General features: G+C 41.6%; 2 protein-coding genes across 9 annotated transcripts; both read right to left on the bottom strand.

Annotated features, from left to right (window-relative positions):
• Window positions 1-21,228: 21,228 nt before the first annotated feature.
• On the bottom strand, window positions 21,229-332,955 carry ARHGEF3 (Rho guanine nucleotide exchange factor 3). 7 transcript variants are annotated; one of them, XM_084634596.1, is made up of 13 exons: window positions 332,605-332,955; window positions 314,646-314,741; window positions 253,777-253,843; window positions 193,196-193,258; window positions 74,007-74,114; window positions 60,378-60,548; window positions 51,621-51,683; window positions 51,186-51,282; window positions 51,015-51,091; window positions 45,874-46,131; window positions 40,889-41,059; window positions 24,793-24,979; window positions 21,229-23,659 (listed from the first exon to the last, which is right to left on the bottom strand). In XM_084634596.1, the coding sequence occupies exons 1-13, from the start codon at window positions 332,637-332,639 to the stop codon at window positions 23,313-23,315; spliced, it is 1,740 nt and encodes a 579-aa protein (XP_084490722.1). In that variant the 5' UTR covers window positions 332,640-332,955; the 3' UTR covers window positions 21,229-23,312. The 7 variants fall into 7 exon arrangements, with proteins under 7 accessions (XP_084490722.1, XP_084490723.1, XP_084490724.1 ...); XM_084634597.1 differs by having other exon boundaries at window positions 332,612-332,955; XM_084634598.1 differs by lacking the exon at window positions 332,605-332,955 and adding an exon at window positions 328,525-328,544.
• A 13,477-nt stretch (window positions 332,956-346,432) lies between these two features.
• IL17RD (interleukin 17 receptor D) lies at window positions 346,433-436,280 on the bottom strand. Of its 2 annotated transcripts, none has more exons than XM_084632862.1 (13): window positions 436,133-436,280; window positions 379,689-379,746; window positions 373,669-373,794; window positions 370,560-370,678; window positions 369,943-370,063; window positions 368,180-368,224; window positions 367,929-368,080; window positions 366,056-366,121; window positions 364,000-364,054; window positions 362,872-362,982; window positions 361,225-361,409; window positions 350,450-351,386; window positions 346,433-346,790 (listed from the first exon to the last, which is right to left on the bottom strand). In XM_084632862.1, the coding sequence occupies exons 1-13, from the start codon at window positions 436,262-436,264 to the stop codon at window positions 346,675-346,677; spliced, it is 2,223 nt and encodes a 740-aa protein (XP_084488988.1). In that variant the 5' UTR covers window positions 436,265-436,280; the 3' UTR covers window positions 346,433-346,674. The 2 variants fall into 2 exon arrangements, with proteins under 2 accessions (XP_084488988.1, XP_084488989.1); XM_084632863.1 differs by having other exon boundaries at window positions 361,225-361,388.
• Window positions 436,281-450,475: the final 14,195 nt, after the last annotated feature.

Below are 450,475 nucleotides of genomic sequence, written 5' to 3'. Positions count from 1 at the left end.
TGTGACACTGTCCAGAGCTACTCAGGTTTCAGAGTAGCAGCCGTATTAGTCTGTATCCGCAAAAAGAAAAGGGGTACCTGTGACACCTTAGAGACTAACAAATTTATTTGAGCATAAGCTTTCGTGAGCTACAGCTCACTTCATCAGATGCATGCAGTGGAAAATACAGTGGGGAGATTTTATATACACAGAGATCATGAAACAGTGGGTGTTACCATACACTCTGTAACAAGAATGATCAGGTAAGGTGAGCTATTACCAGCGGGGGGGGGGAGGGAGAGGGGGAACCTTTTGTAGTGGTAATCAAGGTGGGCCATTTCCAGCAGTTGACAAGAACGTGTGAGGAACGGTGGGGGGCAGGGGAATAAACACAGGGAAATAGTTTTACTTTGTGTAATGAGACATCCACTCCCAGTCTTTAGTCAAGCCTAAGTTAATTGTATTCAGTTTTCAAATTAATTCCAATTCAGCAGTCTCTCGTTGGAGTCTGTTTTTGAAGTTTTTTTGTTGAAGAATTGCCACGTTTAGGTCTGTAATCGAGTGACCAAAGAGATTGAAGTGATCTCCGACTGATTTTTGAATGTTATAATTCTTGACATCTGATTTGTGTCCATTTATTCTTTTATGTAGAGACTGTCCAGTTTGGCCAGTGTACATGGCAGAGAGGCATTGCTGGCACATGATGGCATATATCACATTGGTAGATGTGCAGGTGAACGAGCCTCTGATAGTGTGGCTGATGTGATTAGGCCCTATGATGGTGTCCCCTGAATAGATATGTGGACACAGTTGGCAATGGGCTTTGTTGCAAGGATAGGTTCCTGGGTTAGTGTTTTTGTTGTGTGGTGTGTGGTTGCTGGTGAGTATTTGCTTCAGGTTGGGGGACTGTCTGTAAGCAAGGACTGGCCAGTCTCCCAAGATCTGTGGGTCATCCTTCAGGATAGGTTGTAGATCCTTGATGATGCGTTGGAGAGGTTTTAGTTGGGGGCTGAAGATGATGGCGAGTGGCGTTCTGTTATTTTCTTTGTTGGGCCTGTCCTGTAGTAGGTAACTTCTGGGTACTCTTCTGGCTCTGTCAATCTGTTTCTTCACTTCAGCAGGTGGGTATTTTAGTTGTAAGAACCCACCTGCGAAATGTTCACTGCAGAGTTAGGTTGTGATTGACATCCAGGTCTGAGCATACGTGGGTTACCCTAGCCGAGGTGTGAGAAATTACTTGAATAGCCCTACCCAAGTTACGGTGTCCTCACTGGAGCTGTAATCACCCATGTATGTTGGTAGGACTTCTGGGGACATATCCCATGATTCTTTTGTGTTGCAATATTTGAGCCACTCTGACTCTTTCCCACTCAATTGTGGGAAAACGTGTCTGTCCTTCTGGGAACCCACTGGTAATTGTGGAAAGACATTGGAGGACTATGAGTCTGAATCCTCACTGCAAAATGGGTGGATTACTAGCCCAAGTCAAAGCGGAACTAGGCTCTAACCCAGTCATGCCAGTTAGCCCACATTGAAAGCCCCCCTTATGTCAGGTGAGAAGATTTTGTGTTTGGATAGAAGTGGGGTATGGAGCAACACCGGAATAAGAGTCTGGGCTAACTCTCCAGTGAAGACATAAACCCAGATGCAGTGTTTACCTGCTGGGGAAATGTAACTGTCACTTCCATTATCGTATAGTTTTTTTTTCTTCCAAGCAGACGATGAGTCTACAACTACATTTCATTATATCTTCCCCTTCAGAGCATTTGGGTTGTTTTTAAAGAGTACTCTGATTCCACTCCTGTCACTGACTCCTGTAACTGTACATTTAAAACAAAACAAAAAAAAAAGTACTTTGGACCCAGGGGAAATTTTTCCTTCATATATTTCCTATCTTCAGTTAATTTCTTCTGGTGTAGAGGAGGGAAGGTGAAACAGGTGGGAGTTCTTTTTTTTGCATTGCGGACAGCTATTTTCAGAAATGTTGATACTGCATATTGTTTTTATTTTCAGAATGTTGACACTGGAGAAGTGTCCCCTTAGTGGAGTCAAATGTTTCTCTGTTGCAAAAAGGCCATCACTGATAGACTATGGTTCAAATACTCTGGTGACATAACTTCATTGATGTCAGTGGAATTATTCCAGCAGAGAATGTGGCCCATGACAATAGATGCAGGAGTTGCTAAGTCATTTTAATCTATTTAAGACGGGGGGTATGCCTCAGCTTGCTCCTGGCTTATCCAAAAGTTCCCACACACAAATGTTAATGTTTGAAGGGGGGTGAAGGCCTCATGCAAGATCCTGAAATCTCCAGGGTAGATTACTTGACCCTTATAGATACAGCTGCATCCATCAATAATATCTTGGACTATATGATAAAATACATATTGGTTACATCCTAATTTCCTCTCCCTGAATCCTTTGGTATGCAACTAGGTCTTTCACTCTACTGTCTGGGTTGATGGTGAAGGATATTATAGCCAGATCTGGTATAAAAAGGTGCACAGTAGCATGTGCCTAATATGACTAAAAATATAGATGGTAGATCAAAAGGTTTATTTTTCTTTCACTTCAGAAATTATTGCACACACACAGTTGTCATCCCTTTAAGAAGAAAACATTGAATACATTGGGTGTAAGTATTCCTTGGCAACAAGAATAGCTATTTTGATGGATTTTTTAAAACATTTGTTTATTTTTTATGAGAAGATGGAGGCAACAAAGACAACACTACCACTGTTAATTGCCTGCTCATGTTCTTCTAATCTTCAACTTCACTGGCATCTGTATAAGCCACCCAAAGGGAAAGAATACACTTAAAAAGCTGGGCTCCATCAGGAATGATAGATTCAGGTGTTCTCAGAACTAGCAACAGACTGTTAGGCTTCATATTTGGAGATATGAATATTTTAAGCCCTGTAACTCAAAATTCTTACATATTTTTTAAAACTGTGCATTACATCAGAGGTTCTCAACCTGTGCTCTGCGGACCTCTGGAGGTTCACAGACTATGTCTGAGGCGTCCACAAAAGGTTGTCATTACCATAGAACCATGGTTTTCAACCTGTGATCCAGACACTGGGGATCTGCAAACTGTCTTAAGATTTTCAAAGGGGTCCTCACCTCCATTAGAAAAATTTTAGGGGTCTGCAAATGAAAAATGGTTGAGAATCATTGGACTACAGGACTCATCTACCAGTACTTCATTCTTAGGACCTGCAGATGGAAGAAAATTTAAAAACTTCCTATTCCCAATAGCCAGTAATCTTCTCAGCCACATGACTGCTCTAACATTATTCAGCATTACAAAATAAGATTGGAGAACTCTTCAAAATTGTGTTTGTGTGAAGTGCTCTTGAATTTAGAAACATCAAGGAGATCTGTTTCTGGAAGTCCACTCTGTTCAGTCAGAGACTGTTGAAACTGATAGATCATAAAAGCAGAGTCTCATACATTTTCATGGAGAATGCATATATTTAAATGAAAAAAAAAAACCAATTTGGAGGTCAGTAGTGTGGCAACAGTCTCATACTTTGCTGAAATTTCCACTCTTCTTCCTTTACAACTACTGTAGCAGACAGGAAATTAAATGACCCAAAACAAAGAAACAAAGAGTTTCCTTAATGTTGAAAGCCTCAGTATCAATAAAAAGGAAATTAAGATGAGACTAATTAATGTACCATGTGCCTTGAAATTCCCATGCATAGATGTTTAACCACCTTAAGTCTTTCTTTTGAAATTATGCATTGAAGTCAATATGGGCAATTTAAGCTGCAACATTGAATTCTTGCTTTTGTGGATGTAATTGAGGCCATGGTTTCTCCACATTGGTGTAAAAAATGTGTCCTGTTTTTGCTGTTGTAGCATAGGTTCTTCTTCAAGTGCTATCCCTGTGGGTACTCCACTTCAGGTGTCTGTGTATCCTGGTACTGCTGACTGGATATTTTTGGTAGCAGTGCCTGGTCGGGAAGCACATGCGCAGTAGCTGTCTCGTGGTGCCGTTGATGATTGAACTAGCACCTGCGCATCCTGACCCCCTTAGTTCTTTCTCAACCATCCTCAGCTGCAGGTGGCACTCCAATGGCAGTATGACTTTTAATACAGAGTACTGCCATTCAGACTGTCGACAGCTCCACGAGTCTTTACCAAAACCCTTGTGGTGATAGATGCTCATCTGTGCAGACAGGGAATATTGATATTCCCATACTTAGACAATTGCCTACTAAAAGGCCATACCAGGACAGAAACATGACACATCACTCGACAAACCATCTCTGTTTCACTCCTTAGGGCTACAAATCAACTAAAAGAAATCTACCCTAACTCCAGTACAACTGGACTTCATAGGAGCACAGCTGGACTCTGTAAAGGCCAAAGCTTTGCTACCGATGCCCCCATTCACAGCAGTGACCTCCCTCATCTTGGTGATCGCAGCCCATGGGTGTCTGCATGAACCTGCCAACAACTCCTGGGACACAGTGTGGCCACCACTTTTGTTGTAAAACATGCCAGACGACACTTGCGCTGCTTTCAAGGATGGCTGAACTCAGTGTATATTCCACAAAAGCACAGCCTACACAAAAGACTCATGCTGACCTCAGAGGTCCTACATTCACTACGATGGTGGACAAACCCAACAAACGTGTGCTCAGGCATCCCACTTCAACAAGATCCGCCATCCATACAAATCACAACAAATGCCTCACTTATCAGATGGGGAGTTCACCGAAACCAACATGCAATCTAAGGCAAGTGGTCCCCCATGGAAACACACTTACACATAAACCTGCTCGAATTACACGTGGTCCGCAATGTGTGCTTACATTTCCTCCCTATTATACGAGGTAAAACAATAAGGATCCTGACACAACAACATCATATGTACTATATAAACTGTCAGGATGGGGCACATTCCCACTTCTTATGCATGGAGGCCCTAAAACTATGGAACTGGTGTATAAAACACAACATCTCTGTTACAGCAGCATACCTCCCAGGCCGAGTGAACATGATGGCAGACACTTTAAGCAAACAGTTTTCCCAGGAGTATGAATGGGAACTGAACAATGAAATAACACAACATGTATTTCACATGTGGGGATCACCACACACAGATCAGTTCGTGACATCGGTAAACAAGAAATGTACAAAGTTTTGCTCATGAGCAGGACTCAGAACACAATCCATGGGAGACGCTTTTCTCATCAAATGGAAGGCTCCTCTCCTATGCGCATTCCCACCGATACCTCTGATTTCTAGAGCGATACACAAAATACAAACCGACAAAGCCAAAATAATACTCGTAGTACCGACATGACCCAAACAGACTTGGTTCCCTTACCTGACATGCATGGCAATCTGCACGCCGTTCACTCTCCCTCTGCTATGGAATCTTCTCTCTCAGGACAATAGTCAAATCCTCCACCCGGATGTGGAGAGACTTCATCTGAAGGCACGGCTCTACCCGGACGAACTAGCCTGCTCAGAACAGGTAAAACAAGTGTTAATAAACAGTAGGAAGCACAACACACATACTACCCGTCTCCAAAAATGGAAGAGATTCTTCCTGTGGTGCCAAAACAAGAAAATATCTGCAGGCCGGGCACCACTTCCACTAATCATGGATTATTTATTATCCCTAAAGAACTCAGGACTCGCTATGAGTTTGCTTAGAGTTCACCTTGTGGCCATAATGTCCTTCCATCAACAGGTAGACGGGAGGTCGGTATTTGTCCACTTGATTACCAAGTGATGTTGGACCATATTAAAGAAGTTCTGTATTAAAATCACAAATGAGTTTGATTCCCCACAGTTTAAATTCCAGGGTATTACTAATTAAGAGGTCTCTTAGTTTTTGGTACTGTTTCTCTCCCTGTCTGTGTGAAACTTGCAAGCTGCTAATTGTGTTAGTACATTCTAAGACAGAGTCTGTTCTCAAAGCAATTCTTTGTAACAACAACTACTCAGAGAGAGACTCAAAGCAATACTCTGTAACAACAGAAACAGCACCCAGAGACTCCCCGCCCTTTTGTTGTATTCATCTTGCTTTGTTAACAATTGTGATTAAAATAGAGATAGAGGATGTATGTGGATGGATGCTTGGTGTGGATAATAACTGAATGATCAGGGAGGTGCCAGCCTAAGAATCCAGTGTCCATCAGCTGAAAAAGGTGTCAAGTGGAAAAAACCAGAGGACCCCCGGAAGGCAGATTGGAATCCACCCAACAGCCTCAAGGATAGGAGAACCAAAGAACAAGATAACATCTGGCAGCACAGAGCCATCAGGAATGTGCCATAGACATCTGAGAACCTATGCCTGCATGGGAATTAAATCTGTTCCTTAAAAGTCCCTTTTGAACCCTTAGCCACATGCTCATTACTTCACTTATCTATGAAAGTGGCATTCCTGGTCTCCATTATATTGGCGCGAAGAGTCAGTGAGATGGGGCTCTCATGGCTCACCCACCATGCACAATATTCTTTGACACTTAGAACACATCCTAAGTTTATGCCCAAAATATCATCTTCATTCCACCTCAACCAACCAATTCACTTACCTACATCCACTACCCATCCTTCTCCCCTCTACTTTGGAGTTTGCAATAAAGACACTATGGTAGAGAAGGAACTGAGGGGGTCGGGACTCACAGATGCCACTTGAATCGCCAATGGCACCGCAAGATGGATACTACGCACACGTGTCCTGACCAGCCACTGAAAATCTCTGATTAGCAGCACCGGGACGCACCGACACCTGAAGTGGAGCACCCACAGGGACACATCTCGAAGAACCTCAGTTACTGCACAAGGTGAGTAACCTTCTCATGGTAGTATGGAAAAGGTTGAGAACTGCAGAGTTTAGATGAGATTTTCAAAAGTGCTCAGTAGTGGCCTAAATCCATAGTCATTTTAGTATGTGATCATATAAAGACAGTAGCAGAATACATATAAACAAGGGGGACACTTGCGAACTTATTGAGTGCTTAACTTTTCAACCTTTGCATTCTTATAACATTTTTGTCTGTGTATATTAATACACAAAGATGATAAACACACTTTTCATTTCTGTGTTTTTGTGTGAAATATGTTAGTCACTTAACAGTAAATATCTTCCACTCACAGGCACGCTCTTAACTACATCACAGCCTTTAATTTTGCCTCCCCCAACATTCCCTTCTTCATATGCCCTTTCACCGTACTACGCTCTCTCCCCCACAGTAACAGTTATGGATATGTAATGTAGTTGAGAAGGGGGTGATGTAGTAAAGGGAATAATAGAAGACTAGTTCTCCTAGAAGAGCAAAGTAAAATATGGTAGTTGTAGAAAAGATAAGTGTCTGTGGGGGGAGAAATATACAGTATGTACTGTTAAGTGATTTTAATTTTTCAGTTTTCTGCTTTCATATTAGGTATGTTGTATGTAGCAGCCTTAACTGTTTCACAATCATTTTTTGTATTATGTTGCTAGTTATCTTTTAATGTTTAGGCAAGCAAGAGGGGAAGGACAGGACAGCTATGTGGGGGTAGAAGTGAAGCTGCTGATAGATTTTATCCATCAATAGCCACACATAAAACCTTCTCCACTGTAAGAAATTTTGACAGAAGTGTAGCTTCTGACAAAGATTTTATGTGCTTACATACACAACTTATCTGTCAGCAATTGCTGGTGCATAAATTTTCAGTTATGACAAGTAAAAATTAATGTAAACCTACATTTAAAAAAAAATCAAAATATTTGCTGCACTATATCTATTCAACATCCTCCCTTTCATCGGTTTTTTTTATTATTTTTTAAATTTTTTTTGCATAAGCAATGTGTTTAACGGTATCAGTGAACAAAGGAAAATTGGGCTGCCATGGTCAAACCTCAGCCAAAGCCCAGTTTAAAACACTTCCTATTAAAATATTTTTAAACTTATATAGAAAATTCAAAAGACAGAAACTATTGCTGAAAAATTTCACACCAAAAGGCCTCCTACTTTTAATGAAAAACATGAATTTGTCACATTTTAGAAGGCAATCTTAATTATGGAACTACAACCAGCACCTCCACAAAAATATATGAATATAAATCTTTTTAGTAAAGGTTTTATATAAAAGCAGCACATATTTTATGAAATACCTGTGCCAAGAAGAAAAAATACACATTTCTATTTTTTTATTGTTGCAAAACGACTTTTTTGTGGAACTCTACACATAGTCTCGGTAACAGCTCTGCAGCTGTTATGAATCACTTTTTACCAATTGAGAATCTGCCCCACACACCATACAAAATGGACTGCCATATGGCAGAGATTTCAAAGACTTTCCAGACTAAATGTAGTGATTATGGATACCATATTTTCACTATATTCTAATCATTCTCTTTATATGGACCAATTCTGCAAATATAAATAAAATAAAATAAGCTTGGCAAGTAACACACAAACCTCAGCATGAAAAGATAGAGTGAGGAAACGAGTAACTACAGCCCTCCTTCTGCCACTATCTAAAGTGTACTTTCTATCACCTGCCTCTTGAACAGGGAATACTAAACATTATTACTGGCATACTCAGTAAATCTAGAAATATACACAATACTATAAATGTGTATCACAGCAAAGCCCAAACAAAAAAACTTGCAGAGATTATTTCAGGCTACCACACATTTAAAAAAAAGATATTCTCACTACTACTCTTTGATCAGAATTATTTTGTATATAAACTAGCAAAAAACAACCTGCCAGATTTTGCATTTGTGAGAACTGCACAACAAAATACTAAGGGATTGTCTACACTACCATAGAATCATAGAATATCCGGGTTGGAAGGGACCCCAGAAGGTCATCTAGTCCAACCCCCTGCTCGAAGCAGGACCAATTCCCAGTTAAATCATCCCAGCCAGGGCTTTGTCAAGCCTGACCACTTAAGTCGAAGTTACATCGACTTAAAGGTGTGTCTACACTGTGCTATGTCGGCAGGAGATGCTCTCCCGCTGACATAGCTTCCACTTCTCATTGAAGTGGAGTAATTATGCCAATGGGAGAGTGCTCTCCCATTGGCATAGCGCATGTTCACCAGACATGCTACGGTGGTGCAGCTGCACCAATGTAGCGCGTTAGTGTAGACTAGCCCTAAGTAGTGTTGAGAAAAAGGATACAACAGATCTATATAAAAAAGAACAAGGAGTACTTGTGGCACTTTAGAGACTAACAAATTTATTTGGGCGTAAGCTTTTGTGGGCTAAAATCCACTTAATCAGATGCATGGAGTGAAAAATACACTAGGAAGATATAGATAGATATACACACACACACATACACACACACATATACAGAGAACATGAAAAGATGGGGGTTGCCATACCAACTCTAACGAGACCAATGAAGGTGGGCTATTATCAGCAGGAGAAAAAAAACTTTTGTAGTGATAATCAGGATGGCCCATTTCAAACAGTTGACAAGAAGGTGTGAGTAACAGTAGGGGGGAAAATTAGCATGGGGAAATAGTTTTTAGTTTGTGTAATGACCCATCCACTTCCAGTCTTTATTCAAGCCTAATTTGATGGTGTCCAGTTTGCAAATTAATTCCAGTTCTGCAGTTTCTCGTTGGAGTCTGTTTTTGAAGTTTTTTTGTTGAAGAATTTCCACTTTTTGGTCTATCATTGAGTGTCCAGGGAGTTTGAAGTGTTCTCTGACTAGGTTTTGAATGTTATAATTCTTGACATCTGATTTGTGTCCATTTATCCTTTTGCGTGGAGACTGTCTGGTTTGGCCAATGTACATGGCAGAGGGGCATTGCTGGCACATGATAGCATATATCACATTGGTAGATGTGCACACGAACGAGCCCCTGATGGTGTGGCTGATATGATTAGATCCTATGATGGTGTCCCTTGAATAGATATGTGGACAGAGTTGGCGTTGTGTTCTGCACAGCTGAGGTTATGGGGCAAGTGATGCTGCTTTTCCACAATTTCAGCACGTGCACATCAGCGAAAGCACTCTATGTAGAAGTCCAGTCTGTTATTTCGACCTTCAGGAGGAGTCCACGCAAAATGCTTCTTTTTGTAGTGTTGGTAGGAAGGTTTCTGTGGGTTAATATGCTGTTCAGAGGTGTGTTGGAAATATTCCTTGAGTCGGAGACGTCTAAAAGTAGGATTCTAGGTCAGCACAGAACTGTATCATATTTGTGGGGGTGGAGGGGCAGAAGGAGAGGCCCCGAGGTGGGCAGAAGAATCTGTCCTGGTTAAGAGCATAGCTGGAGAGATTAACAATATTGTTGGGTGGGTTAAGGGAACCACAACACACCTGTGAACATGTGCACGGGCTGAAATTGTGGAAGAGCACTTGGCCCATAACCTCAGCTGTGCAGAACACAATGCTATCCACAGCCTCAGGAACAACTCTGACATCATAGTCAAAAAGGCTGACAAAGGAGTTGCTGTCGTCACCATGAATAGGTCAGAAGATGAACAAGAGGCTGCTCGGCAGCTCTCTTACACCACATTCTACAGGCCATTACCCTCTGATCCCACTGAGGGTTACCAGAAGAAACTACACCATCTGCTCAAGAAACTCCCTGGCAAAGCACAGGAACAAATCTGCACAGACACACGCCTAGAACCCCAACCAGGGGTATTCTATCTGCTACCCAAGATCCATAAACCTGGAAATCCTGGATGCCCCATCATTTCAGGCATTGACATCCTGACAACAGGATTGTCTGGCTATGTAGACTCCCTCATCAGGCCCTACGCTACCAGCACTCCCAGCTATCTTCGAGACACCACTGACTTCCTGAGGAAACTACAATCCATTGGTGATCTTCCAGAAAACACCATCCTAGGTGCTATGGATGTAGATGCCCTCTACATCAACATTCCACACACAGATGGACTACAAGCCGTCAGGAACAGTATCCCCGATAATGTCATGGCAAACCTGGTAGCTAAACTTTGTGACTTTGTTCTCACCCACAACTATTTCACATTTGGGGACAATGTATGCCTTCAAGTCAGCAGCACTGCTATGGGTACCCTCATGGCCCCACAGTATGCCAACATTTTTATGGCTGACTTAGAACAGCGCTTCCTCAGCTTTCGTCCCCTAACACCCCTTCTCTACTTGCGCTTGATGACATCTTCATCATCTGGACCATGGAAAAGAAGCCCTTGAGGAATTCCACCATGATTTCAACAATTTCCATCCCACCATCAACTTCAACCTGGACCAGTCCACACAAAAGATTCACTTCCTGGACACTACAGTGCTAATAAGCGATGGTCACATACACACCACCCTATACCCGAAACCTACTGACCGCTATACTTACCTACATGCCTCCAGCTTTCATCCAGACGACATCACACGATCCATTGTCTACAGCCAAGCTCTAAGATACAACCACATTTGTTCCAATCCCTCAGACAGAGATAAACACCTACAGGATCTCCATCAAGCGTTCTTAAAACTACAATACCCACCTGCTGAAGTGAAGAAACAGATTGACAGAGCCAGAAGAGTACCCAGAAATCACCGACTACAGGACAGGCCCAACAAAGACAGTAACAGAACACTACTAGCAGTCACCTTGAGCCCCCAACTAAAACCTCTCCAGCACATCATCAAGGATCTACACCGTATCCTGAAGGATGATCCCTCACTCTCACACACCTTGGGAGACAGGCCAGTCAACACGGTTTCTGAAAAGGGAGATCATGTCTTACTAATATATTAGAGTTCTTTGAGGGGATCAACAAACATGTGGACGGGGGGATCCAGTGGACATAGTGTACTTAGATTTCCAGAAAGCCTTTGACAAGGTCTGTCAAGGTTCCTCCCCCACTCTAAACTCTAGGGTACAGATGTGGGGACCTGCATGAAAACCTCCTAAGCTTACTTTTACCAGCTTAGGTTAAAACTTCCCCAAGGTACAAATTAATTTTATCCTTTGTCCTTGGAATATCCACTGCCACCACCAAACTCTAACTGGGTTTACTGGGAAATGTAGTTTGGACACGTCTTACCCCCCAAAATCCTCTCAACCCTTGCACCCCACTTCCTGGGAAAGGTTTGGTAAAAATCCTCACCAATTTGCATAGGTGACCACAGACCCAAACCCTTGGATCTGAGAACAATGAAAAAACATTCAGTTTTCTTACAAGAAGACTTTTAATAGAAATAGAAGTAGATAGAAGTAAAGGAATCACCCCTGTAAAATCAGAATGCTAGATACCTTTCAGGGTAATTAGATTCAAAACATAGAGAATCCCTCTAGGCAAAACCTTAAGTTACAAAAAAGACACACAGACAGAAATAGTCATTCTATTCAGCACAATTCTTTTCTCAGCCATTTAAAGAAATCATAATCTAACACATACCTAGCTAGATTACTTACTAAAGTTTTAAGACTCCATTCCTGGTCTATCCCCAGCAAAAAAGCAGCATATAGACAGACACAGACCCTTTGTTTCTCTCCCTCCTCCCAGCTTTTGAAAGTATCTTGTCTCCTCTTTGGTCATTTTGGTCAGGTGCCAGCGAGGTTACCTTTAGCTTCTTAACCCTTTACAGGTGAGAGGATTTTTCCTCTGGCCAGGAGGGATTTTAAAGGGGTTTACCCTTCCCTTTATATTTATGACAAGGTCCCTCACCAAAGGCTCTTACGCAAATTAAGTTGTCATGGGATAAGAGAGAAGATCCTTTCATGGATTGAGAACTGGTTAAAAGACAGGGAACAAAGGGTAGGAATAAATGGTAAATTTTCAGAATGGAGAGTGGTAACTAGTGGTGTTCCCCAAGGGTCAGTCCTAGGACCAATCCTATTCAACTTATTCATAAATGGATCTGGAGAAAGGGGTAAACAGTGCGGGGGCAAACTGCTCAAGCTAGTCAAGACCAAAGCAGACTGCGAAGAACTTCAAAAAGATCTCACAAAACTAAGTGATTGGGCAACAAAATGGCAAATGAAATTTAATGTGGATAAATGTAAAGTAACGCACGTTGGGAAAAAATAACCCCAACTACACGTACAATATGATGGGAGCTAATTTAGCTACAACTAATCAGGAGAAAGATCTTGGAGTCATCGTGGATAGTTCTCTGAAGATGTCCACGCAGTGTGCAGCGGCAGTCAAAAAAGCAAACGGGATGTTAGGAATCATTAAAAAAGGGATAGAGAATAAGACGGAGAATATCTTATTGCCCTTATATAAATCCATGGCACGCCCACATCTTGAATACTGCACACACATGTGGTCCCCTCATCTCAAAAAAAATATACTGGCATTAGAAAAGGTTCAGAAAAGGGCAACTAAAATTATTAGGGGTTTGGAATGGGTCCCATATGAGGAGAGATTAAAGAGACTCTGACTTTTCAGCTTGGAAAAGAGCAGACTAAGGGGGGATATGATAGAGGTATATAAAATCATGAGTGGTGTGGAGAAAGTGATTAAGGAAAAGTTTATTTACTTGTTCCCATAATATAAGAACTAGGGGCCACCAAATGAAATTGATGGGTAGCAGGTTTAAAACAAATAAAAGGAAGTTCTTCACTCAGTGCACAGTCAACCTGTGGAACTCCTTGCCTGAGGAGGTTGTGAAGGCTAGGACTATAACAGGGTTTAAAAGAGAACTGGATAAATTCATGGAGGTTAAGTCCATTAATGGCTATTAGCCAGGATGGGCAAGGAATGGTGTCTGTAGCCTCTGTTTGTCAGAGAGTGGAGATGGATGGCCGGAGAGAGATCACTTGATCATTACCTGTTACGTTCACTGCCTCTGGGGCACCTGGCATTGGCCACTGCCGGTAGAAAGGATACTGGGCTAGATGGACCTTTGATCTGACCCAGTATGGCCGTTCTTATTGTCTTCGCTTACAGATAGCCCCCCAACCTTAAGGAAATACTCACCAGCAACCACAAACCACACAACAAAAACACTAACCCAGGAACCTATCCTTGCAACAAACCCTGTTGCCAACTCTGTCCACATATATATTCAAGGGACACCATCATAGGACCAAATCACATCAGCCACACCATCAGAGGCTCGTTCACCTGCACATCTATTAATGTGATGTATGCCATCATGTGCCAGCAATGCCCCTCTGCCATGTACATTGGCCAAACCAGACAGTCTCTATGCAAAAGAATAAATGGACACAAATCAGACGTCAAGAATTATAACATTCAAAAACCAGTCAGAGAACACTTCAAACTCCCTGGACACTCAATGACAGACCTAAAAGTGGCAATTCTTCAACAAAAAAACTTCAAAAACAGACTCCAACGAACTGCAGAACTGGAAACTGCAGAACAGGAATTAATTTGCAAACTGGACACCATCAAACTAGGCTTGAATAAAGACTAGAAGTGGATGGGTTATTACACAAACTAAAAACTATTTCCCCATGCTAATTATCCCCCCTACTGTTACTCACACCTTCTTGTCAACTGTTTGAAATGGACCGTCCTGATTATCACTACACAATTTTTTTTTCCTCCTGCTGATAATAGCCCACCTTCATTGATTGTCTTGTTAGAGTTGGTATGGCAGCCTCCATTTTTTCATGTTCTCTGTATGTGTGTGTGTGTATATATATATATATATATACACATCTTTCTACTGTATTTTTCACTCCATGCATCTGATTAAGTGGGTTTTTGCCCACGAAAGTTTACACCCAAATACATTTGTTAGTCTCTAAGGTGCCACAAGTACTCCTCGTTCTTTTTGCTGATACAGACTAACACGGCTACCACTCTGAGATCTAAATCAGTTTTCCAGTATGAATTCTACATCCTGAGGCTGCTTGACAAGACAATAAAACTTTATTCCATTGAAAAATTGCTCTCACAAGAGAAGAGCAGTTTAACACTAACTTAACTAAAAACAACTGAAAACACAGTATACAAGTTCAGGTCAGAGTAATAACACCAATATATGGCAAACAGATCACACTCAAGTGAAAAACTACAAAAGACTCCATACCAAACGAACAAAGGTGAACCAAAAAAGCAAATAGTGTTACAGACATAGAGAGAGAGAGTCCTTTGACATATAAAAGCTGTTATAAAACAAGTTTCCAAATGAATTTTTTTTGGTCTGAATTTTCTAGGCATATTGAGTCCTTATTCCATAAATTGCTTCGGTATTTTCCAATGAAAGCAGCTACAAAAATGGAAAGTGTTATTTACTGAGTAAGTATAGATATATTATGACAATTTAAATGCAATATCTAAAAATAATTGATTCTTCACCACAATGAATTCTTGGTGGTGCACAGTAGAGATACAGCAGTGATTTCTTATCAGAAAACAGTAAAAGATTCAGTGTTGTAATTTATGTAATTCTATAAAGGAATTAAGTAATTGTAAAACTAACTAACTTCTCTCTTATCTAGTACTTACAATGATCAAACTTTTTAAAATTTCCTTTTATCAAAACTTTCTGAGTTATAAGCAACTTTATAGCAGTGGTACATTTCAGAAAAGTATAATATCATTTACTGTAATACACAGATTGACAGAACAAAAGGAACAGTAGGCAAAAATACCACTTAATACAGAGACATCTATTCATACCACCAGTCAACAAAAGAATACTATTATCTAAACAAGCTAAAGTCTATATGAGCCATTCAAGAATTATTGTTGATGTTACTGATGCTGAGGACATGAGTCTTATGAACTTCTGTACCTTTACCAATGTTACACAGACTCTCCTTTCCATTTTACCTTCTAAAGTGACTATTTAATCTTTCTTTTTAAATAAAATTTAAAACCCTTCCTTTCACTTAAAAAACAAACCAACCACCACCACAAAAAAACCACATATGCACAACCTAGCAGTTTTCCCTAATAGATTTGTAGTATCAAAAGCTAAAACTTGAAATTGCTTCTATTGAAATATTTTGTGCTTGTTTTCTTAAAAACTGTGTATAAAATGTTTTAAATAATCAAACCAGCTCTAAAAGAAATGTCCAGCAGATGGCAGAAACATACTGTACAAGAATTTAAAATATATTCATTTGTAAAATACTTTACTCTGATTATGCATTAAACAGACTGCTCTAGATTTATTACAAATTAGAATAACAATAATCTTCTATTTAGATAGCACTGTTCATCTTTGAGGATCCCAAAGTGCTTTACAAACCACATACAGACAAAATTACATCTTATGCTGAAAGGAGCTGTACTTTGTGATCAAATGTAGTGACTGCTTTAGGATTGGAAGTAGGACTGATAAGTGATTAAAAAAATCATTGTGATTAATCACATGATTAAAAATATTATTTGTGATTATTGGCGCTATTAATAATAGAATACCATTTATTTAAATATTTTAGATGTTTACTACATTTTCAAATACAACACAGAATAAAGTGTATGGTGCTCACTTTTTTATTACAAATATTGGCACTGTAAAAAAAAACAAAATAAATAGTATTTTTCAATTCACCTAATACAAATACTGTAGTGCATTCTCTTTATCGTGGCAGTTGAATTTACAAATGTAGAATTATGTACAAAAAAAAACTGCATTCAAAAATAAAACGAGGTAAAACTTTAAGGCCTACAAGTCCTATCTTGTTCAGCCAATTGTTCAAATGAAAATTTTTTTACACATTTGCAGGAGATAATGCTACCAGCTGCTTGTTTACCTGAAAGTGACAACTGGCATTTGCATGGCATTGGAGCCAACGTCGCAAGATATTTACATGCCAGATGCGCTAAAGATTCTTATGTCCCTTCATGCTTCAACCACCATTCCAGAGGACATGCATCCATGCTGATGATGGATTCTGCTCAATAACAATCCAAAGCAGTGCGGTCTGACGCCTGTTCATTTTCATTATCTGAGTCAGATGCCACCAGCAGAAGTTTGATTTTTCTTTTATGGTGGTTCGGTTTCTGTAGTTTCTGTATCAGAGTGTTGCTCTTTTAAGACTTCTGAAAGCATGCTACACACCTTGTCCATCTCAGATTTTGGAAGGCATTCAGAATCTTAAACCTTGGGTCGAGTGCTGTAACTATCTTTAGAAATCTGATATTGGAACCTTTGTGTTTTGTCAAATCTGCAGTGAAAGTGTTCTTAAATCAAACAACATATGCTGGGTCATCATCCAAGACTACTGTAACACAATATTTATGGCAGAATGCAGGTAAAACCATGGAGCAGGACACATACAATTCTCCTCCAAGGAGTTCAGTCACAAATTTAATTAGCACATTTTTTTAAACATACATGGAAGCATGTCCTCTGGAATGGTGGTCGAAGCATGAAGAGGCATGTGAATATGTAGCATATCTGGCACGTAAATACCTTGCAACGCTGGCTACAAAAGTGCTATGCAAACACCTGTTCTCACTTTCAGGTGATGTAAATAAGAAGTGAGTAGAAAGTTGGCAGCCCTACCATGCAAATGCCTGTTCTCACTTTCAGATGACATTGTAAATAAGAAGTGGCCAGCATTTTCTCCTGTAAATATAAACAAACTTGTTTGTCTTAGCAATTGGCTGACCAAGGAGTAGGACTGAGCGGACTTGTAGGCTCTAAAGTTTTACATTGTTTTGTTATGGAGTGCAGTTATGCAACAAATATTTACATTTGTAAGTTGCATTTTCATGATAGAGATTGCATTACAGTACTTGTATGAGGTGAATTGAAAAATATTTCTTTTGTCATTTTTACAGTGCAAATATTTGTAATTAAAAGTAATATAAAGTGAGCACTGCACACTTTGTAATCTGCGTTGTAATTGAAATCAATATATTTGAAAATGTAGAAAAACATGCAAAATATTTAATACATTTCTGTTGGTATTCTATTGTTTAACAATGTGATTAACACTGCAATTAATAGAGATTAATTTTTTTTAGTTAATCATGCGAGTTAACTGCAATTAATCCACAGCCCTAATTGGAAGCGAAGAATAGTTTATTTGATTGAAAATGCTGAGTAAATATAGATAAGCGTAAAACACTTAACCAAGTTAAAATTTTGACTAAGGTGTTGTGGTTAACCTTTTTAGATGTAAGAGCTTTACAAAAATCTCATTGTCATTTACTTGATTTCTCCATGCTGATATTCCTCATTCAATATGGAACACATTGACAAATGTGGATCCCATTAGTGTATTTCTTCGATTAAAAAGTGTGTGTTATATTTATTTTAATAAAGGCTGTGATCCTTCCAGCCCTCCTGGACTCTAAGCAGTCCCTTTGTTCTCCCTTTGTTAGTAAGGATTACTGCACACCATCCCAAGATGGTAGCATAAAAAAAACACCTCTCCATTGTCCCCTTAGTAGCAGAAGTTGCTGCACTCCACAGGGTAGCAGTATAGGGGGAGTCCATGTTTGCCGTGTGCTGTGCTTCCGAGTACTAGGAATCCTAAATAACCAAGCTGTGAGTAGTTAATCCACCTCCCCAGAAGCAATCTAGGTTGAAGGAAAAATTCTTCTGCTAACCTATCACTGTCCAGCATGGGGGCTAGGTTGACATACCTATGTCTCTCAGATGTGTGGATTTTTCACACCGCTGAGTGAAGTAGATATGCCAATATGTTTTCAGTGTAGACCAGCCCTGTCGCTTAGCTTGATCTCCCCCCCCCCCCCCCGGAGAAGGAGATAAGTGTGGCACAGGTGTTTCCCCTTAAAGCAGGCACACTCAAACTGGGGGTTAGGACCACTCAGGGGATCATGAGGTTATTACATGAGGGGTGACGAGCTGTCAGCCTCCACCCCAAACCCTGCTTTGCCTCCAGCATTTATAATGGTGTTAAATATATTTAAAAGTATTTTTCATTTATAACGGGGGTCGCACTCAGAGGCTTGGTATTTGAAAGGGGTCACCAGTACAAAGGTCTGAGAACCACAGCCTTAAAGAGCCAGCTAACCATGTGTCATCTTGGCTAATTAAAACTAACTTATCAGCACGGTCCTGTGTCATAGTCTTCTCTTAAAACTGTACTGAAGGTCTTGTATTACTCATTGCTTTCCTGGCAAGTTGTTGCTCCCACTCTTTTCTGATAAAATAAACTCTTAAGTAGAGAACTCTACACTTCCTGGGACTTCTCTACACATCAGAGTTGTGCCACTTTACAGCTTTAACTATGTTAGTATAGCTATAGTTCCCCTTGTGCAGGCACCGTTATTTTGGTATAAAAGATGTTTTATACCACTATGGCAACATCCTCACTAATGCGTTGTACCAATATAAGTATCTCAGTTTTAAAAAAAAACAAAAAAACATAGCCCTACCCAAATAGTTATACTAGTAAACAAAAAAATCTCTGTAGAACAGCCCTAGATTGCCTTATCAGTTAGGCTACCTTGCACATTTTTATTTGCATTGCAGAAATGGCTGATGGCCCCAATCAGAATCAGGGGACCCAATTATACTAGGGGCTGCAAAATTATGAAGGAAGGGGCACATCTCTGTCTTTACATGCTTACAATCCAAATAAGTAAAACACAGGGTGGGGAACAGTAATACATAAAAGCAAACCTTGACTGATGTATTTGTCTCCATATTATTTTAAATCAATATGGTCTAGTACAGCGGTTCTCAACCTGTGGTCCACTGACTGTGTGTAAGGGGTTTGCAAAAGACAGACGGAAAACTGAACGAACAGAATTCAACTATATATACACAGACAATATTTTTCCAAAGGGGTCCGCACCTCCATTCGAAATTTCCCAACGGCTCTGTAAAGGAAAAAGGGTTGAGAACCACTGGTCTAGTAAATTTAGCACATAGCCTGGAATTCTTGAGTTTAATCCAGACTCTAATCATTTCTCATTTTGTAGATTTGGACAAGTCAAACTTCTCTGGGTCTCACTTTCCCTATAAAATTGGGGATAAGATTTACTTACCGGATACTGGCGTTATTCAAGGTAAATTCATGTTTGTGACGAGTTTTGAAAACAATGAGCACTATGGCCAGATTCAACAAAGGACTGAAGCATGAGCTCAACTTAAGCTTTCATCCAGTTATTCCAGAATCTCTCTACCTTTATAACTATTATAGCATGTGTATTCTCCTCCCCCAAGGGGGGGATCCAGATTAAACTTCTAGCTTTTATCCACCTTCTTTTGTGGTTAGAAGTGGTGGTGACAATGTTTGGGAGTCTTGAATTCCTATTACAGTAGAACCTCAGTTACAAACTGACCAGTCAACCACACACCTCATTTGGAACCGGAAGTACATAATCAGGCAATAGCAGAGCCTAGACACACACACCCCCACCCAAAAAAAAGGGGGGGGGAGAATATACAGTACTGTACTGTGTTAAATATACACTACTAAAGGGAAAGTTTTAAAAAAAAATTGACAAGGTAAGGAAACCTTTTATGCTCTTTTCACTTAAATTAAGATGGTTAAAAGCAGCATTTTTCTTCTGTATAGTGAAGTTTCAAAGCTGTATACTATGAAGTCAACGTTCAGTTATAACCTTTTGAAAGTACCACAACATTTTGTTCAGAGCTACGAACATTTCAGCATTTCAAACAGCCTCCATCCCAAGGTGTTCATAACTCTCAGGTTCTTCTGAACTTGAAGTGGGACAGTATATACCTATCTCAGCTATTGTTTCAGGCTGCATGCAGATTCAGGCAGAGAACTATATACTCTTCATGTTTGAAAGGTTGCCCTCAGAACAGTTCCATGGCCATAGTGAACAGTGCCTTGCTGTACTATACACAGTTTTCTAAATGATGCAACATGCCCTGATCTACATAAAGCTTTTCCATGTTTTGAAGAAGAGTATATAGGCATCCTCAGTTATGGCTGTAGTTTGTTAGAATATGGTTTGGATGGCCAAAGCATAGAGTTGACTCTGAAATCAGATGCACTAGTGTGTACTCTAGTGGAGCTCTATGCCACTGCATGGATTTATGCGAGTGCAGGCAATGGCAAGATTGTGGCCCATATTACTTTATACAAAGTTGTTGTATGATGGGTCTCTACAGGAATTGAAACTCTGTCTTTTGTTTTTAAACTCCTAAAAATTTTTCCTCACTCACATTGAATGTCCAACCTGTATAAATTGTGCTGGTCAAAAAAAAAGAAAAAAAATTGTGAAAGTTTTTCCATCAAAATTATGAAATTAGAAAAATTTTATCCAGGCCTGGTCTATGACCCACTTCAGCCAGAACCAAAATATAAACATTGCTTACGTATATTAAATACTGTTGAAAGCCCTATGTAGATTCAGCCATAGTGGGCTTCTTGGATAATAAGCAATCAAAACAATTAAAAACCAAAACAGTTTAATGTAATTTATTTGAAATGCTTCCATAAAAGTTTAAGGCCATTATACACAAATATTTCATCAACACATACATTCTCTCCTCTTTTCCATCAATGCTTTTTGCTAAGTTTGGCCAACAGTTGTCATAACAAAAGTTCATAACCTAATATATTTTCTTTTTTTTTCCCCCATCAATAACATGTTCCTTTGTCTTATTCTTCAAGGGCATGCTCAAACATTCTACTCTAAAAATGAAGCAGTTTAAATAAATTACAAGCCTGCAATAGAAAAAAAATTCACAATGTTTTAAAAACTATAAATACAGAAATAAGGTCTACAGGGTAAAACTGACAACAGTATTTTTTTTAAAAAAGTAATATACCTTGTTTTTATATTGATTATCTTGCCACACTGATTCCTTTAATGCACTTCATGACATATGTACAAGGTAAGTGACATTTTATTTCCTGCTTTCTTTCTGTAAACTTGTAAACACACATGAAACAAATATTTTTGGCAATAATTTAGCAATTTTACTACTTGTGCTGGTGTGTGTCTAATTTGCAAAGGTCATCCTGAATTTTTACAATATCAAGGATCATGTCAGTTAGTAAGGACACAAATTTTGCAGCTTACTTTACCTTTCAGTAGATTTCTGCATTGAGAAATAAAAGATGAACCAAGAATTCCTAAAATAGTCAGGCTGGTGCAGTGTTTTTGACTGCATTTTAAATTGGCTGATGTGCCTCTCATCATAATGAGTCAGGCCAATAATTGACTTACTTAAATCAGCCACCAGAAAACACAGCAGTGATTCCAATTACAGCATGAGGTTTAGATGCAGCAAAATTTAAAAAAACCTAACTTGACAAAAATATAAAGGGTGTGATATTTCCTAAAGGAAAATAAATTCCCTTTTTTATTTAAACTTTCTCTGTCCCCTAAGGGGTGTTTGTACAGCACCATAGATACAAGATTGTGTCTCAGTCTTAAAAAACAACTACATGTAATTGTAAACAGTCATTTACACAAGATCTTGGGATGTTTTAACTTTAGTTTAGTGGTAACGGTTAGTCACATCAGTGAGTGCAAAATGCTGGAGGGCCTATTCAATGATCTAATGCTTTTTTAGATTCTTCCTGTCTTAATCAGGATAATACAGAGTTATACATGGCACTGTAAGCAAACTACCAACTTTTTATTTACAAATACCCAACATTCCCAGCACTTAATCTGAAGATTCAGTATTAGCAGTAGACTTCTCTTTCAATTGATTTTAGTATTATGCGCTCCAATAAGTAAACCACGAACACTACACTGACTCTAATTGACCAGATTACTATGTTGGTTTGCGGGATTTTCATACAGTGCTTCATACTTTCTAAAATTAATCCCTAAGAGTCACTGTTGACATGGCCTACTCTTTACATTTCCTGTTGATTTACCACCACAGTAGCTAACTTACCTTATTCCAAGATGTTATTTTTGTAGACATTTGCCTTTCTGAAAATTTTGAATGCCATTCCTAATTAAATGCAGACTTCAATACCCCTTTAAAGAGCCACTACAAAGTTTGTCTTTAGGTGCCACGTTAGAGGTCAAACACTGTAAAAACCATGGAGAGACTCTTACGTAATATACATATAAACAGTAGTTTAGACAGAGGAGACGTGCTGGGGAGGTCCACAGGGTCCAGTGCCCCCCCCCAGATTTCTGCCAGGGTTTATATGCCCTGTCCTGAACCCTGCTGAATACCACCAGAACCTTTAAATTGTGCCTCCCTACTAACAACAGTTACGCATCATCTCTGAGTTTAGAGATTCTTTCTATCAGCAGGACAATGAATATAACTGGTCAAGTACCACTTTCATCCACCCAGATGTTTATGGAAATATCACAGGATAGGAGTTGTAACAGATTCCAGCTTACATAGATTGGCAGTTACAGTACTACACTCAAAAGGTACAAATACAAGAAAGATTGTGTTGACATTGTCACAAAAAAGTGTTAAAAGTGCTTTTCCAAACTGCTCCATTTATGGAATGCAAATACTGTACAGGTAAGACACAGGTTTACTTGCATGAACTGTAATTTTCTGTCAAATGTTGGTTTCTATCTGTTTGTCATTCTCACAAGAGTTTGTCTGTTCCATGCATTCAAAATCAATGTTGACTTCACTAGTGTCCATACTACAGTCTGACTCATTGTCTGATTGGTCCATTTGCTCAAGCCTGCTTTCTCCCTGTGGTACCCTACTCCGATTTGGGGATATTAGGAAATGTCCTTCTGAATCCAGTGTTCCAGCCTCTATGTCACACACAACTGTTTCTTTGGCCTGTCGGATACAGTTAAGCCACTGTTGTTTGTTGAAGGAGTCATTGGCTTGCAGCGAGTGGGACTGGCTTTGCGATCCACTTTTGAAGCTGATTCTAAAGAAGTTTTTAACTGAAAAACAAAATATGTCCGTTGATTGCTTTGGGTGTCTGCATTTTTAATGAGAGTACATTAAAATACTAAAACACTCTACCGCGTTCTTAGGTTTACTGGGTTGCTTCCCCAGGGCTAAGTTAGAAACCCATAGAATAAATAGGAGCCGAGGGAAAACCAAGGAACTTGTCGCTCCTACCTCTGTAGGGTAGTGGGGCATCCCCAGATACTACTGGAGTTGCTAAAAGTTAATTGCTTGCTAGGTTAATTAGTTTAGAATTCAGCCAGTATATTGATGCTATACATGCATAAAACCAACCCCAAATGCCTAAACTGGCTGACTTCTATGCCAGTTTACCGTTTCAAGCTTGGAACCTTAAGCAGCTCAATAGAGTTGGTGCTACCCACAGAACCCTGTGGAGCCTCTCTGGCTATAACGGCCCTGCAGAGTTGAGAAATTTCACTTTTGCTCCCTATGGAATAGCCAGGACTACTTGTTCCTGTGGCAGCTTGGGCCCCCTCTTACCTGTAATCCACAACATAAATCAGTCACAAAAAACTTTCAACATTATTTCTCAGAAAAGGTTAAAAGATGGTTTGTAATGGAAAACTTGTTAATTCGTAGGCATTGAGTCTACAAACACTTAACATGCTTAACTTTAAGAATATGAGTAGTCCAGTTGACTTTAAAAGGATGACTCAGATGCTTAACATTAAGCGCATGCATAAGTATTTGCATGATCACAGCCTTAACTGTGGAGTAGCAGCCAATGCCTCCATAACAAGATGAAGAATCACAATAGATAAATCTTGTCATAAGGTTTCTAAATAAGTTAGAAAATTTCAAAATATACTCTAGGGAAGACTGTTTATAATTTCTTGTTGTGCTGCTACATTCTACTCCCTTTTCCACTTCCCAGTGCAGTAAAGGGGTGTTTCTGTGTGTTTTGGGTGGGGAGGGGGAGAGAATCACATTATTGATATGATGGATTTTTAAAATAGACATTTAGAGTCTTGCATAATAACATTTTGAAAAAAAGGTCAAATTTTTGACCTAAGATGTTATTTTAAATTAAGGGAGGAGATTTCAAAGTTACATCTATTTCCTATGAACTAATGATAAAGTATTCAAATCAAAAGTGTATTCATACTTCTCTCATTGTTGCTAAATGCACCACGTATGGATCCACCTAGTCGCACCTCTCCATCCTGCAAATCTTCCAGAACAAGATCCTTTACTGGGATGGGCTGCCGGTATAGTTGGTAGCAGAGTTGTTCATTATGGGTGATAGCTCGGGTAATCACCAGCACTTCTTGGAACAAGAAGACATGCAGTTTCTGTTAAAAAGCATAAAAGGAAAATAAATTCATTTTTCTTTTTAAAAAGTCACTGAACAAAGTTTATTTCAACTGTAATATACTCCAACAGTATATATTAGCTTTTAGTTCCCCTTGCTTAGACATAAATAAGCGTAAATTTGTTCACCACAGCCATCACTGGGCCTCTCTTCCCTCCCTCCCATAATAATACTGTAGGTGGCCTAATATAGTATAAATATTCATACCCACTTGTAACTTATGTAAACTAAGGAGAAAACAAAAAATGCTTTTCTGTCCCCATATCCAATGTGTTTAAGCAGTGATCCGAGAACATCTTGCACAACGTGGTCCTTATTCATAACAGAAATGAAATGTTATGTTTGAGGTTCCATAACTTTCTCAGTTGCAGAAATGAGTTCGCATGAATCTGTCTACCCACACATGGAAATCACATCTCCCAGCTGCTGTGTAGAAGTACCATCAGTGTTTCTCTGAGATACTGTGGCCAGGTCTACATTACAAAGTTAGGTTGACGTATGCCACATTAGGTCAAGTTAATAATGTACGTGTCCATACTACCGAGTCCCTTCCACCGACCTAAAGGGCTTTTAAAGTTTACTTCTGTACTCCCCCTCTGCGAGAGGCGTACTGCTTCAACAGACATCCATGCATGAATATGGGGATAGTGTAGAGACTGCACTGTGTAATTTGAATTAATTGACCTCCAGGAGGTGTCCCACAGTGCTCCACTGTGACCGCTTTGGAGAGCGCTTTCAACTCCACTGCACTTCAGCCAGGTACATAGGGCACAGCCCCCCGTTAAAGCCCTGGGAACTTTTGAATTCTCATTTCCTCGTTTGATCAGCATGGAGAGCTCATCAACACAGCTGACCACGGATGCTCAAGGCTGTAAACGTGCTCCAGTATGGAGCACGCAGGAGGTAGTGGATCTTATTGCTGTGTGGGGAGAAGAATCTGTGCACGCAGAGCTCCAAATCAGCAGAAGAAACCAGGGCTTTGGAGCGGAGCCCGGAGCTGGAGTGTGGAGCTGCAGGTTTTTGCCTGGAGCCGGAGCGGAGCCGGAGCACAGAAAATCTTGACTGCTCCATTGCTCCGGTTTTTTCTTCATTTTCTATTCAAAATGAATGATATTTAGCAAGAAAGTCCTAAAGGTGCCAAAAAGTTTCAGATTGTAGAGCAACTGATATTAACATCTACTTTACGTAATATGTCAGTTATTCTCACTTCAGCCGAAATCAAGATTTAATGTACAGATACAAAATTAAAGTTTTTTGGAGATATGTTTTATTAAAGAATCAGATAATTATCAGACATCCGGCTACACTGCAGACTGCTCCCACCCTTGTGGCCAGGTTAGGCGAGTACGTACTCGCGTAGATTAGTTAGATAGATTAGTAAGTGTTGATACTTCTTTTGTAAGGGTTGATCAACGAGAAGCGCTGAGTGCTGCGATTACGGAAAAGTGTGACGCAAGTTGCAACATTTAAGATATCACGAACAGGTATACTGCAAAAGAATAATGTTTTTGTTTATTGATATATTAAGATATCGCTAGAGATATTAACCACTTAAGTTCATTTCTCAAACGGGCTCCCATTACTGGTACATTTGTTCATTTGTACATGGTCCCATATCACTCTGATGGACTTATTTTATATGTCATATGTTCAATGGTCTTTTGGTAGTGTTTGTAATTTTAAATTTACTGAAAAAGTCACGTGCAGCAGGCATATAAATATACAGTAAACATTTTTGCATAAATTAGGAGTGATTTTTGTGATATATCCAGAGTGATTGGAAAACGTTCAACACAACTTTGGGGATGAATCCTAAGGTTATTTTAAGAAAAAAAGTTTCTGTGAACACGTGTCCTAAGGGACCTACAGTCCCTTCAAGGAGGTGATGAAAAGTTAACTTCTGATTAATATCTCAAAAACACTTTAATATAAACTAATGAAATTATGTCTGTCTTAGCGTTAGTATGTGCTACCATATTACCTTATCCAAAATTATCTAAACCGTAGGCATCCCGAACTGGTGCTTGGTCATTTTTATTTCATAATTCAAGAAAGGCTTGTCATCGACTGCCCCAGATACGAGTGGTAATATGTTCCATAATAAGTTAATTTTTGGTGATTATGTTTCAAATTTATGGTTCCAAAGTTGAAAAATAAGTAAGTAAAATTGGATCATTCTAAGCAGATTAAAATTTTTAAACAGTTTTCTTGGAAATGGTTAATTATACAAAATAAATTAAGAGTACCATTTTAATGCATGTTTTAGCATTAAATCATATTCCAGGGTCGTATCTGTTAAATAGTCAATGATTTAAAAAATATTAAATAAAATTGGCCTAGCCCCCCCAGTTCACGACACCTGTAGTTTAAATAATTTTATTTGAATGATGCTGTATGACAGAATGTTGGAAATCAACTTTAATGGGAAAGCGGATTCAAATTGCAAGCACAGTCCTTTTGGAAAAGAGAGCAAATTTTCAGAAATATGTTTTTCCTTCATCAGGCTGGAAACATTATACAAGATAGAACCTGTTTATTTGCTCTATTTGTATAATCTATTCAGACTGATGAAGCAAAAACGTATTTCCGAATATTTGCTCTCTTTACTAAAAGGACTGTGCTTGCAATTTGAATCCGCTTTCCTGTTAAAGTTTATTTTGAACCTTGTAACGTGTAGTCTTGTTACGTCCCAACAGTTAATGTTGTAGAACAGTGATAGCACGTACTAACGCTACGGCGCATACCAAATTTCATTGATATATCTATATTAAAGCATTTTTGATATATTAAAAACTTGGAAAATATTTCAAATATTTTTACTGCAAAATTCCATAAAAACTAAACTTGCAATTTATAAATAAAAATGTATATTATGTATATTAAAATACTTCATTAAAACTGCAAGAAACATGTTAAAATATTAAAAATATATTTTAATAATAATTTTGTATAAAAAGAAAATGCGATCATTTTTGTCCAGAAAATCCAAAATAAATTCGGAATACCTTAAGTGGTTAAGATATCACAAGCAGGTACATTATAAAAAAAAATACAATGCTTTTGTTCATTGCTTTTCGAAGATCATAACAAGAAACATTGGGATGCGGTAGCAGCACAAGAAGATTTGGCCATGGCTTCAACAAAAAATTAAAAAATCAAATCTGCCCCCCATGACTGATAGCCGATTTACGGAAAAGGATCTCAATGACATCTTTACTTTTGAATTTGAAAAGCCAAAATTTGGGCTTTTGGGAAAAGCAAAGACGAAATCGGCAACGTGCAAGGTGGAAAAGGAAGTGAATGGCGAGCTCAAACCATGTAGCTTCAAGACAAGTGAAGCAAATGGTGTGAAAAGTTTCAACCTTTGGCAGCACGTAAAATGTAGCCATCCTGAAAACTATGCAGCTCTGGTTACAAAAAAAGACCAGGAAGATGAGGCAAAACAAAGCTGATGCGGCTAAATGACATTCATCTGGCTCTTTGAAAACTCCTGGAGAAGAGATTTTTTGCAGAGCTTCATTTGAAAAGAAACCCAAAATTGAGCAAACAAAACTTGACTCATATTTGAAGTCCTCAAAGGTTACAGTCACCATGGATGCCAATACTTTCTGTGAAGGGCTGATGGAAATGGTTTGCTTGAGTTCAACACCTCTCACTACCTTCAGGCTAAAGAACAAAGGATTCTAAAAAATTGCAGGTGAAATGGGTCGGCAGCTTGGCGTTTTGATGGGGCACGATGCGGTTCATCATTTAGTTGTCAGCACAACTGAGTCTGGTCGCGAAGAGCTCAAGAAAGCTTTGGAGCAAAAATTGTTTCCACAGGTTGCTGCATCCATTTTCAGGTAGCACAAAATTTCCCTGCAATCAATGCTCAGTACTATGAAGAAGGAAAAGATAAAGCTGTGGTAAAAACCTTGGACATAAATTGACACTGATAGTGCACCACAATTCTTTGTATGTGAAAGATCAAGTAAAAGCTATTTTAGGAAAAATTTGGGATCAGTGAAATGCAAGTGTTGAGCATCTGCGTTGACAATGCTGCAAACATGACGTGTGCTGTCAAAAATTTCAGCAAGGACAATGAAACCATTTCTACCTCTGAGAACAGGGATGTGGACAGAACAAACTATTTTGCCTGATGAAAGAACTAAAGGAATGGATGAAATTGAACTCAACATGGATGCTACTGCACAATGGGTTAATGACCCCCTAGCCTCATATTTCCAACATGGCTTCATGAGGATGACTCAAAAGTCCAGCTGATGAGGTGTGGTATTCACACTCTTCAGTTAGCAATCTGGGATGGACTGAACAAAGAACATGCAAAGAAATTTCTTGCAAAAATTCAACAAGTCGTTGTCAAACTACGAACCCCAAGTATTCAAAGTGTTCTGCTTGATCGACATGGGGTAACTCAATCATTGGATACTGTGACTTGCTGGGGTTCAACATTTGCGATGATTGGCTTCTCCTTTTTCAATCTTACTGTGAACAAGCGGCTGCTGCTGGAACAAGAGAACTCAAGTTAACAAAAGCTGAATGGGACTAAATGAAGAACCTGCGATACCTCTTGGCAAAGCCAAACCTAACAACTGTGAATCTTCAAGCTGTCGATGTAATCCTGGGAGTTTTAATGAAGGAATGGCGAAAACTGTCAAAATTCTTGCAAGAAAATGGTGGACAAATTGCAGAAAGAATTCTATCCTCCATGCACAAACGCGAAGAGAAGCTTTTTGACAATATTATTTTCCTTGCTGGAGTTTATGTTGACCCACGGTATCGGATTCTTCTTACCTCAAGGGATATACCAAAGGCAAAGGAAGGGCTCCTTGATATTGCTCGACGACTCGAAAAACAAAATCTATTGCTACATTTGAACTCAACAAAAGAGGTTGAAGAAAATGAAACAACAAAAGGAGTCATCAACAATCGAATTTGCGGTTTTGGAAAGTTCACATCCTTCAGAAATAGCAGGCTGTTCTCAAACTTCCATCTCCACTCTGAACTTGTTCGAGCGTCCACCCCTGAGATGCCTTCAGCCATCACAGGGAAATGGAGATAATTCAAGCACCAATTCTTCTGAAGATGCCTTCGAAAAGGAATTGGATAAACAAGAAAGACGCCGGCGAGTTTCTGCAATTCATAATTGTAATGAAGCATTATTCAAGATAAATTTTTGGGAAGATTGTGAGGCGATGGAGTCTATTGGTAGGCTAAAAGTTAAGTCTGTATGCACTTTTTTATTTAGTTAAAAGTTAATTTGAGACGGAGCATGCAGCGGAGCTGGAGCAGTCACTATTGGTGCTGGAGCGGAGCAATTCAAAATTTGATTGCTCCAAATCCCTGGAAGATATGCTAACTTCTATACCAAAATTGCACAGGTTATGGGGGGTGGGGTGGGGTGGGGGGAGTGCTACATCAGGGACACACAGCACTTCTGCATGAAAATAAAGGATCTTTCGCAAGTGTACCAGAAGACAAGGGAGAACAGTCGCTCTGGTTCTGAGACACAGACATGCCACTTCTATGAGGAGCTGCATGCAATTCTAGGCGGTGACCCCACCACTACCCCAAAATGCTCCATGGCAACCTCAGGTAACAATGAGGGAGACATGGTTGACCAAGAAGAGGAGGAGGAAAATGCAAGGCAGGCAAGCAGGGGGATCCATTCTCCCCAATAGCCAAGAACTTTTTTTTTTTTTTAAAACTCTGGAGCCCATCACCTCACAGGACCAATTGTCAGCAGAGCGTGATGCCGAGGAAGGCACCTCTGGTGAGTACACATTTTCAATCAAACTGTAGGGGTTACATGCTATTATTTTTAATATTGAATCTGAATAAAAAAAATTGGGATACTGGTTATCAGCGGCCACTCCAGCTACACAGAGGGTACTCTCAGAAACAGACTGTTTATGTGCTTGGGATGGCCCAGGAATCCTCCAAGGAAATCTCTAGGAAGCTTTCATGGAAGTACTCTGCAATTCTTTGCAGAAGGTTTCTAGGAAGGGTTGCCTTATTTCGTCCACCACTGTAGACACTTTCCCATGCCACTCCAGTATTAAAGTTTCAGGCATCAATGTGGCGCACAGCATTGCAACAAAAGGACCAAGTCTGTAGCCAGACGCTTGCAGCATCTGCTCTTTCTGCCTCTGTTACCCTCAGGGGAGTGATATCACATATGGTCACCTAGGGGAAACAGGGGAAGTTTTAAATGCTAGCCCTTAAACCGCAAGCAATTCGATAAGTAATCCACCCCGGTTTGGTAAATTCTGGGTCTCGCAACCATGCTTTCCAGAGCGTGCCCTGATTGTGATTGGAAGGGATCACCCCATATTGCAGCCAGCATTTAAGTTGGTGGCAGGGGGGGAGGAGAGAGGCAACACTTCCTGGTAGTCTCCCTTCCACCCAGAGGTGAAAGTAAGCCGGTACGGTGTACTGGCAAGAGCCAGTGTGCTGTACTAGGGTGGATCGGCTTCCCCAGGCGCAATTTAAAGGGCCTGTGGCTCCCAGCAGCGGCTGGAGCCTCCGGCCCTTTAAATTGCTGCCAGAGCCCTGCTGCCGGAGCCCTGGGGTAGCAGCAGCAGGGTTGGGGCGGTGATTTAAAGGGCCCAGGGCAGTAGCAGCAGCCGCCAAGCCCTGGGCCCTTTAAGTTGTCCCCGGAGCCTCACCACCGCTTCTCCAGGGCTCCGGGGACAATTTAAAGGGCCCAGGGTGGTAGTGGCGGCTAGAGCCCTGGGGAAGTGGCAGCAGGGCTCCGGGGACAATTTAAAGGGCCCAGGGCTCCGGCCGCCGCAACCACCCAAGGCCCTTTAAAACCCTGCCAGAGGCCCCGGCTGCTGCTGTTACCCTGGGGAGAGGGAAGGAGGCACTTGCTGGTACAGAGTGGGCCGGGGCTGGCTCTGACCTCCCCCAGCCCCGCCCCTTCTGCCTGAGGCCCCGCCCCTTCTGGGGGCCAGAGCTGGCCCCAGCCCAGCCCTGTACCGGTAAGTCCCAAGACTTACTTTCACTCCTGCTTCCACCCCAACCCAGTGCCACTTTTGTAACAATCAAACTATTTGCGGTGCTTTACGCTGGTGCCTGTCCTCAAGCACCATCCAGGTTGCTATGGGTTGGAACCACTGATACAAAAGAATGTATGAAAAGCTGCAGCACAAGATGTATTGCCCATGCCTTGTGGCCTGCCTTACCATGGCTGTAGCAGCAAACTGATTCTTGCAGTAGCCAGTGGTTCTGCTTACATTGTGGATTGCATGGAAGTGCATTGAGGGGTGTTTCTTTTATAAAAAGATTTAATCTTGCACCAGAAACAATTATGCACTGTCAATGCTACCCTTGTGGTTTGTATTCTTTGCACCTGAAACCTTGTCCACAGGTGCATCCTCCATATAGGGACAAAGACTTTCCCAGATTAGACGGCAGAAAAAGAAGACTTGGGAGGACATGCTCAAGAGTTAATACATGCCTCAGAGAGTGACAAGATGGAGCTCAGCGCATGGACGATTGTACTGTCGGAGAGCCTGCACAATAACTGTGAGGACATGACAGCATGCAGGGAGCACAAGCATGACACGCAGGACAAGATAGTGCAGATTTTGAGGGAGCAAATGGACATGTTAAGGCGTTTGAGGTTCAAGAAAGGCAACTGGATGCTAGAGTCCCGCTGCAGCCTACGCTGAACCTGCTGCTATCATCGCCAAGTTCCACATCCTTCTCTCCCAGACGTTCTAGGATTGGGGGGGGTGGGTATCCCTTGCACTCAGCTCCAGACAAGGGCACGAGGACCAGAAGGCACCCATTTCCATACCTTTGATTGTTACTGCAGTGCAATTGTAAGCAAGCTGTCCTTGTTGTCCCTCCTCTCCCCCATGTTATCAGCCCCTTACCCTGAGGTTCTTACTTTTCTTTACTGTCTCGCAGTGTTTATGAGCATAATAAAAATTAATGGATTGAGGAGAAAAGACTATTCATTCAGCACACTGTGGTTAGTGGGGCTGTAGTTTACAGGGGAGTATAACTTTATTTGCATAAATTGGGTTAATGGAAAGGAAACACCTTGATTTTCACAGTGCTCCAGAGGAGGATTATTTTTATTTGTAAATTGGAAGCTTTGTTTATCCTATTTTTGTTAATCATTTTATAGAGGAAAAAATGTTTCGTTTAAGTCCAAGTGTATCAACTACTCCTTAATGTACCTTTTTTTTTTGAAAATTGTAAGCTTAACTCATGAAAGTTAAAAGATACTGCGAAGTACTAGAGATTGTGCATACTATGAATTCCAGCCAAACTTCTGCTTAGAATACTCAGTCTGTACCAGGCATGAGTAATTAAACAAACTTTTATAAAAATCACAGAGTTTGGGCAATTTAGAAATAGACACAAACAATGTATCTTACTAGTTAAAGCTGTTAAAATTGGGGTTGAAATATTACTGCTGCTTACTCCAAATTCCCGAGAAAAGCTTGCATTTGGAATCAACTTATTAGGGCTGTCAAGCAATTAAAAAAAAAAGTGAATGGCGATTAATTGCGCTGTTAAGCAATAACAGAATACCATTTATTTAAATATTTTTGGATGTTTTCTACATTTTGAAATATATTGATTTAAATTACAACACAGAATATGAAGTGTACAGTGCTCACTGATTTTTTTATTAGATATCTGCACTGTAAAAAACAAAAGAAATAGCATTTTCAATTCACCTAATACAAGTACTGTAGTGCAATCTCTTTATCACAAATGTTGAACTTACAAATGTAGAATTATGTACAAAAAAGCCTGCATTCAAAAATAAATCAATGTAAAACTTTAAAGCCTACAATCCACTCAGTCCTACTTCAGCCAATCGCTCAGACAAACAAGTTTGGTTACTTTTGCAGGAGACAATGCTGCCCACTTCTTGTGTACAATGTCACCAGAAAGTGAGAACAGGCGTTCGCATGGCACTGTTGTAGCTGGCGTTGCAAGATATTTATGTGCCAGGTGCGCTGAAGATTCATATGTCCTTCCATGCCTCAACCACCATTCCAGAGAACATGTGTCCATGCTGATGACAGGTTCTGCTCGATAACAATCCAAAGGAGAGCAGACTGATATACGTTCATTTTCGTCATCTGAGTCAGATGCCACCAGCAGAAGGTTGATTTCCTTTTTGGTGGTTCAGGTTCTGTAGTTTCCGCATCTTTTAAGAGTTCTGAAAGCATGCTCCACACCTCGTCCTCCACTTATGGGCTGGTATAAGGGGTGCCATTGGCCACGCACCCTCTCAGTTCCTTCTTGCAGGTTAATTCCAATAGAAGAGTAGGAGGATGGGTCCTGTGGAATGGACATGAGCAACATCTCAAAAAACGACTTATGAAAGGTTAGTAACCATTTTTGAGTACTTGCTCATGTCCATTCCATGTTATGTATCTCACAAGCAGTATCCCATGAGGTGGTCTTAGAGTTCATGGATATGTTGACTGTAACATTGCTTTTCTAAAACAGGTCATCTCAGGCCTATTGGATGATGGCGTAATGTCAGTGCATACCTTCGTATCCCAAACAGGTTGTGACTCTGCAGATGTCCTGGATTGACACCTGCATGAGAAATACTGCTGACGAAGCCTGGGCTCTTGTGGAGTGAGCAGTTGAGATGGCTAGAGGCAGGACATTCACTTGCTCATTGCAAGCTCAAATACAGGCAGTTACCCAGGCTGAGATCATCTGGGCTGACACAGGAAACACTCATTCTTTTTGCTATTGCTACGAAGAGTTGCATGGGCTTGCAGAAGGGTTTAGTCCCCTCAATATAGAAAGGGAGGGTACACCTAACTTCTGAGGAACAGCAGCTTCACTCCTTAGAGTTCTTGTGAGGATTTGGGAAGACAACTGGTAGGAAAATGGCTTCGTTGTTATGGAAATGTGACACCACCTTTGGTGGGAAGGCTGGATGGTGGCATGTATGGATCTTGTCCTTAAAGACCACCATGTAAGGTGGTTCTTCATTTCAGAGACCCTTCTGGCCAAGGTGATTGGCACCAGGAAGTCAACCTTCCAAGAGAGAAGTAGCAGGAGAACATGATGCTAATGGTTTGAAGGGGACTCAAGAATAGGGTGACCAGATGTCCTGATTTTATAGGGACAGTCCTGATTTTGGGGTCTCTTTCTTTCTCTTATTACCCCCCACTCCCTGTCCCGATTTTTTACATTTGCTGTCTGGTCATCCTATCCATGACTCTTGGCCAAACCAAGTTTAAGTCCCAAGGGGTGGGGTTGGCTTGTGGACTTGCGGACAGAGCCCCACCAGCCCCTTGAGAAAGTGTACTGTCATCTTGTGGAGAACACTGACCTGTCCTTCACTGGAAGGTGGAAGGCTGAGATGGCTGCTAAGAACACTTTAATAGAGGAGAGGGCCACGCCTTGCTGCTTTAAGTGGAGCAAATAGTGCAAGATAGACTAAAAGGGAAGATAGAGATGGAGAGAGAGCATGTTCAGAAGCCTTACAAGAGAAACTCTTCCACTTGGCTATGTAGATAGTTCTTTCTACTGCCTAGCAAGATTTGCTGAACCTGTTCCTAGCAAGCTTGTTCAGGTTCAGCCATGCAGGGAGGTGGGGTTTGGGTGAAACAGCTGGCCGTGGTCTTATGAAATCAGGCCCTGACAGAGTGGGAGTGAGAATGCGGTTGTCAGAGAGAGCCAGGAGCATGCCGAACTAATGTTGGTGTGGCTATCCCGTGGCTATCAGAATAGTTCTCGCCTTGTCCCATTTGATTTTTAGGAGGACCTTGTGAACCACGGGCATTGGGGGAAAAGCACAAAGTAGGAGATGCGTCCATGGGAGCAGGAAAGCATCAGAGATGGAGCCTGGGCTGTGTCCATGCAGTAAACAAAACTGATAGCATTTCCTTTGTGCCTGGTAGCCAACAGGTCCAACTGGGGAGGCCCCCACCTTTGAAAGATGAATCTGGTGACCTTTGGGTGAAGGGACCACTTGTGGTGAGAGGAAAAAAAATCTGGTGAGATGATCTGCCAGTACATTCCAGGCTCCTGAGAGATGCAACACCTCAAGATGAATGGGGTGCTTTGCGCAGAAGTCCCACAGACAGGTGGCCTCCTGCCACAAGGCTGAAGATCAAACCCCTCCCTGCTTGTTAATGTAAAACATGACCACAGAATTGTCTGTCAGGACCTGTACCACCTCACCTGAGATTTGGGGAAGGAACACTTGGCATGCTAAGCATACTGCCCTGAGCTCCCTGACGTTTATGGAGGCCATGGAAACCATGCAGAACCTCAGCGTCCTGAGATAGCTGTTGAGACAAGACAGGTCCAAGATGGTTTGGAGGCCCCCTTTCGGATTAGGAAATACTATGAGTAAAACCCCTTCCCTCTCAAGTCTTGAGGAACCTCTTCCACAGTCCCCATACTTAGGAGGGATTGCACCTCCTGGACGAGGAGTTGTTCATGAGAAGGCTCCCTGAAGAGAGATGGGAATGCAGGAGGAAGGGGTGGATAAAAACTGAAGGATATATCCAACTGTCAATATATTCAGGGCCCAATGGTCTGATGTTATGTATGACCATGCTGGGCTGAAGAGCAACAGAGGTTCCAAAAATAAAAGGGGTGGTGGATCTGAAATGGTGACTGGTACAATGCCCTCAGGCGCACCTTCAAAAGGCCTGCTTGGGCCCTCCGGAGTATCTTTGAGACCTCAGCTGGGAAGCTGAAGTGGTCGGGAGTGGTTGGCGCCATTTTATAACCTCTCCCTTTTCTTTTGTCGTGTTCCTGTCTTGGAGGCACCAAGAACCAAGCAGGTGCTGGGGCCAGAAGTGCTTCCTAGATGCTGATGGAGCATAGAGACCTAAAGATCTTAGGGAGGCCTTTGAGTCCTTCAGGCCATGAAGTTTCATGTCCATCTGCTCTGAGAACAGAGAAGAGCCTTCGAAGGGAGGGTCTTGGATAGACTGTTGGACCTTGTGAGGAAGGCCGGATGACTGGAGCCAAGAACACCACCTCATGGCGACAGCAGAGGCCATTGTCCTGGCTGCTGAGTTGGCAGTGTCCAGAGCCACCTGGAGAGAGGTCCTGGCCACATTCTTACCCTCCTCCAAGACGGCAGCATACTCCTGCCTTGAATCTTGGGGGCAGGGAGTCTTTAAATTTAGTCAAGGAGTCCCACCAATGAAAGTCTTATCTGCCCAGCAGAGTTTGCTGGTTGGAGATACGTACTTGAAGGCTACCCATCAAATAACCCTTTCTTCTGCAATGGTCTAGTCTCTTGGCATATTTTTACTTAGGGGTAGCACTTGACAGGTCCTCCCTGTCCCTTTTGTTTGCTGCAGACACCACCAGTGACCCCCGGGGGAAGGGGTGTGCGCACACGAGTACAGGTGTTCGAACCCACTTGCTGGAACATAATTCTCAGCCCTCTGAGGTGGGGGACAGAGAAGTAGTAGTTTGCCACAGGGCCTTGAGAGGTCCGATGACCACCTCATTCATGGGCTAAGTCACCTTTGAGGGAGCTGCTGCAGCCACGATATCAATAAGGCTGTGTGATGTCTCTTTGAGCTCCTCAATTTCCAAACCCAGGTACACAGCGACCGGCTTCAGAAGGTCCTGATGGGCCCTGCAGTCATCCTGTGGAAACAGGGTACAGGGTCCTGCAACAGCCTCATCTGGGGAGGAGGAGGCGGAGCGCCTTCCTCTGCCTCAGCTACATCTGCTGGAACCATCTCCTCGACATTGGTACCAGAGCCAGGTCCAGTGTTGAGTGGGAAGGAGTGGTAGCCTGTCTCTCAGAAACCACTGAGTAGGAGTGACAGGAGGGAGAACCCAGTACCTGGGGAAACCTCCAGGGGTTCCAATAACCATGGAAATCATGGCAGAGCAGTACCTGCGTCTGTCTCCATATGTGAAAGAAGCGTTCCAGCAACTGTCACAGGTGGTAAGAAGGAACTGAGAGGATGCATGGCCAGCGGCACCCCTTATGCCAGCGCATAAGCGTGCAGCTCCAGAGGGTGCTAGAGCTGGCCCAGCTGATACCATTGCTGGAAATTTTTTCCTCAATGGAGAGCACAAACACCTAACATAGAATGGACATAAGTAAGCACTCGAAGAAGAACTGTGTGTTTGGTTAAACAGTTAGCACTAGTTAAACCCATTTTTAGGCTCAAACAAATTAACCTCTACACCCTACTGGAACGTGCCAGAGCAAGGTATTCATGCCTCCTGGCTTTCTGTGTGAGTTCTACCAAGGATGAGTAGCTTTACAATCTAGGAATGATACCACTAGAGTTGAACTGGTTGAGGCTTCTAATCAATCTCTTGTCCCATCTGACCCTACCCCAAGGTCCAGCTCACCCCATCCATTCTGTGGGCTGTACTGAATGGCTATAAGCCTCCAGCAAAGGGCCTCCTGACTGGGTGTTGGGGAGCTTGCATCAGGGAGCCTCATTCTGAAGCAGACTTTCCACTGTCAAGATTAAGCTCTCTGGGGCAGGGACTGGCTTTGTTGTTTGTCTGTAGTGTCTAGCACAACAGGGTTCCGATCCCTTATTGACATTAATTGGTGCGACCATAAGAAAACTACCACCATGGGGGGGCTTATAGCAGGTATTCTTTTGGCTTCCTGGGGAACGAATAAGGCCCCATAGATACACATAGTGGGACATGTTCATTAGTGACGAATGGTAATGAAAATTACATGTTAGGTGTTAACCAGTCAAAAGAATATACATAAGCAGTAAAGTAATGCAGCTTGTACTAATGTGGCATTCTGTGACATATAAGAACAGAAGAGAGGTAAGATAAAACTGGTCCCTTCTGCTTCTTCTTAACACCCTTTTATTAATTGCTGTTCCTGCCACACACGCAGTCTGCCTCTTCAGTATGTCAGTTAAGCTTACATAATGATACCCACTAAATTTCAACAGTTCTAATAAATGACTGGCGATATATTGACTTGAACAACATTAATTTTGGGCATTTTTGAACGACCAGCCAAGGACTTGCATATGAAGACTTAATTTGAAGATGTAAATACATGAGGGTGAATTATGCCCCCCCAAGAGAGGAATCTAGTACATAATTATACTAATTCCCGCCCCCCTATTAAAACCTACATATTTTAGACTACCAGTCAAATGCACGCACATAAAGACATATTAATCTAAATTTGAGGCAGAATTCACCCCCCCCATATCAATTTAGACATATTTATAGGTGCAATATACTCCAGGAGAGGCACATACACAGTATAAATTTTCCCTGTGCATGCATCTGGCAGTAATCTAACGTGTATGTTGTAATAGTTAATATTTATCAAGTCAGTATATTTTCAGTTGCACATGTTTATTAGATTTACACGTTTCTTTCTATGACAATCAATGTAGAAAGGCTTCTGCATAGACCCAAACTAAACCATGTTACTTGTGACAGATTAAAGTGACCATGTCTCTAACTGGTTATAAAGTCATGGTGAAAAACTGTAGTTTAGATAGAGCCTCAGAGCTAATGCTTCCTCTGTTACATGTTAATTTACTACTGTGGGTTGCATTTCAGAAATACACATCTAGTATTCAGTCAAGAAGAGCTAAATTTAAGCAGTTTATAATGCAATTCATGGACATTAATTCATGTTTAACATGCTAAATTCATAATTTGTATATTATCATTAAAGACTAAAGCTATTTGCAAGCTGATTAAAAATACCATACTAATACTTGAAATGTAATTAAAATTAGTTGGGTCCTATTTTGGCATTTCAAGGATACAAGCAAAAAGTTGCACAAAACTTCACCAATCTTTCTTCCTAGTTCAAGAGACTTAAGCAAATTTGGTTTAAATATTTGGCTACAAGTAGAGTCCTACAAATCTGCAGATATCCATGGACCATTTTTGCAGCTTGCAGCTCAGATTTGGATACAAAATTAGTATCCACACAGAGCTGTGCAGCACACACTCACCCAAATGGACTGGCTGTCACCCAGACCTCAAGCTCCAGCTTGGCTCTCTGAATCATGCAGCAATGGGCTGCAATATGTGGCATTACCCCGCTGGGCATTTTGGGAGTTGTAATCTCCAGATTGCTTAGATGGAGAAGGTAAACTATAACTTACAAAAAAGAACGTGACCATGTGCTCCTGCGTAGTGAGCTAAGTGCTGCGTGCACTAGAACTGCCGCGTAGGGATGTCTGAGCCCCTGACTGGGAAGGCAGTGCTGCACGTGAGGGCCCAGGATTGTAGCCTCCCTGCCTGGAGCGGAGAAGGGGGTACGGCATAGCCCTGAATCACTGGTGCACAGTGACCTGTGGAGGTGTTAATAGAGCCCTACAAATCCACGGATATCCACATCCGTGGACAATTTTTGCAGATCAGACTATCCATGCAGCACTCTGGTAAGTACTGCATATCTTTTCTACAGGAAGTATAAAAAGGTATCTGCAATTTCCCCTTTCTTTTAAAGAAAAGCAGTTATCCCCAGCCAATCAAGTGGCAGTTCTCCCACAGCCTTCCTAGTGCAAAACACAAATGGTCCACATGAGCTGGGACCACCATTTCATATTTCCACGTCTAGGGCTTGATCCTTCTCCCATTAACTTTAGTGACAGTGGGATCAAATCTAATCTCTCTTACAAATAGATGTAACTGTAGCAGTCCAGAAGATGAGTGAGCTATTTTCTAGGGATTTAAATACAGTGTGACACTGAGGAATTCACCCGTGTTCCTAAAGGCCACCATGAAGGGATATAATCTCACAGAATAGGATCCTGCATAACACAATGGTCCAACCACCTTCCTCTCTCTCAAAATTGAACCAATGCTATATCCTCTCTACCCCAACTTGTAACACCATAGCACTGAAGACACCTTATCTAAAAGTATATAGTGATAAAAAAAATTTACTCCTTACCGCTCCCCTGTTGTTCTTTAGTTCACCGTGACAACACACAACACGTGCGTTATCGATCAGTGCGTCCTTTTGGCCTTCTTCAAGATAAATGAGCCTCTCTTTGTAATACTGGCACTCAGATTCACCTGTCTTTATGTTGATTTCTGCAACTATACCCTGAATTATATTTATCTATGGAAAAAGAACAAAGAGGAATGAAAATACCTGAACTTCCATCAGATGGGCCTTTCACACTCATTCTTAATTGTAAGAAGATAAGAGGAAGAGAGTCACTTTACTTCACAAAGCATTTCATATTTCTTAGTCAGTCTTATAGTGATCTTGTTTGAAAGGTTTCATTTGTAAGGTATGAATGAGAGCGCCAGAATGGAGCAGACAACAGTGTGTTTGTTTCTAACACTTTGCTTCTTTGAAATCTGAAGCTTGCTTCTCGATATCAGCCCTAAATGTTTAGAATGAAGGTAAACAGATTTAACTGTGAAAGCAAATGCATTTTTTATTCAACTACAATTTCTTTATTACAGTAGAACCTCAGAGTTACGAATGCCTTGGAAATAGAAGTTGTTCTTACTGGAAACGTTCGTAACTCTGAACGAAACATTTTGGTTGTTCTTTCAAAAGTTTACAACTGAACATTGACTTAATACAGCTTTGAAACTTACTATGCAGAAGAAAATGCTGCTTTTCACCATGTTAATTTGAATGAAGCAAGCACAGAAACAGTTTCCTTACTTTGTCAAAAAGAAATTTAAACTTTCCTTTTATTTTTTAGAAGTTTACGTTTAACATAGTACTGTATTTGCTTTTTTGGTCTCTGCTGCTGCCTGACTGCATACTTCGGATTCCAAATGAGGTGTATGGTTGACCAGTTAGTTCGTAACTCTGAGGTTCTACCGTGAATGTACGCATGCACACACACACTATGTACATGCCTGCTTGTACCAAATAAACAGCCTATATGTATATTTAAATAATATAAAAATCACATTCATAATCTTCTATTTTGTACTAAACAATGTACAGCAGAAGAAATTAAGGCCTTAATCCTGCAAGACTTTATGCATAACTTTACTCACGTGAGTATTTGTATTGGCTTAAATGAGACTATTTACAAAAATAACGTTATACTTGAGCATTTATGTTTGGAGGATCAGGATTATGAGTAATTTTTCTGTTAGTTTTTATTATACTGCCCACAAAGTATTTATTATTCTCATATTACAAATGGAGAACTGAGTACAGAAAGGCTGTGTTTTGCCCAAGGTCACATAAGAGATTAGCAGTTAGGAATAAATTCATTTCTCCTCACTTAGCATCATTTCTAGGTGCTAAGAGCAGGTGACTAAGTACTGTGGTACTATCAGTAAAATATTAGACAGGCTTTTCTCACTAAATTTGTGCCAGTTATAAAAATTACATTTGTTAAGGGAATAAAGGCAAATTAATTGTATTTTATTGTTCTGATACTTGCATGTTCTATCAGTTAAAAGTCTAATTTCAATTATTGTGTCTACACTTGTGGGAGTTGAAAAGTACTGGGTAGACAAAGATCCCAAGGAAGCCATAAACAACTAATCAAATTTGTGTTGAAACTCAAAACAACCTACAGCAATATCATGTCAGGCAGTTTCAGATACATTATCCTCTAGAACTTTTGAGGACAGCAGCCATCAGTACCCTTATACAACTTGACCTCTGTGAAACACAAAGGCTAGTAAAGTTAATATGCAAGGTCAGTAACTACAATATCAAATGAAATATGAGAAAGGTGCTGGGTAGGCTCTCTGGACTTTAGTGGATTTGACTTTTCCTATGCTAAAGAAACTGCTTCGTCATCTCCAAAAGAAATCCTGTCTGCTGAAATCTAACCTTTGAACTTCATGTTAGATAAGAGATTTTACAGGGAGCTTAGGTTTTTGTTACTGCCTCATAACTGCTACCTCATAATCACTATACTTCTGTACAGCAAAAGAACCTTCTACAAATTTTGTTACAATCCTAATTTCAAGTACATTAAGATAAGGGCTCACACAGCCCATAATTTTCTCTCTCCATAATTGCCATCGGTTGTCACAACAATGCAGTACAACACTCATTTACTAGTGTGTTGTTTGCATTGGGTGAGGAGGGGTTGCGTGTGTTAAAGTACATTATGCCACCTTCATAAAATTTGAGATTATTGTCTTCAGAAATGACAAAAGTAGTATCTTCCACAACATCATGGTAAATCTCCCTACAAATACCATTTTGCATGTATGGATTTATTAGGTCTTTGGCTTGCAGTCTGGTTCTGTCCTTTTCCCAACTAACAGCTTCAAGATGCTTCTGTTTTATAAGGTAATAACCATGTCCTCCCTGGCTAAATAAACTCTGTGGTCAAAGCTGAGGAGTTCATTAACACAGGATATGATTATTATCTAGATAAAAGAATACGTTTATATTTAAATGTGTTCCCTCTCACTTTTTCCTGTGTTCTGCATTCTCCAGGGATTAGCTATTGTCTTGAGAACTCCTCAGCCATACGCGCAAAACAAAACACGTTTATTTGGCTACCTAAATTTCTGATGCAGTCCTCACCCAGTCACCCACCTCATCCAAAATCTTTTCAATTTCTCTCTTCACTGCTTGAAGGTTAGATCTTTCTCCACTACCCCACTAAGAGCAATCCCTTTTAAAATTTAATTGTATTCACTATCTGGTGTTATATGTGATGACAGCGTGGGAAGGGGATTAGAAGTCCAGGTGGCCATGATTCTTTTAGGTAGAAATTAGCTAATAATGAAGAAAATTTTGAGGAAATATTCACTCAAATTAGAAAATAAATTTTTAGACTGTATTCGCAAACATTCAAGCACAAGTATCACTAGCCTGACTACTTGCAAAAACCAAATTTTAAACTCAAATACTTGAATGTCAAAACAAAAATTTCAGTTTACTAAAAATTCACACTATTAGTGAATTTCATTCAACCAGAGACAAATTACATCAACACAATGCAAATATAGAAGTGTAACTATTCACAACATGCGGAGAAAGTGTTCCATGAGGTAATGCACTAATAAATTTGAGGCACCTTAGAGACCAACAAATTTATTAGAGCGTAAGCTTTCATGGCCTACAGCCCACTTTGAGTATTTAGCAAGCAGCTTGTAAACAGTTCTTAAATAGAAGATACACTATTCAGTAAGTAAATTTGTTACTAATTGATTCATCCTGCTTGAGTTATGGGCATGCAAAGAGGGAGAGCTAACAGCTGTAGCCAACTGGAATTTTACCACTCATTCTAGGGTCACTGGTAAATAATTGTACAATTATGTAAATCCCTTTGAACTGATTGGCTGAAAGCGATATGCAGCCATTCAGAATCTGTAGAATGTGCATAATGTATGGTTCTTTTTGAAGATTCTTTCCCAAATTAATTCTATCAATTCCAATAGAAATATACCAGGGATTAACTGGCAGAGCATATTTCCAGATGGGAGCACAAATTTATTTTATAAACCTAACAATTTTAGGAGATAACATTTAGTAATTATTTGTCCTGAATTTAACTTGGCAACTGTATAGTTTGTGACATACATCATTTCAAAGATAAACACTACTCTGATTAAACAGATTACTGCAAAACTATATGAAATTACTGTAATACCAAGAAAAATTATCCTGATTATATACTGTTAAAACTGCTACCAAATATATCATTCCTGGAAAGGAAGCATTTTGACATGAGAAGGTATTTTATCAGACATTGGCTAGAGACCAAACAAAAACTTGAAATAAAGAATCAGAACTGTTTTATTAAGGTTTCTAATAGTTTTTGATTTAAAGAGAAATTTATAGGGAAAAAAAGCACACACTGTAAAGCATGTAGATTAAAACTTAAATCTGCATGTAAACTCCACATATCGAGGCTCTAAATTTTGCATCATAGCTGATCAGTTTTATATTAAGGAGTAGAGCTGGGCAAGGCATTTGGGTAACGAGTAGCATAGTGATAGCAGATGCATATTCTGTAGTGTCTTATGAAATATTACATTGTCAAAAAAAATAGCCCCTGAATTTTTCAGCAAGTAACTTAAAATCTACAAGCTCTACTTACAACTAAGGCTAATAATGAATTCTGATAAGGATAGAACTTTTAATTAAATGTAGTTCCATTTAATTTGTAATAATTATGCCTGGGATGTTTTAAAAAAAAACTGCAAAGGATGTAAAATGGTTTATTTCAAACAAATTTGTTGCAGAATACATCTTACTAGCTATGTTGTGACATTCATGCCATACTCCCAAAGAAAGGGCAAAGGGGAGAGAAGTCTGTCAACATGTCAGTCAGGCCCTTTCCTTTAAAAGGATATGCTTTGAATTCACCTCACTTCATCTGTTTTTATTTCATACCACATACACTGATCAGAATAAAACATGGAATAGAGGCCAGCTCAAACCATATCTTTTTCAATACAATTTCTGTGGGTGAAATTCACCTGGGTATGGAGACTGTTCAGGTAATCAATCTGGCTGAACAGGAGTGCTTCTACAACCCCCTAAAAGCTGGGAATGAGGAGGCAGTTAAGAGGGAGTCTCCACATTGGGCCTCCGTAAACCTGCATGGAAGGCCACATTAAGAAAAGATGATCAAGAGATGTCCAGAGAATGGGCTGCATGTCAGCATTTAGAGCTTGATCCAAAGTCCACTGAAGTTACTGGGAGTCTTTCCATTGATTTCAATGTCCTCTGGATTAGGCCGTTACATTGATGCAGTGGCTCCAAACACCCCAGTACAACTGATATGGAGAAGCTGAAGCTGCTATTCCAGGGAGAAAATGATCTACCCTTTCTGGATGTCACTTTAACAGCCATGTGGCCTAATTACATTTTCAGAAAAATCTACATATTTAGACACTCCATTCATTAGTTTAGAATTAGTTTTATGGAACACCCTTCAGAGCTGAGGCTAAACGCTATAAAATTTGTTACAAAAAACTTACTGCTTCTTCAAGGTGCTGTTGATCTGGATGATCATTTGGAGTATGCCTTAAAATTTCTCTGAGCAGCAGTGGGTATTTCACTAGGCGACTTCTTGGGATGTCAAGGAAATTCCAGAGGTCCAGTTTGCGACTGAAAGGAGACTCTAAGCAGCGCTGTAGGAAGTCTTGCACCCTGTGATCCTGTTTCTTGTGGTCCAATAAGGCTTTGGCTGCTACTTGATTACTGCAGTAGCTATCATATGAGTTGAGGCAAGGCAACTGAGGAAAGAGAAAAATGTATTTTGAAACTATAAGCTGTAAAACTGAAAGCAGAAGGGCTGTGTGCTATACAAAAAATCACTCTCTGCTTCAGGTATTTTAAAGTTGATTTAGAGGTCTCTCTCCTTGGTGTTGAACCATAGCTCATTAGTAAAAATGGGAGTTAGATAATGTTTACAAGGTATATCTTCCCCAATTACTAAATTTCCCCTGCAGCAAGATAAATCATTCTACAATTATTCCTGTAAATCATTAGATAAGACAGAAATTAAAGTACCTGGAGTTTGGATTTGGCCATGATACTGTGCTAACTCCTAATTTGCAAATTCTTTTGTACATAGTCCTCACCATTGTTCCTTCATCACCCCTTAAGCATTAATTCAGCAGGTTCCTGTTGGGGAGTCTCCCCAATGAAAAGGGCTCCTGGAGTAGCAGCAGGTGGGAAGAGGCTCTGTGGAGACACTACTAGTCAGCCAGAGAGAACCAGGAGATAGTGAGGAGGCTCAATGCTTTTGCATGGAAGACCTAGCCTCTGGGCTTTTCAGTCCTGTGCGTTCCCTCTCAGTCATCCCAAGTAGTCCTTTCGATCTGGACTTTACTTTCTGAAACATTTCCCACACCACCTGGACTTCTGTTGGAGGTTTCCCAAGCAAAATACTGACCAGACTTCATCATGAAGAAAAAGATCACTGCCAAATGTGACCGGTTGTGAAGATTTGAACAAAAATAAATGGTGGTAGTGCTTGGTAAATTTTTGTAGCTTTTCTATAGGAAGCAAGGAATTGGCACATTGGATCAGACCTGTGGTCCATTTAAGTCTCTGACAACGGCCACCACAGACGCTTCAGAAGAAGATACAAGATACCCCACAGAAGGTAGGTGTGGTAGAATCTACTCACCATGAAAGTCTCATCCGACTCTCTATTAGAGATTGGAATAAAGGATTAGATTTTCTATCACTTTAAAAAAAAATTTAGAACTAACTATATTAAATGTTGATATTGTTACCTATATAAATGCCCAATTCTGCTTTAAATGTTGCTCAGTTCTTGGTTCAGTGGCATCCTGTGGCAATAAATTTCAGTCTGATTAGGAGTTGTGAGAAATTTTTTTTTTTATTTTTTATCAGTTTTGAATTTGCTGGTTTTCAATTTAATTAAATGTCCTCTTGTTCTTTTGTTAGGAGACCGGAACAATTGAATCTCCCAATCTACTTCCTTTATATCATCTATTATTATGTGTTATTGTTTCCCCCCCATTAGTCTCTAGTCTATCGTTACTCTTTTTAAACTCTACAAGAGAGGTTTTCCATATTCCTAATAATTCTCATTGCCTTCCTCTATATCTCCTCTAATTCTGCAATAACCTTTTTGAAATGGTGTGACCAATACTGCACGTTATTCAAGGTGGTGAATCATTGCATTTATATCTAAATTATATTTTCCATATTATTCTACATGCTCTTCCTTATGTATCCTAACATTTTGTTCACTTTTTGACCACGGTTGCACACTGAAAAGAGATGTTTAATTGAGCTGTCCACAACAATGCCCAGGTCCTTGTCCTGAGTTGATACTGTTGAATTTAGAAACATGTGAAGTATAGGAGTAGTTCATTTTTTCCCTCCAATGTGCATTGCTTTGCATTTATCAACACTGAAATTTCATCTACCATTGGGCTGTGCGTTCACCTGGTTTGGTTAGTGCCCTCTGAATTTCCACACAGTCTTTTGTGGACTTGACTAACCTAAATGTGTAACATCTGCAGCTTTTGGCACCTGACTGCGCAATCCCTTTTCCGGATCATTAGTATATCAAGCAATGCTAGTTCTAATATAGAACCATGAAGCACACCACTGTTAAACTTTTGCTATATGAAAAGTGACTCTTAATTCCTACTCTTTCTTTTCTAAGAAAGTTTTTGATCTATGATAGTACTTACTCTCTCCCCATGATAGTTTTTTTGATAATCTCTTGTGAGGGACCTTGTTAAAGGTTTGTGGAAATTCTAACTAAATTATGCCAACTAGTTCTCCTTTATCCACCACTTTGAAACATTCAAAGAATTGTAATAGATTAGTGAGGCATGATTTTCCTTTGGAGAAACCATGCTCCCTATCATATCAGAATTTTCCAAGTATTTTCATTTTCTTTTGTTTTTTAATTTAATTATATTTTTGACCAATTTACCAAGTATATATGTGAAATTTACTGTTTGTAATTCCCTGGATCACCCCCTAGAACCACTTTCAAATACAAGAAGATCTCCTGCTCTCAAATACTCCGGTATAGTAGCTGTTATGTTTTGTTTTTTAATTAGAAAAAGGCAGATTTGTTGTTAGCTGCTCAGTGACTTCACTCTTAAGCTCCATCAAAACTCTTGGCTGTATAACATTTGGGCCTGGTAACTCACTGCTTTTTAAATTTATCATTTTGTCCCAGCACCTCCTCTTCTGAGGCTTATTGTTCAGAACTGAATGCATCTTGGACCCCGCTTAATCTCTAAGTGCAACCCCTCGGGGTGAGAAGCCCAAGGCTGGGGTGGAATCCTTCCATTCTCCTACTCTTCAGACTGGATTCCTGGGGTGCAACACCACATTTGTCAACCATGATTACTCAACAGGCCTGATTTGATTTGGCTGCCAAATTTGTGCAAACCTTAATGCTAGATGTATTTAAAAAACAAAATGGATTGTGTGTGTTAGATGTGAAGATGTATACTATATGGAGTATTATTAGTTTGTTCTTGACACACGGTAAAATTTGTATAGCATGATTTTGGCTCTTAAGTCACTTAGGTGCTTAGGAAAATTTTACCCACAATTTTAAGATAAACAGTCAAGGTACCCAAGCTAAAGAAATCAAGATGATCAAAAGACGGCAGGGACTTTTACAGACTATTTTTGAATTACTGTACATCACCTATCGATTATGAAGCTTCAAAAGATTTAGTACTCTGGTTTGCATAAGTGTCCAACAGTCTCAAATGCTTACCACAAGCTTTTCCAAACCTCTTTGGCCTAAACAAAATCTTGTTGAGAACAAAAGCTATTTTATGATTTTGGTACTTGTTGGTTCCAGCTGTATAAAATACAATCTCAGTCATATAAAGTGTTTTCAGGTGGGTAGGGAGGGAAGCACCTGAAACCTTTGACTAATCAAGGATTTGATAACCAGGGCAACTAGTTCAGCTTTGAAGTCTGCACCAAGGAAAGCACAAAAGACCTTCGGAGTCTGCTAAGCTGGATCCCCCAGTTACAGAGAGCTGAGAGGCTCAATAAGGTACCACAGGGTTAGGGCGCTTAGGCGTGGATCCACAGAGGAACAACGCTGCAAGCCACAAAGCCTGAGTTAGGCACCCAGGCTTCCTATAACATGAACGGGGAGAAACAGGTACCCTAACCACCAAACTATGGGATATTCACGTGTGGGGCACCCTCATTTGTCATATTGAAGCTATTTCACAGTATATAAAGAGAGAGTCATTGGAGCAGGGGGACTGGATCCTGAGTCTCCCACAACCCAGGTGGTTGCCCTAACTACTGGATTAGAGTCTCTCTCTCTGACCCAGTGACTAAGTATTTATAAAGAGTGGAACAGCTTCAAGGAGGAGAGACTGAGGGAGCCCCACATCAGAATATTCCATAGCTCAGTGGTTAGAGCACACCATTGGGGATCTCCTACCTCTCATTCATAGTCTCTTCCTCTCCTGCCCCCGCCCCTCCAGGCGGGGGGGGGAAGAGAATTGAACCTGGGTCTTCAACAATCCAGGTGAATACATGGGCAGCACCTCCTCCCTGCCTTTTGACTGGGATACAATCTAGTTGGCAGCCTCTGAGTACGTGCCAGATTAGGGAAAGATAGGAAAAAGAGCACCTGTTTGTTTATCACATTGGGGATTAGATGGGAGATAGGCATCCCGACACCTAAAAGGCATCAGCAGCAAGTGCATCCCCAGAGGCAAGAATTTAGGTGTCTAGAGAACTTTTACCCTGAAAAAGTAAGTTAGTTTAGAAACTAAACTAACTTACTGAGTTAGTTTAGAAAATGATCGAGGTAGCATCCCAGCGGGGATTTTGTGGATCACAGTCAGCCTAAAACTGGGACTTAGGTGCCTAAGTACCTTTGTGAATCTGGGCCTTTGGCACTTTAGTGGTAACTCAGCTAAAGAGCTTTATTTTTATACATGAATATACATAAAATCTTCTAAATTCAAATTACCTCTAACCATATTTGGAGAAGCTGAAGTTTAAATACAAAACAAACAAAATTTCATAATTATTTTACTCCAAGAAAACTAGGGTACATTTTTGTCACTCACCAACAGTTATTAACTAGTTTCATTACACACACGCACACATTTCTGACTCTTAATAGCCCAGTGTTTTGAAAAGGGCTGCCAAATATCTTCCACTGGCTATTGCCTTGAAAACTGCAAAACCTATTTTCTGCTGATTATAAAATCACTTTCTTTATACTATAAAATAAACTGTCCATCTAAACCCTTACAAAAGAAAGGTTCTGTATCTTTCCATATAAACATGGGGTCATGTCAGATCCTCAGGTGGCATAAATCAGTGTAGCTCTACTCTGGAACATGATTTTTACTTAAAGTGCTTTTAACACTGCTTATCACTAAAACAACTAGGGCTTTGAAATACATCCTTTTCTAAATTTGAAATGACAAGTCAGATAATTTAGGGGAAATGTTCCTAATTTGATTGTATTGCCATTCTTATTAGCCAACTGTCTCTTTAAAACTTAAGACTTGAAATATACTTTTGAAGAGATACTCAATATAAAAGATAAATGGTCTGATAAAAGATACAAACCAATGAAACAGTTACAAATTAACTTCAAAATTGATTAGAAAATCAGCTTTACCCAGGCCACAAGGATATGACCAACATGCTCAGTAGATCCATCAGGTTTCCTGACCTCCTGAAGCCGCCTAAGGAGATCTGATCAAAATAAAATAAAATAAAAATTCACTTGCTGAACATGCCAAGTATAAATGAGCATAGAATCATCATAATTCATTGAACGAAATTATACCTTCATGTAGCGGGATTAGAGAGTCCAGTGTTCCAAAAATTTGGTTTAATTCTTGCTCTGTCATTATGGAGAGTTTAAGCATAGGGTCATGATAAGCCTGCAAAAACAAGCAAACTTTAGCATATATTTGATATCTAAAAAATTAGAGATAGCTCTTAAATCCTCCCATAACTCTAAAGTGGCTGATAGTATTTTATTCAAATTTTCACAAGCACACTTTGTGTTAGATACCAATTAGAAAAAACACACTCAAAAATTTGAATGTTTCAGAATGTTAAGAGTGTAAAAACAGGGATTGTACTAGTTGTTTTTCAACCTTAACTAGATGGCAGTTGCTACTATTGAATCTACTATTAAAAAAGTGGGGGGGGGGGTTTGCAGGGGGGGTTAAAGGCAAAAAACAACAATTTTTGTATCATTTATTTATATAAATACCTTTTTTGCTAACTTTAAGTCTTCTATCAAGTCTTCTTCTCCCTGGGAAAGTTCAAAGATAGCCTGTAAAAAAGGACATAATAAATTTCTTATTTAAATTGTACTCAACTTTAAAAGTTGCTGTTATATTCTGAACAGCTGTATTAGTGCAGAGATACATTTTCTTCCTAAATCTAGTTGAAGAAATAAATCTGTAAAAATCAACCATTTGCTAAGCATTACTTTTAAAGACAAGTTCTTGCAAGACTTCTCATGAAACATTTCTTGTCTGAAAAAGTTACACAAGTACAGTTTTTGGTTTGACATGTTTCCAATCCAGGAGGCCATCTTATTTGTTATGATATTTGATGTAACTAAACTATATCAACTATTGTTGGTAAAATAATTGCTGATTATACAGCTAATTAGGAGACAGTTTTGTGTTTGGGTTTTTTACAAAGCATAGTTGGCAAAAGGTTTCAGACTGTCTAATGGAACAAATGTTGGGGTCCCTTTAAATGTATAGGTGGTATTAAAAAGTACTTTTAATTTGGCACAGTATTTTTTCCTTGAAGGAAACATAACTCTGTGGGACTTTCTTCTCATACTAGCCACTTCTTATTAAGTGAGTTTTGCATTTTATTATTAGAAATAAATAGCAATTTAATGTTATGCACACTTCCAGTGCAGTATCTTACCAATGACAGTATCCAATTAACTTAAATTATATGATCCAATTCTAACCAAGCATAGTAAAAATTAAGTTATATGATTCAGGTATTCTGGGGATAGAGCATTAGTGCAAAAATATTAATGTAAACAATTCTGTTCACTAAACAAGTTTGTCAACTATTAACACACAAAAATCAGGATTTAAAAAATCTTTTAGAAGTTTTGTATTTTATAGACCATGATGGCAGATCCTTTGCAGATAGAAATGGTCACAGCTCAACAATTTTAACCATTTGATGATCTTCCCCAAGTTGGTTAACTGGCATTTGTCTCAGAAGGATCACTGCAACCATGAAGCTGCAGCAGCTTCTGCAGAGCAGCTCCATTTCTTGCTTGAAAGAAAGCATTCCTTCCCTATACAAATGTACTTTCTTCCATTTCTGGTTGGGCCAGGGGACTGTCCCCCTTCCTGGTAAAAAAAATAACCTAATTTATGTTACTTACACCTTTGTAACCTTCCAGGTGCACCATAGCAATACGGTATTCCTAGGCATAAAGCTTTCAGTACTTAGGAAACTCCAACTGGTACATAATGCTGCGGCATGTTTCCTCAGCAGCAATGACTACCACAACACATCAAACCTGTCCTCTGCTCTCAATGCTTGCGTCTCACAGAATACTAGATGAAGTTCAAGTTTAACGGCCTGGGCCCAGGAAATGTAAAAGAGAAAGTTAAGTTGTAGGACGAAGACTGTGGTGAAAACTTTGCTCCTCTGGCACAAGAGAACTTTTTACAATAAAACGGCAAAGCTCATCTGTGTAGGAGACAAAGCTTTTTCAGGCACCAGCCCAAAACTGTGGGATGAACTCCCACAGAAACTAATGACCATCATCATAAACCACACCATCTTCTGCTTGAAGTGCAAGGTACATTTCTTTGACCTTTCCTAACGAATACAGAGCAACGTGTTATTTAAAAAAATCCAAAACAAAATACTTCACTGCATGTACTTTTCCCTCCAGAGAGAGGGTGAGAAAACAAAGTCATGACAAATGTTAGTCACATTGCTTAATACGCTACTGCAAGGAACTCAGATACCATGATGATGAGTACAATGTAAGAACCTTTATAGAACAGAACAGAACACCCCTTTGAAATTCCCCACATAGTTATTTGGGCTGAGAGCAGGATTGAGACAGAATGTTTATCCTATGCAAACAAGTTCATTACTCTATTTTTCAACTTGTCCTTCAAAGTTCTCAATTTTTAAAAGGTATTTCCTATGAATTCTTGCACTTTGTTAAAACCTGCAAGAGAGACTGTCTGAGGTTACTGTTTGTTTTATGACTCAAGTGTTCTGGGAAAGTTTATATTATAAACTTGAATGTTACAGCTGAAAGTGTTTGTAGAATTGAAAAATCCTTGATAGCTACATTTGCTGGAGTTTAGGGGCAATTGGCCTAACACAAATGATAATATATATACACACCTTGGAAATGGAGCGCTAGAGTTATTTCTAGGTAAAGTGATCTGTAATCAGAGTTTAAATTTGGTTTTAAAACATTTTCCTTTTTCCACCTTTCATTTGAATACCTCACATGGACTAAATATTTCCTTCAATAGAAAGCTAATTAACTTAGAAATACAGCAGTCATGCTAAATTAGAGCCTGCTTCTGCTACCCTTGAGTCAATACGAATTTAGCCATTGACTTCAATAGGAGTTACTCAGAATGCATCTTGCACAGCAAAACATAACATGTCCTGCAAGTTCTTAGCATGTGTAGGGAACAACCTTCTGATTCAGAAAGTGGAGGAAACAACTAGGTGATCATCCATTTTGGATCTGGTTTTGACAAAAAGGGATACATTAGTTGCAAACATGAAGGTGGTTGGGAACTTGGGAGAAAGTGATCATGATCTGATAAAATTCAAGATCCTAAAGAAAGGAGGATATGAGAACAGCAACACAAGGACACTGGACTTGAAAAAGGTAGATTTAAACCACCTGAGAGCAAGAGTAGGCAAGGTCCCATGGAGAGACTAATTAAAAAGAAAAAGGTGTCAAAGGGGGGTGGCAGTTCCTAAAAGATGTAATACTAGAGCAGGGGTGGGCAAACTTTTTGGCCCGAGGGCCACATCGGGGTGTGAAACTGTATGGAGGGCCGGATAGGGAAGGCTGTACCTCCCCAAACAGCCTAGCTCCCACCCCCATCCGCCCCGCCTGCCCCCCTCAGAACCTCCGACCCATCCACCACCACCCCCCTTGTCCCCTGACCGTCCTGTCCCGGGACCCCCGCCCCTAACAGCTCTCTGAGACCCCATCCCCTATCTAACCCTTCCCGTTCCCCATCCCCTGGCCCGCCCCAGAACCTCCGCCCTATCCAACTGCCCCCTGTCCCCTGACTGCCCCTTATCCAACCCCAGCCCCCTTACCATGCTGCTCAGAGCAGCATGTCTGGGAGCTGCGCCGCCTGGCCAGAGCTACACACACTGCTGCTCTGCAGGAGCACGCAGCCCCATTCCCAAGAGCGCTGCCTGCGCAGCAGCGTGGCAGGAGGAACAGGAGGGGAGAGGCCGAGGGCTAGCCACCCCAGCCAGGAGCTCAGGGGCTGGGCAGGACAGGCCCATGGGCCACACAGTTTGCCCACCTCTGTACTAGAGGCTCAACTTAAAGCTATTCTAATGGAGACTAATGTGGCTGCACAAGGAGCTTTTTAGCACTTTAAAAACCAAAAGGGATATACAGGAAATGGACGGAGGGGCATCGCCAAGGCAGTATATATGGGAATAGCTCAAGAGTGTCGGGACAAAATCAGGAAAGCCAAAGCAAGGAACAAGTTACAACTGGCAACAAACGGACATCAAGAAGGGGGGGGGGGGTTCTACAAATATGTCCCATAAAAAAAAAACCACACTGAACACCAGGGATGGTGTGGGTCCACTGCTCAATGAAGGTGGTTAGTTGGTGATGGACGATGAGAAGACAGATCTGTTCAATGCCTACTTTGCTTCAGTCTTCACACAAAAAACATGTGACCAGACCACTAGCAAAGTTATCATAGACAATAAAAGGGAAGGGTTGCAGATCAGGAAAGGTAAAGAATGTTAGACATGTTTCTAACTAATCTGAAGAAATTCAAGTCAGCGGGCCCTGATGCTATTCACCCCAGGGTGCTGAAGGAATTAGCAGAAATTTCAGAATCATTGGGAATAGTATGTGCAAGCTCCTGGATGACAGGAGAAGTCCTAATATAGTGCCCATCTTTAAAGGGGGGTGGGGAGGAGGAGCTAGGGAACTATAGACCAGTCCCCCTGACCTCAATAGCTGGGAAGCTATTAGAGCAATGAACAAAACATTCAATTTACAAATACCTTGAGGATGAATGGGTGAGCAACCAGCATGGATTTACTAAAAACAAATCATTCCCAACTTGACTTCCTTCTTTGACAAGGTAACAGGTTTGGTGCACAGGAGGAATGCAGTGGACACAATATTCCTGGACTTAAAAAGGGTTTTGACACAGTCCCACATGACAGTCTCATAAATAAGCTGGAGAAATGTGGGCTCGGTAGAACTACCATTAAGTGGATACATAATTGGTTAAGCAACTGCAAAGAAAGAGTAACTATTAATAGAATGATGTCAGATTGACAGGAGTTCCACAGGGATCTGTTTTGGGCCCAGTGTTATTTAACATCTTTATTAATGATCTGGATATAGAAAGAGAGCATACCAATCAAATCTGCAGATGAAACAGAGTTGGGAGTGGGTGGGCAGTTGCAAACACTTCGGAGGATAAAGCAAAAATTCAAAGGGATCTTGATAAATTGGAAAACTAGGCTATAGACAATAAAATGAAATTTAACAAAGAAATGTAAGGTGCTACACTTAGGGAAGAAAAACCAAATGCACAAATACAGAATGGAGAATAACTGGCTTGGCAGCAGCACTGTTTAGAAGGATCTGGGAGTTGTGGCGGATCACCACCTCAACACGAGTCAACAATGTGACGCTGCCACAAAAAAAGCAAATGCAATTTTGGTTTGCATTAACAGAGGCATAGCATGCAAGTCACAGGAGGTGACAGTACTGCTCTACTTGGCACTGGTTAGGCCTCAGCTGCAGTATGGTGTCCAATTTTGAACACCATTATATAGAAAGGTGAGAGAAACTGGAAAGGATCCAGAAGCAAGTGACAAAGATAACCAAAGGCTGAATGCAAATGAGCAAAGGCTGAAGGAACTGGGTATATTTAGTTTGGAAAAGAGGAGATTGGGTGGGGGGGCATGACGGAGGTATTCAAATACTTGAAAAGCTGCCATAACAATGATAGAGAAAAATTGTTCTCTCTTGCCACAGAGGGCAGGACAAAAGGCAATGGGTTGAAACTACAGCATAGCAGATTTAGATTAAATCTCAGGCAAAACTTCCTAACTGTAAGAGTAGTAGGACAATGGAACAAACTGCCTAGGGAAATCACGGAAGCTCCTTCACTGGAGGTTTTAAAAAAGCAGTTGGATAGCCGTCTGTCTTTGATGGTTTAGACACACAAGTCCTGCATCGTGGCAGCAGGAGAGAATAGATGAGCCTTATGGTCCCTTCTAACCCCTATGATTCTATGAATTCTGGAGGTTCCAGAGTTTGAAAATCATGTTTGCATTGAACCACAATGGGAAAATCAGTACTGTAAAGTTTATGTAAGTGGCATTCCCTTCACTTCTTCATGGCCTCTTCAGACAGTGCCTCATTTGTAAATATTTGCAGAGGGCACCTAGTAGAATCCTATTATTAGGACCTCCCCACCTGCAAGAAGTTTATATTCTCCTAAACCTCTGATGCTCTGGTTTAACCAATCTGACACATGACAATTACCTTCCTGACCCTGAGAGGAGAGCAGAAATGTACACCTACACTGTTGACTAGAGAGGCCAACTTTCATTTCTGGGAAGGGTGCCATAAGAGCACAGCCAGCATAGGCTGTGTAGAGTGACATCCTTGAATCAGCATTTTCCCTGAGTGTCCTGGCAACATTTCCCTCTCCAGACTGCCATGCCCACTTTGGGGTTGTTCCTCTCTGGCTGCAGGCCATTAGTGGAGGCTGTGGGTGCATGACACAAAAGAGTCTCTTCTACATCACCAGAAGACTTTCTACAATTGAGGGCTCTGTGCCAAGGTCTGCACCCAGCAGAGACCAATGTAGATCCTCGGTCAATTGAGTAACATTTTAAGTATCAGGGGGGTAGCTGTGTTAGTCTGTATCCACAAAAACAACAAGGAGTCTGGTGGCACCTTAAAGACTAACAGGTTTATAAGAGCATAAGCTTTTGTGATTAAAAACCTCACTTCTTCAGATGCACAGAATGAAAGTTACAGATGCAGACATAAATATACTGACATGTGAGGTAACTCCCTTCTCTTCATAAGTGGAGAACCAGTGTTGACAGGGCCAATTCGTTCAGGGTGGATGTAGTCCACTCCCAACAACAGATGAGGAGGTGTCAATTCCAGAAGAAGCAAAGCTGCTTCTGTACTGAGCCAGCCACTCCCAGTCCCTATTCAAGCCCAAATTAATGATGTTAAATTTGAAAATGAATTTTAGTTCTGCTGTTTCTCTTTGAAGTCTTTATGCATCCAATGAAGTGAGCTGTAGCTCATGAAAGCTCATGCTCAAATAAATTGGTTAGTCTCTAAGGTGCCACAAGTACTCCTTTTCTTTTTGCGAATACAGACTAACATGGCTGCTACTCTGAAATCTTTGAAGTCTGTTTCTGAAGTTTTTTTGTTCAAGTATAGCTACTTTCGAATCGGTTATAGAATGTCCAGGAAAACTGAAGTCTTCTCCAACTGGCTTTTGTATGTTACCATTCCTGATGTCCAATTTGCGTCCATTTATTCTTTTACGTAGGGACTGTCCGGTTTGGCCAATGTACATGGCAGAGGGGCACTGCTGGCACATGAGGGCATATATAACGTTAGTAGATGTGCAGCTGAATGAGCCTCTGATGGTGTGGCTGATGTGGTTGGGTCCTCTGATGGTGTTGCTAGAGTAGATATAGGGACAGAGTAGGCAACGAGGTTTGCTACACGGATTGGTTTCTGGGTTAGTGTTTCTGTGGTGTGGTGTGTAGTTGCTGGTGAGTATTTGCTTCGGGTTGGGGGGCTGTCTGTAAGTGAGGACTGGCCTGCCTCCCAAGGTCTGTGAGAGCGAGGGATCGTTTTCCAGGATAGGTTGTAGATAGTTGATAATGTGCTGGAGAGGTTTTAGCTGGGGGCTGTCCGTGATGGCCAGTGGTGTTCTGTTATTTTCTTTGTGGGGCCTGTCCTTTAGTAGGTGATTTCTGGGTACCCGTCTCACTCTTTCCATCTGTTTCCTCACCTCTCCAGGTGGGTATTGTAGTTCCAAGAATGCTTGATAAAGATCTGGTAGGTGTTTGTCTGAGGGATTGGAGCAAATTTGGTTTGTATCTTAGGGCTTGGCTGTGGACAATGGATTGTGTGATATATCCTGGATGGAAGCTGGAGGCATGTAGGTAAGTATAGCGGTCAGTAGGTTTCCGGAAAAGGGTGGTGTTTATGTGACCATCACTTATTTGCACTGTAGTGTCCAGGAAGTGGATATCTTGGGTAGACTGGTACAGGCTGAGGTTGATGGTGGGGTGGAAATTGTTGAAATCCAGGTGGAATTCTTCAAGGGCCTCCTTCCCATGGGTCCATATGATGAAGATGTCATCAATGTAGTGCAAGTAGAGGAGGGGTGCTAGGGGATGAGAGCTGAGAAAGCGTTGCTCTAGGTCCGCCATAAAGATGTTGGCATACTGTGGGGCCATGCGGGTACCCATAACAGTGCCACTGACTTGAAGGTATAAGTTGTCCCCAAATCTGAATTGGTTGTGGGTGAGGACAAAAAGTCAAAAAGCTCAGCCACCAGGTGTGCTGTGGCCTCATTAGGGATACTGTTCTTGACAGCCTGTAGTCCATCCTCATGTGGAATATTGGTATAAAGAGCTTCTACATCCATGGTGGCCAGGAAGGTGTTTTCAGGCGGATCACCAAGGCATTGTAGTTTCCTCAGAAAGTTGGTGGTGTCTCGAAAATAGCTAGGAGTGCTGGTAGCATCGGATTTAATCTGTATATTATTTGTATAGTAAACTCCTACTGAAAGCTCCCTGGTAGATTGTGCTTTCCTGTGTGCACACAGTACCTAGCGTGTACATTATTCTGATTGCATTATTTATCTGTATGGTAGTACAGATAAAACCACCACCACCATCCAAACATGCACACCTACACAAACAATTTTAATTTCAAATATCAATGTTACTATACAGAAATTATTGCAACTTTGTTCTTAAAAAAGAAAAAAAAAAAACCACACACACACACCTAGTACGGTTTCATTATAAAGACCATAGGTAGAATCCTGTTCCATTGAGTTCAATGGAAAAATTCTCCATAGTAGAACCAGGATTTTACCCTGTAATTTCAGTGCTAAACTAATGTTTACTAATTTACCATCATCCTTGAATTCCATGCTTTAGACCAGTGTTTCCCAAATGATGGATCCCAACCCATCAGTGAGTCACAGAAAGGTTCTAGATGGGTTGTCAAATCCAGGGATATATTTTCCTGGCAAAAAACAAACATACAGGGGAGCTCCCCAGAGGGAGGGATGTTGGACAGTGAGGCCACCCCACACTTTAGTGGCGGCTCAGATCCTACTGAGCTGGAGCTGGGGCATTCAGAGCCGCAGTGCTGCACAGTACTCCATCATGATGGAGCGGCAGCCAGACCAAACCTGAATGGCATTGCAACCACATGTGCCAATTCACAACTCCCGAAGTGGGGAGCTGTGTCCAGCCCTGCAGGAGAGGAGCCGCCACTGTAGGCAAGTGTGGACTGGGCTCGTTCTCCAGCCCCCGGGCCTCCCCTACACACCGGGCCAGGATGGGATGAGGGTTGTGATTTTGGAGCAGAGGGTGCATATACGTAATAGAGGGTTGCAAAGAGACAAAATGCAGTTGGTGAATTGCCTTAGTAAGGAGTTTGAGAACCACTGCTTTAGACAAAACTGTCAAACGTTTAGAAGGATAGAAATAATAGTACCTCTTGACGCTTGATTTCTTTGGATGTAAGCATCTGATTGACACAAACATCAAAGGTCTCACTCCACAGCTTGCTGTCCCTCCTTTTTGTGCTAGCAGGGGGTGCATTTCGAGACCACGGTCGTGGGGTAAACAGATCAGGGCGACTGTCACTACGGAAACTGATTGAACGCTAAGAAGAAAAGACAAATGTTAGAGAGATCAGTTGGCTCATGTTTCATTTCAGATTCCCCAAAACAAGAAATACATTTACAAGAAAAAGTTACATATTTTTGCAATCAAATGGTCTATGTAACTATTAATTCCAATTTTTCAAGGATATTGGCACTACAACCTTTTAATTATAGTACTAGGAACATAAGAAATGGCATGTGAAAGCATGTTTCTAGCCTATATATATATATATATATATATATAACCTCATATCTGCTCTCTATCCTCAGCGTGTATAGGACTAATGTGTACATTCTATTCAGAGCATTCATTACACATTGCAGTCAATAAGAACATAAGAACGGCCATACTAGATCAGACCAATTGTCCATCTAGCCCAGTATTCTGTCTTCTGACATTTACCAAAGCCAGATGCTTCGGGAATGGACAGAACAGGCAACCATCATCCCCTGTCACTCACTCCCAATCAGAGGCTAGGGACACCCAGAGCATGGGGTTGCATCCCTGACCATCTTGGTTAATAGCCACTGATGGACCTAAACTCCATGAACCTAATTCTTTTTTAAACCCAGTTATAGTTTTGACATTCATAACATCCCCTGACAATACGTTCCACAGGTTGTGTGAAGAAAACTTCCTTTTGTTTATTTTAAATCTGTCGCTTATTAATTGCGCTGGATGACTGCTAGTTCTTGTGTTATGTGAAAGAATAAACACCACTCCCTATTCACTTTCTCCACACCAGTCACGATTTTATAGACCTCTGTCATATTCCCCTCTTAGTTGTCTGTTTTCCAAGCTGAAAAGTCCGAATCATTTTCTCTCTTCTCTTAGGAAGCTGTTCCATACCCTTAATATTGGGGTTTTTTCCAACCGTCTCCGTACTTTTTTCAATTCTAATACATCTTTTTTGAGATGGGGTGACCAGAACTGCACACAGTATTCAAGGTGTGGCCAATACCATGGATTTATATAGTAGCATTATAATATTTACTGTCTTATTATCTATCCCTTTCCTAATGGTTCCGAACATGGTTAGCTTTTTTGATTGCTGCTGCACATTAAGCAGATGTTTTCAGAGAACTATCCACAATGACTCCAAGACCTCTCTCGAGTTGTAACAGCTAATTTAGATCCTATCATTTTGTATGTAAAGTTGGGATGTTTTCCAATATACGTTACTTTGCATTTATCAACATTAAATTTCATCTGCCATTTTGTTGCCCAGTCACCCTCTTTAGTGAGATCCCCTGTAACTGTTTGCAGTCTTCTTTGGACTTAACTATCTTGAGTAATTTTGTATCATCTCCAGATTTTGCCACCTTTCTCCAGATCATTTCCAGTCAAAATGAACTGCTGCAATAGTGGCATATTGGTACAATATATCAATGTAACTTGTAAGTAAAATAGATCAAGGTCCTAAAGAAATAAAATTATATCTCTATTCAATAAATACCTAAAGAGTTGTAATTGAGCAATATCCATCAGCCCAGATCTGCATACCCATGCAATAATTTTAGATATTGCATCTAATTCCGATTCAGCAGTTGTAGAGCAGGCCTAATGTCTAATATTTTTATAGGTTGAATAATTCGATAACTTCATTTTATGCAAATGACATTTTTTCTAAATGTTGCAGGAGTCTCTGTCTTTCCTCCTCACTTCCATTCCCACAACTAAGATGACAGTATTTTGTTCATTTTTGCGATTAAAGTAGTTAACTGGTATTGAATACAAAAGGGCTAGGTTCAGATTTGATACGTTGGGGTAAAACTGGCAACTAGTGTAACTTGGATACTATCTTATACAAGGTAGTAAAGTACAATATTTGCTAAATAAATTGTTCAGTTATATTTAGTTTATCGTTTTAAAGATTTAGAGAAGAAATCATACTACATATTTTGGAAGAAAAATTCAGGTATTACAATATGAATACATGGTCAGGGTATCAACATGAAGTGGATAAATTAATCTTTCACTGTTTTATATCTTCTTTAAATCCAACCTGTCGTCCTCAGCATGATGAATCTATTGGTTAAAATCCATCCTATTCAACAGCACAAGTTTCCTTCTGCTCAGGGAAGGTGCAGTTCTGAGGTGCAATAATTTAACAGACACTGAGGCAACTAGAGGGAATAAAGCCTGACAAAATGCCACAGTACAACAGACTAACTTTAATTGCCCAGGGAAAGATGTCCTCAAACCTAGCTTATTTGCCTGTTATTTGCCCTGACCTACACAGAACAGACTATGGAGGAGTCTGCACAATGGTTTTCTGCACTATTCTAGGTATGTCCATAAACAGGATTCAATACTTAAAAAAACCACACCCACACAAAATAAACTTTAAATGAATACATTGGTCTGGGAGTTAGAATTTCACAACACTAATAACCACTGTACATTCATCATTGCATAGCAATGAGAGATCCTGGTCACAGGCAGTAAGGAGGTTAAAACATGAAGTAGAGTTATTAATAAGATAATTTAAAACATGCAAGCTGTAAATACGTTAGTTACAAGAGTGTCAAAAAGAAAGTTACTGAAAAATTCATTCAAATTAGGGCTGTCGATTAATCGCAGTAAACTCACATTATTAACTCAAATTAATCACAATTTATCACAGTTTTAATCACACTGTTAAACAATACTAATTGAAATTTATTAAATATTTTGGATGTTCTTCTACATTTTCGTATATATTTTATTCTGTGTTGTAATTGAAAGTGTATATTATCTTTTATTACAAATACTTGCACTGTAAAAATGATAGTGTTTTTCAATTCACCTCATACAAGTAGTGCAATGCAATCTCTTTGTTGTGACAGTGCAACTTACAAATGTAGATTTTTTTTTTGTAACATAGCTGCATTTAAAAACAAAAACGTAAAATTTCAGAGCCCACAAGTCCACTCAGTCCTCCTCTTGTTCAGCCAATCGCGAAGACAAACAAGTTTGTTTACATTTGCAGGAGATAATGCTGCCCTCTTCTTATTTACATCATCACCAGAAAGTGAGAACAGGCATTTGCATGACACTTTTGTAGCCGGCATTGCAAGGTATTTACATGCCAGTTACGCTAAATATTCGTGTGCCCCTTCATGCTTCGGTCACCATTCCAGAGGACATGCTTCCATGCTGATTATGCTTGTTAAAAAAATAAGGTATTAATTAAAATTTGTGACTGAACTCCTTGGAGGAGAATTGCATGTCCCCTGCTCTGTTTTACCCGCATTCTGCCATGTATTTCAAGTTATAGCAGTCTCAGATGATGACCCAGCACATGTTCATTTTAAGAACACTTTCACTACAGATCTGACAAAATGCAAAGACAGCTACAGCACTAAACTCAAGGTTTAAGAATCTGAAGTGCCTTCCAAAATATGAGAGGGATGAGGTGTGGAGCATGCTTTCAGAACTCTTAAAAGAGCAACACTCCAATGCGGAAACTACAGAACCCGAACCACCATAAAAGAAAATCAACCTTCTGCTGGTGGCAACTGACTCAGATAATGAAAATGAACACGTCGGTGAGCACTGCTTTGGATTGTTATCATGCAGAACCCGTCATCAGGATCCATGTCCCCTGGAATGGTGGTTGAAGCATGAAGAGACATATGAATCTTTAGCGCATCTGGCATGTAAATATCTTGCAATGCCAACTACAAAGTGTCATGCAAATGCCTGTTCTCACTTTCTGTTGACACTGTAAACAAGAAGCAGGCAGCATTATCTCCTGCAAATGTAAACAAACTTGTTTGTCTTCGCGATTGGCTGAAGAAGAAGTGGGACTGAGTGGACTTGGAGGATCTGAAATTTTACATTGTTTTGTTTTTGAGTGCAGGCTTTTGTTTTTTTACATAATTCTACATTTGTAAATTCAACTTTCATGATAAAGAGATTGCACTACGGTACTTGTATTAGGTGAATTGAAAATACTATTTATTTTGTTTTTTTACAGTGCAAATACCTTTAATCAAAAATAAAGCACTGTACACTTCGTATTCTGTGTTGTAATTGAAATCAGTATATTTGAAAATGTAAAAGACATCCAAAAATATTTAAATAGTATTCTCTTGTTTAACAGTGCAATTAATCGTGGTTAATTTTTTTAATCATTTGACAGCTTTAATTCAAATGAAATTAATGGTTGTGGCTTCCATTTGATAGAAGTAATACCCCTCCTACCCAAAGGCATTTTCATACACAAAGAAGCCTTTCAGTTGGCACGCACAATGTTTTTTTCAGTTATATCTTTAGAGATAGGAAGCCCCTATGAAGTCACACACAGAAGTGTGTGAAATGGATGTACACCTGAAAAGAAGGAAATGTGTTAATAGTTGGGATGATAGGGGGAGCAATGTAATCATCAACAAAGTTTAGCTTAAGGTTCATATCCTTTAAGTATTTGTGATGGGTCATTCTTTCCAAATCTTTAGCACTGCCTTACTTCTTAGCATTTAAATGTGACATGTTAAACCCAACCTGTGTTAGCCTGTTGTCATATCAAGCAATGTTATCTTTCAAATTTTATATAAATTTACCATATACTATTTTTGGAACAACGAAGTCTAGATGATGTGTGACCACTATCTCCAGATCAGTGGAATAGCTGACCCTAAACCTCATAGCAACCACCGAAGAATCTGCCTGAAGTCACACTTGAAAGTTAAAATGTTCCATTTGCCTGTTTTTTTTTTATTAAACGTTTTGACAAAATGCAAAACAAGTTTCATTTTTTCAACAAGAGTCCAAACTAAAAATTGATATCTTGAGTCCTCAACATTGCTTATTTTCAACAGACCCCTTATTAATATCACTACGACAATGACGATTCTATGGATTTTCTTTTTCATATCCTACCTCTAGAGTGCCTGAAATACTCCAAATTGTTTAAAGACTGTATCTTTTTCTTGTGGTTTTAAGCACTATTTTATATAGCATAATCACCTTTCTTTTGCCTTGAGTAAGAGCAGTTTTAACAGTAAATGTTACTCTTGTTTCTCGGTTGAAGGAAGCACATTCAATGGTTAGCTGAATTTCAATAGCTGAATTTCCCCTCAGCAAGACCTCAGTAAAGTACAAAACAGTCAATGCCTGAATTAGCAGGGGAAGCAAAAAGTGGATGGGAACCTGGGAGGCTGTGACCATGAGATGGTCGAGTTCAGGATCCTGATATCTGATTTGTATGCACAGTAAGATGCACAGGAAGAAAGGAGAGCAGCAGAATATGGATCCTGGACTTCAGAAAAGCAGACTGACTCCCTCAGGGAACTGATGGGCAGGATCCCCTAGGAGAATAACATGAGGAGGAAAGGAGTCCAGGAGAGCTGGCACTATTTTAAAGAATCCTTATTGAGGTTGCAGGAACAAACCATCCCAATGTCCAGAAAGAATAATAAATATGGCAGGTGACCAGCTTGGCTTAACAGTGAAATCCTTGCTGATCTTAAAACACAAAAAAGAAGCTTACAAGAAATGGAAGCTTGGACAAATGACCAGGGAGGAGTATAAAAATATTGCTCAGGCATGCAGGAGTGAAATCAGGAAGGCCAAATCACAATTGGAGTTGCAACTAGCAAGGGATGTTAAAAGTAACAAGAAGGGTTTCTACAGGTATGTTAGCAACAAGAAGGAAGTCAAGGAAAGTGTGGGCCCGTTACTGAATGGGGGAGGCAAACTAGTGATAAAAGATGTGCAAAAAACTAATGTACTCAATGCTTTTTTTGCCTTAGTCTTCAGGAACAAGGTCAGCTCCCAGACTACTGCACTGAGCAGCACAGTATGGGGAGGAGGTGACCGGCCCTCTAGAAAAGTGAAGAAAGAAGTGATTCAGGACTATTTAGAAAAGCTGGACGAGCACAAGTCCATGGTGCCGGGTGCACTGCATCCGAGGGTGCTAAAGGAGTTGGTGGATGAGATTACAGAGCCATTGGCCATTATCTTTGAAAACTCATGGCAATTGGGGGGAGATCCTGGAAGACTAGAAAAAGGCTAATGTAGTGCCTATCTTTAAAAAAGGGAAGGAGGAGGATCCAGGGAACTACAGGCCAGTCAGCCTCACCTCAATCCCTGGAAAAATCATGGAACAGGTCCTCAAGGAATCCATTTTGAAGCACTTGGAGGAGAGGAAAGTGATCAGGAACAGTCAGCATGGATTCACCAAGAGCAAGTCATGCCTGACTAACCTAATTTCCTTCTCTGATGAGTTAACTGGCTCTGTGGATGAGGGGAAAGCAGTGGACGTGTTATTCCTTGACTTTAGCAAAGCTTTTGATATGGTCTCTCACAGTATTCTTGCCAGCAAGTTAAAGTAGCATGGGCTGGATGAGTGCACTATAAGGTGGATAGAAAGTTGGCTCGATTGTCAGGCTCAATGGGTTGTGATCAATGGCTCCATGTCTAGTTGGCAGCCGCTATCAAGCGGAGTGCCCCAAAGGTCGGTCCTGGGGCCGGTTTTGTTCAATATCTTCATTAATGATCTGGAGGATGGTGTGGATTGCACCCTCAGCAAATTTTCAGAGGACACTGAACTGGGAGGAGTGGTAGATATGCTGGAAGGTAGGGATAGGATACAGAGGAACACAGACAAATTAGAGGATTGGGCCAAAAGAAATCTGACTAGGTTCAACAAGTGCAGAGTCCTGCACTTAGGATGGAAGAATCCCATGCACCGCTACAGACTAGGGACCGAATGGCTAGGCAGCAGTTCTGCAGAAAAGGACCTAGGGGTTACAGTGGACAAGAAGGTGGATATGAGTCAACAGTGTGGCCTTGTTGCCAAGAAGGCCAATGGCATTTTGGGATGTATAAGTAGGGGCATAGCGAGCAGATCGAGGGACATGATCATTCTCCTCTGGGTCCAGTTTGGGGCCCCACACTACAAGAAGGATGTGGAAAAATTGGAAAGAGTCCAGCGGAGGGCAACAAAAATAATTAGGGGACTGGAGCACATGACTTATGAGGAGAGGATGAGGGAACTGGGATTATTTAGTCTGCAGAAGAAAAGAATGAGGGGGATTTGATAGCTGCTTTCAACCACCTGAAAGGGGGTTCCAAAGAGGCTGGATCTAGACTGTTCTCAGTGGTAGCAGATGACAGAACAAGGAATAATGGTCTCAAGTTGCGGTGGGGGAGGTTTAGGTTGGATATTAGGAAAAACTATTTCACTAGGAGGGCGGTGAAGCACTGGAATGGGTTACCGAGGGAGGTGGTGGAATCTCCTTCCTTGGAGGTTATTAAGGTCAGGCTTGACAAAGCCCCAGCTGGGATGATTTAGTTGGGAACTGGTCCTGCTTTGAGCAAGGGATTGGACTGGATGACCTCCTGAGGTCCCTTCCAACCCTGATATTCTATGTGTCAATGATTGATAAAGTAACAAGTTGCAGTGGAAGCGAGACAGAGTTAACCTCTGTCCTCAGTGCTAGTTAAAGTTATGTTTGAGTACTATTTGATCTCTTTCCCAGTTTGTAAAGTGAAGGCCAGAGCTGTGAATGGGATTAAAAGAAGGTGAAATAAATAAGTCTCTGTAGTCATTGTAGTTAGTCTAGATTGAAGGGATAAAGATTTGTGTCAAATGGATAAATAGATACCAGTAGATGGATAAATGTATCAGCTCAGTACTGAGTACTCTGCTGGTGTACAAAAATGGTACCTAGTATGGTCAAAATGAAACCAATGCTGTATTTTTATCATCCTCCAGTCTACTCTGCTGTAGGAAGCAGAAACACACAGATATGAGTAGTCAGGAAAAATAATTAAACTAATTACTACATGCTTCCTTTGTGGAAAATGCTGATAAACCATTTGCAAAATAATAATATTGAGAAATAAATAATCAAATCTCTCTATTAAAAATACCAAAAATTTCTGGAGTAGCTAAGAATACATCTAAAAAGAAGCACTATCCTGTCCTCAGACTTAGAGCATGTTCTCCCTGAATATGCATGTGGAAAATCCATTAATATAAATGGAAATTTCACATTTGGAGCTGGGGAAGTCATACCCTATGGATTCTCTCTCCTTTTACATATTTCTTCCTTTCAAAAAGGATTGTATATGAAACTTTTGTTAAACATTTACATAGGAAATTCAACATTTTTCTAAACTTTTATAGCAACAGTTGCAGTGGTCTGTGTTTTCAGAGTTCTTTGTTGGTGGTTGTTTTCATCGCGTTATTAAGGCAAAGAATCCATTGTTAACTTGTACAAAAAAATCCTTCTGGACTGAGGTACACTAGCAATCTAGCTACAATATATGAAGCTACTGCCATGTGGAAAACCTCAACATCTTGAATACACCCTAATGGTGTACTTAAACACTCAGACTAGAAATTAAAAAAAAAAAATACAGTGAAGAGAATATCGCTCTAGAGTGGAGTGGCAGTCACTTCACTTCACATATGGGCAGAGGATTTGGGTGTTGTTTTTAATTGACAACCCTAGAGATTAATAATATCCCATATGGTTGAACAGAACATGAATAGCAATGGCAGTGCAAGTTTCCTGACATCAATTCGCCTATGTGCCTCTAAACAGTTTCCTAAGGGACTGTGAGAAAGTAGTCTTCTTGCTCATTCTGTTGTTGGCCTCACCTGAAACTGCTAATAAAGAGGTTTTTAGGACCAACTGTGAAAGTGATTTTGCATGGATGCCACCTATCACTAGGAAATGGATTTAGTAATCCCAGCTCTTTTTGCAAGAGATATTGCTCAGCCAAATAAGTAATATATATTCCAGATACAATGACCTGAGATGGACTTAGATCTATTGCTGGAGAATAAAAAGCTCCATGCCCCTTTACAGATCCTTCAAACCATGTAGTTCCTTAGGTAAGGTGGTTTGAATAACTGCATCCCTCAATCTTCTTATATTTTAAACTACTGCCGAGTTATTTTTTTAAAACCAATGTAAAATAAAGATTTTTTCCCCCCAGTGGTAAGACCATAACACAAAAACCTGTACAGCTTTGTCAAGATCTGTCGTCAAATACATGCACACAACTCAAACTAAAATCAACTGAAGCTGCATATATATTCATGAAAACAAAATTTATCTTTTGAAGTCTGTATTATATAGCACAAGTCTGTCTCAAATGCAGCCCCCATGGAACTGATCGTATGAGTACTTAAATGAGCACAACAGCTGTTAAAGACTCTGAAAAGGGAAGTGCCAGGCTCAGAAATAAAATCTTGCCAAAACCTAATTCACTTTCCATGCTCTTGATAACTGGAACTAATGTAGCCCTTCTTTCAGAATCAGACCAAATTTTTCTTAGAAGCAGCCTGTGGAAGAGATTTATATGTCCAACAAGGGACTACAGGCATCTCTGCTCTAGTCACACTACAGTACACCTACTGGATCAAACACACTGAGGTGATTTCAAACATCTTGCCTTTCCTCCCATGTCCATAAAGGTTGCTTCTGTATGCAGAGGTATGCACTTTCAACAACATATTTAAGGAATACCAGAGGTACATTGCTAACCAAATGCTCGCATGTCTGCTTCCTACATAAAACTATTGCTGCAGAAAAAAATATTTTTCATGGCTTTTTACTCTATTTAAGTATTTGTCAGAAGAGCCTCCAATGTAGAAATATAATAATTTGGGAAGGAAAAATAAAACTAACTCATAGCTGCAGTAGAGTCATGATTAAGTTACCTTTTTGAAAAGATATTATTTCTTACTAAAACAGAGATTTTATTCATTCTCACTCTTCAGAGAGCTTAACCTTGTTCTATAAAGCTCACTGTAGATTTTAAGTGTACTTTCTCAAACACCTACTATTTTAGTGGGGGGAATAGCATAATCCTGCAAAGTACTGAATGCCCACTATGAGGTGCTCAATTGCCTCAGCTCCTCCTGAAGTCACCGAGATTTAAGGTACTCGGCCTCTTGCATGAGACATACAATATTTTGTAGGATCCAGTCCTATATGAGTCTCCAAGGATCTCATTCTATATTGTGCACATGTAAGTTTGAGAGACCTACAAACAAAGCAGAATATCTTCAGAATAAAATGTAAATTTGAATTGCATTATTTGATTGCAAAAACAAAAGGAGTACTTGTGGCACCTTAGAGACTAACCAATTTATTTGAGCATAAGCTTTCGTGAGCTACAGATCACTTCATTGGATGCATTCAGTGGAAAATACAGTGGGGAGATTTATATACACAGAGAACATAAAACAATGGGTGTTACCATACACATTGTAAGGAGAGTGATCACTTAAGATGAGCTAATACCAGCAGGAGAGCGTGGGGTGGTGGGGGACCTTTTGTAGTGATAATCAAGGTGGGCCATTTCCAGCAGTTGACAAGAACATCTGAGGAACAGTGGGGGGTGGGGGTGAGAAATAAACATGGGGAAATAGTTTTACTTTGTGTAATGACCCATCCACTCCCAGTCTCTATTCAAGCCTAAGTTAATTGTATCCAGTTTGCAAATTAATTCCAATTCAGCAGTCTCTCGTTGGAGTCTGTTTTTGAAGTTTTTTTGTTGAAGAATTGTCACTTTTAGGTCTCTAATCGAGTGACCAGGAATAGGAATAGCGGTCAGTAGGTTTCCTACCTACATGCCTCCAGCTTTCACCCAGATCACACCACACAATCCATTGTCTACAGCCAAGCTCTACGATACAACCGCATTTGCTCCAACCCCTCAGACAGAGACAAACACCTACAAGATCTCTATCAAGCATTTTTACAACTACAATACCCACCTGCGGAAGTGAAGAAACAGACTGACAGAGCCAGAAGAGTACCCAGAAGTCACCTACGACAGGACAGGCCCAACAAAGAAAATAAACAGAACGCCACTAGCCATCACTTTCAGCCCCCAACTAAAACCCCTCCAACGCATCATCAAGGATCTACAACCTATCCTGAAGGACGACCCATCATTCTCACAGATCTTGGGAGACAGGCCAGTCCTTGCATACAGACAGCCCCCCAACCTGAAGCAAATACTCACCAGCAACCACACACTACACAACAGAACCACTAACCCAGGAACCTATCCTTGCAACAAAGCCCGTTGCCAACTGTGTCCACATACCTATTCAGGGGACACCATCATAGGGCCTAATCACATCAGCCACACTATCAGAGGCTCGTTCACCTGCACATCCAACAGTGTGATATATGCCATCATGTGCCAGCAATGCCCCTCTGCCATGTACATTGGTCAAACTGGACAGTCTCTACGTAAAAGAATAAATGGACACAAATTAGACGTCAAGAATTATAACATTCAAAAACCAGTCCGAAAACACTTCAATCTCTCTGGTCAGTCGATTAGAGGCCTAAAAGTGACAATTCTTCAACAAAAGGACTTCAAAAACAGACTCCAACGAGAGACTGCTGAATTGGAATTAATTTGCAAACTGGATACAATTAACTTAGGCTTGAATAGAGACTGGGAGTGGATGGGTCATTACACAAAGTAAAACTATTTCCCCATGTTTATTTCCCCCCCACCCCACTGTTCCTCAGACGTTCTTGTCAACTGCTGGAAATGGCCCACCTTGATTATCACAACAAAAGGTTTCCCCCCACCGCCCCCTGCTCTCCTGCTGGTATTAGCTCATCTTAAGCGATCACTCTCTTTACAGTGTGTATGGTAACACCCATTGTTTCATGTTCTCTGTGTATATAAATCTCCCCACTATATTTTCCACTGAATGAATCCAATGAAGTGAGCTGCAGCTCACGAAAGCTTATGCTCAAATACATTGGTTAGTCTCTAAGGTGCTACAAGAACTCCTTTTCTTTTTGCGAATACAGACTAACACAGCTGCTACTCTGAAACCTGTCATTATTTGATTGCTTTTTAATTATTTAAAATCATAGTCAGCTTTGACATATGCTTTGAATGTTGGCTCAAGGCTCCATTTTCCATCTGATCGCCAGACTTTTTGTCCACTGGAGGTCAAAGTTCACTCTTAATAGTGAGGATTCAGCAGTATTACATGCAGGGGGACTTTAAAAAAAAACAAAACACCCACCCAGTACACACACACACAGCAAATAAATTAATGGAAAATTTATCTTTCATTAAAATTCCAAACTCAAAATTTTCCTACCAACTCTAACAGATATTCCATAGGTTTAGTTGGGGTTTTGTTTGTTTGTTTTTGCATTTAAGCTAAAAATACTAATATTCTATGGCAAAGCTTATCTTTTTTTCCCCAGTCATTTCAATATGATGAAGAGCTACAAGGGTGGAGAGTTGTCTTGAGAGGGAGGGATTTGAGTTTTTTAGTTTCCTGGCTCATCGGTCATGGATTATCTTAAACTGTACTGCTCCACTTTAAAATGCCATTTTAAAAGTATGTCAAAGGTGCCTGAGCATATGGCACCCTTTTAAATATATCCATAAAACTCACACCTTCAAAAGTCAAAAGATATATGTGGACACAAGAACAAATGGATATAAACTGGCCACCAGGAAGTTTAGACTTGAAATTAGACGAAGGTTTCTAACCACCAGAGGAGTGAAGTTTTGGAATAGCCTTCCAAGGGAAGCAGTGGGGGCAAAAGATCTATCTGGCTTTAAGATTAAACTCGATAAGTTTATGGAGGAGATGGTATGATGGAATAACATGGTTTTGGTACTTAAATATTCATGGTAAATAGGCCCAATGGCCTGTGATGGGATATTAGATGGGGTGGGATCTGAGTTACCCAGGAAAGAATTTTCTGTAGTATCTGGCTGGTGAATCTTGCCCATATGCTCAGGGTTTAGCTGATTGCCATATTTGGGGTCGGGAAGGAATTTTCCTCCAGGGCAGATTCGAAGAGGCCCTGGAGGTTTTTCGCCTTCCTCTGTAGCATGGGGCACAGGTCACCTGCTGGAGGATTCTCTGCTCCTTGAAGTCTTTAAACCACGATTTGAAAACTTCAAAAGCTCAGACATAGGTGAGAGGTTTTTCGCAGGAGTGGTGGGTGAAATTCTGTGGCCTGCGTTGTGCAGGAGGTCAGACTAGATGATCATAATGGTCCCTTCTGACCTAAATATCTATGAATCTCTATATTAAACATACCTTCTCAGGCAACTAGGCTATGCACATATTTTTATACTGGTTTCCTTATCTCTGTCATATCAAGAATGGATATATAGTTTCAGTTTGTTTCTTAAAGATTTCACAAGAAACATAAGCATTCTATGACAGAAAGATTATTATGGTGGTGAATGACAGTTGTAACAGCACCAGAGCACTTTCACTTGCCACTTCTGAGGTTAACACTCTCCATTACAGCTTCACCTTTTTATGTTGGGAGAAATAAGTTTTTCATTTTTTCCTTAAAGATATGGGAGATACTCAGATATGCATATATATACAAAATAAATTTTGAAAAGCACAACCCCTAAAAGCATGTGATAGCATACCTGTGCTTCTCTTATTGAAATGCAGATCTGAACATTAAACACAGAAATATATCATCACCTTTACCTGAAGGGTTTGACTGAACCGCTTTAATGGGGTTGCCCGTACAGGAGGAATGAGGCTTGCTAGTGATGTAACTCTAGAAAGAGGCTTGACCCGTTTGTTACTAGGCTCCTGTAGTTTAAAGAGAAAAAAAAAAAAGGGGGGGGGGGGGAGAGAACAAAAGTCATCAGAAAAACATTTATGCTAGTTTTGTTAATTTTCTAATGTGAGCAATAGAGACAAATAATTTTAGTGTATAATGCTGGCAATGACAGATTACCCTTGCTTGGTGCATACAGATCTGTGCAATGGCTGAAATATCACGTAGTAAGCAGAAGTAGTGGCATAAGTGGGAAAGACAAAAAAGGCACAAAAAAAACTCTCTCCATATATAGCATCCTTCTAAAATGGTTTGTTTGCGGGGAGTGTCCCTCAAACTGAAAAGTGCTCCGCAGTAATGCATATTATGATGACCTTGTCATTGAAGGGAACATGTACAAATACAAAAAATTCCAACCCCATTGTTTTTGCTCTGTCATTGTAAGTATGTAGTTCTGCATTTGATTAACATTTTATTCGAAAAAGTACAAATTAAATAAAAAACAGCGTCATGTGTTCATACTTACATGCAAATATACAGAGATGTGTACACACAGTATATATTTAAATGAAATAAAAAACTAAAAAAAATCTACTGTAAAAACGAATACTTTTCTTCACTCACATACTTTTTAACCTCTAGAATGCCTGCTTTTTGTGAAGTATAATATTCCATTTGTTTTGCATACAAAAATGAAAATATAAACAAGTGCAATACAAGGAAAGATTACAAATATGTAAAAACAGAAGTTACCCTTGGCTTGCTAACCTCCATCTGACATTTAATGGATCTTGAACAGCACGTGCAAAAGGCTACTTTTGACAGAGAAAGAGCCAAACCTTCTAAGTGAAGTTAAAAAACCCATCCGACATCATATTTTAAGTACATCCTATAGCAGTTCATCTTTCTTTTTCAGCCATGTTTATAAAGTTTGTGTAGGCATCCTCTACCTCCAGTTTTCTACACAAATCCTTAGGAAAATGTACCATGTCATAGTATTCTTTTGCAGAGAGGTACGAATCTTTTTAGAGATGGGGATTTCCCATCCTTCCTGGTATTTAGAAAAATCCCAGATTTTCATTACTGGTCAGCAATATTCTGTTTCATTAGCACAGCGACCAGGAAGAAAGATGAGAACCAGCAAATAATTTATTTCTCAGCAGGCAGAGCTGTAACTCCACAAACATCTTGTGAAACGCAGGACCAGAACGTTAACCTTCCCCACCCCCCCAAAAATAATCAATTTCCCCACACATAGAATGTGGTGCTACAATCATTTCAGCATTAAAAAAAAAAAAGCCTGCATTCTTATCTTCATCATGAAGGTGCCATTCAGATTCTTTCCTTTCCAGCAACCATTTCTTTGACACAGCTTTTTTGAAGGAGCATTTTTTTTACGTCACTGCAGCACGACTGGCATACTGAATACACTATGGAGTCTTTCAGCTTCGCCTATAATTCTCATCTGACTGGCACCTCCGTCATCAGCCGTTTTGGTTATTTTTTAAATTCATGCCAATCCACTAGCTTCCCATCGTAAAGACTGCTTGTCATTAATCATAATGCACTGCAGTGAGAGGACACTGAAGTCCCAAGGCAAAGCGAGTGCTACTGTATACCTAGCAGCAGAAATTACTTGGGCACGTATCATCTCTAATGCTACTAGAATCTGGCATTTAGAACTATGCAGACTGAGGAATCAGGACAGCTAAAAAGGCAAATATATCTTCCCAGAAAATAGGCAAAGGGGACTCTTGAGAGAGTATTCTCCTCTGCCCTACTGCTGTACCATTTTCCACAAGGTTTGCCATCTTTGCTGCTCTGTATGTAGTCTTTGATCAAACTGGAATTATGTTTCTGATATAATGGCCCAAAGTCAGCTCTGGTGTAAAGAGATGTAATTTGGCCCTACATTATATCACAGTGTAACCTGCTTGAAAGTTAGAAAAATCAAATTCCAATTAAAAATCTGTTAGAACTGTCTATTAATCTTTGTGCATATTATCACACACACACACACTTAGATTTTGAGATTGAAAGTGTAACAAATAATGAATACTAACATTTTAGCAATGATATTGTAACACCCATTGAGAATCCCGAAGGAGGGTAAATTTTGTTACAAAGCAAGTAAATTCATATTTCACTGTGTCTCTTAAGTGTCTTGTTCAGGACTACTGCGAGTGAAACTTGAATTACCCTCCTTGAGCAATGTCTGAGACTAGTTGATAAAGAGGAAAAAAAAAGTCTTGGGTCACAGACTCCCCCCTGGGACTACCACCTGATGTACTGAGACTACCTCTAAGCCTGTTTTCCCTGGCAGCTTGGGATTTCAGTGCCCTGCCTGGTTGTGCCAGACACGCTAGCCTGCTACAAACACAGACCCAGCTCTGAGCCACGTCCCCCAAAAGCTGCAGGCTTAACTGAAAACAGCTTAAGAAGTGCTCCTGTCTTCAACACCCAGATACCCAGTTCCCAATAGGATCCAAACACCAAATAAATCTGTTTTACTCTGTGTAAAGCTTATGCAGGGCAAACTCAAATTGTTCGCCCTCTATAACACAGAGAGAGAGAGATGCACAGCTGTTTCCTCCCCCAGGTATTAATACTTGCTCTGGATTAATTAAGTAACAAGTGATTTTATTAAATATAAAAAGTAGGATTTAAGTGGTTCCAAGTAATGACAGAACAAAGTAAATTACCAAATAAAATAAAACAAAAACACTCAACTCTAAGCCCAATACAGTAGGAAACTAAATGCAGGTAAATCTCACCCTCAGAGATGTCCCAGTAAGCTTATTTGCCAGACTAGACGCTTTCTTAGTCTGGGTCCAGCAACCCCTGTAGTTACTGTCCTTTGTCCCAGTTTCTTTCAGGCATCTCTTTGGGGTGGAGAGACTATCTTCTGAGCCCGATGAAGACAAAATGGAGGGGTTTCCAGGGACTTATATAGTTTTTTCTCTTGTGGGTGGAAACCCCTCTCCAAGATGGAGTTTTGCAGTCACCTGGGCAAGTCACAGGTCCATGCATGACTCAGTTCTTTACAGGCCGATGCCATTGTTTACATGTTAATTTGAACATTCTCAGGAAAGCTCAGATGTGGATTGGCGTCTTCCAAAGTTTATTGTTAGTTAAATACTCCCAATTACTTGAATAACTCCTTCACGCTATGTTGACCAAATCTGCCTTATGTGCTTTCTACAGCAGACACCTTAAATACAAGCATAGAGCCAATGCTCATAATTTCAGATATAAAAATGTTACATGCACACAAATAGGATGAATATATTCAGTAGATCATAACCTTTGCAAAGATATGTTACATGGCATATCTACCATAAAACATATCCCAGTTATGTCATATTTACACTCATAAGCATATTTCTATAAAGCATTATGAGGTGCAACGTCACACCCACTTGGAATTTTTCATATACTCAGTGTTTGTCTGCATCTGCAGTTTATTAATGGCTACAGAAAGCCTGCAGGTGAAGGGCTCAATCCTGTACCTAATTTTCCCAACTGTTTGGGGTTCATAACCTCAAACAGCCATGTAAATTGATGCACAGCAGCAACTAACCCTGGAGATTATCATCCTGTGAGATAGAAGGGAAACCACCATACCTTTTGGAAGACAAGGGAAAAGGAAGAAGAGAAAAGGTGTAAATGAATTCCCTGAAGGCCTGCTCCATCCCTGAACAGCCCTAACCCTATCCGAACACTTCTTTTTGCCACATGGGGTTGCTGGAGTTATTTTACGGTTCCAGCAAGAGGAGAGGGAAGAACTAGAAACAGGTTCCTTAACCCTTTAAAAATAAACCATTTCACTATTCTGCAGGGGATTGTGAGGTTTGCTATGTGGCAATCTTCATTCTTATACCCAAACTGCTCAGGGAGACAAAATATTTTAATTTGTCTCTGTACTGCAGAGCCTACCTACCTGTAGAAGTAGACATTAAGGAGAAGAAATCAACCTAGCTGCCTCCACTAGGGGCTGCTGCAACCACAAGGAGGATAGGATAGGATATGACTACAGCTGCTAACTGTAAAAAAGCCAGAAGTCATTGTCAGAACCTGTAACAGTAGCCACTGGAGTCACAGTAAGATGACTAGGTCACATATATGTGGCGTTGTTCTTTGAGGTCTTATTCTTCCCATCACACTGAGCCATTTTACCTCCTGCACTTAGTTCATTTGTTCTGATAGCAAAGGGAGTTAAACTAAATAGGTTGTATAGATTTTTATCAAAATCTAAATTACTAGAATCCGTAGAACAAATTGAAAGGGCTCATACAATAAAACCAAATTAAAAACACATCTGCAGTGTTTGCAGGACTCACTCCAAGACAGTAATTCAAGATAACATTGCAGTGTCAGACTTTGGAAAATAAATCCAGGGTCTCCATCTCCAAACTGTGTTTAAAGAAGGAAATTGAAGTAGATAATCTTATTGCTTTGAACTTTCTTTAAAACGAGAAAATATGTTTTTTGCATACCAAATGTGACAGTTTGGGACTATGCCTGGATCAAATTGTGAAGGCCATGTTTTGAGAATGCCATTTTGTGACTATAAACTTCATTGTGACTTTCACTTTGCAGAGTAACCTCTATGCTGGTTCAAGACACGCGGATGACTGGGAAAACTGGTCTAATCTAGACATGGTCAGTAAATTCTGGACAGTGTGTGCTCGTGCTTTGGAGTCACATCATGAGATACCACATCATATTGCGAGGGAGAAAGAAGCAAGCTGAAAGAGAGGAGATGAGTACTCTAGAAATATAAAACTATGCTTCTTTACTGTAAGGCCCAAATGGTACTTATGTATCATACCTCATAGATTTGTTTTAATATGACTCACTCCCTCTAAAAATAAACCTTGATTTACTAAAACCCAGGGTAGTTTTAAGACTGCTGTACAGAAAGGGGAAGTACTAGCCATGTACTGCTTTTGGGTGTCCGGGGAATGCACCTATCATGCAGATTCACTCATGTGGAGCCTTGGAGCCCCAGATGGTAGCCATCTACTTATGCAGCCCTTCTCTCAGTTTTCTCCCAAATAGCATTTTAGTCCTTTCTGCTCTTTGTTCCATGCATCATAAGCTGGAAAATGATCATTTTAAAATTATGTGGCATCTTAACAAAAAGATAAGTTATACATCTATTTTTGAAGCTGCATAATCATATTATACACAGGCCCCTGCTTAAAAACCCCAAGCCTGAATATCTAGGACCCTATCCTGTGGTGTGCTGAGCACCCAGTTTGTACTGAAGCAATTAAAGTTGAGGATGCTTGGCACCTTGGAGAATAGCACTCTTACATTCTTGCAATTTACTGAGTACTAAGCTGATGTTATTGTTTGCTCTTCACTCAATAAAATAGCATGCAGTAGTAGGATATGTGGGTAGAAAAGTCTCAGGCAGGGGCCAAGAGCACTTGCTGTCATTCAACTCAACCATAATGCAAACTGATTCTCTTATTAGTTTATTTAAAGAACGGGATTTCCCCAAAGTTCAAAGTGAGAGCCTGCTGGTCAAACCAAGTTAAATCTATTTCATAATACTGGTTAGTTTTCCATACTGTCTCATTAAACCACGCACCCCACAGCCTTCTAATTTCCATACACTGTTCGGTAAAGCACTCTAGTAAAGGTCAGTTTTAAGTTTTCTTAACAGAACCCTGCTCCACCTCCCACATTCACCTTATATTGTCTGCAGAATGGCAGAAGCAATGACCTGGATAACATATGCTAGAAAACTCATATAGTAGACAACCAGCTGCCATACAATAGGGCTCTGTTTGGCTTGGTACCTAATTCTGAAATTTATTTTGATGGGCTCTTTTAGGTAGTGTAATAATTTTTTACCTCCTAACAATTAAAGTCTGAGTGTATATGAGCTGCTCACAAAATTGTTTTTCCACTTGACTCCCTGCACCCCTTATCAGCAACTTCAACAAAGGGACTGTGTGTTACATGACTGGTGTTGAATTTGACAAACAAGCACAAACGATCCTCTGAGGAGTCATTATACCTTTGTCTACACCGGCAACATGCAACACTGTCACCACCACATTGTATAAATTTGTCTCATTAGTTAGCATGTTTTCTTTATAAATTCAAAAAAAGTTTCAATTCAGCCTCCAAAACAATAGTGGTAATTGAAACCTTCTAAAGAGACTCAGCATTTTAAAATATAAACATTATCCCAAAACCTTCATCAGAAGAGGTTGCAAATGAAGCTCTCAATTTAGCAAACAAAATTGATGAAATTGGCATGGATTCATTAACTATGCTTCTAATCCAATACATCATGGGAAAGTGGATTTATTAGTATCGACATGTTAGCGTCCAGAATACTTTTGAATCGGTCAATCTTTGAAATAAAAAGGGTTTCAGAGTAGCAGCCGTGTTAGTCTGTATTCGCAAAAAGAAAAGGAGTACTTGTGGCACCTTAGAGGCTAACCAATTTATTTGAGCATAAACTTTCGTGAGCTACATATCTGATGAAATAAAAAGAAAATTCTATACAAACCCAAATAATTTTTGTTGTGTTTTTCTTCTTGTCACAGGATCAAAAATACTCTAGTTACCTTCCTTTTTATCCTACACCCTTTATCTATGTAAATCTAGTAAAGTAGGTGTTCAAGTATTAACTCCTTGACAGTGGAGCATTCATTACTAGTTAACTGTTTCATTCTGGAAAACAAATTAGCCTCAAAAGAGTTAACCATGTCTCTAAAAGCTGAAACAGTGTAGCGTCTTTGTTTCAAACATAATCCACAAGCGTTGCCAGTAAAATAAAACAGAACCAATCTGTTTCAGACACTATATTTCTGGCAAGGTTTCCATACTCATTTACTTTAAAAGTTATTAGTTTTTAGTCAACATTATAAGAGCGTGTCAACATTTGTCATGGCAGAAAGCCCCAAATTATTTTTATTAGTTGGCTACTGGTTAAATTGGCCCAGGATTAAAAGTTCTAATAAATATTCCCAAATATTGGAGTTCAGTAGAAAACCACATTCAAGTTTTGTTCCACAGGATATTATAAATACTTAACCTTCAGCAAAATTAAACACACACGGTACAATAGGTTCTCTCTCAGTACAGCAAATATTTCACCTAACAGTAAATTAAGTCATGCCTAGGCAGTGTTTATGCTAGTTTAGAAAGAGAGGAATTTAAAAGTAGCTGTTCCTTGTGAAAACAGAATTAACTTTTCAGTCAGTAAGAGCAGATGAGTTAACTCTCTAGGGCCCTATCATCTACAATGCAGTTAAACAGCCCCTTAGCCCAAGCCCCTTAGCTTGAGTTAGCTGACATGGGGCAGCCCTGGGTTTTTAATTGCAATGTAGACATACCCTATGAGATTAGCAGCAGAAACATTGATTGATTGGGTGTTCTAACCCATACAATTCTCAGGGCTGGTCTACACTACAAAGTTAGGTTGACCTAGCTAAGTTGCTCTGGTGAGTGAAAAAATTTACACCCCCGAGAGATATAGTTAAACTGACTTAAGCCCTGGTGTAGGCACCACTAGGTTGACAGAAGAATTCTGCGTCAACATAGGTACCCACTTCTCAGAGAGGCGCATGTACTACAGCAACAGAAGAACCCCTCCCGTCACAAGCATCTACACTATAGCATTTCTAGTGTGGATGTACCCTCAGTAACCAATGGGAATCCTTGGATCAAGCATACAACTCTCAATGGTTGGCTGAGCCTTGAGAACCCACTTTTGGTGTATTTTTATTAGCTGCAGAAGATTTACCTTTGCCTCCCGATAGCTTAGAAATGCTCCAAATTTAAAGCAGTATTCACCCTTGAAGAGCAGCAGGAAGTGGGGAGGGGGAAGGGGATGTACTATAAATGCAGCCTGAGATATTGTTACAGCTATTAGGAACCTACCCTTAATTGCCTACAAAAATCCATCCCAAATTATAGGAAATATATCAACCTGCAAGTACTGCCAGGAAGAGGAAAGGGAGACGAAGAGGAGAGATTGAACTCAAAATGTAATTAATCCATATGATGCACAGACACCGATGCCTTGATTATCAGCTAAACTGCACCCATGGAGCATCTCTGATAGAACTCCGGATCTTTCCTACAAAACCACCAGTTAGCACCACTTGAACCCCCCCCTCCCCAATCTGTGGTAGTAGTAGGTGTGTTATCCTTGTAAGAAGATAGAAACGGCCATACTGGGTCAGACCAATGGGTCATCTAGCTCAGAATCCTGTCACTGACAGTGGCCAGATGCTGCAGAGGGAATCAACACAACAGGACAATTTGGAGTGATCCATCTGCTGTTGTGCAGTCTCAGTTTCTGGCAATTGGAGGTTTAAGGACACATGGAGCATGGGATTGCATTCCTGACCATCTGCACTAATAGCTATTGATGGACCTTTCCTCCATGAATTTATCTAATTCTTTTTTTAACCTAGTTATACTTCTGGCTTTCAGAGCATCCCATGGAAATGAGTTTGACAGGTTGGTTGTGCATTCTGTGAAGAAATATTTCCTTGTTTGCTTTAAACTTGCTACCTATTAGCGCCAGTGTTCATATATAATGAACTAGTAAATTACAATAATCCAGAGTCAATTGTACTTGAGTAATGTGTTATAAAGCAGGGGTTCTCAATGTTTTTCTTTCTGAAGCTCCCTCCGCCCCCATATGTTATTAAAAACTCCACGGCCCCACTGTGCCACAACTACTGTTTTTCTGCATATAAAAATCCAGGGACAGTGTTAGGGAGTAGCAAGCAGGGCAATTGCCTGGTGCCCCACACCACGGGGGTGGCCTGCAAAGCTAAGTTGTTCAGGCTTCGGCTTCAGCCCCAGGTGACCGGGCTTGGGGCTCTGGGTTTCAGCCCTGCATGACGGGGCTTCGGCTTTCTGCCCTGAGCCCCAGTGAGTCTAACACTGGCCTTGCTCAGTGGACCCCCTGAAACCTGCTTGCAGCCCCCCAGGAGGCCCCAGACTCCTTATTCAGAGCTGCTGTTATAAAGGATGGTGTGGGGAGCTACATGGGAAGGTTGGTTGGCCAGGTAAAAAAGAGGAGGTGGAACAGCCTTAGCAGAAGGAAACAAATCAGTGGCAGGGCAGGGGCTGAAACACATCATTCCTCCACCACCAGAGACTAGGCCCCATCCTATAGGAGCTGTTGCCTCATCAGCATCTCGAAAATCATGGATCCGGAATCCTTAAAGGAGGCAGCAGTTATAAAAGATCCTGAATACAAAACCATTAAAGTATTTCAGCAGCACAAGGCTAAGCTGAAACAACTTTCTTTGAGCTGCCTTTCACTTCTGCAATTGAAAGCGTATCTGGCTCTAACATGAGCAGAGACATCAATAGATTCACTTGCAACTAGAAAATGGAGGAGAGTTTGCAGAATAAACAAAACATCAAGGTGAATTAAAATGAGTAACAGAAAATTTTAAACTCACACAAATAACGTAGAGCTGATTGAATTACAAAACTTCCAAATGCAGTTCCTCTAGTGAAGAGCTGCTTGTAAAGGCCACCGGAGAAAGGCCTTTTCCATACTGAAACAAATTAGATGTGAAGCTGGAATGTCAGCTCACAAACATTATAAGATGAGCTACTAAAATAAGAATATAAAAAGCTGTTTGTTTCAAACTGGGAATAGGCAGAATAGATCAGCAATTCTAAGTGTGATGAGAGAAATTAGTTTACAGCAATTGCTGTTCATACTGGGACTACAGTTATCTAAAAATCTATTCAAAATAGGACTGCTGATATTTCACAAGGAAGTATGGAAGAGAAAAATAATACTTTCATCTAGATCATCTTTCCCCTGTGAGCAGATGTCCTAAATTTACCAGAATTGTCCCAGTTTGGTGGGGAATCTCTTGTGTCTCAGGCAGCTGCCCCCAGATTTTATTCCTGTTTTATGAAGGTCAGCCTGCTAGCAATATAGCATCTTCTTCCCATCTCCCCCAGCTCTTCATCTCTGCAGCTCCTCACAAATACTCCTGGCTCCCCTCCCTCTGGCTTTCTACCCACTCACTACCTTAACACTGTGTGTTGACCCAGAGAGGCAGGGGTGCCGGAATAAAGGGAGCCAGGGACCATGGTTGCCAATTTTGCTCGAACAAGTTCCTGGAGGTTTCCTCACATGACATAATCTTTAAATAAAAGATTGAGACTTCTGACCAATCCTGGAGGTTTGGCACTCTTATGCCATAGCCCTCCCACTTTTCTGCAGGGGCCCCGCCCCCCAGCTATGGAGCGCCTAGGTAGGAGAGGCTAGGCAGCTGTGGAGCACCATGCCACAGACCCTCCACCTGCCAGGGTAAGGGAGTTGAAAGCAGTCCTGGGCCCATGCTCCCCTCCCCCAGGGCAGGCGGGTCTGCAGCTCCCCACATGTGGCTCTGGGGATGCAGCCCAACCACGTTAAGAGCCATGTGAGCAGCTGTGGGGACCCAGGGACCCTCCACCTGCCATGGGCGGGGGACCCCGCAGGGCACAGACACAGACAGGGGCTGCTATCGACCCCCCCCCCCCCGGGGGCAGATGGAGGGTCCACAGCCCCCGGCCCACTTCAGCTTCTGGCTTCAGGTAGAAGAGGAAGGGTGGGGAGGCCTGGCCCCCCCCCACTTTTGGGCATGCTCTGCCACCCCTGCCCAGAAGCCTCTGTGCTGGGCCTCACATGTAATGCCCATCAATCTACCACTTTCTCACTGAATCAAGCATGCTCCTGAGCAATGGAGTGTGAGGTGTCCCAAACTGTATTGTAGTACACAATAGCATAGAGGGACAAAAGAAAGCACATCTGGGCCCAGTACCAGGATATCTGGGTCTAAGAATATTGTTACAGGACAGAAAGTATAAGGACTTGCATAGGAAGCTAGAAAACCCTGGAAGAGAAGGAAAGTAATTGGGTGGGGAAAGAATAAGCATCCCTCATGCCAACAGGTCTCTCCAAAAGCTATTTCAGTCCCTTACCGTAGTAATGAGCCTCAGATTGACCCACCCACCACCTCTGAGCCTAAACTCTGCCCATGAATCTCCCTCCCATAAGAAAGTTGTACACTCTCTTTAGAAAGAGATTTTATGAACAGTCCAAATAAACTTCATCTAATTTCAATTAAAACAAACCTTAAATGAGGGGCAGAGCAGTGTCATGGATTAAGTTTGAGGGTTGCAGCCAGGAATTCCTGTGTTCCAGTTCTGGCTTTGCCACTTACTTGCTTTGTGATCTGATACACGTCATTTAACCTTGGTTTCCCCATCAGTAAGATAGGGAAAATAGTACTCCCTTACCTCACAGGAAGTGTTGTGTAGATTAATTTGTATCTGTCCAGTGCCTTGAAGATCAACTGTGCTACATTAAGTACTAAACAAATATCTTGGTTTTGCTTTTGAAAAAATACAACCACAGCTTACTTTTGTTAAAGTTTTGTGAAGCTGTTACAAAAAGCGGTAAAGAAAGCCAATAAAAGATCCTAGAGAAGACAAGAATTGTGTTTGTAACAAGATGAAAGAAAAAAAATCTGCTTACTCCTGAGCTAAACTATTTATATTACAAAAGGCCAAAGGGGCACATTTGTTTTCTAGAATAAAACAGCCTAGTAACTTCACTGAGGCTCTTCTCTACATAGAGTTGTACTCTTACTGCATAATATGGTAAGTAGTTTCGATGGGGCAAATGAAAATGTTTTTATAAAGCCTTCATATAGTCAAAATTTGCTTGTGGCACAGTTTAGAAGCTGGTTGGAAGACTTGCAGTTTAATCCTCATTCTAGGTGAGCACTGCCATGTCCAATGCTGCACATACACTCCATTTTATTTATAAATTAGTCATTTGAAATTTGTGCACATTCACTAGTGCGCTGCCTCTGCTTAAAATAGTCTCATGATTTTCAAAGTGGGCCTGCTATCTCATGCACAAAAGTGATCATTATGGGCCTGATCCAAAGCCCACTGAAGTCAATAGATGTCTTTACACTGAATTCAGCAGGCTCAGGCCCTACACAAGCCCTACACAGCAGCTACACTTAGAGATAGGTGTCTTCCACTGTTAAAAGGTCCAATACAGAAAAAAAAGAGCTGCCAGTCACTATAGGAAATGTTGTCCCTCAGAAATTATAAAAGCATATGCCATGGCATGCATGGGATATACAAGCTACATCAGTATTGATAGGTGATACAGTTACACAGTCAACTGCCTCCAAATGCTAAAGCATCTCTCTCCTCTTGGGTGTCCCAAAAGGGTCAGTTCAGTGACAGACTCAAGGAGGCTAGCCCATGGAGGATTCTAAGTGACCCACATTAAAATACTGCTACCAAATTGAATGCCAGGTCAGAGTGATTTCTCTTTCTCCACTGGACTTAACCCTAACCTCTGCAAACTGCTAGATCTGACAAAGATGTAAGTATTATTACTAATTGTATTATGGTAGTACATGGGGACAACAATCAGGATAGGGGTCCCAGTGTCCTAGGTGCTGTACAAACAAAGTAGGAGGAGAGTCACCTTCCCTGAATGGCACACATTCTGACTCATTGGGCTTGGAAGTTAACACATTTTTTAAATATTTATTTTTGCCTTTGCAATGCAGAAGATGATACCTAAGACTTAAAATACCCCAGTGGGAGAATACCCCCAAAACTTCGTTATAGAGTCTCAGTCCTCACCTTCTTTTAGAGTTCACAGGCTAAACAATGCAATATATGCAGTAAGCATTTAGGAACCAAGTATAAACATTTCTAACAAAGTACACCTAATATGAGTTGGACAGTTGAGCAATGTGGTGCCCTGATTTGTGGCTGAGAAAGCATTTTTATGTAAATGAAACAGCTAATACCAATCTCTTACCCTTCTTCTTTGTGAGCACACGAGCCCCTTGTGTATAGATTTATCACAAAGTAAGGGGGACATTTTTGTGGGAGCCCCTGGTTAAAATATTGGCACCATGAAACTGGTTTGGTCCTTGACCTTTTACCCTTTCTTGTCTGACTCTACTTCTGTCTTGAACCTCAGCCACCCCATTCACTCTGATGTTGCTCAGTCTACTCAAAGGACTTTATCAGGAGTTTGGTCTCCGTAAGCAGTGTAGAATGGTGCTCCTAGCATTTAATTTGCTTTATTTAATACATCAAGTCCTCACTGTATGTAAATGTACAGTCCCAAGCAAGCTGAAGGTTTCTCAATAAACAAACAAAAAGTTATTTTTATGGACAACTGCAGCAGAGAGTGCAGCAGGGCCCCCTTGGCTTCTGCGCCTGCTAGGTTCACAAAGTCACTCTGAGATCCTGAGTTTTGCAACCACTGGTGCACTTTATTCTTCAGCTTGTTCCCACCACTGTTTCACCACGTACAGGTAACCCTTCACCATCTGCAGGCAGGAGGGAGGAGAAAGGAGAGAGCGCTACCTCCCTGCTTCCATTCCCTGCCTTTTTCTCTTCCCTCCTGCTCTCCCTTGGCTTCCTTCCCCTGAGGCTTTTATACAACCCCAGGCTAATTAAGTAGCAGCTATCTCCGCCTCCCCAGTTAGGGCCAGGTTACCTCCAGCCTCCTCTAATTTGTTTCCCTAACGAGGAGCGGATGTGACAGAGGGCTGGATCTACAACCCTTTGCCCAGCTCCCTGTCACAACAAATTTTTAATTTTTACCATTTGTTGAAAGAACAGAAGAGCTGCAAATTAAGCTAGGAATCAATAATGAAAAGGATCCCTATACTTTAAGGATTGTTCTTTAAATTAAATTGCCGAATTTCATGTCTTCAAAAGAAAAGTGGCGGGAAAAAGTTAAAAAACATGTTCAAAAGCACCATTTTGCAGAAAGTCTCTTACATAATTTGAGCACAATTTGTGCAAAAAGCCTGAGGTTTATTTCAATACTTATGGACTTTCTTACCACAACCCCAAGACAAAGGATCTTCCTTTGTTCTCTCTAAAATGCTGTTAGTAATTTCATTCAGGCATATCTCATGTATTTTAACTGTTAAGTCAAGAAAGTTAATGCAACACAAAGGTCAATGGTGCTAAGAAAAAACAACCCCGATTCATTTTGAAGTTAGCATTTCATCACTTTTTACTCTTTTACGATTTACTGGCCAGATCCTAAAACCAGTCAGCCTGTGATAAGGTCCAGAAAATCCACCATGTCCAGGAAGAACTCAAGCAACTCCCGGCAGAGGCAAAGAAGGCTTACAAACAACATGCGGACCGCAAAAGACAGAAGGGGCTGGAATTCAACATAGGCCAGAAGGTTTGGCTGTCAACCAAACATCTCCACACCAGTAGATCATTCCATAAACTAGAGCACCAATATCTCATACAGTTTCAGATTTGTCAGCTAATTAGCACTGTCCCCATTAAACTCTGTTTGCACAGGTCACTCAAAATACACCGCATTTTCCACATCTCCCATCAGAAGCCCTTCATAGAAAACATTTCCAGGCCAAATGCAACCACTCTCTGACACCTGCCAAGGTCCAGGTCCATGAAGACCCCATGATCAAGCAGATAAATTACATTCTTCTTCGAGTGATTGCACATGTGCATGCCACTGTAGGAAGTTTTTTCTCTCAGTGGTACCCATCAGGGCAGCTCAAGTGCCCTCTGGTGTCTCGCACTCATAGCACCGGTATAAAGGGCCCAGATAACCCTGCACCCCCGCAGTTCCTTCTTACCACCCATGACAGTTGCTGGAACGGTTCTCCTTGCTTTGGCAAGTTCTCAGGGATCTTCGCTTTCCTATAATTGTATATAGTTCAGTTAGTTGTAAATAGTCAGTTTAGTGTAGTTTGTGTATCTCCGTTAGTTAGGGGAGTTTTGGCTATTACCCCATGCCGAGGCATGCCTCGGTCACCAGCTTTCAAGCCCTGTACCTCCTGCAACAAGGCTATGCCCCTGAGCAACCTGCACTGTAGCTGCCTGAAGTGCTTGGCAGAGAGGCTCAGGTCGAGGACAGCTGCCAGAGCTGCATGAAAAAGGACCAGGAGGCCAGGCTGAAGTTTTTATTTATTTATAGAGGCAGCACTGAGACCTTCCTCCGAGCCAAGCTGGTCGGACTTGGAAACCAAGAACCTCAGTATCCCGGAGAACAGTCCTGGGAACTGAAAAACCACTTACATGCCCCTGATCTAATAGAGGCTTTCCACAAAAGCAACTCAAAAAAGACTTGCCTGGAAATACCATTGGGTCACCAATGCGGGAAATAGGGGGTGACCGAAGGAGCAGCAGGTCTAAAACCTGGATTTGCAGATTCCCCAGGTACAGACAGCCTCCACCTAGTAGCTCTGGCTGTGGAAATACTCAGCAGGTCATGAGCCTTAGGAGCCCATTCACACACCTGCCACTCATGGAGGGCCTAATTGGCAGGACCTTTACAATTCCTTATTCCTCTGGACATATTACTTAAGCATAGGGAAGATACAGGAAGTTCATCTGGGCAACTAGGGAGAACCCCAGCTAGCTGCTGCTACAGACCCTGCTTCCTCATCCTGCTTCCGATCCCTGGTTCCAGACCTTGGCTTTATCCTCCTGGCACTGACCTGGCCTCGAATCCAATCCCTGACTCTAGCCACTAGGCTAGTCACCCATGACCAGACCATACAGCAATCCACCAAGTTCCCCCACATAATTGGATGGAAGAAGCCCCACAGAGCACATCTGGAACCCCCACACAGGTTCTCCGCATTCCTGCCATTTCCCTCCCAGACCCGCATTCATTTTGTCTGACCTCATATGGAGGGGGAGCACAATCTACCCTCAAAGAAAAAAAGTCACTAGTAATTTCCAAATCACTGGTGTGTAAGTTATGTTCTTTTACCAAGGTTAAACCAAATACATACAGAAATCATATCATGCAGCCAGGCCAATTACATTATTTCTTTCAGATCAGTTCTTCGAATTACTAACCAGATACTGGCACTACATCCCAGCAGCAGGACTGAAGTTCTTCGTGCTCCATGATTCAGCACCAGCCTCTGCTGGGGATGCACGAGAGAACCACCTGCATTCCCTTCCAATTCCATATTTCAGTTATTCAACTTGGTAACACACTGCTATACCAAATTAGGCATGCAGAGGGGACATAATATTGTTTTTGTAGTCTTTACAAAGGGGTGTCCATGAAGACGCTAGGCTAAAAATTGGGGAGGAAATAAAGGTGTACATAAGTATTTTGAAGACAAACTTTTATAGTTGTTGGGACATGCTAGCTGCACTCTCAAAGTCCTCTTGTAGATCTGCTTGCAAAACTCTTGATAAACTGCCGTGTAATCATGTCCTCAAATAACATTGTTCATACTGAACAACCATATTGTTCAGGCACTGCTGTTAATAAAAACTCTTCATCAGCCATCACCTGCCATAGCATTATATTATTCTCTGACAGGCAGATTATGCTTCTTGGGGCAAACTACCCTTGTAAAAAATACAGTAATTGGTGCTGCTGTATCAATGGGCTTGACACTGGGCACACTCAGTTTAACATCTGCCTCTGGGCCCAGTCATTTATAGGCATGATATTGGATTTCCCATCCATGTGAACAACACACAGATTTGTTTATTATTTAAGACCACAGATCCTAAGTAGGTTAATTTCATATTGACAAATAGCCTTGCAGACACTAGCATGGCTGATTTAGTGGTCTTCAACTACATTTAGCTAAAACAGAGTTAGTTCTGACAGACTTTCCTTTTGGCTCTATGCCTCAATTCCTGATAAAGATACACTCAGTTAATGATTTCCATGAAGAGAAAGTGCTGTCTTTGATTCTGAGCAGCCCTTTGAACACAATGCTCACCACATTATTAAGATTTTATGCTATTTGAAAAACCACTGCACCATGTTTATCCTTGTTAGGATCCAAAAGCATTGTTCAGTCTTTTATCTTTTCCAGACCAGATTTTTGTAATGCATTACTTGCCTATTTATCAAGTAGATGGATTAACAAGGTTCAGCTTGTACTGAACTGATTTGCCCATGTACTATACTACGTGGAAAATCATAGAATCATAGAATATCCGGGTTGGAAGGGACCCCAGAAGGTCATCTAGTCCAACTCCCTGCTTGAAGCAGGGCCAATTCCCAGTTAAATCATCCCAGCCAGGGCTTTGTCAAGCCTGACCTTAAAAACCTCTAAGGAAGGAGATTCTACCACCTCCCTAGGTAACGCATTCCAGTGTTTCACCACCCTCTTAGTGAAAAAGTTTTTCCTAATATCCAATCTAAACCTCCCCCACTGCAACTTGAGACCATTACTCCTCGTTCTGTCATCTGCTACCATTGAGAACAGTCTAGAGCCATCCTCTTTGGAACCCCCTTTCAGGTAGTTGAAAGCAGCTATCAAATCCCCCCCCATTCTTCTCTTCTGCAGGCTAAACAATCCCAGCTCCCTCAGCCTCTCCTCATAACTCATGTGTTCCAGTCCCCTAATCATTTTTGTTGCCCTTCGCTGGACTCTCTCCAATTTATCCACATCCTTCTTGAAGTGTGGGGCCCAAAACTGGACACAGTACTCCAGATGAGGCCTCACCAATGTCGAATAGAGGGGGACGATCACGTCCCTCGATCTGCTCGCTATGCCCCTACTTATACATCCCAAAATGCCATTGGCTAGGCAGCAGTTCTGCGGAAAAGGACCTAGGGGTGACTGTGGACGAGAAGCTGGATATGAGTCAGCAGCAGTGTGCCCTTGTTGCCAAGAAGGCCATTCGGTCCCTAGTCTGTAGCTGTGCATTGGGTTTTTCTGTCCTAAGTGCAGGACCCTGCACTTATCCTTATTGAACCTCATCAGATTTCTTTTGGCCCAATCCTCCAATTTGTCTAGGTCCCTCTGTATCCTATCCCTGCCCTCCAGCGTATCTACCACTCCTCCCAGTTTAGTATCATCCGCAAATTTGCTGAGAGTGCAATCCACACCATCCTCCAGATCATTTATGAAGATATTGAACAAAACCGGCCCCAGGACCGACCCTTGGGGCACTCCACTCGATACCAGCTGCCAACTAGACATGGAGCCATTGATCACTACCCGTTGAGCCCGACAATCTAGCCAGCTTTCTACCCACCTTATAGTGCATTCATCCAGCCCATACTTCCTTAACTTGCTGACAAGAATACTGTGGGAGACTGTGTCAAAAGCTTTGCTAAAGTCAAGAAACAATACATCCACTGCTTTCCCTTCATCCACAGAAGCAGTAATCTCATCATAAAAGGCGATTAGATTAGTCAGGCATGACCTTCCCTTGGTGAATCCATGCTGGCTGTTCCTGATCACTTTCCTCTCATGCAAGTGCTTCAGGATTGATTCTTTCAGGACCTGCTCCATGATTTTTCCAGGGACTGAGGTGAGGCTGACTGGCCTGTAGTTCCCAGGATCCTCCTTCTTCCCTTTTTTAAAGATTGGCACTACATTAGCCTTTTTCCAGTCATCCGGGACTTCCCCGGTTCGCCACGAGTTTTCAAAGATAATGGCCAATGGCTCTGCAATCACAGCCGCCAATTCCTTCAGCACTCTCGGATGCAACTCGTCCGGCCCCATGGACTTGTGCACGTCCAGCTTTTCTAAATAGTCCCTAACCACCTCTATCTCCACAGAGGGCTGGCCATCTCTTCCCCACTTTGTGATGCCCAGCGCAGCAGTCTGGGAGCTGACCTTATTAGTGAAAACAGAGGCAAAAAAAGCATTGAGTACATTAGCTTTTTCCACATCCTCTGTCACTAGGTTGCCTCCCTCATTCAGTAAGGGGCCCACACATTCCTTGGCTTTCTTCTTGTTGCCAACATACCTGAAGAAACCCTTCTTGTTACTCTTGACATCTCTGGCTAGCTGCAGCTCCAGGTGCGATTTGGCCCTCCTGATATCATTCCTACATGCTCGAGCAATATTTTTACACTCTTCCCTGGTCATAAGTCCAACCTTCCACTTCTTGTAAGCTTCTTTTTTATGTTTAAGATCCGCTAGGATTTCACCATTAAGCCAAGCTGGTCGCCTGCCATATTTACTATTCTTTCGACTCATCGGGATGGTTTGTCCCTGTAACCTCAACAGGGATTCCTTGAAATACAGCCAGCTCTCCTGGACTCCTTTCCCCTTCAAGTTAGTCCCCCAGGGGATCCTGGCCATCCGTTCCCTGAGGGAGTCGAAGTCTGCTTTCCTGAAGTCCAGGGTCCGTATCCTGCTGCTTACCTTTCTTCCCTGCTTCAGGATCCTGAACTCAACCAACTCATGGTCACTGCCTCCCAGATTCCCATCCACTTTTGCTTCGCCCACTAATTCTACCCAGAATAACAACATATATTCTTGACCCTTCTGCACTATTTATTCATAAAATAAAATGACTTTTAAAGATTCTGTTGTTGAACTACACCACTCTATATGGCCAAGGTCAAGTTCCAGTCACAAAGAGGCAAATGCTGATTGCGTGGTTGATGGAGCATTTTGTCAATTGTCTCCAAATTATGTAACAAGCAACTACAGTATTTTAAATCTGTAGCATATTGCAGTTTCCCTGTTTCTAAATAGGAAAGAAAACCAAAACATTTGTTTTCTGCTGATTTTTCTTAAGAATCCTTACCATTTAAGTCTCTTAATATATTCCGCCAACAATTACAATTCTTAAGTTTTTGGTTGTCACTTAAATCTGAAGTCAACATGGCTTGAAAGAAACGGCAGCAGTAAAATTCGTTTCTGACAAAAAAGCTTTGTCCCAGATCTTATTCTCTCTTCCTCCTTCTCAGAAGGTCAAATATAACTGAATATCTGTCCTATAACTGGAAAATATAAATAGCTTACTGGTATCATTTAGATTTCTTTTAAATTCTGTTTATTATAACCCTGCTTTTGTTTTCAGTATATGAAAACCAAGTTAAGATATGATTTACACAAAGAGACAGTGCCTCTTGAGAAGCACCTTTACCACCTATTGAAATTACCAACACTGTTGTGCCCAAAAACATTGATCTTGCATGATCGCTGATTAGGATTTGAACAGTTTCAGCTGGCAGTCTCTGTGAAATTAACATACAGACAGGCGATACTCTCTTCTCCGTTCTGTGAATAGGATTTACATTCAACAGCATTCATTAATGACATGATATCAAAGAGCAAGCCTTGACAAAGTGGACACCTAATACCATCTCACTCGGAAAGCAGATCGCTTCCAGAGATGGCATGCAGCCACACCGGCATCCCAAAGTGAGACTAGCTGCATGAACATACACATAGAAGCTAAAGCCTATTGTACTATAGACTGGATATAAAAGTGGGAATGAGGTCTTTATCCAGAACAGAGATAGCATTCATATTTGCAAGAAGCAAGCACAACTTTAGAACTTGCATAAGCAGAAAACCAAACTACCAGAAGAGTGGAAGTATTTTCTCTCTGACCAGGATCTGTTTCAGAAAGGTAGAGACTAAGACACTGGACCAATAGGTGTTGGTTTGTTTGTTTTGGTGAGTCCCATAGTAGCATCAAAATCTCAGGAACGGTGATATTAAACGCTGAGCCTACTGTGAGCTCTGAAGCGTATGGTCTCCATGCAGCCCCTTGTCTTACTTGTGGTTAAGATCACCTTCCAGAATAGGAAGCGAAAGAGCAGTGACATCCATACTTTCCAGTTAGAATCTTTCTTAGCTCCAATAATGATCATTCCATTGATGTGTGTACGCTCATATAACATAGTATTACAGCATTATGAAAGTATATTAGAATTAAGTTGTTCTTGGATCCTTAGCCTTTATTCTGTTACCTAGTTTAAAGTTCTTAGTTTTACTCATAGCTGGAAAGGGATTTGAGGTTATGACTGGTTGTTACTTGTTATCCCCCTTCCTTTTCATCTAATTATTCCCCTCATGGTTCCTTCCACATCCATAACCAGGAGAGACTGTTGTGCCCATGGGACCAGGATAGAAGGCACACAAGGGGAAACTACTACTTCCTTGGCATGCTCTCCTCTTTCCCCATGGGACTCCAGCTCCACAGATAGGGTGGGGAAAGGATCCTAGAGATTGCACTCAATTTATTTTCTTGAAGAGCAAGTAGCAAACAGAGAAAAGGAAGAAGAAAGGAAAAGCCAGCTAGGGGGTATAAAAATACTTTAATTTTGTTCATTATTATCTTGCTGGTCTGTGCCAGAGAAAGGGAAGACTCCATAACTTGTGCGGAAGCAGACCAAACACAGAAAGAATGTTGGATAGTAGTTGTGCCAGATCAGACTAATGGTCCATTTACTGCAGTATCATGTCTCTGAGAATAAACAGTACTGATGATTAAGAGAAAGGTGCAGGAAACCCTGCAGTTGGCAGTTATGGTATAACCTGTTCACAGGAAAACGTTTCCTCCTAATTCCTATTAAATAAAGGTTAGTTTATTCCCTGAAAAATGTCAGTTGATATTCCTTCCAAAACTCATTCTCACGCACTTAATCCTTGTTTTGTGATTATAGAGGATCCCATTATCCATATAAATGTAGACTTTTTTTTTAAATCCTGCTAAGCTCTGGGCCTTTGTGATATCTTGTAGCAGTGAGTTCCATAAGCAAATTGTACATTGTGTTGAAAGCCAATAAAAGGAAACACTTTCAACTAGCTGCTTTTCAGTTCCATTGACTGTCCCTTTGTTCTTGTATTATGAGAAAGCGTTGAGATAAGTGCCTGACCTAACTTATCTATGCTACTCATTTTGTATATTTATCATGTCCTCCCATATCCATCTTCTCTTTAAAATTAACAGACCCAATCTTTTCAGTCTTTCTACAAACAGAAGCTCTTCCATTTCTCTAGCTGCTCTTGTTGCCAATCTCTGAATCCAATTTTTCCTGTAGATGAAGTAATGTTCGATTCTAGTCACTCTGTGTGGGGGGTTGCCATTAACATATATATTTTTTTCTATATTATTCTCCATCCTATTCCTTAGTCATACTAACATTTTGTTTGCCTTACAAGAGATTTAACAGCTGTAACAACTCCACTTGATAGAAATTGACAAACTGTCCTCAGAATCCCCAAATTTTTATTTTTCACCTACATCTTCTGTTTGCCACTGACTTGCTGTGTGATAGTGGACAAGTTACTTAACCTAAGAACACAAAAGAAAAACTAAATTTATTCCAGAAAATGCCAATATTAAGCAGCTATTTTCTCTGTATACTGTAACTCCAAGGTAAAAAGCTACGTACCACAAAGAACAAGTTTCACCATCTTAATGATTACTTATGAAAAGAGGAAAGTGCTTACTGTTAGGGTAAAACTACTTTAAACACTTGGGGGGGACGGGATGTCAAATGAGTTTGAGATAGTATCTTTAGAGCAGACAGCATAGAGGGTAAAAGCTATTTTATATGCATCTTTTACACTTCATACAGTAAGTACATTTTTGACTAATTAGAGTGACAGGTAAAATATTACATACAGACTTTAAATATATTCAATGCACTAAAATACATACTTATTTAAACACATACACAAAACTGTAGACATGCACACACAGAGCCATACAGCACTTACTGGTATTTTTTACATGTTCACAAAAAGTGTTAAAAGAATGTTATTCAGATAGGGGGGATAATGTTTACATGGACATGTGAATTCTGACTTTAAGAACACCTGCATCAAAAAACCTATTCTAACTTCACAGATTCTAGTTCAGAAGGCAAAGTTGATGCAAGTGTTGGGTGACAAACAAGCTTCATGTCAGCAACTCACACCAAGCAATAGCTTTTCAAGGCTAAGCATACAGCTAACTGCTTTGCTAATGCAGTAATATAAAATAATGGCAGAAGGCGCCCAATAGCCTTGGTTAGATTCACTGTAAATGCTGTGAGCTTAACCACAGAGTTAGTGAACAAGAGAATTCTGTCCATGTTGAAAAACTTTAAAGGAATGGGCTACATGTCTATTCCTGTAAATGCTTTCCCCAAAATGTGTGTTTTGTTTTTTTACCCACCCTTATGACTGGGGAGGGAAGGGATGGGAGGGAAGAGACAGATTTTCTCAATATTGTATAGCAGGACCAACAAAGGGATGTTCAACAAATGCTGCTTTATTTTTCCCCCCCACAATGCTGCAAGTCTGCTGTAGTCTAAGCAAACAGCATTTTTCAGACTGGCAGTATAAGGAGCATTTTCTTGTTTATATAAATCTAGGACTATTGACCTGATTAAAGCTATTGCATTTCATAATCTTAATTAGTCACATCTATTGAAAGATATATCCCTATGCTCTAGGCTTTTGTTTGAATATACAGCAGTTGAGATTTTACTTTCTTTGAAATTTGATACGTTTGCCTATGGTAATGAATATATACCACCTGTTAAAAAGCAGGTTCCAACTTTTATTTTAAATGAATATTTGACAGTTTTGTTCCTTTATACAAAACTGCACATTCCCACAAAAAAAAACAACCTAAGATAGATTTACTTAGTATTAGTTAGTAAATGGGCTCTGAATTAATGCAAAACATTTTGCAATATGGGTGACTATGGGGATTATGAGATTTCATGGTCCATAAATAATTAAACCAGCACTACGTAAAAAAACAAGCAAGGGTTTCCTGTACTCAGGGTTTCTTGACTTGGTTAATTTGATCACAATAGAAAATATTATTCTATCATGTGTATATTTGCTAAAAGGCCCCTAAATATCACAACTGTAATAAGAAAAGGAGGACTTGTGGCACCTTAGAGACTAACCAATTTATTAGAGCATAAGCTTTCGTGAGCTACAGCTCACTTCCTCAGTTTTTCTCCCCCTTCCTCAAGTTTCCACGATATGCATCTGAGGAAGTGAGCTGTAGCTCACGAAAGCTTATGCTCTAATAAATTGGTTAGTCTCTAAGGTGCCACAAGTCCTCCTTTTCTTTTTGCGAATACAGACTAACACGGCTGCTACTCTGACAACTGTAATAATGTCAAATACTCTCACACATATAAAAGTACACTGACAAGTAAAAGTAAAGTATGTTCTTATTGGCTCTTAAGCTACACAAACTGTTTAAACAAGGTGACATGGCTGGACTTCTTTCAGTTTGGATCAGTTTAACTGACTATTGGAAGCAATCATCTTTGCTAAATTGCGCATGGTTAGTATGAATGCATCAATCTGCCTTCAAATTACTATGGAAACAGACCTAATGAAAATGCATATATTAAGTGATAAGAGTCCCAAAGACAAGTTTTTCTCCCCCTTCCTCAAGTTTCCACGATATGCATCTGAGGAAGGGAGCTGTAGCTCACGAAAGCTTATGCTCTAATAAATTGGTTAGTCTCTAAGGTGCCACAAGTACTCCTTTTCTTTTTGCGAATACAGACTAACACGGCTGTTACTCTGAAACCTTAAAGTCACTGTTCTCTTTGACAAAAAGGCACACAAAGAAGACTAAACATTAATCTAGAGTATAAAATATTGAAATATTAAATGAACACTACCTGTGTTAAATTCAAACCTTTTGCAACACTTTGCAAATAATAAACTATGTAGTCAATTTTTTTTCTTAATCCCACATTTAAAAATATCCCTCATTTTAGAAGCATTCATTTTTCATTGATTAGAGGGTCAGATTAATTAATTTGACACAGTTAATATTAACCCTAGTTAACAGATTAAGTTTTACCATTTACTTATATAGATGCACTTATCCTGATTTCCTCCCCACATCTAATCAGCTACAATTCTAAATTTAGTAAATAAAAATAACTGACATTAGGCATTGGAATATACAAGCCATATATCAGGAAAGGAAATTTCTCAACTGTTAGTTGCAAAGATTAATCTTATTATACAAAAGACTGTTGATAATAAAGAGGGTTTGCCTCACTCCAGACTGCAAATATACGTTCTAGAGAGTAGTGCAGGATGCACAAGACAAATCAAATAAATAGCTATACTTGGCAATTTATATTCAAAGAGTAATCCAGTTTTCCCCAAATATGCAGACTGTTTGGATGATAAAAGCTGCAGAGAAAAAGAGAGAGAACACAGAAAAAGAGAAAACATATCAGCAGACTGCACCTCAGTCTCTTTAGCTGGGCTGGTCACCGTCTGTACTTCCAAGGAGCAATTTGCCCTCTTGACCGCGAAGTAAAAGGGGTAATCCTTGGCCACCATTGTGGCTGCAGGAGCAGCAGTTTCGGATGTCACAGCTGATTCTATCCGAGTGCAAAATTCAAAGAAAGATGAGTCTCCCCTCTACAGCGCCCAGCAGTTTAGTAATTGAAAGACTCTGCACTAGGCTTCTGAAAGCACAGCATAACCTATGCAACTCTTGGTCTCGAATAAGGCAGGAAAAAGACAAGCTCCCAGTGTCAGTTAAGAGTAACGCAACACAGCTCATTACTAAATTAAAACCCGCCCACTGGCCCAGGATGGGGGAGGGGAGTGGGGAGAAATACTCAGCTGAATCAGTGGAAAAGAGCAAATTATTTAAACTCACAGTTAGCTACCAGTGGAAAACACTTAGAGAAAATTATGCTATTTTCAGCAGAACATTACTCCTCTTCTCTCCTACACCTTTACTCACCGCTGGCTATGCGTCATCAACGTTAAATGACACAAACATGAATTTTAACTTGACATTATCCCAGCTTGTTCCTTACAGGATAACTTGCAATTTAATTAGTATCTATTTGTTGGGTCCTCCAGACAGTATAGTATTAACAATCAAATGCACAGATTTATGGCAAGTAACCATAATAATGATTAACAACTTTATTATTGTCCCAAATAAAATCCTAGTTTTATTAATTCCCTATGGATTATGTCAGCTGAATTTATTTTATGTGGTGGGTAAGGGCACTAATTCCAGTCTAGGAGAACGGGTGGGATTAAAAAGTATCATAACATAGCCTCACAGCATGTGATTTTTTTAGTTATTAGTCCACATTGTTGCTTTTTCCTGTTTGGCAGGGAGTAGGTTTGTTTTCTTTCTAATTATGCTCTGCATCAGTTGTTTAGGAGAGAACTCCCTCCCCCCATTGTAGCAGACTGGGGAAGTGGAAAAGTACCTTTGCCTGATTTGTTATACAGTAGGATTCAGTGTATAGGCAGCCAAGCGATTCTGTTTGATCTTTACTACAAAGGTAGTGAAAATTGCCTGAAAAGAGAGAGGAAGTGTCAGTGGCCCTCTTGTTACAAGATGAGTATAGGATCTGTCTGACAAAGGAGACAAGGAAAAAGAACGCTGAGAGTAGGACGTTGTGGGAGGAAGAGAACACTTAAGCGCAGTTTCAGACAAGGAGGAGGAATGCAATAAGGAGATAACTTTATTAGAGAAACTGTGTTTTCAAGGACGGTTACAGGGATACATGCGAATACTGTAATTATTTTCTCCAAAGCTTGATAACAGGTATTTGTGCCTTCAGAATGTAAGCTGTTTGTGGGAATTACTCGTATTTGTTCAGCACATATTACCCACTATAGAGTGCTGTGTACAGCTATGGGGCTTTATCAATAAATAGTAAAAATAATAAGTAATGGAGAGGTTATGATCATAGTGTTAGCCTGAGAAATTTAGCATTGTGCTAAGGGACCATATGCACATCCAGAAGTAGGAATTTGGTAGGGTGACCAGATGTCCCATTTTTATAGGCACAGTCCCGCTTTTTGGGACTTTTTCTTTTATAGCACCTATTAGCCCCCCACCCCCATCCCGTTTTTTCCACAGTTGCTATCTGGTCACCCTAGAATTTGGGGTTGTTAATTACTAGTATTCAACTAGGGCCTATTAGGACTACCAGGATATAGTGAGGGCCATTAGCTCATTTAACAAAGAAGCATCTGTAACATTGGAAGGAAAAGGAAAGAGTGATCAGCATAAGATAAGGTTACACCCTAGTAGTATGCTTAATCTATAATATAAACCAAAAGGCACAGACTACAATGTGTAGATCGTGCAGAAACCTGAGAGCGAGTGTAGTTTATTCAGAAGATTATTGCAGAAGAGAACAGGCAGTTTTTGTCTATAAAATGTCATACACGCAGTTGTTGTATAAATAATAATCTGATATATTATAACCCAAATAATTTATAATTCTAGATTGTAGAAGTTGTAAAGTCCTCAGCTGTACTTTTATATGAAACACTATAAAATATTTTAGTTTATGTAGAGACTCCATATGTTACTTGCTCCCCAAATTACAGGTCATGATTTTTTCCTCTATGATGGTGTTATTTTACTTTTCAATAATTTGCTTTTACTGGGCCGCAGTGACATGTTTGGGTGATATACACCTCTTCTAATACCAGTTGATACAGTGTTAGCACTTTGTTCCTTAGAAAAATCATAACCTCAAAATATGTAGTTTTATGCCAGTCTAGGAAGCAGAAGTCCAGAGAGTATTGCAGCTGTTGTGCTATCTGATATCAGGCCTTAGAGGCCTTGATTTTAAATAATGCCTGTGTGTTTGTTTATAGGCTTGTGTGCTAACAATCAGCTTCACTTAAATCAATAAGACAAAGTGCCTTTCAGGAGTTGCCCTAAAAGACTCCGCATTCTAATCCTATAAAATGTTTCACAACATTAGCAGTGTTTCATATAGGACAACAGTCTACTGGTTCAGGGATTGAAATAATGAACTCTGGTTTACATTTCCAGGAAATATGCTAGTACAAGGATTCTGCTTTTCCTCTACTGATCAGATTAGTGCACTGCAGTTTAAATGGTCTCTCGTGAGAGACAAGAGGAGACCATTTCAGCAGGGATGCAGTACACCTACTGGTACAGGAAAGGGAGACTCCTATCAGTGTTTCAGAGCAGCCTTTTCATGGAAGGCTAGATAATTATTATCTGTCAAAATCCAGAAGAGGATTTTTCAGACCTCTCAGATCTTTGGCTATTCTGGCAGATATAGTAAAGTTTCTATATAAAAACTGAAATCTGGACCTATAGTCTATGAATAGCACAATATTTTATACATTTAATCTACCAAATCAACATCATGATACTACAATTCCAAGCAATTCCCAGTAAGAGAGAAAGAAGATGTACAGCAAAGGCTTGGAAAACTTTGTGGGTATTACTGACCTGGTAGCCAGTGAGACTATTTCAGTTTTCTGTGTTCCTACATACATTTAATTATATAAGCTACTACTAAATGGTCAATCACATTACAAGCCCATTTTATTTTATGGGCTTGTTGCTTCTCTTCCAAAAAGGAGGAGGACACAACAAAGTGTCTGTATGTTCCTCAATCTACTCTTGTTTGATCTAGGAAAGGTATGCATTTTTAATATCTAGCTCACTCACTTGTTGAATCTTTTCAAACCCAAAGAATGTACTTATATTTGTATTTTTAACAGTATGTGCATATTGTTTAGGGGCCATTGGACACATCCACATCAATTAAAACAACGTAAGCTAATAATAATAATAATGGCATTTCCAGTAGCCAGGCAACATTGTAAACACCCTTCAAATCAACTGAAACCTGCCAAAATGTCACTACAATACTGTATCTAATTCCTTTAAACACAAGTCTCCTTGGGCAAGAGCCTGAGTAAACAGAAGAGTATCACATTATCCCCTAAAAGTTAATTAACTTGGGTTCTGGTGAACCAACAAGGGAAACAGGCTTGTAGATCCTCCACTGAGAATGAGGACTGGAGATAGAGCAAACATTTGAATTTAGGGAGTATTATGTAATGCAACTACTGACCTAAAACAATAGGAGGGTACACAGAAAGACAGTGGCAGACCCTTAGATAGCTAGGACCTAGACCACACAAGGTTTTAATCCATTAAATATCAATATCTGAACAGCATTTGGAACCATGCAGAGCACAGATACAATATGCTCAGTAATGCTCATGGAGCTGCAGAGACCCTTACATTGTACACTAACTGAAACTGAAAGGTGGTCAAGAGTAGCAGTTAAAAATGAAATTTGAAGTCCATCTTGTACAGCAGAGCTATTCCTCAGTATCATTTGGACTCCGTTTTCAGAGATCAGCCAAATCACAGTTGACCATATCTATGCAATTCTCAATGGCTTGCACAAATTTCAACAACAAATGTGTAATATAGGGAAAAGCCAGAATCAATTAATGTGTGCTCTAGTCTAAAATGTTCATTTATGAGTCAACAGGTGGCTGACTAAGGTGGTTTTTTTTGTTTTCTTTTTGAGAAATCTTCTATATGAACTATAATATCAGGCAAAATTTCATGAAGCCATGAAGATAAAATAGTCTGCATAAAATATTTAACTTTATTCCTATGTAAAGAGTATATTAAAAAGTGAGAGAGGTTAAATAATTTCCAAGGAGTGTAAAAGCTGATGTGTCTGACATTTACACAGCTACCAAAAAATCACAAAGAACATTGATTTTGACTTTAATTGTGTACTGTACATAGCTCCTCAAAGTGTATAACATACCATCATTGTGATCTAAGAACATTCCTTAGGCCCCTATCCTATAAGGGATCTCTGTGGGTAGCTGCTTACACAGTCAGAAGTTCCATCTGCACAGATTCCTATGGAGGATCAGAACCTTACATTGTGAATCCTTGCAGCAGGAACCAGTCCTATTTAATTCATCTGTAAAGTGCCGAGTGCACCTCTGGTGCCACAGAAATCGTCATCATACCAAACTGCTATTTCTTAACACAGAAACTAGGAGTAGTGCTATGTATCAATCAATACACCTTACTACAGTCACCCTAAAAGATCTGCAAATACCTTACAAACCATTTAATATACAGAACCACTTGAATGAAGTCAAGTCTGAGGTGGGGAGCAGTTTCCCACTAAACCACAGTATATGATGTCAATGGATATTTAACATCTAGGCAAAACAAGCCCTGAGTTTTAAGTCTGTATCTGAAAGATACTGAGATCTGAAACATACTAGAGCAAATGGTTTCAGAAAGATTAGCCATCCCAAAACATATGCTTAGACCCCTAACCCATATGATTTCTAAAAAAATTACATAGATATTGCATGTCACTTTTACATTTTTTAACCAAAAAAAGACAAGGTGATTAGATGGCACACATTAGGTTGGTGCACCTAATCTTACACTTTTGGAGCATGGAATCCCATTTTTTCTAAGCCAAAAGTGAAGTTGAGTTTGGGGGTTTTATGCTACTCCATATTTATTGACCAAACAAAGGTACTAAATTATTTATTAAAACAATAAGTCTCTGCTCAAGAGAAATGTCCCTGCTTCTGTGCTTCAGGAATAAAGTTACTGGACAGAGCTATGTAGGAAAGACTGGTTGTGTTTGGCTCATGCCAGTGACACATGCTTTGGGGTTCAACCTAGACCAGTAAGGCACTGTGTCACTGTCTGTCCTGTAATCCTAGGTGCTTCTGTGTTGTGCTGCTTTGGCTGAGCACTCTGATGCCAGCAGCCTGTTCACACTCTGGATTGCACAAGACAGATTACTCCTTGCAGGGGGACCTTAACAACCTTTCCAGGCTTGAGTTCTCACCAAAAATGTCTCTCTCTGGCATATTCAACCCCTCTGATTGTAGGGCCCACAAAACCTTATCAAGTTAGCTTCTCTTTTAAAGAGACATTACACAGCAGTTTATTAACTTAGCTGGGGTTGATAAACCCTCCATTTCAATTAAACCACTGAGCTGGTTTATGGTAAAAGTAAAACAAGTTTATTAACAAAAGGACATAGGTTTAAGTGATATCATGTAGAAAGAATAAAGGTAGAAATGGCTAAAAACAAAGTAAAACATGCTTCTAAGACTCTTTGTTAAGTCAGATTTTAGTCTTTTGTTCAAAGAAAATTTTCTCACCAAAGTCTCTTCTTCCAGTATGGCTGGCCAGTTGTCAGCCAGGACCCAAAACAGAGCTCAAAGCACCTGGTTAGCTTAGGTGCTCTCTGCCTCTCTTTACAGTCCAGCAAACCTTTGAAACATATTCTTCAAAAGTGTATCCCCAGATAAAGTTTGTTTACTGAGCTGGGTGTAGACACCATGCTGTCTGGTGTAAATGCCAAGATAACTTCTCCCCCACTTGTGATTTTTTACAATACAAATGATTTTAATGTAATCTCTGATATAGATGAATAGCCCACTGTTCTTGGCCACAACTGGCTTAAGATGATGGCTCCTTTCCTTTGCCTGGAAAAACTTGTTTATCAACTTTCTCAGATATGCCTGGTTTAAAACACATTTTAGTCAGATATTTCAAGCACATCTGTATAATTCTTTGTAAGTTAACTGTACATACATGACTCAAGATGATCACTGAGTTATTAGTTTTCCTGTGATATATTGCATGCCACCTTTTGTACAGATATGGCCACATAGTGTGTGAGGTGCACTGAATATGCTAGGTCTGACAACAGTGGCTGACATAGAATAGTGAAACACCCAGTGGGGCTCCATGCCCCACCAGTGCTATCAGTCACTCAATTTCACAAGTATTAAATGAATCCAGAATACTTGCAAAAAGAAAATACTACACATTGTTCTAAACATGTAGTAGTGTAATAGGGTCAGCACCCACCTCTCCCAAGCAACCCCCCCCTTTCCGGTCAGGTATGGGCCTGCTTTTCTTTCAGTTTTTACAACAGGTGGCACCCACCTCTTGTGAGTGCTCCCTGGATGATAGTTCTTTCAGTGAGTCTTCAGCGATTCTGCCCTCCGTCTGAGTCACACTGTCTGTAGATGGAACAAACAAACCCCTTCCAGGGTATACAATTTTTACCTTCCCACCAAGGCTTCCTCCCTGAAGACACTGCCCTCCTGTAACAGTCCAACAGGGGCCCATCATAGTACCCTCAGTTAGCGTGTCCTTTTTGGCATCCCTCCCTGGACTCAGTCTTTAACCAGACTAGCAGGGCCCATCACTGTACCCTGGCCTGATCTGGCTAGGTTCCGGGCTCAGGTCTTGCTTAATCCCCTTAGCTACCCAGGAGCTCCTCCTTAGCTCCCACCCTGGGCTCAGTCTTGCCCATACTGAGCTGCCTGCCATCCTGCTACTCTTCCAGCCAGCCAGCCAGAAGCCCAGGCTTCCCTCTTCCAGCTCCAGGCTACAACTGACTGTACTGTCTCTGCTACTCCTTTTCATGGGGCCCTTCTGGCCACTGATTGGCTACTTCTCCTGCACCCACTCTAGGCTGCCTGGAGGACTTCTACTCTGCTCTTTTCTGGGAAGGGGTGGCCTCCAGCAGGAGGCTTCCAGACCTTCTCCATCCCATCACAAGTAGGAAGAGATGATTTTGTCATCTTGTACTAATAAAAAGCATTTAAAAAGCCAGGATACTGAGCAATGACACAGAGATCTGAAAACTGAACCTAAATACTTAAATCTGGAAAGCACAAAGGGAACGAGAATCTTCAAGCTATACAAACAATTTTTTGTTTTTTGTTTTTGTTATTTTTTAAAGTACAGTCGACAAGGAAAAAAAAAACCAGTGAAAGCTGAATTCAGCCTGAGGAAGAAAACTGGAAAATAGAGTGTTGAAGGTGTCTTTTTTTTTCTTTTTTTTTTTTACCTGATCATTGCCAACACATTCCAGTTGCCTTTAGGCAGAAATGCAGAACGTGTGATTAAACAGAAATATTTTGAAAAGTCTACACCCAGGAGGTGATTTACTGTCTTCCTGACATGCTGGTATTCTGACTGCTTAGCACATTAAAATCCAAAATCTGCTTTGTATAGCTATTTTTGAAAGATTAAATGAATAAAAAGAAATCTGTGTATATTACTGATTCTTAATTCTTCTCTTTATTAGGAATAGTACCCCTCTAAGGACAATAGGAGCTGTGTAAAGGACACTTTATTTCATTTTACAGTAGCAAGACCTAAATCAACAATTCTCTACTTGTTTTTGGTCTGTCTTTTGGCTGTGTTGCATAATAACTAGCCAAGCACTAGTAGCAAAGATTCAGTCTCTCTCTCTCATAATCTTTCTTGGATTGCTGCTGGCAGAACAAAATTAAATGCTAACTTGCCTGGATGAATTTTATTCTCAAGTGATTCAAGTTTGGGTCAGTTTTTCACTTTGATCTGTTTCTTCCTCCTCTGCCCTCTGCCTTATAGAGCAGAATCAATCAAATCTAGACTATAAGCTTCCTGATTAGAGTCTGAGAGAAAATATCTAGTAGGGTGGTGGTGTTTTTTATTTTGTTTTTTCTTTCATGTTCCTAACTTATAGGAGAAAAATAACCAAAACATATATGTTACTGTGAAGGTATTCATACGGTATGAATTCCAAGCGACTAAGCACAAAGCTATTAAAAGGTAGACTATATAGAAACAGTTACAAAGCTGCATTATTGTTTTTAGATAGACACTATTGTTCCAAAAAAATAAAGGGCACACAGAAAAGAAACATGATAACTGTAAATAATAGGGTTGCTTTGTTTATTTTTTAAAAAGACCATGTCGTTATTTGACACACCTTGGTTCTCATCCTGATCTCACTTACACTAGCACATCTCTATTGGCTTCAATGAAGTTATTCCAGATTTACGCTGGCAGCAGAATATAGAACAAAATCTTTCTTTACTATAAAAAGTGGCTCAGAGCAGCAACATCTCCATATAGCTCTGGGTAATGTTCTAGGCTATTGGTATATTATGGTCACTGGAAAAGCTGCTAAGGAATACCAATACTTATGTAAGTTACAATGCACAGAAGTTCTCAGAAGAAGACTGAACAAGTTACAATCCGTGGTAGCAATATAAGGGATGTGTATCACAAAAAGCAGCATAATTTGGTAGGAAATGGGACCCACTTACTTAGTAAACAAATTACTCCTCTGAAAATGTTCATCAGCGTAAGTTACCATTCCAAAATGACTAGTATAAATTAATCAAACTAAAGGTGCATGCACATATCTTCCACCACATATATATAGAAGCATTATCTTTTTACTGCATCAGTTTCCCTCTGCCCATTATAACTCCTCCCTGGAGTAATCTTAAGGTAATTCCACCTTTGGAAAAGGAAAGAAAGTTTCCCTCCAGCAGGTCAGTTTAAACACAACTGTGGCCATTTGAAGCTGCTCAGAGTTTGGATGTAGAAAAAAGTCCTGTCAGTGATGTTAGAAGGTAGAAAGCAGATAGATTACAAGATAAAATTTAGAATTCCAAATATAATCGTTCACATTTTAAACTACTGAGCACTTGATTAAAAGCACTGGTGGCTTAGAAATGGGAATAAAATATGATTAAAGGATAAATAGTTAAAATCAAATTATCATTTAAAAAACAAAACAAAAAGGTGTCAAAACTTCATGGGCTGAGGCTCTTACTAGTTAGGCCCTAATCCTGCAAAGGACAAGCACAGAGCAATGGAACTCTGCATGAGAGTAACTACGTATCTACCTTCGACAGTGTGCAAGATCAGGACCTAAATTTTGATCATTCATTCAGACAATTTTCTAAAGACTGGCTTTGAAATGACTTTCATCTGTATAGCTTATGTAGGGACAGAAGACACTCAAAGAATATTGCTCATTTACCCTCATGGCCATTACTAAAACTGGCTGAAACTGATGGAAATTTCTCTTGAACCAGAAATCCTGAAAAAAATTGTTTTTCAAACACAGACACATGAAGTATGCTCCAGCAACATGCAGCTGTGAAACCAACAAGAATATCTGTTTCAGTCAGCAGCTGCTGGGACTTCCAGGGTTTGCGGCTCCAGGGCAACACTGTTATATGGACTACACCATAGCTTCCAGACTATGGGCTAGCTGGCTCCCTGGACTGCCTGACTCCTGAGTGGGCAACATGACAATAGGCATGTCTAGGGAGCCAGCTGAACTTGGAATCTGGAAACCATGGGGTCCCCACCCTGGGGCAGTCTCCATGGTGGGGCACATGCTCCCATAGCAAGATGAGTGCATCTGTCTACCTGGGTTGAGGAACATACTCCCAAATACAGTGTAGACATACCCCTGTCAGGGCTTCCAGGACTGCTAGGCTCCCAGTTCTGCAGTTGGGAGCTTGAAAGCTCTGAGAGTCTCGTGGGCTTTCAGGGCCCCAGCTCCACTGCAGGGAGTCTGGAAATCCTGGAAACCTGGCATGGTGGGGCTGACCCAGAGACAGAAAACCTGGGCTCCCAAACAGCCCACCAGGCAAGCTGGTCGAGAACCAAGTGGCTTTCCACTGCGTGCGATTCAATGAGAATTCTTCAACCCAGACTCATTTTCATGAGACATTTTGGGTTTAACAAGCCAGCATTTCCTAACACTGGAAAATTTCCAATCAGCTCTAACAATTACTTGGTTTTTGTAGCAAAAGATGCCCTGACCCGAACCCAGGGGTCAAAGTTTAAATAGGAGTCTCCACTGGCTTCCAAGCTCTTCCGTGCTTACTATTCTAAAGTGCTACATTCTTACCTAGAGGTGCATTTCAATTGTGCTGGAATAGGGGGGGCAAATCCTCTATGTACATACTGCTGTGTAAACACATATGCATTTAATAAAGCACTTTGGAATGAAAGATGTTTCTTTTTAATTTGAGTATACTCCGTGGAACAATCCTGCACTGGGAGGGAAAAGGACAAGATGACCTAATGGGTCTTTTCCATCTAACTGCTTTGATTATAGTGAAAAGTCCTGAGAAGTTAAAGGACAGCTGAACCTGACAGCATTTGCAGAGATAACTGTGCATACACACAGGATTTATCCCTGCAAAGATAATAGAAGGCTACTTGTAAAAATGGCCAGATTTCATACATTGAAACTCCTTTCAGGTTTGACCTCCTGCAGCTCAAGACTAATAATGGCCCACTGAGAAAATTACTAAGAGTTTCATGCTTCTCCACCCTTCTCACACACTCAACAATGCAAACTAATTACTAACCATGGTGGTCCCTCACTAGGGAATGTAGAGGGTGTGGTAAGGCAGGATAAAATGGCCCCTTTCACAAGCTACATTTATAATAAAGAAGTTGGCTGGGGTTGACTTAATATACATATTTTGGGAGCGTGTTCATGGGGTAGGGGGACTGGCTTGATTTATTAATTTTAAACTGTGTGTGTCACGTTCTGTTCCAGATCATCACGATGAACACAAATACAACTGCCCTTTGCTTCATTTTTAAATTAAAAGTTTGATTTTATAGAGAGGGAATGAATGGGAACTGCCTGTATGGTATTTAAGAGAGATTAAGTGTTTGTAATTTAGACAGTTATGTTAAATTATAGACTCAGGTATCTAGTCTTTAAGGGAGGAAGCAGAGGAGGAGAAGGCAGAAGCTCCCTGTTGTCTGAGCTGCTACACAGTGTTATTATTTTCTCTGCAGGAAATCCCTGCGTCTCGCCCAGTGGCTCTCAACCTTTCCAAACTACTGTATCCCTTTCAAGATTGATTTATCTTGGGTACCCCCAAGTTTCACCTCAGTTAAAAACTTACAAATCAGATATAAAAATACAAAAGTGTCACAGCACACTATTACTGAAAAATTGCTTACTTTCTCATTTTTACCACATAATTATAAAACAATAAAACATTTGGAATATAAATATTGTACTTACGTTTCAGTGTATAGTATACAGAGCAGTATAAAAAAGTCATCTGTGTGAAATTTTAGTTTGTACTGACTTCGCTAGTGCTTTTTATATAGCTTGCTGTAAAACTAGGAAAATATCTAGATGAGTTTATGTACCCTCTGGAAGACCTCTGGGTAACCCCTGGTTGAGAACCACGTCTCTAGCCCAAGGTGTTTATATTAAGAAACCAGAATAGTGATCCTCAGAGACTTTGCTACTATATGTGAATGTATGGGCTTTGGTGTGTCTGGGCAGGGGGCAAATGAAGAAGGGATTAAAAAAATCAGGAGAAGAAATCTCTATCCATTAGTCCATATTATTTGTTAATGTCTTCCAGAAAGAAAGTTAAATGTAAGAGGGAGCATGATCTAGTGGATAGGACACAGGACTAGGATTCTGAAGTGGGCTCTGTTCTGAGCTCTACTACTGTTCTGTTGTGTAACACTGCCCAAGTCACTTCCTCACTCTGAGCCTCTGTTCCCCATTTCATCTTTTGCCAGTCTTGTCCAGTAGATTGCCTCTTTGGGGCAGGAACTTTTGTTTTCTATGGGCCCGTACAGTGCCTAGCACAATAGGGCCCAAATTTCTGTTGGGGCCTCTAAGTACTGCTTAACATAAATAACAATAGCAATAACAGACGTTTTGTTATGGTAAGGACAGTAGGGACACTGCGCCTGATCTGGCTTCCATTGAAATTAATGGCAGAACTCCTATTCCCTTCACTATTGCAGGGTCACATCCCTAATAAATATTTTATTTGCTTAACTGCACTAATTATAAAGCATGTTATAGCTTTCAGTGTTCAGACATTCAGTTGACTTCTGCTGCTCTACTAATCTTTGCCTCTTAGTGCAATCCTCTCTTAGTCTTGTGAAGTTCTCACGAATTACTGAAGTGCAACCAACCTTTCATAAAGATTTTATTATTTTTACAAACTTTATTTTAGAGTGTGTTATTACCTGGTACTCCAGGCAGCTGGTATACTCAAAATCCAAATAAAATAAAATATTCTAATACTCCTAAAATACAGCATCAGCTTTTTGCTTAGTTTCCAGATCAGAAGTTAAAAAAAGAAAGCCCAACCCATGAATTATTTCATAACAATAGTCCACTATTATTTCTTTTAATAAATACTTTTGTTGCCAAACTGAAATTAGGTATACAAAGAACATCCAAGTTTCCTGAGTTTAACTACTTTGAATACAAGCCCAAATGTTAACTTTATTTTTTTATATTTTCCTGAGCCTGGCCTTTCCTTTGCCAGATTACAGCCAAAGCAGATGCCAGCAGTATTTCCCCACCCTGAGTTAATAACTCAAGTTATTCTGGCCTACTTTGAGCAAGGATTATAAAATGTTCACGTCCCTTTTCAGCGTGGACCATCTTTTTCCTCATATAACTTTTTTATACACACCTAAATGTAGAGGTATGGTGTGTATTTTTTGTTTCTTTACCTTTTTTTATTGGAGAAACTTGTATAAAATAGGAAGACAAGTAACACACTCATAAGGATGAAATATAAAGTAATTCACACCAGTGTATTTTCTCATTAAGGGCTTGATTCAAAAGCCCATTCAAGTCAATGGAAAAACTTCCCATTTACTTTAATGGGCTCAAGGTCACAACCCATACTAAACCGATTCACACTATATATTTCCACTATGAGCAAAAATCTCAAACTACAAATTGGTCCACAACCAGACACAAATGAGGGCAATCTGAGATGTAAGCCTCCAACCATGAGCACTCATGTAACAAAGGCTAAGGCTACACTACAGCTTAAGACAACATAAATTATGTTGCTCTTGGGTGTGAATTAGCCACCCTGAGTGACATAATTTATGCCAATTTAAGCCGCAGTGTGGACAGCGCTATGTCAGTGGGAGAGCGTCTCCTGCCAACATAGCTACTGCCACTCGCACACCAATGCAGCTGTGCCACTGTAAACTCTCTAGTGTAGCCGCTCTAAGCCAACAGGAGAGAACTCTCCCATCGGCTTAATTGCTCCAGCCACCACAAGTTGTGGTAACTATGACATAGCGCTGTCCACACCAGCGCTTAAGTCGGCATAAATTATGTCACTCAGGGGGGTGGCTAATTCACACCCCTGAGCAACATAATTTACATCAACTTAAGCTGTAGTATAGCCATAGCCTAAGTAGTTTTCTTGTAACCAGCAATGCTCCCATAGCTCTGATAATCTGGGACAGGAGATCCCCATGCTTGCTCTTGAACCCAGGTTTCCATGAGGCAATGTAGTGCCTTCCCATTTGAATCGTCATGAAATGAGCATTTGGTATGGACTATTTTGTTTGTGATGGTCAATTAACCCGATTAAAAAAAACTTGACTATCTCCATGAGATCTGAGCTAATAAAAAGCAGATAAAAATCAAGAAGAAAATACCAACCAAGCAATCTCTTATATTTTACTGGAGGTGGAGCTAAAAATAATACTTGTAAATGTGGCATCACATCAAGTAACAGAAGTTTCCTTGCAAAGATCAGATAATGTATCAACAACGACAGAACTATTGTACAGCCAGTTCCCATTGTTTTAGTTTTCTATGATCATAGAAATGAGCTTGATAGTAAAGGTTTTCTGAAAGCTTAACAATAGGACAGAACTACATCTTCTTTTATGTTCAATAATATTTTTCCTTTATCCCTTAACATTCAGCAACAAAACAAACACCACAAATTAAAAATGGGAGATGACAGTGAGACTAACACCACCATCAACTCTCATCTCCTTCTTGGTCTTTCAGCTTCTACCCTGGTATTTTCCCATCACAGCTTGATGGCAATACAATTTATTGGAATAGGCCAATTTATGCTCCTTGACCAAGAATTAGGGGGGTTGGGGAAGTAGGTTCCAGAAATTCTTTATCTTTCAGCACCAATCCTTAGAAGTTATGAGGTTTGCTTCTTTTTGAGGGCAAATTGCATAGAAATTACCCATAGAACAGTAATTTTAATACAAGATTATATAAAAAAGAGAGAAAATTGTATTAAAATAAAATAAATGGTTTGCTTAACATGTAAATTTACGCTTCTCATGAGCTAAACTAGATAAGGCATTCTCAGCTTAGTTACAGTCAAAAAGGGTAAAGTGAATAGCTTGTATCTCCTGAAAGCAATCCCCTATATGGTCCCTGTGATCAGCCTGTCAGCACTACTCTGCTGTCTAGAAAGAGATGAAATGTCTCCTTTCCTCACTTAATATCCTTATAAGCCCTCAGTACTGATCCAGAGGAACTAGCCCCACTTTCCAAACCAGTTCTCTCCAGTTATCTATGCACACAGAAGGGTTTGGTACCCAGTTTCAGATTACACCTTCCAGGAGACGTTCCACTGAACATGATTAGTGGCCATCTTTCAAAGGCTTAACAACCTGCTTCACTTTTCATCTTTCAGACTTCCTTGGCTGATTGTTTCTAGTTGTTATGAGGCCTCTTGCTCAACCCCTTTAAGCAATTATTTCCTTTGCCAAGAAATAAAGATTGTGAGCAGGTCCTCAAACCTTCCATCATAGATAGCTTAGTTTCTTAATAGCATAGATGGCAATTAAGCAAAACTGCCATTAAGGTAAAATTTCAAATAGATTACATAAAACAAAAATCACTCGAAACATTACTTAACCTTAAAACGATAATAATAAGCACATCACCACCACATTAACACACATAAAAATGAGCTGTTCTACATATACTTACAAATTCAGTTATTGAATTCCTGCCACAAAGTTTGACAATAAAGTATGAGTTTAAAACTACTGAATAAGCTAGAAAATATCACTACTTTTGTTTGCCAATCAAGTTCTGGGAAGGGTGGGGGCACATCTTGGCTTCAGGATAAGGAAATTGAGAGGAAATGTGAGGTTTATCACTAGAATAATCTGCCACACACTTCAATCTCCCTTTAAAAGATTATAACAATATATTTTAAATGATCATACGCTAATATTATGCTATTTTTTACAATATTTACAATGATGGTAAATCGTTTGTTTTTGACAAAATGTGCCAACTTTAATATGGTTCTAATTTTCCAGCTACCTCCGTAACTTAGTACACCCAACATTTACAACTGATATTTTAAGTCAAACCTTTTTATTACCAAAATACACTTCATTTATTCTTAGTATTCCACATATGGATTTTTCACCTTGAGATATAATATCAAGACAAGATTCTATAGACAAATATTTTGGCACACAATCTAACTTTGTTATATAGACTTACAATTCAGTGGTTTTTGCTGATGAAAAATAGTAATAAAGCTTGGCACACACAGTTTGTATCTTCAAAGCTCTGTACAAACATAAGCTTATTAATCCTCACAAAACCACTGTAATGCAGGTAAGTAAGTATAATGGATCTTAGTAAATGGCTGCGGGGTAGAGTGAAAGAAATGGAAAAAACTTTAAAATGAACCAAAAGCCATGAATTCTCTTGTTTTCATGATGAGGGTTAAACAGTAGGCATGTCGTAGTAGCAGAATGCCTTGATTTGTGGAAGCAGTTAGAATCACTTTCTCACTTGGTTAAAAAAGTCCTTTTCATTCCAACAATACAGCCATAGAATTCTTGGAAATATGCGATTCTAGTGTTAAGTAAATTCTTATGCCTGAATTTTGCATGTCATAACACATCTTTGGTAACAGATGGCCAGATTAATTTCCATTTTGAAAACAAATATGCTCCAAATATTCCACTATTAAATTATCATATACCTTGCCAGAGCACTACAGAATGGAACAGAGACAATACCATGAATTATCATACCATATTTTTCAGAAATGTCTCTAAAAAAATGTCTGCCTGATGTGTGCTAGTCAGCAAGGCTTTTGAGCACCTTAATGAGGGAAATTATCAAAGGGCTCATAATGCTTCAAAAGAATTATGCAAACTAAAATAAGAGCTGATTAATCAATTGGGCTTAAATGCTAATGACATGGGCAAAAATAATGCAGAGTCATGATGTATCCTTCAGATTTTATGGATTACATAACATGCAAAAAGCTAACGTGCCACTTGAACTACGTTTAAAAGGCATTTCTAACATATAAAAAAATGTGGTTAATTGGCAGGAGTGCAGATAGTTAGCAAGCAAAATCCTTTCAGGGGTGATTTTGATTAGTAAATAATATGTTAAGCTGTCTTGTGAGATTTCCTATACTATCTGGTGTTATTTAACTCAGTCACTGTCCAAATAATTTCTTGAAGTATTTCCATTTCCAGTCCAGGATAAAACTACAATTTAAGCTTAGTCTAAAACGTGGATTTCAGCCACCAGCTCTGCTACACTTTGTATGGCTGCAATGGTGCAAACATCTGTACTGAAATCTTGGCCCCATTGAAGTCAATGCAAATTTTGCCATTAACTTCAGTGAGACCAGGATTATACCTCTAGTAGAGATGAGCTGCACCAGCATTAACTGTGATTTGAACTGTTCCAAAGTACCCCAGTTTCAAGTGGTTGGTACCAGGAAAAATTAAGGACCTAATCAACTCTCTCCCACTGATGTCAATGGAAGCCTTTCCATCATTTCATTCCTATCTGAAACTGCTGCTATAGGATGAAGGAGAAAAGTCCCTATCATACACAGAAGCATGAGGCAGAGAGAGGGAGATAAAAGGAGAAGCAAGAATGAAAATATGTTTCTTCTTTGGCTGCAGGTTACAGTTTCCTGAAAATAATGACATTGCCTTTATTTGTACCTGCAGTGATACTTATTGGGTGGAAGTTTGATGCTACTAAGATGCTCATAATATACTTGTAGCATTCCACATATCATAAGTTGGGGATTGGTCCTGCTTTGAGCAGGGGGTTGGACTAGATGACCTCCTGAGGTCCCTTCCAACCCTGATATTCTATGATTCTATGATAAGGGAAAAGTAAGCAGTGTGCTAAACAAGAAAAGGAAGGAGAAATCACAAGAGAGAGCATGTGCACACAAGCATGCATGGCAATGTGTAAGAATGATCACTAATCTTTAGGTACTGTGACAAGGTTGGGCCAGATGGCTACAGGAGAGTAATTTTTTTTTGAAGCAAAAATATTTTTATTTGCATAACACACTTACAAAGTAAAAACAGCAGCATATGCAATATGTAACACAGCAACCAATCACAATTGTTTTCTCATTAGCTTCAGGGGAGGGAAGTGTTCAAGCTTGCCCGGGCCCAGAGCGGGGGGCTTCCTCGACTCTCGTGGTCTTGCACCCTTCCGAGTTACCTGGTGGCCCAGAGCGAGGGGGCTTCATTGATTCTCGTGGTCTTCCACCCCCTCAAGTTACCTGGCACCACGCCTGAGTGTCACCAACAATTCCCTCTTCTGAAAGCTCCCAACAAGAGGGTCAGGCTGTGGGGTGGACAATCCGGGGGGGGGGTGTCACTTGCACTCATATGTGAAAGGACCCCTCTAGGGTGGTGGTGTCCGCAGCAGCAATGGCTGGGACTGGGGTCCCTTACTCTCTCCCCCAATCAAAGGGTCAGACAAAGGGACCCGGACGGGGACACCGAGCAGAGAACCTCAGACAGCGCCCACTGCTCCTCAAAAGCATCAAGGGAGTCAGTGGACGCCGCCCAGAGGAACTCCGCCTGGATACGTGAACAGACCGAGGATCGGAAAAGAGCCCCACAGTCACAGGAAACTCCATCGGCCAACCTCCTCTCTCTGGTTTTATAGATGGCCGTTTTAGCCAGGGCCAGGAGAAGGTTAACTAGGAGATCCCGCGACTTTGTGAGGCCACAGATGGGGAGTGCATAAATAAAAAGGTGAGGGGAAAAATGCAACCAAAAACGTAATAGAAGATTTGTGAGGAGCTGGAAGAGGGGCTGCAGCCTGGCACACTCCAGATATATGTGCGCCAGGGTTTCCCTCACACCACAAAAGGGACAAGTATCTGGGATGGGGGTGAACCGCGCCAAGTACGTGCCCGTGCTCACAGCTCCGTGAAGGAGCCGCCAACTGATGTCCCCGACGGGCCTCAGAACCAAGGTGAAATATAGGCTGGCCCACCGGAGCTGCTCACCCTCCAAAGGTGGCAGAAGGTCTCGCCACTTTGTGTCGGGGCGGGACACTAGGGTGAGGGCATGAAGGGTGTGGAGCGCAAGCATGTATAGATGTTTCCTTGGTGCGGTTTGGAAGCGTACCGGCTGCAGTTCATGCAGCCGGCTTGCAGTGAAGGGGTGGGGGGGGGCGATTGGATCTGCGGGGCAGGAGTCCAATTAAAAAGTCCGGCGGGCCTGGGGTAGAGGGTGGGTAGGGCGTGCCCTCGAGCAGGACCCGGTCGAGGTAAGCTCGAGCAGCGGGCGGCAAAGTGGCCTTCACCTCCTGAAGTACGCGCCGGGGGGTACGAGGTCTGGAGAGCCCCATGCACCAGGCGAGCGTCAGGGGATCCAGCCAGTCTCCCCGGTCATAGTCCAGGAGATCTTCAACTCTCGTGATTTCTGCCAGGATCAAGCTCTGGCGCACTGAGCGGGACTCCGCCACCTGTACACGGAGCTGGGGGTTGTGTAGCAGGGGCTCCGTGAGGAGATCTGCCCGCTTGGTGGCCACCACGGACCTGGTCGTTAAAAACAGTTTCCAAGTCTGGAGGAGGTCCTGGTAAAAGACCGGCAGCCCAGAGAGGTCTCGCGGAAGACCTCCCGGACGGAGATAAAAGAGCTGCCGGTCATATCGGAGCCCTCGGATAAGGTGCAGGATGGCGTGCGCCAGTATGCTCCACGCCGAACTGCCTGCACTATAGAGGAGCCTCTGTAGGGCCCGGAGGCGGAAGACACGGACCTGAGTGTGTAGAAACTTCAGGCCCCGTCCTCCTTCCTTCAGGGGTAGATGAAGGACCCCTACAGAGGCCCAGTGCGTTCTGACCAAAAGAACCCCAGAATCGATGTCCGGAGATTGGTCAGGAAACCCGGGACCGGGACCAGGGTGTTGAGCCGGTACCAGAGCATGGACAGGACTAGTTGATTAAGCACCAGCGCTCTCCCTCGGAGGGAGAGACATCGGAGTAGTCCCGTCCATTTCCGGAGCCGCTCTATCACCCCGCCCTCTAAATTTTCCCAGTTCTCCGGCGGAGAGGGATGCGTGGCAGAAAGGTTAACGCCGAGGTAGAGCAGTGGACCTGCGCTCCACCGGATGGTCTGAAGCGCGGGTGGGAGGGGGCTCGCCTGCCGCCAGTCTCCTACCGCCAAACCAGAGCTCTTGACCCAGTTGACCCGGGCAGAGGAGGCTGCCGAATAGATGGCCTGGCAAGCCTCCACCCGCGCCAAGTCGCCGGGGTCCTGAATCATGAGGAGCATGTCATCAGAGTACGCCGACAGGATCAGCCGCAGTTCCGGCTCCCACAGCACCAACCCTGTCAACCTCCTGCGGAGGAGACAGAGGAAGGGCTCAATCGCCAGAGTGTACAGCTGGCCCGAGAGGGGGCACCCCTGCTGTACTCCTCGCCCGAAGCTGACTGGTTCGGTCAGGGTCTAGTTGAGCTTAACCAGACACTCTGCGGAAGCATACAGCACCCGGAGAAAACCCACAAACTGGGGTCCGAAGCCAAACACCCGCAGAGTGCTCAGGAGGTACCCGTGGTCCACCCTATCGAATGCCTTCTCCTCATCTAGGGACAGGAGGGCGAACGACAGACTGTCTCTACGCCCGAGTTCCAAAAGGTCCTGAACCAGAAATAGGTTATCAAAGATATTGCGGTCCGGGACGGTGTACGTCTGGTCTGGGTGAATCACGTCCGCCAGCACAGACCCTAGCCGCAGCGAGACTGCTTTTGCTACGATTTTGTAGTCTGTGCTGAGGAGCGAGACGGGACGCCAATTTCGTAAATCGCAGAGGTCCCCCTTCTTCGGCAATAAGGCGAGCACAGCTCGCCTGCACGAGAGAGGGAGGACCCCGCTCTGCAGAGACTCAGACCAGACGGTGACTAGGTCTGGGCCAAGGACATCCCAAAACACGCGGTAGAACTCCACGGTCGGCCCGTCCATACCTGGAGACTTATTAGTGGGCATACGACGGAGGACTTCCAAGAACTTGGCCAGAGTGAGAGGCAACTCTAGCTGGTCTCGGTCACTCGCGCTGACCATAGGGAGCTCCTCCCAAAGCACTCTGCAAGCGCTAGGGTCGGTCGGATCCGGGGAGAAAAGACTTGTGTAGAAGGCTCGGGCCCTCCCGCACATCTCCGCCGGTTCCGTGAGGGGGGTGCCGTCTTCTGCCAGGAGGCAGGTGACATGTTTCTTGGCTCCCCTCATTTTCTCCAGGGCATAGAAAAAGCGGGAGACACGATCCATCTCCCGAAGGAGGCAGATGCGGGATCGAACAAAGGTGCCCCGGGCCTGATGGTCCTCGAGGGCCCGGAGCTCCTCCCGCTTCTCCCAGCACGCTCCGCAGAGGAGTGGGTCTTCGGGGTTGGCGGCCAGACGCCTCTCCAGCTCTAAGACCTCCCATTCCAACTGCTCTATCGCCGCATTTCTCTGTTGGCTGGTGCCCCGAGTGTAGTCGCGGCAGAAAAGCCAGGCACACACCTTCCCCAGGTCCCACCATCGCTGCGCCGAGGGAAAGGCATGCCGCTGCCCTCGCCAGGCCAGCCAGAATTCCCAGAAGGACATCACGAAGCCCTCATCCTCCAACAGACTGTTGTTAAAATGCTAATAGGCTGGCCCCGGCCTCTCCACACAGAGGGAGGCTGTCACGGTGACTAGGTGATGGTCAGAAAATGGGGCTAGCCAAATGCTGGAGGAGTGGGCTCGTGACAGATGGAAGCGTGATAGATAAATGTGGTCCAACCAGGAGTGGCTCGACCGATGGGCTTCCACCTGGACAAAGGTGAATGTGGAAGTGTCATCCGGGTGGTGGTCATGCCAGATGTCCACTAGGGAGTGATGTTCAACTATCTCCCGGAGGGTGTCTGCGGTGGCCGGGCACTGCTCTGTCCCTGAGCGGTCTTGCTCCTCGAGGTTGGTATTAAAATGCCCTCCCAGGACCAGACACTCGTGAGAATCTAAGGTGCCGAGGAAGGCGGACGCCTGCTGATAGAATTGCAGCCACTCCGGGCCCGATGTCGGGGCATAGACGTTAACGAGGTTAACCATAAGCCCCTCTATACGGACCCGGAGTTGCAGCAGGCGACCCTGCATGGCCTTGGCAACCCCTAGCACCTCGGGCCGTAGGTCAGGGGAGAACAGGGTCACCACTCCAGCCTGCCGAATCGCGGAATGGCCAAAGTACACCCTGTCCACCGACTCCAGCCGCCAACTATCTTTGGCGGTTGGATCCATATGGGTCTCCTGCAGGAAAATCACGGAGTACCCTCCCTCCCAAAGGAAGGAGATCACCTGGGACCTGCAGAGAGCCATCCTACAACCCCGGGTGTTCAACGTTGCGATGGTGAGAGGTGTCATGGGGAGGGCCGGGGGGGATCCTCACTGGCAGGGACACTCGCATCCCCCAGCGGGCCACGCGACAGTCCCTGACCCATCCCATAGGTGAGTAATTGGTCACGGAAGACGCGGACCCACCAGTAGCCGTAGCATCCTGCTTCCCCGTCCCTTTACCTTCCCCCATGAGGGCCCTTGTGGCCCGGAGGATTTGAAAAAAATCCCCCCATCGCTGGAGAGCAAGCTGTACCTTGTTGCGGGAGCCACGGAATCAGGGCGAGCAGCTAAGTCCAGAGGCAGATGTTAAACAGCCAGCAATGACGATGGAGGGGGCAGTGATGAGGATAGTAGTGTGGGGGGGGACGACAGAGGGAGCGGGGGGCAGCTCCGTGCCACACCCCGTGTCCCTACAAACACAGTCACGACACAGTCAAGGCCTCCCCCCACATGAGAGCACAGTTCGAAAGTTACTCAGTGTTGGGCCCCCTCCACGGTGATTTGTAGATTCCCCGGGTGGTATTCCTCCGGTAGACAGCTGTTTCCCTTCCTTGTCTGGGCTTTCTTTTTCACAGCTCCAACATTCCAGGGATGCTGGAGCAGGTGATAAGAAATTCTCTCAGCCGGAGACGGGTCCACAAACAAACAGTAAGCGACTGGGTCTGGGGGCTGGGTCCTTCCACTCCCAGCAGCAGCGTCCGAGGGTGGGCGGGTGGGGGCAAGGCTAACAGCCGGCTGGCAGCCGGCCAGCACTCTAGCAACAGCGGAGAAAGAAAAAAAACACCAAAAAGAAAAGAAAGGGGGAGAGCGTCTGGCCCAGTCAGGGGGGAAGCCGAAAGCAGGGGCAAAAAGCAAGAAAAGCCCAGGCCAGAGGGCAACAGTAGGAGAGCAGACTAAGTAGGTCCCTTTTCCCTGGGTAAGGTAACAGGGAAGGTTGTTTTTTTTTGTTTTTTTTTTGAAACAGAAAAGAAGTTTATTTGTAACACATACAAGAATTACCAAAGGAAACAAAACAAACTATGCAACAAAACAACGCAAACAGAAGGTATAACACAGCAGCTTTCAGGAGGGAGAAGTGTTCAGGCTAGCCTGGGCCCAGAGCGGGGGGGCTTCCTCAACACTCGTGGTCTTCCACCCTCCTGAGTTACCTGGTGGCCTAGAGCGGGGGGGCTTCCTCGACACTCGTGGTCTTCCACCCCCTCAAGTTACCTAGTGCCGCGCCCAGTGTCACCGATTATCCCTCTCCTGAGAGTGCCCGGCAAGATGGGCATGGCTGCGGGGTGGGCGGTTTAGGGGTAGGGGGGGTAGACACCCATGTATTATAGGACCCCTCCTAGATAACAGTAATGGTGGTATCCACAGCGGCAACGGCTAGGGCTGGCGTCTCTCGCTTTTCCCCTCAATTAAAGGGTCAGACGGAGGGAACCGGACAGGGTCACCAAGCAGAGAACCCCGGACAGCGCCCACCGCTCCTTGAAGGCGTCAAGGGAGTTGGTGGACGCCGCCCAGAGGAACTCCGCCCGGATACATGAATGTACTGAGGATCGGAAAAAGGCCCTACAATCGCAGGACGCTTCATGGGCCAACCTCCCCTCTCTGGTTTTATAAATGGCTGTTTTAGCCAAGGCTAGGAGGAGGTTAACCAGGAGATCTCGCGATTTTGTGGGGCCACGGATGGGGAGTGTATAGATAAAAAGGTGAGGGGAGAAATGAAGCCAAAAGCACAATAGAATATTTGTGAGGAGCCGGAAAAGGGGCTGCAATATGGCACACTCTAAATATACGTGCGCCAGGGTTTCCCTCACATTACAAAAAGGGCAAGTATCCGGGATGTGGGTAAACCATGTCAGAAACACGCCCGTGCTCACAGCTCCGTGAAGGAGCCGCCAACTGATGTCCCCGATGGGCCTCGGGACCAAGGTGGAATACAGGCTGGCCCATCGAGGTTACTCACCCTCCAAAGGTGGCAGGAGGTCTCGCCACTTTGTATCGGGGCGGGACACCAGGGTGTGGGTGTGAAGCGTGAGTGTGTATAAATATTTCCGTGGTGCAATTTGAAAACTGACTGGCTGCAGTTCATGCAGTCGGCTTGCAGTGAAAGGGTGAGGGGTTTATTGGGATCTACGGGGTAGGGGCCCAATGGAAAGGTCCGGCGGGCCTGGGGTAGAGGATGGGCGGGGTGCGCCCTCGCGCAAGACTCGGTTGACAGAAGCCCGAGCAGCGGGGGTCAAGGCGGCTCTCACCTCCTGAAGTACGCGCCGGGGGGTATGGGGGCTGGAGAGCCCCATGCGCCGAGTGAGCATCAGGGGATCCAGCCAGTCTCTCCGGTCGTAGTCCAGGAGGTCTCCGACTCTCGTGACTTCCGCCAGGACCAACCTCTGGCGCACCGAGCGGGACTCCGCCACCTGCACATGGAGCTGGGGGTTGTGTAGCAGGGGCTCCGTGAGGAGATCTGCTCCCACGGTGGCCGCCACGGACCTGGTCGTTAGAAACAGTTTCCAGGTCCGGAGGAGGTCCTGGTAGAAGACCGGCAGCCCGGAGACGTCTCGCGGAAAACCCCTCGGACAAAGATAAAAGAGCTGCCGGTCGTATCGGAGCCCTTGGAAGCGGCGCAGGAAGGCGTGCGCCAGTATGCTCCACGCCAAACTACTTGCACTATAAAAGAGCCTCTGCAGGGCCTGGAGGCGGAAAACGCGGACCTGAGTGTACAGACACTTCAGGCCCTGCCCTCTCTCCTTCAGGGGTAGATGAAGAACTCCAACAGGGGCCCAGTGCATTCCTGACCAGAAGAACTCTAGAATCAATCTCCGGAGGTGGGTCAGGAAACCCGGGGCCGGGGCCAGGGTGTTGAGCCGGTACCAGAGCGTGGGCAGGACTAGTTGGTTAAGCACCAGTGCTCTCCATCGGAGGGAGAGACATTGGAGTAGCCTCGTCCATTTCCGGATCCGGTCTATCACCCCGCCCTCTAAATTTTGCCAGTTCTCCGGCGGGGAAGGGTGCGTGGCGGAAAGGTAAACACCGAGATAGAGCAGTGAACCTGCAATCCACCGGTTGGTCTGAAGCGCGGGTGGGAGGGAGCTCACCTGCCGCCAGTTCCCCACCGCCAAGCCAGAGCTCTTGACCCAGTTGACTCGGGCGGAGGAGGTTGCCAAATAGATGGCCTGGCATGCCTCCACTCGCGCCAAGACGCCCAGGTCCTGGACCACGAGGAGTATGTCATCGGCGTACGCCGACAGGACCAGCCGCAGCTCTGGCTCCCACAGCACCAACCCTGTCATCCTCCTGCGGAGGAGACAGAGGAAAGGCTCGATCGCCAGAGTGTACAACTGGCCCGAGAGGGGGCACCCCTGCCGCATTCCTCGCCCGAAGCTGACTGGTTCAGTCAGGGTCCAGTTGAGCCTAACTAAACACTCCGCAGAGGCATACAGCACCCGGAGAAAACTCACAAACTGAGGTCCGAATCCAAATGCCTGCAGAGTGCTCAGGAGGTACCCATGGTCTACTCTATCGAACGCCTTCTCCTGATCAAGAGACAGGAGGGCGAACGACAGACCATCTCTCCGCCCGAGTTCCAAAAGGTCTCGGACTAGAAATAGGTTGTCAAAAATGCTGCAACCCAGGACAGTATAGGTCTGGTCTGGGTGGATCACGTCCGCCATGACGGACCCTAGCCGCAGCGAGATTGCTTTCGCTACGATTTTGTAGTCCGTGCTAAGGAGTGAGACGGGATGCCAGTTTCGTAAATCGCGGTGGTCCCCCTTCTTCGGCAGCAAGGCGAGCACTGCTCGCCTGCACGACAGAGGGAGGACCCCGCTCTGCAAGGACTCAGCCCAGACGGTGGCTAGGTCTGGGCCGAGGATATCCCAGAACGCGCGGTAAAACTCCACGGTCAGCCCGTCCATGCCCGGAGATTTATTGGTGGGCATGCGACGGAGGGCATCCGAGAACTCGGCCAGGGTGAGAGACAGCTCTAGTCGGTCTCGGTCGCCCATGCTGACCGTGGGGAGTTCCTCCCAGAGCACCCCGCAAGCGCCAGGATCGGTCGGATCCGGGGAGAAAAGGCTTGTGTAGAAGTCACGGGCCCTCCCACACATCTCCTCCGGATCCGTGAGGGGAGTGCTGTCTTCCACAAGAAGGCAGGTGACGTGTTTCTTGGCCCCCCTCGTTTTCTCCAGGGCATAGAAGAAGCAGGAGCCGCGGTCCATCTCCCGAAGGAGGCGGATATGGGACCGAACGAAGGCACCTCGGGCCCGGTGGTCCTCGAGGGCCCGGAGCTCCTCCCCCTTCTCCCGGCACGCTCTGCAGAGGGACAGGTCCTCGGGGTTGGCGGCCAGGCGCCTCTCCATCTCTAAGACCTCCCGTTCCAACTGCTCTATTGCTGCATTTCGCCGTTGGCTGGTGCCCCGAGTGTAGTCACGGCAGAAGAGCTTGGCACGCACCTTCCCGAGATCCCACCATCGCCGCACCGAGGGAAAGGCATGCCACTGCTCTCGCCAGGCCAGCCAAAACTCCCGGAAGGATGTCACAAAGCTCTCGTCCTCCAACAGGCTGTTGTTAAAGTGCCAATAGGCCGGCCCCGGTCTCTCTGCATGGAGGGAGACCATTACGGTGACTAAATGATGGTCGGAGAATGGGGCCAACTGAATGGCGGAGGAGTGGGCCTGTGAAAGATGGAAACGGGATAAGTAAATACGGTCCAACCAAGAGTGGTGTGACCGATGGGCCTCCACCCGGACAAAAGTGAATTTGGAAGTGTCATCTGGGTGATGGTCACGCCAGACGTCCACTAGGGAGTGATGTTCAACTATCCCTCGGAGAATATTCGCGGCGGCCGGGCTCGGCTCGGCCCCTGAGCGGTCCCGTTCCTCGAGGGTGGTGTTAAAGTCCCCTCCCAGGACCAGGCACTCGTGCGAATCTAGGGTGCCGAGAAAGTCGGACACCTGCTGATAGAATTGTGGCCGCCTTGAGCTAATTTGCGGGGCATAGATGTTAACAAGATTGACCACGAGCCCCTCCATACGGACTCGAAGGTGCAGCAGGTGGCCTGGCACGGCCTCAGTGACCCCCTAGCACCTCGGGCCGTAGGTTGGGGGAGAACAGGGTCGCCACTCCAGCTTGCCAAGTCGTGAAGTGGCTAAAGTATACCCCGTCCCCCCCATACGGACTCCAGCCGCCACCTGTCCTCGGCGGTCGGGTCCGTATGGGTCTCCAGCAGGAAAACTACAGAGTACCCCCCTTCCCGAAGGTAAGAGAGCACCTGGGACCTGCGGAGAGCCATCCTACAGCCCCTGGTATTCAGGGTCGCAATAATAAGAGGCGTCATGTGGAGGGCTGGGGGGGGGTTCTTGTTGGTGGGGGTGTTCGTGGCCCCCGGCGGGTTGCGCAGCAACCCGTGACCCATCCTGTGGATGAGTAGATCGTTTCGGAAGCCGTGGGCCTGCTCGTAGGCCGCAGCACCGCGCTTTCCTTGCCCCCTGCCCTCCTGTATAAGGGCCCTTGTGGCCTGGAGGATTTGGTCAAAGTCCCCCCATAACTGAAAAGCCAGCTGTACCCTATTGCGGGCGCTACGGGTGTGTTCTAGGAACTTCCGTAGTGCATGCCTCAGCTCATGGGGGGCTGGGGTTACGATTTCCGGGGTATTCCCTGGTGGGGCTCTTAATGCAGCCTCGTGGTCTGCTAAGGTGGGTAGACAGGGTGTGGACCACCGACGGGGTGTCTGACAGGATGGGGTTATTAAATCCATTTCATGCCTTGGGGTGGAAGGGGATGGTAGGGAAAAAATTGCAACTCCTAATGGGTCGCGACTAGAAAGTGCAAAGACTGCTCCCTGGGGGGAATCTGCAAAAGGCGGGAAAGAAATAACCCCGGGGCAGCATTAGCATTGCAGGAGGAGGGGAATTGGGCAGGGACAAGAGTGGGGGCGGGGGCAGAGGTAAGGCTCTGGACTTCATGAGGCGAGCAGCTAAAAGAAGGTGCCTCCTGAGCAGAGTTGAGGGTTAAGGGGTAAGGGAGGGGGCTCCCAGTGATGCTAGGCGCTGGCTCCATGGTGGTCTTGGCGGCCATGGCATCAGGTGGTGGACCACCTTCTGCGGTGCGCTCGCCCAGGAAGGCAATTATTGGGAGGGAGCATGGGGAAAGGGGGGCTGGGGTGAGGCTACCCAGATCGAGGCCAGCCGGCAGTGGATCATCTTCTCCCTGGGTGACCGGGGTCAAATCTAGGGCCTCAATCTCCGCATACACGGAGGAGAGGCCAACTCCTGCTACCCCAGGGGCCTCTCCTCTAGGGCCCACCTCAACGGTCGCCTCGGGGTTCGCGGAGGGTTCGGGTGGTATCTAGACAAAAGGAGCTTCCTCAGGGGTCTCGGAGGGGAGGGTCTCTCGTGGAGGGGGGATTCTGCCCTCCAATGCCAGTCTGTCTTCCCCTCCCGACACCAGTGGATGGATCTCACTCATGGCCGTAGCGGAAGGCTCGATATCAGTGCCTCCCTTCCTGGTCTTCCAGGGGGCTTCCACATCAGATGGGTGCAGCGGAACTCGAGCCTTCCGCTTGCCTCGCTTCCCCTGGACTAGGGTCCAGCCCTCCATAGCGTCGTCTGGGGGTTGGTTAGCAGGGGTCGTGTCAGGGGGCGGAGGCGATGGTTCAGGGGTTCGGGGGGGTAACGGGAAGGCAGCATGAGGGGCGGGGGGTTCTCCTTGGGGCGGGCCCTCTCCTATACCCGGTAATATGTCTTTGCCACACCCTCCTCCATAGGCTCTACCAGATTGGTAATAGCAAGGGTGGGACTCCCTTGCTCGCCTGGGCATTGTAGGGAAGGTATTTCTTGGGCCCGGCCGGGAGCAGCGGTGGATCGAGTAGGAGGAGGGTTGGTTTCAGGTGCCAGGCGGCCAGGGGCATCGGCAACGACGGGGCTGATGTCCTGCCGGGTCTCGGGTACCCCTCCCTCCTGGGCCAAAGGGCAGTCTCTGCGGACATGCCCCGCTGAGCGGCAGAGGTAGCACCGGGCCTCTCCAGTGGAGTAAAAGACCCGATAGTGGGCTCCTTGGTAGGAGACTAGGAAGGACCCCTCGAGCGCCTCTCCGTCACGCACCGCCGCTGGCGGTAGAAGCTGCACTTGCCGGCGGAACAAAAGGATGTGACAGAGGGTGGGGTCCTTGCAGCCCAATGGGAGAGGGCTGATGACAGAGACAAATTTCCCCAGGGCGGAGAGAGCGGGTAACAGGGCAGCATTGGGTAAAAAGGGAGGAACGGCAGTGAGGATGAGGTGAACGCCCAGGTCTTCTAGCGGCTCTAGGGGGACAAACCTCCCCCCCACTGCCAGGCCCTTCTCCACTGCCTCCTGGGAGGCAGCCTCTGAAGCTAAGAAAAAAACGACCTTCCTATACATTTTGGAGGCCGCCACAATAGCCGTGGGTCCTACCACCTTCGCCAATGCCTGCACGTATGTCTCCACGTGGGGCGAGGCGGGCACCAGGAGGCAACGGACACCGTGCCTCCTGGTCAAGGTGGGGAAGGGGCCCCGGCCGCTGGTGATGGTAGATGGAGGCAGTGGGTGGGCGAGATGACGAGGCGGCAGGCAGGGGGGAGCCTGCCACCGCCCGGCATACATCCTGGGGGCCGGGGGAGGGACGTTCGCAGAGCTGGTGGAGGGAACAGCGGGGGGAGGGCGCCACGGTCGATGACAAGGCCACAGCAGTGGGGGCAACCCCTGCCATGGAGGGCCTAGTGGTTTTAGCGGGGCCCTTTCCTTTCTTCCTGCCCTGGCCTTTTCGGCCAGCTGGGGGTGGTTCCTAGAATCTGGGGGGGGGGGCGGTGGACGTAGCAGTGGCAGTAATCGCCCCGGTGCCTCCTGCTGCCGGTGCCCCAGCGGGGGCGGTGGCAGGTATTTTGGACAGTGATGGTGGTGGGGAGGGCTCGGGGGTTGGGTAGGGGGAGAGGTGGGGGAGGAACAACTGATATTGGTAAAGGGGCCTCGCCCCTCTCATTCCCAGCTATTGTGAGCAGGGAGAGACAGGGGGACACCGGAACGAGGAGTGGGGAGGGGGAAGCAGATTAACCGCTCCTCCCTGCTGGGCTGCAGGCAGGGGGGAGGGGGTGGTACCAAATGGGTTGGACAGGAAGGGGGAGGAAAAACAGGAATCGGGGTCTGGTGATAGGGGCAAGCTGTGGAATAAACAGTCCAGGTGTGTGTGTGTGGACCCACGCACGTTTGTCCAAAGAGTCTTGTTTGGTCGGCTGTTATGTCCAGTCCGAACGGCAAAGTTCAAAGCAAACAGCTGGATCCGAGGCAGATGGCAGGTTGCCAGCAGGGACAGACGGCAGGGGGGCCGTGACAGTTGTAATAATGTTGGGGGGGGCACCGATGGATCGGGGGCAGCTCCGTGCCACACCCCCTGTGCCGCCACAAACACAATTAAGCCACAGTCAAACTCCCCCCCACGAGAGTATAATTCAAAAAATTACTCAGTCATATGGCCCCCTCCACGATAATTTGTAGCTTCCCTGGGTGATTTCTTCTGTCTGCTATCTTCTTCTTCTCCAGCTGTGTTGGCTGTGTTCCAAGGCTTTCGGGAGGCCGAGAAAAATTGCAGAAAAGCTGACAGCAAAAAGGCTGGGTCTGAGGGCTTCCACTCCCCGCTCCGGATAGCAGGTCGGCAATCTTCCCCCGCTCCTCCGGGGGTTTCAGCTGAGGCAAATAGCTGCGCCCGGGAGCAGGCGTGGCGGGGGGTGCTGGCGGCAAGTTGGCAGCTGACCAGCACTCAACGGCAGCAGAAAACGGCAGAAAGACAAAACGAAACAAAAAAGCGTCTGGCCCGGTCGGGGGGGAGAACTAAGGCAGGCTCAAAAAGTAAGAAAAATCCAGGCCAGGGGGCTTTAGGAAAGAATAGAAAGCAGATAGCTAAGGAGCAAGCGAGGGACATCCCGTTTCCCAACAGGGAAGGCTCCAGAACAATCAGGAACCTTCTGGAGACAATTAAGACAGGCTGATTAGAACACCTGCAGCCAATCAAGAGGCTGCTAGAATCAATTAAGGCAGGCTAATCAGGGCACCTGGGTTTTAAAAAGGAGCTCACTTCAGTTTGTGGTGTGCGTGTGAGGAGCTGGAAGCAAGAGGCACTAGGAGCTCAGAGTGAGAACGTGGACTGTTGGAGGACTGAGGTGTACAAGCATTATCAGACGCCAGGAGGAAGGTCCTATGGTGAGAATAAAGAAGGTGTTGGGAGGAGGCCATGGGGAAGTAACCCAGAGAGTTGTAGCTGTTGCACAGCTGTTCCAGGAGGTACTCTCCACAGCTGTATTCCACAGGGCCCTGGGCTGGAACCTGGAGTAGAGGGTGGGCCCGGGTTCCCCCCAAGTCCTCCCAACTCCCGGTCAGACACAGGAGTCATCAACCTGGACTGTGAATTCAGGAAAAACGGCCAAGCTGAGGGCTGCTGTGAAGCTCCAAGGCAAGAGAATCCACCAATAAGCGCAAGACCCACCAAGGTAGAGCAGGAAGTTTGTCACAGTACTCTTTAGAACCGATTGTCTGACATAAGTCTGAAAACATTTATCTGTGAATTCTGTGAAATCAATTCACAATCTTCATAGCACCTTATATTATAACATGGAGTGAAGCATGCAGTCTAGAATTTCCAAAGGGGCCTAAGGGAGTTAGACACCTCATTGCCACTGAAAGGCAATGAGAATTGGGTATACAATTCCCCTAGACCTCTTTGAAAATCCCAGCTGTAGTGTTCATGGGATAAGAGGTGCATGGCTGAAGGACAGCTTTATAGTGGAGAATGAAATCTACTTAAAGTCTGGAAGAGAAATGCAGGTATCTTGTTACACAGTGCTCACAGAAATCTGGTAACTTTGTTTTAGTACAAATGTGTAAAGACTGGTTGCTTCTGATCAATATTGCTTTCTCTTTAATGAACAAAATCTGGCACTCGGCCACCTCTGTCAGAACTAAAGAAATGTACCCCCCAAAATTCTTTCAAACTTACCCTGCTAAGAACTTGTCTGCTTTGTTAGCTCAGGAATCTACATTTATTTTACTGTGTGTTATGTAACAACAGATGTGTATTAACGTTACATTGCAGGATATATTAACCACATCACAGGCATAAGTCAAACAGCTGAAATAAGAAGGTACAAAGGCCTTTGTGAACATGAGCAATCCCCCTGATCTCTATGAAACTAAATCACCTGTCTGATATTACTAGCACATATGGAAAAGATGATCACTAAGCAACAGATCCACTTACAATCTTATGCCTTCCAGCAGTACAGTGCAGCCATTTCACCCTACTGTATTTAGCATAACCTTTACATTGTTTTCATTGTTGTTCATTTAAACATTTACATTATAAATATGTCTAACTATATATGCTGCCTTGTACACCATTTCCCCAAGATTATTTTCCAAATGAATGTAAATATTTGTATAACTACTTAAATTAAAAGCAAATCCATACTTTTTCTATACAACTTATTTTATGATTTTTTCCCATCTCTCTCAATGACACTGACATCAATCTATCTTCTAACATATTTCAATTAGATATATACTAACTGAGGGCCCATCATAAGATAAAGTGTAATCAATAAATCATGTGTCAGTTTTGGGTATTAATTCTATATTTCAGTGTCCAGACTATTATAAAGTGTGTATGTGGGAGGGGGTTGTTGTTGCACTATTTCCCTTCCATAGTGCCGATTGATCTGAGTTGTTTTTTTCAGTTCATAGGAATTGTGAGTAACGCAGTTTGCGATTAACTGTGAGAGAGGCATATTCCCACCAAAAGGAGAACATCAGAACAGGTAAATCAACAGAACCCATTTCCCCACCCCCTGCAGTTAAATACCGCCTGATGCCACTTTTGACATGTAGAGATCAACATCTTTAAATTAGTGGGTAACATCCAGGTCATTTCAGTAGAAACTGTAAGTTTTTAATGATCCACCCAAAAGACAAGAATTTCATAAAAATTAGCAACATCCAGGAATTTGAAAAGAGGAAGCAAAAATCCTAGCTAATTGTGACAAAAACAGTATTGGATATATTGTGTGATGTTTTAATATTCACCTGCTAAAACCTAAGGCTGAAGTCCAAACTGAAAAATTTCAGTGTGATTTTCTGAGCCTGGCCATGATTTGTATTCATTGCTATAAATACCTCTGCTAGTACATTTTAAATGACCAATATACAAGTTTAGAGGTCAAAAGTCTTTGAAAGTTAAAGGTAACTATAGAAAACTGATTTAGACTTCATACTATTCCATATTTCTTCTAGTCCTCAACGAACAGCATGCATGCCTGGTGGCTAGTACCAGTGGAAATAATTTAACTAACTGATGGGTCTGAAACAAAACAAAAAATCTTACCATTATTTATGGAGTTAATTAGAATATTCAAAATAATAAAGATACTTTCCCATGAAAAAATATATTTATTTTCTTTTTAGTTTTTAAGATTCCTGGTTTGACTTTTGTGAAATATTTATATTTTTCTTAAGATTACATTCTGTGTAGATACACCCATTGTTTCTTATGTCATGCACTCATCTCCTTAAAGGATACAGACTTCTTTGCCTTCCTCACTGGAAGTTTTAATATTGTCTTTCAGGAAGCATACATCTGTTTTTTAAAACGGCTCCTCCCTAAACCTGCTAAAGTTGGCCCCTAAAATATATCAGGCAATAACTGGAAGTGCTGGAGGAGAAAAGGAAAAGAGATCATTTAAGATAGCTTGCTTAATTAAACCGAAAACTGTTACTACTTCCTCTCTATCTAAGTCCTATACATACAGTTAGCTCATTCACACCTGGCAAAAAAGGTGGTTCTGTGTCAATGCAGGAATTGTGTTTGTATTTTAGCTGCCTCCTCTAAGTGGGAATTTGAACATAGTGGCTATAAAATAGATTCAAGAAAATATAAAAATTAGATCACTGTAGCAAAACAAGATGTGACTCCAACAAAGGAGTGATGCCAGTAGTGATGATCCCTCAATCACCTTGGGTTTCTCAATCTCAATGAGCTATCCCCTGAGCAGACAAATGTAATAAAAAATAGGCATCCAGTCTGATTAGGATTTGCTTTTGGGCATTATCAGACATTTTTGGTTTACATTTATTTTCAGTAGTCTGTGAAAAGCCTTGTGATTCATGCATATGTTTCTGACAATCTGAGCTGGAATCACTCAGTAAACAGAATCAACATTTCAACTACTAATTCAGCTGGAATGTCAGGGTCATGAATCCAGTCAAGCCTATGTACTCAGTGACTCATCACAGGAGTCTCATTTCTACTGCTTTTTTCTTGATCAGCTTTTAGTAGTGAGCACCAGTCACATTCTCATAGATGAGATCAGGTACATAACTGTCATATTTTGAAGAATGATAGTTTCCGTCATGCCGGATTTCCACACACCATGCACCATTCCTTAACTCTCTTAACATAGCGAATATTTTGCTGGAAAAGGTTACATCAAGTATCTTTGGAAGAAGAAATGAACGATGGACTAATTAATTTGACTGATAATTCTTTTGTTTGGAATGATACATTAAAACAGAATTCTGGAGAGGAAGTTGTTCGTTCTTAGTGACACACTGTTTTTCTTTTTATTCACAATAGAAAGATATCACCATTTTGAAATCTACAGTGAGGATATTAAATAGTACAACAACTGTTACATTATTGTGTTTTAAATTAAATTTCATCATTCTTGTTGTACATGCTGGAGCAGTGACAAGCTGCAAGCTCAGAGTTCTGCTCATTTTAGTAGAATTTCTTCTGTTGGACAGTTCTTGCATTACTGGTATAGGCTAAAAAGACATCCTGTAATGTCCTATTTCTGGAACATTTCCTTCAATTTTTTTTTAAACAGTCTCAGCTCTCTCAAGACTATTTCTAAAATCCTGGAAACTGTAAACATTTATTTCAAGATTCTCAACGTGACTTACACATCTCTCCTGTTTTAATAGATTTGGTTTTGGGATGGCTTACATCATTTCACTTAAGGCAAGCCTCCCTTTCACCTTCTTCAGGAGAATTAACAATTTTCTTCAAAGCTTTTTACAAATATTTATTCTCAGAACACCCATTTAAGGAGACAAGCAGTATGATCATTTTACAGAAGGGGAAACTGAAAGCAGGTTAAAAGTAACTAGCCCAAAGTTATGGAAGAAACCTATCAGAGCTAGGATTGTAACTCAGGAGTTCTTAGCTCTTAGTCCTATGTTAACCACTAGACAAGCATCTCTCTTCCTGGAGAGCTCAGTGAACCCCACCCCCTCTTTTGAGAAGACCAATACCACGGCTGTTTCAGTCTTCTAATGATTGCAGATAGCGTCCCATGCTCTCCACTGTAAACATAAGTACATATTCCTCCATATCATGGAGCATTGAAGCATGCTCAGAAGACATTATATATATAACAACCCAAACATAACAAACGCCTATGGGCAAGGTAGTCCTTAAATCTTGTGCACTTCCCCCGCCACCAACCAAAGGTGTGCTTCTTTGAACACAATAACATTTGTGAGGACCTCAAGATCCAACATGGTACCAAGACAATTTTCCACAGGCCTCAAAAACCTTGCACTCTGTTACATGTGTGCTCTAAGGAAAACCAGGAAAAATGCTGAGTCATTTCAGGTTTGCTGGAGATTAATTCGTATAAGCAACTTCCAGCATAATGCTGGAATTTCCTATCTAGAGAGTATCACGTAACTCAGAATATTATTGTTCATTTCCATAAGGCTCGAGGAAATTGTATTCTGAAAGCTTCAGGTTACTTAAGACAGTTTTTCTTCCATTTAGACAGGGGAGTGTTTAGGCAGATTGTCTGAGCATTGCAGTACATCAATACAGAAGTTTCTTTTACAAGCTCGATGGTCAAATGACACAGTTTTGGTAACTCGTAACAGCTTATTCTAAGGAAGCCAAAAATATATTTAGCCCTTGTATCCTGTATGAGAGTCAGAAAAAGAAACTGACAAACTTACCACAGCTTACCCAAGTTACTATAGTAAAATAAAGTGAAAGGGTCTTTTCTGCAGTGTAAACTTACATTTTGTCCTTATTTGAGACTGCTTAGGATAAGTAATGAATTCTACACCTGGCATTGTTGTTGTAGCCATGTTGGTCCCCGGATATGAGAGACAAGGTGGGTGAGGTAATATCTTTTATTGGACCAACTTCTGTTGGTGGAAAGTATAAACTTTTGAGATACACAGAGCTCTTCTTCAGGTCTGGGGAAGGAAGCAGAGTGACCTGAAGAAGAGCTCTGTGTAGCTCAAAAGCTTGTACCGTCCACCAACAAAAGTTGGTCCAATAAATGATATTACCTCACCTACCTTGTCTCTTAAAAAAAAAAAAAAAAAAAAAAGTCTCAAATCCTGAAGGTTTAAGACTCTGGTTCAGCAAAGTACATATGCAATTAAGTAACTTTAAAAAATGGGAGTAGTCCTAATGATGTACTTAAATTTATACATGTGCTTAAGTCGCTTGCTAAATTGGGGCCTAACCAACTACATGGATTCGTAACTGTTCCCAAAGATGGGGTACTATTTAGTTATTTTTGAAGAATCCTTGCTCTTAATATGTTTATAGTTATATGTAAGAGAAATGTTATCAGCAAGGTGTACTCTAATATTAGTGAAAAGTATAGTGATTTGGGGCACTGTGGCACAACATAATGATATTTGTCCCAGAAAGCAAGTTTTCATTCAGTGCCACAAACTAAAACAGAAATTCACAAAGAATGGAACTGGAGGCTAATTCTAGAGTGCGTACTGTAGACCCTATGAACCAGAGATAGAGGAATTTGTAAGATTAGGAAGAAATTTGTGAAACCAAGGAACAATTCATGAGATATCGCTGCCTTACACCAACATATGTAACAATCAAATTAGTTCAGTTAGTTTAAACATTATAGCAATGAAGGCCCATACACATGTTATGGGCTTGAGTCTCAGAAAGCTCATCCCTGAGGTTTGTGTATATTTGTGCATATTTGTGCACAGGCATATTCAAGCTTATTTTAGGCAACAAGTAAAATACCCCATTTGTGCACACTCACAGACAGCGTGTCTGTCACGTGACCAACTTAGAAAACAAGTACTGTATCTGAAGTAGCGCATGAAGTTTAAATATGCTTATGGATCTCAGACCTTGACCTTCTGATAAGACCAATCTTTTGTCCTAATATGTCTTGTACCTTGTAATTTTTTCTCTTAAATCCTGATGTATCTGTTTGAACACAACTTGTAAGGCTTTGTGTTTAGAAAAGTATCTTTTTTTTCAGATTATTAAACAGTAAAATATCCATAATCTTCATCGAAAGTCTCACTTAAATCCTTGAATGATTGGTAGCTGTAGAGTGATCCTCTGATTCTAATTTACTGTTGGACCTGCACTGAATGCTCATACATAATGTATCTGTTTTACTTCTTTTTGTCCAAGTTCTTTTTTCTTGATTTAGCTTCCCCGCCCTCTCCCCCAACTGATCTTTGTGTAACCAAGAACTCCCACATTTAACGATTAAGATAACATTTAGCCACTTGGACTGATTAATACCACACACACACAAAGTGCTGAGTCACCTGGAGTGTGACTTGGTAACATTTTCTGCTCTGATTATTTATGTACTTTAGAGTACATACAGTAGATTGTGTGTGCGTGTTAAATACTTGCTTAAATCTACTTCTGCCTGTGCTAACATTTAAAGTTAACTAGACTACAGTGTTTAGTATATCAGCCATATTTTTATATTTATTTATATCTATCTAGACACTTATATGGACCTGATAATTGCATTGTTATTAATTTGTATTACAGCAGTGCCTAGAAGTCACAACCAGTTTAACATACTATTGTGTGAGGCACTGTATAAATGTGCAATGAGAGTCAGCTTCCTGAAGAGCTTACAATCTAAATGACAAGACAGACAAAAGATGGGAAAAAGAAAGCATTATCCTCACTGTGCAGACAAAGAACAGAAACAGAGGTTAAAGTAATTTTCCCAAGATTACACAAGCAGTTTGTGCAAAGCTAGGAATTGAACCCACATCTTCCACATTCCAGACTACTGCCTTATTTACAAGACCACTATTCCACTTCTTTGTAGTTTACGATCAGAATGTCAGTAACTAAAGTGTTCCTACTGATTTAATGGATGGGAAACACAGTTGGATCTGCAAACTGCTGGACCGATTTAGGTCTCGTCAGGAATAGCTCTGTTGGTGAGAGAGACAAGTTTTTGAGCTACACAGAAGTTGGTTCTATAAAAGATATTATCTCCCCCACCTTGTCACTCTTACTACAGACAGAGATTTCCTTAATATACAATCTAAAATAACTCATACGCTACATTAAAAACACGCAAAGGTAAAAATCACCACCCAGTGTTCAATTTTTATGTCGGGGAATTCACAGGTGTAACAGCCGCTCACCAGTAACTAATATATGTTAGAATAATAGATGCAACAATAGAAAATGGAAGAACTCTGCCATGTCAGATCCCCACTGGCCTGGGATGCCACATTGCCCCCACATGCCAGGGGTGGAAAGGGAGGCTGACACAGGAGATACTAGAGCCCCTCTGCCAACTTTCCATCAGCAAAGAGTTCCCCTGCACAGCAGGCTTCTCCACTGGTCTGGCTTTAAGTCCATTTTATGTCATTTATGCAGCACAAAGTGGATTTAGTTGACCAGAGAATCTGGGCTTTTCAGAATATTTTTATTTTTGCATTATAAGCCACAGTCCCGCAGTTTCCACCAAAAATGTTCAAACCAGCTTGAAGTCCTATATAAAAGGAGGCTGGTGCCCTCAACCCTGTGTTAAATAGACAGCAGATCACAATTCAAACAATTTGGCACATTTCTGCACAATTGATATCATTCTGCACAGCTGAGTGTCTATTCATGAGAAGTTCAGAAATGAGCTGGTATAGAGAATGAACTACTCCAGGGGGGTAGTCTTGCCAAGTTAATACAGAGATCATTAAAAAAGCAGGATGAAGACACACACTCTATTGCCGCTACTCTGGACTTGGTCTATTTTTTATTTAAAGGAATTCTTTTGTCACTGCTGTCAATCACCAGACACCACAAATACAAACATTCAGTATGATTTTCAAAAAGTAGTACCCAAATATACTGTTGATGAATGTACACCAGAGGCACAGCACGGACTAGTGCACTGATCACAAGAAATCCTGAGTTCTAAACTTGGTTCTGCCACTGATTTGTCTTGTAGCCTTGGAGTTTTTCCACATCTATAAAATGTGGAAAACTACTCTACATCACAGGGATATTTTGAGGAACTAGTTACTGTTCACACAGCCTTTTGGAGATGCAAAGTGCTATAAATACTAAATATATTATTATTTTGTATATGTTCTCTCATTAGCACTTCACAGAGTAGAAGTCATGTTGTTTCAACTCCATGATGCACAAATTTTGAATAGTTCTTGACAATATTTTCCTCCCAGGAAAAAAAGAAGCCATTTTAATGCATATCAGCTTCTGCTGCTCTAACCCGCAAATGCAAGTTTCATTGGCTTATGCCAACTTTCCTTTCTAATAGTAAATAGACAAAATTTTAGCTGTAAATTCAGAACAAGAAATTGGTTCCTACACCAGTTTTCAAATAACCTGGGTTAAATGATAAGATTCATGTGTCAATCACTAGGGCCAAGGAATGGTTTTCTAGTTAATGGCAAAGTATGTTCCTTGCCTTGTGTGACAGTCCTTTTACAAGAGAAACTCTAATATTGCTATGAGTAAGTGATCTCTTCCACACTCCCATTTCTTACTCTCCAGCCCAATCATAGATCTTAACCAGAAATTATTTGAATGAATTTTAACAAGTGAGAAGGCTTATGTAAAATGGTACGCAAACCCCTATAAAGAGAATGGCATCATTTTGGTGTCTGCATAGTAATAGCAGAAGATGCCACAAACTCTACAACTAGTTATGTTTAGAAATGTTTCTTGGGATGACCTCATTCATCAGATCAAAAGCATTAACTAATCATTACTGAATGTATCATTTCTCTGATTCATGTACTATGGTCATTAAGAGGAAACTGGGGAATGCAAGTTTTATCAGTAAGTCCATCCATTGTGTATTAGAAGCTTGCTGTATGTTTAATGTTGAGTTACTACTTAAGATTACCTCATACATGCCCTCTCCTATTCCTAGAAGTTTCTTTAACTACTAAAAAATTGAATATCGTGAAGAGGAAGTGATTTTTTTAAATAGTACTACAAGTAGTATGTATTATTTAATATGAATAATTCAAACTTTTCACAGACTGGCACATGGGTTCGCGGCACAACTGATGGATGAAAATTTATTAGAGTCCTACCAATTTACTATTTATGCTTTTCTTGCTAACCCAAACACAATAAGAGAAAAGTAGAAAATCACAGGAGGGATTAAAGTCTACCAATGATACCTGACCCTACAATTGAGGAAATTAATTGTGGGACATACAGCTCACCTAATCCTAGTGGATAACTCTTGCTCAGGGGGAAAATATCTTAAAAAAATTTAGACAAAATTACAACATTAAACATACTACATCATACATTACTTATTCAGGATCAGGTTAACTGTCAAAGAACCTGGCTAAAGGTTCTGGCTTGCTGTCTGGGGAGGAGTCCTTCTCCTCTGAGGACACAAAAAAAGATGACCAAATTTCTAAAATATCTGGCCTCTTTTGGGCACTTCTCTTGCATACTTAATGCAAAAGCTTTTCCATTACAAGGACAGTTCATATTGTACTGTCCTCACAATTCTATAGGAGGAATGACATTTTTTTCCCCAATAACATGCAATACAAAGTTACACTGCTTAGCACAAGTGATGTGTGGCAGGGGCATGTGGGGTCATGGACTGAGCATGCTCAGTAACGCTGCTGAAGCCAGCTGCCCTCTCCCCCCCCCCCCCCCCGAAATATCAGCAGGCACAGTTATTTGTTGTTCTGTTAGAAGTATAGATCCTTTACTGGATCAGGAAAATAGATTTCTGACCATGTATTTTATAATCAGCGTAACTTTCTGGGCACATGGGCAAGGATCGCCAGTAACATATCTAATCCCATTTATATCCCAAGAAATTGGTGCCCAAATTCTTATTCCATTTTCCTCTTGATTCAAAATGTATCAGTCACTTCCATGTAATTTAGTTCTTTTAAATGGCTCACCTGGTAGACTTTATATTAACTAGCAGTTGAAGGCTTGCATAATTTGTTGTTTTTTTTATATGCCTGTTTAAAAAAATGCAGATAGAAAATGAATGATGTATTATGCAATTTATGTATACTTGGCATCTGGATAGTGTCACACATGAACAGTTTCTATTCATACCTCAGTATATTCTCTGAACTCACCAGGAGAGAAAAAAGAGGCAAACTGTTAAAACCAACTGCTCTTACTGACACACTTACCTTTCTGCTTTAGCACTTAAACAACCACTACAGCAGAAGGGAGGCATCACCTCTGGCCTAATTGTTTCATGACAGTAAACTATAATAGGAAAAACCAGATCTGCCATAACACAGTAGTCAGGGTATTCGATAATGCCAGAGAAGTCCCATTGATAATCAACAATGTTAAAAAGCTGAGATCATGTTACACAGATCTGTAGAAGTAACAAACAGCTTTTAAAACAAGACTGAAATTTAAACAGAGATAAATCAAACCAAAGACTCCTGAACTTCATGGCTCACCCAGCACTATTTAAGCATGAGAGAGCAACAATTATTAATATATGTTAAATTATTATTATTTACATAAGGGTTTAGGATTCTAACTAAAGCAAAATTGGTGCCGTTGCTGCTGGACCACAAGGGCTCTGTGAACCTCTGGGTCTATGCAGCTGAAGAGGCTCAACGGGAAGCAAGAAGAAAATCTTATGTGGCTGTCCAAGCCTGCTTTCTTTTCCATATAGAATTATATGCCAAAGTTCTGTCTTATGATATGCTTCTGGTCAGTTAAAACCGATCTGAAGTTATTCTTTTCTCTCTCCCTCCCCACTCCTCCATTTTATTTATTGTTTGGTTGGCTTTTGTTTTTAAATAGGCTAAAAATTACATTTTCAAAAGTGACATGGGTATTTAGGAGCCTAAGAATGAATTTTTCAGAGGCACCTAAGTCACTTTCTCAAAAGTGACTGAGGCACTTAATTTCAATGGGAATTAGGCACCTAAATACCTTTGAGGACCTGGGGTTTAGGAGCCTATGACACTTTTGAAAATGTGACTTAGGCACTTTTAAACATTGTACTCTAAAGTTCATTGGAAGTCACCCTTGAAAATTTTATATTAATATATTAAGGTTAAACAATTTGATTTATGTTTACTATTAAAGCAGAGAGAGAAAAGAACTATCTGGAATATTCAGTCCACATTTCAGATTCCACAATGCGTCATTCATAGAACTATTATATAAATAACAAAAAATACAAATCTCCAGTTATTTGTATTCCCACCATTTTAAATTTAAGGGAAAAAGAAATGAGAATCGTGGATTATATCAAAAATCTTAAACCCAAGAATTTTGTCAACTAAATTTTTTCACCAGAACAAATAGCATAATCTTCTAAATCAGATGTTCCACAGTTTTATAGTCTAATTGCAGGATATGTCCTAGTCTTTGCCACTACAAAGAATATTTTATTAGAAAAATTCCTGACTGTTTTTTTCCATTTCTAAATGACAGAAGGATCAGAGGTTTCACTTTGTGATTTACGCTTTGTAATTAGATTCTGAGAATCAGTATATAATGCAACAAAACCTTTATTGCACTATAAATCAAGATGAGAGGTGGGTGGGAGGTAGATGGTTTGATTTAGCTACTAATTTTGACATTTGGCTGTATATCTGTGTGCCTAGATATTAAAATAGGAGGTGCAATAGAACATTAAAAATAAAATTAAACTAGAGATCTTCATAAAAGGGGGTAGGAAGAATGAGTTAGAACGCATGTGAAAGTGGACACATAAGACTCGGTTTTATTTTTAATGTAGAAAGCGTGAATTTCAAGCCCTATGATTATGGTCCAGTTGTTTAATTTTATTTCTAACTTCTGCACAAGTGTTTTTCATAGCACCAAACAGCAACACTTTAAATAAGAGAGCAACAAGTACAGTTTTTATTGCTTATCTTTTGTTAAACAAAAGGGAATTAGGCATTTATGCTATTCAGATTTAGCATATGAAAGAGAGAAAACAGGCTTTTGCATATTAGTCTTACCAGTATTGCTCAGTCTGCTAGAGACGCACATCACTCCCATCTTTAGAAATGATCATTAGAGCAATCATAAGTGACAATTTTCATGAAGGTTTGAAAATATTACTGTTCAGTAACTCATATCTTTAAGCAATATCAATGAATGTATTTAGAGAACTTCTGCAAAAATAAAAATCCTCTTCCTGTTTAACATTTCATTTTCAAATATTCAACAACTGAAGTCAGAATTTGATCCAAATATTGAGGAGCAAGAAAATTTACTGATTGAAATCGGCTTTCATTACTAGAGCAACATTGCAGGATCCTTCTGATCATGTTTTATAACTGTTCAATGGAGAACTTCACTGCATAGACTATACAGTAAACTGTTTTGTAACTTAGTAGTTTACTCAGCACATTTGCAAGTTCATGACTTACTACTGCTCAGTGCAGAGAATTATACCTTACATTTAACCTTACTTATGCCTACATTTGTATTTGATATTCACTGTAAGGACCTGAAAAATGATTACTGCTTAATATGGATGGCAATTCAGCTTAATAGGGAAGCCTTCAAATCACACAAGAGCAAAGAAACAGGACCATTCTGACATTAAAAACATAAGAATGGCCATACTGGGTCAGACCAAAGGTCCATCTAGCCCAGTATCCTGTCGTCCGATAGTGGCCAATGCCAGGTACCCCAGAAGGAATGAACAGAACAGGTAATCACCAAGTGATCCATCCCCTGTTGCCCATTCCCAGCTTCTGGCAAACAGATGTTAGGGACACCATCTCTGCCCATCTTGGCTAATAGCCATTGATGGACACATCCTCCATGAACTTATCTAGTTCTTTTTTGAACCCTGTTATAGTCTTGGCCTTCACATCATCCTCTGGCAAGGAGTTCCACAGGTTGACGGTGCATAGTGTCAAAAAGGCACATTAAAACAGAAGGAACCTGTCTCAAGAATATTAACAAAGTCTCTATTTTCTGTGCTACGTGAGAAAACATATGAACTACTTTACCATAGTCTTATTCTGGTTTTAGTTTGCTTCTTTTACATCAGCAACACATGGTGAACCACCATACCGAATCTTTCAATTGCCACATTGGGCAGGTGAAGCAAGCTCAGTCCCTGTTCCATACTAAATGTAACAATAAATAATACTTTGCATTTTCATAAAACCCTCCATAAGATGATCCCAAAGCTCTTGAACATTAAATGAAGGTATTCTCTCAGTAGTCCTGAGAGAAAATAAGTATTATCCTCATTTTCCAGCTGGGAGAACCAAGGCACAGGAGGGATAACTCATTTGTCCAAGGTCATATAGGAAATCTGTATAGCCAGGAATATAACGGGACTTCATACTGCTAGACTTCAAACTGACCTTCAAGGGTAGTTTTGAGGTTAAGTGCCTCCTCGCTATTCTTTGGGCCTATTCAGCAACTTGATGGTCTCAGCAAACTGCATTGTTAGTATTAAAATAAAGTCTGTGGTTACAATTGTCAATCAATTGATTTAATAGGGAGAAAAGGGAATCCATCTAGGTATCTCTGTTAAGAAGATTCTAGTGTAGTAATGAAAATATTTCAGAACATCACATTACAATGTACTACATGAGCTGTCCAAAATCAAAGCAAATTTAATCCAATATATAGTAAATCACTGTATTATTCTATGTACTCATGATAGAACAAAGTAAAGTACAGTCACACACGGAATTCAGTGAACATCTTTCAGACGCGTAGGCAGGAAATAATGGGACGTGTCAAACAGAAGCCCATCAAGCAGATAAAGGATTACATTTTGCTTTGTCTACCACCACATGTATCAGTACTCACAGAGCCTTGTTTGAATGACTCAGAACTGACTGGTCTGATTTAGATATCAAGCAACTACAGAACTTTTGAAAACAAAGATAACAGGAGGAAATGATTCTGACTACATTGCCTTATTTACAAATATATTCTTTCTTATTTCAGAGTTCCTTTTGCAGTTTACAAGCATCAACATTTACATTCAGTGACAAGCACTCACTGTACTACTAATAATTGTACTTAGGGTTTATATCATACTTTATATTTTCAAAGTACCATACAAACAGCTAGTCACAATATGCAATTTACATTTATAATGGAAAAGGATTAAAATGCAATGTTTATCAATATTTACAAATTTTTTTTTTTTTTTAATTTCTGTGCCAATTTCTTGGGGGTTTGCTGTCATAGATCATCTGCAGTCCTCAACTGGAACCTGTTTGGGGTCCTGTAACAGAGTGGCTTCCCCTCTAATGGCTGGAAGGCCTGGGACTAGCAGGATTACTAAAGAGGCACACCTGGGTTGGATCAGGTAATTCCCTGAAGCTGGCTGCAGTGAAGGGGGAAGCTCAGGAAGCTGTGGAGAGTGAGGTAAGGGGCCTGCAGGGAAGACCATGAGATCAGAGTCATTGACCCAGACAGGGAGGCCTGGAAGCAGCTTTCTAATGTGCTGTGGGGGGTGCTGGGCTCCGGGCTCTGCCCCAGGCCCTGCTCCTACTTCTTCCCCCAAAGCCCCACCCCTACCCTACTGCTTCTCTCCACCCCGTTTCTTTCCTCCCCTGCTCTGCCTCTTCCCGCCTCTGCCCCCGAGCGCCTAGCCCTCATTCCTCCCCCTCCCCCCCCATGCTGCATGATGTGGAACAGCTGATTGAGATGGGTGGGAGGTGCTGGGATGGGGAGGTGCTGATCGGTGGGGCCACTGGCAGGCAGGAGGCATTAGGAAGGAGCGGGAGGAGCTGATCAGGGGGACTGCCAGTGGGTGCTCAGCATCCACTGTTTTTTTTCCTGTGGGTCTCCAGCCCCTGAAGCACCCATGGAGTCAGCGCCTATGCCTGAAAGTGACCCTGATCAGGCAGGCAAAGGACTATAGAGGCCCAAAGCAGGAAGGCCTGCGAGGAGGATGTCAAGGTTCCTCCCCCATTCTGAATTCTAGGGTACAGATGAGGGGACCTGCATGAAAACCTCCTAAGCTTACTTTTACCAGCTTAGGTTAAAACTTCCCCAAGGTACAAATTAATTTTATCCTTTGTCCTTGGAATATCCTCTGCCACCACCAAACTCTAACTGGGTTTACTGGGAAACGTAGTTTGGACACGTCTTTCCCCCCAAAATCCTCTCAACTCTTGCACCCCACTTCCTGGGAAAGGTTTGGTAAAACTCCTCATCAATTTGCATAGGTGACCACAGACCCAAACCCTTGGATCTGAGAACAATGAGAAAGCATTCAGTTTTCTTACAAGAAGACTTTTAATAGAAGTAAAGGAATCACCTCTGTAAAATCAGGATGGTAGATACCTTACAGGGTAATTAGATTCAAAACACAGAGAATCCCTCTAGGCAAAACCTTAAGTTACAAAAAAGACACACAGACAGAAATAGTCATTCTATTCAGCACAGTTCTTTTCTCAGCCATTTAAAGAAATCATAATCTAACACATACCTAGCTAGATTACTTACTAAAAGTTCTAAGACTCCATTCCTGGTCTATCCTCAGCAAAAGCAGCATACCAACAGACACAGACCCTTTGTTTCTCTCCCTCCTCCCAGCTTTTGAAAGTATCTTGTCTCCTCATTGGTCATTTTGGTCAGGTGCCAGTGAGGTTACCTTTAGCTTCTTAACCCTTTACAGGTGAGAGGATTTTTCCTCTGGCCAGGAGGGATTTTAAAGGGGTTTACCCTTCCCTTTATATTTGACAGAGGAAAAGAAACTTTGTGCTGTGTGGACAAATGGAATTTGTTTGGGATACTGAGTTTTATATGAAGTTTATTTTATATTTATAAACCCAGTCTCCAAGTTGAAGTATTTTTACCAAGAAATTAAATGTTTTATTTGAACAGTCCAAGAGGGGAAACTGAGACAGGCTGTCGCATGTAACCAGAGACCTCAATAGGCCATGAAGGTAGTGCACAGTAGGTAGCCCACACCAGTTACAGGACCTTTATAAGCATAATTTAAATAAAACAAATTCAGCAACTGCATCAAAAAGAGATTAAGATTAGAATCTGGTAGATTTTACTACAGAATGCAAAATAATAGTTATGGGAAAACCATGGTGTATTTCTTGTAAAAAAACTGCCAGAGATTGTGGCTTGGGTGATCAGGCCTACTGGCCTATACCAGAGTCTGGAGCTAAGCAGGGGAGCAAGGCTGGAGTGGATTGGAGCTTAGCAAGAACAGGGGTAGAGCAAGGCAGGGAACAAGGCAGGTGCAGGACTGGAACAAAGTTGGAAACAAGGCAGGCACAAGAGTGATTGCAGCTACGGGAGTAAGCATTAAGCAGCCCTACCTGCTGCGGCTGCTAGCCTTAAGAGCATGCCTGCTGGTTCCTTCGAGCTAATCAGGCATGACCGCTAATCAGGCAGCTCTGTTGCCGCTCACCTGTGTTCATGAGTTTGCCTGGAAACTGAGGTTGCTAGTCCCAGGTTCAGCTAAAGGCCTTCATTCCTGATAATCTGTGCTTCATGCACACTACCTCTAAATGTACAATAGACATTGTTATAGAGCTTTAGAGTTGAATTGAACAGTTGAATTAAAACAGTAAGTCATTTATAACTTCCTAAATTCCACTGAACTTGACATTCATGTCTTTGGAGCCTCATTAAATATTGGAAGAAAACGCAAAAAATAGCATAGGCCAAACCCTGTAAAAGGAGGAAATCAGTTGCTTTAACTTCAAGTACTTCAGTGTAATAGGTATGAACTTTTTTCTTAAAACAGCTTTAGTAGTATTAAGAATCTTTTCTGTAGACTTTTGCCCAAAAATAATCCTGCTGCACTCAGATAAAAAGATGGAGCTCAATTAATAATGAACTTTTCTCAGAGCAAAGAGCTGTAAAGATACTGGAAGTCTGGTGGATTTAATCACTGGATTTCAATACATAACAGAAGTTTAATACATAGAATAGACTGGGTCAAATGTTTTCCATAAAAACTGTTTTTCAATGTAAAATCATTTTTTCAACTATTTTTCACAAAATGCATTTGCTTTCTAATTAAAATTTGAAAAGGCTGAAAACCAAAAGCTTTCTGGCTGAAAATGAAATAGTTGCTTTTTTGGTCAGTCAAAACAAACATTTTACCAACAGTTCTACTATACAGTCTCACTTTTCTAAAAACCGTGATTTCTACTGCCTCAATAATAAAACTTCAACCGTTTCAGTGTACGATATGAAATGATTTCTCACTGTGTTGATCACTGATTAATTATATTCAGCACGATTCCTTTCCTGCATTTAGCAACCACACTAAAACAGTTTTATTTTTAGCAGCATCGCTCTAAAGCATTCCTCTATACTCTACTGGCATCCTGGGCAACCTGTAGTGATGATCCTCTCATCTCAGCATTATATATTTACAAGATGAGGTCTTTATGGTTTTGAAAACAGTTTACCACAGTGCAATTTAGCTTCTTATATGTTGTGCAGGATTTTGTAAGATTTCTCAACTTTTAAGAAAAAGCTAATTGCACTGTCCTGTGATATTATGTGTCATATTCAAAAACAAATTTTCTGAATTGCAGAAATTTATCTTCTGTCCTCATTGATTGCCATTGCTTTTTTAACAGCTTCTACCATGTTCTCTACAACTACACACTATCCCTCCAGCCTGAATATAAAGGACAATGGGCCCCTATGCTCCCCAATTGTAGAAATCAAGCTGAAATATGGCAGAGTAGTATGCACAATGGTGAGCTGCAACTACATGACAGAGTACCACCTCCAGGTAGCTACTGGCAGTCCCTCTATGCCAGGGGTGGGCAAACTTTTTGACCTGAGGGCCACATCTGGGTATGGAAGTTGTATGGTGGGCCATGAGTGCTCACCAAATTGGAGATTGGGGTGTGAGAGGGGGTGAGGGCTCCAGCTGGGGGTGCAGGCTCTGGGGTGGGGCCAGAAATGAGGAGTTCAGGGTGCAGGAGGAGGCTCTGGGCTGGAGCAGGAGGTTGGGGTGCAGGCTCTGGATGGGGTTGGGGATGAGAGGTTGGGGATGCAGAAGGGTGCTCCTGGGCTGGGTTTGGAGCATGGGAGGGGGATCAGGGCTGCAGGCTCCAGGTGTCGCTTACCTGAAGCAGCTCCTGGAAACAGCGGCATGTCCCCCTGCCAGCTCCTACGCGGCAGTGCAGCCAGGCAGTGCTGCACACTGCCCCGTCTGCAGACACTGCCCCTGCAGCTCCTATTGGCCACAGTTTGGAGACAGCGCTTGGGGTGAGGCAGCATGCAGAGCCCCCTGGCTGCCCCATGTGAAGGAGGTGGAGGGGGGATATGCTGCTGCTTCCAGGAGCCGTGCGGAGCAGGGCAAGCCTCTGACACCACTCCCCAGCTGGAGCGCCGGAGCAGGGAAAGCCCTCGACCCTGCTCCACAACAGGAGCTCAATGGCCGGATTAAAACATTTGAAGGGCTGGATGCAGCCCCCGGGCTGTAGTTTGGTCACCTCTGCTCTATGCCAACAACATGCTTTTATGGCTAAATATAAATGGGGAGTATGTGCAGATGGAAGGGTGAGTGTCAGTGAGAAACTGCTTAACAGAGATGTTCTCCCATCAAACTGTTGTACATGATGCTGGGAAGCACTACAGAAGTTTGATGCTGCTTTTCAGTCTCTACCACTTCAGAAAGAAAGGTACTATGCCTGGGGAGGCAATGACAGCTTGTCTCGTAAGTGAGTTCTGCGTCCTAAACTGGGGATTGGAAAAGATCACACAGTAAGTCTGTGCCAGAGCTAAGAATTAGCCTCCTGAATATCGATGCCCTGACTCCCAGTCCAGTGCTTAAAATACTGCACCATATGTCCTATCAGTAAGGCACCAGATCCTGCAATGTGCCAAGAAGCTCTCTGAAGAATCAGATACTTAATTATCTTACTTTTCACTGGAGCTGCTACTTCCTCTATCAGAGAATATTTGGTCATTGAATGTACTTTTTTTTACGGTGTGCATGCACGCGCAAATCTACAAGGCATCAAAATTCTGGAAGTAAATAACTTAAAGCTAGGAATATCTGCAAAGAACAACAAGAGGTTCATCAGGTTAAAACTTTCGCACCTATGCACTTTGGGTGAAGTGAAGAGATTTGTTTCCACAATAAAAGGGAGTACAGGGTAAATTCTGCAAAGGCTGGAATGTGTCTGAAATCCATTACCTTTTAGGGATTGACTGAGCCAAAATTCACAATGGCTTCTGACACATGGAGCTCTTAAGGTTTCTTGGGCTATACAGCAATGAAGGCTTCATCTAATTTTGAGGGAGAAATCTCCCTTCTCCTGTAGCCAAAGAATACAAATTAAATCACCCTCTTTCTAATGGTATAGACTCTGACTGCTCATCTTAATTCACTTATCTGGTAGTTGGACTCTTGGGAAACAGTGGAACTTCACTGAGCATATTCAAGGAAGCCCATGATGTTCTAACATGTAGGAAGTGGTGGGGCCAACTTTGCTTTAAGGAATGGAAAAAATAATTAAACATCTATAGCTTGCCCAAACGATGACTAAGGCAGGCATACTAAGCATCTGCAAATAGATGAGGAATGTAAACAGCCCAGAGACAGAAATAAAGATTTAAAGTTTAATTGGACAAATTATTGATAATACACTGTAAGGAACAATGTTGACTTAAGACTTCATAGATCTTTTCTTTTTTTCCTTACAATTCTGTGAATCAGTCTTCTGTATCAAATTCCATGAGAGTTAAATTTGCTCACATCCCTGAAGAGGGCAGAAGCACTGGGAAGTTTTTTCAAACTTCATCACTCAGACTTCTTTTTCTCTTAATAAACTTGAGCTTTTTGACCAAACTCTAATCTGATACAACTATCTAACCTTGTAATCTGACAAGAGATAAACAGAGACAAAGCAGGTGAGATAATCTTTTATTGGACCAACTTCTGTTGGGGAGAGAGACAAGCTTTTGAGATACACAGAGCTCTCCTTCAGGTCTGGGAGAGGTGCTAGGGATATGTCTACATTGCAATTAAAAACCCGTGGCTGGCCATGCCAGCTGACTCGGGCTCACAGGACTCAGGCTTAAGGGGCTGTTTACCTGCGGTGCAGTCAGGCTTGTGCTGGAGCCCGGGCTCTAGGACCTTGCAAGATAGGAGAATCCCAGAGCTGGGCTGCAGCCTGTGCCCAAAAGTCTACATCGCAGTTAAACAGCCCCTTAGCCCAAGCACCACAAGCCGCACTCAGCTGGCATGGACCCCTGCAGGTTTTTAGTTGCAATGTAGACATACACTTAGGGATCATTCAAGGTGAAGTGTCCTGTTAACACTCCGGTAGTCATAGGACAAAAAGGCGGGAGGAGAGGGAGTGGCTACAGATTGTTGTAATAAGTCATAAGTCTTGTGTCTTTATTAAAACCATGATTTTTAGTGTCTAGCAAACTTATCAATTTAAGCTCCCAGGCTCATCTGTAAAAGTGTTGACCCACAGGGGATGTGGTGTTTTTCTCTTATCATTTTCGTGTGTCACTTCATTTGAGAATGTAGCGATTGTCTGGTTTCAGCCACATAGTTGTTGTTGTGGCATTAGTGCACTGGATGAGGTAGACCACATGTTGTGATGGGCATGTGTAGGACCCATGGATCTTAAAGTGTGTTGGGGGGGTGGATCATTGTAACTGGCAAGATATGTCTGCAGGTTTTGCATCTGTTCTGGCAGGATCTGGTGCTGCTTTGAGTTGGCGTGTCTGGTCTGTGGGGAGCTTGCTTCTGACGATGAGCTTGGAGAGGTTGGCGGGTTGTTTCAAAGCCAAAAGAAGGGGTTCAAGATTTTTCAGGATGGATTGTAGTTGCTTGATGATACCCTGTATTAGTTGAAGTGGGGGGTGGTAGGTGACAACTAGGTGTGCAGAGTGTTTAAAAAAAAAAAACTTCACCAATGTAAATTGTAATTGATTCACCTCCACACTTTTGATCTCATGCCAAAATGCTTTAGAATAAAACTGGACAAAACCCATGAGGATTTTATTTATTTATTTTTAAAGAAAAATAAGAATCTAATGACAACCCAGTGCAAACTGCTAAGTAGTTTAGGGTCAAGACTAACCTACTCAAACCATCATAATCTGCTAAATTTGAAACTGAATTCTAAATATGCACTTTTAAAATAAATCTACTACTTTGAATTAACACAACTGAAAACACACACACACAACTGCCAGAGAGGTTGACATCATTGATGCTACTGTTGAATTAACATGTAAGTAAACAAAATGAGACTGGTTCATTGTAGCTCAGTTGGAAGCACGGACAAAAATCACCAATGCTTGTCAACTGAAGCAAGACAAAGAAACTAGGAAGGAAAGAAAACTTTCAGGAATATAAAGATGGTGTTATGAACACTGGAGAAGTAAAAAACAAGTAGCCTGAATTTTATGGTTATAACTGATTCAAAATGTTTATTTTTAACTGTGTAACATTTTTAGTACAAATTTGTTAAACAAAACAAATGACATCAAAAAAGAAATTTCAGTGTGTTAATAAAAGTGGAAGAAAGATGACAGACAAATGTCATCCTTGAATCTGTAGTTGGACATTTTCTTGGTCTTTTGCGGGGTGGAGGGAAGGTGCTGGGTTTTTTGCTACTTTATGATTTTTCTAATTTCTTTTAATTTTGTTTCTTCTTTCCTTCAGGGCTAGGTCTGCCTTCTGACATCACATGAGCTAGGCAATCTGACCATGCACAACAACACTGGACTGATAAATTCCAATAAATAAAAGGGGTAGTCATGTTTTTGCAATTTTGTTACTATGTGAAATGTGATTTTAACATAGGAAGCTTTTTTAAAATATACAGGTAGATTCTTATGTGATAACAGAACTATAACAAAAATAGAAAAAAGTTACAATAAAAAAGCCTAAAATATGAATGAAAGATCAACTATTGAGAAAATATTTGTCAGAGAAGCTAAACAAATGTGTTTGACAAGCAGCTCTTGAGTGAAATTAAACTTCTTATAACAACTAGTATATATATACACCTGAAAAGCCATTGTCAGGAAAGTAGCTGTAGAGTAAAACTGCTACACCCATCCTAACTTAAAGTTCACAAGAGGTAAACCCTTTACAAGTCTTTACAACCCTTTATAGGAGTCGCTGTGAACTGAATGGTGGAAGAGCATCCAGGCACCCATTTAGGTGATGTGGGGCCAATTGTTATATTAACAAAAACCAAACCCATCCCCCAGTCCATACACTCATGATCACTATACACCTTCTGTAGATCAGATTACTCATGCTTTTGTCACAAGTTGTCTGTGCAGCTGGCCAGACGGGGGCTTAATGCCAACAAGGATAAAGATGAAAACCAAGGTACATCTGCTGCATTAGTTATCCCTTTTTTGGGGAATAAGTAAAGGTAAAGAAAGCCAGAATTTGGCTTATGAGCACCCTGGAGTTGCATTTATCGCCTGCTAAAAATTCTAGTACACCAATTAACATACTGAGCAAAATAAGATTTTCCCCCTCATCGATTCTATTGCAGAAGCAAAGAGTGTAAACTTATTAAATCATATAACAGTCCTCACACATTAAGGACCCTAACTCTTAGAAGGAAATCCTGACTCCATTGAAATCAAAGGAATAACTTTCATTCAAACTAGTGAGGCCAGAATTTCACACTAAGGTGTGTGAGGTCTACACTTAAAACACTACACCAGTACAGCAGCGTCACTGTAGCGCTTCAGTGAAGATGCTACTGCACCAACAGGAAAGCTTCTCCTGTCGTTGTAGTTAATCCATCTCCACAAGAAGTGGTAGCTATGTCGATGGGCAAAGCCCTCCCATTGCCATAGTGCTGTCTATACGAGGGGTTAGGTCAGTATAACAGGAATGTGAATTTCATACTTGTGAGTGACATAGTTATACCTATGTAAGTTTACAGCATAGACCCGGTCTTAATCTTTTTTCCAGCTGTGGGGGGTTTTGTACCTCGTCAACCCCTTTGGTTCGGGGAGAGAAAGGGTAACGCAGCCTCTCTGCATTTACATCAGTTCTACTACCCCTCTGGTAGTCAGTATCGTGTGGCCTAATGGCCAGAGTCCCTCTCAATTCTCTTCCCCTAGTGGGATAACACAGCCTAGCAGCCTGAATCCATATACTATGCTTCTACAGCAGTGTGACCCAATGGCCAGAGTCCCTCTAAATTCTCTTCCCCTAGGGGGATAGCGAGGCCTAGTGGCCCAAGTCCATATACTACGCTTCTACAGCAGTGTGGCCCAATGGCCAGAGACCTTCTAAATTCTCTTCCCCTAGTGGGATAGCTTGGCCTAGAGGCCGGAGTCCATATACTATCTCCTTTGGTAAAAGAGAGGGATCGAGTGACTATGTTGTAGCAAAAAGGGGGGCGGTTAGTGACCTCTGGTGGGGGAGCCTGGGCCCACCTGCCTTCACCAGGCTCCAACCCAGCACCCTGTCAGTGGCAGGGGTGGATCCGCCTCTGGGTCAGCAGGGAATCCTACTGAAACACGCTGACCTCGCAGTGGTTGGTCCCTTCCCATCAGTCTTCCAGTCGCCGTAGTCCCTGTGGCATTTGGGTCTCCAGGTTCCTCAGCAGCCAACATTCCCTGGGGTTCCAATAGCTGCGAGTCTCTGGTCCTGGTTTCTGGCTCCTCAGCTCTCCCCGGTAAGGGTTGTAACTGCTCCTGGGCGGGAGCCTCCACTGAGTATCTTTTCTCCTCGGCTGCCAACCCTGACTGAGCAGCTCTGCAGGCTTTTACACCTGACTTCCGGTTGAAGCATGCCCAGCAGAGCCTCAGGGGCATGGCTTTCTCTGCTAAGAGGGAAGGATTAACCCTCTCAGTCCCAGTGTGGGGCCGGTCCGCCCCATCACACCAGCCAAGGAGACTTTTTTTTAAAAAATCATACTTCCAGAATGCTTGAGTAAACACTTAGCTTCAGTCACCTTCAGTGCTTTTCCAAAGTGTTAGTAGAGGAACGAGGACTGCCCTATAGACACTAAACTCTCCTTAAAACACATCCTGAGGCTCCTCACAGAGGTAACATATTCAAGGCTCAAATGCATGCCTTTGCGGGTCACATGATTCAAAATGAGAAAGTATAGATATAGAGGAATGAAACCTTAATCCCTGTTTAAGGAGGATGCATTTGTGAAAGCTTTAATAAAAACATATTCAGAATATTTATATTTCAATAAAGTATTATGATTCTATACAGAAGTGCAAACAACATGATTAACTGAACTGTGTCCCGATGAAGGGAGCTGTAGCTCACGAAAACTTATGCTGAAATAAATTTGTTAGTCTCAGGTGCCACAAGTACTCCTTTTCTTTTTGCGAATACAGACTAACGCAGCTGCTACTCTGAAATTTGGAAAGGCTTGTAAATTGTACTTCTAGATTTAATGTTACAGGTGTTCTTAATCCTAACTCAGGGCATCTACATAGTTCACATCTATATCTACTACAAGAATGAATCCAATTTTATGTTATTTACGATAAAAACTGAACCTTTGTCAATTTCTTCACCAATCATAACAGCTAATCACTGTAGTTTGCCTGGCCATTTAAAGAAAATATGAATAATATGGAAACATCATATATTCAAAACAATGCTTCATTGCTTTACCCAGAAAACCTTGTTCAGGTAAATAAATAAAGTCATCAGACTATCATCTGAATAAGTCTTTGCAGGTTCAGGCCCTTAAGCATATCAAGACCAAACTTGTTTTTATCATGCACAAACAGCGTATTTAGACTTCTTAAAGTATAACAGGATAATTTTGGTCTCAGAAATTCTATTCCCATTGTAATATTATAGTTTTGTTAAGGACTTGACAGAGAGGAAAAAGTCAAATAGCAAATACCCATAAAAATATCTTGCTTTTACTTAGCAACTTTTTAAATAAAGCAGACTAATATAGAAAAATTAATAAAAGGAAATACTATATTGGCATATTTTCTGTCAATTTCTGGATTATATTTTTTTTCCAAAAAAAAAAATTGTAATAAAGGCACAAGGTAAATGATCCTAATGGATTAAATTTTAGCAGTACACTTCACATAGGGCCAGATTTTTAAAAGTATTTAGATGCTTAAAGGTGCAGGTATTGCCTACTGAGGTTTTTAAAAAGCACATAGGTGCCTAACTCCCATTAAGGTGCTTAAGTGCTTTTGAAAATCCTATTAGGCGCCTATCTGGCTCAGAAAAAAAAAATTAGACTGCTGAACTAGTTTCACTTCCAGGAAGACAAGCATTAAAAAGATTGTGGTTCTGTTCCCAACTCCATCCGGGATCCACTAAAGGACTGGGTGTCTTAAGATAAGTGAAGAAAGGAAGTTCCCTTTAGAGCAGGGGTCTCCAAACTTTATGAGACGAGGGCCATATTAGATTTTTGAAGGGGCTTCGCGGGCCGAAGCAACTGTGAAAGAAATTAAATATATGCAAAATCATTAAAAAAAACAAACCTACTCTACTGTGTGAGTGTTGCATTAAATTCTAAATCAGGTATAAAAGTTAATCAATGCAGGTACTGTGAAATCACACAAAATATTTGTCACTACATTAAAAATCATTTCACTTTTTTTTTAAATTTTATTTCTAAAAACCTCACACATTTGTATCATACAAATACACTGGCTCCCAGAGGCACTCACCCCTCTGCACAACTCAGCTGTGCTGCCGCCCTGCATGAGCTGCTGCCGGCGGCCCCTCCCTGTGCCTGCTCCGCATGCCTACTTAGCTGTTCGCTTCTTCCCTGTTGGTGGGAGGGCCGGACAAATGGAAGCCCCGGGCCGGATCCGGCCCGCGGGCTGTAGTTTGGAGCCCCTGCTTTAGAGGAATAAAGCCACAGGTGGAGAGAAATCCGAAGAGTGCTCTTATTTGCTCCTGCAAAGTAAAATTAAAACAACGGTAGCTGAGGGTGATCAGCACCTCAAAAGAGGCAATCAGAACCTTGCAGTGTTGTTCCCACTGTGAATGATGGCTAACAGTATTGTACGTTGTTATAGAATTGTAGCCTTCACTTACTTGATCAAGTGAAAGAACAGGTCTTATTACCAACTAACAATTCATTTAAAAGTTAATGAGACAAGAGAAAGTATAGAGAAAAGTTAATAAGAGCAAAAGATAGTTATTTTAATATGTAATAACTTTGGGCCTGCAAACCCTCATGCATATGAGACGTTTTCATCCCCACTGAATGTAATGGGACTTCCCAAGCCTTTATAGGATCAGGCCAGAATTATTAAACATTCAAATGATTTTATCGGTTGCTCTAATTAATTTACACAAAATGAAAAAGCAAAAGTTCTTGCAGAGACCTAAAAACAAGAGGTTCAACTGCAGGTTTTCTCTCCTGGTTAAAGCAGAACTGAAATGTATTGTTGTCTAATACCTAGAGAGCGCTCAGTCAAATCAAACATTGTTTTTTAAATATACAGACTTGTATGATCTTGTAGTCTCAATTGCACTCTAGGTCCACTGCACCTTAGATTTATGGATAAAGGTGAATAAATTAGCTTGCTATTGAACTCAATTAACACCCTGGACTTGTTGGGGGAGTTCTCAATCAACCTTCAAAGTACCTAGAATTTATATTTTTACACACACACACACACACACACACACACAGAGTTATTCTGCATTTCTGTTAATAAATGCAATAGGTATATTCCTAATATCTTATGCAAAACAGGTCTCCATCACTTGTAAGCAACAATATATTTGAAAAACTGTCTTGGAGCATTTCCAAACACTTGTTTGGGATTTTACGTGCCCACTCGCACCCCCCCACACACACACTGTAGCTAAGGAAATGAGATTCAGTTATATAACCAAATGAGTCAGCAGCTGTAAGTAGATATTTTTTCAGCTGCCAAGATTACACACTACAATAATGAAGGAATGATAGAAGCAATCAGAACATAAATTTTTCTTCTTTTCACAAGATAAAAGCCACTGAAAGCTACCAAATAAATTGGAAAATTGCTGCCAGTGGTAGATAATATTCTGAGCAGCTTTAACTTACAATAGTACAGAATGAGACCCACGGGAAAAAAAATACATTAAAATGCTTATGAAAAATGGAAGGTATACTGTACTTTAGAATTCCCTAGTTTAGTTTTTAAGATATTTTGTACTGACCTTTGAGATTCACAGTTATTATTCATTAATGTCTTGTTATACAATAGCTGGACTAAAAAGACTGTTCCTTAATAGTTTGCCATGTTCATTGCTTCTGAACATTATAATTAACAACAACAGTGCACAGCACTTATATAGAACTTTTCATCCATAGATTTCACTTTAGAAGTGTTTGTCAGCCTTATTATTCCCACTTTACAGATCAGGAAACTGAGGCACAGAGGTTAAGTGGCATGTCCAAGATCACATAGTAAATCTATGGCACACAATGTAATAGAACCCAGGTCTCCTTGCTACATGCCCACTGGATCATGCAACATCACACATTCACATGAAACCTAAAACATCTCTAGTCGACCAGATTAAAGTGATTGTTTCAGTCCCACCCTCTGTTGCAGATAGGTTTATATAGTAATCACTGCCTAATAATGCTAATATTGACATAACATACTGCTAACAGCCCTATTTTTATTTTCCTTTCTATATAGTTCCTCCTATAATAGAATTTACTCAGCACTGATTTCTCTGCTAAGATGCATTGACTGTGAAAAACCCATGAAGATAATGTTCCCTAAAGAAGAACTAGAGAACATCGCAGCCAGACATTTTTCAGTAACACTGACAAGATTCAGGCCAAGAAAGACTGATAAAATATATTGACCTTAAATCTCCCTTTGCCTAGGGCTAATGGTGCTGAGTTATCTCTTGTCTACCACAGCAAAACATCATCAACTTTATGTCACATTTCCTGGAAGATCAAGAATGCAGTTCATTAAAAAGGCCTCATCTGAAGCAGCTTGGGCCATCAAAAGTTTCTGGCCACATATGGATCTTTTGGTTTATACCAGGGGTCGGCAACCTATGGCATGTGTGCCAAAGACAGCACGCGAGCAGACTTTTAATGGCATGCTGCTGCCTGCCAGGTCCCAGCCGCCAGCCCCACTCAGCCCGCTGCCAAACCCTGGCCGGGACCCCAACAGTCAGCAGCGTGCCATTAAAAATCCTGCCCGCCCCAGCCCACTCTTCTCCGCCCCCCGCGGGGGCAGGGTGAAGAAGCTTGGTCCTGCCAGCTGCTGCTGCAGGGCAGGCAAGGTCTCCCCCGCCCCCTCCTCTCCCTCCCTGCCGCCGATCAGCTGATGGCCCTTGCGAGGAGGGGGAGAAATGGAGCTGCAGCGTGTGTGCTGCTCCGGGGAGAAGGTGAAGAAGAGGTGGGGTCAGGGCACTGGGGAAGGGGGGTGGAATCAGGGCATATCCCCTCCAGCCCCCCGCCATGTGCCGCTCTGGGCAGGGAGCTGGGAGCACCCCCATGACCCCAGCCTTCTGCCCTGACCCCTATACCCCCCCACCCCAGCCCCCTGCCCTGACTCCTGCACCCCCCACACATACCAAGCCCCCCCCCACACCCCATGCCCTGACTCCTGCACCCCCCTCACATGCCCCCAGCCCTCTGCCCTGAATTCTGCACCCCCCACACCCTGACTCTTGCAGCCCACACATTCTCACCCCTACCCTGAGCACCAAACGGGAGCTCCTGCACACATACTCCCACATTCCCACCTGCACCCCTTGCACCAAATGGGAGCTGCCAGGTAAGAACTCCATACCCAAACCTCCTGCCCCAACCCTGAGCCCCCTCCCTCATTCTAGCTCTTGGCCAGGCCCTAGCCTACTCCTTCATCCCCAGCCCTGTGCTCAGTGCACTCCCACCCTGGTGCAGAGAGAGAGGAAGAGAATGGGCTAGAACCAGGGAGAAGGTAGGTACCCACTCTATGTGGGCAGGGCTGGGATCCCAGACCAGCAGCTGGCTGAGTGGCAGCAGGCTGAGCTGCTCATCCCGCTGCCGGTCTGGGGTCCCGGCCACTGGCCCCGCTCAGCCTGCTGCCGGTCTTGGGTTCTGCCTGCCAGCCCCTTGCCAACTGGGCTCCCGGCCGCAGGCTCCGCTCAGCCTGCAGCCGGCCTAGGTGAACGGAACCCCAGGCTGGCAGCGGGCTGAGAGGGCTGGCGGTGTAAGATCAGCATTTTAATTCAATTTTAAATGAAGCTTCTTAAACATTTTGAAAACCTTGTTTACTTTACATACAACAATAGTTTAGTTATATAATATTATAGACTTATAGAGAGAGACCTTCTAAAAAATGTTAAAATGTATTACTGGCACGCAAAACCTTAAATTAAAGTGAATAAATGAAGACTTGGCACACCACTTCTGAAAGGTTGCTGACCCCTGGTTTATACAGTACATGAAGAGAGCCTATCCAGGCATCCCTCATCCATAACATGGGATCTCCAGCTCAAGATTCCTCCTTGATCTCATCTTTCACGTGGGGAAAGAGGTGACCTCTCAAACTGGCAGGTCTCAGATCATTTAGAAAAGAAATAACATCTTAATTAAATAAATTGCATCCAGAAACCAAACAGGCAGCTAGCACAGATCAGAGAACACTGATTTCATGTGCTGAAGATGAGAAACTCCACTTAATTCTTGCTGCTTTACTTATTATCTTCAGTTTCCAAATTGATTTAAAAGTACAGCCCAAAGTAGAGCATATTACAGTAATCTAATCTTGAGGTGCCAACAATGGCTAGGATTTTCAAAGGGGCTAAAGGGAGTCAGGCACCTAAATCCCAATGAATTTTAATGGGAGTGGGGGCATTTAACTCCTTGAGGTCCTCTTCAATATCCCAATCAGCATGGACGACAGTAGCAGAGGTCACATCTGAAAGAAATGGTCACAGCCTCCTTCCCAGAGAGATATACAGAAGATTTTTATCCATCTCCATGAGATTTATCTATCAAAGTAACCAGAGCAGTCTCAATGGCATGACCAGGTCTGTACCCACATTCAAAGGGACAAAGAGATCAGAGGCAGCTAGATACTTGGAACTGTCTTGCAAAAACCTTCTCAATAATTTTTGATGTTCTGTTTTGCCTTGGGATTTAGAGACGCAGATTTACAAAGAATAGTTTATACTTCCAAATAATATTAATAAATACATACTTTCTATTTGAGCTGGTTGAAATCTTTCTATTATAGAAAAGTTTAAATAAAATGGTGAAAAAACTAATTTTTTAAAATCAATTAAATTTTGTACAGGATTCTGAACCAAGTTTACTTTGTATGCACACAGCACTTCTCATCTGTATGTCTCTAAGAACTTTATGAAGGAAAATTTTTGTCCATTGTGCTTCATAATTCCTTCAGTGTTGACATAATTTTTTTTTTAGCATTTAATTTTTCAAATCCATAATGACACAGACTTCCTATTTAAACTGGTTATTTTATCATAACTCTAACCAGCTAACTATACACAGGATGAGAGACTGAAAAATCTTCTTAACAAATGTTCTGATACCAAATACTAAATTGTGGCATTACCACTGAGATGAAGGACAACCAGGATGATTAGCAATCTTTTATTTAGTTATAAATAAACTATCACAGAGAACTTCTTAAGATAAAGACATGGTGGTAGAGTGAGACTGATTCAGTCATATAAACTTATTTCCATGTCACACTTGAAATCCTATTTTTGATTTTTCCATAAATGTATCCTCTCATTCACCTTTCTATTAAAACCAGTGGCATAGATTCTGATTTCAACTTAAACACCACAACCATAAATTTAATGAGAGTTACAAACACATCAAGAAGAGATGATAACTTTTGTCTTTCGTTGTGGCTGTTGCCATCCATTTTAAGAAAGATGAGCAAGATATTTTCTTCAGCCCCGTCACTCAATTCTGTTGCTGTCATGTGCTTATTCTATACTTTTTCAACTGTGCAATATTAAGACATAAATATATGAGCTTTAAATTTAAAGCAGAAAGTGCCATATATTTTTATTTGTATGTTCTTTTGAATTAGGCTGTTTGAATTAAGCTCATCTATCTGAAAATCTCTGCTAATTTGCATTTCCTGCAGTTATAGTGGAAAGGGCAGAACTGATAAATTGTCACTACTTGGGCCAGCAAACTATAGTTCTGCTTTCTTAGGTCAGTCAGTGTAAATATTATTGATGCTCTCACATTGCAAAATGTTTGCATGGCTGAGATCCTAAACATGCTTGACATTACTGTTGACAAAGGGTTCACAAGACCAGTGATATAGGAAATTAAATGAACATTGGAACAAAGGTTCAAATGAGTGTTTCAGACATTTTTTATCAGTGCATTCTTTAGGTGGATTGTTACTTTGGCTGTTTGTCACAAACATGTTATTTAAAAAATGATTTTGCTTTCTTGTTTGATTTCCAAATGTATTACAATTTTTTAAAAACCTTTGCTTTTCCCTGTTATATGGTAATCTTATACTGATACTAATATCAGTTACTGTATTGTGTCATTGTACCATAAAGCCATAAAAGACTCCAGAAGTGAAAGAACAGTGATATATCTATGCACCGTATTAGTTAGGTCCCTTCTCTCTGGGCTGAGGTTTAAAAGAGCCTAGATAAAACTGCAGTTATCATTGCAAAAACTCATGGACTTGCAAAACATACATATTCCCATTAATTTACTACAGATATTCAGATAATGGGAGCCTTTCTAATGACTTCAATAGACATTTGATCAAGTCAGACATTTAAAAAATTTCCAGCACTTATTTGGAGGAAGACGACCCATTTCTTGATGCATTGTCTATTTTATCCTCCGATAGAGTTTTGCCATTGACTTCAATGGAGCCAGAATTTCACCCGTAGTCTCTACTTCATTTGAACCGTTATATATTTAAAAATATTGTATTTATCAAGTGATATTCCCTCAAAAAGGACAAAGTATACCTCTTGTCATTTGAGAAATATACATATCTCTTGTACAATCAGTGTATTATATTTATTTTACTCATAAAGACATGTAACAAGCCCCTCAAACTCTCCCTACATTTTATACTTATTGATATTACATGTTGCTCCTAAAATTGCAAAGCACTCAACTTCATTAAACTGGATATGTGTACTAATGCTTTCTATTTTCATTTGCTGTAGTGACCATTTCACTTACCACTGCCTCATGTAGTAAAACATGGTATCTTTTGTTTTTTATTCTGATGGGCAGAAACTATCATATGACCATAATTGTGCAGTAATGTTTTGGGCAGTTGGAATGAAGCAGGCATTAGATTACAGTTCACATTCAGATGTACTCTGCTATTAACAAAAAAGTGGGATCAGTCAGAGGAATGCAGATTATACACTCTGTTTGAGCTTGTCTACACTACCCACCACATCGGCGGGCAGTGATCAATCCAGCAGGGGTCAATTTATTGTGTCTCATATAGATGTGAAAAATCGACCGCTGAGTGCTCTCCCGTCAACTCCATCAGAACGAGGAGTGCAAGCGAAGTTAACGGGAGAGTATCAGCTGTTGACTTACAGGAGTGAAGACACCACGGTAAGTAGATCTAAGTATGTCAACTTTTCAGCTGCGCTATTCACGTAGCTGAAGTTGCGTATCTGAGATTGACCCTGTGCGGTAGTGTAGACCAGCCCTTCGAGATCTTTCTGAAGAGAATTTCTGTCACACAGTCACAAAAATATTAGGATAATATTTAGAATCTGAAGATATTGAATTAAATGTACAGTATCAAACTATGACTGTTTCATATTCTATTTATTACATTCCAAATATAATTTCCACTTCTCATATTGGATTCAAACATGCAGTTTGCTTCACAAATGTAATACAATTCCAATTCTAATATAGGGGAGTCCAGGTTACCCCTTTCAACCCAAGCAGTTAACCAGTATTTGGTGTGGTGTTTCTCTCCCTCATATACAGCTCCATTAAAAAATACCAATCCCCTTGTGTGACACATACCCAGAAAGGGTTAAGCATCCTGCAGGATAAATGATTCAAATTCAACCTTAAAAACATATGGGGAAATAATGCTTGCAGTGGTGGATTTAGAGTTAGTGGGGCCCTGTGTACAGCTTCATTTTTGCCCACCCCACTCGGGACCCAGCCAAGAAAAATAACATTCTCTCTGATCTCTCCCCTGTTTTTCATTCTTTTTTTCTTCATCCTCTTCCTATAAGTAATGGGAAGAAAATGAAAATAAAGTGAGGTACCTTGATTGGGGCAGGGAGTTGGGGTGTATGATAAATGAAGGGAGGGGGGTAGCTCCCTTTTATGGACACCCAGCCAGCCAGTAGCTATAAAATCCCTCTTAGTAGCTGTTCTCTAATTGCTCTACTTGTAAAGGGTTAAGAGTCTCACTGCTATGCATAGGTAAAAGGAGGTGAGTGGGCACCTGGCCAAAAGAGCCAATGGGAAGGCTAGAACTTTTTAAAATTGAAAAAAGACTCCCCTTTTGTCTGTCTGTTGTTGTTCTCCCTGGGAGAGGTGGACAGGGAAGCTGCTATGCTGTAAGAAGCTTGGGCCAGGTATGAAAAAATCATCAGTATTATATCTAGAAACTACTCATTTAAAATCCCAGATACGTAAGTAGATCAGGAAATGTCTAGGAAGACGTGATTAGCTTTATCCCTTTTATTTCATTATGGCTTGTGGATTCCTCTGTGCTCACCCCAGGTGCTTTTGTTTTGCTTGTAACCTTTAAGATGGACCTTAGGAAAGCTATTCTTGGTGCTTAATCCTTGTAGTTGCTCTTTTAAAATCTAGCAGTAACCTGAGTTCCCAGATGTATTTTCTTTCTTTTTGTTATTAATAAAATTTACCTTGTTTAAGAACAGAATTTGATTTTTGTGCCTTAAGAGGTTTGTGCACATGTTGTTTAATTAGCTGGTGGAACAACTGATTTCCCTTCCCCCCCCCCAGCTCTTTTCCAGAGGGGGAGTGAAAGGGCTTGAGGATACCGCACAGGAAAGAATTCCCAAGTGTGCCTTCCTGGGCACTCAAAGGGGTTCTGCACTTTGGTGGTGGCAGCATCTACCAATCCAAGGTCAGAAAAAAGCTGTAACCTTGGGAGTTTAATACAAGCCTGGAGTGGCCAGTATTAATTTTTAGAATCCTTGTAGGCCCTCAGCTTCTGCACTTGAAGTGCCAGAGTGGGGAATTAGCCGTGACAGGGTGTAGGAGGGGATGAGGGGATCAGGCTGTGAGAGGGAGTTTGCATGCTGGGTGTGGGCTCTCGACTAGAGCAGGGCTCTGGGAGGGAGTTTGGGTGCTGGGTGAAGGCTTTGGGCTGGGGCAGGAAGGTTGGGTGCAGCAGGGGTGAGGGGTTGGGCTCTGGGAGGAGGTTTGGGTGCGGGGTGCAGGCTCTGGGCTGGGGTGGGGGGGCACGCTATGCCTGCTTGTTGGGCTGCCAGTGTTTGAATAGCATGTGCACAGCCCAGGCTCCTCAGTTCCTTCTCTACAACAGAGTGTGTTACGAATTCCGAAGTAGAGGGGAGGAGGGCGGGTAGTGGAGCACCCACAGGGACACTCATCTCAAAGGACGTCAGTTACTGCACAGGCTGAGTAACCTCCTCTTCGAGAGAGAGATGTCCCTGTGGGTGCTCCACTTCAGGTGACTGAAAAGCAGTATCCCTTAGGGTGGTTGGGACTTTGGATGAGGCAAGAAGGCTGTTGACAAGGCAGCTCTACCCAATCTGGTGTCAGACGCTGCAGTGTGGATGAGAGCGTGGTGATTGGCGAAGGAAAGGTTCGATGCCCAGGTAGCTGCCTTGTATATGTTGGACACAGGGACATTACGGAGAAAGGCCATGGAGGTGCAGACAGCTCTGGTAGAGTGTGTCCTAATTGATGTAGGAGGGTGTATTTGCCCTGAGTTGGTAACAAAGGCGTAAGCAGTCAGCAATCCATTTGGAAAGTCTCTGTGTAGAGCTAGCATTTCACTGTGAGCGCTGAGTAGTAGAGACAAAAAGTCTGGGGGGTTTTCTAAATGGTTTTGTTCTATCTAGGTAAAAGGATAATGCTCTGCACACATCAAGAGCGTGCATTGTTGTTTCTAAGGCATTAGCGTGAGGTTTCGGATAAGGTAACAGGGGCAGTTCCAGAACAAACAGGAATTTGCTGGAACCAATTAAGGCAGGCAGGCTAATTAGGGCCCCTGGAGCCAATTAAGAAGAAATTGCTAGAATCAATTAGGAGAGGCTGGCTAATCAGGGCACCTGAGTTTAAAAAGGTGCTCACTTCAGTTTGTGGTGTGCATGCTAGGAGCTGAGATTGAGAAGGCGTACTACTGGAGGACTGAGGAATACAAGCATTATCAGACACCAAGAGAAAGGTTCTGTGGTGAGGATAAAGAAGGTGTTGGGAGGAGGCCATGGGGAAGTAGCCCAGGGAGTTGCAGCTGTCGCACAGCTGTTCCAGGAGGCACTCTAGACAACTGCAGTCCACAAGGCCCTGGGATGGAACCCGGAGTCGAGGATGGGCCCGGGTTCCCCCCAAACCTCCCAACTCCTGATCAGACACAGGAGGAGTTGACCTGGACTGTGGGTTCCACCAGAGGGGAAGGTCTCTGGGCTGTTCCCCAACCCACATGGTGGGTCAGCAGAGACTATGAGGATTGTTCACCTTCCTTTTCCCCATGCTGGCCAGTGATGAGGTTATCTGAGTAAAACAGCAGATTTGAGCCATGAAAGTGGCCAAACTGAGGGCTGTCGTGAATTTCTGAGGCGAGCAAATCTGCCAATAAGTGCAGTACCCACCAAGGTAGAGGAGGAACTTTGTCACAATAGATTCATTGAGGTGAAAAGAAAAGTATCTTAGTTAAGAACTTTGGATGCGTGTGGAGTGTGACCTTATTGCGGAAGAATGTGGTATACGGAGGGTCCACCATAAGCGCCCCCATTTCTCCTACTCGTCTGGCAGACATGATTGCTATGAGGAAGGCGGTCTTCATGGATAGGTGGAGAAGAGAGCAGGTAGCCATCGGTTCAAAGGGTTTATCAATTAGGGCTTTGAGGACTAGATGTAAATCCCAAGGTACAGCAGGCAGTTTCATGTCTGGGTATAACGTATGGATACCCTTCAGGAAGCTTTTGGTGATTGGATGGGCAAAGACCGTAATGTTGTTAATCTTATGGTGGAAGGCAGTGATTGCCGTGAGGTGGACCTACATTGATGACATCTTCATCATCTGGACCCAGGGAAAGAAGCCCTTGAGGAATTCCACCATGCTTTCAACAATTTCCATCCCACCATCAACCTCAGCCTGGACCAGTCCACATAAGAGATCCACTTCCTGGACACTACGGTGCTAATAAGCGATAGTCACATAAACACCACTCTATACCAGAAACTACTGAGCGCTATACTTACCTACATGCCTCCAGCTTTCACCCAGATCACACCACACGATCCATTGTCTACAGCCAAGCTCTACGATACAACCGCATTTGCTCCAACCGCTCAGACAGAGACAAACACCTACAAGATCTCTATCAACCGTTCTTACAACTACAATACCCACCTGCTGAAGTGAAGAAACAGATTGACAGACCCAGAAGTTACCTACTACAGGACAGGCCTAACAAAGAAAATAACAGAATGCCACTAGCCATCACCTTCAGCCCCCAACTAAAACCTCTCCAATGCATCATCAAGGATTTACAACCTATCCTGAAGGACGACCCATCACTCTCACAGATCTTGGGAGACAGGCCAGTCCTTGCTTACAGACAGCCCCCCAACCTGAAGCAAATACTCACCAGCAACCACACAACAAAAACACTAACCCAGGAACCTATCCTTGCAACAAAGTCCGTTGCCAACTGTGTCCACATATCTATTCAGGGGACACGATCATAGGGCCTAATCGTATCAGCCACACTATTAGAGGCTCGTTCACCTGTGTATCTACCAGTGTGATATATGCCATCATGTGCCAGCAATGACCCTCTGCCATGTACATTGGCCAAACTGGACAGTCTCTATGTAAAAGAATAAATGGACACAAATCAGACCTCAAGAATTATAACATTCAAAAACCAGTCGGAGAACACTTCAATCTCTTTGGTCATTCGATTACAGACCTAAAAGTGGCAATTCTTCAACAAAAAAACTTCAAAAACAGACTCCAACAAGAGGCTATTGAATTGGAATTAATTTGCAAACTTGATGCAATTAACTTAGGCTTGAATAAAGACTGGGAGTGGATGTGTCATTACACAAAGTAAAACTATTTCCCCTTGTTTATTTTCCCTCCCACTGTTCTTGTAAAGTGCTGGAAATGGCCCACCTTGTTTATCACACAAAAGGTTTACCCCCCCCCCCTTTCACCCGTTCTCCTGCTGATAATAGCTCACCTTTCCTGATCACTCTCATTACAGTCTGTATGGTAACACCCATAGTTTCATGTTCTCTGTGTATATAAAATCTCCCCACTATATTTTCCACTGTATGCATCCGATGAAGTGAGCTGTAGCTCACGAAAGCTTATACTCTAATAAATTTGTTAGTCTCTAAGGTGCCACAAGTACTCCTTTTCTTTTTATGGATACAGACTAACACGGTTGCTACTCTGAAATCTGGGAAGAGTATTGAGAGGAAAACATCTGGTCATTGTATTCCTCTTCCTCGTCCTCTTCCTCCCACACTTCATTGGAGGGGCTTGAAGTGGTAGGGGAGTAGTGAAGGTAGGGTGCTAAAGGTCTCGGTGATAGACTGGTCCCGAGAAGAGGAGACTTACGGGCATGGGACACCCTTAATTCCTCTGACTGTAAAAACTGAGGTGGAGCCGACTGACGAGGAGTTGGTGCCGGTGTAGTTGATGGACGCAGAGTCTGCTGGGACATCGGCTGATGCACCGAAGGGTGTCCCGAGGGAGCAAGCTGGCTCCACGGAGTAGGTGCCCCTGGGATAGGCACTGCAATAGAGGCTGGAGACCTCAGGGGGCTTGGTGCCAAGAGCAGCGTCTACAAAAGCGGTGCCGCAAGATCAAAGGATGGTGCCAAAGCCACTGCTTGTATTGCCGGCACCATAGCAGCTCTTGGCACCATATTGACAGAGGTGGCCGAGGGAGAGCTGAAAGAGGCAGGCAACTGAAAGCCCTGAGCCTTGGCACCGTGGAGGGGCAGCTTACTCACCGTCAGTGCCTGAGGTGCCTGCTGTGTGAAAGGTGCTGAGCCGCAGAGCAGGAGTTACCGGTTTTAACTTCTCTCCCAAGGAATGGCTTCTGATGGGGGAGGAAGCTGGTCATTTTTTTTGGCTTTTGCTTTGCCTCTGGAGGGTGTCACAGAGGTTTGCTGGCCAGGGTCAGACGCAGGTCTAAGAGAGTTTTCCATGAACAGCATTTTAAGCCTGAGCTCCCTGTCCTTGTGGGTTGGTGCTTTCAATTTGGTACTGTGGACGCATTTTTGGGGTACATGAGACTCCCCCAAACAGCGTACGCACTGTGAATGCCCGTCCGAGATGGGGATGGCATCCTTACAGGAAGCGCATCTCTTGAAGCCTGGGGAGCCTTGCATGCCCGTAACCGCGGAGGCTTCTCCCTGCCCCAAGTAAATGTAACAGTTAATGTAACTTATCTAGATAGTAACTCTAATGACTAAAACCTATCTAAGTAAACTGAGAAACAAACTAACTTGCTAATCTCAAAGAGCACTGCTGAACTCCGTCCCTAGCCGGGGACGGTAGGGAAGGAACTGAGGAGCCCGGGCTTTGCACGCGTTATAAGAACGCTGACCGCTCGAGAGGCAGGCACAGCCCGTAGGGGTACTGCTGTAGAAATCTCTAATCAAAGGCACGGGGATGCACCTTGACCTGAAGTGGAGCACCCACAGGGACATCTCTCGAAGAAGAACAGGCAATTGCCTTATGTTAATTCGTGTTCCTAAGTACCAGTAATGGACCTACTTCAAAGTCGCCCTGATTACCTATTGTAAGCCAAGAGACGCCAACCTGTCAAAGAAGGCTTGAAATTGTATAAAAGATCCTTGGGTCCTGATCCTGTCATCTCAGATCTGCTTGAGGTTTCATGCAGGGGAAGCCACAAGGATTGAGATCCCAGTTCTGACTGGATTGCACTGAAATATAAACATTGGACTATAACCTTTAAACTATTTCTGAAAGAACTCTTTGCATCTACAAAGCTCACCATCTCTACTATAAATCTGAACCTCAAAAATTGCACGCCTGTCTGTATGTATATTGGTCTTTTAACCATACTCTCTCTCTGTCTTTTTTTTTTTAAATAAATTTTAGTTTAGTTAATAAGAATTGACTGTAAGCATGTATCTGGGTAAGATCTGGAATATTCATTTACCTGGGAGGTAATGTGTCTGATCCTTTGGGACTGGTAGAACCTTTTCTTTTGTATGATGAAATAAGATTTTCATTAATCCTCATCATATCTGATTTGGGTAACTAGGTAGAGGCCTGAGGCTGGGTTACTTTAAGGGAACTGTGTTTTGGACTTCTGAGTAACCAGTGAGGTATAACAGAAGCTGTTTAGTGCTGGCTTGGTAAATCTAAGTATTGGAATATTCACCAGTTTTGGGGACTATCTGCCCCATTCTTTGCAGTTCACCCTAACTGAGTGACCTCAGCTGGCTCCCCCAGGACCCTGGTCACACCCTGTGTTCATATTCAGATCCCAGGAAAAAACCCTCAGATCGCCTGGCTCAACTCCTACTAGCCTTACACATGGCCTGTACTTTGGGCAGTAGCTCTTATTGTTTCAGCTATCTATTCCATAATGGAGTTTAATTGCTTTTTACATTGACCCTGAATGAAGGGTAGTTGTCTTGCCTACCAACTTCAATGAGGTTTCACCCCAAGTTCTGGCATAACACCACAGATTTTCTCAGTATCATGATATTAAAGTTCTATGGAAACAGAAGTATCAAAAAAGCACACATATTAAAGACATCTTTATGATGAAATTCTGATTTTGGTCAAACCTTTCATCAGCTCCCCTTCTTCTACTGTCACTAGTGCACAGAGATAGCCACAAAAGGCATATGTGAACGTTGGCTGGTTTTAACCAGCAGGCATTAGGCTTGTAACAAAAGTTCTTTGCTACTTCTAAAGTAATGTTTTTCCACTGCATTTGTTAAAACATGACTAAAACAATAGAGTGGCAAAAGAATAGTCGGTGGCTTTACAATGTTTGAGAAGCTCCTTTTGGTTCCTTTCTGGGATTCCAAAAATACATGTTTTTGCTCCTGGGATGTATCATAAATATGCTATTTTCAGTACAGGAACTGCAATACTATGCATATTTCACCAGAGAAACTATTCACATTAAAAAAGTTGTTTTCTCTGAACCAGCAACTATTTTCCACAAAAATGTGTTATTTTATTATCCCCCAGAGAGAGTCCTGTGAATGTCCAATTTGTATGCCAAGAAATGCACACTCACAATAACAAACGCAACTTCAAAGCAGAAGGAAAAGGCATGCACAGTAACTCAAATTTGTTATTTTTGTCCATTCATACAGTTTTATTTTATTTTATTATTGCTTTGATTGCATCTTTACACACACAAACATATTATTCACATTTTGCATACATACTTCTGTGACCATTTCGTATTTTCCTCCTCTGCTACAATAGTTAGACTAACACTGCTTTTTATTCAAGATCATAATAGCAAATGGGCAACATATTGTCTCCTTTGGTTCTTGTCTTCAAATACAGATCCTAGTAATCGCTCCCTGATCTTTCAAATATTTTACAAAATACAAGGAATGAGAGCATGGTAAATCCACTTGTGAGTTGTCATCAATTTATGGAGAAAAAAAACAACCCCGAAACTAAGCTTTTGTTTCTGATGAGGCTGTGCTGTTCACTCTGAATTCTGCAGCATTCCAACTCCTGTAGTCCCAAAGATCATTTGATTTCAAACAATCCAGAATTCATACCATGCAGTACATTTGCAATCTACTGAGAGCAGCCAGCTGGCAGCAAACTAGAGAGCCTAGCAAGTAGCTCAGATTCAGCTGGTCCCTGCACCCTCTTTTAATGGTGGAGCTCACCGGTGGGCAGCAGTTGCTCTACCCAACTGCACACTTAAGCTATAGTTTCTGTCAGAGTGCACCTCAGTTTGCCACTATATGCAGGACTGTTGCCCTTCTTGACTGCCTATATGCCTACCCACAATGCCATGTCTACTTTGAGTTTACAGTAGGTCTCCATTCAGGTAAAGAGCTGTGAAATACACAGTTGTTTCAGCTGCAGATTGATTATTATCACTCCCAATAAAAACAGTTATTCAGGAGCATTTACATAAAGTACAATACTTGTCAGCACCACTTTTCCTACTAGTGCATTGTTATTTACATTAGTACTTTCCTTTTTATATAACATCACTGATCTATTCATGAAAAGTCTGACTATTTAAAAAAAAAACTTCAAACAACAATGTTCATACATAATATCATGCAAAAAAGTGTACTGATTATATATTTATGGATGTAATTCACAAAGTATTGAAGTGAATAGGCTGAAACAACTTCTGTTTCACTGGAAAATTATATTTAATTCATAGACAATTTTTAATTGTACCTACTGCATAGACTCAGTTAGTCAAAAATTTCAGATGTTTAACATCTGTGACATTCTATTCTATAAATGCTGAAGTGATGAAGTGAGCTGTAGCTCACGAAAGCTTATGCCCATATAAATTTGTTAGTTTCTAAGGTGCCACAAGTACTCCTTTTCTTTTTGCGAATACAGACTAACACGGCTGCTACTCTGAAACCTATTCTATAAAGATGTATACAGCAGCTGCAGACAAAGCTTAACTGCTATATATTCATTATGCTTAATCTTGTGCTCTACTATTGTACTGGCTTAACACTAGAACCCTTTTTCATCCTTTTTGTTGTTGTTGTTGTAAATGCTCTGATCATAATTAGGCACAGCATCTGAGACATGTATTACACATAACTGCTTACAGGAATACAATAATGGTTTCAGTCATTATTTTGCTAACATACCACCATCCATTCTGTCTAACCAGCTTACTACTCTATAGAAAGCTTTTTACATATTTTACAGGTTTCATAGTCATCAGAGGGACTTAAGGTAAAAGTAAAAAAAAAAATTAATTGATAATGTTGTGAACGTGCTGATACAAATTAATGTAACACATGCAAATAAAACGCCTAAATTATAAAGATCAGTTACTCCAGCATAATGGCTATTGCATTTATTTTCCGAAACAGTTATTAGTCTGCTGAAGATATAATTACACTGGAGCATAATTCCCTAAATTTTCTTTTTTGCAGAGAAACTCTGTGACCAGAAAGTACTAGGCATGAATGGTCCTGAGTGCTGGAAACCTTCTATGGTAGGATTAAGTATTCATAGTTATGGAATGTCAGATTGTAATAAACAAATTCCCCCAAAGCTGGTATTTCCCCCAACTTCATTCTTCTCTTTAGTCAGAACAGAAGTTTAGACAAGGATTGACAAAGCTACAATAGTACCAGGGGAACAAAAACACCTCCCCTCCCCGCCAAATTACAATAAAAACACTTTAGATGGTAATCATTTCTATTATTTCAAGCATTACAATGCTGCTCAAACATCAGTGTCAAAAAGTGAATCAGTAGTATTATGTTCACCAAAAGATTCCAGGAGTTACCTCAGTTAAGGAGTAAAATGCAACTCTTTATCAATGCATCAAATCAACAATACTATTGAATGCAGCAAGTTCCATTATAGACACATTGTTATTAGCTTCTAAAACTAACAGCCTCAAGTTTCAGAAGTGACTACTGATTCGGGTCCCTTTATTATTATTAATGTAAAAGTATCTGACACAATTTCTTTACCAACAATGTGGAAAAGTTTGGCCTGGTCTCATTGTGAAATATAGAACGTTAAAATCATTCTCATCATTTAGTTGCCACACAGTCAGCAGAACAAACAATATTTTTAAAGGTGATATGAGACTGGTATTCTGTCTGTCAACCAACTCAACCCTTAATATAAACAAACTTTATGAAGCACATTGTAAGTGATCTGCAAAGCCTCTGTAAACTTTTTTTTAAAAAATAGCTTAAAGATCCCAAATCAAACTAAGACCAAAATCAATAATAATGAAAAACCAAATGCTGCCATCTGATACATGCATTCTGCTCTCCTTTGGGCTAAATTTCACATTCTTTATTCAAATTTCCCATTGAAGTCAAAGAACATTTTGACTGAGTAAGGAATGCCTTTATTTGGGTCAGAGACAGATCTCATCTTATAGGAAACTTACCAGAAATGAAGAAATCTGAATACAGTTGATTATTAAGGAAATCACTTTTGTTATCTTTAAAAGCAGAAAAGGCCACTTAAGGATCATAACACTCATGGTGAACTTGCTAAATATACTAAATTGTCAAGATATACTCCCTCTATGTTCGTGTTTAATTTGAATGAGAAAAATAAAAGAGAAAGGACATTTGCCTTCAAGACGGTTTCTTTATTACATGTAGTTTGTGCTGGTATGTTCAGCCTATGCTATGTACATATTTGCTGCTATATTGAATAAAGATAGATAATAAAGGAAATGTTAGTCCTCCATGCTCCAGTAAGATACTATTCAGAAACAGACTGAAACCATGCAAGAGTAAAAAGGGAAGAGACATGGGGACATAGCCAGCATTGTATAAATTCTTTCAATAGAGTGCTCCTGGGTTTTATTTATTTAGGAATAAAGAGAGAATAATGTAACATAGCCCTGAGAGAAATAACACATGCCACTACTCCAAATAATACCAGAGTCAAGCATCTGTCTGTCCTAAAACAATCATATGATGGATTAATAATGGATTAAGGACAGTCACCTTATAATAAAATCTGAATCCAGATGGAGCACTGACCTCCAGTACGATAAGGGAATTATTACGAAGTCATGCATAATTCAAGCATACTGCATATACCCTACTGGCCAAGGCTAACAGTATCTCTAACATTAGCAGGTAACAGAAGTGAATTTAATAGAACAAAAAAGGCAGAAACAATATATATTTTAATTATCTCAACTCTGATAAGCAGAGATAAAAGTAATCCCCTTTAAGCTTTTAAGTCTGGCTTGTCATACCTTAGCAATCAAATACTAACTTTATTATTAGGTTTAATTAGGTCAAATAAATTTTCAATTATATTGACTTAAATATGTAATATGCGTTCTCAATGAGCATTAAAAGCAATCAAAATTAAGGAACTCTGAAGGATTCATGTAAATTACATATGAACCTGGATAACTTTCTGTTCATATTTCATAATGGGACACATTTTATTAACATTCAAATATAGAATAAAACTTCTAAACCGATCCATAGATATGAAGTCTTCTCTAGTTCAGAACCTGCTAAAACACTACTTTCTTTTTAAGGTTATTATCAGCAATGATAACTGTTATATGTTACCCAAAGAACAAACAAGTAACTTCTCTAATGCACAATAACTACTTTTCATAGGGAATTTTACTATGATTTTGACATTATGAAGTACAATAAAATTCATGCTACTAGTATCCATTCACTATAACCATACACAACTTCAAAGACAGCTTTATGGCAATACTCATGATGTATATGAGGGAAAATTTTCAGAAGACTAAATTTTCCATTTAGGCATGAGGATAAGTAGCCAGATTTGCAAAAGAGCTCAGCATATTGGATGCTGACCTATTCCGAAAATCTGCTGCCAAATGTGGGGCTGGTCTGTAACACTCGCTGTGGGGGCCGGTCTGTAACACTCGCTGTGGGGGCCAACCATAGTGCTACAAGCACTTTCCAAAAATATCAGTTTTCCCATTTTACAGAGGACATAAGTGAGGCATAGAGAGGTTACGTGGCTTGCCCGAGGTCACCCAGTAGGCCAGTAACTGACCTAGAAAACAACCCATGTCTCCAGAATCTCATTTCAGTGCTCTATCCATGAGGCCACAGTACTCTGAAGAGAAACATTGCACTGTGAATTTAAGAATGCACAATATTCAGTGTGCACTGTTTTTGATACATAGTCATTGCATCATCCATCACTGTAGTATGGGAGCTTATGAGTGTTAAGGATAGCTAACTAATAAATAGCGTTGCTGATAGATTCCATGCAGGTTTACAGCACAAGTTAGGTCCAACAAGATTCTAATGCTCAAAGGCACCTTAATATAGCAATAGTGGACAGAAATGTGGAAAGGAACAGGACACCAGAAGACTAGTGAGAGACACTTCAGGGCATACTTATAGAATGGAGAGGCATAATAACTGCACAAACAAAAATACAAAAGAGTAAATTTCAAGAGACTTTTAAATTACTGAGGGCTTGTATACACTACTACACAGGGTCGATTTAAGATACACAACTTCAGCTACGTGAATAGCGTAGCTGAAGTCAATGTACTTAGATCTACTTACAGCGGTGTCTTCACTGCGGTAAGTTGACAGCTGATGCTCTCCCGTCGACTCCGCTTGTGCTTCTCTGGTGGAGTACCGGCGTCGATGGGAGAGCGCTCAGCGGTCGATTTATCACGTCTAAACTAGTAAAATCGACCCCCGCTGAATCAATCACTGCCCTCCAATCCAGCAGGTAATGTAGACAAGCCCTCAGAAGCCAAAGATCCTTAAATGTCAGGCACATTGTACCATCTGTCACCAGTAGACGCCCAACTAACATTCACAGTTCCCCCTTTTACAATCATAATTTGGCTCACATTCCCTAGCTTTATCTGTTCCACACTCAGATCATTAGATTACAGTTCCCACCACTGTCCGGCTTAGTACTGTACAGCCAAACTAAAGTGTGCAACACTGTCTGAGATTGTACTCACAAAGACTGTTCTTCCCAGCAAGACTAATGAGAAAGTAGCCCTGCGCCGATGTATGTATGCAACGAAGTTTGAGAAGTCGTTTGCTGATCTTATTTGTGAGTGACAAAGGTGACTGAGTTTAGATGGGTTTCAGAGTAACAGCCGTGTTAGTCTGTCTTTGCAAAAAGAAAAGGAGTACTTGTGGCACCTTAGAGACTAACCAATTTATTTCAGCATGAGCTTTCGTGAGCTACAGCTCACTTCATCGGATGCATACCGTGGAAACTACAGTAGACATTATATACACACAGAGACCATGAAACAATACCCCCTCCCACCCCACTGTCCTGCTGGTAATAGCTTATCTAAAGTGATCATCAAGTTGGGCCATTTCCAGCACAAATCCAGGTTTTCTCACCCTCCGCCCCCCCCCCGCCCACACACAAACTCACTCTCCTGCTGGTAATAGCCCATCCAAAGTGACCACTCTCTTCACAATGTGTATGATAATCAAGGTGGGTCATTTCCAGCACAAATCCAGGTTCTCTCACTCCCTCACCCCCCACCCCAAACCACACACACAAACTCACTTTCCTGCTGGTAATAGCTTATCAAAAGTGACCACTCTCCCTACAATGTGCATGATAATCAAGGTGGGCCATTTCCAGCACAAATCCAGGTTTTCTCACACACACCCCCACCCCCATACACACACAAACTCACTCTCCTGCTGGTAATAGCTTATCTAAAGTGATCATTAAGTTGGGCCATTTCCAGCACAAATCCAGGTTTTCTCACCCTCCCCCCCCCCGCCCCACACACACACACAAACTCACTCTCCTGCTGGTAATAGCCCATCCAAAGTGACCACTCTCTTCACAATGTGTATGATAATCAAGGTGGGCCATTTCCTGCACAAATCCAGGTTCTCTCACCCCCTCACCCCTCTCCAAAAACCACACACACAAACTCAATCTCCTGCTGGTAATAGCTTATCCAAAGTGACCACTCTCCCTACAATGTGCATGATAATCAAGGTGGGCCATTTCCAGCATAGATCCAGGTTTTCTCACCCCCCCCCCACCCCCATACACACACAAACTCACTCTCCTGCTGGTAATAGCTCATCCAGTGACCACTCTCCCTACAATGTGCATGGTAATCAAGGTGGGTCATTTCCAGCACAGATCCAGGCTTTCTCACCCCCCAACCTGCCCCCCGGGAACACACACACACACACAGAAACTCACTCTCCTGCTGGCAATAGCTCATCCAAACTGACCACTCTCCAAGTTTAAATCCAAGTTTAACCAGAACGTCTGGGGGGGGGGGTAGGAAAAAGCAAGGGGAAATAGGCTACCTTGCATAATGACTTAGCCACTCCCAGTCTCTATTTAAGCCTAAATTAATAGTATCCAATTTGCAAATTAATTCCAATTCAGCAGTTTCTCGCTGGAGTCTGGATTTGAAGTTTTTTTGTTGTAAGATAGTGACCTTCATGTCGGTGATTGCGTGACCAGAGAGATTGAAGTGTTCTCTGACTGGTTTATGAATGTTATAATTCTTGACATCTGATTTGTGTCCATTTATTCTTTTACGTAAAGACTGTCCAGTTTGACCAATGTAAATGGCAGAGGGGCATTGCTGGCACATGATGGCATATATCACATTGGTGGATGTGCAGGTGAACGAGCCTCTGATAGTGTGGCTGATGTTATTAGGCCCTGTGATGGTGTCCCCTGAATAGATATGTGGGCACAGTTGGCAACGGGCTTTGTTGCAAGGATAGGTTCCTGGGCTAGTGGTTCTGTTGTGTGGTATGTGGTTGTTGGTGAGTATTTGCTTCAGGTTGCGGGGCTGTCTGTAGGCAAGGACTGGCCTGTCTCCCACCACTTTTGATAAGCTATTACCAGTAGGAGAGTGAGTTTGTGTGTGTGTTTTTTTGGAGGGGGGTGAGGGAGTGAGAGAACCTGGATTTGTGCTGGAAATGACCCACCTTGATTATCATACACATTGTGAAGAGAGTGGTCACTTTGGATGGGCTATTACCAGCAGGAGAGTGAGTTTGCGTGTGGGGGGGCGGAGGGTGAGAAAACCTGGATTTGTGCTGGAAATGGCCCAACTTGATGATCACTTTAGATAAGCTATTACCAGCAGGACAGTGGGGTGGGAGGGGGTATTGTTTCATGGTCTCTGTGTGTATATAATGTCTACTGCAGTTTCCACGGTATGCATCTGATGAAGTGAGCTGTAGCTCACGAAAGCTCATGCTGAAATAAATTGGTTAGTCTCTAAGGTTCCACAAGTACTCCTTTTGAGTTTAGATGGGTAGATTCACACATCTAGCAAAAGAATGGGTTTGGGGGAGGAATATCCAGGATACAGTAGGGGTGGTGGATTGAAAACTGGGGTGAATGACAACAGCAATAGTGGACAGAAATGTGGAAAGAAACAGGACACCAGAGGACTGCTGAGAGACACTATATGCCACAGATAGCATGAAGAGGCATAATAACTGCACAAACAGAAATACAGAATGCAGAGGATTGAGGAGAGGCACCATCTAATGGTCTGAACACAGAATGGAAATAGAGAACTCCTAAATTCTTAACTTAGCTCTACCACTGGCTCATTATATGACCTTGGAAGATTGAGTTAGCTCTCTGCTTCAGTTCCCTCATTCATAAAAAGAATTCTCTCTCTCAGGTTTTTATGAGCCAGTTTATTTAGATAATGTTTATAAAATAGAATATGTAAATCATTATGTAAACCTTATTATTAGACAATCAATTAAATGAGCAGAGCTATGCCTATGTACAGGTATGGTTCACAGGACCCATGCACAAACAAGTTAAGGCCTTCCTGTACAGAGAGATGTGATTTGTTGAGATAGAAGCAGGTTGGATAATTCCCACATTTCTTCATATGCAGATATCTGAGTGTAATAGCCTTATACATGCATGTATCCACTCACAGAATTTTGCTGTTATAGCCTGCTGGCCACATGTATCACAGGTATATCTAATTACATGACATCAGGGGCTGATATTCCCAAAGCTGGCAATAAAATGTGCCATAAGTGCCCGCCTGCATGAGTTACTACTCCAGGTTATCAATCCATGGAGCACTCCTATCCCAATCCACTTCATCAAGCAAGTACAAAAAGTGTTTAAAAAACAACAACAACATGATTTGGCCACAATCCTCCTTGTGACAAATCAGCAGAGTTGCAAGCAATGCTTCCTGTGAGAATGAAAGGAAGCTCTGCCTTCATGACTGATTATTCAGTGGGAGACAGGTGGTCTGGCACTGGTAAGAGGCATTAAAAAATTAAAAACCTATTTTTAAAAAGGGATACTGCTAGTGGACTGATATAGATGTAAGCTGGCAAGAGACCCAGCCATCTGCAGCACAGATTCTGCTATCCACTTTATGGAACAGGAGTGACTCCAGGCTTTTAAGAAGTTTAACACCCCTATTTAGATACTTTTTTTTTTCTGGATAGATTTAGACTTAGGAAATAGCATCATTTACTCTAGTATGGAGACTGAGAGAAAAAACAAGATAACTTCAGTGTAAGGAGTAAAAATGCTTGAAAAATAGAGGTGGATCAGTGAGCACAGCTGAACATAAACCTAGCCAGCCTACCAGTTATTGCAACCTGTAGCTTACGGAGCTTGGGTATAATAACAGCTAAGTGTTCAGCAGGCAGAACCTCATGTAAATTGCTCCATCATTCTGTGCAGCGGGAAGAGTGCTGCACAGGAAAGTTTAATATGTTTAATTATTAAATGCACATCCAGTTAATAAGCAAGATAATGAATCCTATTACAGAATCTGAGATTTACTTTCTGTAGAACTGTAAAAATAATAGAATCTAAACTAATAATAGGCATTACTTGTATTCAGTTTCTATATCCCTAGTCCTGGGGTTTAACTGTTCTATTACCCTGGCAGTGGGTGATCTCACTGAGGACATATCCATCTGTTATATGGCATATCACCACACTGGCATAATATAATATACCCGGCATACAACAGGCAGCTAGTCACTTACTATTTATTTGCTTTGGGCTAGTGCTCAGAGGCTCCAACCTGGATTTGGGCCCCACTGTGGTATGGAAACACAAAAATGGTCATTGCTTTGAAGCGTTTATAATATAAACAAAAATAGAAATAGATTTATTAGAGTAATAGATATCAAGTCAGCCTCTAAAGCAACATATTTGCAGTCAGGTTTTCACTGAAGTTGCAGGGACAGAATTAACAATTGTGTAGAGATCAGTTGTAAAATGTAATCGCAGAACATAAAAAAACTACTATTTCATAACAGCATAAATCCTATTAGGCTATTAGCAATTGAAATTAACTGTTCCCCCATCATAGCTTCTTACCAATGTGTCTTTATCATTAATTTTGGCAACACACTGACCCTTAAGACTAGTAACTAACCAGTACAGAAATTAAATAAATTTGTAGTATGTTGCTACCATAGGTTAGATGTAATTCAGTCGTTGAAAAATGTCAACTGCAAATACAGGTCTTAAATAGTTACAAAATTATATATTTTTAGATTTACAAAACATTATGTCCTTTGCCTACAGTATCAAATATATTTCTACCTAAAAGATATATTTTAGTTTACCAGTTAATATGATTTTTGTACTGGAAAAAAAGTAAAACAAATAGAAAACAAGTAACTATGACTATCAAGGAAGATGTTTTCTATGTTAATTTATTTGAAGTAAAATTGTAATGACGCCAAACTATTGAGGAGGGAGCTGGGATATGGAGTGGGGTAGAAGGAAAATTTAAACTGAACCTCTATTCAAATTATGTTTTTCCTTAGTTTAGAATGCAGGTTTGCCATTAGAAGAATTTTATATATTGCCGTTATAAACCAATATTAGCACAATATATTAGCAAAATAATAAATAACTTATTTATAAAATTTTAAATCACAAAGCAGTAGAAGGAAATGTGCATCTTGTGAGACAATTGCCCAAAATTATTTCCTGTGTCACATTCTACGATAACTCCATAGAATTTGTTCACTTTTTTCCATATTAAATAGTAGTTGCCACCTTGATGTGGTGTCCCACCAGACATTCCTTCATTACACCCTCTGATCCACCCATGAAAGGCACTGGCTGTACCACTACCTAGCACCAAAGGATAATCTGCAGGGACATCATAAATGCTTCTTTGCAGTATCTCGAGAACTTGAGGGCAGCTAATTACTTTCTTACCCAAAGGACCGGAAGTGGCTCCTATTTGACTGGCAGGACAAGTCATCAGAAAGTGCATAGGAATCTTTCCCAATTTGTTGCAAGCATGAAAAGCTGACAATACAGGACCCTGTTCTAGACCCTTATGTGACAACCATAGACCAAACCCTTACCCAAACCTAAAAGTGGGGTTTCAGGCTTGAGATTGCCTATCAGCCCAATTTACCATAGATTACTGCCATGACTGGAACAGCTGGAATCAACCGGACTCATGTTTGATTCTGAAACACAACTCTCAGAGCCAGAACTAAACAAACCTTGAGACAAATTATAACTGATGAAGGCAAGTGGCCAATAGCTGAGTAGATAATTATCCTGGTTTAGTGAAGGACAGTGCAGAGAGAAGAATTTAAAGGGACACTGGACGTTTTTAAATCTTGTTTTAATGTACCATAATGGCATTTAACCACAGCAATGAATTCAGGGTGGTAGAGGAATGGGGTGACAAGCTTAATGCTATGCCAAGTAAAAAGAAAAAAAAAAGTAGATGACTGGAGACCCTGTCCCTTCTCCAAGACAGATTTGGGATCACTGTCCACTATATCCTCGTGGGACAGTCACTAGCTGACATGCAAATGTTCTATGATAGACTCATACTGAGGTGATAACATCTTTGTCACACAGCAGCCCTGCAAGAAAAATTACCTCTAACTGCACTGAATTCTTGCAAAAGTGACACTTCCTCTCTACCTCTGCAAAAGTAGAAATACATTTAGGAATGTAGCCTGCAATTCTCTACAGGATGTCCTTCGGCCATCTGCAGTACAGGTCACAAACCACAAGCAAGTAAACATAAGGAAAAGTCACCCTAGGTTACTCCCCACTGATATCAACCTTGATGATATGTTAGGAGATAGTGTGAATTTACTAATTCCTTAGAAAATGTTTTCTGTCCATGATTTCTGCAAGATATCTTTCCCAGATAGATTGGATAAACAATTTGCAGTATATTATTCATGAACTAAACAATAATTCTGTTGGCTGTATGTAGTGTGCGATTGATCACGAACAGGGTGCCAGGCTCAAGGATTCTGCAAAGGAATGCAGGTATGCTATGCTGAGCTACTTTGATACCAGACTTGAATCCTACAGGTATGTACAATATAATTACTCTAAACCTTAGTAGGTGGATTTAATTAGTTTCAGTTAGAAAAGGAACAGAAAACTAGGGTCTGTGACAGAGAGGTCCTGTATGGAAAACTAGAACAGCCAGTCTTGGAGAGAAAATTCAGGCTGAAGTTTATGTTTTAGGGTTATTTTTTAAGTTAGCAATAAAGCCTAACCGCACAAAACGGGTTTTGTCTCTCTGTGGTATATGTATCCTTTGTTCAGGGGAGAGTGGGAACTTCACCTACTTTAAGTCACCTGGAATTTTACTGCTCCCTGGCTGGATAACAGAAGCTTTTTTTAAATTATTTATTTATTTAAAATATCAGAGAATAAATAGACACCAAATAGCAAGAAACAAAAAAATCTCGTTTGTGCAGCAATATTCTTGTTGATATACAAATGTGGCTACTGATGCAAAGCCACTCACCAAAGCTCAGTGTGAACAAAATGTCTTTGCATGAATGTCTGCAAATAGCAAACAACAAGGGTGTATGAATATTATTGAACTGAACATCGGTTCAGAACTTGAAAAGATTCACAAATACTGATCTGCAGTCTTAGGCCAACCTTGTTACAGAGACTTGTTTTTAAATCCTTTCATAAACATGAAAGCCTATTCCCAATAGGGGAGAGTTTCAGCTGTCTCCAAAAACACACTTTTTTATTTAAAAAGTCAATGACATTAATGGTGGGCTAATTAATGGTGGCTGAGGAATGAGGGTACACAACAGGTTAAAATGGCACTGAAGGAACACACAGATTTTCTCCACAACTGCACACTGAAAAGTTCTGAATAAAATAGTCAATGGTAGCGCCAATCATGAGCCAGCAAACAGGGTCCCAGAATATCTTCTTTATGCATAAAATTCTTGTTTGAGAGCAGCCAACTCCCTCACAACTGCAGAAACGAGGGAGCAATCAATGAGAAATTGGTCAAGAGCGGCTCCAGTGTGAGATAGATGTCACTATGGTGAACCAGCAATGCCACTGACTACCAAGATGAGTTAGCAAAATAGCATATTTTTATACAGTCCTACAACCTATGTGAAAGAAGGCTGATTTGCGGGAAAAAGTACAATGATCTTTTTTCAGTGTATAAACATCTAACAACTCCTGGGGCTTCACTGTTTCCAATCCCTCATTCTCCTTTCCTACCTCCTTTTCCCCAGGCTCTTAACTCCCAACCACTTGAATAACAATTAATAATACTTTGTACTTCTATGGAGTCTTACATGGAGGATCTTAGAGCTCTCTATTCATAATGACTGTTCACACCACTTGTCTGAGATACAGAATTGTCCTCATTTTACAGATGGAGAAAACTGTATCACAAAGAGGTTAAGTGACCTACCCACAGTCATTGGCAGGACTGGGAACAGAAACAAAGAGCATGTCTACACTCGCAGAGTTACAGCACTGGGAGTTACAGTGCTGCTCAGAGAGCGGTAAAGGGAAACTGCTGTTGTGTGTTCACGCAGTCAGTGGCCTGCGCAATAATGTGTTCACACCTGTGGCAGTTGCCATGGTATTCAGAGCATTGCACTCTGGGAGCTAACCCACAAAGCATTTCTTCCTCTTCTGCTGCTAAGAGTTGTGGGAAGATGGAGGAGGGTCGCAGGGCATCCTGGGTCTTGACCAAATGCCCCGTGATGCATTCCTTTGCATCCCAGCAATCCCTGTGCTTCCGTCCACATTTGGTGCCATCTTTCAATGGTTTGTGTACTGCGTGCTGCTAGACCGGTGCCGAGAAGGGGAGGCTCAGGAGCATGGGACACCCTTAATTCCTTTGGCTGTAAAAACTGAGGTGGAGCTGACGGACCAGGAGTCGGTGCTGGTGGAGCTGGCGGAGGCAGAGTCTGCTGGGGAATCTGCTGATGCACCAAAGGGTGTCCCTGGGGTGCAAGCTGGCTCAGCAGAGTAGGTGCCCCTGAGGTAGGCATTGTCAGGGAGGCTGGAGACCCCAGGAGGCTTGGTGCCAAGAGTGTCGACTGCAAAAGTGGCGCCACATGATCAAAGGATGGTGCCACAGCCGCCGCTTGTAATCTCGGCACCACAGGAGCTCTTGGCACCACAGTGATCGAGGTGGCCGAGGGAGAGCTGAAAGAGGTGGGCAACTGAAAGCCCTGAGCCTCAGTAGCATATATGGGGGCAGCTGACTCACGGTCGGTGCCTGAGGTGCCGCACCTTAAGTGAAAGGTACTGAGCCACGGAGCAGCAGTTACTGGAGATATGAGAGCCAGTTTTAACTTCTTCCCCGAGGAACGGCTCCTGAGTGGGGAGGAAGCTGGCTGTTTTTTTGGTTTGGCTTTGCCTCTGAAGGGTGTTACAGAGGTGTGCTGTCCAGGGTCAGACGCAGGTCTGAGAGAGTTTTCCAGAGCAGCATTTTAAGTCTGGGCTCCCTGTCCTTGCGGGTCCGCGCTTTCAGTTTGTCAGAGTGGATGCATTTTTGGGGTACATGAGACTCCCCCAAACAGCATACACACTGTGAATGCCAGTCTGAGATGGGAATGGCCTCATTACAGGAGGCGCATTTCTCGAAGCCTGGAGAACCAGGCATGTCTGTAACCCCAGAGGTGGGTTGGTTTTTTTTGTTTGTTTTTTAAAGAAATAAATGTAACAGTTAACGTATCTTAACTAAATAGTAACTCTAATGACTAAAAACAATCTAACTAAACTGAGAAACCAACTAACTAACTAATCTCAAAGAGCACTGCTGAACTCCGTCTCTAGCCAGGGACAGTAGAGAAGGAACTGAGGAGCCCGGGCTTTGCACGAGCTATTAGAACACTGACCGCTCGAGAGGCAGGCACAGCCCGTAGGGGTTCTGCTGTAGAAATCTCCGATCGAAGGCGCCGGGACACACCTTGACCTGAAGTGGAGCACCCACAGGGACAGCTCTCGAAGAAGAATATTTGTTGCTATGCTCAGGAGTGCAGTGCTTGTAATGATAGGAGGTGATTGTGATTGGTGCAGACGATACAATATGAAGGTTAAACATAATTGTATGCTGCTTTGCAGGGCTCTGTTTGCTTTCAATTAATAGAATAAAGATTACTTTCAAACCAACACAATTCTTCTTTAAAAGAACAACAACCGGAGGAGGGAGTCAAACAAACAAACAAAAAAAAACCATCAGCAGTGATGAGATGGGAGAAGGGAAGGCCCCAGGAGGAGGTGGGGTCCTGGGATGACTGAAGGTTTGTGTATGTCCAGGGATCATATCCCACCTTCTCCTTTGCAGTACAATGCAGCGGGTACTGTACTTCAGCAGGGCCAAACTGCAGAGGGATGGGTGTTGAGTGCAGTGGATGAGAGTCTGCAGTGCTGAACTGTGATGGGGGAGGACTGGAATGCCACAGGTATAGACTGGAACCAGGAGGTTCATAACAATGTGTTGGTGGTGTCTGGGGAGCATGAGAAAGTTTTGTAACAGTGGCTGCAGGGGAGGGCAGGTGCGAAGCTGCTCGGTTTGCAGATCTAGTATCACCTGGAGCGTGTCTGTTTGGCACTCCATAACATTTAAGAGCTATTTCGTGGCTTCATTCTGGCATGCTGCATTCTCCTTTCGGTCCCTCTTCTCACTGTCCCACCACTCCTTCAATTCCTGTTTCTCAGCAGTGGAGTGCATCATAACATCACGCAGAAAGTCCTCCTTAGTTCTTATTGGAAGCTTTCTAATTCTGCACAGCTGTTCAGCTGCCGATAAAAAAAGAGGGAGGTTGGGTTTCCACGGTCATCTCTGTGACGTTTAAACGCAACATTTTACAGAAGCAGTATTGTTTGCAACACAGAGAACACTGATTAAGTGATTTAAAACACAGCCAGTACTCTCACACCTGTCACTAACTGGCTGACCCAAGCAAGCACACATGAGCCACAAGACCCCCCAAATGGCGAGTAGCCACAGGGGTAGGGTAAATCACTCTTCCTGGATCCTGCTGTACACAGGGCACATGGCTCTTTGAGAGAGACAGCACTGTAGGGGTGGCCTGATAATCATTCCTGTCCCCACATTTTCCACAGGATATAATCATTATGGAAGATATCTTGCTGCTGAGGGTGAGCAGGAAATCAAGGGAGGGTCTTCTCCAAGACTGCGGCTTCCGCCCTGGCCCCATGCAGCTCACCTGTGGCAAGAAACAAAGGAGCTCTGCCGAAGAACCTGCAGCAGCGGATTGCCCAGTATCTCCATGAGAGTTTCCTCAAGATCTCTGAGGCAGATTCCCGTGAAGTGAAGGAGTCAATCAACAGCCTGTTCTGATGCTCAGATTAGGCATGTGGTGGGAGACAAGCCTGCTTTCTGTAACCCTCCTGCCTCCAACAACTTGCTTCAGCAATTTCCAAAATCAAATCCACTTACCAGGGGTCTCAACTTCTGATTGCACTTTGCCAAGATACAACTGCTGTTACTGGCTAGCCTCCTCCGGGGTAGAAAAGAGCTCCTGGCTGCATGCCTCTGTGACCTCCAAGTCATGCCTCTGGGTTCCCCTTCCACTCCAAATCCTCATCCAAGATTTCCTCCTCCTGGCTTGGTCCACACTTGACTGGCACGCAAGCCACCGAAGTATCCACAATGGTCTTTGCAGTGGAGGTGGGTTCACCGCCAAATATCATGTCCAGCTCTTTGTAGAACCAGCAGGCGCAGCGTGGGCGCAGCGGTTTGCCTCCCGTGCCTTGTGGTAAGTGTTCTGCAGCTCCTTCACTTTGACCCTGAATTGCAGTGTGTCCCAGTCGTGGTCTCTTTCTGTCACGCATAATGAAATGTATCCATAGGTATCATAATTCCTATGCCTGGAGTGCAGCTGGGACTGGACAGCCTCTTCTCCCCAAATGCTGATTAGGTCCAGCAGCTCAGCATTGCTCCAATAGGGGATCGCCTGGTGCATGGAGCAGGCATGGCTACCTGGAAAGATGTGAGAGCACTGCAAGTATCACCGAGCAAACAGGAAGGGGACTTTCAAAATTCCAAAGGAATTTATGGGGTGGGAATGATGGTTGGTCACCTGAGGGTAGGGCAGCAGAGTTCAAACTGATGACCAGAGAGGCGAGAACAGGCATTGTGGGACTCCTCCCAGAGGCCAATCGCAGCGCTGTAATCGACCCCAGAGTCTACACTGGCACCACAGTGCTGTAGCCCCGGTGCAAAAAGCTCGATGCCTCTCGTTGGGGTGGTTTTTTTAAAGCGCTGCAACTGCGCAGTTTCTGCGAACTAAGTGGCTTGGCAGTGTGTACACCTCGGGATTTACAGCGCAGAAAGCGGCTTTACAGCACAGAAACTTGCCAGTGTAGACAGGGCCTTAATCTATTAACTCCAAGCACTGGGCCACATTCCCATCCTTTGCACATAAGCAAAACAATCCTGTCATTGGGCATTACACCTTCAGACACCTCAGGTGTCGTCTTATTTAACAGTGTTACAACACCTTTTCAGTAACATTTAATTTACAAAGGCCATTCTGGAAACACATACTGTTCACAAAAAGAAGAGAACATTACTTTTGTTCTACATGCAAAGCACCTGTTAGTAGAAGATATTCTGGGAATTATATCAAATACTGTACATTCACATAAATACCGTTTCTTCAATGGTATGCAATGTTGTTAAAGATCTAGTGTAAAACTATTGTCAAGATGAAAATTATGGTAAGTCAAAGTTCCTGAAGCTAGTCAGATAACTGGCAAAAAGAAACATCAACTTTTAGTTCACAGGTAGTATCCAAGGGGGAAAAATGCCCTCTCTTTTCAAAACTTTACCTTGGTACGTACAGCTAAGTGCAAATGGTTCATTCCCCAACTACCGTTAATTAGCCCATCTCTAACACCAGTGCCTTTTGAAATAAAGTGTTAGAATCAGCTAAAATTCTCCCGCACTGGGAAAACTGTTTTGTACTCATAAAAGGATTAAAAAAAGAAGTGTTCACATTTTTCACAGCCACTTATTCAGTGACATTTAGAGAGTCTACAATACTTAATGAGAAAGCAATTTCATTATACTGTTAAGAAAGCTTTAACTCAACGCTAACAAAAATCTTAGAAACTTTCAGAATGTCTCATTTAACCCTTTGAGAAAGCCATTTACAAACCTATGCACTCCTGAAAACTTATCCAACAAGGTATCCCATTAAGGGGTTGAAAAAAGGCATCTCTACAAATAATTTTCAAGTCTACAGATGTGGAAAGCCTGCATCCTGCTGATAAAACTGAAAAGCATTTTCATTTGCCAGTAAGACCAAAAACTGCATGGTTATGTCATGTTCAACACAGCAGGTAACCATCTTTTGTAGTCTGAGAATAAGAAACTGTACTTGACCAGAGTTTATTATGAAATATATGACATGGTAACAAAACTAAGTGAAAATTCCATTGCATTGTAAACATCCAGTGAGGCCTTCAACATAGGAGTATCCTTAAATGACCATTATACACTATAATTATATGCTCCAATCCTATGAGCTGGTGAGCACCATTCTCTGAGTAGGGTAAGATGAAACAGGGGTAGCACTTGTGCAGCTGCAGCCTTAAAGGTGTAAGCCATTTCCTAGTGCCAACAAAGTCCATTGGCTTCAGTTGGAATTAAAGATACTCACAGGAGGCACTTTGCACCTTGCCAGATCAGGCCAATGATTATGAATTATGGAGACAAAAGTTATACGAAAGAGCTAGGGTTGGGGATGCTTTACCGCTTTTTGTATTTGGATGAATTAAATAAATTGTTTAATGCTCATGAACATGAGGAAAAAGAGCAACAGTCAGATGTGGATCAGGCCCTTCAAAGGGATTTTCACATATAATTCTTCAAATCTTCTTCAGTCTTGATCTAAGTGACATCTAGAATACTGGACCAAAAACCAGAGGTGAGTCTAAACAAATCTGAAACAGTCTAGAAGGAATCTACATTGTAACTCAGACTTTCTGTAGGTACCTTCAATGTATATATTACACTAACAGACTCTACAGCAAGAATTCACAATTACTTTTATAGCAAGGACCACAATTTAGCAGAGGTTGTCTCACAGACCAACTACCTAACCATTTACAGTTACATGGACCACCTTCCCTCCAATTCACATTTATATACTGTGCCTGTGGCAATGATAGCAATTGTTTACATGGGAAAGAAATATTAGGAAAATATGTGAAGGTATTTTTGAATAGGATTTGGCAACTAGAAATGAAAAAGAGCCATCTCATCAGCCAGCATTCTGCAAATGACCAGTGATCCATGGACCACAGCTGGATAGCTGCTCCTCTAGTCTCTTTCTAGATTTAAACTCCTTTGGCAAATTCAGAGGTGATGTGTTGTGTACATTAGATCACCGAGCACTAAGGCCTTGCCCAAACACAGAAATTGTACTACTTTAACTACAGTTAAACCTCTCTAGCAAGCACACAGCTATAATGATATAAAAGTGCTTATATATTGGTATAGTTTATTCCCATACTGCAAAGAGAATAAACTAGAGTGTCCTAAGCACTTTTATAGTGGTATAACTACAGCCCCACTGCAAATTGAACAAATTTTTATTTCAGTAGAAGTCACTCTCCACATCTGGAATTCACCATTACAAAATGTGCGTAGACCAGCTCAAGGGCCATTTTACGGTAACCTAAAGTGGTTGAAAACTTGGAATTTCCATTCTGAAATTTCGTTTCATCCTGAATCAGAACAAAAAGTCAAAATTTTGAAATTTCCCACAAAAATGAAACTTCTGAAAAATTTTATTTCAGAAGTATCAAAATGACCTTATCAAAATGCTTTATTTTAACAAGGTCAGAGTGCTTCATTTTGAATATATTATTACTATACCAAAAAAGCACTTCAATAATTTGTCATAGAAAATGTTGATGAAATTGATACATCTATGAAATGAATCAGCATTTTCCAATGGAAACCCGTTGGCTGGAAAATGTGCAACAAACTCTACAGTAATTTAGACACTGTTAGAAATACTTACACCTACACTGTTTATGTCTAAGGGAGTATAAGGAGGAGGGGGGTATTTTAAATTACACTGTCTTACAGAACTTTGGGTGCAAGGTACACTTAAACTCTCTTGTACTCAGACAGCCTTGGAACAAATTGTAGCCACTCTAAGAAAGTCTAAGTTAGGGAAAGGAGTTCTAAGTTATACATCCTTGTTGAATTTGACCCATCGCGTTCTTCTAACAAAATTCTGTAAAAATCCTAAATTACATTAAAAAGGTGATAATTATCAGTATGTTCACTTTTAAACATAATTGTTCTTTCAAACATAAATGACAATTATACCTAACAGTTAGCAAGTCTGAAGATTTTTCTTTTTGAAGATGGTCCTTATGTGTAGATCTAAAATCAGCACCAGATGAAAACCTCTAGGGACAATTTATCCCAAAAGAGCCACACATGCTTATCTTCTAAAGGTGACTTAAGTGAGGTCTATTTATAAGCCAATAACTCCTAAATGTGCTCCTGATCTACTGTGTTTCAGATGCTGGTGCTCTAAAATGGGCATTTTTAGCATAATACTTCATTAATTCAATTTCTACTGTCTGAAAAAGCACTTAACTAAATGTCCATTTCAGTAGTGCAAGTTACTCTTGAGTATAAGTAAAATAACTCATATCCAGTAACTTTCCCTGATGCAAAGCTGACGCAGAGCCATATGGTGACACATGTTTGTATAAATATACCTGCTACTTTACAAGTGTCAGTGAAAAATCTCTGGAAACAAGATCACTTTGACAATTTGGGACAGTATCTAAATGATTTTGGTACCACTGAAGACACCCACAACGCTGACTTGTATAAGATGGCCAAATACTTGTAGACGGTGATATTTATAACCATGTGTGACCAAGACAGTTTCAAGTGTGTTACATCTTTACAATGCCACAGCAGCCCAAGAACTGAATATCTTTCTTAATGGACATCGCTTGAAATACAGATCCCCAACCAGTCTACCTCAGAGTAACCCTAGATGTAATATTTCTCACATATCTTAGCCACCTGAGAAAAACTGTGGCTAAAGTAAAAAGAAAAGGAGTACTTGTGGCACCTTAGAGACTAATAAATTTATTTGCGCATAAGCTTTCATGAGCTACAGCTAACTCGGCTGCTACTCTGAAACCTGTGGCTAAAGTGAGGTCGTGTAATAACCTTCTAAGCAAATTGGCTGGCACATCATGGGGAGAATGAAGCACTCATGAAATTTGATTCATCTGACATAGATTATTTTGGGTGCTGCATTTATATAATGGAATAACTCATTTTAGAATAATAAATTGTATTATTTTCTTGTACCCAGGAGAAATATAAATATGATTCAGATAAATGTATTTTCAGTTAGGCCCATTCTGTGCCTGAAAACAACAGAAAGGCACAATGAAAAAAACCTTCTCGTTAGCTGTAGTTCTGGCTAAAGTGAGAACTACTGAATAAACAGAATTTATATATATCTGGGGTGTGAGTCTATGAGAGTGCCTCTTAGTCAGATACTCATAAGGAACAAAAACACATTTCTGACAGTGAGAAATTTGATAAAAAGTTGTATAGCCCTCACGTGCCACTGAATATTAACAGTAAAGAGGCACCACCAACTTGAAAGCTAATCCATAATTTAGAAAAGTGAATGCAAAGTTGTTTCAGGCACCACACCTGGTCCTGAAAAATCCTGTCATGTTATGTGGTGGTACAATCCAAATTTTCTATTTTTTAAAATTACTTTCTCCTCACCATACAGTGTGAAATATCTGCAGCAAAAGGAGAAACTGACTAAATGAGTACAGGAGAAAACACTGAAAATGATTAAAACACAAAACAAACACACTGAGAAAGGAAAAAATCTCCCGCTAATTCAGTTGCAGAAATATTAAATGTTATTTTCAGAGAGAAGTGTGATTTTTAATCTGACAATGTCTCTTAAAGCGTAAGAATCTCCTCATGTCAGAATTATAACCTTTGCATGAAAAATAATAGGCATTTCAATTTATTGTGTACTTGTCCTCACTAAAATCCTGATCCAACAGCCATTGAAGTCAATGGGAATCTTTCAGCTCCTGAAGCTAAATAGTGTTTTAAAGTAAGCAGACACCGATCAGTGCAGTAAAATCATCATTTATATAAAAATGAAATCAGTGTTACCAAATAAGGCTACTGGATATCTCAAATTTATTTACAGAAACAGTTTTGGGGTTGGGGTTTTTGGGGGTAGCCCTAAGGAGGAGACAGGAAGAACAGAGGAGAATCAGCCAATTAGAAACAGCTTATTTGAACAAAAAAACTGTACACATTTAAAAACTGCATCCTTTATGTAAAAGCTGGCTTCTGGATGTCAGAAATATTCCACAGAACAATCACAATACAGGTCTTCACTAACGATGCACTTAGCTCTCACTATTGCACTAATACCAAGGTTATACACTTTGAAACAACAAAAAGAAAAGGAGTACTTGTGGCACCTTAGAGACTAACCAATTTATCTGAGCATAAGCTTGTATCCACAGTATGCATCCGATGAAGTGAGCTGTACCTCACGAAAGCTCATGCTCAAATAAATTGGTTAGTCTCTAAGGTGCCACAAGTACTCCTTTTCTTTTTGCGAATACAGACTAACACGGCTGTTACTCTGAAACCTTTCTAACAACAGTCTATTCTACTGACATTATTATCCTCCAATTATTACACTATAGGATCAGGACATTTTCAGTCTAGTTGGCAATGATATACGTTAAATTTAAGTAGTATGCAAAACTACAGTTATTTCAGGCCATGAATGAACAGACTGCAGCTGAAATGGCCAATGTGTCTTTGTTTCAGGAAACAACAGGATATCCGCATTTTAGTTCAAGACAAAAAAAAAAAAAAAAAACCCGCTAAAGAAATTACTCACTCTTGCATCAAGGCTGCAGATACTGATTGCATCTTCATCTTGGGTACTCTGTTTCCGTTTCTTCTGTAAAATAAAATGGAAAGAAAAGCTCAGACATTGGTAAAGATTACCAAGTTGCCAGGAAGAAGATCTTGAAACAGATAAGTAAGCATGTAACAGATATCACAAAATAATACTTTAATCATTTGTTCTTTCTTTACGCATATTAATAGTTCAAGAGGATAACAGCTACATGTGACTATTAGTTCTATATTCACTTGTTTGTGCCATTGTTTTCTTATTGGCATATTCTATCTAGCTACTATATATTAGGGTCTGCTTCCTCTTCCTATCCTCCCACCTCCTCATATCACCTCACAGTAATCCAAATTATAAACCCCAGTTTTAGGCATAATTCAGAGGTAGTATAATAATTAGCTGCATGAATCAAACTTGCCATGGCTATTTGTTCATAAAAGGATACGGGATCTTCAACTTCCATGTAGGCACCCACCAGATACCTATTTTAACCTGACAGAGGGGGATGGTAGCTCTGTCAGAGCTGCATACCCTCTCCAGTAGTCATTTTAACACAAAACATCTTAATGAGAAGTTAGTGAGAACTTTTTGACTGAAACGTATTGCTCAGATACTGAGCAGTCATTTAAAGACAGGTGCACTCTACTATTATGTTTAAATTCCTTGTTGTGACTTCAGAAGGGTGATTCAAAGAAGAATTGAACTCCTGACCAAAAGAAGTGCTTCAGCCACCACAACCTAATGGGAATGTTCTGTTCTCTTACTACTATCATGCTTCAGCAAAGTAGAAGCCAAAACCTACCAGCCCAAATCCAACAGTTTCACTTCAAGCATAGTTACTGCTGCCCAGCACCAAATTACTCTGCGCAGAAGCAAATATTCTTGTACTGTATTTGTTTGCCTGACTGGGTCCTTATGTAATTTTCAAATGCCCTGTGCTTATTCCATTTCTGAATGTGATCAGTTTCACAAGGCTGCTATTACTTTCCACTTACAAGTCTTCCCTAATGATGATTGAGATTGTGTTTGAGTTTTCCTTTTATGAGTTGTTAGAACACTATGCACTCCATGAAACACACACAAAAACCCTGCATATTATTATAGTTTAATTAATTATGCCCCAAATACGCTAATAGTTGTACTACTGGTAAAGACAATGGGTAAAATTTTCAAAAATGCCTAAATCATTTTGAAAATGAGTTTAGGCTCCTAAGTCACATGGGCTCTTTACATTATATTGTTATATTGAAAATATTTTACTTCTAACCAAAACCATGAGAGAAACACTTACACATTGTGCATTGCATGCAGTTTGACAAGACAATATGAATGTTTTATATTAAAATTACTTAAAATACAGAAATAAAAGTTTATTGTGTTTGCGTGTGCATGTGTGCATGCACGTGTGCACACACAGTTGACATTACGTCTTTCCAATATATAAATTTCAACAAACAAATGCTATCTCCAAATAGCCAACATGGCAAAGTTTGAAAAACAAGTGAATTTATACCACAAGAATTATATTAAAATATATTTGGCTTTCTGGTAAATAGGTCAGTGATCCCATTCTGTCACGTATTCACTTTTTTTGTTTTGTGACATGACAGATATGCTTCTGAAGTCTTCACACAAGTTCATCACAAGAGAATTCTCTATGCCCAGTGAAAAACAAATAGTATGAAAAAACATTTAACAGAGCTCTGCATTTTCTATTGCACCAAACTGATTTAGGAAACAAGAGAAGTCAGTACATTTGATCCTTATTTATCCAGCTGTGTTGTCTTCCTTGTCAAACAGAGATAAGTGTTTGAGATAACAGAAGATTTATTTCCCAGTCTGTGAATTCTATGTGTGGTAAAGAAGGTAAGCAAAAACATATAGATGACACATTGGGCCCCAGTTTTATGGCAAGGCCCAAGTTTAAGTAAAATTCAAGAATGTTTTACTTCTCACTGAAGTATCTGAATATTACACATCTTTAAAGAAAGCCCCTCAAAGCAGTGACAGTCTATATTCTTATAGGTCTGCACACTCTTACAGCGACATATAGAAATAATTATAATTCACCTGTATGGCTTAATAGTGGTAAAACAATAAGGTAGCCTGACCCTTGTAGTCAATATCGCTAATTCCTACCTTACAGTCAGAGATAAAGCAATGAAAGAACAGCTGCTTTGGAAAAGATACAAGAAGACGCGAGACAAAAAACAAAGCTGAAAAATGCAGTGTAGCTGTAAAAAGAAAAGGAGTACTTATGGCACCTTAGAGACTAACCAATTTATTTGAGCATAAGCTTTCGTGAGCTACAGCTCACTTCATCGGATGCATACTGTGGAAACTGCAGAAGGCATTATATACACAGAGACCATGAAACAATACCTCCTCCCATCCCACTCTCCTGCTGGTAATAGCTTATCTAAAGTGATCACTCTCCTTACAATGTGTATGATAATCAAGTTGGGCCATTTCCAGCACAAATCCAGGTTTTCTCATCCTCTGCCCCCCCCCCCCCCCACACACACACACAAACTCACTCTCCTGCTGGTAATAGCCCATCCAAAGTGACCACTCTCTTTACAATGTGTATGATAATCAAGGTGGGCCATTTCCAGCACAAATCCAGGTTTTCTCACACACACACACCCCCCCCCACACACAAACTCACTTTCCTGCTGGTAATAGCTCATCCAAACTGACCACTCTCCTTACAATGTGTATGATTGTCAAGGTGGGCCATTTCCAGCATAAATTCAAATTTAACCAGAACGTCTGGGGGTGGGGGTAGGAAAAAACAAGGGGAAATAGGCTACCTTGCATAATGACTTAGCCATAGGGCCTAATAACATCAGCCACACTATCAGAGGCTCGTTCACCTGCACATCCACCAATGTGATATATGCCATCATGTGCCAGCAATGCCCCTCTGCCATGTACATTGGTCAAACTGGACATTCTCTATGTAAAAGAATAAATGGACACAAATCAGATGTCAAGAATTATAACATTCATAAACCAGTCGGAGAACACTTCAATCTCTCTGGTCACGCAATTACAGACATGAAGGTCGCTATCTTACAACAAAAAAACTTCAAATCCAGACTCCATCGAGAAACTGCTGAATTGGAATTCATTTGCAAATTGCATACTATTAATTCAGGCGTAAATAGAGACTGGGAGTGGCTAAGTCATTATGCAAGGTAGCCTATTTCCCCTTGTTTTTTCCTACCCCAACCCCCCCGACGTTCTGGTTAAACTTGGATTTATGCTGGAAATGGCCCACCTTGATAATCATACACGTTGTAAGGAAAGTGGTCAGTTTGGATGAGCTATTACCAGCAGGAGAGTGAGTTTGTATGTGTATGGGGGTGGGGGGGTGAGAAAACCTGAATTTGTGCTGGAAATGGCCCACCTTGATTATCATGCACATTGTAGGGAGAGTGGTCTCTTTGGATAAGCTATTATCAGCAGGAGAGTGAGTTTGTGTGTGGGTGGGGGGTTTTTTGGGGGGGGTGTGAGAAAACCTGGATTTCTGCTGGAAATGGCCCACCTTGATTTTCATACACATTGTAAGGGGAGTGGTCACTTTGGACAAGCTATTACCAGCAGGAGAGTGAGTTTGTGTGTGTGGTTTTTGGAGGGGGGGGTGGGGGGTGAGAAAACCTGGATTTGTGCTGGAAATGGCCCTCCTTGATTATCATACACATTGTAAAGAGAGTGGTCACTTTGGATGGGCTATTACCAGCAGGAGAGTGAGTTTGTCTGGGGGTGGGGGGGAGGATGAGAAAACCTGGATTTGTGCTGGAAATGGCCCAACTTGATTATCATACACATTGTAAGGAGAGTGATCACTTTAGATAAGCTATTACCAGCAGGAGAGTGGGATGGGAGGAGGTATTGTTTCATGGTCTCTGTGTATATAATGTCTTCTGCAGTTTCCACAGTATGCATCCGATGAAGTGAGCTGTAGCTCACGAAAGCTTATGCTCAAATAGATTGGTTAGTCTCTAAGGTGCCACAAGTACTCCTTTTCTTTTTGCGAATACAGACTAACACGGCTGTTACTCTGAAACCAGTGTAGCTGTAGCAGTGTCAGTCCCAGGATATTAGAGAGAAAAGGTGTGTGAGGTAATATCTTTTATTGGACCTTCTGTTGGTGAGAGAGACAAGCTTTCAAGCTTACTCTGTGCTCTTCTTCAGGTCCTGGAAAGGTACTCCCAGCATCAATTGCAAAATGCAAGGTGGAATAGATTATTTAGCATAAGTTGTTAGCATATATTGTAACCACTGAAGGTAGAGTGGCCCACTAACACCTCTGCAGGCATAGGACAAAAAGAGGGGGTTAGTGATTTACAGATTGTTGAATTAAACTATCAATCCAATGTTTAACCCCCTCTTTTTGTCCTGTGACTCTACCTTGAATGGTCCCTTACAATAAGTGCTAACTACTTACGCTACACAATCTGTTCCATCTTGCCTTTTACTGTGACACTCAGAGTTCCTTTCCCGGACCTGAAGAAGAGCTCTGTGTGTGCTCAAAAATTGGTCCAATAAAAGATATAACCTCACACACCCTGTTGTTTGTCAAAAGCTGAAGAAGTCAGCCTTGTAGTTACCTCCACATTTTAATAACTGTAGATGACTGTCCGTACTCATAAAACTGAGGAACTGGTGCCAATGACTACACCTGGAAATAGTATGGACAAGTGTTGCATAAATGTATACGTGTTAATATTAAGGCACTTCACTTCTGACATCTCCGCTTTTCCAAACTTTGGGCCTCTTTGTGCAGACTGTAAATCATGCAGAATCATGTCAAACCTGGCACTGTTTTTTGTGACCTGGACAACAGACTCTAGACTGAGCAACTGTTTTTTTATTGTGATCTGTGATTTTAAGTGCATGTAGTATTGCCAGTCCCAAGCATTCGAAAATCATGAGTTGAACCCCATAAAATTATGAGATTGGTTTAAAAATCACAATTTTTAAAAAAAATATATAATAAATGTTGGGTGCTTTGGTTTTCAGCCCCTACTATATACTTGGTGAACATTTTCATGGTTTTCTCCACAACCATGAAACTTTTTTTAATCAAAAATTGATATTGTCACACAATCACCTGACTCACAGAGCTTGGGCTTGCAGAAAAACATCAATTACCACGAGACTCGCAAGAGTTGACAACACTGTTAATGTCTTGTACTTTAAGCTATTCCACCTCACTATCCTAATTTTGATCTTTTCTGAACTTCCCTTTACTAGAGAAAAAGGAGTAACATGACCCCTCATTTAAAATGACTTGATGTCAGTGTACTCTTCCCTACAATTTGGTGGCATCATTAAACTAGGTGCAGAAATAGAGTTTATGCAAACTACCGTCAAACAAAAGGATAGAAAGCAGAAGGAGGGGGCAATGGCATATTTAGAAAGTATATTTTGAAATCTTGGAGGAAAAAAGTTATAGCAGCTTCCAAGTTCAAATAGCAATCCCACAGGAAATCACCCCACGGGTTCTCACACTGTTCTGGTAGAGAGCGTCTCCCTCATGGACTCCTCCCCTCTCATTCATGAGTACATGAACCACCTTCACGATCATTTGCAATCATAATGACATCCCTGTGGCTACTACAGCAATTGCTGACATGAAAAAAGTAATACTTTTAACTTCTTTTAATATGTGCGTTAGCAGCTGAGAGCAAGGATCACCAGCAAGTATTTCAAGGACCACAGTTGATGGTACTCATCCCACAAATGAGCATCAGTGGCCAATACAGTAAGTTTCACTAACTTTGGGAGTATTACAGAGCATGTACTTTCACAAGAAATAACTGTTTTTGAGGAAAAATTACCAACAGTAACAGTAGAAACAACTTGTCTTCTACGCCCTCCTCCCCCACAGTTGTTAAGCACAATGTTCTTCTTTTTCCACCTATTACTAACAGAACCAACATATTTATTATGACCAGTGCATGACTTGTGAGATCCAGTAAGATCATTTGCCAAGGTGGTATTTTCTCTTTGATGAAAGAGAAGAGAGAATACCATAAAAGTCAAATGTTCTTACTGGACGTGATGTTAATATTTAAGCATAGCTGGTGACATGCATAATATATCATTACTAAACCTAAATACATCTATGAATTGCCTAATCATATTAATATGTAATTATGCTATCTCTGAATCTCTTTCAGGGAATTAAAAAAAAGAAAAAGAAAAAGCCCAGAATCTCATCCTCAAAATTATAGCCAAGATTTTTTATAAAAGTGAGAGAAAAAAGTAGAGGACTATTTTAAAACCATAACAGTTGCATTTTAGCATTTTTTAATTTAGAAGCAGAACCAGATTGTGAATTCTCATATGAAGACACAATGGAAATGTTAATTGAAACACATTCTCCCCTTTTACAGTGAACATAATTGAACACCTCTTGCTGTTAAGTTCCAGGGCAAAACATTATCAGCAACAAGTCAAGGACAGAATGGAATGCCAGAGGAACTCTGGTCTAGACAGCCAAACAGCAGATGTGTAAATTGGAGGCAACACTCAGTACATTTTACTTTACAGAATAAACTAATCCACATTATTAATTAGGACAAGCATGATGAATTAATGATGAAAGACACATAATAAAAAGTCAGGGATAGAGCACTACAAAATGTACTTTGTTCACATGGTAATGTTTCATAAGGTACTAATAAATGAACTGTAGAATATTCTGTATACCCCATAAAAACTTGACACATGTAATTGCCCAAATCCTTTCAGTTTACTCCAAAGGGTTTAAGTACTGTTATATTTGGGTGTGCTTTGCCTCTTCAGTCTCTGCTTTGCAAGCAAGAACAATGGAAGTATTCTTCTTTTAGGCCAGGTCTACTTACAAAAGTTATATTGCTTTACTATTCCAGTATAGTTAAAGCAGTACAACCCTCCTAGAATGGACACAATTATACCTGTATGAAGGCACTTATATCAGGAGAGCTTATACCCTGAGGGCATGGAGAATAAACTATGCTGGTATAAGGCATCTTTATACTGGTATAACTGCATCCATAATAGGGGTTGCATCATATACCATCAGTAAGAAAAGCAAAAATAAAAAACCAGAACCCATGGCCGCAACGGACATAATGATGCCAGTACAAAAACTGTGCGTAGACCAGGCCTCAGTCCGAAAACCCTAAAAATCCAAAATATTCCAAAAGAATCAACATTCTAACATAACAAAAAGTTGGCTACTCTATCACGTCAAAGGGAAAGAATGCAGCTGAGGTCTATACACTACCCAGGGAGGCTATGTACTTCTTTTTAAAAGAAGAAATCACAGAAAGATAGGAAATACCTTGTGTGTTTTAAAAGAGCATGTGCTTCAAATTCTAGAAGGAATGAAGCATTATTCCCCTTTTAAAAATAAATATTTAGAATTTTGGTGAATTATTACATATTTATAAATCATATAAGGTTAATCATTCAACTAGGAAACAACAAGTCAACTCTGAAGCTATAATAAATGTTCTCTGCAATTACACAGAAATAAGGCAAAGGATAACATAAACCTAACAACACTAACACTGAAGGATAGTGACAAATGACAGCACATAAAACAAGATGATAGCTCCTTTGCTTAAGAATTCATGAAATGAATCTTACTCATGATTACGTGGCCATGGATTAACAAAGAACGTGACATTTCCAGCCATGGCAGAGTTCTACCTAAAGCTAATTAAGAAAATTAAATAAGAAACACAAGCAAATTAGCTGGTTTCAGAGTAGCAGCCGTGTTAGTCTGTATTCGCAAAAAGAAAAGGAGTACTTGTGGCACCTTAGCGACTAACCAATTTATTTGAGCATGAGCTTTCGTGAGCTACAGCTCACTTCATCCGATGCATTCAGGGGAAAATACAGTGAAATACAGGTTTCCCCCTCTCTCCCCCGCTCTCCTGCTGGTAATAGCTCACCTTTCCTGATCACTCTTGTTACAGTCTGTATGGTAACACCCATAGTTTCATGTTCTCTGTGTCTATAAAATCTCCCCACTATATTTTCCACTGTATGCATCCGATGAAGTGAGCTGTAGCTCATGAAAGCTCATGCTCTAATAAATTGGTTAGTCTCTAAGGTGCCACAAGTCCTCCTTTTCTTTTTACCGATACAGACTAACACGGCTGCTACTCTGAAACCAATGAATCTGAAGACAGGACAAACTGTTGTAGCTGCAGAGTTATCCAACAGCAACTATATATATGGGCTTTTGGCTATTATTTTAGAAAGAGCATGTGTGATTGACCCTTGAATCATCTGCCAAAATGCGTTCCATGTGATTCATTCTCCATTCCACCCTCCTTAGTTCTGCCTAATCCTCATTGGTACAGAAAATTCTTGGTTTTCGTGCCTGCTTCCATTCTCACATACACGGACACTTCTTGAGTCCCTATTCAAAGGTTTAAAGAGTGTTTTTAGTAAAATCCTCTTCAGCCTGAGCTGAACAATTATAAACAGATTACATCGGATGGAAACCAGCAGGTTAAAGTTGTAGCAGACAGTCACGGAGCCTTAAAAATGTGACTGCCCTTCATGGTTTTTATATTCCTAAAAATGATTGTCAAATTTGACAATAATTTTACTAATTATTTTCATTATATGTATGCATTCATTACTATTTTTTTCTGGTGTCAATCATTTTTAATCTGGACAAGGATGTTTATTCTTTGATGTCTTTTTGTTTAAAAGTATAGAGGGAACAAATAACTGATTATCTCCATGCTGGATTTGTATCTATCTTTTTACTTCTCTTTTGGAACATAAAGCACAGTTTATCATTCAAAAATAAAATGTATTTCTTCCAAATACTACTAGGAACCATTTCTGTCCCTCCCCCGTATATTAATGAAGTAACACATTTTCAAACACTGGCCTCCATCTCTTCAGGCACAAAACTCTGTGGGTAAAATTGTCAAAAGCACTTATGTGACTTACAAGACTAAGTATTACCAAAAGTCACCTAAATGCTTTTTGACATTTTATCCTGGGCTTGCAAAAACTGAGGCTCCCCCACCCCAAAAATAACGAGAATGAAAACCTGGCCTTGAAAGCATAAGTAACAGTAAACTCATCAGCAACTGCATGTTTTCTGATTAACACGTTTTTAGAAATACATTCAAAATACTACAAATGAATTAATAGCCCTCGAGTAAAAAATGACTTCATCGACTCTAAAAGTATATTTGTATGATTATGCATTATCTGATTTTCACTGCCATAGAGTATTACAGACACACTGTGCAACCAAATGTCTAATTCCATGAATGTAAAATCCAAATGTTAAATACAGTCAAGCTGTATAATAACAAAATCCTGAGCTTCCTAAGGTAATTTAAGTAGTAAGTAATCAGTGTCCCTACCACACTAAAATATTGATTATGTGCATTGCTTGAATAACAAACACACAAAGAAAAATTCTAGTTGTATCATATCACATTATGTATTAGGTTATCCTCTTATCTTAAATCATGTAGTATTATATAAATCCAAGGTAACATGATATGACAACTAAAGCAAATATGCTGATAAGGGTAGGCTAGCACTAGAATGGAAGGACTGAATTTTTATACCATGTACAGAGAGCATGCCCAGTTCCGATTAATATTACCTAGAATTCAGCATGTTCTGTAACACTGACATATTACAATGAAAATAAAGAACAGGAGTTATAGATTCCTACGGATAGGAAAGGGAGTGTGACAGACAGATCACAAGCCCAGACAACAGAATGTGCTGTATAAACAAGCATGGATCATTCCATCAGCATGCCAAGAAAGGGACACTCATGGGACGCGATTGAAGATTTGAACACAAACATGTCATGGAATGGATAAGTTAAGGTCCTTATGGAAACTCAAGATTGTCTGCATTGCACATGTATAATACTTTTGATTACAAGTTAGGATACTAAATTTTTACCACATATTATCCATATATACACATGTACTCTATATAAGCCATCTGGACAAGTTAATATTACTATAAGGACCTTACATTCTGATATTGTATCAACTTTCTTCTGGATTAAACCCCAAGAAGAAACCCCAATATTATATGGTTCCAGAGAAACAGACTCAGAAATTAACTAATAAAATACATAAAAATTAGTGTTTCCCACTGAGATAAATCAATACTATTTAGGATCCTCTCTCCATATTGAGGAAATATCCAAAATCTGAATACCCCTGAAATCTGCAGTATTTAAAATCTGGATCTGAATTTTCTGACTTGAGCCTATTTCTACTTTAAATTCCGAACAAAAACTAAGAAAGACAATATTATAGTCAATATCCTGTCCTTGTCCAATATGGGGATTTGTTGTTTGAAAAATCTGTCAGATAATGAGAGAGTAATCCCCGTTCATTTTAAATGTCTTTGATTTAGTTGATTAGTGTCATAACTGCAACATTATTTAATCACAGTATTTCCTATTTAATCATAAGTTTTCCAGAACAGCATAATGCATCCGTGGTCAAGTAGCATCTATCTCATTACAAATTTGTTCTTTATTATTTGTAGTCTGATTATTAAATTAAAAACAGGTCTGGAACAGTTTTGATTTATACCCTCACTGAGAAATGGTTTGGGTGTTTTTAAGTCCTTGATGCCTCCTCTTTCATCTGTGCCTCAATTGCAGATATTAGCAATAGGTGTGTGTGTGTCTGCACATGTGAGTGAACATTCACGCCTGTCCCATGATAACTTCTCTGCACACAAAAATGTGTGCACCAGCTACTCATATATACACAGTGTACACATTTCAAGTGTATACCTCTAGACTTAAGGACATTTTCTTCTCTTTGTGCCCAATGGACAGTTAAAATAATAAATTTTTAAACCAAGCCAAAGCACTAGTTCTCAGTTAATACTGTTTCCATGGTAAGTGTCAACCTTTAGCTGTTTTCACTGGACTGTTGGTTAAAAGAATCTGTTTCCCCCCCATACTCTTGCCAACATCAAAAATAGCCAAATGGAAAAATTTCTTTCCACAAAAACAAACAAACAAACAAACAAAACAACAACAGAAATCCCAACAGGTAGATATCTCCCCTACCTTTGGGCAACGACTGTTTTGGAAAGCTATGACTGTGTTTTAGAACACTTGCAGTTAGCAATTTTAAGTATATAGCAGGTGCAACTAAGTGCCCCTCTTTCACACCATGTGGGTCAACATCACTGGCAGGTTAAAAGCTGAATGTTTCCTGGTCTCAATATATCAGGATAGAATTGTTCTTCTCAGTAATTATCTCACAGGAGATGAGAGAGTAAGATATCTAATTATATAAAAATCAATGATTTAATTACAGGAATTAGAGTAATGAGACATTGTTACAGGAAGCATAGATTGGCATCTTCTCTTCATCACCAGGTTTATTTTATCGACACCGGAGATTTATATACTACCACCTGGGAGAGGAAATACAAGATGTATGAAAATAACTAGATAAAAAATATCCCGTGATGGGGAAGGAAGCGGCTGCCAGTAACAAATCTACTTTAGCCACTTTTGTTCCAGAATACAAGAGTGTCTCACACAGAATAGCACCAAAATAACTACGTTTTAGAAAACCAGTCTGCTCCTATTGCTATAGCATGCCCTTCACAGAAATCAGGATTTATCCCTACTAGGTAAAAAAGGGACTGCAACACTTCTCCCCTTCTTTATTTTAAATCACCTGAAAAATTGAAAGTCCCAGAAGACTGCTGCTGGACTGCTTTCCAGCATTGTTATTGGGGAAAAAAGATCTGTGTAAGAAGCTGGGTTTTGCATCATATTCTAAAATGTGATTATATTTTGCCAAACAAAAGTATGTCAAGATGCACTATATTATAGTGGGTTGTGAATATACTGTTCTGTGACTTCTGTTTTCAAAGTAACAGACATCTCAACCATAGTGCACATTACTGTATAGTCAAAGAGTCACGTCTGCAACATGAAGAAACAGAATCACATGAAAACAGTTCAAAATTACTCAGGGAGCTAAAATCAGATTAACCTATAATAATGTTTTTGGAAAGCTCAATAGATGAACAACTGTGAACTCTCAGTTTTAAAGCTCACAACAGAACAATAACACATTGTATAAGCTGCATGTCTTTGATAAGACTAGAATATCTGGAAAGATGTAAAATACTATTAAATTCATTTTTTTGCTCAGCAAAAAATATACATCTATATAAACAGTCAATTGCCCAGCTGATCAGCGACCATATTGTAAGAAATGAAAAATCGAACCTCCCCATTACTTTTATTAAAGTATTTGGAGACATCCCATTTGTTGGGTCTTTTACTGGCTTAAGTTTTAAGTTTAACAGAACATCCAAAGCTTTACATACAAGCTTGAGAAGGAGTAGTCAGTCAGCATCTGATTCAGAAGCCTAACCTGGTAGAAGTAGTAGCCCTGCAACGTACTGTGTACAAGAGTATACATGATATGGTGGTGGAAGTAAACTAGTGCCAAAGGTGAACAGAAACAGAAGGAACAAAGCAGCAAAGGTTGCAGAAAGAAGTAAAAAAGGAACAAAGATTGCTGGATCTCATCAACGTGCCACTCTTAAATGCCCCAGAAAACTTCAGTTTTGACAAACCTTCAGAATGGACAGACTGGAAACAGCATTTTGCAAGATTTCACATTGCAACCAAACTCGACAGGGAAACTAGAGACATACAGATATGCTCTTGAATTTATACTATGGGGAAACATATCTTTTAATTCTTTGACTTTACTGAAGACAGTCATAAGGATGACTATGAAATGGTTCTGAGTATGTTCGATGCATACTTTATATTTCAGTGAAATGTTGTTTATGAAAGAGAAAGTTTTCACCAGAGAAGTTAGGAACCAAGAAAAATGTTGAATCTTTTATAAGATCTCTGCATGCACTGGCTGTAAACTGTGATTTTGGGACTGCAACGCAAAAATATCAGAGACAGGCTAGTCACTGGGTTGGTTAACAGACAAGAATCTTTCACAGCAGCTACAGATGAAGACAGACTTAACCCACGCAGCTATACAGATAGCAAAACAGTCTGGTCTGGTCAAACAGCATAACCAAAGGCAGAAGCAACTTGAAAAACCTGAAAAACAAGAAATTAGCTTAGAAGCTGTAAACAGCATGAGCTAAAAGTCATTATCAGAAAACCCCTGAGGCACTCTCTCAATGAGAGAACTCCCAGACTAAGAGGCACAAATTCCAAACACCAAAACCTTTCAGCCTAACTGTACAAGATGTGGAAAAATTCATAGCCCAAGAAATGATGTATGTCCAGCCAAAGGCACAAGGTGTAATAAATACACAAAATATGGACATTCTGCAGCTGTTTGTCATACCAACACAGTCAGGAGTTGACTCATATTACAGACAATCAAGAGCCATTGTTCTGGGAGCTATCACATGTGATGACACAGAGCCTACCTGGAGAGTGAAACTGAATATTCATGGAAAGACTACTGACTTTAGAATTGACTTAGGAGCAGATATGACTGTCATTGTAGATGTAAAATCACCTTTAACCCCTCAGAGAGCTGAAATCACTTGACACAGCCTTGATTTGACTTGCAGGTATTCTGAACTGCATGGACCAGTTCACCACAGAAACAACTTACAAAAACTATACATTCAGCATGCATATGATCAAAGACCGAAACCTCCTCAGCCTCAGAGTGGCAGCCATGATGGGCCTGGTGAGAAAGTGGAAAACTTGACAGAGGATTTGAGAATATTGGACTTTTGAAAGGTGATCTAGTATAAATAACCTCAAGAGACAATGTTGAACCTTAAAGTGTAGAAATGCCTCTACCAGACAGAGCTTGGGAGAGACAAGCTGCAGACTCATGCAATTTCAGAGGACATAATTACCTGGTCATAGTGGACTATTTTTCCAGGTACACCTCTACCCCGATATAATGCGACCCGATATAACGCAGGTTCGTATACAACGCGGTAAAGCTCTGACACGCTGCTCTGAGCAGCGTGTTAAGGGTGCCAGGCCGTGGCCGAGGGGTTGGATAAGGGGCAGAGGTCTCGGATAAGGGGCAGAGGTCTCGGGGGCAGTCAGGGGCTCCCCCCCCCAGGGTCTGGGAGGCAGGAATGGTGGTGGGGCACTTTTGGGGCTCCGCAGTCCCAGAGTGGCCCGGGGGATTAGCAGGGGGCCGGGAGCAGCCCGCTCCACTTCCCTCGCCCTGGCCCCAGCCGTGTTGCTCAGGGGAGGGGACTTGGGGGAAGGGATCCCCCTCCACTAAACGGCAGAAGAGAAGCAGCCCGGCCCCAGTGTGGCCCGGGGGATTAGCGGGGGGCCGGGAGCAGCCCACTCCACTTCCCTCACCCCAGCCCCAGCCATGTCGCTCAGGGGAGGGGGCTTGGGGAAAGGACGCCCCCCGCACTCACCGGCAGAGGGAAGCGGAGCGCCGCGGCTGGGAGCTGGTGAAGTGGAGCAGGCTGGGACCGGGCTCCTCTGCTTCTGCCACTGCTGGTGAGTGCAGGGAGGTTGGGGAAAGGATATCCCACGTACTCACCTGTGGTGGGAAGTGGAGTGACACGGCCCCAGCCCGGGGGGCGTCCTTTCCCCAACCTCCCCACACTCACCAGTGGCGGGAAGTGGATAGGGTCGGGCTGTGTAGATAGGGGTCGGAGCAGTCAGAGGACAGGGAGCAGGGGGGTTGGGTAGGGATCCTGGGGGTGATTAGGGATGGGACGGGTCTCTGGAGGGACCGTCAGAGAACAAGGAACAGAAGGGGCCAAAGCAAGTTTGATATAACGCAGTCTCACCTATAACGCGGTGAGATTTTTTGTCTCCCGAGGACCGCGTTATATTGGGGTAGAGGTGTATATAGAAATAATATATTTGAAAGACATAACGTGTTGCAGTGTTATCAAAAAACTGGAGTGTTCTTTTGCTCCTTTGGGTATTCCAGAACTAGTGACGGACAATGGACCACAATTTACTGCACCAGAATTTAAGTCATTTTGAACAAAATATGATTTTGATCATATTATTAGCAGCCCACATTACCCACAAGCTGGGGCTGGCTGAGAGAGCAGTTACAAAAGGCAAAAAAGTCCTACAGCAGGAAGATTCATTCCTTGTTCTTTTGAGGTCCCAGAAATTGGGCTCCAGACCAAGACCAAATGCCTACACCCCAATTTTACAGCCTCACTGCTTGATCCAACTGACAAAGGCCAACCATAGGTGTTTAACTGCAGTGTAGGCACGCCCAAAGATTCCAAACTGACCATAGAATCATAGAATATTAGGTTGGAACAGACCTCAGGAGATCATCTAGTCCAATCCCCTGCTCAAAGCAGGACCAACACCAACTAAATCATCCCAGCCAGGGTTTTGTCAAGCCAGGCCATAAAAACCTCTAGGGATGGAGATTCCACCACCTCCCTAGTGCTTCCATTCCAATGCTTCTCCACCCTCCTAGTGAAATAATGTTTCCTAAAATCCAACCTAGACCTCCCCCACTGCAACTTGAGACCATTGCTTCTTGTTCTGTCATCTGCCACCACTGAAAACAGCTGAGCTCCCCTCTTTGGAACCCCCCTTCAGGGATTTGAAGGTTGCTATCAAATCCCCCCTCATTCTTCTCTTCTGCAGCCTAAATAACCCCAGTTCCGTCAGCCTCTCCTCATAAGTCATGTTCCCCAGCTCCCTAATCATTTTCGTTGCCCTCCACTGGACTCTCTCCAATTTGTCCACATCCCTTCTGAAGTTGGGGGGACCAAAACTGGACATAATACTCCAGGTGTGGCCTCACCAGTGCTGAATAGAGGGGAATAATCACTTCCCTCGATCTGCTGACAATGCTCCTATTAATACAGCCCAATATTCCATTGGCCTTCTTGTCAACAAGGGCACACTGCTAACTCATATCCAGCTTCTCGTCCACTGTAATCCCCAGGTCCTTTTCTGAAGAACTGCCGCTTAGCCAGTCGGTCTCCAGCCTGTAGTAGTGCATGGGATTCTTCCCTCCTAAGTGCAGGACTCTGCACTTGTCCTTGTTGAACCTCATCAGATTTCTTTTGGCCCAATTCTCCAATTTGTCTAGGTCACTCTGGACCCTATCCCTACCCTCAAGCGTATCTACCTCTCCCCCTAGCTTAGTATTATCTGCAAACTTGCTGAAGGTGCAATCCATCCCATCATCCAGATCATTAATAAAGATGTTGAACAAAACTGGCCCCAGGACTGACACCTGGGGCACTCCGCTTGATACTGGCTGCCAACTAGACATCGAGCCGTTGATCACTACCCTTTGAGCCTGAAAATCTAGCCAGCTTTCTATCCACCTGTCCAGACTGATCCATAGTGAACTTCAAGACAGCGTAAATTTTGTAAATGGTAGAAGTGTAGAACTTAAAGGGGGAGATGTAATGGAATGCTAAACTGTCTTATACTGTTCAGCCACTAGGTATAGCTGTGCATAACAAACCTTATTTAAGCTAACCTCAGTCATACCTGGAAGAACATTAAAGGATCTTATGGAAGACATTTCTGGTGTATCTCTCTGAGAAAAAAGCTCTTTAGTCAGCCTGACTTTCTAGTAGCAGCCTTGCAACTTACCACCTACAAGGTGTATGTGATAGAGAAAGATATCTAGAACAGAATGGGATGTTTGAAAGAGGCTTCCATTCCCAAGTCTATGAGGTGCATTCTGAATTAAATTCACTTCACCTGCATAAAGTCAGGTGAGGGTGAAACCCTGTGCATCTGTACTCCACGTATAGAGGGTCAAATAGCAGTTGAAGCTCCTCCATGCCAGTTGTGCTGAATCCATCTGTATAAACTTGCATCCATGGCCCACCCCCAGCCCTCCAGTAATATGGATTTCCACACCAAACTGACATAAATTAACATGAAAACTAGTTATTTGCCCTTCTCCTTTACAGGCTGCCAGTAGCTGCTCGACCAGCTGATCACCAGAACAGCCCCTAAGCACCACTAAAGTCATGAGAAAGGCTGACCCTCTGCACCAGAAATTAATTTCACCCTCTAAGGAGTGAGAGGTGGGGTAGAACTGCTGAAACATGTTGCTACAATACTTTGCTTCTGCAGGAGGCAACAGAGCAGAGCAAGAATCCAGTTTTTCATTTGACATTTCAAATAAACGGATATGCTCTTTTCCAGACTTTTCAAAACAGCCTAACACTCCTTCAAAAAAATCCAGTGTGGCCTAAAAATTATTTTGACACATAAAACACTTCATTAGCAAGACACAGGTACATACACACTGGAATATACTAAAGATATAAGCAACAGAACTTGCTCATTCTTAAATGTTTCCCTGAAATGTACATAAAGGTATGTACTTCAAGAAACTATTGAAATGTGTTCAGTACCATTCTGGCTCTAGAGGGATTATAAATACATTAATTTCAGATAGTCATTAGAAGTTTCATGGATGATATAGCTCCAAAATAAAGTAAAATCATCATCAAGTTAGAAACCTGTAAGTTTATATTTTGGGTAGCTTGGTCTCCTCAGTATAACAATGAGCTATAGTGACCCAAACTACCAAGGTGTTTTATACATGTGGTTCTCAATTAACCAAAAAAAAAAATGTTTTGGATCAGATTTAAACTGGGTATAAAATTACCTGACCAAAAGATTAATCTTCTTCTATGATAAGGTTAGCTGAATAATTACTAATTTAACATTTCCTGCCACAGATGGTAGGATATAACATCACAAAGCAGACTTTAGAAATTAACCACAACATGCAGCAGTGGTGTCTTATTACTCAGCTTAATGCCAGCTTGCTTTGTGGTACTAGAACAAGACTAAGGGGTCGTGTAAGAATAGCAGTTTTCCATCTTATCATATTACTTCTGTACTGGTATTCAAGTTTCTACAATGAAATCAAAGTTACAGATGCCAAAAGGAATTTTGTATTAGCTGATACAATATAAAGCTCTTAATAGCAGCTCTTTATTTGTGTGAGGGGCGGAGGGGGATGAACAGACCATGTCACGCTAATCCTATGAGCCTACCTTCCTACAATGGCTAACAAAAAGCCTAATGATTTTCCCTTTGGATGACCACCTCCCTCCATTCCAAGGTTTCTCATTGATAACTGAATAAAATCTAACAAATAGGGTTCTTTTAAAAAGAGAAAAAATAACATGTTCCCCGCTTCAAGTGAATCCAAATACAAGTGAGTCCCAGAACAGACTTCTTTGAAGCCTGCATGGACAGGACCCATCTCTTTATTCCTCCTCTTTTGTATTTTAGCGGTACTTTCATGGTTATACCAGTGAAAGTCCTGAGATTTTGAAGGCAGTCTTGAGGGCACGGGAAACCCCACAGGATCCTGAAGTAGATTTGCTCACAGCACAATGACAGGTTTCAGAGTAACAGCCATGTTAGTCTGTATTCGCAAAAAGAAAAGGAGTACTTGTCTCTAAGGTGCCACAAGTACTCCTTTTCTTTTCACAGCACAATGTCTCTCTGTAGGTTGAATGATGCAAAATACATGCCCACAGGTCCATAATTTTATAGGCTAATACCAGATTCTAATACAGAATGAAGAAGAGCATAAAAACAATTTACCCAATCTTCTAACCTCTAATATATCAGCTGTTTATGTAATATTGGTGCAAATAATTTGCTTAAACTCTAAACAGAGCCAAAAACCTTTATAATTTTGTAATACATTAGCTTCTGTGTATGTTTCTACTGCCCTCTACTGTTTGGAATATGCAAGACCTGATCAAGTCTCTGACACGGCAATTCTGTTCCCTGATGCAGGACCTGAAAATTTAATTTAAGACCTACTCCTATTGATAACTAATGGAGTCTCCCCCTATGGTCCAGCAATAGATGCCAAGTATTTTTAACAGAGATTTGCAAGTTCTATTACTATCCCATATGCATGCAGTTAGCTGACCACCATGGTGTCTGTATATTGGTATGTACATGGCCAAGAACTGTTAGAGGATTCAGCTAAGAGCTACACAAGTTTTTATATCAACTACTAGAAACATACATTTGTCTGTGTTTTGATTTTACCGAAAATCTAATGGATGCTATTACAGGCCCTTATGAAAACGGGATCCAACTCTCTTAGTAATTCTAAGATGGCTACCTAAAATCACAACCCTGCCAGGAAAATGGCAGCAGGAGAGAGCAGAGAGAGCATCCTGTGCCATCCAACTTTGAACGTGAAAAGTGAGATTTATTCTTTTGTCTTTGTAATGTGAGATGGATTTGAGATTTTGCCATCAAAGTAACAAAGTGAACAATGAAAATCTCATTCGCTGTGTGTAACTAACAGGAAATAGGTGTGCATATATGGGATGCTGGAAGGACAAGAAGCAGCAAAGCTTTGTTGGAGGACTGGTATTAATTCCCTTTTTATTTAGCCTTCTTCCGTCCCTTTTTGGGAAGACAAGGGAGAGTACAAATTATTAGAGTCTAACTGAGAGCTAAATACATTTAAATCCATTTTATGGTTTGCTAATAGACTCCTCAAGCCAAATTCAGAGGTAATTGGGGACTCTAGACACTTCTGCAACACAAACACAAACAAATGCTTAAGAGTTAACAACTGAGAATACATACACTCTACTGGTATCTAAGGAATTCTAAATTGGTCTTATACACCAAGGAGAGAGAAAGTGTAAATTAAAGTAGTCCCAAACATACTTAAATTTACATCTTTTGCTACTCTTTTCCCAGATAAGACCTTCTTTTAAAGCACTATGTGGATCAGATCAATTCTTTGGGTGCTGAGCTCCCAAGTAATTCAACCAGTGAATGCGCAAATAGTTGTCCCATAGCCCTGGATTCCACTGTCTCTGGAAATCTAACCTAGAAGAGGTTGCAGATTCTAGTCCTGTCTATTCAGGGAGAAGGAATTTATTATAGAGCCATGCTAGCAGGGCTCCTGGGGAAGCCAGAGGGCCCTGCACCCCAACTCCGCAGGCAGACATGACTCTCAGCCAGCCAGCAAAACAGAAGGTTTATTAGTCAATGGGAATGCAGCGTAGAACAGAGCTTGCTATTACAGACATCAGTTACTTTCAGCCAAGTCCATCTTGGGAACCCTGGGCCACATGCCCTGGATTCCCCCTCTTCCAGTCCCCCCATGCAGACTGCCAGCCTCCAGCCACCCGACCTCCAGACAACCCTCTTGATGCCCCTCCTCCTTCTCTTTGTCTCGCTTCCCTGACCACAGGTATCACCTGGTTGCACTCCCCTCCTAGGTCTCAGGTTACATAGGTGCAAATGGTAGGACAGCCTCACCTGCCCTGAGGGTCTCAGCAAAAATCACACACCCAATTCCCACCACCAAAGCATTGGTGCAGTACACTGGGAAATTAAGGTACACACAGTATTAGTATAGGGCAGTAAGACTCATATGCAGCATAACAAGCTGAATAAAACCCCACTTTGTCACATCCTAGCTCTATCTCAACCAGGAAAAGTATTCAATAGTCTTGACCAGTGCTCTTCCTGTATCTACAAACTATGTCAAGTTATGTTTGTGCCCTTGATGATACCATAATCATCTTTTGCTCTATCTGGGTATCCATGAACTTTACTGACTGCTGTTAACCATTTCTTTGAAGTTCAAGCCTGGTTCATTCAGCTAGGTCACATGGAGCAAGTCACACATGGTATTTCACAGGTGACCCTTATTGGCCAAGCTTATCCCATCTGATTAAGGGGATCAGCTGAAGCCATTTCTACTTGGTTCCTGAGTAAGGGGGACTGCAGTTTAGCTGTACGCTGGAAAAGTGATGAAACAAACAAAAAATCTCTTAACTAATGAGTATGTGAGTGTGAGTGTGTGAAACTATGTCACTAGCTTTCTCCCAGTAAGAGGGATCTGAGTTATTTCATTATATAACAACTTTTACACATGGGGTTTTTTTTGTTTGTTTGTTTGTTTTTTTTACTGATTCAAGAGAACCTTTTCAAGCATTGAGAATCCCCTGCAGGATTCTCATCACTAGAGAGATTGCACATGTTGCTGCACTTGCTCATCATACTAGCAGAATTTATATCAGAATTAAATAATTTCTTTAAAACTAGGCATGTATGTGAGATTCAACCAGACTTATATTTTAGGCAGCTGCAGTCATCCATTATTGGTAGAGCCCTACCAGATTCGTGGTCCATTTTGGTCAATTTCATGGTCATAGGATTTAAAAAATCATAAATTTCATGATTTCAGGTATTTAAATCTGAAATTTCACAGCATTTTAATTGTAGGGGTCCTGACCCAAACAGGAATGGGGGGGGAGGGGGACCAGATTTCATGATGCTCCATGGCCACGAATTTGGTAATGCCCTAATTATTGGTCTAGAATTTTGCTTTGTGTCTGCTATCTTGATATTCTGCATTCAACATGGCTGTGCTGATATATTTAAAACCACAGACAGTTCCTGTAGTTAGTCTTTGATCAAACTACTTCATGTAACTTTTGTCAAAGAGTTATGTGCAAGCTATAACATTGCTACACTGAAGATACTGGTTATAACTTCCAGAAAAACAATTTAGCTTTCTCTGTAGTGACTCACTGCAATGTCTATTCTGAATTACATTTTCTTTTATTTCCCCCCTTGTTACAGCCAAGTTTTTCAAGGTAGGCACACAAAATTGTTCATGTAACTGCAGATACCCAATGCAATGCAAAGACTGAGTAGTTATATGCATAGGGTGACCAGATAGCAACTGTGAAAAAACAGGACAAGGGGTGGGGGGGAGGGGGTAATAGGCACCTATATAAGAAAAAGTCCCAAAAAAACAGGACTGTCCCAATAAAAACGGGACATCTGGTCACCCTATTTATGCATCCACATAGGCATGACAGACAACCACAATCATACAACACTGTATACAGCATTATTAAGTGTTATATTTATTTATTTCCACAGAACTCCTAGCAATTTAATAAAATATGAAGGTTTTTACACCTGCATGTGTATTTTGTTAAATCAGCAACCATGAATGCACATAGGAGACATGATGAATGATTTTACAAGACTCTGGCAATGTGTAATCACGTAAGTGAAAGAACCCCAGCTCTTGTCTCCTACTAATAAATTTAAGGCAGGTCCTGAAAAATAGTATATTCAGTCAAAAAAACCCATATAATACTTCCAAAAGCTCAACTGTGGATTTATTCCTATGAATTAAAGTTTCAGAAAAACATAATAACATTTACTGCTAACAAAACATAGGATCCTAACTGAATAGGCATCACTTCAATATTGTTAATATTTGTATGAGAAGCCCAATCCAAACATTTCATTATCATGTAGTGTAGTTGCTTAATTATTTCTATGTTGGACCTGAAAGAGCCTTCTGAATGATTGTGTAGGGTAACTGACTCATCCTGCTTCATACTATGGACCTGATTCTGCCACCAATATACATGGATTAGTACTGTGGCTACTTCACAGAGTTCAGTGCTTGGCAACACGAGTAAGGTTGGCAGAAACAAGCCCTAAACTTCCACTACCTTCCTTGAATGTGATAGATTTTAGCATTTTTTGTTGCTGTACATTTATAATAAACAAAGAACATGTTCCCATCTAATATAATAGCCACATTGTAAAATACTAGCTGCAGTATTGCAGTTCTGCCAGCACAAATACAGACAGTGAACCCAACAGAAGGTAATTCATGTGTTCTCTATACTGCATATATATGGTAAAACACAGAGGATAAATTAAACCCATGAAGGATACATTGACAAGACCTGACGAATGATAAAGAATACCACATGCTTCAACTTTTATATAAATATTTAATGTGCAAATATCCTACCAGGAATTAAATCAGCTTTAATAAAAGCAAGACGTAAGTAATTTGAAGATAGCCTCATTTAATAAGAAGTTCTCTAGTCGTCCAAATGGAGAGATCATATTAGAGGTTCTGGAATTAGACCAATAAATTAAAGTTCGACTGTGCCCACTTCAGACTTGATCAGGCAACCCTTACTCATAAGTAGCATATAACCAAGTAGTCATATTGAAATCAATGGAAATAGTCACATGGTTAAAAGCTACCTAATGCAAGTAAGTGTAACCACTGCTCAATATGTATTATGTACCTTCCTCTGTGCTCAAATCTGGAAAGTATGAATCAGTAACAACTCTCCGCTTCAGAATCTAACTCTTTACTCACTTCAGTCCCCACTACTTGACAAAATGGTGGTCCTCACATAAGGGTTGCAGAAGCAGGCCCTTCAGTATTTTTTTTTAATCACATCTTCTCTCATTTTACAGCAGAACTACAAAAAATAAATACAATAAAAAAAATCCTCTTTCTATAGGCAGTATTATAGCATGTTACATATTTATGTTTTTAAGTACATCCTTCCTTTACATAAATAAATACACTCGCTAAACAACCCCTGGGTTGCATGTCTATCTGACTTTAAATCCTGCCATGCATTTAAGTAAACAAAAATCTGTGAAATTTTTGTGCACAAAAGACAGACAGACAGAGTAAAGTAGCATAGCCCCCGACATACCTGATGATGCACAAAAAAGCAACACCACACCATGAGGTACTTTGTAATTGTACTGTACTCAGATTTCAAGAGGTTTCTTAATCCTCAGTATAATAGAGTGGTCCCTTTTTCTCTTCTCCACTTTTCTGCAGGAACTCCTCAACATGCAGCCACAATGCATGACAGGAAGCAACAGCAAGCTATATATTAGAAGTCTCAGAAGTTGAGAGATGCACACCAGCCCAACAACCTATATCTTGCTGTTTTTTTGTTGGTTTGGGGTTTTGTTTTTGTTTTTTTTTTTGGTAAGTCATTCATCTTTGAATAATACTTTGCAGTTAATATATGTAAACAGGTAGAGCAGCTATTTAAGAAAAAGTGCTACCAAGTGTGAACGACACTGTTTTGTTGCTATAATCAATGTGATTAAGATAATCACTAGTAAGTTTTACTAGAATGGGCAGGACTGTTGTGGCTCTGAGGTTCCCCAGTTATAGGAAAAAAGGCACAGTACATGTGGGAGAGGGATGATTGTAGACTTTTGACAATGATGTTGTGCTTTTTTTTGTCTTCCAAAATGTCTTGATTAGTGCCAAGTGTACATGCTTCAGTCACGAAAACAAAGCAGACTGTAGCTATTTATTGGGGGGCTTTTAAAATATATATATTTCATTGTAAACCTTGATTAACAAAGGTTTTGAAAGGTCCTCATGAAAGAGGCAGAGTAGTTAACTGGGAACTCCTAAGCCAGCAGAAATTGAGCAATAGCGGGCAAAGATCCTGAGAGTATAGAAGCGCTGATGAAGTGAGGCCTCAAAATAAGATTTTGAAAAAGGCCCAAGTTCTGTAGGAAAGAAACTGTGCAGGAACTTCACATGAGCTTACTTTTAGCCATTCTGAGCTCACTAGTTCTACAGAACTGAAGCTAGAAGCTTCATTCCTGCTGATCTTAGTTGATCCACAGGAATGGAACTTTGGTCAGTTCCTTTGGGAACTATACAGCCTCCACTTGACTGGAGTTTGGAAAATAGTGATTGCGCTGTATTAAGAAAACATTGTGTTATGCTATTGCTGCTTTTAATGTATCAGATAATACACCCAGGCTACCTCAGTGACACAGAATTGCAAACTGAATAGAGTCTTGAAATTTCAGACTTGTGACCCTCATCCTGCAAGATCTCCATGTGCACGTTCACCCCTCCCCCGCATTGAGATCAGTAGAAGCTCTGCTTTTGAAGGACTCATGAGATTAGGTCCCAGTCTAAAGATCAGATCAGCGGACTACCTCCTTGAGAGTTTTTCCATCTGCATGCTAACAAATTTCTTCTCAGGTGGGAAGAAAGATTGTTTAAAAAACAATTCTCATCAATACATCTCCAGGCTATCCCAGCTCATGTACTATTATTTTATAAAATATTCCAGTATTTGCATAAAATTAAATGTATTATCCCTCATTAACATTTAGAACATTGTCTCATTGTCTATCATTTAAAATCACATATTCTTTAAGCATACAACAGATAAATCCCCTGAGGACTTTTTTTGCCAAGTTATCAAAACACAGCACCTAATTTTGCTCAGTATCATTTGTATATGTATTTCTGTGGGTCAAACAACCGATTAAATGCACACATGCAATGGACATCTGCATGTAATTTATGAGAACAAATTTGGATCCACAATCCACTGATCCTGATGTTTTAATGCCTCATCAAAAGGGAGGGAAAAGATCATGTCTTCTGGAAAAACACATTTAATGTGAAATATTTTCTTGCTTTATATTCAAAGGCTAACTCAAAATCAAAAACATGAAGCTATCAGAAGTGAGTCAGTGAACCTGTCTATAGCAGCTGAGGATCTGGATCATTATATTCTTAAGATTTTTATATTCTGATGAATATGACTTATGGAATTTGGAGATGTTCTAAAGCATAGTAATGTTAATATCCCAACTCTACAAATGTCTAAAATAAGGATAACAGTGTGAGAACTTGGTTGTGGCTAAACATAATTAAATTTGCAGGAGTCAGATACATTGAACATGGCTGAGCAAAAGTTAAAAAGTGTTTTTAAAAGGTAGGCTCTTTGAACCATACTGTTTCTACTGATCATTTGATGAACAATAGGAAAATCATTTGACGAACAATATTTTGTTATCTCTGACAAACATCTTCTTTTACAATAAATTACTTTTAACAAGTGATATATTGCTTATTTCCCATGGCCCCCCATCTTCACTCCACTTATTTTAATTTCTTCTTATTTGCTCAGAACATCAAATACAGGCTTGTTTTTCAGAGCTTTATATACTTCTAACAGACAGGAATATCAAAAAGAATTTGAGTTGGGCAGAAAGCTCAGGACTATTAAACTTTATTTCACATTTTAAGAAGACAAAAACTGACACATATGGGTAAGAGTGCCTCAGTTAACTGTAAGACCTTGATCTTTTATCAGCTTAAATGATAGGCTTCTGCTGAATGCAGAGGAAGGAGACAGACTGTGAAACTGCTACATTGATATCAATCAGCAAAGAAGTCATTTGAAAATGAGAATCACCGCTTCATTTTCCTTTTGACGTATAGACGGATACAAAATTGAAAGGTTAAAAAAATGCCATAGGAAGTTTTCTGACATTTAGGCCAAGACTTTCAAAAATGACTTATGATTTTAGTCACTTCAGTTTTGGAGTATCCAATTTGAAACATCTCAAAGGGGCCTTATTTCCAGGGAGTGATGTTCAGTACTTTATGAAAAATCAGGTCCCCTTGAGGTGTCTCAAGTTGGGCATCTAGAAATTGAGACACCCAAAATCACTGATCACTTTTTGTACAGCCTGACCTTAATTTTAAGAAAAATGTTTTTGAACAGACCTATATATATATATGAAGGCTAAAAGTAGGAAAAGCTTTCCACAACATCATCTGCAAAGTGGATTGTAAAGAATAATTATTTACAGAAGCATGAACTATTGTAGCATTTTGCACACTAAAACGCAAGTTACTAACTGCAAAATTTCTCTCCCCCATTACCTTCTAAAAATCTTTTGACACTGTTAACAAGAGTTCCCTCAACAGAAATCTTTAGGAACATGCAAATATTTCAAAATTTTAAGTAAATCCTCCATGTGAACTTCATCTCAGCATTTTTTTATCTTTGGGGTATAGCTTCATACATTATTGAACCAAAAGAAATACCAGTAGATTAAATTGCTTCTAGCACACAAATGAACTCTTGTGCTTGCTACACATCCCCTCAAGAATAATGCCTGATGTGTAGTCTCAGCCAGATCACAGTTACCCTGTTTGTTTCTTGAACCAATGAACTGGTGCGGGAAGAACTCTGTTCTGTGAAGTGAAGTTCTACAGTAGATCAGTGAACTGTAGATTTGCTCCCACTGAATAGTGCTGGCTAAAGATCAAACATCTTAAGGGTCTAGTGTTGCAAAATGAAAGATTATAATAAGAGGTCTAGATGCGTGCACAAATCAGTTTAACGCAGACAAAAGCAACCAAGATAGGCAGACTCCAGAAACAGGACAGAATTGAGACTTTCCTGACTGCAGTCGTATGGCAAAGTAACCTTAAAACACAGTTAAATTTAATGTATTCTCCTTGTTATTTTAAATTCTTATAGTCATTACCAGCTTTTCCTTACAACAGATAGGCTGAAGTAACTAAGTAAAATCAACAGAGAAGCTCATTTTAAAATATTTCTGTGATCCTCAAAAGAACAAACCTTTTAAAATTCTTATGAATTTTATAGGAGTTAAATTGCAAGAAAGCTGAAGTAGGCATGCAGGCAGGGACTATAAAATCATTTCCTGGTAACACTCAGATTTCCTTATACTACTTCCTGGCGACCACAACATGTAAACACTTAACCTTGCGATATCTGTGCTCCTTTATGTACTGATATAATACAAAAAAGATGAATATATGTATATTACAAGGCCAAAGAGTAAATCTGAAATTTTGCTGCATATACAGCCAGCAGAAAATTAAAATGAGAATATGTGAGTTAGACAGTTGAATAACCTAGTTATACTATGGATTCTGGTTTTGTAGTATTATTATTATTGTATTATTATCTGAATTATATGCCAATTCTTAAATATTTCATATGAAGTTCCAATACATGTCTTATGAAATTCAGTGTTACATTTCCAAAAGGTATTGAAAGAGTTATTCTGGATTTTTTTAGCAATATAATTTTTTACATTACATGGAGCAAATCCTGCCTGAAAAACAAACAAACAAAACACATTTATAATTTCCAATGCAGTTCTGTCACAGACTGATAGTATATGTCCCGGTGTTTGTACACTGAAATTTTGTAGGATAAGCTATTGAAGCCAAAAATGCATTTGTAGAATGTAGTTAAATCTCAATTTTTCTTTAAGACACATGATGCATACTGACGTGTACACTGGCAAATTAGCTGCAGCAGCACATAAGTATATGCACATGCATATCAAAAGTTGCGAGGTCCCAATCCATCAGAAAATAGATTCCAAGACATTTGACTCAGCTCAAGGTAAGGGCACAGCAGTGAAAAATACTCCTAAAAAAGAATGCATGACTGTGTAATTGCAAATAAAGCTTTTCACCGCTACCGCCTTTCAAACAGTGAGGTTGTCCTTGGCCCAACCAATCACTGAGCACTGCAGAAGAATAAAAGAAAGGAGGTTTCAGAAAGAAATATTAAACTATTATATCTTCAGTGCAAATGAAAAGTGTTGGATTAACAGTGCTGGATACTGTGAGCTCTTCTACACAGTCTCTCAGCCCGACATGGGCCAATCATCTCTAGGGATGAAAGGGTAGTTCAGCCTCCACAGCCATACAGTCTTCAGCAACTCTGATTGGCAGATTCAATAAAAAGGCCAATGTGTGTCTCTTCCGATGGTGGTTTTTGTTATACAGACATTTGTCCATTGGGAATTGGATTGAAATGACCAAATTGTTTCACATAGGTACTTTTAAAACAGACTGCCTCCATTCATTAGTTTCTGAATCAATACAGGCTGACAACACAGAACAAACTGCTATTTACCTACTCTACAAAAGTCAATATAAGTCATTGCTCTTGCATGTTTTCTGCAGCTAGTCAGCAAATGGCTTGCTATCTGTCAACCTGAGATCTCTGCATGTCATCAACGTCAACGAGCTCCAACAGCATCCACTTGACATTCAAGTTAGTCATTTTCCATGGGGACATCTTCCATATGTATTGCAGCAATGAAGGAAAATATGGCTTGAGTGCCCACATTTATACAAATGTGTACATGTATCAAAGAAGAAGGGAACAAAAGAACAGAATCAAATTTCAAGGGGCTAATACCACAAAAGTTTGAACTCAAGAAATCACAAATAGATAAAATCAAGATACACAAACTTATGAAGATTGCTGTCTCATCACCTGTGGAGCTAGAATTGCTGATTAGTGGAATACAGCACTAGAACATTAGTTTTCTTTTTATAAAACTAGTTAACACCAGCATTCCACAACAAATTCTCAGAAACATACTGCCCAAATAGCAGGCAAAAGTAGTTAATAGACCACTGTCATGTTTAGTTGTGTGTTAGGGCTTGGCTACACTTGCAAGTTAGAGCACATTAAATCAGCCCCAGGTGCCCTACCTCCTGAGGTGTCCACACTGGCAAGGCACTTAGAGCGCCTGAGCTCTGCAGCTGGAGCGCTCCTCGTAATCCACCTCCATGAGAAGCATAAAGCTTGCTGTAACCTGGCTGAAATGCCCGGGTGTCAGTGTGGATGACGTGTTGTATTACTGTGCTGTGATTGGCCTCTGGAAATGTCCCAAAATACCCTGAAGTCAAATGGCCACTCTGGTCATTGTTTTGAACTTGGCTTCAGGCATGCGGATATCCCCTTTCAAAGCTCCGTTTCTGACAACCGGCATGCTTATCTGCTCCGGGACAAAGCAAACCATTACTGTGGAATGCTGCTGAGGCAGGGGTGTGTGTGTGTGTGTGTGTGTGTGTGTGTGTGTGTGAGGGGCGGAGGGGGTCTGCTGCTGTCTGAACTTACAAGACAGCATGCTGACACACTCTCTGCCCCCCAGAACACACTGTCTCTCCCCTCATATACACACAACACACTCCCTGTCACAGTCCACCACCACCCTCATTTGAAAAGCATGCTGCAGCCACTTGCACACTGGGATAGCTACCACAATGCACTGCTCTCTGTGGCCTTGCAAGAGCTGTTAATGTGGCTACGCCACTGCGCTTGCAGCTGACAGTGTAAACACATGGCAGCACTTTCCCTGCCTTGGTCTCTGAAGGCTGCAAGTGTAGCCAAGCCCTTAGAGAGAGACAGTGATCAAAATCCCTCTGAAGTCTTGGATACTAAACTTCTGTGTCTTAGTTTCCTCACTTGTAAAAAGAGGATAATACTTCCACAGACATACAGGTATGGTGTTATTAGTCTGTAAAGAGCTTTGATTGCTTGCTATATCTATATTTTAGGCAGTCTACTGTCAGCTTGTGTACATCTGGTGCTACTCAGACTTTCCCAAACAGCAGAAGAGTGAGAATAAAGACACTCTAGCCCAATGGTTCTCAAAGCCGGTCCGCCGCTTGTTCAGGGAAAGCCCCTGGTGGGCCGGGCCAGTTTGTTTACTTGCCGCGTGCACAGGTTCAGCCAATCGTGGCTCCCACCGGCCACGGTTCACTGTTCCAGGCCAATGGGAGCTGTGAGAAGGGTGGCCAGCACATCCCTCAACCTGCGCCACTTCCCGCAGCCCCCATTGGCCTGGAGCGGCAAACCGCAGCCAGTGGGAGCCACAGTCGGCTGAACCTGTGGATGTGACAGGTAAACAAACTGGCCTGGCCTGCTAGAGGCTTTCCTTGATCAGGAGGCGGACCGGCTTTGAGAACCACTATTCTAGCCTGTTCCACTGGAGCTATTCAGAACCCTGCAGCAAAGTGCAGAAACTGAAAAGAATCATGTCTATTTCAGGTTCAGAGTAGCAGCTGTGTTAGTCTGTATCTGCAAAAAAAAAAACCAAAAAAAAACCCAGAAGTACTTGTGGCACTAACAAATTTATTAGAGTGTAAGCTTTCGTGGGCTACAGCCCACTTCATCGGATGCACTGAATGGAACATATAATAAGAAGATATATGTGTATATATATATACATACAGAGAAGGTGGAATTTGCCATACAAACTGTAAGAGGCTAATTAATTAAGATGAGCTATTATCAGCAGGAGAAAAAAAACTTTTGTAGTGTTAATCAAGATGGCCCATTTAGACAGTTGACAAGAAGGTGTGAGGATACTTAACATGTGGAAACAGATTCAATATGTGTAATAACCCAGCCATTCCCAGTCTCTATTCAAACCCAAGTTAATGGTATCTAGTTTGCATATTAATTCAAGCTCAGCAGTTCCTCATTGGAGTCGTTTTTGAAGCTTTTCTGTTGCAGAATTGCCACCCTTAAGTCTTTTACTGAGTGGCCAGAGAGGTTGGAGTGTTCTCCTACCGGTTTTTGAATGTTATGATTCCTGATGTCAGATTTGTGTCCATTTATTCTTTTGCGTAGAGACTGTCCTGTTTGGCTAATGTACATGGCAGAGGGGCACTGCTGGCACATGATGGCATATATCACACTGGTAGATGTGCAGGTGAACGAGCCCCTGATGGCATGGCTAATGGGATTAGGTCCTATGATGGTGTCACTTGAATAAATATGTGGACAGAGTTGGCATCGGGCTTTGTTGCAAGGATAGCTTCCTGGGTTAGTGTTTTTGTTGTGTGGTGTGTGGTTGCTGGAGAGTATTTGCTTCAGATTGGGGGGCTATCTGTAAGAGAGGACTGGTCTGTCTCCCAAGATCTGTGAGAGTGAGGGATCATTTTTTCAGGATAGTCTAATGATGCACTGGAGAGGTTTTAGAAGGGGGCTGAAGGTGACAGCTAGTGGTGTTCTGTTATTTTCTTTGTTGGATCTGTCCTGTAGTTGATGACTTCTGGCTCTGTCAATCAGTTTTTTCACTTCAGCAGGTGGCTATTATAGTTTTAAGAATGCTTGATAGAGATCTTGTAGGTGTTAGTCTCTGTCTGAGGGGTTGGAGCAAATGCGATTGTATCGTAGAGCTTGGCTGTAGACAATGGATCGTATGGTGTGTCCTGGATGGAAGCTGGAGGCACTTAGGTAAGTATAGCAGTCAGTAGGTTTCCGGTATAGGGTGGTGTTTATGTGACAATCGCTTATTAGCACAGTAGTGTCCAGGAAATGGACCGCTTGTGTGGATTGGTCTAGGCTGCGGTTGATGGTGGGATGGAAATTGTTGAAATCATGGTGGAATTCCTCAAGAGCTTCTTTTCCATGGGTCCAGATGATGAAGATGTCATCAATGTAGCGCAAGTAGAGTAGGGGCATTAGGGAACGAGAGCTAAGGAAGCGCTGTTCTAAGTCAGCCATAAATATGTTGGCATACTGTGGGGCCATGCATGTACCCATAGCAGTGCCGCTGATTTGAAGGTATACATTGTCCCCAAATGTGAAATAGTTATGGGTGAGGACAAGTCACAAAGTTCAGCCACCAGGTTTGCCAAGACATTCTCGGGGATACTGTTCCTGACGGCTTGTAGTCCATCTTTGTGTGGAATGTTGGTGTAGAGGGCTTCTACATCCATAGTGGCCAGGATGGTGTTTTCTGAAAGATCACCGATGGATTATAGTTTCCTCAGGAAATCAGTGGTGTCTCGAAGATAGCTGGGATTGCTGGTAGCGTAGGGCCTGAGGAGAGAGTCCACATAGCCAGACAATCCTGTTGTCAGGGTGCCAACGCCTGAGATGATGGGGCATCCAGGATTTCCAGGTTTATGGAACTTGGGTAGCAAATAGAATACCCCTGGTCGGGGTTCTAGGCATGTGTCTGCACAGATCTCTCCTGTGCTTTTTCAGGGAGTTTCTTGAGCAGATGGTGTTGTTTGTTTTGATCATCCTCAGTGGGATCAGGGGATAATGGCCTGTAGAATGTGGAGTTAGAGAGCTGCCTAGCAGCCTCTTGTTCATATTCAAACTGATTCTTGATGATGACAGCACCTCCTTTGTCAGCCTTTTTGATTATGATGTCAGAGTTGTTCCTGAGGCTGTTGATGGCGTTGTGTTCAGCACGGCTGAGGTTATGGGACAAGTGATGCTGCTTTTCCACAATTTCAGCCAGTGCACATTGACAGAAGCAATCTATGTAGAAGTCCAATCTGTTGTTTCGACCTTCAGGAGGAGTCCATGCAGAATCCTTCTTTTTGTAGTGTTGGTAGGAAGGATTCTGTGGGTTAGTATGTTGTTCAGATATGTGTTGGAAATATTCTTTCAGTCAGAGATGTCGAAAGTAGGATTCTAGGTCACAACAGAACTGTATCATGTTTGTGGGCCTGGAGGGACAAAAGGAGAGGCCCCGAGACAGGACAGACTCTTCTGCCGGGCTAACAGTATAACTGGAAAGATTAACAATATTGTTGGGTGGGTTAAGGGGGTTATGGGGGGTTATTGTTGTGGCTCCTTGTGACATGTAGCAGTTTAGATAGTTTAGTGTCCTTTTCCTTTGTAGAGAAGCAAAGTTGTGTTGTCAATGGCTTGTCTAGTTTTTGTAAAATCTATCCATGAGGAAGTTTGTGTGGAAGGTTGGTTTTTTATGAGAGTATCCAGTTTTGAGAGCTCATTCTTAATCTTTCCCTGTTTGCTGTACAGGATGTTGATCAGGTTTGTTTTGCAGTTTCTCTGAGAGCGTGTGGCGCAATCTCTCAGTGATATGTAGATTGCAATGGATTTTTTACCTTTAGTCCTTTTGGTACGATGTCCATCTGTTTGCATTTGGAAAGGAAGATGATGTCTGACTGTATCCATACGAGTCTATTTCACTTTACTACTACGTAGTAAAAGTAGGGGCATTAGCAGAGACAGGCACTGAAGCTATTAACAAAAGGCTGGAGAACATGAAAAGGCTGTGACTCACAGGATTCTCCTTGCAGCAGCCAGGAAGTTGGGAGATATGGGTAAAGTAATGGAGATCCATATCCCCACTCCCGCAGGACACAAGCCTCTGGGATATGATAGCAGAAAAGAGAGAGTGCTCCTTCTCAGGTGAGTAGAGGCTTCAGATGGAACCACCAAACCAGGTTCAGGAAAAGCACTCTAATAAGAATCCCAGCTTCTTTCCTTTTCCCAGAATCTGGGGGAACTGACCTTGTTTGGGGGGGTGGGGGTAGGGTGGCAATCTATCATTTTTCATATTGTCCACTGGCTAGTAGGAGTCTGACACATTATGTTAACCCTGGATATTCAGTAAAGTCACCTTGAAAGTTTTTGTTCATCATTTCACAAGAAATTGTCATTCAGTTAAATATAAATGAAGTATCTGTCTGTATATGTTATCTTGCTTGCTTTTTTTTTAATTTTGAAGTTATAATTCACTAGAAACAGAGTGCAATATATGAAAGCTAATAAAATAAGCAGGGCAATTCAGTATAAGAGTCAAGCTGCAAAGCAGTTTAAACTTGAAATAACTTGGCTTTCATGTTAACAACAATGGTTTAGCAACTCTCAATAGCCACAAAATAGTACAATGAGGTAATAAAAGCATATCAAAAACAAGGGAAATGTAGGAGGACCATAAGTGATGGCACGTTGATTTCTGTTCTGGTTTTGTTAAGCTTTGTAAGTGGGTGCTTTCGGTAACACTTCTGAAGAGAATACTTACTGGTTTATGGAATGATAAACCTAATTTTTTCAGTATTAAGTGTTCATTTTGTATCAAATTTACTAGGCTTCTAAGTTTACTTTTAAGGCAAATTCAAGATTCATATATTCCAAGATCAGAAGATATTATTGTGATCTTCTAGTCTGACCTCCTGTATAACATAGGCCAAAGAACTTCCCCAAAATAATTCCTAGAGCAGACCTTTTAGAAAAACATCTAATCTTGATTTAAAAATTGTGATGGAGAAACCACCACAACCATTGGTACATTGTTCTCAATGTTAATAATTTAACACCTTATTGCTAGTCTGAATTTGTCAAGCTTTAATTTCCAGTTGTTGGATCATGTTATACTTTTCTCTGATAGACTGAATAGCTCATTATTAAATATTTGCTCCTCATGTACATACTTACAGTCTGTAATTAAGTCACCCTTTAACCTTTTTTAAGATAAATAGACTGAGCTCCTTGAGTCTGTCACTATAAGGCAGGTTTTCTAATCCTTTAATCATTCTTGTGGCTCTTCTCTGAACCCTCTTCCAAATTATCGACATCCTTCTTTAATTGTGGACAGAGTATTCCAGCAGGGGTAGCACTAGTGCCAAATACAGAGGTCAAATAACCTTTGTACTCCTACTCGAGATCTTATGAGGAGTAACATTCCTACCCACCCACCCACAAAATCCAGTACTTAAAAATATTATTTTCCTTGAACTGTTTCCAAAATGAGTTTCCTCCAAAAGCCCAGCTCTCTTGGGAATAAGCTTCTAGCAAACATGGGAGATATCTAAAGTCCACTGACCTTCTCCTCAAAATTTTTTTTTACAATGAATGCAAAAATAGTAAATTTGGAATAATTTCAATTTAAATTCAAAATTATTCTCAGATTTTTGCTGATTTTTTTATTTTAATCAAAAACCATGTCAACAAACCTAAATGCTCTATCCTGACCTTTATGAAGCCTACCTGAGTGATCACCTCTCTTCCTATGCCATACTGCCACAAATGTGGCCAGCAGGTGTTTCCAACCTGGATCCCCCTTATTATAAAATAGGAGGTACAGTGGGTGATGGGTCTGAGACACTGGAATTTGCTTGCCCTGTCCCAGTCCAAAATAGCCTGAATTTGGTGGCCTTCTGAGTACATTGCAAAATATATTTGTTTGATAGGTTTTTGAGATGTCTGAGAGTATGCATCCGGTAATGATGAAGAGTTGGGAAAGTTTTTGTAGGTGTCTGAGTTTCTACTGAAATTATTATTTATTTGTATTATTGTAGTACCTATGACCCCAGTCACAGATCAAGAAATGATTGTGTTAGGCTCTGTGCAAACACAGAACTAAAAGATGGTTGTTAGGATATAGATATTCAGGCCTGTCTGCAAAGGCCTGTACTTTAAGAATTTAGGTGTATTCTTATCACTTGGCTAGTTCTAGAGGTATAAAAGAAAGAATCAAAATCACTGTCTGCTGGTGTAAGGGCCTTCTCTTACCATGACAGTTTGAGGCCCTGTTCTTAGGCTAAGGCCTTTGGCTAAGCAGCAGAGGCAGCCATAAGCTAGGAAGCGAACAGTCACATCCTCACATTCCAAACTAGTCACATTGAAATAAGGTGCTATTGGGCTGTTAGGCACTATCAGGACAGGATTGTATTCCTATCACCTCCAGAGAAAGGGAAGTGCCTAGAAAATGTAAAAGGAAACTTAGTTTGATAGCATCCTGTCTGGCAAGAACTCACTTATCAATAGCTGGGATGTGAAATCCTCACTTCTGTATTGTCTTGTCATTATAGTTCCCACTTTGCTATTGTTTGTCTGTATAATCTCTGTCTGGTTCTGTGATTGTTCCTGTCTGCTGCATAATTAATTTTTCTGGTGTAAACTAATTAAGGTGGTGGGATATAATTGGTTACATAATCATGTTACAATATGTTAGGATTGGTTAGTTAAATTTCAGGAAAATGATTGGTTAAGGTATAGCTAAGCAGAACTCAAGTTTTACTATATAATCTGTAGCCAATGAGGAAGTGAGTGGGTGTGGGTGGGGGAGATGAGAACAGGGAATGGGAGTAAGGAAGTTGGAATCATGTTTTGCTAAGGGCAGGAATGGGAACAGGGACACAGGTGTAAGGCTCTGTGGTGTCAGAGCTGGGAAGGAGGACACTAAGGAAAGAAACTGGAATCATGCTTGCTGGAAGTTCACCCCAATAAACATTGAATTGTTTGCACCTTTGGACTTCAGGTATTGTTGCTCTCTGTTCATGCGAGAAGGACCAGGGAAGTAAGTGGGTGAAGGAATAAGCCCCCTAACAGTGGTCCCCACACCAAACAGCTTGCAAGCTAAGACAAGAGACAACAGATTGATACAGATAAATCAATGGGGGAGTACAAGGAAACAATGAGATAGAATTGGTCAACATGATAGGCAGTGGTCTTGGTACACCAGTGGCCTAATGGTTGTCAAGATTTTTGTAGGCATCACAGCAGAGTATAGTTTTAAAGAGGGATTTGAAGAAGGATATTGAGGTAGATTTGAAAATGTTTATGGAGAGCTCCTTCTAACCATGAAGGGTAACATGAGAGAAAGTGTACTCCTGACGGAATTCTGTGCCACTGCATATGTGCAGGATTTATGTCCTCCACAGATTTCTTTGCTTCCTGCAGAAAAATGACTTTCTGATAGGGAAGTCCTCCCACCGAGCCTCAGCCCCCCTGCACTTAGAACTTCCCTGATGAGCTCCACTCCCGCTGCACCTGGACCTCCCCAATGAGCCATCCACACCTGGATACTCAACCCTCTGAGCCCCCAACTAGCTACACCTTGAGTCCCACTCCACTGAGCACCACTCCCTCAGCATCTGGACCCATACTGAGCCCCCCACACCCAGACGCCCCTGCTGAGCTCTATCCCCCCGATACCCAGACCTCGGGCCCCACTGAGCCCCAACTACCTTCACCTGGAGCCCCCTGCAGAGTCCCATTACTGTTGCACCCAGAGCCCCTGACCCAACAAGCCCCTGTGCATCCAGATCCCCCCATACCCAGATCCCCCACTAAGCCACTCATACCCAGATTGTCCCACACAGAACCCTTTCAACCCACACCTGGATCCCCACCCCCCACTAAGTCCCTCCACACTTGGATCCTGCCTTCCCACACTTGGTGCACCTGGCATGGAGGGGCAGGGCCCTGGAGTGCTTCTGGGACAGGCCCAGTCCTTGTGCTGTGTCAGGGTTGGGTGCAGCTTCACCACTGAGTCCATGTCAAAGGGGGAGCTGCACCGTGATCTCCAACCTCTGTGCAGCCAGTGGCCTGTGCTCCCCAATGCCATGCTGGAGCCTCCACATTTATTTGACAAATGTTAAAGTATTGTGTGCAGAATTTTTAATTTTTGAGCATAGAATGCCCGCAGGAATAAAAGTACAAAGGTTCTGCTGGAATTTTATTATATATTTAATGATGTATTAGGTTCCTACAGCCTTGGATAGTTGTCTATTTTATTATTTGAAATCTGAAGAAATAAAATAAAAATTTTTGCTCAAGGCTTTTATCTAGACCTCACTGAAATGAATGGAAGGCTCTCTCTCTATTCACTTTAATAAGATTTAGTTCAGGGATTTAAAACCTGATCCAAGACAACCACAAAATTAGTAAACTATATTTTTTTTAAAAAATCAAGAAGAAATACAATGTAACTAGAAATGGGCCTGGCCACTTTCAGTTTCCCATAGCTGGAAGAAAGACTGTGAGAGAGACTTGTCAAGAGATGCAACTGACTGTTTATTAAAAGGCTCCCAGCTTGTGTATTTTTATAGACATATTAAAGTTAATGAATAATCTACTTCACAGTTTCTGTTACCCCTACACATAGTGAGTACTACTTTAGGTTCTGTATGTGCAGAGTTTCGTGCAAGATTGGGGCCTAATCTACCCCTATGACAATTAAAATCCATGAGAAAACTGTGGTGCATGAGTAAAATGGCACTAAGAAGTTAAAGACAGGATTATCTCACTCCCCACCCTTAAATAGGATTTGCATAAAGCGGGAGTCCTTTGTTTCCTAGCTGACCCCCCTTCCTTTACAGTGTAAAGTTACAAGAAGTTCGAGGTAATGTTTTAGTATCAGGTGACAAGACCACCTGACTCTGTAGGGCCTTTGTAGCCATTCTTCACAGGCTGACCCACATGTTCACATAAGACTAAGTTTTGTTTTTTTTTTACAGTCCATTGTCCTTGTTGATGGGCCATCCGCCCTGTCTGGCTTTTCCATTGTTGTACCTGAAGTGCTGGCAGTGGGCATCACCCAAAGTAGCATAGTTGAAATAGATACATAGTCAATATTCCTAATTTCAGATACAGAAATGATACATGTATACAAATAGGATAATAACATTCAGTAAATCATAACCTATCCAATGATATCTCATATGAGCCATCTTGCATAAAGTATATCTCAGTTATGCCATATTCATATTATAAGCATATATTCACAAATAATATGGAATGACATCATAATTAGGTTCATACAGTGCCTCACACAACGAGGCAGAAGCCTCTAGATGCTACCACAATACAAATGAATAAATATTATTATTAATAATAAATAATAATAATAATGATTTTGCTCTTATATCTTTTAAGGGGAACAGTTAACTGGATTTAGGCAGGAGCTCACATATTTTCATGCTGTGTGTTCCCTAATCCACAGAAGAATCTTTTCCTCATTGTGCTTTCTTGGGTTGAGAGTGAAGCCTATCTAAAACATGGTATATTCTCATACTGGGATGTCTGAGAATGGGCCCTAATTCAAGGATGTCTTTATGCTTAGGATGAATATGAGGCATGAAACAAAGCACCAGCAAACTCCACAAAACACTTTCAGCCACTGAAATTCTCAGGGAAAGACTACATTTTATCTGCCCTCCCCTGTCAGCTTCACGAGCACCTACTGAGGGTTCCTTTGGACTTTCTTTTCTGTTCTGGTCCTTACAACATTATGCCAAGTATTCTGTCACAGTAAGATCTGTCTTCCTCAAAATGGAACCTGTGGAACTTCCCATTGAGAGGCAGTGGAGATAACACACAGGCATTTGCAACACAGAAACGCTTCTGAAGTTTTCTGCAAATGGTGCACTTGCAGCCTTTTAAAAATGTATTATCTATGCTCAATAAAGTTTTCCCCCAATTCCTTTTGATTAAAAATTCACTGTGTAGTCATAGCCACCAAGTCTGAAACTGGCCTGAGAGAGGAAGAAACAATTGAACTAGAGAATGGAAGAGGCAGCTGGAAAAGGGAAGAGACAAACTTTGGAAGTGCCTAAATTGTGATTGACCAGTGACATCAATAGATTGGGTGGGTCCTATTTATAATGGTTGCACTGGCAACCGAGTCATCAAACTTTTTCAATTATGTGGTAAGAAAGGCAAGATGGGTGTTAATATTGCATCTTTGAACAGGCTCCAGTAACACCAGTGTTCCTCTGACAAATCCCTGACTACCAGTTCTTCTAATACATAATTATCAGTCTAAAAATAGCTTAGTAACAATATGTTATAACCTAAACCATCAGAAAGTTTAAATTTGCAAACCAAGAAGAATCAAGTTCAACTTTTAAATGACCTGTATTTGAGTCATTTCATTAGTTTTAACCATTACAATGCAAGTTCCTGAACAAAGTCACAGGGGTGGTATTAATCGTGACAATTTCTTCCCACACAATGTTCTCAAAGAGTAGCCACCAGAGGGGAAAAAAACCAAACACACACCAAGAAATGGACAGAGTTCAGTTTGAATTAAACTGAAGAGAGGTCGAGGTCATCTGCTATTGAACAAAGAAAATAGCAGTAATAACAGTGGGAGCACTAGGTAACACCCTATCTATAATTAAAGACAGGAAATCTGTTATATAACAGAACATGGCAGTTAAATTGGGAGGGTGTCTAGCTCTATCTGCTGAATCACATGTTGCTTCAAAAGGTTAGTATCCTTTGTATGTGCAAAATAGAGGGGGTGACAGGTTTATAGCACGTACAGAACATTTTTACTATAAATAACAAGCCACACCCAAGACAAAAGTAAACCTAATTACAAAGCATTTTAAAAGCTTTTAAAAAGGTTCATGAGATAGTTACATGCAATGTCTGTGGAAGAGAAAATTGCACACCCAAAATAGATAATGCAACATACCAAGACAACCTTCTTAAAGGGATAGAAGACAATACTTTTTTCTTTATTAACAGAACTAAAAGAAAAACCTTACATAAAGTAACTGAGTATCAATAAACAGGAGGCTCTCGCTCTGTTTTCATATGAAGTTTATATTCATATTTGTATAACAGTAGCTCTATGGACCCCAATTATATCAGGACTCCATTGTGCTAGACACTGTACAAACACATAACAAAAGATAATTCTGGCTCTGAGGTGCTTACAGTCTAAAAGGCCTTTTATACGTATAAAAGAACTCAGATGTAATTAATGAACATCTGTAATTAGATCAACGTGATTTGATGGGGAACAGTCAACATCGTTTTTGTAAAGGGAAATCATGCCTCACCAATCTCCTAGAATTCTTTGACAGGGTCACCAACCATGTGGGCAAGGGTGAGGCAATCGTTATAGTGAACTTAAATTTTCAGAAAGCCTTGGACAAAGTCCCTCACCAAAGGCTCTTAACCAAAGTAAGCTGTCATGGGATAAGAGGGAAGGTCCTCTTATGGATTAGTAATTGGTTAAAAGACAGGAAACAAAGGGTAGAAATAAATGGTCAGTTTTCAAAATGGGGAGAGGTAAACAGTGATGTCCCCCAGGGGTCTTTACTGGGACCAGTCCTATTCATCATATTCATAAATGATCTGAAACAAGGAGTAAACAGTGAGATAGCAAAATTTGCAGATACTACTCAAGATAGTTAAGTCCAAAGCAAATTGTAAAGAGTTACAAAGAGATCTCATAAAACTGGGTGACTGGGCAACAAAATGGCAGATGAAATTCAATGTTGGTAATGCACATTGGAAAACATAATCCCAACTATACATATAAAATGTTGGGGTCTAAATTAGCTGTTACCACTCAAGAAAAAGATGTAGGAGTCATTCTGGATAGTTCTCTAAAAACATCCACTCAGTATGTAGCGGCAGTCAAAAAGCGAACAGAATGTTGGGAATCGTTAAGAAAAGGATAGATAATAGGACAGAAAATATCATGTTGCCTCTATATAAATCCCTGGTACGCTCACAACTTGAACACTGTGTGCAGATGTGGTCGCCTCATCTCAAAAAAGATATACTGGAATTGGAAAAGGTTCAGAAAAGGGCAACAAAAATTATTAGGGCTATGGAATGGCTTCCATATGAGGAGAGATTAATAAGACTGGGACTTTTCAGCTTGGAAAAAAGATGACAAAGGGGGGTTATGATAAAGGTTTATAAAATCATAACTGGTGTTGAGAAAGTAAATAAGGAAGTGTTATTTATTTCTTCTGGTAACACAAGAACTAGGGATCACCCAATGAAATTAACAGGCAGCAGGTCTAAAACAAACAAAAGAAAGTATTTCTTCACACAGCACACAGTCAACCTCTGGAACTCTTTACCAGAGGATGTTATGAAGGCCAAGAATATAATCTGGTTCAAAAAAGAACTGAATAAATTCATGGAGGATAGGCTTATCAATGGCTATTAGGCAGAGATGCAAAACCATGCTCTGAAGTGTCCCTAGCCATGGGCGGCGAGTTATATGGGCCTGTGGTGCCCGTGCTCTAATATTCAGGGCCCAGGGCCCAAGCTCCACCAACGTTTGGGGCCGGGTCTCTCCCCTGGCCCTGCCTGCTGCCCCCTCACGCCTCCCCCAGAGTGTCCCCCGGCCCTGCCTGCTGCCCCTGCATGCCCCCCCACCCCCCGGAGCATCCCTGCCTGTGCCCTAGGCAGCATGCGGCTGCCCTGCTGCTCCACATTGCACTCCCTCGCCAGCTGCTGACTACAACAAAGGGAGCGGCGCAGGCGGTGGCTGCTGAGCCTGCGGAGGGAAGAGGGGATGGGACTTGGACCCATTCTGGGCACCACCAAAAAATTATACAAACCTGATGCCCCTGTCCCTAGCCTCTGTTTGCCAGAAATTGGGAATAGACGATGTGGGGATGAATCGCTTCATGATTATCTGTTCTGTTCATTCCCCCTGAAACACCTGGTATTAGCCTGGTATTGGAAGACGACATACTGGGCTAGATGGACCATTGGTCTGACCCAGTATGGCCGGTTTTATGTTCTTAACCTGGAAACAATACTTTTACTGGGCTATGGAGTAAATTTGTGTGCTTAATTCTTAGATGCATTAAGATGCCGTGAAAAAAACAATCCATAAACAAACATTGCCATGCAGCATTCTCTAAGAATAACAGACACCTCCGCATTGTAGAACTCTTTAGTTATCAGTAACAATTACAATCAATTTTATGTGCCATTTTAGCTATTAGACGCATAATAAACTACTGTAAGACAAAATGTTTAAAGATTATTCTTTATCTCAGTAGACCAAAGTGTTCACAAAGATTTTATGAAAGGAAAAAGGATCTCACTGGCTGATTAATCACAGACTTGAACAGTAAATGTGTTTGCAAACAAACAGTGTTCTGCTCAGACTTAAAACAATGTCCTGGCTGGAAGTAATTATTCATATCATACTTTGTTGGGTACAGTGTGATTATCGTGGTAACTAAAGTGTGTTGAATCAACACATCAGTTTAGAATTATGCATTATTAATTTCAACATTGTCTGTAATTTGTCATGGTGAGCTGCTTTTTTTTCCAGTTCAGTGTATATATTAAAAAGTACAGCTAATCTAATGTGTGTTTTGGAACTGTAGTTGGAACTGACTTTGCTATCCAGTTACGCAAATGCCACACAATGAATTTCTGATAGAATCTCCTCTCCTTTGCCAACATAAACCTTGCTGTTTCAGTAGAAATTAGTGTAGTGAGTAATCAACAATAAGTCTATTAGACTGTTCAACAACAAAAACCAACAACAAATAAAAAATATTAAAACTCCTTCCATAGATTAAGAAGGCAGACATCAATACCAGTACTTCGCTAAATAAAAACTTGTGTCCAGTTTATCTATGTACCGCAATCACAGCTCTAATCACCAGGTCTGTAAACAGTTTGTTGCGCAAGGCAGATTTGTAACCATTGTCTCTATTACAGTTACCTTGTAAACACATGCAGGCAGTGACCCATTTGTTCTACCCAAAGGGAAATTCAGGTTATCAGAAATAAGGAAGAGAACAGGACTACTTCTGGCAGTACTCCTTTTCTTTTTGCGGATACAGACTAACACGGCAGCTACTCCGAAGGAAGAGAACGTTGTTCTCCTTCCCAAACAGCCTAGTGCTCTTTAAAATGTTTCCTCAGTTGCATTTCGCAGTTACGTGATGCACCTAATCAGCACATGTGGGTGGTAGAGAGCAAAAGAGTTTGTTTGGCTTCTTCCATCACGGGAGCAAAGGACCATGTGCATTCTGTCTGCTAGCAAAAATTAAAAACAATCCTCCAGGTCCCACTGAACTGTCTCTTTCAATCATCACTGATGAAGCTTCTCCACACTACATAATACTTTGGGGAAACTCCATCTCCGTGCTGGGCCCTAAGTGCAGAGCATGTCTCCCCAAAAGTGCTTAAATCTCAGTGCAGCAGGTCTTATTTTATGCCTGCATTGTAAAAAAAGTGTGGTCATAACCCGACAAAGAACCAGCAACTCATCTTTTAACTTGAGTTAGCAGCTCAAGTTAAAGCTTATAGGGGAGCTGCTAATTATTAATTATTCCACTATAGTTATGTTGGTCAATTTCCCTGTGTAGACAAATCCTAAAGGATCCCCTGCTAAGGCCCCTAGAAAGACAGTGTAACCCACACACCTCCTGGGTGTGGTGTTCTGTCCCATCTAGTGGCACCGAGACCACTTAGAGAGAGATTAATGAGTCTGCTCTACAGCCTTAAGTAAGGGCTATGTGGCTTTTAGCTCATGTAGTAGAGGTTCATACATTTAGCTCCATAAGAACGGCCATACTGGGTCAGACCAAAGGTCCATCTAGCCCAGTATCCTGTCTTCTGACAGTAGCCAATGCCAGATTCCCCAGAGGGAATGACCAGGTAATCGTCAAGTGATCCATCCCCTGTAACTCATTCCCAGCTTCTGGCAAACAGAAGCTAGGGATACAGTCCCTGCCCATCCTGGCTAATTGTCATTAATGGACCTATCCTCCATGAATTTATCTGGTTCTTTTTTGAACCTTGTTTATAGTCTTGGCCTTCACAACATGCTCTGTCAAAGAGTTCCACAGTGTGACTGTGCGTTGTGTGAAGAAATACTTCCTTTTGTTTGTTTTAAACCTGCTCCCTGTTAATTTCATTGGGTGCCCCCAAGTTCTTGTGCTATGAGGAGGAGTAAATAACACTTCCTTGTTTACTTTCTCCACACCAGTCATGAATTTATAGACCTCTAGCATATCCCCCCTTAATCGTCTTTTTTCCAAGATGAAGAGTCCCAGTCTTATTAATCTCTCCTCATATGGAAGCCGTTCCATACCCCCTAATCATTTTTGTTGCTCTTTTCTAAACCTTTTCCAATTCCAATTCTTTTTTGAGATGGGGCGACCACATCTGCACGTAGTATTCAAGATGCGTGTGTACCAGGGATTTATACAGAGGCAATATGATATTTTCCTATCTTATTACCTATCCCTTTCTTAATGACTTCCAACATTCTGTTCGCTTTTTTGACTGCCACTACACATTGAGTGGATGTTTTCAGAGAACAATCAGAGAAAGATCTTTTTCTTGAGTAGTAACAGCTAATTTAGACCCCATCATTTTATATGTATAGTTAGGATTATGTTTTCCAATGTGCATTACTTTGCATTTATCAACATTGAATTTCATCTGCCATTTTGTTTCCCAGTCACCCAGTTTTATGAGATCCTTTTGTAGCTCTTTGCTGTCTGCCTGGGACTTATCTATCTTGAGTAGTTTTGTATCATCTGCAAATTTTGCCACCTTATTGTTTACCCCTGTCATAAATATAAAGGGAAGGGTAAACACCTGGCCAGAGGAAAAGCCCTTTCACCTGTAAAGGGTTAAGAAGCTAGGATAACCTCGCTGGCACCTGACCACAATGACCAATCATACTTTGAGACAAGATACTTTCAAAGCTGGAGGGGGGGAAAAACAAAGGGTCTGGGTCTGTCTGTGTGATGCTTTTGCCGGGGACAGAACAGGAATGGAGTCTTAGAATTTAGTAAATAATCTAGCCAGATATGCATTAGATTATGATTTCTTTAAATGGCCGAGAAAATAAGCTGTGCTGAATGGAATGGATATTCCTGTTTTTGTGTCTTTTTGTAACTTAAGGTTTTGCCTAGAGGGATTCTCTATGTTTTGAATCTAATTACCCTGTAAGGTATTTACCATCCTGATTTTACAGAGGTGATTCTTTTAACTTTTTCTTTTATTAAAATTCTTCTTATCCAAGGGTTTGGGTCTGTGGTCACCTATGCAAATTGGTGCGGATTTTTATCAAACTTTCCCCAGAAAAAAAGGGGTAAGATTTGGGAGGATTTGGGGGGGAAAGACATTTCCAAACGAACTCTGTCCCAGTAACTGGTGTTCGATGTTTGGTGGTGGCAGCGAAAGTCCAAGGGCAAAGGGTAAAATAGTTTGTACCTTGGGGAAGTTTTAACCTAAGCTGGTAAAAGTAAGTTTAGGAGGTTTTCATGCAGGTCCCCACATCTGTACCCTAGCATTCAGAGTGGGGAAGGAACCTTGACAACTCCTTTTTCCAGATCATTTACGAATATGTTGAATAGGACTGGTCCCAGTACAGACCCCTGGGGACACCACTATTTACCTCTCTCCATTCTGAAAACTGACCATTTATTCCTACCCTTTGTTTCCTATCTTTTAGGCAGTTACCAGTCCATGAGAGGACCTTCCCTCTTATCCCATGACAGCTTACTTTGGTTAAGAGCCTTTGATGAGGGATCTTGTCAAAGGCTTTCTGAAAATCTAAGTATACTATATCCACTGGATATAGCTTCAGAGGTCCCAGGTTCAATCCTGCCCGCTGCCGACCGGGGTCTGTGGGGGCTCGTCCAGGATTTCAACAGGAATTCTCTGAAGCTCGGGGTGTACTTCCTCAGCTAGGGGAAGTATATATTGGAGTACTGGTTGATCACAGGATGACTATGAGCCGCCAATGTGATATGGCCGTGAAAAAAGCTAATGCGGTCTTGGGATGCATCAGGTGAGTATTTCCAGTAGAGATAAGGAGGTGTTAGTACCGTTATACAAGGCACTGGTGAGACCTCATCTGGAATACTGTGTGCAGTTCTGGTCTCCCATGTTTAAGAAGGATGAAATCAAATTTGAACAGGTACAGAAAAGGGCTATTAGGATGATCCGAGGAATGGAAAACCTGCCTTATGAAAGGAGACTCAAGGAACTTGGCTTGTTTAGCTTAACCAAAAGAAGGCTGAGGGGAGATATGATTGCTTTCTATAAATATATCAGAAGGATAAATACCATGGAGGGAGAGGAATTATTTAAGCTCAGTACCAATGTGGACACAAGAACAAATGGATATAAACTGGCCATCAGGAAGTTTAGACTTGAAATTAGACAAAGGTTTCTAACCATTAGAGGAGTGAAGTTCTGGAACAGCCTTCCAAGGCAAGAAGTGGGGGCAAAAGACTTATCTGGCTTGAAGATTAAACTCGATAAGTTTTTGGAGGAGATGGTATGATGGGATAACATGATTTTGGCAATTAATTGATCTTTGACTATTCATGGTAAATAGACCCAATGGCCTGTGATGGAATGGGATCTGAGTTACTACAGGTAATTCTTTCCTGGGTATCTGGCTGGTGAATCTTGCCCACATGCTCAGGGTTCAGCTGATCACCATTTTTGGGGTCGGGAAGGAATTTTCCTCCAGGGCAGATTGGAAGAGCTCCTGGGGGGTTTTCGCCTTCCTCTGCAGCATGGGGCAGGGGTCACTTGCTGGAGGATTCTCTGCACCTTGAAGTCTTTAAACCATGATTTGAGGACTTCAATAGCTCAGACATAGGTGAGAGGTTTATTGCAGAAGGGGGTGGGTGAGATTCTGTGGCCTGTGTTGTGCAGGAGGTCAGACTAGATGATTAGAATGGTCCCTTCTGACCTTAAAGTCTATGCATCTATGTAAACCACACACCTCTTGGGTGTGGTGCTCTATCCCAGTTAGTGGCACCGAGACCACTTATATGGGTATGTCTTCACTACCCGCCGGATCGGCGGGCAGCCATCAATCCCTGAGCGCTCTTCCGTCGACTCCTGTACTCCAGTGCCACGAGAGGCAAAAGTGGAGTTGACGGGGGAGCAGCAGCAGTCGACTCACCGCAGTGGAGACACCACGGTAAGTCGATCGAAGTACATCAACTTCAGTTACATTATTCACGTAGCTGAAGTTGTGTAACTTAGATCAATCCCCCCCCAGTGTAGACCAGTGCTTAGAGAAAGATTAATGAGTCTGCTCTACAGCCTTAACTAAGAGCCATATGGCTTTTGGCTCATGAACTAAGCTCCAGAGGTCCCAGGTTCGATCCCACCCGCTGACGACCAGGATCTGTCGGTGTTGTAACAGCATACTAAAACCATGCACACAAAATACACATAAATAAAAAAGAGAGTCATGGAAAGATTTTTCAAGCATTTTAGTTCATACTGTACTTTATAACAAAAAGTCATGTTGATGTTTGCCATATTCCAATACTCTTCCTTGTAACAGTGGAATAACAGGGCATTGTAGCACTATCAAATTGGAATCACCAGCATATAATTTTACTTCAACTTATCTCAAGTGAGACCAGTCTGACATTACTTGAATTATGCCCATATTAATAGTCTTATTCTTGTTGTTTAGTCAAAGAGATAAAAACCAATAGATAAATGCATTAAGTGCAATCTAGTGTTAAATTGCTATAGGAATCTTGGAGCATAGGAGAGGTAGGTGGCTGCTTTTTGTTGAAAAGTTCTTTTATGTAACTAACCTGCCAGTCAGAGCTAAGAAAAACTTTTCTTTCTTTCTTACTAACTTTTACCCTGCTTAGATTTGTTTCATTATAGGAATAATTGAAGTCAGCCAACTTGCACAAAATACATGTATGCTTTTTGTAAATACCGTCTGAGAATTGTGGAATGTATCCCATTTGGCATGCAAGCTACCTTTCCCCCCACAGACTTGAAATCAGGCTAGCAGAGAAACTGCTTATGTATCAAAAACTGACCTTAGTATGTTTAGCACATTTTTATGTCAGCATCTAATAAATTATACCGGCTTTGCTCACAGGTGGCAGCATCTGCAGCTTGGTTAGCGAAATACTTTTGTAAAACTAAAAAGGAAATGGAACAAAAAGGAGGAAATAAAGAGAAACTGCACTGCAGTAAATTATCTCCAATCTTCAGGCAACTGCACACCAAACACATGCCTCTAAAAATATTTCAAGCAGAAATGTTGGTTTAGATTTCACTATACATTTTTTTATTTAATTTTAGCAGTGAGGTTTTTCAGCTAATTTGGGTGAGTAGGGAAAGGAAGAGAGAAAAACCAACATAATGTAATATTCCAGATGTTTGTTTCAAAAATGCAGAAGATTGTATTCATTTTTTGTTGAACAGAATAGACATACCTATCGCAGTGATAAGCAGGGGTGAAATGATGGTCTTTTCCAATCATTCCCACAAACCCACCATTCCTCACTGACCAGGAAACTTTTTTTTTCCTTGATCTTCTAGTAACTTCTCCATATCAAACCCATTTGTCACAAATCTAGCTGAGTTCCCCATCTTGGACATTCAAATTGCTGTGAGGGATTCAACTGCTGATTCAGTGTGCTTTGAGCCTTCAGAGTCTGAACCAAGTCCAGACACTGCTTTTGGCTTGGGTTCTTTAAGCACACTTCTGAGCTGCAGATCCTCTGTCTAGGACCCCCTGCCAAGAGCTAAGACATCACAGTCCAATTGCCCAACCCGTGGAACTAGAGCTGACCCCTCTACTTCTCTCCCCACTCCCACCATTGTACGTGGTCTGGAAAGTACATGACAAAAACAGCCCATATCAGCAAGGATGAAATCCACTACAGGTATTCAAAAAAATACATCAACTTCAGAACAACAACTTTATACTATCAACCAGAATGGATAAGTTGTTCAGAAAGATTCACCAAATCATCACAATGTCTAAAAAAACCAATACAAATGACTACATTATTCAAATAATCATCCAGAGTCTAGTCTACAGTCTATACTCTCCATTTTAAATCAGTTGTGGACCCCTCTCACAGCTTCCCCCACCACTTCCTCATCCCTTTGGTCTCTGCTGCTTCCCTCTACCCCTATTTTTTCCTCCTCTCCCTCCAGGTCCACACTTCCACTTCCCTCTAATACTTTTTTGACTTTCACCAAAATAAATTGGGTTCAGCCCACTGATGCCTAGAACATTCCCTGAAATTTTTGAACTGATTGGGTGCAGTGTTCTAAAGTTATTGCATTACAGGATAGACAGAAATGCCATCAGGTTCAGTGTATGGCACCAGCTACTCTTAGCCACTTACACACACAGCATCACTAAGTTTAGTAGTGCTATATGACTGTTTTAGTCACGGAACTTCCCATTAAGAAACAAAAATATGAAGATTTGTTGGTCTCTATATACATGGCTCAAATTGATTGCTATCAGCATGTGGGGGGGAAGTTTCCCCTGATAAAATAAATTAATGTAAAGTGAAGAGGAGTTTCCCTTGGTAAATTGTTAACATCCGGGCCCTCCTTATCTCACTTTGAGGTTTGTGTTGGTGTATGCCGATTGATGCTTTAAACAGACCCATTTTTCTCAACACTAGACAGAGACATTTTAAACTATCAAACCGACTGTCAAATGAAGATTGGAAAGTAAGCACAACGTTTTCATTTCATGCCTTTGCCACTTTTGGTTGTCCTCGTGGTTTTGGGGCTGTTGAAATATTCTTGTATGCTATTTCTAGATGACATGCTATATAAGTTTTCAACAAATCATCAGCAGTGAACACATTTCAAGAGCTCCTCAGAGATCTGTTTGTCATGCCCAAGTGTGACAGCACCAAACTCACTGTTCTGTCATCAACATTAATTCAATTCTTTTTATCCCATTAGAATTGTACTCCTGTTTGAAAAGATATCAACATTTCTTTTTATTATTCACCATCTGTACCAAAACCTTAGTGACCTGAAGTCAGCTCACTAAGCTTTTCAGAACATACTTTTTCCATTCATCAAAGCAAAGCTGATGCCAAAGAGTTGCAAATGCTGAATGAAACTTGGCTCTCTTGTCCAGTGCTCACTTGTCTGTGCATTTCAGTGTCCAGACAAGTCAGCTGGACTACTGATGCAGGTTCTTCCTTGACCCTTTAAGGTATTTGGTCCAAACTTTTCCAAGGAATTAATATTTGGTTCTGTAACTGCACTCTTGTACAAGTTTTGTGGGAAATGACCACTACAAAATGCTTGAAGTTTCTTGCTGGCCGTACTAAAACATCCTTGGAATGTCTAAAAACTAGTGGTAGCTTAAATACAAGTGATCATTACTTGATCACATTTGTTATGTGCAGACAGAATAAAGTTCAGTTCAGAAATGTATATACTAGGTTCCTTTAAAGGGTCAATTTCACAAAGCTGACAATTGTGAGTTAAATCAGCAGTGAGGGAAAATTTTAACAGAAAATACGTGAATGCTAATTGGAACTCGTTTAAAAACACTTTAATGGATGCTCAGAAATATCCCCAAAGCCACAATCCCACAAATCAAGAAAGAAGGCCTTCTTGGTTAAAAAACCAACCTGGCCTAGAGGGGCAGTAAAGGTATATTTTTATATATTTTACACAGATACACACAGATATAGATATATAACAAATGGAAGAAATGGGAAGTTGATAGTAATGAATATAAATCAAAAGTTAAGAAGTGTATAAAATTGATAAAGGAAACAAAAGGACACAATAAGAAATTTATGGCCAGCAGAGTTAAGGACAATAAGGCATTTTTTAAAGAATATTAGGGAGAAAAAGAATCCTAACAACAATATTGGTCCATTAGTAGATGGAGGTGGTAGAATCATCAACAAAAATACCTAAAAGACAAGAAGTAGAATCATAGAAATGTAGAGCTTTGAAAAGACCTGAAGAGGATATCAAGTCCAGCCTGCTGCACTGAGGCAGGACCAAATCAACTTAGACCATCCTATCCAATCTGTTCTTAAAAACCTCCAGTGATGCCTATTCCAGAGCTTAACTATCCTTACAGTTAGAAAGTTTTTCCTAATATCCAAGCTAAATCTCCCTTGCTGCAGATTAAGCCTGTTACTTCTTATCCCTCTTTCAGTGAACATGGAGAACAACCAATCACCATTTTCTTTGTAATAGTCCTTAATGTAAATAAAAACTCACCATGTCCCCTCTCAATCCTCTTTTGTCAAGAGTAAACATGCCCAGTTTTTTTTAACCTTTCCTCAAAGGTCAAATTTTCTAAACCTTTTTTTTTTTTTTAATCATTTTTATTGCTCTTCTCTGGACTCTCTCCAATTTGTACTCATCTTTCCTAAAGTGTGGTGCACAGAATTGGACACAGTACTCCAGCTGAGGCCTCAGCAGTGCTGAGGGGAGTGGGACAATTACCTTCCTTGTCTTATATACAACACTCTTGTTAATACATCCCAGAATGTTATTAGCATTTTTTGCAAGTGCATCACATTGTTGACTCATTCAATTTGTGATCCACTATAACCCCCAGATTCTTTCAGAAGTACTAGCACCAAGCTTTTTGTTCCCCATTTTGTAGTTATGTATTTGATTTTTCTTTCCTGTGTAAAATATGTGGCCCTTGTCTTTATTGAATTTCATCTTAATGATTTCAGACCACTTCTCTAATTTGTCAAGGTCATTTTAAATTCTATTTCTGTCCTCCAAACCACTTGCAACTCCTCCCTTCTTGCTATCATCTGCAAATTTTGTAAGCACACTCTCCACTCCATTATCCAAGTCATTAATGAAAATATTGAGTTGTAACAGACCCATGACTGACCACTGCAGGACCCTACTACATACACCCTCCCAATTTGACAATGAACCATTGACAACTACTCCGAGTATGGTCTTTCAACCAGTTGCACACCCACTTACAATAATTTCATCTAAACCACATTTTCCTAGCTTGCTCAAGAGAAGGTTCTGAGGGTATTACTAAAATCAACATACATCACATCTACTGCTTCTGGGACCTCACCCATCCTCCATGAAGTTCTTGAAGATAATTGCTAATGGTTCCAAGATTGCTTCAGCTAGTTCCTTAAATACCCTAAATACCCTGAATTTCATCAGGCCCTGCTGACTTGAGTACATCTAACTTCCATAAATATTCTTTATCCTGTTCTTTCCCTAATTTGGCTTGCATTTTTACCCGTGTTGTTAATATCGTGCCACCCCACCCACCTCGACCCCTCTGTGCTGGACACAGGTGCTGATAGATGCCCCACAGTAGCGTGCTTGCACTTATTCTTCTCTGGGTCAGGCATTTACCCCCTTTTCTCATGTGGGTCTGGAAACTCCTGATACAAAACCCAATTACACGCAGAGAGGTGTTCAAAGCATTTATATAAAACAATATTAGGCAGAAGAATGGGGACAGACCAATGGGCCAAAATGGAGATGGGTGGGGAAGAAATGGTTACTTTGTAACTGTTGTTCTTCAAGATGTGTTGCTCATATCTATTCAAATTAGGCGTGTGCACAGCCGTCAGAAAGTTTCCCCTAGCGGCATCCATCGGGTCAGCTGTGGAGCCCCCTGGAGTGGTGCCTTCATGGCACTCAATATATACCCCAGCCAACCCAGTATCCCCTCAGTTCCTTCTTGCCAGTTACTCCAACAGAGGAGAAGGGGGGCAGGTATGGAACGCATATGAGCAACACATCTCAAAAAACAACAGTTACAAAGGTGAGTAACGTTTTTTCTTCTTAGAGTGCTTGCTCATATCAGTTCCTACTAGGTGACTCCCAAGCCTTATCTAGGCAGAGGGGCTGAAGTGAAGCAATGTTTACTGCAGTACCACTCTATTGAAAGCCGCGTTGTCCCTGATATGCGGGCTTAGTGTGCTCAATGTAGAAGGCAAGGGTCCTGTGGACATCCAGGGAATGCAGCCGCTGCTCCCGGGGTCTGGCATGAGGTTTAGGGTAAAAAACAGGCAGGAAAATATCTTGTCTGGTGTGAAAACCTGACACCACCTTGGGGAGAAAGGCCAGGTGAGGCCTGAGCTGCACCTTATCCTTGTGGAAGACTGTGTAAGGCGGTTCCAAGGTAAGGGCCTTTAGCTCAGAGACATGTCTCGCCAATGTAATGGCGACAAGGAAAGCCATCTTCCAGGAGAGATACAGGAGAAAGCATGTGGCCATCAGTTCGAACAGGGGCCCCTGAGCCTGGAAAGGATGAGGTCCAAGCCCTTGAGAAAGCGAGCAACCATCGGGTTGGTGAAGACAGAGCAGTAAGACATGCCCGGGTGGAAAGCCGAGATAGCAGCAAGGTGAACCTTCATGGAGGACGCCGCCAGGCCTTGCTGCTTCAGGTGTAGAAGGTACTCCAAAATGAGGGGCACCAACACCCAGAGGGGGGATGTGTAGCACTGGTTACACCAACACAAGAACTGTTTCCACTTCGCCAGATACGTGGCTCGAGTGGAGGGCTTCCTGCTGCCCAGCAGTACTTGTTGTATGGGGTCCGAACACAGAAGCTCCGTACGGTTTAGCCACGCAGCATCCATGCTGTGAGGTGGAGAGACCACAGGTCAGGATGACAGAGGCAACCACGGTCCTGGGTGAGCAGGTCGGGAAGAAGAGGCAACGGGACTGGAACGTCCACTGACAGCTCCAGCAGAGTGGTGTACCAATGCTGCCAGGGCCACGCCAGAACTACCAGAATCACCCTCGCCCTGTTTCTGTGGATCTTGAGCAGGAGCTTGTGCACAAGAGGGAACAGAAGGAAGGCGTAAAGCAGGCGACCCAACCAGGGAAGCAGGAACGTGTCTGAGGGAGCCCGGACAGTGACCTTGGAAGGAGCAGAACGCTGGGCACTTCCTGTTGCCGCGGGTGGCAAAAAGGTTGACCTGGGCAAACCCCCACCTTTGGAAGATGGGGTGGACAACATCCAGCCGGCTGGACCCCTCATGAGAGTGGAAGGACCTGCTGAGGTGATCCGCTAGCGTGTTCTGGATCCCAGGAAGGAAGGATGCCACCACGTGAATGGAGAGGGCTATACAGAACTCCCAAAGTTGAATGGCTTCCTGACGGGGGGGGAGGAGTGCACCCCCCTTGCTTGTTGATGTGGAACATGGCCATGGTGTTGTCCGTGAGAACCGCCACACAACGGCCCCGCAGGTGCTCCTGGAAGGCTTGACAAGCAAGCCGCACCACCATCAGCTCCTGGACGTTGATATGGAGGGAGAGCATGGACTGAGACCACAGGCCCTAGGTCCGAAGGTTTCTGAGATGAGTGCCCCACCCCAGGGCTGACGTATCCATGACCAGGGACAAGGAAGGGGACCCCTTCACACACCACCCTGGGATCTAGCCACCAGTGGAGGGAAGCAAGGACCCGCTCTGGAACGGTGACCACCAAGTTCAGTCCGTGGTTATTTCCATGGAAATGTGACAAACGATTCAAAAAAGGGTAGGATCCTGGGGGAAGTCTGGTACGCCGTCCTTGGGTGTCCCTTCAAGAGGCCTGCTTGGAGCCCGATGATGGCTTTTGGGGTGCTGGCCTTGTCCAGACAGGGGGTTGGAGGGCTTCCTCCTGCTATTACATCGCCACCGTCTGTAAAAATCCTGCCTCAGCTGAGGAAGGTAGGAGCGTTGCTGCAACTGCTGAGGTTTGAAGTGCTTCCACTGGTTTGCCGGGGTGTGCATACTGTGGCAAATTGCCGGCACTACTATGATGGGTCTCACGCTTTCTCTTCTTGGCGGGGTTCAGGGCACCGTTTCTTGCCCCTGAACTGGGGTATTAGCTGCCCCACTAGTGTGCTAGAGGAGGGAAGTGGAGAGGGAGGGACCCGGGCCCACCCTCTACTCTGGGTCCCAGCCCAGGGGCCCTAGGGATCGCGGTAAATCACTAGAACTAGCGGTTCCTTCCCTGGGGCTACTTCCCTCTCCTGCCCTTCAGCTTGTGGGGCTTCCTGTCCTCCCTCTGCACAAACCAGGTGTCCCTTTACCTAAGATCTTGGTCTTCTTAGCCCATGGCAGCACTTCTCCAAACTCTTCTCTGCTTCCCTCCAAACTGCTCTCTGCTCCAACACCAATCCACTCTGTTTCAACTCCTCCAAACTGCTCTTTGCTCCAATGCCGATCCACTCTGCTTCAACTCATCCAATCTGCTCTCTGCTCCAATGCCAATCCACTCTGCTTCAACTCGTCCCAACTGCTCTCTGCTCCAATGCCAATCCACTCTGCTTCAACTCGTCCCAACTGCTCTCTGCTCCCACATCAATGCACTCTGCTTCAACTCCTCCTCATGTCTGAAACAGGAAGTTTTTATCATGTGACTGACTTCAGGTGCTCTAATTGGCTTCAGGTGCTTTAATTAATTTATAGCAAACTTTCTTCTCTCTACAGGGAATAAGGCTCCCTTCTAACACTATCCTGCTGCCCTCTGGCCATGCTGTATCACAATAACCAGGGACTTCATGGTCATCCTCGAGTCTTTAAGGCTGTGCAGCCTAAAGTCAGTCTGTTCTGAGAACAGATCACCCCTGTCAAAGGGCTGGTCCTGCAGCATTTGCTGAACCTCTGGGGGCAGGCCAGAGGCATGCCTCATGGCAATCCTGGAAGACAACATGTGTGCAGCCGAGTCTTCAGCATCCAGCGAGGCCTGCAAAGAGGTCCGTGCCACTGTTTTGTCCTCGTCAACCAGGGCCCCAAACTCCTCTCTGGATGCAAGAGGCACAAGCTCCTTGAACTTCAGCATGGAGTTCCAGAAGTTAAAATTGTAATGGCTCAGGTGCACCTGCTGATTGGTGATCCGGAGCTGAAGCCCCCGACATGGAGTAAACTTTGCGGCCAAACAAGTTGAGGTACTTGGCGTCCTTCGACTTGGGCTCAGGGGCCAGCTGACCATGCCGCTCCTTCTCATTCACAGCCGCCACCACGAGCAAGCAGGGCTGCGGGTGAGTGGACCAGTAATCACCCCCCTTCAAGGGGTCAAAATATTTGTACTCCACCCCCTTAGCCGCAGGGGAATGGAGGCTGGGGTCTGCCAGATGGTTTTGGCATTAGTCTGAATGGTCCCGATGAGGGGAAGGGTCACCCTCGACGGGCCTTCCGGGGCCAAAAGTCCACCACCGGATCCTCCGGTTCCACTACCTCCTCTGTCTGCAGGTTCGTATTACATGCAACCCTGCGCAGGCGGTCCTGGTGGGCACAGATGTCAATCGGCGGTGACCCGGAGATCGAGCTGCTGCCACAGCCTTGTCAGGGGAGGAGGCCACAGGGGCAAGAGGGTCATCTTGTCCCCCCTGGGTTGCGGGGGCTCGATGTCCTGCATCACCAACCAAAGGGTCCAGCTTAGGGACTGGGGTCGGAGGGGGTCCCGAAGTGGGAAGAGTGCATACAAGAGCTGGTTGGGGAGTCCAGAGGTACTGGACTTAGCAGATCCCCTCGTAGGGCCAGAGTCAACGGTGCCGGGGTTATGGACTTTGTTCCTGGGCGCTCCCCTCCGGGACGCTCCCCATTGGCTGGCTCCAGGGAAGAGCGTCTCTGTGCAGGAGGCATACCCTTTTCCGGCTTCTGACCAGGAGAGTGGGAGGGGTGCCAAGCTGATGTCATCGGTTGCAGTGCCGGAGAGCAGAAGTGCTGCGGGTCTCGGTCAGAGTCCAACCATGGTGCCACCTCCACAACTGCCACTGGGGCAGTGCGAACTGAAGCGCTCGGTGCCAGGTCCTGGCATGCCGAAGGAGGGTGGGGGCTAAGTGCCACCTCCATAAGGAGCTGCTTCAAGTTAAGGTCCCACTCCTTTTTAGACTGAGGATGAAATCCTTTGCAGATCCTGCACTTTTCGTCTTCATCAGCCTCCCCCAGACACTTCAGGCAAGCGTCATGGAGGTTGCCCGTTGGCATGGGCTTAGAGCAGGACCTGCAGGGCTTGAACCCCGGGGACTTGGGCATGGAGCCCCGAGAAGAAGAATCGGAGTGGAGGGGAAACCCCCCAACCTGACTAGCACTAACTAAAAACCAAAAACAAGAACTACAAACCAAACTAAGAACAACTATCTACAGAGCTAAGGAAATGTGGAGATCATGCGAGCAAGATGCCACAGTTCCAACGACCATCACAGGCAGTAAGAAGGAACTGAGGGGGCGCCGGGTTGGCTGGGGTATATATTGAGCGCCATGAAGGTGCCACTCCAGAGGGCTCCACAGCCAACCCGATGGATGTTGCTAGGGGAAAACTTTCCAACAGCCATGCACCCGGCGCGCACACACCTAATTGGAATCGGTATGAGCAAGCATCCGAAGAAGAATTTAAGGGAATTCAACAACAGTGAAACAGGAGTACATTCAGATGTGCCAAAAACCATCACTCCCCACCCAAGGCCTCTAAACCCACTAGTGCTGCACATAAAGCTGGGATGCTAGCTTCGTGGGTTGCGTTGCTCAGTCGGGGCCTCCAGCCTGTTGGAAATAGGGTTACCATCTTTGAAATGCAAAAAAACCACAGCAACCCCTGCCCCTGCCATCACAAGGCAAGCTGGCTCCAACCCCAAACCCCAGGCAACTCTGCAACTGCCCCCTTCAACAGCCATTAACAGTATCTAGAGAGAGTACACATATAGATAAAATTTATACCATCATTGACCACAAATGGGCATTGGTTTTAAGAGCTTTATCATTTATTACTTGTTAGCCAGTCTCAAATGTAGTTTCATTTAGTCAGTTGTCATTGAATGTGCCGTTTCTGATTCAAGCTTTATTTCGGGGGCGTAGTAGAATCACTTGCACCATTGCCCTGATCTTCCATTATTTAATATGCCTCACACGTCTCCTCACTCTTGCATGACTCATACCCTCTTTCACACACATAGGCATGGTGCACTTGGGTGTTGGTGGGCAGACAGCTGCTGTATTTTCAACAGTTTTGATCTGTTATAGCTTAAACTGCGGAAGTGGGAACACTGCAGCGTCTTTAGCTGGACACAGACACTTTTAATATTAGATATCCCAGTGTATTGTGATAATAATGGAAATCTTTAGACTCATGTAAAAAAAATTATTTTTCTGACAACTGGCAAATCCATTAAAAAAAAACCCAGCGAGACTGGTCAAATACGGGCCAGGTGGTAAGCCTAGGTGGAATGCTGCTCCTTGGTTACCCAGCCTTCACATTCCCCCAGGACACCTGGGAGTTTAAGTCCAAAGTGCTGACAAGTCAAAGTCTGGTAGTGTCTGTCACAACTCCTATTCCCCTGTCTTATGCACACCCACTCCCAAAGCAACACAGTCCTTCTTCCTTCCACACAGCTCCCTCTGCCCCCCCTCCCCTGATGCTACAGCCAAGATGGCACTTGCCCTCAAGCTCCTCCAATCTGCCATGGAATCCTCTGTCATCTTGACCCTTCAAGCTGTTGATCCTCCAGGACTTGGCTGCCCTTAGGTGCCATCTGCTGGCTTATTACAATATTAATTGTGTTGAGTATCTGGCCACCATTAATCTTTTTAGTGAAGACTAAAGGAAAGTAACCTTAAACAACTCAGCCTTATTGATGTCATCACATATTAGCTACCCTTCCCCATTAAATAGAGGGCCTATACTTACCTTCATCTTTCTCTTGCTCCTAGTTTATTTAAAGAACTTCTTATTGCCTTTTATATTCCTTGCTAGGCATAACTCATTTTGTGCCTTAGCCTTTCTGATTTTCCCCCTACATATTTGTGCTATACTTTTGAATTCCTCCTTAGCAAATTGTCCAGGATTCCACTTTTTGTAGGATTCCTTTTTGAATTTCAGGTAATTGAAGAGCTCCTGATGGAGCTATATGGGCCCTTATGAGTCTTTCTATCTTTCCTTCACATCAAGATAGTTGGCAGTTGGGCCTTTAAATTTGTCTCCTTGAGAAATTACCAGCTTTCATTAACTTCTTTATCCCTTACATTTTCTTCCCCTGGGACATTACCTACCATTTCTCTGAGATTGTTGGTCTGCTTTTCTGAAGTCTATTGTTCTTATTCTGCTGCTCTCACTTCCTCCTTTCCTTAGAATCATTAAATCTATCATTTCACAATCATTTCCAGCAAAATTCCTGAGTAGTCAATAAATATTACTGTTTTGTATTTGGGAAAAAGCACATGATGTAGTCATAGAGAATGATGATAATGCAATACTTTCCATTCCAAAAGTATCTTGGGAGGATGTTAAACATTGTCCCAAGATGACTGATCATAGCACCTGGTCTGGGCAGGATCTGCAACATCTGTGACAGCAGATGGCCGACTCTACATCTACTAAGGCTTTCCATGATTCAAGAATTTCATATCAACCAGAATTCGTAAGTTGTTCATAGACAGATTCCCCAAATTGTTACAGTCCCAAATTTAGGAATAAGTTTTATTTTATTTGGTAGAAATAGTTCCACATTTTTAGTTGTGTGGGGAAGTTTTATTTAAGAGTACAACACTCCTCTGCAACATTTGTAACCCCAATATTGCAGCATCCTGTTAATATGTCAGAGCCAAATTATGAAAATACAAAATTGGCTACAAACAAGAGTGAAACTGACTAGTCTATGTACAGTGTCCAAATTTAATATAATGCAAAAGTAAACAGACAGTATAAAGGATGGAAATTGAGAAAGACTTTTACCAAATTATTTTAGTTTTAATTATTTTATATACATATAATTATATAAAGATAAAATACAAACCTTAATCTGCCAGTATCCAATTCCTACTTATAAAACATTTAAGCACATGCACGTCCTTCAGTGCTTTGCTGAATAGGGATAAAATATGTGCTTAAATACTTTGTTGAACTGGGATCTAAATTCATAAAATACTGTATGTAACAAACAGATCTTTCTACCCAACCTTCCATTAAGCTACTATAAATATACACACACACCTGTCCAGGATCATCATCATAACCACAACAAATCTGTATCTTTTTTGACATTTAATCAAATCACTTTAAAGCATTTGTAGGCAAAACAATTAAATAAAATACCCAAACTTACCCCTCTGAAATTCCAGCCTTTCGTGGAAGGAAACAGGGAAAAGTTGTTCTGATGTTGCCGTTTAGGCCTGCAAGATGAGACAAGCATAGCATTTACTGGTTGCATTTTTAGCCTAGGACTCTCCAGATCAATACTGGGCGAGAGAGGGAGTGAGAGGGAAATAGCAACATAAGTGCTAAACAGACACCTTAGATTTCTTACTGTTTTCTTTGAACTGGATATATTCATGACAAATTTATCTTTTCACTTCAGGCATATTTTGGAAAACAACCTGTTTTCATATGGTTTGAAAGCCAAAATAAAGAGGCAGCCTTACAAATCTAATGAGACATGTGGAATTCATTTTCAGCACCTACCACCCATAGCTTCCAGTGACTTCAACACTACTAAAAAATCAGGCCTGTGCCTTCTTCAGACCATGTCTAAAATTATACCAGGAAGAAGATAAAGGCAACTTAACAAAGTTTTGCCATCAATTGACATTCAAATGCATTTTGGATTTGTACCAGGCAACATTTACAGTTTCAGCTTATTCTGAAACTCCTCTCCTACAATATATTACAATTACATATTATGCAGTTCTCTCTGTAAAGTAATCATCACAACCACCACTTTTATACTTATATAGTGTCTTTTATCAGCAAATCTCAAATCATTTTACAAAGTTGGACAAGTATTATCAAGATTTTACCAATGAGGAAACTAAAACAAAGGTTAAGACAGCTGCTGAAGTGTAGCAAATCAACAAATGGCTAGCAAACTGAATCCAGGTGTTACTCACATCATTAAGAATACTGCTTGCTGTCATTTACATTAATAATTTTAAAAGTACACTCCAAGATAGATCCTGCTGTCTGGATCACTCAGTGCATTTTGGCTCTGCCTATAATATAAACAACAGTGACAGGGCACTTGTTTCAAATATTGTTGACTTGTGTAGGGTGGGTATGACCTAATCATGTTGTGATTGACTTTTAACCTGGCTACACGTGATCATCACAGGGCTTCCAACCACATAACAAATGTTAACTACTGTAACTGGGTCAGGGGACCACCAGATTCTAAACATATCTGACAGTTACATTTTTACATTTACAGTTAGGTTTGGGGGAGGCAGATTGATTGTTTTGGGATTATTTTGGAAACCACCACCTTTCAATCATGAAGAACAGATTATTCAAATAAATAATCACTTACCTATAGGAAAGTAAAGAATCTATGAATTATTTATTCTGTTTATTAAAGCTCTCTCCAAACTTAAGGACAGCACACATATTATAAAAAAAAGCACATGAACAAACTCCAGGTATATTAATATCAACAAAAATTCCTCAAATCCAAGCCAAATAAAATTTGCCCCCTAAGAATCAATAACTCCTCCCAATCTACCCAGATATTCTCTCCAGCCCAATTTACTCTTACCTTAATGAATATATCCTGCAGGGAAAGCCTGACAGAATACATTGACATTGCAGTATGCCCTCAAAGTCAAAAAATCCAGATTCTGCTGGACCAAGAGAAAAGGATTTCTCTTTCTAGATGTCTAATTAGCCATCATGGCCTTTTATACAAAGGGGGCAGGGAGGAACAAGCAACAAGAAAACAAAAAAGAACTCAAAATCAGCACAGTAGAAAGCTGCACGTTAAAACTGCCATCCATCCAAGAGAGGAAGGTTGTTCTTGGAGTTAAAGAACTGAACTGAGACTTGAAAGATTTAGGAACAATTCCTGGCTCTGGCACAGAGTTCCTTCATGACCCTGGGTAAGTCAATCTCTCTGTGCATTAAATTCCTCTCTCTCTAAAGTGGGATAATATTCCTTTCTGCAACCTTTTGTCTGTCCTGTCTAGAATGTGAGACAGAAGGTGGGTGAGGCAATATCATCTATTGGATCAACTTCTGTTGGAGAGAGAGAGACAAGCTTTCCAGACACACAGAGCAATTCCTCAGGTCTGGGAAAGATACTCCCAGAATTACGGCAAAATGCAAGGTGATCTGGCAAAACCTGCAGACATTATCTCCATGGCTACAATGATCAATACACCCACCCCCCCAACACACCTTTCAAAATCCATGGGTCCTATAAAAGGCCTATCACAGACGTCATGTACAACACCCAATGCACTAAGTGGCCCAGTAACAACTATTTGGGCATGGGCGGCGGGTGACCCTCCACTTTGGGGAGGCTAGCCCACCAGACCTGCCCCTTCTGCCTGAGGCCCCACTCCCCACATGCCAGAGCCCCGAAACCCCACCCCCACATAACAGGAAGAGCCCTGAAGCACCCCTTCATGACTAGAGGAGCCCCGACTAACCCACCCCAGCTCCCGCAGGCCAGCCCCTTCAGCCCCAGCGCCTAGCCAGGCCACTCCCCCCGCACTGGACTAGGCTGGCCCAAGCACTGGGCCAGGCTGCTTCCCTCCCCCGCCCCTGAGCATCGGGCTGGGCCGAGCCACTCCCGCCCGAGCACAGGGACAAGTGGCTGCCCCCGCCACCCAAACTGGGTACTGAGCCTCTCCCTCCCCTCCCCCCCCTCCAAGCGCAGGGCTGAGCCATCCCCTGCCCGAGTGCTGGGAAGAGCCGGTGCCCGCCACCCTGTCCCCCACTCCGAGCCAGCAGCCCCAGTGCCCAGCTGAGATGCCTCACTCCCCCGCCCACCACTTGCTTGCAGCATCCCTCCTCACTCCACCGCCCCTGAGGAGAAGCGACGCAGCGCAGGGATCAGGGGGACAAAGAGGGGGAGTGTAGGTAGGCAGCAGCAGGCGGTGGGTGGGGAGACCCTGGGGAAGTGGCAGGGCTACCACGGCCCAGGTATCCCTCGGGGCAGCTGCGCCTGCTGCCCATGTATTTGGGTGAAACCAGACAATCACTACACTCTCGAATGAACTCACACAGGAAAATGATAAAAGACAAAAACACCCTATCATCTATGGGTGAATGCTTTTCACAAAGCTATCACTCTATATTTGACCTATGAGTCCTCTTCCTCAAAGACAAGCCTGGGAGCTTAAATTTATTACTCTGCTGGACACTAAAAATCATGGTCTAAACAGACACTCCGGATTTATGGCCTATTACAACATTAACCCCCTCTTTTTGTCCTATGACTGCAGAAGCGTTAAGGGGGCACTCTATCTTGAATGGTCCCTTATAATACGTGTTAACTGCTTATGCTAAACAGTCTGTTCCTCTTTGCCTTTTGCTGTAACCTTGGGAGTACCTTTCCCAGACCTGAAGAAGAGCTCTGTGTAAGCTTGAAAGCTTGTATCTTTCACGAACGCAAGCTGGTCCAATAGAAGGTATTACCTCACGCACTTTATCTCCCCAATATCCTGGGACTGAAAGAGCTACAACACTTCTTACTGTCTAGAATGTGAACTGACTCTTACCATGAGTATTTACGGCATACATGGAACCCTGATCTCAGTAGGGGCTTCTTGTTGCTACCATAATACAAATAATAATGATCATCCCATCTTTTGTTCAGTTCCCTCTTCAAATTTTGACATTTAATTTTGATATTTAATTTCCCAGTTGTGAGCTCTGTCAGCCCAGAGACAGTTCCAGAACTTCAAGTACACAGATAGCGTCAACACAGCTCACAAGGCTACACACAGTGAATTCTAGAATCAAAGACCTGGCTCTGAAAAAGCCCTTTTGCCATATCTTTTCCATAGTGGCCATTAAGGTGAAATTTTCAACTCAAGAGCCTCAGCTGGATTGCGACGGACACATCACATCACACAAGGAGAGAGGCCTGTGATCATCAATAACTACTTTCAAAAGTTAGTTATTTGTCCAGAAAGTGTTTCACACTCTTCTCTAGGATGTGGCATACACAGCTGATCCTACAGCAGGAATTCAGGGTGGGATTTTGAAAACTACCAATGGACTTTCAATGGGACTTGTGCTCCTAAATCACTTAGACACTTCTCAAAATTCCACCCTTACTTCATATTACTACACTTTTCTTCAACATTTTAATGCTACTATCCCATACATTTTCCCTTTTCTCTTGCCTTCCTTATCACAAAGCACAGACTATTAGTTCTATTTTAATTCAGTATGTGGAAAACAAAAGACACTTCATCTTAAGCAAGTATGGCATGATTTATATATTTAAGACAACAATTACAAGGAAAAAGAAAAACTTAACAATAAGAACAAGTCATTTATATCCATCCCTGCAATCATCACTGTAACAAGAGCTTGAAACTCTGCAACGAGTAATATAAATTTGACATGCCTAATCATCTACTAGGGACTCTGAACTGAAGACCATCCATTAGTGCAATTCTGATGACTCAATTTATCACTGTCAAACTGTTATCAGCCTGTAACTTTCAACTAAGTTGAAAGTATCCAACACCATATGGACAACAGCCAGAAAAGTTTTTATAGAACAGACTTCATACTTAATTGGTTTTGCCAATTTTCACCCCTCCCCCATTCTGCACTCTTACTGGCTTACAAATCAGCACATTAGTTTGTTTTGGTTAGAATGAGCAACTCTAATATACATTCATAATGGAATCCCTGTTCCTTTCTTTCTCCACAATCATGCTGTTATCAGAGAGCCCTAATAGAACAGCTCAGTGAAAGAAAACAAGTCTTACCAAAAGGAGCTTTAAATTAACAAAGTAATGAAACATGTCAAGACACGGTTTGTTTTTCTGACACCGAAGTAATTACTAATTTTTTATGGTCTGGTAAACACTGAGGGCGTAACAACATTCCCTACAAACCGTTTTTCTTCCAATTTGTGCTCTTATAAGCAGCAGAAATCAGATGGAGGTAATTACACTGCAAGCCTACAGTTATCAGTTTAAGATTAAGCTTCCTTAACCAACTCCCTCCAGGACTGACCCTTCCACTGTTATAGAACTGACTTTCCCATTTTCCGTTCCATTTATAGTTATAATATCAGATTAATCAGCATTATGTGGCTTATTATTTCAAAAGGCTGACTGTCCTATATATAGAAACCACTTTCAGTGATGCAGAAAGTAGCCAAACTCTACTTATAGTAGAGATAAGACCAAATCAAACCCCGGATCATAACTTTGGGGAGGTAAGAGAGAGAAGAGGTATCAAAATGCAAGATTAAATTTGAGTTTCACAAGTGGGGGGTTTTTTTTCCGTTGTTTTTTTTTATAATGAGCCAAGCTAAACCTGAACTACAAAATGTCTAAAATTTAAAGCTGAAATCGAATTTTTCAGCTTTAACCTATTCCTAAATTATAGTGAAGCAGAATGCATGTCCCAGATTGTTTCAATCCATCTCCAGTCAGAAAATGCAATTCTCAAGAGCAAAGTCCTGTTTGCAGCCTTCAAACTGGGCCTTTAGTGTCTTGGAGTCACTTCAATTCTGCAATTCCTCTATCCATGTCGTAATTTTAGCTGGAGTTTGCCTAAACAAATACTGCAGAGTGCAAGAGAGTTTTAAAATCCATCTAATTAAAGTATAATGATCTGGTCTATATTCCACAGGATAGGTCCATCAACGCCATTCACTCATGAGACCAAAAGGAAGACCTACGTTAAAAGGCACGTACAGTGGAAAATATATGATTTAAAAGGAGATAGAGATTGAATGAAGCTGAAACAGATATTATAGAAAGGGTTTTCCAGGTGGCAAGAACAAGAGAGGGGAAGGTTCTTGCATTATATGTGATGAAACTGACACCCTATGAACATCTGAAATAGATTATGGAATGTGACAAAGGGGAAGGATACTTCAGACAGGAACTCTGCCCCAACGTTTCTTACAACAGAAATTCCCTCCAGGTTATAAAACTTAGAATACAAAGTATTTGCTGGAAATGGAATTTAAAAAAGTACTTTTGGTATTCATTTAAAAAACTGCTTCTAAAGCAAAATATCCTTTAAGTGCAATTTTCTAAACTATACTTTTGTTTTAAATGCTTGTATGACTAACTCAGGAAAGAAAACCTAAGCATAATATATTTAGGAATTACATCCTTGTGTGCATTTGCAATTGTGATTTTGAAATCCATGAAACAATTTTTGTTCTCTTCAGTGCACTCTTTTGCACTCAAAGGATGGACAGTCACATTTTGCTCCAACAACACCTACAAACACAATTTATTTCCAGCAGGGTTTTCACAAGCTTAACAGAGCAGAATATGGCCCATAAAATTTAGGTCTCTGTCCTACAGACCTGAATTCCTTCAACTCCCATAAGAGATAGTGTGAGTTGTGGGTACTCAGCACTTCATAAGAGTCCACTCAGTATAGCAAGATTGGGCTCTAAATTCTTAAAAAGAAACAAAATTATTCATTGAGAGTGAGTGAAGGATTTTTAGCAGCATATGCTGACATACCAAATATGAACATAACATTTTGAGGCTGCAGTGTCAGAAAACATTAAGCAGGAAATTAAATAAGAAAACAGCCTCTAAGAATGTGGATCTATGCAAATGAAAAGCTGAATCCGATAAAGTGAGCTGTAGCTCATGAAAGCTTATGCTCAAATAAATTTGTTAGCCTCTAAGGTGCCACAAGTACGCTTTTTCTTTTTGCGAATACAGACTAAGATGGCTGCTACTCTGGAACCAGATACAGTCAACAGTGAAACAAGTCTTACACATACTGTTGTCCCATGCTTTCTTCACAATATACTTATTTACATCATGAATCAATGCATAGCACTGTAAAATACCCTGACTCCAGATTACCAAAGAAACCACAATATCTTTTTCAATTTTTGCATTTGATTAATTTCTTGTAAAAATAGAGTATTTTCAAAATCTTGTCTTCTAAAGGGAACACTTTTGAAGATCAAAAGGGAGATTTAAGTTTCGATGTAAAAATTGTCAGAGCCCCCTATTGATATAGCATTTCAGTTGTTGAAGAAATATGGGCCTGATTTAAAGTTTTAAGGTATTCTTCTTCTGAAGTTTTAACTACTGCAAATTAGTGTGGTAAATTACAGTTGATACAGAACATGAAAAGCATGTCTGTGATAAATGTATTTAAGCCCCTATCCAAAACTGAAATACAGATTTCACGGCTGCTAGTCAACAGAAGTCAACAAGCCTCACTAGGTATACTGCCATAGAAGTCAAGCTTTGGTCCCAAGTGCTATCCCAGGGTATGTCTACAATACGAAATTAGGTTGAATTTACAGAAGTCGAATTTTTAGAAACTGATTTTATACAGTCGATTGTGTATGTCCACACTTAAAACCATTAAGACCATTAAGTCGGCAGAGTTTGTCCACAGTACCGAGGCTAGTGTCGACTTCCGGAGCGTTGCACTGTGGGTAGCTCTCCCACAGTTTCTGCAGTCTCCGCCGCCCATTGGAATTCTGGGTTGAGATCCCAGTGTCTGATGGGGCAAAAAACATTGTCGCGGGCTGGTTCTGGGTATATTTCATCAGGCCCCCATTCCCTCCCTCCCTCCCTTCATGAAAGCAATGGCAGACAACCATTTTGCGCCTTTTTTAATGGGTTACCCGTGCAAACGCCATATCACGGCAAGCATGGAGCCCGCTCAGCTCACCATCACCGTACATCTCCTGGGTGCTGGCAGACGTGGGACTGCATTGCTACACAGCAGCGTCTCATTGCTTTGTGGCAGCAGACAGTGCAGTAAGACTGGTAGCCATCCTCGTCGTCTCCTGGCAGCTCTGGCTGGCCTTGATCAGGTCAGTCAGGGCACCTGGGCAGACATGGGTGCTCCTGGCAGACCTCGATAAAGCCTGTCAGGGGTGCGTGCACATAAATGGGAGTGACTCCGCTTGCCTGGTGTGCGCTATCATCTTCCTTGTCCCCAAAATGCTACTTTTTTATAGCTGATCATTAGAGACATGGCATTATGCCAGTCAGTCAAGGAAGGAGACTTGCTTTGATAAAATGTAATCAATTAAAAGCAGATCATTGCTTTCAAAGTATTTTTCACTAAGAAAGATAATTGTTGCGTAAAGGAATATTTTTATAGCTCGAACGACTAGAACATACTTCTTCTTTGGAAACAAAGAAAGACTTTGTCTAATTCTAGGAAAGTTACAAGTCTATCAGCACTGAGAACTAAAAAACTAATTTGCCAAGTGACTGTGGCCTTGCCAATAATCTTTAACTCTGGTGTGTGGTAACCACCTGCTAAGAAGGTGAAAGATACCTCCATAATTCAGTGTCTAAACTAGCCAGGTGTTCAGACTTTCCAGAGCAGGGAATTATAGAAACGATGCCAAATTCCATTTAGCTGCTTTGTAGATTATTGTCCAATAATAGGCATGTAGAATCTTACTAAGTGCTTGATGTGTAAGGTGGTGGGCACTTGCCTAACTAAGTACATGAGCAATAAAATCAGGAAAAGAGTATTAAGTGCTAGAGCTGGTTGGAATTTTTCAGCTAATGTTTTTTCACTTGCAAATGTGGATTAATTGAAACCAAGTCTTTCCAGCGAAAAGTTTTTGTTCTGACAATTTTTTCAATTTGAAAAGGTTTGGGGGAAAAAAGTTTCAAATGTATCAACATGCAATTTTTTTGACATTTTCTAAACAAAAATCTCTGCTCTTCTGGTTCAAAATGGCTTTTTGATTCAAAATGTAGCTAATTATAGTAAAAAAAATTAAAATGGTTGAAATTTAAACAAAATGTTTCAACTGACCCTTAATTAATTCCCGCCCCCCAAAATTTCAATGTTTTGACCTGATTCAGGAAAGGAAAAAATTTCAAAATCTTGAAAATTTTCACAGGACAAGAAAACCGTTTTCCACTCAGCTCTGTTAAGGAAAGCAGTGTTTACTATATAAATGAATTCAATCCTCAAAGAATCAATCCTGAAGCACTTACATGAGAGGAAAGTGATCAGGAACAGTCAGCATGGATTCACCAAGGGAAGGTCATGCCTGACAAATCTAATCGCCTTCTATAATGAGATTACTGGTTCTGTGGATGAAGGGAAAGCAGTGGATGTATTGTATCTTGACTTTAGCAAAGCTTTTGACACGGTCTCCCACAGTATTCTTGTCAGCAAGTTAAAGTAGTATGGGCTGGATGAATGCACTATAAGGTGGGTAGAAAGCTGGCTAGATTGTTGGGCTCAACGGGTAGTGATCAATGGCTCCATGTCTAGTTGGCAGCCGGTGTCAAGTGGAGTGCCCCAGGGGTCGGTCCTGGGACCGGTTTTGTTCAATATCTTCATAAATGATCTGGAGGATGGTGTGGATTGCACTCTCAGCAAATCTGCGGATGATACTAAACTGGGAGGAGTGGTAGATATGCTGGAGGGCAGGGATAGGATACAGAGGGACCTAGACAAATTGGAGGATTGGGCTAAAAGAAATCTGATGAGGTTCAATAAGGATAAGTGCAGGGTCCTGCACTTAGGACGGAAGAACCCAATGCACAGCTACAGACTAGGGACCGAATGGCTAGGCAGCAGTTCTGCGGAAAAGGACCTAGGGGTGACAGTGGACGAGAAGCTGGATATGAGTCAGCAGTGTGCCCTTGTTGCCAAGAAGGCCAATGGCATTTTGGGATGCATAAGTAGGGGCATAGTGAGCAGATCGAGGGACGTGATCGTCCCCCTCTATTCGACATTGGTGAGGCCTCATCTGGAGTACTGTGTCCAGTTTTGGGCCCCACACTACAAGAAGGATGTGGATAAATTGGAAAGAGTCCAGCGAAGGGCAACAAAAATGATTAGGGGTCTGGACATGACTTATGAGGAGAGGCTGAGGGAACTGGGATTGTTTAGTCTGCGGAAGAGAAGAATGAGGGGGGATTTGATAGCTGCTTTCAACTACCTGAGAGGTGGTTCCAGAGAGGATGGTTCTAGACTATTCTCAGTGGTGGAAGAGGACAGGACAAGGAGTAATGGTCTCAAGTTGCAGTGGGGGAGGTTTAGGTTGGATATTAGGAAAAACTTTTTCACTAGGAGGGTGGTGAAACACTGGAATGCGTTGCCTAGGGAGGTGGTGGAATCTCCTTCCTTAGAAGTTTTTAAGGTCAGGCTTGACAAAGCCCTGGCTGGGATGATTTAATTGGGGATGGGTCCTGCTTTTGAGCAGGGGGTTGGACTAGATGACCTCCTGAGGTCCCTTCCAACCCTGATATTCTATGATTCTATGATCAGTGTCCAATGATATAACACTTAGATTTACCAGAAGAATTGACTGGCAAATCTTTCATTACACTTGGATCATTGGGCAGTCCGTTTGTTTCAAGAAGTCAAATTAAATGTAAATATTGAGCTGAATTCATTCTTCATTTACGTTGTGCAATATCAGTGAAATTGTACAGGTGTAAGTGAGGACAGACACTAGTCAAAGGGATTTAGAAACCCTGTTTTCCACCACTTTCAATCATGTTGTGGCCTGCCTGTTATCTACATTTGGTCTTGACACACTACATCTTTGAAACAACTTGATGGTATTTTTTTAGTACTGAATTTTTCATGCCCCATTTTTTATAATAATTTAGGATTCTGTCTTGCAGTTCACATGCAGACAAAACTTCCAGTAACTAACAGATCAATCTGTAAAATACATTCAAGTTAAAAAAAAATGTGGTAAACATTGGATTGTTTTCCTCTTTGTCTGTATTATTTTAACTTCCATTCAGAATAAAGTGACTGCATGAACAAAATCCTATCTTAATGTGCAACACGCTGGTTTTAACAACACTTTCAATATATACAGTATTGTTTGATAACAGAACATCTCTGCTTGCGCACATTGTTGACTGATGTCAGCACAGCTCTAGGAATGGTACTGGTTAACTTAAGCTTGCTAAATCTACACAGATTGATGAAAATAGATTTTATGGGCCATTTAAGACTAGACACCAGAATTAACAAATACTGATCCCTGTCATGTGACTTTTGTAACCATAGTCTGTCATGTGACTGGGTCAGGAAATAAAGATCAGCCTCTTAAATACCCTCATTACAGAAGAATAGTGTTATCTATTAAATTATAATTTTTGAAGGATTATTTACTTATTTATACATATATCCTATATAGTTAGCATCTGAATGTTTCTTTCAAAATTATAACATCTTTAACAAAATTTTAGGCCTGAACAGTTTGACAATCTCTCTGAATCCACATAGGCAATAGGAAAGGCTTTCATATGGTAGATATTCTGTAACCAAATATTGCTTTAATAAGAGCATTTAGAACTTTATCAGGAGAATGACCATGTTGCCTAGTAAATAAGTAATTTTTGACTATTTACATCATTATCTCTGAAGGGATATTTTCAATAATTTGATCGAGATGCAGCAAAATGTTTTCAGTAATCTGCCATTGTTCACAGCTGGGCGCCTGTGGGAACATTTCTTGCATCAGTGTTACCATAGCAATTACTATAGAAACCTCTGAATACAGTGGATGATGAAACTATAGCTCCCATGAAAGCTCCATTCAGAATATCAATTCATGATCAGAAAACATTTAGTTACCTAGCCTCCACCATTACCAAGTTGTGTTTTACAATCTCTCCTATATAAATTTTCCAGTTACATTACAGCCTATTATATTTATTACATACTAACATCAACTCTAAAAAGCATGCAAGAATACATTGCTAACAAGAATTTAGTTAAGGCTATACTGTAGTGTATTCACAAAATAATATTGCATTAACACTAGTGATGGCTCTAAAATACACACTTTGGATCAGGGACAAAATATTTTGAGTTTGGAGGTATGATGTTGGATCCTGGCTCTTGAAACAGTCTCAGATCGTTTTAAACTTTTAAAACAAGTTTAATAAACTGCACTGCAAAAGTGGGAAATGCCATACTGGATCAGACCAAGGGATCATCTACAACAGGGGTGGGCAAACTGTGGCCCATGAGCTGTTTTAAGCTGTCCCACAAGTTCCCGCTGGGGAGCAGGGTCTGGGGCTTGCCCCGCTCCAGCGCTCCAGCCAGGGCACTAGGTTGGGAGCCGCGCAGGCCGGGGCGCAGGCCGCACCACACAGCTTGGCCCAGCTCCAACTGCGGTGCTGGGTGGGGGGCCACACCTTGCAGCTCGGCCCCTGCTCCAGCCAGGGTGCAGGGTCAGGGGCCGCACCACATGGCTCCCAGAAACCGCAGCATGGCCCCACTCCAGCTCATATGCGCTCCAATGGGAGCTGCAAGGGCGGTGCCCACGGATGGGGCAGCATGCAGAGACGCCTGGCTGCGCTTCCATGTAGGAGCTGGAGAAGGGACATACCACTGCTTCCGGGAGCCACTTGAGGTAAGCGCCGCTTGGAGCCTGCACCCCTGAGCCTCTCCCCATGCCCCAACCTTGTGCCCCAGCCCTGATCCTCCTCCCACTCTCCAAACCCCTAGATCCCAGCCCGGAGCACTCTCCTGCAGCCCAAACCTCTCATTTCCAGGCCCAGCCAAGAGCCCACCCCCCCAGCCAGAACCTGCACCCCTTCCTGTACCCTTGCCCCAGCCCTGATCGCCCTCCTACACCCAAATTCCTCATCCCCAGCCCCACCCCTGAGCCCACACCCCCAACCAGAGTTCTCGCCCCCTCCCACACCCCAACCCCAATTTTGTAAGCATTCATGGCCCGCCATACCATTTCTATCCCCTGATGTGGCCCTCAAGCCAAAAAGTTTGCCCATCCCTGATCTAAGAGATGAGATACTAGTTTCGTGGGCTGTGACACAGAGTACCTTTCCCAGACCTGAAGAAGAGCTCAGTGTAAGCTTGAAAGCTTGTCTCTCTCTCTCTCACTAACCGAAGTTGGTCCAATAAAAGGTATTACCTCACACACCTTATCTCTCTAATATCCTGGTACTGACATAGCTACAGCTACACTGCATGCAAGTTTTTTTAAAAAAAAGATTTTGAAGGACTTTTGTTTTTAGTTTTATTATATCTGCAAAGTTCTTGGTAGAGGGAGCTGTGCAAGACAGAACACTGAAACTTACTCCTACTGACTTGCACTTAAAAAAAAGAAAAAAGAAAGAGAGAAAGAAAAAGGCCAGAGAAACAGAACATGCAATAGCTCCTAGAACACCAGCCAGCTAAGGAACTCTGGTCATTCATGACTACTGAAACAATAAAAAATACCACAGTTTGTTCCAGTAATGCATATTTGAAAATCTCTGTCGTAAGTATGCCAAATATTCTTACTGGTTTTCAATGTAACAGACATTTTTAAGCTATTTACCACTAATGTGTGATACATGCCCAAACAGTAAGCAATTATAGCACTAGTATTTGATTGTATTCATGTGACAGGAGCCCATGATTTGTAGAAACTTTGTAACTGATTCACTAACATGTGGAAACGATTTGCTTCAGACTACGCCAGTTATTGTTGTTTTCTATTTCTGTAGCAGCATGTGAGCAACTACACAGTGCTTTATTCTGCATTTATCAGGTTTTCATTAATCCCATAATATTTGAAGTCATCCTCCTTCCTCTGGAGTGTTTCCTATGGCCTGCCTTTACATTAGCTGTGTTTTTTAGTATGTCTTCCTGCTTTTTCACACTCCCCATGCTGAAGACTCAGATTCTGGTATCAAAAAGAGGCTTTATTAAAGCTTAGGGTTTGGGAGGAGAAAAGCAGAATGCTAGGATGAAAGCTGTTAGAGTGGAAACTGAATTCAAGAGCCTTTCAAACAAGAGTCAGCTGACAAATTCGCTAATTACAAAAACAAGAGAGCAGTTTCTCTCTGTCTGGATCCAGAAATATCTAGGACCAGAACATGAAAAGACAATACTTGCTTTGGCTGTTAAAGTAGGATTCATAAAGTATCAGAAAATAAAACAAGAGAGATGTGATCTTGGCCAAGGATGATGGAAAATTACAATTTACAGCTATCTCTGTGGTCTTTCATATAATTGATATAGGTACTATCAGCAGCAATCAGAGCAACAGGAACATTAGTGTATGTGTATTTCTTTATATGCTATGGAACAGTATTGGTCTGACTTATCTTGGAAGCACAAATTGTTCTGGGGATTTTTTTATTTTTATTTTATTGTGAATATGTACGTGTAGCCAAATTGCTGGCATTTTTCCATAACTTATCCTGTGTCCTCGGGTTAATAAAAAAAACAGTTGCTTACCTTTTTGTAACTGTTGTTCTTCAAGATGTGTTGCTCATGTCCATTCCATTCTAGGTGTGTGTGCCCACATGCGCGGTTGTCAGAGATTTTTACCTTCGCGGTATCCATAGGGTCGGCAGTGGCACCCCCTTGAGTGCCACGCCCAAGTGTCGGCATATCCGGTGCTGTGGATCCTATGCCCTCTCAGTTCCTTCTTGCCAGCAACTCCGACAGAGGAGCAGGAGGGAAGATAATGGAATGGACATGAGCAACACATCTCGAAGAACAACTGTTATGAAAAGGTAGTTAACTGCATTTTCTTCTTCGAGTGCTTGCTCATGTCAATTCCATTCTAGGTGACTCACAAGCAGCGTCAATGGAGGTGGGCTCGGAGTTCACGGTCTTGCAGCGTGCAGCACTGCTCTACCAAAGCCAGCATCGTCCTGGGCCTGCTGGGTAAGTGCATAAAATGACGTAAACGTGTGGACAGATGACCAGGTAGCAGCTCTGCAGATATCTTGGATTGGCACCTGAGCCAGGAAGGCTGCTGCTGATGCTTGCGCTCTAGCGGAGTGTGCCTTGACTACTGCTGGTGTAGGCACTTTCACCAGCTCAAGGCAGCAGCAGATGCAGGCCATGATCCTGGACAAAATCCTTTGAGCAGACACTGGACGACCTTTCATCCTGTCTGCCACCGCAATGAACAGCTGTGTTGACTTGAGAAAAGGCTTTATCCGGTCAATGTAGAAGGCCAGCATCCTCCTGACATCCACGGCATGCAACCTGTGTTCCTCTTCTGATTTATTAGGCTTCGGGAAGAAGACAGGTAAGTATATGTCCAGGCCGGCATGAAACTGGGAAACTACCTTAGGCAGGAACACCCAGTGTGCCGCAGCTGGACCTTATCCTTGTAGAATACTGTATAGGGAGGCTCTGAAGTAAGCACCCTGACCTCAGACACCCTGTAGGCAGACGTTATGGCAACCAGGAACGAAATGTTCCAGAAGAGAAGCGGAAGAGAGCAGGAAGCCAGAGGTTCAAAGGGAGGCCCCATGAGCCTCAACAGCACGAGATTCAAGTCCCAGGGAGGGACAGGGTCCCAGACGTGAGGGTAGACACGCTCCAGACCTTTCAAAAATCAGGCCATTATGTTGGGGGCGAAGACTGACCTGTCTTCGAATGGAGGGTAGAAAGCCGAAATAGCAGCCAGGTGGACCCTGATCGATGATAGGGACAAGCCCTGGAGCTTGAGATGCAGAAGATAATCCAGGATCACCTGCAGCGAGGCCTTCAAGGCCCGGATATGTCATTCCAAAGCCAAACACATGAACCTTTTCCACTCGTCCAGGCAAGTCGCTCTGTTGGAGGGCTTTCTGCTAGCCAACCAGACATGTTGGACCTGGGCTGAACATTCCCACTCTTCTGCATTCAGCCATGCAGTAGCCATGCTGTCAAGTGCAACGCCACTAGGTTTGGATGCAGAACACTGCCGTAGTTCTGGGACAGCAGGTCCAGCTAGAAAGGTAGCTGCAGCAGGGCGGCTACCCAAAGATCCAGCAGTGTGACGAACCAGTGCTGGCAAAGCCACTCAGGGGTTATTAGGATAACCTTCATCCTGTTCTGTTTGATCTTCATGAGGACTCTGTGGATTAACGGCACTCGCAGGAAGGCGTACATCAGGGCCCCCAACCACAGGAGCAGAAAATCATGTGACAAGGAACCCCTGTCCATCCCCTGGAGTGAACAGAACACGTGACATTTCCTGTTCTGACAGGATGTGAACGAGTCCACCTGGGGAGTCCCCCACTTCCAGAAGATAATACCAACCGCCTCCAGATGGAGCGACCACCCGTACCGAGATGAGAAAGTCCTGCTGAGGCAATCCACCAAGACATTCCTGTTCCAGGCAGGTGCATGGCGACCAGATGAATGGCCTGCCGGACACAAAAAATCCCAAAGGCAGAGAGCTTCTTGACAAAGGGCTGAAGACCTGGCACCACCTTGCCTGTTGATGGAATACACTGCGGCGGTATTGTCCATCAGGACCTGTACCACCTTGCCTTTCAGGAGGGGCAAGAAAGCCTAGCAAGCCAAGCAAACCGCTCTGAACTCCCTGACGTTGATACGGAGGGCCAGATCATCTGGCAAACAGCGGCCCTGGGTGCTGAGCTCGTCCAGGTGGGCTCCCCAGCCCAGGTCTGAAACATCGGAGACCAGGGTCAGCGACAGGGTTGGGGTTACCAAGGGGACACCCTCCAATACTGACCTGGGGTCCAACCACCAAACCAGGGATGACCTGATGTGGTCTGGCATCCTGACTACCCTGTCTAAGTCGTGCCTGTTGGGGATGTAGACTGGTGCCAGCCATGCTTGCAGAGGCCGGAGATGGAGCCGAGCATGGCTGACCATGTACGTACATGTGGCCCAACAGCCACAAGTCGGTGTGAGCCGTGGTGAGTGGGTGGTTCTTTCCATGGGAGATCAGGTCCAACGTGGCCTGAAGACGTGCTTCCAGAAGAAAGGGTCTGGGTCGCATGGAGTCGAGAACCACGCCAATGAACTCCATTTGCTGGACTGGCATGAAGGTGGGGTTTTTTTTCTCACGTTTATTAACAGGCCTAGGTCGCAGCGGGTGGAACACACCAGATCAAGGCTTCTCTGCACTTGCTCCCGAAACCTGCCCTTGATAGAATCATAGAATATCAGGGTTGGAAGGGACCCCAGAAGGTCATCTAGTCCAACCCCCTGCTCAAAGCAGGACCAATTCCCAGTTAAATCATCCCAGCCAGGGCTTTGTCAAGCCTGACCTTAAAAACCTCTAAGGAAGGAGATTCTACCACCTCCCTAGGTAACGCATTCCAGTGTTTCACCACCCTCTTAGTGAAAAAGTTTTTCCTAATATCCAATCTAAACCTCCCCCACTGCAACTTGAGACCATTACTCCTCGTTCTGTCATCTGCTACCATTGAGAACAGTCTAGAGCCATCCTCTTTGGAACCCCCTTTCAGGTAGTTGAAAGCAGCTATCAAATCCCCCCTCATTCTTCTCTTCTGCAGGCTAAACAATCCCAGCTCCCTCAGCCTCTCCTCATAACTCATGTGTTCCAGTCCCCTAATCATTTTTGTTGCCCTTCGCTGGACTCTCTCCAATTTATCCACATCCTTCTTGAAGTGTGGGGCCCAAAACTGGACACAGTACTCCAGATGAGGCCTCACCAATGTCTAATAGAGGGGGACGATCACGTCCCTCGATCTGCTCGCTATGCCCCTACTTATACATCCCAAAATGCCATTGGCCTTCTTGGCAACAAGGGCACACTGCTGACTCATATCCAGCTTCTCGTCCACAGTCACCCCTAGGTCCTTTTCCGCAGAACTGCTGCCTAGCCATTCGGTCCCTAGTCTGTAGCTGTGCATTGGGTTCTTCCGTCCCAAGTGCAGGACCCTGCACTTATCCTTATTGAACCTCATCAGATTTCTTTTGGCCCAATCCTCCAATTTGTCTAGGTCTTTCTGTATCCTATCCCTCCCCTCCAGCGTATCTACCACTCCTCCCAGTTTAGTATCATCCGCAAATTTGCTGAGAGTGCAATCCACACCATCCTCCAGATCATTTATGAAGATATTGAACAAAACTGGCCCCAGGACCGACCCTTGGGGTACTCCACTTGATACCGGCTGCCAACTAGATATGGAGCCATTGATCACTACCCGTTGAGCCCGACAATCTAGCCAGCTTTCTACCCACCTTGTAGTGCATTCATCCAGCCCATACTTCCTTAACTTGCTGACAAGAATACTGTGGGAGACCGTGTCAAAAGCTTTGCTAAAGTCAAGAAACAATACATCCACTGCTTTCCCTTCATCCACAGAACCAGTAATCTCATCATAAAAGGCGATTAGATTAGTCAGGCATGACCTTCCCTTGGTGAATCCATGCTGGCTGTTCCTGATCACTTTCCTCTCATGCAAGTGCTTCAGGATTGATTCTTTGAGGACCTGCTCCATGATTTTTCCTGAAGCATCCCTCAATGTGTCCAATATGGCCAGTGAGGAGACTGATACAGTACTGGAGGCCAGTTGTGCCTACACCGAGTTTCCAAATCCCAGGGTCTGCTCCTGACAGAGGGTCTTCTGTGAGAGCAGGAATGGATTCTGGAGGAGGCCCTGGACTCTCTGATGTAGGAGACCTAGGAACCCACTTCGGACTCTGGCAAGGAGTAAGAGAACAGTCACTGAGATACAGGAAGACCTGGACCCCTCAACATCTCAGGTAAGCAGCCTCTGGTGCCATACATTCTGTGAACGCCTTTGGGGCCGATGAGAGGCCAAAGGGCAGCCCCAGGAATTGAAAATGGCATCTGCCCACTATGAAACGGAGGAAACGTCCGTGACCTTGGAATATGGAAATAAGCAGGCCAAAACAGTGGGGATGAAGACAGTTGAGGAAACAACAAGATGGATCTTGGGAATTGACTGGGGCGTCGCTCTTGAGCTCACCTTCAAAATGAGCGTTTGTGAATGCTTCGCCTGGCCAGGCTGTGCGGGTGAGTGGGAGGAGGAAGGGTGTTCAAGTCTAAAGCTCGTGTCTCTATCCCTTCTCCTTGCAGGCCCTTGATGAGGCTGCCAAGGCCATGACAGCGGGGGCGGCCAGAACTGCTTCCGTGCAGACTGCGGCACTTGCATGCCCAGAGAGCGAATGGTGGCCTGAGTGTCATTTAACCCATGCAGCCTTGCATCAGTCTGCTCCGAAAATAGACCATTCCTACTGAATGGGAGGTCCTGAATAGAGGTCTGCATCTCTTGGGACAGGCTGGTGGTCTGAAGCCAGGAGCTGTGCCTCATGACCACCGCCAACGTGACCACCCTGGCCACGAGTACGCCACATCCCATGCCATCTAAAGAATGCACCTAGCCACCGCGGTGCCCTTCTCCACCAGGGTGCCAAATTCCTGGGACCCTGGAGGTACTCAAACTCACAGGAGGGAGTAGCATAAGTTAAAATTGTACCTGCCCAAAAGGGCCTGATGGTTTGCAACCCAAAATTGCAGGCTGGCTTTGAATAAATTATTCTCCCAAAAAGTCTTTTGGCCTCTTTATTTTTGGGAGTTGAACTAGTGTGCCCCTGCTTGTCCTTTTCGTTGGCCACAGAGACAACCAGCAAGCCTGGAGGTGGGTGGGTATAAAGGTACTCGAACCCTTTGTCTGGGACAAAATATTTCTTTTCGGCCCTTTTGGAGATGGGTGGGATGGACGATGGGGTTTGCCAGAGGGTGTTGGCAATTTGCAGGACCCTGTCATGCATTAATAGTGCAACACGTGCTGGGGGAGAGGCTGAGAGGACACTAAACAAGGTGTCTGCCTGCTCGGCCATCTCCTTCACCTCTAGGCCCAAGTTCTTGGCCCCCATCAAAGCAGGGTCTGGTGTTCCTTAAAATCGTCCAGTAGGCTGGACCTTGAGGGTCCCACGACCACCTCATCCGGGAATGAGGACAATGACTGAACCACAGAGGGAGGTTCCGGGACATCATCCCCCGTGGGGGAGTGGGGTTTTGGGGTGGGCGCTGACTCCTCTACCCAGACCTCTGAGTGGATCTCATGCACTGAGCCCGGTGCCACCAGCTGTTGCTCCAAGGCTGTGGCGCATGAGCGGTGCGAAATGGGCATCACCATGACCGGCACTCCCCATGCACTCCAATAAGGCCACCGTGCTGGCCACTGGCCGTGCTGTCAAGGCAGCGCTGTCAATGTCGACGCAGCCTCGGCGCCCAATTGCGTTGGTGGCATCTAGGCAAGGGGCTGAACTACCCTTCCATACCAGAAGAATCCCCTTCCTGACAGCACGGTGAGGCCGTTGACGCCTGAGTCTGCCTGTTGACTGTCGCTGCTAGAGACCAGTGCCCAGAGTGAGAGGATCGGTGCCGGTATGGAGGAGACTATTGCCAATGCCAGGGGGACCAGAGACGCGACGGGGAGCACTCCCGCAGGCAACTGAGATCTGCGGGGAGAGGATGACTGGCACGGGAGGATGAACAGTGGCAGTAGTACAGATCCCGGCGCCTCCCTCTAGGCAACTTGTGTCGAGACAGCAGGGACCACAATCATGGTGCCGGTGACTGAGGGCAAGCCCCACAGGATCTGGGCTGTGACTCTGGAGATATGTGGCATGGTGGTGGAGAGCACTGTCTTGTCTTGGGGGACTGGCAGAGCTCCACTGCCCCCTGAGGGGTCTTAGTGGCTGGCTTGTCCTCATGGACAGCCTTTGCCGTTTCCTGAGGCACGTGCTGTGTTGGTGGCACAGGCGGAGGCCTCTCCTCTTTTGGTGCCGTCAGGGGGTAGGGTCCCATACCTCTTCCAGAGTTGGTGGTGGACCTTTTAAGGGGCTAAGGGCTCCGACTGGGGAGGCATGGATGCTTCGCTCCAGAGTGGCCAGGAGGCCCAAATTAGGTCCCTGGCCTGATGACCCATGGCCTTTTTCGCCTGATAGCCATGCTTCCATGCTTTCTTTTTGGGCACCAGCAATAAGGAGCAGTGCCAGGTGGAGCCCGGTGCCAGGAATACACTGCGCACTGAGGCCAAGGCACTCGGTGAGTCTTGGCGCGATGGCTCGGAAGCCGGACGAAGGGCAGACTCCATGAGGAGAGCCCCCAAATGCGTATCCCACTCCCATTGAATCCTGGGCTGAAAGTTCTTACAAATACAGCACTTGTCCTTCACGTGTGATTCCCTCAAGCATTTGAGGAAGCTGCTAGGGGGGTTACTTACATGCATAGGCCTGTTACAGTCCGTGCAGGGCGTAAACCGTGGAGACGGGGGCATGCCCTACCTGTGGCAAAGTCCTCACTGGGACTCTAAGGCTGTGTCTACACTACCACTTTCAGCACTAAAACTTTAGTCGTTCAGGGTGCAAAAAACCACCCCCCTGAATGACAAAAGTTTTAGCGCTGAAAAGCGCCAGTATAGACAGCGCTTTATTGTTGGGAGCTGTGCTCCTGGCGATAAAGCTACCACCCCTCATTCAGGGTGGTTATTTTTTTTTTAAATCAACAGGAGAGCTCTCCCCCAGTGATAAAGCGTGAGTGCACTGTCCACATTACAGCGCTGCCATGGCCGCGCTGTAACATGAGCAGCGTAGACATACCCTAACTTCTAACTACACTTAGCACTAACTATTATAACTATTGTATTATAAACAAACTATTTACAAGGCCCTAAGGCTCAGTCAGTAGATATGAAACTTCAAGCCCTAGCTATGCAAGGAAAGGTGCTCCGACTAACCATCACAGGCGGTAAGAAGGATCAGAGGGCACAGAACTGATGGTGCCTGATATACTGACACATAGGTGCGGCACTCCAGGGGGTGTCACTGCCAACACTATGGATAACACTACGGCAAAAATGCACGTGGGCATGCACACACCTGGAATGGAATCAACATGAGCAAGCCCACGAAGAAGAACATATTGTCTTTAACACAGCATCTTTCATCCCAATGGATTCCAAGCGCTTCACAAACAGATACGCAGAGGGATCACTTCATCCCCCACTGCAACACAACAATCTTTGGCGTTGAACGCACCAAGTGTTCAACAGTGTGCCAATATTACAGTGTAGTTTAGTGCAGGACAAATACTTCCTACTCTTCAACTTCCACAGCAGGTAAAGTGGAAAAAACCCTGAAAGGTGGATTATATTGCAGGATGTAAAAACCTACCTTGGTATTTGGTGAACATACTGAGGTTAAATATACCTAAAACAAAAGTCTCTCTGTAAAAGTTAAAATGGGGTTCTCAAAAATCCTCACCACAGTTGGACACATTACTTCCACTGACTTTCATTAGCTATGATACTAATTCACAAGTGCTTTAAATTTCCTTCAACTAGTAGAATGGTTCACAGAAACTGATTATTTTTCTTAACAGCATTTCTCTGCCACTCATCAGCACAGTACCTGAGAACTTTGCTACATTAATGAATTTATGACCACAAACCCTCTGTGTAGATTGGTGTGATGCTCTGTACCCCAAAGCAACACTCTGGAACACCATATTCTCAGGTACAACCATGGAGAAGCCAGACATCATGGATGGCCCATGAAGGGGAATCCACACTACAAAACCCTACCCCAGGAACTGTATACAATGGAAACTTCTCAGAAATAGCATGTAAACAATGGAGACTGCTTGACTCACGGCACAGCAAAGGATCTTTCCAGCAAGCTGAATAAGCTATAAAAGGGGGAGTGACATCATCACTTGGCCTCACTCCCCGCACAACTCAACACCTGGAAGCACATCTGGAGAACAAAGACTGAACTGGGGAGGTGGTCGCAGGCTGACGGGAATTTTCAGCCTGTGTATGGAAGATCTGTGACCTTCTTGTATTGTCTGCCAGGGTGAGACACTGCTTGATTCAAATCCTGTCTAATTTATAGAACTCAGATTGCAATTTTACATTTATTTCTTAGGTGACCAACTTTGAGCTGTACTTTTACTACTTATAATCACTTACTCTATCTTTCTGTAGATAATAAATCTGTTATATATTTTACCTAAAACAGTGTGGTGTTTGAAGTGCGAGGGAAATCTGCTTAGGAACAAGGGCTGGTGCATGTTGTGACAAAGCTCTGTCCTTGCCTCCATGGGTCCCGCATTTGCTGGCGGATTTCGCTAGCCTCAGAGGCTCACTGTGACCCTCCACGTAACCCTTCTTTCTCTAGAGACAAGGGTCACAGTCTACTGAGCCATTTTCATCATGGAGCCCACCCTCTACTCCGGGCTCCAGCCCAGGGACCCTAATAGTATCAGCTATGGTAGCTGACCTTTTAGAAACATGACATGTACAATTCCCTGGGCTACTTCCCCCACAGCAGCCCTCACTTCCTCAAGCTTCACTTCACCCTTACCTCAGGGCCTCCTTCCTTGTGCCTGATATGGTGTGTACTACTCAGCCTCTCCAACAGCGCAACTTCCTCCCACAGCTCCTGACATGTACACCCACCTGACTGACTGGGAGGCTTTTAACCAGCCAGCCCCTGATTGGCTTCAGGTGTCCCAATCAACCTAGCATTCTCCCTGCCTTCTGGAAAGTTCTTATTTGACCCCAGGTGTCTTAATTGACCTGGAGCAACTGCCATTTCACTTATCCTGGTACCAGGGATTTGTTTAGCCTGGAGCTAATATATCTATCTCCCACTATTTTTCTATAGCCATCTGGGCTTGCACCGTCACAATGTCCTCTCCACCTTGTGGCAGGGCATACTGGGTAGTAAATTTACACTGTTCAGCCTTCTGACTGGGGCAAGACAGTACAGCTCTGGGATCCTAGGCTAGGGAGAATTGGCTGGAGCCTCTATTGTTAGTGGCTAGAAGGTAACTCAGCTGGGTGTATCCCTACCTGTGGATGGCTGTGTAATACAGGACCTGGAGAGGATTGCAGCTTCTCACAGCATCACAGTGTGAGAGGGAGCCCAGGTTGGTATGCCAGAGGGCTCAGTGGTATCCCAGTTCCAGGTTGCATCTCGGGGAATCAGTCACAGTTGGTCCAGTAAAAGATGTTACCTCACCCACTTGTCTCTCAAAATTTATGGATTAAATTACCACAGAAGCTGTTTATTGTAAGTATGTTTGACACCATGTACACTATTCTTATTATGCATGATTAGAAAATGGAAAAAAAGCCATAATACAAAATAAAATGTGAGTGGCAGAACACCTTATGCAACAGCTTGACAAAAAGAACTTTCCATGTTACAGCAGACTGGGAATGTATGGCTCACTATATCTGTGAAATTCTAGATATTCAAACTTTCAGATAAATGAAGTAATGTTTCATCATTGGAAACTGGATTCCTACACAAGTTAGTACACGTCTCCCCAGGACAACTCATGCACTCTGATCTATTTTGGCCATTAGGGAGCTGTGATTAAATACGCTATAAGTATCTAGATTGAAATGTGCAATTTTTCTGTATCCTAAATGTGATTTATGTGCTTGACTTCTAAAAATGGTATATTTGACTGACAAAAAGGGATCAGACTAGAGAGCTCAGCTAGAGAGAAGATTTCTCAGCAGATCTGCACCTTCATGTCCATATGACGATTGCTGGGTAGATTTCAGATTTCAGTCACCCTTGCATGGAAGTGAAGTGCAATATGGCACGTTGGTGACACAGGTGCAGGAGGCCATGTGACCCAGAAGTCTAAGGTGTTCTTTTACAGATATCTGTGGGTTTGCATGCAGATGGCTGACGAGTAAGGGTATGATTCTGTCACGGATTTTGTGACTTTCTGGGACCTCCGTGACGTCTTCCGCAGGAGTAGAGCTGAGGCAGTTGTCAGCTCCAGTACCCCTGAAGCAGGAGTCCCTGGTCAGTCCCCAGGGACACAGTGCCTGCCCCCAGGGCCATGGCTGACCATCAGAGCAGCAGCCCCAGGGCTGAAGCAGTGGCCAGGGCTAGGTACGCTCCCCTGGAGCTGAAGCAGTGGCAGTCAGCCCCTGCCACAGGAGCAGCAGTGAGGCGGGTACAGCTGCCAGAGCTCAGCCCCAGCAGTACTCCAACTGTTAGTTTCCCTCTCCCTGACCAGGGTATTTTTAGTAAAAGTCAAGGGCAAGTCGTGGGCTTCTGTGAATTTTTGTTTATTGCCCGAGACCTGCCCCTGACTTTTACCAAAAATACCCATGACAGAATCTTAACCTTAATGATGACGACTACCATGGCCTGTAACTTTTGCTGTGGTAAATAAGCTCTCATTGATGTAAAATCTAACACAGGCCATATACATTCTGTCCTCTGGGTTGGCAACCGTGGGACTTTTCCTTGTTTATCCCGAGTTCCAGTGTTGTTTTTTTAAAAAAAAAGTGTAGTATGAAGTGGATGGAGTCATTCACCTGTTGATGATAGACCTGATCCCTAGTCATAGATGAGCTGCTATGATTATCAAGCACCAATAACTTCCCTTGGTGCAGTTAAAATACTGATGGGCAATCCTCCGTATTGGTAGTGAGATGCTCCCACTCGGAATCTGAGGTATTTCCTGAATGCCAGGTTAATAGATATGTCAAAGTATGTGTCTTGTAGGCCAAGAGCCACAAACTAGTCTTGATGATGCAATGAAGGGATTATGGAGACCTGAATTTTAAACAGCAGATATTTTCACAGAAATGCCTTGTAATTTGAGAGACACATCTGCAGACTTGAAGATAAATAAATCTTTTTGATAAATAAATCCATTTTTTGGAGTCTTTATCCCTTTATGTCATCCTTGTGGTCCCTTGTTGTTTGGACTTTCCATGCAGAGCTGCCACTACTAGTAATCCAGGAACTGGGTGCATACATAAATATTCAAATCTCTTGGAGGGATTCACTAACATCTATCTGCTTTTTTTAGGCATGAGTGCCACATATGCTGGAGTTTCCCCACACATTTTTTGGCACTTCCAGTAGTCCTATGTTAATAGGCATGGCAAGCCTTCCAGGCATGGAGGATAGCATGATGTCCAGTAACATGTGGAATTTTTCTTGTACTACTGCCACCAGAACTTTCAAGGTCTCTTAGCATGCTATGTAAAAGGTCTTGGAGGATTTTAAAATCATCCAGCTGGCAAGAAGTGGAAGGTATGTTTGCCTCGTCAAATAAGAAAGACTATATTGCTGCTGGAATCAGTTGCGCTTCTGTTTCCTGCACATATTCTTCCTCATTGTCCTGTTCTTGTTGGTGCAGGCTATGGTACTGACCCAACTAACTTTCTTGAGTAGGCCTATGATATTTTGTAGGAGAAAGGGAATCTAACCCTGGTGGGACGGACAACAGAAGAAGGCTTCCCAGCTGGTTGCATAATCCAAGAGGCTCAGTAAGGCCCAGACTGCATATGGTAGCAGTAAGTGATTGAGAGCCATGGGAGTGAATACCAAGGTGAATGGTCCCCATGAAATCCCAGGATGTTCCCCATGAAATCTTGGATTCATAGAGCTTGTAAGAGGGAGGTGAATGGGTGGAGGTTGCCTCTGTATTATGCTCAGAAGAGGAGTAAGAAACAAGTACTCTTCCTCTAAAGAAAGTGAGAGGGGGAAGTTTCGCTGTCTGGTGTCCTAGGGTGATCTTGAACCTGAGCAGAAGAGCTCATCAATACTGTAGCAATACTAGCTAGAAGGTGCTCTAACAGCAGACAACAGCAAGGGTGACTGACTGCGCAGTCATCTCAAGATCACTCAATACCAATCCCTGTGTTAAGCAACATCCTTTATGAGGATGCTACAGTCAGTCAGAATGGTTGAGAAGATCACAGCAAACCCGAGCCTACCATTATACACAGACTTCTTCGACCACCCAAAAGTGCACTTGTCATCAAGGCACCCGTTGTGGGCCCACTTGCCCTGCCCACGTTTCACTGCAATGTCGATGTGGCATGAAGAATGGTCTGCAGCTCACATCAGAAACCCGTCTTTTATTACTGACCTGACCACGCACGTACCGGGCTTTGATTTGCCACACTGCTAACGGGCCCTTCTGAACCGATTTCGAACAGGCCAGTGTCAGTGTGCAGCCTGGGGCCAATAAGAATCCCACACTGTATTTTTGGCCAAAGACAGACAATGTCTCACATCCCTGATAACTATGCTCTGACCAGATTTGATGGTAGCCTAAAGGCTCTGAACTTCACTGATGAGCCTGCTGCAAAATGGTTTGCAAGCTCCGCATCCAATAAGATGACTCAATACCAAGAATGTCTTTGGAGCCAGGAGCATCTGCATCATCAGGGTCGGTGCTGGAGTCATTATCACAAGGCTTCTTGGCACCAACTGTGCTGATATTGGTACCAAGAGGTCAGTACTGGGTGAACTGTGGACCACTGTCTCAAGCCATATCATGGTTACTAAATGACGAGACTGTGCTGTGGCATCAGAGAAACGTATCTGGGTCCACAAAATGCCTTTTGACTAAGCAACCTAAAGAGATTTCACAGAGATGGTGACTTAGGCCTGCACTTACTGTGGGAATGACCTCCTTGCCCACTACTGGGTGGAGAAGGTCTTGGCCGTTCTGCTGGATTTGGTTGTTGAAAGATTTGTTCTCATTGAAAGCTCCATGAGAAAAAGGTTGAACTTGAGACAGGCCCCTCTTGCTTTCAGGGTCTTCTTGGAGAAGAAGCAACCGATTGAGCATCTATCAGGGATGTGACCCTCTCTAAGGCAATAAAAAAGCACCTTGTAGGTCCATCACTGAGCAGAATAATCACATCACAGGACAGACAAGTTGTGAATCCGAAGGACTCTGTTTCAGCCATAACAGCTAAATCCCAGCTTGTCTCCATCTCTAACAGAGAAAGTTGTTTGTTTAAATGCAAACAGGTAAATAAGAGAAAGAGCTACATCAACTATACTAACTAAATAATATAGACAAGTCTAAGAAAAATCCCACAGTGCATACAGTAAACAGCCACTTTAGGGATTCTGTCTCACTGTCACTGGCAGTAAGAAGGAACAGAGACGGTTAGGCCCCCTATCTCCTTTATGCTCTCAGATGAGGGATATGAGGGCATGCAGAGTGAGGCAGAGTGCAAGCATGACCCCCAGTGAACACTGCTGGCCAAAAGAATCTGATATAACAAGCACAAGGCACATACACATCAAAAGAGGAATCTATGAAGACATCAATGAAGAAAAAGAAATACTGTTTCAGACCCCACGTGTGAAGCATCCTGGTTCCTGAAACAAACAAACAAACGAACAAAAAACCAACAACTATTGAACAATATGGTAATTGGGCCTCGACACCACCAGGGAAGTTGGCGGCTTTCTTAAACCAAGTGTCCCCAAAAGAGGGGACAACAGATCGACAAACAGAAGAAACTGGACTGGCTAGGAGAATGTGAATTGGTTCTGTTTTTGTAATTTAAAATGAAAGTCTATTCTACTTATCTTGTAGTGAAGCACAGGATTAGAGAAGTCTAAATACTCATGTAGGCAGTTTGTTGTTTTAAAATCCCTTTTTCTTTAATACTCTGTTCAATCTACTAAATAAAAATACTTTGTTTTAAGAAGGCTTTTGGTCAGTACCACTGGTCACAGGTCCTGAAGGGAAGAAACACGGGTGCCTGGATTCCAGTCATCCCTGCAAGATGATATGTGGTTGGTAAACACAGGGTGATACACCTGCAGCCCGGTCTAAGAGAAATGGAATCACAAGATTCCACCTTCAGACAGGTAAGGGCAAGAGGCTGAACACCTGAAGTATGTGTACCTGAAGCATGTGAGACTAGAAGGGAGGCAGAGGTACAGATAGCCCTGTAACTAGGACAGGAGTATTACAATGGTCCTTAATAGCTAGACAAGGTACATAAATATGCTATGATTACTACTTTTAAGGGAGAACAATTTCCTATATCTTTTTAAAGAAAATGAGAGGAAAACCTTTTAAAAACAAGTCTGTTCCTTTTTATTTGTACACATTCTTTAGAAGTTATCTGCACAACTTGGTGTGTTTATTTTTACCATAAGGGAATATTTGTTAGAGAGAAGGCGAGGGAAAGAAAACAATATACTCTCACATTCTTAGTAAATACAGCCCTCTGCTGCCCAAAGTTGTAAAATTCCCAACATTGGTCATGTTCACCTGTCTAGTACTGTTATGTACAATCGTACTTGTTCTGCTAAATTACATTTTAAAATCAGAATTTTAGAGCACGGGATAACAAAAGGACTTAAGTTGCCAGGAAATTGCCAGTAGACCGGGACACTGAAAATGAAAAGAGTCTAGATGGATGGGTATTACGGAGCCCATCCATTGTGGTACTTATGAGAACCTCACCAAAAATCTCTGTGTTTAATAATCTTTTTTTTTTTAAATCAACACTTAGACAAGATGATCATATACATATAAAAAGTCCTCCAAATATAATGCAGTGCAAAACAAAAAGAAAAAAGACATGTTCCATTTGAACTCTTCCTTGAAATGAAACACAGAGATAAGAATCCATTAAGGAGTAATTGTCTTCTCATGTAATTTTGACAGAAACTAACATTGGCTTGTGCCAGCATTTGTGATGGGTTACAGCTTAAAATGTAAGCAAATATAACAAATATCAAGAAGATAAAAATGAATTGGAATAAGATAATATGAAGACAATAAAAAAATTATATTTAATCTGTGGATCCAACACATGGTACCCTTCAGGTATTAAATAAGGTTAACAACTTATTAAATAAGGTTAACAACACAGATTGAAGCTTACATCAGAAAAGACTAGAAAAATGCATCCATTTACCAATTATATCACTGCCAGATTTGATCATATTCTGCAGTTATAATGTTTAAATCTGTTATTCTTTTTTTTATTAATTTCTCTATTTTGGGAACACCACACTGGGATATTTTCAAGTGCCAATCAGTAACGTAAACAAATTTAAATATCTAATTTTATACCAAATTACACAGAATCATTCCTGATGAGCACACCCGGTCTTCAGAGTTTCCTCTGCTACAGTGAATTCTCTTATTGCCTCTTTTTCATTTGTGTTGGAGGCTTCACACATCTTCCCCTTCTATTATGGAAGGCCCCAATCTGAGGTGGCATATGGGAGAGGGAGGAGAGTACCAAAGCTAATCCTATGGGTTGGATAGGAGAAGAAGAGCATCCTCTGCCAGCCTGTGATAAAGGTGCACAGTTTCTAAACTATGGTAAAAGGGTTAGAAGAAACACCATACTGCAGACTGCAGTAATGAGGGTCCCCTTCTTGTCCTCCCGTCTCTCTTCCAGTTTACTATTTGTTACAATCGCTGTTGCATCTTGTCTTAAATTAAATTGTAAGCTGGGATGTGGGGGCCAGGCTAGTGCATCTGCACAGCACCCAGCAGAACCAGGCCCCGCCCTGACTGAAGCCTTTAGCTGCTACTGCAATAAAAATAACACACAGGGGTATAAACGATTTGTCTCTTGTTTAAATACATGTTTCAATTTACAGACAACAAATTCAGACAGATCAGCAAGCAGCTTAAGCATTACAGACATGCAAGAAAGTGTGATTCTTGTCTGGAAGGTGGGATTTGTAGCTTTTTGTACATGCTGCACAAATTGCCCATATTATATGCTATAAAACACCACAAAGAAAATAACCATCATAGAGGGCACTTGTTTATCACCCCCATTTATTACAGTTATAACAAAATTTTTTAAAAATTGGTTCAATCTAGTACTCTGACCTTATGCTTATCCCACTGAATCTGTGTTAGCTGGATGTCTGCCTAACCATATGAAAACGTTATGGTCCTACTGAGACAATCCCAACTTTTTCCATCACATCCAACAAGTTTCCCCTTCACTGACTTATTCCCCACTAAAAATCACACAGAGACAAATTACAATGTGGCATTTTAAATATCCCTTTATTCATCCAACATGTATTTAAAAGCTTATATATCCAAATGTTTCTAATGTGCTGTTCATCCAATAAAAGGCAGAGAATGACATTATAGCAGTGCTAACAAAGGTGTATTGTAATTTAAGACAGAGGCAGCCAGACAAAGAAAAGAGAATTCAAGTTTTCTAATTAAGTGCTAGCAGCATGATTTTCAGAAGTGCTAAAGCACATACAAATCCCATTGAGATATAGATGCTCAGTGTCTTTCAAATAAGGTCCTGGGTATCTAAAGCTGCCACACTGGGGGGAAAATGTGCACCTTATAATTTAATTTCTTGGCCAGAAAGAGTAGTGTAATACTTATTTTATTGATCAGACCCACAGTGATAATCTAATTCAATTTTCTGGAAATAGAGAAAGCTAACTTATTTGTTTTAAATTACAAAAACAAAATAAAAGGAAACTCAACACCGGGAATACTGCCTTGCTGTTTGTGACCAATTAAGCAAAAATGACAAAGATGGCATTTATATATATATATTTTTAAACTTGACTTTTAACAAGTGTGTTTCTCAGGTTTTGTTAATGTACATCTTCCCTCTCTTTTTCTTCAGTTTGGCAGTGACCACAACAAGACCATTTTATAGAAAATCATCAGGAATATTCCCAGATTTTCAGAAACAGACCTTTTAATAAAAGGTGATATACATGTGAGAGATGTAATGAATGGATCTTTATTTCTTGGTCTCAGTTACTCAATACAGGTAAGCATTCTAAAAAATTAATATCCCACTCATATGGCAGGAATCATAATCCATTGATTTACAGATCTCTGTAGTTTTTAATATTCGACCTATTACACTGATATCTAAGTGCAAATCTTGGAGCAAGATTATGCTTCTAGTACTCTTAAATGGAAAATTAATAGAATCTTAAGTGATTGGATCTCTTGATCCAATCCAGGATTAAATCACCCATAAAGGATGGTTACCTTTCGTAACTGTTGTTCTTCGAGATGTGCTGCTCATGTCCATTCTGTTGTAGTTGTGTGTGCTTGCCACATGCACCAGTGCCCAAAGTTTTTCCGTCAGTGGTATCCATAAGGGACTGGCTCTGGTGCCCCTCTGGAGCGGCACATGTATGTGCCGGTATAAGGGGTGCTGTCGGCTCCCCCCTCCCTCAGTTCCTTCTTGCCTGAACTCCGACAGAGTCATGTCATGGAATGGACATGAGGAACCCATCTCGAAGAACAACAGTTATGAAAGGTAACCATCTTTTCTCTTTGAGTGCTTGTTCATGCCCATTCCATTGTAGGTGACTCCCAAGCAATACCATCGGAGGCAGATAGGAGTTCATGGACATGTTGATTGCAACACAGCTCTGCCAAACCCAGCATCATCTCTGGCTTGCTGGGTGATGAAGTAATGCATCGTGAACGTGTGTACTGAAGACCACGTCGCAGCCCTGCAGATGTCCTGGATAGGGATATGTGCAAGGAAGGCAGCCAAAGACGCCTGAGCCCCTAGTCGAATGAGCCTTCACTATTGGTGGGGGCACAGCTCGCGCCAACTGGTAATAAGTACGGATGCAGGTGGTGATCCAATTTGAAATCCTCTGAGAGGACACGGGAAGGCCCCTCATCCTGTCCACTACTGTGATAAAGAGTTGGGGTCGATCTGTGGAAGGGCTTAGTGCGCTCCAGCTAGAAAACCAGGGTGTTCCTGACATTTAGAGTGTGCAGCTGCCTCTCCTCATAGGTCATGAGAGGCTTTGGACAGAACACCAGGAGGAAGATATCCTGGTTGACATGGAAGTGCAACACCACCTTTGTCAGGAAGGCCGGATGGGGCCGCAACTGGACCTTGTCCTTGTAGAATACAGTAACTTCTCACTTAGCATTGTAGTTATGTTCCTGAAAAATGCTACTTTCAGCAAAATGTTGTTAAGCTAATCCAATTTCCCCATAAGAATTAATGTAAATAGGGAGGTTAGGTTTCAGGGAATTTTTTTTTGCCAGACAAAAGATATATAGATACACACACACACACACACACCATATAAGTTTTAAACAAACAATTTAATACTGTACACAGCAATGATGATTGTGAAGTGTGGTTGAGGTGGCGAAGTCAGAGTGTGGGATATTTTCCAGGGAATGCCTTACTGCTGAATGATGAACGAGCACTCGGCTGAGTCCTCAAGGGTTAACATGTTGTTAATGTAGCCTCACACTGTACAAGGCAGCACGAATGGAGGGAGGGGAGACAGCATGGCAGACAGAGAGAGACACACACACACCGTGTGTGTGTGGGTGAGAGAGAGAGATGCGCATTGCCCCTTTAAGTACGCCGACCTCACTCTAAGTACACCTCCTTTTTAAGTAGATCAGTGAGTTCAGACAGCAGCTGCTGCCAGCAAGCTCCCTCCGTTCTGAGCCCTATCTTGTCCCCCCGCCCCCTTCGCTCTATGGAGATGGGGTACAGGAGCGGGTGGAGGGGGACACCCTGACATTAGCCCCACTCTCCCATCCTCTGCAAAGGAAGCAGGAGGCTCCTGGGAGCAGCTCCAAGGCAGAGGGCAGGAGCAGCACACAGCACTGGGGTGAGAGACAGCTGAACTGCCCAGCAATTGATAGCCTGCTGGGCGGCTGCTGCACATGGAACTTAGGGGAGCAGGAAGCTGATAGGGGGGCTGCCAGTCCACACAGGTTCCAAGCCCCCACCAGCTAGCTCCAATGGGCTGCTCTTCCTGCAAGCAGTGGACAAAGCAGGCAGCTGCCAAACGACATTATAAGGGAGCATTGCGCAACTTTAAATGAGCATATTCTCGAATTGATCAGCAACGTAACAATGGAACAACATTAACCAGGATGACTTTAAGTGAGGAGTTCCTGCACCATGTACGGGGGCTCAGAAGTGAGGGCTTTAATCTGAGAGACATGTCTTGCCGAGGTAATAGCTACAAAGAATGCAACCTTCCACGACAAGTGGGAAAGGGAACAAGAAGCCATAGGCTGAAAGGGTGGACCTATGAGTCTGGAGAGGACCAGGTTGAGGTCCCATTGGGGAACCAGTCCCAGACCAGTGGAAAGAGTCTTTCAAGGCCTTCCAGGAACCTGATCGACACCTCATGCGAGAACACCGATCTACCCTGGATGCAAGGATGGAAGGATGATATGGCTGCCAAGTGCACCTTGATTGAAGAGGAGGCAAGACCTTGGTGCTTTAAGTGAAACAGGTAATCCAGGATGGACTGCAGAGATGACTGGGCTGGAGAGATATTCCGCTCCGACGCCCAGAAGAAGAAATGCTTCCACTTTGCCAGGTAAGTTGCTCTTCACCCTTAGATTCAGAGAGATTATGCAAAGTGCAGCACATGGCTATGACCATGGGAATAGTCTCCTCATTAAGGTCTAACTTGCCATAAAGGCAACGCCAGCACACCTTTAATCTGCCAAAGGCACATTCAACTGTCATCTGGCACTTACTCAGCCTGTTGTTGAAATGCTCCTTACTGCTGTCCAGGTGTCCCATGTAAGGTTTCATGAGCCAGGGCTGTAAGGGGTAAGCCAGGTCTCCCAGGATCACTATGGGCATTTCCACATCCCCCACTGTAATCTTGTGGTCTGGAAAGAAAGTCCCCGCTTGCAACTTTCTATTCAGGCCAGCGTTCCTGAAGATGCATGCATCATGCACCTTTCCAGATCACCCTGCGTTGTTGTCTGTGAAACGCCCACGGTGATCAACAAGCACCTGCAACACCATGGAGAAGTACCCCTTCCTATTGATGTACTCCATTGCAAGGTGGTCTGGTGCTAAAATTGGAATGTGTGTGCCATCTATCGCTCCTCCACAGTTAGGGAAATCCATCTCTGCAAAGCCGTCCACTATTTCACGCACATTTCCCAGAGTCACGGTCCTTTGTAGCAGGATGTGATTTATTGCCCTGCACGCTTGCATTAATGCAGCCCCAATGGTCGACTTTCCCACTCCTAATTGATTTGCAACCGACCAGTAGCAGTCTGGAGTTGCCAGCTTCCAGACAGCGATTGCCATATGCTTCTCTACCGAGAGGGTTGCTCTCATTCTGGTGTTCTTGTGCCACAGGTCTGGGGCCAGCTCAGCACACAGTTCCAGGAAGGTGGCTTTATGCATCCAAAAGTTCTTTAGCCACTGCTCTTCATCCCACACCTGCACGACAATGCAATCCCACCATTCAATGCTGGTTTCTCTAGCCCAAAAGCGACAGTCTACCCTACGCAGCTGCTCTGTGAATGCCAAAAGCAATGTAAAGTTGCTGCTATCCATATCATGCAGAATGTCGGGCACCTGCGAGTCTTCCTCTGTCAGTAATTTCACGATTAACTGCACTGCCGTGCGCGATGTCCTCATGATACTTAAAAGTGCAGGATCCATCCCTTCTCACGACAGATGCTGGGGTGCACAGCAAAGAATGGCCATTGAAAAAATGGAGCGAAATGGAGGGCTGGGAAGCCAATGGAGGGCTGGAACACAAAGCAATGCATGTCAGGACATTTAGCACAGTCCCAAGATGTGCCGCAATCTGCTCCGCCTTCCCACAACACCTAGCAACAGAAGGTGTTGCCATGCACTGTGGGATACATACCCACAGTGCATTACTCACACCGTCGATGGTGCCCCCAGTGTGGACGTGATCTGTGGGCTAGTGTGGGCTAATGTGGGCTAGTGTGAACAAGCTTTTCAGATTTTTATTAAGTCGACTTTTGGGTGTCGATATAAGTGTAGTCGACAAAACTTGACGGTGTAGACAAAGCCTTAATCTCTTTGCTCCTTGGCCTCTAGTGGGGCAAGATTTCTAGCCATAGGCAAGGGATCCGCAGTGCTTAGCCTGGGTTAGTCCTAAAGGATATATAAAGTTTAAAAAAGAAATAGAAGCTTAAGAATGGAACTCATCTGTATGTTTATCTGTTTACCTGCTTTAACCTTGAAAATAATTCTCTTATTTCCTTTTTCTTGTTTATAAATCTTTAGACAGTTTATTATAAGATTGACTACAAGTGTTGTGTCTTTTCTGTGAGATCTAAGGTGCAATTGACTGGTCCTTTGGGGCTGATAGTAACCTGAATATTGCTGTGCTCTTTGGTGTCAGGGACCACCTATCACAAAGGTATGCTTACCTGGGTGGCAAGATAGCTCAGAGTACCTAAGTATCCAAAAGGGCTGTTTTGACTCCATGTTAAGGCTGTTACAGTGCTTGAGGAGTTTACACTTGGTAAATGGTTGGTGAAATCTAAGCACATAGTTAACAACCATTTTGGGGTTTGTGCCCTGCTTTTAACAGTCTGCCCTGAGGTTGGTACTGACACTCTTGAGCCACTGCAGGACAGCTTGACAGACCCTTTTTACATTAAAAGCCATGGGAAGGTACTTTTTGCTCGGAAACCTCCCCCTCCATGGAGGTGATGATGGGGCTACCTCATAAGAGGGTGATCACCCTTAATGCTTGAAGGAACTACAAGGAGGTCAGAAACTCTGTGCTCCCACAGTACCTGTTCCCTCTGACTCCCACCCACAGTATGTCCCAGGACCCAAGGAGGTATACATTAGAATGTTAATGCAGCCTGGAACTACAGTCAGTTAATCCCTTCCCAGATAATCAGTATTTAAAATCTGAAACCAAAAAGGCATAACTTCAAAGAGTCGACAATTTCAATTAATCAAATGGATCATGAGGCCACACAAACTACAAATGGAGGCTAATTCTCCCGTTTTGTACAACTCTTACTAGCATTAACTGGGACTTATGCAGATTCAGCAATGTGAAATAAGCTCCTCCTGGTCCAATCCTGCAAATACTTTATCACAGCACAATCACAGTACCCTCTGGCCCCAATCCTACAAGCTTGCACAATTTACTTTATACATGTAAAATGCTGAATTGGGAGAGTTATCTGCACAAGGGCTAGGAAAATCTTCATGTTAAAAAAGGGATTTAAAAAGGGAAAGCATCATGTTAAAAACCTAACTTTCAAAAAGGAAAAATTTCCTCACTTTTAATATAACCATGTTAGTTTACAAATACTAGATTTTTTTTTAAACTCCTTATGTTAGGTGAGCTTGGGCAACAACAACAAAACTCAGACTGATTAGTTTCACTTTTTTTTCTGTTGCAAACACTGTAGAGGAATATTTGTTTTTAAAAAATAATGGCAGTTATTTCTACAGGATTTTGTGTTTTGTAAAAGTCAGATACATTGTACGTAAGTTCAATTTGCAGCCAAAATGTACTTTATAGTGTCTCCCTTTAAATCATGTTTCCAAACCGGAGTATCAAGCCAAAAGAAGCAGAAACACTCATTTTCGATCTCTGGTCGGTCTTTCCCACTCACTCGCATACCATTCCTCCTTTTGTTATGGTTATAAAGTTTTAAATTAGTTTAACATGTACAGTTCTATATGACACATTTCTAATATTAGACATTTTAAAAATCTAGAGCTTTTACTGACTAGATTTATACAGATATTTATTAGTGTTGAACAGAAGTCACACAAAAAAACTGCTGCCAAGAGTAGTAAAAGAACTCTCTGAATTAAACTCATAAGTAACAACCAAGTCCCCATATCGGAACATTTGTGACCCTGGAGCCAAAAATTGCTGCCAGCCTTACCAATAAATCACGTCAGCCCAAATCAGCATTGACTGATACTTGTTGCCATCTGACTGAGACTGCTTATATATTCAGGTTCAGTTTATCCTTATCCTACTTACATGCAGTTGAAAGGTAACCATGTACAGGGAGTTTTTCTTTATCGTGCTCCAACTTCCCTCACCAGAGAGAAATATAAATCAAAACCAGTCATTTCCTCCTTAACTTTCATTTCCATATACTGCATTGTATAACTGTATCCAGAGAGTGTGTGTGTTTTGTTTTCCTTGTAAACACATCCAACAGCTCCTTCTGTGGTCAGGTAAGCAATTGAAACAGATTAACACTGAATCTATGCCTACAAAATGAGTACTTTGCAGTGTAGGAATGCTGGTATAGGATACCAGCAAAGCACTCCTAGTATGCTGTATCACAATTGTACTAGCAAAGCTGTGATTTGTGCTAGTATAATAAAGCCACCCACTGATGAACGAAAAACTCAGCTGGTAAAAGCTCAGAAACAATCCTAGGGAATGAAGGAGAGAAAAGGAGACAGGAAACACATGATTGCAGGAGGACAGAAGCAGGGTAAGGAGACAGGAAACATACGGTTGCTGGAGGACAGAAGCAGGATAAGGAGACAGGAAACTCAAGGTTTCTGCTGATGGGTCACAAAGGGTTTTTTTTAAAAAAAAGTTTTAAAACCCCCAACAGATCAGGTTTCGCTCTCTGTCTCTCTTTCACACACACACACTCTGTCTAAATCAAACTACATCAGTTCCAAGTTAGTTTAGTTGGGAGAAAGAGATTATATTATGCTGCACACCTTTACACTTCAAGTGACTTACAGTTCTTTCCTTCCCTAATACAGCTAGAAAGTTGGACCCTGTCCTTAAGGTGTCAAACTGTGAACGTACACACTGTATAAAACACAGCAGTGGCTGAGTCAACACAACACAGGATTTAAGTATATTTTAAATCTGTAAGATTGGAAAGGCAGAGGGCTCTTTTTTACTTTATTCTTATTAATCCCCTCTCTCATCCCATGTTCTATATGTAACAGGACAAGTGAATTGGCCATTCAGCATTCTTGAGAATGAACTTCCAAAATGAACAACTACAGCAACATCTGAACAGGGCTTATCCAATGTCAAATTTGAGGGCACACAGTAAGCATTTGGCACATGGAACCTCTTTGTATTGACTTTTCAAGGGGGCAGTGCAAGTCTTAGCACTGAATAAGTACTTTTATTAATGGAAAATTACAATAAAAGTAACTTTTATTCAGCTAGGGAGAGGGAATCTCCATCAATTCATACTACAAGTGAACTTTGTGTTTCTCTGAAAGTAAAGCCAAAAGATGGCTAAGCTGATCTTCCTGATGCCGCTTCTGATACCATCTCAAAACTGCATCTATCTCCAAGGGGAAGTCTGAGGCCTTTTAGGCCACAACCTGGGTGGCAGAACTTGCTCTGTTCCCGCTGCAAGAAAACCCTTCTGGATCTATGAAAATAGGAAACACCAGGTTTTCCTGCTAGCTCCTCCAAGGAGATCAGATTGGAGAGGGGGGAAGAATAATGAATAATAAAGAATAACCAGCCCACTATGGTATCCTTCTGAATTCTTTAGGTGGGGATAGGAAGTTGTAGACCACCCCAGCAAAGGACCCCTAAGTTGAGGGGGGAAAGAATAGTGGATTATAAAATTATATGGTTTTGTTACCATACCAGCAAATTTTGCAAGGGTCATTTGAAGTTCATTTGGAGTTTTCAGGAGTGCATGAACTTGCAATAGAGTTCAACATCCAGGTGCAATTTTAGTTCACTGTCACTAAAAGTGGCAGTGGGTTTCACACATCCCTAATTATTAATTACAGAGTTAATACACTGAGAAACTATTTATGATCCGTACTGAATACTCATTTTAAGTTATTTTTCCTTGCCAGGAGGTGGCCTTGTTGTACGGTAAATGCTGAAGGTGAGCAGTTTGTTTTGCTTTTAAGAAAGAAACACCTACAATCCCATGACTGCTGGCTGATGTCAGGTTATATCAAAACTAAAAGCTATATTCACTTATTTGCCTTCTCCAGTCTCATAGTTTACATTAGTTTAATAACTGAGATAGGTGATTTACAATTGTGTTCCCAAAAGGAGCTTTGATGAGAATATTTATGATAGCAGATTACTCTCTGTTTAATTCAAATTTGTCCTTGAAAACAGTCAGTATACTTATTGCTATCAGGAACTTGAGCATAATCCTTGAAACAGAATAAGAGACATTATGCTATTAAATGCATATTGAGCCAAATTAAATAAATGGAATTGCCTTGTGGGATCAGATCAGTGATTCATGTAGTCTACTACCCTGTCTGACAGTGGCCAAAGCCTGGCACTTCAGAAGGATGTGTAAGAAGTCCAAGGCTGAAACAGCTTGCCTATCAGGGATATTTGTTCCCAAACATGCACCCCTGTCAGCACTAGCAGCAGGTTTGGATAATTTTTGGTGGTGCCCAGAATGGCCCAAGTCACGCCTCCCCTCTCTCCGCCACCTGCCTAAGGCTCTGGGAGGGAGTTTGGGTGCTGGGTGCGGGCGTTGGGGTGCAGGAGGGGGTCAGGGTGTAGGCACTTACCTCGGGTGGCACCGGCTCCCGAAACACCCCTCTGGCAGCAGCTCAGCACAAGGGGTGGGGGCAGCGCAGGGAGACCACCCCCACCCCCCACCGCCCCCACACCCATGGGCTGCAGAGATGTGCCGGCTGCTTCCGGGACTGGCGTGGAGCTGGCGGGCAGGAAGTCAGCTTAGTCCCGCTGAGCTGCTGGTGGTGGCGGTGGCAGTCAGGGGCCTCCAGCCCGGGCCCTTTTAAATCACTCAAGGGTGGCAGGCGGGACCAGGAGACACTCCAGGGGAGGCACGCGGGGCTGGAGGAGAGGCCCGGCCCCGAGCATTGGAGGAGCCAGGCTCCTGGGCCCAGAATATTCCTGGAGCCTGGCCACCATGGGCCCATACAACTCACGGGCCCATACAACTCACTGCCCCTGCCTATCAGTTATGTATCTAAAGTGCTTATACAGCACGTTACCATGCTGTGCAAGTACCTCACAAAATTCAGAAGTACACATATTTCTGTCTCTCTTCACTGATGATAGCATAGCCTAGACTGTGCATTTGTTATCATGGAGCAACTAAATCAAAGAAGTGGGTTTTGCATATGACTGTGAAGGCAGAGAGATTTGAGGGCATCCTGAAGCAGGAGTACTGTTAGCTCCCTAGAAGTGTGGGAGGTCCACCAGCACCCAGACATGGCCCTGCCCATCCCCTCCCCTAACATCCCACCCCCGCTTGCTCCTCTTCACCCCCTCCCTCCGTCGCTCACCCTTAACGCAGGTAAAAGGTGATAGGGCTATGGCCCCCTGACCCACCTCCCCCATACATTCTGGTGCCCCTGCCCTGAATTCTTCTTGGAGATGTTTTCTTCAAAGTCATTAATAAAAATGTTAAATAGCACAGGGCCAAGACCCAATCTCTGCAGAACCCCACTAGAAACACATCTATTTGATGATGATTCTCCATTTACAATTACATTTTGAGACCTATCAATTAGCCTGCTTTTAATCTACTTGATGTGTACCATGTTAATTTTATATCTTTCTAGAGGGTTTTTGTTTTTTTAAATCAAAATGTCATGTGTTACTAAGTCAAATGCCTTACAGAAGTCTAAATATATTACATTAATACTTTTACCTTTATCAACCAAACTTGTAATCCCATAAAAAAATCAAGTTAGTTTGACAGGATCGATTTTCCATAACCCCATTCTGATTGGCATTAATTGTTATCCTCCTTTACATTAATTATGAATCAAGTCACATATTAGCTTCTCTATTATACTTCCAGGTATTGATGTCAGACTGCCAGGCCTATAATTACCTGGGTCATTCCATTTACCCTTTAAAAATAATGGCACATTAGCTTTCTTCCAGTTGTCTGGAATGAGCACAGTGTTCCAACACTTATTAAAAAGCAACAGTAATGGTCCAGCAAGCTTCTCCATTAGCTCTTTTAAAACTCTTGGATGCAGGTTACCAAAACCTGCTGATTTTAAAATGTCTGATTTTAGTACCGGCTGTTTAGCATTCTCTTCAGATACTAGTGGAATGGAAAGAGTGTTATAATAGGATAGGACTACATCATCTGTTTGTTCCCCCAAATAGAGAACAGAAATATTTATTGAACACTTTTCTGCATTATTATTGATAATTCTACCATTTCCATCTAGTAATGGACCAACACCATTGTTAGGATTCTTTTTGTCCCTAATATATTTAAAATCCTTCTTATTTTCCTTAACTATGCTGGTCATTGAGTCTCCTGTGTCCTTTTGCTTCCCTTATCAATTTTCTTCAATTCCTAGCTTCTGATTTATATTCATTACGATCCGCTTCCCCTTTCTTTACATTGATAAGTTTCATTGGAACAAAATGGATCTAACTGGCAGAAAGGTTACTGACCCACTAATCTGGATGTTATGATCACACTGGGTGTGGAAGAGATGAGGGGGTCAGACTCTGGGAGGAAGTCTGGGTGCAGGGTGTGAGCTCTGGGATGGGGCAGTGGGTTGGGGTGCAGGAGGGGGTGATGGCCCAGGTTACCTCAGGCAATCCCATGGAAATTTCAGAAGACAGAGGACCAAAACTTTGAATTTTGCCTGCAATTCATGGGAAACCAGTTAACACAGTAGAGGATGGGGAGAACGTGTTCCCTGCAGCCTGTGTTGCTGAGCAGATGGATGTTGGTGTTCTAAATCAAATGGAGCTTTAAAAAGGTGCTGACTTGATTCCTACATACAGAGTATTACAATAAATCAATGATGGAGGCCATACATATATAGATCACAGAAACCAAGTCCAAATCAAAAAGGAAGGGGTAGGTTTTTCCATCCATGGATGAAAGAGGACTTTTCTTTTCCAGCCATGACTGGGTATTCAGAAGCAGAAAGAAGTTCAGGTGAACAATAAGGCTGTGGGGGCAGACTTGGAGGCCGTCTTGTGGGGGCAGATGTCACCAGATGAAGGTGATGTTATGGCAGTGATAAGATCTTCATATGACCAAAAGGAGATCCTCTTTTAGTGCCATTATAGTCATCTCTGCTTCATATCCCTGCCTGAAGTCTGACTGATAAGGGTCCAAGATATTGTTAGAGTCTAGGCTGATCTGGAGGAGACCTTTGGCAACTAGCTTGCTGAGGAATGAGAGGTTCAATACTGGTCTGAAGTTGAAAAGAGAAGTTGTATCAAATAAGAGTTTCTTAACTGTTGGACAGACTACAGCATGTTGATACATTTCCTTCCTTAAATAAGTGAGACAAAGTTCCTCCTCTGCCTTGGAGGGTCCTGAGCTTATTGGCAGATTTGCTCGCCTCAGAGGTTCATGGCAGCCCTCAGTTTGGGCCACTTTCATGGCTCAAAGCTGCTGGTCACTCAGCTAACCTCATCACTGGCCAGCATGGGGAAAAGGAAGAACAACAACCTCCACACTCTCTGCTGATCCACCAAGTGGGTCGGGGAACAGACCAGAGACCTTCCCCTCTGGTGGAACCCACAGTCCAGGTCAACACCTCCTGTGTCTGATCAGGAGTTGGGAGGTTTGGGGGGGAACCCAGGCCCCCCCTTTACTCCAGATTCCAGCCCAGGGCCCTGTGGATTGCAGCTGTCTAGAGTGTCTCCTGTAAGAGTTGCGTGACAGCTACAACTCCCTGAGCTACTTCCTGATGGCCTCCTCGCAACACCTTCTTTATCCTCACCACAGGACCTTCCTCCTGGTGTCTGATATCACTTCTACTCCTCAGTCCTCCAGCAGTACACCTTACAACTATCAGCTCCTAGTGCCTCTTGCTCCCAGCTCCTCACACACATGCCTTACTGACTGAAGTGAGGTCCTTTTTAAACCAGGTGCCCTGATTAGCCTGAATTGATTCTAGCAGCTTCCCAATTAGCTCCAGGTGTCATAATTAGCCTGCCTGCCTTAATTGGTTCTAGCAAGTTCCTGAGTGTTCTGGAATAATCTCTGTTATTTTACCTAGGGAAAAGGGACCTGCTTAATCTGAGACTAACATATCTGCCTTCGACCACTCTCTTGCAGCCATCTGGCCTGACCCTGTCACATAAGATTTTAATTATCTCAGAGGTAGCACCAGACACCCTCAACTCTTTCAGTAGACATGAATGGTGTGGATCAGTCACAGGTGGAGAATCAGCTCACCTGTGTTGCTTCTAGGATTTCCTGTTGTATGAAAATTTTAAAAAACAGATGATACAGAGTTGTCATACCCATACCAGATGTATAGTTCCTGGTGTCTTGGGATTTTTTTAATGGAGAAAGATATGAAAGACAGTAACAAACATATTTCTAAAACTCTCTAAAATGTTTTTCAAATAGTAGTTTTCCTGTAAAATGTGTGCAAGGTACAAAATTATAATGATGTATTATAAAGGTTTTATTGGCCCTTATTTGGGGTGATCTCTGTAACTCACAAGTGCCTATGTCACTAGTGACTAATGCCATCATCTCAAACGGATGCCAATAAAGCCTTTATACCACAATACACAACCAGATTTTCTCTCTGTATTCAAAACACTTCACTATTTAACAATCAGTTATCACAACATTTCTGATTCAGTTTAGCTGGGGCCAGATTTTCACTAACCAATTTTACTTGCTGTTCAGAGCTAAACATTTTTGTACAGAAAATGTAAGTTAAGGAAATCAAGTCAACTTAAAAATCAAGTTACACCAGCCTTTTGACAGCACTTTGCAAACAGTCAGTTTAACTGTTTTGTCTGTATAGCATTCCTATTTCTGCAAGCTTTTCAGAAAGCAACAGGGGAGGGGAAAATTCATTAAGAGATGCTTCTACATGTCACTATGATAAATTGAAGTGCAGTAGAATCAGTGAAGAAGACCTCCCATCAACATAGTGCTGTCTACACCGGGGGGTTAGGTTGTATAACTGCTTTGCTCTGGGGTACAAATTTTTCACACCCCCAAGCAACGTAGTTATAGCAATGTATGTAGATCTGGCCCAAGGCTTTCAGCTCTGAAGTTTCCCATTGTCAGCCAAGATGGCAGCCATCACATACAGTCTTAGGTGACCATTTTCAGAGCAATCCTTACATTTCCATGAAAAATACCTTCTCAAGTTTTCCTCAGTTTGCCAAGTCAGTAAGATGGGAAGAGGAGACATTTTTAATGATCTGTAGTACTTGGATTGTTAAAATCCTTTTTCTGTATCAAAGCAGCAGACCATTGTAACTTTTCAACATTTCTCTTAACACTTCAGACATTGCAATGCATTTGGTCCTCTCTCCCTAATCTTTGTGAGAGCATTCCACTTACTTGGTATGTCAGAGTGATGAAAAACATAATCGCCATGCCTGTGCATTTATAAACAAAATACCACTCAGGGCTGTTTAAAAGTGGTGTCAGTTTTTACCTGCAGAGAGCTTGCCATAATAAACTGAAACCACTGATGAATTTCACAAATATTTGCTTTGTCTCCCTAGGTTACTCATCTGTATAAGAAGAAAACAAAAGCATATAAGTGAGAGAAAGTAGTAGTACATTATACCGTCATAATTAAACTTATAAAAAATGCTACAAGAGATCTAATGCAAATGCATATGAGTCGAAATATAACTAAGGAAACAAATTCTGGTCTCAAGCACAGACTTAGAGAACAGAGTATTGTGCAGCAGTCTAGGGAAAGAAATACCTGTCCCCCAGCCTGGACAGGAATAAAGCACCTGCAAAAACAGGCAGCTAATACGGTCTATGACAGCAACAGAGGCTATAGTTCCCTATGCTGAGTTTGGGGCCCAAGGATCCATGCTGTATATAGACCTACTCATATGACCACTCAGTCATCCCTGCCCATGTTCTCACACACTTTCACCTCTTCCTCAAGCACCCAATCAAAGCACAGGAGGAGGATTGTGGAGTTTCCCAACACAGGCTTTCAGCAGCTTGTCTCCCCTAGCCCCCTTCCAGTGGAAATATTCTGGGTACAGAATTCAGCATTTCTGCTACATTTCAGACCAAGCATGCCGACTGGTGTGGTAACACAGGATTAGGCTCCGTGTGTCAAACAATTTTATTTCTTTCTTTGGGAACCAGTCAGGATTCACATCCACAGTCAGTAAATGCAAGCTGTACAAAGTTTTCTAAAACAGGAGGATGAAACATATGTTTAAACTTATTTGCCTCTGGGAGCTCTTTTCCTGTTACAAAGCCCATTTTGTCCATGTGAGACCCTAAGGTCAGCAGCTGGATTGCCCTCATATTAACCATTTGAGCATAGTCTCCTTTCTTGATGTGTGCTGCAGAAAATGATACATGAGTTATCTGCTCCAGGCTCTGTGTCTGCTCTACTGGATCTTTATCCATTTCCTGATTAGCTTTCTGGATTTTAGTCCCAATACAGCTGTTTGCATTGTAATAACTCTTACAATACAGCTGCTCCTTTTATGGGCACAGAAGTGCATTGAACAAGACATGAACAAGTTAGGTGACAGGGATGTGGGCTTGGGATTTTTTTGTTTTATTTTTAGTGTTCTTTCTAAGTAGGCACATTTCCATCTTGTCTTATTAAAATATTGTCCATTTACTACAGTTATCCTAGCATTTTGTGTGCATTTTCTTTGTCTTCTCCAAACACTTCCCTGCCTTTGCAATGAAACATAGCTGGAAATCAGCTAATTCAAGGACTTTTGTATGAAAAAAAAAAAAGACTCCATATAAATCATCAAGAAGATTGAATCTGCGAATTATGGTTTTATCATCCCTTGTGCAGACATTCTGACTATATATCCTTCAATCACTATGTATCTTTTGTGCATCTGCAGTAAAACTGCACTTAAGTAGTTTTCTTCAAAAAGTGAGCCATACTAACAAAAAGCTGATAAAAGCAAATTATGGAAGAAGTGTCATTAGGCATGTTTATGTTTCACAGTTTTCTAATCATGGAATGCAGTTTTTTCTTCAACAGTTAGTAGCTGGTAAAGGTTGCAACATTAGTACAATGACTTCAGCTCATTTTTAATTAAATGTAACATGTCATGAATCTGTACATCCTCCTCAAATCAAGCTAGAGTTCAGTCAATTTGTCATGGCTCATCCAAAGAGAAATATTCAATGTGGTGTGAAGGAATTTAGCACCACTAGTCGCATCATCATTAAAAGGAAACATGACTAAATCCCAATGCATTGTGCTAAGTATCTACTATGCTGTCTGAGTACCACTTCTTTGCTATGAAGCATATCCTCATCTGCCCTTCAGTTTTTATCTATTATGTACTTTCAACTGTCACTCACAGGTATTTTGAACCCACATATCTTTACACTACTACTTTCATTTTTTAAAAGGTAGAACCACAAAAGTAAAACAGTACATGAAAAACTTCCTTGTGCTTTAACTATTGTCACCACAATATTTATAAATTACTACTTGATTTTTGTTGTGTTTAAGATGTTTCCATATTTTGAAGTTAATATTAAAACAAAAAACACAAACAAAAAGAACCCCCTCTAGGCATTGTTATTAACACCCTCCTAAAGTTACAGCTAATCAATTAACTTAATTCAAGTGGGTGTAAAACACTACCATTCTGTTTTGGTAGTTGGGCTCCAGAGACTGCTTAATGCCAACTGGCAGAGGGCATAAGGGTGTATAGGGATTTACAGGGATCCCGTGTCTGATGTCTACATAATAATGCACCAAAGGATGGCATGTGAGATCTCTACAAACAGGCAGACATACTGGCCATCTTAGTCACTGTGAAATGTATGTACAGGTAATTTCTTAAATATAATATATTTATACTGGAAATTATGTTCTTAAAGACCTTGAAGTTAAAAGCAGGTCACCAGGAGGTGACCAGCCTCAGACAGACTGTGTTCAGGCAGGGGATAGGAGACGCTTATCTCTCTTTGTCTGGTCAGGTGTGTATTATGTATCTCAGAAGATAAGCCCATCTGCAAGCAGAGCCAGATGCTGATTAAAAGACTGCAAGGTCAACAAGAAAAGGAGGCCACATGGAAGATCAATCAGCAGGAAGTGTCCTGTTTATTAATAACAATCAAAGGACTGTTGAGAGATATATATCTGGATTTTAAAGAGACGGAGGGGGATCTTTCCAGTGAGGAGGCAAAAGGACAGTGTGAACAGAAGATCACAGCCAAGCCTGGCTGTCATATGCTGGAAGAATTTTGGGTAAGCTTTTGTTCTATATGACATGACAATACTAGTTATGTAAATTAAGGCTCTAGATAGCATGTTATGATTTTAGTTTCTATGTAACCATTTGTTTCCATTAATTCTACTTGCTTCTTCTCAAATGTCTGTTCTTTCTTAAATAAACTTCTTCTCGCTTTTACTATAAACATATCTAAGTGCTGTGTATTGAGCAGAGTGGTTATCCTAAGGTGTAACTGGTAAGCTGCTCTGTACTATTCCTTTGAAAGTAGCAGAGCTGTGAACTGCGTGAGTGTCCAGTGGAAGAGGGGCTGAGAACTCCAAAGGATAGCTTGGAGTGCTCAGGGGTTGAACCATACCTATCCTTTACCTGTAAATAGAAAGCAAGGCCTCCGGAGGGCTGGAAGGCAGTGCTTGTGTTGCCAGAGGCTGGTGGTAATTGGGAACTGACCCATAGCAGAGACATGACATCTAATTTGTTCTTCTGTAAATGACTACACAAGGAGTAGGACAACACAGCATCGGGCCCATTAAATGTATGAAGTACACTGTAAAAATTATGTATAATCCACATATACTTTGCAGTAAATTAAGTCCCTTTACAACCAGCACTTGCTGTTCTTATGCATCAAGAGCTTCCAGTAGCCCATGATTTTGAGATGGTAGAAAATCATCAAGCATAAACAAGCAATTAATGTCTGGGTGGACATCCAAACAGTTTAATAGTAGGTAGAGAAAAGCTTCTTTAACTTCAACCTATACCTATAGTAACTTTCTAGTAACTAGTTTTTCATTGTTGTTGGAATTGGATTGGATTTTCTACCAGCAATTTTGTGATTGAATTTTATACTCGTGGAAGCAAGGGACTCTGAATTGCTTCTAGCCCGTTACAGGGCAAAATGGTTCTCTTACCCAGGACCATGAGGTATGGGAGTAAGACTCCACATGGAGAAGCAAACAAAGGGGTTTTTTTCCTGCATATTCCTTTCTGACTGAGCATTTTTTGCCTACTTGAAATATGCACCCAAGAGCTCTACCATACATGGATCACATCTGCTGTAGAAGGAAAGTGAACAGGAACAAGTGCTGAATGTTGAGAGGTTGCAATGACAAAGCAAATGTGTTGGGGGAAATTGTAGTCCTTCTGGGGGCAGGAAGAGAATGCAGATGCTGAATAGGGAGATGGGAGATAAGTACCAGCCAATTACAGCTTGGAGAGAGCTGGGGAGCCAGTCAGACCCCACACAGCTGATGGCTGCAGTAAAGGGAGTGGAACTGATAGACATTCTTATTGAAATATTGATGGCCTGCTAGATACTAGAGAACAAGAATGAGGATTAAAGCAAGGTGCTGAGGCTAGAGAATAGCAGGGGAGGTGAGAGTAAGGGAGAGATCAGGAACTGGGAGGCTGTAGGTTTGTCTCAATGCTACTAATCACAATGGCAGGGTGAGGCTTTCCTATTTCAGCAGCTAGTACTCCCATACCATGCATATTATCCAAGCCTTTACATGAAAAGAGAACTTCATTAGTATTCCATAGATAACTTTTTGGACAGGGGTGGGTAGTGGTGGCCCTGCCACTGTTTCCTCCCAGCTACATCCCAAGGTCAGATCCAGGGTCAGCAGTGCGAAGAAGCAGACAGACAGTTACGTGCCTTTACAATAGGAGCAGCATGATGCAACAAGCAAGCTGTGCTCCTCTCCCCTTCACAAGCTCTCTGTTTATCAAAGTGTATGTTGCCCGCAGTATTTAACCCATAGTAAGAACTAGGCTGAAATTATATAAATCCATTGTAAACAGATTTAAGTATATCCACACACAGATTATTTACAAAATAGATTTAGTTAAATCCAACAGAAACTGATGCGAATTGTGTTTAGATCAGCTGGGGTGAAGAAGAGTTCCTATATTTCGTGCTGCTTTTTTTTCATTTGGAAACTGTTTTCTGCAAGATTGGGCTGATTGACAGGGAACTTGAGTTTACTCTGATGTTTGAATCTTCCCAACAGAAGAAAACAGACACTTAATTTTTGTAATCATAACTCCAAATTCTCAGAATGAAGCAAAAGTCACTAAAATTAAGGACCCGCAAATATTTCACAACTGCAGTTTCTTCTTGTGTCTCATATTAAAATTGACGGAAGTGTTGGCATTGATGGCACAGATCTTATTATCTGATGTTAATGGTATAAGGAAGCTCTGAATTTTGAAGACCAAATTATTATATTTATGAAAATCATGAACATATGTTTACTGTATTTAAAATGAGATAAGAGAGCCTCAGTCAGACCTGCCTTTCCCCGTCCAATTCATTGGCTCAACCAAATTCAATCAGAGTCTTGGCATCATTTACTGAAAAAAGCTGTTACATGAACCAGAAAACTTGTTTTTCTTGGAAGAAGTTTCCTCTCAGATTGAGCCAGCAGTCAAAATTATATAACTCAATGTCTCCACCCATTTAAAAAAAAAAAAAAAAAAGAGGAGTTAGCAGATTAACAACATTTTGTATGGTGCTGTATAGAACTAGTATTGAATGCACAATATTTTACAATGACAGATCAAAATGGTTATATCACAGTAAATGGTCCAATAGAAAACACTCCATAAAGTCCTGATCATTCAAATGAATCCCAGTACACTAAGTAAGGAAGTTAACCACCAAATGCAGGTTATGTTGATAGAGTTGATGTTACTTTTCCTTGGGTTATTAATCTTTTCTAAATCTAGGGTATCCCTTTAATATGAAATACATGGACAGAAAAATGAGAAGTAAATAAATGTACTAGCTCTCTTCATAGCTAAACAGTTAATTTATATTTTTAATATATATATAATATATAAAAATAATAAAATAAAAACCTCCAGCAGATAAATGACAGCAAGTTTTCCATCACAGCAAATTTCCTATGCCTATACCTTTGTGTGTCGTTGATTTTCCAGAGGTTTCCTCAATATTGTTACCATCAGTTCAGCTTGACTGGTAGGAGCTCTAGAGAAAGTAGGGCACCAGGTGACCACTTATTTTCTCGGACAACAAAGTGGTTAAACTGTTGGCAACTGCATGGATACCCAGCTATGTTAGAGCTCCCAACATTGCTATCACTGGCAGAGTGGAACTGATATTAGCAGTGGTGGGGAACTGTTAGCAAAATATCTGGTGTAGAAAAGATCATAATGAATCTCTCTGCTGGTGGATTGGAATAAAGTGTTTCCCTTACCCAGCCCCCCCGCTTCAAGTTTTCAATTGGCTAAAAATGGAATCATGTGATCAATTACTACTCTAAATTATTGGATAGAAAAAGACAAGGTTGCACCTTATAAACATGTTACATCCATGAGTAGTATGTATTATAGGTGGTTATAAGTCCGTCAACATAAGGGTGTGTGGGTGTGTGTATATATATTAGTTATAGTTATAAGCAACTACTGATCTGTTGTACTCAAAACAGTCTACAACAATTGATTAAAAAAAAATTTATCAAATCATTTACTAACACTTTATAAACTATAACTAGGGCCCCACCAAATTCATGGTCCATTTTGGTCAATTTCGTGGTCATAGGATTTTAAAAATCATCAATTTTAGGATTCCAGACATTTAAATCTGAAATTTCATGGTATTGTAATCGTAGGGATCCTGATACAAAAAGGAGTTGTATGTGGCAGGGTGCAAGGGTACTGTAAGGGGGGTTACGGTGCTGCTACCCTTACTTCTGCGCTGCTGCTGGCAGTGGTGCTGCCTTCAGAGCTGGGCAGCTGGAGAGCAGCAGCTGCTGGCTGAGAGCCCAGCTCTGAATGCAGAGCTGCCGCCAGGAGCAGCACAGAAGGGTGGCATGGTATGGTATTGACACCCCTTATTTCTGCGCTGCTGCTGACAGAGCCCCACCTTCAGAGCTCAGTGCCCAGCCAACAGCTGCCATTCTCCAGCCACCCAGCTCTGAAGGCAGTGCAGAAGGAAGGATGGCAATACCACAATCCCCCTAAAATAACCTTGCGACCACCCCCTGCAACTCCCTTTTGGGTCAGGACCCCCAATTTGAGAAATGCTGGTCTTCCCCAGGAAATCTGTATAGTAGAGGGTAAAAGCACACAAAAGACCAGATTTCACGATCTGTGACGCATTTTACATGGCCGCGAATTTGGTAGGGCCCCATTTATAAATTTAGTCATAGTGGTTTTTGTTTGTTTGTTTTTGCAGGGGGGAGGTTTGGACAAGTCTGCACTTTACTATGGTACAGATGCAATGTGCATTCACTGAACAAAACAGTCAACGTAACACACAGAAGATCAGCAAAATGATCTGTTACACCACTTGAGAAAACTTCAGAAGAGTATAATGTGATATGGACAGTCCTGACAAGCATTAGCTATATAAAATAATGTTCTTGATATTAAACATATCTACTCAGCCTCTTCTTGGTCACTATATCACATTTCAGTAACTGATCCATCTAGTGATATTTTACTAGTTTTGCTTTCGTTATCTAGGCATTATGTAAAATACATCTTTTTTAGAAAAAAAAAACATTATTTTCTGTAGTGATCCAGACTGAAATCATCAAATTATTCAGCCCTTTGGGGGGGGGAGGCAGAAACAAGGACTGACGCAATACTTAAACCCTTCATGTGTAGCATAAGTATGCCCTAAGTGGCAGATAAGATCTTCCTCAGCTCCTCTGCACTAAGGTGACTTTCACCCTAACCTGCATAATTAACACAGTTACACCATGCGTTTCATATTATACATTCCAAATATCGTTAACATCAGCACTCTGTAACAACTACACATTGCCATGCTGAAAAACAAAATCCTCTATAACCGAGCCAAATTGAGAACTGAAACAGAACAAACACTTTTTTGGAATCAGACTATCTATCTATATAAAAATCTTAAAGCTGTAATGAAACATTATACTGCTAGGACAAAGTAAAATGCAACATCTGACCATATATACTAATCCTCTGTCCCCACCCTGCCAAAAAAACCCTCAAGAGCTAAACAAAAAAAAACCAGCCACACACCCATACCAATTCTTCCCCTTTATCTTTAATCTCATCTCCAAGTTCCAAACAGGTTTCAGATAATAAAATAAAGAATTCAGCCACTCTGTTTTGTTCGTTACATTTAAGACATTGGATGTATCAATGAAGCAGTCAGCTTCTCAAATCAGAAGTGCAAAGTAAGCAGACACATAGCAGGCAAAGGGCAACTTCTAACAGCCGTTTGTTTTCTAAATTAAAAGATCACCAAACATAAAAGTTACAGTATGTAGTTTGAAATACAAGTTAAAAAGACATGGGCCACATCTGAGCTTTTTTCATTACATTAAAGGCCACATTCTCAGCTGGTGTAAACTGTCATAGCTACATTGACTTATCTAATAGATACACTAACTAGAAAAGATAGGACAGGGTACTTAAAGAGAAAAGGATATGACAAGCCTTACAACAAAACGTTCCACTGCCCCAGCAAGAGTTAAGTCACAATGTGTCCTTCACCACTGGAATTGTTCATTCATCCATCCTCCAGTAATAAGCATTTTAGTGCCAATGCAGATCAGTCAAGTTATTCTTGTCCCTAATTAGCACTCCACAAGCTGTAACATTCTTTACTCACAGCAGATTGAGACTTTAAAAGAAGTGAGATTCTAACTTTAAAGATTTAGGACACTTTAGGTTGGTTACTATCCGTGTGCAGTGTTTTCAGAACAGGGGTGTGCAAACTACGGCCTGTTTTAAGCTGGCCTGCGAGCTGCAGGGTCAGTGCCTGCGCATGGGTCAGCATGCAGAGCCGCCTTGCCGCGCCTCCACATAGGAGCCGGAGAAGGGACATGCCACTGCTTCCAGGAGCTGCTTGAAGTAAGTACCGCTTGGAGCCTGAGCCCTTGAGCCTCTCCCCGCACCCCAACCCACTACCCCAGCCCTGATCCCCATCCTGCTCTCCAAACCCCTCAATCTCAGCCTGGAGCACCCTCCTGCACCCCAAACATCTCATCCCCAGCTCCACCCAAGAGCCCGCACCCCCAGCCAGAACCTGCACTCCTGCCCCAGCCCTGATCCCCCTCCTGCCCTCCAAACCCTTCGGTCCCAGCCCAGAGCACCGTCTTACACCCCAAACTTCTCATCCCCAGCCCCACCCCAGAGCCTGCAACTCCAACCACAGCCCTCACCCCTTCCCACACACCAACCGCAATTTTGTGAGCAATCATGGCCTGATATACAATTTCTATTTCCCGATGTGGTCCTCAGGCCAAAAAGTTTGCCCACCCTTGTTCTAGAGTGTATATCTTACCCCCAAATGTCCACTGATGAGTCTGAGTGAGGGCAAAATACACTAGCACCAATAGAAACTGACATTTGAATATAAAGATCTAATACATATCAGCCTGATCCTGTAAAGTGCTGAATAGCTGTCGCTTCCATAGACTTCAGGGGCACCGGCACCTTTCAACATTAGGCCATAATGATGACTACAAGCAATGAACAGGGAAACCTGTTGGGAGAAGATGGGTTCTGCACAGATCTCCATTGATTCAGATAAACATCCGGAATTCTGGATTTTTATCCCATCCTAAATCCTGAGAGGTATTTTTACAACTGTACAAAGGAGATTTCTGTTTGATCTCCTGATATTAAGATTTTTATTTTTAAGATGTCTAAAATTGAAAAATGCACACACAGGACTACAACCCCTGGGAGACTAGTAGCTTGTGATCCCCAGATGATTTGATGAGAAGACTGAGTGGAGGATGGGGAGAACTAAAAATATTAGCAACTACGGCAGAATTGTACCACATACGGCAGAAATCATGGATAAGAATAGACAGGCAATAAACCAGAGGATTTTAAAAGACCAGATATCAGTAAGACAAGACTGACCGGTAACATCCATTAGTTTTCCACACATCCCTGTGGTGAATTACAAATAAATAATAGGTTTCAGAGTAACAGCTATGTTAGTCTGTATTCGCAGAAAGAAAAGGAGTACTTGTGGCACCTTAGAGACTAACCAATTTATTTGAGCATAAGCTTTCGTGAGCTACAGCTCACTTCATCGGATGCATTCAGTGGAAAATACAGTGAGGATGTTTTTATACACACAGACCATGAAAAAATGGGTGTTCATCACGACAAAAGGTTCTCTCTCCCCCAACCCCACTTTCCTGCTGATAATAGCTTATCTAAAGTGATCACTTTCCTTTCAATGTGTATGATAATCAAGGTGGGCCATTTCCAGCACAAATCCAGGGTTTAACAAGAACGTCTGAGGAACGGGGGGGGGGGGGGGGAAGGAATAAACAAGGGGAAATAGGTTACTTTTTATAATGACTCAACCACTCTCAGTCTCTAAGCCTAAGTTAATTGTATCCAATTTGCAAATTAATTCCAATTCAGCAGTCTCTCGTTGGAGTCTGTTTCTGAAGTTTTTCTGTTGTAATGTCACAACTTTCATGTCTGTAATTGCGTGACCAGAGAGATTGAAGTGTTCTCCGACTGGTTTATGAATGTTATAATTCTTGACATCTGATTTGTGTCCATTTATTCTTTTACGTAGAGACTGTCCAGTTTGACCAATGTACATGGCAAAGGTCTGTGTGTATAAAAACATCTTCACTGTATTTTCCACTTTATGCATCTGATGAAGTGAGCTGTAGCTCACGAAAGCTTATGCTCAAATAAACTGGTTAGTCTCTAAGGTGCCACAAGTACTCCTTTTCTTTTTGCGAATACAGACTCACACGGCTGTTATTCTGAAACCTGTCATTATGCAAGGCACTGCATTTTGCCGTATGGAGTGGAAATCTATCAACTGCATGAAAAAACTTGTACAGATACAGACAGACATCATCTTCCTTTCCAAATGCAAACAGATGGACATCGTACCAAAAGGACTGAAGGTAAAAAATCCATTACAATCTACATACCACACAGACTATGCTGACAGCTTGTGCTACACGCTCTCAAAGAAAATACGGAACCACCTGATCAACATCCTCTACAGCAAACAGGAAACAATTAAGAATGAGCTCTGAAAACTGGATACTCTCATAAAAAAAAAATCAACCTTCCACACAAACTTCCTCATGGCTGGACTTTACTAAAATTAGACAAGCCATTTACAACACACACTTTGATTCTCTACAAAAGAAAAAGGACACTAAACTTTCTAAACAACTACATGCCACAGGGGGCCACAGCAATGGTTCCCTCAACCCACTCAGCAATATTGTTAACCTATCCAACTATACTCTTAGCCCAGCAGAAGAAGCGGTCCTATCTCGGGGCTTCTCCTTCTGCCCCTCCACCCCCACGAACATGATACAGTTCTGTGGTGACCTAGAATCCTATTTTCGACATCTCCGACTCAAAGAATATTTCCAACACACCTCTGAACAACATACTAATCCACAGAGATCTCCCTACCAACACTACAAAAAGAAGGATTCTCGGTGGACTCCTCCTGAAGGTCAAGACACCAGACTGGACTTCTACATAGAGTGCTTTCGCCGACGTGCATGGGCTGAAATTGTGGAAAAGCAGCATTACTTGTCCCACAAAACCTCAGCCGTGCAGAACACAATGCCATCCACAGCCTCAGAAACAACTCTGACATCATAATCAAAAAGGTTGACAAAGGAGGTGCTGTTGTCATCATGAATAGGTCGGAATATGAACAAGAGGCTGCTAGGCAGCTCTCCAACACCACTTTCTACAAACCATTACCCTCTGATCCCACTGAGGGTTACCAAAAGAAACTACAGTATTTGCTCAAGAAACTCCCTGAAAAAGCACAAGATCAAATCTGCACAGACACACCCCTGGAACCCCGATCTGGGACATTCTATCTACTACCCAAGATCCATAAACCTGGAAATCCTGGGCGCCCCATCATCTCAGGCATTGGCACCCTGACAGCAGGACTGTCTGGCTATGTAGACACCCTCCTCAGGCCCTATGCTACCAGCACTCCCAGCTACCTTCGAGACACCATTGACTTCCTGAGGAAACTACAATCCATCGGTGATCTTCCTGAAAACACCATCCTGGCCACTATGGATGTAGAAGCCCTCTACACCAACATTCCACAAAAAGATGGACTACAAGCCATCAGGAACAGTAACCCCGATAATGTCACAGCTAACCTGGTGGCTGAACTTTGTGACTTTGTCCTCACCCATAACTATTTCACATTTGGGGACAATGTATACCTTCAAATCAGCGGCACTGCTATGGGTACCTGCATGGCCCCACAGTATACCAACATTTTTACGGCTGACTTAGAACAACGTTTCCTCAGCTCTCGTCCCCTAACGCTCCTACTCTACTTGCACTATATTGATGACATCTTCATCATCTGGACCCATGGAAAAGAAGCCCTTGAGGAATTCCACCATGATTTCAACAATTTCCATCCCACCATCAACCGCAGCCTGGACCAGTCCACACAAGAGATCCACTTCCTGGACACTACAGTGCTAATAAGTGATGGTCACGTCAACACCACCCTATACTGGAAACCTACTGACCGCTATTCCTACCTACATGCCTCCAGCTTTCACCCTGACCACACCACACGATCCATTATCTACAGCCAAGCTCTGCGATACAACCGCATTTGCTCCAACCCCTCAGACAGAGACAAACACCTACAAGATCTCTATCAAGCATTCTTACAACTACAATACCCACCTGCTGAAGTGAAGAAACAGATTGACAGAGCCAGAAAAGTACCCAAAAGTCACCTACTACAGGACAGGCCCAACAAAGAAAATAACAGAACGCCACTAGCCATCACCTTCAGCCCCCAACTAAAACCCCTCCAACGCATCATCAAGGATCTACAACCTATCCTGAAGGATGACCCATCACTCTCACAAATCTTGGGAGATAGGCCAGTCCTTGCCTACAGACATCCCCCCGCAACCTGAAGCAAATACTCACCAGCAACCACATACCACACAACAGAAACACTAACCCAGGAACCTGTCCTTGCAACAAAGCCCGTTGCCAACTGTGCCCACATATCTATTCAGGGGACACCATCACAGGGCCTAATAACATCAGCCACACTATCAGAGGCTCGTTCACCTGCACATCTATCAATGAGATATATGCCATCATGTGCCAGCAATGCCCCTTTGCCATGTACATTGGTCAAACTGGACAGTCTCTACGTAAAAGAATAAATGGACACAAATCAGATGTCAAGAATTATAACATTCATAAACCAGTCGGAGAACACTTCACTCTCTGGTCATGCGATTACAGACATGAAAGTTGCAATATTACAACAGAAAAACTTCAGAAACAGACTCCAACGAGAGACTGCTGAATTGGAATTAATTTGCAAATTGGATACAATTAATTTAGGCTTGAATAGAGACTGAGAGTGGTTGAGTCATTATAAAAAGTAACCTATTTCCCCTTGTTTATTCCTTTCCCCCCTCCCCCCCCCCCGTTCCTCAGACGTTCTTGTTAAACCCTGGATTTGTGCTGGAAATGGCCCACCTTGATTATCATACACATTGAAAGGAGAGTGATCACTTTAGATAAGCTATTACCAGCAGGAGAGTGGGGTTGGGGGAGAGAAAACCTTTTGTAGTGATGAACACCCATTTTTTCATGGTCTGTGTGTATAAAAACATCCTCACTTTTTTTCATGGTCTGTGTGTATAAAAACATCTTCACTGTATTTTCCACTGAATGCATCCGATGAAATGAGCCGTAGCTCACGAAAGCTTATGCTCAAATAAATTGGTTAGTCTCTAAGGTGCCACAAGTACTCCTTTTCTTTTTGCAAATAAATAATAGCAGATAGTTAAGATAGTCATTAACAGTTGATAAGATAGGGTGAGGTAAAGGTGTACAGATTATATGGTTCTGCAAGACTAAGGGAAAAGTAGAGAGCCATAAAAGAGAACACTATTTGTAGTGTTGTTGTAGCCATGTTGGTCCCAGGATATTAGATAGACAAGGTAGGTGAAGTAATATCTGTTATTGGACCAATTTGCACAGGCGCCAACTTTCCAAAGTGCCGGGGGAGAGGGGAGCTCAACACCCGGCTCTGCCCACGCCCCACCCCTTCCCCCAAGGCCCCACCCCAAGCCCTGCCCCTACTCCACCCCTTCCCATCCCTGATCCACGTCTTCCCACCCCCACCCCACCTCTTCCCGCCCAGTTTCACCCACATCCCCGAGCACGCCATGTCCTCGCTCTGCCCCCCCCCCCCAAGCCTCCTGAACACCATGAAACAGCTGATAGAGGGGGGCAGGAGGTATGGACACTGATCTGTGGGGCCCACCAGTGGGAGGCGCTGGGGCGGGGAGCTGATATGGGAGCTGCTGGTGGGTGTTCAACATCCAAGATTTTTTCCCCAGGGTGCTCCAGCCCCGGAACACCCATGGAGTCAGTCCCCATGCCAATTTGTGTTGGTGAAAGAGGTAAGATCAGGACCTGAAGAAGAGCTTGGTGTAGCTCAAAATCTTGTCTCTTTCACCAACGCAAGTTGGTCCAAGAAAAGATATTATCTCACCTATTTCATCTCTCTAATAAAAGAGAAAGGACATATTTAGGATGTACCCAAATATTAGGGGCATGATAAAGCAAAAAAAAAGTGACCAGAAACAATGAGCTATTAACAGCATCATTAAAATGTTTCCCCCCTGTGGGTTAAAAAAAGATGCCACATACACAAAACACAATTTGAAGTCTCATTTATGGTTTTGAGAGTTTTCCTAGAATGAGGACAGGGAAAGGAGGTGAATCTGCCACACCAATCCAGGCTGCCAAATGAATTTTACAGAAAATTCTCACATATTTATTTTATTGAAACAAATATTATTACTCAACACTAACTCCTTAACAAAGGTCCAGTTGGGGATACAATATGGTTTGCTATTATTTTTTGTTTCAATAGTATAATAAGTGAAACCATACTTCTCTACAGGTTTCAGAGTAGCAGCCGTGTTAGGCTGTATTTGCAAAAAGAAAAAGAGTACTTGTGGCACCTTAGAGACTAACCAATTTATTTGAGCGTAAGCTTTCGTGAGCTACAGCTCACTTCATCGGATGCATTCAGTGGAAAATACAGTGGGGAGATTTATATACATAGAGAACATGAAACAATGGGTGTTACCATACACTATGGTAATCTCCCCTACTGTACCATACACTATGTTAACACCCATTGTTTCATGTTCTCTATGTATATAAATCTCCCCACTGTATTTTCCACTGAATGCATCCGATGAAGTGAGCTGTAGCTCACGAAACCTTACGCTCAAATAAATTGGTTAGTCTCGAAGGTGCCACAAGTACTCCCTCTCTTTTTGCATACTTCTCTACATACAAGATAGATGTGAGTTAGCCCTCTTGGCAGGCTGGTTACACGTTCCTGGCATGAGTTTATTCTGTTGTTTTTCTTCATGATGAATGAGCAACATCAGCATATCCAAGCTAAATCAGGAGTGCAACAGTGAGATAAATGTGTGCACATAACAGGGAAGGGAAGGCAACAGAATGACTCCCCCATTATCTTCTGTGGAGCTGGAGTAAACCCTGTATAAACAAGTGGAGAGTTCAGTCTCAATGCTCATTCAGAACTTGGCCCCTCTGGTGTAAATGCCAATAGGTGTGCTGAAAGCAATGTAACGAGCAGTGGTGGTTTTACTGATGAAGCAACCTTGGTCATCATTAAAATTAGTGCTGTTTAAATGATTAATTTGTTTTGGTTCAGTCAACAAACCAAAATAAAATAATGGCAGCTTCACAATGACCCAAAATGAAAAAAAATTGTTTCATTTGTAACAATATGTTTTGTTCATTTCAACCTTGTTTAAACCTTTTTTTTAAAGATTTAAGTAAAATGCAATATAAAAAGGTGTTTCAAATTGAAGTATTGAAACATTTCATTCTGAATAAGTTAAAAAAGAAAACATTTCAATTTTGTTCAGATCTTCCCTTTCCTAACTGAAACAATTCTGCCAATTTGACCCAAATTTCTTACATACTTCTGTTGACCTAAATCAGCCTTGGTTAGCCAGAAAAGTTTTATCCAAAAAATTAATCCAGCTCTAATTAAAATGTAAGCATTTGTAAACAGTTAATTGAGGTTTCCAGTTTTCTCCTACACTTAGAATAGAAGTTTCTTTGGTAAGTTTTGGAAAATGTTGACTTTTTAATGGCTTTTACTGTACCAGCCCACTAGAAACTACAGTGAGACCACAGACTTGTTTAACAGAATATCTGTCACCTGTGAAGTGGCTCAGTTCTCCATTACCACCAATGTGGATGAGATTTAAATTGTATGACAAAGTTGAAAGATTCCATATGTGCCATCTTAGCCCTATTGGAGTCAGAGGCAGTTTGGCCAATGACTTCAGTGGGGCCAGGATTTCACCTCATCTCTTCCATTACCAAACCTGTGAGACACCCAGACCTGCACTATTAAATAAAAATAAATAAAACCCTTCCCCGCTTTTCATGTTTTATTGTTAAGACACTAGAAAGAGAGGGAAACATAAAGGAACTTAATTATTTTTTAAATTACTTCTCTCATTGTTTATTAACCTCTTGAAAGATTAAAATTAAAGATTGTTTACTTACCCAACTTTTTTTTCCTCTATTCCTCCTCGGGCACACTGGTCTATTATTTGAGGGTTGCTCATTATGCGTGCTGGGCTACTGCCATTCATCTTTTTTCTAAAAAAAGAATAAAAATATTGAGTAATTAAAAAAAAATTCAGGTGAACAGATTTATGCATTTGCAAATATATACAAGAGAAACAGAGTAGATCAAAACTTTGGACAAGCATTTTAAGACCAAATTTTGCCTGCCTCACTTCAGTAATCTCCAAGTTAATCAATGGGACTACTTGCATGAATAAATTGAACAGTATTTAGCCATTGTTTTTCAGAGTTGCTAGTTCTGCAGAAGCCAACACTGATTGCCTTTTGTTTACTTCTTTGAATGTGTGCCAGCACAGTTCATGTCAGCAGGACTATGTACAGAGCTATACATAATGTTAGTTATGTTCCCGCAGAGCAGCAGCCGGAGCGAACATATTACTTTAAGATGAGCCTCAGAACATTGGTGGATCGATTTACTTTTCAAATGTTTAAAAATGTAGAGGATCTTCTTCACTAAATTATATCGCTTCTAAGGTCAGATTTCAGCCCCAAATTGATAAAGTGCCACTTTCAGGAATGAGGCCTGAAGTCATTCTATAAAACAGCATAAACATATTCAAGTACTGGCAGTAATAATTTCCATACTGTAACATTTCGGAAAGGCACACATGGCCTAATCTGCTCCAAGTCTGTGCTTTTCACATGCTGTCAAGGTTCCTTTCCCACTCTGAACTCTAGGGTACAGATGTGGGGACCTGCAGGAAAACCTCCTAAGCTTACTTTTACCAGCTTAGGTTAAACCTTCCCCAAGGTACAAACTATTTTACCTTTTGCCCTTTCGCTGCCACCACCAAACGTCTAATCAGGTTTATTATTGGGAAAGAGTCGTTTGGAAACGTCTTTCCCCCAAAAAATCCTCACCAAAACCTTGCACCCCCCTTCCTGGAGAAGGTTTGATAAAAATCCTCACCAATTTGCATAGGTGACCACAGACCCAAACCCTTGGCTCTTAAGAACAATGAAAAAAGCATTCAGTTTCTTAAAAGAAGAATTTTAATAGAAGAAAAAGTAAAAAGAATCACCTCTGTAAAATCAGGATGGTAAATACCTTACAGGGTAATTAGATTCAAAACATAGAGAATCCCTCTAGGCAAAACCTTAAGTTACAAAAAGACACAAAGACAGGAATATCCATTCCATTCAGCACAGTTTATTTTCTCAGCCATTTAAAGAAATCATAATCAAACGCATATCTAGCTAGATTACTTACTAAGTTCTAAGACTCCATTCCTGTTCTGTCCCCGGCAAAAGCATCACAGACAGACCCAGACCCTTTGTCCCCCCCCCGCCCCGCTTTGAAAGTATCTTGTTTCCTCATTGGTCTTTTTGGTCAGGTGCCAGCGAGGTTATCCTAGCTTCTTAACCCTTTACAGGTGAAAGGGCTTTTCCTCTGGCCAGGAGGTATTTTAAAGGGGTTTACCCTTCCCTTTATATTTATGACACATGCTAATTACAAGTATAAACCAAGGCCCCCAAAATTGAGAAAGTTAATTGCATCATGAAATATGATCCACAGTAGTAATGTGAAACTTCTCTGCAAAGGTTGCTTTTGGAGGGTTTTTTGTTTGTTTTTTTAATAGTCAAACAAAATAATACCAGGTATTTTCAGCCATCAGAATCATCCTGTTTGTATTGAGCAAGCTCTGGATTTCATTAGACTCCGCCTACAGATTTATCATAGAATCACAGAATATCAGGGTTGGAAGGGACCTCAAGAGGTCATCTAGTCCAACCCTCTGCTCAAAGCAAGACCAAGCCCCAATTTTTGCCCCAGATCCATAAATGGCCCCCTCAAGGATTGAACTAACAACCCTGGGTTTAGCAGGCCAATGTTCAAACCACTGAGCTATCCCTCCCCCGCAAATATCAGGCTAACAGTATTTACATCAGCAGTACGACAGATCAGTGTCTTCTGCAGACTAATGAATTAAAACAACCAGAATGCAAGCCACCAGAAGCTAGGAAAATTTCTGGTGAACATAATGTTTTTCCTTTCTTCAAATAAAAGGGTCCAGAGATCCATTACAATGGGTACTTCCGCCAGCTTGAAGCGGAACCAGACCTGACACTCACTGGCAGTAGGGAAATGGCCCATCCCCAGCAGTTTCCTCCAGTTTTATCTATCTACACAGCAGCAAGCAGCTCAGCCAAACCTCCCTGCCACAGAGCTTTAATGAGAAAAAATTCAACCTTTATTTCAAATGTCTGACTGGGGCACCGTAGTGTAACTATCTAATTCCCAGCTTTGTCCCAGGGTTGAATTTGCCTTTTGGAGACATTGTCAACTCAGCTCCCTTTCCCCTCCCAAGATGTTTCTGGTATCCATTGCACCTGCAGGCTTCAGGGAGCGAGCAAGGCCAAGAAAGCCAGAACCAAATGGAAAGGTCTGTGTCTCCTGCTTCACCTGCCTGGCACTCTCTTTACTGATGTGTCTTACTGGGGAGCTCTGCTGGCTCTGTAGGCAGAGTGTAGTCCCCCCTGCCACATACATACACACTCAAGCCCAGTCTTGGTGGGGTTGCCTCAAACTCTAGACACACAGACACAGACTCTTCCCCAAGAAGGCAGGAATGGAATAGCTGGCTTCAGGGGTAAGTTGCTCCTACTTCTCCATCTCCATCTGGGGAGGAATGCCAGAAGGGTAGCACACTGGATAGAAAATTGGGCCTTTGTCCCTACAGTTTGCACCAGCAGCCGCACTCCTGACTGTAGAGAAGGAGTGGGCAAACTATGGCCCAGGGGCCAGCCCTCAAGTTCCCACCAGGCAGCGGAGTCTGGGGCTTGCCCTGCTCCAGCCGGGGTGTGCTCCTGGAAGCAGCAGCATGTCCCCACTCTGGCTCCTACACATAGGGGAAGCCAGGGGGCTCCACACGCTGCCCCTGCCCCAAGTGCCACCCCGCAGCTCCCACTGGCCAAGAACCAAAGCCGTAGGAGCTGCAGGGGTGACGCCTGTGGGTGGGGCAGCGCGCAGAGCAGCCTGGTTGCGCCTCCATGTAGGAGCCGGAGAGGGGACATGCCACTGCTTCTGGGAGCTGCTTGAGGTAAGTGCCCCCCAGAGCCTGCACCCCAGACCCAGCCCTGATCCCCCTCCCGCCCTCCAAACCCCTCAGTCCCAGTCTGGAGCACCCTCCTACACCTGCAACCCCTCATCCCCAGCCCCACCCCAGAGCCTGTACCCACAGCTGGAGCCCTCACCCCCCCCCCCACCCCTCAATCCCCTGCCTCTGTCCAGAGCCCCCTCCTGCACCCTGAACTCCTCTTTTCCAGCCCCACCCCAGAGCCTGCACCCCCAGCTGGAGCCCTCACCCCCTTCTACACCCCAACCCCCAATTTTGTGAGCATTCATGGCCTGCTATACAATTTCCATACCCAGTATGGCCCTTGGGCCACAAAGTTTGTCCACCCCTGCTGTAGAGCTTGGCCACCTCCTCACATTCTGCCTCTTCTCTGGATGTGGTTGGAGGGCAATGGACACTGCCAGCACTGGAGAATACAGTAAGGGGCCAACATGTCCAGCTCCCTCATCTTGCTACCTCCTCAGGGGAACCTTACTGACATCCCTGGTTGGGGCCTCCCAGGGAAATGCAGATCCTTCTGGCCCATGTGGTAGAAAGGGGTAGAATCTCTGGGGAGGCCATTTTTGAAACCTCGTTCTGTTACTGAGAGACCCAGAAGGAGCCCTTATTGTGAAGGGAAGACAATAAGACTAGCCTATTTGAAGGTAGAAAGAACAATTATTCTTCGAGATGGGTGTCCCTGTGGGTGCTCCACTTCAGGTGAATGCATGCCCCCATGCCTTCGATCAGAGAGTTTCTGCAGCAGTGCTCGTCTAAGTCATACATGAGCTATCCCCGTCTCTCACCGTTGTCGGTGCCTATCCAGCGCACACATGCCCCGACCCCCCTCAGTTCCTTCTCTACCATAGAGTCTGGAAATTGAACTCTGAAATAGATGTGAGGAGAGAGGGAGTGGAGCACCCACAGGGACACCCATCTCAAAGATCCTCAGTTACTGTACAGGATGAGTAACCTTCTCTTCGTCGAGGAGTGGATGGTCCACTTCAGGATGGTCCACTTCAGGTGACTGTTGAGCAGTGCCCCTCAATGGATGGAAGGGGCTTTGGACCTGTGTATGTAAGTGAAGATGACACTGTAAGGCCAGAGAGACATAGGTATCGAATAGCAAAGATTGTGGCATTGAAGAGTCATGTGGTTTTGGCACCAAAGTGGTCAGTGCCAATGATGCTGCTGCAGGCACAGGTGTCAGTGTTGACCTCAGAGCATTCTGCACTACTGGAAAAGGTGGTGGCACCATAAGCTGTGGGGAATACCTCGGTGCCATGTCCAGTTCCATCAGTGCCATAGCAAAGGAGGAGGGCATTCGTTTGCTTCTCAACTCTGAGTCTGTCCACTTGGGGTCAGTGGTTGTCACGGTACACGCAATACTGGAGGATCCTGGTGCCTTGTATGTACTCAGTTGCGGTCTGGTCATTACTGAGGGTAGGGAATGACCTGAAGACAGCTTCTTTTTTGCTGGGTCTTTCAGTGGAGAAGTTGATGCTCTTTTCCTCAGAGCCTTTTTTGGAGGAATGAGCCTTCTTGTGTGGAGAAGATGACATCTCTGGAGATCTTTGTCTGCTGGCCAGGATTGGATACCAGGCACAGAGACTTCTCCAGAAGAATAAGTTTGAGATGCAAATCTCTGTCCTTTCAGGCTTGAGTCTTTAAGTTACTGCAGTGAGAGCACTTCCGAGGTGTATGTATCTCACCTAAGCAGTGGACACATTGAGAGTGCCCGTCCAGCACCAGGATCGTCCCCTGGCAGGAAAGGCAACACTTGAAGCCTGATGAACCAGGCATACTGTAACTATGGCAGTTCAACTGTATAGTTGAACAGTAACTATTCAGATGGGTAGAAATAGAGTTATAAAAAGAAAAACAAATTTAAACAGAAAATAAACGGGGAAAGAAAGGGTAAATAACCATATCTAATCTATTAAAAAGTATTCTAAGAAACTCTTCTAAGCTCTAAGAATAGTATCTGTTTTCACACTGCTGGGAGCTCTGTCTCAGGCCAAGGACGGTTAAGAAGGAACTGAGAGGAGTCGGGTTGCGAGTGCTAGGTAGGCGCCGACAACAGCATGAGATGGGGATAGTGCATTCACCTGAAGTGGAACTCCTACAGGGACTCTCCTTGAAGAAGAGTTCATGTTTATGCCCAATTCATTGCATAATTATTCAAGATGAGCTCACCTAAATATTGGCTAAAGACATAAATATACAAGTTAATTATTACTTAGAGATAGCTTTGATTTGTACACACCCACCACTTGCCCAAAAAGTTGATATATTTATTCACAAGTTCTCAACTGCTCATTTTACTAGAGCTGAGCAAAATTTGGAATTTCTACCCCATAGGAAATTCCAAATTTTTTCCCCCCAAATTGGAATGAAAAGTTGAAATTTCAAATCTTTCTGCTGAATGGAAATTTAAAAAAAAATTAAATTTTGACATTCCCATAATCAAAATGCATGGGGTTTTTTTGTTGAAATTACCCGAAACTCTTTGTTTTGAGTCATTTCAATATTCAACGGTGTTTTCCCATTATGATGCATTGCCTTATCAGAATTGTAGTTTGGGAGTCTGACACACCCCATTCTCTCCTCACTGGACTACATCTCCCATAATGCTCCCAAAGTCACGTCTCCCATGATGTACCACACAGCTCTGTCAGAGGAAATGTTGTCTCAAGGTAGATATACTCCAGGGAGCCCAGCCCAGAGGAGAGAAGGGCCAGAACTACAGATCCCTTAAGGCAATCTGACACAATAGGAAAATGCAGTTTAATGTTTTGCTAAGCGAATTCTAAATGAAATGTTTCAGAACGGTTAAACCTAAACATTCAGATTTTAGTCAAATCAACACCTCATGAAGTGTTTCTCCTTGAAGTTACTCATTGAGCACAAAACTCTCTTAGAATTGCTTCAGCACATGTGTTTTAGACTGGGACTAAATTCTAACATACAATTATAACCTGTGCTGTTGTTCAGATGCAATGTATATACTGTCAAGAATTACAGTATATGTTTAAGTGACCTATATAGAATTAAAGATAAAACTACTAACGCAAGATTTTGTTCTCAGATAACAAAATATTGTGTTACAAGATTGAAATACAGACATCAACATCAGAAATAATTTTCCAGTGATATCTTAAAAATTAATTCATTCAAGAAGCACTATAAGAATAGTCCAGCAGGAAAAACAGGCTACCCACAAGTATCTCAATATCCATGTCCAACTCTTGTTTGAACTTGAAGTGTAAAGCACTGTGCATGCTTAAGCCTGAAGGGGAAAAAAAAAAAAAAATCTACCAACCCTTTCCTAATAATCTGGAGCTATTTGCCAAAGTCAGTCAATGAATATTAATTTAAAAGACTCAACCCAAGATGTAATCTGTTCCTCACCCTCATTTTGTGCAGTGAACCTTGACTGCTCCCCATAAAGGTACATGTACTGTAATTATATGCTATAGGCCAGTGGTTCTCAAACAATTTTTACTGGTGACCCCTTTCACACAGCAAACCTCTAAGTGTGACACCCCCTCCCTTATATATAAAAGAAGTGTTTTTAATTTATCTACCACCACTATATATGCTGGAGGCAAAGCAGGGTTTGTGGTGGAGGCTAACAGCTCACGACCCCCCATGTAATAACCTTGCGACCCCCTCAGGGGTCCTGACCGCCAGTTTGAGAACCTCTGCTATAGGCTATGCTAGAGATCATGCTCTGATCTGATAGAAGGAAATATTACATGGAGGAAAATAAAACCCCAGAACAAAAGCATAAGTGAACACCTTCAGACACCCAATTTATGGCAGCTATGTTACTGTCACTGTCTTGCACAGATGATAGTCTCAGGAAACATCCATATTAGTGTTGAAGCGACAAGGGAAATTTGGCATTCCCCTTTTCTTCTCCCTGCTTCTTACAACGAGTGTTGTAGTGTATGGTGTAGGAATTCTAGTGGGTGGTGTATAGAAATCTGTGTTAAAAATTGTAGAACTATCACTTTAATTACTCAGGGATATCCTGGACCTGCTTACGGACAAGGGGGTTCTACAGGAAAGTATGCAATCAGAACAGATACAGTCAGTTTGGAGGATACCAGGCCACAAAAAGTCTGCACAGGACACCAATGCAAGACCAATGATAGGGGAGTGATCAGAAGGTCTAAAAATTACATGAGAGTTGCAAACAGGTCATTGTCATCAAGTTAGCCCATGTTTCATTGCCACAGGTTGGCGAAGGCAGAAACGATGATAATCTATCTTCTGCATTCCCAGCATAGATTCCCCTACGTCAAGTCTATCATTTTGGTCTTTAAAAAACCACAGGGAACCAGCATTTGACCCCTAAAGCTCAGATTATCTCTTTTTCCTTCACTCCTTAGTTAGGCAAAACTCCAACAGAATAAAGCCTTCATGAATAGGCCCACAGTGAATTTAGTGTAACACTAAAGACCTCTACTCACAATTAACAACTTAACATTAAATTTACCCAACAGACCCTTGTGCTCCTCCCTCCCCTACTGTCCAGCAAAATGCCTCAGTTTACTGAAAATTATCTTGTGCATTTCTGTCTGACAACGGAACTGTGGAAAAATCTTTGAGGGTTTCATTGTAAACCCCAGTATCAACAGTGTCAGAGGAGTAATGAAAAAATAAAATAAAATAATTTACGTTTGCCACAGTGAAAAATCAGAGAGGATAGGGAGAAGGTTACTAACTGCTGCTCCTTGTTCTCTGAGACAAGAGCCCTTACATCCAGAAAGCCACATCATCAACCCTTTACTAGATGTACAGAATTCTGTACTTTTCATTGAACGCAAATGGTTACAGCTCTGCTGCTTTCTGGAAAGTCTCTCATTTACACACACACACACACACACACACACACACACAAGGCAGAACAGCTTCTAACTAGCACATTGCCTTAAGCAAATAGCATGTTAAAGCATAGATTTTAAGTGTATGTAATTAAATAATGATGCTGCTTCAGCAGCAAGTGCTGCAAACAATCCCCTCTGCAAAAGTTAAATCAACAATTTTCAGATACTATGCAGCGATTGCCAGACATGTTCATACCACTAAGACACTTGGCATAACCTAATACAAAGAAAAAGAGGTCCTTCCAACAACATACTTAAGATAAGTTAGAATCAGAATTGAAAAAAAAACACCCTACATCTGTAGTGGGTAGAAAAATCCCTCAAGTAACAGGCAATGCTCGGAAATTTCACATTGCATAATCACTTCAGTGCAAACCAGTACATTGTGGACCTTTCTTTCTCATGCATTACAATTATTCCAAATAGTTTTTGACCACAGTGCAACAAATACAGAATGCCATTATTTAGCTCCTTGAAGCTGACCTGCAATGGCAGTCATTTTGCTTTTGAAATATGTGCCTAATGCTCCAAAGAACTTGCACAAGGACTTTTTAAAAATACATACCTTAAATGTACTTTATCCTCTCCCGCAGGTCAGACCTCACAAGTCTCACCACACAATTAACTCCTGTTCCATTTAGAGGAACAAATATGTTATATAGATACAAGTGTACATACAAAGGTACACTCAGAAGGCAAGATAATCATAACGTACTGAAAATGTAAACAAGCAGATGGAAGTAGGTGGCTCAGAGGATTATATATGGCATATAGAGCCTTTCACTTCTAGGTTGTCAGCATCACTTCAGATCCATTCCAAGTTGGTGGTAACAATCTGTCAGTCACTATCTGACACCTGTATGTTAAATGAGCTCATGTTCCAATCCACCTCCTAATGAATCAGTGTCCATTTTATAAAAAATACCATGTGCTAGGCTCTATTATTGGCAATTGCATCAGAACAGTCCAGGTTTCAAAAGGGACAGGACCCTAAAATTGTAATGGTGCTATGGGCCACATCAAGGACTATAGAACCCCATCCCACTGCTAATGGTAGTTAGGATGTTTATCACAGTGGTTCTCAATCTTTCCAAACTACTGTACCCCTTTCAGGAGTCTGATTTGTCTTGTGTACCCCAAGTTTCACCTCACTTACAAACTACTTGCTTACAAAATCAGACATAAAAATGCAAAAAAGTGTCACAGCACACTGCTACTGAAAAATTGCTTACTTTCTCATTTTTACCATATAACTATAAAATAGATTAATGGAAATATAAATATTGTACTTACATTTCAGTGTGATAGTTGAGCCTTGTCTGAAGCCAGAGCTCCTGGCAGCGGGGCTGAAGCCTGAGCCCCGCTGCTCGGAACTGAAGCATGTAACTTAGCTTTGTGGGGCCCCCTTGTGGCGTGGGGTCCCAGCCAGTTTCCCTGTTTGCCACCCCAAATGCTGGCCCTGAACTTGCAATCCCCCTAAATCTGTCCCGCAACCCTCCCTGGGGATCACAACCTCCAGGTTGAGAAACTGATCTAAATGAGTTGAGTACCCCCTGGAAGACCTCTGCGTACCCCCAGGGCTCTGTGTACCCCTGGTTGAGAACCACTGAGCAGGTAAGGGGGGAAAAAAATGCCTGGAAACTAGACACCTTTGGTAGACCATGAATGCTACTGTTAGTCTCTGCACAAAGGAACTTAAAGCAGGAGGCAATAGGGAACAATGCAAATTTCTACCATACTGAATCCAGCACCACTAACATGGTATTCTTTAATGCAGCAGAAGAATCACTAGTTTGCAATATAGTTGTGAGTGGGCTTAATCCCTTAGTTCTGAGCACCTACTTTTTTTCCTGCAGTGACCAGAAGCCACAAAAGCATGAAGCCAACCAAATACATTACAAAACATCCTAGAATAAAATTCAAGCAAATTGATGGGTAAAATTGCAGTGCTGATGCCAAAGTTGCACCTGTTCTTAAGACTGGAGTCACCTTTCAGTTACTAAATGCCCTTGAAGGGTCCAATCTCCTACTCACTCATTTCAGTGAAAGCAGAAGTGAGTATGCTCATGCACCCCCACAAAAAATGTAAATGCGTATTCTTTCCAGACTGTTGTATTTCCAAAAAAGGGGTAGCTTTATGAAAATAGGAATTATAGAATGGCTCATACCATTGGTTCATCTAATCTACAATCCTGTCTCCTGGAAGGAGCATTAGTCAGTTTTGCAGTAATTTACATTGGTGAAATAGAGGGTGAAAGGGTATGACATTACTATGTTGAAAAACTACTACTGGCAAAGTACTGGTTTTGTTTGTTGAAAAAACAAAGCAAAGCAAAAAATCTAAGTGATTTCAATTGGGGGGGAAGGGGAGAAGGGCAGTCCTGTCTGTAGAGAAAAGTAGCTTTAGTAGTTTATCCCATAAAAAAATAAACAGACTCAAGTGTTTCAATACTCTGTGTCCTTCTCAGTAATCTCACCCACACACATGCGCGCAGACATGCACACACACAAAATGTTCTTTCGTATCTATGAATATGTGAATAAGAGTTAATACACTCAAGTACAGAACACTTTTGTTGTTATAACTTATGAAGTTTAATAGCAATCAAAGATATTTAATTCCACTGAATTTGTTCCCATTAAGTCTTATCTGTCATTTTGTGGCAAGTGGAATAATTCAACAGGTCTGTTTTTATTTTTTCTAATGCCAGAAGTGAGGCAAAATAAATGGGCCATATAGTACTACTGATATACACTAACACTTGCCCAGTAATTTAAACTGTTGATTCTGTCTCTCCCCACCTCCAAACCACCAAAACTTAAATGGCACAATCTGGCCCTTAGTGCTCATCTGTTTCTGTCTTGATTTTGGCTGAAATCTTAGAAGTTATATGAGTGTAAGAAGCTCTGCTGATTTTGTTCATCTGGTTCAAGTTAATATGCTTGTTGATGATCTCAAGTACCAACAGTTCTACTTTTATATTAAGACACTGCCTTTGTGTCTTCTACGTCGATACTACGCAGCAAAACAGTGCTGAAAGGTTCTTTCCAAAGATTATGAGAAGTATTTCTGTTACCAATTCTAGTGACTCATACAGTTAGTAACATGAGAGAGGAATTTAACTCTATCCTCCTCAAAACACCAAATTTGAAAGTAAAGCATTTGAGGTGTTATTCAAAAATATTGTTCTAAGATGGTAATGGGGACAAATCCTGCAAATTTGCCTTGGAAAGAATACCAGAGTCACTTCTGAGGAGTATATTAAGTAAAAAGGGCTTTTGGTGGTTTCAAGTAATTTTAAAAAAGGAAAAATTATGAAGATGCAAAAAATAAGCATCCTTCTGGAACACTAGAGAAACTTCCAAACAAAGCACAATTATGTTTTGTTCAAGTAAATTAAATGTCTTACTACAGGCAACATTTAAGTAAAACATTTTTAGAGAAGAAGTGAAGGCAGATATACACACAACCACCAGTTTGCCTAATCACAAGATGGCAAGCATCCAAAATACTGCTGCTCCCCATGCTACATGCCCTTCCCTCAAATGCGAAAATGGTTTACATTCAGCAAATACACTGCACAAGAATGAAAATGAAAACTAAGAAAAAATGACAAAATAAACAAACACCTTCATAATGCTGAGTTTCACCTGTCTTTAAAATAAAAATGGAATTTTCTACTTAGCTTTAAATTATGATTCCTCTGGCCTACTTCCTTTAAAAAAAAATCCTTAAAAAAATTAGGGCTATTATCTCAAACTCCCTGTGCTAGAGCAGGGTGTTATAGGGCACATGGTTCAATATGTCTGGCCAAATCCTTTTGCATGTTTAGTTTCCTGATAGGGTGCTAAACAGAATTACCTATGAAGATAAAAGGAAAGTGCATGATCCTAGAATTATCTTCAATCTGTAGCCTTTGAGACTTACTCAGATAGGATAGCTCAGTGGTTTGAGCGTTGGCCTGCTAAACCCTGGGTTGTGAGTTCAGCCCTTGAGGGGACCATTTAGGGATCTGGGCCAAAAATTGGGGATTGGTCCTGCTTTGAGCAGGGGGTTGGACTAGATGACCTTCTGAGGTCCCTTCCAACCATGATATTCTATGATCCCCAATCCTGCAAGTGCTCCACACATGGGAGACTGGGGGCGGGAAGAGAGAGGGAAAGAGAGAGAGAGAGAAAACACCATACCTATGGAGAGCAGCTTCCAGCTGACATGGTAAGGGACTCAGTCAGGAGAACTTGCTCCCTATGGTTATTACATATCTTTGATACAGTAACATAATATTGATTTTGACAACATATGTTGCTTGAAGCAGAACATTTTAAACCTCATGATTATATAAAATACAGTTTATCATTATTTCTGGGGCAAAAATGTATCAAAGGAATGAAACATAATTGCTGAAATATAAGAGACTATATCCAACATGCCTATTCATTAAGGACATATTGCTTTCTTACTTACAATTCCTACAATTTCTCAGGGGAGGAAACACGGAATTAAGTGTGTAAAATAAATGAAGTTGTACCATTTATTTAGCTACCACAGCAAGTTAGAACCCAATTAGGTTCCAAAAGATAACACTGACACTAAAGCGCCATGTGGACCAAAACAAACTACAGTTGCAATTAAGTATCATCAGTTTGTTAGCTACCCGAAGAGATGTTCCACTGTTGCAGAGTGAAATTCCTTCCAATAGAGGCTCTGGCATGACAGAGAGCCACTCAAGTCCAGATTTCTCACCACCCAACTTTTCAGAGTTTGCACAATCTTCAGTGTCATGGAAGTCAACAGAATTTTTAACACACAAAAATTGTTCCATTTTAGCTATAGCAGTATAGTTAAAGCAGTACGAAGTCCAGCATGGGTGCAATTATACCAGTATAATTATTCCCATACTGAAAGAGGAATAAGCTATACCAGAATAACTATTTCAGTTTAAAAAAAATCACTCCCCTATCTGAAATAGTTATAAACAGTACAAAAACTAGGTGTAGCCAAGCCTTAGTTAGGTGATTAGGGAGAAGTAATAAAAACAATTAAAACATGTCCCTTTGTTTAGGCATTAAGGGCCTGACACTCAGATGTCAAGCATCTCAACTCTTACAGCTTGATCCTGAACAGTGTTGAGCACCTGTAACTTGACCGGGACCTAATAAAGGCACCTCTGGAAATTCAAGTACATTGTTTACATTTCCATGGTTTAAAGCGCACCACTTACATGATGCTCCTGTGCACTGCTTTAACTCTACCCCCGGTTAATACACATTTTGTATAGAGATGTTTACTTCATAATAGCGACTTTGGAGCTATGGCTACCTCAATGAATGTATATGAGATATTTGTTAGTCACAGATTATTAGAGCATATTTATAAAGTCCTTTATTTGATGACAAACATAGTACAATGTAAAAAGAAAAGGAGTACTTGTGGCACCTTAGAGACTAACCAATTTATTTTAGCATAAGCTTTCGTGAGCTACAGCTCACTTCATCGGATGCATACTAGTTCCACAGTATGCATCCGATGAAGTGAACTGTAGCTCACAAAAGCTTATGCTCAAATAAATTGGTTAGTTTCTAAGGTGCCACAAGTACTCCTTTTCTTTTTGCGAATACAGACTAACACGGCTGTTACTCTGAAACCTGTCATGGTACAATGTAATAATTCTATATACTATATCAGTTCAAACTTTTAGTCTTGTGCAGTGGTTTAGCTTGCTTGCTACAGCTTTCATGGGAGTCAAGCAATTAAAACTCCAAAACAACATTAAAACTTGAGGAACATGATTCAGAAAGAAAGGGGGGGGGGGGGTGACACCATACAGGTTCACAGGAACTAACCTTCAATCCAAATCCTTGCTATGGATAAAAATAGCTGCAAGGAAGCAATTGTACAGCCTCACTTTCTCCAAGATAGATTCTGGTTAAAATTTAAATAAAGAGACCTACAAAATTAAACACAAAAAGGCTAGTTTAAAATAACATTAAAGGAATTGACTTAAACCCACAAAATTCTTTGAAGTCTCCTATTAAGAGGATCCCTCTGCCAATCACCCTTATGTATTATAAGTGAAAAAATAACAATTCATATGGAATTATTGTTCAGAAGGAATGAGAGATTTAACTGAATTTAAGCTGCTTGCAATATAGCTCAGTGCACACAGACAACTTCAAAAGGATTCTAAGTGTATTTATTATAGTTTTTGTACTAATGGGGGAGAGGTTATCACATGTAGTACTCAAAATAATTACAAGCTTCTTGAACCTAATAGAAACTTTTAGGAACTTAAAATACAGACAGTAAATTTCATATTATTGAATATCAAGCTGGATAAGCTGAAGACTTGGAATAAGCCCCAACAACCAGTTAAAACTTCTCATTCATGTGTAGAGAGTGAGAGAGATCTGATACAAAATAACACTCACACAAATCTCAGACCTTGAAGTACCTGGGCTCAGTGGGGCAAATTAAGAACAGAATGTGGTTCTAACACTGAATTGGGGGTCTTTAAACTCACTAAAGGTCTATCTTAATGTTACATCAGGGATTCATTGCATGAACCATATTTCAGGCAGTGCTGTGTAGTATACTTGGTAAGTCTCCTTAAAAGCAACTAAATTTTATGGAATATCAGTACCACATAGGAAAGAAACAGCTGGTTCACAGCAAATAGGTTAACATCTACATTGTTGATGAAATTGTTTAGGGTGTGTGTATATATATACACATATACACACACCTTATATCTTCCAAAAAAGCATACCTAAAAAGATCAGAATAAATTGACTGTGGTTGCACTAAGCATTGCTTCAAAGATGACATTTATAAAACTATTAGGTTCATAACAGCCTCAGAAAAGTAGATACAAAACATACTTAAAATATCTTGTTTGAAAGATTTGTAGCATATGACTGTTTTACTTTTAGTTGCTCACTAAATATACCAGTGAACAAAAATCAAGATGAGAATCAGAGCTTCAAAGTTTAGGTGCAAACTCTCACATAGTTTAAGTATTCAGGTCCAGCACTTGGGTTTGAACCCATCTTTATGCAAAAACAAACATTGCTAAAAGCTAAATATTCCTATCTGGAAGACAAAAATTAACTTCTAAATCCAAATTTAGGCAAAAAGTTGCTGAGCCTCTGCAGCTTTGTTTCACTTCAACTCATGAATGGCAAAACAAAATACAGGAGAAACTCGGAGTTATGAACACCTCGGGAATGGAGTCTGTAACTCTGAAATGTTCATAACTCTGAACAAAATGTTATGGTTGCTCTTTCAAAAGTTTACAACTACACATTGATTTAATACAGCGTTGAAACTTTATATGCAGAAGAAAAATGCTGCTTCCCCCCCCCCTTTTTTTTTTTTAAGTAGTTTACATATAGTACAGCACTTTTTTTTTTTTTTTGGTCTCTGCTTCTGATTGTGTACTTCTGGTTCTAGATGAGGTGTGTGGTTCACTGGTCAGTTCGTAACTCTGGCGTTTGTACTGTGAGGTTCTACTATAGATCCTAATTATGGTCCATGCATTTTCATAGCTTACCTGCTGAAAAAGCAAGAAACTCCCTACAAAACACCTCACTCCAGATTCTATGCACAAATATTACCAGACCAACTAAGAGCACAACAATGATCCCAGGGAGAAGAACTGCAAAATCAAAAATGGAACTGAGGTTTGAGGAAATCCATGGGGAGTGAGGCCAAAAATACTACAATACATGTGCTACCCTGGCAAGTCACAACCTCTTGTTTTATCACTGATTTTTAAAGCACAACTCCCCTTGGAAATTAATAGGGATTTCTGCTCAAGACCTGAAGTACCAAACTACAGAAAACAATAAAACATTGATAAACATTTATATAGATAGCTAAGCAGTGGTGGCTGTCTTCACCTCAGATTACAAGAAACCTGAAAGTTTTCTATACATTTCCACACACTAAGGTCTTTACTGCAGATTCTACCATGTGTGAAGCAGCTCACTGCTCCATACTTCCCCACTCCCCTGCACGGTATCTAGTTTTGTGATCTCTGCAATGAGTTCGTTATCCATAGCCATTAACAGTTACTACAGTTTCATGCAAGCAGACTCCTAAAAAAGCTGCAGAATTGGGGTCCTCAGTAGCTCAATTCTGTAACAAATGTTTGAAGATCAAAAAATGTTTCTATTCTTTTACTGCAAAAGAGTGCATATGGCCCTATGTACAGATGAGAAAGTATCTACATACAAATATAAAAGCATGCTTATACACATTCACAAAATTTTAGTAGTATGGAGAAAAATAAACATACCACCTCATAAAACCAAATTATTTGGGGTAAAATAGCCCCTCTCACACACACATTAAATTAGATCCATAGCCATTCCCACATCACAAAGGTGACCCTGTTGAAGTGCCACTGGCAGTGAGTAAGAATTTAGCAATATTTCACACTTACAGTGCATAGTGGTTTTCCTCTTCAAAGAACTTCACAAACATTAAAGTTAATTCACACAACTATCTATTACAGGTTAATTAACACTAGCTCTGTTTTGAAGTCTATATATAATCTGCTGCTTTTAATTTCAGAATCCTGTGTAATTACAACAACACCATGTGCTCTTTCATCTCCTTGGTATGTCAATTTTACAAAACTTGAGGCAGCATTGTGTAGTGACTGAGGTACAGGACTGAGAATCAGAAGTTCCCTGGGCTTGATTCTTCTTCCACTTATATCAGCATAAAGCCCCGGTCCTACAGATACTTACACAGAGTGACTTTGAACTCAGTGGGTATGTCTACTCTGCAGCTGGGTGCACAAACTGGCACTGGAAGGGCTCAAACTAGCATGCTGTACCTTGGGAGGCTCAAGCTAATCACCCAAACACAGACCTAGGGAGTTGGGTGGCTAGCCCAATCCTCTGCTAGTGTAGACTTTGCACCCCTGTTACTTTCAGTGCACAAGCACAAGTCTGTCTACGCAGGCAGGGAGGCTGGCTCCCAGCTGCAGTGCAGACATATGCAATGGGACTACTTGAATGAGTAAAATTACTCATGTTGTAGAGAGTGCAATTTTCAAAGCAACCTAAAAGAGTAAGGCACCCTGGGAGTTGGGCACCTAACTCCCTTGAACTCTTTTGAAAATCCCAGGCTGTTTGCAGGACTATGAAATAAGCAGTTAATGGAGTAACACATGTTCCAGAAGAATCAGGCCACACAGTGTAATCCTGGATTTGCCACTGACTCATTCTGTAGCCTTGAGCAAGTCACTTCACCTCTCTGGTTTTTTTAGGTGTAATACAAGGATAAATGAGTTAGTGTTTGTATAATGCTTTGAAAATGTATGGTCCTATCCCTTTCCCGCCTATTATCCTTACTTATCTTTAATAAACTTGACCCTGCAAACCCTGCCTGATGTGTGAATCCTACAAAATCCGTGGCGGTTTTCCTCAAAACCCTCTGCAGCGTGCACACACAGCCGCCAGTGGTTGTACCGCTTTAGGTATAGGGGGGTAGTTAAAGCCGTACAAAGCCCCCTGTCAGTCAGCAGGCTGGGAAAGAGCTGCGGGTGGGTGTGTATGGGGAAACCCAACCTACCCTGGAGCGCAGCCTCGGCTAAGCTGGTGTGAATCCTCCCATTAACCTCTAAATGACTCAACCTTCCCTCCGTGTCATGGGACGGGAGGCGCTGCTGGAGTTCCCTCCAGGGGGCTTTCTCTGAAGCAGATGTGGCCAGTTCACCGCTCGGTATCTGTTGTTGTTCGCGGCTGTTTGGGGACGGCCAGACGAGCCGCTCACAATGGCCCCGGCAGGATCTGTCCCTTTCCGCTTGGCAGGCAGCGGCAACCCCACCCCAGCCCCAAGCAAAGCTCCCCTCCCACCTCAGGTTCCCATGGAAGTGGTCAGAGCTGAGGAGAAACCAGGCGCTGGCACCTTACCTCGTACCTTCCCGCTGCTGCTGGGCTCCCTGCATTGGCGGCTCGGAGCTGCAGCCAGGGCAGCGACTCTGAGGCGGCGGCCCGAACTCCAGCTCGCAGAGCAGCGGTTGCAGCCCCTGGCAGGGGCCGCAGAGCGCTCAGGGATTGAGCGGGGGCCACTTTCCCCGGGCTCCCTCAGCAGGCCGTGGGGAAGGAGGAGGAGGCGACACAACGCAGCGCCCGGCGGTGCTGGGCCCCAGGAACTTCGAGCTGCAGCGAAGCGGCTGTCAGGAGAGGCCGGGCACCCACATTCCCCACACGCCAGGGAAGTCCGAGAACTTCACACGCCAGGCGTTCTCCGGCGCAGTTCTACCCCCAGTTCAAGGCCAGAGTCCCGCCCCTTGGCTCCTGTGTTCAACAACCTCCCACACGCCTGTCTCTCTCTCTCACACACACATTCTCCCTCTCCTCTTTTCTCTTTCATTTGCCCCTGCCCTTCCTATTTAAGAGTCGTCTCTCTCTCTCCCTTCTTCTCCTCACACCCTCCTCATTCTCTGTTTCTCCCTGTCCCCTTTCTTTTTCTTCCTCCTTGTCATTCTCTCTTCCTGTCTGCTCCACACTCTCCCTCCAGAAAGAACAGGAGGACTTGTGGCACCTCAGAGACTAACCAATTTATTTGAGCATGAGCTTTCGTGAGCTGCAGCTCACTGCATCCGATGAAGTGGGCTGTAGCTCAGGAAAGCTCACGCTCAAATAAATTGGTTAGTCTCTAAGGTGCCACAAGTCCTCCTGTTCTTTTCGCGGATATAGACTAACACCGCTGCTACTCTGAAAACTCCCTATAGAGATTCCCTGATTCGTGACGGATGAACCAATGAACCAAACCATCCATCTCCAGATGTCCCCCGCTAAGTCCAGGGAGTTATCTCCGCTAGAGATGTATATGATCCCTTACCGCAGCTCCGCTCCTCTCTCCTCCTCCTCCTCCCAGTTTCCCAAAGTTTGGATCTGAACTTCTATATTTCAGTCATATTCTGTAATGGCCCTGAATTGCTCAACACTTATAAATACACCAGTTGAGTTTGGGAAAGTAGATGAGCAATTAACTTGGCAGTTTAGGGCTCATCTCTAATCACAATCTTTCTATGATACATAGAGTGAGGTTCCTGTTGTTTATACTACAATACATCATGCCTACTTCTTCACCACACCCCATCCCATTTTCCATGTTACAATCTAGCAAACCTTGCATATAAATGTGCATTGATATATTATTCAAAGCAGATAAGAAAAGAGACAAGCAAAATCTACAGAGAAGACAAATTACACAGTGTTGCCAACCACAAGCATCCCAAAATCAAAAGTCAAGCACCCCAAAAAATCATGAATCATTAAAGTGAATGGGACTTGAATAACATGAGCAGGATTTGGCTCTACTTGACAAATGTATCCAGTCTGAAGCAAGGAGTGAAAAAAATTAATTAACAGTTGACACCAAATGTGTCATATTTTGGGGAAAGAAGGAATATCAAATAACAGAAAATATGCTACAGCAGTCCTTCTTCCTCAGGATAAATTGTGGGAAAGTACAGATAAATAAACCAAAATTTAACAAAGATAAGTCAAGTAGATGGGAAGCTCTTGGGGGCAGAGGCTTTTTATTATGCATTTGTACAGTGCCCTGATCTATTATTGAGGTTCCTAAGCACTATTGCAATACAAATAATGACATGAACAAAGAAAATAAAAATCACAAATGCAATTGCAAAATAAGAAGCCAGTGCTGCACAACATTACTGCAGAAAAAGACCTGTGTGGAAGAGCTGATGGAAAAAATGATGATTCCATATGAGGACACGTAAAAAAGCTAATGCAATCTTGCAGTATTAATCTTGGGATATCAAAAGTAAATGTATATCTATGAGAAACAAACATGCCAGAAAATGTCAAAAAGAGTGGTTCACCACAGAGTGTATCCTAGAGACAACATAAATATATAAAAAATATTACACAATAATCAGTTGAGGCCTTTGGTCTATGATGGTTAGATTTTCTACTTTAAACCTAACATTTTGTGATGAGATTTAATTTCTCCGATATTACAAAATGTAATATAGACATGGGTAGCCAGGCCCAATTTTTAAAATATATGTTTTTAACCCCATGATTTATTCTTCAGTTTGGGATCTTAAAAATCAAGTTTGGACCCAGCTTTAAACACGTTGTAGGGAAATTCTACTATAAGGATAAAAATGAAAACAGTCCATTTTAAAGGCAGGTAGTCCTCAAAGTACTCTAAAACATTTTCCTTTTAAACATCAGGGATAATTAAACTGGAAAAATAGCTATCAAGAAGACATATTATTCCTAAAAAAAATAATACTTTTGTAATTTATTTTGCCTTATTACTCATTTATTAAAACTATGGGCTAGATTTGCGGCCCATACAGGCCTACAGTACAGGCCTGCTTGCGTAGTGCCCATCTTTAAAAAAGAGAAGAAGGAGGATCCTGGGAACTACAGGCCAGTCAGCCTCACCTCAGTCCCTGTAAAAATCATGGAGCAGGTCCTCAAGGAATCAATTCTGAAGCACTTGGAGGAGAGGAAAGTGATCAGGAACAGTCAGCATGGATTCACCAAGGGCAAGTCATGCCTGACTAATCTAATTGCCTTCTATGATGAGATAATTGGCTCTGTGGATGAAGGGAAAGCAGTGGACCTGTTGTTCCTTGACTTTAGCAAAGCTTTTGACATGGTCTCCCACAGTATTCTTGCCAGTAAGTTAAAGAAGTATGGGCTGGATGAATGGACTATAAGGTGGATAGAAAGTTGGCTAGATTGTCGGGCTCAACAGGTAGTGATCAATGGCTCCATGTCTAGTTGGCAGCCGGTATCAAGTGGAGTGCCCCAAGGGTTGGTCCTCGGGCCGGTTTTGTTCAATATCTTCATAAATGATCTGGAGGATGGTGTGGGTTGCACCCTCAGCAAGTTTGCAGATGACACTAAACTGGGAGGAGAGGTAGATACGCTGGAGGGTAGGGATAGGATACAGAGGGCCCTAGACAAATTAGAGGATTGGGCCAAAAGAAATCTGATGAGGTTCAACAAGGACAAGTGCAGAGTCCTGCACTTAGTATGGAAGAATCCAATGCACCGCTACAGACTAGGGACCGAATGGCTCGGCAGCAGTTCTGCAGAAAAGGACTTAGGGATTACAGTGGACGAGAAGCTGGATATGAGTCAACAGTGTGCCTTGTAGACAAGAAGGCCAATGGCATTTTGGGATGTATATGTAGGGGCATTGCCAGCAGATCGAGGGACGTGATCTTTCCCCTCTATTCGACATTGGTGAGGCCTCATCTGGAGTACTGTGTCCAGTTTTGGGCCCCACACTACAAGAAGGATGTGGAAAAATTGGTAAGAGTCCAGCGGAGGACAACAAAAATGATTAGGGGACTGGAACACATGAGTTATGAGGAGAGGCTGAGGGAACTGGGATTGTTTAGTCTGCGGAAGGGAAGAATGAGGGGGGATTTGATAGCTGCTTTTAACTACCTGAAAGGGGGTTCCAAAGAGGATTGATCTAGACTGTTCTCAGTGGTAGCTGATGACAGAACAAGGAGTAATGGTCTCAAGTTGCAGTGGGGGAGGTTTAGGTTGGATATTAGGAAAAACTTTTTCACTAGGAGGGTGGTGAACCACTGGAATGCGTTACCTCGGGAGGTGACGGAATCTCCTTCCTTAGATATTTTTAAGGTCAGGCTTGACAAAGCCCTGGCTGGGATGATTTACTTGGGGATTGGTCCTGCTTTGAGCAGGGAGTTGGACTAGATGACCTCCTGAGGTACCTTCCAACCCTGATATTCTATGATTCTATGAACTCAGACCTTGGCGTATTTGCAAATGCTATAGTAAAGAGTAGCCAGCTTCCTCCCAGTTGCTGACTCAGATCACGTTTTTATGGGAACCACCCACAAGATCAGAGCTGATTATTAAAGAACAATGGACTAATTCTTCCCTCCCTTACATGTTTTATCCTGCAGTTAGTGAAGTTACTGCTGATTTGCAAGGATGGAAAAGGAGAATCAGGCTTGCTGGGCTAGATTCATCCCTGCACTAGCACAGGCATGAGCAGTTGAGAGGGAATGTATTCTGGGAATACCGGGAGTTGGTACAACACCATGCACAGGCCAGAGAAGCTCTGTGCGCTGCCCTAACTTGCATCCCTGCTTCAGTGGCTCCTGTTGGATATCAGGAACTCAGAATTACTAGGATACAGTCTGCCCCAAATCCACCCTTGCTCTGTACTTATGTCTCTGCTGCCCTCTTGTGCATGCCAGCCTGTCCTAGAATGCCCCCTCCACTGGAGCGGGTGCTGCAGAGGTCACACAGAGCTTGCCCTGCGCACAGTATACCAGCCTCCTCACTGGTGATTCACTGTGGGAGGAGGGCTTGTGCCCATCCTATGGCCTATGTTTGCCCTGCAAGCTATTATAAAAAGTGTGCCTATGCTTCGAGCTGGAGGTGTGAATTCCAGCTCGAGGAGACACACCTGCGCTAGCTCTTACCAAGCTAGTACGCTAAAAATAGCATAGCCATGATGGTGCAAGCCATGGGAAAGGCTAGCTGCCTTGAGTATGTATCTATGGTCCAGATGGGATTGTACATGGGGTGGCTAGTCCTTCCCCCTGCTCGCACCACCAAGGCTACCCTCTATTCAGAACTAACACAGCTATGTCTCCTCAAGCTGGAATTTTCACCTCCAGCTCAAAGTGTAGAAATACCCAAAGGGGCTACTGAGCACAGATTAATCAGGCCTGATGTCGCTAATCAACAATACTTACTGATGGGTTACCAACAGCTGAGAGAAAAGGAGTACTTGTGGCACCTTAGAGACTAACCAATTTATTAGAGCATAAGCTTTCGTGAGCTACAGCTCACTTCATCGGATGCATATCGTGGAAACTGCAGCAGACTTTATATATGCACAGAGAATATGAACCAATACCTCCTCCCACCCCACTGTCCTGCTGGTAATAGCTTATCTAAAGTGATCATCAGGTGGGCCATTTCCAGCACAAATCCAGGTTTTCTCACCCTCCACCCCCCCACACAAATTCACTCTCCTGCTGGAGTGTCTCGGTTATCAGTAAAGACCCAGACATGGGAGCCAGAAATTCCTGCATTCTGGTCACACTGCTGACACTAACTCCATCTGTGCCCCTAAGCAAGCTCCTTATCTGTGTCTCATTTGTAAAATGGGTATAACAACACTTACAAAATTTATATTCCTGGATGTGCATTTGAGGATCAAGGCCCGAGTCCTGTAAAGTGCTATAAACCTCCAAGGTTTTACAAACATATTGATTAGCACCTTATGCCACTGATGTTAGTAGGACAATTTGAGGAGTAAGGTAATACTCAACACAAGTAAGAGTATCAGAATGTGGCCACTGTAAAGATCTTAGACCATTTTAATGACAAAGTTATATAAATCTTCAATGCTAAGATATTATATTCGTATAGTATACAGTACTCCCACACCATAACAGTGCTACTGTTAAATCAGGCAGTAACCAGTCAGAGCAAAAATATTCTTAGAACTGTGTAGTTCAAATGTTACTGGTGGAGTAAAACCCTCTTTGATGTATAATCTTGCTGGGCACTTTTTTTCTTGAAGCACAGTTTAGTGTGGTATTCATGTTACAATTAATGGAACAAATCTGTTCTCAGCGTGTTTAATTTTCCCTTTTGGTGCACTGGACATCTATTGTTTTGACAGGTTTAATCCTAATGAGCATGGATTACAAAACTCATTCTCTGAAGACTGGAAGAAAGGACTGAATTATATTTTCAGTTAGGGTCTATGGATCTAGGCCAGTGGCTTTCAATCTTTTTTTTATTTGTGGATCCCTAAAAGGGATTTCAAAGGGAGGTTCCAACCCCTTTGTAAATCTCAGACATAGTCTGTGGACCCCCCAGGGTCCACCATTAATTCAGTAATCTGTCTTCAAAGATAAAGTGTAAAATATAGCCAGTAGATTGTAAACAACATGTTAACTAACAATATTATACTGTTCTATTCAGCATCACTCAATAGAAGCAGTGGTACTGGACACTATTATGAAGGGAAGCCCAGTTGTGGTTTATTTCTTTCCTCCTGGCTGATGGGGAACTCACTTGGAGGGTGAGATCAAGCTGAGTCAGAAAGAGAAAAAATATTAACAGCTCTACTGTTCGCAACTGTATTTTAAAATGTGACAAATGTATGTGGGGGAGGGGAAAGTAGGGTGCTGGTTGCTGTATCCACTACTGCATCCAGCTACAGTAGATAGGCACAGCAGCTAGCTATTTCTGCTCAAATGATCAACAATGACATATCTAGCATTGTTGGCATTTAGATCATCCTCATTATGCTTCAGAGTCAACTCCCAGTTGGAAAAGAGGGAGATACTTTACACCTGTGAGAGGTATTGTTACAGGCTATAGGTCTACAAACCCAGGAAGATATCACAGCTGTGATTTCACATTTGAAAGGATCACTTTGCAATCAGAGGTTTACAAGCTTGGTTTTACACAAAGAAATCACACCTGGCCCTACTCCCTGCAAATCCATGTGTGCTGAGGTCAGGATGTTGCACCAGAGCTGAGTTGCACGCCACACAAGATATGCATACTTGCTGCTCAAATCCTGGTCCCCATTGCTGAACATTGGCACATCTCTAATTTTTCTGCCAGGGACTCCTCTGGGCAGGGGCAGGATTTGCCCTTCCATACAGCTTGCATTACTCTAATTTAAGGATCAATATGGCATTAGTCTCCTTATCCCTTTGCATGATCCCATGTGCCATCTCAATCAGGCCTGTTGTCCTCACTAGAAATTTATGTTGTGAGATAACTGGTCAAATGTTTTTGATCTAGTAAAACTCCATCATCCACTTTGTGAGTTATTACAGAAAATGAGAAAAGCTTATGTGAGCAATTTGACTGTGATTTATAACCAAAGGTTTTAAGATCAGAATTGCACAGGCCGTGTACACCAGTTACTAACACTCAGAGTTTTCACCAAGTATCACTGGTGTGTGCTCCCCCGTGGGATAAAAATACCCATTCTACAGATAATTATGCAATAAGTTTCCCTGCCTCATATAGTCATGACATTCTCTTTTCATATAGATCAATTTGCATGCCAAAAGTCACTAAATACTTAGAATTCCAGCTAAAGCAGCAACCCAACAGGAACACATACCATACGCTCACTCCCTCAAATTCAATCTTCCAAGCAAGGCCTTTTGTACTACCCAGCAGCAAGGCCTGAAAAAAGGTAGCTTGGTTTCTGAGGCACACCAGTTCTAAATGCTGCAACAACCTGGAAATCATGAGACAGCCCCCCTCATCCCCTCCAAATGGAGCATTTAAGTTAATAAAATATGAAAATTACCGCTAGTCAGTGCATTATTCCTTCTGCTATTTATTTGTATAATAAACTAAACTTGAATAATTCCCAACTTTTCAGTATTGCAGATTTAGATTTTCATTTTAACAAGTTAAAGATGCTCTGGGAAAGCTGGAGGTTTTGACAGCTGAATAGGGGATAACTGCGGCTTTTGGAACCAGGGAAGTGTGCTTTTTCCTCATCCAGGAAAGAGTGGACATTGACATTGATGAGCAGGCTCATCATCTTTCCCGCCTCTCTGGAGCAGGGCAAGGTGACATGACATTTTTATTTCATAGATAGCTAACAATATAAAATCTCAGTCCATAGCGTAGTTACCCCTACAAAGAAGAGGCATGCTCAATGTAAGTTACGTTTTATCAACTGAGTGCTAATTGAATTTATCCTTTTAAATGCAGAGAGTTCTAATAGACCTAAAACATTTATAATCCTGTCTGTTCAAGTATGGAGAACATGAATAGCTTGTGAAAATGAGGTCTTACTGTAGGTCAAATCAAATAATTTCTGGCAAATTGAAGGAAAATTACCTTTTGACTGACATATGATTTAATCTTCGAAATAATTAATGTCTGATCATTTATATGTTCAGAATACCCAAATTTTATGTAGTGTGTATATTTTATATATGTATATATAACTCATACAAATAATTCTGTGAGGGAATTTCAGTAGCAAGTCACCACATCATTTAAATCAAAGATTAAAAAAAAGAAAGTTAGGCTTCTGGTTTTTGTTTTATTTTAGGGAAAGGAAAACCAAGATACAGTGGAAGAACTCTAACTTGTGCTAGTTCTCATCGCCAGGGAAGTTTTCATTGTCATTTCATTCTTCAAACAAACAAAACCCCAGTTGTTAGGTGGTGTTTTCTCTGGTGGCAACAATATAGTATATTTGAAAACACTGAAAAGTTGCGTGATTGTGACCAGTTGTTCCCGTCTTAAAATTCTTCTAAAATCTCTGCATATTAATGAAGGAATATGGAATATTATAGGATTTCTGCATTGACAACATGTCTTAAAAGACATATAGAGCGTATCAAATGCACATGAAAACTTCACTGAAATCAATTAAGTTGCACCAGTGTACCTGGGGGTGGAATTTGGCTCACTAGTTGGAAATCAGAGGTAAAATCCTAGTCCCACTGAGAAAATTCTCATTGATTTCAAGGGGGGCAGGATTTCACTCTAGATTTCTATGTTAGTTTTAGCTGATGAGTAATTAGGGTTGTAGTTAATTGATTTCATACTAAAATACATTTAAGAATAAATGTTTAAAGAAGACTTGCAAACTCTCTTTAAAAACCCCAGCAACTTCAGTAGCTAGATTCTGAATATACTCAAAAATCCAGGCTAAGTGAAATAGCACATTATTAGTTTACTACATGATTTTTGGTCCCTTGCTATACTTGACCACACTGACCACTGACTTTCCCCACTCCAACTGAAGCCCCAGCATGCACTATTTTATGTCACATTGATCATTAAACCTTGCTGCATGACGGAGCCAGCATACACAGGTAAGGAAATGCCGATGCTTTAAGTACGAAATCATGTTTTTAAAAGAGATCTTCTAGATTTGTAGTTTCAACTGGATACAGGATTCTTCCATTTCATGTTTTAAATGTGTATGTGCTGTTGAACGCTAACCTCGCTTTGTCTTCAGAGGTTGCTCAATACTTCAGTAGAGAGCAGATGACATATAGGGGTGACCTATCTTTGAAAAATTAAACCAGGTAAAGTTCATAGAATGTTTTGCATCCATACACAAATGGTATGGATCTAAAAATGGATTACAAGTGGTCCAATAACCAGTTAGTAAAAGCTACTTTCATCAGGTTTAATAACTATTTAAGGTTTAACCAGTTCTTTATGAACATACTTTATAAACTTGTTTTTTTGCCAATGTCGATGTAGACAAGCTGAAATGGTCCACCTGGTCCTGTCATTACTGTATGACAATGCACTAGAGCAGGCGTTCTCAAACTTTATTGCATCGACAATAAAAATTACTACATGACCCCAGGAGGGGGGACTGAAGCCTGAGCCAGCCCAAGCCCCAGGTGGGGGAGGCCAAAGCCGAAGCCCAAGGGCTTCAGTCCCAGGCAGGGGCCTGTAATCTGAGTCCCAACAACCAGGGTTAATGCCCTCAGGCTTTGTCCCTGGGCGATGGCGCTCAGGCTTCAGCTTTGGTCCCAGACCCTAGCAAATCTAAGCCAGCCCAGGTGACCCCATTAACATTGGGTCGCGACACACGTTGGGGTCCCGACCCACAGTTTGAGAACCGCTGTACTAGAGGCTTTAAAAAATCTCCCAGAATGCACTGTTACGGCAGACATCCCAGGAATTTTGGGATAGATGTTCAGAGACATTACAAATGAAAAGATTTAAGATGGCATTACTGTGAATGCAAAACTTAAACTCATTCAGCCTGGCTAGCATGGACAATTAACTGTTTGTGCTTATATCAGTACAGTTACAAGCAATTCAATTCTCTAATTAAACAAGTAATACTTAACACATCCCTTATATATTCGTACATAATTTTCTAGAATAGACAGGGTCATACTGTGTATTAGTCCATTCCAAAAACCCTGACTTACCTGAGTAGTCTTTATTTACGGGGAATAGTTTGCAGAATACATTAGACAAGCGCTTGGAATCCATTTGGATGAAAAAGAGGCTAAATAAAAATTAGATCATTTTCAATTCTTCTGAATCAAACTCATTCAGACCAAACGATCACACATTTTCTGGATGATATGATTAGACTTCACTTGACATACAGAAAATCATGTACTGTTGTGGGACGCTCTGGTAATGTACAGGGAGAATAATTATTGCACTCAAGGAGTCTTACTTCAAAAATTAACAAAATCCATCTTTCTATACAGAACTTGTAGACAACTATGGTTTTTTTACAGCTGTTTGGTATTAAAAGTCCCTCAGTACATATCAGTTTATCTCCTAAATGTGAGATATGAAGAGGAATAAAAATAATTAGGCAGAAAGCTCAGATTCAGTACTATTAACCTGCTAATAGAAGCATAGCGAACTGGTATGTTTGCTTACACTACATATAGCTAAAAAACAAAAAAAACATGCTAATTATAAAAACATAAAAAGTAACAGGACCATGTCTTATGACTTTTTATTTTCATGTTTAACTTCTAAATTATGGTACCATAAAAAAATTTCTGCAAATATCAGCTGCTGTCTACTGTCAGTTTATATACATGTACAAAATACAAAAACTATATTTATCAATGTAAATGTTGAACATACAGCTACGTCTTGCATCCTTAGCTTTCCACTATTTTTTCATCCTCAGAGAAAACATATCTTATAAACACATCAAAATGATCACATTTCAACACATTTGTAGAGTGTAGTAGTAACAAGAGGGATTATTTCACCATTTACATTCTGGTTAGATTTTACTAACACATGAAAATAGTAGAAAACTAATCTCTAAAATGTATATCAACATATTTGGTTTTTCATTTTTTTTTTTAACAAGAGCTTTTGCTCGTGGCCTCTTAAGGGAAAAAAAACAGAATTCTTGCAAACTCAGTAGTAATTCCCCTCCTCTATCCCCCAAAATATGTATGCAATTTTTCTGAATTTAAAAATCAAAGTGGCTAACTTTGTCAAAAAATCACTATAAAGTAAATTAAACATTATTTCCTTCCATTTTATAATTCCATTTAATTAAAATAAAAATCCAAAGTGGTCTGCTATTTTCTACAGTCTATACACAAAGCCTATAATGACTTCTGTTCTTTTCCCTCACAAAGGCGTTCAAAATTAGGCTTCCATCCACTACCTGGTGGGGAAAAATATATTTGACTAAAATTAATTTGATTGTGGTATCTCCCCAGACTATCTATAACTTCGAGACTCAGTTAAGATTAGCAGGATTGTACAGCAAATTTTTAAGTAAGAAAACACTAATGTTAGTTTGCAACAGATTCATCAATCCATATTTGAAAATGACTGTTTGTTAAGAGTCAAGGGTGAAATCCTGTCCTCGCTGAATTCATGGGGAATTTTGCCATTGATTTCAATGGAGCCAGGAATTCACTCAAATCTTTAGTCCTGCACGAAGTAATAGGCTGTGACCTGTCCAGTCACCTCCCTGTAGAGCTCAGCTTTGCTGCACATAGCAGGTGAAAAACTCCTGCCTAGCATCCAGTCAAACCTCCTGCCTGGTGTCCAGGCATCCAGTCTTCGGTTCTTTCTGCAATGGAACTGCACAAACCCGACTGAGTCAGGGTCCTCCACACCTGCAGGTGGTGGGGCAGGATTTGCTCTTAAATGATGCTATCTAATTTGATCCAAGTACTTTTAAACTTCCAAAGAATGGGGCAACTGTAAGAATTTTGCTTTCAGTACAATCCAAAGCACAGTATATAAGAATCATCTGTAGTTGTTTCCATGCTTTCAGATCATTCGCATACTATTTAGAATTAACTAAGATCCTTGTGACATTTTGAGCTTATGGAATTCACTTTGAGTTTAGCAGAAAAATTACACTGAAAAATAGGTGAGGAGTTTTACATTAGTAGAAGTAAAGCTCCATCATAAATCATAAATACCGGTGTATCTATCTGCCTCATTCTATTGTTTTGTACCACAGTTATGAAGTGTGCTGGATTCTGCTGCCAATGATTACATTTAAATAGGATTCATGTACTCAGATACCTGTTGAGAATTGTATCAAAACCCAGCATTGTTTGTTCATTAAAATAAACAAACACAGAATTGGGAAAGTTCCACTTAGAGAAAGGTTTATGACAAGCTATGGACAGCTATAATTATTATTACACCCTGATTAACACCCAATGCAACCCCAAGTACAATGGGATTGGATAGGGTGCAGTTTAGACCCCAGATTAGTAAATTTAGCACAGGTAGCCAAACAGGACATCCTTTGTTATTATTTACAGTGGCAAGATTTGGGGTATTCAAATTTTATTTTGCTTATGAGAAACTGTTGTCTGGAAGCAGTAGGGGTCTCTCACATGAAGATATAACTAAATCATCATTGCAAGAGAAGGAACTTCATGCTGTTTGTCTTCAGACAAATGTGGCCAGATGCAGTATAGGGTGTCTGTAGTTAGAACTTTGCTTAATATAACATGAGTTTAAAATGAATACTTATCCCTTTCACTAGGTAATTTTCACAACTGGGAACTTCAAAATAACCAACACACATTTGTCTTGTGGCTGCCCAATACAAAGATATCCAGATAGCCAGTCACTCACTACCTACTGTAACTTCCTATGCTCCAAATGGATGTGAAGCTGCACATTTTTATGGGGTAACTTGGAGTTTATATACTTTCTACAACAAGCACAAACTCTATTAGGGCTGTCCTCAGGCCCAATAATGCCCTACACAAAGACAAGATATGGTGACTCTTTCTCCATCACTCTCTGCATCCTTTCTCCCACCAACCCATCCAGGAAGAGGATAGGAGATTTGCTTTCCACTGCATCATTCTACAGAGGTACAGAGGATTTTTTTTTTAATTATGTAAGTGATATGGTTCACAATGGCCTTATTTGTGAGACATTGTAGCCAGCTTGTCAAGAATGGAATTTTTAAAAAATAGAAATAATTACCCTAGCTCTGGATAGGCTAGCAAGAAGCTTCACTTACTGCATCTATTGCAATGTTCATCCTCAAAGGCTGCAGCATTCTAAAACAGAGTATTCCTAACTCAAATTCCTGAGACTGCAACAAGCTCAATGTGGGAAACACGTAGGGAACAGGAATTTTATCTTCCACAAAATCAGACAGAACTAAGACCATTTAAAAGAAACTGAGTCTGAAGAGAGATTTCCACAAAAAACAATAAAACCTTGAAACGGACATCAAGAAATCCAATAAACATGTGTGTCCTATAGCCTTGCACAGTACCATCCTGGAGTTGAAATGACAGAATGGCACATGTTTCCCTTACATGTGTCTCAAAATCTGGATAGAGATGGAGCTGTGGGGGACAGGACACATGCTTTTACCTTCCACTGGAATGCACTGGACTAGATAAACTTTTTGGAGGGACAGGGTTGAAAAAAATGCTTAAATGTTTGCTAAAGGAATATTTGTCTAATATTTGGAGATTTACTAGGTCTGGCCTTTGGCATTTTATGACCATGACTCCTATCACAAAAATCCCACTGATCATCACTAAAATACTCATACTATTAAATATTTCAGCATTTAAAACCAGAATTTCTGCTGCAAAACATGTTGTGCCATTGAGATGGTTAATCATCCAAGCCAAAAGTGACTAGTTATTGTATGGTTCAGTGAAAAATATTTCTAATAAAAACATCAGAAGTGATTTTTGATTGTGATATCTGTAAAGAGTATAATTTCAACATGCAATTTAAGCTGGTAATTTCAAAGTGTATCTTCATCTTTTTCAATGCTACATTTTCAGATCAGAAAAGAGTCTATAAAGAGACCTAAAGGTAAATGTCTACTGGCCACAAATTCCCTTAGGAACAGCAGATCCTTCAAGGAAGCACTTGTTCCTTCAAGAAGTTTTAGCAGTTGGGTGATGTGATGGTTAACACACAAACAGAGCCTATTGATAAAGTGGCGATGCTTAACAATCTTGTAACATATTATAAAGGTGCAATTGCCTGCAGTTCATCGGTATGGATGTGGCAATGAAGTTCTGCTTTACATATTCCAGGGACTAGGCATTTTGTAGGAGTGAGCACAGGGGGTTCTTCTTCGCCTGGGAAAGAAAAAAAAGGGCATGTTATTTTTTGAACGTAATAGTTTTATTTGTACAATGGTATGTTGAAAAGAACACGAGTTGATATCATAATGCCTTATCCTCAGGCCATATCACTATGATCAGAAATAAAGAAATAATGCAAACCTTTCCTCATGGTAGTCTACTCAGAGAAGTTCTCACTGACGAATGGACTAACATTATGTCATGTACAATGAAGGAAGTTAGAGATCTAAGTGAGTTTGAACCTTAGTGCATCAACCCTAATTCAATGGCCTGTCTGAGAGGTTTCTCTTGTGGAACAGTATTCTGTCAGGATGAAAAGTGTTATCAGATCAAACTACTATGAGATGAAAGTGGACACTACTTTAAAGGAGAAAGGAAAGGTCTGTCCTGAAATATGCACAGACATTTGATAACTGCATGACGATTTACCATTAGTCTCGACTTATGTGACTTAAAAAAATTTAAGTATCCAGGACAGAAACCTTTTACAGATTATGTAGTCTCCTTATATGATGATGATAATATTCTTTCCATTCTATTAGTATCTCTGGAGGATGTTAAACAGAAGCTACGAAAGTTAGACAATTTTAAAATCAGCAGGTCCAGATAATTTGCATCTAAGAGTTTTAAAAGAGCTGGAAAAGCAGCTCACTGGATCATTAATGTTGATTTTCAGGAAGTCTTGGAGCACTGGGGAAGTTCTAGAAGACTTGAAGAAAGCTAATGTTGTGCCAATTTTTGAAAAGGGTGAACAGGATAACCTGGGTAGTAACAGGCCTGACATTGATCCTGGACAAGATAATGGAGGGGCTCTTACGGGTCTCGATTAATAAAGGACTAAAAGAGGATAATGTAATTAATGAAAATTAACATGGGCATGTGTTTTGAAAATATGTCCTGTCAAACTAACTTGATATCTTTTTTTTATGACGTTACAAGTTTGATTAATAAAGGTAATAGTGTTGACGTTGGTACCGCACAACATTTTTGATGAAAAAAAACAGAGTGATATAAAATTAACATATTAAATGGATTAAGAACTGGCTAACTAACAGGTCTCAAAATGTGGCTGTTAACAAGGAATCATCAAGCAGGTCTGTTTCCTGTGAATCCTGCAGAGATGAGTTCTTGGCCCTACCCAAGTTAACATTTTTATCAATAACCTGGAAGAAAACATAAAATCGTCACTGATAAAGTTTGCAGATGACACAAAAATTGATGGAGTTGTAAATAATGAAGATGACAGATCACTGATACACGACGATCTGGATCTCTTGGTAAACTGGGCGTAAGCAAACAATATGCATCTTAATACAGCTAAAAGTAAATGTATACATCTAGGAACAAAAAATGTAGGACATGCTTACAAGATGGGGGACTCTATCCTGGGAAGCAATGTCTCTAAAAAATATTTGGGGGTTTTGGCGGATAATCAGCTGAACATGAGCTCCCAATGTGATGCTGTGGCCGAAAGAGCTAATGAGATCCTGGGATGCATTTCAAGTATGAGTAAAGAGGTTATTTTACCTCTGTTATTTATTACTGGTGTGACTGTTGCTGTGTCCTGTTCTGGTGTCCATAATTCAAGAAGAAGGTTGATTAAGTTGGAGAGGGTTCAGAGAACAGCCATGAGAATGATTAAAGGATTAGACAATATGCCTTATAATGAAAGACTTAAGGAGCTCAATCTATTTAGCTTAACAAACACAATGATAAGGGATGACTTGATTACAGTCTATAAATACCTGCAAGGTGAACAAATATTTAATAATGGACTCTTAAATCTAGTGGAGAAAGGTATAACATGATCCAACGGCTGGAACATGAAGCTAGACAAATTCATATACAAAATAATGTGTACTTTTTTAACTGTGAGAGTAAATTAACCATTGGAACAGTTCACCAAGGGTTATAGTGGATTCTCCATCAGTGACAATTTTAAAATCAAGATTGGATCTTCTTCTAAAAGATATGCTCCAGGTATTATTTTGGGGAAATTCTATGGCCTGTGTTACACAGGAGGTCAGGCTAGATGATCGTAATGGTCCCTTCTGGCCTTAGAATCTATGAACCCAGGTGTTTATTGATTCAAAATGTAGAGGTTGTTATGACTGCTCCTAAATCCCATACTCAGTACATGATGCTGACTTATAATGCATATATAAATATCATGGGTATGTGGGACAATTAGGCGAAAGTACAGGTTGCAATGTATTTAGTAGGCACACAATGCTCAATTCTAGATTTCTCTCTCTTCCAACTTACCTGTGGCCTACTGGACATTGTGGCTTAGAAGAGGGGAGGTGGCTGAGACCCTAGCCATACATGACCAATGTGGGTTGGGAGAAGTAATTGAAAAAAGTAGCAAGGGTTATTCGGGGTCATATAATTGGGTGAGTATGCCCATTGTTTGTAATACAGCCTTGGAACCTCTTCCGTAAGGTTCACTGCTATCAGCTCACCCATGTTAAAATACAATTTGCTCAATTGATACTAGAACTTTAAAATGTTAGTTAAAACATATTAGCTATGTGACTTCAGAACCAATTATTGGAGAGATTGCCTCTCTCCTCTTGTAATTCCTGGGCAGCAAAGATGCTTCAGCTGACAGCCCTGTGATTCAAACAGGACGGGGACTGCTGGACCAGCATTTTCCTCGTGGGCCCCTTAACTCTGAAACTGACATCTCAGCTTGCTCTGATAGCCTGAAGTCTAGCAGCATGCAAGGTTTTTCCAGGCCTTTGAGGAAGTGATGGATTAGCAGTGTTGAGGGAGTTAAAGAGAACTACATGTGTGAATTCTGAATGAATGACTGGGTGAGGTGGTGTTCAAGGCTTACTCAATAAAAATGGTAAATCTGTATGTTCCCCACATTTGGCATTTCAGATTTTATATGTTTTCTCCAACAGGCCTGCTACTCAACTCTTCCATATCTACTGTCATCTCCACATCCACCTTGTAGCAAATGGTACTTATGACTAAGAGTCTGAACTTTAATACCCACCAAGGTAAATTCAGTTTCTTAAAAGACAAGACTTAAAAGACTCAGCATACATTGAACAAACAGTGAATCATTCAAGCTTATGACCCTCTAAATAGAATGTTTGCCTGTTCAGTTTGCTTAGGGAAGAGCTGAAAGTCAGTAGATCACACTAATTACAATAAATACAATGCTGAATACTGTTTTTCCCCAGTTCTTAAACCACATTCAATACATCATGGTCAATGAGACAACAGCAGCAGATAGCATTTATGTAGCATATGTTATAAAAAGCCTAATATCTTGTGTGGGTTTGAGCTTTTCGTTAACTGCAGTACAGTAATGACTCTGGATCAGCTCAGGGAAGACACCGTTTTATATTCTATTAGAGCTACATGCAAACTGAAAATTTTTAAGAAGTTTCAATAAGCTTAGAGAATGGTCAAAATTTAAAACTTTGATGAATATTTTTTACCACCAACTAAAAAAATTAAAAAGTTTTCCTTTTTTGACTAGCTCTATATTTTAACTAGCTTTCTCTCCAGCTTCTCATATGGTCCCTTATTCCATGATATCTTATGTACTCAATGTTCAGTTTTATGTTGCTAAAGGTATTACAGCAACATGTGAATATTTTGTATTAATGCAATTTAGAAAAACTACTGTATCTTACCTAAACCTGAAGATGAAGAGACACTCTCTGTAATGGAAGAGGTTTCAGTTTGGTCTGTCAAAAGTCCATCCATTAAAGGTAAAGATAACTCAGATGAAGGAACAGAAGAATCATAGATTCCTGAATCCCGGGGCATATCTGGAAGATTGGCAGCTTTTACAACATGCAACAATGGCTGAAGAACAGAGCTACCAACTTGAATGTCCTGAGTCTCTACATCTTCTCCAAGGTTAAAGTGCTGAATTATACAGTGAGAGTCTGAATTTACAGTAGGAATAATATTTACATCTGTTTTCAGGTAGAAATCCCCATCAGTCACCTGTTTACTCACTAAGTCATTTAAAACCAAGCCTGAGTCAAATTTTTCCATCACAGGTTCTTGGTAATGTAAAGGAGGTTGAGGAAAAGGAATGAGTTGTTTCTCAAACCAGTCAGGCTCCTGATCAATGAACTGGTGCATATTGCAAATGGCAACATAAAGGGACCGGCCAGATTTGCTCCTGAAGTAGTTTCTTTTGCTAATATTTACCGGGTACACCTCTGAATCCTGAAGGCTCAGCTCTCTGGAGTGTAAGTGAGAGTAAAGCTGAGGGAGGTTATCCATGAGCTTGTACTTTGTACTTAGATCCACAATGCCAGGAATGTCACCCTCACAGGAGTAGTCAAAGTAGACCGCAATGAACTTGCAGAGGTCATCTGAATTCTGCTTTGCCTGACGCAGCTTCTCTGCAATGATAGATATGGCAAGCAGAAAGAGTTCTCCTTTCTCGGCATCTCTGGTTGCTCCCTTGTGCTTCCAGTTCTTTTTTTCCACAAAGTATTTCATTCCCTTGGAACATACAATGATGATAAATTGGGACTCGTTGATTTTTTGAATAAGCCACTCTTTCTGCCCTTCTTTACAATATTTTAAATCTTCCCAGATATCCAGTGCAACCTGGAAAAGAAGAGAGCATCTGGGTTAACATACAATGCTGGATTTAGCAACTGAACAAAGGCTAGATGTGTTGTAAATGCTCAATGAACCCACTTGTATTTATTAAGCAGATGTGAATCAAAGATGAGGAAGACTAAGGTTGTCTATGCTGTGAATGGAAACTATTTTCAAACAGAAATAAGTAATACATTTTAAAAGTAGTTAACAAAGGGGTAAACTCTGACTCTTGATCACTTGGGTAAGCACTTACTGACATGAAGAGTCATTCTGAAGTCAATGGAACTACTTGTGTCGTGAAGTGCTCATCAAAGTGAGTAAGGGTTGTACATTTGGCATGGGAACTATAACATTTTCAATGGGTTACAGAAACCTGCAGGCCCTGTGGGCAAGAAGGCTAACTTTCACAACTGTTCTAATGAAAATGTTAGTTATAATGTATTTTTGCTGCCTAACTATTGTTTAAGGAACAATATACCTACATTCCTGTATTACTTGTGTATAGGGCCCTATCAATTTCACGGCCATGAAAAACATGTCACAGACCGTGAAATAAGCCCTTCCCCGTGAAACCCGATCTCCCCTTGTTCCTAGGAATGCTCCAGTAAAGGGTGCTCCTAGCTCCGCTTGGGCTGGGGAGGGACAGCTGCTCTGGGACGGGGGAGGGGAGGAAGAGACCAGACCCACCTCTGGGTTCCTCCCCCTGCTGCAGGACACTCTAGGATTGGGCAGCAGCCCTAGAGGTTCCTGCAGCTGGAGGAGACTTGAGGAGTTGGGTCCAATTGTCCCTGTGCTGCTGGGAGCACCGGAGCAGGGGGCTCCTAGCTGCTAGTCGGGGCATGGCTGCGGCAGAACAGGACTTGCTCTTTCTCTGCAAAGCTGCTCTTGAGTATCAATCCCGGCTGCAGATAGTTCTGCACCCCCTCTGCCCCACTCGCTTCCTGTCCCCCTCCCTTTGTAGCTGCCTGGGGAGGGGACATTGTACAGGGAACTGCCCTCCCTTCCACATGCAATTATTAGCTTATTTCAATAAAAATAAAAAGGCGAAGCGCTTGACAGAATTTTTTGATTGACACTTTACAGCAGCAAATCACACTCAGGGCTCAACTCACTGATTTGGTATATATAGACATTGCGGAGGTTTTGTAGTGTAGCAATCTCAATTGACTGCCCACCAGAAGACATGCGTAATTACTGTAAAATGAGTGTCCAAAATAAATTTTAAAAAATCTCAAAAATGATTACTGCAGCGGATTGTGTTAAAGAATTTGGAAGCCTAATACTACATGCCGATGGTGACAAACTATTTTGTACAAGCTGCAATGGTTCATTGGATCACACACGTCGGGGAACACTTGAATACCACTTAGACTCAAAAATCTATCAAAGCAGAAAGAAGGCTGCAGATAGTGAATTGCTGGTAAACAAAAAGTTAAAAAAACAAAAACCAATTTCTTCTCCTTTTCAGAAGATGACAGCGAGCTCTGAGACCAGTCATTTAGCTAGAATGGAACTTGTGGATGCATTTGTAAGTGCTAATATACCACTGGAAAAACTTGATCACCCAAAACTGCGTGAGTTCATTCAACGGAATGTACAAAATGCCGGTTGCTTACTCAGTACAAATAAGCTACGACAGGCCTACTTTCCAAAGGTTTTTGCTACACATTTTGAGGAGATGAAGTCTCAGATTAACTCATGTGAGTCTTTTGAAATTATTTAGGATGACCCCACAGATGAGCAAGACAACTGTGTTCTGTTTGATTTTATTTCTGACAAGACCGAAGATGTACAGACAGGAAACTAACAACAGTGCTCCTGTTGATGGTGGATGTAACCTTGCTTAATGCAATTCCTGGCTTTGATAAGAACTGTAAACTGGAAATACCTGCTTACAAAAATATTGCAAAAGAAGCGGACCGTAGTTTGCCTGTGCTGCCGTTTTGGAACTCAGTGGAAGGCTGAATTCCCCATTTTGCAAGGCTAGCTCAGCGCTGCCTGACAATTCCAACAAACTCCCTGGATGCAGAGAGAGCAGTTTCTAAACACAGACAAGTGTCTTCAGCACAGAGATAGGAAATGAAGAAAGACACAGTTGCTGGATGGTCCATGCTGACATTCAATTAATGACATTTGAAACCAGAACATTTTTTTCCACTTGTTTTTGTTAACATAAGACTTTTGTTCTCAAGTTTGAGGCTACCAATTGAGATCACTACCCTACAAAACTGTCTCAGATGCCCATATCTACCAATCAGGGAGTTGAGTGTTATTTGCTGCTGTAAAGTGTCAATCAATAAATCCTGTCGAGTTCACCTGATCTTTTTTATTTTATTGAAACAAGCTAATAATTGCATCTTGAAGGGGGGCGCACTCTGTACAGTGACCTCTCCTCCTGTGGCTGCGGAGCGCTGGGGGCAAGAAGTGAGAGAGAGAGAGAGAGAGTGTGTGTGTGTGCGCGCACAGAGCTTTCTGCAGCTGGGAGAAGTACCCAAGAGCAGCCATGCAGAGGAAGAGCAAGCCAGGACTAGCAGCTAGGAGCCCCTGGCTGGGGAGCTCCCAGCAGCAGGGAGGCAATCAGACCGACCTCCACCTCCGGGAACCTCCTGTGGCTGCAGGAAGCTCCGCGGTTGCTGCCTTCAGAATCCAGCTCTGAAGGCAGCACAGAAGTGAGGGTGGCAATCCCATGACCCCCCCTATAACAGGTTTGCGACTCCCCCCACTCCCTTTTTGGGTCATGACTCCCATGATTACATCATCTTGAAATTTCAGATTTAAACACCTGAAAACGTAAAATTTACCAATTTTCAAATCCTATGGCCGTTAAATTGACCATTATGGACCTTGAATTTGGTAGGGCCCTACTTATAAGGCACCAAATCTACAAATAACAGTACAAGGCCAAACTATTATGTGTTTGTTGGGTAGCTGCTTCCAAAGCAGGGGGTAAAAACACTGCAGTGTCGGTGCTTGTGAAGAAGAAACAAACCTGGAAAATTTCGGAAGAGTGGCCCCAAGTGACTGACCATTTATCTACCTGGTTAAAGAGTGAAATGAACCCACTCTGAACACTCCACTTTATGTGCTACATGCAATTCTTAATTATTGTACACTTTTGGGATTAACATGTTGAATCTGCTGTAAATACACATTCTGTTATCTCCTCGTATGATTCTACTATGCTAGCAACAATGTACAAAACAAATTATATATAATATACAAGAAGCTACTGCACAGGATCATGATCCCAAGAATGCATAAGAACTTTGAAGATATGTGGTGGGTCCGGTATCATTTTACAGCTGGGATATATGTTGCCTTGATAAATATGTGTGTGTGTGTTGGGGCGGGGGGAGAGGGAGAGAGAGAGAGAGAGAGAGAGAGAAAGGAGGATGAGGAGAAGAGAGTTGTCAGTGAAAGACCAGGAATTGTGCTTTTACTATTTGTACTTATGAACAAGGCTTTTTAATTTTAGCATAATTAGGTTAGCATTTTAAACAGCAATAAATGCCATTCCCCTTTGCTTTATTAGACAATAATCCAATTCCGTAGGCCAAAGATACAGACACTTTCATTGTCATCTTTTAAACTTTGTTTTTTTATATTAAACACCACTGCTACATAGTCTATCTTTATCTAGGTCTAGTTGTCCTTTATTTACCAAATATTGAATGACCGCAGAGGTGTTATGCAAAAAGCACTTGGCTTTAACTCCATTCCACATAGCTGTGGTGATGCTGTGCTATCATCACAACTGAAAAAAAGGAATTCAGACAAGATAAATATACATCTTATTCTGTTTTAAGTATGAATAAATTATTAACATAAAAATAAAATAACAGAAGCACAAAAATGAAAAAGAGCAATGATTTTAAATAATGTATTCTGCCACTAGGGGACACACTTGCTATATGACCGAATACTAATATTTGAATTCATACATAATACTAGCTAGACTTTGATTGGATTAAAGTTTAACAAAAGAAAACATAAATGTTTTCTATAAACTAATAATTATTTTGCCTTCTTAAAAGTGAACTATTCGTTACATTCTCTCTCAGGTTTAGAAAACAGCCAGAGAATTTGAACCTAATCAGTCAAATTGTCATTTTGATATTTTTCTGATATCATTTTGAATCAAAGACAGACAGTAAAAAATAAATAAATAAATAAAAATAAAAGATACAGGCCTAGGTCATGTTTTTATATGCCATTAAAAATGCAGTTTGATGTTTTCATATAGCATCAAAAGAATGAAAAATTTACTGAATAAGCCATTGAGGATGATAAAGAATTTCAGGGGTTAATCCAAATTAGCAAGGTTTTATTATGTATAATGCGTGTGTTGCACAAATCCTTCTTCTTTCTGATTGATTCAAATGTGCATGCATGGGATCACTGCTTCAATACCAAGGCATAAGAGGTGCCTTAGAAATATTAAACTAGATTAGACAGATTATAGAGCTTCTTTGTGGCTGTAATCTACAGAAGATATAAATTCTGATAGACAAGCATAATGTGTGCATATGCTTCTGGTAACTAATATATAAAGAGCTAAGAATGACTGAATGAGAGCATTAGGACTGACACAAATTATCTACAATATTGTGTCTTATGCATTATTTGGTTTGCTTTTTTTCTCTAAATGGAAAATTTTCACACAGTGTGACAAAGTTCCTCCTCTACCTTGGTGGACTAATATATCTGCCTTCTATTACTCTTCTGTAGCCATCTGGCCCAACCCCGTCACATATCCCCCCTGCCTCTGCTCAACACTACGGGGCTGGGCAACTTGGGACGTCAGGGAGTGTACTCGTGACAAGCCATCTGCATTGCCATGGTGGTTTCCAGCCCAGTGTTCTATGGTGAATTGGAAAGGTTGTAGGGACAGGAACCATCTGGTCAGCCTTGTGTTCTTCTCTTTATTTTGCTGCATCCACTGGAGGGGTGCATGGTCGGTCACAACGGTAAACCATCGTCCCAAAAGGTAATAATGTAGTGTTTCCATGGCCCATTTCACAGTGAGGCACTCTCTTTCAACCACGGCATACTTCTGCTCTCTCGGGAGGAGTTTCCTGCTGAGGTAGAGGATTGGGTGTTCTTCATCTCCAACCATCTGCGATAGGACAGCTCCCAATCCTACTTCAGAGGCATTTGTTTGTAAAATGAATTCTTTGTTGAAGTCTGGGGCTAGAAGCACGGGGTTACTGCAGAGGGCTGTCCGTAGATCCATGAATGCTTTCTCTGCGGCATCTGTCCACTTCACCATGTCTGGACCCCGGGCTTTTATCAGATCTGTCAGGGGATTCGCTCTGGTAGCAAAATGGGGAATAAATCATCAGTAGTACCCCACCGCACCCAGGAATGCCTGGACTTGCTTTTTCCGATTTGGCCAGGGCCAATTTTGGATAGCCTCTAGTTTGTTTAGTTGGGGCTTGACCATGCCCCTTCCTACAATGTAGCCAAGGTATTTAGCCTCGGCTAGCCCTATAGCACACTTGGCTGGGTTGGCTGTGAGGCCAGCCCATCTTAGCATGTCCAGAACCACTTCCACCTTTTCTAAGTGGGTTTCCCAGTCGGGGGTGTGAATAATCACATCATCCAGGTATGCCACTGCATAACTGGTATGGGGCCATAGGAGCTTGTCCATAAGACGCTGGAAGATGGCAGGTGCCCCATGCAGTCCAAAACGAAGAACAGTATATTGAAACACACCTGATAGGGCCTTAAAGTTACCTCTGCCCCAGGGTCTGTGATAATGTGGTGATAGGCTTCGGTGGTCCGACCTGGTTTGATTGAAAACACGTCCTGGTATCAGTTGATCATCTCAGTTACCTCCTTCTTCTGGTTTAGTGTCAGATCAGTGGATATCCTGATCTGCTCCTGCATGTTATTTCCCTGGATCGGGGTCTCTTGGGCCACTACACATGCTTCTCGTTGGTGCCAAGGCTTTAAGAGGTTAATGTGATAAATTTGTTCTTGTTTCCGGCGTCCTGGCTGCCATACCTTGTAGGTTACTTCCCCCACGGGTTCAACCACCTCATAAGGCCCCTGCCATTGGGCCAAAAGCTTGCTTTCTGCTGTGGGTACCAACACCCTTACCCAATCCCCTGGTTGGAACTGTCGGACTTTTGCCTGTTAATTGTAATGGGTTTGCTGGGCCTCCTGCACCTTTTCCAAATGTTCCTGTACAATAGGGGTGACCCGGGCTATCCGTTCTCGCATCTGCAACACATGGTCAATTATATTTCTCCCCTCATTGGGTTCCTCTTCCCAGATTTCTTTTGTGATATCTAGTATGCCACGGGGGTGGCGTCTGTATAATAATTCAAAGGGGAAAAAACCCAGTTGAGGCCTGAGGTACCTCCTGGACTGCAAACATAAGGTAGGGTAGTAGGGTGTCCCAATCCTTCCCGTCCCGACATCATTTTCCTTATCATTGCCTTGAGGGTTCGGTTAAACCTTTCTACCAGCCCATGGGTCTGCGGATGATAGACAGAAGTTCTCAGGATATGTACATGGAGCAGCGTACAGAGGTCCTTCATTAGCTTCGACATAAATGGGGTACCTTGCTCTGTTTATATCTTCTTTGGTAGCCCCACTAGGGCGAAGATCCCCACCAACTCTTTAGCTATCATTTTAGAGGCCGTGTTCCGCAGGGGGACGGCTTCCGGGTAGCGAGTAGCATAATCCAGAATGACAGATATATATTGGTGGCCCCAGGGTGTCTTCTCCAGGGGTCCCACTAGGTCCATGGCTATTCGCTCGAAGGAGACCTCTATGATAGGAAGGGGTACTAAAGGTGCCCTCAAGTGGGGACGGGGAGTGTGCAGCTGACACTCTGGGCAGGACACACAGTACCTCCGCACTTCTTCATGTACTCCGGGCCAGAAGAATCGTCGCAGGACCCGCGCCAGGGTCTTCTCTACCCTCAAATGGCCCCCAAAAAGATGACTATGGGCCAGACTTAATACAGCATTCTGGTGTTTTTGAGGTACTAGGATCTGCCTTACCTTCTGCCCCTTTACTGGTGCAAGCTCGTATAAGAGATTCTTCTTCATTATGAAGTAGGGTCCTGGTCCCTGGGTTTTCCCTTCCACGGGGACCCCATCTATTTCGGTCACCTCTTTCCTAATGTTGTAGTACCTTGGGACTTCAGCCTGGTCCCGTCGAATATTTCCTCTCCTGGGACTAATCTGCCCCAGATCTAGGGGGCCAATCTCTGTTGGCTCTACTGGTTCAGAGGCATTAGGGTGTGGGTCAGACTTGGGTGCTTCTCCCTCCTGGGTGGCCTCCTTTTCAGCTGCTCGGGTCCACCTACCTACGAGAGCAACCCTCTGGCTTTATTCGAGTTCCCAAGGCCTTAGCTGCCCTTCTTTCCCTTTTCGTCTTTTTACCCTGTCTGGGAGTGGAGAACAAATCTGGGGATATTTCAGAGAAGATTGGGGGTTGACAGTCTACTGTGGATGCGTCACTAACTTCAGGGCTTCCCCCTTTCTCTAATTCCCATACCGGGAGTAAGTCTCCAAAGCCTGGGACGTCCCTCCCTATGAGCACCAGGTATGGGAGTTCAGGGATTACACCTGCTGCTACCTCATTAGTGTTCCCCTGAACCTCGATTTTTACTGGAATGGTGGGGTAATAACCAACTGTCCCATGGACGCATGTTATCCCAGTACGCTTAAGCCACAGCAGCTGACTATGCTTCACGAGCTTTCCCGAGACAAGTGTGATAGCACTCCCCGAATCAACCAGTGCTGTGGTCTCTACCCCATTTAGCTTCACTAGTCTGGTGTACATATGTGGGGTTAGTGAGACCCCCACAAGGTGGATTAGGGAGCATGGGTCTGCCCAGTTCCCCAGGTTACACTGCATAGGCTCCTCGGCATTGGGATACTGTCCCCACTCCCCACAGTGGGATGTGTCCCCACTCCCCACAGGCGTAACATCTGTATAGAGCCCTAGGCATTCCCCGGTCTCTTGGTTTGGGCAGTCTAACATCAGGATCCTCTTCCTCCTCAGTGCTCCAACATTTTGTGGCTTCTGGTGGGCCTTCAGCCCCTCTCTTTTTCCACCTGGGCTCTCCTGGTGGCCCAGTCACCCGAGCTTTCGGTCTTGGTGCTGCTAGTTTAACCCGGGGTGCTTCTTCCTTAACTGGTCAGGTCAGCTCCGTCACCGTCCTTTGCCTTTCTACCAGTGCAACAACCTTGTTGTACGTGGAGGGTTCATTCTGGCTTACCCAAGCACGAAGGTCTGGCGGTAGTTCTCTCATGTACCGGTCAATGACCAGAACCTCTAGTATTTCCTCCGGACTCTGGGACTCAGTTTGTAGCCACCTTCATGCGAGATGGATGAGGTCATATAATTGGGACCATGGGGGTTTTGTTTTCCTGGTACTTCCACTCATGATATTGCTGGGCCCTCACTGCAGTCGTTACCCCAGACCTGGCCAGGATCTCTGCTTTCAGCTGGGGGTAGTCTGCCACAGCCTCTTCAGGCAAATCATAGTAGGCCTTCGGGGCCTCCCCACACAGGAATGGCGCGAGGATACCAGACCACTGTTCTTAGGGCCAAGCCTCCCACAGGGCTGTCCTCTCAAAGGCCAGGAGGTATGCCTCTACATCATCCTCCCGCATCATTTTCTGCAGCCAATTGTTGGCCTGCATGATCTGCGTCCCATCATGGCCGCGGTTCAGCTCTGTAAGGGCCTTTACCTGGTTTACCAGTTCCCGCAACATAGCCCAGTCTTGACCAGCCTGGTCCATCAGCAGGTGATTAGTCTCTTGCTGCAGCCGCACAGCCTCCTGTTGGGCGGCTGCCTGGACATGGGTAGCCTCCTGCTGGGCAGCCGTGGCTTATATCAGTGCCCGCACTGCCTCCTCCATTGTGGTGAAAAAAAATAAAATAAAAATAGACCCTCTCCCCTCCCCCCTTTTTCCCCCCAAACACCCTCCTTCTTCCGCCGTGCTGTGTACACCAAATCCCACTCCTGACACCAGTCATGACAAAGTTCCTCCTCTACCTTGGTGGGTCTTGCGCTTATTGGCGGATTTGCTCACCTTGGAGCTTCACGGCAGCCCTCAGTTTGACCGTTTTTCTGAACCCACAGTCCAGGTCGACTCCTCCTGTGTCTGACCAGGAGTTGGGAGGTTTGGGAGGAACCCGGGCCCGCCCTCTACTCCGGGTTCCAGCCCAGGGCCCTGTGGAATGCAGCTGTCTAGAGTGCCTCCTGGAACAGCTGTGTGACAGTGACAACTCCCTGGGCTACTTCCCCATGGCCTCCTCCTCCTTTATTCTCACAATAGTACCTTCCTCCTGGTGTCTGATAATACTTGTACTCCTCAGTCCTCCAACAGTATGCATTCTCACTCTCAGCTTGTAGCGCCTCTTGCTCCCAGCTCCTCACACGCGCACCACAAACTGAAGTGAGGTCCTTTTTAAACCCAGGTGCCCTGATTAGCCTGCCTTGATTGATTCTAGTAGCTTCTTGATTGGCTGCAGGTGTTCTAATCAGCCTGTCTTAATCGTGTCCAGAAGGTTCCTGATTGTTCTGGAACCTTCCCTGTTACCTTACCCAGGGAAAAGGGACCTACTTAACCTGGGGCTAATATATCTGCCTTCTATTACTCTCCTGTAGCCATCTGGCCCAACCCCGTCACAATAGATAAAATTAATGTAGGCAGTTTCCACTAACACTAATGGAAGTTACTCTGTTTACCAAAGAGATTAGAATATCTCTGTCTAAGTGAAATATTTTCAAGGACTAGGCTATCATGTGTTTTGGGGGTAATATTTTGAATAAGGCAATTCCAAACATGAAAAGAAGAAGTGGTGATCTTACCTCACAGCCACAGAAGTCCTGAAGGAAATAAGCGAAACACTGAATGACATTTATGTGTTTCTGGCAATCTTTACTGGAATAGCAGATGAACACTTTTGGTCGGGGACGTAGCCTTTCCACATGGAGTGCTGCAGCATATGTAGAAGATTCCGAGCTCTCCTCATCTAAATGGGAATATATATTTTCTAAATTGGAAGGGGAAAAAAAAGCAAAAATCTTCACCGTATCCAAGATCAAAAATTTTCTTTAAACCTTGACAGACTTATTATTCAAGTATCTAGTAAAAGGCTCTTCATCCCAAGACATTCATCTTTCCCTCCTTTCTTCCTCCTCCATTTTATCAGCCTGTGAGGTGAAAGATGTTACTGATTGGATAGTTACTGCCTGTGCAAAGACCTGTCTAGAAAGATTTGCTTTGTGAATAGAAGAAGTAAGGCAGTTTCACCTCCACTCACCCTATGAAATTACCACAGTACTGTTATAGGCACCTCACCTCTTTGTTCAGAAATCAGAAACCTCAAACATGCTTCCCTGTGAGAGTTTCCTGCTTAGTAATGTAATGGGCTCCTTTTAAAACAGTGATACTTGTAGGGGAAGAGAATGAAACTCCAGGAAGCTGGTACCTTTCAGAAACATGTGCAATATCTCTCTGTGGCATGCCCATATTCTTTAGCGTTCATCTGAGTTTTTGCTGGAGCCATGCTACTATGTCATAAAGGGCCAGAAGGGAAAAGGACTCAGCCCAGATAACTTCTGTCATCTGTAGTATCCCTCATCCCCAAGATCCAGAGAGATATCACAGATCTGAGGCTTAGGGGCTTAAACCCCATCTTCTATATGAGGGAAACCCAATCCCTCCCTGAAACCGTAGTATTGACTAATTCCTGATAAATCAGTGTGGCAGGTATTGTTTGCAAGCTCCACCCTAGATATAAGGGAGGCAAAAGTGAGCAGAGGTTGCTGGAGTCTAAGCTAGGAAGTGTCTGCAGGGAAACCTTATGAATAGTCAAATGTAAGGAGAAGGATTAGCCTGAGATTTAAGGGGTTTTGTTGTTATCTGAATTCTGAATAAAGCCAACCAAGAAGGGGGGAGTAAGTTTGGACTAAATCTAGTGGGTGCAGATTCTGTTCCATGGCAGACTGCGAATTACACCTGCTTACATGCACACTTCAGGGTTTTGCTTTCCTTCCACTATGATTCATCCGTTAAATAATTCTGTATTGAAAGAGGAAATAGTCTAAAATATATCGTCTTCAGGATCTCTTCACTCTCTGCATAGTCTTATCTCCCCTCCACTACTTTCACTAATAAACATTCAAAACAAACAAAAAACAAACGAAATAAGTTTTCTCTTCACACAACCCAACTTGTCCTTCTGCTGGATTTTGCAGTGAAGTCATAGTGCAAGACATATGACACAATATTTTCCTGGGTAACAAATTAATACCAAACACTGGATTTTAAGACTTTGCTTCAAGTTCAAGCAGATGCAGAGGTTTGGAGGTGAGGTCGGGTTAGGGAGAGTGAAAAGGAAAGCTCTTATGATAAAGAAATTTGTGTTTTGAATAAATCTATTTTCCTTTCAGATTTGCTCTGACAAGCAAACTCTCCTTCAAATAAAACGACATGCCAAACAAACACCATACCTTGTTGTTTTTTACGGCACATCACTGTGAAAAGCGTTGCAAATGCTGAGATGACAACTAAGGGAACGGTAATGGCAATGGCCCTTATTGGTCCAGCCCACGGGGAATGTACTTTAAAAAATAAAGCAGAATTAGCACTGTGCAAGTAAGTTATGGTATCATTATCTAATCTTATCTTCATATTTGATACTGACTGCCACTGCAGCACGCTATCATCAAATAATTCTCAAATATACAAAATATAAAGCTATGATCTGAGTGCCTTCCAATAATGCATTAAATAAGGTGACTAACGTCTATTGCATGTGGTTTGTTCTGTCTCATTCTCTCCCCAGGGAAAGAATTGTGTGTGTAGGGCAGTTTTGTTTTGGTTGGGTTCTGTTTATTTTTTAAATGTTCTGCTCTGTTTTTATGTTAGAGAAGGCAGGTTGAAGAAATGTGCCTTGCACTTGGAATGAAGTTGGTGAGGTTTCTGATGGTCCTTGGTGCCTGTGGGAATTTGGCATCAAATTGGTCCCAGAGAAAGCTCTGTCTCCTGCACAGATAAGTCTACCCTAATGGTTGAAAGTTCCATAGTGCTTGAGGAACAAGTTGTCACCCACAGTCTTCATCCCATCATGGGATCTTTGTGATAATTGATTGCAAGGTAACCACTGTAGAACTTTATTTAGTGTGTGATTACATTAGTCCTACAATAGGTTGCTTACATATTTGCATTACATTATTTCCACACTCTGCTTGCAGGCTACTACTTGCATGTGACTAAGATACAGTCTCATCAATTTTTAAACTGATTTTTTACACTAGTGTATATAGCAAAAATTAGTTTCTGGTAAGGATTCCTCGTTCTACAATATTTTGATGTAAAACTACTAACAGCCAAAATCATATTTATACTTAATTTTATCTTGCACAATTTGCTTTTGCAATTCTTTACAAGCACAAAATGGAAGTAAAAATCACAGATGTACAAAAGCAATATTATTTTTTGTCAAAAAGATCACAAGACTGCATTTAAGTGTGTGGTCAAACCCCATTAGTCCTATCATTATTATTCTGGCAAATGATCTTCAACACAAATTATCACTACAAACGAGTACAAGTTGACTTTAAAAAGAAAATTCTTACCTGGTTTTAGTGCATAGTGCATTGTTTTCCTTGTTGTGTTACTGTCATCAACCAGCTTTAAAAAAGAAAATTCTCATTATAAATACTGGAAGAGATACAGAAAAATGCTTTTTGCAATGTGAAAAACACTGCAATTACCCCAAGGACCAGAACTGAGGGAAGCTACCATTACAAATGACCGATGAGAAGTACCTAGAATTAGTGATTTCTAGATAGGATCAGGGATGAGTAGAATACAAATCATATTGCGGTAAAACTGGAATACTATCCTCAAACAAAACCTGCCTATTAAAAAAAGGAAACAACCCAACCCAATTAATGTCCAAGACAAAGGAAAAGGGGGTAAGAGGGAGGGAGGAGGAATGGAAGTGGGATGTAGGGGTAAAAGTCTCATGAATAGGCTCCATATTCTTTGAATCCTCTCTATTAATAAAAAATGGAGATGGTTAAATTTTTTCACAATCAGCAAAAATACACAAAACATCTTCAATGAACATTTTCATGAACATTTTTTGCCTTTTCTTCCCCTACTCAAATAAAAGCACCTAATAGACTTTTACTCAGTGGGTCCAAAATCCTCAACATAATTATTTTATGTTGTTGGATGATCATATTACAGCAGTAACTCAGTTAGCTTTTTGCCATTTGCATCTGAGCAGGAGGTTGCATGCCTTTGTTACCTCAAGATTAGAATATTAAAAGGTGCTCTACAGGGGGCTACCCCTTAAAGCTATTTGAAGACTGAGTTGGTGCAGAATGCAGCAGCTTGCTTACTGAATAGGGGATCTCGCTGGGACCATATTGTACAAGGTATTCCAGAATCTGCATTGGCTGCCTACTGGTCCCCGGGTAGAGTTTAAGATGTTGGTTATGATCTCTAAAGTCCTAAAAGGCCTGGGACCTGCCTGCCTGAGAAACCAGCCACATCAGATCCCCTGACATACTGCCAAGTTGTGGTCAGCAGAGATGCTTGAGCTGGATCCCTCTTGTTATAAAAGACAGGGAGAAACTGGCAGGACAAGGCATTCCCTGTGAGCGGCCCAGGACTCTGCAACCCACTCCCTTCCCTGGTCTAAAGTAGCCAGAATTTAGGGACTTTCCAGGCATGCTGCAAAAGCCATCTGTCTGACAGGATTTGGAGGACTGAGGGTTTGTTAGTGGAATGATGGCATGGTGGGGTAAGAAGGAGTTTTTTTTTAAGCTTCCTGCCTGAGTGACCTGGGCTGGCTGAGTTGCACTATTTTTCCTTGTTTGAACATTTGTTTTTTTAATGCTGCCTGGGTAATTTGTTATGTCAACCCACCTAGAGTTTAGGAGTTTTCTTCACTGTAGAATTTCAGAATTAAGAACACCTTGGTAATGGAGGTTGTTCGGAACTCTGAAATGTTCCTAAGTCCGAACAAAATGTTATGGTTGTTCTTTCAAAAGTTTACAATTGAACATTAACTTAATACAGCTTTGAAATTCTACTATGTAGAAGAAAAATGCTGCGTTCCCTTTTTGTATTTAGTGGTTTACATTTAACACAGTACTGTACTGTATTTGGGGGGTGTTTTTGTGTGTGTGTGGGCGGTGTCCCTGCTGCTGCCTGATAGAGTACTTCTGGTTCCAAATGAGGTGTGTGGTTGACTGGTCAGTTCATAACTCTGAGGTTCTACTGTATTGTTAATATTTAAACCTAAAGAAATAAGCAACATTTACAATATAATTAAGATGGGTCCAAGCTCCAGAATTCTGAATAGGATTTTGGTTTGGTGCACAGCAAGGGATGCAGCAGTGATCAGTGCTCGGGAAAGCAGAGAGATTGCAACTGTGCTTGGCTTCTGCATGAGGGAGGTGCAAGACAGGGAAGCTTTTTGCTCTTTTTCCACTACTGCACAGCCATGCAAGGCCCAAGTATGATCTGACCTAAAAATGTTAATTTGCCCCACTGAATTCAGTGAGGGTGTACAAGGCTGTAAATTACAGCAGAATGTGGCCCACGGTATTTTATTTGCAATTAATTTATTTATCTTACTTCTTTAGCTGCATTAAATTAGCTCTTCTCAAATATTACCTCAATGATGTAATCCCCTGGAGCTATATTCTGAAGAACACAACTTGTGATATCCGTGTTTTGTTCCTGCAAAGAAAAGGAAGGAAACTATTTTACAAGTAGTTCACATGCTTTACAAAGCTAACGGAAAACGCATTTGCAGCTAATGTTATTGATTTGAAAATTCACATTTCCACTATGTACACAGGCACCTTCCATCAAACAAAATCCAATTCAATACTGATAAAGAAATACAAACGTCTCTACTCAAATGTCTCAGGACTGGAATCTCCGGCCACCAAAGGCCTATGAAAGTTTGAGATAACATGTTAAGTTTTACACTATACCCTGAAGCTCCTTAACCTCAGGCGCTTGTGGACTGAACAACCTGCCACGGATCATTTAACTCAACAAAATGAAAGCAACCCAGCAGACTGCAACTGCCTTGATAAATGATCTCTAAATGCTAAAGGTCTGATTCCCTTCTACCCTGCACCTTATGTAGCCATTCACATCAGTGCAATATTTCAGCACATTTTACAACCTCTTTACATTGGTGTAAATAACGAAACAAACAGCAGGGTGACAGTGAATTTGGACCAAAGATTTACACTGTAAACTCTTCTGAGCAAGTACTATACCTTCCTAAATGTCTGCATAGCACCTAGCACATTTTGGACCCTACTATAACAAAAATGGGTAATAAAATGGAAAACTAATTTTAAACATACGGACATGACAGTATCAATAGACAATTAAGCTATACATCCACCCAGTTTAAGGGCTTGTCTACACTATTACTTTTGTCCGCATAACTTATGTTGCTCAGGGGTGTGAGAAAAACACCCCCTGAGCAACATAAGTTACGCTTTCAGAAGTGCCAGCGCAGACAGTTCTATGTCGGCAGTAGAGCTCGTGGAGGTGGTTTTATTACGTTGACGGGAGAGTTCTCTCCTGCTGACATACAGCGGTTACACGAGCAATCTTACAGCAGCGCTGCTACATCGGTACAGCTGTGCTGCTGTAAGCTCCCTAGTGTAGACCAGCCCTAAATAATAGTTACTAGCAGTACCAGTAGGAAAGATGAAACATTACCCAAACGTATGGAGTTGTTGTATTCAGCAAAATAAATCCATATCATTGCCATCAGTCTATGGTACACACTTCCCATAAAGCGTTGGCCTATTATTATTTTATTTTTGGATAACTCTGATTTTAGCACATAGGTTTCTCACCAGAGCTCTAAAGGGCATAGCCCACTGTATTTTTTAATTTTGTTCTCATACATTCCTTCCCCCGAAAGCTTCCATCACAGTCAGACTTATTTTCTAACAATATCAGAAGCTATTTATTAAAGACTGCATTATTTTTGAACATCCAAACTTTTCCCATTTCCGGTGAATTGCTTAGTACAAGACCCCCCTGGGTTTGGATGGGCATTGTATTGGGCCCACAGAGACCACGAGCTATAATTTTCCCACCGACCACTGCCAGCTCATCCCTCTTTTAAACATGAAGGGAAGTTTAACTAAATGCTCAAATAAAGGGCTACCTTGGGGAGTTACTTCAGATGAACAAGATTTAAGGAGTTGAAATTCTGTTCAGAGGGAGCATATGAAAAGAGGAAAATATTAATAATTATAAATAAAAATACAATTAAAAACTATTAATTAGAGTGTGCCCTTTGGGGCAAAGGCAATATCTTGCCGTGTATTTATACGGCACCTCGCACAATGGAGACCCAATCCTGGTTTGGGCCTTTGGTTACTCCCAAAATACAAATAATATAAAAATCCTTTACATTTTTTAAACATGTGAAAAGCTAAGGTCATCTAGAATTTTTAATGGTTACCACAAATCGTTAAAACAACAGTCGCGAAACCCTGTAACGTACTTGTCTGCAGGTCTTTTGTTTAAAGGATCCTTCATCCTTAAGTTTGTAGTGAAGATAGTAATATTTAAAGCCAAAGTTGTGAGGTGCGTGATCAAAACACACTTGCATGTTAAAACCTTGCTGGGTAATATTCAGATTCCTGGGCTTCCAGACTGTCAGAGGAGAGATATTTATGGATTGGAAAATTACTATTTCAAGAACAATGAAATTTTTGTAATATGAATGAATGGAAAATACTATATTTTACTTACAAGGTTTGCAGGCAAGGTTTTCTGGCTGTAGCAACAATTCACATGCTACAAACACACACACACAAAAATATTAATAATAAAAGATTAGGTTCTCCAATGGCTATACTCCAGAAAGAGAAAGAGGGGAGAAAAAGAAGGCAGAAAAATGGGAGCTATTTCATCATTTTTGTTTATCCAGCGCCTCCCCAAACAGTGCAGAATGAACAGATTTTGCCATATTTAGTAAGCTCAGCATACTTGTCATTGCTTAAATCATTCTCCACCTCTACACATAAAAAACAGCCTACTCAGTTTGTTTGAAATAACGTTACTTATTGAAATAAACAATATGTGAGTAAGGGTGAACAGAAGCTAATGTATAAAACACATTTACACGACTATATATAAAATGTTATTTTAGTCAGCGTCACCAGAGTGGACTTGAAATACCCAATCAATTGGGAAAAATTACTTACTCTAAACTCTTTTTAGAGCATTTTAGGGAGAAGAAAATCCTGAAGAGTGGAGGTTCTTAGCAGGGGGGAAAAAAGATTGATTGCCAAGATTTAAAAAAATAGTGTACCTAAAGTTATATAGGCACCTAAGAATAGCTATTCTGGAATAACTACCTATGTGGACATTCTATTCCAGAATAAAAACGACTTGATTCTGGAATAATAAATAATTATAGATTTAGGAATCTATCTTTAGGAATCCATTTTAAAATCTTGAACTTGAGACAATCTTGACCTTGGAAGTTTCTTCACTGCGGGTTTTCAAAAGGAGGCTAGATAGACACCTGTCTTAGATGGTTTAGACACAACAAATCCTCTATCTTGGCAGGGGGTTATACTAGATGACCCTTGTGGTCCCTTCTAACTCTATGATTCTAAGGACTGTGTAAGCTTTCCCATACTGTCCTGCCATTGACACTATTCATTAAGAAGGAAGACGCAGTCTCCATACGAACATAATTGCCAGGCTAGATCAGACCTGAGGCTATCTAATCCAGTATTCTGACTCCAAAAGTGGCCAACACCAAATGGTTCAGGGGAAAATGCAAGAAACCCTACAGTAGGCAGATGTGGGGCAATCTGCTGTCCGTGGTGGCCACCCCTAGGCCTCTGCTACACAGAGGCTATTACTTTTGCCAATTTCTCTGTAGTGGTCAGGGGTACTAGAATAATTTTTATAGTGGGGGTGTTGAGAGCCATTGAACCAAGTTGTAAATCCTGTATATAATGGAAACCACTTCAAGCCAGGAGGTGCTGCAGCATGCCTCGCACCCTTAGTTCCAGCACCTACGGTAGTGGTTTTATAATTTGAAGTTTTGTCCACTACAGACCAATCTGTGGTCTGTAAACTAATTTCATTTAGGACTCTGCCTGGATGTGAACCTCATCCCCAAGATCACAGCAGGTGCTTCCTCTCCTCAGCCACCTATCCCCTTAAATTCTGCCTCTTCTGTTTTCCTGACTGAGGCCAGATTTACAAAAGAAAATTAGGTCAGTATAACTACGTCGCTCAGTAGTGTGAAAAATCCACACCCCTGAGAGATGCAGAAAAACCAACCTAACCTCTGCTGTAGAAAGTACTAGGCCAATGTGAGAATTCTTCTGTCAACCTGGCTACCGCCTCTTGGAGAGGTGGAGAACCTACACTAACGGGAGAAGCATGCGCTGCCACTGCAGCATTTTAAGTGTAGACAAACCCTAAGGAAAGAAAAAAAAAAAAGGGTGGGGGGGGAAGGTAAGGAGGGGGAAGATAATATGTATGATACTTACGTCGAGTTCTGAAGAAAAATGGGTGGTAATTACTTTCATTTTTAATGGAAGGAAAAGGAACAATCTTTACAAAATAATCAGTTTCAAATTTCAGATTCAAAAAAGGCTGAGATTCCATTCCCTAAAAACATAAATATAAATAAAGAGATTTTGATATACTCTTCAGTCATCTGCCATGGCCATTTAGGAGTATATTGTTTTAAAACAAGCCCACAATTCTCCTGGACATGAACAAAAGTTAAGTGCTTTAGGAATCCTATGGCCTCATCCTTCTCTTGCCACCTGTGCACTACCATGCAGGGAGCCCCATAGAGATGGATTCTGCACTGCTAAAGGAGTGCACATCTGCTGCACAGTTCCTCAGAATAACGCCCCCTCATTGCAGTGAAGTTGCTAGTTCCACCAACAAGGGAGCCTCAGTAGATGGGGAGTGAGGGCTAGATTTGCCCCTAAATTAAAAATATCATGAATAAAAATGCTTAATTTTTTTGCAAGCAAATTGCTGGCTAGTAAGCAGTACATTTAAAAGAAAAGTTTAATAAAACATAAATGTCTCTTTCAAGCTCACATGCAAAATCAAACCAATAATGAATTTTTCCCAAAAGCATATCACTTACAGTTCTTTTAAAACCAGAGTTGAGCTGCTTTGGGTCTTTTAAAACCATTTGCTGACACTGTCTTCCCTCTGATTTTAACTCCTCAAGTATTACTCGAAATCCTTTCAGGAATTCAATCCCTGCAGACATTTAATTAAAATCCAGACAAATATTTCAAAAATACATTTCACTGTGTGTGATGCAATTTCGAAGTACTACACTTGTTAAAAAATAATGCCTAACCACCATTGTATCCCACCTGTATCAGATGTTTGTGTACCTGTCAGCTGGGTGTCAATAATAATTCTTCCTTTCTCTCAATATTTTTCTCACTTGTCTATCTAGAATTTAATTTCTTCTGCACTGAGGCTGTCAGTCTATATCTGTACAGTGCTCAGCTCAAATGGGGCCTCACCTCAATTGGTCCTTTGGGTTTTACCATACTACAAATAAATAAAATCATCATCATCATCAGGTTTGGTAATACACTGTATTTGTTCAATTTTCCCATTACAAATAGTAAACAATTTTGTAACATTTTTCACAAAGAATGGAAACACTGCATCCATACTGTGTTCCTGTCATTTATAAGACCACTGGACTACAGTGGCTGGATGCAGTAGTTATGATTTTTTTTTTTAGTTCTAATATTGCAGAACAGCAGAAGAATTAGCGGAAGTAGAATTACTCTTTATTTAGACCAGTGAATAACTATAGTTACGTACAAGTAAGACTGACACTACACCCATTTTGCTCAAGAGACAGTAGACTCTCAGAAAAATGTTGTGATATTGCTTGCTAATGTTCTCACCATGGTATTGCACCAGGACATTACACTGAGTCATGATGACGCAAATGTCACAATGCCAGAGAGTTGTGCTTCGATTATGTTGTGGATCAGATGTCAAAGTTGCCTCCCAGTTCTTCAAGCCCCACTACCATCACCACTGAGCTATGTAATTACAAGTGTTCTACATATGTCAGAATATAATGTTTACCAGAGACACCACTGCAGTCAACATAAGATAAAGATGACATAAACCAAAATGGATTAATGCCACTTAACATTATATGCTTATCTAGATGTGTGTGTTCCCATGAGCCTCTTCTATTTCTCCAGTTTTAAAAAATGTTTTATAATCTTGAAAAGAGAAAGAGCCATGACCTGCCCAATGTGTTCTTAATATTAAGTGGAACAAAAGCACTGTTTGTGCTAACATGCAGACCATGAAAGAGAAAAGTGTCTGGTCTCCCTATCACCTGAGACCCTTCAACTGCAGTTCTGTACTGATACTTTCAAAAGGATTAACCTCTGATCATTACAGGAGAGAATACCAAGTTTTGAATCCCCTGGAGATTTGATTTATCCAATCGGCAGCTGCAGATTACCAAATTCACTAATACTATGCTACTCAAAACATTAGGTATCATTTTCACATTCTCTTAATACCCAATAACAAATTTATTCACTATTTTCTGTTACAAATTTAGCTGTTATCAGATGTGATTATGCACACATTATTTACAAATGGACCAAATGTGACAGAGAAGCTCCAGGTAATTTTTCTTCTCTTTCTAGAACGTTTTCAGGGGACTTAAGCATTATAATCATTCAGTGTGGTACTGGCTCCAGAGGTTCGGGGGTCATGAACAGGGGAAAGGAAGGGCACGAGGTAAAAAGTTTGGGGGACCACTCCTTTACACACAAAACATAGCATTAAAAATCATTCTACACCTTTTAAACAATTACAGTTTAAAAAATATGAAGGTTGTTTATACACAAAGAAAAATTTGAAATTAAGACAGAAAATGGTTTCTTCACTTATTATCCTTCTGCTCTTCCATCAGAGTCTCAACTTTGAATTTCTTTGCATTTATAGTTTATACTGCCTCATATTGTCACTACTAGAAGAAATTTATTTCTCATAATTAAAACATTTAGAGCTGAAGCTGCTTATCTACTTGAGGACTAGACCCTAAATGCAGATTGGAGTAATAACATAAATAAGTATTTATAGATTTTATACAGAAAAAAATGAACTACAGATCCTTTTGCTGTAATTTAGTTCTGTAGTGTAAATAGATATCTGGTATTTTGTTTAGTCCATATATTGAATTGCTGCAGTGCTAATATGAATATATATGGGTTTGTCTACACTTGAAATGCCACAGTGGCACAGCTTCACTCCTGCAGGACTTCAGTGTAGACACCACCTACGGCAATGTGAGGGGTTCTCCCATTACCATAGGTAATCCACCTTCCTGAAAGGTAGTAGCTAGATGGACAGAAAAATTCTTCTGTTGACCTAGCACTGTCTACACTGGTCAGCTTAACTATACCACTCAGAGGTGTGGATTTTTCACACCCACGAGTGACACAGTTAAGCTGACTTGAGTTTCCAGTGTAGACCAGTTCTGTCAAAATGTTAGGACAGTAGTTACTCCACATTTGCAATGCTGCAGTTCAAACATTGATGAAGTGAGCTGTAGCTCACGAAAGCTTATGCTCAAAAAAATTTGTTAGTCTCTAAGGTGCCACTAGTACTCCTTTTCTTATTGATATCTCAGCCACTTAACACTCTTTTCTTTTAAAAGAAATGCACTCCTCATTACGGATAAAGATTTTGCAAACTGAGTACAAAGCATTCAGAACACTTAAACTTAGATTCTTGAACATGTGCAATTTAAAAACAACCAATCTCTTGGAAAGTTGAATATTTGTTTTCCCTTTATGTAAAGCAGTGGTCCCCAAACTTTTACCTTGTGCCCCTCCTTTCCCCTGTTCATGACCCCCGAACTCCTGGAGCCAGGGCTGGGAGAGGGGACTTGTCTTTTCCTCTCATATTAATTAAGGCCTTATCAAAGTAACTTAGTTATACACAGAAGCATACATTTTATTGGAATCTAATAATAAATAATATTAGAATATTTAAAAAAATAAAACTGGAGCCTTTTTGTTTGCTGAATACAGATTCCAATAAAATATATGCTTCTGTGTATAACTAAGTTACTTTGATCAGGCCTTAATTAGCATGAGAGGAAAAGACAAGTTATTTTAAAGTAATATGATCACGGAGAGACTGTTACAAAAGAGATGACGATTTAAACTGTTTTGTTGTCTAATACTTACCAAGTAGATTTGCTGTCCAAAGTATTGTCACTGCAACTTGTTCAGAACATGCATACTGGCTGACTGTTATATTTTGCACATCTCCAATCATGTGTTTTCCCACTGAATTCAAATAAGGAGTGCAATCTAAAAATATCGAGAAACAAATCACTTAAATAAAACATACTATGACAAAGTTCCTCCTCTACATTGGTGGGTCTTGCGCTTATTGGCGGATTTGCTCGCCTTGGAGCTTCACGGCAGCCCTCAGTTTGGCTGTTTTCATGAACCCACAGTCCAGGTCAACTCCTCCTGTGTCTGACCAGCAACTGAGAGGTTTGGGGGGAACCTGGGCCCGCCCTCTACTCCGGGTTCCAGCCCAGGGCCCTGTGGAATGTAGCTGTCTAGAGTGCCTCCTGAAACAGCTGTGCAACAGCTACAACTCCCTGGGCTACTTCCCCATGGCCTCCTCCCAACACCTTCTTTATTCTCACCATAGGACCTTCCTCCTGGTCTCTAATCATGCTTGTACTCCTCAGTCCTCCAACAGTATGCGTTCTCACTCTCAGCTCCTAGCGCCTCTGGCTCCCCGCTCCTCACACGCGCACCACAAACTGAAGTGAGGTCCTTTTTAAACCCAGATGCCCTGATGAACCTGCCTTAATTGATTCTAGCAGCTTCTTGATTGGCTGCAGGTGTTCTAATCAGCCTGTCTGTCTTAATTGTCTCCAGAAGGTTCCTGATTGTTCTGCAACCTTCCCTGTTACCTTACCCAGGGAAAAGGGACCTACTTAACCTGGGGCTAATATATCTGCCTTCTATTACTCTCCTGTAGCCATCTGGCCCAACCCTGTCACAATACAAGTTGTCTTGTGCAGGACCAAATAATTCATAAACTGACACAGGACAAAATCTGGAAAGCCTTGTTTATGCTACTAGTGCCAATAATGCTATTCATGTGAGTAAAGTGATCAAGATTTAGTTTATTCCTAAACATTTTTTGAAAAATAAACAAACTTAAAACTAGGAACTTCAAATACCTCAATTATTGTATTATTATATTTACAGCACATTAAGTCTACAATGGGGCTTTAGTGCCAGGATAACTAAAAACAATGTGGGCACTGTAAAATCCCTGTTTGGGTGAATGTACTCCTAAACCATTCCAGGAGATCAAACTTTAATTTGTTAATTTTCCTAAAGCATTCTGGTTTAATTTTCTTTACTGTTTTTACGTGCAATTATTAATATCAATCCCACTACTTCTCAATTATCCAGCTTTCAGGCCTACAGATGACTTAGTGGGCTTTGCTCCCATCACCTCAGATGAAGAGAGACAGAGACAGAAAACAGCTTAATTTCACAAAATGAGATTCTATAACACTGGTAGTTAACCACAAAATAAATCACACCTGAGTGATTCCTTAACACACCAAATATTTTGTTCATCTGGTAATAATACCACATGTACTACAGGTGAACCGGATGACTCCAGAGGGCAGGACACCTACAATGGAGGCTGCAGTTTCCAAAGGGAAGCAAAATTCTTTACTCTCCAGTACAGCAAAAACAGAAGAAAAGGTTTTTGGTTTTTTAAATCTTTTTCAAATCTTCTTCCTTGTCCCCTCTACATATTCTCCTAAAATATCACAAGCATACAGACTGCGAATCATCGATTCTAGACACCATTAACTACAACTATTTTCACTAGCTGTGAATATGTCCTTGGACCTAGTCCATGTTGTCCAAACAGCTCAGCAAGTTGTACCACAGTAATATCAGTACAATAATCAATTATTCAAAATTTGATTCTAGGTACTCGACTATACTATGCTTGCAAATGAAGTTGACTGATATGATCAAGCCAATGCAGAAAATAAGAATTTAAATCAAATACACTCCCTTGAAAACTACAAATGAAAAATTATTAATCACACAAACTGAATCTCTGAAGTGGGCTTTCTACCATGAATGACAAGGGTGAGCTGTTTGGCTCCTTTAGGTAATTGTTGCATAATTAAGAACAATATATTCTGTACTGTATTAAGTTTTATGAAAATTGAGCAATTAGTCCTCAGTTATTGTAAGTGGAATTTGTTGCTAAAAGTCAACCAAATGACAGCATGACTTTCCTCTTAGGAGAATAGAAATCTCGCTTTCAATGGAAAGTTTGGAGGACAACTTCTTGCAAGTTCTGGATGCAATTAACAGCCTTACCTAAGATTTTGGATCCTAGTTACTAAAATGCTATGCTGAAATAACAATTTGCCAAAATGCAATATAGCACAAAATGTCTTAGGGTTGAATGCGAGTTCCTGATTTAAAATGTTTAAAAAGAACACAGCAGTGAACAATTTGCAGGCTTTACAGGGAGGCATTTTTTCTGTTAAATCCAAGTTAAATACGAAACTGGATAAACATTTATTTTCTCACTTTGAACAAATTATTTAACCCCTACTATGTAGTGTCTTACCTCATGGGCAGGCTATGCAACAAAATAAATGCCTTTTAAATCAGAGCTAGGTAGCCAAATTATTCTCTCTCTTGGCTCTTCTTTATCAGTATATGTTTCTGTATTATGTAAAATCTTAAGCCTTGGTATAGGGGACCTCCTTGCAGTACTGCCAAACTTAAATAACCCCCTTAATCAGGGAGTTTGGAGCAGCATTTTAAATTAACATTTGTCATTGGTTAACCTCAGATCCTGATGCAAGAATTAATGGTAAAAAACATGACAGTTATTAGGGTGTAAACAGGCTGCACTGTGTGAACCTACAAGTGGGTATCACTGCTCTGATTGCTATTTCCTGCTTTTCTTTATTCAGGTAAGAAATTATTACCCTCTTCTAGTGACCATTTATTCCATGTAGGATCTGATAGGCATAAATTATGCTGGCTTTCTTTAAATGCTAATGTGAGGTTAGACATAGAATAGGAATTCACAATAAAGGATTTAGATTTCAGAAATTATCATATAAACAGAAAGAAAAGGAGTACTTGTGGCACCTTAGAGACTAACCAATTTATTTGAGCATGAGCTTTCGTGAGCTACAGCTCACTTCATCAGATGCATGCCGTGGAAACTGCAGCAGACTTTATTTATACACAGAGAATATGAAACAATACCTCCTCCCACCCCACTGTCCTGCTGGTAATAGCTTATTTAAAGTGATCATCAGGTGGGCCATTTCCAGCACAAATCCAGCTTTTCTCACCCTCCACCCCCCCACACAAATTCACTCTCCTGCTGGTGATAGCCCATCCAAAGTGACAACTCTTTACACAATGTGCATGATAATAAAGTTGGGCCATTTCCTGCACAAATCCAGGTTCTCTCACCCCCTCACCCCCCTCCCAAAAACCACACACACAAACTCACTATCCTGCTGGTAATAGCTCATCCAAAGTGACCATTCTCCCTACAATGTGCATAATTAAGGTGGGCCATTTCCAGCACAAATCCAGGTTTTCTCACATCCCCCCCACCCCCATACACACACAAACTCACTCTCCTGCTGGTAATAGCTCATCCAAACTGACCACTCTCCAAGTTTAAATCCAAGTTAAACCAGAACATCTGGGGGGGGGGGGGGCGGGGGGGTAGGAAAAAACAAGAGGAAATAGGCTGCCTTGCATAATGACTTAGCCACTCCCAGTCTCTATTTAAGCCTAAATTAATAGTATCCAATTTGCAAATGAATTCCAATTCAGCAGTTTCTCGCTGGAGTCTGGATTTGAAGTTTTTTTGTTTTAAGATAGCGACCTTCATGTCTGTGATTGCGTGACCAGAGAGATTGAAGTGTTCTCCGACTGATTTATGAATGTTATAATTCTTGACATCTGATTTGTGTCCATTTATTCTTTTACGTAGAGACTGTCCAGTTTGACCAATGTCCAGATTGGACTGCCATGTACATTGGTCAAACTGGACAGATGTTTGGTTTAACTTGGATTTAAACTTGGAGAGTGGTCAGTTTGGATGAGCTATTACCAGCAGGAGAGTGAGTTTGTGTGTGTATGGGGGTGGGGGGGATGTGAGAAAACCTGGATTTGTGCTGGAAATGGCCCACCTTAATTATGCACATTGTAGGGAGAATGGTCACTTTGGATGAGCTATTACCAGCAGGATAGTGAGTTTGTGTGTGTGGTTTTTGGGAGGGGGGTGAGAGAACCTGGATTTGTGCAGGAAATGGCCCAACTTTATTATCATGCACATTGTGTAAAGAGTTGTCACTTTGGATGGGCTATCACCAGCAGGAGAGTGAATTTGTGTGGGGGGGTGGAGGGTGAGAAAAGCTGGATTTGTGCTGGAAATGGCCCACCTGATGATCACTTTAGATAAGCTATTACCAGCAGGACAGTGGGGTGGGAGGAGGTATTGTTTCATATTCTCTGTGTATAAATAAAGTCTGCTGCAGTTTCCACGGCATGCATCTGATGAAGTGAGCTGTAGCTCATGAAAGCTCATGCTCAAATAAATTGGTTAGTCTCTAAGGTGCCACAAGTATTCCTTTTCTTTTTGCGAATACAGACTAACACGGCTGTTACTCTGAAACCTGTCATATAAACAGAGGGCTCATATGAAATTGTGACCAAGGATAAACGAAGATATATCAGAATGAAACAAAACGATTTCCTTCAGTGTTTCCAGTAAGCGTACTAGGTTTTAATACATAAGGACTTGACTCCAACTCCAGCAACCAGTCAGTGATGTAGTTGTAAAGGTGCACACTCCAAATGTAGACAAAGAAAGTTGTTATTTGCACTGATGCTGTTTATTTTAGCTCCACTGCTGCAAAATCGGGGCTTTCCTAGTCTACGCATTAAGTTTACACTGGTGCAGCTATACTGGTGGTGGGCCACTGACTGCCAAAACAGGGTAAAGTCCCAATGCAGATATGGCCCTGGTATACCCAACAGATAGCTGAGTATGTGTTAGCATATCCTGAGCCAAGAGATGCAAATCAGATTATAGTTCATGAGAGAACAAACTAAAACTCAGATATTTAACATTAATCATTGGAATGAAACCTATTTCTAGTATATTCCCTTTACATGAGGACAAATTAAATTTATTTTCTACTTAAAGGAACTCAACTCCGTTTACACACAAAATTTAGATTTCAGAAAAACAAGCTTTTACAAACTTAAAAACAAACACATTTTTTCTCATGAATTTAGAAGCTGGGAATGGGCGACAGAGGATGGATCACTTGATGATTACCTGTTCTGTTCATTCCCCCGGGGCACCTGGCTTTTGCCACTGTCGGGAGACAGGATACTGGGCTAGATGTCCTTTGGTCTGACCCAGTAGGGCCGTTCTTATGTTCTTAAGTCAATGAAACACACAAAGGGTACAAACTATACTAGATTTTTAAACCTTTTCAGTATTAAATAAATCTACATTCTTATTACTAGTATATGTAAGGAAAAACTACTAAAACCATATAAACCTTACAGACAATTTACTTTTAAAATCACCACTAGCTAATTTTAGAGTGTAAATATGTCTTCCTTTTAAAGAGACCAAAGAAAAATTAAGCAATGTAAAACTTGGCATAATGGAATCCTGCTTTACATGGCATAAATTTTGGTAAGCATGGATGAAGTGACTGCCTATTTTTGGCAGCTGCTGCCTCCTGTATGGAAGTTTACTTTTGAATGACAGAGACATTGGATGGGCTCAGAATGGATAACAGACAGTAGAAATGTGTTTTTATTATTAATTATTATAATTTAGTAAAAATATCTCACCAAAAGCATTTTTCAATCATCTTTGTTTACACAAACCTACGGTTCACAAACCTACAAGAATTGTGAGAATTATTTTTTTTAAAAGTCATGTTGCTATAGAAGAGTGAGATTTGGGCTTTTAAAGCATTTTTCAATCATCTTTGTTTACATAAACCTACAGTTCACAAACTCACAAGAATTGTGAGAAAATTTTTTTTAAAAGTCATGTTGCTATAAAAGAGTAAGAGTTGGGCTTTTTGTTTTTGAGAGAACTTGAGATTTTTATCTGTTGTAGGTGATTAACTTACTGTCATATTTAAAGGTGACATTAAGCATTCCACTGTTTTTGCTGATTGGTGGCAGCACCTACAGAGAAACAACAGAAAAATATAGTGAAAAAAAAATGACTGCTTTGAGTTTACACAAACATTTTAATTTTAGGTGTTTCGATTTGGCATCACACACAAAAAGAAAAGCCTCCCATGGAAATCCATGGTGAGTTACATTGTCTTCAACTGTCAGGCAGCCAACGTGAACACAACCAATGCAAGAACAGATTGCAGCATTCCTGAAATTCTATATTCTCTCCTACCAGTAGCTTTCAAATACACAAAGGCATCAAAACACAAAGAAACAAATTTCAGCACCAAGGAAAAAATCTACAGTTTCTAAGGAGGACAACCTGATCAGCATATCTGAATAATAATAATAAAAAAAATTTGTTTTGGAAGGTACTGGTGTCCCCAAATCCATTATTCTGAACTGACTGGATCTGTACAGAAATACTCCATTAGCCAAGGGATTGGAAAATCAAAAAGTGACTCAAACTTATCTTTAGAGAGGAAATAAAGTGTGACTGAAAGCAGCATCTAATAAGGCTCAAAACCACTAAGCTACAAGCTGTCAAACAAATGTACAGGTGCAAGAAAATGCCAGTCTCTTCTGAGGCCGAGCCCAATTCCTCAGACCTAATGACAAGAAAGCCTGAACAACTAAAAAGAAAAAAAAAAGTCATTCCTAAATATAAAGGGAAATACAGAAGAACACCAGGGCAGTTGCACAGAAGAGTGATCATGGCACCTTAGTTATGTTTTCTTAGTGAAAGCAACTTCCAGGACAGAAATCAAAACCAGGAGGAAATGCCAAGAGAATTCATTGTGGAGCTGGAAGAATCCACAAAAGAGAAATTCCCCATTGTGCTAATCAACTGATGGTGAGTAAGTGCACGAAGGACGAGATGGATTCTGTCCATTTGCTTGACCATCAGGCATATATGGCCAAGTTTTCAGCATGTTCGGAATTTGCCTGCAGATAAATCAGACTGCCTTTTTAAAATGTTTAATTCTATTCAGTGCTTATGAAAGGTGCTGAAGTCATACCTAGAGAGATCAAAGCGTAACCAAAGAACAGGTGTAACAGGATACCAAGAGGCCCTGGGAGTAGCTCACTCCCCATGGCCCTAGGGCTGGGAGGAGTTCTGTGCCCCTGACAATTACTGGGGGGGGGGGGGGGGGGCGGTGTGCTCATTTGCCCCTCCTTGTTCACAACCCTGTGTCCACTGAAGGTAGGACAAGGAGCGAGCAGATTAATCTGCAGCAAGGAAGATTTAGGTTAGATATTAGGAAAAAACGTCTAGCTATAAGGATAGTTAAGCACTGGAAAAGGTTACCCAGTGAGGATGTGGAATCTCTGTCATTGGGAGGTTTCTAACAACAGGTTAGATAAACACTTGGGATGGTCTAGGTATACTTGGTCCTGCCTCAGCACAAGGGGATGGACCAGATGACCTCTCAAGGTCTCTTCCAATCCTACATTTCATACTTGTAAGTGCTTTACAAATTTAAGAGTGATTTATTGTTTTCATTATCTGTTTATATTACAGTAACAGCTAGAGACCCCAATCAATATTGAGGGTCCACCAGGCTATGCTCTGTACAAACACATATTAAGAGGCAGTCTTTGCCAAGAAGAGCATACACTCTTATTCGACAAGAAAAACAGCAGAGAAATATCATTTAAATTCTCTGTTCTTTATTGGTTGGTTGGCTAAAATCAACAAACAGTTAGCAAGATTGCCAACTGGAGCAACTCCAGTTGGAACAGGTTTTGTATCCTAAAACTTTTCTACTAGAGGAACAAGTTTTAAATATCCAGTAAAGTACATTAGATACCAATTTTTAAAATGCAAAAATCTACAGTTTCTCATTGTTTCAGAGTGTTATATTTTGACAGAAATCATGTTTACTTTTAAGCTTGAGACACCTATAATTGTTCATTAAAATGTTTTAAGATTTAATAATTGCCTTTAGGCTATGTTACCAGTTAGCCATCTGTATTCCTAACACGGGAACTATTCCTTCAGCAAATTGCTGCTTTAATTATCGAGTTAACAATTGTACAGATTTGCCTTCAAGTTCACTACCTTTTTGCCTAGTATGTTGCACTCTGGCTTTAGATGTGGCAGCTAAAAAGCAGCTTTTACTTTCAAATATTAATGTTTTTCCCACAAGTAGTACAAATGATTGTTACATTTGTCTCTGGATATTTTAGAGTTGTATTACATTTTATGGGATAAATGAGATCTATCTAAATTCAAATATACATTTAAAGTATCCCTAAAAAACAACTGAGTAAAGGATCAAAGTTATGGAGCCTGATCCTATTATTGCTAAAGACAACAAGAGTTTTGCCACTGATTTCCATGTGTTATCATATATGTCACAGTAGGTATTTAATGCAAGATTACAAAATTGAGTTGCAATATAATACATCAACATTGTTACATTATATGATTATCTCTGTGCAGGTGTAAATGACTGCAAAAGGTGTAAAGCAGTGGAGAAGCAGGCTCTATGGTATCTATAGGAAGTCTATATGGACATACACACCTGTGTATACATATGTATTTATAAATTATATCTACAATATATCATATATTCATGATCATACATCTGCAGTAGTATGTTATCAGTGTCTTTAAGCACTTGGCTTGCATACAAAATTAAAGCAGCACTGTCAAACAGCACAAAAATTTGACTTATTTTAATATGGTATAATCTGGTTCAGGGATAGGGAAAGATCTTACAGATTCTCAACAAACATTTAAGAAACTCACCTTTGCATTGCAAAGAAGCTAGTGGAACAAGTTTGGTTTACAGTTATCTAAATAGGTGTGGCCTACACAAAAAAGGTGCAGTTAATTGCCTGACACTTTTCTCAGAGCAGTGCTATTATCATTGATGATACTGTGGAATGAACAAGGAAATAACTAAAATGAATTCAGTACAGTTTATTATTTCGTATTTGCCTTTTTCAAAACTTGCCTGGAGGGTTTTTTCAAAGCTTACAGCTCTAATATTGATCTAATAATTGAGGAAAAATAAATCAATGTATTGTTTTCTATTTTATGGTAAAATTTACCCACTCTCTCCTATGGGGTTACACAACAAATTAACTCAGTCCTGTAACTCAATTATTACGATCAGGTGTCTTGTTTGTTACAAGTGGCTTTAGATTATGTGGGAATTTATTCCTGAAACACCTGTTGCTTTCATTCGTTCTTCCCAGAAATTACCTCATTTTTTGACATTGTAGAAGGATTATCTAGTAACAGTAGATGCACTGCTAACAATGCCTAAAGCAACAGGAGATGGCTAAGATCTGTAAGCATATGTTTGAAATATCTAGACTCCTTGGACACACATCATCAAATCACACCATGCATGATTCTTCATCAGCTGACCAACTCTAACCATGCAATTGGCTGTGTGGCTTGTGGATGAGACCGTTAAAAGTAAAGTCCTATCTTCTCAGGGTCGTATTTAAGACCCTATTGTACATTTGGGGAAAAAAGCAAGGTTTTGCCCCTGCCCTCCGTTTTCGTGGCTAAAATGTCTCTTTTCCATCACTGCTGGGCATTGTGTTGTGAGCCAATTGGTTGCCTCAATCGAACTCTGAGATATAGAACAATTCACTCAAATGTTTTCAACCAGGCAGCATTAATGAACTGCTAAAAAAAAAAATCCATATTTTAGGTTCCTATTTCTCTAGAGTGATCAGTCCCTTACAACCTGTAATTTATAGCTAATAATCTGAGCTAACAGAATTGAGGATATGATACACTATTTAATAGGCTTTTAAAATCCCTATTTGCAATCTTACTAACTCTCACTTATTCATATACTTGGCCTATTGATTTATATTCTCACTTACAGTTGTAATAAAACTCATTAGGCAGGTGGTAAACTGAGAATACATTATGCTCAACATATTAATTTTGCTATTAATGTGGCTTCCCACCTCCTCCTTTTACCTATTTCATCCACATTTTGCATTTGTCATAATCCTCCCTTGTGAACTCTTTGGGTCAAGGTTTGTCTTTATTGTGTTTATATGACCCTTAGTACAATGTAGGGTTGTAAATACCATTTTAAAAGTTAAAAGTTTAAATGATTAAAAATATTTTGTTTAAATGGTTAACTGATTAAAGGGCCAGCCAGCTGTTGCGGCTGTGGCCGATTCCGCCAGCCGTTGCAGCTGTGGCCGGCCACGCACAGGGCCATTGAGGCCAGCCAGCCAGCCCAGGGATTAATGGTTAAAGCGGGTAAACCAATAAAACTAATGCTTACTAGTTAACTGGTTTACATTTTGCATCCCTACTACAAGGAAGCCCTGATCCCTGAATGGTCACTTTGGTTGATGATGATTCAACACTCACCCTTTGTATGCATTCACCTTAACTGCAGCTCCCAAGTTAAATGCAACAGCTCTGCTGTGTTTAACAAGAATGAGCAGCACAAAAAACACATCGTTATCTTGAGGTTATCATCGGAGTCTTATGGAACACTTCAAAATTTACCAGCAACATCAAATGAAATCCAGGAAACAAACCAAAAAAGATGCAGGGAAAAACAAAGCCACAACTGGCACAATTCCAATTCCAATTGACAACTCACAGGAATGAACAGAATATTTCCTCGCTGTGTACCACACAAAGCAACTTTCTTAAATATCTTACCATTTTGAACAAACTAATGGCTCTAAAAATAAATAGTTCTTTAAAATATACATACTAACAGCTCTTATATTCACAACAGCTCTGCAACTCTCACTTAACAGATCAAATTGAACAGATAAGATGTAAAATTCTCCATTTGAAAGAGAAACATCACCTTTCTAGTCAACCTCTAACCTTAAAAAAAAAATCCCCTTGGTTTTCCCAAGCAGACCAGCACCGTCATCCACCAAATGAAGAAAATCATGAAAGAATATACATTAAAGGATCAAAATTTACATTACAGACCTCAATTTCATATACAACCACTGGTATTGCAGGCACATTTTTGTAATGTAAGCAATAAACATTCCAGAGTTAGTGACAGATACTAAAACAAACGGGGGAGAAAACCTCAAAGTTGTGAGAAAAGAAATTTTCATATTCAACAGATGCTACCCCATGGCTCCACACAATACTATATAGGTATGAGAGCTACTTAAAACACTTAAGCTTCAGAAGGTACAACTATGATACAGTTTTTAAAACCAGACAAGCAGGAAATAGTGATTTGATACTTAAAGGAAAACGGCAGTGTAATATAAAAGATACTCTAATCACCACCACCAATAAAGATGAGGCACTGTCAAAAACTGAGATGTCCAAACAAGTTGATAAATTAAAGAGCAATAAGCCTTCAGAACAAGATGACATCTATTCCAAAGTTCTAAAAGAATTTAAGAATGAAGCAACAGAGCTGCTAACAAAACTATCCAATCTCACATTAAAATGACTTCCCATATCAGAGGATTGGAAGGTAGTAAAATTGTAGCTATCTTTGAAAAAAGTATCTGGGTGGTGCTGGGAATTACAGACATCATGCCTTCTTTCAAATACCAGTAAAACTGGCTGAAATAACAGTTACAATTAGAATAATAAAACATTTAGTTGACCATGACGTGGAAAGGACAAACCAGCACAACTTTTCTATTCTCGTATTAATTCTTAATGCGTGTCAACAAAATAGTGACTAAAGGAGAACTTGGTTGTTATGCTCTATATGAACTCTCCAAAAGTCTTTCAAACTTTTTCATAAGAAGCTATTAAGGAAACTAAGTATTCATAGGGTGAGAAGTAAAGTACTGTCAGGGATGAGAAACATGCTAAATCGAAACAGAAAACGAAGAGCAGGAATAAATGGTCAGGTTTCAATATGGCAAAAGATCAATAGAGGGGCAACCCAAGGATATGTACGAAGACTGGTATTGTTAATTCAGTTACAAAGAATCTGGAAAAGGGAGGGTGTGACCCGAGAAGTGGCAACATTTCCAGATGACATAAAATTATGTAGGTTAGTGAAGACTGAGGAACGTCTGAGGGACCTAGAAAAGCTAGGTGAGCCTGCAGCACAAAGTTGACAACTGCAAAGTAAAGCATAATGAAAGGTATGAAGTGAAAAACTCATACACATTGTTGGGTTCTAACTTAACTGTAAGCACTCAGGGAAAAGGCCCATGGACTGCTGTGAACTGCACAGTGGAAACTTCTGCTCACTCAGTGTGCAGCAGCAGTCAAAAAAAGCAAACAATGTGCTGAAAATATAATGCATGTCACTTTTTGCTAAATCTTTGTAAAGAAAGGATGACCAGAACTAAACACATATTACAAATAGATGGCACAACCTCACCTGGTGGTCACCCTTTTTTTTTTTTTTTTTTTAAACAAAGATTTTGCACAAACAGACCATGTCCAGAGATCGGGTACAAAAACATTTAGAGCAACGGAAAGACTTCCATTAAAGTAGAGATTCAACAGATTGAGACCATTTAGATTAGAGAGGAGATATGACAGAGTTATAAAAAGTAATGGATGGTTTAGAGGAGGTAACCCAGATGCTCCTGTTTATTCTTTCTCATAATACAAGAACAAGAGGATATTCAAGGAAACTCAAAGTCAACAAATTTAAACTTAAATAGCATACTTTTTCACACCACATGTACTCAACCTCTGGAACACTCCTACAAAATATCACTAAAAGTTTCAAAAAAGGGATTAGACCACTATGTGGATAACAAGACTAGCCACATTTACATTAGATAGGATATTAACAAAACAGAAAAGCTGTAAGTCCTCATGATGCAGGGCGCAAGACAATCAGTAGCTGGCAGGAAGTAGGAAGAAACTTCCCCCATGGTAGCTAATTGTCTACTAAAGAGTCTTGTCCCTTTTGGTGAAGCATCTGGTACTAGCCAATGTCAGAGACAGGTCGCTGAGCTGATCTGGTCCAGTAATTTCAATGTTCCAGAGCAGTAACTCCAGGGGAAATGAAACCAGGAGTCAGCCCAACATAGATCCACTGCAAAGGACTGACCTGTTCTACATTTTTGCATTTTATTTTTCCAAAGCTGGCGTTAAACTTTTGAATTCCAGGATTACATTACAATTTTATAAATACTTAAAAAAAAAAAGAAACATGTTCCAGCACTCTAATTTGAAAATGCAAAGGTTAAGATCAGCTTTCCTTCCCTCCCTCCCATCCCCACCAACACTTTATTAGAAATGCCCACAAGCCCTCTAAATGTGAACACCTCTTAGGCTCTGTCTACATTAAGGAAATTCTCACTGGTGTAACTACCTCAATGTAAAAAAAAAAAGGAGTACTTGTGGCACCTTAGAGACTAACCAGTTTATTTGAGCATGAGCTTTCGTGAGCTACAATGAAGTGATGCTGTAGCTCACAAAAGCTCATGCTCAAATAAACTGGTTAGTCTCTAAGGTGCCACAAGTACTCCTTTTCTTTTTGCGAATACAGACTAACACGGCTGTTACTCTGATACCTCAATGTAGTTACACAGGTGTGAACTTCTAATGCCGACATGCTGCATCAGCCAAAGTAGGACATATACCGAGACAGTTTACTTCACCATGTTACCACTCTTTCACTGGTGCAGAACTTCAACATTAGGGGATGGCACTAGTGTGATGTTATACCAATGTGAATTTCCTGAATGTAACAGCACCTTACTGTGCTCAGTCCTACAGAAGAGGCAGCTCTAGATAAGTTCATGGAGGATAGGTCCATCAATGGCTATTAGCCAGGATGGGCAAGGATGGTATCCCTAGCCTCTGTTTGTCAGGAGTTGGGAATGGGCGACAGGGGATGGATCACCTGATGATTACCTGTTCTAGTCATTCCCTCTGAAGCACCTGGCATTGGCCACTGTTGGAAGACAGGATACTGGGCTAGATGGACCTTTGGTCTGACCCAGTAGGGCCTTTTTATGTTTTCTTACTGCTTTGATAGAGTCCTCATTTAACAAACATACTTTCTACTAACTACATATGGGGCTGCGTGACTCAGGGGGTTAGTAAAGGCTTAGAGAACTTTTCACTTCTATATATAGATTTCAATTAGCCTAGGATAGCAGTGACCAAAATCTGTTCAGTGGCTGATGTGCAATGTGCTGTTCTCATACACAGGGCCCTACCAAATTCATGGTCCATTTTGGTCAATTTCATGGTCATAGGATTTTAAAAATAATAAATTTAATGATTTCAGCTATTTAAATCTGAAATTTCCCAGTGTTGTGATTGTAGGAGTCCTGACCCAAAAAGCAGTTGTAGGGGTGCCACAAGGTTATTGTAGGGGGGGTTGCAATACTGCTACCCTTACTTCTGTGCTGCTGCCGGCGACGGTACTGCCTGCAGAACTGGGCAGCTGGAGAGCGGCGGCTGCTGGCCAGGAGCCCAGCTCTGAAGGCAGAGCATCCGCCAGCAGCAGCACAGAAATAAGGATGGCATGGTATAGTATTGCCACACTTACTTCTGTGCTGCTGCCTGCAGAGCTGGGACCTCAGTCAGCAGTCGCCACTCTCCAGCCGCCCAGCTCTGAAGGTAGCGTCGTTGCCAGCAGCAGCGCAGAAGTAAGGATGGCATGGTATGGTATTGCCACTCTTACTTCTGCGCTGCTGCTGGCGGGGTGCTGCCTTCAGAGCTGGGCACCCGGCCAACAGCCGCCCCTCTCCAGCCACCCAGTTCTGAAGGCAGTGCAGAAGTAAGGGTAGCAATACCGTAAGTCGCCTAAAATAACCTTGCAACTTCATTTTGGGTCAGAACCCCCAATTTGAGAAACGCTGGTCCCATGAACTCTGTATAGTATAGGTAAAAGCACACCAAAGACCAGATTTCATGGTCTGTGACGCTTTTTTTGTCGCTGTAAATTTGGTAGGGCCCTACTCATACAGTTTTAAGTGAACAGGTATCCACAACACAAAAGATGCCATTGAAACAGACACTAACTGGCATCCTTGTTGAAGATTTCATAGAGGGCAAGAACCAACTAGGGCAGAGACATGAAAATACTATTTTGCTCCCAAAAGATGTCCCTGTAGTTTGGAGTTCAAGCATATTTGCAAGATGCAGAGTTTGATGCCTGTAGCAAATGTGAGTAAGAGGATTTGGGGCTCCAGAGATATCAATTCAATGCCTTTCATAACATTAACTCACTTTTGAATGAGAGCATGCAGTATATACCGTAACCTGTTCCTAGTCAACAATGAGAACTTTGACACTGGTTTCAATGGGAATAACTTCAGGGCTTGTATTGAAATCCCATGGTATCTGTGAGTATTATGTTAATTAACACTGTCTATAAAGCACAAGGACATTTGCAGAAGCACGGGCTTTCATGAAATGTTATCTTTGTTGTCACCTGTGTGCTTAGCCAAGGGGCCTGTTAGGTTAGGCTGAGAGCTTATTAACAAGGCTCTAACCTGCTATCTTTGATCCCTACTCCTTTTAGGATTCCTTGACAAGGAGGCGGGGCTAACTCAGGGGAACAGGGGTTTAAAAAGCCAGCTCCTAAGGAAACAGAGGAGCTAGGGAACAGGAACAGCAAATAGGGGAGTTTTGCAAAGGCCTGTGAGAGGCAGATACACCTACCAAACATAGTGTAAACTCAGACCAGTAACTGCCTCCCTGCCAAAAAAGCCCCAAACAAAACACACACAACCCTGCAAAAGTAAAAATAATCCAGGCAGAAGTCCAGCAGCAGAGTGGGGGGTTATTCAGTTTATTGAACTGAATGCAGCATCTATAATTATTTGCCTCACAGGCAGGTGGCATATGTGTGCATTTGGTGCAAGCAACTCATGGCCCACAGAGACTGGGCTCTTGAGACCAGAGTCACTGAAATGGAGGGGTTAAGGGAGACAAAGAGGTACTTAGAGGAGACTTTCAGGGACTTGGAGTGGTCCCTAGTCTGACAGCCCCTGTGTTATCAAGGAGGATGAAAGTCTCAGGGAAAGAGAACATCAAGCTGGGGTACAGGGAAACAATCCCACAGTTGGGACCTTCCTTTCAGATGATGTCACGGTACCCTCTTGCACTGAGGATACCCCTGTAGGAGAGGAGACCCTAGTTATTAGGAAGAGTAAGGTAATAGTAATGGGAGATTTAATCATTAGAAATATAGATTGAGAACCACATGGCAAATTGCCTGCCATGTGCAAAGGTTGCAGATCTCTCGAGACATCTTGTGATAAATGAAGGTGTGGGGGGTAGCTCCCTTTTATGGATACCCAGCCAGCCAGTTAGCTATAAAGTCCCTCTTGGTGGCTGTTCTCTGCTTGCTTTACCTGTAAAGGGTTAACAAAGTCCCCCAGGTAAAGGAAAAGGAGTGGGCACCTGACCAAAAGAGCCAATGGGAAGGCTAGAACTTATTAAAATCGGGGGAAAAAACTTCCCCTTTGTGTCTGTTGTGTTCCTCAGGAAAGAGGGGAACAGGGAGAGTTATGCTATGAGAGGCTTTAAGCCAGATATGATCATAAATCATCAGCTTATACCTAGAACCCACTTGCCTGGTACTGAAGTTAGGCTTCCTGTCCTGTAATTGCCAGAATTGCCTCTGGAGCCTATTTAAAAAAAAACGGCTTTACATTACCTACCTTCCAATCATCTGGTACAGAGAGGCTGATTTCAGCAATAGGTAACATACCACCGTTAGTATTTCTGCAGTTTCGTATTTGAGTTCCTTGAGAACTTTTAAATGAACACCATCTGGTCCTGTTGATGTGTTACTGTTTAATTTATCAGTGTGTTCCACAACCACCTCTGCTGAAACCTCAGTCTGGGACAGTTCCTCAGATTTGTCACCTATAAAGAATGGCTCAGGTGTGGGAATCTCCCTAATATTCTGTGCAGTGAAGGTTGATCCAAAGAATTCATTTAGCTTATCCACAATGGCCTTGTCTTCCTTGAGATCTTATTTGGAACTTATTTGGAACTCCCAAATGTGTAAGTAGATCAAGAATGTTTAGAAAGAAGCGATTAGGTTTATTTCCTGGCTTGTGAACTCCTCTATACTAACCCCAGATGCTTTTTGTTTTGCTTGTAACCTTAAAGCTGGACCTCAAGAAGGTTATTCTTGATGTTTAAATTTTGTAAGTGAGTTTTTTAAATCTAGCAAAAACCTAAGTTCCAGACGTATTTTCTTTCTTTTTGTTTTTAATTAAATTTACCTTTTTTTAAGAACAGGCTTGGATTTTGGCGTCCTAAGAGGTTTGTGCATATGTTGTTTAATTAGCTGGTGGCAACAGCTGATTTCCTTTGTTTTTCTTTCTCAGCTCTTCCCCGGGGTGTGTGTGAAAGGGCTTGAGGGTACCCCACAGGAAGGAATTCCCAAGTGCATCTTTCTGGTTTCAAAGGGTTTTGGTTTTTTTTGCATAGTATAGAGTGGTAGCAGCATCTACCCATCCAAGGTCAGCGAGAAACTGTAATCTTGGGAGTTTAATACAAGCCTGGAGTGGCCAGTATTAATTTTTAGAATCCTTGCGGGCCCCCACATTCTGCACTCCAAGTGCCAGAGTGGGGAATCAGCCTTGACACATCTAGACAGACTTATGTGTAGTGCTGGGGAGGAGCCAGTGATTGTGGTACACATCGGTACCAGTGACATAGGGAAAGGTAGAAGAGAGATGCCTAGAGGCCAAAGTCAGGCTGCTAGGTAAGAGATTCAAGCCCAGAACCTTCATGGTAGCATTCTCTGAAATGTTTCCAGTTCCACATGCAGGGCCAGTTAGACAGGCAGAACTGCAGGGTCTCAATGTGTGGATGAGACAATGGGGTTGGAAGGAGGGATTCAGGTTTATTAGGAACTGGGGAACCTTTTGGGAAAGTAGGAGCCTACACAGGAATGGGCTCCACCTAAATCAAAACGGAACTAGATTGCTTGCACATAAAATTTTTAAAAAGTCATAAAGGAGTTTTTAAACTAAGGGCTGGGGCGGGAGGAGCACACAGTTCAGACAGAGATATCCCTTGGGGAGGGATTTATAAAAGGAGATAATCTATGTCCTAGTAAAAGAGGAGAGGATAGAAGTTAATAATGTACAGATAGGAACTGAAGAGAAACAGTCAACCGAAAAAGAGTCCCATTCAATTATATCATGTGAAGGCAGACAGCTAAAAAGTGACAAATTTTATAATAGCTGATTTACGAATGCTAAAAGTCTAAATATTAAGATGGGTGAACTTGAGTGCCTGGTATTAAATGAGAATATTGATACAATAGGCATTACAGAAACTTGGTGGAATGATGGTAATCAACTGGGCAAGGAAATACTAACGACAACATAGAGAGGAATGACAGAGTTGGCCATGGTGGGGGAGTTAAATATAGTAAACATCTGAAATGAAACAAGCTGTACAACAGACTCTAGCAAATCCATGCTTGAATAAAAGAGTATAGGAGTAGGAATGTACTACAGACCAAAAGGATTGTGAAATGCTCAGGGAGATTAGAGAGGCTACAAAACCAAAACCAAAAAAAAACCAAAAAAACCCACCAAACCAATAATAATGGGGGATTTCAATTATCCCCATATTGACTGGGAACATGTCACCTCAAGACAGGATGCAGAGATAAAATTTCTAGATACCTTTAATGACTGATTCTTGTGGCAGCTAGTCCTGAAATCCTTGAGGGGAGAGGCAATTCTTTATTTAGTCCCAAGTGTAGCACAGGATCTGGTCCAAGAGGTGAAGCAGGGAGGGATAGCTCAGTGGTTTGAGCATTGGCCTGCTAAACCCAGGGTTGTGAGTTCAATCCTTGAGGGGGCCATTTAGGGATCTGGGGCAAACACTGGGGACTGGTCCTGCTTTGAGCAGGGGGTTGGACTAGATGACCTCCTGAGGTCCCTTCCAACTCTGATATTCTATGTTTCTATGAATATAGCTGAACCTCACCGCAACCATAACATAATTAAATTTAACATCCTTGTAGGGAAGAATATACCAAAGAAACCCACCACAGTAGCATTTAACTACATAAAGAGGAACTACACAAAAATGAGGAAGCTAGTTAAACAGAAATTAAAAGGATTAATCGCAAGGGTAATGCTTGCAGGCTGCATGAAAACTATATAAAAACACCATAATAGAGGCTCAAACTAAATGCATATCCCAAATTAAACAAACAAACAAACCAGAAGTAAAAGGACCAAAAAAATGCCACCATGGCTAAACCACAAAGATGTTTTTAGAGGCAAAAAGGCAGCCTTTAAAAATGGGAAGTAAAATCATACTGAGGAAACTAGAAAGGAGCTTAAACTCTAGCAAGTCAAGCATAAAAATATAATTAGGCAAGCCAAAAAAAGAATTTGAAGAGCAACTAGCAAAAGACACAAAACTCAGAGCAAAACACATTCTTTTTAGTACATCAGAAAGAGGAAGCCTGCCAAACAATCAGTGGTGCACTGGACAATTGAGGTGCTAAAGGAGATCTCAAGGAAGACAAGGCCATTGTGGATAAGCTAAATGAATTCTTTGTATCAACCTTCACTGCACAAAATATTAGGGAGATTCCCCCACCTGAGCCATTCTTTTAGGTGACAAATCTGAGGAACTGTCCCAGACTGAGGTTTCAGCAGAGGTGGTTTTGGAACACACTGATAAATTAAACAGTAACACATCAACAGGACCAGATGGTGTTCATTTGAAAGTTCTCAAGGAACTCAAATACGAAACTGCAGAAATACTAACGGTGGTATGTTACCTATTGCTGAAATCAGCCTCTCTGTACCAGATGATTGGAAGGTAGCTAATGTAAAGCCGTTTTTTTTTAAATAGGCTCCAGAGGCAATTCTAGCAATTACAGGACAGGAAGCCTAACTTCAGTACCAGGCATGTTGGTTGAAACTATAGTAAAGAACAGAATTATCAGACATGTAGATGAACATGGTATGTTGAGGCAGAGTCAACACGGCTTTTGTAAACGGAAATCATGCCTCACCAATCTATAAGAATTCTTTGAAGGTGTCAACAAGCATGATATAGATATCCAGATGATATACTGTATTTGGCCTTTCAGAAAGCCTTTGACAAGGTCTCACACCAAAAGCTCTTAAGCAAACTAAGCAGTCATGGGATAAGAAGGAAGTCCTCTCATTCATCAGGAACTGGTTAAAAGATATGAAACAAAAGGTAAGAATAAATGGTCAGTTTTCATAATGAAAAGAGGTAAATTGTGGGGTCCACCATGGATCTGTACTGGGACCTGTGCTGTTCAACAAATTCATAAATGATCTGGAAAAGATGGTAAACAGTGAAGTGGTAATATTTGCAGATGATACTAAATCATTCATGATAGTTAAATCCAAAGCTAACTGCTTTGTACAAAGTACACTGACAAACAAAGTACAAAGGGATCTCACAAAACGGAGTGACTAAACAAAACGGCAGATGAAATGCAATGTTGATAAGTGTAAAGTAATGCACATTGGAAAAACTAATCCCAACTACATATATACAAATTGATGGGTTCTAAATTAGCTGTCACCACTCAAGAAAGAGATCTTGGGAGTCACTGTGGAAAGTTCTCTGAACACATCTGCTCAGTGTGCAATGGCATTCAAAAGAGCTAACAGACCATTAGGAAAGGGATAGAAAATAAGACAGAACATATCATAAAACCACTGAATAAATCCACTATGCCCACCCCGCGAATACTGTGTGAAGTTCTGGTCACCCCATCTCAAAAAAGATATATTAAAATTGGAAAAGGTATAGAGACGGGCAACAAATATTATTAGGGGTATACAACAGCTTCCATATGAAAAGAGATTTAAAAGACTGTGACTGTTCAATTTAGAAAGGAGATGACTTGTGGGGAGGGTATAACAAAGGTCTATAAAATCATGAACGGTGTGGAGAAAGTGAATAGGGAAGTACTATTTACTTCTTCACATAACTTAAGAACCAGGGGTCATTCAATCAAATTAATGGGCAGCAGATTTTAAAAATATATATATAGAGAGAGAGAGAGAAGTATTTCTTCAAGCAACACACAGTCAACTGGAGTACTCATGGTCACGGATGTTGTGAAGGCCAAAAGTATAACAGAGTTAAAAAAAGAATTGGATAAGTTCGTGGAGGATAGGTCCATCAATAGCTATTAGGCAAAATGGTCAGGGATGAAACCCCATGCTCTGGGTGTCCCTAAATATCTATCTGTCAGAAACTGGGACTGGATGACAGGGGATGGATCACTCGATAATTGCCCTCTTCTGTTCATTCCCCCTGAAGCACCTGACATTGGCCACTGTTGGAAGACAGGCTACCGGGCTAGAGGGACCACTGGTCGACCCAGTATGGACATTCTTATGAACTTACGTACTGCTAGACTGTAAAAGAGAACGGTATTTAACATTTTAAAGGGATTGTTAAAAATGTGTGGAAACAGGCAGCATGTCTCACTAAATCTTAACAGTCAAACTACAGGTACAGGGGAGAAAAACTATGAATGCGTGAAGCTATCTTTTAAAGAGATGTAACTACAGTAGAAGCTCAGAGTTACAAACACCAGAGTTATGAACTGACCAGTCAGCAGCAGAGCCACCCCTGCCAAAAAAAGGCAAATACAGTACAGTACTGTGTTAAATGTAAACTACTAAAAAAAATAAAGGGAAAGTTTAAAAAAAGATTTGACAAGGTAAGAAAACTGTTTCTGCGCTTGTTTATTCAAATTAAGATGGTTAAAAGCAGCATTTTTCTTCTGCATGACAAAGTTTCAAAGTTGTATTCAGTCAATGTAAACTTTTGAAAGAACAACCATAACATTTTGTTCAGATTTATGAACATTTCAGAGGTACAAACAACCTCCATTCCCAAGGTGTTCGTAACTCTGAGCTTCTACTGTGCTACTTAACAGACAGATCAAAAGTAGGCAGATCTTTTTCATGCTGTCAGAAGCACAACTTGTAATCTCACTTCCTTTCCTAGACGGCTTTTTATTTGTTTAGCTTTGATTTAGTTTAGCTATAAACATACCAAGTTTCACAAATAGGAAGAAGGCAAATGATCTTTTCGGTAGTCTTAACTGATACAATTCTCGTATTGTGACTCATTCACTGTACCTCTAATGCAGGGGTGGGCAAACTATGGCCTGCGGGCCACATCCAGCCCATCAGATGTTTTAATCTGGTCCTTGAACTCCTGCTGGGGAGGGAGATCTGGGGCTTTCCCAGCTCCACATGTGCCATGGCCCCGGGTGGCTTCCGGAAGCAGCGGCGTATCCCTCCTCCAGCTCCTATGCATAGGGGCAGCCGGGGGCTCAGCACACTGCCCCCAACCCAAGAGCCACCCTCACAACTCCCATTGGCCGGGAACCATAGCCAATGGGAGCTGCTGGGGCAGTGCCTGCAGACGGGTCAGCACGCAGAGCTGCCTGGCTGCACCTCCATGTAAAAGCCAGAGCGCGGACATGCTGCTGCTTCCAGGAGCTGCTTGAGGTAAGTGCCGCCCGGAGCCTGCACCTCTGACCTCCTCCTCTGCCCCAACCCCCTGCCCCAGCCCTGATCTCCCTCCCGCCCTCCAAACCCCTCGGTCCCAGCCTGGAGCACCTTCCTGCACCCCAAACTCCTCATCCCCAGTCCCACCCCAGAGACCACACCCCCCAGCCGGAAACCCCCTCCCCCCTCATCCCAAACCCCTACCCCAGCCCGGAGTCATCGTCCCCCTTCCCCCGCACTCTGAACTCCTCTTTTCTGGCACCCCCCAGAGCCCATACTCCCAGCCGGAGCCCTCACCCTCTCCCGCACCCCAACCCCTAATTTTATGAGCATTCATGGCCCACCATATAATTTCCATACCCAGATGTAGCCCTCAGGCCAAAAAGTTGCCCCCCCGCCCCCCCGGCTCTAATGCCATATGAAAATCTCAGTTATTATTGTAAAAGACACACAATAACACATTATCTATATATTTACATCATATTCTGACTCTCTGTATAAATATTATAGATATACATGAGAGACAGAGAGAGAAATTTTTTGATGTAAATTCTGCTACCTTTACTCAAAAGAAGTTCACTGACATTATGCATGCACAAAAGGAAATAATATTAAGCCCCTGGTAGTCTAAATTTCCTTTGTATCCTAAAGCTGAAAGTTTTCTGAGAGAGAGAAAGGGAGATCCATCAAGTTCCATAGGCCTGATCCAAAGCCCATTACAATCAACAGGAGTATTCCATTTACTTCAATGGAGGTTGGACTAGAGCCTTTAACTTTTATATTCTAAAATAATATATTTTAGAATATTTTCTAAACATATTAAAATATACATAATGAGCATAAGTTAACATACTGCAGACACTAATTAAAACAATAGCTACTAAAACCAAGTATGATCATGGGCCAAATCCAACCTATCCTATAAATGAACAGTGAGTGGGACTAATAACTGCATGGTTAAGGTAAGCAGAATTTGGCCTCAAGTTTATAGAAGACACTTAAATTGTTAAACAAGAAAAACAGAATTTTTAAAGCCATACATTTTATAAGTTAAAAGGCATAAACTGATCACAGCAAATTTAGGCCCCAGGCCTCCAAACGCTTATACACGTGAATTCAATAAAATGCTTTACCAGGAAACAGTCCCTTTTATTTAAGCCACTAAGCAGTTGTGCTATATAATTAGCTTACAATTAAGAAGACTTGTTTAGAGAATCTTACTTAAAACTATAAATACTAATGTTATGACCTCAGGGTTATATGTTCTTAGTTAATTAACCACTAACATTTGTTGAACTTATGTGAGCTTTTAATTTGTTCTGACCTTTGCTAAAAAGCAAGCCTCCATTCCTTGGAGCTTTTTTCTATAAAATTCCTTTGGTCTAGACATTGCTATGAACAATGATTGAGAAACAACATATAAAAAAAGGTAATGGTCAAAACATCTTTTAAAAAGAAATACAACCTAATAAACTTTAAATGGATTCTAGGATAACCAAAACTGAAATTTTAACAGAGAGAATAACAAATAATTATATACTTGATAAAAGGTAATTTTTTATTCCTAGTGACAACATGGTGCTCATGTTATGTGGTTAGGAAGTGCAGAATTTTGCAGAAAATCTGATAAAGACCATATCAGCAACTTGAAACATGCAGGTCACAGGGCTTCCCTCACAAAGATCCAGTTGTCAGATCTATCCCTCAAATTGTAAAACTTCAAGAGCCACTGAAAAGAATACTCACATATACCTCTTTGTAGAATCTTAAGAAATTCAACAGATTCCAAATCACAGGCTACTAGGATTATGGTTTTGAAACACCTTAAATCAGAATAACTATGGGTCTCAAATCTCAGGGTTCTAAGTGTCTTCTACAGAGTGACCTCAACTCAGCTCCTTGAGTATGCACAACCTCTTGCAGGATGGGGCCCTAGGACATTTCAGTTGATTCAAATGTCCATCTTTCAATATAAAGAACATGGCTTTGGTTGAGAGGGACAGATTATATCATGTAAAACGTGTGTTTCTGTTCAATTACAATATACAATTTGCCCCAACAGCTGTAATTTGTAATCGCTCCCCTTATGAAATTTCAATGGTGAAAACTTATTTACGCAAAACATTCGTGGCAGTCTTCAGCTCCAATCCTGCTCCCAATGAAGTCAATGGGGCTTTTACCAATACCTATGATGGGAGCAGGTCCCAAATGTGTTAATTAGAAAGGAACATAAAAACTATTTATTGTTTGTTGTTGCTATTCTCCACTGTTGTTAGTGCCCTTTTAGAAGCCTGTAAAGAAAAAAGTCCTTTTTCTGATAATTGTGTCCTTTTTCATTCGGCACATGTGGTGTTCTATGTTGTCAGTGGAAGTGAAAGTAACACATCTACTTCTCTTTTATCTGATACTTCCTACCAGCATCAGAAATTACATTAGTGTTGTCAGAACAGTTCTGCAAATCATGGTAATTGACTTATGCTCCCTCTGCTAAGGGGCCCTTCTTCCTGTGTCACCAAGACATTTAACTCCCAGCACCCAATTCTGATCTTGCTCCTACTAGCTGAGCACTGCACAACTTGACTGAGATCATCCAAGTTACCCCTGATTTCTAATTATGTGAGATCAGAGGCAGGCCCCCAATCTTTACAAGTAATGCTACTGCAATATATTGATACTGCAGAACCAATGGCCACTCAGCAGAGAGAGTCCACATTAAAGAACATGCAGCCAAATCCTGTTTGCCTCACTCACTCAAATATAACAGCTATGTTGGCAGCAATTTTGTCAGCTAAATAAAGCTATATTTACTGTGTTTTGAGCCTAGGTTACAGAAATAATACTGAAATGTATGACAATATTCAGGTTTTGTTCAATAAAGGCCAAACAACAGTGTGAATGAGCCCTCTCAGGCAACGACTTCAACATCAATACTAGGGAACCAGAGATCTTTGTTTGCACTAATTACAGATATCTTGTAATGGAGGTAGGAAATCGCTACTCCCCTCCCCCAAGCATTGACTTGTGCACCAGGCCAAAACAATAATCATGATTCATCTTTCACATGTTGTTAATCAATACACATATGTTCCTTATTTCATGCTCCCACAAGGCAAGCTGAAGGGACAATTGTTTCTGAACTCTAACATCAAGATGAATAATCAGTGTTTATCAAACACATTAGTTAGTAAACTAAAGGTTTATATCTCACAGCTGCACTTTTCATTTTTAAACTCTATCACTATGTTCTACTAAGTTGAACTATTTCCTGTTTTTAAAGTTATCACCAATTTCAACAAAAAGGTTAAACACCAAGTATTTTCTACATGCTTCCTTTTGGAGTGCTTCTACCAGAATATATAATTAGCATCTGTACAAGTTATAAAAATTGTGATTTAATGACAGAATTAAACTTAAAAACCTGAATGGTTGATTTTTTTTCTTTTTCTGGTAAGTTTTATATTTTGTTAAACAAATTATTTCAAAAGTTAACTTCATCAAAATTTAGTTTTAGTAACCCGCAACCAGGCTGAGCGGTAGGGAGAGAGGCGGTTGAGGAAAAGGCGGCTAGGATCCAGTCGACTGACTGGGATGTCGCTCTTGGGCACATCCACAAAATGATTGCTTCTGGCCGCTTGAGTATTTAGCAGCCCCAGGCTGGGCTGGCGAGTGGGAGGAAGAAGGGTGATGATGACTAAAACTAGCATCCCTTCTCCTTGTAGGTCCCTGACGAGGCTGCCTAGGTCTTGGCGGCGGCGGTGGCCAGAAGAGCTTTCTGGCTGATTGCAGCGTGTGCATGCCCAATGAGCAAAGGGTAGCTCTAGTGTCCTTCAAACCGTACAGCCTGACGTCCGTTTGATCTGAGAACAGACCAACTCCATCAAACGGGAGGTCCCGGATCTCCTGGGAGAGGCCCGCCATCTGGAGCCAGGAGCTGCATCGCATGACCACTGCCGATGCGACCACCCTTGCCGCCGAGTCCACTGCAGCCAGGAAATATCTGGCTGCTGCAGTACCCTGCTCCACAAGAGTGTCACACTCCTGGGCCAAACCCTGAGGGAGGATCTCCTGGAACTTTTTGAGACCATCCCAGAGAAACTGTACCGGGCCTGATGGTTCGCCACCCGAAATTGCAGGCTGGCAGTTAAGTAATTTTTTCTCCCAAATAAACTGAGTTTCTTAGCCTCTTTGTTTTTGGGAGTTGAGGAGGTGGGGACCTGCTTGTCTTTTTCGTTGGCCGCAGATACAACCAGCAAGCCTGGGGGGCGAGTGGGTATAAAGGTATTCAATACCTTTGGCTGTCACAAAATACTTTTTCTTGGCCTGTTTCGAGGTGGGTGGGATAGAAGAGGGGGTCTGCCACAAGGGAGTAGAGGGACAAGAGAGTAGAGGCCGAGAGGACGTTGAAGAGGGTGTCCTCCTGCTCCGCCATTTCCTGTACCTCGAGTCCTAAGTTCTCGGCCACGTGCCGGAGAAGGGCTTGATGGTCCCTAAAGTCATCTGGTGGGTTATCTCTGGAAGGTCCCATGACCGCCTCATCAGGGGATGATGAGGAAGACTGGACTGCTGGTGGGTGTGCTGGGGTCTCGACCACCATCGGAGAAAGACGCTTTGGGGTGGGCACAGGTTCCTCTGCCCCAACCTCAGAATGGGCTTCCAGTACCAGGTCTGGTGAGGTCGCCGCATGATGCTCTGCATGGCCACTGAGGAGTGCTGTGAAGGAGGCATCGTCACACCGGTATGCCCCACACGTTCCAAAAAGTCCACTGCGCTGGCCGCTGGCCATGTTGCCATTGGTGCTGCTCAGTCACACCGATGAGAACTTGGGGATAGGCAGAACTGGCCCACCGTCCTGGAGGAACCACCCTCCGGCAACGAGAGTGGAGTCATCGATGCCTGCATTTGTTTAATGGTCATGGCTACTGGTGACTGTTGCCCAGGTGTAACTCCACACTACAATTACCGGGCAGAGCGGTACCAGTGCTGGGGAGTCCAGTGCCAGGACGGGGAACATTCCCACTATGCTGGTGATTGGAACCGACAGCTAGAGGAGAGAGTCCGGGACCTCTGAGAGAGTAAGCGGTGCTGCAAATAGTAAGGGAAGTGTCAACCATGTGCCCGAGAATATCAGCAAGGGGATCTGGAAATCCACCTGGGCGACTGACAATGTGATTGGGATCTGCCCCAGGACTCCCGATGCAGTGGAGATGGACATCTTCTGTCCAGCAACTGGCGTTGTTCCCCTGTCCCTTAAGCAGAGATTCTCAAACTGTGGTCCGCGGATAGTTCCCTCTAAGGTGCGTGCCTGGGCAGCCACACATGAGAGAATGAAGGGCCACCCACCTAATTAGTGGAGCCACGCAGGCATGTCTCCACTAATTTGGTGCCTGGACCCTGGAGAAGACGCACATGCAAGGTGAAGTGGTGGCCTTGGGGGAACAGAGGGAGGTAGGTGGGAGGGGGCGGTGCGATGAGAAGAGGGGGAGGAGGGAATCTGGGATGTGCAGGGCTGGAGCGGCCAGAGAAAGAGGCAACTTTCCCCAGCTCCAGGGCTGTGGCTACCGGGGAAAGACAGCCCTCTTTTCCAACCTCAGCTCTGTGGCAGGAGCGAGACCCCCCTCCTTCCCAGCCCCAGTTCGGGGGCCGCCATGGTGGTGGGAGAGAGGGCACATCTATTACATTAGAAAGGTAAGACTACTGATATTAAAATAGGAGTTGTGTGCCTTTATTTGTAGAACAAAAAAATGTTAATTATTATTAAGGGTTTTTTTATATAGTGCTTTTATCCAAAGCGCTTTACAATAGTTAGCTAACAGTAGAAACAACATTTGTAAGGCTCATTAAGTGGTCTGCCAAGGCCCTCAGCAATTTTCAAGTCGTCCATGAAAAAAAAGTTTGAGAACCACTACCTTAAGGGGTCTTAACGGTGGGCTTACCCCCTCAGGGAGCCATAACCAGGTCCTGAAGCATCATCGGAGCAGGTGGAGACCTGTGCTCTCTCTGCGCCGGGGGAGCCTGGGCTGATGAAGGTGCAGGCAGGAGTGTGGGTCCCATACTGCTCCCAAGAGTCAGTGGCAGACCTTTAAGGGGGCTGGGCATTCCAACTGGGGAGGCCCGATCACGTCGCTCCAGAGTAGCCTGGCGGGCAGGCCCGGGCCCCTTGGTAGATGACCCGTGGGCCTTCTTGCTTGGTGCTGGGGAGCGCTTCTTGGCCTTCTTCTTTGGCAATGGCAAACGGTACCGGGAGGAACCAGGTACTGGCAGTGGGCTGTGCACGGAGGCAGAGGCGCTTGGTGCAACCTGTCTGGACAGCTCAGAAGCCAGGAAGAGGGCGGACGCCATCAGGAGAGCCCTGAGGCAGATATCACATTTCTTTTGGGTGAGAGGGAGAAAGTTTTTGCAGATCCGGCACTGCTCCTTAACGTGAGACTTCCCCAAGCACTTACGGTAGGTATAGGCCTGCTGCAGTCAGAGTAGGGCTTAAACCCAGGAGACCGGGGCGTGCCCCACCTGGGGGCAAAGTCCCGGTTGTACCCTAACTACTAACTAACTAACATTTAACAACTACTTAACACTATCAACTGCGAACTATGTACAATGGCCCTCAGGTACGAAGTTCAGAATGGTAGAAACCGCTATCTCTTGCTAAGCAAGAAAGGTGCTCCAACTGACCACTGCGGGCAGTAAGAAGGTACTGAGAGGGCATAGGGCCGGTGGCTCTTGATATACCGCAGCATGAGCATGGCACTCCAGAGGATGCCACAGCCAGCCCTATGAGTACTGCTAAGGCAAAAATCTCCGACGGGCGCGCATGTGGGCGCATGCACACCTAGAATGGAATCGACATGAGCAAGCACTCGAAAAAGAAATGGACATTGGTTGTTTCTCAGAAATGTTCATAACTCTGAACAAAACATTATGGCTGTTCTTTCAAAAGTTTGCAGCTGAACATTGACTGAATACAGCTTTGAAATTTACTATGCAGAAGAAAAATGCTGCTTTTAATCATCTTCATTTAAATGAAAGAAGCACAGAAACAGCTTCCTTACCTTGTTAATTTTTTTTTTTTTTTGTGGTCTCTACCGCTGCCTGTTTGCGTACTTCTGGTTCCAAATGAGGTGTGTGGTTTACTTGTCAGTTCGTAACTCTGGTGTCTGTAACTCTGAGGTTCTAGTGTAGTAGTTAACACAGTTTGGACATTCTGAAAAAATTATTACTATTACTTTTATTGAATATCTACATTGATCCATAAAAGTAAGCCTTGTACTTTATAGAAACAAAACAGAAACCCTGAATTGAAGAACCTGCAAATGAAACAAGACAAACTGAGGAGATGACAGCAACAGAAAGGGAAGGATGAACGTATTGACAAATAAAATGTGAAACAAATATGGAATGGAAAAGTGTACCAGAATTTAAACTATAAAAATAAGATAAAGGGGGAGAAATAGACAGCACTACAGCAGAAATCACTGGAGTATTATTTTTATTTGTATTACAGTAAAACCTAGGGGATCCACTTAAAGATCAGGGTCCCATTGTCCTGGGTTTATAGTAAAAGACAGTCCCTTCCCAAGAACAGTTTACATGCCTAAATGAGGACAAGATGGAAGGAAATGTCAGGATCAAAACAAAATTAACCAAAAGCTTTAAAGACCACACAGAAAGATGCCTGGTGAACTATACTTACTTTAAATACAAGGCAGAATGGCTCAGAAACAAGATCTTCAAAAACTACATCCCATCTGGAATATACCTCTTATAACACAAAAATGCATAAAACAGGGGATTTTCATGTTGTTATGGAAACCTGTTCTGCTAAGGCAGGTTATATCCCTTCACTTACTGCTTTTTTTTAAAAAAAAAAAAGGGTCTGCTTTAAGGTGGATTTTACATATTTATATATTGTGAAAACACATGCTTTCCTGTGGGAGTTTTCCATGAAAATTAATTGGACTCCATGAATAAATTTACCAAGCAACTCCTTATGAAGAAGTGCTTACAAAATTCAGTATTATTACAACCTCAAAAATTCAGTGCCAAATTCAACCTTCTCTTAAACTGGTGAAATTCTACTGAAGTCAGTGTCCTTTTGACCATTTACATCTGGCCTAAATTTGACCCTTATTCTTTTCTGCTAATATTTTCACATCCTTTTCAACAATGCCTCGCATTGTCAAATCTAGCTCTCTGTGTCCTCATTTTCAGGAAGACACAAGCTCCCCAAATCTACCCTAAGAATCCAGCATCCTGGAATCCTCAGCTCCCATAACCTGGGATTTGCAAACATTCTTCTGATCAGGCAGAAGCATAGATATGGCTTTAAAACTAGTGCCTGTAACTTTAAGTTCTCCAACCTACTGCTGCTGGGTCGCTTGTGTGTGTGTGTGAGAGAGAGAGACAGAGAGAAAGATACCTAAGACAAACACTTGTAGGAAACAGGAGTTTAAGACAAGCACTTGCTAGACTTGGATGACGTCTGATGCCTAATCTCAGAGACATACAAATTAAAAGACTTTACCAATAATTACTGGAATCATACCATCTCTGCCAACTTCTCTGATATTACCCCTAATAATCCCTTTGTCTTCTTCTGTCCATGTGGAGGGGTTATCCCTTTTTCTCTCTCACTGCACTCTGCCTATTGGCTCTCCCAAAGTACATCATCTTTAGGATATTTTCCATGTAGTACTATCCTGTTTGGTTCTCTCTGGTTACTATGAAAAACTCAGCATTCAGTGTCAAATATTAACACATTGGTCTTACACAATTGTCCCTTTCAGCTATTGCATTGGATTGTCTGAACATCAATTAGGCTCTTCCTATGGGCTGGAAGAACCTTTGTTCTCATGTTAACAGAGTTAATGTTTTGACTTCCTGATCACAGTACCCCCTTCAGGGAGTAATATGCCTGGTGACCTGGTCTGATCACAATACACTTCCCTTTGTTTCAGGGTCTCAAATATGAACAATTTTAAGTGTTTCTCTCAATATCTTGGTCCTGACCGCACTAGAGCTTTTTCCTTAAGTTACTCTAGGATAAAGCACAAACGTTCATGTGCTGGAACAACATTTGTGGTGTGTCCACATAAACCTTTACAAATACTGGAAATTATTTAACTCAAAGTGAAACACACTAGTGTAGACAAGCCGCAAAAGATGACACAATTGTCCTGAAGCCTCACATTCCATCTAACAATAATCTGGAAAATGCTACTTTATTGAGGATTCTGGTAAATATTCCATCCTCCAAAAACAGTCTTCTGTAAGAACATTTCATATGTATTTCGCTAACCCAAGATTCAGGAGATAATCTCTTATCCAGTGCTCTTTTGCATAAGATTTAAAATTGAGGTACTGGCCATTTGTTATCATTAAAGATCTCACAGCACTTTTCACACGAGTAGGGTGTTATCTTTGATGTTATGGTCGACTTCCCACTTGGGTAATTGCATTCCAGCTGCCTAAATTCTCCTGCCATTTCAACTGGATACGGTATTCTTCAGCTGCTCCTATTATGTAATGCTTTGTTAAACCACTGCTGAGTTTCACCCCAAACATAGCTATATTTTAGTGGAGGATAAAGTAGTCTTGATATAGATAGATATAGATATAAAATTATTTGCCAGTTAAGCTTCTGAGGTATTTTATGATCCTTTGGAATGAAAGATACTATATAAAAATTAGCTACTCACATAAAATTATGCAAAGAATGACCGAAGATAGTCTTTTAGTAGGCCTCACCACTCATTATTTTAATCTCTTTAAAACATACAATATGTACTGGCAGTTTACAGTACATCAGTGAAACAAGTGGAAGGTAAGAAATCATTGCAAACCACAAATAAAGTACTTGCACCATGCATCTTCAGACCACAGTATACCTTTTATGCAGCTGTTTGCAGGATGTGTCCCAACTAGCGTACCTTAAGGAAGAGACGGTTCTTAAAGCCGTAATTTACCAACAATAGGAGAGAGTTTAATCTATAGTTTGCCTTCTACCGTGAAAATCTTAAATCTCTTCAGTCAAGGCCAGGAATTCAATGCAGCCAGGCATGGCAAAAGGAGGGTCCCTGTTCTTATTTCTTTCAATCATTTGCAAGTTCTTTAAAGCCTGACCTGCCCCATTTAATTGTTTCAAGTGTTTTGTGTGGATAATCATAATTATGGCAAAGTGTATTATTTTTAACTGCATTTCACCTAAAAAAAATAGAGCGAACAGTTCAGACTCCCACTAATGTTGCCTAAGTGCTTTAGTCTAAGGATTCTTGGACAGAAACCAAAATCCTGCACTTAAACTATAAACAAATAAAGATAATTCATTCCTAAGATTTCCCAAGATAAAAGTATTTAATGCATCTTGTTTTGACTCTGCTGCACCAATTATACTTCACAAAATGGGCAGCAACCTGTTATTCCAAGGAAGTCAAACAAAATGTAGTACTTATTGTCACTGTAAGATGCTATTCAGGATCTAAATAAATATCAGCATCTCTGCTGACAGTCCATTTAAATATAAATGTAGACAGCCACAGGCATAAGAAACAGGGTCTCCACCCGCCATAGATTTTAGGAGAAATTGGGAACTAGCCAACAGGTGGTTTCAATAGATGCCCTGGAACTGTGGGAGAACTATGCTCATTTTTAAAATCATACAGCTTCAGTCATTCATTTTGCTAATACATCTACCATGTTAAGAAGCAGGATAGCTTCCAGAATACAGAACGTGCAGTAGAAAGAATGCATAGGGGGATCACAACCTTCTAAGGTTATGGGGAACGCATAGACGATCTGGTGATTTTCATGGATCTATGCACACAAATCCATCCTGATAGGTCTCCTAAATTCTAGACACAGCTACATTTCAAATACAGAAACGATGTGGAACCACAGGCCAAACATCTCCATCCGCCACAAATAAAAGTCCCATTGCCTCAGAGAATATTTGGGAAAGGTGTCACAGCGAGCCATGAAGGTCAACATGTTCAGTGGGAGAAGCGCAGAGCATGATTTCCAGAATCAACATCCCTTCACTGAAAATGCCTCCTGTGCACCGAAGAGACAATATATAAACCCTGCCCCTCCAGCCTGAGCCCTCTCTCAAGTCCAATAAGGGGAGGCAGCCAAACTAATTGCTGGTGCCTCCTCATGGCAGGTGTCCAGTGCAGGTACTTGTTCCACAGAGGGTCCTGTTACCTAAAAAAACAGAATTAGAAATGGACTTAAGGGCAAAGTATCTTCTAAGGACACTGGGAAAAGGGGAACTGGGGCTCCAAATGGCTGGTACAGTGAGGAGACAACACCCTTTCCCCAGCTCCTTAACCCTCATAAGAGGAGAGGGCAGTGGAGTCCCAGCACAGGCTGGAACCAGGTGTGGAGAAGTGGGGACCTTTGTAGGTCAACCTTGAACTTCAACTGGAGACCAACTGCAAGGCTGTGCAGACCACAAGAGTACAAGTGTAACAGGCTCCCTACATAAACACTGCTTAATAAGCAAGTAAAACACAGTCTGCACCAGCTGAAATTTCTGAGCCATCTCAAGTTGACAAAGCATGGATAACTATGGAGCACTCCACAGACAAAAGAAATATCTGTCATTTCCTGTCCAGCCACAGCTATCTGGGGTCTCCAGGAGGGCAACTAGGAATTCTCAAAGACTTTAGTGCTGTGGATTGTCTTAATAACTGAAGGACAGAGGCAACGAGTGAAGTGCGCTTTTTTGAGGCAGAGAGTGTTTTAAAGCACTTCCTTCTCACCCCACCCTCCCGGCATAACCTACATCTTGCCCACGTTCAGTCTCAGCCAAGTACCTTCATTCAGGTGCTTATGGCTCCCAGGCACTGGGGCAGCCAGGAGATGGCGCTGCTAGTGTTTGACTTTAACAAAATGAAGAGCTGGCCATAATTTACATATTGCTGCCACTTGAGCCTATGCAGTTGTATTCCAAGGTCCAGTGTGCTTCAACAGCAGCTGTGAGAACTATGAGTTGTGGACTACAACTGCGGCATGTTAGGAGAACTTCCTGGTTCCTGCCAGAAAATATCCTCTACCCCCACGCCCCTGAGCAGGAGTTCTCAGCGTTGACTGAGATGGGAGCAAGTAGCAGGCAAGCAGAGAGGAGGCTGCTGGATTGTAATCCTGTTCTATGTTCTTTACAGAATAAAGCCTTGTTCCTGGTGGTTTGTCTGAGTGGGTCTGGTCTGACGTGAACATACACTGACACAACGCAGAGCACACAAAGGAGCCTCAGGCCCAGTTTCCCAAAGTTGTGTAAAAAGTTGCAAGGCAGGCTTCCCCTATCTTGAATAACCTCAAACTGGGCCAGTGAACCGGGGGGGAGGAGGAGGAGGCACTGTCATACAAACTCCCCTAATAGCTTCATACAGATGTCTTTGTTATTTTCACATAGAACTCTTTAACTCAGTCTTTCAAGTCATCACATTAATATCTAGTCATTTCTAAAAAAATAATTTAAAAAGCAGGAGAAGGTGTAGAATTGGGGAAGTCACTTAATCTCTACATGCCTCAGTTCCCCATGTGTAATATGGGCATAATACTTCTTTTCTCCCACCATTCGTTTTGTCTCTTTAGGGCAAGCATTGTCTATTACTATGTATATATACAGTGCCTAATATAATGGGGTCTCAATCTGGGTTGGGGACTCCAGGTGCTTTATTAATACAATTAATAAATAATCATAATAATAAAGGGCACATCTGAATCTACAGCAAAAGGCACACTTTGAAGATGATTACACAGAGCACATTTTTATTTTTTATAAAGGGAAACTACTACATAATAAGCTGAAAACTCAGCCTCTGGTGGACAATAATGCCATCATCCGATCAGGTCATTAACATTTGTAACCAGAAAGTGGCAGCCACTTACCATTACATTTTATATTTAAGTTTAACTCAACAACCCAAAGGCTTAATATGGATCCCAATAACTAAAAATTTGTGATGTTAATAAAATCAAATCCTTCACTATAAGTGCTATCATTATCCAAATATGAAGACATTTTTTTCAAAAATACATTAAATGTTGAGATTTAATAATAGATTATAACTGAGCATGATCATCATTCTGTTTATACCATTTTGCAAATAAAATTAGTTTTATCATCTTAAAATGCAGAACAGATTGAAATGTTGTAATCTTTGGAATCTGATGTATGTAAGATGAGTACAGGACCCCTATCTATCAAAATAACTGTGCTCCCAGATAAATTCTATGAATGCATGCCTCGCTTCAATAAATTTTACCACGGGGAAAACTCTGCACTATTAACCAGTTACAATATCTAAGTTTGAATCCTCCTGAATTTGTGATTTTAATTAACCAAGCTCAAAAAGGCAAACGGAAAAAAAAACTGAAATAAAAGACCCCAATGAACAGCAATCTGCAAATCTTCTCCATAATTTTTTTTTTAAAAAGAAGACTGTACATTCAACACTACTGATTAAAGGTTGGAAAAATCTTTCATTGTAACATACTTTTCTTATGCTTGCATGGGGAGTTACAGGCATTCTTCCTCATGTTTCAATATGAGAATAACCCATTATGTCCAAATAACCACCTGTGGAGCTCTTAAAAGAAGATCAGAGTCTGATTTTTAAATCATTATGGTTTGGTGGACTGCTTTCTGCATGCTGTAACATGATGTATACATTGTTAATAGCTTGAATCATGGATAACGTGCTGATCAGAGAACATCAAGAGCTTTCATTTTAAAGGAATATTTATTTAAAATGAAATGAAGAGGCAAAAGTCCGCCAGCTCTGAGCATATAAACAGAAGCCAACATGTTCTTTATGAGCATACAGTATAAAAATGTTATACAATCATTCAATAACCAGATGTCAGCCTGTTAAAAGCTGTGTGATTTCTCATTTATTTTATAGGTTTTATTAGAAATTATAATGATGCTTGCATTTTGCTATTACCCTATATATTGTATTGCTCTCTAGTTTATAGTGTGACGAATGCTAGAATACACAAAACATAAACTACCGGTTTTTAAAGCAAAGCTTTCATTACTTGGGGTTTAACTGCTTTTTTAAAAAATGTTCTACCTGAACCATTTCAAACCTGAAATTTACTTTATGAAGTTGGAATTTGACTTGATTGTAACCAGATATGCTGAGAGGAGCTACTACCAAATTCTCCAAACAGAAGTTGTGCAGAGAGCTCCTGACTGGAGTTTATAGTTCTGAGGTGAGTTTATCTTTCAAGCCATAGATTTTGAAAATGGAAGGACAGCTGCTAGCACTGCAGCTGTGAAAAGGTTAGCATTATGCAAAGGCTGGTATGTCAAAAATGTGACATACTCTGTCCAGTTAGAGAGCGAGAGAGAGAGAGAGCGAGCGCCTTGTCTTGCCCAAGCCCTAGCTTGTCTGCTACATTCTTTGGAGGGAAGCTGTTAAGAGCTCTGCTGTTGGAGCATGGCAAAGTGGGATTCTTGTAAATTTCAATATATTCCCCATTCACAGTCATGAAACACACAGGCACAGATGGGAAATGCATTATGCACATACATGAGCTCATGATTGTGCACAAAGCTTTGTTTTGGTATAGTCACAGTCTTTTGGGGGGATGTGGGAGGAGGGTAGATTAGAGATTACATGACTGTACAGACCAGGACAATATGAAATTTTATATGTAATTTTTAAGGTAGACAAGATCTGTAACTTCTCAACTTTGAGGACTGCTTCTTTCAAATTATGTAATTATTTCCAGCATCCAACCCTTTTTACAGGGATTTAAAAACACACAACTGTTCTTCTCCATACAAATGATTTCTGGACTGAAAGTTACTAGACAAGGTAGTACCATTCCACGCACAGAGTCAAAACCTTGATTTTATACATACAGGTCATCGAGCCTGGACACTACTGCAACGCCTTTGGGCTGCTAATCCCAAAACGTATCAGCCATCAAAAATTCAGCCAAACTCAACGGCCTCCAAACTGTTGGAGTACACAAAAGGACCACTCTATAAACACACGAAAAGAGAAGTGCATCAACAACTTCACCGGACACTAGCATCAATCCAAGAAACCTTCCACTGTCAGTTTTGAGGAAGTAAAAGAAGAACTTGTCGAACTATGAAAAAAAAGGAAGGCTGCAGGCCCTGACGGTATTCTGCCAGAATTCCTCCACCATCTCAGCCCCAAAGGACTTCAGTGGCTAGCAACATTGTACTAGGCTACCTTAAGGACAGTATGGACCACTGAAATATGGCGCAATTACCAAAGCCTGGGAACCCACTGATGAAACTGGGAAGCTACTGGCCAATTTCTCTACTGTGGGCAACCTATAAACTTCTTGAATGTATCATCCTCAAAATACCACCCTCAGGCAGGCTTCCGCTCAAAACATAGTTGTTGCAACCAAGTTCTGGCACTCACAACTCACATTGAGGCTGGCTATCAGAAAGAAACCTAAAGATTGGTGCAGTATTTGAAACCTGTCATCCGCGTATGACACTGTAAGGATTAAGGGCCTGATGCTGAAACTTGCAAAAATGTACCTTGCTACCAAACATTTCACCTGCTGTGGACCATGCTGAGTAACAGAAGCCTACAGGTGTACCTGCGTAATACATATCAGCTCACCCCATACCATAAACCATGGGCTACCACAAGACTCTGAACTCACGCCAATGTTTTTTAATATTTACGTAAGTGACATGCCTCCAGCTGAACCATAAAAAATTGGATATACAGATGATCTTGCCATGACAATCCAAGCACCAAACCTCCATGACATTGAGAGAGCATTAACTGACGATCTCCAAACTATGGAATAATACTTCTGGAAATGGAGGCTCACACCAAACCCTGGAAAAACAATAGTAAGTGCATTTCATCTTGATAATAGGAGTGCCAAAAACACACTGACAGTAGCTTCCTGTGGTAAAAATATGCGACATGATTACACCCCAACATACCTTGGAGTGAAACTCAACAACACCCTCACCGTCCATGATCACCTTAAGAAGATAGCTGCAAAGATTAAAACAAGAGCCAACATAATTCAGAAACTAGCAGGTACAACCTGGGGTGCAATGGCATCAGTGTTGCGAACATCTGCAATGGCACTTGTATATTCAGTAGCTAAATACTGTGCACCGGTACGGAGCAGACACAGCTACACGCAACTTGCTGACACCCAGCTGAAGTTGACTCCAACACCATGGCTACTTGTTCTAACATCGCTCCCCTGCCAATATGCCGAACAGCTACTACACTCTGCGAGGCTCAGCAAATCCACGAAAATAGATGTTTTCTTTTCCACCAAGACCTCGACAATGCTCCCCTTCACCCCCACAAGTCTCAAGCCCCACAAGTCTTTCTGGGAATATTCGCTTCACCTCATGCAATCAGACTATGATCAGAAGGAGGCTTGGAAAGCAGATTGGGCTAAACAAAACTTAAAAAATAAGCACCTTGTGCTGGATCCCATGCAGAAGGTTCCTGGGTTTAACCTTCCACGTGCATCTTGGTCAACACTGAACCAAATCCAAACCAACCATGGTAGATGCGGACATCTAATGCACAAATGGAAAATCAAGGACCCCTCGGAGTGCAAGTGTGGCTCCCCACGACAGACCATCAAAGGTATCACCAGCTACCGCCCAATTGATAAATATGAAGGACACATGACTGCAATAAATTCTGCCACTCCTTAGGTTGCCATCTGCCTCAATCAACTTCAGGTGAAATTATAGTTGCTGCTCTACACCAGCAACACAAAAAACGAAGAAGATGACTCACTACAATGGGGGTCTTTTTTGTAGTGTAGATATATCCTTCGTAGCACCAAGAGGCAGAGCTTCCTTTCAAATCCACTACAGTCAGCGAGAACTGCTATATGTGTTGTCACTGAGTACCCCCCGTTCCTGAGTGGCTAAATGTGCTGCCTTCATAGCATTCAGAGTTTAACTGCTCATGTAATGAGAAACTAGACTTGATATCTAGTACACATCTTCTACATGACAATGCAAAGGTGCTGTGGATCAGAAGGAAGGAAGAGTCTGTGACTATAGGTTCAGTATCTTTAGTATTGTGGAAAGATGGATAATATACCAAACAACAGTTCCTCGTACGTCCCCCCTAGAAGGCAGTCAGATATTTTCCTGTTCCCTCATTTTACAAACAACTTAATGGAGACACTGTATAAGATGATTTCAGGCAGCAGCAGGGATAGAACAGTTTCAGCTATACTGCCTTTCAGACTGCCTACGCTAAATGTAAATGCTTTAGTTCCCTTATCTCTGGGCACTATGTTACAGTCTCATCCCACAGCAAGGGATAGAACCCAAGATTCTTAATTCAGGAAATAGTTGCACTTACATAACTCAAGTGGCTGCATGTGACAGAATTTGTTTTTTCCAGATTTTTTTAAAAAAAACATGATTTAACAAATAAAAAAATCCTTTAAAACATATTTTATAGTTAATAAAAACAATCATATATCCATTATGGTGCACTCAGCAACAAAATACAGGTGTTCCACATTTCGGTCATTTTGATTGCTGGTGACAGGTTTGAACTTCAAGAGACACAAGCCCCATTGATGGCCCTCTGGTTGCAGCTGCGGAACTTGCAATTGTCAGGAAGTATAGTACCGGTAGAAGCTATTACAATTCGCCCGGTGACCATGGCCTTCATGTTAGCAGCCAAACAAAATCTGCTGCCAGAATGTAAAAAAAACAACTCAGAGTTTCAGTGGTCTGCAATGCACACTCCAGAGACCCCCAAAAGGACAGCTTGAAGGAAATGGTTCCTCTCAACCAGTGGTCTGCAGCCCTCCCCTTACCAATCTCTTGAAGTACCCAAAGCTATGCCAAGTGATAATAGTAAGAATCTGCAATTGTGATGTCAACCAAAATGTAGCCATCTAGGAACCAAAGAACAATTCACAAGATCAGCTGCTAGTGTTGAATAAGAAACATCCACACTTCACCTCACAGAGGAGCAGGCAAAGAGAATCAATTGTCAAAGCTGAGTGTCTCCCTCAGTTAGATTGAAACAAAACTCCTAAGTCTTTATTTTGAGTCTATCGCCATGTGATCCAAGCACCTATTTAGACGTCCATAGCTGTGTCTGCCTTCAAGACTGTGGCTTTTCTTTATGACTTCAACTGTTATAGTGGGAAGAGGAAAGAAGAACAACGTATTCAGATACTGCTATGTATTCATCTAGCTCAAACAATTGAATTTTTTAAAAAATATTGCTAAATCCTATCAGAGTTTAGAACAATAAAGCAAATAATGTGTGTTTTTTAAATACATCTGTATTGGCAAACTCATAGAATCATAGAAGATTAGGCTTGGAAGAGACCTCAGGAGGTCATCTAGTCCAACCCCCTACTCAAAGCAGGATCAACACCAACTAAATCATCCCAGCCAGAGCTTTGTCAAGCCGGGCCTTAAAAACCTCCAAGAATGGAGATTCCATCACCTCCCTAGGTAACCCATTCCAGTGCTTCATCACCTTCCTAGTGAAACAGTTTCTCCTAATATCCAACCTAGACATCCCAAATGCAACTTGAGACCACTGCTTCTTGTTCTGTCATCTGCCACCACTGAGAACAGCAGAGCTCCATCTTCTCTGGAACCCCCCTTCAGGTGGTTGAAGGCTGCTATCAAATCCCACCTCACTCTTCTCTTCTGCAGACTAAAAAAGCCCAGTATGGTTCCCTCAGCCTCTCCTCATAAATCATGTGCCCCAGCCCCCAATCATTTTCGTTGCCCTCCGCTGGACTGTCTCCAATTTGTCCACATCCTTTCTGTAGTGTGGGGCCCAAGATTAGACACAGTACTCCAGATGTGGCCTCACCAGTGCTGAATACAGGGGAATAGAGGGGAATAATCACTTTTCTCGATCTGCTGGCAATGCTCCTACTAATGCCATTAACCTTCTTGGCAACAAGGGTACATTCTTGACTCATATCCAGCTTTTCGTCCACTGTAATCCCCAGGTCGTTTTCTGCAGAACTGCTGCTTAGCCCGTCTGTCCCCAGCCTGTAGCAGTGCATGAGATTCTTCCGTCCTCAGTGCAGGACTCTGCACTTGTCCTTGTCAAACCTCATCAGATTTCTTTTGGCTCAATCCTCCAATTTGTCTATGTCACTCTGGACCCTATCCTTACTGTCCAACATATCTCCCTCTCCCCCTATCTTAGTGTCATCCGCAAAATTGCTGAGTGTGCAATCCATCCCATCATCCAGATCATTAATGAAGATGCTGAACAAAACTGTCCCCAGGATTGACACCAGGGGCACTCCACTTGATACCGGCTGTCAACTAGACATCGAGCCGTTGATCACTATCCTTTGAGCCAGACGATCTAGCCAGTTTTCTATCCACCTTATAGTCCATTCATCCAATACATATTTTTTTTATTTGCTGGCAAGAATACTGTGGGAGACTGTATCAAAAGCTTTGCTAAAGTCAAGGTATATCACGTCCACCGCTTTCCCCATATCCACAGAGCCAGTTATCTCCTCATAGAAAGCAATCAGGTTGGTCAGGCATGACTTGCCCTTGGTGAATCCATGTTGACTGTTTCTGATCACCTTCCTCTCCTCCAAGTGCTTCAAAATGGATTCCTTGAGGACCTGGTCCACGATTTCTCCACGGACTGAGGTGAGGCTGACTGGTCTGTAGTTCCCCGGATTCTCCTTCTTCCCTTTTTTAAAGATGGGCACCATATTTGCCTTTTTCCAATCGTCCAGTACCTCCCCCAATCACCACGAGTTTTCAAGGATAATGGCCAATGGCTCTGCAGTCACATCAGCCAACTCCCTCAGGAACCTCGGATGCATTAGATCCGGACCCGTGGACTTGTGCATGTCCAGCTTTTCTAAATAGTCCTTAACCTGTTCTGTCACTACTGAGGGCTGCTCACCTCCTCCCCATACCATGCTGTCTAGTGCAGCAGTCTGGGGGCTGACCTTGTCTGTGAAGACCGAGGCAAAAAAAGCATGGAGTACTTCAGCTTTTTCCACATCATCTCTCACTAGGTTGCCTCCCCCATTCAGTAAGGGTCCCACACTTTCCCTGGCCGCCTTCTTGTTGCTAACATACCTGTAGAAACCCTTCTTGTTACCCTTCACATCCCTTGCTAGCTGCAACTCCAATTGTGCTTTGACCTTCCTAATTACTTCCCTGCATGCTTGAGCAATATTTTTATACTCCTCCCTAGTCATCTGTCCAAGTTTCCACTTCTTGTAAGCTTCCTTTTTTGTATTTAAGCCCACTGAAGATTTCTCTGTTAAGCCAAGCTGGTTGCCTGCCATATTTACTATTCTTTCTGGACATCGGGATGGTTTGTTCCTATGCCCTCAGTAAGGCTTCTTTAAAATACAGCCAGCTCTCCTAGACTCCTTTCCCCCTCAGATTAGCCTCCAAAGGGATTCTGCCCATCAGTTCCCTGAGGGAGTCAAAGTCTGTTTTTCTGAAGTCCAGGGTCCATATTCTGCTGCTCTTTCTTCCTTTTGTTGGGATCCTGAACTTGACCATCTCATGGTCACTGCTGCCCAGGTAGCCACACACTTCTACTTCCCCTTTGAATTCTTCCCTGTTTGTGAGCAGCAGGTCAAGAGGAGCAAGGCCCCTAGTTGTTTCCTCCAGCACTTGCACCAGGAAGATGTCCCAAACACTCTCCAAAAACTTCCTGGATTGTTTATGCACGGCTGTACTGCTCTCCCAGCAGATGTCATAAAAACCAGGGCCTGTGATCTGGAAACTGTTGTTAGTTGTCTGAAGAAAGCCTCATTTACCTCATCCTCCTGGTCTGGTGGTCTTGAGCAGATACCCACCATGACATCACCCTTGTTGCTCTCACATCTAAACTTAACCCAAAGACTCTCAACAAGCTTTTCTCCAGTTTCATACTGAAGCTCTCAGCAATCATACTTTTCTCTTACATACAGTGCAACTCCTCCACCTTTTCTCCCTCTCCTGTCCTTCCTGACCAGTTTATACCCATCCATGACACTGCTCCAGTCATGTGAATTACCCCACCAAGTCTCTGTTATTTCAATCATATCATAGTTCCTTGACTGTGCCAGGACTTCCAATTCTTCCTGCTTGTTTCCCAGGCTTCTTGGGTTCATATACAGGCACCTAAGATAACTAGCCAATTGCCTTACTTTCTCAGTATGAATCAGGAGGCCTCCCCTGTTGCACCCTCCTCCTTGTGTTTCTTCCAGTATCCCACTTACCTCTGGGCTTAGGTCACCATCCACCAGTGAACCTAGTTTAAAGCCCTCCTAACTAGATTAGCAAGCCTGCCTGTGAAGATGCTCTTCCCTCTCTTAGTTAGTTGGATCCCATCTCTTCCTAGCAATCCTTCTTCCTAGAACAACATCCCATGGTCAGAGAATCCAAAGCCCTCTCTCCAACGCCACCTGCATAACCATGCATTTACCTCCACAGTTAGATGGCCCCTACCTGGGCCTTTTCCTTCAACACGAAGGATGGACGAGAACATGACTTGCGCTTCAAACTCATTTATCCTTCTTCCCAGAGCCACGTAGTCTGCAGTGACCCACTCAAGGTCATTTTTGGCGGTATCATTGGTGCCCACGTGGAGAAGTAGGAAGGGGTATCAGTCCGAGGACTCCATCAGTCTTGGCAGACACTCTATTACATCCTGAATTCTAGCTCCAGGCAAGCAGCATGCTTCTCGAGTCTCCCGGTCTGGACGGCAGATGGATGACTCTGTCCCCCTTAAGAGGGATCTCCTCCTCTTGGGAATGGTGGTCGTGGAAGCCCCATCCCTAGGACAATGCATCCCATGCCTTCCAGTCAATGGGGTCTCCTTCTGATCCCTTCTCTCTGATGACTCTTCCAAACCATTCTCCGCCATAGTACCTGTGCAGAGAGCCTGACAATAGTTTCTTATCTCTATCTGCGTCGGGGGTACATGGGTTCTCCTCTTTCTTCTTCTGGAGGTCACATGCTGCCAATTTTCTTCCCCGTTCTGCACTGCCCTCTCTGATTCTTCAGCATGTTGTGCCTGCAGTAACAAATGCTGACTTCTACTCCTTTAGAGCTGTTATATGCTATCAATTCCTGTAATTTTTTAACTATTACAAAAGGGTATCTAAATACAAAAATTTATTTTAATGTTTTAAATATTATGTAAACTCTAGTCTGACTGCATTCAGTTTCCACTAATAAAAGTTACACCCTCTGGATACCACACTTTACAATACACCTGAATAAGTGAAACAGTTTAAGAGTTCCATTTTTCCTACAAAATGTAATGTTAAGTACATTTGAAAGCAGGCCAAAGCTAAAGTTACATGTTCTATCCATAAAGTAAGACGCTGGTTACTAATTGTTATTTTCGTACTGTTATATTACCTGACATGAAATGTGATATTTGCAGTCAAATTCACCATCTCACACAGGCCATAACAACTTGCCAGGACCTTATGTTACTATATAGTGTTGCCATTTGCACTGCTACAGTTCAGATCTGGCAGTACTTCCATTGTACGCCCCTTTTGACAAAGACTTGCTCTGACCCAAATCTTGGTACATAAAAGTCTCAGTTGGGGAGTAACTTTTTCTTATATTCCACATTTGGTTAAAACTGGATTGGCCAGTTTAAAAACTGAAGTGGTGCAAAAATAAATAAATAAATAAATAAAATAAAGTTACAAATGAGATTCAGATTTTCTTCATTCTGAATTTAAAACAGCTTTCATATAAATAATCAATTGTTTACCATTAATCTATAATGTGAAATAATCCCATAAAAGAACAACAAGAGTCTGACCAAACATCCCAAATGAGGAACGGATTTCATACTTAGGTCCACTTCCTCATTTCTTGGGCTGACAAGGACTGGGTGTGCTGCAAAGAAAACAGTCGGACTCAGGGTTAGAAGCTGAGCTTTTGTGGGTTCATTTCCTGACTTGGTCATAGAGTCCCTGTGTGACTCTGGGGAAATCACTTCGTCTCTAGAAACCTCAGCTCTCCATATGTAAATTCAGATTAATAATATTTCCTTTCTCCAAACCTTTCTCTGTCAGATCTAATTAGACTGTAAACTCTTCAAAACAGGGACTTATCTTGTGCATGTACAGCTCCTAGCACAATGGGACACAATTTCAGCTAGGGTCTTCAGGTGATACTATAATACAAATAATTTGAAACAAACCTATAGTGCAGTGGTTCCCAAACTTGTTCCACTGCTTGTGCAGGGGAAGCCCCTGGCACACCAGGCCGGTTTGTTTACCTGCCGTTTCCGCAGGTTCAGCCGATCGTGGCAGCCAATATGTCCCTTGGCCCGCACCACTTCCAGCAGCTCCCATTGGCCTGGAGCAGCGAACTGCAGCCACTGGGAGCCGCGATCGGCCGAACCTGTGGATGCGGCAGGTAAACAAACTGGCCTGGCCCGGCAGGGGCTTTCCCTGTACAAGTGGTGGAACAAGTTTGGGAACTACTGCTATAGTGGAATCTGTATACTGTATTATTTCACAGCAATTATTTTTTTCAACGGGGTAAGTTGTTCTTAAACAAAAAAATTTATTTTCCTGTTTAGGAATGTATTCCTTAGAACTACTTTACTAAATTAGGTCTTACCTATCTGTGCATGGTTTTTATTTAGTGCTTATTGCTAAGTGTCCTACACAATCCCTGCATAAGACAGTTCTTAACAATACAAGTAGGATACTTGTCTACTTTTTCAAACACCTATTTTGCTAGTGATAATTGATTTCCCTGTATTCTATATGTCAGTGTGATAAAAGGGCACTAACATGCAGATTTCTTCCAAAGGATAGCAACCCCTTCTAGCTTTTATTTTGTATATTATCAGGAAGCGAGGTCTGAAGTGACAAACATTATCCACATGGACACCATCTGATGGGAGTCCTCTCTTCTATACCCTCTCCCAGCCCCCCCCACCGCTTCCCTCTCCAAATTTTCCTTAAAATAATGGGAAGTAACCTGGTCTGCAATGAAAAGTGGAGAGTTAAACTGTCACCCTTACTTCAAAACACTTCTGTTTTGTTTTATTTTACTTTTCCCAATAAGCTGACAATAAAGTCAGTATGGAATCTGCAAGAAGCTTGTTCTGCATTTTTTTTCTTTGTCTATAAGGATTAAATACAAATTTTATCAGACTAGCAGACACTACATTTTGCAACATACGTATTCACAGGCAACAATGAAAAGATGTTTTAGGACAATTTATTTGTTAACTTTTTAAAGTAAGAGAACAAAGTGTCCTTTCCCCTGGTCACCATCTTTCTCAAAATTTGCATTTCCATTTTACTATTTGCACAGTTTTATGTTTTAAACGATTGAAAACATTTTAAAAACTATTTAATGTGTGAATATGTATAGAAACTCAAATCTGACAGCAAGCAGTTTCCATTAATAAAAGTCACACACTATAGATAGCACACTTCAAAATAAACTGTTTAACTTTTTCAAGTGTAAGAAATGCATTAAGCTAGAAGGACCTAATCACCAGACAGGAGCTTTTTCTTTATTCAGAAAGTAACTGATTACAAATACAAAGGTCTGAAACTTTGAAGTAGCTTGGCCATGGTACACTAACTCATCTTACTGCTGTTCTCTTGGCATATACAGACATTTACCTGGAAACACACAATTACTATTCCTTCTGACAATAAAAATGTTTTAAGTAATCAATGCAGAAATACAGCAAATATCAGACATGTAATCATTTAAATAATACATTTATGTTAAATGCCATAATCAAAAAGAAACTAATATTGTTTGAAAAGACATAATACACATTTAATCAACTAAAAGTGCTTAATTACATTGCTATTCACAGTGACTTTGCTGAAATCAGAAACTTTTGCCCTAGACCATAAGATTGAAGCGATTTGAAATGGAAATATTTCCTGTCCACTCACTGCCAGTTTCTGTTCCCAGAGTGATATAACAGATGACATCGAGTACAATAAATTCTTTTATTAACCATAAATTTGAGACTGCTTTAGGGATTTGAAGTGTTCAGTTTCATTCTGAAAAAATGTAATGTTATCCACAGACCTTCAGTGTGTGTAACAAAAACAGAGGCACAGGTTATGCTACTTTGATCAAGTTCTGAAAAAAAAAAAAAAGTCTTTTGAATTTGACAATATGTGAAAAAGATTTACAAAATTTTTTTTAACATGAGCCCCATATAGTACACTGAGCATTTACTATATGAAAAAATTACTCCAAACAAACAAGACTTTGGATAAAGTTAATGCTGTGCACAGGTTTTCTCCTGCCAGCCATTTCAGTTAAACAACACACACAGGAAGTCAGAATTGCAGCATAAGATTTAAGAGTTTAAACATTCAACTATAAAGATTAGCAAGTTAAATCAAAGCAGTAGTTCTTACAATCTTTACCAGGCTTCCTTTTGTCAGAGCTAACATGAATGTATAAAAACCTAATCCTTGAACACTTAACAGGAAGATAAATATGATATATAAAGCACTTCCAGTCCTTCATCTACTACACAGAAAATTTTCTGTTATTGTACTAACTTGAGAAGTGGGTCCTAACACTGCTGTAAGCTTCCACTTCCATTGTAAATATTAACTCACAACAACAACAAAGCTACTTGGAATAAATATGAAACATAAATATTGAAACAATTATTTTCTCTGTTGTAACCAAAACTCATCAAGCCAAAAGAAAAGTAAACTAACAAATTATCACACTGAATTTGCAATAGTGAAGTTCTGCATGTGAGTGGAACACAATAGCCACTAACCAAAATGTTCATATCAAATATAATACAGCTAACCTGAAAAATAATTATTCATACCTATCAGCATTGTTGGATTATACTGGGTTTTAGCCTCATTTATTTTGTGGCTTCTATTCTTGCCTTTACTGCCAAAAAAGTAATAGAAAGAAAATTCTGTCTTTGCAGCTCATTCTTTAGTGAGCTGAATGTCCCATTTTAAAATCTCTGCATGACATTTCACGGCTAGCGGTCATTACTCGAAAAGAACCCCAAAAATGAATGGAATGATTAGTGAATTACTCTTACAAATGCAACTATATGGAAAAACCTAAGCTATACCGACTTGTATTATCCCTAACTTATGAATAAAAGATAGAGGTTTTGTTTCCATTGCTGTTCTGGAACAGCATAGAATAATAACTTGTCACCTGTTAAGGGTCAAGTTTTGTTGATATTTTGACTTACGTGTGTGTAAGGGGGGAGTGGGGGGGGTGAGAGAGAGAGATTAACATTTAATTCCAGTCAAAAGATAGATAACCCACAAAGTTAATTACAGAATATTAACAACTCAGCCTTTAATCTAGGGATATGATAACTGACATAATTGTAATAACTGAGCTTCAACTATGATGCAACAGCTTTTACAATCCTGATAGTCTTCAACATTTATTTCACTTACTAAACAATTTTATATTATTAAACAAACAAAAAAATCTGACACTAAAAACTAATTCATGACAAAAACATCAAGGATATAAGGGCCAGATTCTCAATTGACATAAATCAATGTAGTTTCATTGATTTTAGTGGAGCTACACTAGTTTACACAGCTGAGGATCTGCCCCCCATGTTGTCTTGAGCTGTTAATACATGTCCTGTGTAATGCCATAGAGAGGCCTCAGAAAAAGATGTGATGCTGTAAACAAAATCAAAGATTTAGCAATTCAAAAGGCCCCTTAAATCCAAGTCAGTAGGGTACCAACATTCCAGCAAATTTGTTATGTGCTGACAGAGGTGTTGTCTTTAGGATGAGATGTGAAACAGAGATCCTTGACCACTTATGGTCATATAAGACCCTATGGTTCTGTTTTGTAATTTTAGTATACTTTTTGAAATTATAGTCTGCCTGTCAAAATTCCCCTTAGAGTTATACTATTCTTCATTTCTTGTCAGAAAACGTACAGCATTACAATGCACTGTTAAATAATTGCTGCGTTCCATCACAGAGATAGTTGCTTTTCAGAGGAGGCTGAAGTGGTTCCTATATATCCTGTCTTCTTCACAAGATTGTAAGTCTTTGTTAATGCTTGTGAAGTGCTCACCATTTTGAAATCCTCAAGCACAATCAAAAAATTAAATATTGTAAATCATTTAGAATGGTGCTGTTTTATAAGTGGTGCATTTCCTAATCTAGTGAGAGATTTTCACAGACACAAATGGAAATTTTCCTCCATCTTTTTTGACCAGATTGTAAAAAAACAGGGGCCTAAAATTACATTCTTTGGGTGGAATTTTCAGAAGAGCTAAGTGACTTATGAGAGCAAGTTCCATTGAAAATTAATGGAAGTTCCTTGCCTAACTTCTTAGGCACTTTGAAAGTCCCATCCTGTACTCCGAAGTTATTTAGGTGCTTTTGAAAATCCCATCCCCAAGTCCTTATTTAGATGGAGGCCTAAATAAGTGGCCTGATTTTCAAAAGCGCTGAGAACCCAGTGCTCCCACTAAAGCCAAGATGAGGGGCTACGTGCTAGGCACTTTTGAAAATCAGGCCTCTTATTTAGGCACCTAAATATGGATGTAGAAGCCAAACTCTTGGCACACAAAGAGAAATTCAATTAAGTAAATGAGTTTTACCACCGACTTCAGGGAGACAGGATTTTGACCCCCTTTTTAAAAATCTTGACCCTTGCTTCTAACTCATGGGCTATGTCTACACTACAGAGCCTATGCTTTGCCTCCTGGCGTAGATGCAACATACACTGACAGAAGGAGAAGCTTTCTCTACTCGTACAGGAACACCACTTCTTCAAACAACATTAGCTCAACAGAAGTTGTCTTCTGTTGGCATAGCTGCATCTACACTTGAGAGTTTTGTGAGCGTAGCTATGTTGCTAGGGGGTATGGTTTTTTCACACCCCTGACCCATATAGTTATGCCAGTATAAATTTTAGGTGCAGACCAGGACACTTATAAGTGATAAGCACAGGCCCTGACTGTTAATTTGAATCACTTTAAAAAACCCAAACGTATTTTCAAAAACAGATAAGATATTGTAAACATGTTACTGTTAAAAACTGTACATATTTCCTATTATATTTTCTGATAGCCATATAAACCATGCACAGAATACCCACTTGTAATTGTAAACGAACAGCCAGCAGTTTCTAGTCCTAATCATTTATAATATTGGCAGTTTGGATCAAAACATTTACAGGACGGGCTTTTCAACTTATCAAACATGGTTAAGTGAAAGGTAACAAAGAACCCGCAGCATGATAGAAAAAAGATAAAATTATTATTATCCAAAATAGCTATTATATTTTAACTACAATAATATATATTAATACATATTATATAGTAATATGTGTGTATAAATTATAAAAAGTGATTTCAAAAACTCAAACTAGTTTATAATCAAGTAGTTGAAAATAGCTATCTATATGGATATAAACCTCGGAAAGCAAAACTTGCATCAATTTCTTTAGGGTCAGGGTTTCACCTAAGATCTTTTTTTAATGTTGGACTCAAAGCCTTTACGAAAAGTAATGGGAATATAACTGAGTTAAGCAAAAGAATATTTGACAAAGAAGAAAATAAAGTTAAGGTATATATTTAAGTGAAAATATTACAAATTTAGGTTTTCAAAGGTGTCCTGGTTAACAGAAAAAAACCAGCATTTCAAAATACAGAGTAAAAGCAATTAGAAAACACAGTTTGAGTGAAATGTATTCTTGCAAGGAATTCTTATGAAGGATCACCTTGAATGCATTTGATGCTGAGGAGACTCCATATCTTTTCTTTACACAAAAGCAGTCATCAGCAGAGCACAACCAGATGTTACGCTTTCTTTTCTTAGTTTCTGTAAACCCCCATGACCTCCTTCAAATTAAAAAAGGGAATAGCATTTTTTTAAAGCCACAGGAGCTATCATTAGTGAAGCATTCTAAGGATTTTCATTAATTCATAGCCAGCCAACCAGGAATTTTCCCACAGCCTTATACAAAAAAAGTCAGGGAAGTCACTGATTGCTTGGTTGGATTTGAATATGGTCAGAAGTAAGAAATATTTAGTTCCTCCCACTGGAGTGGGTGGGGGGGTCAGAAATGAAAATCCAAGTCTGATCACCAAGAATGATCAAAACTGACTAGTTCACATTACCATTTAAAACCTCAGTGAAAGTAAAATACAAAGCATAAACTTTAAATCACTTAGGAAAAATCAAATGAATTAGAAACATTGATACAGACAATTTTTAGCAATTGTTCTTCAAAAATATCATAATAGAGATGTATGTCCAGTAAAGAGTACATTTTTAAAATGCAGTGCCATTCATAAATTAAATGTATTCAAATGACTTCTTCCTAAGGAACTTGGTTTTAGCAAAGTATTTAAAACTATATGCTAGGCTGGATCTTACGAGTTTGATCCTGTCAGGTGCTGACACCCATTGAACTCCATGCGGGTTGAGAGGACTCAGCACCTTGGAAGAGCTGGTGCTGAGTACCCTCAGTCTGGAAGCCATTATAGAATATTCACTACCCAAAATCTTTATTAACACATGGATTAAAGCTGACTAGCTGTGCCAGGTATCCTCCCAGAACATCAAGTGCACCTACTCTTAAATCTCTTGAATCCAGCTGTTACACACAACAGTCCTCCTCACAACCTTAACTCTGCCCCCTGGAACTAATACGATAAACTGGGGATAGTATGTTTTGCCCAGGACTGCCCTATAATCAACGGACATGAGGAGTGTACCATTTTATGTGGTGTGGTGTGACCCACAGAATTGGATTCTCCCATTTAGCTGCATGCCCTCCAACTGTCCCTAACAAAGTGAAGGACAGTTGGAGGGCATGCAGCTAAATGGGAGAATACAATTCTGTGGGTCACACCACACCACATAAAACACCCAGAGCACTGGGTGTAGTTAGAGTAGGAGAGGCTTAGGTAGTCAATTCTGGGATTAATTGCAACAAGCAGCTGCAGCTTACACTGTGATACGAAGAGTGATGCATCTGTACCCAATGGATCTGGGACCCCGGATTTCTGTGCTGAATTATGCGGGTTATGCAAATAGAGGAGCACAATATTCTTATTGAGGGATTTGTAACAGTCTTACTGTAAACATGACAGTGCATTACAGAGCAGAGATGCTGGTGGTGTTGCAAGGGGAATCCTGAGGACAAGAGTCAAGGGGTGGTAACATCTGGTGTGACAGGGTGCTGTTAGCAGTTATAAACTGAGCCTTTGTAAGCCAGCATCCTGGTCACTTAGAACACCCAGAGCACTGTGTGTAGTTAGAGTAGGAGAGGCTTAGGTAGTTTGGGTTTGGAAGAGTAGAAGGGATCATTTGCACCTGTAGGGAGCCTGATGAACTAATGAGGTAATTAGCTTGCCAGCTGGGTAGCTCTGAGAACAAAGCAAGTAGTACAAAAGGCTGAGCCAGAGAGCAGGAAGAGGGTTCCAGATAACTGCTGCTATGTTGTGATATATTGGAGCATAAACCACAATAAAGACACTTTGTACCCTGCTGGACCATGTGTGGTGCTTAATTCACAGGAAGTGTTCACAGAGAGTGTAGCCAGTGTTTCCAGGAGCTGAAGGGGGAGCCTCTTCACAGATGGTTTATGCAGAGTAGGTAAAATAATCAAGTATAGGCCAGGCCTACCCAGCTGGTATTCATGAAGCATGCCCCAAACGCAACTTTTGCCTTACTCAGGACACAGTGTGACAGTTTCTCCTACCATAGGCATGTGCTCCATCCCCACAGTATCCCATATCATATGGAAAAATAGAGTGTTATGATGTCTGTCAGAGCAGGTTGGAGCATCATTCAAAGAGGGCAGAGTTAATGTTATAGAGTGGGGCTGATGTGCACCGTAACTCATCTTTTCCTGGTTTTAGAGATTTAAAGAACAAGTGCAATTGACATTCTGGAAGGGTATGTGGCACTGCCAGTCAACCTTAACCGGTAACAATAAAGTTTTTGGGAAGTGAATGACACTTGTTTTTTCAGTAAGTGGTGGTAATGATGGGGTATGACTAGGGAGTACCTATGCAGGGGCACAAGAAAGTTTTCTGGGAACACATTACTGGCAGGCTGTTGCAATCTCTGGCCTCCTCCTGGACCCTGAATGTCCCCAGTATGAGTGTAGGGGCAATGAGGAGGAAGGTAGGTGATAAACCAATGGGCTGTGAGGAGCACATCTACCAGCTGGAGGCAGCAAAGGGGCATGGAGGGAAGACCCAGATTCCATGCTCCATTCAGGGCAAATGTTGGGGAAGGTGCCCTGCACAATACTCTGAAGTCTATAAGGATCGCTGAGGTTTGAAGTGGCCTGTTCATCTCCATGGGTGATCTCCTCACCACCTCCCCAAATCTACCCCATCCCCTGTTACGAAATATCAGTTTTCAGGACAATCTCACCATGCATGTAGGTTTTAGAGCAATTTTATATTAAAATAATCTCTTTATTGGGGGCTGAATCTGAAGAACTCCTTGAGCAAATGACTTCAAATTTGTATGCAGAAGCATACCCCTGTTTCTGTTGTGGTATGCAATATTCAAAATAATCATACTGTTCACATAGATATTAGTGAAAATTAAAAGAAGCTGATAGGATGGGAGGGGCCTTATATTGAGAATCCCTTGTTCAAATGACCCCAAATTTGCACTGCAAATGCTATCCCAGTCTCTCTTACAGCATACCCATTTTCAAGACAATCACCCTATGTGTGTGTACTTTCGTACTTTGATTATTAAAAAGGCTCCTTATTTGGGGACGGTATCTGAGAAACCCTTGAGCAAATGATCCCAACTTGCACCACTAAATCTACCTCTGGCTCTAACGTGGCACAGCAATATTACAGGGGAGCAGCAGAGCTACCACAGTTAAAACTGCACCAAATTTTCATTTTAACAGAATGAAAAAGGTTCTACATAAATTCTAGCTTTTATGTTGGACTATCATTTAAAATATTTATTGCCATTTGTGGATTGCTTGATCTTTTTATAACCCTTTGTGACGAGGGAATGTCATTTGAGGTTTTTTTTTGGTCTGTTTGTTTAAAAGAACTACAATTTTTCTAAGGAACCTCAACATTCTGAAGGGGAAAATCAAAAGGTCTGAACCTTTGGTTTGTGTCGATGGTTACTGATTTGATTTATAACAATATTCTGACAGTGCATTAGTCAATGTTGACTTCACACGAGTTTTTAGAACAGGGCTCTCAACTATGGATAGTTTCTTGATGCTCAATAATCACTTTGATCATACTGACATTGATGAGAGTCACAGCTACTTCCTTTGCTATACATATCTCACACTCAGACCCACTGTTCAGAAAATGTGTCAGGAGCATGTGGCATGGTTACATTATCCTAATGCTGCTGCTTACTAGAATCTTTAATCTCCCCTCTATTTATTTAATTAATGCTATTTTTCTTGACACTTCCTCTAAAGCAAAATCTGAGAATGCATAATGATTGTAGGCAAAACTTCCAGAAGACCCTGCACAATGCAAATAATGTGCACAAGACAGCCTCAGAAAACTCCCAAGTGTAGGACTTGAACTAATTCACAGTACATGGGTAGTGCTCAGGTTCACGAGCCACAGTATGTCATCTTTTAGCCCCCAATTAATCTGATGTCAGGCTGTCTGCAACCATTCTGGTTTGCAACTAAACTTTGTCCTGATGCACATGGGCAAATTTCTTCCTCTGACATGTCAACTTGGTTCAAGCCATATTGTAGATCCAACTTTTACCTTGAATAATTTTTTTAATCTTGGTTTCTCAGAGTAGGAGTGGGTACCAGACACTAGCTGAGATCAATCCTGAGTGGATGATATCAATTTGGGGAGGATCAGAGCCACAATAGGCAAAATAAAATTACAAGAACTGTAACATTTGGATTCCATTTTGAGGTGGAGAGGAGTGGGCTATATCTTGGAAACCCCTTGCTCAAACCACCATGAATTTTACCCTGGGTCCCAGGAGGCACAGCAATTTTTAAGACAATCCAAATAAGCCTGTGGATTTTAGAGCACTTTTGAAAAATCATCTGTTAAATAGTAAGCCATTATAGTGGTACTATCAACTCCTTCTATCAGAGTGTTTGTCAGACCATTTATTTCTAAGAGTTTTACAAAGCAATACCTACAATTTGAAAACTGGTTATTAGAAACGGTTCCAGTGGAGTTTAAAGATCAGTCAGATTTACTAAAAAACATCTGTAACATGGAAACTTGTTATAGCACAATATGCTAAACAATATGCACTTGACTTCCCTACATTGCTCAATATCTGCTGACCACACTCATTTAAGTTCCTGGCATACGTGCAAGAATTAACTTTCGGAAGTACATTTTGTATGGTTATATACACTTAATACAGATGCCACATTCAATTGCAGAAACAAACAACATTATAGATTATTTTATAATTTGAACTGATAGTACTAGTTTATTTTTAATATTTTTTCTATTTTTATCCATTTAAATGTTCACTTTCCTGGGAAATTATGGGAGGGATCAGACAATAATTATTTAATGACAGCAGACATTGACATTCAGCAAGTTAAAGCTATATAACGGTTAAAACACAAATTGCCAATATAAAATGTGAAAATATTCAAAGTAACTATCCCTAAATCAAATTCTAATAAGTGCTCCAGCAGCATTTTTCTTACTTTGTCTATCTGTAAATTTCAATTATCCATGGATATATTTTTTCACATATTTTTGGGTGTGTATGGTGATAATGACTTTACCCAATTGACTGATAAAAACTAATCCTTCCAAGACTATTTATCTTTAAAAAGAGAGAGAGAGAGAGAGAGAGAGAGACCCCTAGATTACATAGGTCAATATTACACTTTTCACATCACTGTGGAATTCTGGGGTCACTTATTCTACAGACTGATGACAGTTATTGTGAAACCCAGGAAGAGATGGAGTACTTGTGGCACCTTGTACTCCTTTTCTTTTTGCGGATACAGACTAACACGGCTGCTACTCTGAAACCAGGAAGAGATGTTTTCAGAATGCTATTGAATGCACAACATATTGCTAAGGTAACATAAGGCCTAACATGCTGGAAAAGGAAGCATACAGAAGATGTTTTAAATATATGGCTCAGCTAGCAGGATTTAAGATTGTCACTAAAGTCTAAACCATGTGTTTTTGTTAAATAAATATTGCACATCAAAACAGCTGTAGGAAACCATCCATTACTGTAGTAAACTGCTACATGCTGTAAAGTAATCATTATCTCTGATTTTAATCTCTTGTGGAAACTCATACAGAGGCAAAGGTACAAGCGTAAACAATGGTGGCTATAATTGTCAAAAAAGCTTGGAAAGGTAAATAGCTGGATTAATTTACAATTGGTAAAAACATGTGTGATAAACTGGAAAAAAGATTTTATCCTAACAGTTTATATTTAAATTCTAATCTCGAAATAGGGTTTCAAAAATATATGGATTTAAAATAAATAAATCTGAATGTCCACTTGAAAGTATTAAAAAGTAGCAATTAGAAGCTCCTATGACTTGCCCTTCTTCCACAAAATTGTTTGTCAAAATTAATATAGTTTTATGGGGAGGGAAGAACAAGGGAACATCACAAAATTAATGGAGCTATATAACCAGAGATAAAAGGAGTACTTGTGGCACCTTAGAGACTAACAAATTTATTTGAGCATAAGCTTTCGTGAGCTACAGCTCACTTCACAGCTGCTACTCTACAACGAGAGATGTAAATTATATGTATTTTTTCAAATTGTGCTATGCTTTATATATCAGTTTTTACACAATGTTCAGTTTTATGTTAAACAGATAAAGCATAAATACAGCATAAAACTTCAAGGTAAATCGTTAACTTTCAGAAAAACAAAAATAAAACTTTTGGAGTTTCCTCCTTCAAGCACCATTTAACATTATTGGGAGCATTATACTTAATATTTTACAAGCACGAGTAAAGAGAAATTATTTTCACATTTAAAGATTGAAGACCAATTTTAGTCTTATTGTTCACCAATAAAATTTCGCACTCCTGTCATTTTTATAGTATCCTAATAAAATGCCAAATTAATTGGCAAACTTCAGCCTCTCAGCAGAATTAAATGGGCAAATTCACATCAAAGCTGTGTTTCATCGTCTTTGGACGGATCTGTTGGAAAAGACAGCTGGTCCTTATTAAACACCCATTTAAAATGTTAATGAACTAACATCCACATTACACTAACATTATCAAGTAATTAACTAAAGAAAAGCTGGAGTCATCTAATGATGGCTTAACTTTTTTCCACCAGTGGACAAGAAAATATTTAAATCTATTAAATGAATTAAGTATTTGTTTTGCCCCTTAAATAAATAATCTAGATTTTGAAATTAGCCTGACTGATCAATTTGTTTCAAGTTGTTAAGAGGCAACTTCTGTTGGTTGAAATCTAAACCATGGTATGCATTATAAAGAGGGAACAAATCCAGTCCATAATATTCCTGGGGGAACCTTCAAACTACAGAAATGCTTGTTAGGTCATGAGCCTTGTGAATGGCCTGAATAGTCAAAGTACACAATTACACAATAAAATACATGTAAAAGATTAAAGATGCATTTTATTGTCAATATTCAGAACAAGTTTATTATACGTAAACTGGAATATGTTTACATCATTTTTCTTCTCTGAATGTTTTGTGCATTTGAAAGCCAACTCTGAAAATATATTACTTGCAATATTTAGACTAAATGCTTTTTATGGAAGAAAGGCTCAGACCCAATATAAAGCAAATGTAATGAAGAGACTCATCTTCCTGTTCAAGTAGTGTATATACTTAAATTGTGTTGTTGGTTTTTAAATAAACAGAAAGCAGTAGACATGCTGTAGTTAGCATGTTTTTTATGGAAATGTAGTTAAGAGGCTAGCTCTACAATTCAGAGCCTAAGCCAGAATAGTTATGTTGGCATAGCTATGCCAGCACACCCCCCAAGTCTGGACGCAAACTCCTTTTGTTGGTGTAGAAACACCACTTTCCTGAACAATGTTAACTGTGCAGACAGAAGCACTCTTCTGTCAGCATAGCTGCATCTATAGTGGGGGTTTTGTCAACCTACCTATGTCAGGGGTGTGTTTTTTTCACATCCCTGCTTATCACAGCTATGCCAATATAACTTAAGTGTAGACCAGGTCATAAACACAGTTATTTTTAAACAGAGAAAAAAATAGTCAGATTTTTTACTATACCAGCTGATAAGTGAAACCCTAGATCTTAAAGTAGTTAATCCAGTTGTCTAGACTAGATAATTGGTTGAGTTTGTGAGGCCTTACACTCAACATTTCTCTAGCTGTGTGAATGTAACAGTAACTTTTAACACCACAGCAAACCAATTCCAAAATTTCAGAGAATGTTCTAGGCATCCATGCACACAATCCTGTTGATTTTAGTGAAAATTGGAAAACTGAAAGGAGGAGACACAAGGAGCCCCTGGCATCTAGTTAGCAGAGCTAGCACCTTCAACCACTTCTAATTGTCTACAAATGAAAGAACTGGTTGATGGTAGCCATTAACACCAACCAGCATAACAACACCCCATCTGTGTTCTGCCTTTCCTCCTAATACAGTTTTAAAATGTTGACAAAGAAAAGAAAGAAAGATGGTGGGGGGAGGCATGGGTAGAATGGATTGCACACAGAGCACCTGGCATTGGGAAGGGAATGAGGAATCCTAGCATGAGGGAACAGGGGGACACACAGGAGCCCATGGCATGAGGGACTGGATGATAAAGGCTACCAAAAATCCCTGAAATAGAAGTGGATGGGAGGGTGGCACACAGGAAGCTTCTGGGGGAGAATGGAGGAATGCAAGGAGCCCCTATTGTGTGCAACGTACAATACTCTTTTTGTTTTTTTGCTTTAAAATATGCCAAATGCTGTATTTTCTCTCAGTCAATAAGTCTCATTGATCTTATGTTTTAGTCTGAACAGAGTCAAGGGCCTGATCCTGCAAACTTAAGAATGTGGAAAACTTTACTCACTCCATGCATCTGATGAAGTGGGCTTTTTACCCACGAAAGCTTATGCTCAAATAAATCTGTTAGTCTTTAAGGTGCCACCGGACTCCTTGTTGTTTTTACTCACATGAGTGGCCCCTTCGGAGTCAACAAAATTAATTATGTGAGTAAAGTTACCCATGTGCTTCACTGTTTGCAGGACTGGGCCCCAAATATGTACAACTAAATTTTAAAGCTCAGTCCTTCATTCCTTACAATACCTACATGGGGAAATTAACCAAAATAGTTGTTTCAGAATAAGTGTCCACTCAGAGAGATATTCCAGAATAGCTATTCTGCTTTAAATTTCCATCCTTCCTCAAACCTATACAACCTGCAAGTGTAGACAAACCTTAAAATTCTCACTGAAGTCAATGAGCCAAACCCTGGCCCCACTGAAATCAAAGGAAGTTCTGCCATTGACATTAGTGGGGCCAGGAGGATTTCACTCAGCGAGACTACTCATGTGCTCATAAGTTACACATATGCTTAACTGTTTTGCTTGTTCAGAGCCATGCTGGTCTTGCAGGACTGGGACCAAACTACTACAAAAGAACACATTGCAAGAATTCACACATTTTGCAACTAAAGTTGTCAGGACCTGGTCCATATTTAAAGATTTTGCAAATTCAAATGATTTTTAAGAATAAGCTGAGGATCTCTGAATTAAAACAGCAAATATAAATTCTTACCAACACAAATCTACACTATTCCTTTACCAAATGAAGTTTTTACTGTAATAAAACAAAGACAAATTTAAAATATTTACATTAGATTAAAAGCAAAAATATTATAGTATTTCATAGACAAACTCAGATTTTTTTTGTTTTAAATAAATTAAGCAAACCTAAGCAGAATATGACATGAAAATTTCACATATGAGGTAAATGAGCATGAATTTGGGGAGAATAAATAAAAGTGCTCAAATTGGGGGGGAAGAGGGGGAGAACCAATATTTTTTCAATACTATGCTAGTGAAAATTAGCTTAACAAGCATTGTTTTACTCAAAACACATTAGACATGCTTACTATTCATCTCTCTATATAAAGTTTTTAGATTTAGGGTTCCTGCCCTTAACCTATAGATTAGAAACCATTTATAAAAAAGCTACAATAAGAATATCTATTTGAATAAGGTACAATTACTTCAGGGTTTATGTCTTTTCAATCAGTCAGTGTCCCTGCAGTTTTTAGAGTGGCAGAGGGGAAGTGGCCTGTGGTTAAACAGAGGAAATACCAAGGAATTTTAATAGAGCAAATAGTCTCTTTACTTCCTACAGGGTAGCACTTCAAAGGCAGCCCTGCCCCAGAGCAGACAATGTGTTACAGGGGCCATCAGTCATTTAATAGTATGTCAAGTCTATGCAGAACTTACATGCAGTCCAAGATAAATACCACACAACCAAGACAATGGGTCCCTTCCTGCAGTCAATCCTCTGGCAAAACTCCCACTGAAGTCAATAGGAGTTTTCCCAATTAAGAATTGTACTGCAGAATCAGATTCAGTATCTAAAAAACTAGTCAGGCAAATCTGCTCACTGGAAATAAAAAATATATTGGTAACACAGACTAACTGACTGCAGTGTTTGTTTAGGAAATTAAAACCTTAAATTTGTTGTATGTGATACAAGGTTTTCTACACAGTAACTTGAAAGGTTGTGTTTTTATCAGATTTATTAGAGGGGACCATTTTAAAAGCTTTACATTAAACAGACCCAGCTATAATTAATTTATATATAATTCATTACGTAAGAAAAAATCAAATCAATATATATATTGCACATTCCTCTAGATGTCAAGATAAGCAAAATTAATCAAGCATTGTAACTCCTAATAGGTAGTGACAGTATATTTAATAGCTGCTGCTGAACCTGACAGAAATATGTATCTTGGTAGTTTAAAATATGTGGCACACACTGCTTACATCTTGTGAAACATTAATATTGTAGTAAAATATATTTTGCTAGTAAACTGTGACTTAAAATGCAATATGTGAATTTTTTCTCTCTCTTAAATAGTTTCCAGTGTTTTCTAACTTCCAGTGAATTACACTATTCCCTCCATATCCCTGACTTGTGCCTTGCAGTAACTTTTTCAAATGTTATGATCTGAAACTAATGAAATCATTAGTGAGAATCCAACAAAAAAAGAAAGTCAATGAAAGTCAGTCTTTTCCTTCCTATTGTCCTTGGGACTCCAAAATTCAACTAGAATTCTCGCTAGATTTTATGGGGAGAAAACACTGAAAGGTGATTTTTGAAAAACGAACAGGAAAACGCAGCAAGAAATCTGAAGCTAACACCAGGAGCAGGAACAAAAGGTAAAGACCAATAAAGAAATGTTTCACCTTCCAGCTCTCGCCCCAGCAATTTACTTATCCTACATCCTCTGTCTGATGATCAGCCCTGAAGCTAAGACCCCAAGCCGGCCTCGAATCATTAAAATAACAAAGCCCAAATGATCGCCTTTTTATCCTGCTGGCAGGGCAGGTCGAGTTAAGGAAGGAGAGAGCTGCGGATAAAGGACCTGTTGAGCGATTTCTTCACACTCGCTGGTTAAACGCTGCCCCCCTCCCCCAGGGCGAGAAACCAGTAACTATCCCTTCTCTGGAAATGCCACCTTTCCTCCTGGCCGCAAATTACCAGCTGCAGAGCCTTGGAGCAGCAGCAGAGGAGTTGCAGAAGAGCTTATTCCCCCATGAACACTGCCCAGCGAGCTCTCCTTGCATATTCGGGAGAAGCAGCAAGTCGAACAGACAGGTGGACACCACACCTGCACTGCTCAGATGGGCTGGGCTGCAAAGAGTCCGCTACCCACGGGACAGCACTTGCGAGGCTTAGCTGGGAAACTCTGGCATCTCCCCACGCCACGCCGCCAAATCCTGCAAGTGTGCAAAACCCCTTTCAGCGCACGAATCTGCCCGACTGTGGGGAGAAACAAAGTTTCCGTCCACTCACCCTCCATCCACACGTGTCAGCCGCGGGCCCCCGCCTGCTGCTGGGTCCTCCAGCAGCCCCAGCCAGCTGGTGACCCTTGAAGCAGGCGATCAGAGTGAAGAAAAAGGAACTGAGCTGGAGCAAAGGTGCCATGGTCTGCAGCGGCAGCGTACGGAGACTGGAGTCTAAGCAGAAGCAACAGCAGGAGGAGGGGGGGCAGTTTAGCTGCGTGCATGCGCGAGAGACTGTGCAGCTGCTGCCCTGCCCCCCTATACTCCCCCCCACATCACTGCTGGTGGCAGGGGGGCTGGTCCCTTTGAAGGGAACTATAACAACTGTGTCTGGCGCAGAAGGCAATCGTTGTCCCTCCTCCCCAGGCCCCTATTAGTTCATGTACTATTTTTTTGGCAATGAAAAGAGATGCTTCTTCAAAGTCTTTGCATCGAAGGAAGGCGAGGTTACTCAGGAACATCACAGCTCCAAAAAGGAAAGTTAGCAAGACTTGCACGCAATTGTTTGTGTTGCTCGTGTCGTTTCCCATGGGCCTTTAACTGTCCGTGTCCTGTCCCCTCTTCGTGGACATTAAAAATCATATGGTATTTTTCTAAAGAATAGGGGGTTTGCTCCAGTGGCTAACCATTTTTCCCTGTCTTCTCCCCATCTGTTGTACACCTATCCACTAAACTTTGTCCAGAGGTGGGTATATTTCAATGTCAATATATGGATTTTGTCCCCACTCTTGCAAACATGTAAGCACATATATAACTTTACTCACGGGAGCAGTGCTGGTGATGTCATGAGTAAAGTTACTCACGTCTACACAGAGGATTGGGGCTATAGCCCACAAAACACTGAGAATTTTGCAATGAAAGAATAAATGGTAACATTTCAAAAAAGACAAACCAAAGGTAAATGCAATCCAATACATTTAAAGGTAGAGAAAGCAATAGAAATTACTTGTATTTATGTTTATTTTACCTTTTTTGTACTGACTGCTATACTGCAAACTTTGACCAAAACTAAATTTATTTTAAAAAACAACATAGTGTTTCTAATAAATATAAATTACAACAGCATCTTATTTTGATGTATTCTTGTCATGTCAACTAACAAAAACTTTTTGAGCAGAAGAAACACACACCCTTACGGACACACTGGAGATTGTTGTTCCTACAACAGCTAACCTAAAACAGACAAATGCATTGTGGGTAAAATTTTCAAAAGCATCTAAAGTGACATAGGAGCCTAAGTTTTATTTAACATAAATGGAACTTAGGCTTCTAAGTCACTTCGCTCCAATGACTTTTGATAATTTTACTATTGTTAACACTGCCCACAAAAGCAATCCTGATGATGACATGAATGAACCCAGCAGGATCCATAAAGGACTATCATCAGGGGTTGGCAACATTTCAGAAGTGGTGTGCCGAGTTTTCATTTATTCACTCTAATTTAAGGTTTTGCATGCCAGTAACACATTTTAATGTTTTTACAAGGTCTCTTTCTATAAGTCTTGAATATATAACTAAACTATTGTTGTATGTAAAGTAAATAAGGTTTTTAAGATGTTTAAGAAGCTTCACTTAAAATTAAATTAAAATGCAGAGCCCCCCAGACTGGTAGCCGGGATCCCGGCAGCGTGAGTGCCACTGAAAATCAGCTTGCGTGTCGCGTTTGGCACGCCTGCCATAGCTTGCCTACCCCTGGACTACATGGCTCAACCTGATCAGAATAAAAACTGTAATGGAGCAAGTCACAGCAAGAATGACCCAGGACTTGGATATGTGAAACAGAAATCACTTCTTTCAAAAATAAATAACATAGACTTACCCTTATCATATGGCTTTGTCTCTATTTAATATTATATAGGATAAGGCCACTCACTTATATTTAGGTATGTTATTGAAAACAAAAGGAAAGCATTCTGCATATGTATATTCTTGTAATATTTACAACAGAGGTGTTTTTTTTAAATAAAGTATAATTATCAAGCGGAGATTTTCTCATTTTCCTTAATCTTTTTACAGTCCTCTTTCTTATTTTCTTTTCCTCTTACACAATTAATTTAAGTTTTTATACTCAAAATATTCTTCTCCATATATTATCTATGGGGATTTGGCTGGAGTAAATGGAATACTTCCTGGTAAAAGAAAGTGCAACTCCATCAAACATGTCTCTCTACATTAGAGCATGTAATTGAACACTCCCAAGAAAAAAGGGACTACCTCAACTTCGCATAGCAACCTTAACCCTGTCAGCTTGCATGGAGGCATTACAGTTGGGTCTCCCCTTACATGATCATATGACATATATACAGCAATATAAAGTAATATTGCAATGAGCTGCCTAGAATATAAGTGTATCACTGCCCTCTAATCAACAGAACCAGAAATGCTCAAATGTTTCAGAGGCCCTATACGGCTAACAGAAAACAGAATCTCTTCTTTGGCTCGAGCAATAGGAGTCTGTACCTTTGGAGTAGAATTATCTGAGTGCTGCCAAGTTCCAATTAGCCATGGCGTACAGCACAGTGACACACCTGTGAAGTCCTACATGGCCACTGATACTGTCGCTGAGAATACAGATGTCTTTAAAATTTCATGTCATCTTACTCGTCTGAATTCTTATGTTTAATGCAATATTAATTGGATGCTGCAGTGCTAAACATCACTTTAAGCAGACTAACACAGATATAGAGACAAAGTCAGACCTGGTGTAAGAGGGCTTAATTCCACAGACTTTATGCAATATTTCAGTTTGTCCCAGAAACTTGCATGAGATCTGCATAGAGCAGGGGCTGGGTGGCTAAACTGTGGCTTGCAAGCCACATGCAGCTCTTTTACAGTTAAAGTATGGCTTGCAGAGTCCCCCACCTTCCCCCCTATTTGCCACCTACCAGGTTCGGGGGGGGGGGGGGGCTCAGGGCTTCTGCCCTGCAGTGGGGTGGTGGGGCTAGGGTCTTCTGCCAAAGACAACTGGTGCCTGCTGAGAGTTGGGGGCACAATTTAAAGGTTCATCCCCCCCAACAGCTTGAGTCACATAGCCCAGGCATGCCCCCTTACCCTCAGCAACCCCTTCTCACAGCTCCCAGGTGTTAGCTCCACAAGGAGAGGCAGTAGTAAACAGATGGCAGCTGTGAGCTGGGGTTGCTGCTTTAGCTCAGGGAGAAGAGGCAGCAGCAAAAACAGCAGCACTCCCTGCAGCTCCCAGCTGTTAGCCACTGCTTCTCCTCTCAGACAACAGCTCCCAGCTTGTTGGCTCCAGCAGCTGCCATACAAGGAGGGAGCCCAGGGACACCATGTGACTGAGTGGGGCCTGGCAGCAAAACCTGGCAAAAATTGGTGGGGACGGGCACATGATCCCACATGCACCACCCCCCTTGCCCCAGTGGGGAGGGTTTCTTGGGACTTCAGCCTCACAGGGCGCGCCTGTCAGAGCTTGGGGCTTCAACAGTAGTGGGGCTAAAGCCCCAAGCCCCAGCAGGCTCCTGCTGCGCGGTTGAAACCCCGGCAGGCGTGCACTGGCTCTCGAACTTCTGAAGATTGTCATATGCGGCTTGGAGAGTAAATAAGTTTGGCCACCCCTGGTATATAACACACATCCTTTGTTAGTAGTAAATTTCCAAGCCATAAGGACTTGCAGTTATAGTACTTTCCATATGAGGGCACTCTTGTTATTATGTATTCCTCTTTGTTTCACATTTCTTCTTTTCTACTCCAGGATGAGGTCGGTGTTTTTTCCAAGGCACACCCCACCCCGTTTTTGTTTTTACTTACCTTTGCCAACCATAAAGGGCTGTTGTTATAACAACATTCTTTTTGGCCACATATGGTTGGATACATCTCCCTTTGGAGCCCATCAGCCAAAGGAGGCAGAGGCATGCATTCCACTCCAGGGATTCTGCACTGTCTCTACAATGCTCTCAACTGCTGTCATTCTACAAGTGAGGGGCTAAATTTAGTTCCCCAACATTGTAGAAAGTTATGCTATAACAGATAACTGGACTAGCCCCACACTATTTCTACAGATAGATGAACACTGTTAACTGGTGTAAATTGGTATAGGTCCACTGCCTTCAATAGGAGCTATGCAGATTTATACCAGCTGAGGATTCAGCCTGTGTAAATCCGCATAGTTCTACTGCCTTTAATGGAGTTCATTTACACTAACTGAGGGTCTAGCTCGCTCAACATCCAATAAGTTTGATGCTCTGCAAGCTTTGGACAGCTCTTTAAGGTAAATTTGCAGGAAAGACAAGATCAGAAATTAGAATGTTGTAGACAGACAGACTGGAAAGCTAGCACTGCCTTTTGTTTTGCCAGTTTTTAGCATGTAAGTATGTGTTGTGTCCCTTTTCCATTTCACAAAAGATGCCTCTTTTAATGATGCCATCAAATCACTGGGGCAGTACAGACTCCCTCTTTTTGTGGCAGAGTATAAATCAGGAACATACATTATGTCAGTAAAATATTGCAAAAAATAAATGCTCCCATGGGATTTAACCTGCAAGAATACCTGTCTTCTTGAGATTTTGTGCATGGCAAACCCTTGGATTTTGAACAGCATAAACGTATCATTGTATTGTTATTTTATTTATATATGATCTAAGAGTCAACTACATGATTTACAAAGGGATAAAGATAGGTCGCTACCCCAAAGAGCTTACAGTCTTAAAAAACCAGCGAGATACAAACAAAGGAGTGGGAGAAAGGCTGGAACATTTATTTGAGGGGATTATTATTAATCGGGAATGAGAAAGTTCTTGTTTTATAGAATCATAAAATCACAGGAATGTAGGGCTGGAAGGAACCCGAAGAGGTCATCTAATCCATCTTCCCACAAAGATGCAGGACCAAGTTTACCTCGACCATCCTTAACAGGTTCTTAAAAACCTCCAGTGATGGGGAAACCATAAGCTCCCTTGGCCAGGGTCTAAGCAGGGGGCGGAAATTGACTGGTTGGAGGGTCAAGCAGCTGGAGATAGGATTAGGAGAGGGGCTAAAGGACAAAATCAGGGCTAGGGGGGAGGAGCAGGAGTTAAGCTCAGGGTGAGGCGCTGGAAGAGGGTGACAGAGGGAAAAACCTGGCACAGGCAGGGGCACAGTGAATAACAGTTACCCCAGTAGGACTGAGACACCTGTGTTTGCAAAAATGGTGGGGGGCAAAGGGGCTTTTTTTATTTCCCCTCTCACAGACAGCACCTCTCAGCATCGGCTTCCCAGGGCTGGGTTCTTAAAGGCACAGGCCCAGGGCTGGGTTCTTAAAGGCACAGGCATCCCAATGCCTAGTCAATGCAACTCCTCTTTGTCTGATTTAACCTACTGGCTATGTCTACACTAGGAAGCACAAAGCGCTGCCGCAGGTGCCAGTGCTCCTGGTAATCCACCTCGATGAGGGGATTAGCTCTGAGCACTGGGAGCCAAGCCTGTCAACACTAGTGCTTTAAAGCAGTCAAACTTGCTGCACTCGGGGGGTGGGGGGCGGGTGATTTTTCACACCCCTGAGCCAGCAAGTTAGAGAGCTTTAACTTGCCAGTGTAGATAATCCCTGAGATTTAATTCAGTGAAACACTTTACATATATCCCAGCAGAAACAAAGAATCCCTTATCACTGTATCTGATTTCATAGAGTCTCCTAGCAGTTTCCCAAGTTGTCTTATCTGCTGCTGGGATTCCCTGAATTTTTAAATTTAATTTTTTCTTTTCATTTTAGAGCTGACTGAATTTTTGGCCTAGTGTCAAAACTTTGTTTTGAGTCAATCCACCAATGGGGATTGCATTTTTGCAACTGTTTTGCCTCTCAGCCTAGCCCTTAGTGTTTTTTCGCATGTTTTTCCGCATGCCATTGATTGAGATAATGGCACAGAAAGTACAATTATAAAGTTTGTGAATGATAACAAGCTGCACGCAAACAAAATGGGAAATGACTTCCTAGGAAGGGATCTGGGGGTCATAGTGGACCACAAGCTGAATATGAGTGAACAGTGTAACGCTGCTGCAAAAAACAGAACAGAAGTGGCGGCCATTACATCCCTCGGCCTGCACTGCTTCCAGAAGCTCCAATTGGCCTGGAACAGCGAACCGCGGCCACTGGGAGCTGTGATCGGCCAAACCTGCGGACGCGGCAGGTAAACAAACTGGCCCGCCCCGCCAGGGGCTTTCCCTGCACAAGCAGCGGAACAAGTTTGGGAACTACTGGACTAGAACAAACACTTACATTGGCTAGGTGGCAGAATACCAAAAAAGGGTTGTCCAGCAGCAGTTGGCTACAACAGTGACATGCAGAAAGCAGAAGGGACTGTGCAGCACGAACCAGCTCACTTACTGGGACCTGAAACCTAGTAGTACTGTCAATTAGAAAAAGAGTCATCTGAGCCACACAGTTACCCATATGCAAACCAAACAGAGCTACCCATAAACAGAAGATACTATTGCATGCTGGATTAGTAGTATGAGTGACAGGCTGCAGAGAGGGGAATGTTGTAGGGCTGCAAAAGACCTACTAACCAAGCTAGTTAATTTCAAGGAACAACCGAAAAGAGGGAGATAGGAGCACTGCTTCCTTACTTCTTTTGTTTTTTAAGGCTCAGGCTGCCATCAAATTGGCCAAATAGATACAGCCCTGCAAATCCAAGGATATCTGCTTTATATTTATGGATAATTTTTGATGATCAGATGTGGACATACATTTTCACCATGCCCCCGAAGTGCCATTTATGATACTTATACGCCTGATTAACATATTGTAGTAATGCCCATCGTTTCAAAACAGGATTTAGCAGCAGAGCTTCTATGGAAGTCAGAGGGAATTGCAAGTGTTTTATATCTCTAGAAATCAGGACAGTTATATTTAGGTGTCTAAACATGGACTCATAACTTAAGGCACCCACATTTGCAAGACTTTGCCTTACTTTCCATGCCTCTGTTTTCTCATCTGTAAAATTGAGGTAATACTTCCCTTTCTCACAAGGATATTGTGAGGGTTAATTACAGTGATTAATGTTTGTAAAGCACTTTGAGAACCTTATATAAATGACACTACACAAGGGCAAGATTTTTGCCTCAAGTATTAAGTATTATTACCATTTATGAGGAGATACTTAAAGTGTATTCCACCTTCTAAATCATATGCACATGGCAGGGTTATTGTGTTTGTCTAATCTGAAAGGCCACCACAACATATCCTTATTTTGCTTCTCCCTATTTAAACTGTACTAAAACAATTTTGGTCTCTTCGAGCTGGCTCTGCCTTGTTGTTTAGTTAGGTGCCTAGGTCATTGTTCATCATTGTTTGCATATGGTGAGTAGTTGGGCTCAGGCTTCTTAGAGAAAAGTGGATTTATGATGCACAGAAAATTATAAATTTCATATAGGAAAATACTTTTTATTACAGAATTGTTGTGTTACTAATAACCCCTCAGATCTGTCAGTGGTTCTCACAATTATATGTCTTTCAATATTTGGCCATTTTTGCACCAAAATTTTTTGAATACTGCTTCTTATAAAAAGAAAAAGAAAAGAAAGACATTTTTTCTAAACTTAAGTGCGCTCTCTTCATCACTGATTAAAAATGCAAAACAAAGTTCCAAAATGTAGCCTGAACACACCTATGCATCTTAAAGAAAACTAGGATATTTCACAAACTGTTCCCAGCTCCAAACTACACTTCTCATTCCATTATGCCAACTTCTTCCCCTACCCAGCCTCCCTGTCAACCAACTAAACAACTCACAACCCGCCCTCCTCAGAAAGGTCCTAAGTTAATAGTATTTGGGAGGGAAATAAACAGATTTTTTTTGGAATTTGAAGAAAATAAATTTACAGAAGATGAGAGGTTGATCAAGCACAAACAGAGGAAACAAATAAAAGTTATGAATAAAATTTGTTAATACTTTGAAAGTTCATACATGATAATAATAATAAAATAAAAAGTTAAAAACCTAGAGAAATTAACTACTAATGAATAATAATAGTAAAAATAATAATAATAGATAATAATAGTAAAAATCACTGGAAATCCCTAAGAACTATTAAAACTCCACTTCATTCAGGGATATGTTTTCACAAAGGCATCTAGCCACTGCCAGCTGCACTCTGATGGTGAGGCTAATGCCCTATCAGAGTGTTTCCCCTTGCTGATTTTTTATTTATCTTTTACAAAGAGCTGAAGCAGTTAGCAATTAGGTTGTCAGGTGACCTCGTACTGTAACTATAAATGAGATACCGTTCCAACTTTGAAGTAAGTCAAGTGCATTTTGCTATGGGTCCCTTACTCAAACATTTGGCCAATGACAAATATGCAAATATTTTAATAGTGGGAAACGAACTTTGGAAAAAAAGATACTGTAATGTGAGCACGGCTTTACATTTTGAAATATTTTATACTCAGTGGACATTTTGATATATATGCCAGAATCTGCCGATAAATGTGCAACATTTAAATATCACAAAGTAATGTATATGCTATTAATATGATAAAACTATTAATGATAAAAGAAGTGGCTGGCGCCAATGAGTCCTGTATGACAAACATTGGAACTGTCAACATTACATTTGTTATCAAAGGAGAATTGTATTAGTAGATGTATTAGCAGAATTAATTCAAGTTTGATTTTAAAATGGCCAGTTCTAAAAATCATACACACAATTTTCTCAAATTGAATATTGCATGTATAAATAGTCCATTGGAATAAACTGCTTGAAAAAACTGGGCAAAATGTGAAACGGAGGCTCCCGCTCCTTTCCAAAATAATTACCACTGAAGGGAGGCCACGGGTGGGGGTGAGGGGATTGGAGAGCAAGCATTCACCTTGCAGCGCCGGCTCCTGTCTCACAGACCTGGGCCCTCTCCTCACTCTGGGCATTGTGATCTGGTACACAAAGTTGCAACACCACTTAGGTTTGGCCCAGCAGCCTCTCCATTATGACAGAATGGCAGCTGGGCCAAACTTGAGTAGTGCTGTGAACCCATGCACCAGGCCATAACACCCCTTGTTTGGGGGGCCCTCTCAAATGGGAGGCATAGGGCAAAGTGGTCTTGTTGTCCCCACCTTTGGGCAGCTCTGAACACACTCATGTGAATAGTGCTTACTCAACTGAGTAGTTCCCTTGACTTCAAAATCAAGATTTTTTAAAATGGCTGCCTAAAGTTAGGTTCCTAAATTCATATTTAAGCCCCTAAACAAGTGCCAGATTTTCAAAAGTGCTGAACACCTAACAGTTTCTTGACTTCAGTGAGACTTCTTGAGTTCTCAGTACTTTCAGAAGTCAGTCCCAAATACTGAGATGCCCAAGTATGGATTTAGGGGCCTAACTTTAGTCCCCTACATTTTAAAAAAATCTTGGCCCAAGTCAGGACTCCTCAGACTGTGTTTGCAGGATTAGTCCCATTGTAGTTTAAAGTAAGTCATAAAGGTCCTGTGCTTGCACATACTCTGTGTACAGAACTACCATTGACTGATGGGGATTCTGCAAATGAACAGATTACAGGACTGGGCCCAATCTGCTTTTTAAAACAGGAATTTAAGTATCCTTCTCTCTTTCATATCTCTATTATAATTCTTCCCCAAATCTGTCTGATTAAAAATATGAAATCCCTTGTGCATGGCTCATCTGTTTCTCTGATGATTTTGATATGGATCATGTCCCTGGAAAGCCAGTGTTCACAAGGTCTTGTGTTTTTATTTCGTTATTTAGTCAACTGGCATTGAACTATTAGAAACAGCGATATAGTTACTTCAATTCTCATCCCAACAACCAGCCTGAGCTGTTCAAAGGCTGAGCTGACTCAGATGTCACAATCCCACCTAGTTATTCCCCAGTGGGAGAGAAAGAAAGAAGAACAGAAGTAATTTACCTCTGTCACAACCCCACCCAAGCACCTTCCTACCAGACAAAGAGGAGGAAGAGAAGAAGGGGAAAGAAAGTACAATTGATTTACCTCCAAAATCCCAATCCCACTGGGGAAGATGTCAGACAGTCCCACCATTCAACAATCAAAGAGTGCAGAAGGCAGCAGCAGACAGATTAGGTGGGGAGAAAAAGGATTCAGAAAGGAGAGTAGAAGAATTACTTCCTACATAACCAGTCCACAATCAACAACGAGTTTACACAGGAAAGTGAAAAGAACAGAAGTACCATTGATACACTGGAGGGAAAGAGAAAACTGAATAATAAAAATCAAATGCTATTTTTAAAGGGACAATTAGCAAAATTCAACACCTCGCTTTCTAAAACTAAATATTACTGTCCAAATATCATGTTCCAATAAACAGCTCTTACTGTTTATGATGTATAATTGTGATATTGTTCATGACCAGCCTGGGTGGTGTAAATATTATGAAAACCAGCAAAGTCTATAGCTGTGATGGTTTTTATGATATTTGTGCTTCAGGTTGCTTATGAATATGATGCTGCTCTTTACTAATCATGAGGTAAATTTATACTTCTTTGGAAGACTTTTACTGGGTCTGAAATTGATGGCCATCATTAACACCTTCCAACATAACAATATTTCCATGATGGGATGATGGCCAGAGTGGTGAAAAATGGAATGTCACCACTTGCACTAAACAAGGTTGTGTGCTGGCTCCCACAATCTTTTCCATCCTTTTTTCAGCTATGTTAATGGATACATTTCATGATATTGACAGGGGAGTATTTATACAGTTCTGCACTGATGGGAATTTGTTCAATCTGCAACACTTCAATGTTCATATGAAAGTAGCAGAATTACTTATTAAAGAATTTTTATTTGCTGATGACTGTGCAATGGTTGCTTACTTGATTGATGACATTCAGTTCATAACTGATCACTTCATTTGTGCTGTCTATTGTTTTGGTTTCACAATCTGCCTAAAGAAAACCAACGTACTATACCAACTTGTGCTGGGGGATGCCCATGTCTACCTAATTATTAAGATCAACAACACTCCTCTTAAGTCTGTAAAGATGTTTTGCTACCTAGGGAGTATACAGTGGCAGAATGCCACAACTGATGATGATATTACCCATCACATAGCTACGGCCAGCTCTACATTTGAAATGCTTTCATACCACATTCGGAACACTAGCAGAGTCAAAATAAGCACAAAGCTAAATGTCTATCAGGCAGTCGTGCTTACTACACTTCTATATGGTTATGGGAGATGGACAACATATCACTGCCACATTAGGAAATTTGATCAGTTCTATATGTGCTGTCTTCATTTTGTTTGCAGGGTCAAATAGTGGGCCAAGTTTCCCAATACCGAAATCCTTATTTACTGTTGGATGTCTGACATTCAAAGCATGCTCATAAATGCTGAACTGTGCTAACCTGGGCATCTCACTCATATGGCCAACTCGAGAATACCCAAGGACATATTTTATGGTCAGCTAAAGCAAGGTACCCATTCTCATGGTGCCCATACAAATGATATAAAGATTCATGGAAGTCAAACCTGAAAGCATGTCACATTGACCCCAGCCACTGGGAAGCAACAGCCCATGACAGAGTAAGGTTGTGGCAGATTTGTCATGTTGCCGTTAACTGCATTGAAGCGAGGCTTATTAACACCTTACGTGAAAAATATGAACAGTACAAAGCAAGGATACAATAGCCTGCAAACGTCATGTGCAATCTTGTGTGTCCCACATGTAACCATGTTTGCAATTCTTGCATTGATCTGACCTTGTATATACACGTTCACCTGTAGTATTTGCTGAATCCCCTGTAGATTGATATCATGAGACTCCATCGCCATTTAGTCCTTATGATCGTCCTAAAGTCTCACAGTGGCTAATGCCATCATCAGATGCTGACAGCTGCATCATGATGTAGCAATACTACATCGGAGTGTCACAACTCAGTAACATCTAATTCTTGTGCAATTACGAGAACAAAGTTTACAAGGTGGCAACTGTACCTTTTTGGGCTGTCTCTTTCCTCCATTTCTCTACTCCTGTGTTCTCACTCCTCTTCCTCTGTGACATCTAGAAGTTTTTCTTTCCCTGCTCATACTCTGCCTCTCTCTTCTCTTTCTCACTCTGTTGCTTTCTACCCCCTTCTCTTTCTTCTCTTTTCTCAAAGTCTTTTTCTTTTGATGCATCATCTTGCAGCAGTCCCCTCTCCGCTCAGCATTACCAGCAGGGAATGAAGGACCGCTATGTACCAGTCCCAAGCAGTTTCAGAACTATGGTGAGGGCCCAGCAGCCGGCACAGAAGAACATCATCATTAATATTTTTAATGCAAAATATTTCTCATAATCATTTTTATTAAACAACTGAATCTACTGAAGTTTATTCAGAACCACACTTTTAAATATCAGTAACTAGTTTGCAGTAAATATAGTACCTAATTATCCAACTCAATAGCATTCCATTATTGTTATTTTTTAATAGTTTAGATAGTTTTCTTGTATCGTGATTAAAAGGGGCTACTATCTGTTGACTTTATATCCCTTGTTATACAAAGCCATTGTTAAAGACAGCCTATCTCTGTCTGGCCCAAAGCTTCATTTAGATTCACTATTTTTTGTTTGTTTGTTTATTTTGTTTTGCTATAAGTAAAGAGCTGAGAGTATAAATCTATGTGCCAACCACAAGAGCGAGCAAGTTACACATGGTAAAATAGCATCTTTTTTACTGAGATTGAAAAACATTAGCTGTGAGACATAACTGAACTTAAAAGTTTGATTTAATTTGAAAAGTAAACATTTGTTTAACATTTGGAAAATGTATTACAGCACAAATATATTCTCCTTAATTAGAGAGTTCTCTATTTCATGTCCTCTTATTTTCCTTGATTTTATTTTGTTTGGCATCTTTCATACACACTGCATCTCAAAACACTTTACAGTGTTACTGTGAATAATACAATGAAAGAGCTAAATATTAGTAGATGGAGAAAGAAATTAATAGGTAAAGACCAGGAGTTAAGATAGTTTCATATTTCAGATGAAAATGTGAGACATAAGTCAATGGTGCAGAGAGAGTCAGTAAATCTTTTACAGACACTGGGAGCTACAGATGAAAAGGCTATTGCATCCAAATAATGCAATTATGTGGAAAGAAAAGGAGGAAATGAGTTCTCGAGGAACAGAGAGCATATAGAAATAAAGACCAAGACACAGGTTGGGGCAAGGCTACTGATGGATGGCTTTATAAGCAAGAATAGCATTACTGAAATGAATGGAGGTGCCCTGGCCTTGTTTGAACATGAGAGTAAGGCGGCTGTACTTCTTTACGTTTGGGAGAAGTTGGACAGTAACATTCTCCACATCCTGCAGTCCAAAGAGTTTTGGCTTGGGAAAGCTATATGCAGGAAAGCAGAGAAGATAAAAGTACAGATAAGGATATCAGAAAAGATGGAGCTCAGGCAGTGACATCCCATAACAATGCTGAGTGGATTTACACATATTGTAGATTTCCATCTGAAATCTCCTTCCCAGAAAAGGGAAGATTTCAGAGAAAAGATGCCAAGGTTACAGACACAGGATGCAAAAAGGAAGTCTGAGTTGAGAAGTGATAGAGCTCTATGTTCAGAGCTGTATATTTCTTTGGCCTAAGAGTAGAACTTATGTTCTTAAATATTTAACAGAAAAAAAGCTCCCTTTATCTAGGTGTTTATGTGGGAGCATTAGAATATTATCTGAGTGGCTGGGATGAAGCAACAGGTTTATCTGACTATTCCTCTTCTCAAGAAAGAATTACATTACTATAAAGTCATTTTACTGATGTACAGAAAAGAATCCAATGAATCCAGCATCAAGACCAAATCTCTCAGTAAATATTAAATGGTTTTAGAACTGAGAAGTGTAGGGAGGTTTCTGACTGGTAACGAGTGTTTTTGTGTCATTCAGCATAATGACCAGAAAAATCAGAAAGTCTGAGATTCCTGGTTGGGGGTGTTGGAAAGGGAGCTGTGTATATAGCATTGCTAACCCCAGCCATTCAAAAATCATGGGTGATGCCCGAAAAAATCATGAGATTGTAAAAAAGCCACCTTTGAATTGTCTCCTAATTTGGTTTCTGATGTTTAAGCCTCCAGGGTTCACATTTTCAAGCTTTTCTCTGCAGCCATGAGGGCCAGAAACTTACTTTGAAAAGAAAGATAAAATTCTCACATAATTACATGACTCCAGGGGTTGGAGACTTTAAGGAAAAAACCCAAATACTATGAAATTCACAATAAAAGCTTGAGAGTTAGCAACAGTATGTGTATAAATTCCATTTCACAGCAGAAACTGCAAACTTCACACTTGATATTTTCTGAGTGATTATTAATGACAATGACGCTAAATATTCTCATTTATAGAACACCTTTCTTTGAAAGTTGGCAAAGAGCTTTTAGAGCTATCAGCAAACTTTTGCCCCTACCTTATC

Source organism: Lepidochelys olivacea (assembly GCF_965140295.1).
Source record: "Lepidochelys olivacea isolate rLepOli2 genome assembly, chromosome: 7".
Taxonomy (NCBI): domain Eukaryota; kingdom Metazoa; phylum Chordata; order Testudines; family Cheloniidae; genus Lepidochelys; species Lepidochelys olivacea.
This window is presented reverse-complemented; position numbering and strand designations above follow the sequence as displayed.

Coding starts and splice junctions, on each gene's coding strand:
- IL17RD (XM_084632862.1), bottom strand. CDS start 436,264: ATGGCACCTTTGCTCCAGCTCAGTTCCTTTTTCTTCACTCTGATCGCC. Junction 370,679..373,668: donor TTGGACAGCAAATCTACTTG/GTAAGTATTAGA, acceptor AAATGTCTGCAG/GGATTGAATTCCTGAAAGGA. Junction 351,387..361,224: donor AGGACTTCTGTGGCTGTGAG/GTAAGATCACCA, acceptor CTTCTTTTCCAG/GTTGCACTGGATATCTGGGA.
- ARHGEF3 (XM_084634596.1), bottom strand. CDS start 332,639: ATGCAGGGAGCCCAGCAGCAGCGGGAAGGTACGAG. Junction 74,115..193,195: donor TCTGCAGCCTTGATGCAAGA/GTGAGTAATTTC, acceptor TTTAAACTACAG/GAGCCTAGTAACAAACGGGT. Junction 51,684..60,377: donor AAGAAATCAAGCGTCAAGAG/GTACTATTATTT, acceptor CCTTTTTTACAG/GCTATCTTTGAACTTTCCCA.